Source organism: Oncorhynchus keta, chromosome 29 (genome assembly GCF_023373465.1).
Source record: "Oncorhynchus keta strain PuntledgeMale-10-30-2019 chromosome 29, Oket_V2, whole genome shotgun sequence".
In the NCBI taxonomy this organism is placed as follows: domain Eukaryota; kingdom Metazoa; phylum Chordata; class Actinopteri; order Salmoniformes; family Salmonidae; genus Oncorhynchus; species Oncorhynchus keta.
In genome coordinates this window covers 21,749,891-22,294,778 of record NC_068449.1, presented here as the reverse complement: position 1 = coordinate 22,294,778, position 544,888 = coordinate 21,749,891, and the positions used below count along the sequence as shown (strand labels likewise).

At 44.0% G+C, this 544,888-nt stretch overlaps 12 protein-coding genes, 2 long non-coding RNA genes and 1 other non-coding gene across 33 annotated transcripts; 8 read left to right on the top strand and 7 right to left on the bottom strand.

Moving 5' to 3' along the window:
* Positions 1-57,514: 57,514 nt before the first annotated feature.
* prox2 (prospero homeobox 2) lies at positions 57,515-69,728 on the bottom strand. The gene is made up of 6 exons (XM_035742844.1): positions 69,647-69,728; positions 69,017-69,138; positions 64,145-65,779; positions 62,597-62,704; positions 61,329-61,523; positions 57,515-58,367 (listed from the first exon to the last, which is right to left on the bottom strand). Exons 3-6 carry the CDS (start codon positions 65,696-65,698, stop codon positions 58,200-58,202), a joined length of 2,025 nt encoding a protein of 674 aa, XP_035598737.1. The 5' UTR covers positions 65,699-65,779; positions 69,017-69,138; positions 69,647-69,728; the 3' UTR covers positions 57,515-58,199.
* Positions 69,729-70,196: 468 nt separating this feature from the next.
* Positions 70,197-89,852, top strand: dlst (dihydrolipoamide S-succinyltransferase). 2 transcript variants are annotated; one of them, XM_052486207.1, is made up of 15 exons: positions 70,197-70,351; positions 71,590-71,623; positions 74,583-74,622; positions 74,742-74,803; positions 74,913-74,987; positions 75,100-75,155; positions 75,314-75,422; positions 75,669-75,830; positions 79,070-79,146; positions 79,366-79,463; positions 80,638-80,768; positions 85,322-85,393; positions 86,923-87,008; positions 87,091-87,258; positions 87,398-89,852. In XM_052486207.1, the coding sequence occupies exons 1-15, from the start codon at positions 70,289-70,291 to the stop codon at positions 87,530-87,532; spliced, it is 1,368 nt and encodes a 455-aa protein (XP_052342167.1). In that variant the 5' UTR covers positions 70,197-70,288; the 3' UTR covers positions 87,533-89,852. The 2 variants fall into 2 exon arrangements, with proteins under 2 accessions (XP_052342167.1, XP_052342166.1); XM_052486206.1 differs by having other exon boundaries at positions 74,529-74,622.
* Positions 89,653-258,566, bottom strand: rps6kl1 (ribosomal protein S6 kinase-like 1). 4 transcript variants are annotated; one of them, XM_052486205.1, is made up of 15 exons: positions 258,529-258,566; positions 99,944-100,156; positions 99,641-99,787; positions 97,765-99,524; positions 96,824-96,946; positions 96,282-96,455; positions 95,387-95,511; positions 94,777-94,869; positions 94,391-94,438; positions 93,550-93,682; positions 91,797-93,314; positions 91,590-91,679; positions 91,346-91,428; positions 89,945-90,040; positions 89,653-89,800 (listed from the first exon to the last, which is right to left on the bottom strand). In XM_052486205.1, exons 6-15 carry the CDS (start codon positions 96,415-96,417, stop codon positions 89,690-89,692), a joined length of 2,433 nt encoding a protein of 810 aa, XP_052342165.1. In that variant the 5' UTR covers positions 96,418-96,455; positions 96,824-96,946; positions 97,765-99,524; positions 99,641-99,787; positions 99,944-100,156; positions 258,529-258,566; the 3' UTR covers positions 89,653-89,689. The 4 variants fall into 4 exon arrangements, with proteins under 4 accessions (XP_052342165.1, XP_035598732.1, XP_035598733.1 ...); XM_035742839.2 differs by lacking the exon at positions 258,529-258,566 and adding an exon at positions 119,261-119,358; XM_035742840.2 differs by lacking the exons at positions 96,282-96,455; positions 96,824-96,946; positions 97,765-99,524; ... (1 more) ...; positions 99,944-100,156; positions 258,529-258,566 and adding an exon at positions 96,002-96,231.
* Positions 104,196-111,850, bottom strand: LOC118362167 (leucine-rich repeat-containing protein 74A). The gene is made up of 13 exons (XM_035742357.2): positions 111,742-111,850; positions 111,432-111,607; positions 109,671-109,778; positions 107,025-107,118; positions 106,870-106,919; positions 106,690-106,771; positions 106,464-106,549; positions 106,153-106,347; positions 105,972-106,067; positions 105,746-105,889; positions 105,408-105,512; positions 105,163-105,248; positions 104,196-104,834 (listed from the first exon to the last, which is right to left on the bottom strand). The coding sequence occupies exons 1-13, from the start codon at positions 111,848-111,850 to the stop codon at positions 104,222-104,224; spliced, it is 1,944 nt and encodes a 647-aa protein (XP_035598250.2). The 3' UTR covers positions 104,196-104,221.
* On the top strand, positions 112,296-121,171 carry LOC118362483 (uncharacterized). 2 transcript variants are annotated; one of them, XR_004821213.2, is made up of 5 exons: positions 112,296-112,892; positions 113,205-113,328; positions 113,517-113,627; positions 120,389-120,542; positions 120,659-121,171. It is a non-coding gene; the product is annotated as an uncharacterized LOC118362483 (long non-coding RNA). The 2 variants fall into 2 exon arrangements; XR_004821212.2 differs by having other exon boundaries at positions 120,371-120,542.
* LOC118362481 (tubulinyl-Tyr carboxypeptidase 1-like) lies at positions 124,455-133,348 on the bottom strand. The gene is made up of 7 exons (XM_035742838.2): positions 132,221-133,348; positions 131,474-131,562; positions 129,727-129,783; positions 129,001-129,075; positions 128,151-128,532; positions 127,077-127,186; positions 124,455-126,820 (listed from the first exon to the last, which is right to left on the bottom strand). The coding sequence occupies exons 1-7, from the start codon at positions 132,437-132,439 to the stop codon at positions 126,748-126,750; spliced, it is 1,005 nt and encodes a 334-aa protein (XP_035598731.1). The 5' UTR covers positions 132,440-133,348; the 3' UTR covers positions 124,455-126,747.
* Positions 133,665-137,246, bottom strand: LOC118362480 (rRNA-processing protein FCF1 homolog). Of its 2 annotated transcripts, none has more exons than XM_035742835.2 (8): positions 137,098-137,246; positions 136,272-136,336; positions 135,954-136,025; positions 134,715-134,863; positions 134,548-134,620; positions 134,330-134,417; positions 134,116-134,210; positions 133,665-133,975 (listed from the first exon to the last, which is right to left on the bottom strand). In XM_035742835.2, exons 1-8 carry the CDS (start codon positions 137,110-137,112, stop codon positions 133,927-133,929), a joined length of 606 nt encoding a protein of 201 aa, XP_035598728.1. In that variant the 5' UTR covers positions 137,113-137,246; the 3' UTR covers positions 133,665-133,926. The 2 variants fall into 2 exon arrangements, with proteins under 2 accessions (XP_035598728.1, XP_035598730.1); XM_035742837.2 differs by lacking the exon at positions 137,098-137,246 and adding an exon at positions 136,587-136,691.
* Positions 136,672-187,492, top strand: LOC118362166 (apoptosis-resistant E3 ubiquitin protein ligase 1-like). 9 transcript variants are annotated; one of them, XM_052486198.1, is made up of 23 exons: positions 136,675-136,743; positions 140,751-140,810; positions 143,051-143,264; positions 143,784-143,952; positions 150,315-150,535; positions 156,022-156,093; positions 165,396-165,622; positions 166,617-166,854; positions 167,504-167,673; positions 167,790-167,970; positions 168,216-168,469; positions 168,587-168,664; positions 168,780-168,921; positions 169,033-169,154; positions 169,279-169,354; positions 169,444-169,553; positions 169,677-169,856; positions 172,367-172,489; positions 172,686-172,815; positions 172,939-172,997; positions 173,147-173,236; positions 184,054-184,229; positions 184,415-187,492. In XM_052486198.1, exons 3-23 carry the CDS (start codon positions 143,117-143,119, stop codon positions 184,515-184,517), a joined length of 3,069 nt encoding a protein of 1,022 aa, XP_052342158.1. In that variant the 5' UTR covers positions 136,675-136,743; positions 140,751-140,810; positions 143,051-143,116; the 3' UTR covers positions 184,518-187,492. The 9 variants fall into 9 exon arrangements, with proteins under 9 accessions (XP_052342161.1, XP_052342158.1, XP_052342157.1 ...); XM_052486197.1 differs by having other exon boundaries at positions 136,676-136,743; positions 142,988-143,264; XM_052486196.1 differs by lacking the exon at positions 136,675-136,743 and adding an exon at positions 137,001-137,140.
* On the top strand, positions 232,271-385,930 carry LOC118362478 (latent-transforming growth factor beta-binding protein 2-like). The gene is made up of 40 exons (XM_035742833.2): positions 232,271-233,302; positions 239,286-239,359; positions 257,385-257,640; positions 310,156-310,376; positions 311,425-311,595; positions 317,343-317,546; positions 318,973-319,292; positions 322,034-322,136; positions 334,461-334,535; positions 350,976-351,098; positions 351,208-351,396; positions 352,869-353,255; positions 353,912-353,931; positions 354,124-354,160; positions 354,726-354,824; positions 355,758-355,883; positions 356,418-356,546; positions 356,684-356,803; positions 357,123-357,242; positions 361,169-361,291; positions 361,477-361,599; positions 361,710-361,835; positions 361,953-362,078; positions 362,203-362,328; positions 362,426-362,551; positions 363,072-363,197; positions 364,756-364,881; positions 365,227-365,346; positions 370,893-371,015; positions 371,714-371,842; positions 378,585-378,719; positions 378,922-379,056; positions 379,957-380,166; positions 380,323-380,409; positions 380,981-381,109; positions 381,218-381,358; positions 381,615-381,788; positions 381,963-382,262; positions 382,384-382,533; positions 383,818-385,930. Exons 1-40 carry the CDS (start codon positions 232,839-232,841, stop codon positions 384,003-384,005), a joined length of 6,261 nt encoding a protein of 2,086 aa, XP_035598726.2. The 5' UTR covers positions 232,271-232,838; the 3' UTR covers positions 384,006-385,930.
* On the top strand, positions 372,498-372,573 carry trnat-ugu (transfer RNA threonine (anticodon UGU)). Its single transcript has one exon. It is a non-coding gene; the product is annotated as a tRNA-Thr (tRNA).
* A 5,512-nt stretch (positions 385,931-391,442) lies between the features above and the next one.
* On the top strand, positions 391,443-422,516 carry LOC118362476 (protein lin-52 homolog). 2 transcript variants are annotated; one of them, XM_052486195.1, is made up of 7 exons: positions 391,443-391,521; positions 391,689-391,850; positions 393,978-394,052; positions 394,129-394,166; positions 394,265-394,331; positions 394,441-394,524; positions 396,204-397,200. In XM_052486195.1, the coding sequence occupies exons 2-7, from the start codon at positions 391,832-391,834 to the stop codon at positions 396,224-396,226; spliced, it is 306 nt and encodes a 101-aa protein (XP_052342155.1). In that variant the 5' UTR covers positions 391,443-391,521; positions 391,689-391,831; the 3' UTR covers positions 396,227-397,200. The 2 variants fall into 2 exon arrangements, with proteins under 2 accessions (XP_052342155.1, XP_035598725.1); XM_035742832.2 differs by lacking the exon at positions 396,204-397,200 and adding an exon at positions 421,613-422,516 and having other exon boundaries at positions 391,468-391,521.
* Positions 422,517-431,386: 8,870 nt separating this feature from the next.
* On the top strand, positions 431,387-439,106 carry LOC118362040 (visual system homeobox 2-like). 2 transcript variants are annotated; one of them, XM_035742248.1, is made up of 5 exons: positions 431,387-432,245; positions 432,653-432,737; positions 433,985-434,108; positions 437,415-437,595; positions 437,981-439,106. In XM_035742248.1, exons 1-5 carry the CDS (start codon positions 431,825-431,827, stop codon positions 438,292-438,294), a joined length of 1,125 nt encoding a protein of 374 aa, XP_035598141.1. In that variant the 5' UTR covers positions 431,387-431,824; the 3' UTR covers positions 438,295-439,106. The 2 variants fall into 2 exon arrangements, with proteins under 2 accessions (XP_035598141.1, XP_052341321.1); XM_052485361.1 differs by having other exon boundaries at positions 437,918-439,106.
* Positions 439,107-459,663: 20,557 nt separating this feature from the next.
* On the bottom strand, positions 459,664-475,084 carry LOC118362475 (synapse differentiation-inducing gene protein 1-like). The gene is made up of 4 exons (XM_035742830.2): positions 474,533-475,084; positions 472,045-472,547; positions 461,575-461,712; positions 459,664-460,703 (listed from the first exon to the last, which is right to left on the bottom strand). The coding sequence occupies exons 2-4, from the start codon at positions 472,474-472,476 to the stop codon at positions 460,542-460,544; spliced, it is 732 nt and encodes a 243-aa protein (XP_035598723.1). The 5' UTR covers positions 472,477-472,547; positions 474,533-475,084; the 3' UTR covers positions 459,664-460,541.
* Positions 475,085-503,276: 28,192 nt separating this feature from the next.
* Positions 503,277-524,761, bottom strand: LOC118362474 (RAS guanyl-releasing protein 1-like). The gene is made up of 17 exons (XM_035742829.2): positions 524,532-524,761; positions 523,237-523,427; positions 515,652-515,757; positions 513,545-513,607; positions 512,915-513,046; positions 512,450-512,603; positions 512,104-512,277; positions 509,888-510,004; positions 509,485-509,760; positions 509,235-509,315; positions 508,836-508,940; positions 508,496-508,605; positions 507,955-508,099; positions 507,673-507,709; positions 506,928-507,062; positions 504,410-504,789; positions 503,277-504,268 (listed from the first exon to the last, which is right to left on the bottom strand). The coding sequence occupies exons 1-17, from the start codon at positions 524,669-524,671 to the stop codon at positions 504,128-504,130; spliced, it is 2,487 nt and encodes an 828-aa protein (XP_035598722.1). The 5' UTR covers positions 524,672-524,761; the 3' UTR covers positions 503,277-504,127.
* Positions 524,762-525,092: 331 nt separating this feature from the next.
* On the top strand, positions 525,093-536,463 carry LOC118362473 (uncharacterized). 3 transcript variants are annotated; one of them, XR_004821208.2, is made up of 7 exons: positions 525,093-526,330; positions 529,756-529,887; positions 530,889-530,975; positions 531,120-531,220; positions 531,302-531,382; positions 531,534-531,657; positions 535,359-536,463. It is a non-coding gene; the product is annotated as an uncharacterized LOC118362473 (long non-coding RNA). The 3 variants fall into 3 exon arrangements; XR_004821209.2 differs by having other exon boundaries at positions 525,093-525,992; positions 529,756-530,975; XR_004821207.2 differs by having other exon boundaries at positions 529,756-530,975.
* The last annotated feature ends 8,425 nt before the right edge of the window (positions 536,464-544,888 follow it).

Genomic DNA, 544,888 nt, shown 5'->3' with positions numbered 1-544,888 from the left:
TCAGGGCTGGTGTATGTATAGCACGGCTCAGCAGAGAGCTGGCTATTAAACCATTGGAGTTATACTGTGAGTTCCTGTTCCAACATATTACTGCTCTGGTGAAGTTAATTGTAGCCAACACATTTCTCCACCTCATTTGTCAATGTTAGTCTTTGCTTTAACTTTGTCGATTTCCTCTTAACCCCTTGAATTAGAGGCAGCTAAGGCCCTCACGGAGAGATAGAGGGAAGAGGGGACAGCTGTCGTCGGCTACAAATGACTGAAGGAACTGGTGCCTGCCTCAGCCATAAGGAATTCATGACATTGCCTCTCCACTGTGACTGTACGCTCTTTGGGTTGGCCACTGTAGGCTCAGGACAGGCAGAGGAGAGAAGCTTTATGTATACATCAAAGGTGGCTGGTGGGAGGAGTTATAGGAGGAAGGGCTCATTGTATTGGCTAGAATGGGAAAAATGGAACAGTATCAAACCTGTCAAACAAATGGAAACCACATGTTTGACTCCATTCCATTTATTCCATTCCAGCCATTACAATGAGCCTGTCCTCGTATAGCTCCTCCCACCAGCCTCTTCTGGTGCACATAGACTATTGCAAAGCTGGAGCATTATGGTGAGAGCTGGAAAAAAAGGATGAGCTGACATTGTTTTTCAACCCTTTGTCTTGAGTTTTCCTTGTGGTTCTCCTGCACTGCACTACTCTGGACTGTAACACACAGGGGACTGGCTTCTCTGAGATCAACACTTGTACTCACTTCACCTCTGTTGCTCTCTCCATTCTTGTTTTTCTTTTTTCCCCTCTGAGGCCAGATGAGCCAGCAGCCAGAGACAAGGGGGGATGAGCAGGAGATTTACCAGCGTGGATCTGACACTTCGGGCAGGGGTTTATGAATTAGATTTTGTCCCCTGACTTTGACTCCCAGTGCACTGCTCTCTCAGAGATACACATAGAGAAGAGAACGTGGCTACTTTTAAAGATGGAGCAGTCAGACTCATTCATAACCATGTGTTGTTGTTTTTGTCTGCGGCCGTGTGGATCCTTTAGAGACAGGCCAGTGGAGGGAGGGGGCCCTATGGAGAGTAGAGGGCCTGCCTACAGGCTGCCAGAAGACAGAAGAAGAGAGGACTGACCAGTGGCCAGGGACCTGAGCTATTGTCCTGGTGCCATGGTGACTGTCTGGGAGTGATCAATATTACATTAGTAAAATCTTGCTATATGTATTCGACTCTCTCTTCCTCTCTGCCCTCCCCTCTCTCTCCCTGCCTCTCTCTCCCTACCTCTCTCTCCCTGCCTCTCTCTCGCTGCCCCTCTCTCCCTGCCCCTCTCTCCCTGCCTCTCTCTCCCTGCCTCTCTCTGCCCTCCCTCTCTCTCCCTGCCTCTCTCTCCCTGCCTCTTTCTCCCTGCCCCTCTCTCCCTGCCTCTCTCTCTCTCCCTGCCTCTCTCTCCCTGCCCCTCTCTCTCCCTCCCTCTCTCTCCCTGCCTCTCTCTCCCTCCCCCTCTTTCTCCCTGCCTCTCTCTCCCTCCCCCCTCTCTCTCCCTGCCTCTCTCTCCCTACCTCTCTCTCCCTGCCTCTCTCTGCCCTCCCCCTCTCTCCCTGCCTCTCTCCCCCCTCTCCCTGCCTCTCTCTCCCTGCCTCTCTGCCCTCCCCCTCTCTCCCTGCCTCTCTCTCCCTCCCCCCTCTCTCCCTGCCTCTCTCTCCATCTCTCTGTCTCCTGCATGGTTTTTAATGGTAGTTATTTGATTGGGGAAGGTGCTTTAAGGAGAGAGCAGCCTCTAAGTGTTCCTGAATGGTCCTAATGAAGGTGGCAAATGGAGACATAAAGAGGGAATGGGTACACTTTTCACTTTGCTCTGACATACCGTCACTGCCCCCCGAAGCCCTTGAGGGGGCATTTGGAGAGGGTGCGACCATGCTTAAAATTCCCCTCCTCCTCCTCAGACTAATCCTTGAGGATATTGACCTTGGAAAGGGGCGAGTATCGGAGAGGGGGTTGGGTGAGGGCCGGGGTAGAGGTGGCTCTCTAGGTAGAGAATATGCACGGGTTAGTTGACCTACAGAGAAGCCACGCCCTCATACAGTACAACCTGCCTGCATGCGCCCAGCCTGAGTCTACACACATGCATGTTGCTCATAAACAGGAAGTCAGAGGAGAAATCAAAAGGAAACACACAAATCAAAAGGAAATCAAATGAACATGGCATCATAACTGCTGGAATCAATCATTCCAATTTCAGTCCTCATCTCCAACCCTTGGCTATTGATTGGAGTGTGCCATAGTCACACACAGCACTATTGGATCCATGGCCCAGAATGTGGGTGTCTCTCAAACACCACTCCCCCTAGTCCCTGTCCCTCACCCTGACCCATCTCCATGTTAGACAAGTTCACCATCCTGTTCTCTCTCAAGCCCCAGTCAATGGGTGTCAATACTGTGGATTGTCTCAGCGACAGGGGGCTGGAAGGAGAGTCGATGAGGGGCTGATAAGCGAGAGGCTGCTTTGTTTTAGTAATGACGGATTAAAAGAATGCCCCTGCCCCTTCCTTTAACCTGCAGCAAAACCTCAAACACAAAGCCACATCAATACAGGGCTGCTGGACACAAACCTTGATCCCTGTGTTAGAGCAGACATTCTGCATGTCCACAGAGCACTCACACTGTATTGGTGAAAGACTGCATTTTAAAATTCTACATTGAAAGTGATGTATAAGAAACTGCATAGCTTGCAGGTTCTTTTCTTATTCTATAGTTGATGATAGTTACGGCACATGAGGCATCCTCTCAGAGGAATGTTTGTAGGATTCTGTTGAAAATGGTGCTGAGCTTAAATCCCAAGTGGGAGGAGTACTGAAGCATAGTCTACAGGGATTCATCCTGAAACACTCAATGGAAGGAAGAGGGCAGAAATCTATCGAATTTGGGGCTATAAAATCGTTCATTTTATTTTTCGAGCTGATTAATTGCTAGGTTAATGATATTTTATAATGTTACATTAACACTTTAACGATTTAATACTCTTGGTTCTGCACTGCAATATCCAAAGTTCATTAGAAATTAATCAAATCTCACTGCTGATGGTGCAGCAGTCATTAAATTTGTTGTAATTATGATCTACTTCTCAATAAGACACTAAGGTTGGAAAAAATAGTGGTGCTTTGACTTTATTTTGGACACACAGTCATGTGTGCGCACACACACACACACACACACACGTGCACACACAAACAAACAAACACACACACACACACACAATACAGTACACTAGAGACAGCACTGTGCAAACGTAAATCAGAATATATGTTTTGGTTTTCACAAGCATTGATTCAGTCTGCTGTTTGTTTTGTGTCTGGTCTGCTCAGTCCCTTGTCCCCACAACCAACAAATCACATCTCAATGTATTTCAATACGGCCACAAGAGACCCACAGTGGATGCTGAAACCATGCAGCTACTACTGCCCTCTCTACCAAACATTTCTGCTATCGTACCATACAGTTACCAGTGGTACATGCTTCCTCTAGTGTTAGGGGACAGAAACTGCATTGCCTCTGCTGTTACTAAATAGGGGTAGCTATGATTTTATTGCAATATTGATAATAATGGGTGCATGAATGATTGTGTCCAGTATTTGATAGAGGAGTATCATCCTAAATTCAGTACACAAAGAAAGAGACAGTAGAAAAACACAATTATCTTTTAAAAGGCTCATTGGTTCTCTTTCCATTTTGGCACCGGGCGGATTCTCCCTTTCTCTAACCAGATACTTCCAGCGATGTTAGCCTGCAAACAATACAGTCTAACGGTCGTCCTCCTCTCCACTGACAGGCCTTTTATGGCACGACAGTTACACTACACCTCCGCAATTACTTTTCAATTAGCACCGTGAATATTTCCAACACTGCGGCGCAATTATTTTATAGCCCAGTGTCTTTGCCCATTAATGGTGCTAGCAACAGCACGGGAGTGATAAACCATCTGGCCAGGCTCCCAAAGAGATAGAGCACACTTAATGGAGTGAAAAAGTAAAAGCAATTAATGTCACATTAATATAATGATAATAATGCCTTCCCTGGGCTTCCACTGGGGCTGCTTCCCTGCTAAACAGAGGAGAGGGGACCCATCCTGCCCAGGCTGTTGGTCCCAAAACAGCTCCCACTATGGGTTGGAGGCCAAACAAACCCCGCTTAAAGCTGTACTGTAAATGGGGCCCGTTTTTACTCTTTGAAAAGATATATCGGTGAAATATTGGTTTACCTGTGTTTTAGTGCACGTATGTTAGTGCTGAATTAATGGATAGATGGCCGAATGGCTGAAATATTGGTTTACCTGTGTTTTAGTGCACGTATGTTAGTGCTGAATTAATGGATAGATGGCCGAATGGCTGAAATATTGGTTTACCTGTGTTTTAGTGCACGTATGTTAGTGCTGAATTAATGAATAGATGGCCGAATGGCTGAAATATTGAATTGAAGAAATAAAACTCAAGAATGCATGAATTCCTGTATTTTAGAGTTTTAGGTGATCCCACTATGTGTGTTGGAAAATATACACTGTAGGTGAGGCTTTGGAGTTTTGAGTGCTTTTAAGGCATATGTTCTTTAGGGATTTAAGTTATATTAGTCCTGTGGGAGGGTGTATGTATTCATGCAAACGTGTGTGTGTGTGCGTGTGTGTGTGTGTGTGTGTGTGTGTGTGTGTGTGTGTGTGTGTGTGTGTGTGTGTGTGTGTGTGTGTGTGTGTGTGTGTGTGTGTGTGTGTGTGTGTGTGTGTGTGTGTGTGTGTGTGTGTGTGTGTGTGTGTGTGTGTGTGTGTGTGTGTGTGTGTGTGTGTGTGTGTGTGTGTGTGTGTGTGTGGTGTGTGGTGTGTGTGTGTGTGTGTGTGTGTGTGTGTGTGTGTGTGTGTGTGTGTGTGTGTGTGTGTGTGTGTGGTGTGTGTGTGTGTGTGTGTGTGTGTGTGTGTGTGTGTGTGTGTGTGTGTGTGTGTGTGTGGTGTGTGTGTGTGGTGTGTGTGTGTGTGTGTGTGTGTGTGTGTGTGTTGTGTGTGTGTGGTGTGTGTGTGTGTGTGTGTGTGTGTGTGTGTGTGTGTGTGTGTGTGTGTGTGTGTGTGTGTGTGTGTGTGTGTGTGTGTGTGCTGTCTCCTGAGTGGCTCCCCTGTCCCCTCCTATCTCCTGACCCCTCTGTGTTCCCACCGCCCTGCTCTGTTTGTGTTAATTCCTCTACATCTCCTGGGTGGCTTACATTAGAATATCTTAACCACTGGGCTGCATTAGCATAGCGTGATGGATGCCACTGAATCTCCGTGCCAGATAACGTCCACATTTTGCATTTTAAACTAAGCTACGCCATGGACGTGCTATCCATTTTCACATGGGGAAATTAGGCCCTGGTGGGAGAACGCCTGGCACTCTGTCATCCCAGGCAAAGCTCCCTGCCCAGGTTTTATGACACCTCTGGGGCACCATACTGAGACAGGTTGAGGGTCACTGACTGTCCAGAGCTGGAATTCTATGATGTCATTGAAAAAACATTGAATTAAACTTTCAAATTATTCGACTTCTTGTTGTGAAGGCTGAACAAAGTAATGGATGTTGGGTGTTTTCAGACAGAGATATCTACTTCCTTTAGTTAGGTCTATGTTTTCTGAACTCCTATAGCAGTCAATAGCAGTCCCATTCAACACTGAGCTACTTACAAGTGAAGCAACATACATCATACATCATGTTCTATTTCATCTGTATAATTCTCCAGATGCCACCTGTGCATTGGTCTCAATGCATTCAGGCTCCATCTCCTGTGTGACTGTGAGTGGCTGGGTGTTGATTTCCTTTACAAGGCTGTCACGGCCCCCAGCAGCTGATCAATAGGAATAAATCAGCCCGCTCCTTTATGTGACATGAGATAGTTGTACATTTATAAGCCTCTTTATGAGATAAGATCTTGAAACTTGAGCTTACGTCATACTTAGTGACACACTCACAACCCCAGCAGCAGCTCACAAGGTGATGCGATGCTTAGTGGGTAATAGAGAGGCAGAGTCTATATCAGACCTCTGCTAAAGAGGAGTAATGGAATAGCAACTTGTGAAAAAAAATGTAATCATACCAATGCAGTTTTCAAGATACAGTACATTTTAGAATTATGTTCATATTCATGTAAAAAAAGTCTGAAACGAAATAATTGTGATCTGTACAATTAATGTCTAGCAAATGTGTATGCATCTACTATTTTAAACATCGCGCCTTAAGCACTTTAGAATGAATGTGTCTGTAATACTGTACTGTATGTGAGACTGATGAATTGTGTCTCTCCTTGCTTTCTCCTTATAGAAGCATGAAATACATTCCAGAGCAGCTCAGTGATTCTGTAATGTTCCGCTAATTACGTTTGACTAATTATGATTCTTTTACGTGGCAATATTATATGCTGGGAGTTTCCCCCCTCATAATGCTGTGGCCCCTCTTTCTGCTTCATTGATCATGATTGGATACAAGGGCCTCTATTTTTTTGTTTATTTTCTAATTAAATATAAGCTTTGACCACTTTATGGGTGATAATTAAACTATTAATTCCCCACTCATTGACCGCCCAGAATGTGATCAAGTGAGACTTGGGAATTAATGTGATGGCTGGACATATTCTTTTTTTCCTTCTAGGTTAGGAAAACCCAGACAGGATGCTTTCAAAGTTGAGCACATTGACTGGGATCAAATTACATCCGCTTCTACAGTGAGTACAACATTGATCTGAAAGAAAAGCCTGTCTTTACAACCTAAGTGTTTCTGAATACAGCACCACACATTGCTCCCCTCTGTCCTCTCACAATGCCCCATGAAGAGAGATCCCCTAGAATGGAGTGTGGAGTATGTGAACAACAGGGTAGCTAATTTAACAGCACATGTGCTGTAGATGAGGAGGAGGACCTACAGTGGCAAACAAAAGATGTCTCAACAGAGTGGTGCTGAGAGAGAGAGAGAGAGAGAGAGAGAGAGAGAGAGAGAGAGAGAGAGAGAGAGAGAGAGAGAGAGAGAGAGAGAGAGAGGGAGAGAGAGAGGGAGAGAGAGAGAGAGAGAGAGAGAGAGAGAGAGAGAGAGAGAGAGAGAGAGAGAGAGAGAGAGGGAGAGAGAGAGGGAGAGAGAGAGAGAGAGAGAGAGAGAGAGAGAGAGAGAGAGATAGAGAGAGAGAGAGGGAGAGAGAGAGAGAGAGAGAGAGAGAGAGAGAGAGAGAGAGAGAGAGAGAGAGAGAGAGAGAGAGAGGGAGAGAGAGAGAGAGAGGGAGGAATGGGAGGGAGAGGGGAGGTCGAGGGAAGAGAGCACGGCTGTGCTTTCCTCTGATGATGGATAGCAACAGTGGGGAGAACAAAACCAAGCATTCCTCATGCTGTCACCACAACGAAACAGGGACATAACAGGATTTGGTCACGATGCGAGCAGAGCACTTCAGAGAGATACCAGGCCATCATACCATTTCTACTGGAAGTCAACGACTCCATCCATCACACTGCATGTCCCCTCAGCATCTGACTGCCAGGGCTCCCCTCTCCACTCCTCTCCATGTTGTCTGTCTGTCTTTCCTGGGACTTCCCAGAGTAGCTCCAGAGCCACTTTGATGCATTTATTTTTGTGGCCATTGTTGTTCTGTTGTTGGTATTCCATTGAAGTTGAAGGCAGGCGGGGGTTGGGGGGGGGTGAATGGTGTAATGTACTGTATGTGTACAGCTGGCTGTGGTCTGAAACACAACACAACTAGATAGGTTTAGTTGTGATGGTTTAAGCTGATCTCATCAATCTTACTGGACTCCTCCAGTACTGAGATCAGTTTCTCTAATTCAGATAAATTATGCTTTGCCTACCTCACATTGTTCAATCTATTCCTTATTCGCCCAGGAGTTCCCAAACAACAAAATAGGATTAAAATCTTCAGTTGTTTAAATTCAAGATTCTGACATCAATAATCAATTGTTTTATTACATTACATTTTTCTATGACAACATAATTGTATTGAATGTAATTTTCTTTTACCTTAGTAAGAACTGTACAAATAAAAGTCATGCAGTGCATCCCATGATTTGAATTGACTTGTGGACAGTCCATCTGGGGGAGCACTGTGATAGCTGACTGACCCCTCAGTGTCCAGAGGTAAGAGATCAGCACTCTCAGTATAGCGGGTGAGATCCCCTCTGTAGAGTGTAGCCTCCCAGTAGCCTCCCAGTAGCCTCCCAGTAGCCTCCCAGCCACACCATAGCAGAACATAACAGGATAGAAATCCCACTTTTTCACAGAGCTGTATGGATGCTGGCTGTTGATTAACATGATCGTGTATTCCTCCGATGTGATATGAAGGATTAGGAGGGTACAGTTAGGGAAGGGGGTATTCTCAAAATTAAAAGTTGTATCCTATTAGTCTGTATTTGGTAGCTGAGCATGCTCCCATGCCTAGCACAGCTGCTAATAGGAAAAGATGTGTGGAAGTGTATGATTTATGGTTGCACGCAGGCAGGGGTGGAATAATTTGGTGCAGAACGGGTACTTACTGAACGGCAACAACTCAGCTACTTATCCGTACTTTCTGGTGATAAATTAGCTCTTGTTTGAAGTAGCCGGAGACCCATTTTTCATTTCGATTACTACACTTGATATCTCTTTCTTTCTTACTCTTTCTTTGTCAGCAGTGGTCCTTGGCAATTGTTGTGTATTGAAGCAATGTGTTTCAGTAGCTCTGTGCTCAGCTCAGGGCTGGTTCTTAATACTTCTCTGCCTGGAAGCTGCTCTGTGTTTTATTCTCTTTCCCCACCTTGTTGTTTTTAAAAGCAGTCCTTTTGTTAATTGTGTTGTGGCCCAACATGAGAAGTAAGCAACATGGCTTCTCTCATTGACCGTGGGCTGTCCTGTCCTGCTGCCAGCTGGAGGCTGGGGTCCTGTCAGTCACTGGGCGACCCCTGCCAGGACCTTCCCCTGCTCAGACAAGGTTCCCATTGATCCCCCCGTCGGCCCTCTGACAGGAAGCAGCCTCGGCAGGAGAAATAAGCAGGTGAAATATTAAGTTATAAGGCAGCTTCCAATCAATAAACAGGGCTGGGACCGCGAGGGGCAAAGCCAGGTCCCACAGCAGCAGCTACAGTGGTCCGAGTTAATGCGATTGAGGACTGTGGATCACCCCCAAAGTCCTGCAGGCAGAGCCCCCCTTCACTGACTGGAGCTATCACACTCTGTCCATGGGCAATTATCTGTAGAAGTCTGGCACCTGCTCCTATTGTCCTCTCCCTGGCACTGCCAGCCGTGCCCAGGCCCAGCCTATTGCTGGCAGAGCTGGACACTCTACAGACAGCATAAATAAAACATATGAGAGCTGTAATGAGGACAGAGCTGCTGGGCCAACACAGCCAGAGAGCTGTGGGCACAGCCACAGACAGGTTCAGGGTCCACTGTAGGGCCAACAGAGCCAGAATGCTGCAGGTTCTCCAGATCCACTGGCTCCACCTTTAGTTGTCATTGAGAGCTACACTGAGATACTAACCACACAGTCAGTCCAGTGTGTGTCTAGATGTGTCTCAAGTCCATTGTCCAGACGTGGCTTTGTGATTCAGTGTGTTTCTTGGCCCCTGAGTGCAAAAGCTTGGCAGGTGTCATTACTTATCTTAGCCTTTACTCTTTGAACAGGACAGCTGAAGCCATGGCATGCACCCTCCTGGCAGGCTTGTCACCTGTCCCTGTTAGCTCCTGAGGGGACAGGGGAGGAGGGGAGGAGGGCCAGGCCAGAGGGGCAGAGCGGCTCACTGAGAAGGCCCTTGGTCTTGGAGGGCTGGGTCTCCAGGGCCTGCTCCTCCAGCCCCTCTCCCTCTCTCCCACCCCACCACTGCTGACTGACAGCTATCTTCCAGCTGCGGGACACGCACTTCAGCAACCCGGCGCTGATAAAATGTTAATGTAATTAACAGATAATGGCTGTTGTTTTTAGCTGTCAATACTCGGACCGTGAAGGGATAAAGGATTGGAGCTCACAAAGTCACATTCAGATATCTGCTAGCCAATGTAGAATTAAATTATTTCGCTAACACTACACCCATGTTTCTCCTGCAGCCCCTACACTCCTCCACCTGTCTCCAGTAGCCCCCTACACCCCTCCACCTGTCTCCTGCAGGCCCTCCACCCCTCCTCCTGTCTCCTGCAGCCCCTACACCTCTCTACCTGTCTCCTGCAGGTCCTACACTCCTCCACCTGACTCCTGCAGCCCCTCCATCCCTCCAACTGGCCTCCTGCAGCCCCTCCATCCCTCCACCTGTATCCTGCGGCCCCTCCACCCCTCAACCTGTATCATGCAGCCCCTCCACCTCTCCAACTGTCTCCTGCAGCCCCTACACTCCTCCACCTGTCTCCCGCACCCCCTGCACTCCTCCACCTGTCTCCAGCAGGCCCCTACACCTCTCCACCTGTCTCCAGCAGCCCCCTACACCTCTCCACCTGTCTCCAGCAGGCCCCTACACCTCTCCACCTGTCTCCTGCAGCCCCTACACCTCTCCACCTGTCTCCCGCACCCCCTGCACTCCTCCACCTGTCTCCAGCAGGCCCCTACACCTCTCCACCTGTCTCCTGCAGCCCCTATACTCCTCCACCTGTCTCATGCAACCCCTACACTCCACCACCTGTCTCCTGCAGCCCCTACACCTCTCTACCTGTCTCCTGCAGACGCCAACACCCCTCCACCTGTCTCCCGCACCCCCTGCACTCCTCCACCTGTCTCCAGCAGCCCCCTACACCTCTCCACCTGTCTCCTGCAGCCCCTATACTCCTCCACCTGTCTCATGCAGCCTCTACACTCCACCACCTGTCTCCTGCAGCCCCTACACCTCTCTACCTGTCTCCTGCAGCCCCCTACCCCCCTCCACCTGTCTCCTGCAGCCCCTACACTCCTCCACCTGTCTCCTGCAGCCCCTACACCCTCTACCTGTCTCCTGCAGCCCCTACACCACTCCACCTGTCTCCTGCAGCCCCCTAGACCTCTCCACCTGTCTCCTGCAGCCCCTACACCTCTCTACCTGTCTCCTGTAGCCCCTACACTCCTCCACCTGTCTCCTGCAGCCCCTATACTCCTCCACCTGTCTCCTGCAGCCCCCTACACCTCTCCACCTGTCTCCTGCAGCCCCTACACCTCTCTATCTGTTTCCTGTAGCCCCTACACTCCTCCACCTGTCTCCTGCAGCCACTATACTCCTCCACCTGTCTCCTGCAGCCCCCTACACCTCTCCACCTGTCTCCTGCAGCCCCTATACTCCTCCACCTGTCTCCAGCAGCCCCCTCCACCCCTCCACCTGTCTCCTGCAGCCCCTCCACTCCTCCACCTGTCTCCAGCAGCCCCTACACTCCTCCACCTGTCTCATGCAACCCCTACACTCCACCACCTGTCTCCTGCAGCCCCTACACCTCTCTACCTGTCTCCTGCAGCCCCTACACTCCTCCACCTGTCTCCTGCAGCCCCTATACTCCTCCACCTGTCTCATGCAACCCCTACACTCCACCACCTGTCTCCTGCAGCCCCTACACCTCTCTACCTGTCTCCTGCAGCCGCCAACACCCCTCCACCTGTCTCCTGCAGCCCCTACAATCCTCCACCTGTCTCCCCGCACCCCATGCAATCCTCCACATGTCTCCAGCAGCCCCCTACACCTCTCCACCTGTCTCCTGCAGCCCCTATACTCCTCCACCTGTCTCATGCAGCCTCTACACTCCACCACCTGTCTCCTGCAGCCCCTACACCTCTCTACCTGTCTCCTGCAGCCCCCTACCCCCTCCACCTGTCTCCTGCAGCCCCTACACTCCTCCACCTGTCTCCTGCAGCCCCTACACCCCTACCTGTCTCCTGCAGCCCCTACACCACTCCACCTGTCTCCTGCAGCCCCTACACATCTCCACCTGTCTCCTGCAGCCCCTACACCTCTCTACCTGTCTCCTGTAGCCCCTACACTCCTCCACCTGTCTCCTGCAGCCCCTATACTCCTCCACCTGTCTCCTGCAGCCCCCTACACCTCTCCACCTGTCTCCTGCAGCCCCTACACCTCTCTATCTGTTTCCTGTAGCCCCTACACTCCTCCACCTGTCTCCTGCAGCCACTATACTCCTCCACCTGTCTCCTGCAGCCCCCTACACCTCTCCACCTGTCTCCTGCAGCCCCTACACTCCTCCACCTGTCTCCCGCACCCCCTGCACTCCTCCACCTGTCTCCAGCAGCCCCCTACACCTCTCCACCTGTCTCCTGCAGCCCCTATACTCCTCCACCTGTCTCATGCAGCCTCTACACTCCACCACCTGTCTCCTGCAGCCCCTACACCTCTCTACCTGTCTCCTGCAGCCCCCTACCCCCCTCCACCTGTCTCCTGCAGCCCCTACACTCCTCCACCTGTCTCCTGCAGCCCCTACACCCCTCTACCTGTCTCCTGCAGCCCCTACACCACTCCACCTGTCTCCTGCAGCCCCTAGACCTCTCCACCTGTCTCCTGCAGCCCCTACACCTCTCTACCTGTCTCCTGTAGCCCCTACACTCCTCCACCTGTCTCCTGCAGCCCCTATACTCCTCCACCTGTCTCCTGCAGCCCCTACACCTCTCCACCTGTCTCCTGCAGCCCCTACACCTCTCTATCTGTTTCCTGTAGCCCCTACACTCCTCCACCTGTCTCCTGCAGCCACTATACTCCTCCACCTGTCTCCTGCAGCCCCCTACACCTCTCCACCTGTCTCCTGCAGCCCCTATACTCCTCCACCTGTCTCCTGCAGCCCCTCCACCCCTCCACCTGTCTCCTGCAGCCCCTACACTCCTCCACCTGTCTCCTGCAGCCCCTACACTCCTCCACCTGTCTCCTGCAGCCCCCTACACCTCTCCACCTGTCTCCTGCAGCCCCCTACACCCCTCCACCTGTCTCCTGCAGCCCCTACACCTCTCTACCTGTCTCCTGCAGCTCCTACACCTCTATACCTGTCTCCTGTAGCCCCTACACCCCTCCACCTGTCTCCTGCAGCCCCTACACTCCTCCACCTGTCTCCCGCACCCCCTGCACTCCTCCACCTGTCTCCAGCAGCCCCCTACACCTCTCCACCTGTCTCCTGCAGCCCCTATACTCCTCCACCTGTCTCATGCAGCCTCTACACCCACCACCTGTCTCCTGCAGCCCCTACACCTCTCTACCTGTCTCCTGCAGCCCCCTACCCCCCTCCACCTGTCTCCTGCAGCCCCTACACCACTCCACCTGTCTCCTGCAGCCCCCTACACCACTCCACCTGTCTCCTGCAGCCCCCTACACCTCTCTACCTGTCTCCTGCAGCCCCTACACCCCTCCACCTGTCTCCTGCAGCCCCTACACTCCTCCACCTGTCTCCTGCAGCCCCTATACTCCTCCACCTGTCTCATGCAACCCCTACACTCCACCACCTGTCTCCTGCAGCCCCTACACCTCTCTACCTGTCTCCTGCAGCCGCCAACACCCTCCACCTGTCTCCTGCAGCCCCTACAATCCTCCACCTGTCTCCCCGCACCCCATGCAATCCTCCACATGTCTCCAGCAGCCCCCTACACCTCTCCACCTGTCTCCTGCAGCCCCTATACTCCTCCACCTGTCTCATGCAGCCTCTACACTCCACCACCTGTCTCCTGCAGCCCCTACACCTCTCTACCTGTCTCCTGCAGCCCCCTACCCCCTCCACCTGTCTCCTGCAGCCCCTACACTCCTCCACCTGTCTCCTGCAGCCCCTACACCCCTCTACCTGTCTCCTGCAGCCCCTACACCACTCCACCTGTCTCCTGCAGCCCCCTACACATCTCCACCTGTCTCCTGCAGCCCCTACACCTCTCTACCTGTCTCCTGTAGCCCCTACACTCCTCCACCTGTCTCCTGCAGCCCCTATACTCCTCCACCTGTCTCCTGCAGCCCCCTACACCTCTCCACCTGTCTCCTGCAGCCCCTACACCTCTCTATCTGTTTCCTGTAGCCCCTACACTCCTCCACCTGTCTCCTGCAGCCACTATACTCCTCCACCTGTCTCCTGCAGCCCCCTACACCTCTCCACCTGTCTCCTGCAGCCCCTATACTCCTCCACCTGTCTCCAGCAGCCCCCTCCACCCATCCACCTGTCTCCTGCAGCCCCTCCACTCCTCCACCTGTATCCTGCAGCCCCTACACTCCTCCACCTGTCTCCTGCAGCCCCCTACACCTCTCCACCTGTCTCCTGCAGCCCCCTACACCCCTCCACCTGTCTCCTGCAGCCCCTACACCTCTCTACCTGTCTCCTGCAGCTCCTACACCTCTATACCTGTCTCCTGTAGCCCCTACACCTCTCCACCTGTCTCCTGCAGCCCCTACAAACCTCCACCTGTCTCCCCGCACCACCTGCACTCCTCCACCTGTCTCCAGCAGCCCCCTACACCTCTCCACCTGTATCCTGCAGCCCCTATACTCCTCCACCTGTCTCATGCAGCCTCTACACTCCACCACCTGTCTCCTGCAGCCCCTACACCTCTCTACCTGTCTCCTGCAGCCCCCTACCCCTCCACCTGTCTCCTGCAGCCCCTACACCCCTCTACCTGTCTCCTGCAGCCCCCTACACCACTACACCTGTCTCCTGCAGCCCCCTACACCTCTCCACCTGTCTCCTGCAGCCCCTACACCTCTCTACCTGTCTCCTGCAGCCCCTACACTCCTCCACCTGTCTCCTGCAGCCCCTATACTCCTCCACCTGTCTCCTGCAGCCCCCTACACCTCTCCACCTGTCTCCTGCAGCCCCTACACCTCTACCTGTCTCCTGTAGCCCCTACACTCCTCCACCTGTCTCCTGCAGCCCCTATACTCCTCCACCTGTCTCCTGCAGCCCCCTACACCTCTCCACCTGTCTCCTGCAGCCCCTACACCTCTCTATCTGTTTCCTGTAGCCCCTACACTCTCCACCTGTCTCCTGCAGCCACTATACTCCTCCACCTGTCTCCTGCAGCCCCTACACCTCTCCACCTGTCTCCTGCAGCCCCTATACTCCTCCACCTGTCTCCAGCAGCCCCCTCCACCCCCTCCACCTGTCTCCTGCAGCCCCTCCACTCCTCCACCTGTCTCCAGCAGCCCCTACACTCCTCCACCTGTCTCATGCAACCCCTACACTCCACCACCTGTCTCCTGCAGCCCCTACACCTCTCTACCTGTCTCCTGCAGCCCCTACACTCCTCCACCTGTCTCCTGCAGCCCCTATACTCCTCCACCTGTCTCATGCAACCCCTACACTCCACCACCTGTCTCCTGCAGCCCCTACACCTCTCTACCTGTCTCCTGCAGCCGCCAACACCCCTCCACCTGTCTCCCGCACCCCATGCAATCCTCCACATGTCTCCAGCAGCCCCCTACACCTCTCCACCTGTCTCCTGCAGCCCCTATACTCCTCCACCTGTCTCATGCAGCCTCTACACTCCACCACCTGTCTCCTGCAGCCCCTACAACTCTCTACCTGTCTCCTGCAGCCCCCTACCCCCCTCCACCTGTCTCCTGCAGCCCCTACACTCCTCCACCTGTCTCCTGCAGCCCCTACACCCCTCTACCTGTCTCCTGCAGCCCCCTACACCACTCCACCTGTCTCCTGCAGCCCCCTACACATCTCCACCTGTCTCCTGCAGCCCCTACACCTCTCTACCTGTCTCCTGTAGCCCCTACACTCCTCCACCTGTCTCCTGCAGCCCCTATACTCCTCCACCTGTCTCCTGCAGCCCCCTACACCTCTCCACCTGTCTCCTGCAGCCCCTACACCTCTCTAACTGTTTCCTGTAGCCCCTACACTCCTCCACCTGTCTCCTGCAGCCACTATACTCCTCCACCTGTCTCCTGCAGCCCCCTACACCTCTCCACCTGTCTCCTGCAGCCCCTACAATCCTCCACCTGTCTCCCGCACCCCCTGCACTCCTCCACCTGTCTCCAGCAGCCCCCTACACCTCTCCACCTGTCTCCTGCAGCCCCTATACTCCCCCACCTGTCTCATGCAGCCTCTACACTCCACCACCTGTCTCCTGCAGCCCCTACACCTCTCTACCTGTCTCCTGCAGCCCCCTACCCTCCACCTGTCTCCTGCAGCCCCTACACTCCTCCACCTGTCTCCTGCAGCCCCTACACCCCTCTACCTGTCTCCTGCAGCCCCCTACACCACTCCACCTGTCTCCTGCAGCCCCTAGACCTCTCCACCTGTCTCCTGCAGCCCCTACACCTCTCTACCTGTCTCCTGTAGCCCCTACACTCCTCCACCTGTCTCCTGCAGCCCCTATACTCCTCCACCTGTCTCCTGCAGCCCCTACACCTCTCCACCTGTCTCCTGCAGCCCCTACACCTCTCTATCTGTTTCCTGTAGCCCCTACACTCCTCCACCTGTCTCCTGCAGCCACTATACTCCTCCACCTGTCTCCTGCAGCCCCTACACCTCTCCACCTGTCTCCTGCAGCCCCTATACTCCTCCACCTGTCTCCAGCAGCCCCCTCCACCCCTCCACCTGTCTCCTGCAGCCCCTCCACTCCTCCACCTGTCTCCAGCAGCCCCTACACTCCTCCACCTGTCTCCTGCAGCCCCTACACCTCTCCACCTGTCTCCAGCAGCCCCCTACACCCCTCCACCTGTCTCCTGCAGCCCCTACACCTCTCTACCTGTCTCCTGCAGCTCCTACACCTCTACACCTGTCTCCTGTAGCCCCTACACCCCTCCACCTGTCTCCTGCAGCCCCTACACTCCTCCACCTGTCTCCCGCACCCCCTGCACTCCTCCACCTGTCTCCAGCAGCCCCCTACACCTCTCCACCTGTCTCCTGCAGCCCCTATACTCCTCCACCTGTCTCATGCAGCCTCTACACTCCACCACCTGTCTCCTGCAGCCCCTACACCTCTCTACCTGTCTCCTGCAGCCCCTACCCCCCTCCACCTGTCTCCTGCAGCCCCTACACCACTCTACCTGTCTCCTGCAGCCCCCTACACCACTCCACCTGTCTCCTGCAGCCCCCTACACCACTCCACCTGTCTCCTGCAGCCCCCTACACCTCTCTACCTGTCTCCTGCAGCCCCTACACTCCTCCACCTGTCTCCTGCAGCCCCTATACTCCTCCACCTGTCTCATGCAACCCCTACACTCCACCACCTGTCTCCTGCAGCCCCTACACCTCTCTACCTGTCTCCTGCAGCCGCCAACACCCCTCCACCTGTCTCCCGCACCCCATGCAATCCTCCACATGTCTCCAGCAGCCCCCTACACCTCTCCACCTGTCTCCTGCAGCCCCTATACTCCTCCACCTGTCTCATGCAGCCTCTACACTCCACCACCTGTCTCCTGCAGCCCCTACACCTCTCTACCTGTCTCCTGCAGCCCCCTACCCCCCTCCACCTGTCTCCTGCAGCCCCTACACTCCTCCACCTGTCTCCTGCAGCCCCTACACCCCTCTACCTGTCTCCTGCAGCCCCCTACACCACTCCACCTGTCTCCTGCAGCCCCCTACACATCTCCACCTGTCTCCTGCAGCCCCTACACCTCTACCTGTCTCCTGTAGCCCCTACACTCCTCCACCTGTCTCCTGCAGCCCCTATACTCCTCCACCTGTCTCCTGCAGCCCCTACACCTCTCCACCTGTCTCCTGCAGCCCCTACACCTCTCTATCTGTTTCCTGTAGCCCCTACACTCCTCCACCTGTCTCCTGCAGCCCCTATACTCCTCCACCTGTCTCCTGCAGCCCCCTACACCTCTCCACCTGTCTCCTGCAGCCCCTATACTCCTCCACCTGTCTCCAGCAGCCCCTCCACCCATCCACCTGTCTCCTGCAGCCCCTCCACTCCTCCACCTGTATCCTGCAGCCCCTACACTCCTCCACCTGTCTCCTGCAGCCCCTACACCTCTCCACCTGTCTCCTGCAGCCCCCTACACCCCTCCACCTGTCTCCTGCAGCCCCTACACCTCTCTACCTGTCTCCTGCAGCTCCTACACCTCTATACCTGTCTCCTGTAGCCCCTACACCTCTCCACCTGTCTCCTGCAGCCCCTACACCCCTCCACCTGTCTCCCGCACCCCCTGCACTCCTCCACCTGTCTCCAGCAGCCCCCTACACCTCTCCACCTGTCTCCTGCAGCCCCTATACTCCTCCACCTGTCTCATGCAGCCTCTACACTCCACCACCTGTCTCCTGCAGCCCCTACACCTCTCTACCTGTCTCCTGCAGCCCCCTACCCCCTCCACCTGTCTCCTGCAGCCCCTACACCCCTCTACCTGTCTCCTGCAGCCCCTACACCCCTACACCTGTCTCCTGCAGCCCCCTACACCTCTCCACCTGTCTCCTGCAGCCCCTACACCTCTCTACCTGTCTCCTGCAGCCCCTACACTCCTCCACCTGTCTCCTGCAGCCCCTATACTCCTCCACCTGTCTCCTGCAGCCCCCTACACCTCTCCACCTGTCTCCTGCAGCCCCTACACCTCTCTATCTGTTTCCTGTAGCCCCTACACTCCTCCACCTGTCTCCTGCAGCCACTATACTCCTCCACCTGTCTCCTGCAGCCCCCTACACCTCTCCACCTGTCTCCTGCAGCCCCCTACACCTCTCCACCTGTCTCCTGCAGCCCCTACACCTCTCTATCTGTTTCCTGTAGCCCCTACACTCCTCCACCTGTCTCCTGCAGCCCCCTACACCCCTCCACCTGTCTCCTGCAGCCCCTACACCTCTCTACCTGTCTCCTGCAGCCCCTACACCTCTATACCTGTCTCCTGTAGCCCCTACAACCCTCCACCTGTCTCCTGCAGCCCCCTACACCCCTCCACCTGTGTCCTGCAGCCCCTACACCTCTCTACCTGTCCCCTGCAGCCCCTATACTCCTCCACCTGTCTCATGCAGCCTCTACACTCCACCACCTGTCTCCTGCAGCCCCTCCACTCCTCCACCTGTCTCCCGCACCCCCTGCACTCCTCCACCTGTCTCCAGCAGCCCCCTACACCTCTCCACCTGTCTCCTGCAGCCCTTATACTCCTCCACCTGTCTCATGCAACCCCTACACCTCTCTACCTGTCTCCTGCAGCCCCTACACCTCTCTACCTGTCTCCTGCAGCCCCTACACCTCTCTACCTGTCTCCTGCAGCCGCCTACACCTCTCCACCTGTCTCCTGCAGCCCCTACACCTCTCTATCTGTTTCCTGTAGCCCCTACACTCCTCCACCTGTCTCCTGCAGCCCCCTACACCCCTCCACCTGTCTCCTGCAGCCCCTACACCTCTCTACCTGTCTCCTGCAGCCCCTACACCTCTATACCTGTCTCCTGTAGCCCCTACAACCCTCCACCTGTCTCCTGCAGCCCCCTACACCCCTCCACCTGTGTCCTGCAGCCCCTACACCTCTCTACCTGTCTCCTGCAGCTCCTACACCTCTCTACCTGTCCCCTGCAGCCCCTATACTCCTCCACCTGTCTCATGCAGCCTCTACACTCCACCACCTGTCTCCTGCAGCCCCTCCACTCCTCCACCTGTCTCCCGCACCCCCTGCACTCCTCCACCTGTCTCCTGCAGCCCCCTACACCTCTCCACCTGTCTCCTGCAGCCCTTATACTCCTCCACCTGTCTCATGCAACCCCTACACTCCATCACCTGTCTCCTGCAGCTCCTACACCTCTCTACCTGTCTCCTGCAGCCGCCTACACCTCTCCACCTGTCTCCTGCAGCCCCTACACTCCTCCACCTGTCTCCCGCACCCCCTGCACTCCTCCACCTGTCTCCAGCAGCCCCCTACACCTCTCCACCTGTCTTCTGCAGCCCCTATACTCCTCCACCTGTCTCATGCAGCCCCTACACTCCACCACCTGTCTCCTGCAGCCCCTACACTCCGCCACCTGTCTCCAGCAGCCCCCTCCACCCCTCCACCCCTCCACCTGTCTCCTGCAGCCCCTCCACTCCACCTGTCTCCTGCAGCCCCTACACTCCTCCACCTGTCTCCTGCAGCCCCCTACACCTCTCCACCTGTCTCCTGCAGCCCCCTACACCCCTCCACCTGTCTCCTGCAGCCCCTACACCCCTCCACCTGTCTCCTGCAGCCCCTACACTCCTCCACCTGTCTCCCGCACCCCCTGCACTCCTCCACCAGTCTCCAGCAGCCCCCTACACCTCTCCACCTGTCTTCTGCAGCCCCTATACTCCTCCACCTGTCTCCTGCAGCCCCTACACTCCACCACCTGTCTCCTGCAGCCCCTACACCTCTCTACCTGTCTCCTGCAGCCCCCTACCCTCCTCCACCTGTCTCCTGCAGCCCCTACACTCCTCCACCTGTCTCCCGCACCCCCTACACCCCTCCACCTGTCTCCTGCAGCCCCCTACAACTCTCCACCTGCCTTCTGCAGCCCCTATACTCCTCCACCTGTCTCATGCTGCCCCTACACTCCACCACCTGTCTCCTGCAGCCCCCTACCCTCCTCCACCTGTCTCCTGCAGCCCCTACACTCCTCCACCTGTCTCCTGCAGCCCCATACACCACTCCACCTGTCTCCTGCAGCCCCCTACAACTCTCCACCTGTCTCCAGCAGCCCCCTCCACCCCTCCACCTGTCTCCTGCAGCCTCTATACTCCTCCACCTGTCTCCTGCAGCCCCCTACACCTCTCCACCTGTCTCCTGCAGCCCCTACACCTCTCTATCTGTTTCCTGTAGCCCCTCCACCCCTACACCTGTCTCCTGCAGCCTCTATACTCCTCCACCTGTCTCCTGCAGTCCCCTACACCTCTCCACCTGTCTCCTGCAGCCCCTACACTCCTCCACCTGTCTCCTGCAGCCCCATACACCACTCCACCTGTCTCCTGCAGCCCCCTACAACTCTCCACCTGTCTCCAGCAGCCCCCTCCACCCCTCCACCTGTCTCCTGCAGCCTCTATACTCCTCCACCTGTTTCCTGTAGCCCCTACACCCCTCCACCTGTCTCCTGCAGCCCCTACACTCCTCCACCTGTCTCCAGCAGCCCCCTACACCTCTCCACCTGTCTTCTGCAGCCCCTATACTCCTCCACCTGTCTCATGCAGCCCCTACACTCCACCACCTGTCTCCTGCAGCCCCTACACCTCTCTACCTGTCTCCTGCAGCCCCCTACCCTCCTCCACCTGTCTCCTGCAGCCCCTACACTCCTCCACCTGTCTCCTGCAGCCCCTACACCCCTCCACCTGTCTCCTGCAGCCCCCTACAACTCTCCACCTGTCTCCTGCAGCCCCTACACCTCTCTACCTGTCTCCTGTAGCCCCTACACCTCTCTATCTGTTTCCTGTAGCCCCTACACCCCTCCACCTGTCTCCTGCAACCCCTCCACTCCTCCACCTGTCTCCTGCAGTCCCTACACCCCTCCACCTGTCTCCTGCAACCCCTCCACTCCTCCACCTGTCTCCTGCAGTCCCTACACCCTTCTACCCATCTTCATCCTCTGCTCCACACATGTGATCTCACCTACAGCCAGCCTGCTTTGGACGTGTGGATGGAGGTCTCCTCTCTGCTCTATGCCTAGCACTCTGCCCTGCCTCATTAACTCTTTTATAGTCAGCCACATCTCAGAGCCACACCTCAGAGCCACATCTCAGAGCCACATCTCAGACCCTCGTCTCAGAGCCACATCTCAGAGCCACATCTCAGACCCTCGTCTCAGAGCCACATCTCAGAGCAACATCTCAGACCCTCGTCTCAGAGCCACATCTCATACCAGATCACAGACCCTCTTCTCAGAGTCACATCTCAGACTCTTGTCTCAGAGCCACATCTCAGAGCCAGATCACAGACCCTCGTCTCAGAGCCACATCTCAGAGCCACATCTCAGAGTCACATCTCAGACCCTCGTCTCAGAGCCACATCTCAGAGCCACATCTCAGACCCTCGTCTCAGAGCCACATCTCAGAGCCAGATCACAGACACTCGTCTCAGAGCCACATCTCAGAGCCCCATCTCAGAGCCAGATTACAGACTCTCGTCTCAGAGCCACATCTCAGAGCCACATCTCAGACCCTCGTCTCAGAGCCACATCTCAGAGCCACATCTCAGAGCCACATCTCAGACCCTCGTCTCAGAGCTGAAGTCAGTACAGCTGGGATCATACATCATGTGACTGAGGCAGGCATGCAGCCACTGAGCCCCTCTCACCTCAGACACAGCGGCAGGCGGATGGTGACGAGGCAAGCCACAAGACAAATGTATTTATTTTAAACCAAAAACACAACGCCTAACAGGACATGGGCAGTGCTGCTTTGGGTGTCTGCTCCCTCACTATTCTCGTATTTTAATAAGTATCAAGCCCAAACAAGATTAGGCGCTTCCAGTTTACGAAATGTCAGGGAAGGCAGCGCTATCGCTCATAATAAATGGGTTTATGCAAACAGTGGGGTTTTTGCCATGCATAAGAGCTTGTTTGGTGCGCACTGCTGTGATGCTGTGTGCTGATATGCAATTATTCTAAAGAGTATCAAAGTTCAGGTGTGAGTCTGCCGCCTTGCTGGAGAAGCCAGGGATACTCTGAGCAGCTACAGATTTTACCACAGGAATATTTCATGAATAAAGAGATGGGAAAATATCTGAGACAACAAGCAGAAACCTGAAAGTTTGATAAAAATGCATTCAATAATGGATGATTCGCTGTGTATTCATAATAGTAAATAGATGTTGTTTTGGTTACAGTTAGGTAGCTGATAGAACTGATTACAGCAGTGTGATTGTGTTAGGTTGGGTTACCCTTCATGACGGTAGACCTGAACTTTGATCAGTCCATCTAAAAATGTTTGTGTGTCTGCACTCTAATTAACCCAGTTTGTGTGTGCTGCTAATGATGCCTAATTATCATTTGTGTAACAAGATTGCTCTCATTGGCTGCTTACAACTGGCTTTCTCCACTTATTAGTAGAGTGTTTATGCAATTATGGCTAATTGAAGTGTTAATTAAATCAGGAATACAATTTTTCTAAACCAAGACGCTAACAACACATGTGCAGGGAGTTCTGTATACATAACAACCATGCAAACCACCCGTTTCTCCTCCCCTCCTCTCCCTTTAACCCCATCACAGTGTACAGACCAGCTACCCTTCACCTACCTGCCCCCCTAACAACCACACCAGGGGGACTCAAACCAATCACAGCTGATTGGCACTTTGACTGGCTACTGAAATCAGCTCTCTCCCTCCCACTGCTTCAGCGTTAATTGCCATGCAGGAGAGGCGTGAGAGGCAGGAGGCCCAGCGGCTCTTGACCTTGTGTCTACTTCTCTGAAAATATAGTTTACCAAGCTACTAATTACTTCACACTGGAAGAAGTTAAGGTACACTAAAGCAACATTTAGAAAAATATAGTTTCATTAATAAAGACATGCTCCGGAACTTTGGCGACTACTACTGTAAGCTTTTTTAAACTTCCCACTTTGAGCTGGATGTGTCAATGTGTAGTTCATACATGCATCATCAATGAACAGAATGACTTAACTCAATTAGCCAGGAAATCCCTAGTTTGAAAGATACTGTTTTTCTGGAAGCTGTGCTGCGCCATTTGACCTAGATTTTTCCCCATATGGGCCAGCCCCCTAGAAATGAGAGTTCTAGCATATGAGCTTAAGTCCCACGCCATTTGAGAAACAGCTAGCAAGATGCACACACAGCAGAGCGTGAGAGAGCGAAATGACCAGGTGCACATTTCTGCACTTACAGTATGTGACGTAGTACACAGTTTTCGGGTACTACTTTTGGTTTGTGTGCACTACTTTCAGAGGTATTGGCTGAAAAACATACAAAAGTACTGAAGTATCTCTTTAAATAAAGCTATTTTCAAAAGGTAGTTCACTACATCCACTACTTCATGAAAAATGATGATGAAATGAAGTAGAATACTATTTGCAAGAACAGATCACTGTAGTCAGATGTTAACAGAATGTGCAATTTATCCTATTAAACACAAAAACAATGTTTCAAGTGAGAACTAGGAAGGTCTGATGCAGAAAAGAAAGGATATTCTTCAATGTTTAATTTTTGCATACAAAAGTAGTGTGTAGTTCAAGTAGATAGCTACACCTCTACATGGTAGAAAATGAATTAACTACTGTCAACTACCAATATTTAAATTTAGTTCAACTACTATTTTAATTTAGTTTTGTTGCTGCAAAATGTAGTTTAATTACTGGTTGAACTACATGTAGTTCACTACTAAAATATAAACCAGCCATCTATCAGGTTTCTACATTTATATTTGTCATGGGGCATTTAGTGGAAGAATTTGGGAAGGTTGAACACCAGGCGGGTTGCAGCGTTCTGGATGAGTTGCATGGGTTTGATGGCACAAGTGGGGAGCCCAGCAAGCAGCCAGTTGCAGTAGTCCAGACAGGAGATGACAGGATGCAGAATACACACAGGATAGACAGGATGCAGAATACACACAGGATAGACAGGATGCAGAATACAGGGAACCGGAAGAGGAAAATGGTGGATGATTGGATGGGTCAGTCCTCGCTCAGAGAGATTTTCACACAAATAGGACAGGGTAAATAACTGATGTTGTTTTCTCCCCATGTCAATAGGGCTGTGTCCTCGTCTGATATCATACTGTAGACATTCTGTTTCTCCCCATGTCAATAGGGCTGTGTCCTCGTCTGATATCATACTGTAGACATTCTGTTTCTCCCCATGTCAATAGGGCTGTGTCCTCGTCTGATATCATACTGTAGACATTCTGTTTCTCCCCATGTCAATAGGGCTGTGTCCTCGTCTGATATCATACTGTAGACATTCTGTTTCTCCTCATGTCAATAGGGCTTGTGTCCTCATCTGATATCATACTGTAGACATTCTGTTTCTCCCCATGTCAATAGGTTTGTGTCCTCGTCTGATATCATACTGTAGACATTCTGTTTCTCCCCATGTCAATAGGGCTGTGTCCTCGTCTGATATCATACTGTAGACATTCTGTTTCTCCCCATGTCAATAGGGCTGTGTCCTCATCTGATATCATACTGTAGACATTCTGTGTCTCCCCATGTCAATAGGGCTGTGTCCTCATCTGATATCATACTGTAGACATTCTGTTTCTCCCCATGTCAATAGGGCTGTGTCCTCGTCTGATATCATACTGTAGACATTCTGTGTCTCCCCATGTCAATAGGGCTGTGTCCTCGTCTGATATCATACTGTAGACATTCTGTGTCTCCCCATGTCAATAGGGCTGTGTCCTCATCTGATATCATACTGTAGACATTCTGTTTCTCCCCATGTCAATAGGGCTGTGTCCTCGTCTGATATCATACTGTAGACATTCTGTGTCTCCCCATGTCAATAGGGCTGTGTCCTCGTCTGATATCATACTAGGTCAATCAGTAATATTTTCATTATACACATACTGTGGACACACCTACAACAGACATCGTACACACACACAGCCTGGTCTCAAAGACTAGATAACATAGTAAATGTAAATCCAGGACACTCAGGTTAGTATTACAGTGAGGGAAAAAAGTATTTGATCCCACTGACAAAGAAATGATCAGTCTATAATTTGAATGGTAGGTTTATTTGAACAGTGAGAGACAGAATAACAACAAAAAAATCAAGAAAAACGCATGTCAAAAATGTTCTAAATTGATTAGCATTTTAATGAGGATTGTTTTGTTGTTATTCTGTCTCTCACTGTTCAAATAAACCTCCCATTCAAATTATAGACTGATCATTTCTTTGTCAGTAACCATACCAAACTTACAAAATCAGCAGGGGATCAAATAGTTTTTTCCCTCACTGTATATGTTACATTTGGTATGGTTACATAAGACAGAAGCTTACCTGGCACTTTCCTGCAGTCAAATGACCTAGTGGTCTCATGGGTGGAGTGTTATAAATATTTTTCAGAATGTGATAATTAATAAACATATAAAGTATAAATTAAACGGACAATAATCCGGTGTTTATGATGTCTGTTAAAACCTGTTGAATCTAGGGGGCACTATTTTCATTTTTGGAAAAATAACGTTCCCAAAGTAAATGGGCTATTTTGTCAGGACAAGATGCTAGAATATGCATATAATTGACAGCTTAGGATAGAAAACATTCTACATTTTCCAAAACTGTAAAAATATTGTCTGTGAGTATAACAGAACTGATATTGCAGGCGAAAGCCTGAGAACAATCCAATCAGGAAGGGACTCTTATTTAGAAAGCTCTGCGTTCCTATGCGTCCCTATTGAGCAGTGAATGAGATATCAACCAGATTCCTTTTTCTATGGCTTCCCTAATGTGTCTAGTGTCACAATACATAGTTTCAGGCTTTTATTTTGAAAAATGAGCCTGAACGTCAACATTGCGTCAGTGATCAGCTCAAGGCTCTCAGAGTGTTTTGTGCGTAAAAGACAAATGCGACCATTGTTTCTCTCTTTCCTACTAAGAAGCCACGTCTCACGGTTGATATATTATCGAATAGATATTTGAAAAACACCTTGATGATTGATTATAAACAACGTTTGCAATGTTTCTGTCGATATTATGGAGCTTATTTGGAATATTTTTCGGAGTTGTCATGACCGCAATTTCCGGCCGAATTCTCAGCCAAACATGAAGAACTAATGGAATTATTTTGGCTACAAAAAATAATATTTTGGGAAAAAAGGAACATTTGCTATCTAACTGGGAGTCTCGTGAGTGAAAACATCCGAAGCTCATCAAAGGTAAACGACTTCATTTGACTTTTCTGATTTTCGTGACTAGGTTGCCTGCTGCTAGCTAGGCATAATGCTATGCTAGGCTATTGATAAACTTACACAAATGCTTGTCTTGCTTTGGCTGTAAAGCATCATTTCAAAATCTGAGATGACAGGGTGATTAACTTCTTCGATATAGGGGGCGCTCTTTTAATTTTTGGATGAAAAACGTTCCCGTTTTAAACAATATATTTTGTCACGAAAAGATGCTTGACTATGCATATAATTGACAGCTTTGGAAAGAAAACACTCTGACGTTTCCAAACCTGCACAGATATTGTCTGTGACAATTGTCTGTCGATATTATGGAGTTCATTTGGAAAAAAGTTTGGCGTTGTAGTGAATGAATTTGAGTTTTTTTTTCTTAGCCAAAAGTGATGAACAAAACGGAGCAATTTCTCCTACACAAATAATATTTTTGGAAAAACTGAACATTTGCTATCTAACTGAGAGTCTCCTCATTGAAAACATCCGAAGTTCTTCAAAGGTAAATTATTTTATTTGAATGCTTTTCTTGTTTTTGTGAAAATGTTGCCTGCTGCCAGCACAGCCTAGCATAGCATTATGCTATGCTAAACCTAGCGTTGGCTGTAACGCATATTTTGAAAATCTGAGATGGCAGTGTTGTTAACAAAAGGTTAAGCTTGTGTTTGAATATATTTATCTCATTTAATTTGCGATTTTCATGAATAGGAAACGTTGCGTTATGGTACTGTGCTTGAGGCTATGATTACGCTCCCGGATACGGGATTGCTCGTCGCTAGAGGTTAACAAAAGGCTAAGCTGTGTTTCAATATATTTCCCTTGTGATTTCATGAATATTAATATTTTCTAGTAATAATTTACTAGCGTTATTTTCTAGCGTTATGCTAATTAGTGTCAGTTGATGACAATTCTCCTGGATCCGGGATGGGTAGATCCAAGACAACGGTTTGTTATATTTCAGTCTTCTGTGAAGTATATAACATGTAATATTGGAATGCAAATTCAAAATGTCATACATTTTAACTCTATATCTGACATGGTACAGATGTCTTGCTTTTTTAAAGCCCATAACCATGTGTGTGAGGTGTATACTTTTGTTTCAAAGTAGATTTGTTTAAGACTACCAAGAAACACCCTGTGAGACCCTGATTTAGCCCGCTGCAGTAAAAGGTTAAGGCAAAAACAAAAGTAGGGTATGTTGGTCGATTGGTGGATGGGTGGATTAGTGCATGTGACACGAGCATCTAGCAAGTTTCATGATTCCATGATTTACAAATTGTAGATAATTAGCAACTTTGTAACTACATACTACTTTTGTTAGCTAACCCTTCCCCTAACCCTAACATGAACCCTAACTTTAACCCCTAACCCATAGCCGAGCTAACGTTAGCGTGAGACACCTAGCTAACGTTAGCCACAACAAATTGGAATTCAAATCAAATGAAATGTTATCTGTCACATGCTTTGTAAACAACAGTGAAATGCTTACTTTTACAAGCCCTTCCCAACAATGCAAAGAAAAAAATTATACAACATAATTTAACCATTTAAAAATAATAACACCAGGAATACATACTCATTGAGTAACGATAACTTGGTAGTTATCTGAGTTGATGTGCAGGGGTACATAGTAACATATAGTAACATATCATACATTCTGCAAATTTGTAACATGTTGTATGAATTGTAATTCGCAACATTTAATATGAAATGGATGATGGACAACCACAAATATATGCAAAGCATACAAAACGTAATATGTCATACTAATTAGAGTGTGCCGGATTTACATTTACTATGTTACGTCTACCCCTGAGTCAGGTTGCACCAACACACCATACACACACCAGTACATATGAAAAGAAAAACATTCTGTTCAGAGTTTATTCATTGATTTATTCTGGCCTATAATGCCTATGTCTTCCTCCCTGAATGCCATAATGTGCCCACTTGACCTTTCTTTGTGGCTCCTTCCTGGTGAATTGACTCTTAAATGTTTGGCCCTGGCCTTTTCAGCACCATTGGTGTCCTCCATCTGCAGTGTGGCCTGCCTGGCAGACATCAGCAGCCTGTCAGCACATCTCACATATACACAGCACTGCCTAGCTAGAGATCCACACAGCACAGAACGGTGCAATTAGCTTACTGTAGAGAGGCTACTCACAGCACAGTACAGTCCATCTAGCTTACTGTAGAGAGGCTACTCACAGCACAGTACAGTCCATCTAGCTCACTGTAGAGAGGCTACTCACAGCACAGTACAGTCCATCTAGCTTACTGTAGAGAGGCTACTCACAGCACAGTACAGTCCATCTAGCTTACTGTAGAGAGGCTACTCACAGCACAGAACGGTGCATCTAGCTTACTGTAGAGAGGCTACTCACAGCACAGTACAGTCCATCTAGCTTACTGTAGAGAGGCTACTCACAGCACAGTACAGTCCATCTAGCTTACTGTAGAGAGGCTACTCACAGCACAGTACAGTCCATCTAGCGTACTGTAGAGAGGCTACTCACAGCACAGTACAGTCCATCTAGCTTACTGTAGAGGCTACTCACAGCACAGTACAGTCCATCTAGCTTACTGTAGAGAGGCTACTCACAGCACAGTACAGTCCATCTAGCTCACTGTAGAGAGGCTACTCACAGCACAGTACAGTCCATCTAGCTTACTGTAGAGAGGCTACTCACAGCACAGTACAGTCCATCTAGCTCACTGTAGAGAGGCTACTCACAGCACAGTACAGTCCATCTAGCTTACTGTAGAGAGGCTACTCACAGCACAGTACAGTCCATCTAGCTCACTGTAGAGAGGCTACTCACAGCACAGTACAGTCCATCTAGCTTACTGTAGAGAGGCTACTCACAGCACAGTACAGTCCATCTAGCTCACTGTAGAGAGGCTACTCACAGCACAGTACAGTCCATCTAGCTTACTGTAGAGAGGCTACTCACAGCACAGTACAGTCCATCTAGCTTACTGTAGAGAGGCTACTCACAGCACAGTACAGTCCATCTAGCTCACTGTAGAGAGGCTACTCACAGCACAGTACAGTCCATCTAGCTTACTGTAGAGAGGCTACTCACAGCACAGTACAGTCCATCTAGCTCACTGTAGAGAGGCTACTCACAGCACAGTACAGTCCATCTAGCTTACTGTAGAGAGGCTACTCACAGCACAGTACAGTCCATCTAGCTCACTGTAGAGAGGCTACTCACAGCACAGTACAGTCCATCTAGCTTACTGTAGAGAGGCTACTCACAGCACAGTACAGTCCATCTAGCTCACTGTAGAGAGGCTACTCACAGCACAGTACAGTCCATCTAGCTTACTGTAGAGAGGCTACTCACAGCACAGTACAGTCCATCTAGCTCACTGTAGAGAGGCTACTCACAGCACAGTACAGTCCATCTAGCTTACTGTAGAGAGGCTACTCACAGCACAGTACAGTCCATCTAGCTCACTGTAGAGAGGCTACTCACAGCACAGTACAGTCCATCTAGCTTACTGTAGAGAGGCTACTCACAGCACAGTACAGTCCATCTAGCTTACTGTAGAGAGGCTACTCACAGCACAGTACAGTCCATCTAGCTCACTGTAGAGAGGCTACTCACAGCACAGTACAGTCCATCTAGCTTACTGTAGAGAGGCTACTCACAGCACAGTACAGTCCATCTAGCTCACTGTAGAGAGGCTACTCACAGCACAGTACAGTCCATCTAGCTTACTGTAGAGAGGCTACTCACAGCACAGTACAGTCCATCTAGCTCACTGTAGAGAGGCTACTCACAGCACAGTACAGTCCATCTAGCTTACTGTAGAGAGGCTACTCACAGCACAGTACAGTCCATCTAGCTTACTGTAGAGAGGCTACTCACAGCACAGTACAGTCCATCTAGCTCACTGTAGAGAGGCTACTCACAGCCATGAAATACAGCAGCCATGCAGACTATTCACTGCATGAAACTGTTTTTTAACGTAACATTTTTAAGATCTTATACCATGCTTATTCACCTGAGTCTGTACAAATACTGTATATTCCTGTGATGATTTGTCACTGTGATATTTAACATGATTGACCCTGTGTAATTAGATGGTATTTCCTTTTTTCTTTATAAAATGTTCTAATTTCTGGAGCATAGCGAAAGAGAGGGCTGGTCAGTGCCACCCGGGTCCTGGGCATCTGAACTGGCATCTGCTGCAGCCGGGAGCAGCTCAGCGGTCGCCCTGTCCTCACCATTGGCCGACACCAACCCGCACTCTCAAATGTCTGTCACACCCAGCATCCCGCACAGTTAATTGTGAATTGGACTGCGCTGCCCAGGCCCCTCTCAGTAAGCAGCCCCTAATGACAGGCAGAGAGACAACTACACATGTTCTCCTCTCTCCCTCTGGAGGACGCTACAGATAACGGGCCATGCAGACACTGCCCTGTCACAAACCTGTCAGCAGACAGACTGTCAGACAGCAAAACAGCCCAGGCCCAGCACGTGGGCCCTATCACAGGTGCACCGGTGATAATCCCTCCCTCCCTCCACCCTGCTCTGCTCTGTCTCCTGCTCTGCCGAGCCTGATGCAAGGATTCACTAACACTTTATTCTAATGCCTCACTGTGGCCAGTTCATTATCAACACACCAAAGAGACATATTGGACATGTTTAGATTCAGAAAATCCAGCAAGTAATCCCAAAAAATGCAAATTATCCAGCCAGAGTAGTGATTTTACCAGTTCAGTTGTTAGTCTCTATAATAATCAAAGGGAAAATAGTCCACAGAGAAAACCCCAAAATGTATTATAGATCTTAGAAATAGCCTTTCACACTTTGGTTCTTGGAAGTCAATAGACCACACAAAGGAAACTTCTGCTGGTGATGAATACAATATCCCATTGAGAAAGCTATCCTTTGGAAAAGTTCTCATAATGAAAACCTAGGCTTTTAAAACAGTTTTCTACTGTAGTTACCAAACACTTCTGACCATGACATAAAGATGACTTCTGCACTTTGACACACCCACTACCTATTTCATTCAAACCAGGAAGTGACTATGGGTGTGGCTAGGGAGTGACTGGGGCAGAGCCCACAGCCGATCAGCGGAGGATTCTCAGAGGAGGAAGGGGAGGGCCATCCTCCTCAGTGAATTTCAATTTAATTTTTAAATCATTTAAAAAGTTATCCTTTTTAGATAAAACATATAGTAAATATATTCACGTCATCAAATAATTGATTAAAACACACTGTTTTGCAATGAAGGTCTGCAGTAGCCTCAACAGCACTCTGTAGGATAGCACCATGGTGTAGCCTGAGGACAGCTAGCTTCCGTCCTCCTCTGGGTACATTGTCTTCAATACAAAACCTAGGAGGCTCATGGTTCTAACCCCCTTCCATAGACTTACACAGTAACCCATCAGAGCTCTTGCAGCATGAATTGACATGTTGTCCACCCAATCAAAGGATCAGATAATTAATCTAGTCCTGAAAGCATAAGCTATCTACAGCTAGCTCATCAAAATGTGATGAGTAGCTGACTCAAAGAGAGAAAAGGACAATAGTTTAACAGTTTTGTACAAATTAATTTATCCAAAATGAAGGAGAAGCAAGAGAGAGAAATATTTCGCCATTCTTTTCACTTTCAGTATCACTTTCTTAGCTAGCAAATGCAGTTAGCTAGTTTAGCCTACTCAAACACCCTGCTCAAACAGAGGGATCCTATGTTAGCTTTTGGTTTGACTATTTAATTGCCACAGGGTCCCGCCCGTGTTACTGCTTACTGACTATACACTGTAACGTTACAGAATGATTGTAGTGCATTAAAGTGCACATGCAAAGGGAAAAGGTGTGAAGAGGAGAGCGCATAGATCCGAGATGGAATACAATGTGGCTGCTATAAAAGTGAACTGTGTTTACGCGTGATCAGGGGTGTATTCATTCTGCCGATTCAGTGGAAAAACATTTCTTAAAGGGAAGCAAACAGAACGAAACAGGGATAAACATACCGGAATTTGTCCAATAGAAACTTTTGTATGCAACTGTTGGACTAATGATTACACCCTAGATCAGCTAGATGCAAGGCGGTATTGAATGTGTCACTGTCTGTCCATGTGTCACTGTCTGTCACCTAAAAAAAAAGAATATCTCGATCTATGTGCACCTACGTTGTTAATTCACAGGCTAGGTTGTAGCAACCTCATGATGTGTATAGGACAACATTTGAGGATCATGTAAGAAGCCTAAAGTTATCACTTTTACATTGAACTGGGTGAATTAAATATGAATGACAGTCATCCAATATGCTGTAATAGAAATAAGGCCAGGCTCATGAAAAAAAAAGATTTTCCTCACTCATTATAAATGGCAGTGACTGCCACTGCAGCCTATGCACATCTCAAGGAACCATGGAACCTAGTGGGTTACAGATTAATAATAATCATACAATAAAAGCACATGCCTTGACACTTGTCGGTCTATAAAAAAGTGGTCAGATGAAGCAGATGCTAAACTACAGGACTGTTTTGCTATCACAGACTGGAACATGTTCCAGGATTCTTCTGATGGCATTTTGGAGTACACCACATCAGGCACTGGCTTTATCAATAAGTGCATCGAGGAGATCGTCCCCACAGTGACTGTACGTACATAATCCAACCAGAAGCCATGGATTACAGGCAGCATCCGCACTGAGCTAAAGCGTAGAGCTGCCGCTTTCAAGGAGCGGGACTCTAACCCGGAAGCGTATAAGAAATCCCACTATGCCCTCTGATGAACCATCAAACAGACAAAGCGTCAATACAGGACTAAGATCGAATTGTACTACACCGGCTCTGACGTTCATCTGACGTGGCAGGGCTTGTAAACCATTACAGAATGTGATCAAGACAAAGGAGATGATGGTGGACTACAGGAAAAGGAGGACCGAGCACACCCCCATTCTCATCGATGGGGCTGTAGTATAGCAGGTTGAGAGCTTCAAGTTCCTCGGCGTCCACATCACCAACAAACTAACATGGTTCAAGCACACCAAGACAGTCGTGAAATGGGCAGGACAAAACCTAATCCCCCTTCATGAGACTGAAAAGATTTAGCATGTGTCCTCAGATCCTCAAAAGGTTTTACAGCTGCACCACCGAGAGCATCCTGATGGGTTGCATCACTGCCTGGTATGGCAACTGCTCAGCCTCCGAACGCAAGGCACTACAGAGGGTAGTGCGTACTGCCCAGTACATCACCGGGGCCAAGCTTCCTGCCATCCAGGACCTCTATACCAGGTGGTGTCAGAAGAAGGCCCTAACAATGGTCAAAGACTCCAGCCACCCAGGTCATAGACTGTTCTCTCTGCTATTGTAGTCATAGACTGTTCTCTCTGCTATTGTAGTCATAGACTGTTCTCTCTGCTATTGTAGTCATAGACTGTTCTCTCTGCTATTGTAGTCATAGACTGTTCTCTCTGCTATTGTAGTCATAGACTGTTCTCTCTGCTATTGTAGTCATAGACTGTTCTCTCTGCTATTGTAGTCATAGACTGTTCTCTCTGCTATTGTACGGAAAGCGCTACCGGAGCGCCAAGTCTAGGTCCAAGAGGCTTCTAAACAGCTTCTACCACCAAGCCATAAAACTCCTGAACAGCTGATCAAATGGCTACCCAGACTATTTGCATTGCCCCCCCTCTATGCTGCTGCCACTCTCTGTTATTATCTATGCATAGTCACTTTAATAACTCTACCTACATATACATATTACCTCGACACCGGTGCCCCCACACATTGACTCTGTACTGGTACCCCCTGTATATAGCCCCGCTATTGTTATTTACTGCTGCTCTTTAATTATTTTTTTTTTTTTATCTCTTACTTTTTCATTTTAATTTTAATTTTCTTAAAACTGCATTGTTGGTTGAGGGCTTGTAAGTAAGCATTTCACTGTAAGTTCTTCACCTGTGGATATTCGGCGCACGTGACAAATACAATTTGATGGTGTCTATCTATCCAGTCGTTTTTTACCTCAGTCCATTTCACTGACTTCCTCCTCTGGTTAGGAAGACTCTGCAGGTGTGTGTGGAGTCAATGAAGGATACTCCTGGTAGTGTAATAGACCTGAGCACAGACGTATGGAACACATGTGATAATATCTCCTCATAGGAGCCCAAATGAGCCATTACAACAGCTAATCTGAGAGGCACACTCCATCCAGCTCTCCATCTGCCAGCCGTGTCTCTAGGTGCCGCTTGCTAGGTTTCTCCTGAACACAGCACAGCCATACAGGGGCCAGATGGAATACACACCATTAAGACTCATCCATCGGCAATAGGTAGTTGGAATGGAGAGGGAAGAGGGCTGTGTAGAGGCAGTGAGATTATGCAAGTAGAAAGACCAGGTGAAAGCATTGAACAGATTCTCTCAACTCAACACTAACTTCAACATACTGTTTGTGTAAGTAATCAAGTATTTATTTTATTCACTTGGCTGTTGATGACTTGGACCCCTATGCTTGGTCGTGTAAGCATGTGGTGCTAACACATCCACCACAGAGATACACCAGTAAACGTCCTGGCCCCTCTCATGCTCTCCTCTCCTACCACCACTACAATCTCCCAGCTCTATCCCACCCAAAGAGGTGGGAAGGGGAGCGAGCAAAAGGGGTGATAGGGAGGGAGAGAAGCAGTTTGTGCTGCCGTCTACCTCTGGGTGAAGAAGACATACAACATTAATGGTATCCTTTAACATCTCCTTAACCCCAATCCCCCTAGCCCCTAGCCCTACCCCCTCTCCAGCCCGCTGCCCCCAAACCCACTCCACCCCCCAGGCGTTGCTCCCCAGGGTCCTGTTTGTTTCCCTGCCAGGGGCACAGGCGGCGGAACACTGATGAGGTGCTCAGGCCACCGTGAAATGCACCATAACATGCCAGCGCGGGGGCCTGGTGAGATTGCCGTATTTACTTTTTAATCTGGCAGCCCTAATACATGCGATAAAAACTTTGTCACATTAGATGGTGACAGATGGGCCTGGAGATATTATTACTGGTCTGGGGGGGTGGGAGGAGTGTGACTGGGGGTGGAGGGGGCGAGAAGCAATGCCCCCAATCACGATAATTTTTCATCACCTCAATTACATTGTTGAGTGCGTTTCGGCAGCAGCAGGTGCACACTTGTCCTGCTGCTAGGAAGAGAAAAGGGAAACATATACATTTAAAGATAAAATGAGGTGCCCTTGGTCTCCCATCCTGCTGACTATTCTTCTGCCATCTCTCCAAACTGATGGAAGCCCGGTTTAAATGAAGTCTAAATCTTATTTAGATAAGGGAACTGAACTGCTGCCCACCCGGGACTCATGCATCATTGTTTGTTCCAGATGGAAGGGGGGTTTGGGGACAGTGACTGGCGTTTGTATGCTTTATATTCTGCAACTGATGGAATAACATGTACATGTGTGAGCTGGGAGATATTCAGATCACATGAAAAACATATCTATCGTTGTGCACATCAATTAGTGTAGATTTGAGGTGTATAAATATATATACCAAATGACAGGAGTCACCTGCTAATCAAATTGTATTTCAATAATTTTATTTGTGCCTGTGTGTGTGCATGTCTGTGAGTGAGTGGTGCACCTCACAGAAGAGGCTGGTGGGAGGAGCTATAGGAGGACGGACGGGCTTATTGTAATGGCTGTAATGGAATTAATGGAACGTACCAAACACATCAAACATATGAAAACCACATTTGACTCTGTTCCACTGATTCCATTCCAGCCATTACAATGAGCATGTCCTCCTATAGCTCCTCCCACCAGCCTCCACTGTTACCTCACCACTGTTTGTGCTATTGTTCACTCACAACACCAAGCCTGCCTCAAATAGCACAAGTTTACCAATTGTTTTTTCCACCTTAATTGTTGTCGAAATTAAAAAAGAGTGTTTGTGACATGAATATTGATGTAATGAGCAAGTCTGAGAAGAGAGCAGCTGCCTGCCGAGGCTGTGGGCCTGCGCTCCGCTCTGCTCGCATCATTAGGAGCTCAGAGCCTCCCTCCCGGCCTCCACGCTAGCGTAAGCCACTAATGAAAAGAATGTAGTCACAGATCTCATTTTTTCAGGCAATTCTTGTGTAAACTGGAGATTTTCCAGTGTACGCACTGTGGAACAGGGGCTCCTCCATAAATCAGCCAGCTCTGCCGCTCTGCCGTGTGCTGCCTTCTGAGAGGGGGTTCTGAGCACACGCTAACCACACAGACATATGCTGCAGCAAAGCAGAATCTGCACAGGCACAGGGCCATTCACAGCACCTACACCTGTCTCACACACGCAAACACACCAACCCTCTCTCCACATCACATCCTCCCCCTCTCTATCCATCTCAACCTTGTTGTCCATCTGCCCAACCCCCGCCCTCTCTCCATATAACCCACTCTCAAACGTTCCCTCCGACCCCCCCAGGCAAAGCAGCCAGCGACGCCTGCGTGCAAGCCACTGAAATGGGTCATTTTTTAATTAAATATAATATTAATTACTGCGAGCATCATTAACGGTATGTGAGATTTGACTAATTAGTGTAATAGTTTTGGAGTCACGCTCATTAAATATGAAAATTACAGCCGTAGAAAGGATTGGTTGCGTGATCAATCTTGTATGGACAGAGAGGAAATGATTTAGAGAATAGCTTTTATTGTTCAATTAACTCCATTACAACCTGGCAGACAGAAATAAAGAGAGCAGGGAATTTGGTCTGCCTTGAGAGTTTCACAGATGTGGTGCCTTTGGCTGGTGGCTCTCCCTCCCTTTCAAATGCAATCTTTTCCGTTTAACCAGATGAGACACTTGCCAAAGCACACAGTCCTATCCAGAGAAGGCCCAGCCCATCGTCCAGTCAATTAGGACAGCTGCTAAATGGACTTGTTGATCATTTCACATAACACGTTTAGAGTTCAGGTCAGTTGTTCTGACTCTCATTTCAAAACCCATTTCTGAGTGATTCATTCCAAAAAGAAAAATAGAACAAATATACATATCATCCAGCATAAAATGATGACTTCTATTAATATGATGTCAATAGGTATGAGTGAATTGAGGGAGCCAAGCCAAAGAGATAACAGAGAGGAATAGCCACAGGAGAGATTTCTGCCCATCTTCAACTCACCAGCCTCTGTTCAGGCTGGAGCTGGAGGAAAGGAGCTGTCCATTCAGCACCACTCTCCACTATATTGCAAGTACATGAGAATTTCACAAATCTCTAAAATAAGACTGTGAAACATTACTGGAGTATGGATGGCCTCCAAGGTGTGTCACTGGCCAGTGAGCTCCATGCCTTGTTTGTCCATATCAGGTTGTCTGTCATATGCTCTGGTAAACAGGCTGGCTGGGACCATGGCCAGACAGGCCAGTGTGTGTGTTAGTGACCCTGGGCTGTTTAGATTGCCTGAAGTGTGTTGGTTTAGCATTTGAAAGCTGTGAAAATAAACGTGTTTGCTGTGCATCCAGTCTGTCCAGGTGTTCTACCATATTTGGAGCCTGACACTCTGTTGTGTTGATCACTATGGCATCTGAGAGCAGGAAGCACCGCTGGTAACATGAATGTGTGGGCTACTGGCGGTCCAGAAAAATAAACAATTAAGAACTCTTCAAATTATAGTGCTTCAATTCAGACTCAAAAAAAAGAGTCATGGTGGAGCAATCTTATTCATATCTTTTTGGGCTTGCAAATCTTTTTTTTGGACAGTTGGGTTAATGTTCAATGTGTTGAAGTGAATTTTGGTGAAGTTCTAACGATTGAACATATTGAATCCTCCCTGATATTCCTCTTTCTGTAAAGTGAGACTCCATTGTTCACGGCCTTGTAGCTCTGGGGCACTTTTGACGGCCTCCTCTTGTTTACATACATACCATAAACATTTCCTCCTCTTGTTTACATGCATATCATAAACATTACCTCCTCTTGTTTACATACATACCATAAACATTTCCTCCTCTTGTTTACATACATACCATAAACATTTCCTCCTCTTGTTTACATACATACCATAAACATTTCCTCCTCTTGTTTACATGCATATCATAAACATTACCTCCTCTTGTTTACATACATACCATAAACATTTCCTCCTCTTGTTTACATGCATATCATAAACATTACCTCCTCTTGTTTACATACATACCATAAACATTTCCTCCTCTTGTTTATATACATTTCATTCTCTTTGAATATATGCAATAATACTATCTCAAGCCTCTTGAATAAGAGCCCTCCATATTGTAATGCTAACCTCCGACTTCATGCGGGATAGCCAATACTTCATCACATTTAAAAAAAATAAAAATGTTTGTGTCCGGTGTCTCTTTAAAATGATTGCTCGTTTTGATCTGATTCATTTTGTGTGAGCACAAACAATTACTTTTCATCTTTATCAGTTTAAGGAATCCTCCTTTTCATGGGTATCATTTATTACAAGTGGACAGCTCCTTGTTTATTAGAATTTCAAGCAGCATATCGCAGCGCTGATCTCCTGCAGTCTATATTTACATTTCAACTTCAGCTCAACAAGCTCAACAAACACACATAGCAGAGGCTGGCATCAGCAAGGATTTATTTTCATTCCACCTCAGCAGGCCAGACATAATGTAGAGATGCATACATTTCCAGGGCCAGTGGCAGAAGGAGCTGACCGGTGAGAGGCAGGGAGACGGAGGGAGTTTGACTAGACAGAGTGTCTGTGTTCGAGCTTTCAGGTGAGTGTCCATCATTCAGTGAGAAAGGATGGGTTCATGGCCTCTGAAATCCATCCATGGCACGGGGTCTTCTCAGTGAATATAAATGTATGTGCCTGTGCCATGGCCAGGGCCACTGTTGACAAGCCAACAGCTGTTAATTATGAATTGGCCTGTGGCGAGGGAGACAGGCTGGTGAATATGCAGAGCTGAAGGATTGGGCAGAACCCACAGAACACAAGTGTCAGACCCCCACTGCACCCAGAGTGGCAGGGGCTGCCCTGTGTGTCAATCACCAGACCTGACCCAGCCACCAGGGACAGCTTGAACTGGACACTGAAAACTACACTCTGGGTACCGTTTAAATCACCTGGCTTCAATTTCCTTTTTCTGTAAAAGCAGATCTAAACAGACAATGGTATTCTTACCTGGCAACATTTGAGGTGTGGAGTCCTCTGGACAGATCTAGATGGATATGGTGAAGCGGAACAGCAGTCCTCCTTGTGTCTGGAACAGCTGTTGCCTATGGATTAATTTAGAGAAAAGGATTCATTTGCTCATTGCTGATTGGTGTAGTGGTCAGCCAATCATCACAATTATTCAACCCTTTGAGATAGCACCATGAATCTAGGGATCCTCAACAGCCTTTATCTGTCACCACTTAAAACCCCATATTTCTCCCAACAGCAGAACATGCAGGGAGCTTGGTGGTACAGTACAGCCACTCCCAAGCCCAGGGTTAACCGTGCCTATGCCTTTAACATGAGAAATATCTTCAGGAATTTTAATTAATTTTCCACTCTTAGCAGCTGAATCTACGTTCTCCCCCCCCCCAAGGACTTTTAATGAATTTCATCATTAATAAAATTAGACATTCAATTAGTCCCCAAATCCAGATTGCCAACTGTTTCATAACAGTCTTGGTCGGAATCCTTTTTTTCTGTTGTTAAGGTGGGGGGGAAAGAAAGTTAAAACTAATTTCATTAATCTAATTGTCATCACTTCAAACCATCTCTTAATTAGTACAAATTAATATGATTAATCAAAATAATGACAAAAACTCATTCAATTACAGGTTTTCAATGGCAAGTGGATGTGTTGGGGGTGATAGGGGTATAAAGGATTAGGGCGGGAGGCAGAGATGGCTGTATGGGACGGGATTGGTCCTGATTATTTCCATGACTGACAGGTTATCAATCACGGCCACACTTTTAATAACTGCTGGTTGAAAATTCAAAGGAAAGGCTGATCTTTGTTGCCTCCCTTCTCACAATTTAGGAAAGTCTATACATTTTTTTTAACTGGTATTATAACAACCTTTTTACTATAAATAAAGCAATCTTTACCACTGCTCTAGGTGGCACTTTCCCCCCTCTTTTCTCCACTCCCCCTCTCCACCCCCTCTCCATCTCTCTCTCTCTTTCTCTCTCTCTCTCTTTCTCTCTCTCCACCCCCTCCATCTCTCTCTCTCTCTCTTTCTCTCCACCCCCTCTCCATCTCTCTCTCTTTCTCTCTCTCCACCCCCCCCATCTCTCTCTCTTTCTCTCTCTCTTTCCATCTCTCCACCCCCCCTCCCCCTCTCCCCCCCCCTCCATCTCTCTCTCTTTCTCTCTCTCTCTCTCTCTTTCTCTCTCTCCACCCCCTCTCCATCTCTCTTTCTTTCTCTCTCTCTTTCTCTCTCTCTTTCTCTCTCTCCACCCCCTCTCCACCCCCTCCATTTCTCTCTTTCTCTCTCTCCACCCCCCTCTCCACCCCCTCCATCTCTCTCTCTTTCTCTCTCTCCACCCCCCCTCTCCACCCCCTCCATCTCTCTCTATTTCTCTCTCTCCACCCCCCCCCCTCTCTCCCCCTCTTTCTTCTTTTCTATCTGAGAAACAAGGATCTGAAAGTCACCTGCTGTTTCAATATCCATCAGGACATCTGATCAAACCAAGCAGGAGAGCAGAAACATGTCACCATTTGTCACATGCCACTGGGGCACACAAGCCGAGCAGCAGGTACACCCTGGGGTGTGTGGGCCAGGGAGCTGGGGGAAAGATGCAGCCCTCAGTCCCAGGCAGGTCCCCTGTCCCCTGGGACCAGCGACCAAGACGTCCCCTGTGATGCTTCTGGGCCGGACTGACCTGTGTTCCACCCATCTGGAGAGATGGGAGCTGATCGGCAGGCCCATCTAGAGTTGGTGACCCCCTGAAGAGGAGTCCCAGTAGTCCCTGGATAAGGTTCCCCAGGAAGAATGTTCAACTGTGCTCCTCAAGCTTACACCTCCTCATGGCATCTCCACAAAGAAAGGTGTAACTCCAATGGTACCTGGGTTCATACTCTGGTCCTCCTGGGTGAGGTGGTGGTTTCATGGGCACTCTGCAGGGAATACACCTCCCACCCCTTGTAGAATCAGCATTGTACTTTAGCATGGATAAATATATAATATCTCTCTGTCACACATGCCACATACAGATGTAGGATCTTAATTTGAGCCAGTTCGCTACAGCAGGAAAAATGTCCTGCAGCAACAGCAAATGTGAATTATTATGTGGATTATAATGAATGGACATTTTTGTAGGGTTTGACACATTTTTCATTAGGAAAAATGAAGTCTGAAATGTCAAAGTGGACATTATTAACTTTTTAAAGCTCAAATACACTACAAGTTTGCATCAACAAAAGAGGGATCAAATTAAGACCCTACATCTGTAGTATGCGCTCTCATACCCTAGGATACCCGTTGGACATATCTCACGCAGGAGTGGATTCATATTCGTTACTTATCTTCTGTATTTTAGGCTCAAGTTGACAGGCCTGTTGAAAGTCTGAAACATTCTACACAACATGTCTAGATGTATAAGTATACATTTCATGTCCCATATGTGTTCAGGTATTTTCATTCATACGTTTTCAATAATGCCAATATGTAAAGTCTACTGTAAATAATGCAAAGCCAGTCAACAGTGTCATATTTAAGGTATGCTGTGGCCACATGAGGAGGCATATGGAGATATTTCCTACACTCTCCACTGCCCTGTTCAGATATGTCAGTTGGGTCCTAATCATGCATTTTTCAGCATGGTGAGAGAGCTGAAGTATCGGTTCCGAGCCAGCCACTGTGCCCCCAATGCAATGCAATGTCTTTCAATAATACCACACAGTGGCTTTCAACCCTATCCTTATGGTTGTCATACCGTTTAATTCGAGTAGAGTGGGAGCCATGAAATGGGAGAAACCAGGGCTCAAATGGGGCATGTTTCAAGAACTAAGCCCACTCTCTCTCCATACACACACACAGCCACCTCTCTCTCACCTCACACACCCCCGAGACAATGGCAAAAGGCTTCCATGTGCATAAAGTAGAAATAAACTGCAGTCCATATTTTCATTGGGGGAAAGTGAACCCAATTTACACAGTGCTCCATTTGAGAGGAGACCTCCAGTATACCCCTGCCAGTAATCTTGCCCAGATTCCCCCTTTGTGTCCTGCGTTACTGCTGAAATAAATAACCTTTCTCTACAATCAGTGTTGGGATCTTCACTTGAATTATCGGCCCGTAGATAGCTCACTCTTGATCTGCTTCTATATCCATTAACTATACTGGGAAGTGATTTATTGGTGAAAGGGAAGAAAGAAGAGATGGAGAAGAGGGAGAGAAAGAGTGGCTTCAGAAAGACAATATTGCCCTCTACTGGTTAGTAATGTTACCATCACTTCTTACGTTGAAATGCAGTACAAAGTACTTAGAATGAATAGGATCTTAATTTATGTCTGTGAAAGTTAACTGAAACCTCTAATCTCTGTATGAATATCAACTGTTTCTCACCCCACAATGTTCTATAATCCATCATGTTCTGTAACCAACCCAAAAGAGTAACTTCTCAGAGGGGCCTCGAATTGCCTCACACCGAACAACCATCATCTTGGAGACAGACAGATTTGAGAAAGAGATGGGAGTGGTTATACTAAAGCATAATCAAAAAGAGTCTCTCTGTGTTTCTCACAATACTATAGAGCTTCAGAGAGCATTGCTTGACTGAGGACTTCAACTCACAATCAACACAAGGGCCTGTGTGGTACTTATGGTGGGAAGAACAGAGCGTTCCATGATGGGCAGGGGCATGTGCTAGGGGCATATATCTGCATATATCCGCAACGCAAGCCAATACCCCCCTACCCTCCCCTCCCACCGGCCTTCCTCTCCTTCCCTCCCTCCCGGTCCCTCCCGGTCCCTCCTTCCCCACACTCCTGTGATGTGTCGTTACACGCTTGGCTGGCTCCTCTTCCATGACAGACTGTTACTTCCTGGAGCGGAAACACATTTGATTGTTAACATCTGGGCCATTACAATTGCAAACTAGGGCTCTGTACATCAATCAGGAAGTGATTTCAAAACAAAGAGACTGTCCTCCAATCAATCTATTGGGAAGCAGGGGCATTACATGCTCCTGCAATCCTGGCTAATTAGTGGGATAATGGGAATGAGATTTATGAATTTGCAGAGGAGAGTGGAGGTGCGAGGACACACTCACATTAGCAGGGATGCACACCAGTCGCAATAAGCTGGATGAGCTTTTTGAAGTGTTGTTTTATATCAACTTTACTCCGCCTGTCCATCTCTCTTTCTCTATGCTGTGAAAACCACAGGCTGGTGTGACCAAGTTTAATGTGTTAACTAACATCAAATAGCTTCAAGAGGACTTCAAATAGAAAGTATATTTGATTTATTGAAATAATTCCTTCTTGAGTTGGATTGTCAGAACCATTTTAAACCTCTGCCATTACCATATCACATTGTAGGGTTTTGTTATCTTACCTCTGGTGATCATCATTGCCATAGTGACAGACAGAGTAGATCCCAATACCTATTCCATCCATAATGAGTCCATTGAATTGGCTGTGAAGGCATTAGTTACAAACAGTGGCTCTGGGCTGTAGAGAACACTGACATATGGTGGTTTCTCAGATGGATAAACAGATGAGGAGAGAGAGGGCTACAGTATCTACCTCCCTCCCTGATCCTGAACCTGGGTTTGTTTACTCCAAAACAGGTGGGGTAGAGGGCATGACCTCCAACCCCTATTGTCTGCTTGGCTTTCTCATACGATGAGAGGTGGGGCCATTTAGAGGATCATTTTATACCATATAGCAGTTACTACAACAATTGTCAACATTGTAGAACCCAAAACCAGAGAGCAGTTTGTTATTCGTTGGCACAGTCACAGTGGAGTTGAGCTCTCTCAGGGCTAAATGAGTGTGTGACGGAGAGAGTGAGTGAGAGAGCGAGTTAGGCAGTGCATTGTCCCTTGTGCCACCCTGCAGGATGCCCTCCCTCCCCAGTGGCCACAGAGCCCTGACCTTGCCTGGCAGTGGGGTACATCACCCGTTAAAGCTTTGCATTCTGATAAGGCCATTTCTTTTCCTTCCGCATCTCTGAATGTCATCTCTGAAATATGAAGTCATTAGGCGATATTAAAACAGTGCTGACAAACTAATTAACAGAAGACATTATACGGGATGGGCTCGATTAATCTGCTTTAATTGCTCTTTTAAATGGGGGCTCCAATTATAATGAATAAAGATTTACCGGTGATCACACAAAACTATGCCAAGGAGTGGCTGTCTGAAGGGCAGCCGAAAGTCAGCCTTCTTTATTCTCAAGTTTCCCTCCCTATGCTCCCTACGCCCTCCCAACATGAGTTTTCCAAAGAGCCCATATCTTGGAGGAAGAAATTGGAGATGAAGCATAATAACGGTCCCAGTGCCGCCACTTTGCTCCTATTGTCTCCAGCTCCTTTGCGTTTGCTCCCGGCTTTGTCTACCAGACCCAGTATGAGGCATGATGTGTATACGCTGTTTCATTACAGTAATATCAAAGGGATGTTGCACAGCACATACTGTACATAAATCAAAGCAATTCTGTAGACATTTCATAAATATGTGCAAATATCTCTGTTTTTCCCCTGCCCAAAATTGCAGCCATTGAATAGTTTGAGGCAAGAATGGCTGCTACAATTGAACAGGAGATTATGATTTTCAAGGTGATGAAATACATGCAGCTTCACATGATTTATTGTTTACCTCACAGTTAATGTCTTATAATAGGGGAACATTGAAAAGTTTTGAGGACAGGCTCAGGTTCAGTATTGTGACTATAAGGACTATGGCACTTTCATTAACAACATGACTGTGTCACTATATTTAATATCAGATTGTTTAAATACGATAACATGTTAGGAGAATAATGCTGTATGCATGCTGTACTATCATATGTATAATCAACTGAAAATTCAAACGGCTTAAAGCTGGATCTTGCGCAATAGTCCCACCACCGCCTCTCTGCAGCGTGTTACTTCAAAGGTCCACTAGATGACACTGTTTCTCTACTGAGTCTTTATTATGTCATTTTGTGAGGCTTAGTGATGATAATTATGCTTTCATTTGATTGTCATGCTTGATCTTCAACATTGTATAACATTTTGAAACATTCCCCTTTCCATTCACTTTCTCTGTTTTTATATATATATATATATACTCTATCGAAGTCTCAATAAAGATGTAGGCTACTATACCAGGTCATCACAATAAAACAGTCCATGACAGTTCCAACATGTAAATGTAGGGGCATGTTTTCATTACATTGTTTCTCATAATCAACAAACAAGAATAGCTATCCCCCCATTGTCCCCCGTCTCAAAAATCAATGCGAACTCTTATTAGTATTTGGCCAAACAAAACAGTATTTAAATATCAAATCAAATCAAATTGTATTGGTCACATACACATATTTAGCAGATGTTATTACGGGAAATGCTTGTAAAGCCTGTTGACATTACACAAACAACACAACTATACCAAAATGTTATGGTTTTCTTCTCATACTTAGCATGTCTTTTGATTTTCCATATAGATGTGTTAAAGGAGTCATTGGAACGCAGACCCTGGGGGATAGGAGATAGACACCATATTGGGACACATTCATCAAATCTGATCTAACAAGGTGGATATTCGTCAAATCCATGATGTATTAATTAAATACATGTATTAAATACATAAAGGAAAAAATTCAAACCTTCACCATTACAATTTGTAGACATAGAAGAAAAGCCGAACCGATATCATTTGGGATGCCTTGAAGGCGTACATTGATAATCTCATACGGCAAAAGTTCAATCTGATTTAGAAAATAAATGAAGGATAGAGGATCTTAGAAAAAGTCCATACATTTCTGAACTTAAGCAGGAATACAAACTTTTACTTCCGAAGAGAGCCAATGACTACAGGTTAAACTCAAATAAAGTACAAATAAACCTGATAAATATTTCACAGCTCTCACAAAACAAATACATGCTAAACCAGTTATATATGTTTAAGATAAAGATACAAAAGCAGTAATTAGAAACAACAATGCAATTAATGATCATTTTAAAAGCTTCTATGAAAATGTATATACATTGGAATAAACAATGGTCGAATGGATCCTATAGCCTTCTTAGGCTCAACAACTCTGAAGCAACTATCAGCAGACAACAAATCATCACTAAAAACAGAGATCACCCATTTGTCACACCCTGACCATAGAGAGCCCTTGTTTCTCTATGGTGTAGTAGGTCAGGGCGTGACTGGGGGTATTCTAGTTTATTATTTCTATGTGGTGTTCTAGTTTATTTTTCTACGTTGGTGATTTGTATGATTCCCAATTAGAGGCAGCTGGTAATCGTTGTCTCTGATTGGGGATCATATTCAGGCAGCATTTTTCCCACCTGTGTTTGTGGGATATTATTTGAGTGTTTTGTGCACGTGCACCACGTTGTCACGTTTCATCGTTAGTTTATTGATTTATTTGTTTTGTTCTTGTTAAGTTTCACTTTATAATAAATATGTGGAGCTCAACATCCGCTGCGCCTTGGTCCGTCTCTCCTCACGTACGTGACACCAAGAATAAATATTAGATACTGTTAAAACATTAGCAGGAGAAAAGCACCAGGAATGGACGGCTTTCCCATAGAATTCTATGTAATATTTTGGGACAAAGTAGCCCCCCTATTTACACAAATGACAAGACATGTCACTCAATTCAGTACTCCTAGTTCCATGTATCAAACAGATGTTTCAGTTATATTAAAACCAGGAAAATCTGGAGAGTCCCCTGCTGATTAAAGACCCATAAGTTTAATAAATAGTGACAGTAAAATAATAACAAAGCTTATAATTATAGAATGGAAAAGGTCTTACCAGACTTGTCCAGCAGGGTTTATAAAAATAGACACAAACAAATACAAGAACAATGTTTGAGTTTAATACAATACCCCAAAAAAACAAGATATAGATTTATCAAAAAATCTCTTTTGATGCAGAAAAGGCTTTTGACATTCTTGAATGGCCCTTTCTATTCAAATCTTTGGAAGCTTTCAACTTTCCAGCTGCAATAATACATTTTCTAAAAAATAGTGTATAAATGTTGTGAAGCTAATATACAAAAATAATACATTATCTGATGAATTTGCTTTCAGAAAAGGGGCACAATACAGGGATATCCCCACTCCCCCCTCCTGTTTGTACTGGCAATTGAGCCGCTTGCAGAAAGAATTAGACAGGACACAAACGTAACAGGTAAACATGAATATAAACTAAACTTATTTGCAGGTGATCGCCTGACATACCTGACCAACATTGAAAACTCAATGTCACCTTTGCTAAAATATTTTCAGAATACTAAAATGATCTCAAGTTGTAAAATTAAAGTAAAACCTATTTATTTTGAAAAATCTGAAAATAATGGCAATAGGAAAAAGAAAACAATAACTCACGATGTACAGCAATCCTTTAAGTGGACCACAAAAAATATGAAATACTTAGGATGCTTAACAAGTGACAACAAAATACAAATATATAAATAACTTTATTCCATTACTCCACAATATGAAAGCAGATCTAATTAAATGGAATAATCTTCCCATAAATCTTACAGATTTAATAAACCTCTTTAGAATGTTGTATTTATTTCAGTAAATGCAATTACCCCACCGAAGACATTCTTTAAAAAAGTATAATAGGTGATAACAGACTTTATATGGGCAAATAAAATTCATAGAATAAAAAATAAAGTTATACATCTTCCCAAGTCTGGGGGTGGTTTTAACTTTCCAGGCTTGGAATTGTATCAACTCCCTACCCAAGGCTTTTACTTGAACATATAGTTAAAGATGTCCTATGCAGAAATTGCTCCGACATTTCCTGGTTGCTAAAATTCTAATAGTTTGCCTAATATCACTTTATGTGACAAAACAAGCAAGTATAGTGGAGAGAATTATTGTTCCATCTAAACCCCTGTGAAATATATTTTCCACATCCAAATATATTGTATTTTCAGCTGTCTGAAGCTGGTGTAACTTAACACCGGAAAAAAACACACAACAAATTGGAAGTCGGTCAATCCGCCAACATTGACACAATGGAAAAATCAAATGATTTAATATTGAAATAGCATGGGTGACCAAGAAAAAGCTAATGGAATAAATCATTAGTGTCACGACTTCCACCGAACTCGTTCCTTCTCCTTGTTTGGGCGGCATTCGGCGGTTGACGTCACCGGCTTTCTAGCTACTGCCGATCCACTTTTCATTTTCCATTTGTTTTGTCTTTGTTTCACACACCTATTTTCAATCCCACAATCACTTGTTCATTATTTAACCCTTGGTTCCCCCATGGTTTTTGTGAGTGATTGTTTATTTTGTATTTTCGGTCTGTCATGGTGTACGTGTATTTGTTACCTTGTATATTTGACATTTTTGAGTAAACTACGATTGATTACTCATATCTGCTGTCCTACGCCTGACTCTCTCCACCAGCTACACCTAGGACCCATTACAATTAGATTTTTCCATTGTGTCAATGAGGGTGGATTGATTGATTTCCAAGTTTTTAGTATGTGTTTCTTCAAGATTAGTGATGAGAAGAGAAACACCCAGCCCATTGTGTATCCTACTACACCCCATATGTCATGTCTTAGTAGTTACTGTTGTTTTGGGGCTGTATCGCTTTGCTGTATTTGAACACCTTTTATTTATTCGGTTCAAAGGAAAGTAATATTGAATTGCGTGTGGGCATTCCTTGTCAAGTTACTACAGTAGTCAAAGTCGTTTTTTAACAGTAATACAGTTGATTTGTGATGATGACATGAACATGTGTTGGGGTTGACATCCAACAAGCATTATACTCTGATTTTTATCTAATAATAATAATAATAATATATGCCATTTAGCAGACGCTTTTATCCAAAGCGACTTACAGTCATGTGTGCATACATTCTACGTATGGGTGGTCCCGGGAATTGAACCCACTACCCTGGCATTACAAGCACCATGCTCTACCAACTGAGCCAACAGGAGCCATAGTGTGAAATGCACATATAAAAAACAGCCTAAATGTACAGTGCCTTGCAAAAGTATCCAATCCAGTTGGCATTTTTCCCATAATTAATAACCTGTAATTCAAATTGATTTCATGTAACGGACATACACAAAATAGTCCAAATTGGTGAAATGAAATGCAAAAAATTACTTGTTTAGAAAAATTCAAAAAAAGTAAAAACAGAAAAGTGGTGCGTGCATATGTATTCATGTCACGACTTCTGCCCGAAGTCGAAGCCTCTCCTTGTTCGGGTAATGCTCGGCAGTCGACGTCACCGGTCTTCTAGCCATCATTGATCCATTTTTCATTTTCCATTGGTTTTGTCTTGTCTTCCTACACACCTGGTTTCAATCCCATTCATTAACTGTTGTGTATTTAACCAGTGGAGCCAGTGGGTCTGGCGACGAATATGTAGTGAGGGCCAGCCAACGAGATCATACAGGTCGCAGTGGTAGGTAGTTTATGGGGCATTGGTGACAAAACGGATGGCACTGTGATATACTACATCCAGTTTGTGGAGTAGAGTGTTGGAGGCTATTTTGTAAATGACATTGCCGAAGTCAAGGATCGGTAGGATAGTCAGTTTTACGAGGGTAAGTTTGGCAGCATGAGTGAAGGAGGCTTTGTTGCGAAATAGCAAGCCGATTCTAGATTTAATGTTGGATTGGAGATGGTTAATGTGAGTCTGGAAGGAGAGTTTACAGTCTAACCAGACACCTAGGTGTTTTCAGTTGTACACATATTCTAAGTCAGAACCATCCAGAGTAGTGATGTTAGTCAGACGGGAGGGGGCAGCAATCGGTTGAAGAGCATGCATTTAGTTTTATTAGCATTTAAAAGCAGTTGGATGCCAAGGAAGGAGTGCTGTATGGTATTGAAGATGATTTGGAGGTTTATCAGCACAGTGGCCAAAGAAGGGTGGATCAGAGAATCACCAGCAGCAAGATCAACCTCATTGATATATACAGAGAAAAGAGTCAACCCGAGAATTGAACCCTGTGGCACCCCCATAGAGACTGCCAGAGGTCCAGACAACAGGCCCTCCGATTTGACACACTGAACTCTATCTGAGAAGTAGTTGGTGAACCAGGCGAGGCAGTCATTTGAGAAGCCAAGGATGTTGAGTCTGCCGATAAGATTGTGATGATTGAGTCAAAAGCCTTGGCCAGGTCAATGAAGACGGCTGTACAAGTACCGTCTTTTATTAATAGCAGTTATGATATCGTTTAGGACCTTGAACGTGGCTGAGGTGCACCCATGACCAGCTCGGAAACCATATTGCATATTGGCGAAGGTACGGTGGGATTCGAAATGGTCGGTGATCTGTTTGTTAACTTGGCTTTCGAAGGGCTGGATGGATATAGTTGCTGCATGGGGTGCTGAGCTGTTGGCCGGGGTAGAGGTAGCTAGGTGGAAAGCATGGCTTGCCGTAGAAAAATGTTTATTGAAATTATCGATTATAGTAGATTTATCAGTGGTGACAGGGTTTCCTAGCCTCAGTTTAGTGGGCAGTTGGGAGGAGGAGCTGTTATTCTCCATGGACAGTGTCCCAAAACGTTTTGGAATTAGTGCTACAGGATGCAAATTTCTGTTTGAAAAAGCTAGCCTTAGCTTTCCTAACTGACTGAGTATATTGGTTCCTGACTTCCTTGAAAAGTTGCATATCATGGGGGCTATTCGATGCTAATGCGGAACGCCACAGGATGTTTTTGTGCTGGTCAAGGGCAGTCAAGTCTGGGGTGAACCAAGGGCTATATCTGTTCTTAGTTCTACATTTTTTGAATGGGGCATGCTTATTTAAAATGGTGAGGAAAACACTTTTAAAGAATAACCAGGCATCTTCTACTGACGGAATGAGGTCAATATCCTTCCAGGATACCCGGGCCAGGTTGATTAAAAAGGCCTGCTCGCTGAAGTGTTTTAGGGAGCGTTTGACAGTGAGGGTGATCGTTTGACCGCGGACCCATTACGCACGCAGGCAATGAGGCAGTGATCGCTGAGATCCTGGTTGAAGACAGCAGAGTTGTATTTAGAGGGCAAGTTGGTCAGGATGATATCTGATAAGAGGGTGCCCATGGTTACGGATTTGGGGTTGCACCTTGTAGGTTCCTTGATAACTTGTGTGAGATTGAGGGCATCTAGTTTAGATTGTAGGATGGCCGGGGTGTTAAGCATGTCCTAGTTTAGGTCACCTAACAGTTTGAACTCTGAAGATTCACATATGATGTCCGGCAACAGTGAGAGACTTGTTTTTGGAAAGGTGGATTTTTAAAAGTAGAAGCACAAATTGTTTGGACACAGACCTGGATACTACGACAAAACTCTGCAGGCTATCTCTGCAGTAGATTGCAGCAACCCCCCTAAGCCAGCCTTCCTAAGCCAGGATTCAGACACAGCTAGGATATCCAGGTTGGTAGAGTGTGCTAAAGCAGTGAATAAATCAAACTTAGAGAGGAGACTTCAAATGTTAACATGCATAACCAATGCTTTTACGGTTACAGAAATCAACAAATGAGAGTGCCTGGGGAATGGGAGTGGTGCAGGGGGCTGCAGAGCCTGGGTTAACCTCTACATCACCAGAGGAACAGAGGAGGACTAGGATAAGGGTAAGGCTAAAGGCTATAAGAACTGGTCGTCTAATGCGTTCGGAACAGAGAGTAAAAGGAACAGATTTCTGGGCGCGGAAGAAAAGATTCAAGGCATAATGTACAGATGCATGGTAGGATGTACAGTGGAGATAAAACCTAGGCATTGAGTGACGATGAGAGAGGTTTTGTCTCTAGAGGCACCAGTTAGGCCAGGTTAGGTCACCGCATGTGTGGGGGGTGGAACAGAAGAGCTAGTTAAGGCATATTGGGCAGGGCTGGAGGCTCTACAGTGAAATAAGACAATAATCACTAACCAAAACAGCAATAGACAAGGCATATTGACATTAGGGGCATGTGTAGCTGAGTGATCATAGGGTCCAGTGAGTAGCAATATATGAGTCAGGGAGCTAATTCAGTAGTGCTACTATGCTAGGTGAGCTGGAGACAGGTCGATTCAGACAGCTAGCGGGCCGGGGCTAGCAGATGGGCATCCGGGGACGTCGCAACGGAAGAGCCTGTTGAAACCATCTTGGACGGTTACATCGGCAGACCAGTCGTGATGGATCGGCGGTGTGCCGTGTCGACAGTAAATGGTCCAGGCCAATTGGCAAACGTGGTATTGTAGCCCAAGAATTGGCTGATGGACCTCTTCAGCTAGCTGGGAGATGGGCCTAGCTCGAGGCTAGCTCCAGGCTATCTGGTGCTTGCTTCAGGACAGAGACATTAGCCAGGAGTAGCCACTCTGATAGCAGCTAGCTAGCTGTGATGATCTGGTGTAAAGGTTCAGAGCTTCCAGTAGGAATCAGTAGACGTGGTAGAGAAAAAGCAGTACGATATGCTCTGGGTTGATATCGAGCTGTGCAGACTGGCAGGAATTGACCGGGCTGAGGCTGGCTGATGTCCAAGTTAACGGTGATGACCGCTAGCAGTGGCTAACTGACTACTAGCTAGTAGTTAGTTAGCTGGCTAGCTTCTGGTGGGGGTTCCAGTTCTAATGTATAAAAATATCAGATCCGTACCACATTGGGTGAGGCGGGTTGCAGGAGAATATGTTCAGTCCGTAGATGGAAATTGAGATTGAAAATATATGTGAAAGATATACAAATAAAACTATATATACACGGGACAGGAAGGGACAAGACAAAAACAGACGTCTGACTGCTACACCATCTTGGATTCTGGTGCAACCAATTACTTTCAGAAGTCACATAATTAGTTAAATAAAGTCTACCTGTGTGCAATCTAAGTGTCACATGATCTGTCACATGATCTCAGTATATATACACCTGTTCCGAAAGGCCCCAGAGTCTGCAACACCACTCAGCAAGGGGCACCACCAAGTAAGTGGCACCATGAAGAACAAGGAGCTCTCCAAACATGTCAGGGACAAAGTTGTGGAGAAGTACAGATCAGGGTTGGGTTATAAAAAATATACGAAACTTCGAACATCTAACGGAGCACCATTAAATCCATGATTTAAAAAATGGAAAGAACATGTCACCACAACAAACCTTCCAAGAGAGGGCCACCCACCAAAACGTATGGACCAAAGATAACCCTGAAGGAGCTGCAAAGCTCCACAGCAGAGATTGGAGTATCTGTCCATAGGACCACTTTAACCCGTACACTCCACAGAGCTGGGCTTTATGGAAGAGTGGCCAGAAAAAGCCATTGCTTAATGAAAAAAATAAGCAAGTGCGTTTGGTGTTAGCCAAAATGCATGTGGGAGACTCCCCAAACATATGGAGAAGTGTAGTGGGGTGCGTAATTGGCGGCAGAGAAGTCAGGCGCAGGAGAGCAGAACTGGGTAATAACCAGAGATTTATTAAGCAAAACCAGCGGCATCCAGAACAACAAGATAAATGGGCACAAAAATAACCCATCGTGCGCTCACAAGGAACGTGCACAAGCACTACAATAAACAATCCCACACAAAGACATGGGGGAACAGAGGGTTAAATACACAACAAGCAAATGAGGTAATTGAAACCACGTGTGTGGAAAAACAAGACAAAACAAATGGAAAATGAAAAGTGGATTGGCGATGGCTAGAAGACCGGTGACGCTGAGCGCAGCCCGAACAAGGAGAGGACCCGACTTCGGCGGAAGTCGTGACAAGTAGTTACTCTAGATAGATAAGACTAAAATTGAGCTTTTTGGCCATCAAGGAGAAACGCTATGTCTGGCGCAAGCCCAACACTTCTCATCACCCCGAGAACAACATCCCCACATTGAAGCATGGAGGTGGCAGCATCATGCTGTGGGTGTGTTTTTCATCGGCAGGGTACTGGGAAACTGGTCAGAATTGAAGGAATGATGGATGGCGCTAAATACAGGGAAATTCTTGAGGGAAACCTGCTTCAGTCTTCAAGAGATTTCAGACTGGGACTGAGGTTCACCTTCCAGCAGGACAATGACCCGAAGCATATTGCTAAAGCAACACTTGAGTGGTTTAAGGGGAAACATTTAAATGTATTGGAATGTCCTCGTCAAAGCCCAGACCTCAATCCAATTGAGAATCTGTGGTATGACTTAAAGATTGCTGTGCCCATCCAATTTGAAAGATCTGGAGAAGTTTTTGCCTTGAACAATGGGCAAAAATCCCAGTGGCTAGATATGCCAAGCTTTTGGAGACATACTCCAAGAGACTTGCAGCTGTAATTGCTGCAAAAGGTGGCTCTACAAAGTATTGACTTTTGGGGGGGATAACTATGCACACTCAAGATTTAGTTTTTTTGTTTCTTGTTTGTTTCACAATAATATTTAGCATCTTTAAAGTGGTAAGCATGTTGTGTAAATCAAATTATACAAATCCCCCAAAAATCTATTTTAATTCCAGGTTGTAAGTCAACAAAATAGGAAAAATGCAAAGGGGGTGAATACTTTCACAAGCCACTGTAGTCTAATTTTGCTGGGGGGTAATGAGATGATTCAGGATCTTTTCCCCACAGCCCCCACGCGTTTCCATGGCAATTCCATTGTTTTGGTCGAGTTCGATTGACCTATTTACCTTCCTATTTCTATGTTGTCACAATGGGAGCTTTAGCATTGTAAACCCTGGGGGCAGTTGGACATTTGAGACAATTCTCTTTGTTTTATTTGATCATATCAGACATTGCCAAGTCTTGTACTTAAAATTTGAAAACAAATTGACTTGAACAAAGCACTTTGGTTCAACCGGTGGATTTTTTTATTTAGTTGACATTTTAAGTAAATGTATGGAGGAAGATGATCTATTAAATGATTACCTCCGTTTTGTATTCCCCAATCCTCCTTATGAAGCTAAAAAAACAAATGTTTTAATTTCTTTAATGTTGTCATTTCAGATGCAATTGGTGCTTGGGTGTCTAGCAGGTTTTTCAAAGAAATGTTTGTTTTGTGAGTTGTCACATTAACATGAACATGAAACAGTTGACTTTAATAAAAAGCTTAATTTCTCAATCTATGCTAACTCCTTTTGGATTTTAAAAATTCCTATTCATTTATGTTTATAAGAAGTCAAAGCTGTAGCTACAGCTTGTTTATTCGTACATTTAAGGGTATTGTAATGATAATCTTTTGATAGATTTATAATCAATCATCATGGCTGAATGTCATGGCAGGTTTGAAGTTGAAAGGCTTGGATTGAGCTAACAGCAGGCGGCTCTCTATCAGATAACAGGGAGAGGAACCACACCATTCATAGTTGTGGTGTCACAGTGTGTGTGAGCGTGTGTGTTTGTAAAGTGACTAACACGCTTTGAGCGGGCCGGTGCCTGGAAGAAAAAGTCAACGGGTTTGTGGAATTTTGCTTTGGTGGCACAACTCTGATATGAGGTCACATTGGGCATTACTCATTAGGAGGGAATGCATTGTGTCTGTTTTTAAGACAAGGCAGTTGTTCGCATCCGCGCTGCCCGCAGAATGAATGCAGGCCTTAGAAAGTTGACTTGTATTGGCTTCAGTGAACAATGTGAGCAACATAGTTTGTAGGACTTCAAACAGCTGTCTTTAATGACATGGATTAGAGGTACCTTAGTGGCTCAGAATTGAGGCAGAATGCTTTATATGGGTTGTTACAAAAATTAGTACTTCAAATGTCAATTATATTTACTAAATGTTTGGCAATGCCTGAAACTAATTGTGAAATAATTCAATAAAATAAAATTGTGCTTGTTTACATTTATGTAATTTTTAGTAGACACTCTCACCCAGAGCAACTTACAATCAGTTATAACGAAACAAGACGTCACAAGATGAAGTTAAGTGCAGCTTTAATCTATCAACTGGACTATCAAATAACCACTCAAAATATGGTGTCTATGGAAGTAAGATAACAGTAGGCCATAGACTATAGCAATAGGCACACAAACATCTAAACAGCTTTTTTTTGTAAGTTTCTGGTCATTTGCAATATTTACATGTTATTAGGTTATTTATTTGGTCTTAAACACTTTAGGGTATCCAAATGTAATTGTAGCGTATTTACATTTACATAAGACACTTGATACGAATGAATCTTTCTCTCACCTATAGAGACGATTAAATCCCATGTCCATTGAGGAAACATAAGTCAAATATGTATAAAAAGTACACATTTCTTAACACTTGTAAGTCTACCAGACCTAGCAAGTACACTATAGTACTGAAACACTGCCTTTAAATATCAGTAAATCTACAAACATGCAACTACATATTGTATTAATTGAATCCACATGGAAACACAACGACACAGTAATAACATATGCACTCAGCTAAGTCTTTAAAAAAAACTCAGTAACACTTTACTTGACACCCACGGTCATAACCATGTCATAATATGTCATAACAGCTGACATAACTTGTCATAACCTGTTATAACATGGTCATAACACTGTCATGACATATAATTCAACCTGTTGGGACACATATTTCGTTATTTTATGGCTGGTTATGACACCTACATAATAGTGTCAAAACCCACAAAACCTACCACACAAGGCAAAAACCTACCACACAAGGCAAAAACCTACCACACAAGGCAGAAACCTACCACACAAGGCAAAACATTCCATAACACCATAGCCTACGTGTCAACAGTATGTTTATGTTATATATATATATATATATATATATATATATATATATATATATATATATATATATATATATTTTTTTATTTTATTTTTTATTTTTATATATTTTTTTAATTGAACATATTGAATTATCATTGTAATTGCGCAAACATTGATGTCAGACATGCACCTACCCCAATGCTCTGTTGATGATGACTGGGATGAATGCAGGAGCAAATTATCAGGGGCAAATGACTGATGACCGATATAAGGGCATGTACGTGATAGGCCTTTTTGGCTTATATGATTACGATGGTCATAAAGCTTCATGACAGTGTCATAAGAGTGTAATTTCTACAAGCTATTTAAAATATGATGAAAAAAACATGACTAAATAATTCATAACAACAACAGAATATTGAAGAAACAAACTTTCAAATGAAAGGAAACTTCTTGGCAGGGAAAAAAAAGATTTTGAATACATGTGGGTTGTGACCCTCTTATGTAGGTGTCATAATCAGCTGTTGTGAGATATTATGACATGGTTATGACCTTGGTGTCAAGTATGTGTTACCAAAAACTCCTAGGAGAGAGCTGAAGCCGTGTTATAATGTGTTTACTGAGACGGTAAAAAGTGTGTGCCATAAGTAGGTTCCTGCTGTGTATAATACGTCATTTACAACATCATGTTTTTTTCCAGAATTTCCTCACTAAAATCCAATTCATTGGCAACGGGTTAAAATCAGAAATTATTGTCATTGCATGACTTGCAAAATGTCCTTCCTTCCTTGAGCATGGCTTTTGCTTGCTCTGTCTATAGGCAGGTGGATGATTTGAACTCATCTGGGACATCACTGTCCAGCTTACAGATGACCTTGTAGATTGCCTTCTTCCAAGAGGGGTCAGAATCTTTAGCAGTTGAAATGGCGTTGAAGAACTCCTGAAGAGTCATTTCAGAAACCTCAAGGAATCTCTCAGGAACCTGTTGGTAGAGGGATCAAACACGATGTTGTGCTTAAAGTCAAGTATCATCATAATCACCTGCACTGGTAGAAACAAAAATCTAAGCCAACAGCTTAGATGTTGTGAGTGGAAAACCACTTCAGTCGATGGTAAGTGTGTTGTCTCATTGATTTACATTACTGGTGCTCTGTGTAACGTCTGCTTCCAACTCACACAAGTAGATCCCCCTGAACGCAGCTCACTCTCCAGATCCCAATCACCTTAATTCTGATCACCTGTTCACACCCCTGTATGTCATTTACACACACTATTTAGTTCAGTTCTTTGCACCCCATCATTGTGAGGTATTGTTTGTTTTGATACACATTCTATTCGGGGGCTCTGTTTATTTCCGTATTAGTCCTCCTGTCTATCGTAGTTTTTTGGCCATCCTCACTAACGACGCCTTTTTGCCTATTCCCTGCCTGTACTTTTTCCTATCAGATTTCCTGTCGTCAACCTCTTGCCTGATCTCCCTGACTATGTTATTAGCCTTTCCCTGCCTGTACTGTTACTATTTTGGCGTCCCTGTGTGTGACTTTCTGCCTGTCCCTGGACAAAGCTACCTGCCTCTTCCTGTGGTCCTTTGCTAATAAACACATGCTGCGCCCTGCGCTTAAAACCAGCACTCTGTCTCCCATTGTCTTTCATTACACTCTGAACCAACACTGTGGAACCCAGACCTATGAGCATGTTTTTCACAAACGGACAGCTCCTTGTTCTTTGTCCTCTCTGTCCGTTCCGAATCATTAGTCGTCTGTGGTGGGATTCTGCTTTGACTTTGTAGCCTTAAACTTAACTGTTCGGAAAGAGAGAAAGCACCAAGCCTTCCCAGGAATTTCACTCTGCTCTCAACAAAGATCATCAGATCAAGGCTTGGATGTTGGGACAAGGATCTATCCGGTGCAATTATTTCCCATAGACCAGCTAACAGTCAAGTTCTTGGCATAACTTATTTTTCTTTGCCCTCATCTCCCAACACAAAGCATCCCTGGGAAAGGAATGTCTTGGTCCCAAGGTAAAGAAAATGGTCTCTGCTCTTTCCCACCAAACAGCCTTCTCCCTCTGAATTTACAGCGTCTTTCTCAGCATTCCGCGTCAGTAGCAATCTGAGCCTCGCTCAGGCGTACTGGTCCTCTAATCCCGGGTTGTTTTAGTGGGATTCATGCGGCTTCCTCTTCCCACAGTTTGATAACGCATCGCTCTAGAGTCTAGATAATGGCTGTGAAGCCACAGGTGCAGAGTGACACATGGGTCAGGGCAAGGACACAGTCATACGTGGCCGCAGCCACAGAGGTAGGAGTTGGCTGACCAGACCAGAATCACAGAAGTAAGAGATAGCTGACCAGACCAGAACCACAGAGGTACTGTAGGAGATTGCTGACCAGACCAGAACCACAGAGGTACTGTAGGAGATAGCTGACCAGACCAGAATCACAGAGGTAGGAGATAGCTGACCAGACCAGAACCACAGAGGTACTGTAGGAGATTGCTGACCAGACCAGAACCACAGAGGTAGGAGATAGCTGACCAGACCAGAACCACAGAGGTAGGAGATGGCTGACCAGACCAGAATCACAGAGATACTGTAGGAGATAGCTGACCAGACCAGAATCACAGAGATACTGTAGGAGATAGCTGACCAGACCAGAATCACAGAGATACTGTAGAAGATAGCTGACCAGACCAGAACTACAGAGGTAGGAGATAGCTGACCAGACCAGAACCACAGATGTAGGAGATAGCTGACCAGACCAGAACCACAGATGTAGGAGATAGCTGACCAGACCAGAACCACAGATGTAGGAGATAGCTGACCAGACCAGAACCACAGATGTAGGAGATAGCTGACCAGACCAGAACCACAGAGGTACTGTAGGAGATAGCTGACCAGACCAGAACCACAGAGGTACTGTAGGAGATAGCTGACCAGACCAGAACCACAGAGGTAGGAGATAGCTGACCAGACCAGAACCACAGAGGTAGGAGATAGCTGACCAGATCAGAACCACAGAGATACTGTAGGAGATAGCTGACCAGACCAGAACCACAGAGATACTGTAGGAGATAGCTGACCAGACCAGAATCACAGAGATACTGTAGAAGATAGCTGACCAGAACCACAGAGGTAGGAGATAGCTGACCAGACCAGAATCACAGAGATAGGAGATAGCTGACCAGACCAGAATCACAGAGGTAGGAGATAGCTGACCAGACCAGAATCACAGAGGTAGGAGATAGCTGACCAGACCAGAACCACAGAGGTAGGAGATAGCTGACCAGACCAGAACCACAGAGGTAGGAGATAGCTGACCAGACCAGAACCACAGAGGTAGGAGATAGCTGACCAGACCAGAACCACAGAGGTACTGTAGGAGATAGCTGACCAGACCAGAACCACAGAGGTACTGTAGGAGATAGCTGACCAGACCAGAATCACAGAGGTAGGAGATAGCTGACCAGACCAGAACTACAGAGGTAGGAGATAGCTGACCAGACCAGAACCACAGAGGTAGGAGGTAGCTGACCCGACCAGGAACATTTAACACCCATATTTCTGTGAGGAGTTCTCTGATAAGCTAATGAAGGTGTATTACATTTATATTACATCACACACACAATATATCACATTCATGCCAAAACAACTGTATTTTTTAGCTCACTTTAATACAAATTGTAGTTTCCAATTGTTTCTCTCAGGACAAAAAACACAGAATTGGCTGTATAAACTGAGGAGTGTTGATGAAAGCAGAATGAACACACTGTTCCCATACATAAACATAATTCACTCAATTTACTTTGGAAAGGGAGGGTGTTAATGTAATATCTAATGATTTAAAGGTCATGGAAAAACATTGACGAGCTTATATACAGTATATAGTTACATTGGATACCAGGGGAGGAGCTGACCATATGGTAAGATACAAATATTTTGACTTACCTGGAAGTCATTGGCTTTGTTGTAGTGCATGTTGAGGGCTCTGAACAGCTCAGAGTCTCTGCTGATGGACATGTCTTTCACATCCCTGACCCCGTCCACTATGGCCTGGCGGGCAAACTTCTCCATCTGGATGTAGTAAAACTCCCGGAAGTTACTGAACCACTTGATGAGCTGAGAGGTGATGCAGCGATTGAACTGGGGACACAAGGTCAACAACAAGTTTGAGAAGATGGCCTGATTTTGTCATTATCAACCAAGTCACGATCAACTTGATATCAAGATGTTTGGGGGGAAAAACGGTCATATTTCTTTTTCATTATTGACTTGTAAAACCTTCCACAAGACAATAAATGTATGTATGGATTGTATGTTTAGCCTTGGTCTGTCATTTTATTCAATGTTAATTACTCTGATCTTTTCCAACCAATTTAATGAATGAAAAAAACATCTGTCAAAGCCATGTATTTCCAATCTCAGTCTTGACATTAGCCTTCTTATTCTATCTCTTCATCCAGAGAAAAAGAATGAAGAACACCCAAGGGCTGGGCAGGCATCAAAGACCTTTCTTTTCTCTGGTGTTTTCGGACGGTGAGAAAGCCGCAGAGCAGCGTAAGGACAGAAGGAAGCTTCCCTCTCAATGACTCTGCCTGATAGGATTGATACAGACACCCGGATTAGAACTGTCTTTTGTTCAGTGCCACTTCCCACCACAGGGTCGTGGGCAAGGAGGAGACGCAGTGGGCTGCTGGCTGCAGGTCTCCCCCATGACCTTAGGGGTCAGACAGAGTAGTGAGGAGGCCTGGGCCAGACACGGACAGGCTCCAGTAGGACATGTCCCGGCCATGGTGGAAGGAGAGGAAACATGAGAGGAGACACACAGGACACACAGACATACGGAATACCGCGGTTAGGCCCAGAGTTCGCCTCACAGCCTGCCTGCCTGCATTTTAAAAACCTGCCCTGTGTTGACGCCAAATGACAGTGGCTTTATTACAGAGGCTTTTGTCACTCCATTTGCTGACTGGAGTGGCTTTTAAAATAAATAATGCCTCTCTATCTCCCTGACCTATGCCCCAGGACATGCTACTGGCTTAACAGCTTTGTTTTTCTAAACCGTGTCTTCTTTTGTTTCCTTCCTCCAACCCACTTCTCATTCTGCCCCCAAAATACACCCACAAGTATTCTATAGGCAAATATGGTGAACGTAGAACAAACTATTCATCCTAGCAGGAAATACTATCATGTTAAATGATAATGTGATTGCTTACCTTGACATCTGGAAAGAAGGTTTTCAGCACATTGGAGCTGGGGTAACGGGTGTAGAAGAACATCAGCTTAGCCTTCTTCAGATGGTTGGGGGTTAGGCCTTGCTGGATGTGTCAATATGTTAAGTACTTTCAGTCAATCACAATACAGTTCAAATACAATGTTCAAAGTGTTAATGGACTAGAATACTAGGTTGCTTCTGTCTCCAGTTAAAATGGATGACACTAAATAACAGCTCTGCGGTAAACAGGAAGTCAACAATGACCCTACAACAATATTCATTCGATTAGGGATTTTAATTAGTGACTGGGGCTCCGTTGCAGCTATTTCATTGTATTAAACTAATCAAATGTTTAACATTTAAAAATACATTTTTGTCACTGCATTGGTATTTTCATAAATGATATTTTATATCATCCCTCTGAATAAATATAAAACATATCCTGAGAGAGAGCTGATAATATTCTTCTCCAGATACTTACAACCAAGGACAATGACCACTTCAGAGCATGTTAAGGATCTTCACATAACTTTGAGTTGTTCAGTAGCTTAAATACATATCACACAAGAGCTGGCTTATAACAGTTTACCTGTGATGTCTCTATAACATATTCGATTTTTGAAAAATGATCCCCCAAAATGTAAAAATGATCCAAATTTGTTTTATATAATAGTGATTATGGACATAATTATTATTACGCTGCTTATGATAATGTTATTATATTAATAATTAGCATTATAGTTATCATAATCATTAATTGAAATAAAATGCAGAGTGGTGTGGTTGAAAATATTCTCACTGGATTATATTTCTTGGATTGCTTGTCTCTTATTTTGCAAAAACATTATTTATAAAATGTACTCATTCATGTACTTTATAAATCTATATATTTGTTTAATGGCTGTGTATGTATGCTCAAGAAGACAAGTGTTCTGCTTGGGAGGCACTTCTGCTTTCCACAGGCACTCAGCACTGACCTTTCAGATACACCCCTATCACACTGATGATAGAGAAATATATTCTGTACCTTTTCAAGTCTGAAAAAACACTGTTTCCTGGACAGAAACTGATGCTTTCTCTGCCTTTGAAAATTGGCTTTTGTTCCTGACAATTCTTATCAAAGCCTTGTATTCCTTTTTATTTGTCTTTTTCTAGACTTAAAGTCATTACTCTGCTCAGATTAAAGAAGATGCTATAATTTTCTGTGTGGTTAGCAAGATCAAAGAAAAGAAACATTTCCTTGAAGTCTGTTTTACTGGAATTGCTCGTGCTGCAATGAACCTCCACAAGTCTTTGTTCAACTGGGAAGGCAAAACACAGGGAGTTTGAATACTGAGGTACTGGATACTAAGGTATATATCAGATAACAAAATATTACTAAACATTTAGGTTTCAGTGTGTATGTAATCCTCTATAGGTTATCTTAGTGGGGAAAAATATAATACCATTTTATTCATACAGCCATTAATTATATCAAATCCTACGCAATTCTAGACGTTAACTGGGACACTATGAGAGTAAGAGATTTTTCAGGCCAGTAAAAGGATATATTGAGAGACATATAGGAGTTTCTCTCTGCTATGCTCTGCAGGTCCCCACACTCCATCTTGACATGAGGGAGACACAGACTGTCCACGGTCACTGGACCCAGGCCTGATGGGTGATGGTGGTGGGCCAGGTGGCTGGATGTCACTTTGGACCTTATGGACCAGGGTAGGTCCACCGAGTTTGGTGAGGTTCTGTCCATGGATGGGGGCATGCATGGGAGACCTCCGAAGTTAGTGTGGGGCCCGTATTTGAGGAGGTGTTCCAGCATTCGACTGTCATGGAGAGGTGTGCTGTAGTTGAACTGGAATGGAGACTGGTGTAAGGGATAGGGCCTCTTCACCATCGGGGTAACTGAGCTAAGCTGGCTCATGGGCGGCTTACGGACCACTAGAGACAGAGCTTCGGTCTGATCCTTAGGACTGCAAGCCTCACTTCTCTCATAGTGCTCTAGAGCCTGGGGTTTGACTGACTCCTCAGTGTGTGATTGCTCCTGGTTACAGGGTACCTGGCTCTTCCTCTCAGCTCCCATAATGACGTGCTCTTGGGTGTGACACATGCGCTGATGAGATGACTGGTTGAGCCCCGTGGAGGAGAGTTTCTTGAACACCATATCTACACTCTCACTCACCGCTTTGGAGAGCTCATGCTTCAGAGTCTCCTGTAGGTTCTTGCCTCCCCTTTGATGTGTCAGATAACTTCTGTCTGTCTTCACTCTGTCCTTACAGCCCCCTTTACCACTGTCATGCTTCCTCTCTAACTCCTCATCCATGTTTATACGGAACATGAACCCAGACTCTTTGCTTGGTGTGGTGTCATCATTTTCAGGATGACTGCCGGTGCCTGTGTCATCTCTGTCTTCGTGCACAGCGTCGTCCTGGTTATAAACCTGTAAGAACTTATCCTGGAGCTGTCTCAGGATTCTCTGCATGCTCTGGAGCTGCACCTTCAGTTTGTGGCACTCTTCATCCTTACTGCTGCTGCTGCTACTGCTGCCTCTGTTAGCTGGAGCTGCCGCATTGAGACTGTGCTCCTGATGCTGGGGGAGCATCTGTTTACGTTTGTTCTCCCTGTAGGTCTCTCTAGCCTCCCTGGTGTCTGACTCAACCCTTTCACTGTCCCCATGGAGCCTGCTGTTGGGAGACCCCGCCATGCTGCGGATGATGTTCTCCACACGGGCACGCTTGGCCTGGAGGTGGTCACTCAGGGGCCTGTCCTCCTCAGGGCTGACCCTGGTCGAGAGGTGCCTGCCTGGGGACGCAGACTCTGCCGCGCTGTCCTTGGACGAGACACTGCTCTGGTCCTCCTGACTGTAGTCAGCCATTGTGGAGCTGGACACAGTCGATGTGGGTAGGTAGAAATGGCTTTCGTCCAGAGCCTTCTTGTTGTGGATGGTTTTGCGCAGGAGGTGAGAGATGATGGATCCATTGGAGTATGAAATTAGAGGCTCATCGTACATGTTTCTATGGAAGCAGGGGATCATGAGCCCAGCCTTGTTATCCTCCAGACCACCGTCACTGGGGTTGTGCATGTTCTGGTCAGGGAGGCTCAGGTTCATGCTCACTGTGCAACCTTTTTACTAGCTGTGTCAGGACACCTTGGAGTGAGTCAGTATGAGATGACTGGACCTCAGACTGCTCTAGAAAAAGTCAGGGGAAAAAGGAACATACCGTAAATCTCTCATTTTGTACACCCTCTATAGTACAGTATGTATGTGAACAGTATAGCACACTTAACAATACTTTTGATTCATATGGTTGTGTTTTGGGGAAAGTAGAAAGTTAAACATACAAAACATAGAGCAGAGGACTTGCACCAGAACACTTCGGCTACTAAATGTTAGTAGACAGCTCTCCCTCATTTCTCTACTACATACCACTTAGATTCAATCAACTCTGTTGAATATAAGGTATGTAATCATGGTGGGAAACAATAATCTCCTCCCACCATTATGCTTATGACACCTGAGTTAGGAGCTTAGTAGTGATGTCCACCACCACACATTTTTATTTATTTAAGTAATATAAAATATAATGCAATAGCCTCACATTTTGAGAACATGACATTTAATCTGGGATCTTATAATGACTACCTCAGCTAACAAAGTTGTTATTACATATTTATAGCATGGAATATCAAACGACCCGTCGCTCATTATATGAAGACCCTCAGATTTATAAGTGAAATCTCTAAGATCTCAAGGCACAGGGGAGTGCACACTAGTGTCTCCCTTTCATCTTGGGTTGGAGATAGTCAATATGAATGATAAAAAGAATAGCAGTTTTATACTCATGAAAGGTATTCTTTAATCAGTATATGAAAGGCAAGAAAAGATTCCGAAAAACCACAAAGGTTCAATGTACTGCCAAAATAATGGAAACACTTGAGTAAATGAGGGATACAAAGTACATTAAAAGCAGGTTCTTCCACACAGGTGTGGTTCCTGAGTTAATGAAGAAATTAACATCCCTTATGTTCATGTATAAAAATACTGGTCAGGCCCTTATTTTGGCTTCCATGGCTATGCCCCCATATGATGACAATGTTTCCATCCACAGTGGTCACTGAAAGGTTTAATGAGCATGAAGATGATGTAAACCATATGCTATGGCCTTGTCAGTCACCAGATCTCAACCCAATTGAACACTTATGGGAGATTCTGGAATGGCGCCTGAGACAGCGTTTTCCACCACCATCAACAAAACACCAAATGATGGAATTTCTCATGGAAGAATGGTGTTGCATCCCTCCAATATAGTTCCAGACACTTGTAGAATCTATGCCAAGGTGCATTGAAGCTGTTCTGGCTCATGGTGTCCCAACACCCTATTAAGTCACTTTATGTTGGTGTTTCCTTTATTTTGGCACTTATCTGTATATTATTAAGATAAAAATAAAGGGATTCATATTTTAATCTCTCTGCGTTAAATTGTAGTTTCTTAGTAAGTAGAGTTTATTCCGATGTGTGGACCGTGTATGCACTGTTTTAAAATCTCTGTAAAAACAATAGGTTAAATTGGCTCGTAAAAAATGTATCCTGGTGAAAACATGCATGGATCGAATACACCTTTAACTACAAATTACAAATGACAGAATTTCAGTCTATAAAAACAAAACAACTAATTTGTGAGAGATCCACATTTGATATATTTCTATTTCACCCATTCCTCACACCATAAACCTCTACTTTTATATAAGTCCAAAGTAACCATAAGCCTTGAGCCAATAACATGAACCATTTTTTACAATAACAATTTATGAGAGGACAAAACAACTAAAAAAGTTGTAAAAAGAGGCATCCTCAATAAATACAGTGAAGTCATTCATATTCCACATACAGCACCTATCCCAGGTGTCATAATTTACAGCACCTATCCCAGGTGTCATAATTTACAGCACCTATCCCAGGTGTCATAATTTACAGCACCTATCCCAGGTGTCATAATTTACAGCACCTATCCCAGGTGTCATAATTTACAGCACCTATCCCAGGTGTCATAATTTACAGCACCTATCCCAGGTGTCATAATTTACAGCACCTATCCCAGGTGTCATAATTTACAGCACCTATCCCAGGTGTCATAATTTACAGCACCTATCCCAGGTGTCATAATTTACAGCACCTATCCCAGGTGTCATAATTTACAGCACCTATCCCAGGTGTCATCATTTACAGCACCTATCCCAGGTGTCATAATTTACAGCACCTATCCCAGGTGTCATAATTTACAGCACCTATCCCAGGTGTCATAATTTACAGCACCTATCCCAGGTGTCATCATTTACAGCACCTATCCCAGGTGTCATAATTTACAGCACCTATCCCAGGTGTCATAATTTACAGCACCTATCCCAGGTGTCATAATTTACAGCACCTATCCCAGGTGTCATAATTTACAGCACCTATCCCAGGTGTCATCATTTACAGCACCTATCCCAGGTGTCATAATTTACAGCACCTATCCCAGGTGTCATAATTTACAGCACCTATCCCAGGTGTCATCATTTACAGTACTTATCCCAGGTGTCATCATTTACAGCACCTATCCCAGGTGTCATAATTTACAGCACCTATCCCAGGTGTCATAATTTACAGCACATTCCATATTGTATACCTGGTATATGACTGAAGAGCAGATAGTCTCTACACTTGATTTACAGTTTAAATAAGGATTATTTCATCATTATTTCATCTAATATATTTGATGGAAACCCTCCTTGCAACTTTTAGTAAAGCGAGCCTAATTAATATATAGTAAGGTAACGCTATCTAATATATCGTATTCTTTAGGCAACTCATGATGAAAGGTACATTATGAAGTACTTTTCTTTTGATCAATCCTTAACGAGGCAAGATATTCTACCATAATACCAAACAGCCTATACATCAATCTGCATAGAAATGACGAAACAATCCAAAAAACTGTAATCAATATAATCAATATGAATATATTTTCACAAGACAAGCATTACAAACTGTTACAGTGCAGCTTGTATCTGTCATGAAAAGTATATGTGCTTATTGATGATGAGATAAGTTGAGAGTTCTTGTCCATCAGATGTTTGATAAGTTTGTCCATCAAATGTTTGATAAGTTAGTCTAACATCACCTTAAAATACCAAATAAACGTGCCTTTATTCACTGAATTATTGATAGAAACAAAAAAAAAACGTACAGATTTCAACATTGAAATCATAAGCAGCCAAGTTATTTGGACGTGGACAATGCTGTCCATTATTGACATCAACTAAGGTCAACCAACAATCAATCATAGCCATTAGTTTTGAAAATGCGGATGCATCTGAGTTATTTAGACTTGGTTGTCAATCATGAGCATGTGCCAAAGTAAAATAACACAGAACATGTGAACCTTACCTGTTACGTTGAGTAGAGTCGGGTCGGGTTATACGCCGAGTGAAGAGATGAGATGAGTGCGGGAGAGACTGTCATTGTATCAAACAGAAACAGAGGCGTGGCCTCGGAGTTGACTCAAACAACTGGGAAAGTGAAGAGACAAACATATAAAGGATTGTCATTCAAAAGAACTCCTCAATACAAATGAGTTGAGCTCATATTAGTTGCTTTTAGATTTTAAAAAAACAACAACAACTAATTTACAACAAATCTATGGATTGGCATAATAGGCCAATATTTCAGAGCGGTGAGTTAGTACAATTTGCAAGAAAACTGATTATGGAATTTGAAAACAATATAGGCTACCATTTGTGGTGAACTCATAGTTTGTTTTAGGCACTAACTTTATTGAGTGTAGACTAGAATAAATCACATTGTCAACGATTCGATTGGCCTACCATACGTAAAATGTATATACGCATTACTGTAAATCGCTTTGGATAAAAGCGTCTGCTAAATGGCATATGTCATGTTACCATTTAAAAAAAGTTATATTACACATTAATAAACTGTCATAAAAATACAAATGTATAATAATAGTATTATGCAATTATATTTAGCCAATCCTAGATGAGTAAATATAAAACATACTTAAGCTATTTTATTGTAGCTCATTCATTCCCACTCATGCCACTAGCTTTTCCACAGTGAATCCTCTTTGGGATAGTCTTTGATCACTCCCCACTTTAGCTGGTTCCTCCCAATCCCACACTGCTTCCGCTGGATCTAGCAATTTTGGGTTTCCACTAGTTACCACAGCCGCAAAAAAAAATATTAGCGGTCTGGTTAAGGTTAGCGTTAGGTTTAATAAAATCATAAGATAATTACCCTGCGAAACATTACCTAAAGAAACTCAAAAAACACATGCACATTAACTGTGTGATTTATAGAGAGATTTATAGTTTTATAAATTCACAAATAAAAACTAACTTTTCCATGTTTTCTATAAGGAATTAGAGCAGTACTTTAAGATCATTATACACTATTTCAATAAGAAAGCTGATAAAACAATCAGTACGTGCGTATCTTTTACGGTATTTGTATAACCTGTAATTTGTTGTATGTTATCATTGTCTGTTTGTATGCTTATTGTATGTATCCTGGTGTTTCTGAAGAAATCACAAGAAACATTTTAAAAATAGGACTTTGTGACTGTGGTAACTAGTGACGACCCAACTTGGCCTGCTGAAGGAGATTCCCTTCCGCGGACAGGTTTCTGTCACTTTAGCCGCCATGTTATCCCACTCCCGGTGTGTCACTCGGAATGTTAGCCGTTTTGTCGCTGTCATTAGTCAGGTAAGTATTACACCATTGGCAAGCTTGAGTGTTTTCTGTGATCGCATGCGTAGATTCATCCATGCTGCTGCCAATGCTAACGTTAGCTCGCTAGCTAGTTAGTGGCGCCGCCGGTGCGATCAGTAGGCCGTGATAGGCCTTCTTCGCATTGTCAAACCAAGGACAGCCTGACACCCTGTATGGTTCAAACCTATTTTGAATTCTAAAGTAGTCTCCCCATGTAGCTAACGTTAATCTGATTTGTTACCTGACATTTTGGTTTTACGCGCTAACTTGTTCGTTAGTCAACCAGTGGTTTATTTAGCTAGCTTGTGTCTTGGAAACAATCTGAGGTCATTTGAGAGTTTTGGCTAGCACGCATACCTGTAACTATTTGTGTAACGTTAATGATAAAGACTATTGTACGTGGCCTAGCAGGTTAGTTATATATATCTTGAACTATGTCATCTTTTGTGATTAACGTTACACATGATGTTCGAATTCCCTCTTCAAAGTTCCATCACCCCTCAATTGACTGTCCAATCTTAGTATAAGATAAACAGACCGGTTTGAAGTTTAACTTTCACACACAGATAGCCCTCTATTCAGTCTATTTTCACTTGGTCATATATTAAATTATAGTAGTATGATAATGTAGTTGACCCTATGTCTACATTGTTTCCAAGTGTTGAATTCACTGATTGGTCCAACACACATGTTGACCTCCCCCTACCACGACTACACTGACCTTTGACTTGGGAGGTACAGAACAGTATGTACCAGTTTGACTGTCAGACTGTTCATGTGAACAGGGGTGCAACTTTAACGTTAGAAATTGGGGAGAGACATAAATTATATATTTTTTATCCAGTCGGATTAACACTCGCCTACCCGTCTGCTTGGAGGCGTCCGCATGGTCCTAAAGCAAACTGTTGACCCGTTTTGTGTCACATTCCAATGATAAAACTGGGGGGGCGGCATGTCCCCAATGAAAGTTGCAACCCTGCATGTGGACGTTGTAAAAACATGGTCCTTGGTAACAAATACCTGTTGATTTTATGAATATTCAGTCCCTTGTTTTGGAAGAGGGAAATACAGTAAGTGGCATATGATATGAGCAATCTGAGTACTTCCAACTTTTTAAAACTATGTGAATTGTACTGTAAACCACCTGAACAACATCACATCAGGATATTATTTAGAATTGTTTAATAAACACTTTATATTGATAGCTAACAGGTTGCTGTTTTCTATGACAGGGAAACAATGTATTGGCACGGCAGGCTGTGTCAGGTGAGTGTGTTTTGAAACCGCATGTACAGTGCATTTAGAAGTTTTCAGACCCCTTGACTTTTTCCAAATTTTGTTACATTACAGCCTTATTCAAAAATGTATGAAACTGTTTTCCTCTCTCAATCTACCCACAATAACCCATAATGACAATGTAAAAACTGATTTTTTTAAAAATGTTTGCAAATTTATATAAATTAAAAAGCTGATATGACATTTACATAACTATTCAGACCCTTTACTCAGTACTTTGTTGAAACACCTTTGGCAGCGATTACAGCCTCGAGTCTTATTGGGTATGTCGCTACAAGCTTGGCAGACCTGTATTTGGGGAGTTTCTTCCATTCTTCTCTGCAGATTCTCTCAAGCTGTCAGGCTGGATGGGGAGCATTGTTGCACAGCTATTTTCAGGTCTCTCCAGAGATGTTCAAGTCCTGGCTCTGGCTAGGCCACTCAAGGACATTGAGACTTGTCCCGAAGCCACTCCTGCGTTGTCTTGGCTGTGTGTTTAGGGTCGTTGTCCTGTTGGAAGGTGAACCTTCGCCCCAATCTGAGGTCCTGAGCGCTCTGGAGCAGGTTTTCATCAAGGATCTCGCTGTACTTTGCTCTGTTCATTTTCCCTCGATCCTGACTAGTCTCCAAGTCCTTGCTGCTGAAAAACATCCCCACAGCACGATGCTGCCGCCACCTGCTTCCCCGTAGGGATGGTACCAGGTTTCCTCCAGACGTGATGCTTGGCATTCAGGCCAAAGGGTTCAATCTTGGTTTCATCAGCCAAGAGAATCTTGTTTCTCGTGGTCTGAGAGTCCTTGGTCTGGGTGCCTTTTGGCAAACTCCAAGCGGGCTGTCATGTGCTCTTTACTGAGGAGTGGCTTCTGTCTGACCACTCTACAATAAAGGCCTGATTGGTGGAGTGCTGTAGAGATGGTTGTCCTTCTAGAGCTCTCTCAGAGTGACCATCGGGTTCTTGGTCACCTCCCTGACCGAGGCCCTTCTTCCCCGATTGCTCAGTTTGGCTGGGCAGCCAGCTCTAGGAAGAGTCTTGGTGGTTCCAAACTTCTTCCATTTGAAGAATGATGGAGGCCACTGTGTTCTTGGGGACCTTCAATGCTCTAGACATTTTTGGTAGCCTTCCCCAGATCTCTGCCTCGACACAATTCTGTCTACTGACAATTCCTTCGAGCTCATGGCTTGATTTTTGCTCTGGCATGCACTGTCAAATGTGGGACCTTTTTATATAGTCAGGTGTGTGCCTTTCCAAATCATGTCCAATCAATTTAATTTACCCCACCTGGACTCCAATCAAGTTGTAGAAACATCAAGGATGATCAATGGAAACAGGATGCACCTGAGCTCAATTTCGAGTCTCATTTTATTTTATTTTTATTTCACCTTTATTTAACCAGGTAGGCAAGTTGAGAACAAGTTCTCATTTACAATTGCGACCTGGCCAAGATAAAGCAAAGCAGTTCGACAGATACAACGACACAGAGTTACACATGTAGTAAAACAAACATACAGTCAATAATACAGTATAAACAAGTCTATATACAATGTGAGCAAATTAGGTGAGAAGGGAGGTAAAGGCAGAAAAGGCCATGGTGGCAAAGTAAATACAATATAGCAAGAAAGAATTGGAGAAAGAATTGGTTTTGGGGGTGACTAGAGAGATATACCTGCTGGAGCGTGTGCTACAGGTGGGAGATGCTATGGTGACCAGCGAGCTGAGATAAGGGGGACTTTACCTAGCAGGGTCTTGTAGATGACATGGAGCCAGTGGGTTTGGCGACGAGTATGAAGCGAGGGCCAGCCGACGAGAGCGTACACGTCGCAATGGTGGGTAGTATATGGGGCTTTGGTGACAAAAAGGATTGCACTGTGATAGACTGCATCCAATTTGTTGAGTAGGGTATTGGAGGCTATTTTGTAAATGACATCGCCAAAGTCGAGGATTGGTAGGATGGTCAGTTTTACAAGGGTATGTTTGGCAGCATGAGTGAAGGATGCTTTGTTGCGAAATAGGAAGCCAATTCTAGATTTAACTTTGGATTGGAGATGTTTGATATGGGTCTGGAAGGAGAGTTTACAGTCTAACCAGACACCTAAGTATTTGTAGTTGTCCACGTATTCTAAGTCAGAGCCGTCCAGAGTAGTGATGTTGGACAGGCGGGTAGGTGCAGGTAGCGATTGGTTGAAGAGCATGCATTTAGTTTTACTTGTATTTAAGAGCAATTGGAGGCCACGGAAGGAGAGTTGTATGGCATTGAAGCTTGCCTGGAGGGTTGTTAACACAGTGTCCAAAGAAGGGCCGGAAGTATACAGAATGGTGTCGTCTGCGTAGAGGTGGATCAGGGACTCACCAGCAGCAAGAGCGACCTCATTGATGTATACAGAGAAGAGAGTCGGTCCAAGAATTGAACCCTGTGGCACCCCCATAGAGACTGCCAGAGGTCCGGACAGCAGACCCTCCGATTTGACACACTGAATTCTATCAGAGAAGTAGTTGGTGAACCAGGCGAGGCAATCATTTGAGAAACCAAGGCTGTCGAGTCTGCCGATGAGGATGTGGTGGTTGACAGAGTCGAAAGCCTTGGCCAGATCAATGAATACGGCTGCACAGTAATGTTTCTTATCGATGGCGGTTAAGCAAAGGGTATAGCAAAGGGTCTGAATACTTATGTAAATAAGGTATATGTTTTTTATTTTTAATACGTTTGCAAAATAATCTACAAACCTTTTTTCGTGTTGTCATTATGGGGTAGATTGCTATAAAAAAAATATATTTTTTTTAACCCATTTTAGAACAAGGCTGTAACATAACAAAATTAGGAAAAAGTCAAAGGGTCTAAATGCTTTCCGAAGGCACTGTAAATCACAGTAGTTCAACCCAGCTCTTGCCTGTATGAAGTCGTTTTAGATTCTGCACGAGCAGGGAGTGATTTACTGTTGTCATCTGCTCCAGGACTGTCCGCTAGCCGTAGTGTCACAGTCAACAACCCAGCGTAAGTATTATCAATGCGCCATTGACCTCCGTCCTCTCATTAGAGCATGGCTTCACCTGTCTTTTAGCCTCGATATGTGCAGTTGCACTTTCTATATTGACACTTTTTTTTATCTGTAGGAAATGCGGAGCCAGGTCCAGCGTCTTCCAAACCAGATACTTCAAGACGTCTTCAGCTTGCAGTATGTATCGCCTTCGACTCTTCTCCCTTTTTTTGACCCTTGTGATCTAAGCAGTAATGTGTATAATACTACAGGATTTGTATGGAGTCAATATTGTGTGATCTTCTAGGGAATGAAGTTATCACAGTAAAGACACCTGCGTTTGCGGAGTCAGTCACAGAGGGGGATGTGAGGTGGGAGAAAGGTAAAGTAACTCAGGCTTATTTGTGTCTGTTCTTTGTGCTCATTTAGATGTCGGTTGCAGCCGGGTAGATATTTCTCTGTTAGCTACGCTAAATGTAACCTTCTCCTTGCAGCGGTTGGTGACTCTGTCAAAGAGGATGAGGTGGTTTGTGAGATTGAGACGGACAAGGTACCGCTCTGGGAGTCTATTGTTCTTTTGAAATGCAATTTTTACAACCTCCTTATATATTAATAGACTAATACGGTTGACTGTTTTTTGTTAATAACAGATACATGGATAGTTTGTTGTGTCATGCGTGGTCTGCAATGGTTTGTCTTGCTCCGCAGACATCAGTGCAGGTGCCGTCTCCTGCTGCTGGGGTGATTGAGGAGCTACTGGTCCCTGATGGGGAGAAGGTCGAGGGAGGACAGGCTCTCTTCAAACTCCGGAAAGGAGGTCAGTACCATTGAGTTTACCAGGTGGATCGTCGGCACATCCTCCACTGTTCTGACCTGATTGTGGCATGTTAATGTTGGAGGACCCAATAAATAAAAAAAATAGTCTAAATTCCATCAATTCAAGACACATGGTAGATGTTGTTTACAGAGGTATTAGATCTTATTTATCTACACTGCAAACACATTTACCATTGTCTAGTGTTAATCTTGCCTGATGCACATTCTTATAACTTTCTCTCTTCAGCTGTTGCTGCCCAAGCTGCAGAGGCCCCAGCAGCAGTAGCAGCTCCTCCACCCCCTGCTGCTGCCACACCTCCATCCTTTGCTGCCTCTGCAGTGGGCCCCATCCCCACCACAATGCCCCCCGTGCCACCCGTGCCAGGAGCTGCCATCTCTGCCACACCAGGTTAATCAATCACATTCATGTATAAAGCCATTTTTACATCAGCAGATGTTACAAAGTGCTTATACAGAAACCCAGCCTAAAACCACAAAGAGTATGCAATACAGATGTAGAAGCACGTTTGCTAGTAAAAACTCCCTAGAAAGGCAGAAATCTAGAGCGGAACCAGGCTCTGAGGGGTGGCCAGTCCTCTTCTGGCTGTGCCGTGTAGAGAGGAACCAGGCTATGAGGGGTGGCCAGTCCTCTTCTGGCTGTGCCGGGTAGAGAGGAACCAGGCTCTGAGGGGTGGCCAGTCCTCTTCTGGCTGTACTGGGTAGAGAGGAACCAGGCTCTGAGGGGTGGCCAGTCCTCTTCTGGCTGTACTGGGTAGAGAGGAACCAGGCTCTGAGGGGTGGCCAGTCCTCTTCTGGCTGTACTGGGTATAGAGGAACCAGGCTCTGAGGGGTGGCCAGTCCTCTTCTGGCTGTACTGGGTAGAGAGGAACCAGGCTCTGAGGGTGGCCAGTCCTCTTCTGGCTGTACTGGGTAGAGAGGAACCAGGCTCTGAGGGGTGGCCAGTCCTCTTCTGGCTGTACTGGGTAGAGAGGAACCAGGCTCTGAGGGGTGGCCAGTCCTCTTCTGGCTGTACTGGGTAGAGAGGAACCAGGCTCTGAGGGGTGGCCAGTCCTCTTCTGGCTGTACCGGGTAGAGAGGAACCAGGCTCTGAGGGTGGCCAGTCCTCTTCTGGCTGTGCCGGGTAGAGAGGAACCAGGCTCTGAGGGGTGGCCAGTCCTCTTCTGGCTGTACCGGGTAGAGAGGAACCAGGCTCTGAGGGGTGGCCAGTCCTCTTCTGGCTGTACTGGGTAGAGAGGAACCAGGCTCTGAGGGGTGGCCAGTCCTCTTCTGGCTGTACTGGGTAGAGAGGAACCAGGCTCTGAGGGTGGCCAGTCCTCTTCTGGCTGTACTGGGTAGAGAGGAACCAGGCTCTGAGGGGTGGCCAGTCCTCTTCTGGCTGTACTGGGTAGAGAGGAACCAGGCTCTGAGGGGTGGCCAGTCCTCTTCTGGCTGTGCCGGGTAGAGAGGAACCAGGCTCTGAGGGGTGGCCAGTCCTCTTCTGGCTGTACTGGGTAGAGAGGAACCAGGCTCTGAGGGGTGGCCAGTCCTCTTCTGGCTGTACTGGGTAGAGAGGAACCAGGCTCTGAGGGGTGGCCAGTCCTCTTCTGGCTGTACTGGGTAGAGAGGAACCAGGCTCTGAGGGGTGGCCAGTCCTCTTCTGGCTGTACTGGGTAGAGAGGAACCAGGCTCTGAGGGGTGGCCAGTCCTCTTCTGGCTGTACCGGGTAGAGAGGAACCAGGCTCTGAGGGGTGGCCAGTCCTCTTCTGGCTGTACTGGGTAGAGAGGAACCAGTCCTCTTCTGGCTGTACTGGGTAGAGAGGAACCAGGCTCTGAGGGGTGGCCAGTCCTCTTCTGGCTGTACTGGGTAGAGAAGAACCAGGCTCTGAGGGGTGGCCAGTCCTCTTCTGGCTGTACTGGGTAGAGAGGAACCAGGCTCTGAGGGGTGGCCAGTCCTCTTCTGGCTGTACTGGGTAAAGAGGAACCAGTCCTCTTCTGGCTGTACTGGGTAGAGAGGAACCAGTCCTCTTCTGGCTGTACTGGGTAGAGAGGAACCAGGCTCTGAGGGGTGGCCAGTCCTCTTCTGGCTGTACTGGGTAGAGTGGAACCAGTCCTCTTCTGGCTGTGCCGGGTAGAGAGGAACCAGTCTTCTTCTGGCTGTGCCGGGTAGAGAGGAACCAGTCCTCTTCTGGCTGTGCCGGGTAGAGAGGAACCAGTCCTCTTCTGGCTGTGCCGGGAGGATATTATAAGAGTACATGTCCGTTAAGGCCAGATCATTCTTCAAGATGTTCAAACATTGTTAAGAGGAGAGAAAAGAGAAGAATTAGAGGGAGCATACTTGCATTCACACAGGACACCAGATAACACAGGATAATTACACCAGATAGCACAGATCCTAGCCCCCCCGCACAGACTATTGCAGCGTAGATACAGGAGACTGAGACAGCGGGGGTCGGTAGACATTGTGGCCCCGTCTGACGATACCCCCGGACAGGGCCAACCAGGCAGGATATAACCTCACCCACTTTGCCAAAGCACAGCCCCCACATCACTATTGGGCTATCAGCACACCACCAAATTACTACCCTGAGACAAGGCTGAGTATAGGCCACAAAAATCTCCCCCACCGCACGAGCCCAAGGGGCCCAAAACATGATAGGAAAATCAGGTCATAGGACCTACTGAAGAGCTGATTCTTCAGTACAGACTTAAAGTTTGAGACTGAGTCTGTATCTCTCAGATAGGCAGATCATTTCATAAAAATGGAGCTCTATAGGAGAAAACCCTGCCTCCAGCTGCTTGCTTAGATATTCCAGGGACAATAAGGAGGCCTGTGTCTTGTGATCGCCATAGCGTACCTTGTAGTTATGTACGGCAGGACCAAATCAGAGAGATTGGTAGGAGCAAGTCCATGTAATGCTTTTTAGGTTTGCAGTGAAACCTTGAAATCAGACCTAGGCTTAACAGGAAGCCAGTGTAGAGAGGCTAGCACTGGAGTAATATGATCACATTTTTTTTGTTCTAGTCAAGATTCTAGCAGCCGTATTTAGCACTAACTGAAATATATTTAGTGCCTAATCTGGGTAGCCTGAGAGTAGAGCATTGCAGTAGTCTAACCTAGAAGTGACAAAAGCATAGAATAGCTTTTATTTGCACAAAAAGTTTCAGATTTTTTGCAATGTTGCGAAGATGGAAAAAAGGCAGCCCTTGAAGAATTATTGAAATGTTTGTCAAATGATAGATCAGGGTCCAGAGTAACTTTGTGGTCCTTCACTGTTTTATTTGAGATGACTGTACAACCATCAATATTCATCGTTTTGATCAAACAGCAGATCTCTTTGTTTCCTGGGACCTAGAACGAGCATCTCTGTATTGGCAAGGTTTTTAAAAGTAAAACAATTCCCACCATATCCATTTCCTTATGTCTGAAACACAGGCCTACAGAGTAGGCAATTTTGGGGCTTAGTCTGTCAACTGGCCACTCGGTGGACTCAATGTCATGAGAGGTATTTAGCCTGACCTGTGTGCACTGTTGATTATGGAAATTGAATAAATCACTTAGCCCTTGCCTGTTGACAGTGACAATTGCTAATGGCTAAATGGAGGTGGCGGGGTACTAACAGCTCCTGTTCCCCTGTCTGTCTGACACAGTTTCAGCCATCAAACCCACTGCTGCCCCAGCCGCTGTTGCAGATGGAAGGGGGATACCAGCCAGGACAGAGCACAGGGTGAGGGATCATAATCACGAAATACTGCCGTAAAACACCCATGTTATTCACAATAGCTCAGACCGGAGGTGGTGTTGGTAGAGTAAGCAAAAAATAATCATCAACTATCTGCTAGTCTGCATAGCTGTTGTGGCATTGTTTTACATTTTTTTCTTCAGAGAAAATATTTTGAGAAATTCTTAAAATAGTTTTTCTATTTTTGTTTTCTTTCTATCTCAGGTGAAGATGAACCGTATGCGTCTGAGAATCGCTCAGAGACTGAAGGAAGCCCAGAACACCTGCGCTATGTTGACAACATTTAATGAGGTCGACATGAGGTAGGAAATAACAGAATAGGTTGCCCTATAACCTTATTAACATTATTAGATAGGAAGTCCTTCTTAAGGGAGATGATTACTCAACCACCACATTTTTAACATTATCAATACACTTTCCGTGAAACAGATTCACTTATATTAATGTATACATTTTATATTAGGGATTATGCTATCTGGAAATTTAAATCCTGTATCTAAAATAAATGTCTGGATAAAGTAAGGTCAAAAGTAAAGAAATGCTATACTTCTCTATGTTATTCAAGCTGAGGCCATACAGACAATGGTTATAGATTGGATCTGCTCAACAGGAAAACCTTTTTGCAACCTGATCCCCTCTTAAATGATGGAATGTAAATATTTGGTCCTAATGTTGGTGAAAACAAAGATAAGATTTGTTAAAACGGGGGCTTTATTAATTTACAAGGAAATGTTAGTGCTCATGTTTGCCCCCCTGTGCTGAAGATGAAACTTTGAGGATTTCTTTTCTGTGTAAATGTGGGGTGTCAGCTTTCAGCTATTCAGGGGTTTCTGTGCATCTTAATTGAATTGGCATTGATGATCTGGAGGAAGACTTCCAGGCCTGGGCTCATCTGGAGCCGAAGGAGCAGCCAGAGCAGGAGGCCAGAGCATCTACTGGGGCCCACAGAGACCTGCGCTCTGAGTGGACGAGCTGCCTCAACCGATATGGGCTTTTATGACAGGCCAATAAGATTTAGAGGGTTTGGAAAGTGAAGATTTTTATCGCTTCTTCTCTCCTTTCTCGGAGAGTGCGTGTCTTGGGAGGGGCTAATGCCGTTAGCGGAGAAACCCTAGAGTTTAAACCGGGTTAGAGACAGGAAAACAAACAATTAAAAAGTGAGATATAAGAGTCCTTTTTCATCATACAGAAGAGAAATGAGCAATGGTGTAACATTAGCAGCCCAGTGTCAATGGCACTCAATCACCATGACCTGGAGAAGCAGAACTTTGACAGAAACATATGTATTGGTTTTTAAGATTGGTTGAAAAGATTGAGAGAGTAGTGCATGTTTGTGCTGTCAATCAATATCAGAGATGTCTATGAAAAATGTATTTTAGTATGGTCAATTCCGTAACATTTTCCTGAAAGTAAGTACATATACTGGGTGTTGGTTAGGACAGCAGCATTCTGACTTGGTCTAGTTTCTGTCCATAGCAACATCAGTGAGATGAGGAAAGCCTACAAAGATACTTTCCTGAAGAAACACAACATCAAGCTGGGCTTCATGTCTGCATTTGTCAAGGCTTCAGCATACGCTCTGATGGACCAACCTTCCGTCAACGGAGGTATGCTCTCCTTTACCCAAAGTCACATCTATCTTAATAAGGCACAAAAAACCATACGTTTTGCCTCTTTCATAGACAACCTTCAGAACCACAGTGTACCTATATACTCCACCAAGGCCTCTCTGGCCTATTTAAACTAACCATAGCCAAGTAGGTTTGATCTTCACTGCTAACCCATTAGTATCTAAAATGGTCTGTGGGTTTCCCCACCCACAGCCAGAAAGAACACTATGCTTCAAGGAAGTGATTCATAGAAGCTAAATCAATTTTTAAAGTTCATTGGTTAACCTCTTAAATGTTAGATTTTCGCCTAAATAGACATACCCAAAAGTAACTGCTATTCATGTGTAATTACATGATTCTGACATGCAAACATTTGGAATGAAGACATCTGGGAGATTGTGAGGAAATTATCAAAAGATAGGAGTTACATAGTTCAGAAATCACAAGATCAAGCACACACAATCTTTTTTTTTTAAACGTTGAAAGTCATATTTCATTGACCGACTATACGTGCGTTATTGATCCCCAGAGCTGGAAACACATCAGATGGCTTCCACAACATGTGCTCACTATCAGGGGGAAAATGGGATTGATAGACCTAACAACTGGAAATGGGATTGATAGACCTAACAACTAGAAATGGGATTGATACACCTAACAACTAGAAATGGGATTGATACACCTAACAACTAGAAATGGGATTGATACACCTAACAACTAGAAATGGGATTGATAGACCTAACAACTAGAAATGGGATTGATAGACCTAACAACTAGAAATGGGATTGATTGACCTAACAACTAGAAATGGGATTGATTGACCTAACAACTAGAAATGGGATTGATTGACCTAACAACTGGAAATGGGATTGATAGACCTAACAACTAGAAATGGGATTGATAGACCTAACAACTAGAAATGGCATTGATAGACCTAACAACTAGAAATGGGATTGATAGACCTAACAACTAGAAATGGGATTGATAGACCTAACAACTAGAAATGGGATTGATACACCTAACAACTGGAAATGGGATTGATAGACCTAACAACTAGAAATGGGATTGATACACCTAACAACTAGAAATGGGATTGATACACCTAACAACTAGAAATGGGATTGTTAGACCTAACAACTAGAAATGGGATTGATTGACCTAACAACTAGAAATGGGATTGATTGACCTAACAACTAGAAATGGGATTGATTGACCTAACAACTAGAAATGGGATTGATTGACCTAACAACTAGAAATGGGATTGATTGACCTAACAACTAGAAATGGGATTGATTGACCTAACAACTAGAAATGGGATTGATTGACCTAACAACTAGAAATGGGATTGATTGACCTAACAACTAGAAATGGGATTGATTGACCTAACAACTAGAAATGGGATTGATTGACCTAACAACTAGAAATGGGATTGATTGACCTAACAACTAGAAATGGGATTGATTGACCTAACAACTAGAAATGGGATTGATTGACCTAACAACTAGAAATGGGATTGATTGACCTAACAACTAGAAATGGGATTGATTGACCTAACAACTAGAAATGGGATTGATTGACCTAACAACGGGATTGATTGACCTAACAACTAGAAATGGGCAGATGTTTTAGTAAGTGGTGTCAGGTGTGGTCATGGGACGTTTCCGAGTGTCCTTTACCCCACAAGACATGCCACCAGGGGTCTTTTCACAGTCCCCAAATCCACAACAAATTCAAGAAAACATTTGATATTATATAGAGCCATTGTTGCGTGGCACTCTGTTCCATCTCATTGCTCAAATAAACAGCAAACCTGGTTTCAAAAAACTGAAAGCAACACCTCACGGCACACCTCTCCCCATACACACAAACTAAGTGTGCCTTTTTAAAACCTTTACGTAGTTCTGTTCTTGTCTATTAATGTTCTTTCTGTATTGTGTGGAAGAAAGAGTGGAGCTTTTGCGATAGGAGATCCCAATAAAATTCCAAATATCAAATCTCTCCAAAGTGGCATATGCCTGTAAATGAGATAAATCCAGTGCTATAACATATATTTGCAATCCCTAAAAGTTATGTGTTCAGTATAAAACACAATTTCTACCATATCAACCTCACTCAAACATTGTGGTGGTGTTAAGGGGTATCCAGGGTACATTCAAGTGTCCTTTCAACCTCTCCAAAGTGTCTGAATATGGTAATTGCACTGTTTTTGCACCCTGGATGTGCCTAGTGCCTGTTCAATATAGAAACGACATTTCTACAACATCAACCTCTCTCAAACATTGTGGTGGGGTTCGGGGGACATCATACAGGAGGTATCCAAGTGTTTTTTTTTTTTTTTTCAACCTCCAAAGTGCCTGAATGTTTAGCCTAGGCATATCCAATGTATTGGTCCCACATACAAATGAACTGTTTACAAAAACAATATCAAAGCAACAGATACACACACAAAAAATATAAAAATGTCTTATCAAACACAAACTTTCTTACACACGCATCCTTCACTGGAAAAGGTTTCAAATAAAAATAGAAATAAGCTGAACTATTTACAAATGGTGTTTGTTTTATATCCCAGGTGTAGATGATTAGATTTCACTTTCACACTTTCAGCACAGCTTGTGCATGTCGTGATTAGTCTTTGAAGCAGTCCCTCTCTGCCAGGAAACCAAAAATGAACTGGCATTTCGGATAGGAGATCTGGCATTTCGGATAGGAGATCTGGCATTTCGGATAGGAGATCTGGCATTTCGGATAGGAGATCTGGCATTTCGGATAGGAGATCTGGCATTTCGGATAGGAGATCTGGCATTTCGGATAGGAGATCTGGCATTTCGGATAGGAGATCTGGCATTTCGGATAGGAGATCTGGCATTTCGGATAGGAGATCTGGCATTTCACTCCCCCCTGGGTTTTGCTTGCAGTTCTTCCTTTTTTCTTTTGGCATGTGTGTTGGATAGTGGCGCTCACCTTGAGTGGGGGGGTCTTGTGGTGATTGCGAGGTTGCTTTGGGCCTCCAATTCAGCCATTTCCATCACCAGCTGCTCTCAGAAGGCCAACTGGGAGAAAGAGGAGCTTGACCTTTTGCTTTGGCCATCTGCTTGTGGAGAAAGAAAGCATTTACTGTAGCAATGTCCACAAAATGGTCAAAAAAATAGTATTATACCACTTTTTGGTCTTGTGGAGGGCGGGGTAGTAAGCTTGGTAGTAGCCTGGTAGTAGCCTGGTAGTAGCCTATCAGAGCATCAGATGGGTCGACACCCCCCATGCTGGCATTGTAGTCCTTCACAGAAACAGGAATAGGGACATTCTTCAGTTTTTTCACCCTCCTTGAGACATTGTTGTTATTGAATGCCTTGTGCTGTGTGGTGAGCATGGTTACTTCCCTAGTGTCCTTCCGTTTCACAAAAAGCAGCTTGTTTCATTTCAACGTATGGTCCCATTCTCCACTGTCTTTGTCATGTCGTTTACCTTGGTCTTGGGGAAACTGATTCTGTTAGGGGCTTGTGGCAACATTCGTCCTATTTTCTTTTACAAGCGGTCTATGAAAAGTGGATGTAGAACCATCAGGCGGGGTGATTGACATACCAGTGGGGGGTGAAGACGTTGACTGGCAGGGGCGCTTGCTGGGGAACGGTGGCTCCCAAATGTCATCATCCAAATAAAATAAATATATATTGTTGTAAGGCACAAATAATTGCAGTTGTAAATTTAAAACAACATTACTATAAAGTAAAAACAAAGCCTAAACGTTCTGTACAATGACTCACATAGGTGTGAAGCACACACACAATGCAAACAGTAACATTTTGGAGACAAAGGCAGAGGTGAGAACCACAAAGCAACAATGGCTATGAGAATTTAGTGGCCTCTCCAAAGTTACAAGGATGAAACTTAGAACAGCATACAGTGAACTAATATGAAACATAGACAATAATTACTTTGGAATTCTATAAGATGAAATGACTTGTTACATAGGCCTATGTCAACTAAATCAAATGCACAAAAAGCAGACTACTTATAAAACACATACATATAGTACATTAGCTATTATAAAGTCATGAAAATAAGTTCCTTACAGATCTAAAAGTGGATCCAATCCTTCTAGAAAGCAATCTTCATCGGCCGTGTCAAAATACTTGTTTTCCAAATGGCTCCCCTGATCTGAGTCCGACCAGTATTGTATTCAAACTTCAATGCCGGTATACTTATTCAGAGCTGCTGCCTTTTTAGCTTCCTGCTCAATATTCTTAGTTTTTACCCCCCCCCCTCCCCCTTGAGAACAAATTTTATGCTAAAACGATGGAATCTGTTTACATTGTAATGTAGCGTGCTCAGTGTGTCTCGTCTCTGAGATTGGTAGCAATAGTTCGCATTACGGATAAAAGGTTCTAGACCAGGGGTGGGCAAACCTTTTGGCTTGAGGGCCACATCGGGATTTTGAATTTCATCGGAGGGCTGCATTTTATAGGGGACTATAAAGGGACTTTACATTTAAGAGGTTAATACACTATTTAAACTTTGAAAACCTATTTTCATAACTTTTCTCTTTTTAGTAATTGATGACACCACCAAAGAGGTTGTGTACAGGGACTATGTGGACATCAGTGTGGCTGTAGCAACACCAAGGTAATGCCTATGGTTGGCTACTCACTGTTAACACATTTACAACAGGGCTAATGCAGCTGAAGTTGGAAGTTTACATACACTTAGGTTGGAGTCATTTAAAACTCATTTTTCAACCACTCCACAAATTTCTTGTTTGTAGTTTTGGCAAGTCTGTTAGGACATCTACTTTGTGCATGGCACAAGTAATTTTTCCAACAACTGTTTACAAACAGATTTCACTTATAACTCACTGTATCACAATTCCAGCGGGTCAGAAGTTTACATACACTAAGTTGACTATGCCTTTAAACAGCTTGGAAAATTCCAGAAAATTGTTGACTTTAGAAGCTTCTGATAGGCTACTTGACATCATTTCAGTCAATTGGAGGTGTACTTGTGGATGTATTTCAAGGCCTACATTCAAACTCAGTGCCTCTTTGCTTGACATCATGGGAAAATCTAAAGAAATCAGCCAAGACCTCAGAAAAAATTGTAGACCTCCACAAGTCTGGTTCATCCATGGGTGCAATTTCCAAACGCCTGAAGGTACCACGTTCATCTTTCTGAACAATAGTCCGCAAGTATAAACACCATGGGACCACACAGCCGTCTTACCGCTCAGGAAGGAGACGCGTTCTGTCTACTAGAGATGAACGTACTTTGGTGTAAAAAGTACAAATCAATCCCAGAACAACAGCAAAGGACCTTGTGAAGATGCTGGAGGAAACCAGTACAAACGCATCTATATCCACAGTAAAACGAGTCCTATATCGACATAACCTGAAAGGCCGCTCAGCAAGGAAGAAGCCACTGCTCCAAAACCGCCATAAAAAGCCAGACTACGGTTTGCAACTGCACATGGGGACAAAGATCGTACTTTTTGGAGAAATGTCCTCTGGTCTGATGAAACAAAACTAAAACTGTTTGGCCATAATGACCATCATTATGTTTGGAGGAAAACGGGGGATGCTTGCAAGCCGAGGAACACCATCCCAACAGTGAAGCACGGGGGTAGCAGCATCATGTTGTGGGGGTGCTTTGCTGCAGGAGGGACTGGTGCATTTCACAAAATAGATGGCATCATGAGGAAGGACAATTACGTGGATATATTGAAGCAACATCTCAAGACATCAGTCAGGAAGTTAATGCTTGGTCGCAAATGGACAATGACCCCAAGCATACTTCCAAAGTTGTGGCAAAATGGATTAAGGACAACAAAGTCAAGGTATTGGAGTGGCCATCACAAAGCCCTGACCTCAATCCTATACAAAATTTGGGTACCAAATACTAATTGAGTGTATGTAAACTTCTGACCCACTGGGAATATGATGAAATAAATAAATCATTCTCTCTACTATTATTCTGACATTTCACATTTCAAAATAGTGGTGATCCTAACTGACCTAAGACAGGGACTTTTTACTAGGATTAAATGTCAGGAATTGTGAAAAACTGAGTTTAAATGTTTTTGGCTAAGGTGTATGTAAACTTCAGACTTCAACTGTGTTCATGAACCGAAGCTCTGAATATCTCATTTGTCCCGTCTCCCAGGGCCTGGTGGTGCCTGTGATCCGTGGGGTGGAGGGAATGAACTTCGCTGACATCGAGAAGACCATCAACGAGCTGGGGGAGAAAGTAGGATGACAAGGATATGTGCTGTTTCGCTGTGCTATATTTTTTGACGGTTGTGCATTTTCTAAGTTGATGTTGTTTGCAGGCCCGTAAGAATGAGCTGGCCGTGGAAGACATGGATGGCGGCACCTTCACCATCAGCAACGGTGGTGTATTTGGATCAATGTTTGGCACGCCTATCATCAACCCTCCGCAGTCTGCCATCCTGGGCATGCATGGCATCTTCGACAGGCCAGTGGCCATCGGGGGCAAGGTGGGTGTTGGCTCTGTTCTGTAGACTTTGAATTACTCCATATAATATAGACTCACATCTCAGGAGACCCCCTTATCAGATGTGGTATAGGGACAGGAAGCAGTATTTGTTTGTCTCTGAAGCTCCTCCTCTGCTGCAGGTGGAGATCCGCCCCATGATGTACGTGGCTCTGACATATGACCATCGGCTCATCGATGGCAGAGAGGCAGTCACCTTCCTGCGTAAGATCAAGACTGTGGTAGAAGACCCCAGAGTGCTGCTTCTGGACATGTGAGCCAGCCTCTCGGCAGTCACAACAAGCCACCCTTCACACAACAGTGGCTATACCCTTCCTCCTGATGATGTTTATTGTTGAATAACTAGACAAAGTGATACTTGAAAAGAGCGAAAGGTGCATTGGACTTATTGCATGGCCTGAAATGATGAAATAATTTCTGCTAAATGTTCTATATGTCTGGGCCAGGGGTTTCACTAAAACGGGTCTCTGGAGATGGAGAGGGTGTTGTACAACGCAAAGCACCATTTGCCATTTTCTACCTACAATAAATATTTGTCAAATAATTGTTAATATAAATGACCAAAAAAAAATTTGTTATGTATTGTTCATTTATTTTTTCTGAGAAAAGCTGGACTGCAAACAGTAAACACTATAGACTAAGAGGTGGTACATGGGACAGGTTTTTATCCGTTGTTACACTGAAATCACAGTGGGTCCTTAAAGCATTTGTAAAAAATCTGATTCACACACACCCTAAGGAAAGTATCTTTATGTTGTGTAAAGAAAAATAGATTTAACAAAATCTTAACTATCCTTTTTGTTGTCTACTGTTTACAAAGACACTTGCCTTTTTTACAGAATGCTCTCAAAATGACTGACGAGGACAATAATTGAGAAACCAGGTGGCTGGTATGGTTTAAAATCGGCAGGGCTTGGAAGCTAAAAGAAATAGAGAAGTTTGAAAGACACATCACAAGTCCGTTTTAATTTCTCATGCACAAGTCAGTGGATAGACTGAGCTGTGGTAAATGTTTAGTTATGAAGGCTATGTACAGATGACCAAGCAAAAATACGAGGCTTTGCTTCTTTTTTATTAACCTCAAAGTATTTGACAATGGAAAAATGTTTCATGCTTGGTTTGTAAGGATGATATTCATGGATTCACTGAACAAAAATATAAACGCACCATGCAAGAATTTACAGAGTTACAGTTCACTCTTTACCCCTACCTACATGTACAAATGACCTCGACTAACCTGTATCCCCGCACGTTGACTCGGTACCCCCTGTATATAGCCTCGTTATTGTAACTTTTTATTACATTTCTTACTTTGATACATTTTTTCTTATTTCTTGAACTGCATTGTTGGTTAAGGGATTGTAAGTAAGCATTTCACTGTAAGGTCTACCTACACCTGTTGTATTCAGCGCATGTGACAAATAACATTTGATTTGATATAAGGAAATAAATTCAGCATCTGGTGTGTCCACCATTTGCCTCATGCAGCACAACACATCTCCTTCACACAGAGCTCTCGATTCTGCAAACCCACAGTTTCCTCGTGTGGCTACTCTGACGATCCTGCAGGTGAAGAAGAATGTGTAGGTCCTGAACTGGTGTGGTTACACGTGGTTGTGAGGCTGGCTGGTTGCACTGCAAAGTTCTCTAAAATGACGTTGGTGGCGGCTTACGGAAGATAAATTAACATTACATACTCTAGCAACAGCTCTCGTGGACTTCCTGCAGTCAGCATGGTAATTGCACGCTCCCTCAAAACTAGTGACATCTGTGGCATTGTGTTGTGTGACAACCCATTTTAGAGTAGCCTTTTATTGTCCCCAGCACAAGGTGCACCTGTGTAATGATCATGCTGTTTAATCAGCTTCTTGATATACCACACCTCTCAGGTGGATGGATTATCTTGGCAAAGGAGAAATGCTCACTAACAGGAATGTAAAAAAAAACATTAACAAAAGTTGAGAGAAATACATTTGTGTGTATGGAACATTTCTGGGGTCTTATTTCAGCTCATGGGACCAACACTTTGTTGCGTTTATATCTTTGTTCAGTATATTAACAGAAATATTGCTTGTCATTTTTATGACAGAAGTACCCCAAAAGTCAGCTGATAAAGAGTACACTTTAAACTCTTGCCCATCTTGCCCTACCATATGTCAAAAGGACAGGTGAGGTTTACACTAGCCTCTATCATTCAAACATGGAGGTTGGTTGTTGCAGGGTTGACATGTTAGCTGTGTGTCTGCTGCTCTGAATTATACTTCTAATCTATCATCTTTCTTTGGGAAGTAAGATGCTCAGGAAGTAGCACCAGAGCTGGGGCTTCAACTATTTTAGCCACAAGGGGGCAGTGGCTGCCCAAAACAGTTCAAGCTGCATTTAGGCCAGAGACACACAGGTAGTCTGTTGGCATGTTAACTTGACAGTGCCTTCCAGGAGACACCATTGAAGAAGGGGTGACACTTGATGTCACTCACACCACCGCCTCCAGAGCCCAAACGATAACCAGGATCAAACTGCAGCAGCTGTGGAACATGTAATTGTCACTCATTCAGAAATACATGACTTTGTACAATGTTTATGGCTCTGTGTTTCTGTGGTAGCAGGCTAGAGTTGATATGTTTACGGTAGCTGGCCACATGGGTGTGTAAGGGGGATGCAGTTCTAACCTCAGTGAGCAGGGAGGCGGCTGCAGTACTCAGGTGGTCTGGGATCAGGAGCTGGGTGTGAGAATGCACCCCGGCTGGGTGGAACTGCCACAGGGGCTTTAGGCACAGGCATACAGTTTCATTAAACAACCATGCCTTGATAATGGGAGCAACTTTGGTTTTAGAACTGGGGGGCACATATACACTGCTCAAAAAAATAAGGGGAACACTAAAATAACACATCCTAGATCTGAATTAATGAAATATTCTTATTAAATACTTTTTTCTTTACATAGTTGAATGTGCTGACAACAAAATGACACAAAAATTATCAATGGAAATCAAATTTATCAACACATGGAGGTCTGGATTTGGAGTCACACTCAAATTAAAGTGGAAAACCACACTACAGGCTGATCCAACTTTGATGAAATGTCCTTAAAACAAGTCAAAATGAGTCTCAGTAGTGTGTGTGGCCTCCACGTGCCTGTATGACCTCCCTACAACGCCTGGGCATGCTCCTGATGAGGTGGCGGATGGTCTCCTGAGTGATCTCCTCCCAGACCTGGACTAAAGCATGCGCCAACTCCTGGACAGTCTGTGGTGCAACGTGGCGTTGGTGGATGGAGCGAGACATGATGTCCCAGATGTGCTCAATTGGATTCAGGTCTGGGGAACGGGTGGGCCAGTCCATAGCATCAATGCCTTCCTCTTGCAGGAACTGCTGACACACTCCAGCCACATGAGGTCTAGTATTGTCTTGCAATGGGAGGAACCCAGGGCCAACCGCACCAGCATATGGTCTCACAAGGGGTCTGAGGAGCTCATCTCGGTACCTAATGGCAGTCAGGCTACCTCTGGCGAGATACCTCTATCACCTGCAGAACCACTCCTTTATTGGAGGTGTCTTGCTAAATGCCTATTTCCACCTGTTGTCTATTCAATTTGCACAACAGCATGTGAAATTTATTGTCAATCAGTGTTGCTTCCTAAGTGGACAGCTTGATTTCACAGAAGTGTGATTGACTTGGAGTTACATTGTGTTGTTTAAGTGTTGCCTTAATTGTTTTGAGCAATGTATATCATTTAAACCCCCCGTATTGTAAACACTACAAACAGCCTACCCGACCGCTCTGAGGCGTCCGCATGGTCCTAAAGCACACCGTTGCCTAGTTTTGTATAACTTTCCAATTATAAAACTGGGGGGGACAAACATGCAATTTCAGAATATTGGGGGAGACATGCAATTTCAGAATGTTGGGAGGGGAACATGTCCCCAGTGAAAGTTGCGCCCCTGATACCAACAACAGCTATACATTATCAACAGGCCCAGTGGGCAACAGTGGCAATATATCCAGGTTTGAATTTACTACAGCACAGGGAAAGAAAGATAGAGACCATGGAAAATAGAGTGTTGTTTACCATTCCAGTAAGAAGTTCAATCAGCAATGCCCCCAGACTCCACCAGTCACAAGCCTCTGTGATTTTGGACACACCTCCAATCTCTGTTGGCCAACAACAGAACTTGTTCTTTACATATTTATTGTTGGATCAAGCTAAATGTCTGATTCTTACCACTAGATCACATTTTATATCTAGGGTATGAACCCTATGTGTAACGGTTGTAACATGTGACTGAAGTTTATTGAATGAACAGTGTTTTCACCTGGGGCACAGTACATCTGGTCCATAGCTTTAGAGTTGATTTCTGACTGAACTTCACTCCACTGGCCAAAGAATGTCAGGCAGACCTTTCCTAGTGAGAAACATCAAATTATGTCACAATCAAAGTTAGTTGAGTTTTCAAGACTCATGCCAAAAACAGACCAACAATGACACCCCTTACCAAGTTAAAGTGATTTAGGTGACTAACCATTACTCGTGAGCAGGATATTCTTTGGGTTGAGGTCTCGGCACATCACACCTTGCTGGTGAAGACTCTCCAGGGCCAAGAGGATCTGAGCCCCCAACAGACGCACCTCTGCCTCAGGCAGCCCCCAGCTACTTTGCCTGGCCCTGTCTCTCCCTCTGGAGGCCTTGGCTGGGAACTTGGGTAGGTGGCACCAGCCATCCACCTCAATGATTTGATCCTCATCCTGTCCATCCGATTCCTCTGACTTTAGGAAAGCATCCATGTCCCCCTTCCGGCACTGTGGGGAGGCCCCTGTGGGGTCAGGGGTGTTGGGGTAACATAGTGATCCTTTCTCTCGGGGGAGGTCCTTACTCACGGGGCTCAGCAGCTCCCAGCCCTCCTCCACCTCCTCCCCTGGCTCTCTGCCAGGAGGCCCCACCTGATACTTCACCCCTGTGAGGGCCAGAGAAGTGCCTGGCTGGGTCCCCAGCTGTGTCCCAGTACTGTGACAGTGAGGGACTGAGGAGGGTTGAGAGCTCTCTGAGGATGTCCTCATGAGCTTCAGCTTGTCTACTGTAGAGGGACACACAGCTCTGCCAGGCTGGGGAGTCTCTGTGTCCCTGGTTACTGAATTCACCATGCTCTCCTCAATGTGATGGTTTACCTTCTCCTTCTCTCTACCCTGGTGTGTGTCTGTCACCATGCTCACAGTGTTCTCAAGTTCTCTACCTGAAACACTGTCTCGGTGAGAGCCATTGGAGGTCAAAGTTGCTCTCTCACTAACCTGACTTTGATTATGGAGGGGTAATTGCAATGTATTGGGAATGTAACTTTTCTGTGAATATAAACTGATAGTAGGATTCGTGAAGTTCACTGTTGACCCTGTACCACCAGAAGAGGTCTGAGTTGTTTGAGGTACAGATTTACCTGCAGCTATATCTGAGTCAGTACAAGTCCCTGCATAGGGGGCTGGACTTTCACAGTTACGAGTCAGATCAGCCTTCCACACAATGTTGAAATTCAAACTGGATTCCATTTTTTCTGTTCCAGTGGCCTTCCTAGTGGGCTCAGAGGTGATATCAGGGGCCTGATCGATACACGGATGACCACAGAGAGCAGGTTTGTCCTGAGTTTTAGAGTGCAAACACTGACTGAGGCCTGCTGGATGGATATGGGGCCTGGTGTCTGACCTAGATAAGGAGGGCTGTGTCGCCGGAGTGTGTGGCGCTGCAGACCTGGAGTTGTTCTGCAGGCAGCCTGTCTCCTCGCAGTAGGAGTGGGTCCTACAGCTTTCTAGACGATGCTGAGCCTCGAGCCAGAATGCCGGGGAGTCTGTGTCTGAACTCTCCTCGTTCTCCGTCTCCAGGAGAGAGGTTTTCTCTGTGCCCCCTCTGTCATTCTGCTGGTAGTCTGAGCTGATGGTAGGGGAGGTGTAGCTGTTCTTCAGTTTGATCCTGTGCTGGCTGGGACTGGAGCATTCTGGGTGCTCTTTGGCTCGGTCATTCCTGACCTTGTGAAGTTTCGAGAAAAGCTTCCCACCTACAGATCATAGAATAGTCAACACATCAGACAATAGTTGTTTTTCTTCATTTGAATTCAGCTATCTTTTCTACTCTCTATGGCATCCTTGACCCAAAATGGCTGAAAAGTGCAGACATCAGCAAAATAGGAAAACTGTTGGTCCACTGCCTTTGCATGGCTATAGGCTAGATAAGAGCATCAGCTAAATCTCCCATACTGCAGGGCTGGCAGGCAGAGCCTGTGTTCAGCTCACCTTGAACATGCTCCAGATGCAGGTACACAGCATCCTCACTGACATAGTACCTCAGCAGCTTCACCATGAAGGGGACGCCCTGGGGGATGATAGTGGGCTGGCCCCGGCTCTCCCAGCTCGACTTGGGCAGGCTCTGTGACGACACAGCTCAACAGATCAACACACATATTACTATGCTGTTATTACCTTTGTCAAAATACAACTTATCACTACTGTACTACACATTATTTTCAGGCTAGTCTTAATAAGTCTATTGTTAATTGATCGAAAAACTAATCTTTCTACAAAAGTTGGCCCTACCAGTGCCTAGAAAGCATTTTTTCTGAGACCTACACCGTAGCCAACCCTGCAACAGTATGTTCCAATAGCAACTCTCTGGTTACAGAGATGGGAGGTGCATTTGCACTAAGAGGGTCAAAGTACAGGGCTTTTAGCCAGATCAATGGAGAAGGATACTCATGGAGACAAGGCTGATAATATTCCTATAAACTGGGCTGCCCTGGCTGGCTGGCTGGCAGGGATCCAGACAGTACAACAGCCATCTGTGCACTGGATATGCATCTACACAGATAGACATTTTACATTTAGCAAACACTCTTATCCAGAGCAACTTGTAGGAGTAATTAGGGGTTAGTGCTTGCTCAAGGGCACAAAGACAGATTTTCCACCAAGTCGGCTTGGGGATTCAAACCAGCAACCTTTCAGTTACTGGCCCAACGCTCTCAACCACTAGGCTACCTGCACTGCTAGATAGCTGTACTACATGTGTACTCTGTCATTCTGGCCTGCCGCCCTCCCCCCTGACATACTGTATTGGCAGTGCTGAGGCATAAGTACTTACTTTAACAACAAAGTTTTCCTTGGTAATCAGGCTTTGGACAATCAAGACCTTGGGGAGAAGACATACATTTTATGTTAGTTTAAATAGAGCTGAGAATAAATTGAGTAGTAGCATTGTCGGAACTAGAAGCACAAGCATTTCGCTACACTCGCATTAACATCTGCTAACCATGTGTATGTGACAAATAAAATTTGATTTGATTTGATTTGATTTGATTGGTAGATGGTTATGACCGTTTTGGGACAAGTTCATATTTGGAAAGGTAAGCATCATGGTTCACTGGATCTTTAAGACATGGTTAATAAAGGGTTAACTACAGCCAGGAAGTCTGTTCAAGAGATTATCATCAGCTGGAACAAACAGTTCATGTATAAAAACCTCCCTACCTTATCGATGATCCCCACCACTTTACACATCTCCAGATCCTCCACTGGGGAGCTCAGGTGTCTGATTGGCCGGAATCTCAGACTACTGTAACCCTGGTGATAAAAAGAGATTACTGCACAGATGTCAGCAATGTGGACACGTGTTTGTGTTGAATTCACATCTGAAAGTGCTTCTACTCTGGGATTAGTTACAATCTTAGGACATATATTAGAATGTTACATAAGAGAGAGGGGAAGTGAGAGCGCCCAGCGGCCCAGGGCGAGCCACCCTGGCAGATCGTGTAACAGAGGGGATGTTGTGCTGCTCTGTAGCCAACCTCCAGAGACTGTTAGCAGCACAGACTGGTTGCTCTGAAGATGTGACTCAGACTTTCCCAGAAGGAAATGATTCAGAGAGGTGGACATATAAATAGCATGTCAACCAACTCTTCAATAAACAGACTAGACATATAAATCAATACAGGACTAAAAAGCTGGAAAATGAGTGCCCAGTATCATTGAGTAACACAGATGGTCAGAACAGGTTGATTACCATTCATAAGATGTGCACAGTAGTATGGCATGTTAATCGTGTCGAAGGAGGGTTTACTGTAAAAAGTAATCTTCTTACCCCTAAGTGAGAGTTCCCCTTCCCCAGGTTGTCCTGCAGGTGGGAGATAAAGATCTCCTCGGCCCTCTTCAGATACTGAGTAGTCTTCCTCTTCACTGCCTCCCGGCGCTCCTTGTTAGGGTCCACTGGAAGACAGACCAACCTCAGATTTCTCTCCCCCTCACACAGAGAGGGACTGAAACCTCACTTCACTAAACTGAAATCAACTCACAGGGATTGACATTAAGGGTTGCCCTATTGCCCGGGGCAAGTGAACTGAGCAGTTGCGCAACTTGAGCCTGCTCTGAGGTTGCCCTATTGGCCAGGTGATAAAAAAAGAAAAAGTAAAACAACCAAACTGTAAAGAATTCCAGTAGCCTAAAACTGATCTTTCTCATTCCTCCACATTGTTTATCATAAGTGAATTTATGGCATTTATGCCAGTCAGAGAAGCTGAGCCTGCTCTTAATTGTATTTTTTACTGAACTACCAAATTCAAAGAATTCAAGTCCTGCAAGTGATCATAATCTGCGGGCAACCCAAAAAATACTCCTGACTTGCTGTATGGGCAAGTGCCTTTCAGACTTTAATGTCAATCCCTGACTCATATAATTCAAAAGCTTCTGTTTTACCTACCTCACTAAAACAGCAGAGGAAAGAGAGCAGAGTCAAATTCAGCATGCTTTACCAGTATGGAAATCTCTCCTCTGACTTTGGCTTTCTGAATTCCCGTTTTTCCTAGCAATGATTTAATTCTGCTTTTCAATGGATGAATCATGGACCGACAAATCCACATGTTCCTGTTTCATACCATGTGACTTGTTCTCACTGTGTTGACTAGCTGATCTACTCAATATCACCTTAACCAGAACCCTGCATGTTGACAGAATACAGTACAGTAGATTTACCACTGTACCTTGAACTCCATTGAGCAGCAGGTCAACCCCGTTCTTGTAGTAGCTGAAGGCAGCCTCATAGTCTTCACTGACCTCCCTGTCCAGAGCCATGCGGATCTGCTTGGCTGCCTCCACCAGGTAGTCTCTCTTGGCCATGACTGTCCTGGCTCGACCCTGTGGAGGTCCAGATGGGCCTAGCAGCCGCACAACAGACCCGGTTAAAGGAGTGTATTGTATGTAAATCACACTGATCTGTATGTTCTAGGAGGGATCATAACACGACTAGCCACCACGAAGACTTTACTCCCTTTAAAGGAAGTTGCTAAGAATAATCCCTATGCTGGCGGTGAATGATTGATCAAATCTCCAGAGGTGGTAACTGCCGAAAACCAAGAGTCACTATTTCCCCAGGGCTACCGTAAATCCCTTATGTAGTCACTTGTCTGAGAAAAACATGACAGCAAAGCACGAGACAGAGAGTAATGTGATCAATAACAGACTGTTTCTCTCCCCTTCTCCATGCTAGCGTCAGATTATAAACTTGTGGAGTAAGTTGTCTCACATTTGCTCCCTGGTCCTATCAGCAGTGGGACTCATCACTGGCAGCAGTCAGTCGGCTCACTGGGGGGTTATCCTCCTCCACTTGAAGGTTAAAGTCTTTGTTGATGAGCATGACGATACGAACCTGGGTAATCAAGAGAGTTTGGTTCAACTTCACCAGAGCACAGGAAGTGATTGAGTGTGCTGCTCCTGTATTATTGATGAATGAACAGACACTGTCAGTGCTGCCGGGGTGGCCGAGGATCGAACGATGACTCAGAGTGCTTAACTGCCTGATGTCCACTCACTCATGTCAGACTAAATACATATAGGAAAGCTGTGGGCAGATCCCTGTTGTGGGAACTTATAAATGCTATTGTATTGCAATCAGAGAAGCTCTTAGAATACCACAAATGTGCACTACGAAAATGTGCTGATTCCTTACTACAGTACCATTGTGACATGGGGTTAGCGTTGTATACACACCCACACACATACACTCATTATCATGCCTCATACAGTCTGAGGAGGGGAAGTCAAGCCAAGTAGCACTGCAGCACCCTAGTGTGTCTGTCGTTGAGAATCCACACAGCAAAAACATTCAGTCAGCCTCCTGCAGTATTCCCATGATACATGCACCGACATCCTTGGTACCAATGACAAACATATCATGTGATAATAGAGACAGGATTCACAATGGAATAATCACATTTGTTTGTCTCGAATGGATAATTGCTTGCATCACACACACATCATGGTCGCCACACGACAGACAGGGATGCTATAGCATATAATAAGCCACTGTCATGAAACACAGCCATCTGGAGTCTCTCTTGATCCTCCCTCACACTGCTATTTAAGCATCTCTGATCTGGCCCTCCTTAGAGGGGGAGGCAGGCTAGATAGATCTAGAAATCAGTGCTGCTACACACACACAAACACCACTACATATATTCTACCTACCTGATGTGATCAGAGCATGCCCTGGACCCACCGCTCCAGTAGCAGCCTGCGTCCTCAGCAGCCTCCCTCCCTTCACGGACCTCAGGAAAAGGAGGAGAGAGCTCAGCGAGGCTGCCTATTGGCTTGCGATGATGTCACTAAGGGTACCATTAGCCACAAGGCCTTCACTTTCCCCTCTCATCCTGACAGATGCAAGATTTAAAAAGACAGTGCTATTTTTGTCGTGCTGTGTCTCCAAACCTCTTTTTCAATTTCAGATAGATTTTGCAATATGTTACAGTATGCTATAGTGTAATTTTGTATGAAAATGTGAATAAGTCAATGGATTTGTACAACAATTACTTGAAACCGTAAGAATAAAATAATGTGCCTGGTTCATTGTTGTATATGCAGTGGGTGGCTGCTATGTGGGCTCACCCTGCCTGGTTAGTCTAATCAGCTCTGACTTGGTCCTCAGTACCAGTGGGAGCCAGCTTCTCACTGGAGCACAAAGAACAAACCCAGGGGAGGGCTTGCTTACAGAGGAGCCGGGTGGAAGCTCCAGCCTGAGCCAAAGGAGGGGAGGAAAGGAGGCGCCCAGCCCATCAGCCCTAAGCTAGGGTGGGAGGGGTCTGATATCATACTGGGGATGAGTCATATTGAGGTGCTAGTTATACGGATTGACTCAAATTCGACTGAAAATTAAGGGGTGGGATACTGCACCCCAATACTCTTTCTCATTGGACTGCCTATGTAATGGGAGGGAATCTGACACTGGCTGGGTATTTTTAGTAATGATAATAATGCACATTTTATTTTTCAATCCAATTTCAAATGAACCAAAATAGAACACATACAGTTATTTCAATGCTTCAGTTTGATTTTATTTCAGGAATTCAAGAGACATGATTTTAGAATGCATGTCAATGCATCAGGCAAAGTAATGAATATCTATCTATTCAGCAAAGCCCCATGCTGCCAGAAAGTCATATCAGTCACATCAATCAAGATACGATTAGACCAGAGGGGGAATCTAGTCTTTGATAAACTTGACACTATAGGGCACATAGTAGCCCTTGTTGTACATGTAGATTTTCTGATCAATAGGGTTGTAGTGCAGGTTTAAATATTCATCCTGGAACTTCTCAAATGGAATGCAGAGGTAGTTCTCCTGCTCTGTTTTGGTGTCATAGGAGTAGAATATCTCCTCGGTGTGAACATCGACTGGTCTAGTAGCATAGAGAACACCACACACCATGAAGGTATTACCTACCAATGATTTGTACACACCAGTACTCCATACATCCTCTATACCAAATTCATCCTCGTTTACTTTGGCAATGACCATTTTACGGCTGAGAGATCCATGTTCTGATTGGCTGAGAAACTGTATGAGAACGTTGCACTGGCCTTTTCAATGACTCTGTAGTCATATCTGGATGTGGTCAAATTCAGTTTAGCCATGCTGAATGGGCTGTTTTTCTGCTAATACAGGGTGTTACCATGAACAATGTAATTGTTGCCAGTACCCTGCCATCCATTTGGTAAGGTATGTTGTTTAAATAAATTCCTTAAAACCAGATTTTGATAGTTGGAATAAAGATCAAATGTATTCACTGAGGCACTGCTATAGGCACCATACCAATACATTGATTCAAAGCCACGATTGAGTTTTGAGTCTTTCCCCCACCCCCCAAATCTGTAGCCTGCATTCAAGTTTGCATTCAGTTGGCTGACCACTGGCTTCCCTACACTGGCGATGCCTTTGTGGTTGCAGGAGCCTGGGGGGAAATATAAATAGCTATTAATAATATGTATGACAAACAAATTCACAAACTACTGCTTTGATGTAATGATACAATATGTCAACAATGTTACCATAACAGAGGCTCCTTACCAATATCTGGGTTTATGCCCCCTCCTCTTGGTCCTTCTGGCACTCCTCCAGCTTCTTCTGCAGTTTTCCAAACTCAATACGGATCTCCTCCAGGTTACTCTTGTCATAGCTCTCCAACTGATTCACAGTCAGGCTCATGTTGCGAATCTATGGATGCATGTGTACAAAGGACAAATAAGTATTTAGTTCGACACAGCAACATTCCTCATGCTCCTGCATCATATTGCCTGTCACTTATTTATTATGCCACTGCCAGTCATTAATAGATAGACAAATATATCAGAATGACTATCACACATTTACCTCTGTGTACAGGCTGTCGAACATAGGCGAGGAGGAGTTGAGGGAATCCTTCAGCTGTGTCACCAACAATTCAAAGTCTCTCAGCTCGATCCTGAGAAGCTCGAAGTCCAGTCGGATGTACTGGTCAGGGCGGCTCTCCACAATCTCAACTCTCATAGTCAGGTTCCTCAGCTCAGCCAAAAAGATCACCAGCTTTCCCTTGGAACTGTCCAGCTGCAAGAGAGACACAGGTTGTAGTCCTGGTGTAAGATATCTAGTAGGCTATACTGTGAATGAGGTCTCAGTTAAATATACACATGCATCTCCTCCGAGGTTTACAAGACTCCCCTACAGATGCAGTCACATTGCCAGAGTCCCAGTCCTCCATTGGCTGGAGGAAAATACAAGTTCAGAGTAAACTTCACAGTGGTACTTCACAATGGTAGTAAACTGGCAGTCTATTTGGAAGTATCTCTAGCTGTTAAGTTTTAGTGGAAGGAGAAAATGAAAGTCCCTTACCAGCCAAGGCCAAGGAAAGTCAGGAGCAGTAGAAATGGAGCCATCTTGTCTCAAGTGTTGTTCCGGTGAGTCTCCTTGTCTGTTCGCTCTGTATTTTTAAAGACCCTCCTATCAGCTCATCAGAAACATCTTGCTTCTTCCCAATATATGCAGACATCCTTGTTTGATAAAATAATAAAATAACATTTTCTGAAACCTGTCTCTTATCCTTTTATTGATCACAATGATGATGTGGACATAGAGTTCATGAGAAACAGGCCATATGGACATATGATGACATCATGTTATAGATGGTACCTGATATTATCAACCACGTAACCTTACTGTCAATCATCTGCAATGTGGCAGGATATCATATGTTGACATAAGCATATGATAGTATAATAAAGAATTTTCCTCCTTATTCCAATTATATAGCCTAGCAAGTTCCAGCACACAAATATTACTTTATTTCTCCTCATGGGACTTTAGATTGTATGTTGGTAAGATGTATAGTACTGGTTTAAGTGTTTGATTCTGCCCTAGTTTTTCCATGAACCACATTTTAGTAGTTAATTCACTCAGAGTTCCATAGTCCGATCAATACTGTTATGCATGTTTGAATAATAATACATTGCTGATATAATAAATGGCTTTTGTAAATTATTCTTTAATTTACAGGAAATGATGGCCAGAGCGGATTGGGTCTATCGTAGTATTTTTTAGACAAGGGAACAAAGAACATTTGTTTTTTCAAGACTTTGTGTTACGGTTTTCTTCCGGTGAAGGAGAAGCAGACCAAAATGCAGCATGGTTACTTGTATACATCTTTAATAAAGATGAAAAACACGAACAATACAAAACAACAAACGTAACGTGAAAACCTAAACAGCCTATCTGGTGCAAACAAACACAGAGACAGGAACAATCACCCACGAAACAATCGAAGAATATGGCTGCCTAAATATGGTTCCTAATCAGAGACAACGATAAACACCTGCCTCTGATTGAGAACCACTCCAGACAGCCATAGACTATACTAGATAACCCCACTAAACCACAATCCTAATACCTACAAAAACCCCAAGACAAAACACACCACATAATAAACCCATGTCACACCCTGGCCTAACCAAAATAATAAAGAAAACACAAAATACTAAGACCAGGGCGTGACACTTTGCTGTAGTCTACACATGTAAACTTTCAAATTAAATTGAACACGTTTTATTTTCTATGTGGTTAGATATCAATAATGAGCAGACGAAGTATACTCAGGAATGAAGGAGGTTATTGTTAATTAATTCTTAACAATGTGCTGCATATTGAGAGAGATTATCCCCTAATACAGTATCACAATATCCCGCTATAATGTTGGTGACACTGTTTGATACCTACAGTACATGAAGATGAATAAAGTCTACAGCCCAAAACTACGTTTCCTCTAACTTTAAGTTTGGAACTGAATTTGCTATCAGCATAAGGGACTGTTGTCAGCATGGAAAAAAACATTTAAAGTATTTTATATAAGATATAGTCATGCTTATTAGCAACAACTGACCTTCATTTGGCTGATACACATCATTATATAAGTACTAATACACCTCATTATATGAAGATCTGGTTGTGGTGCCTATCACACTCCTTCAGTTTGAGCTGTATCTTGATGTACTCACGACGGGTCACCAGCAGCAGGTTCTCATCGTACCACTCCAGCTGGGTCAGGACCACCAGCATGGAGGAGATCTGACAGAGAACACAGATGAGCAACCACAAGACCAAAAGTTTTAAATCGTACAAAAGAGAAATATCTCAAGTGAAAAGTCGACATGGTCATTGACCATAGCTGTATCATGACCATATGAGTTGTTAGGAACAGTCTTGGGTAGAGTCCTGGTACTAAATGGTATCTAAATGGTATCTTAAACAAAAAAGTTCATAGTATTGAGCTAAGGCACATCAATTCAACAACTAACCCAACAACTAAAGATAATCATACCATCGAATTTAGCTGGGTAAGAATAAGGTTTGCATGAAACGTGGCCATGTATACTGGAATAATATTTATTTTGGGTAATACATGGACTCTATGTAATTATTTTTATTAATACCTATTATGAATATTTCCAGTAAAAATAATATACAGTGGGGCAAAAAAGTATTTAGTCAGCCACCAATTGTGCAAGTTCTCCCACTTAAAAAGATGATAGAGGCCTGTAAATCTCATCATAGGTACACTTCAACTATGACAGACAAAATGAGAAAAACAAATCCAGAAAATCACGTGGTAGTATTTTTAATGAATTTATTTGCAAATTATGGTGGAAAATAAGTATTTGGTCAATAACAAAAGCTTATCTCAATACTTTGTTATATACCCTTTGTTGGCAATGACAGAGGTCAAATGTTTTCTGTAAGTCTTCACATGGTTTTCACAAACTGTTGCTGGTATTTTGGCCCATTCCTCCATGCAGATCTCCTCTAGAGCAGTGTTGTTTTGGGGCTGTTGCTGGGCAACACGGACTTTCAACTCCCTCCAAAGATTTTCTATGGGGTTGAGATCTGGAGACTGGCTAAGCCACTCCAGGACCTTGAAATGCTTCTTACGAAGCCACTCTTTCGTTGCCCGGGCGGTGGGTTTGGGATCATTGTCATGCTGAAAGCCCTAGCCAGCCACATTTCATCTTCAATGCCCTTGCTGATGGAAGGAGGTTTTCACTCAAAATCTCACGATACATGGCCCCATTCATTCTTTCCTTTACACGGATCAGTCGTCCTGGTCCCTTTGCAGAAAAACAGCCCCAAAGCATGATGTTTCCACCCCCATGCTTCACAGTAGGTATGGTGTTCTTTGGATGCAACTCTGCATTCTTTGTCCTCCAAACACGACGAGTTGAGTTTTAACCAAAAAGTTATATTTTGGTTTCATCTGACCATATGACATTCTCCCAATCTTCTTCTGGATCATCCAAATGCTCTCTAGCAAACTTCAGACGGGCCTGGACATGTACTGGCTTAAGCAGGGGGACACATCTGGCACTGCAGGATTTGAGTCCCTGGCGGCGTAGTGTGTTACTGATGGTAGGCTTTGTTACTTTGGTCCCAGCTCTCTGCAGGTCATTCACTAGATCCCCCAGTGTGGTTCTGGGATTTTTGCTCACCGTTCTTGTGATCATTTTGACTCCATGGGGTGAGATCTTGCATGGAGCCCCAGATCGAGGGAGATTATCAGTGGTCTTGTATGTCTTCCATTTCCTAATAATTGCTCCCACAGTTGATTTCTTCAAACCAAGCTGCTTACCTATTGCAGATTCAGTCTTCCCAGCCTGGTGCAGGTCTACAATTTTGTTTCTGGTGTCCTTTGACAGCTCTTTGGTCTTGGCCATAGTGGAGTTTGGAGTGTGACTGTTTGAGGTTGTGGACAGGTGTCTTTTATACTGATAACAAGTTCAAACAGGTGCCATTAATACAGGTAACGAGTGGAGGACAGAGGAGCCTCTTAAAGAAGAAGTTACATGTCTGTGAGAGCCAGAAATCTTGCTTGTTTGTAGGTGACCAAATACTTATTTTCCACCATAATTTGCAAATAAATTCATTAAAAATCCTACAATGTGATTTTCTGGATATTTTTTCTCATTTTGTCTGTCATAGTTGAAGTGTACCTATGATGTAAAGTACAGGCCTCATCTTTTTAAGTGGGAGAACTTGCACAATTGGTGGCTGACTAAATACCTTTTTGCCCCACTGTATGACGATGGGTCAGTGGAGCGGTTACTGCATAGTAAGACACAGCAGCAGCAGTCACTTTGATGATTGTGTTTGATTCTGTTCATGTGGACTTTTATCCACGCGTTTCTTTTTTTTCTTCACTTTGGTGGTTTTGGTTTTAGTGTCTGGCTGCTTGGAGTTCAGTGCTGGACTGGACCTGGTCAGGTGGTTGGCAGTGGTGCTCAGCTTGTGGTCAACATCAGGGTTGGAGTCAGAGAGCATCCCCTGGGCCGAGGAGGGTTTGGATTGGGGGTATCGTTGGGAGTCATCCATCAGGTTGGGCTGGGAGTAGGAGCGCATGGTGGGGGAACTGGTGGGCCGTTGGTGGGTGCTGCCCCCTAGCATGGGGAGGTGGATGTGCTCACTGCTCAGGTTTGTGACAGAGTAGCGGCTGCTGTTGGACATGACAATGTGATGCCAGGAGCTGAGTGGGGTGGCAGAGAAGTGCTGGGGGCCACTGGAGTCCTCCTTGGTGCCCCCTGGGGACATAACCATGGAGCTGCGGGGGGTGTTGGCCTCCACGGCGCTCTGGAAGGTCTTCAGGATGCGTTCGCTCTTCTGCTTCTCTTTCTTCTGACGGGACTCCACCTTACGCAGCTGCCGCCGGTGGTCCCTCATCATCTGCTTCCTGGTGTCAGCCAGGCCCCTGAGGAGAAACCAAAGAATGTATTTAATGTGATGATTCACTTAAACTCATTTCATTTCAAGTCAGATGTAAACTGGACTTTCTCAGCTTTTGAATGGGGAAAACATAGGCATGGCACTACAAGCAATTACACATAGATAAGACTGCCCTACTTCAAAACTCTGACCATACAGATCTGCTCATGTTTTGTTTGTAGGGTAAACAGGTCTAGACAGTTTATGACTAGTTTCTGTTCAGTTCTCAGGTTATTGCTGATGTTAGGTGTTTTCTTTACACACCCATAATAGTCTCCCCACTCTGGCAGTTTGTTCTTATGATAAAAGCCCACCTGTAGTCTACCATCCCTGTCCTTTCACGATCCAGTCTCTGAATCAACTCCTCAATCTGGTATCGATCCAAGGGGATGTTGGATTGCTGTAATGGTTACATAAGACATAAGAGTAAACAAATAAAGACTATGAGCTAGCTGGCCACTAACTTCAATATAAAGTACACCTTGGAGCATTGGAAATGCATTAGCTCAACAGACCTAGCAAATGTCAGGGACTATGGAATGAGCAATTAGTTTGAGACCTGCACAGCCTTCCTGAAGTCTGCCACAGGCACTCGCATTGTCCCATCTTTATCGATTTTCCGAAAGAAGTCCCAAAGACGCAGCTTCCGTTCATCCAGATAATCCTTCAAAGAAAAGAATAGAGCAGTTGCGACAGGGTTTTTTGTCTTAAAATTCCTCCCTATTTAAAATCTTGCACTGTCTTTAAAAACAGACAAAATAAGTCCTAGTTTGTAGAATTAGCCGTAAACAAAAAAATGAAAATACAATGCTCTGGTATGCAATGATATCACATGTGATTACCACTTTTCTACATGACTAAAATTGTTTTATGAGTAACAGTAGCCTACCACAGTACCTGGATTACTTTCATTGGGTCAAGGCGTTTGGGTGGTTTCTTAGCAATAAAGCCCCCGACCCCTGCATACTGCACCTCTAGAGAGGGATGTTCCTGGCATGTCAGATCCAGCAGCTGCACAAAGTTCTCATTCACCAACACATTCTACACACAAACACAAAATATTCAGTTCAAATGCAGGGACCAAAACACTTCTGTACATCAAGAAGAGAACAACAACGCTCACGGATATGTTGATCTCCTCCAGAGCAGTTTTGGGGGTGTTCTTGACCACAGTAACAAGAGCCAGCGCCCCCTCCACTGTCAGAGAGTTATAAGCCAGCTGCGGGGACACAAAACATAGAAAGTCACCCTAGTTTCATACCACACAGGTCAATGGGTGTGTGCCCTGTCCATCAAGCACCTACCATCAGTGCTCTGAGAGTGTCGTTGGCCTCCAGCCCCTTGCACAGCATGCCCACCCCCTCGTTGGTGATGCGGTTGTTGTTGAGGTCCAGGTACACCAGAGTGTTGTTGAATTTCAGTGCCTCTCCTAAAGCCAAGGCCCCCTCATTCCCAAAGCCATTCCAGGACAGGTCCAGGTGTTTCAGGGTCACATTCACCTATGTGAATTGTAGGTATTTTCATCACATACTGTTTTACTCTTCTTCTTTATTTTTTATTTTTTACAAACTTACACCTTAAATGTGCGAATTGGGTAGAGTATGTTTATCCAAACCTTGAGGCCGGCACAGAAAGCCACAGCTCCTTTCATTCTCAGATGGTTCCAGCTCAAGTCTAGTACCTCCAGAGCTTCATTGTTTGCTGTAGGATTACGTCAGTGACAGCAGATGCAAAACACTCACATTGTGCATGATTCTAACCCTAATGACTCCATTTGCCTGTATACTCCATGAGACTGCTCGGCCATAATGATGTGAGATACAAAGTGAAAAGGTCTCTACCTAACATCTGGCCCAGATGCTCCCCACCTCTCCCACAGAACTGATTGTGGCTCAAGTCCAGCTCCTTCACTCTATAGTTGCTCTAAAGGGAGAGATATTGCAAGTAGCTAGCTATAGACTCCAATGACAGTAATATCATCAATATGCCGGCATGTTTGAATGTCATTTCTTTTCACTTACTGCCAGGGCATCTGCAAAACTTTTAGCATCGTCCTCTATGAATCCATTCCCTGTGAAGAAATTGTTTATATAAAAAGATTCAGAAATAGAGTAGACAAATATAGTATCTAACAGACCATTCTTTTTGTTTTCATTTTCAAATCTGTGTGTACTACCTGAAAGTTTGATGGATTTGATGGAAATGTTATCGAGCAACATTTTTGTAATGCACTCAGCCCCTTCAGACTGTAGGTGATTGTTGGACAAATCCTACAAGACAAACAGTGGGCATGTTACAGTTTTTTTCGATTGCTCAACGACAGTGGGCACAACTGGAGTCACATGTGCAAAACTCTAACTACAGTCTGCACTACCAACAGTCACCTGAGCTAAACAGTTCACATCACCTGCAAAACTCATTCCAAGCAACACAACTCTTAACACATGGCTCAAAACACGCTCAGTGCAGCCAAACACTATGCACAACCCTCACTGAGATAACACACACTGTCACTCAGAACACACTGAGAGTAAAAACACTAGCATCAAACACCAATACAGAAAATACAAACTTTTCATCTTTACAGTTTGAACAATTTCAGTGACTTCATACAAAGTAATATTTTCTTCAAAGAAAAGAGTGACATTCTTTCACATGATTTATTAACATTTTTAGAACATAACAAGTCTTTAAGGTAAATGAAAATTAGCAGTTTGCTTCAATAGTCTGTAGTAATTTACAGAATTACAGTAATGAGAAAAAAAGGATAGAAACTAAAAGTACATACTGTAATTCAAACAAATAATTGAGGGGCTAATCCTGCCTCTCTCTAGCATCAGGCCACAGGTTTTCTTCAACATCACATCTAATGTTTTCTCTTGCCATGCACCTGGGGAAGAACCTTCTGGAGTGCCTTATCCATCCCTGGCTGTCCTCTGGACTCGTGTCCTCACATCCGGCACGTATGGCTTCCAAAAGAGACATTTGGTCATGTGGGTGGTGACCAAACACTTTCCACCTCCAGGCAGAGAAAAACTCCTCTATAGGGTTGATGAAGGGTGAATATGCAGGCAGGTACAAAACCATAAATCTGTGATGTGCTGCAAACCAATCTGTGACAGCTGCAGAGTGGTGAAAAGCAACGTTATCGCAAACTATGACAAAGACTTGGGGGTTTCTTACTGGTTCCCCCTGTTCTGCTGGCACTAGCTGAGCATAGAGCTGTTCTAGGAAAGCTATAAGCCTTTCTGTGTTGTATGGGCCAATGAGTGGTGTGTTGAGAAGCAAACCATCATTGGCCATTGCAGCACACATGGTGATATTTCCCCCCCTTTGGCCTGGAACCTCCACAGTGGCCCTTTGACCTATAACATTCCTTCCTCTGTGCCGTGTTTTGGCAAGGTTAAATCCAGCTTCATCGATAAATACAAATGAATGTGGTCTTTCCAGTGCTTCCACGTCCATTACTCTCTGAAAAACAGTAAGTGCACAGTTTTACTGTAGAAATGCTAGTGTTTTCTTTTACTGTAAATATTTTGTATAGCTGTGTACGTAACCTCAGACGTCTTACCTGGACATATTGGTATCTTTGCTCTTTTACCCGTTCACTGTTTCTCTCGAACGGTACAGTGTATAACTGTTTCATTGTAACTTGGTGTTTCTTTAGGACTCGAGCAATAGTTGTTGTGCTGACAGAATTAACATTTTCAAATATATCATTATCAGCCAGCACTCTATCTTGAATCTCCCGCAGTTTTATTGCATTGTTGACAACAACCATGTCAACAATAGCATTTTCCTGCGCATCTGAAAATATTTTTCCTCTTCCCCCTCTTGGGGGCAGCCTTTTGGTCCTGTTGTAAAAATATATTTTACAGTCAAATTTACTGTAATATATATCTGTGTAAATATTCTATAATTGCAATACAAAATAGATTCCTGTAATGTTTTCATTTACTGTAAGGATGTAACTCTCACCTGTTTGCATGATGGAAAATTCGCATTACAGATGCCACTGTGGATCTTTGCAGATTGGGTTGCACCCTCAACCCTGCCTCTCTCAATGAGAGACCATGGTTCACGACATGGTCTATAAGTGTAGCCCTTATTTCATCTGAAATAACAGCTCTTTGTCTTCTTTGTCTTCCTCCACGCATCCGCCCTCTCCCTGCCACCCTTCTCCCTCCACGAACCCATCTTCCTTGTTCCATTTCCAAAATTAGTCTTTCTGAGCTCTACCTATATATACTGTAATATGTGTGTGTGTGTGTTCACTAACAAGTCTAAAACAAGACACCTGCTTAGCCTTTCAGCTGAAATTGCAATCAGCAGTGTTTGAAAGGCACAAGGCTGAAATCTATTCCATTTTGAATGTGTGGTTCACAGTTTTGACAGTAGTGTGTTAGCATTTGAACAAAGTGCTGTAAATCCAGTGTTTTGCAGGTTGTGGTTAAAGTCATGGGATAAGTGTGTAGAGTTTTGAAAACTGTGTTCAAGCAATGAAAAACGAACTAGAGTTTGGTCCACATGAACTGCTGCTGTGCAGACTGTAGTTAGAGTTTTGCACATGTGACTCCAGTTGTGTCCACTGTCGTTTAGCAATCGAAAAAAAACTGTAACACAGAGCTATAATTCCATCATGAAAGCATGACCCGCAAGACTCTTATGCCCTCTTGTGGCAGATTCAAATCAAATCAAGGATTGTGGGACATATCATGTCATACATATTCCACTTCTGAATAAACATCTTATAGAGATACCAGATACAATTACTTTACCTTCTTACAAAGAGCTGCCTAAAGACCATCTCATACAAACTTACCAGATGCTGAATGGTGAAATTTGCCTTTAACATCTCTAGAAGGTATCTGGCTCCCTCAGCCAGCAGGTAGTTGTCTGCCAACTCCAGGTTGGTGATGTGCATGTCAGTCTGAGAAGAAACATTGGAACATAAAGAGTGTTCCTTGAACATAAAGAGCGTTCCTTGAACATAAAGAGCGTTCCTTGAACATAAAGAGCGTTCCTTGAACATAAAGAGCGTTCCTTGAACATATAGAGCGTTCCTTGAACATATAGAGCGTTCCTTGAACATATAGAGCGTTCCTTGAACATAAAGAGCGTTCCTTGAACATATAGAGCGTTCCTTGAACATATAGAGCGTTCCTTGAACACAAAGAGCGTTCATTGAACATAAAGAGCGTTCCTTGAACATAAAGAGCGTTCCTTGAACATAAAGAGCGTTCCTTGAACATATAGAGCGTTCCTTGAACACAAAGAGCGTTCCTTGAACATAAAGAGCGTTCCTTGAACATAAAGAGCGTTCCTTGAACAAAGAGCGGTCCTTGAACATATAGAGCGTTCCTTGAACATATAGAGCGTTCCTTGAACATAAAGAGCGTTCCTTGAACATAGAGTTCCTTGAACACAAAGAGCGTTCCTTGAACATAAAGAGCGTTCCTTGAACATAAAGAGCGTTCCTTGAACATATAGAGCGTTCCTTGAACATATAGAGCGTTCCTTGAACATAAAGAGCGTTCCTTGAACATAGAGTTCCTTGAACACAAAGAGCGATCCTTGAACATAAAGAGCGTTCCTTGAACATAAAGAGCGTTCCTTGAACATAAAGAGCGTTCCTTGAACATATAGAGCGTTCCTTGAACATAAAGAGCGTTCCTTGAACATAAAGAGCGTTCCTTGAACATATAGAGCGTTCCTTGAACATAAAGAGCGTTCCTTGAACATATAGAGCGTTCCTTGAACATATAGAGCGTTCCTTGAACATAAAGAGCGTTCCTTGAACATAGAGTTCCTTGAACACAAAGAGCGTTCCTTGAACATAAAGAGCGTTCCTTGAACATAAAGAGCGTTCCTTGAACATAAAGAGCGTTCCTTGAACATAAAGAGCGTTCCTTGAACATATAGAGCGTTCCTTGAACATAAAGAGCGTTCCTTGAACATAAAGAGCGTTCCTTGAACATAAAGAGCGTTCCTTGAACATAAAGAGCGTTCCTTGAACATAAAGAGCGTTCCTTGAACATATAGAGCGTTCCTTGAACATAAAGAGCGTTCCTTGAACATATAGAGCGTTCCTTGAACATAAAGAGCGTTCCTTGAACATAAAGAGCGTTCCTTGAACATATAGAGCGTTCCTTGAACATAAAGAGCGTTCCTTGAACATATAGAGCGTTCCTTGAACATAAAGAGCGTTCCTTGAACATAAAGAGCGTTCCTTGAACATATAGAGCGTTCCTTGAACATAAAGAGCGTTCCTTGAACATATAGAGCGTTCCTTGAACATAAAGAGCGTTCCTTGAACATAGAGTTCCTTGAACACAAAGAGCGTTCATGGAACATAAAGAGCGTTCCTTGAACATAAAGAGCGTTCCTTGAACATATAGAGCGTTCCTTGAACATAGAGTTCCTTGAACACAAAGAGCGATCCTTGAACATAAAGAGCGTTCCTTGAACATAAAGAGCGTTCCTTGAACATAAAGAGCGTTCCTTGAACATATAGAGCGTTCCTTGAACATATAGAGCGTTCCTTGAAGTGGATATTATGTTAATAGACGTCCACCAGACTTACCACCAGGGCGATGGCTAGTGCCTTGCCCCCTGGAGGTCCCAGGCCATGGTGGTTGAGGTTCATGGTGGAGGTGCCTAGGTTCCGGAGGAAGTAGGAGACAGGAACCACCCCGACCAGCTTGCAGGCCTGCAGGTATACCTCAGCAGTCGATGTGTCTTTACTGGTCTTTTTCACCTCTAACAATGACAACCATCAGTGTGAGACATGCATCAAACAAATCAACTTACAATACAAACAATGATACATTGTAATAACAACAGTGAGCTGATGTGTTATTATCCATAAAATGTCAATATAATAGCCTACTCACCATCAACCTCCAGGTCTGTATCCCACTTATCCTCCAGGTCTAGGTCTTCTGCGGAGGATGGACTGTCATTATCTGCTAGGCAGAGGGACTCGAGCGATAGGACAGACATCTTCTCTGTCCTAACAGTCAAATACTCACAGTCTAAAACATGTTTGGTTGAATTTGTGTTTTACTTCCCGTTATGACTTTGGCTCTTCCCACATTATGCACTGGTATCTGTGAGGGCTGAGCAACTGTTGTTGCAACAGTGAAATCAAATACCCACCTGAGTTGTCCCAAACTGTAATTCAATCCCAAGGAGACCATGGTGTGTCATAAAGAATTCACCACTCACAGGGAAAGGCTAAGAGAAGGCCTATTGAGTGTTTACCTACAACGCACAAACAAAATGCTGCATTCCTAGTTCCAGACCATGACAATCTTCTACAAATATTCCTGCATGAGCAGCTTTCTTGTTGTTGAACTCGTTTTATTTGTTGTCACGGTCATCTTTAAATCTACAGTAAAATGATAATCGGGCTCTGAGGTGGTTGCAGCAGTCACGGTTAGTTCTACCTGGAATCCTTGGGATGTTTTATCCTAAACCATAACCTTACCTAACCATTTCAAAAATGTCAATTTGGGACGTCGCAAGGATTCCATGTAGCAAGGACATTGCATTGAGGTATGATTATTGAACGAATTTAAAGACAATCATAGCTTGCAGACCAGATAATTTAGTGACGTTGTCGCTATATGTATCGACTTTTTATTGGTAAATGATTCTAGCGACAAAATCATCTACTTTTCAGACTGTCTTTGGCGTTTATATGATTTTGATATCATTTAGCGACTTTTTCCACTCTATTCTGCCGCAAACAGAAGTTACAGCAACAGCCCACACACAGGCACAAAAGGGGAGGAATGTACGGCGGGAGAGGGGGCAAAACGCTAGGAAAGGGGACTGCATGTGTGCCGCAACAAGGCAAAATGATGCTGTGACGTCGTCGCGGCAACGGCAAAAGCGTAATATACCGACAAATCAAGGAGCCAATAGCGGAACTCTGGAATATAGTTGACAACATTGGAGCAGTCATTAGAGGAGAACATGTTCAGGAGCCTGACATTTTACGAACTTTACTCGCTAACACGGCGTAGAAACGGTGTTTTAGGTAAACCACATGCACACATGCATTTCAGTGTCATTTTGCATTTGTAGAGATTTATACTTTTGTTTTGAATACTTCAGTATATTTTATTAATTACATTTACTTTTGATACTTAAGTATATTTAAAACCAAATACTTTTACTTTTTCCTCAAGCAATATTTTACTTGGGTGCCTTTCACATTTTCTATTAAGATATCTTTACTTTTGCTCTAGTATGACGATTGGGTACTTTTCCCACCACTGCTTCTATGGAAAATGGCTTGTTGTTGTCATTAAATGTAAGTTACTTGTGTTTTGTTTCCTCTGTGTGGCAGATATCAGGTCAAGATGATGTGTCCTACAATATCCATGATAGGTGGGTGTTTGCCCCCCTTTGGCCATGCACCGTGGGCATCGATGACAACTGCCAATACACAACAACCCAGAGTCCAGAACCAGGTATGTTTGTGTCAGTCTGTTTGGACCATGTCAGGGTGGATTGTCGGTTATGAATACTACAGATGGCATATAGGGATTTCAAGCTCCCATGATGACAATGGGTCGATTCCTCTTCTCACAGACAGTGTTTCTCCATTTAAGTGTTGTGTGTTCTGACTCTGGACTTTATATTTGTTATTCCTGTGTAGGGAACCTGCAGTACAACCATGACTTCCTCCGTCAGCTGCATTTCTGTAAGGCTGCCTGTATCGGGCCACACGACCTGGAGCTCATCCCAAGGGTCACTGACAACACACATGGTAACACACACATACACACACACACACACACAGTAAAACACACTACTACTAAAACACTTAATCTCAACAGTACTCACGGCAGGTGAGACTCCAGTTGTGTGGAGAACAGTTAAAATGGAACTGACCACATTTGAACTACTTTACCGATATGATTGTCTGTTTCATATCAGTCAAAAATCTAAAATTCCCTAAAGTGAACCCTTATAGCAAAGGGGGCATAAGCTTGATCTATACATTATTCAACTCGCACAATCTGGATTTCCTGAACTCTCTTAAGAACCAATGGGAAGAGGATTTAGGTGAACAACTTTCAGACTAAACTTGGCAGAGTATGCTTCAGAGAATACATTCTTCATCTATATATGTAAGACATGCTGTAATTCAATTTAAAATAGTTAATCGGCTGCATTGGTCAAACCAAAATTATCCAAGATTAGACCATAAATATATCCCACTTGTGATTGATGTAAGCAGGCTCCTGCTACTTTATTACACATGTTTTGGACATGCCTGCAATTGACAGATTTCTGGATATCAATTTGAGACCTTTTCTAAGATACTGGAGAGACCTATAGAATCTTCTTACTTTTTTTTCGTTATTCGGAGGGCACGACAGGAGGCCCCTCTAAACAGTTCTATGGAGTGGCATGACAGGGGGGCCCTCTAAACAGTTCTATGGAGTGGCACGACAGGGGGGCCCTCTAAACAGTTCTATGGAGTGGCACGACAGGAGGCCCCTCTAAACTGTTCTATGGAGTGGCATGACAGGGGGGCCCTCTAAACAGTTCTATGGAGTGGCATGACAGGGGGGCCCTCTAAACAGTTCTATGGAGTGGCATGACAGGGGGGCCCTCTAAACAGTTCTATGGAGTGGCATGACAGGGGGGCCCTCTAAACAGTTCTATGGAGTGGCATGACAGGGGGCCCTCTAAACAGTTCTATGGAGTGGCATGACAGGGGGGCCCTCTAAACAGTTCTATGGAGTGGCATGACAGGGGGGCCCTCTAAACAGTTCTATGGGCAAAATGCTGGCATTTAATACTCTTCTAGCTAGACGTCTTATCTAAGTAGAAGGATCGGATTCCTCCTACTTTAACCATTGGATAAAGGAAGTTAAGCAACATCTCAAGCTAGAGAAAATATGCCACTCCTTTAGGGGATCTGCAATTACATTTTATAATATATGGCAACCTTTCCTATCCTTTGTAGAAGACATGGACCCAGCTAATTTCACAACTCCATAAAGCAAACCAAATGAGAAATTATATCATTATTTTTACTCTTTCACTTTTTGATTTATAATAGCTTTGTATTTTTTTTTAAACTATTTGATTATATTACTCATTGTATATCATACCTGCTTTAAATCTGGTTTTGGGGTGGGTTTGATTTGGTAGGTGATCCATGTGTGTTCTTCCCCTCTACCTGTTCGGTCTGTTGTCTGTATAATCATAAAAAACTTTCGGAAAAATAATATATATATATATATATTATTTTCCGAAAGTTTTTAATGATTATACAGACAACAGACCGAACAGGTAGAGGGCAGATATATATATATATATATATATATATATATATATATATATATCACACACAAGGTTGAAGTCGGAAGTTTACATACACTTAGGTTGGAGTCATTATAATTAAAACTCATTTTTCGACCACTTTTCGACCACTCCACAAATTTCTTGTTAACAAACTATATTTTTGGCAAGTCGGTTAGGACACCTACTTTGTGCATGACACAAGTCATTTTTCCAACAATTGTTTACAGACAGATTATTTCACTGTATCACAATTCCAGTGGGTCAGAAGTTTACATACAATAAGTTGATGAAACACCAAAGTTGTGGCAAAATGGCTTAAGGACAACAAAGTCAAGATATTGGAGTGGCCATCACAAAGCCCTGACCTCAATCCTATAGAAATCTGTGGGCAGAACTGAAAAAGCGTGTGCGAGTAGTTACACCAGCTCTGTCAGGAGGAATGGGCCAAAATTCACCCAATTTATTGTGCGAAGCTTGTGGAAGGCTACCCAAAACATTTGACCCAAGTTTAAATTGTTTAAGGCAATGCTACCAAATACTAGTTGAGTGTATGTAAACTTCTGACCCACTGGGAATGTGATGAAAGAAAGAAAAGCTAAAATAAATAATTTTCTCAACTATTCTGACATTTCACATTCTTAAGCGGACAGGACAGGGAATTTTTACTAGGATTAAATGTCAGGAATTGTTTTTAAATGTATTTGGCTAAGGTGTATGTAAACTTCCGACTTAAACTTGTATTTATATATATACACACACCTCCCAGTTTATACTTGAAAACCAACATTATAAGAGGTAAATGGAAGCAGTTCAATGCATGATTAATATAATTCACCAATACATTTCTTGGTAGTCCAAAAAATTGCTATCAGGTTTTAAATCACAGCTGGCCTGGTACGTTGTTTGCTGCCTCCACCTAATTCAGGGTGCACAATTTCAGTTTCAATGTCTCAATATTTTGAACAAAAATTGACGACCAAGGTAACTGAGGCTGGGAATGTCAAACCACCGCGATGCGCTGCACTACAAGTCACAAGCGAGCATAAATGAGTCATCTACTTTATGAAATTACAGCCTGATGCGCGCACGTCGGTGAATTCAGTTTCAGTTGCTCTGCTTTCTTGTGTCCCGTTTACAGCGCACAGCGACCGAGGTAAAGTATGTTTCAGGGTTGGATATTCGACGGATATTCGCCTGTTGTTTTCCTCACGTCTGCCAACAGCAGTTAGGGACCGTCAACATAGTGACAAATTACATTTTTCAAATTTCAATAGCTCTTTAACCATTACTCCAAACATTTTCAAAACTGGTTGTAGCTAACCCGATGACACAGACACACATCGCACACCCTTTAGTTTGTGCATTTTTATCAAAATGTAGAATTTCAATAGCTCCTTGGGTCATGTGACCTAGTGACTTCAAACAAGGTTCAGAATGTCCACTCAATAGACCTACACATTGCACACCCTTTAGTTTGTCAATTTTCATCTCACATGGTTTTACATACATTTTTCAACATTTAGAATTTCAATAACTCCTTGGTCATGTGACCTAATGTCCGCTGACTATTCTATATTGCACACTCTTTGTTTGTGTACTGTAAAATCACGCGGTGTAACGTAAATTTTTCATAATTTCACATTTGCAATAGCTCCTTGGTCATGTCAATTACACATCTAAGAAGCATGCAGTGGATATACACCCATATTGCATAACCTCTAGACATGTACAGTGCCGTGCGAAAGTATTCGGCCCCCTTGAACTTTGCGACCTTTTGCCACATTTCAGGCTTCAAACATAAAGATATAAAACTGTATTTTTTTGTGAAGAATCAACAACAAGTGGGACACAATCATGAAGTGGAACAACATTTATTGGATATTTCAAACTTTTTTAACAAATCAAAAACTGAAAAATTGGGCGTGCAAAATTATTCAGCCCCTTTACTTTCAGTGCAGCAAACTCTCTCCAGAAGTTCAGTGAGGATCTCTGAATGATCCAATGTTGACCTAAATGGCTAATGATGATACATACAATCCATCTGTGTGTAATCAAGTCTCCGTATAAATGCACCTGCACTGTGATAGTCTCAGAGGTCCGTCAAAAGCGCAGAGAGCATCATGAAGAACAAGGAACACACCAGGCAGGTCAGAGATACTGTTGTGAAGAAGTTTAAAGCCGGATTTGGATAGAAAAAGATTTCTCAAGCTTTAAACATCCCAAGGAGCACTGTGCAAGCGATAATATTGAAAGGGAAGGAGTATCAGACCACTGCAAATCTACCAAGACCTGGCCGTCCCTTTAAACTTTCAGCTCATACAGGGAGAAGATTGATCAGAGATGAAGCCAAGAGGCCCATGATCAATCTGGATGAACTGCAGAGATCTACAGCTGAGGTGAGAGACTCTGTTCATAGGACAACAATCAGTCGTATATTGCACAAATCTGGCCTTTATGGAAGAGTGGCAAGAAGAAAGACATTTCTTAAAGATATCCATAAAAAGTGTTGTTTAAAGTTTGCCACAAGCCACCTGGGAGACACACCAAACATGTGGAAGAAGGTGCTCTGGTCAGATGAAACCAAAATTGAACTTTTTGGCAACAATGCAAAACGTTATGTTTGGTGTAAAAGCAACACAGCTCATCACCCTGAACACACCATCCCCACTGTCAAACATGGTGGTGGCAGCATCATGGTTTGGGCCTGCTTTTCTTCAGCAGGGACAGGGAAGATGGTTAAAATTGATGGGAAGATGGATGGAGCCAAATACAGGACCATTCTGGAAGAAAACCTGATGGAGTCTGCAAAAGACCTGAGACTGGGACGGAGATTTGTCTTCCAACAAGACAATGTTCCAAAACATAAAGCAAAATCTACAATGGAATGGTTCAAAAATAAACATATCCAGGTGTTAGAATGGCCAAGTCAAAGTCCAGACCTGAATCCAATCGAGAATCTGTGGAAAGAACTGAAAACTGCTGTTCACAAATGCTCTCCATCGAACCTCACTGAGCTCGAGCTGTTTTGCAAGGAGGAATTGGAAAACATTTCAGTCTCTCGATGTGCAAAACTAATAGAGACATATCCCAAGCGACTTACAGTTGTAATCGCAGCAAAAGGTGGCGCTACAAAGTATTAACTTAAGGGGGCTGAATAATTTTGCACGCCCAATTTTTCAGTTTTTGATTTGTTAAAAAAGTTTGAAATATCCAATAAATGTCATTCCACTTCATGATTGTGTCCCACTTGTTGTTGATTCTTCACAAAAAAATACAGTTTTATATCTTTATGTTTGAAGCCTGAAATGTGGCAAAAGGTCGCAAAGTTCAAGGGGGCCGAATACTTTCGCAAGGCACTGTATCTTCTATATTGTTGTACATTAAAATTAGTTTGACAATTAGGGGGTTCAGTCCAGTGTTGTGTTTACCCTTTTCTTTAATATTTATCTACAATAATTGGTAGTTCTAAGTACTTATTTTCCCTGTTTTCTTTTATTTTTCCACGGTATTTAACAGTGGTACACAATAGGAGAGAGACATATCTCTTTTCATCGTTAATATCAACCATAAAGGAAAAGTCAAAGTACGAGAGTCATGTTATTAATTGTCCAAAGCAGGGATGGAGAGTGAGCTAGTGAGGTGGGCTGCAGTGGGTTTGCTGGGCAATACATATACTGAACAGGGATGGAGAGTGAGCTAGTGAAGCTGCAGTGGGTTTGCTGGTCAATACATATACTGAACAGGGATGGAGAGTGAGCTAGTGAGGTGGGCTGCAGTGGGTTTGCTGGTCAATACATATACTGAACAGGGATGGAGAGTGAGCTAGTGAGGTGGGCTGCAGTGGGTTTGCTGGTCAATACATATACTGAACAGGGATGGAGAGTGAGCTAGTGAGGTAGGCTGCAGTGGGTTTGCTGGTCAATACATATACTGAACATGTAACCACAATAATGCTGGCCAGTAAATCAATTAATAAAAATGTAATATTGACTAATTAAATAGAAATTGTAGATTAATCTTTTCCAACAAGTCAACAGACACTTAACTTCAATTAAGTATCTTTTTATTTATTTTTTATTTCACCTTTATTTAACCAGGTAGGCTAGTTGAGAACAAGTTCTCATTTGCAACTGCGACCTGGCCGAGATAAAGCATAGCAGTGTGAACAGACAACACAGAGTTACACATGGAGTAAACAATTGACAAGTCAATAACACAGTAGGAAAAAAAAGGGGAGTCTATATACATTGTGTGCAAAAGGCATGAGGTAGGCGAATAATTACAATTTTGCAGATTAACACTGGAATGATAAATGATCAGATGGTCATGTACAGGTAGAGATATTGGTGTGCAAAAGAGCAGAAAAGTAAATAAATAAAAACAGTATGGGGATGAGGTAGGTAAAAATGGGTGGGCTATTTACCGATAGACTATGTACAGCTGCAGCGATCGGTTTGCTGCTCAGATAGCAGATGTTTGAAGTTGGTGAGGGAGATAAGTCTCCAACTTCAGCGATTTTTGCAATTCGTTCCAGTCACAGGCAGCAGAGAACTGGAACGAAAGGCAGCCAAATGAGGTGTTGGCTTTAGGGATGATCAGTGAGATACACCTGCTGGAGCGCGTGCTACGGATGGGTGTTGCCATCGTGACCAGTGAACTGAGATAAGGCGGAGCTTTACCTAGCATGGACTTGTAGATGACCTGGAGCCAGTGGGTCTGGCGACGAATATGTAGCGAGGGCCAGCCGACTAGAGCATACAAGTCGCAGTGGTGGGTGGTATAAGGTGCTTTAGTGACAAAACGGATGGCACTGTGATAAACTGCATCCAGTTTACTGAGTAGAGTGTTGGAAGCAATTTTGTAGATGACATCGCCGAAGTCGAGGATCGGTAAGATAGTCAGTTTTACTAGGGTAAGTTTGGCGGCGTGAGTGAAGGAGGCTTTGTTGCGGAATAGAAAGCCGACTCTTGATTTGATTTTCGATTGGAGATGTTTGATATGAGTCTGGAAGGAGAGTTTACAGTCTAGCCAGACACCTAGGTACTTATAGATGTCCACATGACAAACATCCTTCTGCATCAAGGTCAACTTTTGTTTATTTTCGAAGGTGCCACATTTTTGCCCCTTGCTATGTCTATATTTGTGCCTCTCTCACGGTGCTGAATACATGCTAAATGTAATAACATTGTCCAGGTCCTTTCTCATGTTCAGACAGACGAAATCCCACTACCTAAACCTGCGGTCAGCCTACGGCTAATTCATCCCTGCAACAGACTGAGCTGACCACCATGCACTCTGAGGATGGATCTACGGTCGACGACATCTTCTACTCCAAGGCTTGGCAATTCTGGTGCTGATCAGAAAGGTAAGGGGCATATATCCAAAATAATGACATAAATAGCCTTTGATATTGACCTTGAGTCTAGTTAGTATATAGAGAAAGAAGAATTGAGCTATGGCTTAACAAAAGAGTTGTTTCAGGTGGAGGTCAACGGAAGAGCGGAGGTTTGAAGCTGCTTGGTCGTCTCTCCCCCCAATTAGAGGAGGATCTCTGGTCAATGAAAGGTTTACCCAATTAATTGTTCCCTTCGGACCATCTCAGTTTCCTGGTTAGGTTCCAGCTGGACTGAAACCCTATGTAATTTGGGCTGTTTGTGATCAATTAATAAATCAGGAGGACCGAGGTCAAGCATTTAAAAATATTTGTTCAAACTGTACATGATTTTCCCATGGTGTGATTCCATGTTTTATAAGTTAATAATTGTACTTAATTGGTTCTTTGGGCTCACATGGTTGTTTCCTACCTGAAGAGAAACTACTCATCCCAAGGTCCAGAGGGGATGGGATGTCCTCTGAAGAATCGTTTTTGTTTACATGAAGAGAGAGCAAAACAAACCAAAAAGGTTGAATTTAGTTCAAAGTTGGAATTTATTTGACAAATTCTCTTACTGTTGAGATTTGAATGCATGAAGCTTTTAGATTTTAAAAGTTAATATTTTGTCAACAAACTGAGTAAACAATCTGCTACACTAGTAAATTAGAACATTTAAATCTTTACAAACTGTGTTTGATGTGTTTTGTCCCTCTGGCTTTGGGCCAGTCATAGTATTATTTTTCAAATGATAGAAATATTGAATTTATATTTTCCATATAACAATATCAGTTTGACAGTTTTCTCGGAAGATCTACATCCTGACTTGCTTGGCTGAGATGGTGTTAATCAGTGACAAGGACTGACGAGTTGTGCGTTCCGAGATGCTGCTCTGCACACCACTTATGTACTGCGCCATTATTTGCCTGTTTGTGGCCCACCTGTTAGCTTGCACAATTCTCCAATTTTTTTGTTGGTCGCACCATTCTCTGTAAACCCTAGACAATGTTGTGCATGAAAACCCCAGGAGGCTAGCCGTTAATGACATACTGGAATAGATGCGCCTGGCACCGACGAGCATACCACGCTCAAAGTTGCTTAGGTCACTTGTTTTGCCCATTCTAACGTTCAATAGAACAGTAACTGAATGCCTCAATGCCTGTTTGCTTTTTTATAGCAGGCCACGTGACTCACTGTCGCAAACGGGGTGATGTACCTAATAAACTGGCCACAGTGTATATTTCCACACTATGAGGTTGGAATAATACTGTGAAAATGATAATGCCCTTTTAGTGTAAGAGCTGAAATGTCAGCCTGTTTAGATGGGATGGAGTTTCGGCCTGCCTGGTGACATCACCAGGCTGTAAATTAGATAATACATAGACCATAAGAAAGAGTTCCAAACCTCACAGCGAATAACTGGCAGTCCTAGCAAAATTCTTGCTTGAGAAATTGCTCTTCGCTAAGAACCTATTTTTGTTTCTTTTTGACCATTGAAAACAATCACAGTAAGGTACTTCATTGTTACCTGCATTGGCCCTTTAAGATTGTGACCTGAATGTTGGCAGTGTCCCACTAATATGGGAGATCTCTCGCTCCAGCGAGGCACTGTCTGTCAGGGAGAAAATGTGTGTGTGTGTGTGTGTGTGTGGCTGGCTGAGGCATGAATGAATTATTCATTCAGATTGCAGGGAGGGAACGTTCATGCGTGATAGGGCACAGTCAGTGGTTCTGTGTGTGTACAATGCAGTCTAGAGCAGTGGTTCTCAAACTGCGGGCCCCCCCCCCAAAAAAAATAAATAAGTTAATAGTAGAATGCACAAGGTGCCATTTCAAAATTTGGTAGTGCATAATCAGTTCCTCGTCATGTTAGTCATTGCATACCTTGAGAGCTATTTAGAACTTGTTAGAAATAGCCCATGTCAGCAAAAAACATTCTTTTTTTTGCCCATAGATGTTCAAATATCACATGAGTACACATTAGACATGGTAACATTTATAGAATTGCAAGAAAGTTAGCTCAAACTGCAACATTTTCTTTGCAGCCCATGACAAAATGTGAAGAATTTCAGGAAATAAGCTTTAAACCTGCAAAATTCTCTCCACCAACAAGAGGGATGTGAACAGTTTGTGTCATGAATAGTGATTGTACCCATAGAAATGGACGTAGCGCGTGTGCAGGTAGGGCACAGGATGTTCCCCAATGCTCGAAGGTGGGCCCCAATTGAAAAAGTTTGGAAACCCCTGGTCTAGAAGACCAGCTAACGGACTCCTGTCACCACTAAAACATCTAGTTATATCTCACTGGAATGACACAGTCAATGTCTGACACTTTAGCCTAACTACAATAAATCAGATGTTTTCTCTAGCAGGTTCTTCCAGGGAAGTAATTTCTGTATCTCTTTACAATCCATCACTGAAAGAGTTATAAACATAAGTTAATATGAGTAGAAGAAATACCTTAGTGCTTCAGTTCCTGGATCTACCTTGAAACCTGTTCAGGAGTTGGACTGTGCCGCTCGAACAAAGACTCCCTCTGTGTCACCAAACACACCCGCTGAGGAGAAATGGGTCACTAGTTTTTTTTAAAAGTAGGCTACTATTCCTTTTGTATTTTAATTTCATAAAGAGTTCTGGGCAGATAAGGTGGGGGAGGTACTACTGGGATCTACTTTCAGATTAGACCAGAGTTATGTTTTGGCTTCCCCAGTGCCTTCATACTTTTTGAAATCGTTCTCCATCATTCTTTACACTGAACATTACCAACATCACCCCCACTTAACAAACTGTGACTTCAACTGCAGCTGTGATTCCTTAAAGCACTTGCACCATACTCCTTAAAACACATTTCACATGCCATACCTACATTATGTACGTGTACATTCGGCTAGCTATACATTCAGCTAGCTGTACCTTCGGCTAGCTATACATTCAGCTAGCTATGCAGTCAGTACATTTGGCAAGCTATGCATTCAGTACATTCGGCTAGCTATACATTCAGTACATTCGACAAGCTATACATTCCGAACATTCGGCTAGCTATACATTCAGTACATTCGGCTAGAAATGCATTCAGTACATTTGGCACGCTATACATTCAGTACATTCGGCTAGCTATGCATACAGTACATTTGGCAAGCTATACATTCAGTACATTTGGCAAGCTATACATTCAGTACATTTGGCAAGCTATACATTCAGTACATTTGGCAAGCTATGCATTCAGTACATTTGGCTAGCTATACATTCAGTACATTCGGCTAGAAATGCATTCAGTACATTCCGTACATTTGGCAAGCTATGCATTCCGTACATTTGGCAAGCTATGCATTCAGTACATTCGGCTAGCTATGCATTCAGTATATTCGGCTAGCTATGCATGCACTACATTCGGCTAGCTATACATTCAGTATATTCGACTAGCTATACATTCAGTACATTCTGTATATTCGGCTAGCTATACATTCAGCTATAATTTACACTAACAGGAGAAATTTCATAAGAGAACAGTCACCAGTATTCTCTTGTGCTGTATGAGAGCTATCAAAGTCTTGCCATCTCTCCCTGGTCCGAACACAAAACATTACCTCATGTATGGATTTCCCCTGTTAAAGAGAGGCTGGGTGTTCAGGAGAGCAGCAACCATGGCAGTCCTCTGTGCTCCCATGATATGATGAAATGTGTCAGGTTGGCAGCGATTCATTAGTTAAGCCTTGTTAGCCGATTGCAGTGCTGTCAGGTAGACTATCCATCCAGTGAGGCTTCCATTAGACTTAATTGATTATGTGCAGCAGGATCCCTGGGCGTCAGTACAGTGCACTGCAGACAGCCAGCACAGTACCCCAAAAAAATAAAGCATTTGCTGAATGGGAAAATAGGTACGATAATCACTCAATGTTACACCATTTATTTTCAACAAATCTAGTCAAATACCAGTTGCTTGTTTATTTCAGTTTCAAGTGTCACAAAGCCGTACAGGTGATTTCTGGTTACAATATTTCTTGTTATTCCACCTTAGATAACATCTCAGTGACATCATCACATCTTTGCACTAAGGAACAAAAACACAAAATTGCAGAGAAAAAAATGATATAAAAAAACTCCTGTGATTTATGTCTTGAAGCCCAAAATGGGCTAGGAGTTCTCACAGTGTACCAGCATGCAACAGAGAAGATACAGAAAATGTTATTCTAATTAGTGTGGCTGCAAGCAGATGTCTTTGTTCATGGTCTTATAAATGTGCACAGATCCTCAGTATGGGATTTGTATTAAGGTTTCTTTGTGGACAATCAAAGGAGGAAATGTTTATTGCTCGTCCCTTATTCTTTGAATTGTCCGTCTGTGTGTGGCAGAGGTATTTGAGATGGGTGCACACTGCCCAATTTGGACTCTTGGTTGGTATGTAGACTGGCAGTGTGCCCTCCATATCCTCAGCACACTGTTTGATAACTGTATTAATTGATTTTAGCTCTACATTTGATCCATTGTTGCATTTTGTAGATCTCTTAATGTAGCTGAAGCTCTAATAAACTCACAGGCATCTGACCCATGACATAAGTCAGCTAAATCAACACAATAACAGGTTAATTGGGAGAGAGGTGAGGAGAGTTTATTTCTAAATCAATAGGAAGTCCTACATAGTGATAAAAGGTCATATAATATTTTGGTACAAGACAACAACCTCTTTGTTAAAATGAAAGAGGCTCAAGGAATCCCAACCAATCAATGTGCTCCGAGGCACTATTTTTTTTTTTTTAAATGGTGCAGACTCCAATTTCTCAAGTGCTCTGGCCTAAATGTCATTTAAAAATGAAGATGAGAATATTGTAAACAAATCTCTTTGCACCTTTAATAAAAATGGTAAATATTAAATAGAGCTAGACAACCACAATAAGGCTATGTGTTAAGATAATAAGAATAATGTTATTTATACTGTACGAAGGCAAAAATATATCAGACCATGTCAATATAAAAAAGTAACTGCTGCCTTCAAAATATCTCTCTTTCCCCCAAAATAATGTCAAACCATATCAGCTGCAACTTCATCCTTCGCACTTAGTTGCACAGTCATTTTATGAGAGTGTGAGATTTTGTCTTGTGAGTGACCCCAGAATTTAAAAATTCTGTTGACCACACTGACTACTTTCTCTTACTATCCTAAAACATATCACACTTTTCATGCTTTGAGAGGTTTAAATAGACTACTGTACACTAAATTACCCAATATTCAATCACGCGCATCATCTCCATAGCAGAACACACAAACACAGGGTAAGGTGTTGATAGCTCAATTTACCATCTATTTGGGATAGTGTAGATGGATTGTAGTGTATTTTCCTAGTGAAATTGAAAAAAACTATTCACCCAGTAATACTTGTTTTCTTTATCACTGTCTATTAAAATGTTCCTAAAAGGCACAAGGTAAGTGGATTGCAAACTAGTCACTACAAAAGCAGTTACTGTCCAGCAGGGCTAACAGGTTAAAGGTTCAATGTATTTACACACTTACAGTACAACATGGAGACACAGATTGCACATAATCCTCACAAGAATTGTCATTCTTAATAACTGATTGACAACATGGATATCTGCTATGATATTTCCAATTGCACCACTTTACATGTTAAGAAATAAGCTAAATGTAATATTGCATATTAACAAAACCCTACAGAACATCTTTAAAAACATGATCAATGCCTGTTTGACCCTTAAATGCTGTCTGAACCAATCCTATTGTAGAATGGACTACACTACCAAGCTTCTGGCTTTACAAAAAGCCTGGTAACAACAAATAACCACAGGGCTGATGAATGGCCCATGCCACATTTTTGGAGAGAAGTTGTCTATTTTTCAAAGAGATCTTGTGAATAGGCCAACCAGTTAGGCAAGTTCATTTAAATGGATTTGGCTGTGTAAAACAACTGTTTGATATCCCCAAAGTTGAGCATTGTGAGAACTTAGAATTATAGGCTTTGAACTTACATTTAGTCAAAAATCAGTTATTGACATGGCCATGCTCTGTACAGTATACCTCACGTTTGTTGAATGCAAAATACCCTAAATAAATTGCTTACACAGTACAAACCTATTTCGAATCTGAACACAAAAGCCCATTCCCCGGAACTAACCTTTAGTTGTACAGAACCCTACCATTCTACGGTCTTGTTTTGCAGGATGATTTTATGAAGTGAAATCTTCCTCACACTCGAATCTGATATCCATTCATGTCTGGAGGGGACTTCGGATCAAGAACTTTCTTCTCTCCTGATGGACTGTACACCCCCCCAAAAAGAAAAAAAAGATATGACTTCATGACAGATCACAACAAAGATTACTGTTCAGAGAATCCTCTTGGACTACGTCATAGGACATCTAGCCTCTAGTGCTTGTTCAGATCAGTGCAGAGCCCTCTCCACTACAGCTAGCACCTTGTTTATTGACCTAATTAGTATTTACTGTGTTGTCAGAGAGACTATAGTGAGACTAAGCATCTCCTGATATCTGACTATAGTGCACAATCAGTATTACCGTCTCTCGATGCGGCTGTTCCTGCGCATGGGGCTACCCGGGTTACGGTGCGGCGAGCCCATGTTACACTTCCTGTCTTTGGTGGGTGAAGTGGGCGCAGCCTTCCCAATCTGAAAGACAATCACTCAGTTCTGTTTACCTCACATTAGCAACAAGGGGAAACACAAACTAGGTACACAAACAGTTCTGGTCATATCCTCTGTACAGACTAAGGAGAAGTGCAGTTCAAGTAAGACTCCAATTACTAAACGTTTGTCTTTCAAAATACAGCACATCAATAAATGCAGAGTAGCGAGGTGGAAGGAAAGTCAGTAGCAAACAAACACTCCGATCATCAGCTTTCAATTACTTAGAGTAGTACTAAGGTGAGCTGCTCGATGAGAGGCCCTAACATGCTGGAGGCACAGTGTTGACGGTGATGATGGTAAAATCCTCCGCATCTTTAATGTGATTGTGGGTCCAGTGAATGGGAGAGAGCCCGCTCCCTAAAAATATCAGCCATTGATTGATAGAGGCAGCCATACATGGCGCACAACCGAGCAGAGCAAAGCCATCCCATTAGTTTTATTATACACAGGGCCCTGCGTTAAGGATCCTTTCATTACTGTTTGGGATGATAGCGCATGAGGTCATCATTTGAGGATTATAGCTAATGAAATGGCAGGTCAACTCCATGACATCATGCATGATGAGACAGAGGGTCAAAAGGAGTCAGAATCTCAGTGATTAACAGGGGCTTTCCATCTACATTCAAATGACCCTGGTGCTTCCCCATCACATGAATCAAAAACATGGAGCTCAGATGTATCCCAATTTCATTTGACACAAATCTAAATTTCATACTGGTACTGTGGAAATCTACAAACTAGGAGTTCAGTGCCTGTTGGACCTAATGCAATCACTAGAATCCTAGGAAGCTGACAGGTCTGTTTCATGGATCCCTAACATGGTTTGGCTCATGGACATTTTTCCATCTCAGTCCACAGATGTGTGCACATGTCCTGCCTTAGTTCTGTACATCCCATCACATTCCTGCACTCTAACACATGGTCTCTGTGTCCCTGGGTCCTTTACCTTCATCCTCATGTCCCGAGTGTGCCTCTCCAGCTCTCTCCTCATTTCCTCCTTGGTCAGCTTATCCACATCTAGTATGGAGTGTTTCCAGTCTATCTGCTCCACGCTGTGGGGGTCATGGGACACATACTGGCCAATCTTCACCTTCCTCAGGGTGTGCCAGTAACCCATGTAGGCCCCCTCAAACTCCTGCACCAGGTCAGCCAGTGTTCGGAACTCCAGGGGTTTGAACATGAGGTCCATCCGCCGACTGATGCCCAGTGCCCCGAAGCGGCCCCCGCTGTGCACCCCCAGCACGATGTGGCAGAAGTGGTTCCCTGAGAACTGCGTTTTAAAGCTGAGGGGGAAGCGCTCCACACCCGACATGCTGTTGGTAAGGTAACTGGGACAGGCAAGGTCAAGGACATTGAAAAACCTTATCACTGACCCTGGTTGCATGCTCCAACTGGAGTGCCCCTTTACATGGAAACATAAACCACAATTGTTTTCAAGCTCCACTAATCTATTTTTAAGACAAGACTACATTAGTCTGCATACAGTATTCTCAGACTGAGCACACTAGTCAGTTCTAATCACATAATACTTGGATGCCCTGATTGTGCCCATAAAGCTTTGTCTCTAAATCCCTGTTACCACACTGAGGCATCAATCCATGTTATTTTTTTAGCTTCCCACAAGCACTCATCTGGAAAACAACATTTCCAGGTCATCATTTATCACCTGATTGAAAAATCTTGTGCTGCTGAGTGTGGTAGATGAGAAAAAAATGATGTGCAGGTAACAATAGTGGCATAAGAAAGTCATTACAGTTTTCACATGGAACACCAAAGCTATTTAAAGGAAAGGATACATCCCAAGGATCACAGCCTCCAGACACTTGATTGGCAGTGACTCCCGGGTCATCTCCTTGGCGATGTCCATCAACCTACACAGAATATGAGGGTTAGAATACACCTGAAAGCAAGGCAACAAAATAGTCTACTCTAAAAGGTAGAAATGATAAACATGGATTCTAAAAGGCCTGAAAGACACTTGTACATATTACAGGTTAGTTATCTTTATGTATAGAAAAGGAAAATGACTAAGTCCTTTAGGAAAAATAAATACATTTGATTATTAAAACTGGCATTTTGCATGAGACATTGAAATAAAACCATCTGGTGCTAAATGTCAAGAACTGAGTAAGCAAAATGCATTAGAAGCTTCTGCCGGGGAAACAGATCCTATTAGGCTATGAAAACAATTCCTGGTCGCAAAGCTCTTGGGTGCAACAGACATACAGCAGATTCAGATATCCAATTCCTTCAGCTTCTGTCATGATCAGCATAATATGAAAGCAATTGGTAAACATGCATAGCTACTTCCTCTGTCTGCTGCCACTGTGGCCTCTGCAGCCCCAGGAGAAGCTATTTCACCAAACCCTGAGATTCTCTCTGGCAGGTAGCTGCCATGTTGCTTACTGTCTGACATTTACAATATCCCTACAAGGCCGTGATCCACTCAGGATAATCTAAGAGCTAAGCTAAAATAAAAGATTAGGAAACAGGAATGGGATAGAAAAAACTGTGAAACTTACGCAGTAAGAGGCCTGCTCTTCTTGATTTCAAAAAACTGTGTTCCCGTGTGATTGTACCTGTAGGATATTGTTAAGTAAACTGTACCAAAATATAAATGCAACATGCAACAATTTCAAAGATTTTACTGAGTTACAGTTCTTATGAGGAAATCAGTCAATTGAAATAAATGCATTAGGCCATAATATACTAATTGTACATGACTAGGAATACAGATATGTGTCTGTTCGTCACAGATACCTTTAAAAAGAAATGGGCCTCACAATAGGCTTCAGATCTCATCACGGTATTTCTGTGCATTCAAATTGCCATCGATAAAATGCAATTGTGTCCGTAACTTATGCCTGCCCATACCATAACCCTACCCCCACCATGGGGCACTGTTCACAACATTGACATCAGCAAACCGCTCCCCCAAATTACACCATACAAGTGGTCTGTGGTTGTAAGGCCGGTTGGACATACTGCCAAATTCTCTAAAATGATGTTGGAGGCGGCTTATGGTAGAGAAAGTAACATTAAATTCTCAGGCAACAGCTCTGGTGCACATTCCTGCATTCAGCATGCCAACTGCACACTCCCTCAAAAATTGAGACATCTGTGGCATTGTATTGTGTGACAAATCTCCACATTTTACAGTGGCCTTTTATTATCCCCAGCACAAGGGGCACCTGTGTAATGATAATGCTGTTTATTACATAGCTTCTTTATATGCCACAGCTGTCAGATGGATGGATTATTTTGGCAAAGGAGAAATACTCACTAAGTGGGATGTTAAAAAATGTGTGAGAAATTAGCTTTTATGAGTATGGAATATTTCTGGAATCTTTTATTTCAGCTCATGGGACCAACACTTTACATGTTGCTTTTATATTTTTGTTCAGTGTACATACAAATGCAGAGGGAGTGAAACAATATGGGAAATGTCCAAACACAACAGACCCTCTGGGTTGTGCACTGAACGTATTCTCATGGGGAATGAACACCGTTAAGTGCTCTCTGATATTCATAGTTCCTCGTTTGTGAATTATGGATGAGCTCCTTGAGCTGAGAGATACTAATGTTTATGCTCAAAATAGATTATAGTCTAAACATGGTCTACATTCTGAGATGTGACATATTGTCATAAAATAATGAGTAAGAGTAAATAATAAGTTTACTATGTTTTATATATATATATATGCCATTCAGCAGACACTTTTATCCAAAGCGACTCAGTCATGCTTGCATACATTTTACATATGGGTGGTCCCGGGAATCATACCCACTATCCTGGTGTTACAAGCGCCATGCTCTACCAACTGAGCTACAAAGGACCTCAGTGAGTTACCAATCACCATAATCTTCTTCAGTACATCTACTGTGTGGCCCAGTTTCCATTTGCATGAAATCAGCCTGTGCCTATATCTATTAATTATTTATAAATACATAGAGTGCATGGCTAACACATATTTCAGGAGACATATATTGAATTCCAACCCAGAGCATAGTGTGTTAGCATCAGGCATGGAATTTAACATATCTACACATTTATTAATGTATAATCAACCTACTGTACATTTTGTTGACGTACCTAAACGGTTATCGAGACTGACAGGTTGGGATAAACAATCAAACATAGACTGACAATGACCAACAACAGCTCCAATGAACAGTCACAGCTTTATCTAGGCTACCTGGGCTATTCATCATTGGTCCAGAGCTTGGTAATAGTGACCAAGCAGTTCTACCATTCCAGGCAAAGGATACTGCAGGTCCCTGATGTATTTCTGTATGGCTTCCAGGCGCTGTGGGATACTGGTGGTTGGCTGGTATGTAGGCACACTCGGTGTAGGAATCTATGGGGGAAGAGGCAAAGCACAACAACAAGCATTAGGATCACACAATCCCTATATTCACAGAGCCTGATAATGTCCTCTTGTTTAACTTAACAACCATCCTTTATGGGCATGGTCATTATCTTAATTGTTCCATATAGCAAGTCTCACAATGCAACATTAATTGAATATATAATGGAATTCCTTATGAGCACAGACACAGCATTTAACCTCATCTGGACAGCACAGCACGTGTACATCTAGTGGCATGTTCGGACTGCATGTATATCTGTGTGGTTTGAAATGCTGCATATTTTGACAGCTTCATCCACTTGTTATCTGAGGAGTCGTAACTGTGTCAGTTAAAAACATTCTGCATAGTGGGTTATCGTCACCCCATCTCTAGTGCAAATTGAATTAAGCATGTAGCATCATATACTAGGCCTATGCTATTGGACAATATATCCTCCTGAATAGTTTACTGCATGTTTATCTTGAATGATAGTTTATGGTAAATAAATGTGACTAGGATACATATTGAACACTATATACTAGTGGGAGGAAAAGCTGATTCTTTTTTACTTTCACATTGTTGAAATAGACTGAGTGTAGTCCGTAGAGCTGTCAAACTGAAAACAACAGAGTAGGGTGTCTAGGTGAGGACTTCACCTGCTCTTACCTTGGGCAGATCACTGGCTCCCCGGATGCGTGTCCCTATGGCCTCCCCATCAGGGTGAATCCGAGCCACATGCCTCCACATCTGCTCCCAAGTCTCCTCATCCACCGGTAGGCCTCCCCTGTTTACGAAGAAGGGCACCCCTCCGTCCCGCAAATCCTCTTCACCTTCATCCTCATCTCTCTCCTCCACCCCCACACACCCCACTGTGGTCCTTAGCATCCCCCCACACAAGGGACCCCAGTCCTGGAACCTGGCACAGATGGTTTACAGCCTATGTGCCCTGCCCTTTAACTGTCAATCCGATTGCAGTTTCTCAGCAAGTAACACTCCCACAGCAGGTGAGAAACATGAGCAATTCATGACACGCTGGATATGTAGAACTTTGCAAAACTGCAGGCTGTATCAGTCTCCAAATTCAAATACCGTACCTCTTATGAACAAAATTGCACACAATTATATGTTCCACCCAAATGCAGAGTTAAAGCTACAGTAGTTGTTACAATTGTCCACTTATGTCAGATGAGTTAAATTATTATTTTTTTGCAAAATCAGGGATTAAAGGGAATTATAGTTAGCCTACATCAAGTCATGTCTGAACGATAATGTTATTGGCACTTTAGAAACATCACAATGCAGGTTAAAACAAGTAAATCATTGAAATACTGAAACTAGACAATATATTATTAAAACTAGAAAATGCGTGAATTTTTAGGCATCATGAAAATAAGACTTCAACAATGAAGTTGAACTAAGCACATTGGGAAATTATGAATACACATAATGCCTACAACATAAGGGGGGGAAATAGCATCTTCCAAAAGGGTATACAGACAACAAACAGTAGTTTGTATTAAAAACCACCAATACCCGGCACCGTTATCCCAGAGGTCATTCGGTCTATATCCAAAACGCCGGGATAGATTGGATACGATCACATTTCTTCGACACTCCGCTTAGTTAGTGCCCGCATTCCAGTCTAGTCCATTTTACGACACAATATTGTTCGTTTCAGTCCAAATCAATCCAGTTTGAACGCCCATGGCTACAGAGTAGCGAGAGCTAATCTCATGCCTGCTACAATATTGCGCCGCTCAGACACTCCCAGATCTATAGCAGCTGCGCATGCGCAGACGGTTTCAACGGGCTTCACATTTCCTCCGCTGTAACAGACAGCAAGTCAGTCAAGAACGAACACTTATTTTCAATTACGGTTTAGGAACAGTGGATTAACTGCCTCGTTCAGGGGCAGAACGACAGCTTTTTATCTTGTCAACGCGTGGATTCGATTTGCAACCTTTCGGTTACTAGTCCAACGCTCTAACCACCAGGTAGCCTATGAAATGCAGCACAATTTAAAGGTTTATAATAAATGCACTCTCCATGACTAATGACGTATAGCCTACCTCTTCACACTATGATAGAAAAAATACTGGATACATTAGACTTTTCTTCCATTAATTTATTTCAATTTTCACACCTTGACAGAATGCATTTGTACTTTTTTGGAACAAAGTGAAAAACAGTTTCGGAATAGTAAGAAATAAACCAGTCATTAAATTTGCAAAATTATTACTCTGTCATCCATTTCTGCTAAAAATGTAGAGCATAAACTCAAGTCCTTTAACAATATACAATAAGCAGGTAAACAAATCAAAACCTTCTCGATAAAAGCCACAGTCCAACTTTTAAATTCCATCAACTGAATATTAGAATCTTGGAGCACCATAGTCATCAGGCATTCTTTCAATGTTGAACCTGTGAAAAATATTAGTTAGACATGGTTTAAAGATCATGTTATAAGACGTTTTATATGAGTGAGAGATAAACTAGCTATAAAACACAGTGATAACCACAAATGACCAATTGAACACTGATAATCTGATATTAATTCTGACCTATGGTTGGAGATGTACATGATGGGTACTCCTGGGATCTTTCTGATCCTTCTCTTCAGGTCCCTGTCCACAGTTGCCAGGATGTAGCACTTGTGCTGTGAAAGATACATGATTGAATTGGTGTTCTTCTCTGGTATAAAACCACAGTGCTCTAATGACTAAAGAGTTTTTCTAATGTAATACATTGTCAATTTAGTAGATTAAACTACATTACCTGGGTTACCCTTTGAACTAAGCAGTCATCAGCGTATGTTCCTTTGTGGGTGCATGGCAGTCGTTCGAACCGAGGATCCTTGGCTATCCTACAGAGGCAGAAAATGTATCCGTCATATACATCGGAACGTTGATAATACCCTCAGAGCGTGTGTGTGTGTGTATGCGTCTGAATGTCTGTAGGGTATCTGGATGTGGGTCTTCACAACAGCTAGTTACCTCAGAGCTACTCTATACTTCATCCCCAGTTTCTCTATCTCAGCCATTACACAGTCTGTGATGCATGGGATACCTTGAACAAGCAAAAGTATAATTTAAAAATACACTGGTTATTCCTTAGTTACATTAACTGAGTTCACGCTGAATAAACTTTGCCAGATACTCACACTTGGCATACAGGCAGTCCATCATTGACTGAACTATGTCCAGTTTAGCCTTGATGGAGAAGTTAATGAAATTGGTGTCGACCAGGATGTGATAAGGGGGACCAAGCTGAGTGTTGTACTGGAAGAACAGGCACGATGGATATTTTGGACTGCAGGTAGGAAAATAAATGTGTGAACACACAGTAAGAAGGTATCGACCTATAATCAATCATTTGTCCATAATATACTGAATATTAGTTAAGAGTTATGGGTGCATTTGTTTGTTCTGATATTTGTGAAGTAGTCTGGGTACCAGTCTTTTTAGCTAACATTCCACTCCTTGCATTTGCCAAAGAGACTGGCCTTTCGGCATCCATTGCTCAAAGTAGCTAGAGAGAACTCCGCAATGAGAGAAATAATAAGGAAAATATTAGCCTACAAGATTCTATCGAGCTGTGTTTTCTTCAGCTACATCCCATTAATGAGAGAAAAGAAACGCAAAACTGGCACCTGTCGTCATTCATCGCACATATGCTGATCACCATGACTTGGGAGTACAGACAGGCTACTTTAGAAAATAATTCAAACTCACTGACAACGTAAAATGACCCACCAATCATAGCCACCAGAGCATCTGACACTCACAAATCATATTTCTTCCTAAAAACGTATTCATAACCTAGGCTCGCCTTCAAATCTTGGCTGTAGTCCATCAATAAGTAGGCATATGCTACATTATACATAATGCTAAACTATAGTAAGCTAGGACTAATCCATAGGATAGCATACAAATGGTGGATTAATAGCTCAGCCAGTGAATTAACTTTAATTTACACATCTTCACTGTTCGCTTCTTGCACAATTGATGCATCTCCACATCACACAATAACTTCTCGTGTGATGAAATCACATTGGCTGGTGGCAAAAATGAAATGAACGGGAATCCTCTATTCTCCATGTGCCTAATGTTTATGTTTACAAGGAAATGTATTACATCATAATGCCCAATGTTTACAATCAAATGTATAAATTAAGTTAGAATGTTTTCCCAAGTGTAATTTGTACAAACGTGATTGGATGATAGCTGTGAGAGTTCTCAAATCAGGATAAAAAATCCTCTGATCTCCTCGGGCTCATTAACGATAGAATGTTCCTATTTGATGATTGCTGAAAGGCCAGTCAGTCTCTTTGGCAAATGAAAGGAGTATATTCTAATAGCTGAACAGAGATGGCAACCAGCCTAATTGTGAAGCTACTTACACTTCTTTTTCCTTTATTTCTGATGGATCCTTTTTCTTTGTCACTTGTACTTTGGCACGATCTTTCTCGTTTCTAAAGAAACCCAAGAGTCAATACCGTGAGGACTCAACTGGAATTTATCATGATAAAGTATGTATTAGTCAAACTAAAGAATTTAGTGAGTCTAAGGAAGCTAGCTATCTGATATTTCTGACAATCCATGCCAACTTGTTAGCTTGACGTTTAGCTAATCCACAAAATTGGCATGGTTTATCAGTCAAACTAGACGGTGTGAATGATTCATATTCGTGCTAGCTAACATCATTGGCAGAGACTCACATTCTCTGATCTTTCAAGCTAATCATTCTCTTCATTGAAGCAAACTTCTTTGTCTTCCGTTTCCCCTAAAGTAAACATATGGAAATACAAGTCAGAAGTAAAGAATAGCGTTTGCTAAGTTTATGCAAAAATGCACACTTCAGTTAGCTCCAGTCAAGTGACTACTGTTAGCTAGCTAAGCTAGCAGAGCAAAAAAAGGTATACGAACTCCCATCAATTGAAATAGATTTCAAATTACTCCAACTGCCGAATCAAGAACCACGGTCTATATTTAAATGATGGCCTTGTATTTTGCTAAATTATCGTACGACTTACCATGTTTTGTTTTTAAAAATACAACAGCTGACTTGTATAACTGCCTACAGCCCTCGTGTGACTGTGTCTAAACGTCATCAACAATCGACGTTTGTTTCCCTGCGCATCTCGGCTTCCGGTTGCCGCTAGCTAGTTAAATATAATAAATACATTCAAGGTAGGACTGTTATTCTTAAAATTAAAATGGATTTATCTGATGTATTTGAACGTAGCTATGCGTGAGCGGTGAATTATTACATGTTTTGAAACACTGAATTTGGCTTTGGAATACCACATTTCGATTTTGAGTTGACATTGACGGCTTAACGTACGTCGTAGGTAGCTAACGTAGGCTACAGTATCAGCAACAAGCTAGCCAGTTAGTCTGTACTTGTCCTGAAGGAATTTATGTTGTAGCTAGCTGACTATAATCCCTGCCAGTGTGCATAGCCTAAAACACATGAATCACGTTGGTTGTCGATATTGATGTATTATCTAAACACATATGGAGTATTGAGCTAACGTCAGTTACCTGCTGCTGTCTCATTAATTGATCGACTTTTCCAACCAGCCAGGTAACGTATTACGTACACCCAAGGAGCCAGCATTTAGCAAGGCATATTGATCACTTAAACTTTCTTCATTTTACAGCGTTCCTGGAGTTATCAGGTCTGTGATCTGTTGCCCAACAACCTCCTTATTGATAGAGAGCTTCCGTGACCTAGTTGTCATTCATTAGGGGTCATATGCAAAGCAAGTATAATTTCACCCTTGAAGGTTTCCCCATCGGAAAAATAGCTCAAAGAAACTAAGGGGATGTGTGAGAGGCAACGCAATGGGCGTGTCTGCAAAAACAAAGAGAGGGTAGCCATTTATTAAATCAGGATGATAGTTGGCATAGGCTGCATCAGTACAACAGAATGAATAATAGCTAAACACGTCACACATATATATATATATATACATACACACACACACACATACACACAAAGGTAGCTCAACATTGACGAAAGCAAGCTAACAAAGGCAGTTGTCAAACACCATGCAAATAAATCACACTGACCAAGGACTTCAACAACAAATGGAAAGACAACAAACTTAGTAAATAAATCATCCACGTGAAAATAATAGGAAAAGTCTATATTAGCACATAACATCTCCCAAGCGGTATGAACATTGATTAAGTGCAGGTGTGCTTACTTAATGGTGTAGGGAAGGAAGTACCACCCCCCAGGGTCGACTGGAAGCGGGTGGGGAATTTGCTATAGCCGCCCCAAATGTGGAACAGACTTTAACGCAAAACAAATAAAGCCTAGTGGGTGAGGGGCTGTGTGGAAAGGGCTAAGCCCCCCCGAAAATCAGTGCTGCCATCCAGGACCTCTATACCAGGTGGTGTCAGAGGACGGCCCTAAAAAGACTCCAGCCACCCTAGTCATAGACTGTTCTCTCAACTACCGCACGGCAAGTGGTACCGGAGCGCCAAGTCTAGGTCCAAGAGGCATCTAAACAGCTTCTACCCCCAAGTCATAAGACTCCAGAACATCTAATCAAATGGCTATCCAGACCATTTGCATCCCCCCCCTCTTTTACGCTGCTGCTACTCTGTTATCTGTGCATAGTCACTTTAATAACTCTACCTACATGTAACCTCAATTTCCTTGACTAACCAGTGCCCCTGCACATTGAATCTGTAACGGTACCCCATGTATATAACCTAGCTATTTATATTTTACTGCTGCTCTTTAATTATTTGTTGCTTTTATTTCTTATTTTTTTTAAGGGAAAACGGCATTGTTGGTTATGGGCTTGTAAGTAAGCATTTCACTGTAAAGTCTACACCTGTTCTATTCGGCACATAGAAATCAAATTTCATTAGATTTAGCAGACGCTCTTATCCAGAGCGATTTAATGTATTCACGGTAAGGTAGATAGGTGGGACAACCACATGTCACAGTACATTTTCCTCAAAAAACAGCAAAGTCAGAGCTAGAAGGGGGGATCACGGAACAAAAGTATAAAGCGCAACAAAGTATTGGTCCCAAGTTTCATGAGCTGAAATTAAAGATCACGGAAATTTTCCATATGCACAAAAGGCTTATCTCAAATATTCTACAAAAATTTGTTTACGTCCCTGTTAGTGAGCATTTCTTCTTTGCCAAGATAATCCATCCACCTGACTGGTGTGGCATATCAAAAAGCTGATTAAACAGCATGATAATTACACAGGTGCACCTTGTGCTGTGGACAGTAAAAGGCCACTAAAATATGCAGTTTTGTCACACAACACAATGCCACAGATGTAAAGTTGAGGGAGTGTGCAATTGGCATGTGAACTGCAGGAATTTCCACCTGATCCGTTGCCATAGAATTTCATTTTTATTTCTCTACCATAAGCTGCCTCCAACATAATTTTAGAGCATTTGGCAGTACGCCCAACCGGCCTCAACTGCAGACCACATGTATGGCATTGTTTGGGTGAGCGGTTTGCCGATGTCAACATTGTGAACAGAGTGCTCAATGGTGGCTTTGGGGTTATGGTGTGGGCAGGCATTTTTTAAAATACATTTGATTTGAACCTATGGCAATTTGAATACACAGATACCGGGACGAGATCCTGAGGCCCATTGTCATGCCATTCATCCGCCACCCTCACCTCATGTTTCAGCATAATACACAGCCCCATGCCTCAAGGGCTTGTACACAATTCCTGGAAGCTGAACATTTCCCAGTTCTTCCATGGCCTGCATCATCACCAGACATGTCACCCATTCAGCATGTTTGGAATGCTCTGGTTTGGCAGCCTGTTCCAGTTCAGTAGATTACAGCCTAATTAATTTATTTAAATTCACTGATTTCCTTAAGAACTAACTCAGTAAAATCGTAGACATTTTTGCTTTTATACTTTTGTTCAGTATAGTTCACAAAAGGCAAAAAGGAGGGGGTGCTGTGTCATTATTTAAGATGCTCTGAAGAGAGAGGGTTTCAAAAGATGGGCAGGGACTCTGCTGTCCTAGCTTCAGGGGGAAGCTAGTTCCATCATTAGGGTGCCAGGACGGAGAAGAGCTTGGACTGGTCCGAGTTGAGCTGCCCTCCTGTTTGGGTGGGAGGGCCAAGAGACCAGAGGTGGCAGAACAGAATAATCATGTTGAGGTGTAGGGTTTGAGCATAACCTGAATTTCGAGAAGGGCAATTCCTCTTGCTGCTCCATAAGCAAGTGCCATGCGAGCGTCGACTGGAAGCCAGTGTAGTATGCGGAGGAGCGGGGTGACATGGAAGAACTTGAGACAGTTGAACACCTGGCAGGCTACAGCGTTCTAGATAAATGGCAGGGGTTTGATGGCACACGCGGGTCGCCCAGCCAACAGTGAGTTGCACAAGTCCAGATGGAAGACAAGTGTCTGGATTAGGACCTGCGCCGCTTCCTCAAGCCACTTCCTGTGTGAGGTAGGGTTGTACCCTACGGATGTCATAGAGCATGAAGCTGCAGGAGCGAGTTCCTGCTGTGATGTGTGCAGAGAACGACGGTGTTGTCCAGGGTTCTTTGCACTCTGCTATGGGGACACAGTGGAGTTGTCAATTGTGATGGAGAAGTTGAGCGGGCAGGCCTTCCCCGGGAGGAAGAGGAGCTCCGTCGTGTCGAGGTTGAGCTTGAGGTAGTGGCAAGTCAGTTAAGAACAAATTCTGGGCCAATTTTGGGCTGCTCTATGGGACTCCCAATCATGCCCTGTTGTGATACAGCCTGGAATCGAACCAGGGTCTGTGGTGACACCTCTAGCACTGAGATGCAGTGCCTTAGACCGCTGCGCCACTCGGGAGTCAATGACTTTTGGTGTCCATTACAGGAAAGCCCCATACAAACCGCCACCGTAGATTTTTAAATTAACCTTTTCATGGAGATACTTACTTAGTTTTTGAGTCACTTTTAAAAGTATCTTAGTTTCCAGTGGCAAGTGGTTCTACAAAAGCCAGCAAACCACATCTAGCATTTCCCAGCATCTTTGCAGGAACTAGACATTTCTATGCAACGCAGCCACGTGTAGAAGTAGATGACGGCGCATCACAGTGCGACCAAAACAAAGATCTACACGCATGCAAGAGGAAGATCTTACTCTGTACAAAACAAGATCTTACTCTGTACAAAAAAACTTGATTTAATATTTTTCTGAATTTATGTTTTTTTTGTAGAACCACCTGCAACTGGTATCCCTCCCATCTTGGCTGGGGGTAGCTGGCCGGCGGCGCAAGGTATGTGTAGGGGGCCTGGTAAGGCTGGACTGGTAGCTGGCCTGGGTAAAGCTTAGCTGGTTGGTAGTCCCCTCCCCCATTACGTTACCAACCCAGGTTTCGGCACCATGAAAAATAGGTAAAAGAAACTAAGGGATGTGTGGGAGGCAATGCAAATGGGTGTGTCTGCAAAAACACAGAGAGGGTTACCTTTTGAGCTTTTATTAAACTATGATGACAGTTGGATGGTTTCTGGGAATCAAATAAGGAATATGCTACATCAGCACAACACATAAGTATTACTCCTAACACCACAGATGTGTACAAAGAACTGTGATAATATAACGTTAGTATAATGGCTAAGGCAAGCTAACAAAGGCTGTGGTCAGACAAAAGACAAACAAATCACACTGACCAAGGAAGTCAACACCAAAAGGAAAGAGGACAAACTTAGTAACTCATCCACATAACATATCTTCCAAACACATCACACTACCAGTCCATGAGGTATCAACATTGATTACTTCTTCAATGAGGGTAAGGGTGGTTGGCATCTAATAAATGTTGCATTACTGCCACCTACTAGACTGGAGTACAACTCCCATATACTTTGCTTGGGAAAAAAATAAAAGATCACTACACACAAACTTTTTTTTTAAATACCACACTACTCCACTATTTAAATCTATTTAGTCCTACTTCAGACCAACAACCTGAAAGGATGGGACACCATCACTTAACACACCATGTAATTCTTCTGATGTCAAGTCTCGCACACCCAAATACCTCTGCAGCTGCCACCACAACCTCAATTGTTTGCAAATGACCTTCCATCCCTGCAGTACAGTTGATAACCATTGCTATAAATGCTACAAATCCAGTCTTACTGAAACATCTATCACTTGTTATCCTATCCCTCTGTACTGGTACAGATCTACTACTGACACCACTCCACTCCAGGATCCCTCCCCCTACTTTCTTCACTGACGTAGCATATGACAACTTCTGCACTACTCTTTCCCTGGAAACCTCAACCTGCCTCTCGCACAGGACATTTCTGATCCCCAGGCCCATGGGCACCCCTACAATTGCCACATACCACTACTTTCCCCATTTCTACACAGTCTTTTGTCTAATGCCCTTCTGCACACCTAGGAACCTCCCTCCTACACACAGCTGCCACATGCCCATAAGCTTGACACCTGCAACAACGTAATGTAGTCGGCACAAAACCTCGTACAGTTTAACTTACATATCCTAACATCACTTTGTCTGGCAAAGACTCAAACAAAACTCAAAAGAACAGACAACGACTTCTGTTTCACCATTCTACCACCCTGTCTGCGTCGCACCAAACAACGAGCATCACAAACACCGGAATCTTCCCCTTCGGTTAGGTAACTTTTACATTTACTGCTATTCCAGTAATCACTTTTTTCTTGAGCAATACAAATCTCTTACCCACATTAATTTAATGCGGAGCGCCTGCTCCCTCTGCCCAGCAGAAACACAAACAATTATCACAAGACCACTTCTGGTTACCCTCACTGACTCCACAGCACCCACCTTGAAACCACAAATGGATCAGCCAAAAGGCAAGGGTGCACTTTTTCCAAATACTTAACTCCTACTGTCACAGACTCATCTTTATCCTGACCTCAACACTGATTAGTTACCGGTGTGCCTACTTAAAAAGTGTGGGGGAAGGAAATAACGGCCCTGCAGGAAGTGTGGGTGACTGGTGGTTGGTGGGGAGTCTGGAAATGGGTGGGGAATTTTGTACACCAATCATTAGGGGTGCTGTAGCAAATATGTATCTTGTGGGGATGTTGTTCTTGTAGACAATCTATATCTATGGGTGTTGCCAATGCATTTATTCTATGTTTTTGTCGCTGTGGACTTTGGTGGTCTTTAGTTTAGATTATGAGATAAAATTAATGAGACATTTTAATAACCTTGCCAGTTCATGCATATGTCATCTGGATTACATGTCCTATCCCATCATTCAACACTCCTCCAGTGTGAGATATTATCATTCATGCATGCCTTCTCGGCTATGCTGCTACTGCATAATGAAAGCACCTGAGTTGCTAGATGAGCATGGTCACAACTTTTTAGTTGTCTCAGTCATTGTTTAGGCGTACCTTTCATGAGCTGCCTGACTTAAACCTGTGATGTTTTTGTTGTTTGTGCTATAGCTCTTTACCAGTGAAGAATCTGGAGAATGAACATGATTTGCAACGTTTTATTTTATCGTGCAGTATTTTGGATCTGGCCCAGCCTTTGTGGGGAGCAGAAGAGTCTGAGTCAGAGCTGAAGATGGTCTGATGGACCTCCGCTTTTTGCTGACTTTCCTCTTCTGCTCAGTCTCGTGGATCTTCTTCTGGGAAGTGCGCTGGAAGAAAGGCAAAGAAAGTCAGATTGAAGAATGGATTCAAGGCCACAGTCTCTCCGAATACAAACACTTATTTGAAGGTCAGTTGACAAAATATCAGCAACTTGATTTGATCCAGCGTTTATGAATGACATGGAACAGTGTCAGTTTGGTATCTCTGAACTATTGCTGATGTAAAGAAGCCAGAGGCTAATGTGATTGCAACCAAACACAGTAACATCTTCATTGATTTATTCTGTAGTTGATTCACAGCATCCCAGTTCTTTTACAACAAGGGGAATTGATCATCTTTGAATTTACTCATCCATTGGAGTTTGTACAAAAGCCTACACAGTTCAAAGGATATTTTCTTGAATGTTCAGCCAATGATTTATCTCATTCTCTGCCGTTGAAGAGGTAGAGGTCTTGGTTTTAGGTTAGTGGAACTTCCCAAAGCTCATGATGTTGTGGTTTTAGTGATTTAGGGCCTGCCTGTTTGCAGGTAGGAGTATATTCTTATCTTGGCCTCAATCTGGTGTTGTTGAGGTGAATTAGTTTATGATAAGGCAGGCTATAGACTAGATCCTTCTCTGCTCTGACTGATTTGTCTGTGTGTGGAGATGTGGAGACTTTGGAGGAGCTGAGCCTGAGTATTCTGACTCGTCTGGAGTACGTGGTGAGAGAGAAGCGGCGCTGGAGGGACATCGCAGAGGCTCATATCCAGCTGCTGCGAGACTTTGCCTTCCAGGAGTGGCTCTGCTCTCAGAGCCTTGAGCACTACTATCATACGTAAGCATACCACCACCATTTTGTCAGTGCCACTACACAAGCATGCAACTAATTATTACCAGCATAGCACTACCTACCTCTCACCTGTCATGGGCAGATTCAAACCCATCACATAAACACAATTAACATTACTAAAGATTCTGCATTACTTTTTTTTCCATTTGAGTCATTTAGCAGATGCTCTTATCCAGAGAGACTTACAGTTAGTGCACTAACATCTTACTGAATTCACTCATTTTGTGAAACACTGAGGTCCTTCTTTCACTTTCTGTCTTTCTCTGAGAGATAGAATAACAGCCTTAGAAGATATGTGTTTTTATGTCCACTTGGGGGCAGCATCCCCATTCATGGCTGGCTGCACTTGGTGACATTAAGCTCAGTGGCTGCAGTGTTTCCGAGCAGCATTTCCCAAACTCGGCCCCGTGGCCCCCTGGGTGCACGTTTTAGTTTTTGCCCTATCACTACACAGCTGATTTAAACAATCAAAGCTTGATGATGGGTTGGTTATTTGAATCAGCTGTGTAGTGCGAGGGCAAAAACCAAAACGTGCACCTAGGGGTTAGGCCCTATGGAAACCATATTTCCATGAGATCAAATTGTGATCTCATGGATGGTCAGTCATTGCGTCCATAGCTCTGTCTATGAATTTGAGACTGGTTACATTTCTCCTGCCCCATCCTTCAGCTTTTTACCGAAACGGGGCGGGGAGTCGGCTTTGTTATTGTTTCAACTGCTGAATGCCGCTTTAAGGTGTTGTTACACATACAATATGGTAGATGTTATGCAATGCTGCGGATATGGGGGTAGCTCTCAGTGGACGGAGTAGCAGACCCTGTTTTCTGTTTAATGTTTGAATACATATCGGTTTTCAGTTGCATCACATTCAGACATTTCATTGTGATCCATGGGCTAGTCATACAAATGGGATTGTTAACCGACCTCCTCTGCATATTACTGTAGTACAGTATGAGTTCACCTCTGTCTGAGCAGTGACACTCACTCCCTACCTGAAGTAATTGTGAACATGAGCAGCTGGGGGTTATAGTGGTTACTATACTTTGTTTCTTGTAGCTACAGCAGCTGTCAACTATGGGAAGCTTTTGTTCCTTGAGTAGATTACCCATTTACCATTTTATACATCTGTCAGTGGAGGAAGCCATTTCATCATGACTCAATACATACCACACTATTTTACTTTAATGGTTATATGAACCTTAAAGGGGCAATCTGCAAGAGCTACGTGCATTTTTTGACATTTCAATTCATGATATATACTATATTTGATTATTGAAGAATATACAGTGGCAAGACAAAGTATGTGAACACTTTGGAAATAACTGGATTTCTGCATAAATTGGTCATAAAATGATATCTGATCTTCATCTAGGTTATAACAATAGACAAACACAGTCTGCTTAAACTAATAACACACAAACAATTATCATTTGTCATGTTGATTGAACACACCGTGTAAACATTCACAGTGCAGGGTGGGAAAAGTATGTGATTTAATAACTGGTTGACCCTGCTTTGGCAGCAACAACCTCAACCAAATGTTTTCTGGAGTTGCGGATCAGACTTGCGCAACGGTCAAGAGGAATTTTGGTCCATTCCTCCTTACAAAACTGTTTCAGTTCAGCAATATTCTTAAGATGTCTGGTGTGAACCGCTCGAGGTCCTGCCACTGGATTTTAAGTCAGGTTGAGGTCAGGACTGACTGGGCCACTCCAGAAGGCATATTTTCTTCTGTTGAAGTCCTTCGGTTGTTGATTTACTTCTGCGTTTTGGGTCGTTGTCTTGTTGCATCACCCAACTCCTGTTGAGCTTCAATTGGCGGACAGATAGCCTTATATCCTTCTGCAAAATGTCTTGATAAACTTGGGAATTCATTTTTCCGTCGATGATAGCAAGCTGTCCAGGCCCTGAGGCAGCAAAGCAGCCCCAAACCATGATGCTTCCTCCACCATACTTTACAGTTGGGATGAGGTTTTGATGTTGGTGTGCTGTGCCATTTTTTGTAGTTTCATCTGTTTTGCCAGTAGCGCTGTGGAACATCCAGGTGCACTTTTGCAAACTTCCGACGTGCAGCAATGGGGCAGCAGGTAGCCTAGTAGTTAGAGCGTTGGACTAGTAACCAAAAGGTTGCAAGATCGAATCCCTGAGTTGACAAGGTAAAAATATGTCATTCTGAACAGGGCAGTTAACCCACTGTTCCTAGGCCATCATTGAAAATAATAATTTGTCCTCCCATGAACACCATTCTTGTTTAGTGTTTTACATGTCGTATACTCGTCAACAGAGATGTTTGCATGTTCCAGAGATTTCTGTAAGTCTTTAGCTGACACTCTAGGATTCTTCTTAACCTCATTGAGCTGTGCTCTTTTGCAGTCATCTTTGCAGGACAGACACTAGTAGCAACAGTGCTGGACTTTCTCCATTTATAGACAGTTTGTCTTACCGTGGACTGATGAACATCAAGGCTTTTAGAGATACTTTTGTAACGCTTTCCAGCTTCATGCAAGACAACAAGTCTTAATCTTAGGTCTTCTGAGATCTATTTTGTTCGAGGCATGGTTCACATTAGGTAATGCTGCTTGTGAATAGTAAACTCACATTTTGTGAGTGTTTTTTATGGGTCAAGGCAGCTCTAACCAACACCTCCAATCTCATCTCATTGATTGGACTCCAGGTTAGCTGACTCCTGACTCCAATTAGCTTTTAGAGAAGTTATTAGTCTAGGGGTTCACATACTTTTTCCAACCTACCCTGTGAATGTTTAAGTGATGTATTAAGTAAGGATTTCACTGTTGTATTTGGCGCACGTGACAAATAAACTTCGATTTGAATATAGACAAGAAAAATACAATAATTTGTGTGTTATTAGTTTAAGCTCATTATGTTTGTCTATTGTTGTGACTTAGATGAAGATCAGATCAAATTTGATGACCAATTTATACAGAAATCCAGGTAATTCCAAAGGGTTCACATACTTTTTCTTGTCACTGTAATTTATAATTTTACAATTTTCTTACCCCATCAGAACCCAAAATATAAACTTGTTTTACTCCTTTGTTTTCAAACAAAGTAATTGTAAACAAACACTGTATAGCTTCAAAACATGGTTAAAACTGTAATCTCATGGATGGTCAGTCCTTGCATCCATAGCTCTGTCTATGAATTTGAGAGTCGCTACATTTCTCCAGCCCCATCCTTCAGCAATTAACACTATTTAGACTTCATCACTGGAGGCGTCCCTGCCTCAGACCTGGATGTGCATGAGATGTGTATCTGGCCATAGGGCCATTACAGTGTCTGTGAGTACTCCTGCACTTCAGCTCTGCTATAAGCGCACTATGTCCCTTGACACGTCCGTCTTCCAGGAGTCTGTTTGCCCTGCCCTACAAGCTGACTTTCATGAGTCTGATATCCCTGATGAGATAGATGGTTGACCTGTATAACAGCACTCTAAGGAACACCTTAAACAGCCTTGCCCTTGAAAAACTATCCTTCCAAATATCCTTCCAACAGTTCTCCCCATGGTTCACAGAGGAACTGCTTAGCATGAAGACCCATGGCCACAAGCGAGAGTGTCTGTGGAGAAGTGCTGGCCTATTTGTCCATCTACTGGTCTATAAAGACTACCAGGCTTGTTATTTAAAAGCATTTAAAGCAGCCCACTCCACCTTCTAGTCTGACAACGACCGAGGAAATCATAGGACTTTGTTTTCCACCATCAGTCGTCATCTCCATCCTACAGACTCTGGCCCTCCGACAGCAACTACTGAAAAATGCAACAGATTTTCTGAGTTCTTCAAGGCTAAAATCAACACCATCCGAGAGAACATTGTATCCTCCAACTCTAACCCCACTCTGACTCCTCCTTCTTTTGGACCGTAGTACTGCTTTCGACACAGTTGATCACACATTCTACTGCAGCGCCTCAGAGAGCACACTGCCATCTGTGGGACTGCCCTAAACTCTAATCAATTCGCCGAATACAACAGGGAAAAGCTTATTTACAAGCCCTTAATTAAGGATTGCACCCTTTATGTTAATTTTTGCCTAAAATTATATACCCAAATCTAACTGCCTGTAACTCAGGACCTGAAGCAAGGTGGCAGACATAGCAGAAGTTCAAACTGTACATTTACATTTTACATTTAAGTCATTTAGCAGACGCTCTTATCCAGAGCGACTTACAAATTACTTATCCTATCCTAGGTATTCCTTAAAGAGGACCCAGTTCCTACATTTTAATATAAAAATAGATTTTATTTGACAAAACTATGCTACATTTTAACTCTGGGACCCTCAGAATGACAAATCAGAGCAAGATTGCTGAATTTAAGTATGCTATTTATCTTCAGAGGTGAATGTATCAACCAGTTGCCATGATTAAAGTTTTTGTTGTTGTTGTGCACTCTCCTCAAACAATAGCATGGTATTTTTCTCACTGTAATAGCTACTGTAAATTGGACAGTGCAGTTTGATTAACAATAATTTAAGCTTTCTCCCCATATAAGACATGTCTATGTCCTGGGAAATGTTCTTGTTAATTAGAACATCATGTTAATCACATTAGTGCATGTTAGCTCAACCGTCCCATGGGGACACACCGATCCCCAACAGTGCAGAGTTAAAAAAAAGTTTGCTGAACTAAAGGAAAAATTGTAACACAATAAAATAGCAATAATGAGGGTATATAGAAGGGGTACCGGTACTGTCACTGTGTGGACAACGTTGTCGATACATTAATGAAGCCAGTGACTGATGTGGTATACTCTTCAATGCATTTGGATGCATCCCGGAACGTATTCCAGAAACAGTCCTGTAGCTTAGCATCTGCTTCATCAGACCACTTCCGTATTGACCACGCCAATGCTACTTCCTGTTTGAGTGTTTGCTTGTAAGCAGGAATCAGGAGGATATAGTTATTGTCAGATTTGCCTAATGGAGGGCGAGTTGCACATGTGACATGGGTTTTAGGTTTCCTGCATTAAAGTTCCCGGCACAGCCTCTGGATAAGCATTTTCTTGTTTGCTTATGGCCTTATACAGCTCGCTGAGTGCTGTCTTAGTGCCAGCATCGGTTTGTGGTGGTAAATAGACAGCTATGAAGAATATAGATGAAAACTCTCTTGGTAAATAGTGGGGTCTACAGCTTATTATGAGACACTCTAATTCAGGCGAGCAAAACCATGAGACGTCCTTAATATTTCGAGATTGAGCACCAGCTGTTGTTATCAAAGAGACACACTACCCCTCCTTATCTTACAGAGCTCATCCAATTTATTCTCCAGTGATTACACGTTTAGCAGTAAAACGGAGGGTAAAGGCGGATTATCTACTCGCCAGCGCAGTCTCGCCAGCCATCTGGCTCTTCGACCTTTGTATCGGCGTCTCCTCTTCATATAAATGACAGGGATTTGGGCCTGGTCCAGGAGGAGCAGTATATCCTTTGTGTCTGACTCATTAATGAAAAAATCCTAGTCCAGTTCGAGGTGAGTAATCGCAGTACTGATGTTCAGAAGCTCTTTTCGGTCATAATAAACGATGGTGGAATAATTATGTACAAAAAAAGAAGAAAACTACAAAAAAACACACAAAATAGCACAATTGGTCAGGAGCCCATAAAACTGCAGCCACCCCATTTGGTACCATTCTCTATGGTTTACCTCCTACATCTCTAACCACAAGTAGTGCGCCACCCTTGGTGAGGCAAGATCAGTGGAGTCCACCATAACCTGTGGTGTCCCACAGGGGTCAGTGCTAGGACCCATTCTCTTCCTGCTATGGCGGCCCAGGCCCACGCATGGCTGCGCCCCTGCCCAGTCATGTGAAATCATTAGATTAGGGGCTAATAAATGTATTTCAATTGACTGATTTCCTTATATGAACTGTAACTCAGTGTAATCATTGAAATTGTTGCATGTTGAGTTTATATTTTTGTTCAATATATATATATATATTTTTTTAAACGTGTTTTTCTATTAAAAATGTTATTTTATGAACTTTGAGATTATTCCCGTATAATGAAAAGTGTTTTACAAATGTAATAAATTATTATTATTATTTACTTGCCCCTTAAAGGCTTAATGTAAATGTAACCTAGTAGATCATGTTAAGGTTACTGTGGTACAGTGCAGAACAGGGTGATAGATCAATATTTGCTTTGCATGCATGATAAAGTACACAATATTTAAAGCAATAACAGACTACAACCCAGCTTTAAAGTCAGGTTCTTCTTGTTCAGTCATTCTGTGTATTATCCTGTTTGAGACTGTGGCCATGCTAGAGGTGAGTGAATACAATTGACTGTTTTTTCTCTGTGTTTGATCATATTGCACTGTGGTCCAACTGAAGACTGAAGACCTTGGGTTGTATGACTCTGGATGATCTAGCCCAGTTTGACAGCCAGTTGCAGCTCTCTCTTGCTGCGTGGGGATACTACTACGAAGACTACATCAAGCTGTCCACGGGCGTCAAGGTTCTCCAGGCCTCTAGGGGGAGCCGCGACCAGGACTACGAGATCCAACTCGTGCACAGCCTTGCTGAAAGGCGCCTGAATGAGAAGTGGTCTATCGGTGAGTGCAATGCGTCTGCCATGGATTAAGAGTTATTTTAGACACTGGCTGTTGAAGATACTGATGCGTTGCAAGTAGGGCTGTGACTGGCGGCCTTTGCAAGTGTATCCATAAGAACAAAGCAGGAAGTAAAAGCAGGAATTGTACCCTTCAATATGTGCTACACATCAGTTAACATCATTTGAATGAACAGTCTACATTACCATGGAAATTATTGCATGCTACCTATGATAGGTATCTTCTCTGATGCCAAGAATAGCTTAAGTCCTATTTCTGGAAAAACTTCTCCAGTGAAATTGCCAAAGTTAGTTCCAAGCCTGTTATATTCATTATATTTCTATTTGTGTTGCTGCTGCGTTGAAGACTTGTTTGTTGCTACTTTCTTCAAGGAGTAACAACGTTTCATGAATGTTGTTAATAGTGATGGGGATATTATTTTTGACGTTATCGTATCGTCGTCAAGATACAATATCGCAATATAATGTTAGTGCCAGTTGGATGTACCTGCACCAACACTCCAGTATTTTTCCTTCATAACTTGTTCTCTTATCTTTTTAAATATGCAGCAAATTTGTTTTCAGCACTTTTATTTCCATGACTGATCAAAACTAGTTTTCTCATGGCTCTCTCTTGTCCCTCTGCAACAGACATGTGGTGAGCAATATGTCTGGAACATCGATTCACAATTAAATTCACTGTATCGAATCGCAACACATATAGAATCGTGAGAATCACAATAAATATCGTATCGGCACCTAAGTATGGTGATAGTACTTCAGTCAGCTGTTCGTTATGACAGTTATTTTATTTTCATGGTGGTCATCATCCTGACCATCGGTTACACGGTTATATGGTAATTATGCCAGCCCTAATTGCAAGGACCTAGCATTGAACTTTTTATTAAGCAATAGCCACACAGATGAACAAAACTAGGTGTTGTAAAGGAAAAGTTGACTGTTACTACAGGGCCATATTAAGGCAGTTAAGACATAATGTGAAAGAAAGTAGCCTAGGCCTATGTTGTTACATTACAATTCTCATGTACAATTTCTTAGCCTATCCTAATTTACATACTGTAGTACACACCGATTCTCATTGGCTTGTACACTCCCAATAAGCAAATAGCTATGCTACCTATGATAGGTATCTTCTCTGATGCCAAGAATAGCCTAAGTCCTATTTCTGGAAAAGCTTGATTTGGCTTTGTGGTGTGACGCATCGGTGAATACACAGATTGTCCACACACTACTGTGCTTGGCTAGTGCAGGACAACATGGACCAATTAGACTTTCGGATTAATGTCCTGGATGCAGAGTCCAACATGGGTATGTGTTCTAGTTTCAAAGGTTTATTATCTACAGGTATATCAGAAAGCAAAAGTGAAATCAAAAGGTAAATCCTCCAAGCCTGTGAGAATGAAGGGCGTAGGCAGTGCTCTAAATAAATAAAAAATCACTTAAAATGTCAAATCTAGGAGCACCAGAAGATATATATATTTTTCAATTGATTGAGATCTAGCATATTGGGTGCATATGAATTCTTGCTACTTGTTACATGTTGTGCTCTAGAAACATATTTAACCAGGTAAAGACATTTGTTTATTATAAAAAGCTAAAATGTTGATAATTACAGTCATTTGTGTAATATTAGGTTTCTACATTGTGCAAAAGCACTATCTATTGAAGCGCATTACATCGAAAATTCTAAACTGTCTCTTTAAGGTCGTCAAGTTTGAGTGATGACATGCAAGTGATCAGTCATTCATTCATTGCTATGATCATTGATCTTATAAAGAAGCTATCCCTTTTCGCTTCTTTCTTTGCCTCCAAATGTTTAGATATACTGATAAAGTAACCAGGTTGTTAGCTAGCTAGCTAATGAGGTAACATGACTGAACAAGGTGTAAACAAATGCTGGTTTTGGAATGACCTGTGACATGGTTTATGAACAGGGCCTAAAAACTAACTTTTTGGTCCAACAGCCACTGTGGCAGGTAGATTAAAAACAATACGACTTTCCCGAAGCGGATCCTGTGTTTTGCCCAGGACAATGGATCGGATCCCAGCCGGCGAACCAAAACAACAACGCTGTAAAAGGGGCAGACGAAGCGGTCTTCTGGTCAGGCTCCGGGGACGGGCACATCGCGCACTGCTCCCGAACATACTACTCGCCAATGTCCAGTCTCCTGACAACAAGATAGATGAAATCCGAGCAAGGGTAGCATTCCAGAGAGACATAAGAGACTGTAACGTTCTTTGCTTCACGGAAACATGGCTCACTCGAGACACACTATCGGAGTCGGTACAGCCAGCTGGTTTCTTCACGCATCGCGCCAACAGAAACAAGCATCTTTCTGGTAAGAAGAAGGGCGGGGGGGGGGGTATGCCTTATGATTAACGTGAGGTGGTGTGATCATAACAACATAAAGGAACTCAAGTCCTTCTGTTCAACTGACTTAGAATTCCTCACAATCAAATGTCGACCGCATTATCTACCAAGAGAATTATCTTCGATTATAATCACAGCCACATATATTCCCCCCCAAGCAGACACATCGATGGCCCTGAACGAACTTTATTTTACTCTATGTAAACTGGAAACCACATATCCTGAGGCTGCATTCATTGTAGCTGGGGATTTTAACAAGGCTAATCTGAAAACAAAACTCCCTAAATTCTATCAGCATATCGATTGTTCTACCAGGGTTGGTAAAACTCAGGATCATTGTTATTATATCTTCCGCGACGCATATAAGGCCCACCCCCGTCCTCCTTTTCGGAAAAGCTGAAACAGCTAAAACAGAAAGCTCAGGTCTGTTTTCAACGCTGGTCCAACCAATCTGATTCCACGCTTCAAGATTGCTTCGATCACGTGGATTGGGATATGTTCCACATTGCATTAAACAACAACATTGATGAATACGCTGATTCGGTGAGCGGGCTTATAAGCAAGTGCATCATCGATGTCGTACCCACAGCAACTATTAAAACATTCCCAAACCAGAAACCGTGGATTGATGGCAGCATTCGCGCAAAACTGAAAGCGCGAACCACTGCTTTTAACCAGGGCAAAGTGACCAGAAGCATGACCGAGTACAAACACTGTAGCTATTCCCTCCGCGACGCAATCAAACAAGCTAAGCGTCAGTATAGAGAAAAAGTAGAGTCGCAATTCAACGGCTCAGACACAAGAGGTATGTGGCCCGTTGCGGACCAGGATGTCTTGCTCCCAGACAGACTAAACAACTTCTTTGCTCGCTTTGAGGACAATACAGTGCCACTAACACGGCCCGCTACCAAAACCTGTGGACTCTCCTTCACTGCAGCCGACGTGCGTAAAACATTTAAACGTGTTAACCCTCGCAAAGCTGCAGGCCCAGACGACATCCCCAGCCGCGTCCTCAAAGCATGCGCAGACCAGCTGGCTGGTGTGTTTACGGGCATATTAAATCAATCCTTATCCCAGTCTGCTGTTCCCACATGCTTTAAGAGGGCCACCATTGTTCCTGTTCCCAAGAAAGCTAAGGTAACTTAGCTAAATGACTATCGCCCCGTAGCACTCACTTCCATCATCATGAAGTGCTTTGAGAGACTAGTCAAGGACCCTACCTGACACCCTAGACCCACTCCAATTTGCTTACCGCCCCAACAGGTCCACAGACGACGCAATCGCAACCACACTGCACACTGCCCTAACCCATCTGGACAAGAGGAATACCTATGTGAGAATGCTGTTCGTCGTCTACTGCTCAGCATTTAACACCATAGTACCCTCCAAACTCATCATTAAGCTCGAGACCTTGGGTCTCGACCCCGCCCTGTGCAACTGGGTACTGTACTGGACACCCCCAGGTGGTGAGGGTAGGTAACAACATCTCCACCCCGCTGATCCTCAACACTGGGGCCCCACAGGGGTGCGTTCTGAGCCCTCTCCTGTACTCCCTGTTCACCCACGACTGTGTGGCCATGCACGCCTCCAACTCAATCATCAAGTTTGCAGATGACACTACAGTGGTAGGCTTGATTACCAACAACGACGAGACGGCCTACAGGGAGGAGGTGAGGGCCCTCGGAGTGTGGTGTCAGGAAAATAACCTTACACTCAATGTCAACAAAACAAAGGAGATGATCGTGGACTTCAGGAAACAGCAGAGGGAGCACCCCCTATCCACATCGACGGGACAGTAGTGGAGAGGGTGGTAAGTTTTAAGTTCCTTGGCGTACACATCACGGACAAACTGAATTGGTCCACCCACACAGACAGCGTGGTGAAGAAGGCGCAGCGGCACCTCTTCAACTTCAGGAGGCTGAAGAAATTCAGCTTGTCACCAAAAGCACTCACAAACTTTTACAGATGCACAATCGAGAGCATCCTGTCGGGCTGTATCACCGCCTGGTACGGCAACTGCTCCGCCCACAACCGTAAGGCTCTCCAGAGGATAGTGAGGTCTGCACAACGCATCACCGGGGGCAAACTACCTGCCCTCCAGGACACCTACACCACCCGATGTCACAGGAAGGCCATAAAGACCATCAAGGACAACAACCACCCGAGCCACTGCCTGTTCACCCCTCTATCATCCAGAAGGTGAGGTCAGTACAGGTGCATCAAAGCAGGGACCGAGAGACTGAAAAACAGCTTCTATCTCAAGGCCATCAGACTGTTAAACAGCCACCACTAACATTGAGCGGCTGCTGCCAACATACTGACTCAACTCCAGCCACTTTAATATTGGAAAAGATGATGTACAAAATGTATCACAAGCCACTTTAAACAATGCCACTTAATATGTTTACATACCCTAAATTACTCATCTCATATGTTTTTAATGTACTCGATACCATCTACTGCATCTTGCCTATGCCGTTCTGTACCATCACTCAATCATATATCTTTATTTACATATTCTTAATCCCTTTACACTTGTGTGTATAAGGTAGTTGTTGTGAAATTCTTAGGTTAGATTACTCGTTGTTTATTACTGCATTGTCGGAACTAGAAGCACAAGCATTTCGCTACACTCGCATTAACATCTGCTAACCATGTGTATGTGACAAATCAGATTTGATTTGATTACTGGCTACACAAAGTGGTAGACACAGGCATTCCCCTGCCGTTACATCTTCAGAAAGTTGCAAGAAATACAAGTCACTGATACATTCTTTAATATTTTTTAATATTCTTTACATGTAGGCTTTGGATTGAACAAATCTGTGCTCACTTTTGTCTCTTAAGGTACTCAGAAACAACTGCACAGTGAAACCTATCATTACAACAGTCATTATCAGGGTCATTTTTGTCCTGGTCGCACTGGTGCTCCCAAAATAAAATGTCAGATCACATAGCAAAATATGTAGGAGCTTATGCGACCACTTTAGTGCCCTGGGCGTAGGGCACATCAGATTATTATGAAATGTCTGTCAAAAGCTTTTTCGGTGCTGTGAAAGTCAAGTAAAGTATGATGCCTGTCTTTGTTTCTCTTTCAGCGGGAGCTTTTATATTTGGCTGTACTGTGGCACTGTGCTTTCTGATAAGGGACCTCATGTTTTACGTGATTGGTGAGTGAGTTCTACTGACAGTAGCCGTTTGAAGTAGGGGATGGGCGCCTGTCAGCAAGGCCTGGGGCCTAAACTAACCTGTCATTAGAATTATCAGGAAGTACTTGTTGAAAATATTAGTACAGTTGAAACTTGCCTAGTAAAATAAAGGTTACATTTAAAAACATTTTTTTATTTTTTATAATAATAAAAAAAATCAGATATACTGTGTATATATATATATAATATATTTGAACTACAGATACTGTTTGTATGTCCCAAGATTTTCAGGCTTTACCCATACAATTAATGCTTCTCCACAGCATATTCAAGGAAATAGACCTTAAAGGGAATGTTCACTCAAAAATACAAAATGGGTTTCCTTACCCTGTAAGTAGTCTATGGAGAACGTATGATGTCAATCCATGCTCTGGGTTCATTTCCCTGGCACTGTTTCCACATGGTTAACTTTTGGCATTGGTGGCACAAATCCCAATCAAGTCATGAGTTCGATATTCGCTTTGTTCAAAGCTTCTATAAGTGACTGTTTGAGCTTCAGAATCAATGTAGATACTTTTGGATGAAAGTGAACAATCCCTTTAAAGCAGGGGTGTCAAAGTCAAATGGACGGAGGGCCAAATAAAAAATTTAGCTACAAGCCGAGGGCCGGACTGTTCGAATGTTCATTGAAAAATTTTTAAATGACGCATATAGTCTAGTGAACCTAATTGAACCTACTGAAAACCTAACAAATATATTCCAATATGATCAGATAAATAAAGCAATATTTTCTTATGGCTCTGTCAGTAATCTTTAATTTTCAACAGACACAAAAGACAAATTTCCTTTATATAAAAATCCCCATAACATGAACATTAAATGAAAGAAACCGGTATTCAAGGCACCATCAGTAGCCTATATTTTCTATTTTAGCAAAAGTGGGCTAAATTTACTTCAAAGAAAAAAACAATAATAGCAATTTTCTATCATCCACTCAACTGAAATATTTTTAAAATATAATTGGATTGAAATACAATAAAATAAAGTGCAAAAATCTATTAATCAAAAACAACACTTTGTTTAAGGAGAAGTAACATGCAGTGAAAACAAATATTAAACTTTAACTTTTAAACTTGAACTGAGTAAAAACTCTAAATATGTGATTGCACAGTAATGTTCACTTGTTTGAGGTTGAGGGTGATACTTGGTGGTGTCCCATCTTTTCCACAAGTTCATCAATGTTCGGGGTAAGGCTCTGAGCTGAGGAAATCCTCAGAATTGAGTGGAGGTGTTCAGCAGTAAGTCGACTTCTGTGTGATGTTTTGTTCAAGTTCATCAAAGAAAACAGTTGTTCACACAGGTATGTGCTGCCAAACATAGACAACGTTTGAGCAGCCTGGATGCGCAGCTGGGGCATTGTGTCGGGGAGGAAACGGGCGAACTCCGCAGCACCCACTGCCGCATATTTTGCCCTCAGTGCATCATTGCATTGGAGGTCAATCAACTCCATTTGGAGGTTTGGTGGTGAGCTTTCCACGTCAACAGCAAATGGGTTACCGAGCAGTTCCAACCTGCTTTTTTGTGCTTCAAAGTCAGCAAATCGGCGTCGAAAGTCAGCGGCAAGCATACCTATTTTATCAGCCAACTGTGCGCTCGGGAACGCACTGGTAGAGAGCTTCTCTTTCATGGTCTGGCAGCTGGGAAAGTGGCTCAAATTTTCTTTCCGCATCTGCGTCTCCCACAGAGTCAGTTTGGTTTTAAATGCCTTCACTGTACTGTACATATCAGAGATGACACGATCCCGACCCTGCAGCTGCAAGTTCATTGCATTCAGATGACTCGTAATGTCACACAGAAAAGCCATTTCACACAGAAACATTTCGTCTCGGAGTTGTGTTGTGTCTTTCCCTTTGCTGTCCAAGAACAGACAAATCTCCTCACGAAGCTCGAAACATCTTTGAAGCACCTTTCCCTGGCTTAGCCATCGCACCTCTGTGTGATAAGGCAAATCACCATGCTCCGTTTCTAACTCCGTCAGAAATGCCTTGAACTGGCGGTGATTCAAACCTTTGGCTCTGATAAAGTTAACTGTGCGCGTGATGATGCTCATTACATGCTCCATTTTCAAGGCTTTACCGCACAACGCTTCCTGGTGTATGATACAATGATAAGCTGTCAGCTCACCTGTCGCGTTTTCCTCTTGCATCTTTTCCCGTATCTTCGCCACCAGTCCGCTCCTGTGTCCACACATCGCAGGTGCTCCGTCGGTTGTCAAACCCACAAGTTTTTCCCAAGGCAGCTCCATCTCATTTACACATCTTGACACCTCTTCATACAAATCATGCCCCGTAGTTGTGCCATGCATAGGACGTAAAGCCAAAAACTCCTCTGTCACGCTTAGGCTGGAGTCCACTCCGCGGATGAAAATTGACAACTGGGCAATGTCAGAAATGTCGGTGCTCTCATCCACAGCCAAGGAATATGCAATGAAATCTTTTCCCTTTTTCACAAGCTGCTCTTTTAGATTGATGGACAACTGGTCTACTCTCTCGGCAATGGTGTTTCTGCTCAGACTCACATTTAAAAAGAGTTGCCTTTTTTCTGGGCAAACTTCGTCACAAACTTTAATCATGCAGTTTTTGATGAAATCCCCTCCGTAAATGGCCGGGCTGATTTAGCGATCTCTTCTGCCAAAATAAAACTGGCCTTGACAGCAGCCTGGCCTTGTGATTTGGCTTTTTTGAACAGAGCCTGTCGAGATTTGAGGCCTCGTTTTAATTCCTCTGCCTTTTGTAGCCTTTGTTCCATGTCCATATTCTTGTTTTTGTCTGCGTGTTTCGTTTCATAATGTCGTCTCAGATTATACTCTTTCAGTACCGCCACACTTTCTCCACACAGAAGACACACAGGTTTTCCAGCTACCTCCGTGAACAAATACTCCGACTCCCACCTTGTTTGAAACCCCCGGTTCTCAGTGTCCACCTTCCGTTTTGCCATTTTTGATGGGTATCTGAAAGTTAATTTTACTGTGATGCTGACAACTGCTGTGCCAATAAATATTGAAATGAAGCAGCCTACTGCTCGGTGCGTCACCGTTGCATTGTGGGAAATGTAGTATTGGTGCGTGTAAAAGATCTGCGGGCTGCCGGCTTGCTGCGGTCTGCGGGCCGGTTCTAATAATAAATCAAGATCATCCCAGGGGCCGTAAAAACCTTCTCGCGGGCCGGATGTGGCCCGCGGGCCTTGACTCTGACATATGTGCTTTAAAGCATTCTTTGAAGTAATTTTTCCACAATTGCATTGCAAATGGTCTCTCCACTAATAAGATCAGCATGAGCCATTAGATCTTCACGGGTCCAAAACGTTGGATGGATCCGTGGCTTTCCCACCCAACCCGATATGCATACTTTTCCAAAAACGGAGACCCGTTCTGAAGGGACCCGAGGACAGTCAGACCCTTTCCGAAAAGACCATGGAAAACAGACCCATACTGGTTCGGAGCCGAGAGACCCGTTCAGATCCGATAGTAGAAGGAAACCTCCAACTTGGCGCTGCCAGTGCCATTAGTATACAAGTGATATTGGCCAAATGATCCACCGTTTGTCGAAATGCCAAAACAAATTACAAAAAAAACTAAATTTGTTGTTTCAAAGTTCAAAACTTTATAGTGTCCAATAATTACCACGAGCCAGTCCTACTCAATGATGGTGCCACCAACCTCCTGTAAAGGAGAAAGTTTGGTAGGCCTAAAACATTCTGCCACACCTCAAGTTCAACTGTCGGAGTCACTTGGAGTGCCTGTGCACACCGCAGTCAAAGGCCTGCAGTAGCTAAGCCTAATAATAGTCATACCACATCAAACCGTCACAAAAGTTGGTTAACTTTATTAGGGTAATATCACAAGTAAGTCAAGTCATTGTTTCTAGTGAAAATACGAACAGGTTATTATATTGCTGCATTAAATAAAGTTTTGCATTTTGCCCTCTTTGGTTCTTCCTTTTCATGGTTTGTGTGCGAGTAGCATAGTAGGCCTACCGGGAATACCGGTAATTTTGTTATATTGCGGCAAACACAACATTACAGCTGGAACTTAATTTGGCCACCGAAAATGGCTCAACAGAATAAAACATTCCAAAAAGTTTTGAACAGGCTTACACTGCCTTCGGAAAGTATCCAGACTCCACATTTTGTTACTTTACAGACGTATTCTAAAATGTATTCAACACAAAACAATCCTCAGCAATCTACACACAATACCCCACAGTGACAAAGCGAAAACAGGATTTTAGACATTTTTGCAAATGTATTAAAAATAAAAACAGAAATATCTTATTTACTTAAGTATTCAGACCATTTGCTATGAGACTCGAAATTGAGCTTAGGTGCATCCTGTTTCCATTGATCATCCTTGAGATGTTTCTACAACTTGATTGGAGTCCACCTGTGGTAAATTCAATTGATTGGACATGATTTTGTAAGTCACGCACCTGTCTATATAAGGTCCTACAGTTGACAGTTCATGTCAGAGCAAAAACCAAGCCATGAGGTTGAATGAATTGTCCAAAGAGCTCCAAGACAGGATTTTGTTGAGGCACAGATCTGGGGAAGGGTACCAAAACATTTCTACATCATTGAAGGTCCCCAAGAACACAGCGGCCTCTAACATTCTTAAATGGAATAAGTTTGGAACCACCAAGACACTTCCTAGTTCTGGCCGCCCGGCCAAACTGAACAATTGGGGGAGAAGGGCCTTGGTCAGATGGGTGTCCAAGAACCCAATGTTCACTCTGACAGAGCTCTAGAGTTCCTCTGAGGAGATGGGAGAACATTCCAGAAGGACAACCATCTCTGCAGCACTCCACCAATCAGGCCTTCATGGTAGAGTGGCCAGACGGAAGGCAATCCTCAGTAAAAAAAAGCACATAACAGCCCTCTTGGAGTTTGCCAAAAGGCACCAAAAGACTCTCAACAAGATTCTCTGGTCTGATGAAACCAAGATTGAACTCTTTAGCCTGAATGCCAAGCGTCACATATGGAGGAAATCTAGCAACATTCCGCACAGTGAAGCATGGTGGTGGCAGCATCATGCTGTGGGGATTTCTTTCTGCGGCATGGACTGGGAGACTAGTTAGGAGTGATGAAAACCTGCTCCAGAGTGCTCAGGACCTCAGACTGTTCGAAGGTTCCAACAGGAAAATTACCCTAAGGACACAGCCAAGACAACACAGGAGTGGCTTTGGGACAAGTCTCTGAATGTCCTTGCGTGGCCCAGCCAGAGCCCGGACTTGAACACGATCGAACATCTCTGGAGAGATCTGAAATTCGCTTTGCAGCAACGCTCCCCATCCAACCTGACAGAGCTTGAGATGATCTGCAGAGAGGAATGGGAGAAACTCCCCAAATACAGGTGTGCCAAGCTTGTAGCGTCATACCCAAGAAGACTCAAGGCTTTAATCGCTGCCAAAGGTGCTTCAACAAAGTACTGAGTAAAGGATCTGAATACTTATGTAAATGTGATATTTCTATTTTTAACAAATTTGCAAAAATGTGCTTTTTTTTGCGCAGTTTTTGCTTTGTCATTATGGGGTATTGTGTGTATGGTGTATTGCATGTAGATTGATGAGGGGAAAAAAATATTTAATTAATTTTAGAACAAGGCTGTAACGCACATATGTCAGAGTCAAGGCCCGCGGGCCACATCCGGCCCGCGAGAAGGTTTTTTACGGCCCCTGGGATGATCTTGATTTATTATTAGAACCGGCCCGCAGACCGCAGCAAGCCGGCAGCCCGCAGATCTTTTACACGCACCAATACTACATTTCCCACAATGCAACGGTGACGCACCGAGCAGTAGGCTGCTTCATTTCAATATTTATTGGCACAGCAGTTGTCAGCATCACAGTAAAATTAACTTTCAGATACCCATCAAAAATGGCAAAACGGAAGGTGGACACTGAGAACCGGGGTTTCAAACAAGGTGGGAGTCGGAGTATTTGTTCACGGAGGTAGCTGGAAAACCTGTGTGTCTTCTGTGTGGAGAAAGTGTGGCGGTACTGAAAGAGTATAATCTGAGACGACATTATGAAACGAAACACGCGGACAAAAACAAGAATATGGACATGGAACACAGGCTACAAAAGGCAGAGGAATTAAAACGAGGCCTCAAATCTCGACAGGCTCTGTTCAAAAAAGCCAAATCACAAGGCCAGGCTGCTGTCAAGGCCAGTTTTATTTTGGCAGAAGAGATCGCTAAATCAGCCCGGCCATTTACGGAGGGGGATTTCATCAAAAACTGCATGATTAAAGTTTGTGACGAAGTTTGCCCAGAAAAAAGGCAACTCTTTTTAAATGTGAGTCTGAGCAGAAACACCATTGCCGAGAGAGTAGACCAGTTGTCCATCAATCTAAAAGAGCAGCTTGTGAAAAAGGGAAAAGATTTCATTGCATATTCCTTGGCTGTGGATGAGAGCACCGACATTTCTGACATTGCCCAGTTGTCAATTTTCATCCGCGGAGTGGACTCCAGCCTAAGCGTGACAGAGGAGTTTTTGGCTTTACGTCCTATGCATGGCACAACTACGGGGCATGATTTGTATGAAGAGGTGTCAAGATGTGTAAATGAGATGGAGCTGCCTTGGGAAAAACTCGTGGGTTTGACAACCGACGGAGCACCTGCGATGTGTGGACACAGGAGCGGACTGGTGGCGAAGATACGGGAAAAGATGCAAGAGGAAAACGCGACAGGTGAGCTGACAGCTTATCATTGTATCATACACCAGGAAGCGTTGTGCGGTAAAGCCTTGAAAATGGAGCATGTAATGAGCATCATCACGCGCACAGTTAACTTTATCAGAGCCAAAGGTTTGAATCACCGCCAGTTCAAGGCATTTCTGACGGAGTTAGAAACGGAGCATGGTGATTTGCCTTATCACACAGAGGTGCGATGGCTAAGCCAGGGAAAGGTGCTTCAAAGATGTTTCGAGCTTCGTGAGGAGATTTGTCTGTTCTTGGACAGCAAAGGGAAAGACACAACACAACTCCGAGACGAAATGTTTCTGTGTGAAATGGCTTTTCTGTGTGACATTACGAGTCATCTGAATGCAATGAACTTGCAGCTGCAGGGTCGGGATCGTGTCATCTCTGATATGTACAGTACAGTGAAGGCATTTAAAACCAAACTGACTCTGTGGGAGACGCAGATGCGGAAAGAAAATTTGAGCCACTTTCCCAGCTGCCAGACCATGAAAGAGAAGCTCTCTACCAGTGCGTTCCCGAGCGCACAGTTGGCTGATAAAATAGGTATGCTTGCCGCTGACTTTCGACGCCGATTTGCTGACTTTGAAGCACAAAAAAGCAGGTTGGAACTGCTCGGTAACCCATTTGCTGTTGACGTGGAAAGCTCACCACCAAACCTCCAAATGGAGTTGATTGACCTCCAATGCAATGATGCACTGAGGGCAAAATATGCGGCAGTGGGTGCTGCGGAGTTCGCCCGTTTCCTCCCCGACACAATGCCCCAGCTGCGCATCCAGGCTGCTCAAACGTTGTCTATGTTTGGCAGCACATACCTGTGTGAACAACTGTTTTCTTTGATGAATTTGAACAAAACATCACACAGAAGTCGACTTACTGCTGAACACCTCCACTCAATTCTGAGGATTTCCTCAGCTCAGAGCCTTACCCCGAACATTGATGAACTTGTGGAAAAGATGGGACACCACCAAGTATCACCCTCAACCTCAAACAAGTGAACATTACTGTGCAATCACATATTTAGAGTTTTTACTCAGTTCAAGTTTAAAAGTTAAAGTTTAATATTTGTTTTCACTGCATGTTACTTCTCCTTAAACAAAGTGTTGTTTTTGATTAATAGATTTTTGCACTTTATTTTATTGTATTTCAATCCAATTATATTTTAAAAATATTTCAGTTGAGTGGATGATAGAAAATTGCTATTATTGTTTTTTTCTTTGAAGTAAATTTAGCCCACTTTTGCTAAAATAGAAAATATAGGCTACTGATGGTGCCTTGAATACCGGTTTCTTTCATTTAATGTTCATGTTATGGGGATTTTTATATAAAGGAAATTTGTCTTTTGTGTCTGTTGAAAATTAAAGATTACTGACAGAGCCATAAGAAAATATTGCTTTATTTATCTGATCATATTGGAATATATTTGTTAGGTTTTCAGTAGGTTCAATTAGGTTCACTAGACTATATGCGTCATTTAAAAATTTTTCAATGAACATTCGAACAGTCCGGCCCTCGGCTTGTAGCTAAATTTTTTATTTGGCCCTCCGTCCATTTGACTTTGACACCCCTGCTGTAACGTAACAAAATGTGGAAAAAGTCAAGGTGTCTGAATACTTTCCAAATGCACTGTATATTGCAGCTAATACCAACAAAGGTCATTGCCTACCATAGGCCTACTCAACAAATTACAGTAATAGGTTAATGCTATTTATTTGACAACGGGCCTACTTTTAACCTTAAACTAAATACGGATCACAAAATTGAAAAGACAAACTTAATTTAGCCAATGAAAATGTCTCAACAAAATGAAAAAAAAACGTGCATAGGCTATGCAGAGAACCCGTTTAGATGATAAAATAGGCCTACAATAACAATACAAAGTATTTACAGTAATAATAATGACTAAACATTCAATAATACATTTGGAAATAAATTAATGGTAGGTAGACAATTGCATCAAACCTGAATAGTGAGTTGCACACAGTCCATTTGGCCACACCAACATTCGTCTCATCTTTCTCCACTATAATATTAAAACTTGTCCCCGAGGACATGACCCTTGTCGGCTTCTTTTTGCTGTACTCTTTCTCCTCTAACTTTCGTTTTACTTCAATGAAAAATAACTTCATCTTCACAATCAACAGTAGCCTAGGCCAAGGCTCATTTTACTGTCTCTCTCCAGCAGGTGAGGTGAGCAGCTGGAACCATTTTCAGTCGAACATAACTACAATTTATTGAGTTGCAATTGGCTAACAGAGATAACAAGCTCGTGCATTTCTCATCACACAAACAGTAAATTAACAGAGGACAGGTCCAATCAGGTCCAGTCGGTAAATCAATTTGAATTGCACATACCCGAGACCCCTGCCAATTATATCAGACTCGTCACAGATCCGAGACAAAAGTCTGAATTTAGGACCTGGACCCGCTTGGGTCCCGTGTCAGATCTCCAAATTTTGTGGTCTGTTGGACCCGTGAAGAACTCTATGAGCCATCCTCAGTATGCTGTGCATTTAATCACATTCAGTGTGTTCAAGCAAGGTCTCTGACTGAATGTCTCCCCCTGGCAGGTGGAATTACTGTTTCCATCATAGCGTTTGTCTTTACCATCAAGTTCCTATGTGAGCTTGCTGCGCGGGTGGTTAGCTTCCTGCAGAATGAGGATCCCGGGAGAAGGGGTGACCGCAGCATCTACGACTATGTACGAGGGAACTACCTGGACCCGCGCTCCTGCAAGGTGTCCTGGGATTGGAAGGACCCACAGGAAGTGGGCCAGACTATGAGCTTCCGTGTTCACGTAAGATCCTTTCCTACCTATCTGCTTGAAATCACATATCTAGGATACTTCAGTCATTTCTGGATTTTAAGAGTTCAATTTCTGAAACTACAATTCTGAAACTACGATTAGAGCACAACCACCCACCTCAAATGTTAAAGGTTCAATGTAGATGTTTTTATCTCAATATCAAATCATTTCTGGGTAACAATTAAGTACCTTACTGTGGTTGTTTTCAATTCAAATGGTCAAAAGTAAACAAAATAATGCTACTTAGCAAAGAGCAATTTTTCAAGCAATAATGTTGCTAGGACTGTCTGTGAGTGGTTTGAGTGGGGAGGGGGAAACTGAAAACTAGCTGTTATTGGCAGAAAGGTTTGGAGAAGGGTTAAAGTTCACCCTCACATTTTGGGACTATGTCAACAATGGACTAATGAAACAAATACCAAAATATTGTTTTGGGGTGGAGTTTTCCTTTAAGTTTCAGTCATGCGATATGTTTTCTTCTTTGTGAAACCCCAAGGGGGTTTTGGAACTCTCTATTAACTAATTGGCAAAAACTCCATCCCACTAAATCTTCAGGTATTCTTTTTAAGCAGGTCTCACACTAAAAAGGCTTTATCATAATTTTCACAATTTCACAGTATTATTCCAACCTCATAGTGTAGAGAGAAAAAAACAGGAAAATCAGGTTTTACCGCAATGGGCCTAGAGAATGTAGATGAGGGATACACTTTTTTGTTTCTGCGGGTTTTAGTCAGTGATTCTGTTATTTGTCTTGTCAGTTGGGTTTCTATTCGGGACATAAAGCACACAATGAAGTTTCGGGTTTATTTGTCACGTGCACGGAACACAGCGGGCGTAAAACAGTACAGTGAAATGCTTACTTACTAGCTTTTTCCCAACAATACAATATACAATTCAATATCAAGGTGAGAATAGACTGTTGGAACAAGTTGTGGTACTAGACATCCTGCCATGGTTTCTCATGGTTTGCTCTGACTCTCTACCAAAGCTCTTCTACAAGAACGGCCAGCCCTTCCCTGCCCACCGACCCGTGGGGTTAAGGGTCAACATCACTCACATAGAGCTGGCCCTAGACATCCCCATCACCCAGGAGGTTCTGCAGGAGCCAGAGTCCAATGTGGTCAAACTGGCCTTCACTGTCCGCAAGGCCGGACGCTATGAGGTAGCTGTCAAACTGGGAGGACTCAACGTGGCCTACAGCCCTTACTACAAGATATTCAAATCAGGTAAAGAAAGTCATGACCTTTTGGACTGTGTGACTAACCCATCTCAGGACTGGACTGTGCTATATTTGTAATATAAATGCAAAGCATGGATGACATGAGGACGTTTAAGGACATTTAAGTAATTGATATTGATAATTGTGTTTTTGCTTATGATAAAGAACAGAACTATGACGTTGCGCAGTAAGAATGATTAATGACCACCAGACCAGAATTGATACCACTGAACGTTTCTTCCAATGTTCTTTCCATTGCTTGTCCTCATAACATGATAATAAGTATGTTAATAGTATTCATCATCACAATATGTTTTGTAGTTCGGCTTTGTTCACGAAATATAGCACGAGGTGATGATGATCATAACGTTTATTTAAGGCAATATCGATATTTTCCTGAACATTTTATTTCAATCTGATTGTTTATTACAATTTTTGGAAATATTTGTATTATGCTCTACAGCTTTGCTCAATTAGGTTTGATAAGTGTTGAAACCCTTCCCTTCACATGGAAGGAACTTTGTGTAAATGAAAGCTGTTTTTCCTCTGTTGTCTCAGGCCCTATGTATATATTGTACTGGTAAACACTACATACTTTAATTTGAGATATCCCCTGAATGCTCATCTCTTCCCCACATGTTCTGTGTCCATTTCAGGGACAGTGGACCCGTCCAAAACGAAGATAGCCTACCACTTCTCCACCCTGGTCTTAGTATATGGCCAGCAGCATACCCTGCAGATTGAGCCTCGGGACGAGTATGGCAACCCCACCAGTAACTCCACCTCACTGATAGACGAAGTCAACTACAGTGTCCACGTCCACTCGGTAAGAACCCAATATCACGACACAACACTCATACAACAGAATAAATGAATTTGTTTCCTGATTTTAGACTGTGGAATTGGACAATGGGAATCCATTTTGTGTCTTCCTCCTCTCAGCTGGGCACGGTGGATGACGACAGCCTGGAGGAGTACTACTGTAAGTCAGTGACGTCCAACAAGCAGCTGTGCCAGGTACTGCTGAAAATCACCCTGAGGAAGAAGGGCTGTTTCCGGGCACGCATCTCCTATACCGACCTGCCCCTCAGCAACGGGGAGTTCGACATCATTGTTCTCAGTGGTGAGTAAGGGTCCTATTTTAGGGTACGATTGAACAGGCCCATGTGAAGGAAGGTGATAGGATAGTGGATCAAATGGTATTTCACCAAGTTGCTACATGTATTTTCAGCCTATCATACTCAAAATGAGCTACTCCACAGTGAAATACATGTAGAGTCTAGACTTTCGTCTTGGTGGAGGAAAAGCTGTGGTTGTAGGGTTCTCATATCACTCTTTTGTTTCAAATGCTACCCTTCCACCAAACAGAGAACGAGAAGAAGTGTGTGGAGAAGAACGTGTCCACCACAGGGATCAGCATCTACTTTGAGGCGTACCTCTACGGCACAGGGAACTACAGTAACTACAGTAACTCCTCGTGGCAGCTCCCAGCCTCGGCTCTGATGGCCCCTCAGAGACGGCCCTCCATGGGGGACGAGGAGGACGAGCATGACTCCCCTGTAGAGGGCCAGGCGGAGAAGGTCAAGAAACCAAAAAAGGTCTACTGCTACATATCGCCAAAGGTGGGTGAAGAGAGGATAGAAAGGATTTTGATTTGACCAGACATACCACATGCTCTACAGCCAGGTTTGTTGCAGACTTCTGTCATTGACTGGACCATTTACTTTTCTGCTACACAGCAACTGTCAGTGAAGGAGTTTTACCTGAAAATCATTCCATGGCGCCTTTTCACCTTTCGAGTTTGCCCAGGGACAAAGGTAGGAGAAGCAGCCATGCTGTGAAACACCGTGTGATTTCCACATTATATTGTCTGACCTTTAGCAGTAGGTTTAATGAGCTGGTGTGTTCACCCTCGTCTTTCTGCCCCTTCAGTTCACATACTACGGCCCTGACCCCGTTCACAAGTACCTGACTCTAGTGGTGGATGATGGGATCCAGCCGCCAGTGGAGCTGAGCTGTAAAGACAGAAACATCATGGCTGCCACCTTCATCCGTTTCCTGCACAAGAATATCGGTTGGTATCCCTCCTTTTCCAGTTCAGTAACACTGGGGGGTGTACCTGGTAAAGATCGTTTTTGGCCTCTGTAGGAGCATTGAGACTGGATGGTTTTTGTGCCGTTGACAGGTGGCTCGGAGACGTTCCAGGACAAGGTGAGCTTCTTCCAGAGGGAGCTCAGACACATCCACTCCAAGAGACCTCGCACCAAGACCTGCCTGAAGATCACACGCCACTGCATCTTGGACTCTGTGAGTGAACCCACCGTGTAACTATTTTCCGAGCCGCAGTGAGATTAAGAACTGCTCCGGCAGACTTGTAAGGTGATATTGAGTGTGAAAATGACAGTGTTTTAACATGTCTATCTCTCCCCAGTCTCTGAAATCCACCCGGAACTTCTCCGTGTCGGACTGGAGTAAGAACTTTGAGGTGGTGTTCCAGGATGAGGAAGGTACGATCAGCAGATGACAGGCCAGTCAGCTGGTGTTGTGTGGGGAGGGCTGTTGAATGACTCAGTATATGTGTTGTGTGGGCCCCTAGCTCTGGACTGGGGAGGGCCGCGAAGGGAGTGGTTTGAGCTCGTCTGTAAGACCCTGTTTGACACCACCAATCAGCTGTTTACTCGCTTCAGTGACGACAACCAGGGCCTGGTAAGACCTCCCTTCTCACCAGCACAACTAGAACAATACGGCTACGGCCAGGATTCAGTGACCTAGTGCTGGGGTTAGCCAATAGGATAGTGAGGTACTGTGTCTGTCCGTCTATCTTCTCAGGTCCACCCCAACGCTGAGCGGCCGGTCCACCTGCGTCTGAAGATGTATGAGTTTGCGGGGCGCGTGGTGGGGAAGTGCCTGTACGAGTCAGCCCTGGGCGGGGCCTACAAGCAGCTGGTCCGCGCTCGCTTCACCCGCTCCTTCCTGGCCCAGCTCATCGGACTCAGGATGAACTACAAAGTATGTCCTCCGTCTCAGTCCCACATCCTCTGAGGACCTCTCTCCCAATGTTTACCTCTCTCCCAATGTTTACCTCTCTCCCAATGCTTACCTGTCTCCCAATGCTTCCCTGTCTCCCAATGTTTACCTCTCTCCCAATGTTTACCTCTCTCCCAATGTTTACCTCTCTCCCAATGCTTACCTCTCTCCCAATGCTTACCTCTCTCCCAATGTTTACCTCTCTCCCAATGTTTACCTCTCTCCCAATGTTTACCTCTCTCCCAATGTTTACCTCTCTCCCAATGCTCACCTGTCTCCCAATGCCCACCTCTCTCCCAATGTTTACCTCTCTCCCTATGCTTACCTCTCTCCCAATGCTTACCTCTCTCCCAATGCTTACCTCTCTCCCAATGCTTACCTCTCTCCCAATGTTTACCTCTCTCCCAATGCTTACCTCTCTCCCAATGCTTACCTCTCTCCCAATGTTTACCTCTCTCCCAATGCTTACCTCTCTCCCAATGTTTACCTCTCTCCCAATGCCTACCTCTCTCACAATGCCTACCTCTCTCCCAATGCTTACCTCTCTCCCAATGCTTACCTCTCTCCCAATGCTTACCTCTCTCCCAATGCCTACCTCTCTCCCAATGTTTACCTGCCTCCCAATGTTTACCTGTCTCCCAGTGCCTACCTCTCTCCCCATGTTTACCTCTCTCCCAATGCCTACCTGTCTCCCAATGTTTACCTTTCTCCCAATGCTTACCTCTCTCCCAATGCCTACCTGTCTCCCAATGCTTACCTCTCTCCCAATGTTTACCTGTCTCCCAATGCTTACCTCTCTCCCAATGCCTCCCTCTCTCCCAATGTTTACCTGCCTCCCAATGTTTACCTGTCTCCCAGTGCCTACCTCTCTCCCCATGTTTACCTCTCTCCCAATGCCTACCTGTCTCCCAATGTTTACCTTTCTCCCAATGCTTACCTCTCTCCCAATGCCTACCTGTCTCCCAATGCCTACCTGTCTCCCAATGCTTACCTGTCTCCCAATGCTTACCTGTCTCCCAATGTTTACCTCTCTCCCAATGTTTACCTGTCTCCCAATGCTTACCTCTCTCCCAATGCCTACCTCTCTCCCAATGTTTACCTCTCTCCCAATGCCTACCTCTCTCCCAATGCCTACCTCTCTCCCAATGCCTACCTCTCTCCCAATGCTTACCTCTCTCCCAATGCTTACCTCTCTCCCAATGCTTACCTCTCTCCCAATGCCTACCTCTCTCCCAATGTTTACCTCTCTCCCAATGTTTACCTCTCTCCCAATGCCTACCTCTCTCCCAATGCTTACCTCTCTCCCAATGCCTACCTCTCTCCCAATGCTTACCTCTCTCCCAATGCTTACCTCTCTCCCAATGCTCACCTCTCTCCCAATGCCTACCTCTCTCCCAATGCCTACCTCTCTCCCAATGCTTACCTCTCTCCGCATGTTTACCTCTCTCCCCATGGTTACCTCTCTCCCAATGCTTACCTGTCTCCCAATGTTTACCTGTCTCCCAATGTTTACCTTTCTCCCAATGCTTACCTCTCTCCCAATGCCTACCTGTCTCCCAATGCCGACCTGTCTCCCAATGCTTACCTCTCTCCCAATGCTTACCTCTCTCCCAATGCCTACCTCTCTCCCAATGCCTACCTCTCTCCCAATGTTTACCTCTCTCCCAATGTTTACCTCTCTCCCAATGCTTACCTCTCTCCCAATGCCTACCTCTCTCCCAATGCTTACCTCTCTCCCAATGCTTACCTCTCTCCCAATGCCTACCTCTCTCCCAATGTTTACCTGTCTCCCAATGCTTACCTCTCTCCGCATGTTTACCTCTCTCCCCATGTTTACCTCTCTCCCAATGCCTACCTCTCTCCCAATGCCTACCTCTCTCCCAATGCCTACCTCTCTCCCAATGTTTACCTGTCTCCCAATGCTTACCTCTCTCCCCATGTTTACCTCTCTCCCCATGTTTACCTCTCTCCCAATGCCTACCTCTCTCCCAATGCCTACCTCTCTCCCAATGCCTACATCTCTCCCAATGCCTACCTCTCTCCCAATGCCTACCTCTCTCCCAATGCTTACCTCTCTCCCAATGCTTACCTCTCTCCCAATGCTTACCTCTCTCCCAATGCTTACCTCTCTCCCAATGCTTACCTCTCTCCCAATGCTTACCTGTCTCCCAATGCCTACATCTCTCCCAATGCTTCCCTGTCTCCCAATGCTTCCCTGTCTCCCAATGCTTACCTCTCTCCCAATGCCTACCTCTCTCCCAATGCTTACCTCTCTCCCAATGCTTACCTCTCTTTCAATGCTTTGGCTAGTTAGAAAGGCGATCTCTTTATTTCATAGCGTATGAGGTGTATATTGTGGTGTTTCTAGAACATATTAAGATCTCATCCTGCCGCTCTAAGTGGATAAGTCATCCTTGTTGTTTCACCGAGTTAGAATGACACCTTTATTTTAAATCTATTTTCCTGTATTTGTACTTAATTTTCCACGGCAGTACTTTGAGACGGATGATCAGGAGTTCTACAAAACGAAAGTCTGCTTCATCCTAAACAATGATGTCAGTGAAATGGACCTGGTGTTTGCTGAGGAGAAGTACAAGTCAGGACAGCTGGAGAAGGTGATGAGGGAACCTTTCTGTTTGACATGACTTCCCTTATCCACCATGTCATCTCACAGAAAAAAGAAAGCACTAACAAAACAGAATAATTATTTCCTTGGCAGACTGCTTAGTACTCCTAGAAAGGCAGTGCGGGGTCTGTGTGTGGGTGTGTTGTCAGTCATGTCCTGAGCTCTGTTACTCTGTCATTCTTCAGGTGGTGGAGCTGATATCTGGAGGAGCTCAGATTGCTGTCAACAATGAGAACAAGATGCATTATCTGAACCTGCTGGCCCAGTACAGGCTCGCCAGTCAGGTGCGAGACGAGGTGGAGCACTTTCTCAAAGGTAGGGATACAAACACCCATATATTATGGAGTCATTTCACATTCACCCCTGTATCTAATCTGGAATGTCTATAAGGGGATAGGCAACCAAGCTTTTGGCAATGAACTGTTTTGTGAATTGCAGGTTTGAATGAACTTGTTCCGGAGAACCTCCTGGCCATATTTGATGAGAATGAGCTGGAGGTATGTTGAATGAAACTCAAACTGAAAAACAAACTGATTTTGTCTCTAATTACATCCCCTATCAAAATTTCCAAGCTTGCATGCCTTGTCCTACTTTCTAAATCTCAGGCCTATGGCACTGTAATGTCTAAATGTCTGTTTGTCCCCAGCTGTTGATGTGCGGTACAGGGGACATCAATGTCCAGGACTTCAAGGCCCATGCTGTGGTCGTAGGAGGGTCGTGGCACTTCAGAGAGAAGGTGTGTGACACCACCTGGTCGGAGCCACTGCTTTGCTACAGCGTTATGTTGATTGAGATGTGTCAAATGTGTTAGTGTTGTGCACCATGCTGACTGTGTTATGTTGTGCACCATGCTGACTGTGTTGTGTTGTGCACCATGCTGACTGTGTTGTGTTGTGCACCATGCTGACTGTGTTGTGTTGTGCACCATGCTGACTGTGTTGTGTTGTGCACCATGCTGACTGTGTTGTGCACCATGCTGACTGTGTTGTGTTGTGCACCATGCTGACTGTGTTGTGTTGTGCACCATGCTGACTGTGTTGTGTTGTGCACCATGCTGACTGTGTTGTGTTGTGCACCATGCTGACTGTGTTGTGCACCATGCTGACTGTGTTGTGCACCATGCTGACTGTGTTGTGTTGTGCACCATGCTGACTGTGTTGTGTTGTGCACCATGCTGACTGTGTTGTGTTGTGCACCATGCTGACTGTGTTGTGTTGTGCACCATGCTGACTGTGTTGTGTTGTGCACCATGCTGACTGTGTTGTGTTGTGCACCATGCTGACTGTGTTGTGTTGTGCACCATGCTGACTGTGTTGTGTTGTGCACCATGCTGACTGTGTTGTGTTGTGCACCATGCTGACTGTGTAGTGTTCTGCACCATGCAGACTGTGTTGTGTTGTGCACCATGCTGACTGTGTTGTGTTGTGCACCATGCTGACTGTGTTGTGTTGTGCACCATGCTGACTGTGTTGTGTTGTGCACCATGCTGACTGTGTTGTGTTGTGCACCATGCTGACTGTGTTGTGTTGTGCACCATGCTGACTGTGTTGTGTTGTGCACCATGCTGACTGTGTTGTGCACCATGCTGACTGTGTTGTGTTGTGCACCATGCTGACTGTGTTGTGTTGTGCACTATGCTGACTGTGTTGTGTTGTGCACCATGCTGACTGTGTTGTGTTGTGCACCATGCTGACTGTGTTGTGTTGTGCACCATGCTGACTGTGTTGTGTTGTGCACCATGCTGACTGTGTTGTGTTGTGCACCATGCTGACTGTGTTGTGTTGTGCACTATGCTGACTGTGTTGTGTTGTGCACCATGCTGACTGTGTTGTGTTGTGCACCATGCTGACTGTGTTGTGTTGTGCACCATGCTGACTGTGTTGTGTTGTGCACCATGCTGACTGTGTTGTGTTGTGCACCATGCTGACTGTGTTGTGTTGTGCACCATGCTGACTGTGTTGTGCACCATGCTGACTGTGTTGTGTTGTGCACCATGCTGACTGTGTTGTGTTGTGCACCATGCTGACTGTGTTGTGTTGTGCACCATGCTGACTGTGTTGTGTTGTGCACCATGCTGACTGTGTTGTGTTGTGCACCATGCTGACTGTGTTGTGTTGTGCACCATGCTGACTGTGTTGTGTTGTGCACCATGCTGACTGTGTTGTGTTGTGCACCATGCTGACTGTGTTGTGTTGTGCACCATGCTGACTGTGTTGTGTTGTGCACCATGCTGACTGTGTTGTGTTGTGCACCATGCTGACTGTGTTGTGTTGTGCACCATGCTGACTGTGTTGTGTTGTGCACCATGCTGACTGTGTTGTGTTGTGCACCATGCTGACTGTGTTGTGTTGTGCACCATGCTGACTGTGTTGTGTTGTGCACCATGCTGACTGTGTTGTGTTGTGCACCATGCTGACTGTGTTGTGTTGTGCACCATGCTGACTGTGTTGTGTTGTGCACCATGCTGACTGTGTTGTGTTGTGCACCATGCTGACTGTGTTGTGTTGTGCACCATGCTGACTGTGTTGTGTTGTGCACTATGCTGACTGTGTTGTGTTGTGCACCATGCTGACTGTGTAGTGTTCTGCACCATGCAGACTGTGTTGTGTTGTGCACCATGCTGACTGTGTTGTGTTGTGCACCATGCTGACTGTGTTGTGTTGTGCACCATGCTGACTGTGTTGTGTTGTGCACCATGCTGACTGTGTTGTGTTGTGCACCATGCTGACTGTGTTGTGTTGTGCACCATGCTGACTGTGTTGTGTTGTGCACCATGCTGACTGTGTTGTGTTGTGCACCATGCTGACTGTGTTGTGCACCATGCTGACTGTGTTGTGTTGTGCACCATGCTGACTGTGTTGTGTTGTGCACCATGCTGACTGTGTTGTGTTGTGCACTATGCTGACTGTGTTGTGTTGTGCACTATGCTGACTGTGTTGTGTTGTGCACTATGCTGACTGTGTTGTGTTGTGCACCATGCTGACTGTGTTGTGTTGTGCACTATGCTGACTGTGTTGTGTTGTGCACTATGCTGACTGTGTTGTGTTGTACACTATGCTGACTGTGTTGTGTTGTGCACTATGCTGACTGTGTTGTGTTGTGCACTATGCTGACTGTGTTGTGTTGTGCACCATGCTGACTGTGTTGTGTTGTGCACCATGCTGACTGTGTTGTGTTGTGCACTATGCTGACTGTGTTGTGTTGTGCACTATGCTGACTGTGTTGTGTTGTGCACTATGCTGACTGTGTTGTGTTGTGCACCATGCTGACTGTGTTGTGTTGTGCACTATGCTGACTGTGTTGTGTTGTGCACTATGCTGACTGTGTTGTGTTGTGCACTATGCTGACTGTGTTGTGTTGTGCACCATGCTGACTGTGTTGTGTTGTGCACTATGCTGACTGTGTTGTGTTGTGCACTATGCTGACTGTGTTGTGTTGTGCACTATGCTGACTGTGTTGTGTTGTGCACCATGCTGACTGTGTAGTGTTCTGCACCATGCTGACTGTGTAGTGTTCTGCACCATGCTGACTGTGTTGTGTTGTGCACCATGCTGACTGTGTTGTGTTGTGCACCATGCTGACTGTGTTGTGTTGTGCACCATGCTGACTGTGTTGTGTTGTGCACCATGCTGACTGTGTTGTGTTGTGCACCATGCTGACTGTGTTGTGTTGTGCACCATGCTGACTGTGTTGTGTTGTGCACCATGCTGACTGTGTTGTGTTGTGCACCATGCTGACTGTGTTGTGTTGTGCACCATGCTGACTGTGTTGTGTTGTGCACCATGCTGACTGTGTTGTGTTGTGCACCATGCTGACTGTGTTGTGTTGTGCACCATGCTGACTGTGTTGTGTTGTGCACCATGCTGACTGTGTTGTGTTGTGCACTATGCTGACTGTGTTGTGTTGTGCACCATGCTGACTGTGTAGTGTTCTGCACCATGCAGACTGTGTTGTGTTGTGCACCATGCTGACTGTGTTGTGTTGTGCACCATGCTGACTGTGTTGTGTTGTGCACCATGCTGACTGTGTTGTGTTGTGCACCATGCTGACTGTGTTGTGTTGTGCACCATGCTGACTGTGTTGTGTTGTGCACCATGCTGACTGTGTAGTGTTCTGCACCATGCTGACTGTGTAGTGTTCTGCACCATGCTGACTGTGTTGTGTTGTGCACCATGCTGACTGTGTTGTGTTGTGCACCATGCTGACTGTGTTGTGTTGTGCACCATGCTGACTGTGTTGTGCACCATGCTGACTGTGTTGTGCACCATGCTGACTGTGTTGTGTTGTGCACCATGCTGACTGTGTTGTGTTGTGCACCATGCTGACTGTGTTGTGTTGTGCACCATGCTGACTGTGTTGTGTTGTGCACCATGCTGACTGTGTTGTGTTGTGCACCATGCTGACTGTGTTGTGTTGTGCACCATGCTGACTGTGTTGTGTTGTGCACCATGCTGACTGTGTTGTGTTGTGCACCATGCTGACTGTGTTGTGTTGTGCACCATGCTGACTGTGTTGTGTTGTGCACCATGCTGACTGTGTTGTGTTGTGCACCATGCTGACTGTGTTGTGTTGTGCACCATGCTGACTGTGTTGTGTTGTGCACTATGCTGACTGTGTTGTGTTGTGCACTATGCTGACTGTGTTGTGTTGTGCACTATGCTGACTGTGTTGTGTTGTGCACCATGCTGACTGTGTTGTGTTGTGCACCATGCTGACTGTGTTGTGTTGTGCACCATGCTGACTGTGTTGTGTTGTGCACCATGCTGACTGTGTTGTGTTGTGCACTATGCTGACTGTGTTGTGTTGTGCACCATGCTGACTGTGTTGTGTTGTGCACCATGCTGACTGTGTTGTGTTGTGCACCATGCTGACTGTGTTGTGTTGTGCACCATGCTGACTGTGTTGTGCACCATGCTGACTGTGTTGTGTTGTGCACCATGCTGACTGTGTTGTGTTGTGCACTATGCAGACTGTGTTGTGTTGTGCACTATGCAGACTGTGTTGTGTTGTGCACCATGCTGACTGTGTTGTGTTGTGCACCATGCTGACTGTGTAGTGTTCTGCACCATGCTGACTGTGTAGTGTTCTGCACCATGCTGACTGTGTTGTGTTGTGCACCATGCTGACTGTGTTGTGTTGTGCACCATGCTGACTGTGTTGTGTTGTGCACCATGCTGACTGTGTTGTGCACCATGCTGACTGTGTTGTGCACCATGCTGACTGTGTTGTGTTGTGCACCATGCTGACTGTGTTGTGTTGTGCACCATGCTGACTGTGTTGTGTTGTGCACCATGCTGACTGTGTTGTGTTGTGCACCATGCTGACTGTGTTGTGTTGTGCACCATGCTGACTGTGTTGTGTTGTGCACCATGCTGACTGTGTTGTGTTGTGCACCATGCTGACTGTGTTGTGTTGTGCACCATGCTGACTGTGTTGTGTTGTGCACCATGCTGACTGTGTTGTGTTGTGCACCATGCTGACTGTGTTGTGTTGTGCACCATGCTGACTGTGTTGTGTTGTGCACCATGCTGACTGTGTTGTGTTGTGCACCATGCTGACTGTGTTGTGTTGTGCACCATGCTGACTGTGTTGTGTTGTGCACCATGCTGACTGTGTTGTGCACCATGCTGACTGTGTTGTGCACCATGCTGACTGTGTTGTGCACTATGCTGACTGTGTTGTGTTGTGCACCATGCTGACTGTGTTGTGTTGTGCACCATGCTGACTGTGTTGTGTTGTGCACCATGCTGACTGTGTTGTGTTGTGCACCATGCTGACTGTGTTGTGTTGTGCACCATGCTGACTGTGTTGTGCACCATGCTGACTGTGTTGTGCACCATGCTGACTGTGTTGTGCACCATGCTGACTGTGTTGTGCACCATGCTGACTGTGTTGTGTTGTGCACCATGCTGACTGTGTTGTGTTGTGCACCATGCTGACTGTGTTGTGTTGTGCACCATGCTGACTGTGTTGTGTGGTGCACCATGCTGACGGTGTTGTGTTGTGCACCATGCTGACTGTGTTGTGTTGTGCACCATGCTGACTGTGTTGTGCACTATGCTGACTGTGTTGTGCACTATGCTGACTGTGTTGTGTTGTGCACCATGCTGACTGTGTTGTGTTGTGCACCATGCTGACTGTGTTGTGTTGTGCACCATGCTGACTGTGTTTTGTGCACCATGCTGACTGTGTTGTGTTGTGCACCATGCTGACTGTGTTGTGCACCATGCTGACTGTGTTGTGTTGTACACCATGCTGACTGTGTTTTGTGCACCATGCTGACTGTGTTGTGTTGTACACCTGCTGACTGTGTTTTGTGCACCATGCTGACTGTGTTTTGTGCACCATGCTGACTGTGTTTTGTACACCATGCTGACTGTGTTTTGTGCACCATGCTGACTGTGTTTTGTACACCATGCTGACTGTGTTTTGTACACCATGCTGACTGTGTTTTGTGCACCATGCTGACTGTGTTTTGTACACCATGCTGACTGTGTTTTGTGCACCATGCTGACTGTGTTGTGTTGTACACCATGCTGACTGTGTTTTGTGCACCATGCTGACTGTGTTGTGTTGTGCACCATGCTGACTGTGTTGTGTTGTGCACCATGCTGACTGTGTTGTGCACCATGCTGACTGTGTTGTGCACCATGCTGACTGTGTTGTGCACCATGCTGACTGTGTTGTGTTGTGCACCATGCTGACTGTGTTGTGCACCATGCTGACTGTGTTGTGCACCATGCTGACTGTGTTGTGCACCATGCTGACTGTGTTGTGCACCATGCTGACTGTGTTGTGTCGTGCACCATGCTGACTGTTGTGTTGTGCACCATGCTGACTGTGTTGTGCACCATGCTGACTGTGTTGTGCACCATGCTGACTGTGTTGTGTTGTGCACCATGCTGACTGTGTTGTGTCGTGCACCATGCTGACTGTTGTGTTGTGCACCATGCTGACTGTGTTGTGCACCATGCTGACTGTTGTGTTGTGCACCATGCTGACTGTGTTGTGCACCATGCTGACTGTGTTGTGTCGTGCACCATGCTGACTGTGTTGTGTCGTGCACCATGCTGACTGTGTTGTGTCGTGCACCATGCTGACTGTTGTGTTGTGCACCATGCTGACTGTGTTGTGTCGTGCACCATGCTGACTGTTGTGTTGTGCACCATGCTGACTGTGTTGTGCACCATGCTGACTGTTGTGTTGTGCACCATGCTGACTGTGTTGTGCACCATGCTGACTGTGTTGTGTGGTGCACCATGCTGACTGTTGTGTTGTGCACCATGCTGACTGTTTTGTGCACCATGCTGACTGTGTTGTGCACCAGGCTGACTGTGTTGTGTGGTGCACCATGCTGACTGTTGTGTTGTGCACCATGCTGACTGTGTTGTGTTGTGCACCATGCTGACTGTTTTGTGCACCATGCTGACTGTGTTGTGCACCAGGCTGACTGTGTTGTGTTGTGCACCATGCTGACTGTGTTATGCACCATGCTGACTGTGTTGTGCACCATGCTGACAATATATATGCCATTTAGCAGACGCTTTTATCCAAAGCGACTTACAGTCATGTGTGCATACATTCTACGTATGGGTGGTCCCGGGGATGTTGTGTTGTGCACCATGCTGACTGTGTTGTGTTGTGCACCATGCTGACAATGTTGTGTTGTGCACCATGCTGACTGTGTTGTGCACCATGCTGACAATGTTGTGTTGTGCACCTTGCTGACTGTGTTGTGCACCATGCTGACTGTGTTGTGTTGTGCACCATGCTGACTGTGTTGTGCACCATGCTGACTGTGTTGTGTTGTGCACCATGCTGACTGTGTTGTGTTGTGCACCATGCTGACAATGTTGTGTTGTGCACCATGCTGACAATGTTGTGTTGTGCACCATGCTGACTGTGTTGTGCACCATTCTGACTGTGTTGTGCACCATGCTGACTGTGTTGTGTTGTGCACCATGCTGACTGTGTTGTGCACCATGCTGACTGTGTTGTGCACCATGCTGACTGTGTTGTGCACCATGCTGACTGTGTTGTGCACCATGCTGACTGTGTTGTGCACCATGCTGACTGTGTTGTGTTGTGCACCATGCTGACTGTGTTAGTGTTGTGCACCATGCTGACTGTGTTGTGCACCATGCTGACTGTGTTGTGTTGTACACCATGCTGATCGTGTTGTGTTGTACACCATGCTGACTGTGTTGTGCACCATGCTGACTGTGTTGTGCACCATGCTGACTGTGTTGTGCACCATGCTGACTGTGTTGTGTTGTGCACCATGCTGACTGTGTTGTGTTGTGCACCATGCTGACTGTGTTGTGCACTATGCTGACTGTGTTGTGTTGTGCACCATGCTGACTGTGTTGTGTTGTGCACCATGCTGACTGTGTTGTGTTGTGCACCATGCTGACTGTGTTGTGTTGTGCACCATGCTGACTGTGTTGTGTTGTGCACCATGCTGACTGTGTTGTGTTGTGCACCATGCTGACTGTGTTGTGTTGTGCACCATGCTGACTGTGTTGTGTTGTGCACCATGCTGACTGTGTTGTGTTGTGCACCATGCTGACTGTGTTGTGCACCATGCTGACTGTGTTGTGCACCATGCTGACTGTGTTGTGCACCATGCTGACTGTGTTGTGCACCATGCTGACTGTGTTGTGTTGTGCACCATGCTGACTGTGTTGTGTTGTGCACCATGCGGACTGTGTTGTGTTGTGCACCATGCTGACTGTGTTGTGTTGTGCACCATGCTGACTGTGTTGTGTTGTGCACCATGCTGACTGTGTTGTGTTGTGCACCATGCTGACTGTGTTGTGTTGTGCACCATGCTGACTGTGTTGTGTTGTGCACCATGCTGACTGTGTTGTGTTGTGCACCATGCTGACTGTGTTGTGCACCATGCTGACTGTGTTGTGCACCATGCTGACTGTGTTGTGTTGTGCACCATGCTGACTGTGTTGTGTTGTGCACCATGCTGACTGTGTTGTGCACCATGCTGACTGTGTTGTGCACCATGCTGACTGTGTTGTGTTGTGCACCATGCTGACTGTGTTGTGTTGTGCACCATGCTGACTGTGTTGTGCACCATGCTGACTGTGTTGTGTTGTGCACCATGCTGACTGTGTTGTGTTGTGCACCATGCTGACTGTGTTGTGTTGTGCACCATGCTGACTGTGTTGTTGTGCACCATGCTGACTGTGTTGTTGTGCACCATGCTGACTGTGTTGTGTTGTGCACCATGCTGACTGTGTTGTGTTGTGCACCATGCTGACTGTGTTGTGCACCATGCTGACTGTGTTGTTGTGCACCATGCTGACTGTGTTGTTGTGCACTATGCTGACTGTGTTGTGTTGTGCACTATGCTGACTGTGTTGTGCACCATGCTGACTGTGTTGTGCACTATGCTGACTGTGTTGTGTTGTGCACTATGCTGACTGTGTTGTGTTGTGCACTATGCTGACTGTGTTGTGTTGTGCACTATGCTGACTGTGTTGTGTTGTGCACCATGCTGACTGTGTTGTGTTGTGCACCATGCTGACTGTGTTGTGCACCATGCTGACTGTGTTGTGCACCATGCTGACTGTGTTGTGTTGTACACTATGCTGACTGTGTTGTGTTGTGCACTATGCTGACTGTGTTGTGTTGTGCACCATGCTGACTGTGTTGTGCACCATGCTGACTGTGTTGTGTTGTACACCATGCTGACTGTGTTGTGTTGTGCACCATGCTGACTGTGTTGTGTTGTGCACCATGCTGACTGTGTTGTGTTGTGCACCATGCTGACTGTGTTGTGTTGTGCACCATGCTGACTGTGTTGTTGTGCACCATGCTGACTGTGTTGTTGTGCACCATGCTGACTGTGTTGTGTTGTGCACCATGCTGACTGTGTTGTGTTGTGCACCATGCTGACTGTGTTGTGTTGTGCACCATGCTGACTGTGTTGTGTTGTGCACTATGCTGACTGTGTTGTGCACTATGCTGACTGTGTTGTGTTGTGCACCATGCTGACTGTGTTGTGCACTATGCTGACTGTGTTGTGCACTATGCTGACTGTGTTGTGTTGTGCACCATGCTGACTGTGTTGTGTTGTGCACTATGCTGACTGTGTTGTGCACTATGCTGACTGTGTTGTGTTGTGCACCATGCTGACTGTGTTGTGTTGTGCACCATGCTGACTGTGTTGTGCACCATGCTGACTGTGTTGTGTTGTACACCATGCTGACTGTGTTGTGTTGTACACCATGCTGACTGTGTTGTGCACCATGCTGACTGTGTTGTGTTGTGCACCATGCTGACTGTGTTGTGCACCATGCTGACTGTGTTGTGTTGTACACCATGCTGACTGTGTTGTGTTGTACACCATGCTGACTGTGTTGTGCACCATGCTGACTGTGTTGTGCACCATGCTGACTGTGTTGTGTTGTACACCATGCTGACTGTGTTGTGTTGTACACCATGCTGACTGTGTTGTGCACCATGCTGACTGTGTTGTGCACCATGCTGACTGTGTTGTGTTGTGCACCATGCTGACTGTGTTGTGCACCATGCTGACTGTGTTGTGTTGTACACCATGCTGACTGTGTTGTGTTGTACACCATGCTGACTGTGTTGTGCACCATGCTGACTGTGTTGTGCACCATGCTGACTGTGTTGTGTTGTGCACCATGCTGACTGTGTTGTGTTGTACACCATGCTGACTGTGTTGTGTTGTGCACCATGTTGACTGTGTTGTGTTGTGCACCATGCTGACTGTGTTGTGCATGTCACCATGCTGACTGTGTTGTGCACCATGCTGACTGTGTTGTGTTGTGCACCATGCTGACTGTGTTGTGCACCATGCTGACTGTGTTGTGTTGTGCACCATGCTGGCTGTGTTGTGTTGTTCACCATGCTGACTGTGTTGTGTTGTGCACCATGCTGACTGTGTTGTGTTGTGCACCATGCTGACTGTGTTGTGCACCATGCTGACTGTGTTGTGCACCATGCTGACTGTGTTGTGTTGTACACCATGCTGACTGTGTTGTGCACCATGCTGACTGTGTTGTGTTGTACACCATGCTGACTGTGTTGTGCACCATGCTGACTGTGTTGTGTTGTGCACCATGCTGACTGTGTTGTGCACCATGCTGACTGTGTTGTGCACCATGCTGACTGTGTTGTGCACCATGCTGACTGTGTTGTATTGTGCACCATGCTGACTGTGTTGTGCACCATGCTGACTGTGTTGTGCACCGCACCATGCTGACTTTGTTGTGCACCGCACCATGCTGACTGTGTTGTGCACCGCACCATGCTGACTGTGTTGTGCACCGCACCATGCTGACTGTGTTGTGTTGTGCACTATGCAGACTGTGTTGTGTTGTGCACCATGCTGACTGTGTTGTGTTGTGCACCATGCTGACTGTGTTGTGTTGTGCACCATGCTGACTGTGTTGTGTTGTGCACTATGCTGATTGTGTTGTGTTGTGCACCATGCTGACTGTGTTGTGTTGTGCACCATGCTGACTGTGTTGTGTTGTGCACCATGCTGACTGTGTTGTGTTGTGCTAGGTGATGAAGTGGTTCTGGGCCGTGGTGTCCAGCTTCACCCAGGAGGAGTTGGCTCGCCTGCTGCAGTTCACCACCGGCTCCTCCCAGCTTCCCCCTGGGGGCTTCAACACCCTCTGCCCCTCATTCCAGATCATTGCTGCTCCCACACACAGCACCCTGCCCACCGCACACACCTGGTGAGTGGACGGACATGCACGCACCCTCACAGACACTCAGACACCGTATACACATGCACTCTTACACATTCATATACATGTGCTGTACAGTTGGTTTCAGTTCTTTACTTGAGTAAACAGACACACTACTTGTCTCGTAAAAAACTGTAAAGTGACTGACTCTTTGTGAATCCTTCTCTCTCTAGTTTTAACCAGCTTTGCCTCCCCACCTATGATTCCTATGAGGAGCTGCACAAGATGCTGAAGCTGGCCATCAGTGAGGGCAGTGAGGGCTTCGGCATGCTCTGAGTGGCCCTATCCCTGGAGCTCACCCCCAGACTCTGAGTGGCCCTATCCCTGGAGCTCACCCCCAGACTCTGAGTGGCCCTATCCCTGGAGCTCACCCCCAGACTCTGAGTGGCCCTATCCCTGGAGCTCACCCCCAGACTCTGAGTGGCCCTATCCCTGGAGCTCACCCCCAGACTCTGAGTGGCCCTATCCCTGGAGCTCACCCCCAGACTCTGAGTGGCCCTATCCCTGGAGCTCACCCCCAGACTCTGAGTGGCCCTATCCCTGGAGCTCACCCCCAGACTCTGAGTGGCCCTATCCCTGGAGCTCACCCCCAGACTCTGGTCACACTGTGGTCCTGCTCATACAGCAGTGGGGTACCAATGACACCAGCGCCAACCAGGCCCCTGGTACGCCTGTTACCCGCTCCATCTGCTTTGGACAATGGACATCCCTCCCCGACTCACACGGGCTACCCATGATCCTCTTTCAGCGGGAGAGGGCATTAAAGGAATTCCACAGGAAGTCCAGTAGCCTCTGGGACGTCGTCAGGTGTCTGCACTATGTGTATATACTGTACAATGTTTGCTTTTCTAATGAAGAACATGACGTAGTGTTAGAAAAGGCTGGGTAGTTTTATTCTAGATGTTAGAGTTGTTTAATTTGACGTTTTTGAGACAAAATATAAAGAGCCTAGTGATCTTGGTGTTGTTTTGGTTTTTTACATTTTATTTAGAAAAAAAGCTGAGGAAGATTTAAATGCAAAAGCAGCCTACACAAAGTGTGGAGAAGCTGCACACCCCATAGCACTTTGGCCTTACCTGATCAGGGAAGGATGTGTGTGTGTATATACTGCGAAAAGTATGAAAATGTATGTACTCATACTTTAAGTCGCTCTGCTAAATGATTCAAGTGTAAAATGTATATACAGTATATATTATATCACTATTTCATTTCAATATGTGTACATGCATGTTAAAAGGTTGTCATAGCAACAGTTCAGACATATTTTCAGACAGAAGGGACGAAAGGTACTTGATAGATCTTTGAGGTCATACTTTTTTATTGGTGGGAGTTTAACACATTACAGATGATTTCATGTATTTTTTAGTTATCACCGTTTCACATCCACAATTGACTTCAGTTTACAAATACATGGGTTTTCAAAAGAACAAACCGTTTGCTACCCCATGTCAGTGTGTCTGTTTTAACTTATGGACTGATTCATGTTGTTTTCACCCATACCGTTGATGACAATGCTATTTTGTCTTGAGCCGTAACAGTTTTTTGTTTTAAAAACTGCCTTATTCAAGCCCTTTGCCTCAGACATAATCTGGAGAAGTGTGTAGTTAAACGAAGCCTAGACTAGCAAAAGTATGACAACAGGGATATTACTGTTGGTAGTTTTTGCAGTGGAAGTTTGACATGCGTATATCAATCGGATGTTGACGTGTGAAGAGATCGGAACTCAAGGTTATCTTGATAGCTGTCATGTCTTGTGCTCTTGACTGTTGGTTTTCATTCACCGCCTTGTCTGGGTTTACCTCTGAATCTCATCTATGCATCCCCTGTGTGTGTGTCCCTGCCCATGGTTGTGTGATCTCACCTGCCTCCTCTCTAACTACTACCCATAGTCTGCTGTCTCTGACTCCTACAACTCGGTAGATAAGCCACCTGAGTAAGGGATACTGAGACAGGAAACACAAGATGAATATTTCTTCAGGATTGGAAAAAATATTTGGTTTAAAATATACTAACTATCAAAAGTAAATGTAATTGCTAAAATATACTTAAGTGTCAAAAGTAAAAGTGTGAATCATTTCAAATTAAGGTAACAAGATGGCACCATTTTCTAGTTGTTTTATTTATTAAGGCATGGCCAGGGTCACACTCCAACATTCAGACATCATTTACAAACTAAGCCTGTGTGTTTAGTGAGTCCACCAGATCAGAGGCAGTGGGGATGACCAGGGATGTTCAATGGATAAGTGTGTGAATTGGACCATTTTCATACCCTGCTAAGCATTCAAAACGTAACAAGTACTTTTGTGTGTCAAGGTAAATGTATGGAGTAAAAAGTACAATATTTTCGTAAAATTTGTAGTGAAGTAAAAGTAGTCAAACATATAAATAGTAAAGTACAGATACCCCATATTGCAGTGTGCAGCTACCCACATGTACAGGCTATTTAGGAAAGCCAACATCTAGAACATAGCACAGTAGCCTAAAGCAGACACATTATTATGCAATATTATTGTATTTTTTGTATTCACCTGAATCTTTAGCCTCACAACTTAACACAAATGCAAACCCATGACGGGTTACGTTATTGTTATTCAACTCTTCCTCGTAATTAAACATCACCTCACTCTTGTTGAACAGGATACACATATCACTTCCCAAGCTCCTCGTACTAACGGAATAACTTGACCTTATTGGGAACCTCTTAAGGGTGCTGGGTTTTTGTTATTGCTGCTGGGGTTGACTGCACACTGAAAGTCTATGGGTATTGAAATGGTAGACTAATCAGATGACCTAGTCAACTAAAATGGTAGCTGCTGTCAGACACAAGACTTGGCAGAAGTAGCATTGCATTGTACTATAGGAATCGAGATATTAAATATTCTTATACAAACCATGTGCATTTACAAAAGTGTAAATAGTTGAAATGCAGTTCAGATTTTTTTTTAATGAAGATGTAAAAAGAAACGACAGCTGTGATTTTAAAGTTACCGTTCAGATAGTGTTTCACTCATAAGCAGGTCCTGCTCTCAGTGTTTAAGATCCCAGCTCAAGTGATGGGGAAAGCTCAGTGGTCGGTGTGGTTTGGTTTTGGATCGATGTACATATTGTGACATCGTTGCTTACAGCTTGGAGGTGGGAATTTTTTATGTGTCAAATAAATGACAACACTGTGTGGGCTGATGGATGTCAGGGTTCCTGCTCTGCAGTCCCTTTATTGTTCATGGAATTAAAACGTGATGGAGATTATTACATTTTGTGTCAATTTGTCTTTGCTTAAGGAGGCTGAGATTTGCTGGTGACTGTTTCAAGGATTCCTAGTTGGACACAAGCAGAGGACCACATTCAAACTCCGCAAAAAAAGAAACGTCCCTTTTTCAGGACCCTGTATTTGAAAGATAATTGGTAAAAATCCAAATAACTTCCCAGATCTTCATTGTAAAGGATTTAAACACTGTTTCCCATGCTTGTTCAATGAACCATGAACAATTAATGAACATGCACCTGTAGAACGGTCGTTAACACACTAACAGTAGGCAATTAAGGTCACGGTCATGAAAACTTAAGACACTAAAGAGGCCTTTCTATTGACTCTGAAAAACACCAAAAGAAAGATGCCCGGGGACCCTGCTCATCTGCACGAACGTGCCTTAGGCATGTTGCAAGGTGGCATGAGGACTGCAGATGTGGCCAGGGCAATACATTTCAATGTCCGTACTGTGAGACGCCTAAGACAGCGCTACAGGGAGACAGGACTGACAGCTGATCGTCCTCGCAGTGGCAAACCACTTGTAACAACGCCTGCACAGGAACGATACATCCGAACATCACACCTGCGGGACAGATACAGGATGGCAACAACAACTGCCCGAGTTACACCAGGAATGCACAATCTCTCCATCAGTGCTCAGACTGTCTGCAATAGGCTGAGAGAGGCTGGACTGAGGGCTTGTAGGCCTATTGTAAGGCTGGTCCTCACCAGACATCACCGCAACAACGTCGCCTATGTGAACAAACCCACCATCGCTGGACCAGACAGGACTGACAAAAAGAGCTTTTCACTGACAAGTCGCGGTTTTGTCTCACCAGGGTGATAGTCGGATTTGTGTTTATCGTCGAAGGAATGAGCGTTACACTGAGGCCTGTACTCTGGAGCGGGATCGATTTGGAGGTGGAGGGTCCGTCATGGTCTAGGGCGGAGTGTCACAGCATCATCGGACTGAGCTTATTGTCATTGCAGGCAATCTCAACGCTGTGTGTTACAGGGAAGACATCCTCCTCCCTCATGTGGTACCCTTCCTGCAGGCTCATCCTGACAGAACCCTCCAGCATGACAACAAGCCATACTGCTTGTTCTGTGCGTGATTTCCTGCAAGACAGGAATGTCAGTGTTCTGCCATGGCCAGCAAAGAGCTTGGATCTCAATCCCATTGAGCACGCCTGGGACCTGTTGGATCAGAGGGTGAGGGCTTGGGCCATTGCCCCCCATAAATGTTCGGGAACTTGCAGGTGCCTTGGTGGAAGAGTGAGGTAACATCTCATAGCAACAACTGGCAAATCTGGTGGAGTCCATGAGGAGGAGATGCACTGCAGTACTTAATGCAGCTGGTGGCCACACCAGATACTGACTGTCACTTTTAATTTTGACCCCCCCCCTTTGTTCAGGGGCACATTATTCCATTTATTTTAGTCACATGTCTGTGGAACTTGTTCAGTTCATATCTCAGTTGTTGAATACTATGTTCATACAAATATTTACACATGTTAAGTTTGCTGAAAATAAAAGCAGTTAACAGTGAGAGGACGTTTCTTTTTTAGCTGAGTTTACATGGACAACATCTTCAGAGACACTGGTCTCAGAACAGAGGGCCTACTAGCTGTCATGAACAACAGAGAGCTGTGGCATTCCATCATCCGACACATTGCACCACCATAAGCAAGCAATTAATTTACTCCATTATGGTATGGCAAAAAATCAATCAAGTATGCTTAGTTACATTGGTCAAATAATGTTCACCTTCATTGCAAATACCATTATGCAAAACCAGACATTGATTTGAACAATGTTTGGGTGTACTTTAGTGATCAAAGCATTGAATTGATTCTTTATTACCGTTCAAAAAGAGTTCAGGGACCAATCCATGGCCCCCTGAGTAGTGACCCCAAACTTTGAGGAGAGCCCTGTGTCTGACCCTCTCTGATGTAGAGTGAGATTAATGCTGTGAGTATGAGAATCCGGAAAAGGCCCCAGCTCTCTGACTGCTGACTGAGCAGAGTGTGGTGGAACTACATGACAGTAATGAACGCAGCAGCCTGGCTGGCTAGTGGATACAGCATGTGCCCTTTCACTGCAGCCTGGACGCACCAACCATCCTCTCCACAGTCCAAAATGAAAGATTATTCCCAAAGACAGACAAGGTCTTGCTCCTTCCAGGATGATTTCTATTTTATGTGACATCCCAGCGGACTGTCCTTGGACACAATCAAAGGAACAGAGAGGAGAGGAGATTCCATCCGGCAGCCTCACCATAGCCTGGCCTCAATTATTCCATCTAGTGACAGGCCAGTCTCCCGGTGCAGAAATGGGAAGGCCTAATGTTGCATTAGAACTTCATTAAGATTACATGTAGAGCATAACCAGATGCTGCCTGACTGCCACATGCTGAGAATATCTGGAGCCCTGCTCTTCACCTGGACTGGAGCTTCTAGTTTGCTACTAGACTGCTTTCACTTCCATCCTACTATTGATATATTTATTATGCCTGTCATTTGTGTGATTGGCATGTTATGTTTAGCTAGTGCATAAAGAATGACCTTCACAACAATGGACACACTTTCTTTCATCTTTGCCTTGGCCTGTAGGCCTGTAAAGTAGTATGCCATCTCATCACTTTAGTCATTACAGGTTTTTTGCTTTGTATTGGTGGAACATACTTCAAAATGTTCTTCAATTTGATGTTTTGATGCTTCTAAAGAAAGCTGATTGAGGACCTTATTATTGATGATGAATGTGTTTGTTTTTAAGGGCGGCAGGTAGCCTAGCAGTTAAGAGCATTGGGCCAGTAACTGAAAGGTCGCTGGTTTGAATCCCAGACCTGACTAGGTGAGAAATCGGTTGATGTGCCCTTAAGCAATGCACTTCATCCTAATTACTCTGGATAAGAGCTTCTGCTAATTTATAAACATTCCCGACTGTGATTTCTTACATTATGTATTTGTTTATCGATGTGTGTATTTCTGTTTTTTTTTCTGTAATTCAGTGCTCATCTGTAAAAGAAACATTGATCTCAGTACAACTCCCTGATAAAGGTAAAAAATAAATAAATAATGAATCACATGATTCCAACAGAATATGATGTTCTCTCAAACACAAGGGGGCAGTATTTCTACATGAGAAGTAAAGCAGCAACAGCATGGCAAGACTCCCTCCAGTCAGCACAGTTTACCGCTAACTCTAGAGACAGATCCCACTAAGAGTTTACGGATGAGGGGCCTTCCTCTCTTCAACTGGCCAACACGCCTGTCCTGAAATCTCCAGTCCTGCACAGTCAGGAAGAGTTAGAGTCCAATGATTAATGGTCCAGATTACCGATGTCTGATTTATTTATCTAGTGAGTTGATTCACTTCAGCGAACCAGCCCACTCACACCTCATTGCTGTTTAAAAATAAATACACCTCATTCAATAAGACTGGTTTCCCATCAGTTAAATACTTCATTAAGTCAACCAATTGAGTGTTCTACTGTGCACTGGAATGTGATACTTGAGTATACAGAAGTGATTACCGGTGCCAAAAGCAGGTTTGAATGTAAACTTGTGGCTGTAAAATGGCAGGTTAAGACAACCATCACTGTGCATGGACTACATATATCCAGTGTAGAGCCAAGCCTAGCATTCAATGGTTTTGTTGTTGGAATGGGGAGTACTCCAAACATGCAAAACCCCTGGCCCTCCACACTAGATTCACATGCTCACAAACTGCCTGCCTCCCACCATGGTTGTGTAAATCCTATCAGGGCTAGGTGAAGGCATCTTGAAGCACTCGGAAACAGGGGTTCAGTCCCTCAGTCTTGGCATGCACCTGGGTATTTGCATAATGGCCCCTTTCAAATTCCCTGTAGGAATGCTCGATACATAAGGACCACAAATCAAAATGGCTGCCTCTGACCCTCCATTGTGATATTGTGCCATATTTGTTTGTTTGTTGATTTGTTAATCCCCTACCATGAGCAATATCGTGTGAAGATAATATATGATGTATACAATGAATTCACAGAATCATCTTCATCAATAGGAATCCTTTGGGACATCATCAATTTCTGACAATGTTTCAATTCTTAGGCAATGGTCTAAACAAGTGCAGTTGTGTGTGGGTGGTTAGCTGAAACCATTGGATTGCCTTGAAAGGGTTGAGCTCCATTTCCTCTCCCGACTTAACCATTCTATTCCTGAGGGGAAGTCTATCTGTTTGTCTGCTAGCCCATTACGGGATAATTGTACACAGACAGTACTGTACCGTGTGGAACAGAGAGTAGAAGTGTGGCCCAGCAGTCTTAATGTTTGAAGAACGTGACTGATGTTTTCTCCTGCTGGACAGCCTCAGGGCCGTCTGTTCCCAAATCCAACATGGGCTCCTGATTACCTGACTGGACAGCGCTGATTAACTGGCAACTTGATTGGCTGTAGGTATTTATCATCCGTGCTGATTGAGGGGCCAGTCTCAATCAGTATTAAAGGATAGGACAGGCAGGCAGGCGCTCTCCAGGAGCAGACTTCTCCATGGGCCTCCATCCTCCTCTCCTCGCAGGCACTATGGAGGACTGACTTCATGTTACGTGACCGGATCCTTAGGCCTATAGGTCCAAACTGTGGAGAACGTCAGCAACATGGAGCATCCAGGTGGACTGGGGACAGCAAGGAGTCATCATGTTAGGTAGTCCTGAGGCATGGTCCTAGGGCTCAGGTCCTCTGAGAGAGAGAAAGAAAGAGAGAATTAGAGAGAGCATACTTAAATTCACACAGGACACTGGATAGGACAGGAGAAGTACTCCAGATATAACAAACTGACCCTAGCCCCCCGACACATAAACTACTGCAGCATAAATACTGGAGGCTGAGACAAGAGGGGTCAGGAGACACTGGGGCCTCATCCGATGACACCCCCGGACAGGGCCAAACAGGAAGGATATAACCCCACCCACTTTGCTAAAGCACAGCCCCCACACCACTAGAGGGATATCTTCAACCACCAACTTACCATCCTGAGACAAGGCCGAGTATAGCCCACAAAGATCTCCGCCACGGCACAACCCAAGGGGGGGCGCCAACCCAGACAGGAAGATCACATCAGTGACTCAACCCACTCAAGTGACGCACCCCTCCTAGGGACGGTATGAAAGAGCCCTAGTAAGCCAGTGACTCAGCCCCTGTAATAGAGCACAGCGGCTGGGCAGTCACAACAGCTCTGACAAGGTGATGGATTGACTAAATTACTTTGGTGGATATTTACCACCACCGGTTCCGTCCCCTCCAGAAATTCCTGCTGGACCGCTGCCAGGGCCAGCAGTGTGTGGCTTTATGATATGATCCTGGGGAAGATGGGCTGCCAGCTAATGATGGCGCTCTGGCAGATCACTGGGGGAGGAATGTGTGGATAGGATGCGGCTGATAAAGACTTTGTCTCCCTCTCTTTCTCTTTTTCTCCTTCTCTCTCTTTCTTTCGCTCTCCCTCACGCTCTCTCTATCTCTCTCTTACTCATTACTTCCTTTCTCTTGTTTGCACTGAGACCTGGAACTCATCACCCTTATTGGGACGCTCGGAATGACTCCAATCTAAACAAGGCCTGGAGCAGAGACCATTCCTGCTGCTCTCGCTGACCTCATAGCAGGAGCTATGTACCAGGGTGAGAGATTTCCATACCCTCAGCTACACCACCACTACTTGCCTCCATACAGTACAATAGACTATAGGTGATACAAGTGGCTGTGAACGCTTTAAATACAGAAATTTCTCATGCTAATCCACGGGAGGTCAAGTCACTACAGTGTCTACAGCAGGGGTGTCAAAGTCAAATGGACGGAGGGCCAAATAAAAAATTTAGCTACAAGCCGAGGGCCGGACTGTTCGAATGTTCATTGAAAAATTTTTAAATGACGCATATAGTCTAGTGAACCTAATTGAACCTACTGAAAACCTAACAAATATATTCCAATATGATCAGATAAATAAAGCAATATTTTCTTATGGCTCTGTCAGTAATCTTTAATTTTCAACAGACACAAAAGACAAATTTCCTTTATATAAAAATCCCCATAACATGAACATTAAATGAAAGAAACCGGTATTCAAGGCACCATCAGTAGCCTATATTTTCTATTTTAGCAAAAGTGGGCTAAATTTACTTCAAAGAAAAAAACAATAATAGCAATTTTCTATCATCCACTCAACTGAAATAATTTTAAAATATAATTGGATTGAAATACAATAAAATAAAGTGCAAAAATCTATTAATCAAAAACAACACTTTGTTTAAGGAGAAGTAACATGCAGTGAAAACAAATATTAAACTTTAACTTTTAAACTTGAACTGAGTAAAAACTCTAAATATGTGATTGCACAGTAATGTTCACTTGTTTGAGGTTGAGGGTGATACTTGGTGGTGTCCCATCTTTTCCACAAGTTCATCAATGTTCGGGGTAAGGCTCTGAGCTGAGGAAATCCTCAGAATTGAGTGGAGGTGTTCAGCAGTAAGTCGACTTCTGTGTGATGTTTTGTTCAAGTTCATCAAAGAAAACAGTTGTTCACACAGGTATGTGCTGCCAAACATAGACAACGTTTGAGCAGCCTGGATGCGCAGCTGGGGCATTGTGTCGGGAGGAAACGGGCGAACTCCGCAGCACCCACTGCCGCATATTTTGCCCTCAGTGCATCATTGCATTGGAGGTCAATCAACTCCATTTGGAGGTTTGGTGGTGAGCTTTCCACGTCAACAGCAAATGGGTTACCGAGCAGTTCCAACCTGCTTTTTGTGCTTCAAAGTCAGCAAATCGGCGTCGAAAGTCAGCGGCAAGCATACCTATTTTATCAGCCAACTGTGCGCTCGGGAACGCACTGGTAGAGAGCTTCTCTTTCATGGTCTGGCAGCTGGGAAAGTGGCTCAAATTTTCTTTCCGCATCTGCGTCTCCCACAGAGTCAGTTTGGTTTTAAATGCCTTCACTGTACTGTACATATCAGAGATGACACGATCCCGACCCTGCAGCTGCAAGTTCATTGCATTCAGATGACTCGTAATGTCACACAGAAAAGCCATTTCACACAGAAACATTTCGTCTCGGAGTTGTGTTGTGTCTTTCCCTTTGCTGTCCAAGAACAGACAAATCTCCTCACGAAGCTCGAAACATCTTTGAAGCACCTTTCCCTGGCTTAGCCATCGCACCTCTGTGTGATAAGGCAAATCACCATGCTCCGTTTCTAACTCCGTCAGAAATGCCTTGAACTGGCGGTGATTCAAACCTTTGGCTCTGATAAAGTTAACTGTGCGCGTGATGATGCTCATTACATGCTCCATTTTCAAGGCTTTACCGCACAACGCTTCCTGGTGTATGATACAATGATAAGCTGTCAGCTCACCTGTCGCGTTTTCCTCTTGCATCTTTTCCCGTATCTTCGCCACCAGTCCGCTCCTGTGTCCACACATCGCAGGTGCTCCGTCGGTTGTCAAACCCACGAGTTTTTCCCAAGGCAGCTCCATCTCATTTACACATCTTGACACCTCTTCATACAAATCATGCCCCGTAGTTGTGCCATGCATAGGACGTAAAGCCAAAAACTCCTCTGTCACGCTTAGGCTGGAGTCCACTCCGCGGATGAAAATTGACAACTGGGCAATGTCAGAAATGTCGGTGCTCTCATCCACAGCCAAGGAATATGCAATGAAATCTTTTCCCTTTTTCACAAGCTGCTCTTTTAGATTGATGGACAACTGGTCTACTCTCTCGGCAATGGTGTTTCTGCTCAGACTCACATTTAAAAAGAGTTGCCTTTTTTCTGGGCAAACTTCGTCACAAACTTTAATCATGCAGTTTTTGATGAAATCCCCCTCCGTAAATGGCCGGGCTGATTTAGCGATCTCTTCTGCCAAAATAAAACTGGCCTTGACAGCAGCCTGGCCTTGTGATTTGGCTTTTTTGAACAGAGCCTGTCGAGATTTGAGGCCTCGTTTTAATTCCTCTGCCTTTTGTAGCCTTTGTTCCATGTCCATATTCTTGTTTTTGTCCGCGTGTTTCGTTTCATAATGTCGCCTACTGCTCGGTGCGTCACCGTTGCATTGTGGGAAATGTAGTATTGGTGCGTGTAAAGATCTGCGGGCTGCCGGCTTGCTGCGGTCTGCGGGCCGGTTCTAATAATAAATCAAGATCATCCCAGGGGCCGTAAAAAACCTTCTCGCGGGCCGGATGTGGCCCGCGGGCCTTGACTCTGACATATGTGGTCTACAGAATGTGAGATATTTATGGTGTTTAAATGTTAATGTCAAAGAGGGTAAAGAGAGGGGCCGTGAAGCGGCCACACACAGCTGTTCTCTCTAAAATGTAGCCTACGTCCTCGTTAGAAAACAACCAACACGGGTTATCCAAAACCTTGCATAGTGCAGGCTGAGGTCAGACATGTACAGATTCTTTCATCCTCTTTCATCCAAAATATTTTTAAAAACTAGCAATGGACTTGGAAAGATGTTTGGAGTTAGAGTAAATGGAATGCTCCCCAGTCTGTCACTGTCTGTGTTATATATTGTGTTGGAGGAGGCCACCTTGATTCATGGGGTTGGTGGTCCTGCTGGGATGTGCAGCCGTATTATATTCTGTGTCGGGAAACATTTAATGTGCTCATATTTCCTCTACACTGCCTGGCTCTCTGAAGCTCAGTCCACCATTGTTAGACATCCTCAATTGTCTCTCTCTCCCCAGCATACAGGGTCCCCCACCACCACCATATCAGGTATGAACGGGTTATAAAGTGGAAACAGGAACTGTGTAAAGGTAAGTAAAACAAACACCATGGAACAGCACAGTGTTTTCTCCTGGTCACATAAAAATGTCCATGTCAAATTGTCCCTTATGCAGCAAACGCATATTAAAACACTTCATATTCACCCATGCAAAAGGACATGGTACAGTTTAAGACATGTTCTCCTGGTGTGTGTGCTAATGGCGGGGGCCTTGGCCATGGGACGGCTATGCTTAAGTTCAAGGTCACAGTCAAAGTCAATGTCATGAATTCAATCTGCACAATGAGAGCCTTTCTGCCTGCTGGTATCACAAGTCTTTGGGGCTTGAGTGGATGTTTACATCTCTGAGGGCCTCAACATGCACCAAGGTCTGGCTGGCAGTGCACAGGAATGGGTTTGGCACAAGCCCCTATTCCAACCGCAGTGACTGACTGCAGGCTTACAGAGTGATCCCGGCCACTCAGGAGGACCTGAACCCAGCCAGGTCAGAGCACTGCTGCTCTTCAAAGAGTTTTGTTCAGACTTAACACACATACTGTATGAGAGAGTGGATGTATCTGGTCTTGGATCTGAAGGGAGAGTACAGTACAAAGTGGTGCTATATAGCTATATAGTATAGCTGTTGTATATTCCCTGCTTCTGTTGCAGTTCCCCTGGTGACACACAGGGCTTCATTTACAGTAAATCCTTGTAATGAGGTTCTGCTGTAACAGTTGATGACAATGAACATTGTCCTGACCAGGAACCTTATTTTATGGAAATTCAAAGTAGTGTTGGTTTAAGTTAGATTTAGTGGAATCTGCACTCGTAAATTAGCGAGATATACATTCTCTGTCTCTTGTAACCGAGCCTGCTCTGCCTGGATTATTTTTAACGCCTGTTCCTCATTGAGAGGCTGAGCCTGGTTCTCTACTGCAGAAACAGACACACCACAGTGGTTGTGTTGTGGTCTGTGGATGAGTCTCTCCAAGTCAAGGAGCTGTGGTATGTGCCAGAGAGAGGAGTGAGTATGTGCAGCACAAAGTGTCTCTGTGAGAATTGTAATCACACAGTTGATCTAGTCTGTGGAGAATGTATTCATAAAGTCTGTGGAGAATGTATTCATAAAGTCTGTGGAGAATGTATTCCTAATGTCTGTGGAGAATGTATTCATAAAGTCTGTGGAGAATGTATTCATAAAGTCTGTGGAGAATGTATTCATAAAGTCTGTGGAGAATGTATTCATAAAGTCTGTGGAGAATGTATTCATAAAGTCTGTGGAGAATGTATTCATAAAGTCTGTGGAGAATGTATTCATAAAGTCTGTGGAGAATGTATTCATAATGTCTGTGGAGAATGTATTCATAAAGTCTGTGGAGAATGTATTCATAATGTCTGTGGAGAATGTATTCATAAAGTCTGTGGAGAATGTATTCATAAAATCTGCGGAGAATGTATTCATAAAGTCTGTGGAGAATGTATTCATAAAGTCTGTGGAGAATGTATTCATAAAGTCTGTGGAGAATGTATTCATAAAGTCTGTGGAGAATGTATTCATAATGTCTGTGGAGAATGTATTCATAAAGTCTGTGGAGAATGTATTCATAAAGTCTGTGGAGAATGTATACATAAAGTCTGTGGAGAATGTATACATAAAGTCTGTGGAGAATGTATTCATAAAGTCTGTGGAGAATGTATACATAAAGTCTGTGGAGAATGTATTCATAAAGTCTGTGGAGAATGTATACATAAAGTCTGCGGAGAATATCCTCTGTGGGTATCACTCTGTGGGTGATATCCTCTGCCAAGCCTTCTCAACAGCCTACAGATCCATGGGACCACCCTGGTGGTGCGGTAACAGAGAACACTGAAAGATTGACTGAGTACTATTAGGTAACTATACTGCCTCCATGCCCACCACCACTCAATCTATATAAAGCTATGATGTGTGGTAAGGCTGATTTGAGTCCAGCCATTTGTGTCTACACGCATAGGTTAGTTCTGTTTGACAGAAGTGTTTCATAGTGTTTCTGCTTGACAGATTATGTAATGTATTTTGAGGGTGAAGACCCAAAATGACCCAGATGCAGACACAGGAGGCGGATAGTACGATTCTCAGAATATTTATTATAACAAGGAGGGCATGCAAAAGGCAGGTCGAGGGCAGACAGAGGTTCGTAAACCAGGTCTGTCGCGAATCCCGCCGAAGATGGTTCCTCTTCCTGTTCGGGCGGCGCTCGGCGCTCGTCGTCGCTGGCCTGCTAGCTGCCACCGATCCCCTTTTCTGCTTCAGTTAGTTTTGTCTGATTAGTTTCACCTGTTTCTTGTTTGGGTTTTGTTTTGGGCTATTTAAACCCGGTAGGACCGCCTGCTTTTGTGCGGGCTTGTTTTTCGATTCCTTTTTCCGGACGGTTTTGTCCTTTTTTTTGGACTTGGTTATTTATGCGCCCTTGTGTTTGGCGTGACCGTTACTCTGTTCCTGGAATAAAGACCCACGTTTGAACTAACTCTGCTCTCTGCGCCTGACTCCTCCACCCACTACTCCTAGAAGCCGTGACAAGGTCAGAGTCAGGCAGGTACGGGACGGCAGGCATGCTCAGGGTCAGGACAGGCAGGTACGGGACGGCAGGCAGGCATGCTCAGGGTCAGGACAGGCAGGTACGGGACGGCAGGCAGGCATGCTCAGGGTCAGGATAGGCAGGTACGGTACGGCAGGCAGGCATGCTCAGGGTCAGGACAGGCAGGTACGGGACGGCAGGCAGGCATGCTCAGGGTCAGGACAGGCAGGTACGGGACGGCAGGCAGGCATGCTCAGGGTCAGGACAGGCAGGTACGGGACGGCAGGCAGGCATGCTCAGGGTCAGGACAGGCAGGTACGGGACGGTAGGCAGGCATGCTCAGGGTCAGGACAGGCAGGTACGGGACGGTAGGCAGGCATGCTCAGGGTCAGGACAGGCAGGTACGGGACGGTAGGCATGCTCAGGGTCAGGACAGGCAGGTACGGGACGGCAGGCAGGCATGCTCAGGGTCAGGACAGGCAGGTACGGGACGGTAGGCATGCTCAGGGTCAGGACAGGCAGGTACGGGACGGCAGGCATGCTCAGGGTCAGGACAGGCAGGTACGGGACGGTAGGCATGCTCAGGGTCAGGACAGGCAGGTACGGGACGGCAGGCAGGCATGCTCAGGGTCAGGACAGGCAGGTACGGGACGGCAGGCAGGCTCAGGGTCAGGACAGGCAGGTACGGGACGGGACGGCAGGCATGCATACTCAGGGTCAGGACAGGCAGGTACGGGACAGCAGGCAGGCATGCTCAGGGTCAGGACAGACAGGTACGGGACGGCAGGCAGGCATGCTCAGGGTCAGGACAGGCAGGTACGGGACGGCAGGCAGGCATACTCAGGGTCAGGACAGGCAGGTACGGGACGGCAGGCAGGCATGCTCAGGGTCAGGACAGGCAGGTACGGGACGGCAGGCAGGCATGCTCAGGGTCAGGATAGGCAGGTACGGTACGGCAGGCAGGCATGCTCAGGGTCAGGACAGGCAGGTGCGGGACGGCAGGCAGGCATGCTCAGGGTCAGGACAGGCAGGTACGGGACGGCAGGCAGGCATGCTCAGGGTCAGGACAGGCAGGTACGGGACGGCAGGCAGGCATGCTCAGGGTCAGGACAGGCAGGTACGGGACGGTAGGCAGGCATGCTCAGGGTCAGGACAGGCAGGTACGGGACGGCAGGCAGGCATGCTCAGGGTCAGGACAGGCAGGTACGGGACGGCAGGCATGCTCAGGGTCAGGACAGGCAGGTACGGGACGGCAGGCATGCTCAGGGTCAGGACAGGCAGGTACGGGACGGTAGGCATGCTCAGGGTCAGGACAGGCAGGTACGGGACGGTAGGCATGCTCAGGGTCAGGACAGGCAGGTACGGGACGGCAGGCAGGCATGCTCAGGGTCAGGACAGGCAGGTACGGGACGGCAGGCAGGCTCAGGGTCAGGACAGGCAGGTACGGGACGGGACGGCAGGCATGCATACTCAGGGTCAGGACAGGCAGGTACGGGACAGCAGGCAGGCATGCTCAGGGTCAGGACAGGCAGGTACGGGACGGCAGGCAGGCATGCTCAGGGTCAGGACAGGCAGGTACGGGACGGCAGGCAGGCATACTCAGGGTCAGGACAGGCAGGTACGGGACGGCAGGCAGGCATGCTCAGGGTCAGGACAGGCAGGTACGGGACGGCAGGCAGGCATGCTCAGGGTCAGGACAGGCAGGTACGGGACGGCAGGCAGGCATGCTCAGGGTCAGGACAGGCAGGTACGGGACGGCAGGCAGGCATGCTCAGGGTCAGGACAGGCAGGTACGGGACGGTAGGCATGCTCAGGGTCAGGACAGGCAGGTACGGGACGGCAGGCAGGCATGCTCAGGGTCAGGACAGGCAGGTACGGGACGGCAGGCATGCTCAGGGTCAGGACAGGCAGGTACGGGACGGCAGGCATGCTCAGGGTCAGGACAGGCAGGTACGGGACGGCAGGCATGCTCAGGGTCAGGACAGGCAGGTACGGGACGGCAGGCAGGCATGCTCAGGGTCAGGACAGGCAGGTACGGGACGGCAGGCAGGCTCAGGGTCAGGACAGGCAGGTACGGGACGGGACGGCAGGCATGCATACTCAGGGTCAGGACAGGCAGGTACGGGACAGCAGGCAGGCATGCTCAGGGTCAGGACAGACAGGTACGGGACGGCAGGCAGGCATGCTCAGGGTCAGGACAGGCAGGTACGGGACGGCAGGCAGGCATACTCAGGGTCAGGACAGGCAGGTACGGGACGGCAGGCAGGCATGCTCAGGGTCAGGACAGGCAGGTACGGGACGGCAGGCAGGCATGCTCAGGGTCAGGATAGGCAGGTACGGTACGGCAGGCAGGCATGCTCAGGGTCAGGACAGGCAGGTACGGGACGGCAGGCAGGCATGCTCAGGGTCAGGACAGGCAGGTACGGGACGGCAGGCAGGCATGCTCAGGGTCAGGACAGGCAGGTACGGGACGGCAGGCAGGCATGCTCAGGGTCAGGACAGGCAGGTACGGGACGGCAGGCAGGCATGCTCAGGGTCAGGACAGGCAGGTACGGGACGGCAGGCAGGCATGCTCAGGGTCAGGACAGGCAGGTACGGGACGGTAGGCATGCTCAGGGTCAGGACAGGCAGGTACGGGACGGCAGGCATGCTCAGGGTCAGGACAGGCAGGTACGGGACGGTAGGCATGCTCAGGGTCAGGACAGGCAGGTACGGGACGGTAGGCATGCTCAGGGTCAGGACAGGCAGGTACGGGACGGCAGGCAGGCATGCTCAGGGTCAGGACAGGCAGGTACGGGACGGCAGGCAGGCTCAGGGTCAGGACAGGCAGGTACGGGACGGCAGGCATGCATACTCAGGGTCAGGACAGGCAGGTACGGGACAGCAGGCAGGCATGCTCAGGGTCAGGACAGGCAGGTACGGGACGGCAGGCAGGCATGCTCAGGGTCAGGACAGGCAGGTACGGGACGGCAGGCAGGCATACTCAGGGTCAGGACAGGCAGGTACGGGACGGCAGGCAGGCATGCTCAGGGTCAGGACAGGCAGGTACGGGACGGCAGGCAGGCATGCTCAGGGTCAGGACAGGCAGGTACGGGACGGCAGGCAGGCATGCTCAGGGTCAGGACAGGCAGGTACGGGACGGCAGGCAGGCATGCTCAGGGTCAGGACAGGCAGGTACGGGACGGCAGGCATGCTCAGGGTCAGGACAGGCAGGTACGGGACGGCAGGCAGGCATGCTCAGGGTCAGGACAGGCAGGTACGGGACGGCAGGCATGCTCAGGGTCAGGACAGGCAGGTACGGGACGGCAGGCAGGCATGCTCAGGGTCAGGACAGGCAGAAAGGTTAGAACCAGGAAGACTAAAAAACAAAAACTTGAGAACAGGAAAAACGGGAAACACTCTGGTAAACCCTGACAAGACAAGACGAACTGACAATGGACAAACAGAAAACGCAGGTATAAATACACAGGAGACAATGTGAAAAAATGGGAGACACCTGGTGGGGGGTGGAGACAAGCACAAGACAGGTGAAACAGAAACAGGCTGTGACATGCAAGGTAAATTAGCATGTGTTAAATCTCACTGCTTGGAAGTATTTATTTCACAAGAAAATTAACGGGTTAATGAATGTCCTTGATTTCCACTGTCCTCCCAGTGCTGAGCTAATTCCTGATTATTGTATGAGGGCAAAGGTGGACAATTTCCATGCTTCTCTCCATCTCTCAACACATTATGACACTGTTGGTCCCTTAGTTATTACCAGGTGCCAGCAGGATGTGATATAACACTCACACCATCCTCTCTGCTAACTGTGTTAGTGCTGCGGGTCAGTGCAAGAGCCTCTTCCTGTTTAAAAGTGTCAGCCACCCAATGTGGTGATGAGGATAACATCCAATGCCCTCTGGGGAGGACATTAAAGGCCAAATCCATGTGAGATACATGAGAAGGCCCACAGCCATGGCAGACTGTGTTGACTTTGTTTGGAGTGGGAGCCGTGAAAGGAGCTGGTTGTATATTTTTCTTTTATGGTGATTGGAAGAGAAGCCTCAGCAGCGGAGGTCCTCTGAGAGTCGTCACACTGTTCGAACAAGAATATCAGGGAAAAACGTGTAAAAAAAGATCTGTCTTTGAAATAACTACCTTTACTCTTTCAGTAAGATGATCCGTGCCTATTTCAAAGCTTTTTTCTTCTTTACCAAGAAAGGTTTCTTGGACCCATTTCAGACTTTTTAGTAAGCTAAATTAAAATGTGTAAGAAGGTTGAGTAAAGTTGACAGACGGCATTGTTATTAGCTTATATATTAAAGAAGTTGTGATTTCTCAGGCATTTTGACTGATTTGAGTGGCAGAATGGTCCTTGAATCAGACATCAAAGATGAGAAACATCTGGAGATGACTTCACTTTAAAATGTATTAGTACTCGAATAATTACCAGTGACAACATCAAAGTCAGATGAATTATCTTGACGTCTAAAAGAGGAAGACATGTTACCCGGGAATGTCAGCACGTAAATTAATGAATTGAAAATACATACAGTATATTGGCCTTCTGTGTTGATTGACAGAGGAGAGTCTGACAGGCTCCTGATGTATTTGTTTCCTTTGGACAGGGCTGTAGTTCAGAGAGGCCCGTTGGTGTTTCTTCTCTAGGCTGCAGAGATGCAGAACCTGGTCAGAGGGACGTTAGGTCCTTGTGGGGTGGAGGCAGGTGGAAAAGGAACTAGTAACAGCTGCTGGAGGCCCTGACTGAGAGGACTTGTGGCAGGAATGGATGGAGTAAAATGCAAGTTCTTAGTCCCTCTCCCTATCTTTCTGTCTGTCTCTTTCTCTCTCTCACACACGTGCACACACTCATGCAGGATGGAGCAATTCTGACATCAAAGATTTGACCCTTCTCTCTCTTTTTTTCCCCCCAAGTGTCATTCTCCACAAAGCTAGTTAGCAGCGATAATTCCTAAAAGTCATTCAAATTGCCTTTTGAAGCAGCCCATTCCACACAGAGGGGGCTCAACCTCCTAGCCGGGCTCTCAGCATGGGTCAGCCCAGCCTGAACGAAGATTCAAATTTGGTCAGATATGCAACACTGTGCAAACACACTATGGTTTGAACATGTCCTTTTCCGTCCGACGAATCAATCTTTGATCCGTGTGTTGCTTCTTTAGAGAACTCTGGCTACACTAAGATTTCTGTGGCAGAAAAAAACATGTCAGCGCAGACTTCGACCATAAAGGCTTCTTCATTGAGGTCTGGCATGGACATTAAACAGAACAAATTAGTTTATTTGTAACGTGTCCGCTGGGAGTCGGGAAGCAAGTCCAGGGAGTGCATAATTGAATAAAAACATGAACAAAACAACAAACACGAACAGCGCACAGACAGGAAACAGAAACAATGACGCCTGGGGAAGGAACCAAATGGAGTGACATATATAGGGAAGGAAATCAGGGAAGAGACAGAGTCCAGGTGAGCGTAACGATGGTGACAGGTGTGCGCCACCACGAGCAACCTGGTGGCCTAGAGGCAGGAGAGGGAGCACACGTGACACTATTACATAATGGCATTCATTTAGAAGTAACTTTAGTCCAAGGTTCTGGTCCTGTGTGTGGTTGTATTGTATAAGCTATTGTTAAGATACAAGCATTACCAGTTAGCTACACTATACAGTTGAAGTCGGAAGTTTACGTACACTTAGGTTGGAGTTATTAAAACTCGTTTTTCAACCACTCCACTAATTTCTTGTTAACAAACTATAGTTTTGGCAAGTTGGTTTTGTGCATGACACAAGTCATTTTTCCAACAATTGTTTACAGACAGATTATTTCACTGTATCACAATTCCAGTGGGTGAGAAGTTTACATACGCTAAGTTGATTGTGCCTTTAAACAGCATCGAAAATGGCTTTAGAAGCTTCTAATAGGCTAATTGACATCATTTGAGTCAATTGGAGGTGTACCTGTGGATGTATTTCAAGGCCTACCTTCAAACACAGTGCCTCTTTGCTTGACATCATGGGAAAATCAAAAGAAATCAGCCAAGACAGAAAAAAATTGTAGACCTCCACAAGTCTGGTTCATCCTTGGGAGCAATTTCCAAATGTCTGAAGGTACCACTTTCATCTGTACAAACAATAGTACGCAAGTATAAACACCATGAGACCACACAGCCGTCATACCGCTCAGGAAGGAGATGCGTTCTGTCTCCTAGTGATGAACGGACTTTGGTGCAAAAAGTGAAAATCAATCCCAGAACTACAGCAAAGGACCTTGTGAAGATGCTGGAGGAAACAGGTACAAATGTATCTATATACACAGTAAAACGAGTCTTATATCAACATAACCTGAAAGGCTGCTCAGCAAGGAAGAAGCCACTGCTCCAAAACCACCATAAAAAAAGCCAAACTACGGTTTGCAACTGCACATGGTGACAAAGACCGTACTTTTTGGAGAAATGTCCTCTGCTCTGATGAAACAAAAATAGAACTGTTTGGCCATAATGACCATCGTTATGTTTGGAGGAAAAAGGGGGAGGCGGGCAAGCCGAAAGAACACCATCCCAACCGTGAAGCACGGGGGTGGCAGCATCATGTTGTGGGTCTGCTTTGCTTGCAGGAGGGACTGGTGCACTTCACAAAATAGATGGCATCGTGAGATAGGAAAATTAAGTGGATAAATTGAAGCAACATCTCAAGACATCAGTCAGGAAGTTAAAGCTTGGTCGCAAATGGGTCTTCCAAATGGACAATGACCCCAAGCATATTTCCAAAGTTGTGGCAAAATGGCTTAAGGACAACAATGTCAAGGTATTGGAGTGGCCATCACAAAGCCCTGACCTCAATCCTATAGAAAATGCGTGGGCAGAACTGAAAAAGTGTGTGCGACCAAGGAGGCCTACAAAACCTGACTCAGTTACACCAGCTCTGTCAAAAGGAATGGGCCAAAATTCACCCAACTTATTGTGGGAAGCTTGTGGAAGGCTACTCAAAACATTTGACCCAAGTTAAACAATTTAAAGGCAATGCTACCAAATCCCAATTGAGTGTATGTAAACTTCTGATCCACTGGGAATGTGATGAAAGAAATAAAGCTGAAATAAATCATTCATTCTACTATTATTCTGACATTTCACATTCTTAAAAAGAAGTGGTGATCCTAACTGACCTAAAACAGGGAATTTTTGCTAGGATTAAATGTCAGGAATTATGAAAAACGGAGTTTAAATGTATTTGGCTGAAGTTTCTGTAAACTTCCGACTTCGACTGTATATGTGCCATTTAGAAGGTGAATGGGCAAGACAGGGTATGGTAGTAGGTGCCAGTCGCACGCTGTGTATCAAGAATGCGCCCCCACCCAAAGGACATCCAGCCAACTTGACACAACCATGGGAAGCATTGGAATCATCATGGGCCAACATGCTTTCGACATATTGTAGAGTCTATGCCCTGACGAATTGAGGCTGTTCTGAGGGCAAAAGATGGTGCAACTCAACATTAGGAAGGTGTTCCTAATGTTTGTTGTACTCAGTGTATATTTGGTCTACATATTTGGATAGGGCAGAATGCTATATGTATGTTATGATATATGTACAACATACTATACATTCCCAAATTACTTGGTTAACCTGTACAGCATTTATTGCAGTTCTAATTTTCATAATTAATGTTCATACTTTTTTTCATTCCCCCTTCACTCAAGAACAAAGTTGTCATAACAATAGAGATACTTTAAAAATGGACCTAATGTCGTACTTTTGCGCCTTTGCCAAAGCTATTGAATGTTCTCTGTTTCGTTAGGCCTTGCTCAGTCCACACCACAGGTTGAATCCAGATTTGGTCCCGCAGGCCTTTCTGAAAATAATGAATAATACTTTGAAATGTTTTCCAATTTAAAAGATACGTTTTAGCTGACACCATCCATCAGCATTAAACATGATGCAGTGATCTGAGAAGCAGACCAGTCTCCATCCAGCAAACATGTCACTCCTCAGCAGACTGCTGGACAGATGATCTGACCCCTCACCAAGTGATCACAGCCAACATTTATTCAGCTTCTCATCACAGTCACAGTCACTATCCATAAGGGGGATGAAAACACAAATGTGGTTGAAGGAAACAGTAGGACAAACACAAACATGGCCACTACTACAGCCCTTATGGAAATCACTGTTTCTTTCTGCCAACTCTGCTGTCCATTTCATGAGTGAGGTAATTCTGTCTTGTTAGAATGTGCATAGTCATGGTGCCAAACGCAAACGAGTCTGTGTTTATTTTCAAAGGGATCCTGAAAATGCTCCGAATACATCCATGGTTAACAGGGCTGTATATTAGTGCCACAGGCCAGTCCTAATTTGTGAACACTGACTGGCTTTCATCAGCTCACTCAAAACACACTATATTTTGTAAAACATTGACAGCCTTATGGTCCTACTTCCACAGACACACACTTCATTTAAACACACTCTATTCTGAATGAAAGGTATGATTCCCAACAGCCATGGGGCAGCTGAAGAGCATTAACCCAACACCTCCCAGACAGTACATTAGAAGTTGTAACCTACAGTATATTTGTAAAGTGTGTCACTGTGTATCTGTAACTCTTCTCATTCGCAGCAAGAAGTATAGCTACACTATCTGAGGATCAATAAAAAATATTCATATTTGAGAGAAAATGATGGAAATCAATGTAACAAGGTAAAATGCTTGTTTCATTTCTCAGAGTTTACCTGTGTGGCTGCTTTCTGCCACATTCCAGGAGTCAGCCCAGTTAAGTACAACATGCTGAAAGGTAATTGTGAAATATTATTTTGTTCGTTCACAGGTTCTGATATTTGTTTTGTCTGTCGTCAGGTGCCTGTCTCCAGCTGTCATTCTGTACCTTTTTAACCAACCTTTTTCCTACAGTCTCAATAGGACAGTTCCCAGCATGGGCCAAATTTGAAAACGACCGTGAAAGGACTGACACTGGGTGACTCACTTTGACTGGAGGTTGTTTTGAGACCATCCTGGATGGTCTAGTGGTAATGCCACAGCCTCCTTGCCTACTCCCTTTTGATCCAACCTACCGCCTGTTGACACAATCTCTCTTTCCCCACTGTCATCCTCTCCTACTGTCCATCCACCATCAGTGCATACAGTGTAACAGATGACTGTTATAGTACTACTTCTCTAGTACAGTTATATTACACTCCTGGTTCTGGCATTTGCCCCTGGACCACAGGTTTTAGTGTGTGTATTTTAAGTTTGATCTGAATTGAGAGCTATTCAAAGTATTCCTGCGGGGTGAAGTTTATGGTGTACAGTACATCTAGTGTAAATTTGTGAGGGAGTGGGGATGGATCCGAGAGGCCTTTGAGCAAGGAGGCAGCCTGACACCCTACTGATATGTCCATTTTCCCACCACCTCCCAACCTTGCCTTCCTCCTTTTATCAGGAAGGCAATAACAATCTTATGACTACTGGGTCAACCCTTCCATGTAAGACAACGGCTACTGACAAAGTATCTGAAAAGCTACTGATCATCCTGTGTTACGGGTGAATGTTGGAGACTGAGCGGTGTTTGGTTGCAGGTCATTCACAATATCTGGTGTCATGAGGGAGAAAGAAGTGAGAGTGCACAAATGGAAATCACCTTTCCTGGCACTTGGGCTGTGTAGGAGCATGTCTGTCTGCAGGCTTATTAAAACTTTGCTCCTTAATGACCGATCACCCTTGAAGCCTGCTGGGTGCTCAGCAGCACTCAACGACCGAGACCATGGAGCACAGGGCCTCTCTTCCTGCTCTCTCCTGACAGCTCAACTCTGTTGTCACGTCTTTTCAAAATCGAACCCAGAAGCTGACCAGGAAAAGGAGAGTAGGAAGAAGGTGAGTATTTATTTACAAGTGAATGTGAATGGGTAGATATATCCAGGTGGCGTAGCGGGCAGCGGTGGTGAGTTGATGGGAGTAAATAGGTGGATCCAATGGGGTAGCGGAATCCTCCGACGACCAGGCGGGAATGGGGTAAATGATCCGGGTGAGTAACTGAAGACAGAACAAACGGAGGTAAGTTTAAGGCAAGCAATACGTAAAAACAACAAAACAAATTCTATCCAACTTGAGGCTGATTCTATGGCACAACATACTGTTCATGGCTAACGATCCGGCAGGGAATGGATGTCAGGTCTGGGCTTATGAAGAGGAGAGATGATGATCAGGACCAGGTGTGCAGATAGCTGATGGGATACAGGTGCGGGTAATCAGAACTCCCAACTGGCTACATTGCCCGGCAACCAGACAGGGTGCGTTCCAGGATGCCGGAAAAAACACTCCAGGACAGAACACAGGCAAAAACAGACTCAGGAAACGGAATTCGTGACATCTGTGCCGAGACCATGGAGCACAGGGCCTCTCTTCCTGCTCTCTCCTGACTGCTCAACTCTGTAGCCAAGACCATGGAGCACAGGGCCTCTCTTCCTGCTCTCTCCTGCTGCTCAACTCTGTAGCCGAGACCATGGAGCACAGGGCCTCTCTTCCTGCTCTCTCCTGACTGCTCAACTCTGTAGCCGAGACCATGGAGCACAGGGCCTCTCTTCCTGCTCTTTCCTGACTGCTCAACTCTGTAGCCCATGGAGCACAGGGCCTCTCTTCCTGCTCTCTCCTGACTGCTCAACTCTGTAGCCGAGACCATGGAGCACAGGGCCTCTCTTCCTGCTCTCTCCTGACTGCTCAACTCTGTAGCCGAGACCATGGAGCACAGGGCCTCTCTTCCTGCTCTCTCCTGACTGCTCAACTCTGTAGCCGAGACCATGGAGCACAGGGCCTCTCTTCCTGCTCTCCCTGACTGCTCAACTCTGTAGCCGAGACCATGGAGCACAGGGCCTCTCTTCCTGCTCTCTCTTGACTGCTCAACTCTGTAGCCGAGACCATGGAGCACAGGGCCTCTCTTCCTGCTCTTTCCTGACTGCTCAACTCTGTAGCCGAGACCATGGAGCACAGGGCCTCTCTTCCTGCTCTCTCCTGACTGCTCAACTCTGTAGCCGAGACCATGGAGCACAGGGCCTCTCTTCCTGCTCTTTCCTGACTGCTCAACTCTCCTGGAGCACCTGCTCTTTCCTGACTGCTCAACTCTGTAGCCGAGACCATGGAGCACAGGGCCTCTCTTCCTGCTCTCCTGACTGCTCAACTCTGTAGCCGAGACCATGGAGCACAGGGCCTCTCTTCCTGCTCTTTCCTGACTGCTCAACTCTGTAGCCGAGACCATGGAGCACAGGGCCTCTTTCCTGCTCTCTCCTGACTGCTCAACTCTGTAGCCGAGACCATGGAGCACAGGGCCTCTCTTCCTGCTCTCTCCTGACTGCTCAACTCTGTAGCCTCCATAGGCTGCATGGTTGAATTATGATACAGTGATCTTGATATGAAGTTCTTCTAACATAAATACATAAACGGTACAGTATAGTAAACACATGGTGGTTGTTTCGTCAACATGTTATGCAGATACAGTACCAGTCAAAAGTTTGGACACATTGACTCATTCAAGGGTTTTTCTCTATTTTTTAAACTATTTTCTACATTGTAGAATAATAGTGAAGACATCACAACTATGAAATAACACATATGGACTATTGTAGTAACCAAAAGAGTGTTAAACAAATCAAAATATATTTTAGATTTTAAATTATTCAAAGTAGCCACCCTTTGCCTTGATAACAGCTAAGCACACTCTTGGCATTCTCTCAACCAGCTTCACCTAGAATGCTTTTCCAACAGTTTTGAAGGAGTTCCCACATATGCTGAGCAATTGTTGGCTGCTTTTCCTTCACTCTGCGGTCCAACTCATTTGTATTTTATTTCACCTTTATTTTACCAGGTAGGCTAGTTGAGAACAAGTTCTCTTTTACAACTGCGACCTGGCCAAGATAAAGCAAAACAGTGCGACACAAACAACAACACAGAGTTACACATGGAATAAACAAGCGTACAGTCAATAACACAATAACATGAGGAGATGACATGAGGAGGTAAGGCAATAAATAGGCCATAGTAGCGAAGTAATTACAATTTAGCAAATTAACAATGGAGTGATAGATGTGTAGCGGATGATGTGGAAGTAGAAATACTAGTGTATCCAGTCATGGCGTCAGCAGGAGTCGACTCTATGTGGACCAATCCTTCCCATGTCACCCTTGCCTCCCATCTAACACAAACTCACACCAGCTCTTGGCATTGTCTCAACCAGCTTCATGAGGTAGTCACCTGGAATGCATTTTAATTAACAAGTGTGCCTTCTTAAAAGTTAGTTTGGAATTTCTTTCCTAATTTATGAGTTTGAGCCAATCAGTTGTGTTGTGACAAGGTAGGGGTGGTATACAGAAGATAGCCCTATTTGGTAAAAGACTGAGTCCATATTATGTCAAGAACAGCTCAAATAAGCAAATAGAAGTGACAGTCCATCATTACTTTTAGACATGAAGGTCAGCCAATCCAGAACATTTCATGAACTTTGAAAGTTTCTTCAAGTGCAGTCGCAAAAACCATTGAGCGCTATAATGAAACTGGCTCTCATGAGGACCGCCACAGGGAAGGAAGACCCAGAGTTACCTGCTGCAGAGGATACGTTAATTAAAGTTTCCAGACTCAGAAATTGCAGCCTAAATAAATGCTTCACGGAGTAACAGACACATCTCAACATCAACTGTTCAGAGGAGACTGCGTAAATCAGGCCGTCGAATTGCTGCATAGAAACTACTAAAGGACACCAAAAAGAAGAGACTTGGTTGCACCAAGAAACACGAGCAATGGACATTAGACATGTGGAAATCTGTCCTTTGGTCTGATGAGTCCAAATGTGAGATTTTGAACCGCCGTGTCTTTGTGAGACACAGAGTAGGTGAACGGATGATCTCAGCATGTGGGTTCCCACCGTAAAGCATGGAGGAGGAGGTGTGATGCTGTGGGGATGCTTTGCTGGTGACACTATCAGTGATTTATTTAGACTTCAAGGCACACTTAACCAGCATGGCTACCACAGCATTCTGCCACGATATGTCATCCCATCTGGTTTGCACTTAGTGGGACAATCATTTGTTTTTCAAGGGACAATGACATATTCTTGATACCATTTGAAAGGAAGCACTTTGAAGTTTGTGGAAATGTGAAATTAATGTAGGAGAATACAACACATTACATCTGTTACATTTTTATTTTATATACATTTTTTATCATCTTTGAAATGCAAAAGAAAGGCCATAATATACTATTGCAGTCTTGGCAGTTTTGGGCCACTAGATGGCAGCAGTGTAAGTGCAACGTGAACCATTGCAATACGTCAGAAAATGTTGTATCAAGTCTGCCCAAATGTGCCGAATTGGTTAATTGATACATTTTCAAGTACATAACTATAGAGAACATACAAAAATGATTTTGTAATAAAAATGTATGTTTACACACTCCCAGGAAGGTCATACATGATACAAGCCAGTTGCCATCTAGATTGATAAAAGCATGGAATATTGTTTCACTGTAATAGCTACTGTAAATTGGATAAAAGTGCAGTTAGATAAACAATCATTTAATCTTTCTGCCCATATGAGACATGTCTATGTCCTGGGAAATGTTCTTGTTACTTACAACGTCATGCTAATCACATTTGCCCACGTTAGCTCAACTGTCCAGGTGGAGGGACACCGATCCTGTAGAGGTTAATGTCGTGTGTGGAAATCCCAGATTGGGTAATGAAGTTGTAAAAAAGGCTGTGAGTTGTATTTCCCGCTTTACGGAACACTTTGGTTTTGATGGTGGGACATTGCCTATAGCATCTAGCAGATAAAGGTCATAGCCTGTAGCATCTAGCAGATAAAGGTCATAGCCTATAGCATCTAGCAGATAAAGGTCATAGCCTATAGCATCTAGCAGATAAAGGTCATAGCCTATAGCATCTAGCAGATAAAGGTCATAGCCTATAGCATCTAGCAGATAAAGGTCATAGCCTGTAGCATCTAGCAGATAAAGGTCATAGCCTATAGCATCTAGCAGATAAAGGTCATAGCCTATAGCATCTAGCAGATAAAGGTCATAGCCTATAGCATCTAGCAGATAAAGGTCATAGCCTATAGCATCTAGCAGATAAAGGTCATAGCCTATAGCATCTAGCAGATAAAGGTCATAGCCTATAGCATCTAGCAGATAAAGGTCATAGCCTGTAGCATCTAGCAGATAAAGGTCATAGCCTGTAGCATCTAGCAGATAAAGGTCATAGCCTGTAGCATCTAGCAGATAAAGGTCATAGCCTGTAGCATCTAGCAGATAAAGGTCAGATCCACAGCTCCACAGCCTGAGTTGATAAAGCTGCCTCTGCACTGACTGACACAGGTTGACACAGAATAAAAGGAAGTTCAAAGAGCTGCCATTAAAGTGGCATGATGAATGGAGCCCTTTTTCCTAACATCTGTCTGAAACACTGGGAAGGGAAGGGCGAGTGACTTCCTGCCTGGAGGCCACTGCAGCAGACTAGAGAGAGGCCTGTTCCCCAGCCTCAGAAACACTGCCTTCCCCATCACACTTCTCCACTCCCATTCCTCTCAGACTGTCCTCTCACCCAGGATCACATGACCCTAACAAGGTTTAATTGATTTTCATACACAGAGACAGAGAGCTTCACTCTTAGTGTTGCTGCGGAGACAGCGCTTCACTCTCAGTGGTGTCGCTAGCTATCAGTGTTAGCCTTCTGAGCTCTGACCTGAAGGGAACCTTGCCTCCTGCTCTTCTGAAGTCTAATGATTAGTTAGACTGTTGATCTCTTATTTGTGGTGTCATCCCTTGTTACCGTAAGCAAGCTCTCAGACGGCAAATCCTAACTTTCACTTAAGTCAATTCACTTTGTCATGCGTTGATGTCAATGGAAGACTAAGTGATTCGTCCTGTGAACAAAGCTCAAGTATACCTCGGCAGCACATTGTGCTGTAAAGCCTAAGTGGGATGTGTTAAGGTTTAATGGTTTGAAAAATAATGCATTGATGATGCTTAATGGGAACCTATTAAGGTCAAATTTGCCTCATGTTGTGGGTTAAATCTCATCAAAATGTTCTGACACTTAATCCTCATTGTTAATTGGGTTCAATTGAGGCTTATACTTTGTTGAGATCTCCTCCAATGGGCACTGAAGAGAGCACATGATGAACCTTGGCTTACAGTTAATCAAGTATGAGTTCTTTCTAAAACAAAATAACATTGTGGGAATGATTGATAAATCCATATGGAACCAAAATTCTATTTGTTTGTTGTCGAATGTTACATAATATAAACATCTACCATAGTATGTTAAATGGATTATGTCAAATAAAATAGTAATTGTCACATGCGCCAAATACAACGGGTGTAGACTAAAATAATAACACAAGAGGAACAATATACAGGGAGTACGAGATCAATGTGGAGCTATATACAGGGAGTACCAGATCAATGTGGAGCTATATACAGGGAGTACGAGATCAATGTGGAGCTATATACAGGGAGTACGAGATCAATGTGGAGCTATATACAGGGAGTACCAGATCAATGTGGAGCTATATACAGGGAGTACGAGATCAATGTGGAGCTATATACAGGGAGTACCAGATCAATGTGGAGCTATATACAGGGAGTACGAGATCAATGTGGAGCTATATACAGATCAGATCAATGTGGAGCTATATACAGGGAGTAGTACTATATACAGGGAGATCAATGTGGAGCTATATACAGGGAGTACCAGATCAATGTGGAGCTATATACAGGGAGTACCAGATCAATGTGGAGCTATATACAGGAGTACGAGATCAATGTGGAGCTATATACAGGGAGTACCAGATCAATGTGGAGCTATATACAGGGAGTACAGATCAATGTGGAGCTATATACAGGAGTACCAGATCAATGTGGAGCTATATACAGGGAGTACGAGATCAATGTGGAGCTATATACAGGGAGTACCAGATCAATGTGGAGCTATATACAGGGAGTACCAATGTGGAGCTATATACAGATCAGATCAATGTGGAGCTATATACAGGGAGTACCAGATCAATGTGGAGCTATATACAGGAGTCAATGTGGAGCCAGATACAGATCAATGTGGAGCTATATACAGGGAGTACCAGATCAATGTGGAGCTATATACAGGGAGTACCAGATCAATGTGGAGCTATATACAGGGAGTACCAGATCAATGTGGAGCTATATACAGGGAGTACCAGATCAATGTGGAGCTATATACAGGGAGTACCAGATCAATGTGGAGCTATATACAGGGAGTACCAGTACCAGATCAATGTGGAGCTATATACAGGGAGTACCAGATCAATGTGGAGCTATATACAGGGAGTACCAGATCAATGTGGAGCTATATACAGGGAGTACCAGATCAATGTGGAGCTATATACAGGGAGTACCAGATCAATGTGGAGCTATATACAGGGAGTACCAGATCAATGTGGAGCTATATACAGGAGTACCAGATCAATGTGGAGCTATATACAGGAGTACCAGATCAATGTGGAGCTATATACAGGGAGTACGAGATCAATGTGGAGCTATATACAGGAGTACCAGATCAATGTGGAGCTATATACAGGGAGTACCAGATCAATGTGGAGCTATATACAGGGGAGTACCAGATCAATGTGGAGCTATATACAGGGAGTACCAGATCAATGTGGAGCTATATACAGGGAGTACCAGATCAATGTGGAGCTATATACAGGGAGTACCAGATCAATGTGGAGCTATATACAGGAGTACGAGATCAATGTGGAGCTATATACAGGGGAGTACCAGATCAATGTGGAGCTATATACAGGAGTACCAGATCAATGTGGAGCTATATACAGGGAGTACCAGATCAATGTGGAGCTATATACAGGAGTACGAGATCAATGTGGAGCTATATACAGGGAGTACCAGATCAATGTGGAGCTATATACAGGGAGTACCAGATCAATGTGGAGCTATATACAGAGAGTACCAGATCAATGTGGAGCTATATACAGGATACAGATCAATGTGGAGCTATATACAGGGAGTACCAGATCAATGTGGAGCTATATACAGGGAGTACCAGTACCAGATCAGGGAGTACCAGATCAATGTGGAGCTATATACAGGAGTACCAGATCAATGTGGAGCTATATACAGGGAGTACCAGATCAATGTGGAGCCAGTACCAGATCAATGTGGAGCTATATACAGGGAGAGTACCAGATCAATGTGGAGCTATATACAGGGAGTACCAGATCAATGTGGAGCTATATACAGGAGTACCAGATCAATAGCTATATACAGGGAGTACCAGATCAATGTGGAGCTATATACAGGGAGTACCAGATCAGTGGAGCTATATACAGGGAGTACCAGATCAATGTGGAGCTATATACAGGGAGTACCAGATCAATGTGGAGCTATATACAGGGAGAGTACCAGATCAATGTGGAGCTATATACAGGGAGTACCAGATCAATGTGGGGCTATATACAGGAGTACCAGATCAATGTGGAGCTATATACAGGGAGAGTACCAGATCAATGTGGAGCTATATACAGGAGTACCAGATCAATGTGGAGCTATATACAGGGAGTACCAGATCAATGTGGAGCTATATACAGGAGTACCAGATCAATGTGGAGCTATATACAGGAGTACCAGATCAATGTGGAGCTATATACAGGGAGTACCAGATCAATGTGGAGCTAGCTATGTGGAGCTATATACAGGTACCAGATCAATGTGGAGCTATATACAGGGAGTACCAGATCAATGTGGAGCTATATACAGGGAGTACCAGATCAATGTGGAGCTATATACAGGGAGTACCAGATCAATGTGGAGCTAAGTGGAGCTATATACAGGGAGTACCAGATCAATGTGGAGCTATATACAGGAGTACCAGATCAATGTGGAGCTATATACAGGGAGTACCAGATCAATGTGGAGCTATATACAGGGAGTACCAGATCAATGTGGAGCTATATACAGGGAGTACCAGATCAATGTGGGAGCTATATACAGGAGTACCAGGGAGTCAGATCAATGTGGAGCTATATACAGGGAGTACCAGTACCAGATCAATGTGGAGCTATATACAGGGAGTACCAGATCAATGTGGAGCTATATACAGGGAGTACCAGATCAATGTGGAGCTATATACAGGGAGTACCAGATCAATGTGGAGCTATATACAGGGAATATCAGTACCAGATCAATGTGGAGCTATATACAGGGAGTACCAGATCAATGTGGAGCTATATACAGGGAGTACCAGTACCAGATCAATGTGGAGCTATATACAGGGAGTACCAGTACCAGATCAATGTGGAGCTATATACAGGGAGTACCAGTACCAGATCAATGTGGAGCTATATACAGGGAGTACCAGTACCAGATCAATGTGGAGCTATATATAGGGAGTACCAGTACCAGATCAATGTGGAGCTATATACCGGGAGTACCAGTACCAGATCAATGTGCAGGGGTATGAGGTAGATATGTACATGGGAGGGTGTGACTGGGCTTCAGGAAAGATATTATTATTATTATTATTATTAAGAGTAAAATAAAGAACTGAGTAGCAACAGCATATGAGTGTATAAGTGTTGCTTCCAGTAACCATATCCTAAAATACTCAGTTGATTTCCTGCCTCTTGTAACGGTCGTCGTATGAAGAAGGTGTGGACCAAAGCGCAGCGTGGTACATGTTCATGATTTTTTAAAACTGAACACTGAAATAGAAAACAACGTGAATAAACTAAAAACCGAAACAGCCCTGTAAGGTGCAGAAAACACTAAACAGAAAATAACTACCCACAAGACACAGGTTGGAAAAGGCTACCTAAGTATGGTTCTCAATCAGAGACAATGATAGACAGATGCCTCTGATGGAGTACCACACCCGGCCAAACACACAGAAATAGAAAACATAGAACACAAAAACATAGAATGCCCACCCCAACTCACACCCTGACCAAACCAACATAGAGACATAAAAAGGATCTCTAAGGTCAGGGCGTGACAGAACCCCAAAGGTGCGGACTCTGGCCGCAAAACCTAACCCTATAGGGGAGGGTCTGGGTGGGCATCTATCCGCGGTGGCGGCTCTGGTGCGGGACGTGGACCCCGCTCCACCTTTGGCGTGGACCCTCGCCGCTGACCCCGGACTGGGGACCCTCACCGCGGGCCCCGGACAGGAGGGCGACTCTGGCAGCTCCGGACAGGAGGGCGACTCTGGCAGCTCCGGACAGGAGGGCGACTCTGGCAGCTCCGGACAGGAGGGCGACTCTGGCAGCTCCGGACAGGAGGGCGACTCTGGCAGCTCCGGACAGGAGGGCGACTCTGGCAGCTCCGGACAGGAGGGCGACTCTGGCAGCTCCGGACAGGAGGGCGACTCTGGCAGCTCCGGACAGGAGGGCGACTCTGGCAGCTCCGGACAGGAGGGCGACTCTGGCAGCTCCGGACAGGAGGGCGACTCTGGAGGGAGGAGACGCAGCTGGGGAGACCTACAGGAGGCCTGGTGCGTGGAGGAGGCACCGGATGAACCGGGCTGTGGGGGAGCACTGGAGCTCTGGTGCGCAGCCTTGGCACCACTCCTTCAGGCTGAATATCCACTTTAGCCCGGCCCCTCCAGAGTGCAGGCACAGGCACAGGTCGAACCGGGCTGTGGGGGAGCACTGGAGATCTGGTGCTTACCACTCGCATCTCTCCCTTAGGCTCAATGCCCACTTTAGCCTGGCACGGGCAGAGCGCAGGTATAGGGCGAACTGAACCCTCCCAGCACCCCGGAGACACAGTACGCAGAGCCAGCACAGGATACCCTGGGCCGAAACGGCACACCGGAGACCAAACACGCTGAGCTGGCACAATCTGCCCTGGCTGGATGGCATTTGCGGGGGGCTGGCATGTAGCGCTCCGAGTTATGAGCGCGCACTGGAGACACCGTACACTTCACCGCATAACACGGTGCCTGACCAGTACCACGCTGCTTCCGGTAAGCACGGGGAGTTCGCTCAGGTCTATTCCCTGACTCCACCAATCTCCCCGTGTGCCCCCCCAAAATATTTTGGGGGGGCTGCCTCTCGTGCCTGCTGTGCTGCCTTGCCTCATATCGACGATATTCCCCAGCCTGTCTCCAGGGTCCCTGTCCGTCCAATATCTCCTCCCAAGTCCAGGAGTCCTGAATCTTCTGCTCCCTGTTACCACGCTGCTTGATCCGTTTGTGGTGGGTAGCTCTGTAACGGTCGTTGTATGAAGAAGGTGTGGACCAAAGCGCAGCGTGGTACGTGTTCATGATTTTTATTAATTGAACACTGAAATACAAACCAACAACGAACGTGAATAAACGAAAAACTGAAACAGTCCTTCCTGTAAGGTGCAGAAAACACTAAACAGAAAATAATCACCCACAAGACACAGGTTGGAAAAGGCTACCTAAGTATGGTTCTCAATCAGAGACAACGATAGACAGCTGCCTCTGATTGAGAACCACACCCGGCCAAACACACAGAAATAGAAAACATAGAACACAAAAACATAGAATGCCCACCCCAACTCAAGCCCTGACCAAAACAAAATAGAGACATAAAAAGCATCTCTAAGGTCAGGGCGTGACACCTCTACTTGTAAAATAGGTACTTGTCATCAATGAGTCAACCACCAAACATTGTGTATGCCTAATCTTTTTCCCAGAAGTAAAGGTAAACACACATTTATGTTCATTAGTCAACGGACTGCAATGCCTAGTAGTATCAAAATTGATATTTTGACTTGTTTCACAAATCCTTTCCTGCATTTGCTGCATTCCCCCTGTCCTACCCAGCTCTGTCTCTCTCTGACTTAATGTATCAGGCTTTTGGCTGTTGAGTGGTGGGATTGGGAGAGAAAAGAACAGTGAAGAACCAGCAGACTATGATTGATTACTAAACACTTTTCAGCTTCAGTAGATTACAATTACTGTCAGGACAGGTGCAGGGATCTAAATGAACATTTTTGATTGGTAGCACTGGTGCTCCCAACTTAAAACTGTTTAGGAGCACAACATAAAAATTAGGAGCACCAGAAATAAAGATATTTTTATTGATTGAGATATAGCCTATTTTATATACAGGGCCTGATTCATTCAGGGGCTTACTTGATTGGGTAAATGATTAATGCAACAACAAACCTGGGTAATAAATACATGTGACTGGTCAATTGTGTGATTCAGGGTCTGGGACCAAGTCCGAAGGGGGCCCAACAGGCAAAAAATATATATATTATGCTATTTTATGTATTATTATAATTTTGTATCCAACCACAGGAGCCTGCTCTCAATGCTCAAAATAAACTAGAGCGCATCATTTAGCCACAGAGGATCAATACTTTAGCAGAAATACATACAGATATCTTAGAAAATGAAGGAAACACCAACATAAATTGCCTTGGCATAGATTCTACAAGTGGACCTAAACCATGCCAGGAAAATGCAACTCACACCGTAACCGATACTTTATCTTGTGAGAAAATGTGTATATATGTTTTATATTTGCATGAAAATCTGTCGCCAATTGGATGGAAACCTAGTTGCACTGTTGTAAATATGTGGAGATTTTAGGGGAATGTTTACACGTTTGACATCTACATTCACTCCTTTAACAACAGGAGTCATTTCTCTAAGTAACCAGGTAAAGTACATGTTGGATAAGAAATACCACGACAGACCTAATGGAAACAGCACATTTGTCTGTAAACTGTCCAAATGTTGACTAAAAAAAAGACGATAGGTGGGATCTTTTTTTTGTCGGTAGAATTAATTACGCGAGAAATTGAGGTGCAAAAACACCTTTATTCACAAATATTGATAGTAGACTTGGAGTCACGCCATAATATTGTGTGGTCCTCCCACTAGGATTTGGGAAAACGTCATTTATTAGGCTACAGATGAAATGAGTTATGATGAACTTCACAGGATGGTGAAAGTGCATGTTGATGAGGTTGAAGCTCCTGTCTAATAAATATAGAGGGTATTCTTCTGTTGACATGATGATCGATGATTGGCTGCCGTTTGACAAATAAACATGATATTGATCTTTATGTCCATAATATTGTCATCATGTAGGCTATACCTGCACTGTATCTGCCAGCTGTTGCCTGGAGCACATGTCAAGACCAGAACGGGCACATTTGCTATATAACACAACATTGTTTGTGACAAAACCATCAGTAGAGTTGAAAATGCCCTGGAAACCCATTTAACTTGTATTTTTTATTCAGTACATGGGAATTTAACCGCAAAAGTTATTTTAATTTGATGGAATCATTTCTCTGGTGGGAAAATACGCATATTGTTTTTATGTAGGTTTTAGAATATTCACATGAAAATCTGTCAGCAATTGGATGAAAACCTAGCTACTGGGTTAAAAACTGTACTGAAATGCGAGTAACCTTCTGGAGTGTCACGACTCCCTCCGAAGTTGGCTCCCCTGCCTGTTTGGCGGTGCTCCGTGGTCGTCGTCACCGGCCTACTAGCCGCCACCGATACCTTTTTCCTTTTCTGTTAGTTTACTCTTATTAGTTGCACATGTTCCTATTGGTGTTTTCTTGATTTTCTAGCCTATTTAAGCTTCTTAGGCTCTAGTTTGTGCGGGATTATTTTGTGTTCACATTTAGTGTTGGCTGTGGTTTTGTGCTCCGGACCGTTTTACCCTGTGTTTTGGGTTGGTCAGGGTTTTCCGCACTGTTTTTGGGCATGACCGTTTGTGCCGGAATAAATTGCCTATTTTTTTGGAACCCTCTGCTCTCTGCACCTGACTCCTACCTTCCACTCTCTGCACCTGACTCCTACCTTCCACTCTCTGCACCTGACTCCTACCTTCCACTCTCTGCACCTGACTCCTACCTTCCACTCCAATTCACCCGTGACATGGAGATGATCAAGCAAATTATGTGAATCCAATATTTTTCTCCTTGCAGAAATTGTATTAAAATGCATTTTACTGCTCCTGGTTCAAGTATAACATCTATTTAATAAGGTCTCTATGACAATCATCATTGTGAGCTAAAGGAAAGGGGAAGCAGTCTTAATGTTTCTCCAACCTCAGTGGAAGCTTTATGGCCATGATGTAGTTTTACAACAAACTGCAAGGCAGCGAATTACAATTTGATCTAATCCTTGTGCCTTTTTAAAACATTAGGTGATTGTTTACACATTCTATGGAATAAACCTGGATGGTAGAGAAAAGGAAATCCATTATAATTATGTGCCAGACAGTTGGCGTCTGTACTGCAACTTCTGTCTCACCTCTCCCCCATTTCTTTTACAGTAAGAACCCTCCTTCTAATGGACTTCCAGATGTGAGTCATTCATGCCATTGGTTATGAAGTTACAAGGAGTGTTTATGAAATTGTGCCGAATAGAGACATCAGTTGCCATTAGCCGTGGCCAGATTGTTGGGAGAAATAAGTGTGTGTTGTGTTTAGTGCTGAGCACATTTTTTTTTGAGGGAATTATTACAACGCAGCAGATATCAATTTCTAACCTCCTGGGTAGTAAAGCTGCTAATGTGGAAAATGCTTGACCCAGATTTTCCATGCTCTGCTGGTGGAGCAGCGTGAATGGGGAGCATGGCTGTGATTCAAAAAAAGGAGCTAAAGGCAGCTTCAGAGCGCAAAATGACAATCTTATGTGGAAGCCCAGCAGTGGACCCATTCCAAATAGCACAGTTGACCAGGCCACAGCAGGGGCAGTGGAGAGGACTCGCATGGGCTTGTACCACTGGGTATGTAAGTGTGTTGTGCTGAGGGTGAAGGGAGGAGGGAATGGGAGGGAGAGGGAATAGGAGTTCAAAGGCCCATCCATCACATCCCGTAAACCCCCACACACCTCCCTCCTCCCTAGAACATGGGCTCTGGCAAAAGCCAATCAAAACATGATGACTCTCATTAAGTATTTGGAGTTCACCATGGACAATGCGACAGGGAACAATACCCCCATCCCACAGCACAGTGAACTCCCCCATCTCACAGCACAGGGCACTCCCCCCATCCCACAGCACAGGGCACTCCCCCATCCCACAGCACAGGGCACTCCCCGAATCCCACAGCACAGGGCACACACCCCATCCCACAGCACAGGGCACTCCCCCATCTCACAGCACAGGGCACTCCCCCATCCCACAGCACAGGGCACTCCCCGCATCACACAGCACAGGGCACTCCCCATCCCACAGCACAGGGCACTCCCCCATCCCACAGCACAGGGCACTCCCCCAATCCCACAGCACAGAGCACTCTCCCATCCCACAGCACAGGGCACTCCCCCAATCCCACAGCACAGAGCACTCTCCCATCCCACAGCACAGGGCATTCCCCCCATCCCACAACACAGGGCACTCCCCCAATCCCACAGCACAGAGCACTCTCCCATCCCACAGCACAGGGCATTCCCCCATCCCACAACACAGGGCACTCCCCCAATCCCACAGCACAGAGCACTCTCCCATCCCACAGCACAGGGCATTCGCCCCATCCCACAACACAGGGCACTCCCCCATCCCACAGCACAGGGCACTCCCCCAATCCCACAGCACAGAGCACTCTCCCATCCCACAGCACAGGGCATTCCCCCATCCCACAACACAGGGCACTCCCCCAATCCCACAGCACAGGGTACTCCCCCATCCCACAGCACAGGGCACTCCCCGAATCCCACAGCACAGGGCACACGCCCCATCCCAAAGCACAGGGCACTCCCCAATCCCACAGCACTCCCCCATCTCACAACACAGGGCACTCCCCCATCCCACAGCACAGGGCACTCCCCACATCACACAGCACAGGGCACTCCCCCATCCCACAGCACAGGCCACTCCCCCCATACCACAGCACTTGGCACTCCCCCCATACCACAGCACTTGGCACTCCCCCCATACCACAGCACAGGGCTCTCCCCATCCCACAGCACAGGCCACTCCCCCCATACCACAGCACAGGCCACTCCCCCCATCCCACAGCACAGGCCACTCCCCCCATACCACAGCACTTGGCACTCCCCCCATACCACAGCACTTGGCACTCCCCCCATACCACAGCACAGGGCTCTCCCCATCCCACAGCACAGGGCACTCCCCCCATCCCACAACACCGGGTACTCCCCCCATCCCACAGCAGAGGGCACACACCCCATCCAACAGCACAAGGCACTCCCCCATCTCACAGCACAGGGCACTCCCCCCATTCCACAGCACAGGCCACTCCCCCCATACCACAGCACTTGGCACTCCCCCCATACCACAGCATTTGGCACTCCCCCCATACCACATCACAGGGCTCTCCCCATCCCACAGCACCGGGCACTCCCCCATCCCACAGCACAGGGCACTCCCCCCATCCCACAGCACAGGGTACTCCCCCATCTCACAACACAGGACACTCCCCCCATCCCACAGCACAGGGCACTCCGCCCATCCCACAGCACAGGGCACATGCCCCATCCCACAGCACAGGGCACACACCCCATCCCACAGCACAGGGCACTCCCACATCCCACAGCACAGGGCACTCCCCGAATCCCACAGCACAGGGCACATGCCCCATCCCACAGCACAGGGCACTCCCCGAATCCCACAGCACAGGGCACATGCCCCATCCCACAGCACAGGGCACTCCCCAATCCCACAGCACTCCCCCATCCCACAGCACAGGGCACTCCCCCCATCACACAGCACAGGGCACTCCCCGCATCACACAGCACAGGGCACTCCCCCCATATCACAGCACAGGGCACACGCCCCATCCCACAGCACAGGGCACTCCCCAATCCCACAGCACTCCCCCATCTCACAACACAGGGCACTCCCCCATCCCACAGCACAGGGCACTCCCCACATCACACAGCACTCCCCCATCTCACAACACAGGGCACTCCCCAATCCCACAGCACTCCCCCATCTCACAACACAGGGCACTCCCCCATCCCACAGCACAGGGCACTCCCCGCATCACACAGCACTCCCCCCATACCACAGCACTTGGCACTCCACCCTTATTTACTAGTTTAGTAAAGTCATTTCTCTATTGATTTATGCTTGACTGATTCTATGTGAGTATGAGAGAGTCTCAGACCAAGTTTGACTAATGAATGGAAGGTCTCTCATATATGGAAAATGTATACTTGCTGGAAAGTTATGGCAGCAGGGTCTTTCTTGGCCTAATTGGCTGCCAGCGTGATCTGCCCTTTGAATTGGTTCCAGTGGCATTCATCAACAAGGGCAAAGACATCATGCAGAGCTTTGTTTATAAAGGGGACACTTCTAAATCTAATTTCCAGAGACATGAGGACTGTCTGCCTTCCCCACCATGTGCAGCAGAGACAAGGTGGTGACTTAAGAACCGATTCACAATTAATGTGTTTGTTGATTTCCTGCCTGGCTGGAATGTAAATGTTGATCTGAACAGAGATGTTTTTTAAGGGCCCACCTGGGTTGCCATGGACAAAATAACTCTGATGTGATAAATCTGAGACAACTATGAAACAGTCCTCTTCATGTTGGTCTGGTCTATGTCCGAGGTTCTGCTGCCCTTGATCCATGTCCCCTGGCCCAAATCACACTTCACTTCAGCAGCTGAACCAAAACCAGATGAATGAGGAGGGCATGGAGCTGGGCAATTAAATCTCAAGCACCTTAACATTGTGATTTATGCTAATGAGAGGCAGCTGGCCTGATCACATTTCAAATTTCAGTCGTTATGTTTGGTAAACGAGCTTCTCGGAGAGTTGGGCCGACAGAGCTGGATGGGACCGGCGGGAGACCCTGTTAACCTTCAGCCCGTTGCATTCCAGCTTGCAGATGAGTTCAATCTCAGCAGGGAAGGGCCGGCAGGCGGCCCTCATGGGGCTCTCCATGCAGACCGCTCAGGAGGGAGAGTGAGAGAAGAGTCTATGAGGGAAGCCTGGCTTGTTGAAACACGGGCTCCATGTGTTGAAACATTGGCTCCCTCTGATTTCAGAGTAAGGGCCCCATCCACTATAGACACAGTTTATTACACGGGCCAGAAGACACACAAACAGGGTCGCTGATTCCCTGCCGTGTAACCCAGAACATCAGAAACAAGACAAAGACTGTGAGCGCTACCCACACAACACATAGCCCCCCTCAAGTCAGGCAGAAACCTTACTGATCAGCCTCAACCAACACTGGACCCTGGATGGTCAGTAGGGTCATTGAGCCATACGTATGTATACCTAACAAACACATGGAAAAATAAAGTTTGGCGGGATGAATTGTGAGTCCTTTTGTGCTGCAGAAAGGCCCTGACTTCAGGCCTTACCTCATTTGCTTCAGCTGGCCCCTGGATCCCTATAACTGCCAGGAGTCATCCATATCACACACTTTGCTGTGGGAGTAGCATGTAGATTATGTACTGGCAGTGCTTTTGCCAAGAAGATGTTAAGATCAAGCACGTGTCCAGTGATGAAGGTTTGGGAGGGTGAAAGGGGTGATTTTCATTAAGAGGTTGTGGATTTGAGGGAGCTCCACTCGGAAGTTCTTCATCTGATCACGTCATCTCTGTGTGGCTAGTGCATGAAGTCTTTGTTAACCTTAAACAACTCATACCCGCAAATGAATGAAACAATCATTCAGCTGTGAAATAATGCAGTGTGGATGTAATGCCAGTACTGGATGACAGAACTCATTGCCAAGGGTGCTGAGTTCTGTGTAACTTTGAAGTGTTACTAGACTCCCACTCTCATTTTAACATTGAGAAATGTTTCCACTTCTTCTCCAGCAATCCATGAACTGAACAATGACACACGCACACACACACACACAAAGTCTATATTGGTGTAGTGTACTTTTCTCTCAAGCCAGTACTCGCAATTCCACACAAAACATTTAAAAAGCCAAGTATGAGTATCATGAAAGGAGAAGTGGCTGTCTTAAAGGCAGGTTACCGTTTTTCGTCTTATATCTTGTTCTGGAGGCAGCTCTGCAGAGTGGTCACAAGTTGGCACAGCCACAAAGTCATACAATTTTGACTTTGCTGCTGGCCCATCTTGTGGAAATTGCGCTGTTCTGCCTCCAGGACAAGACTCATCCCAATAAATGTCAACCTTCGCCCATGTGACCTAGTTCCATTGCCCCCAATCTGACAGCACCTCATTCGTGCAGTACAAGCTGGGGGGGACACCTCAGTCTAAGCACATTACAGTTATCTTCCACCGCTTCCCTTTGGTCAGGGAATGCCTCTTTTATGTAAAGTTTTTACGATGGAGGTCTAAAATGATATCTGCTCCAAGGAGAAGCTGTAAAAATAAAAAAGATCATTAATAGAATGGATATTCTATTTAAGCTGTTCCAAAATGTTATTCCATCAAAACGAGTCCCATTTCTCTTCAACTTATAAGATTTGTATTCCCTCCCCTTTTCCCCGGGTCTTGACTGCTGCACAGCCTGAACAAAATCTGTATTATGTCTGCAGTTGGGCAGCTAAAAGGGAGCAGAGGATCTTGGTACAAATGGTAGCTAAGAGATTGACATTCCACATGGTCTCCTCCATCAAGGGTAGTCACTGAGGCTGGTTCAAATTGAACACTTAAAATTCCGGAGCCGTGACTTAGAATGTACTGTTGATACTTGATTACAATGAGGACCCTACATTCTGAGTGTAATAATGCTGTTTGGGTTTCTAATGGGAACACTTGAACTCTGACCCCAAGGCAGCACTCTAATGGTGAAGGCTCATTCAGTCATTGTGCCTCTGACCAAACTAACACAAATGTGTCACTACTGGGACAGTTCCACTGACAGGCAAATCCTCCGGTGTTTGCTCCCGGATAGAATTGATTCGAAGGTGTCAAATCCATAGAATATGTTGACTCAATGCTGACCGCCTCAATGGCCTCTCATTTCATAGCACAGAGTGATCATTCAAGGTAGGGATCAGTGAGGCCCAAAGCAAAGGCACAAAGACCAGCCTGGCCTCAGAGCCATACAAAGCACACTTTACATATTTCTGAGCACCTCCAAGACGTATGACACCCACTAATGGTCTAGTTACTTTAGACAGAAACAAAAGTAGGGAGTTGGTCGGGGAGGATGGATGGGTGTAATCGGCGACAAGCTAGCAATCTGAAGGTTGCGTGTTCGAGTCACGTTAGGACAGCTGTAGCAGTTTAGCTAACCCTTCCCCTAAACCCTTATTCTAAATTTTACCAAATCCACCTAACCACCATTTATTTCCCCCCCATACTTCTTCTTTGTTGTTACAACACAACAAGGTGCTTAATGGTTTTCTGAGGTCCTTAATGATCTTCTTGACCTTGATTTGACACCGGGTGCTGTAGATGTTCTGGAGGGCAGGCAGAGTGCTGCCGGTGATGCGTTTGGCTGCATGCACGACCCTCTGGAGAGCCATGCGGTTGAGGGTGGAGCAGTTGCCTTACCAGGCGGTGCAGCAGCCCGACAGAATGCTCTCAATGGTTCACCTGTAGAGGCTCATGAGGGTCTTAGGGGCCATGCCAAAATGTATGAAACGTAACTTACGCCATCCAATTCGTAAGCTATTGTACAACCAGGTAAGATATTTTACGACCGCTATTCCATTCATAGTGTAACCTAACGTAACATATCATACTGAATGGAGTGTTACATATTTACATACATTATAATACGACATGCCCTGAGACCATGTTGCAGAGACCGACATACTCTCACACACATGCACACACGCATGCACACAAAGTAAACATGCATAGGTTATGTAATACATGTATATCAATTTGTATAAAGTTATTTATGTGTATTTGGATTTATAACATGACTCTTGGTTGCAGCCATATACTACTAAATAGTGCACTGTTTGTATTGTAATTTATGTTCTGAGTAACTGTCTACTGCCAGCTATAATTTTGTTCTCTGTTTGAAAATTGATAGGAGTGGCTTGGTTGTCATGATGGAGTTTTTTGAGGACTGTGGAAAAGCTTCAGAGAGATCGAGAGACTCCCTCCTAGAACAACACACTCCTACAGAGCAGCAAAGACAGTAGCAGAGAACCCCCTCACGAACTGACCCTCTGAACTCATATCAAAGCTCAACAGACAGAACACTCAATCCACCAAACTCATTGAGCGCATGTACAGTAGGCTATGTTATAGACCTAGGTGATAGTAGTGGTCGATGATAGTGTTCGATTAGCCGGGGAGTATTTACTGCATAGACAATATAACATGTTCTATATCTATGATGTTAGGAGCAACCTTAGGAGCCTCCCAGACAATAGAGGCCAGAGCCAGGCCAACCACCCTGATGCCCAGGGCAACACACCAGAGGACGGGAATGAGCACCGTCGAATCAACCCCAGAGTCAGAAGACAACTGCAGCTTCCACTCTAATTAGATTTCCCATGGGCAAGAGGAGAAGCGCTAATCAGCTCCAGTATATATCCACTACACAGCCCATGTCAGCCCTGCTCACGCTGGACAGTACACAACCCTGGTCAGCCCTGCTCTCCTCTCCTAACACACTGGACAGTACACAGCTCTGGTCAGCCCTGCTCTCCTCTCCTAACACACTGGACAGTACACAACCCTGGTCAGCCCTGCTCTCCTCTCCTAACACGCTGTACAGTACACAGCTCTGGTCAGCCCTGCTCTCCTCTCATAACACACTGGACAGTACACAGCCCTGGTCAGCCCTGCTCTCCTCTCCTAACACACTGGACAGTACACAGCGCTGGTCAGCCCTGCTCTCCTCTCCTAACACACTGGACAGTACACAGCGCTGCTCTCCTCTCCTAACACACTGGACAGTACACAGCTCTGGTCAGCCCTGCTCTCCTCTCCTAACACACTGGACAGTACACAGCTCTGGTCAGCCCTGCTCTCCTCTCCTAACACACTGGACAGTACACAGCTCTGGTCAGCCCTGCTCTCCTCTCCTAACACACTGGACAGTACACAGCGCTGGTCAGCCCTGCTCTCCTCTCCTAACACACTGGACAGTACACAGCTCTGGTCAGCCCTGCTCTCCTAACACACTGGACAGTACACAGCTCTGGTCAGCCCTGCTCTCCTCTCCTAAGACACTGGACAGTACACAGCTCTAGTCAGCCCTGCTCTCCTCTCCTAACACACTGGACAGTACACATCGCTGGTCAGCCCTGCTCTCCTCTCCTAACACACTGGACAGTACACAGCTCTGGTCAGCCCTGGTCTCCTCTCCTAACACACTGGACAGTACACAGCTCTGGTCAGCCCTGCTCTCCTCTCCTAACACACTGGACAGTACACAGCGCTGGTCAGCCCTGCTCTCCTCTCCTAACACACTGGACAGCACACAGCTCTGGTCAGCCCTGCTCTCCTCTCCTAACACACTGGACAGTACACAGCTCTGGTCAGCCCTGCTCTCCTCTCCTAACACACTGGACAGTACACAGCTCTGGTCAGCCTTGCTCTCCTCTCCTAATACACTGGACAGTACACAGCTCTGGTCAGTCCTGCTCTCCTCTCCTAACACACTGGACAGTACACAGCTCTGGTCAGTCCTGCTCTCCTCTCCTAACACACTGGACAGTACACAGCTCTGGTCAGCCCTGCTCTCCTCTCCTAACACACTGGACAGTACACAGCTCTGGTCAGCCCTGCTCTCCTCTCCTAACACACTGGACAGTACACAGCTCTAGTCAGCCCTGCTCTCCTCTGCTAACACACTGGACAGTACACAGCTCTGGTCAGCCTTGCTCTCCTCTCCTAACACACTGGACAGTACACAGCTCTGGTCAGCCCTGCTCTCCTCTCCTAACACACTGGACAGTACACAGCTCTGGTCAGCCCTGCTCTCCTCTCCTAACACACTGGACAGTACACAGCTCTGGTCAGTCCTGCTCTCCTCTCCTAACACACTGGACAGTACACAGCTCTGGTCCTGCCTCTTCAGTCCTGCTCTCCTCTCCTAACACACTGGACAGTACACAGCTCTGGTCAGCCCTGCTCTCCTCTCCTAACACACTGGACAGTACACAGCTCTGGTCAGCCCTGCTCTCCTCTCCTAACACACTGGACAGTACACAGCTCTGGTCAGCCCTGCTCTCCTCTCCTAACACACTGGACAGTACACAGCTCTGGTCAGCCCTGCTCTCCTCTCCTAACACACTGGACAGTACACAGCTCTGGTCAGCCCTGCTCTCCTCTCCTAACACACTGGACAGTACACAGCTCTGGTCAGCCCTGCTCTCCTCTCCTAACACACTGGACAGTACACAGCTTTGGTCAGCTTTGCTCTCCTCTCCTAACACACTGGACAGTACACAGCTCTGGTCAGCCCTGCTCTCCTCTCCTAACACACTGGACAGTACACAGCTCTGGTCAGCCCTGCTCTCCTCTCCTAACACACTGGACAGTACACAGCTTTGGTCAGCTTTGCTCTCCTCTCCTAACACACTGGACAGTACACAGCTCTGGTCAGCCCTGCTCTCCTCACCTAACACACTGGACAGTACACAGCTCTGGTCAGCCCTGCTCTCCTCTCCTAACACACTGGACAGTACACAGCTCTGGTCAGCCCTGCTCTCCTCTCCTAACACACTAGACATGTTTGGGTTTGAAATGATCATGACTCTGAAGGGGAGAAGCTGAGCAGAGCAGGAGGGAGCCTGGTGGGTCCAATGCTCCTCTGTCAGCTGTTACTCAGAGGAAAGACAGCTAGCGTTGCTTCTCCCAAACACACAGCGAAGTTATGATGATTGTCTTGCATGTAGCAACTTCTGTTCATTAATTCCCAAGAAACTAGGTCAAAGAAATACAAACATAGCCTACTTCACTTACGTGGGATAGAAAAGAAATGGAAAGACCATGAATGCTGACCCAACTTGCCATTTACTTTTGTGATTTTTGGAAGATGTGTGCAACAGTAATGGTGTTGGCATGGTGGAGACAGGAGATGAAAGACATACTGTATAAGTGTATCATTGTGGTTTGAATGGGATGTTGCGGCCAACTCTCTGTTGGTTGTTTAAGATCTTATGGGAGAAAATAAATGTTGTTTCCAGACAGTCAAGGACAGGGAAACTGATGATGCAGCATGGATGAAAGGGGAAGATGAATGGGATTTGTTATATAACTTCTCTAGTTTTCCAAGAACTCAAATTGAGCTTGAACTATGTGTGCATTACCCATATCCCCCACATTGTGTGACACAAAGATCATATTGTTAGGTCAATGTTCAATAATGAGGGCTTGCTGTTCTACTACTACTAAATAGTTAGCCGTTTATTATTCAATTATATATTATACATGCATGACAAATTGACTTAATCTAGCATAGCCTACTCAATCTAAAATTGCCTTCATTAGAATGACCATTACAAAAGACTCGCAGAATAAACAATTGTCTAATTCGCCGAAAATCTGAACGCTGTAGCCTTCTGTGGTATCCAAATTGCGTGCTACACGTGCTTTTTATTCAATGGCAGAATAGAAGAGCATATTTTATTAACACACAAGGAAATATTATATCATACTGTAACTTGGTAGCAATTGTGTGGCCGCTGAGCGCTTGGACCGAGGGGGGCTGAGCGTAGGCATCAATAAGACCACGAAGGGGGAGTTTCTTCTTGTAAAATGCATGCAAAGCCTCCAAAAATTCCCGGTGATTTCAGATCCAAGAAGGTGGACATATCCATTGGAGCACCATTCAAAGTCGAGAACTTTCACTTCGAGTAGTACTGTGGCTCCAACCCTGGAATCTCATTGCTGCCCGCGCGCGAAAAAACCCCATGAACTATTACAGATGGATTAAAATGTATCTGACATAATTTTCATAATCGATTGTTTTTGTAAGTACATGGAAGCTTTACATTTTCGATTTTATGAGCATATGTTAAACCTGCGAATTGATATACGTATATTTAAGATATTGATATCCATTCTGCGCAATGCTTACCTGGACATTATGAAGAGCATTTTGCATGCTTGGGAAAGAATAGGACTACAGTGCTGAACCACTTGATATTGCGCGTGGCTATCGAAAAAACGGAATCTTGATAAGTCACCAAGGTACACGCAGCAGCAATTTATTTTTTGACAAAAATATGAACCGGTTGTGGATTGCAGTTTTAGTGGTTTTAACCACTGCAGTTGTACGAATGTGTGACTGTCGGAAGGACTCAACAGGTGGTGGACAGGAGATGTGGGATCAGCTCCGGGCGCGAGCTAGGGGGCAAGGTCACTCCGCAGGGGGAGCGAACGACGCTGACCCCGCCAGACCATCCAGAGAAAGCTTGCACAGGTCCTCTCACAATGTATCGCACTCCGGTCGCGGGGCTCCTGTGAGCTCATTATATCAACGAGATAACAGGCACGCGACGCTAATTAAACCAGTTCCAGCTCCCATTACAGAAGCTTCCCACCGGGCGGACGATTCCACCGTTGCACAAGATGCTGCGCGTAGAGCCGCAAGACAGCTCGGCACCCACCACTCATCAAAGTACAGACCCCGAATAATTTACAGACAGAGCAACAAACCCAGCTCCACGCACACCAGGCGCCTTGCAGGGTAAGATTTTGCTTGTTATCGGTTGTAAAAAAAAAATGCCTGCAGGAGTGCGTTTGAGTTTGTCTACAGATGTAGGATCTTAATTTGAGCCAGTATGCTACAGCAGGAAAATAATCCTTTAGGGGTTAACACATTTTTCGTAAGGGAAAATCAAGACTGATATTTCAAAGTGGAAATTACAAACTTCTCAAGCCTTTGTAAACCTCAAATGCACAACAAGTCAAATACACTACAAGTCTCCTGCAATGGTGTGATGACATTTAGATCCTGCACATGTACCAATCATTGAAATCCTGTTTTTTATACATAATACCTGCTGTCTCTTCCCGGGGTTGTAAAGTGAGTATAGGGTTCAGTGAGTGTAGGCCTAGGGTAGTTATGAACACCTGTATCAAGGCTACATCACTGTCATTGGTGTTCAGAGACAGTGATTGATGTTGGTGGCTTGTGGGGAATGTCATGAATAAGCACAAGTCCATTAGAGTGAAACTTTTGCTTAGTTGGTAGGCATACACTTGCTGTTACTCTGCTATACAACAATGATTGTATTATACCATCGAGCAGGGTTCCCCAACTGGGAGCTGAATCTAGTTGGTGATCTGTAGTGATCTGTAGCCTATGCAGTTGTGTGCTTGCTAACTGCAAACTGGGTGCTTATATCACACATATAGGCTAGGAAACATTGGCTATATTGCCAGTGGCGTGTATTCATGGATGCCAAGGGAAGCCAGGCTTCCCCTTTGTCTCTGTATGTGTAGGCCATCTATCTGATGCTGTCTGGTCTAAAAGAGTATGACATTGTTGCGCCTCTAGCATTGAGTGCAAGGGAAGCCAGCGAGCATTTGGCCTCCCTTGATCATTTTTTTTGTATAAAATAATAGCCAATCAATGTTGAGCTAAACTGAGTGAGCTCAACTCTGAATGGCCCTGGAGCACCAAAACAAAAGTGTCAAGGGAAGCCAGTTTGTATTTGGCTTCACTCCAATCACATCACACCGAGAGCATACGTTTTAACAGCAACTCTTTGTGCATCTCGTTGTGTTTGTTGGCTTCCGGTGGCTAGCTAGCTAGCTAAAATGGGCCTTTTCCTAAATTAGCCATGGATGGAGATAGGGATTTGGACCCAGCCTTAGGCCTATATATCACGGTCGCAAGGCATATGAACTAACAGGTTATAGAGCAAGTAATGCAATTATCACGACACATAGGTTGTAATATGGCGTTTTTTTCTGGCTTGGCTTCCCCAGTGATTTTACCCACCTCTACTGTATATTGCTCTAGTCTAATCTAATTAATGAAATAACTCTATATACTGAAGAAAAATATAAATGCAACATGCAACGATTCAAAGAATTTACTGAGTTACAGTTCATATAAGGAAATTAGTCAATTGAAATAAATGAATTAGGTCCTAATCTATGGATTTCACATGACTGGGAATACAGATATGCATCTGTTGCTCACAGACACCTTTACAAAAAACGTAGGGGCTTGGATCAGAAAACCATTCAGTGTCTGGTGTGACCACCATTTGCCTCATGCAGCGCAATCACATCTCCTTCACATAGAGTTGATCAGGCTGTTGATTGTGTTCTGTGGAATGTTGTCCCACTCCTCTTCAATGGCTGTGATAAGTTGCTTAATATTGGCGGAAAGTGGAACACACTGTCGTACACGTCAATCCAGAGCATCCCAAACATGCTCAATGTGTGACTTGTCTGGTGAGCACAGTATGCAGGCCATGGAAGAATTGGTACATTTTCAGTTTCCAGGAATTGTGCACAGATCCTTGCGACATGGGGTCGTGCATGATCATTCTGGAACATGAGGTGATGGCGGCGGATGAATGGCACGACAATAGGCCTCAGGATCCCGTCATGGTATCTGTGCATTCAAACTGCCATCGACAAAATGCAATTGTGTTCATTGTAGCTAATGCCTGCCCATACCATAACCTCACCGCCACTCTGTTCACAACATTGGCATCAGCAAACTGCTCACCCACACAATGCCATACACATGGTCTGCGGTTGTGAGGCCGGTTGGACGTACTGCCAAATTCTCTAAAACAATGTTGGAGGTGGCTTATGGTCGAGAAATTAACATTAAATTCTCTGGCAACAGCTCTGGTGGACATTCCTGCAGTCAGCATGCCAATTGCACACTCCCTCAAAACTTGAGACATCTGTGGTATTGTGTTGTGTGACAAAACTGCAGTGTATTTTTATCACCCCCAGCCCAAGGTGCACCTGTGTAATGATCATGCTGTTTAATCAGCTTCTTGATATGCCACATCTGTCAGGTGGATGAATTATCTTGGCAAAGGAAAAATGCCCACTAACAGGGATGTAATCAAATATGTGCACAACATTTGAGAGAAATAAGCTTTTTGTGCATATTGAACATTTCTGGGATCTTTTATTTCAGCTCATGAAACATGGAACCAACACTTTACATGTTGTGTTCATATTTTTGGTCAGTGTAATTTCCCTTTTGTCTCTCTCTGTGTTTTCATAATTTTCAGTCGATTCGCAAGTCTCTGAATCTCACCTGAGAAATCATCCGAGCTAGGGAAACAGCTCCCCTTTGTCTCAGTATGTGTAGCCCATGTAACTGATGCTGTCTGGACCAAAAGAGTATAACATATTGTCGCCGTAGCATTTGATTGATTGATACCAGCAAGCATTTAGCCTCCCTTGGTTTTTTCTAAAAGTATTAGCCAATAAGCATTAAGCTGAGCTCAACTGTGGGTTGCCCTGGTGCATCAAAACTTCCCCCAAGGGAGGCCAGTTTGGATTTGGCTTCACACCAATCAAATCACTTCCTAAGCAAAATGTCATTTTCAGAAAAACGTGTCTGTTTCTGTGCTGCTTATGTTTATGTCCTGCAGTAGCTAGCTTGTGTTGATGTCCTGCAGTAGCTAGCTTGTGTTGATGTCCTGCAGTAGCTAGCTTGTGTTTATGTCCTGCAGTAGCTAGCTTGCTAAATCGGCCCTTTCTTAAGCCATGGATGGAGATGGGGATTTGGACTTTTGACTTAATTCTCTGTACAGGTCAATGATTATGAAGGCGATTCTGTTCTAACCATAAATTCATATGTTGTGCCATTGGCCAAACAGAACCACCATCGGTTGTGTCCATTAAAACCTATTTATTTTTGCTAAATGAACACTCGTGCAGCCAACCCTGTTTGTTCCACAAGACAAAGCATGGCACACATAGGAAAGAGGTGTTTACATTATAATCAGAATGGACGTTAAAAGTTCACCTTGGGTTACAGACATTACCTGAATGTTAAATGGAATATTCTTGTTTGAGTATGTCTTTACAGGGCCGCTCACCGAGCCCTATAGGAATCAGGTTAAATACAGTATATGGCCAATTTCTGAGGGACACTTTATTAGCAATATGAGGATCCATTCTAATTGGGGGATGAAAGCACATACACTGCTGTATAGGCATGGTGAGGAATGCCTAGCAGACTCAATGTCTGACATTGAGTGCCCTGATTTCAACCCCCGTTCTGCTTTTGATATCTTGCTCAGGTAGGCTTTGTTGCTTGGTTCCAGAAAAGCAAACGCAACACATACATTGGTCTATGGTTCCCATAGCCTTTCACAGGGAGATTTAGAGACACTCAAGCACCAGTGTGTTCAGCACCAATGTCTTTATTACTGTAACTGAAAGCAGAGCATGAAGCACTTACGTCCACACAACACTATGGGCTTGATTCCATCATACTCGGTACTGTAACCAAAAACTTCTTATTTATTGTGCTTTAAGAATGCACGTTTGAATTCATGTACTCAACAAGCCAATGTTACAAAATGTGAACAAAAAATACATTCCAATCCACATGGCTGTCAACATGCTCTTTCACTGCACAAACAGCAGGGGCGCAACTTTCACTGGGGACGGGGGCATGTCCCTCCCACATTCTGAAATTGCAATTTTGTCCCCCCTGGTTTTATCATTTGAATGTGATACAAAACGATGCACCGGTGTGCTTTAGGACCATGCGAATGCCTCCGAGTGATTGGGTAGGCTGTTTGGAGTGTTTATCACACTGGATAAAAAAATACAAATAATATTACCCCCACTTCTAAAACCAAAGTTGCTCCCCTGACAGAAAGAGTGTTATTATTTGTTTATCCAGAAACCTAGTTACTAGTTTGATTGAATAGGGCACTGTGAGTTTAAGGGGGTGTAACAGTTAAGGTGCCATAAATCTTCAGAGGCATTACCCCGTGGTAATTCACATTTTTTTCACCTCTTTCTGATTCATTAGCTTGAAATGAATCCTCTGCTGGTCGTTAGAGAGCGTGTGTCTGCATGACACATTTCCTCTTGGAATTCCCACTCTCTCCTTACTCACCATCTGGTTTCTGGTGAGCCCTCGGGGAGAGGCAGTTTCATACGGTGTACCTGTCATGTCCTCTCCAGCAAAGTCTGTCAGGAAGACCGCTGACTGCTCCAGCTCAGAAAACTGCTCAACCTGGCTGCATGAAATGGGTCATGACGAGTGCAAATGTGACATCATTGATATTTATATAGCTTTTATGAATGGTTTCGCTATGAAGAGCTTGGAATTCTTTTACCATGCTAGTGTACTCTCCATGAGGCTTTCAGGAATTATCCATCCATATCAGGGCTCTACAGTGCGACCATTTTATTCACTTATGTGCCTAAATATTTCGCTGTGCACCCTGGAATTTGAATGTAGGCGCACTGGTGCACCTATAAAAATGAAGGATTCTAGCTTTAATACCTCAAATATTTTTTATTGTGCTCCTAAATTTCTTTGATTTTGCCTACATTTTTCAACTAAGGCACACATGTGCTCCTTCTAAAAAAGGTTAGTGTAGAGCCCTGCATATAAGCATCAACATCCCCACAGACCTGGTCTGTTTTGTGTGGTTCATATTCATAATTTATCTTTATAAAAATGTAGGACTATTTTATGGGAGGTATTGTTTTCTAAGTATTGTGTAGTTCTTGAAAAGGTAAATGTAATTAATTACCTTCCTAGCAACTACTTTGCTAAAATCTGATTGGTCAGATGTGTATTAATTGTCAAAAGAGAACAGTTGACTTGATGCATGTTTGTGAATGTGGTCAGTTCATCATTAAATGTGCATCAGAGTAATTGGTCTCCTTCCAGTGTTTGTCTACACAGAGTCATCCATCCATCCATCCACAATCTAAAGAACTCTCAAACTAGAAAAACAACAGCTGTCTGACCAGGTGATGTAAACAGAAGGCAGACAGTCCTACTGTATCCCTGTGTTTACACTAACAGTTTACTAGTCATCTCCTGACTCAGCCTAGATATCGTACCGCATCTGCATAAGTCATACAATCGCTCAACAAACTGCCATTAATATCTTGTGGCAAGATGATGGGAGGTCGATTTATGCAAGCACTATTGTTTTAGGTTTGAATTTGCCCTGGAGTTGTTCTTGTGGTGTGCTGGCTTTTCATGTATTTCCCTGTAAAAATTGTCCAGTGCTGTTCTTACTGATTAAAGTATGTAAAGAATCCAGTTATTACAGTTTGCCTGGAGATTTATGTAATGTGCAGCCTGGGTGCTTTTCCTGTTTCTCCTCTTCCCTCCTAGGCTCAGATAGCCATGTATTTGTTTTCACTCTAGACTCCATGCAACACAGAGAGAGTGGTGTGTGGCTCTACACTCACAGATAGAGTTTCATGCTTTGCCTGAAAATGTTATTGCTTCAAATGTAATTATGTTCGAATCTCTAAGGTGCTCCTTCAATAGGCCAACCATATTAAGGGATGTGGAACTATAGTGGGGTCAGAATTAAATCTCAGATAGGAATGTTAAGGTTTGAGACCATGAACACTCAAACCATTATTCCCCTTATGAATTATGAATTGTGGGGTAATGTATTTCCTGCATGCCAGTCCATTTTAAACATTACGTACAGTATATATTACATATCCCATTTCTGTCTCTCTCTCTGCAGGCCTAATGTATGTGGAGGTCACCAGTGCTGCTCTGGATGGGCTGTGGCTTCTGGGACCAACCGCTGTATAAAACGTAAGTATTCATATCTGCCCTTAGGTAAACAATTATTCATGACTGTCTCTTGACCGTCTCTCAATCATGTCTCAAATTGTTAACTGCTCATTCTCAGGCTTGGCCCTGAGTATGAAACACACCAAATCCAATGCCTACGAACTGTGTAAGAATATAGTGTCAGATGGTATTACGAGTGTGTCAATATTCCCTCCATGGTCATGTTATTGATGTGGATTTGCATGTAGTTTTAACATGTAAATGACCAGTGTTTAGCATTTGGCTCGCTCTGTTGGACGCAAGGGCTTCATTTAGGGTGTAACTGCACTATTTTTACCACATAACTATTGGATCTTAACTGCCGCATAAAAGTCAATGGCAGATGCTGGGGGAGAGTGAATAATTGTCCACTTTTTAAAACACAATTTCGGCAGAATTTTAACAGCTTACAAGTGTTACCAAGCTTTTCATTGTAACATTCTTGACATCTGCCTTTTTACTGTTCTGTGGTTGTTAAGTGCTCTGTATGCTTCCTAGTAGGGGCAGCAGCCTTAAAGAAGCTCTTTTGTTGAGAGAGGATTGTGACCTGCAAACCAGCTCCTGGTTGCAAATATTATTCTACAGCCTACCAAAACATTTTGAGAATGTTTTTCCTTTTATTTGTGTCTGTCATCATGTTGCAGACTGAAATATCAGGATTTATAGGAGAAGCTGTTTAATATAAGAGTTATCTTTAAGCTTTACAAGCACAGAAAGTGAAACCCTCACAACCTGCATTTCTAGGCTGAAACAGTTCCCACAAAGACTAGACAGCAGTCAGTACACACACACACACACATACACTGTCCCATGCTACAGGTGCTGATGTTGTTTGCCTATCAACTTTGCCTATCAACTCAGTCAATAAAGTCACCTCATCCAATTGCAAAGCAAGCTCATTAGCCAGCCTCCTCATTATCCCTCTCTCCCTCCCACCTCTGCTTCTGCCTATTTTTTCTCAAGCCAGCTGAAGGCACACTTACAGAGGTGTCAATTACTTAGGTTGAAGCAGATTCACCTGCTAGAAAGTAACATGTCCCTTCTAAACCATTCATGCTAAACACAGTACTGTAGACCATCTAAGAAGGTCTCCATCCCACTACCATCTGGTATCTGTTAGTAGTTTGGCCCTCACCCAGGTGTTGTTGGAGGGTAGGGTACTATCAGCTGTGTAGTGAACCCCACACCACGACCCCGGGTCGGGCCCTGGCTTGGTGCTACCACGTCGAGAAAATTCTATGTGAAGAATTTGAAGTGGTAAGTTTCACCTGGGAAAGCGGATTTGGGACTGTGACTTTGGTGTCTTGTTGTGGTTTCTCAACAATACATGCTTGTTGAATCAGGTTGAAGTCACAGCAAACACTGTACATGGCAGGAGTTAGCTTGTTAGTTGTCCAGTTAGAATGGCGACAAGGATTTTTATTTTTTATTTTTATTTATTTATTTTTAATTTAACCCCTTTTTCTCCCCAATTTCGTGGTATCCAATTATTTAGTAGCTACTATCTTGTCTCATCGCTACAACTCCCGTACGGGCTCGGGAGAGACGAAGGTTGAAAGTCATGCGTCCTGCAGTACAGCACCCTTAACCACTGCGCCACCCGGGAGGCCCTAGGATTTTTAAATGTTATGTTTATAAAAGGTCTGGGTTTCTGTGTCCCCCCCCACACTTACACAAATCTCTCTCATGCAAAATTTGGTCATGTACAGTTGAAGTCGGAAGTTTACATACACTTGTGTGAAGAGTGTGAAGGATTGTGAATGAATGTGTGTGGTGTCAATATGCGTGTGTGTGTCAGTGTGTGTGTGGTTAGAGTCCAGTGAGTGTACATGGAGCCTGTGCAAGAGAGTCCTTGCAACAAAGAATAATACAGTTGAAGTCGGAAGTTTACATACACTTATACCCTGACTACACTGCTCGCGTTGGGTGCGCGAGCGTTGCAAAATAAATGTAGGAATCTGTATTATTCAATTATTGCACCCACACTGCTCACGTGCGTCAACGAGCATCTGCGTTGCCAAGGGCTAAAATAGAAGTCAGTCCTATTTCTGATGCAGATCACGCTGCAAGTCCTGCCTCTCCCATCTCCTCATTGGTTTATACAAGCAGGTACCCACGTGCCATCTCCTCATTGGTTATACCCACGTGGGTGATTGAAAGACTAACTGTTTTGCCGGTTGTCGTGGTAATACTATGAAAGTGTAGATGCCAATCACCATATAAGTTCAAAGATGAAAAAGCCTGGAAGGAGGAGAGATGACGAGAAACTATTCGGTTGACCGTTTTATGTGTGGATTAATTGTCGGAGTAGAGGACCTTGTGCATTTCAGGTTAAGTAACAACTCAATGTTTATATCTCAGGACAAATTTGCTAGCAACAGCAAGCTAGCTAAATAAGACGAATTAGCTAGAAAGTGCAAGCTAACTAGCTAAATTGCCATACATGTTTAATGCTTTTCGACCTGTCCCCAAATTAATGTATTTGGTTCATAGTTTGTTTTGATATTTTAGCCTATGTGTCGTGATCGCGTTTGGTGTAGAGGGACAAAATCAATTTATGCACAATAGCGCACGAGCACAGCCGGTTTGGGTTCCGTGTTAGGTTGGAGTCATTAAAACTTGTTTTTCAACCACTCCACACAAGCAAAAAGAAATCAGCCAAGACCGCAGATTTCTTTTTGTAGACCTCCACAAGTCTGGTTCATCCTTGGGAGCAATTTCCAAAAGCCTGAAGGTACCACATTTATCTGTACAAACAATAGCATGCAAGTATAAACATCATGGAACCGCACAGCTGTCATATCGCTCAGGACGGAGACGCGTTCTGTCTCCTAGAGATGAACGTACTTTGGTGCGAAAAGTGCAAATCAATCCCAGAACAACAGTAAAGGACCGGGGGAAGATGCTGGAGGAAATAGGTACAAAGTCCTATATCGACTTAAACTGAAAGGCTGCTCAGCAAGGAAGAAGCCACTGCTCCAAAACCGCCATAAAAAAGTCAGACTACGGTTTGCAACTGCACATGGGGACAAAGATCGTACTATTTGGGGAAATGACTGATGAAACAATAAAGGAACTGACCATCGTTATGTTTGGAGGAAAAAGGGTGAGGCTTGCAAGCCAAAGAACACAATCCCAATCGTGAAGCACGTGGTTGGCAGCATAATGTTGTGGAGGTGCTTTGCTGCAAGAGGGACTGGTGCACTTCACGAAATAGATGGCATCAGGAGGAAGGAGAAATATGTGGATATATTGAAGTAACATCTCAAGCCATCAGTCAGGAAGTTAAAGCTTGGTCGCAAATGGGTCTTTCAAATGGACAATGACCTCAAGCATACTTCCAAAGTTGTGGACAACAAAGTCAAGGTAATAGAGTGGCCATCACAAAGCACTGACCTCAATCCTATAGAAAATTTGTGGGCAGAACCGAAAAAGTGTATGCGAGCAAGGAGGCCTACAAACCTGACTCAGTTACACCAGCTCTGTCAGGAGGAATGGGCCCAAATTCACCCAACTTATTGTGGGAAGCTTGTGAAAAGCTACCCGAAACGTTTGACCCAAGTTAAAGGCAATGCTACCAAATACTAATTGAGTGTATGTAAACTTCTGACCCACTCGGAATGTGATGAAAGAAATAAACCTGAAATAAATAATTCTCTCTACTATTATTCTGACATTTCACATTCTTAAAATTAAATGGTGATCCTAACTGACCTAAGACAGGGCATTTTTACTAGGATTAAATGTCAGGAATTGTGAAAAACTGAGTTTAAATGTATTTGGCTAAAGTGTATGTACATTTCCGACTTCAACTGTATATACAGTGCCAGTCAAAAGTTTGGACACACCTGCTCATTCCAGGTTTTTCTTTATGGAATCATGTAGTAAGCAAACATGTCTGTTTAACACATTTTTGGTTACTGCATGATTCCATATGTGTTATTTCATAGATTTGATTTCTTAGTAAAAATTGTAAAAATAAAGATAAACCCTATATAACCCTACATAACCTTATATATATTGTCATAAGCGCAACGTGACTGCAAAAGAGACACGTTAGAATGTCAATTCTCATCAAATAAATTAGAAATCTGACAGAAATACGGAACAAATCATTTTTTGTTGTTGTAAATTAGTGGTGTTTTAATTTCTCTATAAAATGTGGGACATGATTATTTGAATGTTTTTATAACTTGATTGGAGTCCACCTGTGGTAAATTCAATTGATTGGACATGATTTGGAAAGGCACACACCTGTCTTTATAAGGTCCCGCAGTTGACAGTGCATGTCAGAGCAAAAACCAAGCCATGAGGTCGAAAGAATTGCCCTTAGAGCTCCGAGACAGGATTGTGTCGAGTCACAGATCTGGGGAAGGGTACCAAAAAACATCTGCAGCTTTGAAGGTCCGCACGAACACAGTGGCCTCCATCATTCTGAAATGTAAGAAGTTTGGAACCACCAAGACTCTTCCTAGAGCTGGGCGTCCGGCCAAACTGAGCAATCAGGGGGAGAAGGGCCTTGGTCAGGGAAGTGACCAAGAATCCAATGGTCACTCTGAAAAAGAGTTCCTCTGTGGAGATGGGAGAACCTTCCAGAAGGACAACCATCTCTGCAGCGCTCCACCAATCAGGCCTTTATGGTAGGGTGACCAGACGGAAGCCACTCCTCAGTAAAAGGCACATGGCAGTCCACTTGGAGCTAGCCAAAAGGCACCTAAAAGACTTTCAGTCCATGAGAAACAAGATTATCTTGTCTGATGAAACCAAGATTGAACTCTTTAGCCGGAATGCCAAATGTCACATCTGGAGGAAACCTGGCACCATCCCTACAGTGAAGCATGGTGGGGGCAGTATCATGCTGTGGGGATGTTTTTCAGTGGCAGGGACTGGGAGACCAGTCAGGATCAAGGGAAAGATGAACGGCGCAAAGTACAGAGAGACCCTTGATGAAAACCTGCTCCAGAGCACTCAGGGGCTCAGACTGGGGCAAAGGTTAAACTTCCAAAAGGACAACGATCCTAAGCAAACAGCCAAGACAACTCAGGTGTGGCTTCGGTACAAGTCTCTGAATGTCCTTAAGTGGCCAATCAGAGCCAGGACTTGAACCCGATCATCTCTGGAGAGACATTTAAATAGCTCTGCAGCGACGCTCCCCATCAAACCTAACAGAGCTTGAGAGGATCTGCAGAGAAGACTGGGATATGTGCCAAATACAGGTGTGCCAGCTTGTAGCGTCATACCCAAGAAGACTCGATGCTGTAATCGCTGCCAAAGGTGCTTCAACAAGGTACTGAATAAAGGGTCTGAATACTTATATAAATGTGATATTTCCCGTTAATTGTTTTTTATACATTTGCAAAAATGTCAAAAAACGTGTTTTTGCTTTATCATCATGATGTATTGTGTGTAGATTGAGGAGGGGGGAGAAAACGATTTAATCAATTTTAGAATAAGGCTGTAACGTTGGTCCTTCTGTAGCTCAGTTGGTAGAGCATGGCGCTTGTAACGCCAGGGTAGTGGGTTCGATTCCCGGGACCACCCATACGTAGAATGTATGCACACATGACTGTAAGTCGCTTTGGATAAAAGCGTCTGCTAAATGGCATATATATATAAAATGGGGAATGTCCACCAGAGTTGTTGCCAGAGAGTTGAATGTTTATTTCTCTACCATAAGCTGCCTCCAATGTCGTTTTAGAGAATTAGGCAGTACGTCCAACAGGCCTCACAACCGTAGACCACGTGTCCTGAGCTGTGGTCCTTCGGCTTCTTCACATGTGGAATCGTCTGGGGGGGGATTGGCTAGGCCTGGCTGCCAATTATCATGGCTACATCCCTGCCCAGTCATGTGAAATCCATATATTAGGGCCTAATTAATTTATTTCAATTGACTGATTTCCTTATATGAACTGTAACTCAGTAAAATCTTTGAAGATGTTCCATGTGGTATTTATATTTTAGTTCAGTATAAATTCTAATCAGGCTTTGAAGTTCATGTTTGACGCTGTTGTCTACATGGTCAGATGTGACCGTGGTCTGATCCAGTTGATAGCTTTCATAAGACATATAGCTCTTTGGGTTTTTCTGCTTGGATTGACAAAGGCCATAAAGTGAAGCGAGATGTAACTGTGGCCAATGGCCATAGAAAAATGTCAAATTTATATTCATATTTATTTACAATCATCATTTAGCCTAGCTACACCCCACAGGACCGAAATGGTGCATCTGGTTTGGGGGTCATCCTCTGTTCTCTTTACAAAAAGAAGCCTCAGTCCCAGAGAGCAAGTTTTACTGTAAAGCCCTAATACTGCTCCACACATTTTCTACATGATAAAAAATAAGTGCAGGTTCCTCCTTTTGCCAGAACCGGGTTTAGAAATGAACTTAGTCAGTGGCCAATATTAATTTACAATCACAATTCACAGTTTTAAATCAAATCATGAATGAATACTTCACCAGCAAACCAGTAATTCATGAAATGAACCAGGAATGGTAAGCAGAGGGAATGCAGTCCATCTTGATAAACAATTATTGCCAGAAAAAGAGAGGCTGAACATCGGATTAGTGGAATTCCTTTGCTTTGTATCGTAAACAGCCACAGTAACCTGTTTCCAAAATAGCAAACCCTCCAAATGAAATCAAATGAGGTGGAAAGAAAAGGTCACCTTGTTAGATGGAAGGACATTTATCTTTCTGATTTATTGTCACAACCGTACCAGAATTGGAATCCAGTATTTATAATTCAGTAGATAGAAATAGACTCTCTTCTGTTCTACTCATGCTTCACTTAAATATCTCACTCTAATCTATGGACCTGTGGTATTGAAAGTAAGATTCACAGCAGTTATCTCACAGTGAACATGATCTGGGCTACAGTATTACACAAAGTTGATCTGAGCATTCAGCTCTCATCTATTAGTAGTGTTTATTTTTGGTTGGTTAGGAGGTTTATTCCTATTCCTCTATTCCTATCAAAGTTGCCATTTAAATCCTGACCAACAGGTGTTTACATACTGAGTGTGGCACGTGTCCACCGGCCAAAGAGACAGGGCTAGCCCTTGGCATTCACACCACCCGGGTCACTATGCATCAGTGTCATTGGGTTTGCAATGGCTTCTCCTCCCCACAATTTAGGACAGTATGCAGAATGCCTCTCACAGGTGAGAGAGTCCCCACTGTGCACACTGTGTCCTCCTGACCGTCTCACCCCAGCACACTGAGTTTACCCAGTGTCATGGCACAAAGACTTATCGATCCGGTAAGCTATTTCTGCAGTCATACTTACTGTACCTGCTACAGTAAAGACAAAATAGTGCATGGTATGTATTTAATTATTTCATCATTCAACAAGTATCATCAGCCATGAAAGAATGGCCCCACCATGAAAGGCATAGCATTGCCTCTTGATTTAAATCCTTAGCTGTCTTTGAGAGGGCAGGTGAAAGGTGCATCATTCAAGAAAATAAATAACGTTGTTCTCAGCCTCTTAAGTAGCCGGTGATTGACAGAGTGAAATGCAGTAGAAAGGAGGTTCTTTTTGATTTTCCTTCCAGCTTTCTTTGGCCTGCTGTGCTGCTCAGGGCCCCATCCAACCCTAAAATAACTCTTCATGCAGAAAGTCTGCCTCGTTCTCATTCATTCACCCATTCCTTGCTATTTCTCTCCCTCTTTCCAAACATACAATTCTCACGTGGAATGTTTCTTTAATTCCATCATATCCTCACTGCTGTTGGGGCTAGATTAAAGCCTTCCAGTGCACTTAGATTTGGAGACACCGTTGGGAATGATGTATATTTTGCATCAGGCTGTGCTGTGCTGCCCATGCTCAGAATTACATACTTTGTAGTTACCTCATAACATAACATATGCCTATGTACATATTCTGTATGTATGAGTCGTGGGGTTGAAAACTGTTTCATTGGGGAAAATAGTCACATTTCACAGATTAATATAATATATGTGAAATTGTGTTCATTTACCTGTCAGTTCTTCTAAGAGTAATTTGTTTTACTGATTGAGTTCTTTCGGTCCGTGTTGTCAAATAGACGGCTGGATGTAGTGTACATGTTGTCCGTGCTCTCCCACAGTGTCTTCTCTTACAAAACTGAGCCCCAGTGGTTTACAACCATCCTACTGAAACCACATACCTGTCTGGATCTCTCATTGGGGACCTGTCATGAAGCTGTCATTGGGGACCTGTCATGAAGCTGCCATTGGGGACCTGTCATGAAGCTGCCATTGGGGACCTGTCATAAAGCCTCGGTGTGAAACAGAGTCCACTTTTAATATATGTTCCTCTCACATCAACATGTGTCCACCAGCTGGTAAAGTAGCAAGGACATACATGTGTGAGCGTTTTGTAAAGACTACCTTCACATAAAGAGCTTCACAATCATGTTGGGTATTATAGATTCAAAAATGTTTTGGCTTGTATTAATGGTGCTTTCTTCCTACTAAATAGATGATTGTGCTCCAGAGGCTAGGCATGCATTGCTACAGCTCAAAATATGTTTTAGCGTGAAGTCTGTCTTCGCATCCAACCAGTGCATGTTTTAGCGTGAAGTCTGTCTTTGCATCCAACCAGTGCATATTCAAGCCTATCATTGAATCTGACAGTGTTCATTTGCCTCCATGGCTGTGGGCCAGTTGCTCATCCTTATCAAAACCATATCTGCTTCTCAGCCAAGTCACCTGTATGAGGTTTTGTTGGGGGGAAAGATTTTTATGTTCCATTCAATTGTTTGAAGAGCATACACTGCTAAATGCATTAGCTGTATGAAAGAGATATCAGGCCAATATACTGTGGAAAATGTGGTTTATATGTATTGTCATCTAGCATCACACACACATAGAGTTCAGCCTGAAATATCTTCGAAAGGAAAGAGCATACTCAGTTTATGTATATAGGGGATGTTGACCAAATCTGCCTAATAATGTGGCTTGTCTTTAAGGCACTGGCCTCTCTGGTGACGTTGTTCAGTCAGGGGTGAAATAATTGCTACACAGCTGTGTAGGCCAACTCTGCTTTACAGGCACACTGCGGATTGGCAGAGGGTTGCACAGTTCACAGTTCAGGGCATAACTCTCCCTGGCAGTCTGGATGGCTTTATGGGCCATTAGACAGATCCTGTAATCAATACACACACCATGCTCACACAGCCCTATCATTACCCACACACTGGACACTTTACATTACTCTTCCCAAACCAGGAGTCCTGCCTTCTCCTCACCAGTTGTTGTCTGTGTGGAGGTGGCAATCAGGTTCTTTTTGGGCCTCCTCTGGCCATATGTTTTTCTAATTGCTACCATGGACCACAAAATAGCTAGAATGAGTTACCATGGACCACAAAATAGCTAGAATGAGTTATTATGGACCACAACATAGCAAGAATGAGTTATTATGGACCACAACATAGCTAGAATGAGGAACCATGGACCACAACATAGCTAGAATGAGTTATTATGGACCTCAACATAGCTAGAATGAGTTATTATGGACCACAACATGGCTAGAATGATTTATTATGGACCACAACATAGCTATAATGAGTTACCATGGACCACAACATAGGTAGAATGAGTTACCATAGACCACAACATAGCTAGAATGAGTTATTATGGACCACAACATAGCTATAATGAGTTACCATGGACCACAACATAGGTAGAATGAGTTACCATAGACCACAACATAGCTAGAATGAGTTATTATGGACCACAACATAGCTATAATGAGTTACCATGGACCGCAACATAGGTAGAATGAGTTACCATAGACCACAACATAGCTAGAATGAGTTACCATGGACCACAACATAGCTAGAATGAGTTACCATGGACCACAACATAGCTAGAATGAGTTACCATGGACCACAACATAGCTAGAATGAGTTATTATGGACCACAACATAGCTAGAATGAGTTACCATGGACCACAACATAGGTAGAATGAGTTACCGCACTGTCTCTCCATATACAGTAGTTGTTTTTCTGTGGTTGAGGTGAAAGGGTTGTTTTTCTGTTTACACATTGGTTTTGGTAGGCGAGCCTCTGTTGATGTAGGGCCACTAGAGAGGGGAGCAGAGCACTGCTACACTGCTCCAGCCATAGGACGTCTGTCCAGTGTAATCCATTCTTCAATTACATTTAGCTGTTTCTGTTTCTTTGTGTGTGATGTAACTGGTGTCATGATGCAGAGAGGGGATATGTCAGAAATCTCTTAAATGGAGAGACTAGAGAACTGCAAGACTTAGCTTTTTTGTTGATTTACTTAACCCTTATTTTACCAAGTAAGTTGATTGAGAACACATATTCATTTACATACATAACACCAAACAAAAAGCTATCCCCACCTCTAAACACAAATGACTTATTTGAAGTTCGTGGCACCACGTGGTTTTCTGTTTCAAAACGCATTTGTGTCCAGTACACAATTTCTTCAACACAAATTCCAATTTGTTGTGGCTAAAGTTAGCTCGGTGACTAATGTTAGCTAGGCTATGGGTTAAGGTTAGGGGTAGGGGTTACGGCAAGGGTTAGATTTAGGTAACATGCTAGCTAAGTAGTTAAAGGGTTTTAAGGTTAGGGTTAGCTGACATGCTAAGTAGTTCAAAAGTAGCAAGGACTTTCAAAGTTGTCTATCATGTTATTTGAACACACAACATTTGGGTTATACACGTCGCATTATACACCTACCTACCCAACCTCCCCGACAAACCCTCTTCCTATTGTTTCTGTCTTAAGTAACCTAAGGTCTTTATCTGTGATTGAAATGCACTGTATACAACATTTTTGTGGTGACTTTTTTCTTGTGTCTGTCACGAATTTCACGTAAGTAACTTTTATCTATTTCACAATCATTTGTGATAGCCTTACACTCTCCTGCACGCCACAGTTTAGTCGGAACAACACACAGCCAATCATATATCATGCTCCCTCCGGCTCTATGGCCGTATGGAAAACGTTGTGATGTTATCCCCAGGAGAATGGAGTTTGTGGGTTTTGGTGACCACGACCTCTCACATTCTTAAGTTACACATACTGTAGTGGGCACACACCCCTAGATATCCCCCAGTACATTGCTCGTTATAGGCTGAAGTAGGGAGCCTGTGGGGTACGGGGAAGAGACATAGTGTGGCTAAAGGTAATGCACACAATGTCATGGGTCAACCTCAGGTTAACTAAACCCCCCAGACAACTTGATGTGGTTGGAGAGAGAGTGAATGCCCTAACTATTGTATTCGGTTGAAAAACTGTACTGTGACAGAAAAAGTGAAAAGATATGAAAAGGGCACCTCCATTTTCTGAAAGATTACCCCTTAAGGATTTACCATAAAGGGAAAAGAGCACAAAGTACACAGAACTACCACAAAGGACCAGTCATCAGTCAGTCCTGAGCTGAGCTCCCTCACTTCTGCTGGTAATGATTAGGCTGCTAGATAGTGGTGGGTGAGAGGGATGATTCATAACTTCTGTTTTTGGATGATATATTGGGCAATGGACAGTGACAAACTCTGAAATTAATTTTAGGGATGTTAAATGATGGTACTGAAATGTGCAAATGCTCAATTTTGAAAACAATATAACCTGTGCTATTTAATAACATACATAATCTGATCAATATCAGGTGTGCTAAAATACCAGTGTACCACAATTCTGCTGAGACAATTCTGCAGTGTTACTTATTTGTTAGGAAACATTTTAGACATGCTTCTTTCCACTTGTAGTACCGTATACTACACGTGGCAATATATCTAGCCGATCCCAGAATCCATAACACTTAACATATAAATGGATTCTGTCCGATCTCTGGTTCTTACACTTCAATAGAAATGATTTCACCTCCCAGAGCCTGGCCTACCGTTTAATTATTTTAAAAGACATCCGTTCAGAAGCAAAATACAAGAGTCCTTTCCTTAGTCAGTCCAAAGTTAAATAATTATGAAAATGTGCTTTAATAAAACCTCCTGGGAGCAGGTTTTTGTTGTAATGTAGAAGGTGAGGGAGCGTGGTAAAGTGAGGGCCAAGTGTTAGTGTTATGACTTCTCTCTGATATCACACAAACACGGCTCAGTGTTCCAGAGTTTATCATGTATCCATTCTTCACTTTGAACAGATATTCTTCCATATATTTTGAAAGGGCCCTTGGTGGTGAGCTCTTTAGTTATTTGTATTCTCTACAAAGTGAGCCTCAATCCTAATTTGTTGAATGGCTCCCTGGCCCTAATGTACTAAATGGCACATCATTTCCTCCAACCGTAAATTGAGGGGTTCCCCAAGATTATCACTATTCCACTGTCGTTATTTATATAATTTTCAAAAAGCACCAATATCAGGTTATAGCGGAGGTAGTATTGTTGACCTGTGAGATACATTTGAGACATTTTTATATGTGTTTGAGTTTCACATTTCCTGGGCTGAGAGAGCGGATTGTAAAAGTGTGTGAGGTGGAGAGATGGGACAAATCTTCAGCAAATAGTAATGGCCTGAAGACATGCACTCTGTTGGAAACGAGAGCCCGGTCCCATGCAATGAATAGGAGGGCTGGGAATTGCTAGGGACCTCACGATACGATATTACAACGATACTTAGGTGTTGATACAATATGTACTGCGATTCTCACAATTCTATATGGATTGCAATTCGATACTGCGCTTTTTAATTTTACATTTTAAATTTCACCTTTATTTAACCAGGTAGGCCAGTTGAGAACAAGTTCTCATTTACAACTGAAACCTGGCCAAGATAAAGCAAAGCAGTGCGACAAAAACAACAACACAGAGTTACACATGGGATAAACAAAAGTACAGTCAATAACACAATAGAAACATCTGTATACAGTGTGTGGAAATGAAGTAAGGAGGTAAGGCAATAAATAGGTCAATAGTGGCGAAGTAATTACAATTTAGCAATTTACACTGGAGTGATATATGTGCAGATGAGGATGTGCAAGTAGAAATACTGGAGCACAAAAATGAAAACAAATATGGGGATGAGGTAGGTAGTTGGTTGGATGGGCTATTTACAGATGGGCTGTGTACAGCTGCAGCGATCGGTAAGCTGCTCTGACAGCTGATGCCTGAAGTTAGTGAAGGAGATATAAGTCTCCAACTTCAGTGATTTTTGCAAATCGTTCCAGTCATTGGCAGCAGAGAACTGGAAGGAAAGGCATCTAAACAAGGTGTTGGCTTTGGGGATGACCAGTGAGATATACCTGCTGGAGCGCGTGCTACGCGTGCTGACCAGTGAGCTGAGATAAGGCGGGGCTTTACCTAGCGAGGACTTATAGATGACCTGGAGCCAGTGGGTTTGGTGATGAATATGTAGTGAGGACCAGCCAACGAGAGCATACAGGTCGCAGTGGTGGGTAGTATATGTGATAGACAAAACAGATGGCACTGTGATAAACTGCATCCAGTTTGCTGAGTAGAGTATTGGAGGCTATTTTGTAAATGACATCGCCGAAGTCGAGGATTGGTAGGATAGTCAGTTTTACGAGGGTACGTTTGGCAGCATGAGTGAAGGAGGCTTTTTTTTTGCGAAATAGGAAGCCAATTCTAGATTTAACGTTGGATTGGAGATGCTTAATGTGAGTCTGGAAGGAGCGTTTACAGTCTAGCCAGACACCTAGGTATTTATAGTTGTCCACATATTCTAAGTCAGAACCATCCAGAGTAGTGGTGCTAGTCGGGCGGGCGGGTGTAGGCAGCGATCGGTTGAAGAGCATGCATTTCGTTTTGGCGGCCAGTGTTGTATGGCATTGAAGCTTGTTTTGAGGTTTTTAACACAGTGTCCAACGGAAGAAGGGCCAGATGTATACAGAATGGTGTTGTCTACATAGAGGTGGATCAAAGAATCACCCGCAGCAAGAGTGACATAATTGAAATATACAGAGAAAAGAGTCTGCCTGAGAATTGAACTCTGTGGCACCACCATAGAGACTGCCAGAGTTCCGGACACCACGCCCTCCGATTTGACACACTGAACTCTATCTGAGAAGTAGTTGGTGAACCAGGCGAGGCAGTCATTAGAGAAACCAAGGCTGTTGAGTCTGCCGATAAGAATACGCTGATTTTACTGCGATTCGATCTTCCAAACATATTGTTGCAGAGGGACAAGAGAGAGCCATAATAAAACAAGATTTTATCAGTCATGGGAATAATAGTGCTAAACCATGTTGTCTCACAATTTAAAAATAAGATGGAGAACAACCTATAAAAGGAAGAATACTGGAGTTTTGGCGAAGGTACAGCTGTCTAGCGCAAAAATTATATTACGATACTGACAAAAATGATATTGTGATATATTGTCAAATTATATCCCGATCTGTAACTGTATTGATTGTTTCTCCCATCACTAGTGGATAGGGGCTGCTGCCTACCTCAAAGCTTCTCTCCATCCCACACAGGGCCTTAATAGGTAACTCAGACCTGCTGTGCTGTGGGAACTATGAATGCTATTTGAATGCTATAAAGGTCCTATCTTATTTTAATATACACAATTTACCACTAAATCAATCAAGAACTCATACAATACAATAAAATGCTTTTTAAGAATGTTTTTTATAGTCTGTTGTACAGGATTACTTTGGCCACAGAGTGAATGTTGTTTGGAAATGAGGGATTCTGCAGTAGACCTCAGCTGTCATGGATTTGTTCAGGACTGTTATCCCCCTGACATCCCTCCCTCTCCCTTCCTTAAAACTGCCCTTAAATAACTTGGACTGGAGATTGATTTTAAGGACAAAACTTGGGCTGGAGATTGGTTTTAAGGACAGAACTTGGACTGGAGATTGGTTTTAAGGACAGAACTTGGACTGGAGATTGGTTTTAAGGACAGAACTTGGACTGGAGATTGGTTTAAGGAACTTGAACTGGATTTCACATTCATACAGTTACATGTTTGAACTGAGCTCACAAAGTAGAGCTGTGATTAATGGACAGTATCTGCTTGCATGGAGACTTGGAGTACATGCTTCCATTGAATGACCAGGTCCAGTAATGCCCACGTTTATGCACTTTTCAGATGACTGGCTCTGGAATCTGTTGCTTTAAATTGCTCATTCAGTCTCAGTCATAATTAACCACAACAATGACCCTGCCAGGTATATGTTTCCCAACTTCTGTTTAGTGTTTCAAAGAAAATGAGTATTTATTATTATTCCCCAATGCAATAATTAAACCACATATTTGTGAAATAGATGGAATGTGAGGCAATTAGTTTTAATGATGTGCAAGAAAAATCTGCACGACAGCAATTACCGCGACAAAGTGTTCACCAGCCAGGCAGGGAGGCAGGCCAGCCCCATGCAGCAGGACAGACCAAGGGAAGAGAGACAGACAGCGACACTGCAGCAGCCAGGCTTGTGTGGGACTCTAGTAAGAGTCAGAAGGGCCAGGGTCAGTGCCCACTACCCAGCCAAGCCCATTGTCAATTAATGGAATGCATGTTTGGTACCACATTGTGTCACTTTAATGACTGCTGTTGGGCGACAGAGCTGAAGAGGGTCATGTATTCAGGGTCACATACACAGACTGTGATGTATACCAACCGTACAATTAGGCAATTTTCTAGGCCAGTTACACAAATTGATAAATTAGTATACATATTTGTTCCAATTCAGATGGCATGGTGTCAGAGTGGGTGTGGTGGTTGGGAGGGGTGGAATGGGAAGGGGGGGGGGGGGTTGCTCATTTACTGAACTCTCCCTCATATGTCAATCGACTCCTTGGACTGTTTGATCCTCAAAGTTTTCCTCAAGCCCTTGTAATCTCTGAGGTTGAACACGATGGTGGCAACAGGCCAGCCTCAAGTCTGGTTAGTGGATGATATATTTAACTCTTTGCCAAATAGAGACAAAGTATGTCTTATTTTATCCCATAGTGTACTAGAAAACTCAGATCACATACCAAGTTACATTTCCCTGACTGAATGTGTAGTATACTTCATCATCATTTCCCTGACTGAATGTGTAGTATACTTCATCATCATTTCCTTGACTGGATGTGTAGTATACTTCATCATCATTTCCCTGACTGAATGTGTAGTATACTTCATCATCATTTCCCTGACTGAATGTGTAGTATACTTCATCATCATTTCCCTGACTGAATGTGTAGGATACTTCATCATCATTTCCCTGACTGAATGTGTAGTATATGTCATCATCATTTCCCTGACTGAATGTGTAGTATACTTCATCATCATTTCCCTGACTGAATGTGTAGTTTACTTCATCATCATTTCCCTGACTGAATGTGTAGTATACTTCATCATCATTTCCCTGACTGAATGTGTAGTATACTTCATCATCATTTCCCTGACTGAATGTGTAGTATACTTCATCTTCATTTCCCTGTCTGAATGTGTAGTATACTTCATCAGAAAGGGCTGGATTTTCCCCAAAGCAGTTCAAACTAATGCTCTAGCAAATGTGTGGGTTTAAATAGAATAGACTTCCCCATAAACCACAGGAATATGGTCAAGGACTATTATTTAATTCCCAGTTTGTTCCCTTTTGTCATCATGTTGCGATGATTGACTGTTTGTATTGCATACTCTCAATTAGCATACATCATGTTGTGAGAAAACCATGTGGTGCTAGTTTAATTCAAATTGCCGTTTCATGGCAATTTTAGGTATATTGCTCGGATACAATTAGAGAGAGCGAGAGAACAAAAGACTGAAGCCAAGCTGTGAGCAATAATGCCTGAAGGGGTGTGGTATATGGCCAATATACCACGGCTTAGTGCTGTTCTTAGTCACAACACAACGCTGAATGCCTGAATACAGCCCTTAGCTGTGGTATATTGGCCATATACCACAAACCTGCAAGGTGCCTTATTGCTATTATAAACTGGTAACCAACATAATTAGAACAGTAAAAATAAATGTTTTGTCATACCTGTGGTATATGGTCTGATATACCGCGGCTGTCAGCCAATCAGCATTCAGAGCTCGAACCACCCAGTTCATAAATTAGAATAATCATGTTCCTTGGTGTGGCAGCCAAGGACTCGGTCATCCTCATGCATTAGATGACACCTAGGAGGTCCATTCGTCTCTTACACCAGACAAACTGGACCCCATGTCTGAATGGCATCATATTGCTAAAACAGGAAGCCTATAGCAGGTAGACCATGCAGCCCGTGGGGCCCTTAGCTACCAGCTCTCCTCACAGTGCCAAAAGCAGTGGAAGTTTTCCTGCCTGCGATCTGTCAGTGGCATGGCATCTGTGTCAATAGCATTCCACCACTGTGGACAGAGCACTGCAGTTTGCTTTAGCCACCAGAGAGTAGCAACCTGATTTAGTGTTTGAGAACAATGTCATCAATTCTGCAGTGCTATCCAGTGCATACATTTGTGTCACAAGATGGAAAGGTTGTTTGCTATGAATCTCATGCCACAGGTCTAAGAATAGTGTTCAAGTAGCCAGACTGAGGTGCAGGGAGGGCCCAAATTTGGACGTGTACAGATTGTTTTGCCATAACCATGAAATTACCTCAACGATTGCTGTATTTGCAGAAAATTGAGAACTATTGTTTATACATCAATTGTTGACCAGACAAGAAAAACACATCCCCACATCCCCTGTAACAGCACGCATTAGATTTGGAATCAGTGACCAAAGGAATTTCTAGAAAAACAGCTGATCATTGGAGCACCAGCAGCATTAAGCACAGCCAAGGAGCTGAAGTGACTCTTACCTTAGTGAGAAATGGGTTAAATGTAAGAGATCACATACATTTAGACTTAACAGGGCTGTCTTGGGCTCAGGTGAAATTGAACATGACATTCCCTCCAGGCTTTGTACTATCAGGAAACCAGAGTAAAAGCAACAGCATGGACACACAACTAATTGGTCTTTGATTGAATCACTTAAAGTAAAGCCGGCTCGTGCTGAGATAATGTAGGCCATGTCTGGAGATGCTCTTTTATGTGAATGGCCACATGTTCTAACATGACACCGTTAAAGATCTGCCTCCATCTCTCTCTCTGCCCCCTGCAGCCGACTGCCAGCCCCCCTGCCAAAACCGTGGCTCCTGCAGCAGGCCCCACACCTGTGTGTGCCGCTCTGGGTTCCAGGGGACCCGCTGCGAGGAGGCTGCCCCAGAGCAGGTGTACATCCACACCGGAGGGTCCCTGAGGCGCATCCAGCCAGGCACCAACCCCTTCCAGAGGGAGCAGCCCAGGAGGAAACCCACGGAGAGGCAGGCCGTAGACAACCCCAGCCCTGAGACCACCAGACAGTCTCTCCAGCCTGTGTAAGTCCATCATTGCACTGTACCTCCTTCCTGATGGAGTATTTAGACATTTATAGATGGTTACTCACTGACCTTATTTATATCTGTTTATCTGGAGGAACAATGTGTTTTCCCAATATAAGCTACACTCTTAGAATAAGGATTCCAAAAGGGTTCTTTGGTTGTCTCCATAGGAGAACCCTGTTGGGTTCCATGTAGAACTCTTTCTGGAAAGGGTTCTACATGGACCCAAAAGGGTTCTACTTGGAACCTAAAAAGGTTGTTCAAAGGATTCTGTTATGGGGAGCAGCCAAATAACCCTTTTAAATCAAATAAAATACAATTTGCGCCAAATGCAACAGGTTGTAATGATGGGGCGGTGAGTCGGAAGCAGGTGAAACATTTGAATAAAACCAAGAACACGACACTAACTTAAGGCAGACCGCTGATACACAAGAACAATACCAACTGGTGAGTGAACATGGGAGAGTGACATATTAAGGGGGGGAAATGATGAAGGTAGTGGAGTCCAGGTATGAATCATAATGATTAACAGGTGTGTGTAATGATGAATCCCAGGACTGGTGGTTAGTACTCTGGCGACGCCGGAGGGGAGGGGAGGAGCAGGTGCAGACATGACACAGGTGTAATCCTTACCATGAAATGGTTACTTTACGAGCTCTAAATCAACAATGCATAGTTTATTTTTTTATTTGATTTATTTCACCTTTATTTAACCAGGTAGGCCAGTTGGGGAACAAGTTCTCATTTACAACTGTGACCTGGCCAAGATAAAACAAAGCAGTGTGACAAAAACAACACAGAGTTACACATGAGATAGACAAACATACAGTCAATAACACAATAGAACAATCTATACACAGTTTTTTGTGTTTGTTTTTTTTCCACCTTTATTTAACCAGGTAGGCTAGTTGAGAACAAGTTCTCATTTGCAACTGCGACCTGGCCAAGATAAAGCATAGCAGTGTGAACATGGAGTAAACAATTAACAAGTCAACACAGTAGAAAAAAGAAAAAAGAAGAGTCTATATACATTGTGTGCAAAAGGCATGAGGAGGTAGGCGAATAATTACAATTTTGCAGATTAATACTGGAGTGATAAATGATCAGATGGTCATGTACAGGTAGAGATATAGGTGTGCAAAAGAGCAGAAAAGTAAATAAACAAAAACAGTATGGGGATGAGGTAGGTAAAAATGGGTGGGCTATTTACCGATAGACTATGTACAGCTGCAGCGATCGGTTAGCTGGTCAGATAGCAGATGTTTGAAGTTGGTGAGGGAGATAAAAGTCTCCAACTTCAGCGATTTTTGCAATTCGTTCCAGTCACAGGCAGCAGAGAACTGGAACGAAAGGCGGCCAAATGAGGTGTTGGCTTTAGGGATGATCAGTGAAATATACATGTTAGAGCCCATGCTACGGGCGGGTGTTGCTATGGTGACCAGTGAGTTGAGATAAGGCGGGGCTTTACCTAACAGAGACTTGTAGGTGACCTGGAGTCAGTTATAAAAATTAAGTAATAAAAATGGGCTAAATAAAGTAGGAAAAATAGTAAGACAATAAAAATAACAGCAACAATAACGAGGATATATACTGTAGAAGGGTTACCAGCATTGAGTCAATGTGCATGTAGGTAGGGGTAAAGGGACTATGCATAGATAAACAGAGAGTAGCAGCAGCGTGGGTGAAAAGTGTGAAGGAATGTGAATGAATGTGTGTGGCGTCAATATGTGTGTCAGTGTGTGTGTTGGAGTGTCAGTGTAGTATGTGTGAGTGTGTGGTTCACATTCTTAAAATAAAGTGGTGATCCTAACTGACCTAAGACAGGGAATTTTCACTCTGATAAAATGTCAGGAATTGTGAAAACTGAGTTTAAATGTAGTTAGCTAAGGTGTATGTAAACTTCCGACCAAAGTAAAGGGGTCAATGTAAATAGTCTGGGTAGCCATTTGATTAACTGGTCAGTAGTCTTATGGCTTGGGGGTAGAAGCTGTTAAGGAGCCTTTTGGTCCCTGACTTGGCACTCTGGCACCGCTTGCTGTGCAGTAGCAGAGAGAACAGTCTATGACTTGGGTGGCTGGAGTCTATGACAATTTTTAGGGCATTCCTCTGACACCGTCTGGTATGTAGGTCCTGGATGGTAGAGAGCTCAGCCCCACTGATGTACTGGGCCGTATGCACTACCCTCTGTAGTGCCTTGCGGTCGGATGCCGAGCAGTTGCCATACCAAGCTGAAAGACAGGATGCTTTTGATGGTGCAGCTGTAGAACCTTTTGTGGATCTAAGGACCCATGCCCAGTCTTTTCAGCCTCCTGAGGGGGAATAGGCGTTGTCGTGCCCCCCTTAAGACTTTGTTAGTGTGTTTGGACCGTGATAGGTCCATAGTGATGTGGACACCAAGGAACTTGACACGCTCAACCTTCACCACTACAGCCCAGTCGATGAGAATGGGGCATGCTTGGCCCTCCTTTTCCTGTAGTCCACGATCAGCTCCTTTGTCTTGCTCACATTGATGGATAGGTTTTTGTTCTGGCACCACACTGGCAGGTCTCTGACCTCCTCCCTATAGGCTGTCTCATCGTCGTCAGTGATCAGGCCTATCACCGCTGTGTTGTCGGCAAACTTAATGATGGTGTTGGAGTCCTGCGTGGCCATGAAGTCGTGGGTGAACAGGGTGTACATAAGGGGATTAAGCACGCACCCCTCTGAGGGGCCCCCGTGTTGAGAGTCAGTGTGGAAGAGGGGGGCCCGTCAGTAAGTCCATTATCCAGTTGCAGAGGGAGGTGGTCATTCCCAGGGTCCTTAGCTTAGTGATGAGCTTGGAGGTCACTATGGCGTAGTCAATGAACAACATTCTCACGTAGGCTTTCCTACAGGGCAGTAGTCATTTAGGCAGGTTACCTTGGCTTTCTTGGGCAGAGGGACTATGGTGGTCTGAATTGATTTAGCATTGATTTGATTTAGCCCGTCTGGTATTTGTAATCCGTAATGGTATGCAAGCCCTGCCACATCCGACAAGCATCAGAGCTGCTGTAGTGGAATTTGAATTTAGTCCTGTATTGACGCTTTGCCTGTTTGATGGTTTGTCGTAGGGCATATCAGGATTTATTTTAAGAGTCCGTATTACTGTCCCGCTTCTTGAAAGCGGCAGCTATAGCCTTTTTTCTCAATGCGGACGTTGCCTATAATCCATGGCTTCTGGTTGGGATATGTACGTACTGCCACTGTGGGGACGACGTTGCCAATGCACTTATCAATGAAGCCGGTGACTGATGTGGTATGCTCCTCAATGCAATCGGATGAATCCCGGAACATATTCCAGTCTGTGCTAGCAAAACAGTCCTCTAGCTTAGCATCCACTTCATCGGACCACTGAGTTTTTGCTTGTAAGCGGGAATCAGGAGGATACAGTTATGGTCAGATTTGCTAAATGGAGGGCGAGGGAGAGCTTTGTACGCGTCTCTGTGTGTGGAATAAAGGTGATCTAGAGGTTTACCCGTATTTACACATGTGATATGCTGGTAGAAATGAAGTGAAACATATTTCAGTTTCATGCATTAAAGTCCCCGGCCACTAGGAGCGCCGCCTCTGGATGAGCATTTTCTTGTTTGCTTATGGCCTTTTACAGCTCGTTGAGTGTGGTCTTAGTGCCAGCATCGCTATGAAGAATATACAGTCGTGGCCAAAAGTTTTGAGAATGACACAATTATAAATTTTCACAAAGTCTACTGCCTCAGTTTCGATGATGGCAATTTGCATATACTCCAGAATGTTATGAAGAGTGATCAGATGAATTGTAATTAATTGCAAAGTCCCTTTTTGCCATGCAAATGAACTGAATCCCCCAAAAACATTTCCACTGCATTTCAGCCCTGCCACAAAAGGACCAGCTGACATCATGTCAGTGATTCTCTCGTTAACACAGGTGTGTGTTGACGAGGACAAGGCTGGAGATCACTCTGTCATGCTGATTGAGTTCGAAAACAGACTGGAAGCTTCAAAAGGAGGGTGGTGCACGTGCCGTCATCATTACTTTGCACAAAAAGGGCTTCACAGGCAAGGATATTGCTGCCAGTAAGATTGCACCTAAATCAACCATTTATCAGATCATCAAGTACTTCAAGGAGAGTGGTTCAATTGTTGTGAAGAAGGCTTCAGGACGCCCAAGAAAGTCCAGCAGGCGCCAGGTCCGTCTACTAAGTTGATTCAGCTGCGGGATCGGGGCACCACCAGTACAGAGCTTGCTCAGGAATGGCAGCAGGCAGGTCAAATCAAAATGTATTTGTTACATACACATGGTTAGCAGATGTTAATGCGAGTGTAGCGAAATGCTTGTGCTTCTAGTTCCGACAATGCAGTAATAACCAACGAGTAATCTAACATAACAATTTCACAACAACTACTTTAAACACAAGTGTAAAGGGATGAAGAATATGTACATAAATATATATGAATGAGTGATGGTACAGAACGGCATAGGCAAGATGCAGTAGATGGTATCGAGTACAGTATATACATATGAGATCAGTAACGTAGGGTATGTAAACATATAAAAGTGGCATTGTTTAAAGTGTCTAGTGATACATGTATTACATAAAGATGGCAAGATGCAGTAGATGGTATAGAGTACAGTATATACATATGAGATGATTAATGTAGGGTATGTAAACATTATATTAAGTGGCATTGTTTAAAGTAGCCAGTGATACATTTTTTTACATCAATTTTTCCATTATTAAAGTGTCTGGAGTTGAGTCAGTATGTTGGCAGCAGCCGCTCAATGTTAGTGGTGGCTGTTTAACAGTCTGATGGCCTTGAGATAGAAGCTGTTTTTCAGTCTCTCGATCCCTGCTTTGATGCACCTATACTGACCTCGCCTTCTGGGGTGAACAGGCAGTGGCTCGGGTGGTTGTTGTCATTGATGATCTTTATGGCCTTTCTGTGACACTGGGTGGTGTAGGTGTCCTGGAGGGCAGGTAGTTTGCCCCCGGTGATGCGTTGTGCAGACCTCACTAGCCTCTGGAGAGCCTTACGGTTGTGGGCGGAGCAGTTGCTCTACCAGGCGGTGATACAGCCCGACAGGATGCTCTCGATTGTGCATCTGTAAAAGTTTGTGAGTGTTTTTGGTGACAAGCCGAATTTCTTCAGCCTTATGAGGTTGGAGAGGCGCTGCTACGCCTTCTTCACCACGCTGTCTGTGTGGGTGGACCAATTCAGTTTGTCCGTGATGTGTACGCAGAGGAACTTAAAACTTACTACCCTCTCCACTACTGTCCCGTTGATGTGGATGTAGGGGGCTGCTCTCTCTGCTGTTTCCTGAAGTCCACGACCATCTTCTTTGTTTTGTTGACATTGAGTGTGAGGTTATTTTCTTGACACCACACTCCGAGGGCCCTCACCTCCTCCCCGTAGGCCGTCTCGTCGTTGTTGGTAATCAAGCCTACCACTGTAGTGTCGTCTGCAAACTTGATGATTGAGTTGGAGGCGTGCATGGCCACCCAGTCATGGGTGAACAGGGAGTACAGGAGAGGGCTCAGAACGCACCCTTGTGGGTCCCCAGTGTTGAGGATCAGCGGGGTGGAGATTTTGTTACCTACCCTCACCACCTGGGGTCGGCCAGTCAGGCCTGTGCAACAGGAAGTCCAGTACCCAGTTGCACAGGGCGGAGTCGAGTTTTGAGGGTACTATGGTGTTAACCTGTTGCGACGAGCAATCCCGTATCCGGGATCGTAATTACGATTACGATGAAATTAAATAAATATATTCGCTCTCAAGCTTAGCCTTTTGTTAACAACACTGTCATCTCAGATTTTCAAAATATGCTTTTCAACCATAGCAAAACAAGCATTTGTGTAAGAGTATTGATAGCTAGCATAGCATTAAGCCTTGCATTCAGCAGGCAACATTTTCACAAAAACAAGAAAAGCATTCAAATAAAATCATTTACCTTTGAAGAACTTCGGATGTTTTCAATGAGGAGACTCTCAGTTAGATAGCAAATGTTCAGTTTTTCCAAAAATATTATTTGTGTAGGAGAAACGGTCCTTGACTAGTCTCTCAAAGCACTTCATGATGACGGAAGTGAGTGCTACGGGCGATAGTCGTTTAGCTCAGCTACCTTAGTTTTCTTGGGAACAGGAACAATGGTGGCCATCTTGAAGCATGTGGGAACAGCACACTGGGATAAGGTGTGAGTGCATCTGCACGCACAGTGAGGCAAAGGCTTTTGGAGGATGACCTGGTGTCAAGAAGGGCAGGAAAGAAGCCAATCGGGGACAGACTGATATTATGCAAAAGGTACAGGGATTGGACTGCTGAGGACTGGGGTAAAGTCATTTTCTCTGTTGAATCCCCTTTCCGATTGTTTGGGTCATCTGGAAAAAAAGCTTGTCCGGAGAAGACAAGGTGAGCGCTACCATCAATCCTGTGTCATGCCAACAGTAAAGCATCCTGAGATCATTCATGTGTGGGGTTTTCAGGCAGGGGAGTGGGCTCACTCACAATTTTGCCTAAGAACACAGCTATGTATAAATAATGGTACCAACACATTCTCCGAGAGCAATTTCTCCCAACTATCCAGGAACAGTTTGGTGACGAACAATGCGTTTTCCAGCATGATTGAGCACCTTGCCATAAGGCAAAAGTGATATCTAAGTGGCTCGGGGAACAAAACATTGATATTTTGGGTCCATGGCCAGGAAACTCCCCAGATCATCAAGGACATCAACCACCCGAGCCACTGCCTGTTCACCCCGCTATCATCCAGAAGGCGAGGTCATTACAGGTGCATCAAAGCTGGGACCGAGAGACTGAAAAACAGCTTCTATCTCAAGGCCATCAGACTGTTAAACAGCCACCACTAACATTGAGTGGCCGCTGCCAACACACTGACACTGACTCAACTCCAGCCACTTTAATAATGGGAATTGATGGGAATGATGTAAATATATCACTAGCCACTTTAAACAATGCTACCTTATATCATGTTACTTACCCTACATTATTAATCTCATATGCATACGTATATACTGTACTCTATATCATCGACTGCATCCTTATGTAATACATGTATCACTAGCCACTTTAACTATGCCACTTTGTTTACATACTCATCTTATATGTATATACTGTACTTGATACCATCTACTGTATCTTGCCTATGCTGCTCTGTACCATCACTCATTCATATATCCTTATGTACATATTCTTTATCCCCTTACACTGTGTATAAGACAGTAGTTTAGGAATTGTTAGTTAGATTACTTGTTGGTTATTACTGCATTGTCGGAACTAGAAGCACAAGCATTTCGCTACACTCGCATTAACATCTGCTAACCATGTGTATGTGACAAATACATTTGATTTGATTTGATTTGACCTTAATCCCATTGAGAACTTGTGGTCAATCCACAAGAGGCGGGTGGACAAACAAAAACCCACAAATTCTGATAAAACTCCAAGCATTGATTATGCAAGAATGGGCTGCCATCAGTCAGGATGTGGCCCAGAAGTTAATTGACAGCATGCCAGGGTGGATTGCAGAGGTCTTGAAAAAGAATGGTTAACACTGCAAATATTGACTCTTTGCATCAACTTCATGTAATTGTCAATAAAAGCCTTTGACACTTATGAAATGTTTGCAAATATACTTCAGTATTCCAGAGTAACATCTGACAAAAATATCTTAAGACACTGAAGCAGCAAACTTTGTGGAAATTAATATTTGTGTCATTCTCAAAACTTTTGGCCACGACTGTAGATGAAAACTCTCTTGGTAAATACTATGGTCTACAGCTTATCATGAGGTACATTACTCAAAATCAGGCGAGCAGAACCTTGAGACTTCCTTAATATTAGCGATTGCGCACCAGCTGTTGTTAATAAAGAGACAAAGACCCCCGATCTTACCAGAGGCTGCTGTTCTGTCTAGTAGATGCACGGAAAACCCAGCTAACTGTGTATTATCTATGTCCTTGTTTAGCCACGACTCAGTGAAACATAGGCTATTACAGTTTTTAATTCCTGTTGATAGGATAGTCTCAAATGGAGCTCATCCAATTTATTCTCCAGTGATTAAACATTTGCCAATAGAACGGAGGGTAGAAGTGGATTATCCACTCACCTACTCAGTCTCACTAGGCATCCGGCTCGCCAACCCCTGTAACCCCCGTCTCCTCTTCTTCATACGAATGACAGGGATTTGGGCCTGGTCTAGGAGGAGCAGTATATCCTTTGTGTTTGACTCATTAAAGAAAAATAGCTTGTCCAGTTCGAGGTGAGTAAATGCTGTTCTGATGTCCAGAAGGTATTTTCAGTCATAGGAAACTTTTTAAAAAACATTATGTACAAGAAAAGTTAAAAACAGTGCAAACACACAAAATAACACAATTGCTCAGGATCCCATAAAACGGAGGCTTAAAGAGAATAGGGACTTTAAGAGGATAGGGGCTTTAAGAGGATAGGGGCTTTAAGAGGATAGGGGCTTTAAGAGGATAGGGGCTTTAAGAGGATAGGGGCTTTAAGAGGATAGGGGCTTTAAGAGGATAGGGGCTTTAAGAGGATAGGGGCTTTAAGAGGATAGGGGCTTTAAGAGGATAGGGGCTTTAAGCGGATAGGGGCTTTAAGAGGATAGGGGCTTTAAGAGGATAGGGGCTTTAAGAGGATAGGGGCTTTAAGAGGATAGGGGCTTTAAGAGGATAGGGGCTTTAAGAGGATAGGGGCTTTAAGAGGTTTGGGGCTTTAAGAGGATAGGAGCTTTAAGAGAATAGGGGCTTTAAGAGGATAGGGGCTTTAAGAGGTTTGGGGCTTTAAGAGGATAGGGGCTTTAAGAGGTTTGGGGCTTTAAGAGGATAGGGGCTTTAAGAGGATAGGGGCTTTAAGAGGTTTGGGGCTTTAAGAGGTTTGGGGCTTTAAGAGGATAGGGGCTTTAAGAGGTTTGGTGCTTTAAGAGGATAGGGGCTTTAAGAGGTTTGGGGCTTTAAGAGGTTTGGGGCTTTAAGAGGATAGGGGCTTTAAGAGGATAGGGGCTTTAAGAGGTTTGGGGCTTTAAGAGGATAGGGACTTTAAGAGGATAGGGGCTTTAAGAGGATAGGGGCTTTAAAAGGATAGGGGCTTTAAGAGGTTTGGGGCTTTAAGAGGATAGGAGCTTTAAGAGAATAGGAGCTCAGTAAACATTGAATATGTAATACTGGGGTGGCAGGTAGCCTAGTGGTTAGAGCTTTAGGCCAGTAACCGGAAGGTTGCCGGAGCGAATCCCCGAGCTAACAAGGTAAAATTCTGTCGCTCTGCCCCTTAGCAGTTAACCCACTGTTCGTAGGCTGTCATTGTAAGTAATCATTTTTTCTCAACTGACTTGCCTAGTTAAATAAAGGTTAAATATAAAAAGAGGATAGGGGCTTTAGGAGCTCAGTAAACACTGAATATGTCATTCTGGACTTTTGCCCAAGATGCATACATTCTGGATTTTTAACACACTAAATAATGGCGTGACAGTCAAAAATTATTGTTTCTATTCCAAGCAGACAGTGGGCCTTTAAAGTGTAATCAATACTGATGTTCTAGATCACTGACATCTGAGATTTGTTTAAATGATTGTTGTTCAGAAGAGGATTTAAACCTCCGATGCCATTTATTTTGATCTATGATGGAAGTCAGACATGTGGGCATGCCAACCCCGAGGCGTATTGAAATGTTTTTGGCCGGTGTCATGGCACACTGATATCCTTCTTCATTTGAACATGGAATTTGTCTCACCGTCAAACTTGGACTCAAGTGTTGATTCTGCGGTTTATTCTGATAAAACGTTTCTCATATAAAAATGAGTATTGCCTCTAAGCTCCTCATTTATAAAGTACGAACACAATACATTTTTCTCATCTAATGAAAATCAGCCTTATTCTGACAGGAGTAAGTAAAGGGAGTAGAAAGGCAAAATACTCTCCCCACCACCATTAGTTACACTACAACAACAGTTACATAGACAATGTAATACATGCTGTCATGTAAGTGCAATGATATTCTCTGTGATGTGTATGTACAACATACGACATAAAGACGTTTTTTTATTCTGGTTTGCATTATGATTTGTGTTTGTTATTTGGTTGAATCAAACCAGATGAGCGGGTCCATAGATTAAATGTTTAATACTTAAGGCTTAATGCTGTGTAGAACCAGAGCTAAACAACCAAGCATGTCTTTCTTTCTTCACCATTGAAAAGAGCTGCTCTGTGGCTCAAAACCCATGAAGATCAACCAGATAGGAAAGTCACAGTAACGCTTGCCATTTGCTATGAATATATAAACCTGATTATAATGAATAATTTATTTTCTTTTGGTTTGTGTAACACTACAAAAAAATGACATTTTTTCTATGACTCATTGGACTGGACTAATAATGACTGCCGATGCACATAGCGTGACAACTGGTCAGACTAGGCCCTCTCACAGCACATTCAGCTACTCTCAGAAGACCAGTAATCAAACCAGAGAATGGCATCAGACTTTTGGCTTCGACATCAGTCTATTTTTGTCGCAATTACTCTGGAAATGATACTCAACAGCATTATTCTGTTCACAACATTGAGTTTTTTCCTCCCTCGGCTGTTTGCTTTAGGACGTTGTTAAGCCTGGAGGTCACTGCCAAATCTTCTGATTAAGGTTGTGTTATGGTTTGAACCGTACTTCTGACTGAGGGTGTTGAAAGGTGATGCTTGTTTGTGTCTATGACTGTTCAGGCATATTGTTTGCTATGAATGGGATAGGTTTATCTTGTCAAATGCTTCTCTGCCTTGGATGAGAGCCCAATGGTTTTCTAATCCTCAGGCAGTTGTATAAAGTGCCATAATTAGTTTGAGCACTGAGGTCACCCTTCATATTCAGCCAAAGTGTCATCTGGGTAATATCGTTTTCCGAAAACTCCGTATTCTATTCGATTACAGTTGACGTTTAGGGTCCAGTATGTTCTAATAGCGAGTGCCTTTTACGTGGTTATGTCACATCGTATTTCTGTGTTATGGAATTACTCTGGCAAAACCCCTCTGATGCCTGTAGTAGCTTGAAGTAACCCAAGTAAATGTTTTGGCAGATGTTTTCCTAAAGCAGTGTTACTCCTTTTCACTTGCATTGTTTCTTAGTCACGATACATCTTTAGTATGTAATCAATGCAAGGCGTGTGTCAAAAGTGCACAGTTGCTATACATATGTTTGCTTTGATATTCATTGAGTGGACATATTTGTAGCCCGAGTCACAGATTTGGGACAAATAAGAGAGCAAAACTGCACATTTTACATTAGAAGAGGAAGACACCATTACTGAGTCACACACAACCTGGCGATGTGCGGCTTGATCGCTCTTGTCTCTAATGGAGCTGACTAACACATCTCAGCAGGTGCTGTTAATCTGAAGATGAGCCATTTCCTATTCCACAACACAAGCCCGCTCAAATGAAATCTTGTGGACGCGCTGGCAAACCCATCCATTTAGAAAAAAAGGGGATTTGAAGACAGAAACAGGGCGAAACTATGAGAAGTATAGAAAACAGTGTGTGTGTGGACATTTGGAAAATATTATTCATATAGCCCACTCGGAGAGTGGCAGCCCACATGAAAAAATACTACTGTTTACTATAGAATACTACAGTACTTACTATAGAATTCTATAGTAAACTGTAGTATACTGTAGAATACTATACTAAATACACACTGTATTATCCCTCAAACATGTGTAGTACTTACTATAGAATGTTGTAGTACACTGTGGAATAATATAGTAAATACTAGAGTATTATCCACTAAAAAACTATGTAGTAAATAACACAGGAATGTCCGCAAAAACACTATAGTAAATACTACAGTATACTACAGTCCACAAAAACACTAAGGTAAATACTATAGTATACTACAATCCACAAAAACACTACATTTAATTACTATAGTGTATACTCTAGTTTTCTTTTACTAGAGTATTTATAGTATAGTTAACTGTATTCTACAGTAAATACTATTGTATTCGCTGTAGTGTTTTTGCTGACTTTAGTCTGGGGAAAAAACTACAGTGAAAACTACATTAAAGTCTCCAAAAACAATACAGTGAATACTATAGTATTTATACCATAGTATACTTTAGTATTTTTTTCATGTGGGAGGTTCACATGTGTCTGCATTTAGTTAGTAGAGAGCTGGTTCTCAGAATAAGTTTATGTGATGTATTCTGTTGGTCAGGTTCTAGTGAGCAACATTCTCCGCTCAGGCTCTGTTGAAAGCCAGAAGTGGAGCAATTTACCCCTGGATCATCAGGGGACCTGGGTCTGTCTTAGATATCAGGTTTTGGTTGTGCTGTGGCCAGAGGTGTAGGAGCAATATGAGGTCACTGAGAGAGTGTAAAGCGGTGCCAAGCCCAAATTAACGAGTCAGGGTAGCCACCTCTGCAAAGATTACAACGTCCTGCAGGTTTTACCCTCTTTCCTCTCTTGGCTTGGAGAAGGGCACAACATCCCCAGACCACTGCCTCTGCCTCTGCTGCCTCTCCTCTCCTGCCTCCAGCCTGTCCAGGCCTTTCCTGTTCTCCATAAGAGGGAAGGTGTGAGGTATGTCTGGGAAACAGATTTGGGTGGTTATGCCAGTAGCACCTAGTTGCTGACTTTGCCTGTATTGCCGGTTGGGTTGTGCACTGACAATGGGGGCATTTTTATTAGCGCCTTCAAGCGGAGCTGGGCTTAAGGTGGGCCAAATTGGCCAGCAGTGATAAGGGCATGAGAAGTCGCCTGGCTGGCTGACGTGGAGTGGTTTGGGAGTCCAGACGGCCTGCTCTCCAGACCTGCCAGTTGGCCTCCCTTGATAATGAAATCACCCTGTGTGCACTGCGTCAGCAGCAGATGGGGAAAGCATACTGTCTACTGTATTTCGTGAAGTGGTTTGTCAACACATGGGAATATCGGGACGGTCTGTAAGACATTCCAGTAAAACAGGTGTAGATTTTTGCTGCACTTAACTCAATTTACAGAAGGCCTGTGTAGAGTAGTAAGAGGCCACTCGGGAAAGAAAATATTGTTCATGATGTTTGCAGATGACATGTTTTACTGTAACCATGCCAATAACATTCTGCATCAGGGTTTGTCACGGTTTCCACCTTTGTTGACTGGCTATCATCAGCAGGTGGAACGCTGAACTGCAGCGGATGGACAGTTCCTTAGGAATGGCCTTGCCGGCAGGTGTCACTGATCGGTAGTTCTGTCACTTGGCGCCATGCTTGGGTTTGTGGCTACAGCTGTCTAAACAACATGGTGATGCCATATTAGTTATAATGACCTCTTTTAGTCAAAATTTGATCTGCACTTCATTCACTTTACCACTATATGGGAAGGCTGTTATATCCATTCCATTACGAATTGTCTGTCAGACTCTACTTGGAATTTGAAGTCGACTTGACTCACACAGGCAGAAATTCCCAGAGAGTGAGACACTTCAAATGTAATTTTACGAAACCCAAACGTGGAAAATTAAAAAGGCAATCCTGTAGCATCAGATGTTCTTAAAAATATGTTCTTTCATGGTCACGCTAGCAAGATCCCACTGTAAAGGGCCTCCAGCTCTCCAGCAGAGGAGGATAAACTATTATTGTGGATAAACTGCAAAGTGAATAATCAAATCAAAGTTTATTTGTCACTTGCGCCAAATACAACAGGTGTAGTAGACCTTACAGTGAAATGCTTACTTAAAGACTCTAACCAATAGTGCAAAAAAGGTATTAGGTGAACAATAGGTAAGTAAAGAAATAAAACAACAGTAAAAATACAGGCTATATACAGTAGCGAGGCTATAAAGGTAGCGAGGCTACATACAGACACCGGTTAGTCAGGCTGATTGAGAAAGTATGTACATATATGATGAACAGAGAGTAGCAGTAGCGTAAAAGAGGAGTTGGTGGGTGGCGGGACACAACACAGATAGCCCGGTTAGCCACTGTGCGGGAGCACTGGTTGGTTGGCCCAATTGAGCTACTATGTGCATGAATGTATAGTTAAAGTGACTATGCATATATGATAAACAGAGAGTAGCAGCAGCGTAAAAATAGGGGTTGGGGGGGGGGCACACAATGCAAATAGTCCGGGTAGCCATTTGATTACCTGTTCAGGAGTCTTATGGCTTGGGGGTAAAAACTGTTGAGAAGCCTTTTTGTCCTAGACTTGGCACTCCAGTACCGCTTGCCATGCGGTAGTAGAGAGAACAGTCTATGACTGGGGTGGCTGGGGTCTTTGACAATTGTTAGGGCCTTCCTCTGACACCGCCTGGTGTAGAGGTCCTGGATGGCAGGAAGCTTAGCCCCAGTGATGTACTGGGCCGTACGCACCACCCTCTGTAGTGCCTTGTGGTCAGAGGCCGAGCAAATGCCATACCAGGCAGTGATGTTGCAGCTGTAGAACCTTTTGAGGTTCTCAGGACCCATGTCAAATCTTTTTAGCTTCCTGAGGGGGAATAGGCTTTGTCGTGCCCTCTTCACGACTGTCTTGGTGTGTTTGGTCCATTCTAGTTTGTTGTTGATGTGGACGCCAAGGAACTTGAAGCTCTCAACCTGCTCCACTACAGCCCCGTCGATGAGAATGGGGGCATGCTCGGTCCTCATTTTCCTGTAGTCCAATCATCTCTTTAGTCTAGGTTACGTTGAGGGATTGGTTGTTATTCTGGCACCATCCGGCCAGGTCTCTGACTTCCTCCCTATAGGCTGTCTCGTCGTTGTCGGTGATCAGGCCTACCACTGTTGTGTTGTCTGCAAACTTATTGATGGTGTTGGAGTCGTGCCTGGCCATGACCAACATTTCAAAGCAATTCATGGGTACAGACGTGAGTGCTATGGGTCTGTAGTAATTTAGGCATGTTGCATTTGTGTTCTTGGGCACAGGGACTATGGTGGTCTGCTTGAAACATGTTGGTATTACAGACACAATCAGGGACATGTTGAAAATGTCAGTGAAGACCCCTGCCAGTTGGTCAGCACATTTTATTTTATTTTTATTTAACCTTTATTTAACCAGGTAGGCTAGTTGATTACAAGTTATCATTTGCAACTGCGACATGGCCAAGATAAAGCAAAGCAGTTCGACACATACAACAACACAGAGTTACACATGGAATAAACAAACATACAATCAATAATACAGTAAAAAAATCTATATACAGCATGTGTAAATGAGGAAGGATAAGAGAGGTAAGGAAATACATAGGCTGTGGTGGTGAAGTAATTACAATATAGCAATTAAACACTGGAATGGTAGAATGTGCAGAAGATGAATGTGCAAGTAGAGATACTGGGGTGCAAAGGTGTAAGACATGCCCGGAGCACACGTCCTGGTAATCCGTCTAGCCCCGCAGCCTTGTGTATGTTGACCTGTTTAAAAGGTCTTACTCACATCGGCTATGGAGAGCATGATCACACAGTTGTCCAGAACAGCTGATGCTCTCATGCATGCCTCAGTGTTGCTTGCCTTGAAGCGAGCATAGAAGTGATTTAGCTCGTCTGGTAGGCTCGCGGCTGTGCGTCCCTTTGTAGTCTGTAATAGTTTGCAAGCCCTGCCACATAAGACGAGTGTCGGAGCTGGTGTAGTATGATTCAATCTTAGCCCTGTATTGACACTTTGCCTGTTTGATGGTTCGTCGCAGGGCATAGCAGGATTTCTTGTAAGCTTCCGGGTTAGAGTCCCGCACCTTGAAAGCGGCAGCTCTACCCTTTAGCTCAGGCAAATGTTGCCTGTAATCCATGGATTCTGGTTGGGGTATGTACGTACAGTCACTGTGGGGACGACGTCCTCGATGCACTTATTGATAAAACCAGTGTGGTGTACTCCTCAATGCCATCGGAAGAATCCCGGATCCCGGAACATGTTCCAGTCTGTGCTAGCAAAACAGTCCTGTAGTTTAGCATCTAACCACTTTTTTTTATTTTGTATTTTATTTTACCCCCTTTTGTGGTAGTTACTATCTTGTCTCATCGCTACAACTCCCGTACGGGCTCGGGAGAGAGCCATGCGTCCTCCGAAACACAACCCAACCAAGCCGCGCCGCTTCTTAACACAGCGCGCATCCAACCCAGAAGCCAGCTGCATCGGAGGAAACACAGTGCACCTGGTGACCTGGTTGGCGTGCACTGCGCCCGGCCCGCCACAGGAGTCGCTAGTGCACGATGAGACAAGGATATCCCTACCGGCCAGGCCCTCCCTAACCCGGACGACACTAGGCCAGTTGTGCATCGCCCCACGGACCTCCCGGTCGCGGCCAGCTGCGACAGAGCCTGGGCGCGAACCCAGAATCTCTGGTGGCACTGCGATCCACTGCATCATCCGGGAGGCCTCCATCTGACCACATTTTTCACTGGTGCTTCCTGCTTTGATTTTTGCTTGTAAGAAGGAATCAGGAGGATAGAGTTGTGGTCGGATTTATCAAATGGAGGGCGAGGGAGTGTTTTGTATGCGTCTCTGTGTGTGGAGTAAAGGTGATCTAGAATTTGTTTTCCCTCTGGTTGCACATTTAACATGCTTCAAGATTGCTTCGATCACGTGGACTGTGATATGTTCCGCATAGCGTCGGACAATAACATTGAAGAATATGCTGAGTTTATTAGCAAGTGCATTGGTGATGTTGTACCTACAGCAACTATTAAAACCTTCCCCAACCATGGATTGATGGCAGCATTCGCGCAAAACTGAAAGCGTGAACCACTGACCGGAAACATGACCGAATACTAAGAGTGTAGCTATTCCCTCAGCAAGGCAATCAAACAAGCTAAGTCTCAGTATAGAGACAAAGTAATGTCGCAATTCAACGGCTCAGACACAAGGTATGTGGCAGGGTCTACAGTCAATCACGGACTACAAAAAGAACCAGCCCCATCGCGGACCACGATGTCTTTCTCCCAGACAAACTAAACAACTTCTTTGCTAGCTTTGAGAACAATACAGTGCCATTGTCACAGCTCGCTATCAAAACCTGCGGGCTCTCCTTCACTGCAGCCAACATGAGTAAAATATTTAAACGTGTTAACCTTCGCAAGGCTGCCATCCCAGACGGCATCCCTAGCCGTGTCGTCAGAACATGCGCAGACCAGCTGGCTGGTGTGATTACAGACATATTCAATCAATCCTTATCCCAGTCTGCTGTTCCCACATGCTTCAAGATGGCCACCATTGTTCCTGTTCCCAAGAAAGCTAAGGTAACTGAGCTAAACAACTATCGCCCCATAGCACTCACTTCTGTCATCATGAAGTGCTTTGAGAGATTAGTCAAGGACCAGATCACCTCCACACCCATCCTGACACCCTAGACCCACTCCAATTTGCTTACTGCCCCAATAGGTCCACAGACGACGCAATCGCATGCACACTGCACACTGCCCTAATCCATCTGGACAAGAGGAATACCTGTGTAAGAATGCTGTTCATCGACGACAGCTCACCATTTGACACCAGAGTACCCTCCAAACTCGTCATTAAGATCGAGACCCTGGGTCTCGACCCCGCCCTGTGCAACTGGGCCCTGGACTTCCTGACGGACCGCCCCCAGGTGGTGAGGGTAGGAAACAACATCTCCACCCCACTGATCCTCAACACTGGGGCCCCACAAGGGTGCGTTCTCAGCCCTCTCCCTGTTCACCCATTACTGCGTGACTATGCACACCTCCAACTCAATAATCAAGTTTGCAGATGACACTACAGTGGTAGGCTTGATTAACAACAAAGACGGGGCGACCTACAAGGAGGAGGTGAGGGGGTTGAAGAAATTCAGCTTGTTACCAAAAACACTCACAAACTTTACAGATGCACAATCGAGAGCATCCTGTCGGGCTGTATCACCGCCTGGTACGGCAAATGCTCCGCCCAGAACCGTAAGACTCTCCAGAGGGTAGTGAGGTCTGCACAACGCATCACTGGGGGCAAACTACCAAACTATCTACCTACCTACACCACCCGATGTCACAGGAAGGCCAAAATGATCATCAAGGACAACAACCACCCGAGCCACTGCCTGTTCACCCCGCTATCATCCAGAAGGCGAGGTCAGTACAGGTGCATCAAAGCGGGGACCGAGAGACTGAAAAACAGCTTCTATTTCAAGGCCATCAGACTGTTAAACAGCCATCACTAACATTGAGTGGCTGCTGCCAACAAACTGACTCATTTATAGCCACTTTAATAATAAAAATTGTATGTAATAAATGTATCACCAGCCACTTTAAACAATGCCACTTTATATAATGTTTACATACCCTGCATTACTCATCTCATATGTGTATACTGTACTATCTACTGCATCTTGCCTATGCCGTTCGGCCATCGCTCATCCATATATTTATATGTACATATTCTTAATAATTCCTTTACACTTGTGTGTATAACGTAGGTGTTGTGAAATTATTAAATTACTTGTTAGATATTACTGCATGGTCGGAACTAGAAGCACAAGCATTTCGCTACACTCGCATTAACATCTGCTTACCATGTGTATGTGACAAATAACATTTTATTTGATCCGGTAGAACTGATTTAAGTTTCCCTGCAATTATTGTCTCCGGCCACTAGGAGCGGCGCCTCTGGGTAAGTGGTTTCCTGTTTGCTCATTTCCTTATACAGCTGACTGAGTGGGTTCAGCATCTGTGTGTGGTGGTAAATAAACAGCCACGAAAAGTATAGCTGAAAACTCTCTAGGCAAGAAGTGTGGCCGGCAATTTATCACAATATACTCTACTTCAGGAGTGCAAAATTTAGAGACTTCCTTAGATTTCGTGCACCAGCTGTTGTTTACAAATATGCACAGACCCCCCCCCGTCTTACTGGAGTGTGCTTTTCTATTTTGCCGGTGCAGAGTATATCCCGCTAGATGAACATCCATGTCGTCATTCAGCCACCATTCCGTAAAAATATAGGATATTACAGTTTGATGTCCCGTTAGTAGGATATCGTAACTCATCTAATTTATTGTCCAATGACTGCACGTTGGTGAGTAGTATTGACGGTAATGGCAGCTTTCCCACTCGCCTTCTCCGGGTCCTGACGAGGCATCTGGCTCTTTGTCCTCTGTACCTGCATCGCTTCCTCTTGCAAATAACGGGGATGTCGGCCCTATGGGGTGTTTGGAGAATGTCCTGTGCGTCCTCCTTGTTGTAGAAACAGTGTTTGTCTAATCCGAGGTGTGTGCGATCGCTGTCCTGATATCCAGAAGCATTTTTTTGCCGTAAGATACGGTGGCAGAAACATTATGTACAAAATAAGTTACAAATAATGCAAAAAACCCCACATAATAGCACAATTGGTTGGGCGCCCGTAAAACTGCTGCAATATCTTCCGCCGCCATTTTATGAGTGACACTCAGGGGGTATCAGTGCTGAGTCAATGTGCAGCGGTACAGGTTAGTCGAGGTAATTTGTAGTGACTATGTATAGATAAAAAACAGCAAGTAGCAGCAGTGTAAAAACAAAGGGGGATGGTGTCAATATAAATAGTCCGGGTGGCCATTTGATTAGTTGTTCAGCAGTCTTGTGGCTTGGGGGTAGAAGCTGCTAAGGAGCCTTTTGGTCCAAGACTTGGCCCTCCGGTACCACTTGCCGTGCGGTAGCAGAGAGAACAGTCTATGACTTGGGTGACTGGAGTCTTTGACCATTTTTTGGGCCTTCCTCTGACACTGCCTAGTGTATAGGTCCTGGATGTCAGGAGGCTTGGCCCCAGTGACGTACTGGGCCGTACACACAACCCTCTGTAGCGCCTTACGGTCAAATGCCGAGCAGACGTGACAGAGGTTCAGCGGAACGCAAGATTTCCTGTGGGGGCCTTTGCTCAGCTTAAGTAGTGAAACTTCCTTCCCTGCCAGCAAGAGATCCTGGTGGTCACAGCCAGTCTGTCAGCCCGTTTTATGAGGGTCAGGGCCAGCCATGAACCGCTCCATTCCAGGCTCAGCTGAATCGGTGATAAAGAACGGCATGGAGGACACATTCACTGCCTCCCCTGGGTCCTTCCTCTCTCCCGTCCCTCTCTGACATCAGGCCTCCACAGGAAACAGGCCAGGCCAGGGGCAGAGCAGGATGTGTGTGCAGCATGCACTGACATCTCTCCAAAGGTGATTTCTCTATGTGCTCCATGATTACATAATCACACATGGAGGAGGAGGAGGGACCTGGATCCTTCTGCATGACATCCTAAATAGCAATCTTTTCACTTGTGCTAGCTTATCTGGAAATGGCAGATTTTTTATGGAATATCTACATAGGTGTACAGAGGCCCATTTATCAGCAACCATCACTCCTGTTTTCCAATGGCACGTTGTGTTAGCAAATCCAAGTTTATAATTTTAAAAGGCTAATTTATCATTAGATAACCCTTTTGCAATTACGTTAGCACAGCTGAAAACTGTTATGCTGATTTAAATAAGCAATAAAACTGGCCTTCTGTAGACTCGTTGAGTATCTGGAGCATCAGCTTTTGTGGGTTCAATTACATGCTCAAAATGGACAGAAACAAGGAATTTTCTTCTGAAACTCGTCATTCTATTCTTGTTCTGAGAAATTAAGGCTATTCCATGCGAGAAATTGCCAAGAAACTGAAGATCTCATACAACACTGTGAACTATCTTCACAGAACAGCGCAAACTGGCTCTAACCAGAATATAAAGAGGAGTGGGAGGCCCCGGTGCACAACTGAGCAAGATGACAAGTACATTAGAGTGTGTAGTTTGAGAAACCGACGCCTCACAAGTCCTCAACTGGCAGCTTCAGTAAATAGTACCCGCAAAACAGCGGTCTCAACGTCAACAGTGAAGAGGCGGGATGCTGGCCTTGTAGGCAGAGTTGCAAAGAAAAAGCCATATCTCAGACTTGCCAATAAAAATAAAAGATTAAGATAGGCAAAAGAACAGACACTGGACAGAGGAACTTTTGCCTATCTTAATCTTTTATTTTTATTGCCAGTCTGACATATGGCTTTCTCTTTGCAACGCTGCCTAGAAGGTCAGCATTCCGGAGTTGCCTCTTTACTGTTGACGTTGAGACTGGTGTTTTGCGCATACTGGGTTGAGCCTACGCAACTAGTCTAAAGATGGCCAGTTTTATTGCTTATTTAACCATAACAACAGTTTTAAGCTGTGCTAACGTAATTGCAAAAGGGGTTCTAATGATCAATTGGCCTTTTAAAATGATACACTTGGTTTAGCTAACACATTGTGCCATTGGAATACAGGAGTGATGGTTGCTGATAATGGGCCTCTGTACGCCTATGTAGATATTCCATAAAAAATCAGCCGTTTCCAGCTACAATAGTCATTTACAACATTAACAATGTCTACACTGTATTTCTGATCAATTTGATGTTATTTTAATGGACAAAAAATTTGCTTTTCTTTCAAAAACAAGGACATTTCTAAGTGACACCAAACTTTTGAACGGTAGTGTATCTTACTGCAGGCTGTAACTGTTTTCCTCATATCGGCCCACCTTTGTTGCTGGTTGACTAATAGGCCCAGTGGTTACAGCGCTTGTTGACTCGAGGCTTTACACTGACCCACACAGTCACTTTTCAGAGGAAACTGTGGTCAGTGAGGGAGTTCTCCATGTTAATCATGGAACAGTCATTCCTTTTAGGCTAACCCCAGACAGACCACACCACTCTCACTACTGCAAGCTACTGTCAACATGCCACCGTAGGTGTTTACTGAACTGCCAGAAAGTATTACTGTTTCCACATAAAAAAAATACTATAGTGTATACTATGGTAGGAATATTATAGTATTCACTTTAGTGTTTTTGTGGAGTTTACTATAGTAATCACTGTAGTCCGCAAAAACCCTACAGCGAATACTGTAGTGTTTACTGTAGTATTCTGTAGGCAGGTAGCCTAGCGGTTTAGAGTCTTGGGCCAGTAACCGAAAGGTCGCTGGTTTGAATCCTCAAGCTGATTGGTGAAAACTGTGCCCTGGAGCAAGGCACTTAACCGTAATTGGTCCTGTAAGTCAAATCATATTTTCAAATCAAATTGGATTTGTCAAATGCGCCGATACAACAGCCTTACAGTGAAATGCTTCCTTACAAGCCCTTAACCAACTATGCAGTTTTAAGAAAAATAAATGTTCAGTAAGTCACTCTGGATAAATGACTAAAATATAAATGTATACTGTAGTATTTACAGTTTACTAAAGTATAAATACTATAGTAAAACAAGAGTAATATACTATAGTAATTACTGTAGTGTTTTTCCAGACTGTAGTACATTATAGTGTAGTATTTACTGTAGTGTTTTTGAGGACGGTTGTATACTGTAGTATTTACTGTAGTGTTTTTGTGGGCATTACTTTAGTATTCACTGAAGTTTGTTTTAGTTTTATTATCTTTGACATGCGTGGGTGCCACGCCCTGACCTTAGAGATCCTTTTTATTCTCTATGTTTGGTTAGGTCAGGGTGTGACTCGGGTGGGAAAGTCTATGTTTTCTATTTCTTTGTTTATGGCCGTGTGTGTGTGTGTGTGTGTGTGTGTGTGTGTGTGTGTGTGTGTGTGTGTGTGTGTGTGGTTCCCAATCAGAGGCAGCTGCCTATCGTTGTCTCTGATTGGGGATCACATATAAGTTGTCATTTTCCTTTTGGTGTTTGTGGGATCTTGTTTTCTGTTTATTTTTTTTTCCCCTGACAGAACTGTGTGCTTTCGGTTTCTCCTTTTGTCATTTGGTTTGAGTGTTTTAAAAAAACAACATTAAATCATGAACACTTTCCATGCTGCGCTTTGGTCTCATTCCTGACGACAGCCATCAGAGTGGGGGGCTTTCTCCTACTGGAGAAATACTAAATGAGCAAATGTTCCATAACGTGTAGGTAGGACAGGGTTGTGATCAGAGAGTTCAAAGCTTCTGCTCTTTTCTATACCCATAGGGAACTAAATATATGGTGTGTATATACTTTGAATGTACGTTTCTCATGTATGTGTGGCACAAACTGGGAAATGGGAGAGGGGAATTGACATGGTATATCCAAATTAAACAGTAAAATGTTTTATGTTTTTGGGGACTGTAGTGTTTTTGAAGACATTTCTGCAGTATTTATTACTTTGTTTTTGGGAGATAATACTGTAGTATTTACTATAGTACTCTACAGTATACTGCAACATGATTTACTAAGTACTATACTACACAGGGAGATTCTACAGTGTATAGTATACTACAGTTTACTATGTAATTCTATATTAGGTACTATAGTATTCTCTAGTAAACTGTAGTATTTTTATGTGGGTTGTTAGGTGATATATCTGTAGCTGTTATTGTTGTAGAATTAGGAGCAGTGTGAGACATGGTATTAGCAGTAGGTTTGCTGGGAGGCCTAGTGAGGGTGATATAGATGGTTTTTCAGTATACAACACACTGACGTCAGGCACGGATGTGCACACATCAAGGATGCAGAAAGAGCGCCATCCCATCTGCCCCCATTTATCATAGCTTACATTTACGTAATTATTACTTTTAAATAAAAATGAAAACGTTTTGGGGTTCTGATATGCTTACAATGTTGTTTTGATTATTGCTTGAAAAGTCGCTAAAATTATGTATTTGGCTGTCATCTTTGCAAAATACCCATTTTGAATGCAGTAATTGTTAGCTAGAATGCCAACGGTCATTGACATAGGCTGTAGCAAATGCAAGCCAAAGAGCCATTTTACTGGTTGAAGTTGTTTTTAAGTGTAATGAAGTTGATTTGTGATGATGACACAAACATTATGTTAAGCAGGACATTCATACAAGCCTTAAATTCCAATTATAATCCAAACGTAGTGTGAAAAGCACTCATAAGCAACATGTACGTGGCACTCTATGAGAACTTCTTTGTTCTGCCATTAACATGGCACGCATCGCTCTCATTTACAAACACAGAAAGGGGTCTATTAGCAATAGTGGTGGAATGGCAGCTGTAATGTTGAAAGCAAGGAAATACATTTTTCCTCATAACTACAGAGTAGGGAAAAATGTCAAAGAGCAAATCCCATGGTAGCTTTAGTTGAGATCTCTGATACTCTTGGCACTTTGAATCCTGTATGCTCTTTATGCTAAGCCGTTCTGCCTGGGAAAGTTATCCTGCCATCTGGTAGTCAGCTATCCTAATCAGGGAGGAAGACCAAGAGTCATCCCCTTGTCTCCAGATTCTGCAGCCAAAAGAGTATGCCTTGAGCTGGGGGAATAGAGGGCTATGTAGGGGGAGTTCGGAATCAGTGTTAATTCCCATATGTCATAACTGTTTAACCTTTACCCATTTCAGTTCAATCTGTTCTTTCTAACCTCTGCAGGGATAGACTGTAGGGTGTGGATCCCTGATCTGTTTCACTCGTCTGGGTGTGAATGAACTTGAATGAGGCCTGGGCAGGGTTAGTGTGCAGTGTTAGGGAGGGAGGGACGGGCTGTTTTTCTTTGTGCTGATGCTCCCAGCTTGACCTCTGGCTCGACCCTGGTCACCGATGAGCACTTTCACTTGTGACGTGAATGGATAAGGGCATTGTGTTTCTCTGCCAACTCTGGATTACAGAACGTCACATGGCAACGAGTGCTGACTCTGCTCTGGAGGCTACTTTGTCCTCACATGAACCCTTGTAGGGCTTAGGATGGGAAGGTGTGGGGATGTTTGGAATTTGTACAAACCAGCTGTCACATTTAAAGTTACTTGTTTCTGCATACTTGTTTGTGTGTTTATGTTGGTATTCTATGGAAGAGCTGGTTTGTTGTATATCAGTGAAAGTTTACATTTTACATGAAATTGAGGGAAACAAAAGAATGTGAAACAGGAAATTATAATGTTTCTGGTGATATTTAAATTGTAATTATATAAACATGTACTAACTGCAGTGTGGGTATACAATGCTACATACTTTTGCTACATACAATGCTACATATACAATGCTACATAAAACTATTACAGGGTTAGATGACTGATTTGGGAGAGGGAAGCCAACTCAACACAAAGAAAGTAGCCTTTAGCACAGACACAGGGATATTGGCAGAGTAAGACTGAAGATTAGAGTTTGTTCCCCTGTTGCAAAGATAAGCCCAACAAAGACCCATGAGTGGTTGACTTCCTTGTTAGGCCACAGGGAACAAAGGTTCTTAGAAAGCTCTGCAGCACGGAACAGATATGGCTCTATGTTCGCCAAGCTCTCTAGGGCCTCGTCAGACACCCACTTACTGCCACACTGCCGGCCCAGCCTGGTCTGGCCCGGCGGGCTGTAGGTTCCAAGCCAAATCCTAATCCAACATATCAATCAGCAGGCCTCTCTGATGCAGCTGTCGTTAGCAGAGACAACAACAACAATTTATGGGAAAGAAAGTGTCCCTCCCACACTGCACTTCATCATCCAGCACAACATCGGTCTGAGTTCCCATGATGGGGCTTGGTGTTGAAAACAGGAATTATCAGTATGGCTGTGCATGCATGGGACCAGTTAATCCGCAGAGGTTAGAGTGCTGGATCCCTGGGGACTAAGGTCGTGTCTACACTTGACACTTACATGCGACTTCTGCTATCAGAATCCGAAGATCACATTGAAAAGACGGGTCTCGACTCAAAGGTCGCTTTGTAGTCTGATTGTGTTCAGATTTGGCTGACCACTTCAGGAGGTGGTCATGGATGCATTGTGTGCGGATTTCTCCTCAGTCTGGACCCAATCAGGCTACCGAAAGCGCATACAGTGGGTGACGTCATCAGCATTCCACCCACAAGACTCCAGAAAACGTGTTTTGGAACAGAGAGGCACCTTTTCATTATAACGTTGGAAATATGTTCCCAGCGTGTGAGGAATGTGTTTGCTGGCCTCATAAATGCTAGCCAACTAGCTAATATTTATGTCTGGCTGGAGTTATGCTAACCCTTCTGAAATCCCTTTAGCGTTGCTTGATAGCTTGCTGACGAGCTACAGAAGTTAGCTGGTGTCACGCCCTGGTCGAAGTATTTTGTGTTTATCTTCATTTATTTGGTCAGGCCAGGGTGTGACATGGGTTTTTGTTTTTTCCTTAGTGTCTTGATGTCCTTGTTCTGTGTGTATATGTACCAGTATTAGGCTGTTTCGGTTTTCGTTACGTTTATTGTTTTGTAGTGTTTGTACTTAGATTCGTGTTACGTTAGTTGAATAAACATGGATCGCAATCTACACGTTTAATTTTGGTCCGACTCTCCTTCACCACAAAAGAACCGTTACAGCTGGCTAGTTAGCTACAGTAGTTAGCTACTGCCATCAGTTGTTGGTGAGTTAATATCATATTTTGCCTATTCTACCGTTTGTAGAATGCACACTGGCATTTTAATATAGCACGGGAAAAGGGAATTCAGACACACGGTGGACACGGTAGACACATTTAAATGTAGGTGTGGACACAACGCGCTTGGAATTTCATGATCAGAACTCAAAACAAATCGAAATCAAATGTTATTTGTCACACACTCCAAATACAACAGGTGTAGGTAGACCTTACCATGAAATGCTTACTTATTTAACCAACAATGCAGTTCAAGAAATAGAGTTAAGAAAATATTTACTAAATAAAATGCAAAAAAGTAACATAGCAATAACGAGGCTATATACAGCGGGGTACAGGTTCGTCGAGGTCATTTGTAATATGATCAGAATGTTAAAGCTTCATGAACTATCAAGTCTTGATACAGCCTGAGGCAGTGGAGCACAACTTCCAGCTCAAAATATCTAAAAATGTCCGCCTCTGGTCCTTGGTGAGCACTAGCTAGTTTATGGTGTGCTGCTCAATAGGTGATTACATACATATCTGACATGTGTTGGTCCCCCACTGAAAAATTGAATTTATCGCCGGTTCTTGTTTCCAGATGTCGGAAAATGATTTTTGTTGGACATTTTTGCTGTTTTTAGGTTGTTCATGGCTGTTCATGCATGGGACCAGTTAATCCAGGCAGAGGTCAGAGAGCTGGATCCCCGGGGACTGAGGCAGTGGAACACAACTTCCAGCGCAAAAATATCTAACAATGTCCGCCTCTGGTCCTTGGTGAGCACTAGCTAACTGATGGTGTGCTGCTCAATAGGTGATTACATACATATCTGACATGTGTTGGTCCCCCACTGAAAAATATCATTTATCGCTGGTTCTTGTTTCCAGATGTCGGGGGGAAAAAATAATTCTCTGGCCTTTTTTTGCTGTTTTTAGGTCGTTCTCAGTATAAAGAAATGTTTTGTATTGCTTTTAAATGAACTTCCTCGGGCTGTATTCATCAGTCTTCTTGTTTGTGCACCTGCTCAGCTTAAAGGGCCAATCAGCTGCTGAAACAATAACAAAGCGTTTCCCCCGCCACTGCTTCAGTAAACGCTGAGGGATGGGGGTGGAGAAATGGCATCACTCTCAAATTCATAGACAGACCTACGGATGCAAGGACTGACCATCCATGATATCAACATAGTTTTAACTCTGTTTTGAGGCTATACCGTGTTTGTTTACATTTACTTTGTTTACAAAAAATGGAGTAAAACAAGCTTATATTTTGGGTTAGGATGGGAACGACAGTTTAACTAAGCTCATGAGACATGTATACGTTCAATTCTTCAAGAATGAATGAGTACATACCATTAAAGGTAGACTCAGCAATATGATGTACACTACATGACCAAAAGTATGTGGACAACTCATTTCAAAATCATGGGCATTAATATGGAGTTGATTCCCCCCCCCCTTTGCTGCTAGAGACTCCACTCTTCTGGGAAGGCATTCCACTAGATGTTGGAGTACTGCTTAGGGGACTTGCATCCATTCAGCCACAAGAGCATTAGTGAGGTCGGCACTGATGTTGGGCGATTAGGCCTGGCTCGCAGTTGGCGTTCCAATTCATCCCAAAGTTATTTGATGGGGTTGAGGTCAGAGCTCTGGGCAGGCCAGTCAAGTTCATCCACACCGATCTCGACAAACCATTTCTGTATGGACCTCGGTTTGTGCACGGGGGCATTGTCATGCTGAAAGAGGAAAGGGCCTTTCCAAAAATGTTACAACAAAGTTGGAAGCACAGACTTATCTAGAAGGTAAGATTTCCCTTCCCTGGAATTAAGGGTGAGAAACACCCCCAGACAATTATTCCTCCTCCACCAAACATTACAGTTGGCAATATGCATTGGGCCAGGTAGCGTTTTCCTAGCATCCAACAAACCCAGATTCGTCCTTCGGACGATTCATCACTCCAGAGAACGTGTTTCCCCTGCTCCAGAGTCCAATGGCAGCGAGCTTTACACCACTCCAGCCAACGCTTGGCATTGTGCATGGTGATCTTAGGCTTGTGTGAGTCTGCTCGGCCATGGAAACCCATTTTATGAAGCTAATGACAAACAGTTTTTGTGCTTACGTTGCTTCCAGAGGTAATTTGGAACTCAATAGTGAATGTTGCAACCGAGGACAGACAATTTTTATGCGCTACGCGCTTCAGCACTCGGCGGTCCCGTTCTGTGATCTTGTGTGGCCTACCACTTTGCAGCCGAGTTGTTGTTACTCCAAGAGGTTTCCATTTCACTTACAGTTGATTTGATTTGAGTTGACCGGGGCAACTCTAGCAGGGCAGAAATGAGACAAACTGACTTGTTGGCACCCAAAAACTGTGTCACATTGAAAGTCACTAAGCTCTTCAGTAAGGACATTTTACTGCCAATGTTTGTCTATAGAGATTGCATGGCTGTGTGCTCGATTTTATACACCTGTCAGCAACGGTATGGCTAAAATAGCCGAATCCACTAATCCGAAGTGGTGCCCTCATACATTTGTATAAATAGTTTAGATGCAGAAAGTGAACAGCAAAGTGGGTCAATTTCCGCAACAACTACGAGTGTCGAAGCGTGAAGCTCAACATCTCTGCTGTTTTGGCCAAGCGGCTACCACGATGTCAACAGCGTGAATCGAACCCATGCACATGTGCAGATACTGTGTGTGACTGGGTGAGAGTGAAGTCTTGCATATAGCTCATCTCAGTATCTGCAATGCTGCTCGTGACAACCTCATTTTGCTGAGTCTACCTTTAATTAACATCCAAAAATGGATGTAGCAACTACTGATTGAAAATCTAGGAAGATCTGACATTTCAGAACAAAACCATGCTTTTATTTTATTAGGACTTGGCATCACAGAACACCTCTTCCTGCTGAGCTGTCTCGCTATAATTTGGTAAATTAATTATCAGAGCGACTGTAATATATTGGAGAGGTTTGAATGGCCTCTCAGTTTTCCATGTCTTTTGGGCCTATTCCCTGAACCAGACAAACCACAGGCCTCTCTTCCCCTCCCATCCTGTCCAGGCACAGCTCTCTGGCCTGCCTCTCACAGCCTTATACTCCTCACGCTCTCCAAGAACCCAGGTGGAAATTGATGGACTGGCGAGGGAGTCACATAATATGGCCCCCTAGGGAGGACGTAACAACAGATTATTTCACAGATTTTTGGCCAGAAGTAAACCGGACGTAAGTATAGTGGACAGAAATATAGTGGACAGAAATATAGTGGGCAGAAAAATAGTGGGCATGAATGTAGTGGACAGAAATATAGTGGACAGAAATATAGTGGACAGAAATATAGTGGACAGAAAAATAGTGGGCATGAATGTAGTGGACAGAAATATAGTGGACAGAAATATGGTGGACAAAAATATGGTGGACAAACATATAGTGGACAGAAATATAGTCATTCACTTGCACATAGAGCATCTGTGGACCTCGTTGGAATCAAGTTTAGAAAAAGTATATTCTGATGTAAATCATTAGGGGGAAAATGAAGGATAAGGGTTTCAGTTCTATGTTGTTAGCATCTAAATCAAACCCATTAAAGTACCTTGTAGGGAGGAGAGGGGACTGTGCTGTGCTCGCTCTCCTACCTCCGGAAGGCACAGTTTGTCCTCTGATTTAAGCCTTGTCCCCTGGGGGCACATAGAGGCTGAGGTAGGAGTTGGCATGGAGCTACTTCAATACAGCTCACTGATTTAATCTAACTCTATTCTAATTCATTGCACCCAGGCAATGGCTGCTACCAACAGGATTCCTGGGAGGCTAGACAGGAGAACATGAATTAATCCAGCATCTACAGCTAGTGTGATCCGCTCTGTGACGCACCCAGAATTTCATGAGGGGAAAATGATCTGCCAGGAGCCACAATTAGCCAAGCCATAATGACTAGAGGTGCTATCAAAGCACAATAGGCCAATCCTGGCTTGATGTTTGGCCCTGTGCAACTATGTAATGACAAGACCCAGAACTCTCCCCTGTTCTGTGGTTAGAACATTATGTCCACTAACCAGGTGTTTTTCTCTTATGAGATGGGACCAACAATAGCACTAACGTGCAGTGTGGTTGGTTGCATGCATATACGCCGGAGAAAATACCTCAAAGTAACATCTAGTTTCAGTAGACAGGGTTGTTTAGGGATTCATCAAACACATAGGAAAAACACATGGGCCTGTTGTAAGGTTTGTTACTTGAAGTGTAGTCGCTCTGGGTTTGAGAATGTGTGTGGATTACAGGGGATGGAGGGAGGTATTTGCTCCGAAGTGCAGCCATGGTGGATGTTCAGCAGCACTGTTCAGGCTGCTTCCAACATGGAGGTCAGTGGTACAGCTTCTATCTGCATAGCGATGTGTTATTTACTTCAACAGTTGGTTGGTGCTTTTTAATGTGGTGCCGATCTGCAGCCAGGAGAGGGTGAAACTTCAATCAAATCCTCAGTTTGCTTCGTCAGCTGCTCGTTTTGCTGCTCCCATAAAAAAAAGTATTTTGGATAATGTCGTAATGGGAGCTCGCTAGAGAACGCTCCTCGTATCCCCCTGTGTCCTCGCTCCTGATTGAATCCACATATATCTGGTAAAATGTTACTACATGGCAAATTGATAATGAGGACATTGTTTCCTTACATCCCGTTAAGTAAGATCGAGGCAGATGTCAATAAACATGAATTGCTAAAGCCTGTGTCCAAAGGAACAACGGATAAGGTTTTATGACATTTTTGGATGAAGATGTATTGTTTGGTTGAGATACAAAGAAGCTACAGTGTAGGAGCAACAGCTCAGCGCCAGTTCTGAAAACAGGCCAATGGCTTTTTTCTCCCCAAGCTTTCACTTTACACCACAACCCAGCAGATATGTAGGGCCCGGTTTACACGACTGACCACAGATTAAACCTTCACAGAGGCTATAATTATAGGTCAGGCTTTGATGTGACAGAGACTACTGGGTTATTTTAGGTTTTCCAATGAACACCAATGTTTCCGTGGCTCACAGAATTGTCCAAGTTGCCATGAGGAATAAGCTACAACAATACATGAAATAAGCCCAGTGCTGTCAGGGTATCATATTTATTATAGCCTGTTCAGTGTCAAGCTTTGAGGTCTTTATTGAAAGGAGCACAGAGAGAGAGCTCAATCCACCCATTGCGTATGGGCTCTAGAAATAAAGCCAGGGAAATTAGATATGCCACTGGAGCGGTGGTTGACCACTGTGGGGGCACCTGTGCTGCTATTCTGTTTAAGTAATAGAACATTAATGCTCTCACAGCCTCTTCTCACTGTTTCCCAAACAACCCAGTTGAATCTACAATGAATTTCCAGACAAATAAGAGATACAGTTGATGTTGGAAATTTACATACACCTTAGCCAAATGCATTTAAACTCAGTTTCACGATTCCTGACATTTAATCCAAGTAAACATTCCCTGTCTTAGGTCAGTTAGGATCACCGCTTTATTTTAAGAATGTGAAATATCAGAATAATAGTAGAGAGAACTTGTATTTCTTTCATCAAAATCAAATCAAATCAAATTTATTTATATAGCCCTTCGTACATCAGCTGATATCTCAAAGTGCTGTACAGAAACCCAGCCTAAAACCCCAAACAGCAAGCAATGCAGGTGTAGAAGCACGGTGGCTAGGAAAAACTCCCTAGAAAGGCCAAAACCTAGGAAGAAACCTAGAGAGGAACCAGGCTATGTGGGGTGGCCAGTCCTCTTCTGGCTGTGCCGGGTGGAAATTATAACAGAACATGGCCAAGATGTTCAAATGTTCATAAATGACCAGCATGGTCGAATAATAATAAGGCAGAACAGTTGAAACTGGAGCAGCAGCACGGTCAGGTGGAAGTTGAAACTGGAGCAGCAGCACGGCCAGGTGGACTGGGGACAGCAAGGAGTCATCATGTCAGGTAGTCCTGGGGCATGGTCCTAGGGCTCAGGTCCTCCAAGAGAGAGAAAGAAAGAGAGAATGAGAGAATTAGAGAACGCACACTTAGATTCACACAGGACACCGAATAGGACAGGAGAAGTACTCCAGATATAACAAACTGACCCTAGCCCCCCGACACATAAACTACTGCAGCATAAATACTGGAGGCTGAGACAGGAGGGGTCAGGAGACACTGTGGCCCCATCCGAGGACACCCCCGGACAGGGCCAAACAGGAAGGATATAATCCCACCAACTTTGCAAAAGCACAGCCCCCACACCACTAGAGGGATATCTTCAACCAACAACTTACCATCCTGAGACAAGGCTGAGTATAGCCCACAAAGATCTCCGCCATGGCACAACCCAAGGGGGGGGGGCGCCAACCCAGACAGGATGACCACATCAGTGAATCAACCCACTCATGTGACGCACCCCTTCCAGGGACGGCATGAGAGAGCCCCAGTAAGCCAGTGACTCAGCCCCTGTAATAGGGTTAGAGGCAGAGAATCCCAGTGGAAAGAGGGGAACCGGCCAGGCAGAGACAGCAAGGGCGGTTCTTTGCTCCAGAGTCTTTCCGTTCACCTTCCCACTCCTGGGCCAGACTACACTCAATCATATGACCCACTGAAGAGATGAGTCTTCAGTAAGGACTTAAACGTTGAGACCAAGTTTGCGTCTCTGACATGGGTAGGCAGACCGTTCCATAAAAATGGAGCTCTATAGGAGAAAGCCCTGCCTCCAGCTGTTTGCTTAGAAATTCTAGGGACAATTAGGAGGCCTGCGTCTTGTGACCGTAGCGTACGTGTAGGTATGTACGGCAGGACCAAATCAGAGAGATAGGTAGGAGCAAGCCCATGTAATGCTTTGTAGGTTAGCAGTAAAACCTTGAAATCAGCCCTTGCTTTGACAGGAAGCCAGAGTAGAGAGGCTAGCACTGGAGGAATATGATCAAATTGTTGGTTCTAGTCAGGATTCTAGCAGCCGTATTTAGCACCAACTGAAGTTTAGAGCATTGCAGTAGTCTAACCTAGAAGTGACACAAGCATGGATTAATTTTTCTGCATCATTTTTGGACAGAAAGTTTCTGATTTTTGCAATGTTACGTAGATGGAAAAAAACTGTCCTTGAAATGGTCTTGATATGTTCTTCAAAAGAGAGATCAGGGTCCAGAGTAACGCCGAGGTCCTTCACAGTTTTATTTGAGACGACTGTACAACCATTAAGATTAATTGTCAGATTCAACAGAAGATCTCTTTGTTTCTTGGGACCTAGAACAAGCATCTCTGTTTTGTCCAAGTTTAAAAGTAGAAAGTTTGCAGCCATCCACTTCCTTATGTCTGAAACACATGCTTCTAGCAAGGGCAATTTTGGGGCTTCACCATGTTTCATTGAAATGTACAGCTGTGTGTCATCCGCATAGCAGTGAACGTTAACATTATGTTTTCGAATAACATCCCCAAGAGGTAAAATATATAGTGAAAACAATAGTGGTCCTAAAATGGAACCTTGAGGAACACCGAAATGTACAGTTAATTTGTCAGAGGCAAACCATTCACAGAGACAAACTGATATCTTTCCGACAGATAAGATCTAAACCAGGCCAGAACTTGTCCGTGTAGACCAGGGGTGTCAAAGTCAAATGGACGGAGGGCCAAATAAAAAATTTAGCTACAAGCCGAGGGCCGGACTGTTCGAATGTTCATTGAAAAATGTTTAAATGACGCATATAGTCTAGTGAACCTAATTGAACCTACTGAAAACCTAACAAATATATTCCAATATGATCAGATAAATAAAGCAATATTTTCTTATGGCTCTGTCAGTAATCTTTAATTTTCAACAGACACAAAAGACAAATTTCCTTTATATAAAAATCCCCATAACATGAACATTAAATGAAAGAAACCGGTATTCAAGGCACCATCAGTAGCCTATATTTTCTATTTTAGCAAAAGTGGGCTAAATTTACTTCAAAGAAAAAAACAATAATAGCAATTTTCTATCATCCACTCAACTGAAATATTTTTAAAATATAATTGGATTGAAATACAATAAAATAAAGTGCAAAAATCTATTAATCAAAAACAACACTTTGTTTAAGGAGAAGTAACATGCAGTGAAAACAAATATTAAACTTTAACTTTTAAACTTGAACTGAGTAAAAACTCTAAATATGTGATTGCACAGTAATGTTCACTTGTTTGAGGTTGAGGGTGATACTTGGTGGTGTCCCATCTTTTCCACAAGTTCATCAATGTTCGGGGTAAGGCTCTGAGCTGAGGAAATCCTCAGAATTGAGTGGAGGTGTTCAGCAGTAAGTCGACTTCTGTGTGATGTTTTGTTCAAGTTCATCAAAGAAAACAGTTGTTCACACAGGTATGTGCTGCCAAACATAGACAACGTTTGAGCAGCCTGGATGCGCAGCTGGGGCATTGTGTCGGGAGGAAACGGGCGAACTCCGCAGCACCCACTGCCGCATATTTTGCCCTCAGTGCATCATTGCATTGGAGGTCAATCAACTCCATTTGGAGGTTTGGTGGTGAGCTTTCCACGTCAACAGCAAATGGGTTACCGAGCAGTTCCAACCTGCTTTTTTGTGCTTCAAAGTCAGCAAATCGGCGTCGAAAGTCAGCGGCAAGCATACCTATTTTATCAGCCAACTGTGCGCTCGGGAACGCACTGGTAGAGAGCTTCTCTTTCATGGTCTGGCAGCTGGGAAAGTGGCTCAAATTTTCTTTCCGCATCTGCGTCTCCCACAGAGTCAGTTTGGTTTTAAATGCCTTCACTGTACTGTACATATCAGAGATGACACGATCCCGACCCTGCAGCTGCAAGTTCATTGCATTCAGATGACTCGTAATGTCACACAGAAAAGCCATTTCACACAGAAACATTTCGTCTCGGAGTTGTGTTGTGTCTTTCCCTTTGCTGTCCAAGAACAGACAAATCTCCTCACGAAGCTCGAAACATCTTTGAAGCACCTTTCCCTGGCTTAGCCATCGCACCTCTGTGTGATAAGGCAAATCACCATGCTCCGTTTCTAACTCCGTCAGAAATGCCTTGAACTGGCGGTGATTCAAACCTTTGGCTCTGATAAAGTTAACTGTGCGCGTGATGATGCTCATTACATGCTCCATTTTCAAGGCTTTACCGCACAACGCTTCCTGGTGTATGATACAATGATAAGCTGTCAGCTCACCTGTCGCGTTTTCCTCTTGCATCTTTTCCCGTATCTTCGCCACCAGTCCGCTCCTGTGTCCACACATCGCAGGTGCTCCGTCGGTTGTCAAACCCACGAGTTTTTCCCAAGGCAGCTCCATCTCATTTACACATCTTGACACCTCTTCATACAAATCATGCCCCGTAGTTGTGCCATGCATAGGACGTAAAGCCAAAAACTCCTCTGTCACGCTTAGGCTGGAGTCCACTCCGCGGATGAAAATTGACAACTGGGCAATGTCAGAAATGTCGGTGCTCTCATCCACAGCCAAGGAATATGCAATGAAATCTTTTCCCTTTTTCACAAGCTGCTCTTTTAGATTGATGGACAACTGGTCTACTCTCTCGGCAATGGTGTTTCTGCTCAGACTCACATTTAAAAAGAGTTGCCTTTTTCTGGGCAAACTTCGTCACAAACTTTAATCATGCAGTTTTTGATGAAATCCCCTCCGTAAATGGCCGGGCTGATTTAGCGATCTCTTCTGCCAAAATAAAACTGGCCTTGACAGCAGCCTGGCCTTGTGATTTGGCTTTTTTGAACAGAGCCTGTCGAGATTTGAGGCCTCGTTTTAATTCCTCTGCCTTTTGTAGCCTTTGTTCCATGTCCATATTCTTGTTTTTGTCCGCGTGTTTCGTTTCATAATGTCGTCTCAGATTATACTCTTTCAGTACCGCCACACTTTCTCCACACAGAAGACACACAGGTTTTCCAGCTACCTCCGTGAACAAATACTCCGACTCCCACCTTGTTTGAAACCCCGGTTCTCAGTGTCCACCTTCCGTTTTGCCATTTTTGATGGGTATCTGAAAGTTAATTTTACTGTGATGCTGACAACTGCTGTGCCAATAAATATTGAAATGAAGCAGCCTACTGCTCGGTGCGTCACCGTTGCATTGTGGGAAATGTAGTATTGGTGCGTGTAAAAGATCTGCGGGCTGCCGGCTTGCTGCGGTCTGCGGGCCGGTTCTAATAATAAATCAAGATCATCCCAGGGGCCGTAAAAAACCTTCTTGCGGGCCGGATGTGGCCCGCGGGCCTTGACTCTGACATATGTGGTGTAGACCAATTTGGGTTTCCAATTTACTCCAGAAGAATGTGGTGATTGATGGTATCAAAAGCAGCACTAAGGTCTAGGAGCACGAGGACAGATGCAGAGCCTCGGTCCGATGCCATTAAAATGTCATTTACCACCTTCACAAGTGCCGTCTCAGTGCTATGATGGGGTCTAAAACCAGACTGAAGCATTTCGTATACATTGTTTGTCTTCAGGAAGGCAGTAAGTTGCTGCGCAACAGCCTTTTCAAAAAAATTTGAGAGGAATGGAAGATTCGATATAGGCCGATAGTTTTTTATATTTTCTGGGTCAAGGTTTGGCTTTTTCAAGAGAGGCTTGATTACTGCCACTTTTAGTGAGTTTGGTACACATCCGGTGGATAGAGAGCCGTTTATTATGTTCAACATAGGAGGGCCAAGCACAGGAAGCAGCTCTTTCAGTAGTTTAGTTGGAATAGGGTCCAGTATGCAGCTTGAAGGTTTAGATGCCATGATTATTTTCATCATTGTGTCAAGAGATATAGTACTAAAACACTTGAGCGTCTCTCTTGATCCTAGGTCCTGGGAGAGTTGTACAGACTCAGGACAACTGAGCTTTGAAGGAATACGCATATTTAAAGAGGATTCCGTAATTTGCTTTCTAATAATCATAATCTTTTCCTCAAAGAAGTTCATGAATTTATCACTGCTAAAGTGAAAGTCATTCTCTCTTGGGGAATGCTGCTTTTTAGTTAGCTTTGCGACAGTATCAAAAAGGAATTTCAGATTGTTCTTATTTTCCTCAATTAAGTTAGAAAAATAGGATGATCGAGCAGCAGTAAGGGCTCTTCGATACTGCACGGTACGGTCTTTCCAAGCTAGTCGGAAGACTTCCAGTTTGGTGTGGTGCCATTTCCGTTCCAATTTTCTGGAAGCTTGCTTCAGAGCTCGGGTATTTTCTGTGTACCAGGGAGCTAGTTTCTTATGAGAAATGTTTTTAGTTTTTAGGGGTGCAACTGCATCTAGGGTATTGCGCAAGGTTAAATTGATTTCCTCAGTTAGGTGGTTAACTGATTTTTGTCCTCTGGCGTCCTTGGGTAGACAGAGGGGATCTGGAAGGACATCAAGGAATCTTTGTGTTGTCTGTGAATTTATAGCACGACTTTTGATGTAACTTGGTTGGGGTCTGAGCAGATTATTTGTTGCAATTGCAAACGTAATAAAATAGTGGTCCGATAGTCCAGGATTATGAGGAAAAACATTAAGATCCACAACATTTATTCCATGGGACAAAACTAGGTCCAGCGTATGACTGTGACAGTGAGTGGCTCCAGAGACATGTTGGACAAAACCCACTGAGTCGATGATGGCTCCGAAAGCCTTTTGGAGTGGGTCTGTGGACTTTTCCATGTGAATATTAAAGTCACCAAAGATTAGAATATTATCTGCTATGACTACAAGGTCCGATAGGAATTCAGGGAACTCAGTGAGGAACGCTGTATATGGCCCAGGAGGCCTGTAAACAGTAGCTATAAAAAGTGATTGAGTAGGCTGCATAGATTTCATGACTTGAAGCTCAAAAGACGAAAATTTCATTTTTTTTTTTTGTAAATTGAAATTTGCTATCGTAAATGTTAGCAACACCTCCGCCTTTGCGGGATGCACGGGGGGGTATGGTCACTTGTGTAGCCAGGAGTTAAGGCCTCATTTAACACAGTAAATTCATCAGGCTTACGCCATGTTTCAGTCAGGCCAATCACATCAAGATTATGATCAGTGATTAGTTCATTGACTATAATTGCCTTTGAAGTAAGGGATCTAACATTCAGTAGCCCTATTTTGAGATCTGAGGTATCATGATCTCTTTCAATAATGACAGGAATGGAGGTGGTCTTTATCCTAGTGAGTTTGCTCAGGCGAACACCGCCATGTTTAGTTTTGCCCAACCTCGGTCGAGGCACAGACACGGTCTCAATGGTGATAGCTGAGCTGACTACACTGACTGTGCTAGTGGCAGACTCCACTATGCTGGCAGGCTGGCTAACAGCCTGCTGCCTGGCCTGCACCCTATTTCATTGTGGAGCTAGAGGAGTTAGACAGGGCTCTATGTTGGTAGATAAGATGAGAGCACCCCTCCAGCTAGGATGGAGTCCGTTACTCCTCAGCAGGTCAGGCTTGGTCCTGTTTGTGGGTGAGTCCCAGAAAGAGGGCCAATTATCTACAAATTCTATCTTTTGGAAGGGGCAGAAAACAGTTTTCAACCAGCAATTGAGTTTTGAGACTCTGCTGTAGCTCATCACTCCCCCTAACTGGGAGGGGGCCAGAGACAATTACTCGATGCCGACACATCTTTCTAGCTGATTTACACGCAGAAGTTATGTTGCGCTTGGTGATCTCTGACTGTTTCATCCTAACATCGTTGGTGCCGACGTGGATAACAATATCTCTATACTCTCTACACTCGCCAGTTTTAGCTTTAGCTAGCACCATCTTCAGATTAGCCTTAACGTCGGTAGCCCTGCCCCCTGGTAAACAGTGTATGATCGCTGGATGATTCGTTTTAAGAATAATACTGCGGGTAATGGAGTTGCCAATGACTAGAGTTTTCAATTTGTCAGAGCTAATGGTGGGAAGCTTCACAAGGTCCTTTGCTGCTGTTCTGGGATTGATTTGCACTTGTCTCACCAAATTGCGTTCATCTCTTGGAGACAGAACGCATCTCCTTCCTGACCGGTGTGACAGCTGCGTGGTCCCATGGTGTTTATACTTACGTACAATTGTTTGTACAGATGAATGTGGTACCTTCAGGCGTTTGGAAATTGCTCCCAAGGATGAACCAGACTTGTGGAGGTCTACAAATGTTTTTCGGATGTATTGGGTGATTTCTTTTGGTTTTTCCCATGATGTGAATCAAAGAGGCACTGAATTTGAAGGTTGTCCTTGAAATACATCCACAGGTACACCTTCAATTGACTCAAATGATGTCAATTAGCCTATCAGAAGCTTCTAAAGCCATAACATCATTTTCTGCAATTTTCCAAGCTGTTTAAAGGCACAGTCAACTTAGTGTATTTAAACTTCTGACCCACTGGAATTGTGATGCAGTGAAATAATCTGTCTGTAAACAGTTGTTGGAAAAATTACTTGTGTCATGCACCAAATAGATGTCCTAACCGACTTGCCAAAACTATAGTTTGTCAACAATAAATTTGTGGAGTGGTTGAAAAACAGGTTTTAGTAGCTTCAACCTAAGTGTATGTAAACTTAACTGTATGTATGTTCAACTGTATATGTTTTCTCACAACATGTGGGTTGATGGAGATGGGATAGAATTCTTTCAAACCTGATCTAATGTAAACATGGATCATTTAAAAATGTTCCTGAAAATGCAATGTTTAAGTTCCTGTGTGCTGATCAAACCTTGTAATTTGAAAGCTTATCTGATATGTAATCCAATGTTGACGGAGAGGTTCAGAGGATTGCATTCTGCAGAAAGATGATAGCCTCTTGACAGACAGTCTGGAAAGGTTCCTCTGTATTCTAGTTTCACGGTTGTTCCTTTTTAGAACATTATGGATATTCAAAAACAAATATGTCAAACGTTTGGACCTACGCATTCAAGGGTTTTCTTTATTTTACTATTTTCTACATTGTATAATAGTGAAGACATCAAAACTATGAAATAACACATATGGAATCATGTAGTAACCCAAAATGTATTAAACAAATCAAAATATATTTTAGATTTTCCATTCTTCAAAGTAGCCACCCTTTGCCTTGATAACATCTTTGCACACTCTTGGCATTCTCTTGACCAGCTTCACTCACCTGGAATGCTTTTCCAACCATCTTGATGAGGGGTAGAGCAGGGTAGTGGTGGGGTGGGTCTAAGTGGTGGGGGGTAGAGCAGGGTAGTGGTGGGGTGGGTCTAAGTGGTGGGGGGTAGAGCAGGGTAGTGGTGGGGTGGGTCTAAGTGGTGGGGGCAGAGAAGGGTAGTGGTGGGGTGGGTCTAAGTGGTGGGGGTAGAGCAGGGTAGTGGTGGGGTGGGTCTAAGTGGTGGGGGGTTGAGCAGGGTAGTGGTGGGGTGGGTCTAGGGGTGGGCGTTGGAGCAGGGTAGTGGTGGGGTGGGTCTAGGGGGTGGGGGTGGTGCAGGGTAGTTGTGGGGTGGGTCTAAGTGGTGGGGGTAGAGCAGCGTAGTGGTGGGGTGGGTCTAGGGGTGGGGGTGGAGCAGGGTAGTGGTGGGGTGGGTCTAAGTGGTCGGGGGTAGAGCAGGGTAGTGGTGGGGTGGGTCTAAGTGGTGGGGGTTAGAGCAGGGTAGTGGTGGGGTGGGTCTAAGTGGTGGGGGTAGAGCAGCGTAGTGGTGGGGTGGGTCTAGGGGTGGGGGGTGGAGCAGGGTAGTGGTGGGGTGGGTCTAGGGGATGGGGGTGGAGCAGGGTAGTTGTGGGGTGGGTCTAGGGGGTGGGGGTAGAGCAGGGTAGTGGTGGGGTGGGTCTACGTGGTGAGGGGTAGAGCAGGGTAGTGGTGGGGTGGGTCTAAGTGGTGGGGGGTAGAGCAGGGTAGTGGTGGGGTGGGTCTAAGTGGTGGGGGTAGAGCAGGGTAGTGGTGGGTCTAAGTGGTGGGGGGCAGAGCAGGGTAGTGGTGGGGTAGGTCTAAGTGGTGGGGGGTAGAGCAGGGTAGTGGTGGGGTGGGTCTAAGTGGTGGGGGTAGAGCAGGGTAGTGGTGGGGTGGGTCTAAGTGGTGGGGGCAGAGCAGGGTAGTGGTGGGGTGGGTCTAAGTGGTGAGGGTTAGAGCAGGGTAGTGGTGGGGTGGGTCTAAGTGGTGGGGGGTAGAGCAGGGTAGTGGTGGGGTGGGTCTAGGGGGTGGGGGTGGAGCAGGATAGTGGTGGGGTGGGTCTACGGGGTGGGGGTGGAGCAGGGTAGTTGTGGGGTGGGTCTAGGGGTGGGGGTAGAGCAGGGTAGTGGTGGGGTGGGTCTAAGTGGTGGGGGGTAGAGCAGGGTAGTGGTGGGGTGGGTCTAAGTGGTGGGGGTCGAGCAGGGTAGTGGTGGGGTGGGTCTAGGGGGTGGGGGTGGAGCAGGGTAGTGGTGGGGGGTCTAGGGGGTGGGGGTGGAGCAGGGTAGTGGTGGGGTGGGTCTACGGGGTGGGGGTGGAGCAGGGTAGTTGTGGGGTGGGTCTAGGGGGTGGGGGTAGAGCAGGGTAGTGGTGGGGTGGGTCTAAGTGGTGGGGGGTAGAGCAGGGTAGTGGTGGGGTGGGTCTAAGTGGTGGGGGGTAGAGCAGGGTAGTGGTGGGGTGGGTCTGGGGGTGGGGGTGGAGCAGGGTAGTGGTGGGGTGGGTCTAGGGGGTGGGGGGGTGGAGCAGGGTAGTTGTGTGGTGGGTCTAGGGGGTGGGGGGGTGGAGCAGGGTAGTTGTGGGGTGGGTCTAGGGGGTGGGGGGTGGAGCATGGTGGTAGTGTATCAGTGACCATCAGATGAATGTAGGCGCTGCCTGGGGCCTAGCTTAGAGTGCTGCTGTTTCTGACGTGCACCACTAGCAGAAGTGATCTGTTTTGAGAGCCCCCCTAGTATCTGGCTGTTCCTGGTAGCACAACAAAGCCTCCTCGCAGAATATCACAACGAAAACATCGGTTTCTATACCCCCCACTTCAAAGAATGCCTGCCATTTTACTTGGCAGGGTTATTGTAATTTAAAGCTATTAACAACTCGATTTACGGGAATCTTCTTCAGTTCCTGGTTCTGTCCTCTGTTTTGATTGGGCTGTACTATCAGCACAGGGCGATATCGCCCCCTAATTGGCCCCTGATCCCTCTCTTATTATTGTCAAATGCCACGGTAGGAGCAGCCAATCACATTGCCTGCCACTTTTTGCAAGACGTGTTATGCCTATGTCATAATGTTGAAATGGGTTTGAAGATCATAACAACCCCTTGCCATAATAGTTATAGGCCTACAGTCTAATGCTTAGGAGGGGCTACGATATGTGTATTTCTACCAAGCAGGACTAGACTGTTACAGTGATTAGTGATTTCCTTCTCGCTCAGAATGATTCTAAAAACTCAGTTGTAATCATCCCAGGGCTTTCTTCAGGTGTTTGAACACAGATTGTCTTGTGTGTTTAAGGTCCTCTGAGATCCGCCAGAGTTTTGATTTCTTTACAATGATAATGCTGTATAGTAGAAGCAGGCCTTGCTGGTACTGGGTTAAGACAGTAAAGACCCAGGCCTTGTCTCCATCCGGATCTCACCTCTACCTGTAGTGTACTCTGACTCTGAGGGGTGAAAGCATAGGATAAAATAGGGGTAAAGCCAGAGTTAGAAGATATTTTAATTTGTGAAACACCTTCCATGCAAACTCAAAACCCAACAATGCAATAATCAATAACAATGTAATACTAGAAAAAAACACAAGAAATAAGAATAAATATGAAGAACACAATAAAGTAAGTAAGTAAGCAGGGTCAGTTCATATACCATATTTACAATGTGCAGGGATACTGGAGTGATGGAGGTAGATATGTGTAGGGGTAAGGTGACAGGGATACTAGAGTGATGGAGGTAGATATGTATAGGGGTAAGGTGACAGGGATACTAGAGTGATGGAGGTAGATATGTACAGGGGTAAGGTGACTAGGCAACAGGATATAAGATAAACAGAGTAGTAGCAGCTTGTATGTGAGTGGGTGTGCGTGTGTGTAGAGTCTGCATAAATGTACGTGCATATTACTTGTGAATGAGCAGATGATGGAATGAGTGTGTGTGTGTGTGAGTGTGCAGGGCCCAGTGAGTGTGCATAGAGACAGTGCAACACTAAAAGGTCAATAAGGATATAAGGTTCATTTGTTTTGACAGCAACATATGTTTCTAACAACTTTATATCATCCATCACACGCATGCACACACACGGCCCCTCAGTATGGCTCTCAGACGTTTCATTTCATTTGCTGAGTGGTAAACGTAATTATTATTTGGTCTCACATGAATTCCATCATGAAATACTCAAAAGCCTAAGGTCTATTGAGGTGGAGAACAGTTCAGTTGGTAATTTGTTGTTAGTTGTTCAGTTGTGTTTTAGCTATGTAGTCCTATTCACAGCTCTCACAGCATTTACACAGAAAGCCCAATTCTGATCTTTTCTTCACTAATTGCTCTTTTGAACAATCAGATCAGCTCTGAAAAAGATCTGATGTGATTGGTCAAAAGAATAATTAGTGGGGGAAAAAAGATCAGAATTGGGCTGCCTGTCTATACGCAGCCTAAAGACGTTTTTGTTTGATTTTGGACACAACATTTCGGAGCCGAAGTCTATGCTCCTTCGTCGGTGATTAGTCAACAGTAGAGATTCTTCAATAAAGTCTACGCTCCTTCGTCTGTGATTGGTCAACAGTAGGGATTCTTCAATAAAGTCTACGCTCCTTCGTCGGTGATTGGTCAACAGTAGGGATTCTTCAATAAAGTCTACGCTCCTTCGTCTGTGATTGGTCAACAGTAGAGATTCTTCAATAAAGTCTACGCTCCTTCGTCTGTGATTGGTCAACAGTAGGGATTCTTCAATAAAGTCTATGCTCCTTCGTCTGTGATTGGTCAACAGTAGGGATTCTTCAATAAAGTCTACGCTCCTTCGTCGGTGATTGGTCAACAGTAGGGATTCTTCAATAAAGTCTACGCTCCTTCGTCGGTGATTGGTCAACAGTAGGGATTCTTCAATAAAGTCTACGCTCCTTCGTCGGTGATTGGTCAACAGTAGGGATTCTTCAATAAAGTCTATGCTCCTTCGTCGATGATTAGTCAACAGTAGAGATTCTTCAATAAAGTCTACGCTCCTTCGTCGATGATTAGTCAACAGTAGGGATTCTTCAATAAAGTCTACGCTCCTTCGTCGGTGATTAGTCAACAGTAGAGATTCTTCAATAAAGTCTACGCTCCTTCGTCGGTGATTAGTCAACAGTAGGGATTCTTCAATAAAGTCTACGCTCCTTCGTCGGTGATTAGTCAACAGTAGGGATTCTTCAATAAAGTCTACGCTCCTTCGTCGGTGATTGGTCAACAGTAGGGATTCTTCAATAAAGTCTACGCTCCTTCGTCGGTGATTAGTCAACAGTAGGGATTCTTCAATAAAGTCTACGCTCCTTCGTCGGTGATTAGTCAACAGTAGGGATTCTTCAATAAAGTCTACGCTCCTTCGTCGGTGATTAGTCAACAGTAGGGATTCTTCAATAAAGTCTACGCTCCTTCGTCGGTGATTGGTCAACAGTAGGGATTCTTCAATAAAGTCTACGCTCCTTCGTCGGTGATTAGTCAACAGTAGGGATTCTTCAATAAAGTCTACGCTCCTTCGTCGGTGATTAGTCAACAGTAGGGATTCTTCAATAAAGTCTACGCTCCTTCGTCGGTGATTAGTCAACAGTAGGGATTCTTCAATAAAGTCTACGCTCCTTCGTCGGTGATTAGTCAACAGTAGGGATTCTTCAATAAAGTCTACGCTCCTTCGTCGGTGATTAGTCAACAGTAGGGATTCTTCAATAAAGTCTACGCTCCTTCGTCGGTGATTAGTCAACAGTAGGGATTCTTCAATAAAGTCTACGCTCCTTCGTCGATGATTGGTCAACAGTAGGGATTCTTCAATAAAGTCTGCTCCTTCGTCGATGATTGGTCAACAGTAGGGATTCTTCAATAAAGTCTACGCTCCTTCGTCGGTGATTAGTCAACAGTAGGGATTCTTCAATAAAGTCTACGCTCCTTCGTCGGTGATTAGTCAACAGTAGGGATTCTTCAATAAAGTCTACGCTCCTTCGTCGGTGATTAGTCAACAGTAGGGATTCTTCAATAAAGTCTACGCTCCTTCGTCGATGATTGGTCAACAGTAGGGATTCTTCAATAAAGTCTGCTCCTTCGTCGATGATTGGTCAACAGTAGGGATTCTTCAATAAAGTCTACGCTCCTTCGTCGGTGATTGGTCAACAGTAGGGATTCTTCAATAAAGTCTACGCTCCTTCGTCGGTGATTAGTCAACAGTAGGGATTCTTCAATAAAGTCTACGCTCCTTCGTCGATGATTGGTCAACAGTAGGGATTCTTCAATAAAGTCTATGCTCCTTCGTCGATGATTGGTCAACAGTAGGGATTCTTCAATAAAGTATTTGTTGTCATTCAACGAGAGATGACTCGCTTTCATGCACATTTTTACATTGGGAAATACTGCACCAAACATCTTAGATGGAAAATTGTACGACTAAGAACTCCTCGGCAAACACGTACAAATTTATGACGCATTTCTTGAGTTGTCTTAGAGTAATTTAGACTATTTTGAGGAAGTGTATACTGGCTACGGCGTCTCAAAATGGACAAACTTTTTTGGCTGCTTTTTTTCTTGTTTTTCAAGCGAATGTCTTTTAAGACCACTCGTTCGGTTCGGCTAGTCGACTTCAGCTAGGTGCCAGCCGAACTGAAGTATGCTGGCGCCTTAAGAGATCCCAGCCTGGTTTATTACTAGTTAGCCTGGTCCGTGGAGTTCAGGAACACATATCTGTGTGTGAGTGGCGACATGAGACTCAAGCCTGTATTTCTATTTTGGACTATGGAAGGCAAGACCAAATTCAATACATTTGTTTCTACTAATTCAATCATTACTCATTGCTGTCTTTTGTTCTTCATCATCATGATGATAATGTGGCCCTCCCTGTCATGGCAGATACTGATTTAATTCAAATGGCATGGTATATCATTTTATACTGAGTGTGGACCCATTGCACTTTTCTGTTTGTGTGAATTCACTGGTTTTACACACCAGCCAAGCTTCTTGGAGAGCGCAATGTTTCCCTTTTGATATCATTTTGTACTGAATATTGTTTGTAGGGCTCACCTTATGCTGTGAGGAAATAGTTTGCCATTGGGAGCAAAAACGTCTGGCTTGGCCCAGGAAGTGAAGTGAGGCAGGATGCGTGCAGGCCAGGTGTCACACTCAGGAACAGAAAAAACCCATCATGACCTGGGCTTGACTGGCACCCGTACCGCCATGCACCTCTCCCCCGCTCCAATACCCGGCTGATTGATGACTGATACAAGCACATCAGGTTTCCCCAATGTCATTTCCTACGGAGAGGGTCTCTAGTAGGGGAGTCAGGAAGGACTGGGTCAACAGCTGTCAGCTAGGTGCATGTTGTCTTTCTGAAGGATGGTTTATATGAGGACCGTTTGTCTCCATTTGTCCTTTTCACTGAGGGTCATGTTACGCTGGCAACAGGAATGTGGTTTGGACTCTCTGAATAGCAACATGCTGAGTCTTGAGCTGCTCAGTACAGCTGAGGCGGTGGGTTTGTAGTTTAAGACAGAGGACCCATTAGTTAGATGGTGTGGAGCAGCAACATCCTAAAAGGACCGACCCAACACCTGACATAAACCATTCACATTTGAAACAGGTTATTATACACTTTTACAGCAATAGTAGGGCTATTGCACACTTTACATTACAATGGCCGTTAACTTGGCATGATAAGTATAAACATTTGCGTTTCTGATAAGCAATGAAAACACCCCCGAAACGGGAGAAACCAATTTCCAGGAGGCGTGTAAATACAATGCTAAACATTTCTAAATAGATTATAAAGGTAACCAGACTGCCATTTGTTCAGTCAATAAAAAGTACAATGTTCAATGGGACTAGTGATGGCATAGGCCTAGCTAATTTAACAAGCAATGTTTGTACCAAACATGTGATGCATATTCAGTGTGTGTGTGTTTTAGGTTTGTGTTCGTGTGTGCCTGACTGAAACCACATATATAATGAATGTGAATTATTGTTTAAAAATGTTATTTTTTTACCCCCCTTTTCATGGTATCCAATTGTTAGTAGCTACTATCTTGTCTCATCGCTACAACTCCCGTACGGGCTCAGGAGAGACGAAGGCTGAAAGTCATGCGTCCTCCGAAACACAAGCCAACCAAGCCACACTGCTTCTTAACACAACGCGCATCCAACCCGGAAGCCAGCCGCACCAATGTGTTCAAGGAAACACCGTGCACCTAGCGACCTGGTCAGCACGCACTGCACCCGGCCCGCCACAGGAGTCACTAGTGTGCGATGAGACAAGGATTTCCCTACTGGCCAAACCCTCCCTAACCCAGATGATGCTAGGCCAATTGTGCATCGCCCCATGGACCTCCCGGTCACAGCCGGCTGCGACAGAGCCTGGGCTTGAACCCAGAGTCTATGGTGTTACAGCTAGCACTGCGATGCAGTGCCTTAGACCACTGCGCCCCCCGGGAGGCGAATGTTATTGTTATTCTAAATCAGTGGTTTCATTTCATCCTTAAATAACTTGAAGCGTTGCTGGTGTATAACTGTGAGGAGCTGATTCTCTGACTAAGGGCTTGGGTCTGTCTCCTCTCTGTCTTGTGTTGTAGTCTGCAATGTGGTCGGTGGGAGACCAGACCAGTGGGATGCAGATGTTTTAAGGGGTGAAGTAATTCCCGTCCGTGGTGTAATGCTGCTCACAGAGCCCAGGTAGAGGAGGTCTGACAGGGAAAGCACATGCCTGGTCCACTGCTCTCACATGAGCTCAGCTTCTCCCCCGCACACTGCTGCTGTTTGTAATTACACCAAATCAAATGCTCACAGCACAGGCAGCCAGAAGTGTGACCGCTTTGTTCTTCCATCAGATTTGTAATACTTCCTCCAACACTGTTTAACACTCCGGCTGATGCCCACCAGGCACACACACACACACACACACACACACACACACACACACACACACACACACACACACACACACACACACACACACACACACACACACACACACACACACACGCACGTGTGCAGATGGATCCAAAGGGAAATCATGAGTGTTATTCACCCAATTCCCGGATGCTTTATTTTCTCTTAATCAGTGGTGACTGGTCGTATATTACAAAATGCCTTTTATACTAAACATAATCTTCTATTAATTAGCCATGCACATGCTGCTCTGACCAACAACAGATGTACTGTAGGACCTAAGTACGGTATAATACTCTTGATTCAATTAAAGCAAAATATGTCAAAACATATGGAATCAATTAAGTAATGCTATGACCTAAGACAGATATAATGCTATGACCTAAGACAAATATAATGCTATGACCTAAGACAAATATAATGCTATGACCTAAGACAAATATAATGCTATGACCTAAGACAAATATAATGCTATGACCTAAGACAAATATAATGCTATGACCTAAGACAGATATAATGCTATGACCTAAGACAGATATAATGCTATGACCTAAGACAGACATAATGCTATGACCTAAGACAGACATAATGCTATGACCTAAGACAGACATAATGCTATGACCTAAGACAGACATAATGCTATGACCTAAGACAGACATAATGCTATGACCTAAGACAGATATAATGCTATGACCTAAGACAGGTATAATGCTATGACAAATAATGATGGCGCCGGAGTGGCTGGCTGCTGTCTTACCGGCTCAAAACCAACCATGCCATTTTTTTTTTTTGCGTTGTTCGTAACTTGTTTTGTACATAATGTTGCTGCTTCCATCTCTTATTGCTGAAAAGAGGTTCTGGACATCAGAACTCCGATTACTCACCTCAGATTAGACTAAGAGTTTTTCTTCAATGAGTCGGACGGGAGGGATATACTGCAGACACCCGACCAGATCCCCATCAGACTGAGATTTCAGGGTGTCTTGTCAAGACCAGGCGACGAGTGGCTAATCTGCCTCTGCCTTCCATCCTGCTAGCTAATGTTCAATCGCTGGAAAATAAATGGGACGAACGGAACATTAAAAACTTTAATATCTTATGTTTCACCGAGTCGTGGATGAACGACGACATTAAGAACATACAGCTGGCGGGTTATACACTCTATCAGCAGGATAGAACAGCAGCCTCTGGTAAGACACGTGGTGGGGGCCTATGCATATATGTAAATACATATAGCTGGTGCACGATATCTAAGAAAGTCTCAAGGTTTTGCTCACCTATCTACCAAGAGAGTTTTCATCTTTATTTTTTGTAGCTGTCTACATACCACCACAGACCGATGCTGGCACTAAAACCGCACTCAATGAGCTGTATACCGCCATAAGCAAACAGGAAAGAGCTCATCCAGAGGCGGCGCTCCTAGTGGCTGGAAACTTTAATGCAGGGACACTTAAATCAGTTTTACCTCATTTCTATCAGCATGTTAAATGTGCAACCAGAGGGAAAACATTTTGAGACTACCGTTACTCCACACACAGAGACACATACAAAGCTCTCCCTTGCCCTCCATTTGGCAAATCTGACCATAATTCTATCCTCCTGATACCTGCTTACAAGAAAAAATGTAAGCAGGAAGCACCAGTGACTCCGTCTATAAAAAGTGGTCAGATGAAGCAGATGCTAAACTACAGGACTGTTTTGCTAGCACAGACTGGAATATGTTTTGGGATTCTTCTGATGGCAATGAAGAGTACACCACATCAGTCACTGGCTTTATCAGTAAGTGCATCGATGACATCGTCCCCACAGTGACTGCACGTACATACCCCAACCAGAAGCCATGGATTACATGCAGCATTCGCACTGAGATAAAGGGTAGAGCTACCGCTTTCAAGGAGCGGGACTCTAACCCGAAAGCTTAAAAAAAATCCTGCTATGCCCTCTGACAAACCATCAAACAGGAAAATCTTCGATACAGGACTAAGATCCAATCGTAGTACACCGGCTCCGACGCTCGTCGGATGTGGCAGGGCTTGCAAACTATTACAGACTACAAGCACAGCCAAGAGCTGCCCAGTGACATGAGCTTACCAAACAAGCTAAACTCCTTCTATGCTCGCTTCGCGGCAAGTAACACTGAAACATGCATGAGAACATCAGCTGTTCCAGACAACTATGTGAGTACACTCTCCGCAGCCGATGTGAGTAAGACCTTTAAACAGGTCAACATTCACAAGGCCGCAGGGCCATACGGATTACCAGGATGTGTACTGCGAGCATGCGCTGACCAACTGGCAAGTGTCTTCACTGACATTTTCAACCTCTCCCTGTCTGAGTCTGTAATACCAACAAGTTTTAAGCAGACCACCATAGTCCCTGTACCCAAGAACACTAAGGTAACCTGCTTAAATGACTACCAACCTGTAGCACTCACGTCTGTAGCACTCATGCCATGAAATGCTTTGAAAGGCTGGTCATGGCTCACATCAACACCATTATTCCAGAAACCCTAGACCCACTCCAATTTGCATACCGCAGATCCACAGATTATGCAATCTCTATTGCACACCACACTGTGCCTTTCACACCAGGACAAAGGAACACATATGTGAGAATGCTATTCATTGACTACAGCTCAGCGTTCAACACCGTAGTGCCCTCAATGCTCATCACTAAGCTAAGGACCATGGGACTGAACACCTCCCTCTGCACTTGTATTCTGGACTTCCTGTTGGGCCGCCCCCAAGTGGTAAGGGTAGGTAACAACACATCTGATCCTCAACACGTGGGCCTCTCAGGGGTGCGTGCTCAGTCCCCTCCTGTACTCCCTGTTCACCCATGACTGCATGGCCAGGCACGACTCCAAGACCATCATTAAGTTTGCTGATGACACAACAGTGGTAGGCCTGATCACCGACAACGATGAGACAGCCTATAGGGAGGAGGTCAGAGACCTGACCGTGTGGTGCAAGGACAACAACCTCTCCCTCAACGTGATCAAGACTAAGGAGATGATTGTGGACTACAGGACCAGGAGGACTGAGCGCGCCCCCATTCTCATCGACGAGGCTGTAGTGGAGCAGGTTGAGAACTTCAAGTTCCTTGGCGTCCACATCACCAGCAAACTAACATGGTCCAAGCACACCAAGACAATCGTGAAGAGGGCATGACAAAACCTACTCCCCCTCAGGAGACTGAAAAGATTTAGCATGAATCCTCAGATCCTCAAAAGGTTTTACAGCTGCACCATCGAGAGCATCCTGACGGGTTGCATCACTGCCTGGTATGGCAACTGCTCGGGCCTCCGACTTCAAGGCACTACAGAGGGTAGTGCGAACGGCCCAGTATATCACTGGGGCCAAGCTTCCTGCCATCCAGGACCTCTATACCATGCGGTGTCAGAGGATGGCCCTAAGAATTGTCCGACTCCAAGCCATAAGACTCCTGAACATCTAATCCAAATGGCTACTCTGACTTTTTTCATTACCCTCCCCCCCCCTCTTTTACACCGCTGCTACTCTCTGTCATTATCACTTTAATAACTCTACCTACATGTACATATTACCTCAACTAACCGGTGCCCCCACACATTGACTCTGTACCGGTACCCCCCTGTATATAGTCTCGCTATTGTTGCTCTTAATTTTTTTGTTATTCTTGTCTCTTACTTTTTGGGGGGTATTTTCTTAAAACTGCATTGTTGGTTACAGACTTGTACGTAAGCATTCCACTGTAAGGTCTAATACCTGTTGTATTCGGCGCATGTGACAAATGACATTTGATTTGACCTAAGACAGACATAACGCTATGACCTAAGACAGACATAAATCAAATCAAACTTTATTTGCCACATACACCGAATACAGTGTAGACTTTACCAGTGCAGTTCAAGAAGAAAAAAATATTTACCAAGTAGGCTAAAATATACAGTAATAATAAAAAGTAACACAATAACAATAACAATAACGAGGCTATATACAACGAGGCTATATACAGGAGGCACCGGTACTGAGTCAGTCTGCAGGGGTACAGGCTAGTTGAGGTAATCTGTACATGTAGGTGGGGGGCGATAACAGACATAATGCTATGACCGAAGACAGACATAATGCTATGACCGAAGACAGACATAACGCTATGACCGAAGACAGACATAACGCTATGACCGAAGACAGACATAACGCTATGACCTAAGACAGACATAATGCTACGTTTTGTGTGTCAAACTCTCACAAATACAGTAGAACGTTATGTTTAACATGTTGACCATGTGTAAGTGGCGGTGTTCTGTATGTTGTTTGTGTTTGTTTAGTGACTGCTGTAGAGAGAGAGTTTTAAAGGATCTGGTGTCATCTGTCTTGTTACCAGGACCCAGGTGAGACGAGGACCAGCCGACACTTCGTCTCCCCTACAGACTGGGACGTCTCGCACAGTCAAACGATACCCATCATCCACTGGCCCCATCACCTCCAACGCCCTGCCCAATGGCAACAGACATGACAATGGGAAGGGGAATGGTCGTAACGGCCACAGACCCACCACCGATGTCCACACCGACAGACAAGTCAACGATGCAGTGGCGCCGGCAGGTAATGACCAGAAAAGAAAAAAGAGTTTCATCCAAGTCGATACCACTGTTCTTTATTACCCTGCTTTCTAACAAAATTAAAACAAATATACCCTACGGAATGCAGGACACACACACACACACATTTGTGTCCCGCACCATTGGTTAGAGCCTGTAAGTAAGCATTTCACTGTAAGGTCTGTACATGTAGGTGGGGGCGATGACAGACATAGTGCTATGACCAAAGGGTCCACTGTAAGGTAACCTGTTGTATTCGGCGCACGTGACAAATAAACTTTGATTTGATTTGACACATACTCACAGTGAATTTCTGTCTTCACTGAATGGAACATTAGATTTGGGGGGGGAGTGGTGTTGGCGCCGTCCCAGGCTCCCCTCCCTCCCTGTGGTTTTCATCACATGAGCGACAGATGTTTGATATCTGCTCTCTGCTCTGGAGTGTCTGCAGTGTTCAATCACTGGAAAGCTGTGCTCCCTCCCTTAGGACCCAGAGAGGGAGGTGGGAAGAAGGGGGAGGCACCACGGTCCTCATTGTCACCTCAGCCCCATGACAGGCTGCACCCTGACATAACCCTCCCCCACCACCAGAAACTTCCAGAAACCCCTCCAACCCTCTCAGAACAGAACAGAGCCCTCTGTAAAGCTGTCTGCTGTCTGAGTTTCTCTTGTTTTTCCCTCCTACTAGGGCAACGGTGTTGAACAGCTTCCCACCATTACAGGTTTACTCACACATCTAGAACACCTTTTCCCAATAATACAGGCTTGGAGGACAGGCATCCTCTCAGCTGTACCATTCCAAGGCACTGACACAAACACACTCACGCATAAACAAACACACACACGCCCAAACACACACACACTCATATTAACCTCCCCTTCTGTTGGGCTAGCCAGGCAGGAGGGCCAGAGATTGTCTGTCTGTCTGTCTGTCTGTCTGTCTGTCTGTCTGTCTGTCTGTCTGTCTGTCTGTGGCTCGTTAAGAATGCAGCTCTTCTCCAGCGCAGCGCTGCTCCTGCTCACCCAGGTCTCTGTGTGTCGCTGTGCTCCAGGGGCCAACCTTACCTCCAACCTGGACCGCATCAAAATCGTCTTCACCCCCATGGTGTGTCGGAGGGTGTGCAGTGGCGGCCGCTGCTACAACAACTGTGAGAAGGGTGACACCACCACCGTCTACAGTGAGAACCAGCACCAGCCACCCAAGACCCAGGGCTTCAGACTCTGTGAGTTCCCCCCCCCCCCCCCCACTGTCTGAATGTAGTCCAGGGGAAAGAGGGGATCCTGATAGGTAAACCCATTCCCACTGCGGCACTGTCAACACTGAATAGCAGGCAGTCAGGGAAAGAGAGGGGACAAAGTGGGGGAGATTATGCATGGTCGGGAACAGTGTGAAAGAGAGAGAGATGGGCAGAGGGGAGAGAGCGAGGGAGAAGGGAGAGCAGATTAAGAGCAGGTCTCCCTGCCCATTGTGTTGCAGGGCTCAGTGGAGGGGGTTAAGCTGACCACACACGTGGAAGCGGCGCTCTCACGCTCCCAACACTTAGCACAGTCTTTTTGTGGTTTAAGTCTCGCTCTCAGCGCCACTGTTAACCATTTAACGTGCTCACTGGGAGCGATGGAGGGAAGGAAACAGAGAGAAAGAGCGAGGGAGAGAGAAAGAGAGGGAGTAACCGCGTGAACAGGATTTTATAGGGATTACATTAAAGCTGCCATTTATCCACAGGCTTTGCTACAAACTCACACAGGAGAGTAGTCTCCCTCCCTGTCTCTCCATGGTGGGGGAGAACAATAACCAATGCTGGGGTTCCGGCCCTGTTTCCATAGTGTTCCCCTCAGCCCATACCACACAACTAAGGCTCACAGTAATCACTCAAACTGATTAGAAGTGAAGAGCGCCCATATCAAATACACACACGCCGCCGCCGCCCCACACTTAACACACTAAGCTCCTCATGGGAGGAACTGGCTGAGTTCTGAATAGATAAACAGATTGTTTTGCAGATTTATGCTCCCATTAATAGGTTTTGGGAGAATTTTAACTTACTCCAAACACTTCAATGGCTTGGCAGAGAAATTTCACAATGCATTCCTTGGAACTTCTGGGTGATCCTGAGAAGTAGTTTGTTTTTATGTTTGATTTTATTTTAAAGAAATTTCTGACCATTAAAACATCTGTAAAAAGACTCTGTTAAAGGAAATTTCTCGACATCCAAGCTGGCATTTTGTTGTTGCTGAAGTGCGTGTTCCTCAAGGAATGTCAAGTGGGCAGCGAACAGTTATGTCATGTTGTTATGTTCCCAATGTGGGGCAGTAAAAACTAGGTGGATAACATCATTACACTGTTGGGCTCCCTGGATTCACAACATTTAAACCTGACATTACTGGGACAAGAGACTTAGAGAAGCCATTTAACAATGCATTTCAAAGACATCCGTGGTGGTGTGTGGCACGGGCCTGAATTGTATCTTCCTATCTGTCTGGTAGGTAGAGGTTGGGTAAGAGAAAAAGTCAGGTTGTTGTCTAGGAATAATTCCTGCCCCATGCTGAGGTTAACTAGGGCTAGGCTGAAGTTGAAGCTGGGGACGGGACAGCATCTGCGGCAAGACTGAGACTGTGTCTGCGGCGAGACTGTGTCTGCGACGAGACTGAGACTGTGTCTGCGGCGAGACTGAGACTGTGTCTGCGGCGAGGCTGAGACTGGGTCTGCGGCGAGACTGAGACTGTGTCTGCGGCGAGACTGAGACTGTCTGCGGCGAGACTGAGACTGTGTCTGCGGCGAGGCTGAGACTGTGTCTGAGGCGAGACTGAGACTGTGTCTGCGGCGAGACTGAGACTGTGTCTGCGGCGAGACTGAGACTGTGTCTGCGGCGAGACTGAGACTGTGTCTGCGGCGAGACTGAGACTGTGTCTGCGGCGAGGCTGAGACTGTGTCTGCGGCGAGGCTGAGACTGGGTCTGCGGCGAGACTGAGACTGTGTCTGCGACGAGACTGAGACTGTGTCTGCGGCAAGACTGAGACTGTGTCTGCGGCGAGGCTGAGACTGGGTCTGCGGCGAGACTGAGACTGTGTCTGCGGCGAGACTGAGACTGTGTCTGCGGCGAGGCTGAGACTGTCTGCGGCGAGGCTGAGACTGTGTCTGCGGCGAGGCTGAGACTGTGTCTGCGGCGAGGCTGAGACTGTGTCTGCGGCGAGGCTGAGACATACCTATATGCATACCTAAATAATGTAGATACATGACGTGAAGCCACGTAGAATTTTGCATAATAATATAATAATAATATATGCATTTACCTAAATAATGTGTGCATACATTCTACATGGGTGGTCCCGAATCGAACCCACTACCCTGGCGTTACAAGCGCCATGCTCTACCAACTGAGCCACAGAAGGACCACAAAACTTTGTGTGCAACAAAGCATTCCTTAACTAGCCCACAATATCTGCTGTGTGGATGGAGCAGTCAACAAGTCGAGAAGTCATTTGAAAGAGTAACACAATTTCAGTGAGACAACTCAAGGGGCGAAATGGCAAGATAATGGAATTCATTGCCCTTGATAATCAACCGTTCTTAGTCGTGGGTGATGTTGTCTTTCGCCGACTGGTCAAGCACCGGTACACACTACCAAGTGTGCTATTTTTCAGATGTTGCCCTACCCGAGTTACACAGTAATAGTGTCACTGCTATTAGCTTCACGACATACATACTATGGAATGTCGTTTGGGTATTTGCAAGTCAAAAAAGATACAGTAGCTCTGTCAAAGCTGTACAAAAAAGCATGCAAACACCGGCCACAAACGATGAGTTTACAATACCGTGTTGGTAATAAAGCATAATTTGTTCGACCGCAACTTCTGGGGTCGTGAGCTTTAGCTTGGTACCAAGCTAGCACCAATACAACCAGCCTGAAAACAATAACCAGTAGCAACTGCAGTCATTTTCATTATTCTTACCAATGATTTAGGAATCCTTGTGAGTAAGTATTAGCAAGGTTTCCACTTGTTGTTCGCCTATTGAAATTGAACATTAGTTAATGAAAATAAATAGCTAGCCAGCTACTTAACCCTGTTGCCAAAAGTGAACATTATAAGCAGCCAACTTGCTTCATCTGGCTAGTGAGGCTCGACCGGACCAGGTTGTGTTGTGAAGCTAGCCACAATAAGGATTAGGCACAATAGTGGAATTTGCGGTTTGCCTTCAAAATAAAAGTGTCATTGACAGTGATGCAAATGAATACAAATAGTAGAATTATTCCATAGATTTATTTTGAAGGCTAACCGCAAATTCCACTATTGTGGCTAATTCTTATTGTGGCTAGCTTCACAGATGCGTCCGACCACAATTAATCAAATAAGAACTGTCTTCAAAATTAGGGTTATTTTAGATGACACCTAGCTATATAGCTATATAGTTAGCTAGCTATATAGTTAGCTATATAGTTAGCTAGCTAATAGCTACTGAAACAGATGTATGTTGTTTTGGGAAGAACATTGTTTGCATCCATGAGCTAGCTACCTTTCTTTTATGACCATCACTGTAGGTGCACGCGACAACTTTACCAGCATCATAGCATACGTATCGATGAATCGTGGTGACATGTGAAATACGAGTGATAATGTAATCAATGTGTAATAAATACGTAACAAATTCATGAACGTGTTAAATTATGTGAGCTGCAGTCATATTCAGGTCATGACTGGTCAACAGGCTTATTTGACACGTCAAATAGTGTTATTTGTTAAATAGTATATTTCTTGACACGCAAAGACCCAAACGGTGTTCCATTGAAATCCTGGTTGAGAATGAAATAACTGAACAAAAGAACAACGAAACTGTAACGGCGTTCATCTGTTGAAAGAGGAGTGGACCAAAATGCGGCGTGGTGGTTACTCATGTTCTTTAATGAAAAATGAACGATACATGAAATAACTTAATATACAAAACAACAAACGAAACGTGAAAACCTATACAGCCTATACATCTTGTGACAACAAACACAGAGACAGGAACAATCACCCACAAAACACACAGTGAAACCTAGGCTACCTAAATATGGTTCCCAATCAGAGACAACGAGAATCACCTGACTCTGATTGAGAACCGCCTCAGGCAGCCAAGCCTATGCTAGACACCCCTACTCAGCCGCAATCCCAATGCCTACTAAAACCCCAATACGAAACACAACAAAATAAACCCATGTCACACCCTGGCCTGACCAAATAAATAACGAAAACACAAAATACTAAGACCAGGGCGTGACAGAAACAGCACAGCAAGTAAGTGACAGACATAGGTTTTGATTGTTTTACTGGTAATGGGGACACACGTAAATGCCAACAAAATAACCTTTTGGTCAGTGTGGTGTGTGTGTAACCTTTGATTTAACTAGGCAAGTCAATTAAGAACAAATTCTTATTTACAATGACGGCCTACCCCGGCCAAACCCGGATGATGCTGGGCCAATTGTGCGCCGCCCTATGGGACTCCCAATCACGGCTGGATGTGATACAGCTGGATTCAAACCAGGGACTGTAGTGACTCCTCTTGCACTGAGATGCAGTGCCTTAGACCTCTGCGTCCATGTGTGTGTGTTAACTATTTAACTGTACTAGAATACTTAAAAGGCCGCAAAAATGTTAAATATCTGTATCGTTATTTTTGGCAAGGAATATATTGGATATCGGTATTGGCCAAAAATGTCATATCAGTGCATCACTCGTCAGGATAAGTCTAGATATGTAGCATAAAAAAATCAAGGTAATTTTTGGTACTTTTGGACCAAAAAGGGCATCAACCTTTTTTATTTTGTTCACTTAGAATATCGCCTTTTATTTGGGCAAGGCTGTTATCCAATTTTCATTTTCCAGGCTCAAGTATGAGTGAGTTAAGGTTAAGGTTTGTGCTCCTTTGTATATCCTGGTATGGAGCAGGTATGTAGGACACTGGGACCTTTGCCAAGAGATGAAAAGGCTCAACCTGTCAAGCACCAGCTGCTTCTCCTTGTAGAGGAAGATTGCAGGGTTGCAGGGTGTAAAGCAAAGTAAATCAAATCAAATTATTCAAAGAAAGACAGTGTTATGTAGGGATTCAATAGTCTTATTATGAGGCCACAAGGCAAGACCCAAATGCAGACACAGGAGTCAGATGGTTGAGCTCCGATATTTATTACAACAAAAGGGGTAGGCAAAAGGCAGGTCGGGGGACAGAGTTCATAAACCAGGTCAGAGTGCAGGCGATAGGCAGGCTCGAGGTCAGGACAGGCAGGGTGGTCAGGCAGGCGGATTCGGCGTCAGGACAGGCAACGGTCAAAACCAGGAGGGCTAGGAAAAAAACAGAGACAGGGAAAAACAGGAGTTGGGAGAAACACTGGTTGACTTGGCAAAACAAGACAAACTGGCACATAGAGACAGGAAACACAGGGATAAATACACCAGGGACTAATGGGGAAAACAGGTGACACCTGGAGGTGGGTGGAGACAATCACAAAGACAGGTGAAACAGAACAGGGCGTGACACTTATCTGCTCAAGAACCAATTGCCTTACTCCTTTGAAATAGGTGAGAGTTTCATTGTCAACAGAGAAAGTATCAAATATAGCAGTGTGTACATTCCTTATTTTCTTGAAACCTGGGTGTTTAAATGAGGCACATACACACATCATGGGACAGCTGAGAAAGGTTTGGCTTAATAGGGAGGGGTGATATTATTAGTGTGCGTTGCCCTCAGGTTGAAGTTGGAACTTCATAAACCCATGTCAAATGAGGTGTCTGCTCGTGAATGTGGTTATGTGAAAATTACATTCCAGAGAACAAGAAGTCTCCGTACACACTTTCTTTCAGAACTATCCCTCCTGCTTCTCATTATGTGTATGGGTATAAGCATAAATCAACTAATTAAAGCTGGCGGTTTCTTACACTAACTAACCTTTCTCTTTGGTAATGACCTTGGTCTCTCTTGTTCTCTCTCCTGCAGTCTTCTGTCAGATCCCCTGTCTGAGTGGTGGGCGCTGCATTGGCAGGGACCAGTGCTGGTGCCCATCAAACTCGACAGGGAAGTTCTGCCACCTCCCGGCCCCCCCTTCTGCCAGACCAACCCTCAGCCGGAAGGACGGCAGCCTGGCCGGACTTAACTCCTCATCCCACTCCATGTACACCCTGCCGCTGTCCAATCAACAAGGTAATCACCTAGCCATCTGTCTGGCTGGCTCGACGGAACACAAGGACACAGTCTCTGGCCAGGTCTCCAGGTCCTTCCCAGCCAGGTCTCCTGTAGACACACTGTTTCCTCCAGTTCTGCTCATTTTACTTCTGTCCTTTATAAATTGAATTAATCATGCCCTCTCAACTGTTCTGGTTCTGTTTGAACTAACTCAGGTTTAGTTGTTGATGTGCAACGGCCCATTAGTAACTGTGCCGTAATCTACCTTTGCGAAGCAGCAGTGAATGGATTCTCAGTAGAATATGTAATGGGGTGTTTTGAGGATAGTGCTCCATCTATCAACAGTAGACCCTATAGTGAATGAGAAACAGATCATGCCCTAACCAGTGCCATGAAGAGCAGCAAAATGAGCAGCCAGAGCAGCAGACTGATGTTTTGCCTCTCAACGTCTCTCCACTCTCCCTGTCCTCTACTGACTCTGACCAAAAAGGGAGACCTTCTTCCAGCTGATGGCGTAACTTGTGTCGCACCACATTATTTCTGCCTCATGCACAAATTCATATTGTTACTCCTATGAACAGAGAAATGTAATTATCCCCCCCCTCAAAAAACAAGCCACTAATAACAACAACACCTATAGATGCACTTTCCAACTCATTCATTACTACTGCAGTGCTTGTTGTAGCGCGAATGGAATTATGAAGAACACACGTTTTATGGCTTATAAAAGTGTTGAGTAAAAAGTGTTGACAGTGCTGAGTAAGAACTTAAACATGAACTCACTCATATAAACAGCAGCTCTTTAATGTATTCGTTGACGGTCTCTCTCTAGTCATGGTTTTAAAAGTTTTGAAATCTCACAGTATCAATTGTGCTGTAGATTTCTTTTATGCCTGCTATGTTACTGCAGACATGGTCATCTGAACTATCCAAATAGCCAAATAGTAGGCCTACGTGCACATGATTTGCTCACCGGGCCCGCCGGGAAGACAGAGTTTGTACCTTCAGACACATGAAATGGTTCAAACACCTGGTTGATGTGCTAACAATCATCTGCAAGTTATGAGCAGTCAGAAGTTCACACATCAAGTAGGCTACTGGGCAGCACTTAAAGTAGATGGCCCTAGTAAAAAAAACAGTACTAGACAACACCAGATTAAGACCTTTAGCTATGGAATGAAGCACTTTAGAATGTTTTAAGTGGCCTTTCATTTGTATTGTATCTCTATATGCTAAGACCGGGCTTGGGCTGAAGAGGTTATTTAAAGCCTTTTGGGAACATCCTTTGAGAATCATTGAATTTCAGATTTTACTGCAAGGTCAGGTCCAGGATATCATGTTTTTTTACCATGTCCATCCAGCCTGGGTTCAAGGTGTTTCTGCTGGTGTGATGGTAGAGAGTTTTGCCTGCCTGACTGTGCTGTGCGTTTTGTGTCCTGTCCAGTCTCTCTACATCCGTCCCTGGTGAATGTCCACATCCAGCACCCCCATGAGGCTGAGGTCCAGATCCACCAGGTAGCCCGGGTCAAGCTTGGCCAGAGACCCCCCACAGCCGAGGGGGGTCACTCTATACAGCAGCGCTCCCAACCTGGCCATGGCAACGGCAATGGGCATGAGCATGGGCACTCCATTGGAAACGGACACGGGAATGGGAATGGCCACGGAAACGGACACACCTTAGCCAACGGGAACGGCAGCAGCAACTCCAGACCCCGGCAGAACGGATATGTGGGAAGGTGCTTCCAGGAGACTGTCGATGGACAGGTACAGTGATGTACACTGAACACAGTAAATTATAGTTGATGATGATCCTAGCTAGGGCTGTGGAGGCCATGACATTTTGTCAGCCGTCAACTGTCATACAAATAACTGCCGGTCTTACGGTAATTGACCCTTAATTAATAAAACGCATTTAGTATCTGCGGGCTTCCACTCATAGCCTACAAGCCACGGATGCGGACCTTTGGAACATCTACATTTTAAAAAGTCTAATAAATGTATTTAATATAGCCTACACCTGCACAATAAATACATTATTTATTTTAGGCAGGTCTAAAGAAGAAAATGTCATTTATTTCAGAAGAACAGAATAGCGTATTCTGAGTTGTCTTTATGTTAGGGCCTGATATGACTGCGGGCAGACAAGATTTGCTAAGATTTCCCCTACCATTATTTTATAATAAGAATTATACAATTGAACATAGCTGAATAAAATAGAAAGGATATTTTGTCCAAACGTTTTTTGAGAGATTATGCACATGCACCTATTCTGTGTCGAGCGATTAACAAAGTCACAATTTGAAACAGGTCCTCCTATATGCTTGAGTTATAATTATTTATGCAACTTTAATTGAGATTCAAACCTTAGGCTATATGTTTTGATTTCTAATACATTGTAAGGCTGCATGATGCGACTCTAATGATGATTTGAAAATAGGCTACGCTAACAGTTAGTTGTGATACACACCTATGGGCAAGGCTACATGATGCGTGTGTCACTATGATTCTCACTCATCAGACTATTCTCAATGTAATCTTGTCTTTAAATACAATACAGTATACTAAATAAAATATGTGTGAAATTAGTTTTGGTTTAGAATGGGCCGTTATCATGCACCTGTCGGAACAAGAGCAGGGGAAAAAAGACATGTCATCAGTATGCACTTGAATAGCGAATGGAGGATGCTAGGATGCTAATAGCGAATGGAGGATGCTAGGATGCTAATAGCGAATGGAGGATGCTAGGATGCTAATAGCGAATGGAGGATGCTAGGATGCGAATAGCAAATGGTAGGCTACTCTGGTGTAAAGCAAACCAATGTGCTAATATTAGGAAAGTTGAGAAATAAATATAGTAGGCCTTAATAGAGGCCATCAAAACTTAGTTTTCTCATGCAATCGGATAGTATAGCCAATAGAAATGTTGCATAACATGGGTTTATAAGAACACTTATTTCATTCCGTTCATCAACCAGCTATGAGGAGCTGGCTCTCGCTCCACAACAGGTGATCCTTTTCTACTCAAGCTCTGAATGCAAGAACTCTTAAGTGTTTGATTTTCAATTTCATTTGCATTGACATCAGAGTGATTAGAGGGACAGTAGAGCCCTGAGTACCAGGCCATTAGTGACTGGCCGTTAGCAAGTTTGGTAGACTACTAATGACCATCAGTGGCATCAGAATGCAGTTTTGGAGAAGCCTAGTTACCATGACTGGTAATACGGTCAGGATGTTTGCCTAGTCTTTGAGGTGAAGACCAAGTTTGGCTACTGTGTGTTTTACTGTTTGTGCCGCAGGGCAGCATACCTACCTTCCCTCCTCTGTCTGTCTGGTAGAAGCTGCCTATGTTCGAATTTATCCTGCATCCAGGATTGATGAGTTGTCAACACATTGGTCATCTCATGTTCCCCTCCCAACACACACAGACGTGTCAGAAGTTAGTTATGAGTTAGGCCTGAAATGAAGGGAAAAGGAAGGAGACTGAAATCCACTACTTGTCTCAAAGACAAGGCGAACTGCTACACCCACAATGCATCTCCTTCACACTCTCTCACACACACAGAGTAAATAAAGACAGAGCAGTGGTGGCCAGTGGAGGAAGAAATTGGAGGACAGGCTCTTTGGAATGGCTGGAATGGAATGATTGGAAAGGTATCAAACTCATGGAAACCATATGTTTGCGATACCGTTCCATTCCGGCCATTACCATGAGCCGTTACTCAGATTTCTAACTCCACTGGCTGCCACTGGTAATTAGAGTTCCTCACGGAGGTCCTGTACAGGCAGCATCTGTTGGCTAGGCTGTAAGAGATGCTCCTTCCTTCTGTATTTCCAACCCTAATGGTAGTTTCCTCTGTAGAGCTGCTGCCAGGCCAGTGTTGGGCTATGTGATATCTGCTGCTGGACACAGAGCAGAGGAGCAGAGGGAGAGTATGTTTGTGTTGGAGGGGATCTCTCATTGTCTATGCCATGTCTTCATCCTGCGGTTGCTTACTGGTTTTCCTCAAATAAGATCTCTGTTTGGTCTTGACTGACTTTGCCAGTGCGTGCCCTAGTTAGGTGTTCCATAGCAATGTGTGGATCCCAAAGATCCGTAAGGCACCATTTGCCAGGCAGTGAGGTTTGATAATAATCTCTCCACAATTAGCCAAGTTCCTTAAACAAACCATGCCAGCAGCAGCAGCATTAGAGCTATTTGTGGATCAGCCTGATTGTGTCCTCGGCTGCTCTCTAACCAGTCTCAGGTGTGTTCTGTTCAGCTCACTCTGTCCACTTTCTGATGGGAAGACTCACACACTACTACACACCCATGCATACACACACAGCACACACACACAGCACACACAGCACACACGCACACGCACACGCACACAGGTATTACACACACACACACAAATACAGTGACGTTAAGCAACATACTATCAAATGAGGTGGAAAAGGAAGGTGTCAGTGATGTGTCCTGTGTTGTGTGAGTGTGTTGAGATGTGTGTGTGTTGTCATTGCAGTGTGGGAAGCCTCTTCCTGGCCTGACCAAACAGGATGACTGCTGTGGAAGTGTGGGAGCCTCATGGGGCCTGAACAAGTGCACAGAGTGTCCAACAAAACCAGGTGAGTCCCCTCACATACTGAACACACTGAACCACTGAACCTTCTCCAGTGCTTTACCTTGTGTTATATATTTGTTATGATGTGTGAATGTAGCTAAACATCTCCTTTTACTTCATTCATAAACACAATGTATCTCGGAGAATAACAGTCAATTACTTTAACATGGGGTGATAATTCAGGATGATTGCTGATTTGTGTATTCTAGATTAGAAGGATTGTGCCTCCACTCCATTGGCATCGGGACTTGTCGTCTTATTAGAAAATTAAGCAGTTTGGCAGGAGTGCCACCCAGCCTGCGGGCAGGCAGAGAAAGAGGCTGACTCTCCCTCTCCTACTTTAAGTAACAGAAGAGAATGAACCGCAGTGGTCCCTGACCATAGCTGCCTGGACTGTCGCTGCTGTGTGTTCCCTCATTGTGTTTGTAGTAGAAGAGCACTCCTGACCCCTGATGACCCCCCCCAAGGACCCCCAAGTGCTGCTACTGGAGCTCTCCAAGGAGGTGTGTGATGGTTGGGAGAGACTGTCCCTGCCCTTCACTGTTAATTCCTATCAGGAAGAGGTCTGGCTGCGGTAGATGTCAATTGCCTGCACAGGGTGCTGTCATAGCCTGTCCCTGTTTAGTGTGTCTGTCTGCCGGAGCTCTAATCGCGAGCAGACATCATCTCACTCAGGTCCAATTCATCACAAACACAAATCTATTCTTCTCTTCTCTCTGTGCCAGAATCTCTCTCTCTCAATACCCACATCAGCATCTCTTTTGGATTCCAGATGGTTTCCTCTCCTCTGTCCTTTGAAGTGGGGAGAAACAGAACTATCCCTCCGTTCTCTCATTATGTAGTTGTTTAGGGGCAGCTTGGGCCTCGGTCCCAGGTCACATGCAGAGTCAGATGAGAGAATGAAAGACAAAAAGAGAAGGATGAAGCCACATAGGTCCCATGCTAGTTGGTATACTTTGAAGGACTTAATAGGGAATACTTGGCATTTCTTTCCAGTCTTCTTGTTCCCAGTATAGAAATATGTCCAGAACTCGCTTTAACTGGCTTGATTATACTTTGTATAACTAAAACAAGTGGACAAGCATAAATTAAGAGTAATCATTTTGTCATCCCGTACATCTCTCTGGGACTGGTCAGGTCAGTCAGTTGAAGGCTTGATGACAAGAATCTGTAAGGAAGTAATTTTGTCATGTAAGTCATTGTGGACATCGACGTCTTGCTCCCAGACAAATTAAACAACTTCTTTGCTCGCTTTGAGGACAATACAGTGCCACTGACACGGCCCGCTACGAAAGCCTGTGGGCTCTCCTTCACCGTGGCCAACGTGATTTAAACGTGTTAACCCTCTCAAGACTACCGGCGGCCCAGACGGCATCCCTAGCCACGTCCGCAGAGCATGCGCAGACCAGCTGCCTGGTGTGTTTACGGACGTATTCAATCAATCCCTATCCCAGTTTGCTGTGCCCACATGCCTCAAGATGGCCACCATTGTTCCTATTCTCAAAAAGCTACGGTACAGTAACTGAGCTAAACGACTACCGCCCGTAGCACTCACTTCTGTCATCATGAAGTGCTTTGAGAGACTAGTCAAGGATCATATCACCTCCACCCTAAATGATACCCTAGACCCACTTCAATTTGCTTACCGCCCCAATAGGTCCACAGACGACGAAATCGCCATCACACTGCCCTATCCCATCTGGAGAAGAGGAATACCTATGTGAGAATGCTGTTCACTGACTACAGCTCATCATTTAACACCATAGTACCCTCCAAACTCGTCATCAAGCTGGAGACTCTGGTCTCGACCCCGTCATGTGCAACTGGGTCCTGGACTTTCTGACAGGCCGCCCCTAGGTGGTGAAGGTAGAAAACAACATCTCCACCCCGCTGATCTTCAACACTGGGGCCCCACAAGGGTGCTTTCTCAGCCCTCTCCTGTTCTCACTGTTCACCCATGACTTCGTGGACATGCACACCTCCAACTCAATCATCAAGTTTGCAGACGACACAACAGTGATTGGCCTGATTACCAACAACGACGAGACGGCCTACAGGGAGAAGGTGAGGGCCCTCGGAGCATGGTGTCAGGAAAATAACCTCTCACTCAACGTCAACAAAACAAAGGAGATGATCGTGGACTTCAGGAAACAGCAGAGGGAGCATCCCCCCATTTACATCGATGGGACAGTCGTGGAGAAGGTGGAAAGTTTTAAGTTCATCAGCGTATACATCACAGACAAACTGAAATGTTCCACCCACACAGACAGTGTGGTGAAGAAGGCACAACAGCACCTATTCAACCTCAGGAGGCTGAAGAAATTTGGCTTGTCACCAAAAACACTCACAAACTTTTACAGATGCACAATCGAGAGCATCCTGTTGGGCTGTATCACCGCCTGGTACAGCAACTGCTCTGCCCACAACTGAAATGCTCTCCAGAGGTTAGTGAGGTCTGCACAATGGATCACAGGGTGCAACCTACCTGCCCTCCAGGACACCTACACCACCCAATGTCACACAAAGGCTAAAAAGATAACCAAGGACAACAACCACCCGAGCCACTGGCTGGTCACCCCACTATCATCCAAAAGGCGAGGTCAGTACAGGTGCATCAAAGCTGGGACCCAGAGACTGAAAAATAGCTTCTATCTCAAGGCCATCAAACTGTTAAACAGCCATCACTAACATTGAGTGGCTGCTGCCAACATACAGTACAGACTCAAATCTCTGGCCACTTTAATACATTTAATAAATGGATTTAATAAAGGTATCACTAGTCACTTTAAATAATGCCACTTTAATAATGTCTACATATCCTACATTACTCGTCTCATATGTATATACTGTACTCTATACCATCTACTGCATCTTGTCTATGCCGCTCAGCCATCGCTCATCCATATGTTTATATGTACATATTCTCATTCACCCCTTTAGATTTATGTGTATTAGGTAGATGTTGGGAAATTGTTAGATTACTTGTTAGATATTAGTGCTGTCGGAACTAGAAGTACAAGCATTTCTCTACACTCACATTAACATCTGCTAACCATGTGTATGTGACCAATACATTTGTATTTTTTTTATTTAACTATGCAAGTCAGTTCAGAACAAATCCTTGTTTACAATGATGGCCTAGGAACAGTGGGTTAACTGCCTTGTTCAGGGGCAGAACAACAGATTTTTACCTTGTCAGCTCGGGGATTTAATCTAGCAACCTTTCGGTTACTAGTCCAACACTCTAACCACTAGGCTACCTGCCACCCCAGGTAGCCAATACAATTTGATTTGATACCTTAGAGAACTATTTATGACTCTTTATAACTTGTAAGAAACTGCTAAATGTTTTTTGCACCCCATGGCAAAAAGTGTAGAATTGCAGTAAATAAGCTTTAAACGTGCAACGTTTAAACGTGCTTTAAATGTGCACACCAACAAGAGGGGTGTGGACAGTTTGTGTCATGAACGGTGCTTGTGCCCATAGAAATAGACGTGGCGCGTGCTCACATGCACAGGGGAGTGCGGGATGTTCCCCAATGCTGGAAGGGGGGCCCCAAGTGAAAAAGTTTGGGAACCCATGTCTCCTCTGGTCAGCTCTAAGTCAAATCAAATCACATTTTATTTGACACATGCGCCGAATACAACAGGTGTGGACCTTACGGTGAAATGCTGACTTACAAGCCTGTACCCAACAATGCAGTTTTAAGAAAATACAACACAAAAAAACTGATTTAAGTTTCCCTGCATTTAAAGTCCCCGGCCACGAGGAGCGCCGCCTCTGGATGAACTCTTTCCTGTTTGCTTATGGCGGTATACAGCTCATTGAGTGCGGTTTTAGTGGCAGCATCGGTCTGTGGAGATACATCCAGGGATGTATCTCTCTGCTCCCTGTCTTTGTCTTCAGTCTTAACTCTGATTCCCACACCATTCCCACATCTTTCTCCTGTTGTTCTTCCTCTATCCGATGGGAAGGATTCACTGAACTCTGACTGATTTTGATTTGGTAAGAGATTTCCCATCCAAGACACTGCCAGACTACATAGTTATTTTTGGTAGTTAAAGTATTATTATTGTTATATGGGGTGGAGAAAGCCATGGTGCAGTGGGGAAACTAATGGGTTTGTGTTTTTGGGAAGGACGGAGGTTGACGTAATGGAGGTTATGACAGTGAGATAGATGTGCCTTGTAGGATCGAATGCACTGTAAACCCACATGCTGCAAATTCCAATGCGTAATGAACTCCAGTTAAATAAGACCGTGGTCATCTCTCCTCTCCCTTTTGAGAGAGAGAGAGAGAGAGAGAGAGAGAGAGAGAGAGAGAGATTAGTCATGTCAAACTGCAGCTGGGAATAACTACAAAGTAACTTAATTTTCATTTGTTTAAGATGTTTTCTAGTGACATTTATTTGGATACATCCATGACAATGAGTCAATGATGTGCGATTTTGCCTGGCATAGAAAATGTGCTCTCACTGTTATTCAGAGGAGCTAGACAACAACCCCGCACACACAATCACTGCAAACTAGCTGCATTTAATTTTGTTTTACCTGTTTTCTATTGACATTTATTTGTATATATCCATAAAAATGATGCCAGCTGATTCATGATTTCGACTGGCTGAGAAAAGCTGTCTGCCTGTCTTGTCTCGTCCCAACTAACGACACGTTCATTTCTATAGCACAGCTGTAGATCAAATTTCAGTTTTAAAACAATGTTTCAAATGTTGAATAGACAGATACCAATTGAAGTTCAGAACCAAATGCTAGTCTAAAAGAAGATAACATCTAGATGCTTATTATAGTGCAAATCAAGTTTAGAAATTGCCTGGCTGGGCTGATGAGACAGTATATTGCTCAGTGAGATGGAACAGAGTAAATAGGCATTTCAACGTCATACCTTTAGCCGGTGGTAACTTGTGGAATAGACACCGGCTGGAATGTGGTTTTAACCAATCAGCATCCAGGATTAGGCTCTCCCATTTTTTTTTTTTTTTTACCTTTATTTTACTAGGCAAGTCAGTTAAGAACAAATAGTTATTTTCAATGACAGCCTAGGAACAGTGGGTTAACTGCCTGTTCAGGGGCAGAACAACAGATTTCCCCAGTCAGCTCGGGATTTGAACTTGCAACCTTTCGGTTACTAGTCCAACGCTCTAACCACTAGGCTACCCTGCCGCTCATTGTATAATGACTGATATATCAGTGCCTCAGACTTTTTGGAACAGGGACCAACATGCTCTGGTTTTCTACATTGATCACTTTAAGTGAAAGGTTCATCATGTAAAATAATCTGAGACACTTGAGAAGAGGCCACTGGCTCTGCCCTGAGTGTGACTCTTTGACCTGGTGAGTGAGAGTGACTCTATATGGAGTATATGGCCACCCATAGTAATTATATTTCTATGGTGCCACTAGGGTTGGGCAGTATACAGTCAGAGACTGGATAAAATGTTCTCAATGGGCTCATTAGCATTTAGCTGGATACCACCTAATCGCCACCACTCCCTGTGTGTTCCATGGTTTATGTAATTCCATAAAGCATGGCTCCGGTTGTCTCCCTATCTGTCATTCCGGGAAGTCTTCCCTCCCATTGACTCTTCTACTCCGGGACGCTGGGATGCTTCCCAGGGAGCAGGATCAGAGGTACCTCGGGCCCCCATAAATCACAGCCCCAACCACAGGAGCCCTTGCCCTGGAGGCACCTCCTCCCTAGGCCACTGAGGTCACACCGTGATGCCACAGTATGATGATGTCAGCCTCCTGGCCCTCTGCCCCTCCTTCCTTGACCCCTTCCTATACTGAGAAAGCACCCTCTCTTTGACTCTCTCTTTCTCTCTCTCTCTCTCTCTCTCTCTCTCTCTCTCTCTCTCTCTCTCTCTCTCTCTCTCTCTCTCTCTCTCTCTCTCTCTCTCTCTCATTATTCCTGACCATTAGATCACTAATATAACATGAGGAGGAGGAGAGGGCAAGTTGCACATTGACCCACATGAGATCATCCCTCCCAGTCCCATGGAGAAATATTGAATCTGCCATTCATTTAGGACCAAAGCATGTGTGCGTGTTACTTTTTATTAACAGTGATCAAACATTGAACACTTGTTAATGACCAAGATCAAAACCAAGCAATGGGTGTGACTTTGCTAAACATCTGCTGTGGTCCGTGCCAAGGTTCCAGGCTGCTCTCTCTCTTTACTGCTGCATCCGCTCTCTCATGGTGATTAGACAGAGACGTTTCCATCCTTTGATACGTTCGGATTCGTTCTGTGTTGATTTAGTTTAACGCCGGGTGCAAACAGTGTGAATCTTTTAGATAGACAGCGGTGTGGCTAAGGAGCCTGGCTGCTCACAGGTATAAATCCTAATGCAGACATAATCTATCTGTCCCAGAGAGCACCGCTGTCCAAGGCACTGTGCCAGTGAGTTGGAGGCACATGGAAATTAAATGTGTGTAATAAGATACATGTTAGGCTTGTTCATCATAGGGTATGGACTGTACCATGTCATCTCTTGGCCTTGCCCCAGTGGTAAATATTTAATGTCGAGTGGCGGCAGTGGGGGATTATGAGAGTGTGTCTGTTTTTAAATGGGAGGTCACAACCACACTGCCATGGGCATCGTAAAGAAGGGAGGAGAGAAAATGATAAACTGTCAAACTACGAACAAATATGTAAAATGCATCAAATGATGACAGCTGGGAATTTAATTTACTCAATATCAAACTTTTAGCTGGTATACTGAGTTTTTTTGTAAGACAAATGTTTGCTTTGCATTAGTGTATTTATGTCTGGGACTGATCTCATCACGGGGATGTTGATGTTGGGCTAATTATTTACATTTGAGTTATTTAACAGACAGTCTTATCGAGAGCGACTGGTCCCCTGTGGGAGTCGTTGCAAGCTCCATGCTCTACCAACTGAATCACAGGGGACCTAGGCTCATGTGTCTCATCTGATGTCCCAGCACTTGACTGGCTGGCTGCTACTGAAGGTCTTATTTACAGGGCTGGTGATATGGGCCATGCCAGATTGGCAAACTTGGCGTGTGCCAAACAGACATTCGGCTTTGAAGGCAATTTACTTCCCCTTAGCTGTTTTCTCTAATCAGCCGTTGGCCTGGAGGCCAGAGGGAGATGACTTCTTTCTCATCTTTGTCTCAAAGGGAATGAAACAACTCCTTGTGATTAAAGAGTTGAGTTTGGTTTGCCCCTTGGGTCTCTCCATGGCGCCAGTTTGTCCCATGGCGGTTTGTTCTCAGAAAGCATGTCACTTAAAGGGTATTGAAGGGTCTTGGCACTCATGTCTGTTGTGTTCCTATAGAATATCTAACGTTGGAATGGAAAGGGAAGATTGTCTCCCCTTCTCCTGTAGATTTCATCCATTCCCCCTCTCTGGTCTACCTCTTCTTCTCAGGTTCTCCAGCTGAGGTTCTGGATTAGCCTGGAGGTAGGGAGTGACTGGGGGCAGGCCTCATGGGGGAGCTGGATATTGTGGGTTCAGTACAGTGCTATGCCTGTGAAGGATGTGCCAATCGGACCACAAAATAGGCCTCCACATAATGATTGCACTAAATTTCCAATTAGATTTCTGTCAAGCAGAACCCATTTGACTAGCTAGACCTGCCCCTCTTCCTCCCCACTCCCCCTCTCTCTCCTTACCATCACTCCTCTTTTGCGTAACCTCTACTCCTCTCTAAATACCCCCAGTAAACCCCCACATTGAAGCCTGTCCTAAGGTAGCTTTGACACCTGTTTTAGAGTAGAGCTTTCACTGAAATTGATTTGGCTCTCAAAAGAAAGCAATGCCACCTACTAAGAAATTGTATATGACGCTAAAGCTTCTATATGTATCTTTTTGTGTGACCAGACCAAATTCACATAGTAATGTGAGTTATAGATCTGCCATTCATTGAAAGCAAGTCTAAGAAGCGGTAGATATGTTCTATATGCGCTATTTCTATGCTTCCTGTTCTTAAGTTTCGTTTTGCGTCTTTTACTTTCGGTTTTGTACACAAGCTTCAAACATCTGAAAATACAATATTTGGGGTTTGAAAATATATTTCACAACGGTTTAGATTAAAATTAGGCAAACTATTAGAATTTTAGCAACCAGGAAATGGTGAAGCGATTTCAGCATATTGCACGGTTAACTGTTTACAAGCAAATAGAGCTGAATGGTTGCAAATAAAATTCCTGATGCAATTTCAAGATGACTGTTGAAGTACAACAAATCAGTCAGGGGTGACAGTCTTTTGCAGTGAATGAATGAAGGGGGATACAAGTAAGGCCAACAGTCTGTGTCCCTGTGCTTCCTCTTTGTAAAGCACAATGAATATGCACCAGTCTGGTTTCTCTGTCCCAGCATCCATGTAACCAGGGGGAACACTAATGATGCAGCAAGGTCACTCTTGCGTTCGACTGCTTTGGGATCTAGGACAATGAACATTGTCTGGGTCAGCATGACGGCATGTCAAAACCATTCCACAGTGGCATTCTACCCACAAAACATCCTGAACTAGGATATATGATAGATACATAGCCTACAATAGATTTCGCTCTTTGGGTATGTTTGTTGTCGATTGCACTAGCCTATAACTAGAGCGCAGAGTTTTTCCTGGTAGGGTAGTTAGGAAAAACTTCTGGTCCTATTTATGCAGTATATTTTTGGTTTGCCATTGTCTTTAGCAGTGGGTTGACCATAGAGATGATGACTTGTCATCTCAGGTAACCTGCTGGTGAAGCTACTTCAGACAGACCTGCTCTCCTCTGTGTTCTTTCTAGTCTCTCAGTACTAATAAGCTTGACTGGGAGGCCCGCCCCCTGCTGGGCATCTCTTGGCATGTGCTCCTGCAGTCACTCAGGGCAGAATCTGATCCTGTCCTCATGGGGGGTCGCACCTGCACCACCCGCTGCCCCGTCACAACAGCTCATTACCCAGATGCATCCCTGGGGATTACATGGGTGCAGGACGGGGCGGGCAGACAGGAACAGGCGCTTCACTTTGACACAATTATCTCCGACCCAACAGAGGAGCTCCCGTCTGGTCTGACCCACTTCTGATCTGCTGTGTGAACCTTAAGGTACTTCCACTAGCCCTGCCTGCTCCACAGCCCTGAACGCACACTGTGTTGTGTCTGTCTCACAACCACTCAGATGGGATAACATGGAAAATGATTCAACACCATAAATAAGATTGTAGGTATATTCCAGGTACCCAACAAGACTTCACCCTCCCCATCCCTGCGATATTGATAGCCTGTTGATGAACTGAGGATCACCAATCCCACAAACGGAGAGAATTTTTTTCAAATTAACAGCTTATTACCTGTGTATGAAGGTAAAGGAAAATAAATGGCAGGGGTTCCCAAACAGAGGAAGAGGAGGGCTGACTGCAGGGTCTCTGTGTGGTGTGTGTCCTACAGTGCTTCATGGTGAGGTAAGGGCAGATGTGCTGATGTGGCTGTGGGGATCCCGGGCCTGTTTGCATGAAAGGGGCTCTTGTCAGGTCCTGTTGACCCACCGTCTACTTGCCTGTCAGACGGCCTGCGACACCACTGTCTGTCAGACTACCTGTCTGCGACATCACTGTCTGACAGACTGCCTACCTGCGATGACACTGTCTGTCAGACTGCCTGCGACACCACTGTCTGTCAGACTGCCTGTCTGCGTCACCACTGTCTGTCAGACTGCCTGCCTGCGTCACCACTGTCTGTCAGACTGCCTGCCTGCGACACCACTGTCTGTCAGACTGCCTGCCACTGTCTGTCAGACGCCTCACCACTGTCTGTCAGACTGCCTGCCTGTCTGTCAGACTGCAGCACTGTCTGTCAGACTGCCTGCCTGCGACTGCCTGCAGCACTGTCTGTCAGACTGCCTGTCTGCGATGACACTGTCTGTCAGACTGCCTGCCTGCGTCACCACTGTCTGTCAGACTGCCTGTCTGCATCACCACTGTCTGTCAGACTGCCTGCCTGCGTCACCACTGTCTGTCAGACTTCCTGTCGGCGACACCACTGTCTGTCAGACTGCCTGCCTGCGACACCATTATCTTTCAGACTGCCTGCCTGCGACACCATTATCTTTCAGACTGCCTGCCTGCGACACCACTGTCTGACAGACTACCTGTCTGCGACATCACTGTCTGTCAGACTGCCTGCGACACCACTGTCTGTCAGACTGCCTGCCTGCGTCAGCACTGTGCTGTCAGACTGCCTGCCTGCGTCAGCACTGTCTGTCAGACTGCCTGCCTGCGTCAGCACTGTCTGTCAGACTGCCTGCCTGCGTCACCACTGTCTGTCAGACTGCCTGCCTGCGTGTTTGTCACCACTGTCTGTCAGACTTCCTGTCGGCGACACCACTGTCTGTCAGACTGCCTGCCTTAGGAAAATATTGAAATTTAATGAACTATCCTTTTACAAAACATTTCATGAAACACACCATTATCTTTCAGACTGCCTGCCTGCGACACCATTATCTTTCAGACTGCCTGCCCTGTCCTGTAAATCACCACTGTCTGACAGACTACCTGTTTTGAAGCTGCTGACTAACATTAAAGTGCACATCACTAAGTCAGACTGCCTGCCTAGTCTGGACACCACTGTCTGTCAGACTGCCTGCCTGCGTCAGCACTGTCTGTCATCTTTTGTACAAGTGCTGGTGTCATGTCCTGACTAGCTGTCACTTTCAGAATGTCATTTAAGTGCCTGATATTCATCAGCACTGTCTGTCAGACTGCCTGCCTTTTTTTGCGGCGCAACATTTTGTTCAGCACAACCAAGAATGTCTGTCAGACTGCCAACACCGCCTTTTTTTCTCCATGAACTGTCCGATTTCCTCAGCACTGTCCATCTCACTTCAGTCAGACTGCCTGCCTGCGACCTCTGGAGCACTGTCTGTCAGACTGCCTGCCTCTGGTGCGTCAGCGTCAGCACTGTCTGTCAGACTGCCTGCCTGCATCACCACTGTCTGTCAGACTGCCTGCCTGTGGTGTCCATCATTGGCACACCACTGTCTCATCAACTCCTCGTCAGACTGCCTGCCTGCAATAAATGACGTCACCACTGTCTGTCAGACTGCCTGCCAAAAGCTTGTCGTCACCACTCATGTCTGTCAGACTGCCTGCCTGCGTCACCACTGTCTGACATACTGCCTGACCCGCGCAATTCGTAATCTTACCACTGTCTGTCAGACTGCCTGCCTGCTTGTCACCACTGTCTGACAGACTGCCTGCCTGTTTGGATAACGTTTTGGCACCACTGTCTGTCAGACTGCCTGCCTGCGACACCACTGTTTGTCAGCGACACCACTGTCTGTCAGACTGCCTGCTCGCCTGCGACACCCTAGATATTGATGGTACTTATGGAGCTCACATATACAGTTTGTCATACTGTGTACGTGTTTCAAGCTATGAATGAGAATGTGTGTGTGTGTGTAGACAGTATATGCTGGAAGATTTCTATCAGATGAGATCTCAATATCCTTTTCAAAGCTTGTGTTTGGCGCAATCTGATCAACTGGAAAAGACAATGGTCTGGAAGTCACATGAAGTCAACATTTTTCTACTCTTCCACTGGATGTAAAGGGAGTGAATACATTGTACTGTCCCATCATGTTGAAATGAAAAAGACACCCTAGCCAGACTACAAAATTATGAGGAGGGCCATTCTCCTTTTAACATGTGTCTGATGATATTCTAGGAGGCTCTTCGTCTGCGTCTCCTCTTTCAGTTTTCCATAACTGTGAAATCTGTGACTAATCACATTGCTCCTGTCCAACATTCAGCTCCGATTTGCACCTACCTCAATCCCACCTCAACCCCTTCCCCCTATCCCTACAAGTGACGGCTCAGTGATTGCCATCTGATATTGAGAATAGCCTCCTTCCTCAGTACCAACAACTAAAGGAGCATGCCGAATTAATAATGACATGTTTTCAGGCCTCAGCAAGTGTATGGCTGCGCTGGGGGCATGAATGGACACGGAGTACAATGATGTTCTGGCTCTGTTTTTCTGTGTATGTGTCCCCAGGGTCTATGTAATATGATTATTAATGATGTTGTGTGTTGTTGATGATTTTATGTGATGGCAGTACTGTCTTATAACTGTGGTTGATGGGGATCCATTTACATGGCAGCGTTTTGGTGTCCCGCAGGGCCCAGCTGTGGGTCCCCATCTAATTTCTCCCCCGCTAAGCTCAGCACATTTGTAACATATGGTCCCCTGCTAGACATGAACCATCCCTCTCCCTCCATATGTGTGTTATGGATGCAATGCAGAATGTGATGTCTCTTTCTCTGATCAGTGCTTTTTCTTTTTCTCTTTTATCCCACAGCGTATGCAGTGATTGCGAATGGCCAAGTGGAATGCCCCAAGGGTTACAAGAGGGTGAACCTGACTCATTGTCAAGGTAAGGGGACGAAGATGACAGAGATGAAGATGATGTCCTGTTGCTTTGCTTGTGTTTAGTTATACCAATAGCGCAGTGGTCACCTAGTTAGTCAAGCTCACTTTCACAGTCAAAAAGCAAGTTGAGCATATTGGCTACATGCCTGCCCTAACAATATTGTTCTTCTCAGACCATATTATATCTCAAACTTGAGTTTTGATAACAAAATAGATCAGTTGGTGTAGCACTTGCGAGGCAACGCTGAGCATAAAATGAAATAATTTGCTAATAATTTGCTTTTTATTTGACTGGACTGATGGTACCTGCTTCTGATGGTCATGGTGCTTTCAAGACAACTGGGATCTCGGGGAAAAAAACTATCAAATCATGATGCCAGTAATCTTCAGGTCAAAAAGTCGGAGCTGTAGAAAGATGCCAACGATTCGAATTGGATGACCACCCTGCCAAAAAGTCCCAGTCGCATCTTGTTTTTTTGGGGGGGGGGAGTTCCAAGTTGTCTTGAACGCACTGAAGTTGTAAGTCGGAGATATCCGAATTCCCAGTTGTTTTGAACACGACATTAGTCTCAGCAGAGGGAGGGAGAGAGCAGCATAGGGTCTGCCTCTCACGGTCCATACTCTCTCCTTCCATTCCTCTGGTGAGACTGACCAGAGAGAGGAGACACCGTCTTCCACCGGATGGCAAAACTATAGTCGCACCTGCACAAATTCATGTAGTTCCTATGACCAGAGAAAGTTAAATATTCCTCTATATTAAAATAGACACTACCAGCTGCTAATAATGATAAAAAAACGCAGGGCTATCGATACACTTGGCTACTCATATATTGCAGCTGTATTGCGAGTGGAAGTAGGGAGAAGCGCGTTTTATGTTTTTAATCATGTTGAAAAGTGTTGACAGTGCTGAATAAAAACTTAGATATGATCTCACTCATAAAAACAGCAGTTCTTTGCTGTGTTCTTTGACATTCTCTCTCTGGTCAGTGTTTTAAACCGGGATGCTGGCCTTCTAGGCAGAGTTCTTCTGTCCAGTGTCTGTGTTCTTTTGCCCATCTGAATCTCTTATTTTTATATGCCAGTCTGAGATATGGCTTTTTCTTTGCAACTCTGCCTAGAAAGCCAGCATCCTAGAGTCACCTCTTCACTTTTGACATTGAGACTGCTGTTTTGTGGGTACTATTTAATGAAGCTGCCAGTTGAGGACTTGTGAGGTATCTGTTTCTCAAACTAGATACTCTAATGTACTTGTCCTCTTGCTCAGTTGTGCACCGGGGCCTCCCACTCCTCTTTTTATTCTGGTTAGTACCAGTTTGTGCTGTTCTGTGAAGGGAGTAGTACACAGAGTTGTACGAGATCTTCATTTTCTTGGCAACTTCTCGCATGGAATAGCCTTCATTACTCAGAACATGAATAGACTGATGAGTTTCAGAAGAAAGTTCTTTGTTTCTGGCCATTTTGTGCCTGTAATCGAAACCACAAATGCTGATGCTCCAGATATTCAACTAGTCTAAAGAAGGCCAGTTTTATTGCTTCTTTAATCAGAACAACAGTTTTCAGCTATGCTAACATAATTGCAAAAGGGTTTTCTAATGATCAGTTAGCCTTTTAAAATTATAAACTTGGATTAGCTAACACAACGTGCCATTGGAACACAGGAGTGATGGTTGATGATAATGGCCCTCTATGTAATGTAGATATTCAATTAAAAATCTGCCGTTTCCAGCTACAATAGTCATTTACAACATTAACAATGTACAGTGCATTTCTGAGTTATTTTAATGGACAAAAAATGTACCTTTCTTTCAAAAACAAGGACGAATCTAAGTGACCCCAAACTTTTGAACCGTAGTGTATGAACATAAAATAAAAGCTGTCAAGGACACTTTATGCTGTCCAAAATAGTGTCAAGAGTTGCCAGCAAACGCAGTAATTAATCTAACTTTGATTCAACTTGCTTTTTCTGATCACTTCAAGATGTTAACTAACAGTCCCTCATTTTTGAGACTGAAAAACCAAACTGACAGATATTCACAATATTTACTGGCCAGCTTCAAAGTCTTATTCCCATTCTGCTGGAGCTCCATTCCCAAAAATCATTTTGAATTTCAGCTTTTAGAACAACTGCCAAGGATGCAAAACGGAGATTCTCTCTCTTTTTGCTCCTGGTGCTGGGCTCGGGGGCTTACAGTGGGCCTCGCGTCACAGATAGAATGGCCCCTCAGAAATACAAGCTGTTTTGTGACCTCAGGAGAGGCCTGTGTCTTCCAAACACCCCAGAAAAACACTGTAGAGGAACTGGTTCGGCTGGAGTCACCTATAGGGCTTCTTATGTAATGGAACATCTATGGCCTCACTGTCAGACGTTTAGTATGGGCTGAATCATTTATTTATTTTTTACTCCCGGTCTGAGATATGGCTTTTTCTAGAGAGAATATAGGCAGGACGACAGGCAAGCATTTCCATATTGGGCTTTTGAGGAATAACACATTGCTGTTCAGCTAAGGACAGTTCAAGTTCTTAACTGAGAAACATGCATCTCCAATTAGTAGCAGTTTTGGAAAGGTTTGGAAAAGGATCACTTACTATTCCCAAGTCCTCGAATGGATGGTGTTTTTGCCTCATGACTTATGTTTAGTGTCTGATTCAAAACATTTAAACAGCTCTGTCTTATTTGACAGAGAACCTCCCAGTCCCCACTCTAGCAGTACTCAACAATAATCCTGGATATTACTGTTAAATAAAGTATGGCTAGGTATTTCCTTTACAATGGCAGTAAATAATTATCATGGTTGTTTATGTGAATCCTCTACAAGTTTATTTTGGTCCTGCAGTCATAAAGTAAGAGATTACAGGTTGAGTGAGTTCAGGACAGGCAGGTTGTCAGTTTAAGCGCAGTCAGGGGACTCTTTGGCTGGAGTCATCATTCTGCGTCATTACTACAATAACAATGGTGTCATGAGAAACCTGTCGAGGAGAACTCTGATGGACGTCTGTGTGTTCCATCTGTACCGTGTACCATAAAAGAGAATGTCTGCGGCAGAATGAGCGCGCGACGAACCATGAAGTCAGATAGGTGTTGAGATTAGTAGAGGTCATGACAAGCTTTCATTCTCGTCAGTTCCAATCCCTTACCCTCGACCAGACTGTAGCACTAACACTATCCTGAATCAACCTAACCCTGGATTACAGACCCCATGTGATGAAGGAAGGCTGAGCCGAACGTTGAACTTCAGCCTTCAGTTCATCATCCAGATAACATGCAGCTTAAACCGGTCTCAAGTAGTCCCTATAGTCCCACAGCGCCTCCACAGCAGTGTTGTTGTCTCTCTAAGTGCGAGGTAGCAGAGTTACGTTTCCCCAAGAGAAATGGTTTGGTTAGAGCTCACAGTGTATAACCCCATGACAGCAGTTGTCCATTGCATCTTCTTTATGTGCCGCGTGGCTCACCCAAACAGGAAATATTGTCCGCCCATTTGCTTACAATTGAGTCAGCCTGTTTACATCATTAATAACAGAGGGGCTGGGGAAAGGTCAGCTAACGTTATGACCTTGAACTGGTTCCCCTTTTAATCCCCCATACCACCAACACACACGCACACACACACACACGCACACACACACGCACACACACACACACACACACACACACACACACACACACACACACACACACACACACACACACACACACACACACACACACACACACACACACACACACACACACACACAGGCACGTACATAGACACACAAAGACAAGCACACAGGCACAGACACACAGATCCACACACATGCACACACATGCACACACACACACACACACACACACACACACACACACACACACACACACACACACACACACACACACACACACACACACACACACAGGAACACATAGACACACAAAGGCAAGCACACAGGCACGGACACACAGATCCACACAGACACACGCATACTCACACACACACACACACACACACACACACACACACACACACACACACACACACACACACACACACACACACACACACACACACACACACACACACACACACACACACACACACACACACACAGGCACGTACATAGACACACAAAGACAAGCACACAGGCACAGACACACAGATCCACACACATGCACACACATGCACACACACACACACACACACACACACACACACACACACACACACACACACACACACACACACACACACACACACACACACACACACACACACACACAGGAACGTACATAGACACACAAAGGCAAGCACACAGGCACGGACACACAGATCCACACAGACACACGCATACTCACACACACACACACACACACACACACACACACACACACACACACACACACACACACACACACACACACACACACACACACACACACACACACACACACACACACACACACACACACACACAGTGAGAGAAGGAGAGGCCTGTACTCTCATGGTAGTTTTGCTTTTCCTCCCATCACTCCCCAGACTTTCCCTGTTCTCTTATAAGCTATCTTTTTCCACCGGCCAGCACAACAGCGAAACAAGAGCAGATTCATTATTATTGGGAAAATCTGCCATGGCAACTTGTCAGGTTCCAGTCGTCACGGCGATGGGAAAAGGCCTAATGATTTACTGTTGTTCAACACTGAAACCGCCATAGGCCAATGGACACTGACGTTTGATTTTGTAAATAAAAAATATCAGGCTAAAAAAAAGCTATGTCCAGCTTCTTCTCTGACTTTTCCTAAATGTTTGTATTTTACACTGCTCATTTGTCAGCATTTTGGAATCACAAACAGAAAAGTATTTATGGTCTTTTTACCTTTTCACACCTATCCCCAACTTAACCCCCCAAGACAATGTGCTGTAGGATGTTGGTACCCATCCAGGCGCTAATGCTTATTTCTCTCCTCACTGAATTAATGACAAATGAACGCATGTACGATATTTGTGCGCCTTACTTCACAATTGAATTTAAATTAGGCCTAACTGAATGATAAGGAGGGTGATGAGGTTGATTAATGATGAGTTTGTGTTATGCCTATTTACAGTAGTTTTTACAGAAGTTTACATACACTTAGGTTGGAGTCATTCAAACTTGTTTTTCAACCACTCCACAAATGTCTTGTTAACAAACTATAGTTTTGGCAAGTCGGTTAGGACATCTACTTTGTGCATGACACAAGTCATTGGTTCAACAATTATTTACAGACAGATTATTTCACTTATAATTGTATCACAATTCCAGTGAGTCAGAAGTTTACATACACTAAGTTGACTGTGCCATTAAACAGCATGGAATATACCATAAAATTATGTCATGGCTTTAGAAGCTTCTGATAGGCTAATTGACATCATTTGAGTCAATTGGAGGTGTACTTGTGGATCTATTTCAAGGCCTACCTTCAAACTCAGTGCCTCTTTGCTTGACATCACGGGAAAATCAAAAGAAATTAGCCATGACCTCAGATAAAAAAATGTAGACCTCCACAATTCTGGTTCATCCTTAGGTGTAATTTCTAAATGCCTGAAGGTACCGCGTTCATCTGTACAAACAATAATATGCAAGCATAAACTCCATGGGACCACGCAGCCATCATACCGTTAAGGAAGGAGACGTGTTCTGTCTCCTAGAGATGAACATACTTTGGTGCGAAAAGTGCAAATCAATCCCAGAACAACAGCAAAGGACCTTGTGAAGATGCTGGAGGAAACAGATACAAAAGTATCTATATCCATAGTAAAACGAGTCCTATATCGATATAACCTGAAAGCCTGCTCAGCAAGGAAGGAGCCACTGCTCCAAAACAGCCATAGAAAAGCCAGACTATGGTTTGCAACTGCACATGGGGACAAAGATTGCACTTTTTGGAGAAATGTCCTCTGTTCTGATGAAACAAAAATAGAACTGTTTGGCCATAATAACCATCGTTATGTTTGGAGGAAAAAGGGGGAGGTTTGCAAGCCGAAGAACAATTTGTAAGTCGCTCTGGATAAGAGCGTCTGCTAAATGACTTAAATGTAATGTAAATGTAACACCATCCCAACCGTGAAGCACGGGGGTGGCAGCGTCATGTTGTGGGGGTGCTTTACTGCAGGAGGGACTGGTGCACTTCACAAAATAGATGGCATCATGAGGGAGCAAAATTATGTGGATATATTGAAGCAACATCTCAAGACATCAGTCAGGAAGTTAAAGCTTTGTCGCAAATGGGTCTTCCAAATGGACAATGACCCCAAGCATACTTCCAAAGTTGTGGCAAAATGGCTTAAGGACAACAAAGTCAAGGTATTGGAGTGGCCATCACAAATCCCTGACCTCAGTCCTATAGAAAATTTGTGGGCAGAACTGAAAAAGCGTGTGCAAGCAAGGAGGCCTACAGTCCTGACTCAGTTACACCAGCTCTGTCACGAGGAATGGACCAAAATGTACCTATCTTCTTGTGGAAGGCTACCCAAAACGTTTGAACCAAGTTAAACAATTTAAAGGCAATGCTACCAAATACTAATTGAGTGTATGTAATCTTCTAATCCACTGGGAATGTGATGAAAGAAATAAAAGATTAAATAAATCATTCTCTACTATTATTCTGACATGTCACATTCTTAAAATGAAGTGGTGATCCTAACTGACCTAAGACAGGGAAGTTTTACGAGGATTAAATGTCAGGAATTGTGAAAAACTGAGTTTAAATGTGTATGTTAACTTCCGACTTCAACTGTATCAGCAGCAAATAATTTGACCACACACCTTTGTCAAAAGAAGCTGTTATGTGACTGTTTTATTTGCTATCTCTATCACTAATCTAATGTATTGTAAGGGAAATGAAAGCATGCTATGTGTTGCAATAGGCCTTTAGAGTAATGCAAAACATATCCTTGACTATCTAACTTAGTGATCGGGAAACAAACGATACCAGTCAGCCTGCGCAGCTGGTCCATCGAAACTATACCGATACTAATTTCACACATAATAAGAGTTAGCCTATAGGCAAAATGAAATGGACAATCTGATGAGCATATTCTGCAGGTTCTATTACACTTACCTTTGTCAAATAGCTCTCATAATTCAAGAGTTTAGTTTATTCATTCGACCATCTAATAAATAACAAGCACACATAAAACTTGAAAAAGCAATACATGCACATGAGTAAAATCATGGAGGATAACACACAATAAAGTCTGGGACTTATTACCATTGTTCAATCATAGAGGATAACACAAAGTCTGGGACTTATTACCATTGTTCAATCATAGAGGATAACACAAAGTCTGGGACTTATTACCATTGTTCAATCATAGAGGATAACACAAAGTCTGGGACTTATTACCATTGTTCAATCATGGAGGATAACACAATAAAGTCTGGGACTTATTACCATTGTTCAATCATAGAGGATAACACAAAGTCTGGGACTTATTACCATTGTTCAATCATAGAGGATAACACAATAAAGTCTGGGACTTATTACCATTGTTCAATCATGGAGGATAACACAATAAAGTCTGGGACTTATTACCATTGTTCAATCATGGAGGATAACACAAAGTCTGGGACTTATTACCATTGTTCAATCATGGAGGTTAACACAATAAAGTCTGGGACTTATTACCATTGTTCAATCATAGAGGATAACACAAAGTCTGGGACTTATTACCATTGTTCAATCATGGAGGATAAAACAATAAAGTCTGGGACTTATTACCATTGTTCAATCATGGAGGATAACACAATAAAGTCTGGGACTTATTACCATTGTTCAATCATGGAGGATAACACAATAAAGTCTGGGACTTATTACCATTGTTCAATCATGGAGGATAACACAATAAAGTCTGGGACTTATTACCATTGTTCAATCATGGAGGATAACACAATAAAGTCTGGGACTTATTACCATTGTTCAATCATAGAGGATAACACAAAGTCTGGGACTTATTACCATTGTTCAATCATGGAGGATAACACAATAAAGTCTGGGACTTATTACCATTGTTCAATCATGGAGGATAACACAATAAAGTCTGGGACTTATTACCATTGTTCAATCATGGAGGATAACACAATAAAGTCTGGGACTTATTACCATTGTTCAATCATGGAGGATAACACAATAAAGTCTGGGACTTATTACCATTGTTCAATCATGGAGGATAACACAATAAAGTCTGGGACTTATTACCATTGTTCAATCATGGAGGATAACACAATAAAGTCTGGGACTTATTACCATTGTTCAATCATGGAGGATAACACAATAAAGTCTGGGACTTATTACCATTGTTCAATCATGGAGGATAACACAATAAAGTCTGGGACTTATTACCATTGTTCAATCATGGAGGATAACACAATAAAGTCTGGGACTTATTACCATTGTTCAATCATAGAGGATAACACAAAGTCTGGGACTTATTACCATTGTTCAATCATAGAGGATAACACAAAGTCTGGGACTTATTACCATTGTTCAATCATGGAGGATAACACAATAAAGTCTGGGACTTATTACCATTGTTCAATCATAGAGGATAACACAAAGTCTGGGACTTATTACCATTGTTCAATCATAGAGGATAACACAATAAAGTCTGGGACTTATTACCATTGTTCAATCATGGAGGATAACACAATAAAGTCTGGGACTTATTACCATTGTTCAATCATGGAGGATAACACAATAAAGTCTGGGACTTATTACCATTGTTCAATCATGGAGGATAACACAATAAAGTCTGGGACTTATTACCATTGTTCAATCATGGAGGATAACACAATAAAGTCTGGGACTTATTACCATTGTTCAATCATGGAGGATAACACAATAAAGTCTGGGACTTATTACAATTGTTCAATCATGGAGGATAACACAATAAAGTCTGGGACTTATTACCATTGTTCAATCATGGAGGATAACACAATAAAGTCTGGGACTTATTACCATTGTTCAATCATGGAAGATAACACAATAAAGTCTCATGGGACTTATTACCATTGTTCAATCATGGAGGATAACACAATAAAGTCTGGGACTTATTACCATTGTTCAATCATGGAGGATAACACAATAAAGTCTGGGACTTATTACCATTGTTCAATCATGGAGGATAACACAATAAAGTCTGGGACTTATTACCATTGTTCAATCATGGAGGATAACACAATAAAGTCTGGGACTTATTACCATTGTTCAATCATAGAGGATAACACAAAGTCTGGGACTTATTACCATTGTTCAATCATAGAGGATAACACAATAAAGTGTGGGACTTATTACCATTGTTCAATCATGGAGGATAACACAATAAAGTCTGGGACTTATTACCATTGTTCAATCATGGAGGATAACACAATAAAGTCTGGGACTTATTACCATTGTTCAATCATGGAGGATAACACAATAAAGTCTGGGACTTATTACCATTGTTCAATCATAGAGGATAACACAAAGTCTGGGACTTATTACCATTGCGGTCCTCTTGAGACGAGATGGCTAGGCAAGATCGAATACAGTTAAACACAGTTTGGCATTGAGATAATAAAACGTAAAAACAAAGAAGAACAACATCTATCTCATCATTGCAGTTACATCGTAGGGGTTATTCATATGGGCACAGAAGACATCAAACATATTTTTGCTTTATATTTAAAGCTGCCCAGAGAGGACGTCATTTTTATGGGCAGAGGCAACTCATTCCACTCTGAGGCTCCAGTATACAAGACAGTACCTTTCCCAGCATTACTCCTGAACCTGTATAAGCACACATCAGCAACACCTGATCTGGTGCTGTGATTGTGTGCATCCCTAACATGGGGAAAGTAATCACTTCGATATCTGGGCGCAGAACCATAAATACTCCTGTAAACCAAACCTGGTCTAATCTGGGACACCCTAGCCTCAACAGGCAGCCAGTTGAGTTCCTGAAAGCAGCTCCTGCCTATGTGAGTACGTGGACTCGCCTTCAATACTACCCTGATCAGCTTATTATGGGCTATCTGGAGCTTCCCCTTCATAAGCTTAGATCAGCCCCCAAAACAGGAAGTACTAGTGTAGTCAAAATGGCATTGAATGAGGGCAGGGGCTAGCACTTTCATGGAGTCCTTATCAAGCAGCTTGGACTTTCTAGCCAAAAAGTTAGTCCTAGCATTAACCTTCCCTAGCACCTTATTGGCCATGCTCACACCTCCCAAGCTTCCATCAAGGATACATCCCAAGTAGCTAACAGAGGTCTTAGTAGTCAGCACCTCACCCCTTAACTCCACTCTGATTTCAGACGACCTACTCAATTTAGGTCTGGACCCAAAGTTAATTGCCTCAGTTTTCCCTAACTAAGTGCAGCGATAGCTTATTATCTGCAAGCCATTTGCTAATGTTAGTAAGCTCTGTGCTAAATATGCTCTCCAACATAGTTTTACTTTAGTGAGACACCAGAAGTAGAGTCATCGGCATAAAGGAAAAGTTGGCAAGAACAAGCGTATTTCATATCGTTAATATACAGTAAAAACAGTAGAGGCTCAAGCGGTGCAGCTCTATTTCCAAATGTCACTTTTCCCAAGAATATCGGTGCTGCCCCATGCTTTCAACACATGACCACCCGCGCGGCAGCATTGGTCTGGCAACTAAGCAAAAACTAGTAGCATAATAAACGTACCAATTTAAATATGCTATTTTGTCGCCAATGGATCAATCAATCAATCAAATGTATTTATAAAGTCCTTTTTACATCAGCCGATGTCACAAAGTGCTATACAGAAACCCAGCCTAAAACACCAAACAGCAAGCAATGCAGGTGTAGAAGCACAGTGGCTAGAAAGGCAGTTTTTCCTAGCCACCGTGAACGGGCAATAGACACCAGATAGAAACTGATAATTGTGTATGTGACTTCAGTGAACTGAATGATGAGGAGGGTGATTTAATTTAATTGATCTGAATGATAAGGGTGAAGATGATGATTTAATTTAGATCAATAGTGTCATTTTGATGAAGAACTGTGGGTGGTCTAATTATTTTACTATGAAAGGCTGGACATGGAGTATAATTTCCCCTGGGAGAGTGAACTGAGTACAACATACAATGTGTGTAGTTCACAATGGCAAGCCGAACCAAACAAATGAAATCTAGATGAGTTGGAGTCGGATGGAGGATCAGATATTGAGCTTGAAATCGACGTTGCTGATGAAGAGCCTTCATCTGATTCTGATGTTGATATCGAGCCTCTGCCTTCGATGCTGAGCGCCTCAGGAAAAACAGAACAAAGCCAACTGAGACGGTGATCTCAACTGCCATGGTGAGACAGGAGTCTGGGAGGGATGGCACGGTGAGAGAGGAGTCTGGGAGGGATGGCACGGTGAGAGAGGAGTCTGGGAGCGATGGCACGGTGAGAGAGGAGTCTGGGAGGGATGGCACGGTGAGAGAGGAGTCTGGGAGCGATGGCACAGTGAGACAGGAGTCTGGGAGGGATGGCACGGTGAGAGAGGAGTCTGGGAGCGATGGCACGGTGAGAGAGGAGTCTGGGAGGGATGGCACAGTGAGAGAGGAGTCTGGGAGCGATGGCACAGTGAGACAGGAGTCTGGGAGGGATGGCACGGTGAGAGAGGAGTCTGGGAGCGATGGCACAGTGAGACAGGAGTCTGGGAGGGATGGCACGGTGAGAGAGGAGTCTGGGAGCGATGGCACGGTGAGAGAGGAGTCTGGGAGGGATGGCACGGTGAGAGAGGAGTCTGGGAGGGATGGCACAGTGAGACAGGAGTCTGGGAGGGATGGCACGGTGAGACAGGAGTCTGGGAGGGATGGCACGGTGAGAGAGGAGTCTGGGAGGGATGGCACGGTGAGACAGGAGTCTGGGAGGGATGGCACGGTGAGAGAGGAGTCTGGGAGGGATGGCACGGTGAGACAGGAGTCTGGGAGCGATGGCACGGTGAGAGAGGAGTCTGGGAGGGATGGCACGGTGAGAGAGGAGTCTGGGAGCGATGGCACAGTGAGACAGGAGTCTGGGAGGGATGGCACGGTGAGAGAGGAGTCTGGGAGCGATGGCACAGTGAGACAGGAGTCTGGGAGCGATGGCACGGTGAGAGAGGAGTCTGGGAGGGATGGCACGGTGAAACAGGAGTCTGGGAGGGATGGCACAGTGAGAGAGGAGTCTGGGAGGGATGGCACGGTGAAACAGGAGTCTGGGAGGGATGGCACGGTGAGAGAGGAGTCTGGGAGGGATGGCACGGTGAAACAGGAGTCTGGGAGGGATGGCACAGTGAGAGAGGAGTCTGGGAGGGATGGCACGGTGAAACAGGAGTCTGGGGGATGGCACGGTGAGAGAGGAGTCTGGGAGCGATGGCACAGTGAGACAGGAGTCTGGGAGGGATGGCACGGTGAGAGAGGAGTCTGGGAGCGATGGCACAGTGAGACAGGAGTCTGGGAGGGATGGCACGGTGAGACAGGAGTCTGGGAGGGATGGCACGGTGAGACAGGAGTCTGGGAGGGATGGCACGGTGAGAGAGGAGTCTGGGAGGGATGGCACAGTGAGACAGGAGTCTGGGAGCGATGGCACAGTGAGACAGGAGTCTGGGAGGGATGGCACGGTGAGAGAGGAGTCTGGGAGCGATGGCACAGTGAGACAGGAGTCTGGGAGGGATGGCACGGTGAGACAGGAGTCTGGGAGGGATGGCACGGTGAGAGAGGAGTCTGGGAGGGATGGCACGGTGAGAGAGGAGTCTGGGAGCGATGGCACAGTGAGACAGGAGTCTGGGAGGGATGGCACGGTGAAACAGGAGTCTGGGAGGGATGGCACGGTGAGACAGGAGTCTGGGAACGATGGCACAGTGAGACAGGAGTCTGGGAGGGATGGCACGGTGAAACAGGAGTCTGGGAGGGATGGCACGGTGAGACAGGAGTCTGGGAACGATGGCACGGTGAGCCAGGAGTCTGGGAGGGATGGCACGGTGAGAGAGGAGTCTGGGAGCGATGGCACAGTGAGACAGGAGTCTGGGAGGGATGGCACGGTGAGACAGGAGTCTGGGAGCGATGGCACGGTGAGACAGGAGTCTGGGAGCGATGGCACGGTGAGACAGGAGTCTGGGAACGATGGCACGGTGAGACAGGAGTCTGGGAGGGATGGCACGGTGAGAGAGGAGTCTGGGAGCGATGGCACAGTGAGACAGGAGTCTGGGAGGGATGGCACGGTGAAACAGGAGTCTGGGAGGGATGGCACGGTGAGACAGGAGTCTGGGAACGATGGCACAGTGAGACAGGAGTCTGGGAGCGATGGCACGGTGAGACAGGAGTCTGGGAGCGATGGCACGGTGAGACAGGAGTCTGGGAGCGATGGCACGGTGAGACAGGAGTCTGGGAGCGATGGCACGGTGAGACAGGAGTCTGGGAGCGATGGCACGGTGAGACAGGAGTCTGGGAGCGATGGCACGGTGAGACAGGAGTCTGGGAGCGATGGCACGGTGAGACAGGAGTTTGGGAGCGATGGCACGGTGAGACAGGAGTCTGGGAGCGATGGCACGGTGAGACAGGAGTCTGGGAACGATGGCACAGTGAGACAGGAGTCTGGGAGCGATGGCACGGTGAGACAGGAGTCTGGGAGCGATGGCACGGTGAGACAGGAGTCTGGGAGCGATGGCACGGTGAGACAGGAGTCTGGGAGCGATGGCACAGTGAGACAGGAGTCTGGGAGCGATGGCACGGTGAGACAGGAGTCTGGGAGGGATGGCACGGTGAGACAGGAGTCTGGGAGGGATGGCACGGTGAGACAGGAGTCTGGGAGGGATGGCACGGTTTGGGTAGAACAGAGATGCACATGTTGCTGCACATCAGAGATCGTACTGTTGCTCATGCACAAAGAAAAGGAATCAGTAGGTGGGCTATGTCTATGGATGAACTGTAAGCATTTATTGCACTCTTGTATGTCCACGGGGCGTACGGCAGAAAGAGCACAGATGTGGATTCATTTTGGTCTGATTGGTATGGGTTGGACACAACCGCTTTCAGAGAGATTGTGCGACACCTGCGGCAGGTGCACACGATACCATGCCCTTGAAAACAGTGCAGTACAACCGATTTGTTTGTGGGACTTACTCACACAAAGACTCGAAGCTGTGTGCTAATTGTGGACCCAAAGCATGAAGAGAAAATGAGATTAGTTCATGTGTAAGGGCACAATACAGGGTCCAATACAGGCTCCAATACAGGGTCCAATACAGGGTCCAATACAGGGTACAATACAGGGTCCAATACAGGGTCCAATACAGGGTCCAATACAGGGTCCAATACAGGGCACAATACAGGGTCCAATACAGGGTCCAATACAGGGTCCAATACAGGGTCCAATACAGGCTCCAATACAGGGTCCAATACAGGGTCCAATACAGGGTCCAATACAGGGTCCAATACAGGGTCCAATACAGGCTCCAATACAGGGTCCAATACAGGCTCCAATACAGGCTCCGATGCAATCAACAAATGACTGTTTTTATATCTTGTCATGAATATATTTCCACTGATATTCATTTATGCAATTCATCCTTTACAATTGTTCATGCAGTGGTGCTTTTGTTTAGGAATACAGCAATTTTTTCATTTCTACTTTGTCAAAATAAGCTGTAACTGGACTTAATTAATTACTATATCTTTATTACTAATCAAATCTACAAATAAAGTTGATCAAATGGATTACACTGTAATGTTTGTATTGTGAAGGAAACGAAAATATGCTATAGGCCTACATTTTTTCCAGGACTTTGTATAATTATACTAAATATATTCTTGACTAACTATTGTTGTTATTTTTTATTTTATATATTTCCACGGCAACGTTCTCTAGCGGGTACTTATCACATGTCATCTAGGGCATCCGGGTACTTATCACATGTCATCTAGGGCATCCGGGTACTTATCACATGTCATCTAGGGCATCTGTCATCTAAGGCATCTGATCTGTCATCTAGGGCATCTATCACATGTCCTTCTGTGGCTCAGTTGGTAGAGCATGGCGCTTGTAACGCCAGGGTAGTGGGTTCGATTCCCGGGACCACCCATACGTAGAATGTATGCACACATGACTGTAAGTCGCTTTGGATAAAAGCGTCAGCTAAATGGCATATATTATTTATTATTATATTATTATATTATCTAGGTATCTATCATGTCATCTAGGTATCTATCATGTCATCTAGGGTATCTATCATGTCATCAAGGGCATCTATCATGTCATCTAGGGCATCTATCACATGTCATCTAGGGCAGCTATCACATGTCATCTAGGGTATCTATCATATGTCATCTAGGTATCTATCATGTCATCTAGGTATCTATCATGTCATCAAGGGCATCTATCATATGTCATCTAGGGTATATATCATATGTCATCTAGGTATCTATCATGTCATCAAGGGCATCTATCATGTCATCTAGGTATCTATCATATGTCATCTAGGGCATCTATCATGTCATCTAGGGCATCTATCACATGTCATCTAGGCATCTATCACATGTCATCTAGGGCATCTATCACATGTAATCTAGGGCATCTATCACATGTCATCTAGGGCATCTATCACATGTCATCTAGGGTATCTATCACATGTCATCTAGGGTATCTATCATGTCATCTAGGGTATCTATCACATGTCATCTAGGGTATATATCATGTCATCTAGGGTATCTATCATGTCATCTAGGGTATATATCATGTCATCTAGGGTATCTATCATGTCATCAAGGGCATCTATCATGTCATCTAGGGCATCTATCACATGTCATCTAGGGCATCTATCACATGTCATCTAGGGTATCTATCATATGTCATCTAGGGTATCTATCATGTCATCAAGGGCATCTATCATATGTCATCTAGGGTATCTATCATGTCATCAAGGGCATCTATCATGTCATCAAGGGCATCTATCATGTCATCAAGGGCATCTATCATGTCATCAAGGGCATCTATCATGTCATCTAGGGTATCTATCATGTCATCAAGGGCATCTATCATATGTCATCACTTGCCAGTAGCTCATGGTTTTGATTACTTACACCCCATATTACTACTTGGGCATATCTCAATGTGTGATGATGACAAATGACTAACTTCCTCCATCTTCTCTAGCTGTCAGAAACGTTGTAGAATACAACACATTTTTGTGTATCGGAGTCTGTAATAAATGTAGACTTAGGGATGAGAGTAAGAAACGTATTCCTACACATGAAGATGTGTAATTGGATATGAGATCATTATTACATAAAGAAAGAGGTTTTTGTTAGTCACGTTGTTTTTTTGTTGTTGCCATCCTGACACCAAAAACATTGCCTCGATGCCTTGTTATAACCCAACAATCAGATACTGTACTATTTATTTGATGTATTTGTTGAACCTTTTTTAACTAGGCAAGTCTGCCATGGTGTGTTTTCTTCTCCCAGACATCAACGAGTGCCTGATGAATGGGATCTGTAAGAACGCTGAGTGTCTGAATACCAGAGGAAGCTACAGATGCACCTGTAAACCAGGCTACATGCTGGACCCTGCCAGGAGCCACTGTGTCTGTGAGTACTCCTACTGTCTGTTGCTATGACTGATGGCCTGTCTGTCATATGGTGTTTCCTTGGTGTGTGAAGTCTGTCTGATGAAGGTGTATATGTTTTTTTCGGACAGCGGACAAGGCTGTGTCAGACCAGAGGGGGATGTGTTACCGCTCAGCATCAGCAGGGACCTGCTCTCTGCCTCTCACCCAGCACATCACCAAACAGATCTGCTGCTGCAGCCGTGTGGGCAAGGCCTGGGGCACGGCCTGGGGCACGGTCTGGGGCACGGCCTGCGAGAGGTGCCCTCTGCCAGACACAGGTACCCACACACACAGATCCTACTTCTACCACTCTGTCTATTGCGCTCTTTTTCTCTAGTACATGTGGTGGAGATGGCCACTCCAACCTCGATGAACTGGTCAAATACTTTGATTACACTAGATGAACATTTGTTGGCTGGGTTGGATTTTAAAGGTGGTATGAAATGTGTGATCTTAATGAAAACATACGCGCTACTCAACACAACAGTTGGCTTCACTCACCGTATTATGCTGGCTGTCTCGGCCCGCCAGTCATGTAATGTAGTTCAAAGAAAACCCTGTTTCATGTGGAATAAGCTCAAAACAACAGAGCCTTCATATGTCAAAGCTGCATAATGTTAAAATAGTGGAAGTCAATCTTGTATCACACAGGTTCTTGGAGGTAAATGACAGTAATAGTCCAGCTAGCAACCCCCACCCCTCCTCCTTCGAAAAGAGAGTCAGGCCAAATGAAACATGGAAAATGGTTTTTATCCTATTTTATACTTGCAGATTTTATCTTCAAAGTCAGAAAAAATAACATTATTTAGAGTGGTGCCTGTTTCGGTGAGTGATTCATGGAGGTTGTCACAGATCAGATATTTGAGAGCCAGACCAGACCTCCATGGTGCTCTGCCAGACTAGTACTCTACTCTGTGGCTCTGTGTGCAGATATAGTCCACATACAGCCTGAGTACCCTGAGTCAGACACTGGCTGTTGTATGACCTGACAATCTGTCAGAGCCATGTTGAACACAGAGAATCCCGACTCATTATTAGTAGTCTGGTAATCGGAGCACGTTGACTTCACATCATGTCAGACTTAAGGCTCTGATATGTATACAGCCACAAACCCCCAGCTCCATCCGCATTATAGACATCAGTCAGGAGACTATCATCATAGCCACGCTTCCTGCACTTAACCACAATGCTATCAATATTAGAGATTCTCCGTCCTTTATAACATTCGCCTCTGTTCCAGGGGCCTCTGTTCCAGGGGCCTCTGTTCCAGGTCAGACAGGGGACAATACTGTTTAACTGTAATATATTTACCCCTGCTGAAGTCTGTTGGGCTCCAACACAAAGAGATGCAATCACCCTCCTTTTACCTCTTCAGTCAGTCTTCTACTGCCCAGAGTTCAAAGGTCAGATATGTTATATGATCCTCTACTTCCCCCTTGGCACTGCCCTGAGTGTCTGACACATCCAAATCCACCCTGTGATATCCTCTCTGACGGCTGTCACTGCCCTGGCAGCTCCCTCCCTGGCCATGGCTGAAAACCAATCCCCTTCACAAAGGAGAGACTACAGTATGGCATGCTGTACATAATGGTATTACACGGATGGCTTATGGTATTGCTGCGAACACCAGACAGAAATGCGATCCATAATTACTGTCTGGCAGCGTTTCATGTTAGCTCAGGAGCACAAGGGGGGAATATGGCCTTATGATGTTTTCTATGGTTCTTTGTTTGCCCCTGTACGCCTGCAGACCATTTCAAGGAGATCTGTCCCGCTGGCCACGGCTACACATACTCGCGCTCCGATGTGCAGATCTCCCTGAGACAGCTGGAGGAAGAGGAGCTGAGTAGGACAGGTGTTTCCTGGGAGGCCCAGAACCCTAGCCACCCCCAACTGCCCCAGCAGCCAGCTCAGCCCCCGCAGCAGCTGCCCCACATCCAACAGACCCCACAGATCCCACAATACCCCCACCATCCACAGCACCCCCAAGAGCTCCCACAGCACTCCCACCATCCAGAGCACCCCCAGACACCCCAGAACCCTCAGTACCCTCACACTGTACAACAACCCCAGTACCCTCTCCATCCAGACCCAGACACACAGCATCCTGCTGAGGAGACTCACAGCCAGCCACAAGGTGAGAACAATCATAATATTATACATACTTTGTGGCGTTTGTGTCGACCACTGATAATATTATTTCTACAACACACTGTAGTAAAATGGATTTAAAGTTGCAAGGTTACACAATGGAAACCCTTTTAGTAGACAAGGATAAAGTAGCTATTTACACAGATGAAAACATCAACAGGATGTATTTTATCCACAAATAACGCCTTTATCCTCATCTACTAAATATCAAACAGTATTTGCTTCCTCTATCTGTCAGAATACACCTCCCTTAAGCGTTTGAACAGAGGACTTAATCCACACAGGTCAAACATCTGCGACCTCTGGATCTTCTGTGAAACATTCTTCTGATTTGCAGTTATGAGATCATTTATCGCCATGGCCTGAGAAAAATGATTCATAGATTGTGTCTTAATTATCTAAGATACCTATTCTCCCTTCTTTATTCCATGGACTGTAGTGTACATTATTATCAGAGTCCAGGTCTTCTCCCCGGCTAAAGGGATAAAAGTTTTATTAGAAACAAAGACCTTAAGATGGCTTCTAAACAGTAAAATGTCCGATGAGAACATAGATTGATATCTCAATGGTTATATGTGATAATGCAAACAGAATGTCAGCTTTCTCTACTGATGAAATGGCCTCTTCTCTGTCTCCTAACAGATGTGGAAATACTGAACCCGGTGAGTTCCTCTTCCCGGAAAAAAGCACATGCTTTTGAAATGTTTATTGTAGAAAAAGCTTCCACCATCCCTCAGCTGCAAGACACATATGGTATTAGGTCTTTCCATACAACATATGAATAACATATTTGAGTTTGATGGTTATAACGTGTCTTAAAACCCAATTATAACCTATTCTTGCTTATTCCACAGTCTCCTATTGCGACAGACTCACCATTGAAGTACTCAGGTAATTTATCTCATTTCAAATTCATCAAAGAACCTTGTCACAATGGTGTCATATTCATAACTCATAATGCCGGTTTCAGCCTGTCATTTACTGTGGTGTTTTTACACAGTGGTCCTGTAGGTCATGGTGCATTGATAAAGCAAATGAGCACGCCAGAGAAAACAGAGGTTTTACCATGCAGTAAGGCACGTGGGGTCCTGATCCATTTTCTATAAATCGCTCACACCCAGCACACAGCAGAGGCTGCCTGCCCCGGTACTCCCCTGCCAATGAAATTGATAAAGTATATAGGTTGAGTTGATCTATGAGTCCCGCTGATGTCTTTTATTGTGCTGTTTTTAGCCAGCAGAAAAGGGCATCTTTCATCTTTATAATAATAATAATAATAATATATTACATCCCTGCCATGCTACTGTAGGATGACCTTGTGAGTGATTGTCATGACATTGCCGGTTGGAGAAGCAGATAGTATATCAGTGTCTCTCTCTCTCTCTCTCTCTCTCTCTCTCTCTCTCTCCCTCTCCCTCTCTCCGTCTCTCTCCCTCCCCCCAACTCTCTCCAGTAGATGTGGTAGAGAAAGTCACTCCTGACTCTCCCGTCAACCTGGGGCCTGAGTCTGAGGGCCAGCGTACAGCCTCCATCATCGTGGCCACTCAGGTCACAGGTGAGAGTCATGGTCACAGTACACTGCATGGCCACGCCACTTCAATGAAATTACATTGAACCAACGTGGAATAGATGTTGATTTGACATCACTGTGCCTTCGACATCCACTGATGTTACGTTAGTAACAGTACATTAAGAGATGCAGTTTTATTTTGATTTGATGGGGTGAACAGTCTACTCATAATTCTCCCCAATAACTATTTAAATGATGACTTGCAAGTCAACTTTATTCTTTCTGGATACAGATGGGATCTCAATGAATTTGTGAGTTGTGTCCAACAGGCCTGTTTGATAGACATTTCTGAGGGCTGACCTGTAGTTTAGCAAGGGTCTCTTAGTGGACTCACTCCTCCAAGCCAACTTGGCTTCAGGCTTCCGAGTAGCACAGAGGGTGAGAAACCAGAGAGCGGGCGAGAAACCAGAGAGAGGGCGAGAAACCAGAGAGAGTGTGCCTTTTGGCAGAGATAAATGGACTGGACAGCTGCCAGGCGCTGGGCCTGCATGAAAAGAAGAGAGAGAAGACTGTGTGTTAGTGACTCGCGGTCATCCTATGGAGAGAGTCAGAGCTCTGAGCCAAACCCAGTAGCCCACCCTCAGCTTGTGCTTACAAGAACCACTTTGGACTGAAACAAACAACCGACAAGTCCAATGACAGGCTTAACAGTGCGTTGCCCTTCTTCTCGTTCGGACCCTTAATGAGCGCCCCCTGCCCCCTCTTACAACACTACACCAACCTGTCCTGCCATCCAAGGCTCCACCATAAAACAACCTGAAAGTTTCCATGGAGAATAACATGTGGTGGAAGAGTGAATTAGGAAGAGTTGTGTACAAAGGGTTACCCAATAGGATCGGACAAACACGGCATGTCTATGTACTGAGGTATTGTATTGAATGTTCACACAGGTTACTCAGTGTCAGTATCTCCTCACAGATATTGACAAGTGCGCCATCACTCCAACCATATGTGGCCATGGGCTGTGCGTGCCAGTGCAGACAGGCTACACCTGCTACTGTGACCCCGGCTACAAGTTGAGCGCGCTCCAGACCAACTGCATCGGTAAGACGGGAAGAGGTGGGCGGGTAAAGGGGGCTTCTCCGAGGGTTCTGTCAGCTCTCCATATCATTGTCTCCACACGAGCTTCGCTGTTCACACCACATACTATACAAGCACAGAGGCCTTGAGAAATCAAGAGCCAAGTGAAAGCGATCCCTGTGTTTATGTTGACCCGTTATGCGATGCCTGACAACACGGTCGGAGTGATCCAGAGAGCTGCCACGGAGCTTTAATCCGTTACCTCACTCTGCAGTCACCGTCCAAGCCCTGCTCTGGGCCATCACGAAGGAATGCCTGCACTGTGGAGGGGCTCCAGAGTGAAGGGTTGGAAAGTGCAAGGTCTTCAGTGGTGAAATGTAACTGAAATGTAACACTCTGGCCTCTCCTCCCACTCCACTCTCTCTCCCACTCCACTCGCTCTCTCGCTCTCTCTCTCTCCCTCTCTCCCTCTCCCTCCCTCTCTCCCTTTCTTTCTCTCTCTCTCCCTCTCTCCCTTTCTCTCTCTCTCTCTCCCTCTCTCTCTTTCTTTTTCTCCAGATGTGAATGAGTGTGAGGAAGACCCTTGTGGAGGGAAGGGCCATTGTGTGAACACCTTTGGCTCCTACACTTGCCACTGCTACAGCGGCTACAGCAAGGTCATCACCCAGAACAGGAAGTTCTGCCATGGTAAGAGGAGGAGGCAAAGCATGCTGGGTCCTGTAGTTTTAGCTGTAGTGTTCCTGCTCCAAGCAATGTTCCTCTAAGCCAGATTCGTTGAACAAGTCTTCTTTGTTACTCTGACTTGTTCGGGTGATTTTGTGCAGATATAAATGAGTGTGACATGGCCAACAAGTGCCAGGATGGGGACTGTTTCAACACAGAGGGATCTTACTCCTGTGAATGCAAGAGTGGCTACGCCAAGTCCTGGAGGGGACAGTGTGAAGGTGAGTCCAGCACAGAGACAGATAGGCTTAACACTCTGAACTAACAGAACATCACACTGCAGCTTGGCCAGCGGTGTTTATTGACTGCCCTGGGTTCATGTCCAATCCAGCCACAGAACAGCCATTGTTGTATTTTCCTTAGTTCTGTGCCAGGGGAAAAACAATGTAGAGACTTTAAATTGGAGGCCGTACCAGAGGGGGGCTGTGTGCATGGGTATTGGTCTGTGTTTGTGTAAATGCAGACTGGATCCAGCTAATCGAAGGCTTGTTTTAATGGTATTTCCTCACCTCCCCTCTCCCTTCCCTGTTCCCTGGCCAGATGTGGATGAGTGCCGGGACCCCCACTCATGCCCCAGTGGAAGGTGTGTCAATGCCCCAGGCTCCTTCCAGTGCCAGGCTTGTGGCCCCGGGTTCAAGGCTGCCAGAGGGAGATGTCTGGGTAAGAGTGGCCTCCAAAGGCCACGCCTGGAAATGAACTGGGTTTCCCTCTTAAACTTCTTTATGATTGGATAATATTCCCCCAGCCTGCCTGGCACACTTTATGTGAGCAAAGCTTGCTGTTGGTAACACCAGAAATGACCAATAAGACGTCCTCAGTGCAACAGTGAAGGGTCTTAAGGACGTTTTGACAGGCCTGATACTCTACAGTTTGCCATCAAATTGGACACAGCTGAGTTAGATTTTTCACTAGTGTTTTAGCTCAAAAGTCTGGAATCATTGAGGATTCGAGAAGAACTATCTCAGGGCTTGAGTGAGTGACTCCTAGACCAGGTCCTCTACTCTCTCACGTTTTAATTGTTTCTTTTTTTACACTTCAAATACAAACTTATACATATAACAACAACTTACAGACACACACAAACAATGACCACATCTTCTCTGCCCAGACCCGCATGCTCACTCCCCCATCCCTCATTATCGTTTGCCACATGGCCTTAAATTGTGGCAGTTTGTTTTTTCTCGGTTGCCAATGGTATTTCAATAATAAATCATTTGATTTTTCCATCGTGTCAATGATGGCGGATTGATTGACTTCCAAGATTTTAGTATACGTTTTTTTTCAAGATGAGTGATAAGAAGAAAATCCTCCTGCCCATTGGGTCTCACTACACCCCCATATGCCATGTCTTGAAATATGCAGACAGATGGATTCAAAGTAAGTTTACATTGTAATACAGTACTTCTGACAGACAACTTTCTAGCTCGGCCCACAACTTCCAAGACTTTATAGCATTCCAAGAAAGCATGGATTATTGAGTCTTTATTCGTTTTACACTTGAGACATGACTCTGCCTGAAGAATTTGTGAATTTTGTCTCTTGTATAAAAAATTATATACATGAGTTTAAACTGGATTAAGCATAAATGAACTGTAATTTCATTAGTTATGCTCCAACTTTCCCTCCATCTTGTGCCAACATCAGTTCTTTTTAAGTCTTGGTTCCAATAGTTTATATTTTTTTCTGGGAGATTGTCAGTTGGATATGTTCTCTGCAAGGTTTTGTATATCTTACCTATCATATGAACATCCATTTCTGACTCAAATAAGATTCTCTCAAGGTTTGTCCGATGTCCAAAAGTGATATGCCTCTTTCAAGTTGCATGTTTTTAAAACGATCTACATTGGTCAGTCCAAAATGTCTTTTTAATTCTGCCATGGAAATACATGTACTGTCACCAAGTAATTTATGGTTTCTATGCCTTTATGTTTCTATGGTTTCTAAGGCTTAATATGGGATGTTGTATTTTCAGGGGACTACCACATCACCCCAACCACAGTGCAGAGTAGCAGTAGAGGCCTGGTGGGCCTTGAGTGATGGCAGTGAGTTAGTGACACCTAGGCTAGGTCCTCCACTCTCTCACTCTTTCCCTTCCAGTGGCTTCATTATTTGTGTAATATCTGCCCCTCCTGCTCTCCCCACCTATCCCTAGCCCCCGGGGCCAGACCCATATTGTTTAAACACATCGCCTTGTTATTGCTGATCTTTTCATATCATCTGCTGCTGTAAAAGATTGTTTATAATACTTCATTTTGGTAGAGTCAAAATATTTTCCCTTGGCCTCAGCCTTAAACAAACAGACTATTCTTTTTGGAATGGCTCTGGTCACTGCAGTGGAGTCCTGAGTGAGGACTGAGTGAGGACTGAGTGAGGACTGAGTGAGGACTGAGTGAGGACTGAGTGAGGACTGAGTGAGGACTGAGTGAGGACTGAGTGAGGACTGAGTGAGGACTGAGTGAGGACTGAGTGAGGACTGAGTGAGGACTGAGTGAGGACTGAATGAGGACTGAGTGAGGACTGAGTGAGGACTGAGTGAGGACTGAGTGAGGACTGAGTGAGGACTGAGTGAGGACTGAGTGAGGACTGAGTGAGGACTGAGTGAGGACTGAGTGAGGACTGAGTGAGGACTGAGATATACGGAGGGGTAAATATTACCCCACTGTTAAATTGCCCTGTCAGACAAACAGGGCTGTGGTTATTCACCTATAGCCCTGCCTCTGTTACACTATAAATCCTCTGAGGGTTTATACAGCTCCAATACACAGTCCATGACACACTATACAAGGTCTGTAGCATGCTGAAGGAGCCAACAACACAGCGTAGCAACCCCCCAAACCTTGAGGTGCTCATGTTACATAAGAGACACTCCTGGCTGGTATTGCGTCATCTTCTCCCTCTCGCCACTACCATCCCCACTCATCAAGAAAAGGGTTGAATATTTGAGCTTCTGAGGTGATTCATTTGTCAAATTCAAGTTCTCCCAGTCAGTGGTGTAAAGTACTTAAGTAAAAATACTTTAAAGTACTACTTAAGTAGTTTTATTGGGTATCTGTACTTTACTTTACTAAAATTGTGCTATCTGGTTTGCTTAATATAAGGAATTTTAAATTATTTGTACATTTACTTTTGATACTTAAGTAAATGTAATACCAAATACTTGTAGGCTTTTACTCAAGTAGGATTTAACTGGGTGACTTTCACTTTTACTTGAGTCATTTTCCATTAAGGTATCTTTTAATCAAGTATGAAAATGGAGTACTTTTCCTATCACTGCATCCAGTCTGAACTCACATGTGAAAGGTGAACGTAATGTTCAGTCAGTTTTTGACATTTCTAGAATGTCTTCCCAATGATTCCTATGACTAAACAAGGCTGGAGCTTACCTCATGGGTTCTTTGATTACTTCAATCTGATTACTTTCCCTTCAAGGAAAGTACTACATTAGCTCAACTGTTGTCTGCTAAGAGGTCTTTAAACACATACAATCAATCCTCTCATAGCGTTCAATGTTATGATGTGGAGTATAACTAGCTGCTGAGAGGCGCTTCCTCTGGAAATGAGGTGGAACACAGGAGTTAAATAAACCCCCACTAAAAGGACCAGCAACAGGCTAATATCCACATGGTGAAGGAACTCAACTCAACCAGGGACCATGTATACAAGCAGCAAGTGTGTTCCTCATGTTTGTTTCCAGCATCTGCCTTAGTCAATTGCCTGTACACTCTTTACACTCTTAGAAAACCTAAAAGGGTTCTTCGGCTGTCCCCATAGAGAACCCTTTTTGGTGCTAAGTAGAACCCTTTTGAGTTCTATGTAGAAGCCTTTCCACAGAGAGTTCTACATAGAACCCAAAAAGTTGAACCTGGAACCAAAAATGGTTCTCTGATGGGGACAGAACCAAAGAAACCTTATGGAATCCTTTTTTTCTAAGAGCGTAGGACAGTAGTTGGAATCCAATTGGCTGCGTAAATGGATAAGCCTAGTTGGTTGTGCGATAGAGAGAACAGCTCCAGCCCCATGTCAGACATATCGTAGAGGACTGAGAGATGCCAGGAGATTGCAGAAACAAAGTTTTGGGCCGTACTGACAGACGTATGGCTAGAGCCACCGCAGGCAAGGCAAGGCACACACAAAGCCCTGCCTGTGTTCCACTGGATGTTTTCAGCGCTGTAGCCGTCTGTTTCTACTGCCTCATTCACCTCACATTAAAGCTGCCTGCACAGCTGTGTGGAGAGAGTTCAACTCTGCCCACTCACACACACACACACATCTCCATGCTCGATCCACACACGAGATAGAGCCGTCTGGCACATGCTTAGATCCATGAAATACAGTTTTTGATTTATGCCTTTTGGAGTCTACTTTAAAACAATGTTTTTGCATGAATGTTTCTACACAAATAAAGTGTTTCTACCGTTATCCTGTGTATTGACTTAGAGCATGAAGTGGGAAATATTAAGGCAGGGCAATGGATAACGACAAACATTCACGGTAACAGTGTATTCCTACTGACCATGTTATGGGTTGTGGGTGTTTTTGATACCTGTGATGGTGACCTTAATGTTAGTGACCTGTCTCGCCCTCAGACGTAAACGAGTGTTTGGACCAATCGGTGTGCTTCCATGGTAGGTGTGTCAACTCCGAGGGCTCTTACAGCTGTAACTGTTACCAAGGATACCAGGCCTCTTTGGACAACAACAGCTGTCAAGGTACTTGTTTGTGAGAACAGTCACACATACATTTCCCAGGTTTGGTCTTAAAGTGACAGTTCTCTGAATGGGCAATAGTGCTACTGAAGAAGCCTTAGAGGTCCAGGGGCTTTCATTAAATGTTGTTAACCGTGAGGAGCAGTGGTGGTTTAACGAGGTCCTCCTCCATACTGTCTTTTCTCCAGATATGGATGAGTGTTTGCTCCCCGGTGCCTGCCTCCATGGCAGGTGTGTCAATCTGGATGGCTCCCACAGGTGCAGCTGTAACCCTGGTTACCAAACCACTCCTGACAGCAGGGCCTGTGAAGGTCTGTAAAGGATTAGATGTGTGGAATATGACTCTTCACGGTATAACGCTGCTCTCTTTGAGCCCTGGGCTCTCTGTGGCTTTTTCAATGCCTCATCATTGTTTTATTAGATGTCGATGAGTGTGCTACTCCTAATGTGTGCCCCGGGGGAATTTGCACTAATACCGAAGGTTCCTACTCATGCAAGAACTGCAGCCCGGGATTCCAGCGATCAGCTGATGGACGGAGATGTGAAGGTACTGTATGTAACCTGTACAACCTTTAGTGTTTCAGTCAATGGTATAACTACCATGTCAGATAGTGTGTAGCAACCTACTGTACATTCTTCATGGTAATCCGTGTCCTTGTTCCAGATGTGGATGAGTGCTCCCAAGCAGACATGTGTCTAGGAGGGGTATGTGCCAACACAGAGGGCTCCTTCACCTGCACCAGCTGTAAGGACGGATACCGGGTCTCCCAGGACAGGCAGAGGTGTGAGGGTGAGTTCAGTGAAAGCCTTCCCCAGCTGGCACATTCACCCACCCCTTCTTAGACTTGCCCTTTGCGTGTATCAACTGTATCAATAGTAGATCTTGTCTGTGCTTGTCTGCGTGTCTCCTCCAGATATTGATGAGTGCCAGTCTGGGTCTGTGTGTGCTAACGGAATCTGTCTGAACTCTGAGGGCTCCTACTCCTGCATCACCTGTCCCTCAGGCTACAGCGTCTCCCTTGATGGAGAGCTTTGTGAAGGTTTGTCCATCCTCCCTGAAACCACATCTAATGGTCTGTCCTGAAGGAGTTGTATGTTACCGACCAGTCTGAGTTTGTTTGTTATTTATTGGAACAGATATTGATGAGTGTACGCTGCCCACTACGTGCCCCAAGGGAACATGCACCAACACAGAGGGTTCTTTCATCTGCACCACCTGCAGGCCAGGCTACAGAGTGACTGAGGATGGGCTGGAGTGTGAAGGTGTGTTACGGTATGCTGTGTAAGGATGTTGGGTTCTGCCCTCGGCCCTGCGTGTGTCAGACGTAAGAGAGGGTGCCAGGAACACCCCACTGGGCCCTGTGTGAGTCCAGCCAGGCCTCTCTCTCACACATTGCCTGTTTTAACAGCAGGCTCAGGTTGTCTGTAAATGGCATCAGGTGTGACGACTTGGACAGAAAGCCCCTCTCCTGAGCTAAAGATCCCAAAATAGTCCTCCCAGACATCACATCATAACTGGGTTCTGGATCCCTCTCCCTCTGGCACCATGTGTTCAAAAGAATGAGCCATAGGCCTCAAATATAACACAGTGAAGTCAGCCTGTCCCACTGATAGATCAGCTGGAGAGATAGATGTGTTGACAGTGGAACTTTATGCCATATAATTTATAAACTGATCAAAATGATTACATGCCGCACACTGTCATGTCTTCCACCAGGCCTGCTGACCTCTGCGACAGCTCAGGGATTTAGTTAACAGGGCTTCTCTCTGTCCTGTTGTTCAGATGTGGATGAGTGCTTGGTGGCTAACGTGTGCCCAGGCCAGCTGTGTAGGAACAGTCCCGGATCCTTCTCCTGCAGGAGCTGTGGGACTGGCTTTACCCTGTCTGAGGACGGCTCCCACTGCATGGGTAAGACTGCCGAACTAACCTCTGGAAAACACTTACCCCCACCCTCCCCTTCTTCTCCCCAAGAGGAAGACTACAGATCCAGTCCGTTATTATTCAATGTTATTTAATGGAAGGGTGGATCGAGACTAGGACGAAGATATCATTTTTGAAATGTTTTGCTCTGGGAAAATCCTGAAAACAAGTTCAATTCAGATTTTGATTGGGTTTTAATGGATGTCTCCATGCCAGGAAAGGATTTAACGGCCTAATTTGAAATTAAACCGACCTCTGCCCTGCTCGTATGTAGTCAGCACACACTGTGGAACTCCTCTTTTGACCCACAGGCAAACGGAGCCATTTCAATCACTTAACAATGGAATGCACTATTTTCCCAATATCAAATATAATCTGTACCAGAGCAAGGAATTTCCAATGATCACATAACAGAGAGCCAGGGAGTGTTTATTGATACAGTAATTATACCCAACCTGTAACAGCTTGCTGTTTTGGAATCGATGCCTGTCCTGCATACTTAGCCTGTCTCTCCATCCTTTTTAATAAAGCACTGTCAGCGCAAGCTAATAAAGGAGGCTTTGCTTACTGTATGTGCAGACTGACTCCTTGCATTCAGCCATTAGTCATGTTATCAGGCCAGAGACTCTGAGCGGCTGTCTCCTTGCATTCAGCCATTAGTCATGTTATCAGGGCAGAGACTCTGAGAAGCTGTCTCCTTGCATTCAGCCATTAGTCATGTTATCAGGCCAGAGACTCTGAGAGGCTGTCTCCTTGCATTCAGCCATTAGTCATGTTATCAGGCCAGAGACTCCGAGCGGCTGTCTCCTTGCATTCAGCCATTAGTCATGTTATCAGGCCAGAGACTCTGAGCGGCTGTCTCCTTGCATTCAGCCATTAGTCATGTTATCAGGCCAGAGACTCTGAGAGCATTCAGCTTAGTCATGTTATCAGGCCAGAGACTCTGAGAGGCTGTCTCCTGCAGCCATTAGTCATGTTAGCATTCAGCCATTAGTCATCCAGAGACTCTGAGCGGCTGTCTCCTTGCATTCAGCCATTAGTCATGTTATCAGGCCAGAGACTCTGAGCGGCTGTCTCCTTGCATTCAGCCATTAGTCATGTTATCAGGCCAGAGACTCTGAGCGGCTGTCTCCTTGCATTCAGCCATTAGTCATGTTATCAGGCCAGAGACTCTGAGAGGCTGTCTCCTTGCATTCAGCCATTAGTCATGTTATCAGGCCAGAGACTCTGAGAGGCTGATTCAGCCATTAGTCATGTTATCAGGCCAGAGACTCTGTCTCCTTGCATTCAGCCATTAGTCATGTTATCAGGCCAGAGACCAGAGACATCTGAGAGGCTGTCTCCTTGCATTCAGCCATTAGTCATGTTATCAGGCCAGAGACTCTGAGAGGCTGTCTCCTTGCATTCAGCCATTAGTCATGTTATCAGGCCAGAGACTCTGAGAGGCTGTCTCCTAGAACTGATAGGCTAGATCTGACCTCACTCATTTATGATGCTCTCTCTCTCTCAATCTCTCTCCTTCTCTCTTTCTCTCTCTCTCCTTCAGACATAAACGAGTGCCTGTCCATGGGGGTCTGTCCCATGGGCGTTTGCAACAACACAGAGGGCTCTTACTCCTGTATGACCTGTGACCTTGGCTACACGCTGGCGCCCAATAAGCACTCCTGTGAAGGTACACACTTTTTTTTACTAGGGACTAAACTCTAATGTCCCTTCACTCATGCTGGAAGTTCTCCTATTATGCTGAGGATTTATTTCCAGTCAGTCACAGCTCTGCATGGTAGACCAACACTGATATGAGTCGTCATAATTCCCTGAAGTCAATTCTGAAAATGATGTATATTCTTGTGGGAGGTTGTGACACTTTCCTCAAAGTTTTGGCCACATTATTTGGGAGGATAAACTGAGAACCCACTTGGATTAATAGCCAATGATCTGCCATCTGTGGTGTGAATGTGTCACGCTACATTAGACTGTATGGTATGTGTGTTTCCCCTCCGTGTCCCCTCCCCGGCAGACATCAATGAGTGTGAGGACAGCGGTCTGTGTCTGGGAGGACAGTGCACCAACAGCCCCGGCTCCTACAGCTGCTCCTGTCCCCCGGGTCTGGAGCTGGTGGATGGGACGTCCTGTAGAGGTACACACACAAACACATCAAAAGTGGAATTCTAGGATCCCAACACAACCACAGAGACAAGTACAGTGCCTTCAGAAAGTATTCATGCCCCTTGACTTATTCCATTGTTTTGTGTTACAGCCTGAATTCACAGTGGATTACATACATTTTTTTCACCCATCTGCACACAATATCCCATAATGACAAAGTGAAAACATGTTTTTAGAAATGTTGGCAAATGTATTGATAATGAAGTAAAAAAATCTGATTTACATAAGTATTCACAGCCCTTTGTTATAACACTCCAAATTAAGCTCAGGTGCATCCAATTTCCTTTGATCATCCTTGGGATTTCACTTCAACTTGATTGGAGTCCACCTGTGGCCAATTCAATTGTTTGGACATTATTTAGAAAGAAACATACCTGTCTATAAGGTCCCACAGTTGATACTGAATGTCAGAGCAGAAACTATACCATGTATAAGGAACTGTCCGTAGATCTCCGAGGTAGAATCGTGATGAAGCATATATCTGGGGAAGGGTATACATCAATTTCTAGAGTGTTTAAAGTTTCCAAGCGCACCGTGGTCTCCATCATTGGCAAATTAAAAAAATATGGAACTACCAAGACTCTGCCTAGAGCTGGCCGTCCAAACTGAACAAGAAGTACCCTGGTCAGGCAGGTGACCAAGAACCCAATGACAACTCTGACAGAACTACAGAGTTCCTTGAGATGGGAGAACCTGCCAGAAGGACAAGTCTCTACAGCACTTTACCAATCTGGGCTTTATGAGAGAGTGACCAGACAGCGTCAGGGACTGGGAGACTGGTAAGGGTAGAGGGAACAATGAATGGAGCCAAATACAGACAAATCTTTGATGAAAACCTGCTTCAGAGTGCAAACGACTTTAGACTGGGGGTGAAGATTTAAGTTCCAAACAGGACAATGACCCCAAACATACAACCAAAGCAATGCTGGAATGGCTTCTGAACAAGAATGTGAAAGTCCTTGAGTGCCCCAACCAACGCCCCGACTTGAATCCGTTTTGAAAAATCGGTGGAAAGACTTGAAGATTGCTCTTCACCGCCGATCCCCATCTAACTTAACAGAACTTGAGAAACTCTGCAAGGAAGAATGGGAGAAAATCCCCAAATCCAGAAGTGCAACGCTGATAGACATACCCAAGGTGACTCAGAGCTGTAATCACCCCCAAAGGTGCTTCTACAAAGTATTGACTCAGATGTATGAATACTTATGTAAATGTGACATTTCTATATTTCAATTAATACATTTGCAAAAATGTCTAAACATGTTCTCACTTTGTCATTATGGGGTATTGTGTGTAGATGGGTGAAGTCAGGCTGTAGCACAACAAAATGTGGAATAGCCAAGGGGTGTGAATACTTTCTGAAGGCACTGTAAGTACAATGAAAAGGCTCTTTATTGCTGATCTTAAATGGCATTAGTTGATTGATTCTGTTTTAAACTAAGCGCCCAGTTAAACGTTTAAGTAGGCTAGGAGTTAGGACTGCGGTATAGCCTGAATTTAACATTGAGCCCAGAGGAAAAACTAACAGCTGCAGAGTTACTTCACTCACACAGAGCATTGGTTTACATTCGTGCAGGGTTGCCCACCGTACGTGGCTTCGTTGAGGGATGTGGCGTTGGCGTTGAAACTGTGTTCCCCAACAACTCTGGTGGGGAACCTCCCAGTGGCTGTGTAAAGTACTTAGGCTGCACTCACATACTCTGAAACAAACACTTTCCTTTAGATGGTGCTTTTGTGAGCGTTGTACAGGTCCACTCTCTGTAGTCGAAAGCTGGATGGCAGACTCTCCCTGCTGCGCCAGGCGTGTCCCCCGTGTCTCTAACATACAATTAGAGCATGTACTGACCTACAGCTTGGAATCACACACACTAGGCAAAAGCACTTTTCTTTAGTGTTCTAGAGAGCGTTGTAATGTGGTCAGTGGAGAGAGACAGAGGTGCAGCGAGGTAAGCGTCCATTTACTTTTGCCTCTAGTTCTTGGGGCGTGTTTAGCAATTAGTTCGGGGAGGGTGGACGTGATAGGCATTGACAACAGCTGTCTCATGGTCAATATAGTCTATGCCAATCTGTAGAATCACCGCACAACCTGTGAAGCAAGTAAATAGTTCATGCTATTCAATTTCACACGTGAGAATGGCAATCGTAAATAACACAGCACACATGAGTGAAAGGCACTCATAAAATAGGGGATGCTAGCAAAATAGTAAGTAATATTATAAGTAATATTATGTAAGTAATATTATAAATATGCTGATAATATAAAGTATACTGAACAAAAATATAAATGCAACAATTTCAAAGATTTGACTGAGTAACAGTTCATAGAAGGAAATCAGTCAATTGAAATGTATTAGGCCCTAATCTATGGATTTCACATGATTGGGAATACAGATATGCTTCTGCTGGTCACAGGTAGGGGCATGGATCTGAAAACCAGTTAGTATCTGGTGTGACCACCTTTTGCCTCGTGCAGCATGACAGACACATATCCTTCGCATAGTTGACCATGCTGTTGATTGTGGCCTGTGGAATGTTGACCCACTCCTCTTCAATGGCTGTGCGAAGTTGCTGGATGTTGGCGAGAACTGGAACGCGCTGTCGTACACGTCGATCCAAAGCATCCTAAACATGCTCAATGGGTAAATATCTGGTGAGTATGTAGGCCATGGAAGAACTGGGACATTTTCAGTTTCAAGGAATTGTGTACAGATCCTTGCGACATGGGACCGTGCATTATCATGCTGAAACATGATGTGATGGCGGCGGATGAATGGCACTACATTGGACCTTAGGATCTCGTCATTTCCATTGATAAAATGGAATTATGTTCGTTGTCCGTAGCTTATGCCTGCCCATATCATAACCCCACCTCCATCATGGGGCACTCTGTTTACAACGTTGACATCAGTAAACCATTTGCCCACATGACACCGTACACGTGGTCTGCGGTTGTGAGTCCTGTTGGATGTACTGCCAAATTCTCTAAAATGGCATTGGTGGCTGCTTATGGTAGAGAAATTAACATTAAATTATCTGGCAACATCTCTGGTGAACATTCCTGCAATCAGCATGCCAATTGTGCACTCCTTCAAAACTTGAGACATCTGTGGCATTGTGTTTGCTGTCAAAACTGCATATTTTAGAGTGGTATTTTATTGTCCCCAGTACAAGGTCCACCTGTGTAATGATCATGCTGTTTAATCAGCTTCTTGATATTCCACACCTGTCAGGTGGATGGATTATCTTGGCAAAGGAGAAATGCTCACTAACAGGGATGTAAACACATTTGTGCACAGAATTTTAGATAAATAAGCTTTTTGTGCATATGGAAAATGTAGGGGATATTTTATTTCAGCTCATGAAACATGGGACCAACACTTTACATGTTGCGTTCAGCAAGAGTCAGTATCATTTGTGACACACCTATCCTCTCTCTGGGGATGTCCTTAGTGTGTATCAGTCATGTGGATTTGGAGGAAATGGGACAGTTAAATCTCCTGTTCAGCTGTGGATGAGTGTCAGTCTAGGGTGATCAGTGGAGAAGGGGACTGTCTGAACACAGATAGTTCCTACCTCTGCATCTGTCCCTATGGATGCACCACAGAGGGAAACGGCTGCCAAGATGAGCGAGAACAAGCTACAATGCTAGGATTATAACTAACTACCAACTGGTTTGAATGCATTACCACAATTAGCACGAGCCACAAGTTCCTCCTGTCTGGGTAAGGACAGACCGTGCATGCAGAGGGCAGCTTGTACTCCCTGACCCTGTCTCTCTCTGGGCTGACCCCTTTCCCCCTTGCTCTCCCCACAGCTCCAGCTCCAGTTAGGCAGCAGGGATCAAACCCAGCCATTTTTTCTAATAGGCTATTGCCAGACATCAACAGTCTCACTGCTCCTCCTCTTTCACCTCCAATTGACCAGGTTTTATGTCATTCCAGCCGCACCCATTGCCCTGGTCACACCAGAGAGAGAAATGCTGCTCCTGACTGTTGGCCAGAGCACTAGCTAGCCTTTCACTGGAACTTTCTGGGGCATTAGCTGTCAAAATACAGAGGAATGTAGCACTCTGGAAGAATCAATATGAAAGGAATGTAACTCTGGCTAAAGCTGCATATTATTGATTCTGGCCTGTTTTACTGCTGAGAGGTATCGAGCATTAGCGTAACCTGAATGACAAATCATTGGGCAGTACACTGAGCATGTTATCGCTGTGAAGCAGGCAAGCATGGAGCAGGGCCACTCTCTGGGGGTGGAAGATCCTGGAGAGGGCTATAGTGGGTGAGGGGCCCATGGTGCGAGGGGACTGGACCTCTTCCAGGCCATACGTACCCGGCAGGCTAGGCAGCCCCTCCCCAGTGCCCTGTGATGATGGCTGGGCTTTCCCTTCAGTCTGCTGGGCTGTGGCCATGTACTGTAGCACCAGACATCATCCACAATAGTGAGCAAGGCAGGTCCAACCTGCACTCCCCTGGCCCTCTGCCACAGCAAATATTATCCTATAAATCAGAGGCTGGGCATATATATTCAGGTTGTCTGCCATTGTGTGTGCAGTGCTGACACAGTGAAAGCCAGGCCTCTCTGCCATGGGCCCTGCAGGGAGAGGAGAGGGGGTGCATGGGAAGGAGGGGTCAGGTGAGCCCGAGTGGTTGGCCTTCTGGTTGGCTCACAGGTGAACTGGCTGGATGGCTTGCTGCTTACAGGGCTATGGGTGCTGGTACTGTCTGGGACATAACCATGGACAGTGGACTAACCTCAATAAATCATAAAGATGAACTACTAGTCAATCTAGTATAACCTGCCATACAGCTCTGTTTTAGATAAATCATTGCTGTAAATGTTTGTATCGAATCACATGGCTATTAAACCGGAACATAAATTGAGGTGATGACCCATGCTGTTTTCAGAATGTTTTGTTCTCTTTACCTCTACATGTGTTTACTGTCTACATTGTAAAATTTGTCTCATTATCAGCCCTTGGCAAAATATGTTTTATTTTTGTTGCTTTTCTGCCTTGACCCCACTTATTAGGCTATTCAGTCCAAATACCTTGTAAGTTGTGTTGTAATGTGGCAATTACACCAATCTACATTTAATCAAGCATATAGCCATCATTATATGCTTTTTACTAGTCGGAGGGAATGTTCCAGACCAATAGCTAGGTTACATACTGTTTTCATATTTTGCCAGTACCATAAAGTGTTCCAAATGGACAATGTATCTTATGCTCAGACAAGCCCTTGATTGCAGACATGTATTATTTTCTTCATGTTAAGAGAGAATGAGATTCTCGGTGGCTGACTGATTCATAGTACACCAAAGAAGAAAATACGCCATGACTTTCATAAACAAAGAACACTTTCTTTCACACTTTCCTCTCTTCTTATCTCCATTTCTCTCTCTCTGTGTCTCTCTGTCTCTGTGTCTTTCTCTCTGTGTCTGTGTCTCTGTCTTGCTGTGTCTGTCTCTCTCTGACTCTTTCTCTCCCCCTCTCCTGCTCCTCCTCTTTCCCTCCAGATGTTAATGAGTGCAGTAAGGACGGCGTGTGCTCCCATGGCCAGTGTCTCAACACAGATGGCTCCTACCTCTGCCTGTGTGAGGCTGGCTTCAAGTACTCTGCAGACACAGCTGACTGTGAGGGTAAGAACACTCTACCAACTTCATAACTCCCTCACTCTACCCACAATCCACTGCTTCTGCCCCAGCTGAAACACAGTGTTTTCACAAAATGTCAGAAGAGTTAATAGAACATTCCGGTCCCTTTAGACCAGAGTCCGCCCTGTGTGTGAAACGTTTTTGTAACGATTGATTATGTAGCTGTAGTCAATGCAGTGTCAATGGTGACATTCCCTCAGTGAGAGTCCAACTATGGCCCAGAGGCTTTCCTCGGGCTGTAGTCTTGCGCCACAGGGAGCTCCCTGTGGCTGGAGCTCTGCTCCCCATCTTCCCTTGGGGAGTATGAATCACCCCATTGTGGGATGGAGGTGTTTCTCCCTCTGGAACGTGTCCCTTTGCTTCTTCACAAGTTCTTCGGTTCCTGTGCAAATATTGTTCTTGGCCATGCCCAGTGTCTGCTGCTGAGCACTGAGGACAGCAGCACCACAGGCCTCCTGGCCGGGCCTACTCATGCTGGGGAAACATTGTACTGTGAGGAGTGGAGGGGGAATTGGATTGGTGATTGAGTGAGTGTGTGTGCATGTGTGTGCATGTATGACATAAGCACATGGATATCTCAGGTCTCCTGGCCGGGCCTACTCATGCTGGATATCCATGCTGCTGTGAAGGGTGAAGAATAGGAATGATGTGTATATGACATTAGTACATAATTCTCTCCACAGATCAGAACGAGTGTAAGGAGTATGGTAGCTCGGTGTGTGGCATCTGGCTCTGTGAGAACACCATTGGCTCGTATCGCTGCTTCATGGGCTGCCAGCCTGGCCTGTATGGACAGGACAACCCAGACTGTGGTAAGTAAGTGGACCACAGGCCCTGTGCTTAGTCAACAGGCAATGTACTTACTTAGTGGACAACTGAAGGCACTTGAATATCAGCCTTACTGCTCATTCACCTTGGGCAGTTGTCTGAAAGAAACACTCTGCGTTGTCTCGATGGCCCCCCTAGCCCACCCCCATCCTACAGAGATACCGATATCAGCCTGGCACTCGCACACAAAAAGGCTCATGTGAATCAAACGCTATCAGGTGCACTCAGCCTTCCTGGTCAGGGGAGCAGAGTGAGGGGAAATGGGCCCTGAAATTGGGACACTTGATAATAGGGCCAAGTCTCATCCCCCAGACATTGGGGCTAATGGAGATTTTTTGGCAAGGGCGATGGGTATAACCTGATCGCCACTGTTCTCCTCTCTAAGTGGGGCAGGGCTGTCATCTGATGGGACATACGGTGCACCCCCCCCCTCCCAACCAGCCTTTGCCCTCCTCATGCCATTGCGACAGACACCCAGTCGGGTGGTCACCTGGTAGGGCCTGGGAGGGGTGGAGACGACCGACAAGTGTAAGGGTCTAACATCTGTCCAACAACAACAAAACATCCCTGTCTCCATGACAACAAAAAACAAGCCCGCCTGTGTGTTAACTGGCAAAGACAGACCATCAGTCTGTGTATGTGTGTGTAGCTCAGTTGGTAGAGCATGGCGCTTGTAACGCCAGGGTTGTGGGTTCGATTCCCGGGACCACCCATACGTAGAATGTATGCACACATGACTGTAAGTCGCTTTGGATAAAAGCGTCTGCTAAATGGCATATATATATATATATATGAGAGATTGACATAATTTTACTTTATTCAGAAGAGTGTTTGATTAGTGCTGGACCACGCATGTTTTCGAAGCAGTTTGTATCGGCGGTGGCTGGCGCTGTTGTTCCCCTCTGCTGGTAAACTTCTCAGTTACCGACAAACATGAATCAAGTCGGTTTTAGAAGAAGCATAGCTGACATTGAACAAAAACATACAGGCCAAGAATTTGCTCTTATCAAAATGGCTTCCAAACAGGCAAGGCCAGGACTGAAGGGCAGAGTGTGATGGCATGATCTACTGGAATGATCTAGTGAGCCCCGGATGGGTCGGACTGAGAGAGAGGGTGCTGAGATGCATTGAGCACCATGTTATATTCTCATCGCCATGACTCTTTATTTGGCTCACACTGGAGAGCGGAGCGGCAGCACACCGGGGCCGATGACAGAGCCTGGCTTGGTGTGGCCCTCTCCCCTCGGAGGACTATGATGTTGTGTGGCTGGATCCCATCATGGAGGGGCCTGTTGTGAGAGGTGGCCAGATCCAAAACAGCTGCTCACAGCCTCCTCACCTCTGTTTTACCATTTAGCGTCAACATGGCCCATCCTCTGCTCGCAGAGGCTCAATTCAATATAGTCTGAATAAGTTCTGTGATGTAAATACGTGCAGATGGTAATTGCATTAGGGCCCCACCGGGGCCATGTTGTTGTGTAACTGTCTCCTTTTACTTATCTAACCACCAATAAGGTTTTTCCACAGCAGCTTGACTGTTACGATCACACATTGTGGATCATGATCCACCACACTGTTTAGGTTGAGCCTGTTAAAACTCAACAGTCCAAATTATAACACCCCAGAGCATTGTAACAGCTCCATCCTCTCTGGTCCAGTCCAGTGATGCAGCCAGTCGTGGCCATCTCTGACCCACTCTCTCTTCACCTCTGTTCTGATGCCAGCCTCCCTCCTCTCTTCCAGGCTACCCAGCATCTCCCTGGGACATACATACAGTACATCGCCACAAAGCATCACAGACATTGACCACAGAGCTTCTCCTCCCCTCCAGTCCCTGGCCTCAACTCCTTCAGCCTGGGCTGTGGAATCTGAGGAGCAAGCCCTCTCGCCTCTCTCTCGCCCCTCCACAGCCCAGCATCTTGCACAAAGGCCACTTGTTCCAAGGCATTATGGGAGGTTATGGGAGATGCTGCCGTCACCCCAATAAAACGTCCGGGGAGGGAGCTCAATTACTCTTAGACATTTTTGTCTGCTTGTAAAAATCATCCAATATTTAAGAAGGCCATACGCTGTAATTTGCCATTTCTCAGAGGGGCGTTGATTTATTTTTACTCCCGGGCCTCCGATGGGGCGGCGGTTGTCTTTGGCTCTGCTCACCACACTCAATTTGTGACCATAATACAAAATGGGAAAACAGACGTTCTCCTCAGCAGAGCTTCAGCTGCCACTGCGCTCTACCTTCATCCATTGGAGTTGTTCACTCAGCCCTGCTATGACAGCCTACTGTATAGAGTGACGAAGGTAACGTGTTATGTAATCAGATTACTTTCATATGTAGTAAAGTTACGCGGTACTTTTTCAAATTTGGTAATACTATTACAGTTACTTTGTCAAACAATGTTTGCATTACTTTCTGAATTATATCTCTGCCGGGCGCGTGTTTCCATGATCCGATCTTGACTTGTTTCCTCATTTACTTCTCGAGTAAGCAGAGAAAGGTCATGACTACAGCTGTTATTGTGACCGTATTACCGCCACACCAGCGGTCAAGAGTCATGACCACAGTCAAATTCCATGTGAGCATTTAGTCATGGTAACTAGGCTTCTCCAAGCTCTGATGCTGCTGATGGTCATTAGTAGCCTATCAAACTTGCTAACTGCCTGGTCCTCAGCACTCTACTGTCCATCTAATCACTCTGATATAAATGCAAATGAAAAATCTGAACACTTAATGGGAGCTCTTCAGCTCATGTTGCACAAAATGTTTATAGGCTGTGCAATGGCGTGAGTTTTGATGGCCTCTATTAAAAAGAGGAGGATCCCATCAGCTTTCTATAGGCTAGGCCTACTATATTTATTAACTTTCCTGAAATGAAGCACATTAATACGCTTTACAACCGCTGTAGAGCCGAACTGGCATACATAGGCAGCCCTTGTCATGACAGCTGCTGTCCATAGAAATGTATAGAGGGCGCACCTCTGATCGTTGCCATTGATCGCTTCGGTGATAGCAAAGTCCATAGAGGGCTTTCCGTTCTAGTTGCAAGTGTGCCCTCTATACATCTCTATGGGTCCGTGTACTTGCGATCTATAACCAGAACTGGCGGCTCAAGAGAAAGATTTTGAATGAAAAGATAGGAAATCTGTACAGATGCTTGGCTTAAAGTATATATGGCTAATTAAGCCGCCAATATATATATAGTGTAGCACTTGTAGACTTCCACAGGAAAGCTGTGCAACAGATGAAAGGGGAAACTAGTGATCAAACTAGTGATCAAGTAAGTAACCTATTTTTGGTAGGGCTTACCTTGCTCCCTCCGACAGTCAAACAGTGAGATGTTTTAATGAAAGTAACCCAAAGTTACATAACTGGTAATACAACATGTTACTTTCCACACAGAATAATATTGTAAAGTAACGTGTTAGTTTTGTTAAATGTAACGAGTAATATCCAACTTATCCCAACACTGGTGAGTACTGTATGAGAAAAGCAGTGTGTGATATTCAATGTGTTGGAAAAGAAACCTGCATCTCATTTAGATCCTGTCTTTCCAGCTGTAGTTCGGCGTTGTGGCTATCAATTTTGTGTGGCTACGGCTTGTCTTTAATAAGGTATAGAGGGCTGGAAATCGTTTGTGGTCACAATGTCTCCTACCTCCCACACTGACTAATGTATGGAAATGTGACTCGTTTCAAAATACATTTAGCCCGCTGTGGTCACTGTGGTCTAGATGTTGGGCAATGGGCGTGCATACACAGTTTATAAAACAGGGTTTAACCCAGGAGGTGACCCCGGTCTGGCGGGGTCGGGAATGAAACAACGGATGAAACAGGGAAAATAAATATCCCTCCTCATCCTCGACCAATCCTACGCATCAAATAACCCTGGCCTGCATATGGGTCCGATCAGGCCAGGGTTTAACCAGGGAACCAGGAGTAGGGGAGACGTGTGAAGGGTGAGCCAGCAGTCAGCTAGCCTCACAGGCCCACCATGTGCTCCACATTACAACACGGCACAGAGACCCCCACTTAACCTGCTCACCTGATCTAGCCTGCACCATTACCAAGCCGGGTTGATCCACACTCAGGAAGGGGCTCCTGGGTCAGACCATTAGGGGGGTGTAATGAAGAAGATGGCCCTAGATAGCCTGTATTGTTAGAGTATGCATTTCCCATAGGCCATCTGGCCTCAGGTATTTTATTAACATGCTCACTCTCTGGCTGGACAGTCAGTCTTAATTAAAGAGTTTAGTAGGTCTGTTAGTCCAAGCGTTTCGAAGGATCCAAGTCAAAGACATGGCCATGGAAAGACTTTTAAAGAAATTTGGCCCAGACATTTCCCTTGGTCCCCGAGATGATGATTTGATAGCATCATGCACCACACTACATGTAAAAATGGGAACATTGTTTCCATGTTTCAGATGGATGAAAACCTTGAGGCAGACACTGATTATTTCATGTAGCAGCTGAGTGCTTAGATGACCTTCCTGAGAAACCTCCCAGCTGGCTGCATTACTTACGCTGACCATCCAAAACCCCACTTAAGTTTTTCACATATGCCAAAATGTTCTTCAGTGTTACAGTATACACCTCATCTTACTACAAGTCTGTGGCAAGGCCCCAAAGTCCAAAAGTAAACATTTTAATGGGGAAACGGCTACACGTTTTTGATAATTGCCACATCCAATAGGTTTGTAAGCACAAAGTTTGGATTTTGGTGGCTCTTATTTATGTCCCAATGTCAACTTTTGTCTTCATCATGTCAGAGTCATTTGGCTGACATCACTATTAGCACCATCTTCTGGATGGCTTTGCCTCTCCCTGCCCCCTGGACAGTGGGTCAGGCCTCCCAGAATGCACTCCTCTGTAATGTAATAGTAGAGCAGGGCCCAAGCCAAGCCCTCTCCGTCCCTGCTGAATAGATTGCTTAATGCAGTCGCTCTGGCTGACTCTCCTCATTCCTCGAATGATGCAGCATTTATGAGAGCTAGGAGACAGAATAAAAATCTGATAGACAATATGTGAATGTCATTTATTTTTTTCCTCTACAAACCTGCTGACTTATGTAGCCACTGTATTTTCATTTGTTCCCAATTGATGCGTTAGCATGTTTAATAAGACACACTGGGCTACTAGATGCCCTGAAGGTGACGTATACTTTACTACCTACTGTACCTGGCATTATGTCATGCCCATAACGTTGTGACATATAGCGAAAACAATACAGTACCAGATACTTCTCTATTTCCCCACTACTGTAAAATTCCCTGTAAAACCATTAGCTTTTGCTGAGTCAGGCGTTTTGATTCTAATTAGAAAATAACACACACAGCATGTGGCCTCTATCAATCGAGATGTTGGCAGACTTCCCTCAAATTCCTCAACAAAGGTGCCCTTCCCCCCATTTTTTTTTTTAAATGAATGTGGCTTTTGTGTGCATTTTACCCCTGTGTGATCTCTAGGGCAGGGTTTGGTTGTTGCCCTATCACTACACAGCTGACTCAAATAATCAATGCTTGATGATGAGATGGTTATTTGAATCAGCTGTGTAGTGCTGGGGGGGTACATGTGATAACATAGAGAAGTGTTGTAGGAACATAATAATGGTTGTGTGTCACATAACCTGGTGACTTGGCCAGTGCACAAGCAGGTTAACATTGACCAGTGATCAAACCATATGTTTGTTTTTTTAAACAATTATAATCAGTCTGGCCTCTCTAAGAGTATCTGTCTTTGGCCTCTGCGCTGTGCAATGTAAGCCAAGAAATACGAAATGATGTATGTGAGAAATTGCTAACAAATGTTCCCTTAAAACAGAGGGTGGTTGGGAATCAGAGCTGTTAGCACTAGTGTTATATGATCCAGTGTTAAGGTCCATACATTCCTCTGCTCACACATTCAATGTACACATAACAAGGTCTTTCCTCTGGCTTCGTTAAACATGCTTTATGATATATGGCGGTGCATGCGAGCAGCTGCACACAGTTGCCAGGTCTGGTCCGCTCCATCCTTTTGCACGCAGAAAATATTCTGAATGAGTCCAGATCAGCTCCCCTGTTTAGATTTCTTGCATGGGACACATTTTTGGAATTACAAAAGTAAGATGTCAAATTAAAAAAAATAGGGAAATTTAGGAAACAATTCGGGCCTGTCAGAGTTGTTGCACTAAATGTGCATTCATTCAAATGTTAGTTACCCGTAGCCGGTTTGACAAAATGTCTCTGAAGTAACTTATGTGGATGTGCAGGCCCCTCCATGTCTGTAAACCAGTCCCATGTTGTTACATAATCCAAGACCTCACTGGGCCAGAAAGTAACCAACAGGTCACTTCTCACTCCATAGACCCCAGCAGAGGAACCCTTAGATCCTAAAGGCTTCCAGATGCTGGCTCTACTTTAACACAATGTAGCCATGCTGAGAGGCAGCCCTTACAGACGTTTCACTGGGCTCATTGATGGCCATCGGAGTCAGCAGAATGGATTCAATCAATTGATCTGTGTCCCCCACAAAGCTGTAAACGATCCCATTCTCCCCCTGTATTCATTTGACATGTTATGATGATGGTGATTGCTATTGCAAGTTTTAGCGGCGGTAGTGTTTATTTTAGTATTGCAACACACTCTCATTAGCAGGCCAGTCATGTGAAATGGTACAGTTACACACATGTAGCAGAGAAACATTGGAATGTGTTATTTTATGCTCACCTTTGGGTGCCCTCTTGTTTAGATATCGATGAGTGTGTGAATGAGAACATCTGTGGGGACCATGGCTTCTGTGAGAACACAGACGGCTCCTACCGTTGTCAGTGTGACCGGGGTTACACCAACCCCCCTGGAGATGCCGGGGCCCATGGCTGTGTAGGTAAGTAACTGTTAAATGACACACTCCACTGGTTAGCATGGTCGGTTACTGTATACAGTACCAATGTGCAGTACGTACTGTATTCATTGTACATGGTGGTATGTGTGTTTGCGAACGTGTGTGTGTTTGTCTGTGTGTACATGCTTTGCATTCGTGTGTGAACCTCAGTGTGACTTTAACCCCTCTCTCCCATTCCGTGGAGACGTGAACGAGTGTGAGATGAGCACAGCGCTGTGTGGAGAGGCCCTGTGTGAGAACGTGGACGGCAGCTTCCTGTGCATCTGCCCCAGCGACAATGAGGAATTTGATCCCATCACCAGCCAGTGCCGCCTGCAGGGTAACAGCACACACAGGGACTTATGGGACTTAAGGGTTCGTCCTATCGCTGGGGGATTGAATTTTCACTGTCTTCACATCTGGGGAATAAATTGCAGGAAAGAACAAATTGCAGAAAAACTATTCCAGCTATCTTTTACAGAATTGATTTGCTGTGCTCAGAGAACAACTCACTCCAAATTCTCCCTCATGGTCAAATCTCCCCCAGTCAAATTCCCCCGAAGACATACAAGGATAAGGTATAGCTATTGGCAAAACTGCCATGGAAAGATCTCTCTCAGAAACACTAACAGTGTCCACTGTAAACAGATGACTGAAATAAAGGTCAAGCTTACCTTGTCTGTGACATTGGCTTGTCTTTAGCCATGACATGGGCATGAATACACAGACGGGACATATTTACATGAATAAGCAGCATGCTCTCGACGGGGATGTTTTTGTTCTCGTTCAGTATTAAACCCCAAGTATGCCTTGTGTACTTTGACCACATTTGACTTTTGACGTGTGCTAATCAATCATGTCAGAATGAATGGTGTGTTGATTCCCATGCCAGTGTTTCCACTTGGCCATGCCCACTGCTTAACTGTGAATGCCTGAGAGCATGTCTGTGGATAAATGAGCAGCTGAAGGTACTCCAGCCTACTGCCCGCCTGCCCTACTGTAAGACATGGTTCTCTTGACCAGGGGAAATAAGTGGCACTCATTAATACTGTTAGACGTGGGGCCAACTAGACTGACTGATTCTCACTGATATCATGATGACAATAAATATGATATCTAGTGGTAATAGATGTAGTCTTTACTCTAGTAATTCAACAAGTCACAATTTATTCTGCAAATCCCCTCCAATTATTCCCCTCTGCATCTATTTCTCTTAATGAGTGGTCTGATTGTCCCACAGCTGCTACAGATGAAGATGCTCCTCCTCATCCTCCTAAGCCAGCCTCACCCACGGAGGAGCAGAGGAAGGAGTGTTACTACAACCTGAACGATGCTAACTTCTGTGACAACGTGCTGTCTCGCAACACCACCAAGCAGGAGTGCTGCTGCACGGTGGGGTCCGGTTGGGGGGACGACTGTGAGATCCACCCCTGCCCTGTCCCAGGGAGAGGTAGGCTTACGACAGTAGGATTTGGGACTGAGTGACACTGCCAAGACAGATTCAGATACAACTTTTCACATACTGTATGCTTACTCCTTCTCAGTACATTATGTATGATGCAGTGTTACAGTATGTTTGTCCATTCATTCTTGTTTGTTTCTTCAGAGGAGTATAACCAGTTGTGTCCACATGGTAGTGGTCTTCTGCCCCAAGCTGTTTCCTCCCACAGCCTGGAACAGCAGAGTTTCAAAGGTACTTTACTCCCATGTTGCCTCCTCAAGCCACTGGCTTCTGTATGCAGTCGGTATACCTGAGGTTTCACCGTTTTTCCTTCTCCCATAACTTTGTACCAACACAAAGAAAATGGCAGTTTCAGCTCCCCTTTTATTTCCACCCATGGCAGCTGTGAAAAACATCCGGCATAATTTCCCACCTCATTTATGGTTCTCTTTCAAGCTAGCCCTTTACACCGTGACGGGATACCTGCATACCCAGCTAATTAAGCACAAGTGTTGCACCCACAGCATGTTCTTATAGAGAAGGCTGTCACGAGCAAGGTGCCATGCTCATTTTACAGTAGTGGTTAGGATTTCAGTGGTGTGGCTTGTTACAACACATGCATAAAGTAAACATTCTATAGACACTATAGACATTCACCTTGGCCTACACAAAGGCAGATTCTAGAGGTGAAATAGGAAAGAAAAGGTGATTTTGTGTATAGTAGTATGTGACTTTATTTGAACAGGTATTGATTCTTCACCCCTCTTTTCCTCCCTCTTGTTCTCCCTCTGTGTTTGTCCGTCTCTCCTCTCTCTCTCACCAGATGTGGATGAGTGTAAGATGTTTGAGCCAGATATCTGTAAGAATGGCCGTTGTTCTAACATCTTCTCCTCGTACACCTGCTTCTGCCGTACAGGCTTCTACTACGACAACATCCGGCTGGAGTGTTTGGGTAAGGGCCCCTCGCTGTCACTCTGCTTTTCCCTGTTCCACCAAACCTGCTCCTTATCTCAACTTTTAGACCCAGTTGTTGACGTGTGTTTATGTGTGTGTGTTCCAGATTATGACGAGTGCCTGACAGAGAAGGCGTGTGTCTGTGGGGTGTGTGTGAATACCCCTGGCTCTTTCAACTGCTTCTGCAGTTCTCCTCTGGTCCTGGACACCACCTGCCGCCACTGCATCAGCGTCAACACCACCGAGGGTGCGATTCAGACACACACACACACTCACACAGCAGCAGCAGCAGCACACTTTTACAGATAAACTACATCCTCCATCTCAGTTTATCCAGATGAAATGGTTACCAGCCAGATTATTGATTCATCTGTTCAACATTGACAACATAAAGTTTGTAAAACCTCCTCCAACTCCATCCTTTCCTCTTTTGTAAATCACTCTCTTCCCTTCTTCCTTCCTTCCTTCCCTCTCTCATCTCTCCTCCATTGCCTGCCCCACAGAGATTGATGAGCCTGATGAGGACATCCATCTGGACATCTGCTGGCGGGACATGATAGAATTGTATGTGTGTATCCAGCCTCTCATCGGATGGAGGACCACCTACACAGAGTGCTGCTGTCTCTATGGAGTGGCCTGGAGTGAACAATGTGCCTTCTGCCCCAGTAGGGACTCTGGTAAATAACAAATGGCAGATGTCGTTGTCATTCATAGTTATTATGTAGCTGAAATAATTTGTGCGACCTGTGATGGTTTGTAACGGTCTAAATGCAACACTGACGTGTGTGTGTGTGTGTGTGTGTGTGTGTGTGTGTGTGTGTGTGTGTGTGTGTGTGTGTGTGTTGGATCAGATGACTACGCATTACTTTGTAACCTGCCTAGGAGAAGGGGCTCTGACAGTCTACGAGAGCGGCCAGGCAATGAGTACGGCCCTGGTGTCGAGGGTCCTGAAGGGCCCTATGTCCCCCCCTACTGGGACAGCTATGAAGGAGTGCCCATCTCTGGGCCTGGGGGTACCTACTACAACCCAGAGGACACCCAGGGCAATACCAACGACTATGGATCACGAGTGAGAGACAGAGAACCGTCGCTACGCGTCCCCATCCACCGGCCAAGAGAGTTCCAGCCTCACCCTGTAGACTCTAACAATGGTAACCTCATTAGAAATATATATATTCTTTAAAGACACATTTATTCATATTATTGCTAATGCATGGTGAAATGCTACCTCTGTAGGGACTCCTAATGATTTCATATTCTGTTTGCAATCAGACCACTATGATGGCTTTGAAGGCCTGCGAGCAGAAGAGTGTGGTATCCTGAACGGCTGTGAGAATGGCCGGTGTGTGCGCGTGAGGGAAGGTTACACCTGTGACTGCTTTGATGGATACGAGCTTGACCTCACCAAAATGGCCTGCATCGGTAGGTTCTTCTCCCAGTGTCTCATAATGAACCAACCACATTCAGTCTCAGATTCTCCTCTGTGTTTCAAGTAAATATATCATTGCTTTTTGGAATTCCTAGAAACAAATGATTCAATGATCTGTTCCATTTTCCCACTTTTGAAAATGATGTATGTTGTGGGGCTAAGATCAAACCCTGCTTTAGAATGAAGAAGCCTCCCCGAGGTTTATGCCTTTTGGAGACTGGTCTCTCTTGGTGAGGTAACTCACCATGCAATATCACGCAGCCCAATGAAAGACTCACATTTACAATCTTGCTTTGGTTATTTTTAATGGGAAACTGATCAAAGTACTCAGAGTGGATTGTTCTTTACTCTCCTGACTGAATATATAGACACACCCTGCCAACAGGCCGAGAGGCCTTGAATCGCAGCCACATCGTGTAATACATGGATATTACACATTTTTAAATGTGTCGTGTTTGTTTAATTTGAAAGTGAAACCCCTCGCATAATGATGTGCTGAGATTACTGAATGGACCAGGACTCTATCCCCATAGAGAATCATCAGCCCCGAGGCCAACACAGGGCGAATGGAGTGGATTCCCACTCTGTGGTTCTAATTTGTGAAAACACTTGTGGGAGCGAAGCTCTCCTTTCCAAGTGTCATATTATAAATACCACCAACATTTCCCACACAGAAATTAGGTCAACAAAGAGAGGAGGTTTGAGTTTGACTGCAGAGAAATGACACCAAACCTCCCATGCCAGATTAGGAAATAGAAACCACTTGAAGGCCAACAATGTAATAGCATTTTAGTGTAAGCAAAAACATCTGACTTGTCAGATGTACTGTATGTATGGCCAGAGAAGAGTTCACGTCTTCATCAAACCCAAACACGCAATACGACGCCATGCTTGATCTGTGTAAATGATTACTGTAAAGATGTGCTGCTGCCTTTCTGATAACATTGCATAACATATATACAGAGAAGGGGGGCAGAAAGAGATGGGTGTGTGACAGAGAGGTGAAATGAGTGAACAGGGATATTGTTCATGTGGGAAGAGAGAACAAAAGTGCTTAAGTGATATTTATGAATGTATTTTTCATAAGTACTGAGAGTTGGGCACCCCTCTATAGGCCACTCTGTCGCCAGAGAACTGCTGTTCGTGACTATGGTCCCATCCTACCACCCACACTGACCAGGCCACTCCGCTGGACTGTTGACACAGGACATGTGGAGGGAACAGATGCAGTGAAATTGGTCTACTCTCTTAACACTGCCTGTCTCCTTTTCCTGCAGACATAAACGAGTGTGAGGACATCAGTGATAAAGTGGCGCTGTGTAAGAACGGGGCCTGTACCAACACTGAGGGGTCGTACAAGTGCACCTGCCTGCCCGGCTTCCAGGCCTCCGCCAAGCCCCATGAATGTATCCCAGAGGTCCCATTGTCTGGCCTCAGAGAGAGTGGCTGGAAACTGAGAGTGTAGCTGTTGGGAGGTTCTACTCTCCTCCCTCCACCCCCCCTCATCCCCGCCCTCTCACAGGGCCTGGCACTAAACCTCCAAGAACTCTGAAACGTCCACGCTTATCCCCTAAACACACACACCGACACACATACAATTCTCTCATCATATTTTCTTTCTACCACACAAACATACTCATTCACATTTCCACAGGGGACCAGAAGCTATGCAGTGAGTGTATTCCATGGGATATCCTATTTCTTAACATTTGCATTTAGCCTTAAAGGGATTTTATTCAGTGACCCCAGACAGTTTGCTATGCATACATACATATTTTATGCATTGTTTTTCTCCTCCATTTATATTTTGGGTTAATTATTTATTTCATGTACATGACAAGACTCTGCAAATTTACAATGAAAACCATTTCAGAGGGCACATATGATTTATATTGTCTTATTTGTCAGACCAATAGACTTTACTAATGATGAGAGGAAACAGTGTGAATCGTTTTTGAAGTTGGATAACTAAACCTGGAGGAAGCTGATTGCATGCCACATGTTATTCATATTGTAACATAATAATCACATTGCTATACAGGGAATCACTTTGAAACCACTTTTTACTTGTATTTGGGATGCTTTTGTGGTCAGCGAGGCCTAGAAAAAGAACCAACCACTCCTTCCACTGGTCTTCTGTGTTTCTCTGGGTCTTGAAAAACCACTTGGACTTTGCATAACAGTCCTTAGTCCTCATCCTCCAAGCTAAAAGGTTCCAATGGTGACAAGGTAGTCAGTCTCAAGAGCAAGAACTGGGATCAAACAAGGTCCAGCTCATCTTCATAGGCTGTTACAATGTTGCTTCAATCTGTCACCAGCACAAAAGTATACTGAAGAAAAAAAGGGCATTGAGTATGAGCTTGGAAAGGCTGTAAATGTATATGATGGTCTATGATAGATATGTAATATGTTTGTATAGGGTCCACTAGCACTTTCCCACTAGTCAGAGTAAGAGACATGTACACTATCCCGAGGCAAATTTTCCTTACATTCAACCACACATTCACAATTGACTTCAGATCCCATGTAAGAACGTTCCCATTGATGCATCTCTGAATGTGAGTAAAGGCTTTGTTGAAAAGGTTTGGGATATTTTGTACAGATCTAGTACTATGTATTAATTTTTTTGTTACATTCTAATAATGCATATAGTGCAACCAATATTTTTGTTTGACAAAAAAAATCCAGCATTACAGCTTAGCAATATGTAGATTTATATATATTTCTGTTAAAATGTTTTTAAACATATCTTTATGTATGAGAAAAGTGGTTTACACTGTACCAGATAAAGTGTATGTATCCTGCCCTGTGGAGCAGACATTGAAATGTAATTTTAGGGGAATGGCAGCACTGTTTTCAACACAATGTGGTGCCATTGATCCTACAAGTACAAAACAAAGACATGCCTTTTAAAATGCAACCATTATCTGTTGTGCCATTAAAACTAAGCCTTTTTTGCCTTTCAAATAATCTTACTGGGATCAGCATGTCATTCTAGTGACGTTTTTCAATCAATTTAGTGATCACATTCAGCATTTCCAATCAAAAATAAACATTGTCCTTCGCATTCAAGTCACTAGAAACACATGATTGCTGATTGGTCATGTTCTCAAACTTTCCATTCAGAGAGATCTTTCCAGAACCTATCTTATACATATTTGGAGGATGCCTTCTTTCAATGGCTGATGCCCTTGGCTTGTATTCAAAGAGATGTTTACGGTCTGTACTCTTATCTATACTGTATGATTCATGCCTCCACAAGTCTTACATTGATGTTATACAAATTGTGAACATGTGTTCGATATTACTAAAGAAAATATGTTCATTCCTTTTGTTTACCTCTAAACTATAGTTACTATCAGTCATCAAAATAAAATTTGAAAATATCTACATTTCTCTCCCTTATCTGTGGAATATGCTACACACATTACACAATAATATACTTCATTACAATAATATTTCTAAACCGTATGTTTATAATGCAAATATACTGTACTTTCAGGGCAAATTAAGAATGTTATGTGTTGTGAGCATCCCGCATCCGTTGTGATTTATTGTGCTCTGGCGCCACCCAGTGACAGCTCAAACACGGGACAGTGCAAAACAAATCCTTGTGACGTCCCTACCCTAAACTCTAACCTTAACTGCTACCCTTACCTTAACTAGAACCATAACCTACCCCTAACCAATTTAAATGTCAACTTCAATGGGATATAAGGTCCCAGGGACTCCGGATAGAACGGACCACTTAACCACAGCGTTTGGAAGGATTTTCCCACGGTTATGAGGCTAGTACTGAATTTCAGTTGGACACAGGGAAATTGTGTCGATATCTATTGATCCTATTTCTTTCGTGAAGGATGGAAAAGCATACATATCCCAGAAACCACGCGCTGTGCCGCTAAATTTGGAGCGTTGAGAAGCGACTACATTGCGCGCGTGCGTGGTGCGCACTTTTTGCAGATATTTTCTGAAACACATCGGGTAATTTTGACATCTGTGCACCGTGTAGCGCAAACGCAGAGAGGAGTGCATGCAAGGATAGGAGTTTTATTGTGAGAAATGCTTGTTTCCAAAGCCGATTTTTTTTTGTGCCAACAATCACAGGCTGTGAAGTCCTGCTTTTAATGCATTGCATACACGGAATATCACGTGAAAAACAAGAATGAGAAGAACTGATTAGATTTACATCCCCTTTGGGCTCCCGAGTGGCGCGGTCTAAGGTTCTGCATCTCAGTGCTTGAGGCGTCACTACAGACACCCTAGTTTGATTCCCGGTTGTATCACAACCGGCTGTGATTGGGAGTCCCATAGGGTGGCGCACAGGTTGTTCTTAAATGGCTTGCCTAGTTAAATAAATAGCTCGCTGTTTCTGCGAGCTAGCTTGTTACAATGCTAACTAGTGTGTAAGGATAACATTACAAGTGATACATTCATTGTCATTTATGCCAAGTTCTTACTAGTTAGCTATTCCCTGTACAATGTAATAGGGGACTTGTCGGGCTGCGTTTGTTGGCTATGTTGCAGCAGGCTGTCACAAGCATTCCACTGATAACTTAGGAAATAATCATTCTTATCTTTGAACAGTTAGGAGGGTTCAAAGAAAACCAATTGACGGACCTTGTTCCAGTTGTAATGAACCATTCTGAAGGAGACCCCAAACTCTCAATGGAATATTGAGGATCACATCAAAACCAAATGTAGCCTGCTTTCCTTTCAGCTTTTTAATGGTGTTCCCACTGATTGATATGTGATGTTGTGTGTTTGTGCTTAATGCCTAATATTAATTGAAATTGGTGTTTTTTTTGTTTTTGTGTGTATTGATAGTGCCCAACATTAGCCTTTCATTGCTAAAGCCCCACTTCCTGGAGTTCAACATCATCATGATCAGGGTGAGAGAACAAAAGAACACACATCTCACTGTACTTCACATTTCCCCACATACTTATTGGATTAAAATACAAGGAAATGTCTATTGTTACAGGGTAACAGTGGGTTGAAGCCCAGAGACAATGAAATTAGCCCTAAACCCTGGCCAATCAACTACCAGGTTAGCATGTTGAATACTTCAGTGTGGTTTGACAGTCCCATAAAAATATTAACTTATCACTGTGCCTTTGTTCTGTTTCTGTAAAGGGATAGAGGTTCTCAGGAGTGAATGAGACGGAATACTGTGTCTACCTGTTAGGGAATCCTGTAAGTACCTCTGCTATAATATAGCTAAATCTGGAACTCCTCTGCAGGTGATCTGGTGGCTGAACCTGGTCTGTCTGGGCCTGTATGTGGTTATGGTGGCAGCAGCCTCTCTGGCCCGCCGCAGAGGAGACCAGCTGGACAAGAGAACAGTAGGTAGGAGGATTTAGAACTTCCCTGTCACTGTCATGAGTAACTTATTTTGAGTACCTCATTCTAACGCTGATGTGTATGTGCAGAGCATTGTTGCGTGCTGATGGAAGGTGGAGGACTGCTGCTCCTGAGCTGGCTGGCTGCACTACGTACCCTTCTACACCACGTACCCTTCTACACCACGTACCCTTCTACACCACAGGCCGCATCCTTTACTACCACCACTACTTCCCTGCCATGCTCTTCAGCAGCATGCTAACAGATACAGTGGGCCTACCACAAAAACACATGCTCCCCATAATTCCCCCGGTCATGTAGACCAACTCAGTGGCCTTGTGGTTAGTATCGGTCCTTGGAGTGGAAGGTTGGGAGTTCAATTCATACCAAAAGACAAAAAAAAGTGATCCGATGCGTCTCTGCCTGGAGCCACCACAGCATCAAGGAGATCGATTGGGGGTAAGGCCATCAAGCTGCCTCATGCTGCAGAAACAGGAGGTAGGCTCCTGCTCCAATGAGCTGTTCCGGCTCGCACAAGGCTACTTACAGTTGAAGTCGGAAGTTTACATACACTTACGTTGGAGTCATTAAAACTTGTTTTTCAACCACTCCACAAATTTCTTGTTAACAAACTATAGTTTTGGCATATCGGTTAGGACATCTACTTTGTGCATGAGACAATCATTTTTCCAACAATTGTTTACAGGCAGATTATTTCACTTATAATTCACTATCACAATTCCAGTAGGTCAGAAGTTTACATTCACTAAGTTGAGTGTGCCTTTAAACAGCTTGGAAAATTCCAGAAAATGATGCCATGGCTTTAGAAGCATCTGATAGGCTAATTGACATCATTTGAGTCAATTGGAGGTGTACATGTGGATGTATTTCAAGGCCCACTGTCAAACTCAGTGCCTCTTTGTTTGACATCATGGGAAAATCAAAAGAAATCAGCCAACACCTCAAAAAAAATGTGTAGACCTCCACAAGTCTGGTTCATCCTTGGGAGCAATTTCCAAACACCTGAAGGTACCACGTTCATCTGTACAAACAATAGTACGCAAGTATAAACATCATGGGACCACGCAGCCGTCATACCACTCAGGAAGGAGACGCGTTCTGTCTCCTAGAGATGAACGGACTTTGGTGCGAAAAGTGCAAATCAATCCCAGAACGACAGTAAAGGACCTTGTGAAGATGCTGAAGGAAACGGGTACAAAAGTATCTATATCCACAGTAAAACTAGTCATATATCGTCATGACCTGAAAGGCCGCTCAGCAAGGAAGAAGCCACTGCTCCAAAACCGCCATAAAAAAGCCAGACTACGGTTCGTAACTGCACATGGGGACAAAGATTGTACTTTTTGGAGAAATGTCCTCTGGTCTGATGAAACAAAAATAGAACTGTTTGGCCATAAAGACCATGTTTGGAGGAAAAAGGGAGAAGATTGCAAGCTGAATAACACCATCCCAACCGTGAAGCACGGGGGTGGCAGCATCATGTTGTGGGGGTGCTTTGCTGCAGGAGGGACTGGTGCACTTCACAAAATGGATGGCATCACGAGGAGAAATTGTGGATATATTGAAGCAACATCTCAAGACCATCAGTCAGGAAGCTAAAGCTTGGTCGCAAATGGGTCTTCCAAATAGGCAATGACCTCAAGCATACTTCCAAAATATGGCAATAGCAGGACACTCTGCTAGAGTGCTGACCTGTGGCTCTGCCTACACTATTCCCACTGGCTGCTCAGAGGAGGACAGGCAATGCTATTCTTCACCATCCTCTACAGGTGAGTTAATAATACGTCCTCCTTGTTATTCATACTGTTGATATGCCTTGGAGCTTAATAAAATGTTAACTGTGTAAGTTCTGTTAGTGTTATTGCCTACAGTATGACATTGGGGCAACAGTAAATCTACACAAAAAAACATGAACCAATTTCTAAATGCATGTTCTCTTCAGCTTTCATTTCAGTTTCCCTCTCAGCTTTTCTAACCCATGCAGATATGACCTGTTTTAAACCTCTTGTCTTATGGTATGAGGGCCGCTAGCCCATGATCATGGCTGGCCTGAAGTGAATGGACTCCTGGAAGTTTTAGTCAGGTAAACAGTCAGGGAGAGTTCTGACTGACATAGTGATATATCGTTATTTGTTTTGTTTTTATCAGTGGTATTTTATTGACCGCTAATGATGTCTACTAAACTGCCTTAACATGTTTTGTTTTTTCTTGACTGAGTTTCAATAATGAGCTAAGTGCCTAAATACATTTGAGAATGCAAATATTCTATTTAAATGTTTTATGATATTAATGAATGAACCTGTTTCTCTTTTTATAATGTCAAATATTGACTGTTGTATTTCTTTTTTCTTTGAGCAAAAATTGCAAGATAAACAATCTTAGTGTTCACAGTATTGTATGAATCTTTGGCAAGATAGTGCTTTCAATGATTTTCAGTTCTGCATTGTGCTTTCTCAATGAAAGGAATCTGATACTTTTCAATACAACCATTCTTTACCTGTTGGTTTGTATATCTTTTTGTTCATTTTAATAGTAAATATTAATGGCCTTTTTCATTGCTCTTGGTGTGTCCCATTTTATTTTTGTTGCAGTGTATGGGGCTCCAGAGTGGTGCAGCGGTCTAAGGCACTGTATCTCAGTGCTAGAGGCGTCACTACAGACCCTGGTTTGATTCAAGGCTGTATCACAACTGGCCGTGATTGGGAGTCACATCGGGTGGCGCACAATTGGCCCAGCGTCGTCCGGGTTAGACCGTAATTGTAAAAAATAATTTGTTCTTAACTGACTTGCCTAGTTAAATAAAAGTAAAATAAAATGATCTTATGTTGTGTGGTTATGAATAAATACTCTTATACATTTGATCATGTGTTTGTGACAAGTTAACAGACATCATTGTCTTACTTCTCGAATGCAGAAAAGGAGCACTGAATGTCATCATTTTTCTCTATAGTTACAAGCAATGGATATTTTTGGAATCCATATTATACCTAGGATATATTGTAGGCTGCTGCCATGTAATCACCTAGAAGTTAATCTAGATTTTTTTTATATTTTGAGCATAGTCACAGATATGAATTTTTTTCTTCTTAGATATTAAATGATTTATATTGAACAATATAAATGCAACAATTTTACTGAGTTACAGTTCATATAAGGAAATCAGTCAATTGAAATCAATTCATTAGGCCCTAATCTATGGATTTCACATGGATTATGGCCCACCCACTTGGAAGCTAGGACCCCACAAAAGGGCTTTATTACAGACAGAAATACTCCTCAGTTTCTTCAACTGTCCGGTTGACTGGACTCGGATGATCCCACAGGTGATGAAGCCGCATGTGGAGCTCCTGGGCTGGTGTGGTTACATGTTGTTAGGCCGGTTGGACATACTGCCAAATTATTTAAAATTATGTTGGAGAGGGTTTATGGTATCTGGCAACAGCTGTGGTGGATATTCCTGCAATCAGCATGCCAATTGCACACTCCCCCAAAACTTAGACATGTGGTAATGTGTGACAAAACTGCACATTTTAGTAGCCTTTTATTGTCCCCAGCACAAGGGGAACCCGTAACGATCATGCTGTTTAATCATCATCTTGATATGCCACACCTGTCAGGTATTATCTTTTCAAATGAGAAATATTCACTAACAGGGATGTAAATACATTTGTGCAAAAATATTGAGGTAAATAATTATTGTGTATATTGGGAAATTATGCGATCTTTTATTTCAGCTCATGAAACATGGTACCAACACTTTACATGTTGCTTTTATGTTCAGTAGAATAATCTTTGATGCAGTTGTGTGGCACTGTGATACATATGCCACCTGCTGACAGACGTTTGTAGTGCAGCCTGGTGCAGACACGTCAATCTGAAGCAACATCAACCCATTGGCTGCATTCTATCACGTGTGTGGATCTGAAAATGGCGTCTCCAAATGGAGGTAAATTCCAATTTCGTTGTTGAGTGTATAAATTGACATCTTGATACCGAGATGCTAATGAAACCAGTATGCTTCGTACTTCTATTTGCTGAAACATTCTGAGTTCATATGTTGTACAAATAATGTCTCACGTTTTTTCACCAGGCTATGCTCACACAACAGGTTATGTCAGACAAACCAAAACAAGCCTGCTAGCAATGCCCTTCTTCCTACTTGATAACTGCAGTTTGTCTTATTAGCCATCTCGGCCTATCCAATTTAACAGTAATGGCAATTTTAATGGACACTGCCATAGCTAGGTGGTCAGCAAAGGAACAGTAGCTGTAATTACTAATTCATGTGCATGCTAGTAGCTAGCTACAGACCGTACGCCAGATAATGTGATATAACCAAAGATTGGGTGTCCAATACTGGGCGTTACAAGAAAGCCCCATACAAACCACCACCAATAGATTTGTCAACTAACCTGTTATTGGCAATGCTTTCTAAGTTATTGATTCTGTGAAAAAAGTACCTATCTTAGCAATGTCCGTTTCCAGTTGCTCAAAGATCCTCCATGTTTTGTACCTTGCGAGGGAGTTCCTCTCCGTTTTAGCTGCTGCACATCTAGCATTTCCCAACATCTTTGCAGGAAATCTATGTGATGACAGTGCATCACAAAGTGTGACCAAAACACAAGGTCTTCACACATGCAAGTGGCATATCTCACTCGATGCTAAACATGGATTTAATATCTGAGTTTTTGCCGGATTTTGTAGAACCACCTGTATGGAGGTACATTTGTGTCTTTTCCATGCAACTGGAAATGGACATTTCTAAGATACTAGTAGGTTCTTGATTCAGTGAAAATAAATTCCGTCAAGAACTGGTTAGTTGAACAAAAAGGTCTGTCTAGCTATAGAATGTAGACACCAGTAGTTGGAACTGGTTCAGGGAACAGAACCGAAAATTGGAAAATAAAACAAATTTGAGGAACAGAACTGAGAATGAAAGTAATCTATACTGTTTCGGAACGAACCAGTTATTACCGTTATTTTACATTTTCCAGTCCCACAAAAAAACGCAACAAGGCGCCAATACATAGTCCTCACTGTTACTCAGAAATGTATTCCAGTGTCTGCCTGCCAGCTGAACATCTTTGCCAGTTTTTGTGTAGGCTACCTTCCCCTCCCTCCGAAGCATGCATAGTCTAATGTAGCTACTGACATTATGGGCATGATTCAGAAATTAGGGAGAGATTTTTTAATTAGAGAACAATGGATTAACATTTTCAATGTTAGTTAAGGATACTGTAGTTATCACGTTTCACATTGGATTTATTAACTACAAAAACGTAAGACGTCTTATTTTAATTCTGGTGCCACTCTGCTCACACAAGTTTGTCTGGTCTAGCGGTCAAACTCTAGGCAGCATTATGTGTAATGTAATGGAACTGAGAGTCATGATCAAGAGCTATCTCTGGTCCAAAGTTAGTTAAGCCAACTCTCTGAAGTTCAAAGACATTCAAAGTTCCTTCATAGAAGCTGCTCCTCCGTAGGTATAATTCTGTGGGCCCAATTCAGACAATGCATGTCATAAAAACAAGACGCCCAGTGCTTACCTGCACAATTTCAGTCGCATGTCGCACCCTACACTACACTTGTCTGTCCAATGCATGTACATAGCTTTCCCGCTCCATAGCAAGCAGCTCTATCCATTGGTGAACTAATTTAATGTCGTTTTCAGAGGACTAAAAAGGAACGATGTAAACCGTTACTTCTTTGGGGTTCGAAACGGGTCAGAACTTTATTTTGCTGGTCGGACCAGTGGAACGGAATGAAAACAATAATGGTTCTGTTCAGAAGTAAACTATTGGAAAATAATTCCAGTTCCATCCCCTGGTAGAGCCTTAACAAAGCCTGCACTCAAACTCACTGTACATGGAGAAGAAAGGATTATGGCTCCATTCATAACAGTATGTTAAATTCAAACCCAATCCCTAATTACTTATACTAAATGAGCCCTGTTAATGTAGCAAGCAAGCGCAATGACTCAGCGTGAACAGCACTTAGCTAAAGGCTGCTCTTTCACATTTATTAGTGTTGAATCGGTTGATGACGACTAAAATACATTTTCCCCCTTTGTAAGGTGATGATTTTGAGTCCTCTCTGCTGAGTTTTGAGAAGCTGGATAGAGCATCTCCTGACCTATGGCCAGAGCAACGTAAGTTTGTCTTCTCCTCTGTGTTCGCTTCATAAAGCCTATCATTTCAATTTACTCATTCCTGATTCTCACACAGTGCCAGGAGTTGCAGAATTTGCTGCATCTTGCAAAAATGTGAGTGTTTTTCCAAGATCTATAGCTAGCGTTGATAAATGAATAGACCTACATGGCTGAGAGAATGCACATTCTTCTTATTATTTTTTGTCTTGCAGCCAATTACCAATTCTCCACCCAAATGGATGGCTGAACTGGAGAGTGAGGACATTGAAATGTTAAAAGGTAAAGTACAGTAGTGTCATATGGTACACTTACTGTTGAGCATTGCCTACTTGTGAAAATAGACTAATAAGTATTCACTGACTGTACTCCAACTCTATTCCTCCCACAGAGCTGGGGAGTCTGACCACAGCAAACCTGATGGAGAAGGTCAAAGGGCTACAGAATCTGGCCTACCAGCTGGGCCTTGAGGAGTGTAAGTATACACACATGATACACATACACACTCACAACCAGTTGGGGACCAGAGCCCTGCACGAGCATATATTTTAAGGCCTACCCATTCCCGTGATACTCAGGCCCTACCCTACCCGGGCCCGATTGCTTCTGCCAAATTTAAGGCCCTGCCCGAAAGTAGAAATAGTTTCCTCCGTTAGTAAATCCATAACTTTCTCACTGCGCACTGCTCAATCTGCATGCGCTCTGCTAATGGCGGCTCTGGATCTGTGAGTATCCATAGCAATGGCTCCGCTTGAGCTGCTCTGCTCATTGACGAGACATGTATAGAGAGCGGTTAGCTACATTTCATCACTCTAAACTCTTACAAAACTCAATGAACTTGATTATTTTCTGTGAAATCATCTCTCTCGTCTTATATTTGACGAGGTTGAAGTGCTTCTGACACCATGTTGTGATCTTAGTCAGATACTGTTGACTGTACTGCGCAGCAGAGCACAAGGAAATAACTCTGCTTCAAAATGTTGATGATCAATTTAGTGATGCCCTGCCCGTACCCCAGTTATTGATGATAAAACAGCCCTATAACCAAGGCCCATCAGGCTCGGGTCGTGTAGCAGAGCTCTAGTTGTCATTCTATAGGCTACCTCTAGATGGTGCTGCTAGCCTTATGGCTAATTTATGTCTGAACAGTCAAGGAACATCTCAAGTATTTGCTACAGTCATTCAACTCATTTTACATTTCACGAAGTAGACACCGCTTATTAAGATTCAATGTATTTCTACTCTTTCTGAATATTGTTATGATTTAGACAGAAATAGATTGTAAATGGAGAGTATTGGAGTGATTCCTCATGAAATCCAGACCAAAAAATAACGTGATTTTTGTCATTTTCACAAAATGTGATCCATAGAATAGTCCATTGGAGGATGGATTGTTGAGATATATTTGACATTTGTATCTAAAATCATAATTGAGAAATAATTAAAGTTGGCATATTTATGACATTTTAGCCTTAACCAAAGACTCCATAATTTTTCATCTTTCATCAGATGCGACAAAGCAAAAAAAGTGTCATTATAAGCTTTAGTGCTTGGTCTGTAATATTTTGATTTAAAAATATATATATATTTATATTATGAATATTGAAACTTCTAAACATGAAAATATATTTTTTTAAATATTTGGAAAATATTTAAATATAATGCCTTCAGAAAGTATTCATACCCCTTGAGTCATTTAACATTTTGTTGTTACAGCCTGAGTTTTTATTATTTTTATTTTTAAAGTTAGCCATCTACAGTACTCACAATACCTCATAATGACAAAGTGAAAACATGTTTTTAGTTGTTGTTTTTTTTGCATGTTTTGGAAATTAAATACAGAAATATCTCATTTAAATAAGTATTCACCACTGAGTCAATACATGTTAGAATCACCTTTGGCAGCGAATACAGCTGTGAGTCTTTCTGGGTAAGTCTCTAAGAACTTTGTACAACTGTATTGTACAATATTTGCACATCATTTATTTTTTTATTCTTCATGCTCTGTGAAGTTGGTTTTTGACCATTGCTAGACAACCAGTCTTGCCATAGATGTTCAAGCCTATTTAACTAAAAACGGTAACTAGGACACTCTGGAACATTCAAAGTCGTCTTGGTAAGAAACTCCAGTGAATATTTGACCTTGTGTTTTAGGTTATTGTCCTGCTGAAAGGTGAATTTGTCTCCCAGTGTCTGTTGGAAAGCAGACTGAACCAGGTCTTCTAGGATTTTGCCTGTGCTTAGCTCTATTCCGTTTATTTTTTTTATTTTTTAAAAACTCCCTTGCCGATGACAAGCATACCCTTAACATGATGCAGCCTTCACCATGCTTGAAAATATGAAGAGTATTTCAACACAACACTTTGTAATCAGGGTATAAAAGTTTATTTCTTTGCCACATTTTGCCACAAGGACAAATGTCCTTTGTTTCTCTTTGTCATTTAGGTTAATATTGTTTAGTAACTACAATGTTGCCCTCATGGTGAAATCCCTGAGTGGTTTTCTTCCTCTCCTGCACTTGAGTTAGGCAGGACGCCTGTATCTTTGCTGTGACTAGTTGTGTTGATACACCACCATGTCATTAATAACAACATGCTCAAAGGAATATTCAATGTCTGATTTTTAAATTTTGACTCAAGACATTTCAGCTTTTCATTATTAATTAATTTGTAAAAATGTCTAAAAACATAATTCCTCTTTAACATTATGGGATATTGTGTGTAGGCCAGTGACATAAAATCTCAATTTAATCCATTTTAAATTCAGGCTGTAACACAACAAAATTTTGAAAAACTCAAGGGGTGTAAATACTTTCTGAAGGTACTGTAATATCTGCTAGTTTAAAGTTATGGCTATTTTATAGAGAGCAATTGGCAGTAGTAGGCAATCACAGCCCTCCTTTTACTTGTGTTATTGCACGTCAGCAGAGGGCAACCATTTTGAATGCATTTTCACATTAAAGGGTAGTTAGCATAAACTTAGCCACATGTAACAAATGGATTTACATTAGTATACGCATCAAAATTTCCAATGCAAAGTTACACCTCACTTTTCAAAACTTGTTTTGTTATTAAATAAAATGGATGAGAATGCCGAAATCATGACGGAAACATTTTTGCGGGATGTGAAGGTATATGGAGGACCCGGCAAGCCAGCCTATTCCCTATAATGTAAACTCCAGCAGAAATTATTTCAAATGTATAACTTAAAATTAAACCAAATCGTTTGCACTCATGACTACGGGTTTCAATTTAATTTTCAGCCAATTTACAAGTAAATACTTGGATTTATTGTTACAAATCAGCTTCCTAGGTTGCCAGCCAACTAGCCTGCTAACATTAGCCCTACTTGCATGCTAAAGTTAACCCTACCAGCCTGCTAAGCACTTCATGAGTGAGCCACTTGCTATCAACACCAACTTACAGCTACATTAAAGTACTGGAGTGACTGCGGTTCCGACATGCCGTAGCTATTGATACAAATATTTCTGCGCAGGTGCAGGAATTTGTTTTACTTAGCTGCTGCACACTGCTACCAATGTAACTTCTGCTCTGTGCTCCCACTGTTCCGCTGCCACTTCCATGGAGGGGGAAACTTCATGTTGTGCACTATAGATATGGTCGAAATGTTCCAACTATGCATTCCATGCCTCAAGTGCTGTTTCATGGTTTTCTTTTCAGTAGGGGTGTTAAGCTACATGCAACTATCATGTTGTACACCAAAGACATGTGTGCAAAGCTCAAGGCAAAGGGTGGCTACTTTGAAGAATATAAAATATGTTTTGATTTGCTGAACACTTTTTTTGCTTACTACATGATTCCATATGTGTTCTTTCATAGTTTTGATGTCTTCACTATTATTCTATGATGTAGAAAATTAGTAGGTGTGTCCAAACGGTTGACTGGTACTGTAACTCAGTGTAAACCTGCAGCAATTCAACATTGCATTTAGAAGTCTGGTAATGTAGTGGCAGGTCTCACATAACACAACAAGTATTGAAGCATGTGATGGATGCAAAATGTGGATTGACAGATTTTCTGCATCCATTGTCCTAATCCATAAAGTGTGGATTAGAGAGATGTAGCCTAGCTAAGTGCTCCTTTTTTTCCTAAAAGGAATATGGGTACTTAGCTCGCTATGGACAAGCACACCATGCACAAACCCAGAAACAAAACGCCATGACAGAGATTTGATACAGACTTAAATCATTTCCTCTCAAAGTATTTTTTTTGCTGCCAAAATTAAAGTATCGTTGAATTCTAACTATGCATTTAACATTGGCTGCACTCGTTTTGCACACACTCTTGTTGTAGAATAGAGCACTCCCTTAAATCTATGCTCTCTGGGTGGAGTTCTACCTTAAATCTGGACTGGATTTAGCCTCCATTCAATGCTTAAACAGAAACTGTAATCTTGTACAGTGAGGATGAGGAACCCTCTGCCCCCCTTTGTGATTCGGAGAGATGTAGAGCATGTTGGTTATGCAGAGGGGGTGCAGGGCTGATAGGTCCCGCTCCACAGCGAGCTCACTGCTGATTTGTCAAATTCCATAAAGACAGAATGATTCAAGTAGACTCATTCTGGAAAGGATTATTGCAAACATGATTTGTCTGGGCTTTGCCCTGCTCGCTCATAGAAATGAGAGATATATATTTTTGTTTAACTGCAACGTTTATGTTGATCAAGCAAGCAAGCTACCTCGAGATATAGCGCATGACTTGACCGACAATGAATTGCCTCAAAGTGCATGTAGACTTGGTGGGGATGACAAAAGCAATGACACTGCTCGAATGTCTCATTATTATGCAGCAGGCATTATGAAAGCTCAGATTAGTGTCATTGATTTCAGCATAGCTGTAGATAAAATGTGTTATCTGCTTATTCCAGGCTCATATTTACAGGTCAGGATCCGCTCTGTCTACCACACATATTATACCTAAATATTATAACTAAATACAAATGAAACAAGCTGATCATACAGTCTGATCCAGGGTCTGTGGGACCAGTCTCACCCAAATGTGATAAGCTTCATTTACAGGCATTTATGGGAAAATGACGCCATCTGATGTTCCTCACATTTTTCAGATCAGCTTGTCTCTTGCCCTGAGCATGCAGTGATCTGTTAATGTTCTTTCATTTGATTAAATGCTTCATGTTGTCTACCATACGACATATTTGTTAGTTATAAAGATGTTAGCAGCCATAAAGGAAGAAGGAAGGGATGTTGTCTTTGCAACCATGTCATGTACCTCGGGATGAAGTAACACAATGATGGTTATTATCGGTCTCAGAGCAGCTTGTATTGATGCCTTTTTAATGTGCTCTGGTTTAATTTTCTTGTTTTCCCGGCTGTCAGAGGAGGCCTTGTAAATCTCAGCTACTTTTTCATCATTTTTGTTTCCTCAGAGAACACAAACCAGGGCAGGGGACACAATTTACTACCCCCCTTTTAAACATGTGGCCCATTAAACTGAGCTGGTTAATGGGCAGAGCACAATCAGCCAGTGAAATTACCCGCCTTGATGCCTGTGGAGGAAGGGGAAGGGCCAGACGTAGACACCTCTGACCTAGAGGACACTGAATTCACCTGAACCTTCAGAAGGACTTGGAACACCAGCCTAATGTCATGTAAAATGGCTAAATGTAGCCTAATCTTTGGAGATCCAAAGGCAGAATACCTGTAGAACAGAGGCCCCAAGTGTGGAAGGCAAGTGGGGCAGCACTGCATGTACAATGGGGCAAAAAAGTATTTAGTCAGCCACCAATTGTGTAAGTTCTCCCACTTAAAAAGATGAGAAAGGCCTGTAATTTTCATCATGTGTACACTTCAACTATGACAGACAAAATAAGAAGAAAAAAAATCCAGAAAATCACATTGTAGGATTTTTTATGAATTTATTTGCAAATTATGGCAGGAAATAAGTATTTGGTCACCTACAAACAAGCAAGATTTCTGGCTCTCACAGACCTGTAACTTCTTATTTAAGAGGCTCCTCTGTCCTCCACTCGTTACCTGTATTAATGCCACCTGTTTGAACTTGTTATCAGTATAAAAGACACCTGTCCACAACCTCAAACAGTCACACTCCAAACTCCACTATGGCCAAGACCAAAGAGCTGTCAAAGGACACCAGAAACAAAATGGTAGACCTGCACCAGGCTGGGAAGACTGAATCTGCAATATGTAAGCAGCTTGGTTTGAAGAAATCAACTGTGGGAGCAATTATTAGGAAATGGAAGACATACAAGACCACTGATAATCTCCCTCGATCTGGGGCTCAACTCGTCGTGTTTGGAGGACAAAGAATGCTGAGTTGCATCCAAAGAACACCATACCTACTGTGAAGCATGGGGGTGGAAACATCATGCTTTGGGGCTGTTTTTCTGCAAAGGGACCAGGACAACTGATCCGTGTTAAGGAAAGAATAAATGGGGCCATGTATCGTGAGATTTTGAGTGAAAACCTCCTTCCATCAGCAAGGGCATTGAAGATGAAACGTGGCTGGTTCTTTCAGCATGACTATGATCCCAAACACACCGCTCGGGCAACGAAGGAGTGGCTTCGTAAGAAGCATTTCAAGGTCCTGGAGTGGCCTAGCCAGTCTCTAGATCTCAACCCCATAGAAAATCTTTGGAGGGAGTTGAAAGTCCGTGTTGCCCAGCAACAGCCCCAAAACATCACTGCTCTAGAGGAGATCTGCATGGAGGAATGGGCCAAAATACCAGCAACAGTGTGTGAAAACCTTGTGAAGACTTACAGAAAACGTTTGACCTCTGTCATTGCCAACAAAGGGTATATAACAAAGTATTGAGATAAACTTTTGTTATTGACCAAATACTTATTTTCCACCATAATTTGCAAATAAATTCATTAAAAATCCTACAATGTGATTTTCTGGATTTTTTTTCTCATTTTATCTGTCATAGTTGAAGTGTACCTATGATGAAAATTACAGGCCTCTCTCATCTTTTTAAGTGGGAGAACTTGCACACCTTTTTGCCCCACTGTATATTATGCATGCACATAAGTGTTTGTATGGGTGTGTGTGGCAGGCCTCACCCCCCCGATGGCTGTGTGATGCTGCCACAGTGTTCCCCAGGGGGGACCTGGCGCATGCCTCCTCCCCAGACCCCAGCTGCTGCCTCGACCTGTGATGAATGCCCCTGTTGTGGGCCGCTGAGCTCGGCATCAGGCCCTGGGTCCCAGGAGAGTGCTGACTACTGTGATAAGTGCTGTTATTGGAGGTAATTGAAAGGGGATTGGTCCTGAGGGACAGGCCTCAGGCTGCTGCTCTAACACACTTGTAGGTTTCACTGATCCCCACCACCACCGGCTGACTGGACTGACTGAGACTTGGCTCCTTGCTAATGCAGTGATATCTTTATCTATGATGTGGCCAAATATGGAGCCAAGCAGCTTCCCTATGCAGAGACCGTTTAGTGTAGACTGATATCATTTTTTCTGTATAATTCTTTAGAGTCAGATGATGAGGACAAGTACTGTACAGAACCAGCCTCCTGATTTTTCACTGCAATGGATTTATTGTTGGAAATAGATTCAGATTTAAGTAAAATTTGCCACATTTTTTTTTTGTGCGTGTTAAAATTTCTAAATGGTTTGAAACAGAATTAAAAAAGATTTTCATGCAGGAATAAAAGTGAATATTTGCAAATTGGCTATTGACTTCACCTATACAATATCATATGCCTAGGACTATACATCCCTTTCAGAAGGGTACATAAAACATTGGCAAGTCAAATTCAAGGACTTTCAGGAACTTTTTTTTAAGCAGTTCATTGAAGGACCTCTGTTATAGAATTGTAAAGATAGAATTTAATAATATAGACCCCCCCCCAAAAAAGCATTTAAGAAAAAATATTTTGGGGGGGGGGTCTTGCCAATGCATTGATTTTCAAATTATTATTCCATTGTAAAATATGTGAGAATAATGTGGACATTACCTGACTAAATAGATTGGATGGCCATTTTTCTGTAGCCTATGTGGCCGACGCAGGCACACATAATAAAGCCATGAATAGCGATAGCATTCATCTCACCGTTTGAATCTCACCATCTCTGTTTTTATAATGAGAAAGTGAGCAAAAAACAGGTTCCTTTTTTATTGGAAGAATTTGTCAATCAATTGAATTGGCAGGAAACAAACGAAAGTGGCCACATCTCACAAAAACGGATCAAATTGACCTCATGGAAAATTATAAGGGAGCAGGAGAACTTATAAATTGGCTACAATATGTACAAGGACTTTTCAAGCACCAAATTGATTAAATGTCTGATTTTCAAGGTAGGCCTATTCAAATACTTTAATTTCTGACCTCCAAATTAAAGTTCAAGTAGGCTACTTCAAGCCCCTTGTACTGTTTAAAATTGCAGGTGTAACATGGAAAACAAAATGTATTTCTCATGTTATTTCATTACCAAGTTATATTGTGAGTAAGCCCACTGGGGTATGTAATTTGTCATTATATCCAGAATAATTAATAGGAATAGCGTTGGGTGTTGCGCAAAGACCAATCTTACACAATTGAGCGCAGTAGACTCGGTGTCCAATCCGAGACACAAAAATATATGAAAACATGAACTCATTACCTTAATACTTTCTCTGTTAAATCTAACGACACCCTGCTCTATATCAAGCAGACAACAACAGATTACCAACATCATTTCGCTCAGGATTTTAGATCCAGCGTGAATCCAAGCACAACTGTCTTCACCAGCAACAAGTGACACACAAATATTCCTTGCAAAGTCCTTTTTTTCCAGCACTTGAGCTGTTGTTGCATGGCATGCGCTATCACAACAGCTGTTTGTCACTTGACTGTCCTTCCCTCATGGATCAGATGATGATGTGTGAAAATATCATGGTGTAACTAATCAGCTGGACACCAAATGCCCATCGAATAAGTGTTATACATAATTATTGAAGAACCACGTTAATGACAGTATTGATTTAGGTTTTAAGTATCAAGGTACGGTGACACTTTCGGTTAGAAGCATGCGATTTTGCAATCTCATACATCATTTTTGATTTGTGTGCCCATGAAAACTGTTTTCACCCCGTAACATTAGAGGACACGAAATGTTACCTAGTTACACTGCATTTCTGCGATCTCTATACAAAAAACTGTCTGACAGCTAGATTCAGGATTCTTACAGGGTTCAAGTTCAATATCTAATTTAACTGATTCATACTTATTGTATAATGACAACTTGCACTGCCATAAAAGCAAGGACAGAAAAGTAACGTTTTGTCACACAATTTTTTGACAAATCCGTCAAGACACCAACCATGATAAAGGGTTAAACAGGTTTTAAATCAACTCGTGAATCTGATTGAATATAGCTGTCTTCTCCCCGTATATCTTCATGTAATGAGATAAAAAAAATGGCAGATTATTATCAATGACTTATCAACAGCTGTAACAAGTTGTCTCGTGTAGGAAATCCTCACTGGTGCACTAGTTTATATAAAGACCCATTTGCATGTCAAAGTCCTTAAAGTGCATATTAGTCTAAGATCTTGTTAATTTCGAAGTATTGCACTTGAATAAAATACTTTCTGTCTCTGGTTTTTCCTTTTGGCTGCCTGTAGCTGTGGACAGAGGGGAGGGGTTGCAATTTGGTGTGGAGTGGGTGGAAAGAGTCTGATGTGATTTTAGTCGCCTTCTGCAGAGCTCTGCACAGGTGGACAGATGACAGGTCTTGCTGCTGCAACATTATTTTACAGCAAGACCTGCCAATCTTCTCAATGAGGTAGTCATAATCATCCAGGTAATCCTCCAGGTTTGGTTTGATACAAGGGAACGCCAGTCAAGACCAGTCCTGCTTAGTATTGGCTGGCGGTGGCAAAGAGCTGTCCTGGTCTAAACACCACTGTGCCGCCACCACAGTACAGCCAGGATGACCTCTACATCCCTGCCTATGTGGAGTTGAGGCTGAAGGTCAGTGCTGACAGCTCCTAATGGCCCAGCATCAATCTCCTTCCTATTAAGAGGCCAGGGCTGCTGAATATGATTGCATTCACACTGGCCCATGGTGCTAATGTGCCTTCATCAATCCATCAGGGCGGCCTGAGCGACCGCGGGGCGGGCCGTTATGAAGTTCTGCTCCCTGACAACCTCTGAATGAGGAACAGGGGACCCACCCCCTCCTCTCCTCCTCTGTCCTCCTCTCCGCACCGGCCTACTTTATGAGCTCATAGTGGAGATGAATAGCAAGGCCCACCCGCTGAAGAATTCTCTGGTGAAGACGCCATTAGATATGGCGTGATGGGAAACTGAAACGAGTCAAACGATGATGTGTGTTGATAAGTTTTCTGTATATTTTTTTGCTATTTGAGATACATACTTTGGGGGAAAGGTTGTTTGGCTTGAGGAAATGAAATTGCTGGTATGAGAAAATTGTTCCTAAAAAAAACATTTCTGTTTAGCAAAATATGTACCAAGTTAATCCAGAAGCCTCAAACCAGTGTTGCATGGTTAACGCAGTTTAGTTTCCTGACTTTGTTTAGTGCAGCTGTTGAAGCATGTAGCCACAGTCGGTGCTGAATCGTAATCGTACAATCAGAATTGTGGTTCATCAAACTCTTAATTCTTCAGTTCACTTTTATCAATTTTGAATGTTCAACTATTACACTAAGATTGTCTAAACAGCCTAGAATCTATGGTGAGGTGCCCTCTGTATCAGTGTTGGAGGTGTGTATCATGGTAGAGGGAAAGAGAGCTGCACATACCGCCTGTTCTTCAGCCCTGCCTGCCTGCCGCCTCCCTGAGCAGATCGGAAATGACACCTCATTTCCATAAACGCATTAGGAATTCATTGGATTTTCTTTCCCAGCTAATCATAGTGGCGGTGTAAAACCTTTTAGGCATTTTAATGAATGAATTTTGACTGATTGCCTATTAATAAGGACACCTCTTGAACAGGGATAGGCTATGGCATGGGATGGGAGGTGTAGATGTGTTTGTTTGTGCGAGCGTGTGTGTCTCAGTGCACACAGGCAGGAATATATTGGAGGGAGAGAAGAGGGGGGAGAGGAGCGCTCTTGGTTGGGACATAAAGAGGAACCAGTGGCTCCCCTGGGAAATCACTGGCTGTGTCTGCATCTTAAATATCCCTGTGAAGTATCAATAAGTAGGTAATTGAATTGTGAACACAAACATGAGCGTCAGGTGTAGGCTATGTTTTGCGAGGCGGGTGTGTATATGGGAAGGGGGGTTTGAGTGAATGTGTTAATGGGGGAAGGAGGGGTTTGTGGGGGGTGTCATCCCCAGGTCCCAGGGGAAGTGGACATTGAGAATGGATGTTAAATCCATTAAGTAAAGCTTACAACCAGTAATAGCTGAGTGGCACTTAAAGATGGGCAGCAGGGGTCAGATTAGTCTGCTTGAGTCTTAATGATAGTGAATTGTGTAAGTCGGGACTGGAGGCTGGGACGCCAGTTAACCCAGGTGGTCATCTGTCTCTAGGACTAACAGGGGTCTGGCTGGCACCTCTGGCGTGTGCCTGGAGAGGTGAAGCGGCTTCACCATGATTACTACCATTCTACACATGGGGGGGAGTTGATGTGACAATGACACCCAGATCACCCACTCCAAATGGTAGGAAGGTGATGTCACACATTTAGGCTATACATTTACATTGGGAGAATGCTATTTTGAGAAGTGCTTGTGGACGAATATTGTATTCAGTATTGGATATTCATTTGGTTGAGGGGGACATTTTGTCATTTTATTTCCCATCAGTCCCACATTGTGATGGCATCCCCAGGCCAGCCCAGCCAGTGCTAAATGATAATTAGAGCTCAACTAATCAACAGGGTGAAGACATGGCCCTCACAATCCATAAGGTGTTATTTAGTATGGCTGGCAGCTGTAACAAGTCACTGATAAATAAGTATAGAATTAGTGATTGACCTTTGTAATCAACTAAACACATCTCTAACTCCCTCTAATCAGTATTGATTGCCCCTGCTGTGTAACAGTGTCTATGTGTGGGCATGTGCACATGCATCTGTGTGTGTGTGTGGGGGGTCTGCGATCTATGTTGGTGTCTTCCACTCCGTGTGTGAAAGTCCAGTTGCCTGAGGGTGGCTGACCGGCTGATCATTTCTCTTCCCGCTTTTAATATTTATCTTACAATGCAAATCATTCGAGTTTCTATGTGACAGAGGCAGATGCTAAACTGAACTCGTAATTAATGAGTGGCTCAGAGGGGTTAGTCTTCATCGGGGGGGTCTACAGCCACAGACCAGGCTGCCCTCATTTATTGTTGGGGGGATCGAGAGAGATATGGAGGGAGAGGGCCACCAGTCTCTCCCATTAGTAGGCCTCTCCAGAAACTAGTGGTCCATTTAACACGCTCTTAGCAGAGAGATCACAAAGATAAACTGGGATTAGGAGACCAATGACTCAATAGTATTCTCTAAAGCAGGGGTATTTAACTGTTAGGGTGTTTTCACATCTCGTCCTCAGTCCTCTTTAATGTGAACTCGGTAAAAAAAAAAAAAGAAGCAAAATAACTCTGTTCTCTTTGTATTCACACTGCCCTTGCATTTGCATGAGGACTCAACTCTTTTGCCAGTTCACTTCACCTTTTTTGAGGTCTGAGTCCTCTTTGCATTCAAATTGGTATGTCCTGCAAGGAACCAAGATATTTTTCCAACATTCACTCAATGCACTCTGGGTAAAAGTACAGGACAAGCCATTCCATGAGAATGTGTTATCGGACAGCTAGATATACCAACATTTTGTAAACTAATTGATTTAGTTAAAAAACATTATTGTATTCAGAAGATAATATTAACATGTAAATATCATTGATAACAGATTAAATAGCAGAGTCATTTACTGGAGATTAAATAATGCTGTAGGCCTACCTGAAAATTGTGCACCCATATGTAAGCTACTGCCCCTTTAAGAGATGGAATGAATTTTGTACCTTATGTTTTGATGATCAGCAACTATGTTGTTGTCTTCTCACACCATTCAAACCCCACAATTGAATAATCCATTTATGAATCTCTCTTCAAATCAAATCCAATTTTATTTGTCACATACACATGGTTAGCAGATGTTAATGCGAGTGCAGCGAAATGCTTGTGCTTCTAGTTCCGACAATGCAGTAATAACCAACAAGTAATCTAGCTAACAATTCCAAAACTACTACCTTATAGACACAAGTGTAAGGGGATAAAGAATATGTACATAAAGATATATGAATGAGTGATGGTACAGAGCGGCATGGGCAAGATACAGTAGATGGTATTGAGTGCAGTATATACATATGAGATGAGTATGTAAACAAAGTGGCATAGTTAAAGTGGCTAGTGATACATGTATTACATAAAGATGCAGTAGATGATATAGAGTACAATATATACATCTACATATGAGATTAATAATGTAGGGTATGTAAACATTATATTAGGTAGCATTGTTTAAAGTGGCTAGTGATATATTTTACATAATTTCCCATAAATTCCCATTATTAAAGTGGCTGGTGTTGAGTCAGTGTGTTGGCAGCAGCCACTCAATGTTAGTGGTGGCTGTTTAACAGTCTGATGGCCTTGAGATAGAAGCTGTTTTTCAGTCTCTCGGTCCCAGCTTTGATGCACCTGTACTGACCTCGCCTTCTGGATGTTAGCGGGGTGAACAGGCAGTGGCTCGGGTGGTTGTTGTCCTTGATGATCTTTATGGCCTTCCTGTGACATCGGGTGGTGTAGGTGTCCTGGAGGGCAGGTAGTTTGCCCCCGGTGATGCGTTGTGCAGACCTCACTACCCTCTGGTGAGCCTTACGGTTGTGGGCGGAGCAGTCGAGGATGCTCTCGATTGTGCGTCTGTAGAAGTTTGTGAGTGCTTTTGGTGACAAGCCGAATTTCTTCAGCCTCCTGAGGTTGAAGAGGCGCTGCTGCGCCTTCTTCACAATGCTGTCTGTGTGGGTGGACCAATTCAGTTTGTCTGTGTGTACGCCAAGGAACTTAAAACTTACTACCCTCTCCACTACTGTTCCATCGATGTGGATAGGGGGGTGTTCCCTCTGCTGTTTCCTGAAGTCCACAATCATCTCCTTAGTTTTGTTGACGTTGAGTGTGAGGTTATTTTCCTGACACCACACTCCGAGGGCCCTCACCTCCTCCCTGTAGGCCGTCTCATCGTTGTTGGTAATCAAGCCTACCACTGTTGTGTCGTCCGCAAACTTGATGATTGAGTTGGAGGCGTGCGTGGCCACGCAGTCGTGGGTGAACAGGGGGTACAGGAGAGGGCTCAGAACGCACCCTTGTGGGGCCCCAGTGTTGAGGATCAGCGGGGGGGAGATGTTGTTGCCTACCCTCACCACCTGGGGGCAGCCCGTCAGGAATTCCAGTACCCAGTTGCACAGGGCGGGGTCGAGACCCAGGGTCTCGAGCTTGATGACGAGCTTGGGGGGCACTATGGTGTTAAATGCCGAGCTGTAGTCGATGAACAGCATTCTCACATAGGTATTCCTCTTGTCCAGATGGGTTAGGGCAGTGTGCAGTGTGGTTGAGATGGCATCGTCTGTGGACCTATTTGGGTGGTAAGCAAATTGGAGTGGGTCTAGGGTGTCAGATAGGGTGGAGGTGATATGGTCCTTGACTAGTCTCTCAAAGCACTACATGATGACGGAAGTGAGTAGTCGTTTAGCTCAGTTACCTTAGCTTTCTTGGGAACAGGAACAATGGTGGTCCTCTTGAAGCATGTGGGAACAACAGACTGGGATAGGGATTGATTGAATATGTCCGTAAACACACCAGCCAGCTGGTCTGCGCATGCTCTGAGGGCGCGGCTGGGGATGCCGTCTGGGCCTGCAGCCTTGCGAGGGTTGACACGTTTAAATGTTTTCCTCACGTCGGCTGCAGTGAAGGAGAGTCCGCATGTTTTAGTTGCGGGCCGTGTCAGTGGCACTGTGTTGTCCTCAAAGCGGGCTAAAAAGTTATTTAGTCTGCCTGGGAGCAAGACATCCTGGTCCGTGACGGGGCTGGTTTTCTTTTTGTAATCCGTGATTGACTGTAGACCCTGCCACATACCTCTTGTGTCTGAGCCGTTGAATTGAGATTCTACTTTGTCTCTATACTGATGCTTAGCTTGTGTGATTGCCTTGCGGAGGGAATAGTTACACTGTTTGTATTTGGTCATGTTTCCGGTCACCTTGCCCTGATTAAAAGCAGAGGTTTGCGCTTTCAGTTTCACGCGAATGCTGCCATCAATCCACGGTTTCTGGTTTGGGAATGTTTTAATCGTTGCTATGGGAACGACATCTTCAACGCAAGTTCTAATGAACTCGCTCACCGACTCATCGTATTCGTCAATGTTGTTGTCTGACGCAATACGAAACATATCCCAGTCCACGTGATGTCTTGGAGTGTGGAATCAGATTGGTCGGACCAGCGTTGAACAGACCTCAGCGCGGGAGCTTCTTGTTTTAGTTTCTGTCTGTAGGCAGGGATCAACTAAATGGAGTCGTGGTCAGCTTTTCCGAAAGGAGAGCGGGGCAGGGCCTTATATGCGTCGCGGAAGTCAGAATAGCAATGATCCAAGGTTTTTCCAGCCCTGGTTGCGCAATCGATATGCTGATAAAATTTAGGGAGTCTTGTTTTCAGATTAGCCTTGTTAAAATCCCCAGCTACAATGAATGCAGCCTCCGGATATATGGATTCCAGTTTGCAAAGAGTCAAATAAAGTTCATTCAGAGCCATCGATGTGTCTGCTTGGGGGGGAATATATACGGCTGTGATTATAATCGAAGAGAATTCCCTTGGTAGATAATGCGGTCGACATTTGATTGTGAGGAATTCTAAATCAGGTGAACAGAAGGACTTGAGTTCCTGTATGTTGTTGTGGCCACACCACGTCACGTTAACCATGAAGCATACGCCCCCGCCCCTCTTCTTACCAGAAAGATGTTTGTTTCTGTCGGCGCGATGTGTGGAGAAACCAGCTGGCTGCACCGACTCCGATAGCGTCTCTCCAGTGAGCCATGTTTCCGTGAAGCAAAGAACGTTACAGTCTCTGATGTCCCTCTGGAATGCTACCCTTGCTCGGATTTCATCAACCTTGTTGTCAAGAGACTGGACATTGGCGAGAAGAATGCTAGGGAGTGGTGCACGATGTGCCCGTCTCCGGAGTCTGAACAGAAGGCCGCTCCGTTTCCCCCTTTTACGAAGTTGTTTTTTGGGGTCGCCGGCTGGGATCCATTCCGTTGTCCTGGGTGAAAGGCAGAACACAGGATCCGCTTCGCGAAAGTCATATTCTTGGTCGTACTGATGGTGAGTTGACGCTGCTCTTATGTTCAGTAGTTCTTCTCGACTGTATGTAATGAAACCTAAGATGACCTGGGGTACCAATGTAAGAAATAACACGTAAAAAAACAAAAAGCTGCATAGTTTCCTAGGAACGCGAAGCCTATAGATCAATATATTGCAAACAAATAATCTCAACATTCGTGTCAGTACAAAACTCCACGTATATTTTGGAAGTAGTCAATATCCAAAAGCAGTTTTTTCTACGAACCTGCACATCATCTTCTCTCTCCAATGTGAGGGGTTATAGCAGGGGAAACAGTGTTGCAGTAGTCTAGTGTGAGGGGTTAATGCAGGGGAAACAGTGTTGCAGTAGTCTAGTGTGATGGGTTATGGCAGGGGAAGCAGTGCTGCAGTAGTCTAGTGTGAGGGGTTAATAAAGGGGAAACAGTGTTGCAGTAGACTAGTGTGAGGGGTTATGGCAGGGGAAACAGTGTTGCAGTAGTCTAGTGTGAGGGGTTATGGCAGGGGAAGCAGTGTTGCAGTAGTCTAGTGTGAGGGGTTATGGCAGGGGAAGCAGTGTTGCAGTAGTCTAGTGTGAGGGGTTATGGCAGGGGAAGCAGTGCTGCAGTAGTCTAGTGTGAGGGGTTAATGCAGGGGAAACAGTGTTGCAGTAGTCTAGTGTGAGGGGTTATGGCAGGGGAAACAGTGTTGCAGTAGTCTAGTGTGATGGGTTATGGCAGGGGAAGCAGTGCTGCAGTAGTCTAGTGTGAGGGGTTAATAAAGGGGAAACAGTGTTGCAGTAGACTAGTGTGAGGGGTTATGGCAGGGGAAGCAGTGTTGCAGTAGTCTAGTGTGAGGGGTTATGGCAGGGAAGCAGTGTTGCAGTAGTCTAGTGTGAGGGGTTAATGCAGGGGAAACAGTGTTGCAGTAGTCTAGTGTGAGGGGTTATGGCAGGGGAAGCAGTGTTGCAGTAGTCTAGTGTGAGGGGTTATGGCAGGGGAAGCAGTGTTGCAGTAGTCTAGTGTGAGGGGTTAATGCAGGGGAAACAGTGTTGCAGTAGTCTAGTGTGAGGGGTTATGGCAGGGGAAACAGTGTTGCAGTAGTCTAGTGTGATGGGTTATGGCAGGGGAAGCAGTGCTGCAGTAGTCTAGTGTGAGGGGTTAATAAAGGGGAAACAGTGTTGCAGTAGACTAGTGTGAGGGGTTATGGCAGGGGAAACAGTGTTGCAGTAGTCTAGTGTGAGGGGTTATGGCAGGGGAAGCAGTGTTGCAGTAGTCTAGTGTGAGGGGTTATGGCAGGGGAAGCAGTGTTGCAGTAGTCTAGTGTGAGGGGTTATGGCAGGGGAAGCAGTGCTGCAGTAGTCTAGTGTGAGGGGTTAATAAAGGGGAAACAGTGTTGCAGTAGTCTAGTGTGAGGGGTTAATAAAGGGGAAACAGTGTTGCAGTAGTCTAGTGTGAGGGGTTAATAAAGGGGAAACAGTGTTGCAGTAGTCTAGTGTGAGGGGTTAATAAAGGGGAAACAGTGTTGCAGTAGACTAGTGTGAGGGGTTAATGCAGGGGAAACTGTTGCAGTAGTCTAGTGTGAGGGGTTAATGCAGGGGAAACAGTGTTGCAGTAGTCTAGTGTGAGGGGTTATGGCAGGGGAAACAGTGTTGCAGTAGTCTAGTGTGAGGGGTTATGGCAGGGGAAACAGTGTTGCAGTAGTCTAGTGTGAGGGGTTATGGCAGGGGAAACAGTGTTGCAGTAGTCTAGTGTGAGGGGTTAATGCAGGGGAAACAGTGTTGCAGTAGTCTAGTGTGAGGGGTTATGGCAGGGGAAACAGTGTTGCAGTAGTCTAGTGTGAGGGGTTAATGCAGGGGAAACAGTGTTGCAGTAGTCTAGTGTGAGGGGTTATGGCAGGGGAAGCAGTGTTGCAGTAGTCTAGTGTGAGGGGTTAATGCAGGGGAAACAGTGTTGTAGTAGACTAGTGTGAGGGTTTATGGCAGGGGAAACTGTTGCAGTAGTCTAGTGTGAGGGGTTATGGCAGGGAAAACAGTGTTGCAGTAGTCTAGTGTGAGGGGCTATGGCAGGAGAAACAGTGTTGCAGTAGTCTAGTGTGAGGGGTTATGGCAGGGAAAACAGTGTTGCAGTAGTCTAGTGTGAGGGGTTATGGCAGGGAAAACAGTGTTGCAGTAGTCTAGTGTGTGGCGCTGGAACCTGGGAGGCTTTGTGTTCACATTGCGCTAAAAAAGGGAACTGGGCCTGCCGAGTGGTGCAGCGTTCTAAGGCACTGCAGCGCAGTGCTGGACGTGGCGTCACTACAGACCCGGGTTCGATCCCAGGCTGTGTCGCAGACAGTCACGACCGGGAGACCCATGAGGCAGCACACAATTGGCCCAGCATCATCCAGGTTATGGGGAGGGTTTGGCCGGCCGGGATGTCCTTGTCCAATCGCACTCTAGCGACTCCTTGTGGCGTGCCGGGCGCATGCGTGCTGAATTCGGTCGCCATGGTGTTTCCTCCGACACATTGGTGCGGCTGGCTTCTGGGTTAAGCGAGCAGTGTGTCAAGAAGCAGTGCTGCCATAGCATCGAATAGTCCCCACGATATGAAACTGTTCAGGGAAGTCAGGAACCAATACATGCAGAAATTCGCATCCTGTAGCTCTAACTCCAAAAAGTGTTGGGACACTGTAAAGTCCATGGAGAACAAGAGCACCTCCTCCCAGCTTCCCACTGCACTGAGTCTAGGTAACACGGTCACCACTGATAAATCCATGATAATCAAAAATGTCAATAAGCATTTCTCAACGGCTGGCCATGCCTTCCTCCTGGCTACTCCAAACCCGGCCAACAGCTCCGCCATCACCCCGCAGGTACTTGCCCAAGCCTCCCCAGCTTCTCCTTCACCCATATCCAGACAGCAGATGTTCTGAAAGAGCTGCAAAACCTGGAACAGTACAAATCAGCTGGGCTAGACAATCTGGACCCTCTCTTTCTAAAACTATCCGCCACCATTGCTGCAACCCCTATTAGCAGCCTGTTCAACCTCTCTTTTGTATCGTCTGAGACCCCTCGGACCGCTGCTGCGGTCATCCCCCTCTTCAAAGGGGGTGACACCCTAGACCCAAACTGTTACAGACATATATCCATCCTGCCCTGCCTATCTAAAGTCTTTGAAAGCCAAGTTAATAAACAGATCACTGACCATTTCGAATCCCACCGTACCTTCACCTCTGTGCAATCCTGCTTTCCCGAGCCGGTCACAGGTGCACATCAGCCACGCTCAAGATACTAAACGATATCATCGACCTGGCCAAGGCTTTCGACTCTGTCAATCACCGTATTCTTATCGGTAGACTCAATAGCCTTGGGTTTTCTGACGACTGCCTCGCCTGGTTCACCAACTACTTTGCAGACAGAGTTCAGTGTGTCAAATCTGAGGGCATGTTGTCCGGACCTCTGGCAGTCTCTATGGGGGTACCACAGAGTTCAATTCTCGGGCCGACTCTTTTCTCTGTATATATTAATGATGTCGCTCTTGCTGCGGGCGATTCCACCTCTACGCAGACGACACCATTCTGTATACTTCTGGCCCTTCCTTGGACACTGTACTAACTAACCTCCAAACGAGCTTCAATGCCATACAACACTCCTTCCGTGCCCTCCAACTGCTCTTAAACGCTAGTAAAACCAAATGCATGCTTTTCAACCGTTCGCTGCCCGCACCCGCCCGCCCGACTAGCATCACCACCCTGGATGGTTCCGACCTAGAATATGTGGACAACTATAAATACCTCATTGTCTGGCTAGACTGTAAACTCTCCTTCCAGACTCATATTAAACATCTCCAATCCAAAATCAAATCTAGAATCGGCTTTCTATTTCGCAACAAAGCCTCCTTCACTCACGCCGCCAAACGTACCCTAGTAAAACTGACTATCCTACCGATCCTCCACTTCGGCGATGTCATCTACAAAATAACTTCCAACACTCTACTCAGCAAACTGGATGCAGTCTATCACAGTGCCATCAGTTTTGTTACCAAATCACCTTATACCACCCACCACTGCGACCTGTGTGCTCTAGTCGGCTGGCCCTCGCTACATATTCATCGCCAGACCCACTGGCTCCAGGTCATGCTCGGTAAATGCTTGGTAAAGCTCCGCCTTATCTCAGTTCACTGGTCACGATAACAACACCCACCTGTAGCACACGTTCCAGCAGGTATATCTCACTGATCATCCCCAAAGCCAACACCTCATTTGGCCGCCTTTCCTTCCAGTTCTCTGCTGCCAGTGACTGGAACGATTTGCAAAAATCGCTGAACTTGGAGACTTTTATTTCCCTCACCAACTTTAAACATCAACTATCTGAGCAGCTAACCGATCACTGCAGCTGTACATAGTCCATCTGTAAATAGCCCACCCAATCTACCTACCTCATCCCCATACTGTTTTTATTTTATTTACTTTTCTGCTCTTTTGCACACCAGTATCTCTACTTGCATATCATCATCTGCTCATTTATCACTCCAGTGTTAATCTGCTAAATTGTAACTATTCGCTCCTATGGCCTATTTATTGCCTACCTCCTCATTCCTTTTGCACACACTGTATATAGACTTTCTTTTCTCTACTGTGTAATTGACTTGTTTGTGTTATTGGCTTGTTTATTGTTTACTCCATGTGTAACTCTGTGTTGTTGTCTGTGTCACACTGTTTTGCTTTATCTTGGCCAGGTCGCAGTTGCAAATGAGAACTTGTTCTCAACAAGCCTACCTGGTTAAATAAAGGTGAAAAAAAAAGAAAGAAGTACGGCTTGGTGGGGTGGTGTTTTGGAGGACATGTGGCTCTCGACCTTCGTCTCTCACGAGTCCGTATAGGAGTTGCAGTGATGGGACAAGACTGTAACTACAAATTGGATATCACGAAACTGGGGAGAAAAAGGAGTAAAAGTAAAATACATTTTTAAAATAAGGGAACCAGACCGCAAAATTCAAACAAACCGAACTCAGACCACATATCGAGATGGTCGCAGTTTTGGTTCGCTTTGGGGGCTCTTTTGATGTGTCTGACATCCTTTTGGAGTCTTCACACTTCACAAAAAATATCTGAAAGGGACCAAGTGTGAAAACACCCTACGATGTCCGGAGCGTGCTGGTTTTCTGTTCTGCTTGATAATTAATTGCACACAGGTGTTCCAGGTCTAGAGGGCAACAATGAGAAAATGCAGTGGAACTGGCTTTGAGGTCCAGAATTGAGTTTGAAGGCTCTAGAGGTCCTGTCTCCATTCACATGAAGTATGTCATTTGTATATGAACACAACACAGCGATAAATCTATAATTTTAGGTTGTAGTTTTATCTACACTCTTGTCTTTTTATTTAGTGTCATCAAATACATGGTCATAGCAGACTACTAATCATGCTGTTGGATCTATCTTCTCTATTTAACGTGTATATCTCTGTGCGGTGTGTTGGCCTAATTAGTGATATTTAACACTGTTGTGGTAGCCTTTGGCTCACCAAGCCCAACTCTTCCAAATAGGGAAATTTTATCTGTGCACCAGTCGTTTTGGGTCATCCTAATTCATTACATCCCACCTGATACTGATTGTTTCATTCGATCTAAGACCCTGTCTGCCTGTCTGTCCGGGGGCTCTGATTATTTTGTTTAGTGTTATTCGAAGAGACAGCAGCGCCACACAAAATGTATCAATCCCAATCCAATTAGCGTCATGTTAACCTGATGATGGACACCTCAAGGTGAAGCGGCCCTTGCTCAGCCGGGGCATTATCATTCCAGGCTGGGCGGCTCATCTAAATTACAATCCACCCTGGTTTTTCATTAGCCGCTAACCCCTTCACCGCTCTGCACAGCCCAACAAACACCCAGACACCCAGGCTGCTCATCAGCTCTGGTGTCAGGTTCAACGAGCAGAGACAGACACTTCTACAACTGTGGATCTTCTGTGTTGGTGGGGAAGCTTGGGACTGTGGTATTTGTATGCATGTTTTTCCAAAAAGATACCAGATGGAAGGGCCGCTGCCCACTTGAAATGTGTTGCCTGTATTGCTCTTCATGTCCTGGTGGGTATGCTTAGCAACTGTATGAAGGAGGTGGTTTTTGTGCAGGTTCGAAGAGGTGATCCCTGCTCCCCTCTTGGCCCTGCCTGAGCTTTGATTCTCTGCTGGTGCTAAGAGCTTCTTCTCTTATTACCAAGAACAAAGAGTAATTACTGGGCCTGGATGAGGCCTCTCCAGGGTCACACTGATGCTGGAGGAACATCCCTGTAGCTTCCATTGTGACATAATCTGGCTATTGTTGACTGAAAACCTCCTGAAATACTCTCCTTACCAGATAGAAGCAAAGTGACAAAAGGCCTTCAGTTGGGGCCAATCTGTTGTCGCGCTACAGTATGGGGTTGGCACGGATCCAGAACTATTGCGCAGAGCTTGTTTTGTAGACCCCCACCAAGTGCTTTTCATTATGTCTCTACAAAGTACTTCTCCCTGTTCATAGGCTTTTCTAGCTAACCTTTATGGTCTGTGTATCTGATCAGTGTCTTCAGTTCTTACTATGGTATTTCAGTGGTAAGTGTATAGTAATGGCAGTCAGTGAGGAAAAATGTGCCAGAAATGGCCAGAAACACTTATTCTGGTTAAAGACCGTTTGTGCTGTTCTGTGAAGGGAGTAGCACACAGCGTTGTACGAGATCTTCAGTTTCTTGGCAATTTCTCGCATGGAATAGCCTTAATTTCTCAGAACAAGAATAGACTGACAAGTTTCAGAAGAAAGTTCTTTGTTTCTGGCCATTTTGAGCCTGTAATCGAACCCACAAATGCTGATGCTCCAGATACTCAACTAGTCTAAATAAGGACAGTTTTATTGCTTCTTTAATCAGAACAACAGTTTTCAGCTGTGGTAACATAATTGCAAAAGGGTTTTCTAATGACCAATTAGCCTTTTAAAATGATAAGCTAACACAACATGCCATTGGAACACAGGAGTGATGGTTGCTGATAATGGGCCTATTCCATAAAGAATCAGCCATTTCCAGCTACAATAGTCATTTACAACATTAACAATGGACAGAAAAATAGCTCTTCTTTCAAAAACAAGGAAATTTCGAAGTGACCCCAAACTTTTGAATGGTAGTGTACATACTGAGATGCTTGAATACCTGTATCTGGCTGCCTTGAGACGGCAATCACAATTGTAGCTTATTGTCTTTGGTAGCTAGTCTGCATCTTAGATTGTTTTCCATGCCCCGAATGGAACAGATGTTGGTGTAAATTACCTCCCTGTTAGACATCTCACAAATGAAATGCATGCTTTGCATTGATAAGTGATTCTGCTCTGAAGTGGGGGGCTGAGAGATGGAGTGCTGTAGCTTGTTTTAGTCTAAAACCCTGGTCAAAGCATGTTTTGACTGCATACGGTTTGTAGTGTTCCCAGTAGTGACGCGCGGTAGTGTTCCCAGTAGTGACGCGCGGGTTGACTCATAACCCGTTGTCCCCGCGGTTATATCCGCAGGGTGGACGGGTTTAGGATCATTAAATATTGTGTGGCTGCAAGGCATGTGGGTGGTGGGCGGGTTGAATAAAGAGAAAACAATACCTTAAATCTATAAATGTATAATTCTTGTGCAATTTATATGTATAGGCTACATTAAGGTTTTTCTTTCATTAATTTAGGCTGTGTGGTATTAGTGCATAAGCCTAAGCTTAACTGTACGTGCGCCAAATAGCCTACACGCCAATCACCTAATGCTTTTGGGAAGTTCATGTCAATCCATGGAGGCAAAACGGACATTGTCAAAGTTTAATTCATTAAGACAAAAGCTGTGAAAGGAGAGTTGAAAATTAACAGAAGGGAGGGCCAGAAAAAGACATGTTTGGGAAAGATTTGGTGAAGTGGTGAAAGAGGATGACAGCGGTGTGTGATGATTGTGTGGTGCTATATAAATTCGACAGTCACAAAATGGGACTTCACATAGGCCTAAATGGAAACTGAAATCTGGATACACTCTGTAGGTCTATAACCTCTCACATAGTCTTAATATTAATTCCTGAAGAATAAAAAAAATCACTGCAGTAAAAAAAGACATCAAATGTAGGCAAAATGTGGACTTGGGAACAGGAGTGGAGAAAAATAATGTATTTATTTCAGCATCTTCAAATCAAATTTTATTGGTCACATACACATGGTTAGCAGATGTTAATGCGAGTGTAGCGAAATGCTTGTGCTTCTAGTTCCGACCGTGCAGTAATATCTAACAAGTAATCTAACAATTTCACAACTATTAAGAATATGTACATATAAATATATGGATGAGTGATGGCCGAACGGCATAGGCAAGATGCAGTAGATGGTAAAGAGTACAGTATATACATTACATTTAAGTCATTTAGCAGACACTCTTATCCAGAGCGACTTGGTGCATTCACCTTATGACATCCAGTGGAACAGCCACTTTACAATAGTGCATCTAAATATTTTAAGGGGGGTGAGAAGGATTACTTTATCCTATCCTAGGTATTCCTTAAAGAGGTGGGGTTTCAGGTGTCTCCGGAAGGTGGTGATTGACTCCGCTGTCCTGGCGTCGTGAGGGAGTTTGTTCCACCATTGGGGAGCCAGAGCAGCGAACAGTTTTGACTGGGCTGAGCGGGAACTGTACTTCCTCAGTGGTAGGGAGGCGAGCAGGCCAGAGGTGGATGAACGCAGTGCCCTTGTTTGGGTGTAGGGCCTGATCAGAGCCTGGAGGTACTGAGGTGCCGTTCCCCTCACAGCTCCGTAGGCAAGCACCATGGTCTTGTAGCGGATGCGAGCTTCAACTGGAAGCCAGTGGAGAGAGCGGAGGAGCGGGGTGACATATAAGATGTGTAATGTAGGATATGTAAACATTATATAAAGTGCCATTGTTTAAGTGACTAGTGATACATTTATAACATCCCATTATTAATTATTAAAGTGCTTGAGTTTAAGTCTGTATGTTGGCAGCAGCCACTGAATGTTAGTGGTGGCTGTTTAACAGTCTGATGGCCTTGAGATAGAAGTTGTTTTTCAGTTTCTCAGTCCCAGCTTTGATGCACCTGTACTGACCTCGCCTTCTGGATGATAGCGGGGTGAACAGGCAGTGGCCCGGGTGGTTGTTGTCTTTGACGATCTTTTTGGCCTTCCTGTGACATCGGGTGGTGTAGGTGTCCTGAAGGGCAGGTAGTTTTTCCCCGGTGATGCGTTGTGCAGACCTCACTACCCTCTGGAGAGCCTTACGGTTGTGGTCAGAGCAGTTGCCGTACCAGGCGGTGATACAGCACGACAGGATGCTCTCGATTGTGCATCTGTAAAAGTCTGTGAGTGTTTTTGGTGACAAGCCAAATTTCTTCAGCCTCCTGAGGTTGAAGAGACGCTGTTGTGCCTTCTTCACCACGCTGTCTGTGTGGGTGGACCATTTCAGTTTGTCAGTGATGTGTACGCTGAAGAACTACTGTCCCGTTGATGTGGATAGGGGGGTGCTCCCTCTGCTGTTTCCTGAAGTCCACAATCATCTCCTTTGCTTTGTTGACGTTGAGTGTGAGGTTATTTTCCTGACACCAGGAAACCCTTGAGACACTTGAGAGAATGTGAATGCTCAGATACCATCTGTAGAGGTGCTGTCTTTATCAGCATCATAAAATCTGATAGTATTTCAACCACATGAAATATGCATCGAAGCTGAACTCAAATCTTATCAGAAACACATTGGTTTGTTTTCACAGCTTTCTATTTCCGTTACAGCCAGTCAGACAGCTGTCATTTGGACGTTTTGTAAAGAAAAACCTTTTTGTGTGTGTGTTATTGCATTGCTCCGTGAAATAAGATGACAGAGAGAACTTTACCAATGTCAACTAAATTGAAGCATTCGTTCTATCAATCTATTACATTATTCTGTTGAGCAAGGGTTTATTTAGTGTTCTAGGGCGATGACAATAGAGAAGGTGCATGTATTTAATTATAGACTAACAAATAGCCTACCCAAATGACGGAAATTATACGCAGAATCATACACTATATATACAAAGGTGTGTGGACACCCCTTCAAATTAGTAGATTTGGCTATTTCAGCCACACCCGTAGCAGACAGGTGTATAAAATCGAGCTCACAGCCATGCAATCTCCATAGACAGACATTGGCAATAGAATGGCCTTACTGAAGTGCTCAGTGACTTTCAAAGTGGCACCGTAATAGGATGTCACCTTTCCAACAAGCCAGTTCATCAAATTTCTGCCCTGCTAGAGCTGCCCCGGGCAACTGTAAGTGCTGTTATTGTGAAATGGTAATGTCTAGGAGCAACAACAGCTCAGCCACAAAGTGGTAGGCCACACAAGCTCACAGAACCCGACTGCTGAAGTGCATAGTGCGTATAAATCGTCTGTCCTTGGTTGCAACACTCACTAATGAGTTCCAAACTGCCTCTGAAAGCAAAGTCAGCACAAGAACTGTTCGTCAGGCAGCTTCATGAAATGGGTTTCCATGGCCGAGCAGCCACACACAAGCCTAAGATCACCATGAGCGATGCACTTTGGCTGGAGTGGTGTAAAGCTCGTCGCTATTGGACTCTGGAGCATTGGAAACACTTTCTCTGGCGTGATGAATCCCGCTTTACCATCTGGCAGTTCAACAAATTAATCTGGGTTTGGCTGATGCCAGGAGAATGCTACCAGTCCCAATGCATAGCGCCAACTGTAACGTTTGGTGGAGTAGGAATAATGTTCTGGGACTGTTTTTCATGGTTCAGGCTAGGCCCCTTACATCCAGTGAAGGGAAATCTTAACACTACTGTACGACTAGGGTTGCAAAATTCTGGGAACTTTTAGTTCCCTGGTTTTCCAGAAAGTCTGGTTGGAGAATTCTGGATTTCCTGCTTATTCTGGGAAATCTGCAACTGGGAATTTATTGAAAGTTCATGGAATTTTGCAACCCTAGCTACGACATACAATGAAATTCTAGACGTTTCTCTGCTTCCAACTTTGTGGCAACAATTTTCTATATTTGCTGGTTAGGGTTGGGTGTGGATTTTATCTATCACACATAGTCGGGCGGTTGCGGATGGGTTATTAGCAATTGTGGGCAGGTGAACAAACAGCAGACCCTTGCATCACTAGTTCCCAGAAGCATATAGAGAATGAGTGGAAATACTTTTAATTAACAAATTGTTTTTAGGTAGGTTACCTCAAGTTGAATAAGAGGTGCTCCAAAACGTTTGATTTCTGAAATGTTCAGTTGTTGATATTTACATTGTATCATTTGTTAATTCTCCAGCCAGGGAGATGACCAGGGGGAAGTTCCTGAACATCCTGGAGAGACCCAAGAAGTGAAGACCCCAGGACTGCTCTTTACACAGTATGTCTGCAAAGAGAGTAATACAACACCCAGACGACTGATTTAAGAATCAGACTTATGCCTTCATGTATACACTCATACTACAACCATCATCAAGTTCCTGGACTTTTCATTCAAATAGAGACAGTTGGGCTAAATTCACTCACTGCAGAGTTCTCCTCTAACAGACCCTACACACTCTATGCAAATGGGGAGTGTCATATATGATCCGTTCCAGAATTTGATCTGCACAAAGTACGTAGAGCATTATGTATTTGGAGCATTATTTTCACCCCCTGTTGCATAATTAGGTGAGACAATGGCTCAGACTTTTCCTAGCTGGAGATGTCGCAGGGGCTCTGGCCGCGCTGGGGAGCAGTCACTCTCACAAGTTACAAATCTCCACAGGCCACTAATAAGCCCCTAATTGTCTTTCCAATTGACATGGACAGAGCCATCCACTGTCCAAGGGGCTGCACCCCCTGCCTCGTTTGCGTAGTTTGCGTAAAGTGTGTAACGTCCTTAAGAGTCCAATGACTGCAACACTTTTCACCTCCTGTGGTCCTTAAAGAAGGTTCCATTTACTTTTATAATGATTTGAAATGGTGAGTCACTTTCAATTTCCTTTTTAGCTAGCTCGTAGGACTGTTTTGTAAATGAGTGTATATTCTGTATTTATTCATATTTTTTATTTGTATTTGGAGCATTATTTAAATTTTGGTAATTTGTAGAAGAAAATTATGTAATAAAGTCTTAAAATGTTAAATATTTTTCCTCCATCATTTTAGAGCTGGGCGATATGGCCAAAATATCATATCGAAGTATAAAATAAAATTTGACGGTATGATTGTAGTTTATGTTTTTTAATAAGAAAAGTTTTACATTTGCTTCATGAGTAGTGCTTGACCCTAGGGTTGCAACACACACATTCTAAGTTATTTTAATGGGTCTTTATCCATTCTGATTGTTTTATAATGTTAAATTGGTCTTCAACCAAACATAATTTATCAATTTCTGCATTTCCTGCACTGATTTTGAGATCATTTCCACGCTGCCAAGTAGAGCTACACATATGTGTAGTCAATCTAGGCTTTATTTTTAACCAAATGTTGCAATTGTGATTTGACTTGTGATTTAGAGCAAAACACTTGGGTGAACTGTTGGAATCATGGAAATAGAATGATTAGGAACCAACGTTTTGATAAGTGTTTCCTAGGGAACCCTATAAGCTTTGGTTACATTGAACGTTTTCTCTAATCTACTTCACGTAGCTTACATTCCTGCTTCATGTATTCCTCTATGATTTAGAAGACACTGTTGCACAAACAACTTGCTGATTTAGGTCTACGCAATCATTGCAATTATCAGGCTGTATAGCTAATTACGTTTGCTCAGACAGTACATTTATTAGCAAGCTAGCCAACTAACTAGTGATTAGCTTTAGCGCCTAACAAGATTTAGGCCAAACTTCCTAAGAAAAGACAAACCAGCTGTTTGCAGATGTAAGAAACACAAATGAGTAGTGTAATTATAGAAAGCTAGTGGATTTATATTAAGAAGCAAAGTGAAAACAGCATCGTCATCAACATTGACCGTGCAGACTGAACGCGCGTTTCTGGTGTTCGCGGGAACAACAAGTACGCTCCTTGAGTGACGGGACGGGGTTAGGTCTGTGTGGAAAGCGGCATGGAGAGAGATGACTCATGTAGCAAAGTAAACGATACTGAACAAAAAATATAAATGCAACTTGCAACAATTTCAAAGATTCTACCGAGTTACTGTTCATATAAGGAAATCAGTCAATTGAAATACATTCATTAGGCCATAATCTCTGGATTTCACATGATTGGGCAGGGCCCAGCCATGGGAGGCATAGACACACCCACTGGGGAGCCAGGTCCAGCCAATCAGCATTTGTTTTTCCATACAAAAAGGCTTTATTAGAGACATAAATACTCCTCAATTTAATCAGCTGTCCGGTCAGCAGGTGAAGAATCCAGATTGGGAGGTCCTGGGGCTGGCATGGTTAAGAGAAATAAGCCTTTTGTGTGTATGGAAAATGTATGTGATCTATTATTTCAGCTCATATTACATGGGACCAACAATTGCCATGTTGTGTTTATATTTTTGTTCAGTACATAAAAATGGACTTTACACACAGCTTATCATATTTAGCAAACCAAACATTCAAATACCGTTATAGGAGGTAAAGTAAAAACCCAAACCGGTCCGTGCTTCAGTACCGGTATATCATAAAATACAGTATATCGCCCAGCCCTACATCTTTTAGTGTAGTAACATATTTATTAATCAACCGAATTGGAAATCAACCTCCGTGTGCGTCTGTGGATACAATTGCATCTTTCAATGGGTTAGGATACAATGGAATTCACTTCAGAAAGTGGTTTCATGATGCGACAGTTTTTGGGGGGACTCAAACTTTTAATTAGGGCAATAACTTCATGCATGTGCCACTCCATAGACACTCTGTTAGAGCACCTCTCTGGCGTTGGACATGTAAGGAGCTCTGACATGAGAGTGCTTCCCCGCTACAAGGGCATTTTTCCATTTAATGAGGATTGGAAGTAGAGGCCCTACACAAAACAATGTGTAAAAATAATATTGCTCATTCTCATCCCTTTTAATGAGAGTTGACATAATTACTAGGACCATTTATTTTCTAATTAGCACACTTCCAGTGACGTCGGAGCTAGCGGCCAGGCAGAAAGGGAATCAGACAGGCATGCTGAATGGTAAACAAAAAGAAGTCCGTCCAGCATAATTAGGTGAGACAATGTCTCGGACTGTTCCCGGCTGGAGATGTCGCAGGGGCTCTGGCCGCACTGGGGAGCTCTCACTCTCCACAAGTTATACATCTCCACAGGTTGCTAATAAGCCCCTAATTGTCTTTCCGATTCACACAGACAGAGGCTACCCAAGTGGCTGCACCACCTGCCTCTCGCACGGACCCAGCTTCAACTCTTACAAAATAACGATTATATACAGTACTAGTCAAAAGTTTGGACACACCTACTCATTCAGGTGTTTTTCTTTATTTTTACTATTTTCTACATAGTAGAATAATAGTGAAGACGTCACAACTATGATATAACACATGGAATAATGTGTTTTTGGAGTAACCAAAAAAGTGTTCGACAAATATATTTTATATTTGAGATTCTTCAAAGTAGCCACCCTTTTCCTTGTTGACAGCTTAACATTCTCTCAAACAGTCTTAAAGGAGTTCCCACATATGCTGAGCACTTGTTGGCTGCTTTTCCTTCACTCTGCAGTCCAACTGAGGTCGGGTGATTGTGGATGCCAGGTCATCTGATGCAGCACCATCACTATTGGTCAAATAGCTCTTACACAGCCTGGAGGTGTGTTGGGTTGTTGTCCTGTTGAAAAGCAAATGATAGTCACTCTAAGTGCAAACCAAATGGGATGGCATATCGTTTCAGAATGCTGTGGTAGCCATGCTGTGTAAGTGTGCCTTGAAATCTAAATAAATCACAGACAGTGTCACCAGCAAAGCACCCCCACACCATCACACCTGTCCTCCGTGCTTAATGGTGGGAACCACACATGCAGAGATCATCCGTTCACCTACTCTGCGTTTCACAAAGACAAAAATCTCAAATTTAGACTCATCAGACCAAAGGACAGATTTATACCGGTCTAATGTCCATTGCAAGTTCTTGAAATGTTCCGCATTGACTGACCTTCATGTCTTAAAGTAATGATGGACTGTCGTTTTTCTTTGCTTATTTGAGCTGTTCTTGCCATAATATGGACTTGGTCTTTTATCAAATAGGGCTATCTTCAGTATACCAACCCTACCTACCTCATAACACAACTGATTGGCTCAAACGCATTAAGAAGGAAAGAAATACCACAAATTAACTTTAAAACAAGGCACACCTTTTAATTGAAATGCCTCATGGAGCTGTGACTACCTCATGAAGCTGGTTGAGAGAATGCCAAGAGTGTGCAAAGCTGTCATCAAGGCAAAGGGTGGCTACTTTGAAGAATCTCAAATATAACATATATTTTGATTTGTTTAACACTTTTTTGGTTACTACATTATTCCATATGTGTTATGTCATAGTTTTGATGTCTTCGCTATTATTTTACAATGTAGAAAATAAAGAAAAAACTTGAGTGAGTAGGTGCGTCCAAACGTTTGACTGGTACTGTATTGTGTGTATATATATATATCTATATATATATATATATATATATATCATTTCCCCATTCCCAGACAGCATGTGTGATTTCCTGTGTGTGTTGGAGGCTCCTGTGAAGGGCAGGATGGGGTTAGGGGAGTGGATGTGCAGCATCGACTGATGGGCAGGAATTTAAGCTGTGGGAGGAGGGCAATCTACTTATTTTACCCCCAATGCATCCAAGGTTTATTATGGTCCCTTGTAGTCTGTTTAATTGGTCTGCTGTAGTCTAGTGTACAGTGTGTTTGTTTTTTGTCAAATAACCACTATGGAAGCTTTTAACAGAAATTTTACATCATTAGAAGGGTGAAAAGGGACTGTTTAGCTCAGGTAGTGTAGAGCTGACTGGTTGACACTGGTTTACATGGCCTATTGCTGAGTTGGCTGGTTAACACTTGTTGTTACTGGCTGATGTACATTGATCAGTCTACTGAGCGTTGACACAGTAAGTGACCTGACGTTCACAATATGCTGCAATCGCTGGTGGCTGCCTGTCATGCGAAGCCTCCAGTCCAGCCAGACATGCTCCTCAAGAAACAGGTCATTCCCCATGGAGGGGTCGTCTATACAGAGAGAAAAAAACTCCTCCATCCATCAACAATACATAGACCTGACCTCACCGAGCCTCGCTGCCCCGACAAACGTCAATCCGATGTGCCCTCAGGCCTTTAATTAGCTGTCAATTAGTGCAAATTAATCAACTCCTCGCCTAGTTAAGCAATGCCGGCAGGCAGCTCCCAAACACGCCATTGTAGAGGAGCCATGAGAACTGGAGCTTGCAAACTCACTTTGCATCAGGGGGTCATCACGCCCTTGGCAGCGCTTTGGGGAAAGAAAAAAAACAGAACCTCTTGCAGTGTTTTAGTTTTCCCTTGACTCGGCACAAGATGTGTTCTGTCGTCAGGACAGGCTCCCTGTTTCAACACAGAGCTATAGAGTTAGGAGCCGGGCTTGATTCAGAACTATAACAGCTGAATCACAAAATATGTTGGATTTACCTGCTGGCACAGTCTGATTAGAGTGGAAAAATGCTGCGTCTCGTTCGTTATATCTGCACAGTATAGGGTGAATGCAGATGTATGGTTGTGTGAGCATCAGTGATCCTTCATTTAGATTGCATAGTATGAGATATGAAGTTCAAGCAATCTGCAGGGGCTGTGCAAATGCATAGTTATGTTACTTATACAGCTCATCATCTAGTGACCTTCCTGTATACTGAAAGTTCTTTACCTATTCATTATAAATAGACATCAAGCTTTTCCCATTAAAATGACAGCAGACTGAAGACTCCATTCATATTCAAAGGGGGAGGTTTTTGTTTGAGACATTAAGATATCTGGTGAAATGGAAAGTGACAGTTAAACATCCTCTGGTTTGATCTCTCGTCTATGAAGGTCAAGAAGTTTACTTCAGATGACCTCAGTTTGTCTGACACACTAGATAGTCATATTTGGAATGGCTACGTAATAATGTGCTTTAAAGTTGAAGCACACATTTGTTTATTTCTTCTCCATTTCAGCCTCCTTTCGTCGAGTTGAAATTTTAACCTATATTTGTTTCTGGTTTACACAACATGACAACTCTCCCACAGTAAGATGGAAACAGAGGGAAAGGGGGAACAGAACAGATAAACACATTTTTGCAACAGCTGTTTGCCTTTTAATCTGCAGCCTTCAGATCTTGTGGTCTTTGATGAGCAACCAAATACACGAATGACTGAACTAAATCTTCCCTTAATCTAGAGCCCTATTAGACTCTCCTCTCCTCTGCATGTAAATCAGGGTGGAGTCATTTTCATATGGAGATGGGTTATTAAAAGCCATACTGAGAAAGAGGGTCTCTTGCAACAATAAACAACAAAGCCGCGATAGATTGCAACAGAAGTGGAGTGAGGGCAGGAACACGCGGTGTAATTGACAGGTCATCCTGACTCACGGTTCCATGTGAATAGATGGGTTTATCTCGACTGGCTGATGCGTCATTAGCATATCCTGATAACATTGATTTCTTCATTACCCGTAATGAAATTTCCACTTAATAGCCTCCTAATTAGTTTCAACTGGTGATCGAGTAATTGTTGCGGTAATGTTTTTCTCCCTCTTAATCAGTGGCTCAATTTTAACTGTTTGATGTAGTTTACAATATTTATTTTGTTTTAGCATCCATGTCTCATTCACCCCATTGACTAGATCAGATATGGACATAATCACACATTTCAAGAACAAAATGCAATTTAGCCTGCCAGAATAACCATTTTACCAAACGTTTCCTTTTCGACACAAATTGCCATGCCCTAATGGCTATTTACAGTGCCTTCAAAAAGTATTCACACCCCTTGACTTTTTCCACATTTTGTTGTGTTACGGCCTGAATTTAAAATGGATTAAATAGAGATTTTTTTTATCATTAGCCAACATACAATACCCCATAATGTCAAAGTGGAATTATGTTTTTAGAAATGTGTAAAAATGTATTAAGAATGAAAGCTGAAATGTCTTGAGTGAATAAGTATTCAACCCCTTTGTTAATGGCAAGCCTAAATAAATTGAGGAGTCAAAATGTGCTTAACAAGTCACATAAAAGTTGCCTGGACTCACTCTGTGTGCAGTAATAGTGTTTAACATGATGTTTGAACGACTACGTCATCTCCACCACACCCACAATTATCTGTAAGGTCCCTCAGTCAAGCAGTGAATTTAAGCATAGGGAAGTTAGTAATGACACTTTGGATGGTGTATCAATACACCCAGTCACCACAAAGATACAGGCGTCCTTCCTAACTCAGTTGCTGGAGGGGAAGGAAACCGCTCAGGGATTTCTCCATGAGGGCAATGGTGAATTTAAAACAGTTACAGAGTTTAATGGCTGTGATAGGACAAAACTGAGGATGGATCAAAAACATTGTAGTTACTCCACAATACTAACCTAACTGACAAAGGGAAAATAAGGAAGCCTGTACAGAATAAAACTTTTCCAATACATGCATCCTGTTTGCAACAAGGTACTAAAGTAATACAGCAAATCCAATGCAACACATTACTGAGTACCATTCTCCATATTTTCAAGCATAGCGGTGGCTGCGTCATGTTATGGGTATGCGTGTATTCGGGATACAAAAGAAGCAGAATGGAGCTAACCACAGGCAAAATCCTAGAGGAAAACCTGGTTCAGTCTGCTTTCCACCAGACACTGAGAGATGAATTCACCTTTCAGGTGAAATCTACAATGGCATTGCTTACCAAGAACAGTTTTAATTTAAATCTACTTGAAAATCAATGGCAAAACCTGAAAATGGTTGCCGAGCAATTTAAAAAAAAATATTATTTAACTAGGCAAGTCAGTTAATAACACATTATTATTTACAATGACGGCCTCGGAACAGTGTGTTAACTACCTTATTCAGGGGCAGAACGACAGATTTTTACCTTGTCAGCTCGGGGATTCGATCTAGCAACCTGTCGGGTACTGACTGGCCCAACGAGATATTTCTATATTTCGTTTTCTATACATTTACAAAACTGTCTAAAAATATGTTTTCACTTTGTCATTATGGGGTATTGTGTGTAGACGGGTGAAATAATATATATTTAATAAATGTTTAATTCCGTCTGTAACACAACAAAATGTGGCATAAATCAAGGGGTATGAATACTTTCCTAAGGCACTGTATCTACATCGAAATGGGGTTGGGGTTATCTTCAAACGTGTAAATTATATATTGAATGAACCGCTCTGTCGCCATGGATAGGTCGGTTTTAGCCTGACGTAATTCAGAGAGCCTGTGGGCTAATGGTATGAGATGTCTTGTTTACACATGATAACCCACACCTGACTCCAACGGGATTATGTCTCTATCAGTAGCCATGGCTGGACATCATCCGTAAATGTTCACATTCACAATATCATCAAGTTCCCATCGAATCAGTATGTGTCATTTCTTGTGGAATAACTAAGTAGGCATAATACCTAACGCGCTTCTTGTCTACTTTAAACCAGGACATGTATTAATCTATTACCACGTGGCACTTAGATAAAATCGGAGTTAGCTTTGTCCCCCTCAGATCGTTTCAACTCATTTCCATAAATTATCTGGGTGTAATTATCTGTCCAGATGTCCAAATTGTCCCACACACATCTCCAAACGCATCCAAACCCTATGCGGAAAACAATGATTGTATGACTTATTTGACCCATTAGTAGGCCTAATCGTAAACCTGCTCACAACAGCTTGACAAAATAATGCTGCCATATACAAGCATTTAGCTACACAAAGAGCATTTCGCTACACCCGCAATAACATCTGGTAAATATGTGTATGTGACCAATAAAATGTCATTACATTCGAAACTAACTAAGTAGGTCACTCTGTGAATTGAACCAAATGAAGTATACTATTCCTCTCAAATGAAACGACTTATTCTGTGGAAAAGAACTCTGAGATATAGGATAACGAATGCTATTGCAGGGAGAAAAGGTGGCTATCTAATCTAATTTATTGTTGGAACAATTATACGAATAATGCCAATTTAATTTATATAAAATCTATGTTTTTCAAATAGCCTAATTCGATAAAATGTAGAACAAAATAGTCGAAATAGATTTTGACGTTAAAATAGGCCTGCCTACATGTTCTCTCCAAATATTTAACCTAAACTGCCTTTATTCAAACAAAGTGAATTGTGCATATACATTGCGTTGGATTGCACCCGGGATTGAAATGTGAATTGAAAAGAAAAGCAATTAGCAAGACAAATAAAGAAATGTATGTAACACATTAAACATCCGATAAAATGGTGACATTTTTGATAATGGTAATCATCTTTATTCATTTGATTTCACTTTATGAACATCGTGCACGCATGCTTAGCATGCTCCCCATGCATCAGTAACTTTTGGAGTTTAAGAGGTTTAATACAACTCGGACTATCCTTTTCTAAACGATTGAAAGTGAAACAGTAGGCTAATGTTGCTTTTGTTTGTATAATTAATTAGACACCACGTTGTTTAATAAATAGATTCTAATAGGCCTAAGCGTTGGTAGCCCAGATTGTTTCCTAATTTTCCATTTCTCATGTGAAATAAATATCTCCATAATCTGTAATGTACTGCCGCTGCTGTGAAATAGCAGTCTGTGGCGAGGCAGAGATGTGTGTTCGCGTCCAGCTGTCGTTTTGGAGAGGCTTTGATTTCTGTGTGTTTTCCTCTGTAGCATCTGGAGATCAATTATCCGTTCATGTGAGGCAACGGATGGACATGGAGATCATAGAAGATAGAAGTAGCACTAGAAGCTGGTCTGAAATATATTCAATGAAGAGGCTAATAGCCTAAACACTGACTAACATGCATCTTAATTTTATGAAATCAAATCGGTAACTTAATCCAGATCCCAGGTCGATTCAATCCCTCTCAAATAATTGTAATCCTGCATGAAACGTATAATATCGAGATCACGTTTAAATACCAGAATAATTGTCATATTCTATATACAGTATAAACGGTCACACATATCAATGAAAAACATAGCAAACGGCGTGTGGCTATATATTTTTCTCAGTACATTGGATGGATAGCATAGCTTCGTGTTAGCCTACATTCTTTAAGTCAGTCCACCTTTTTCATCTTCTTTATCCGCAGGCGTTTTGGGTTAACCTGACACTCTGGTTTGTGTAGCCTACCTACAGCCTTATAATATATCAGTTATTTCGGAATAAACCGTTTCCAAATGCGCGTAATAATGCCTGATGCGCAGGAATCCGGAAAAATCCCTCGTAGCTGATTGGCTGCTGGACTCTGACTCTTGTTGGGATGGACCTGTTGGATAAAAGGACCATTTTAGAGAGTCTCGAGTGATACATCGTGGCTATTGCACTGGGGACCGACCTGTGAACCGATACAAATAGGGAATAGGCCAACTATCGAAGACACCATGACAGGTAAACAAGGAGCTGCGGTGCTATCGGAAACGTTGAATATATCCAAAACGTCCTCTATCGGTGCTAACGGAGGGAATAACAGCCTGCACCAACAATCAAAGAACAGCGCCACGCACCCTCCCAGATGCACGGGATTCGGGATACAGGAGATTTTAGGGCTGAATAAAGAGCCTTCGGCGGCCCCGAGGAGCGCCTTGCAGTCGCTGCCAGCTGGGGCGCACCTGCTTGCCGCCAGGTCAATGCTTGGCCCCGCTGGTGTAGGAGTTGGGATGGGATTAATCGGGCCTGGAGGGATTCCGTCATTCTACAGGCAACCAGCGTTTTTGGAGGTCCTGCAGGATGCGCAGAACGTTCACTTGCAAACCCACAATAGAACTGTGGGACATCTGGACCACAGCCAGTCCCCCAGTTCAGGTAGGAATTGCAGTCGTCATTACATTAAATACTTAAAATATACAGTTGTATTATTAGTATTAGTAATAGTAGTACTATTATTAGTAGTTAGCCTATTATTCTTATTAGTGGTAGTAGTAGTAGTAGTAGTAAACTAGTATTAGTATTCATATTATTATTAGGCTGAACTTTAATGGATAACACAATGGATAACCATAGGCAACTTATAATATAAAATTATACTAACAATAATACAAATAGGCTACTTATGTCAGTATTATGACAAGAACAGAATATAATAACATCTTTGTTATACGTTGTTTCTTAGCCTACTCAATTTTAACACAACAATTGTGATAACATATTGAATATGTCTAATTCCTCAAACGAGTCATTCATGTTATTCCAACGTTTTCTAATATTCACAGACTCAGAAGATGTGTCATCAAGCGAACGAAAACTCTCAAAGAACTCGTTAAGCCAGAGCAAGAAACGGAAGAAAAGACGTCACCGGTAGGTGTTGCATTCCAATACATGATAGGCCTATTGTTGTTTATCAGAACGCTATAGCCTAATAGCTTGAAATTCTGAAGCGCACGTTTCAACATTTTTTTGTTTGGCCTAACGATACTTGTTTTTTGTTTAGGTCTTTTGAACTGTCTTAATTCAAGAACAACTATTTTGGATGTTGTGAAGGCTATTGTGACAAGATTGAAAAATTTGAAAATGTATTGAAGAATTGAAAAAGTAGCCCATGCTAATTACTGAGCTGACAAACAGCTTGTCCTTTATTATCCATTATTAATAACCTTTTAACAAATATGGAATTACATTTAATATAGGGTCTAGGCCTAGATGTTATAAAGTTAATACAAATTATTTTTATGCAGTTAGGCTTACAACTCATTTCCTTATTTAATGGTCTTTGGATTCCATTTTTCCATATAGCAAATTAATGATTTAGGCCTGCAAGTGTGAATTTACAGGCTAGTCTACTCTAATAATTCCGTATTATTTCATGCATTTTTGTTAATTCATTTTGATGTACATTTGTTTTGGGGTGTGAAAGCATCAGCGTTTTGTTGCGAATCAGCCCCGGTCAATTCATGATGCATGGCCTATTTTGAATATAGACTTTTTACAATCGAGTGTATAGACCTAATAGTACACCATATGGATATAGCCTACCTTTTACTTATTAAAACGTTTCATAAAGATATAGGCTGAGTCTGTGTAGACTTTATAATTCCTTTATGAGGGGGATGAGACATTGAAATGGAAATAGATCATTTCCCTTTTCTCCAGCATAAAGAAAGAAAAAGCCTGCTCAATGTTTTGCTAATCTTTTTTTAATTTATCCATTTATTTATACTCACTTACCGAGTGCATGAAAATGATGCAATATCCATACACGTTGCTTTCTGGCTTACATGCATTGGCTACTGAATACTTGTTATTGTAATGAAATACTATGATCGGGCAGCTGCTTTTGGGTGGCATGTGGAGGAGATGGTCGCTGCATTGAGTTAGGCCTACTCTATTTTTAAAATGCACCATTGTTTTGCATGTACCTAAGATTAAATGCATACCACCAAAACCTTTGTATATATAAGATGTACGGCATGCATTGGGCCACCGTGCAAATTAAGGTGTGCAGTTGATCTGTTTAAATGAAATAATAGTCAACCGAGCTTGCCTATTTATTTGCATTGCGACCATTTTTTCAATGTGGACAATTTACATATTTCATATTTCTTCAGAACCATATTCACATCTTACCAGCTCGAGGAGTTGGAGAAGGCCTTTAATGAAGCTCACTACCCAGATGTGTATGCAAGAGAGATGCTGGCTATGAAAACAGAGCTTCCTGAGGACAGAATACAGGTATGACAGCAGGCTGTTGGTGTTGGCAGTTTCTTATTGTATATCATGTCAGAGGAAATTTATTTTTTTCACTTGAGTTCTTCCTCCCCAACATAAATGCATTCAATTTATTAGCATAAACTAAAATAGCATTTAAATGTCTCAGAACAGCATTATTCATGTTTATAGCCTATTATATGTATTTATCTACTGGATTAAATGACTGGAATATTATGTCAGATATAGTTTATTTTTTATTTTTTACATCTTACTCAGTGTCCTTGCAAAGAAAATCAAACTGGAATATAGTTACTCTGCAAAATATTTAATACAGGAGAACTTGTGCTAATTGTAAAAAATCTTTCTCCAATTAAATGCGATTAACAGTGAATAATTCCTCTTCTTTTTAATATATGTTCTTCATTTATCTTAGAGCAAGCACTATTAAGCACTATTGATATCTGTCACTGGATACATTGCGACTTTGATCTGCTTTTGATATTGGCATTGTTAGCATTATTCTCTTGGAAATAATCATAATTCAATGTACATGATAATGGTTGTAGTTTTGCTAACAAATTAATGATCAGTTGGGCCTTAAGGGCCCAATGCAGCCTCTTTTATATCAATATGAAATCATTTCTGGCTAACAGTGAAGTACCTTACTTAAATAGATTACCATTAAAATGGGCAAAAGTAGCTATTTATCAAAAAACTATTTCTCAAGCAAACATTTGGCTAGGACTGTCTGGGAGTGGTCTGAGGGAGGAGGGGAAAACTAGCTTTCATTAGCAGAGAGGTTTGGAACTCTCTTTGTTATTGGTCTATTAACCAATTTACCACATGGTGATGTCACTATGGAAAGCCAAAACTCCTGTGGAATATCATATCATTCCTTTATGGGCAGAAGGTGGTTTTGGGGTCCATGGACAGAGTACAGGACACTAATGGCCGGAATGGAGGAAATTGAATGGCATCAAACACCTGGAAACCATGGAAACCATGTGTTTGATGTATTTGATACCATTCCATTGATTCCACCCCAGTCATTACCACGACCCCGTTCTCACCAATCAAGGTACCACCAACCTCCTGTGCTGCTGGTGATGTCATCACACCAAACAGGCTGAAATTTCAGGAAGTCTTTTCCAACAGCTCTTACACTAAAAGGGCATTACCATCAATTTCACAGCATTAGTCCAACCTCATAATATACAGGTAACTGCCAAAATAAAAGACAGTCTTGAGTAAATTATGGATTCAAAGTATAGCAGGGGCTTCCACACGGGTGTGGTTCCTGAGTTAATTAAGCAATTAAAACATCCCATCATTCTTAGGGTCATGAATAAAAATGCCCAGTTGCACATTATTTTGGCTACCATGGCTAGAAGAAGAGATCTCATTGACTTTCAAAGAGGGGTTTCAAAGGAGCACAAGGGGTTTAAAGTGTGTGTGTGTGTGTGTGTGTGTGTGTCTCAGTCACCACATCTCAAACCAATTGAACACTTATAGGAGATTCTGGAGCGGGGCATGAGACTGCGTTTTCCAACACTATCAACAAAACACCATCCTTCCATCCTTGCATCCTTCCAATAGAGTGCCAGACACTTGTAGAATATATGCCAAGATGCATCAAAGCTGTCCTGACGCCTCTGGCGGCTTGTGTCAGCCCAACGCCCTATTAAGATACGTTATATTGGTATTTCCTTTATTTTTTCAATTACCTGTATATAAAACATAGGAATATGAAGATTTTGACTGCACTGGACCTTTACGTTGAAATAGACTCGTCTCAACATTTTTGGCTTTATGCGTGGGATTCAAATAACCTTGATCCAGACTATAAAGCAGGTATTAAAAAAACAATGAATTGCCTAAAAAATGAAAAGTGGAGTGATCTAGGGCTAGCCTACTCTGCACTTGACGAACTGGTTAACCACATAATGTTTTACGGAGGATGCAAGTGAGCCCACGTAAATCGATCAGAGATGTCAAAGACACCTCTAGCAGCATCCTCGCCAGAGCAGATCATCTCTCATCAGGCGCAGTTGGATGTGAAACAATTTGTTCTCGGAGAGGAGCACTAACGACCTAATCATGCTATCAAGGCGGAAGAAGATTGCGGTGTGACCTGGACCATCCATCTGCCCGAGCGCCTTTTAATTTCGTTCTCATTAAGGCTCTTCGCCGCGAATAAATAATAAGGAAATAAATAAATAAACGTAGGCTATTCCTATCCTAAATAAAATTAACACCCAATTTTCTCATAGATTGTAATTAGTTAAATCAGACGAGCTTGCCCTGTTCCAGGGGGAGGCTGGCTCGAGACACTGGGAGTTCAGACGAAATAACTACATTGAATTTATTAGCACGGGTCAATAGCGCCGTTCCCCCGAGTCCCGCTCGTTTAATTTCCCGTGATATTTGCCCGCCTGTCCACCATCGATTGGGCTTGAAATTAACTTATTTTTCAATCAGCCTCGGCGTGCCCTAGGGGTCGCTTCTGCTCGCAGCTTCCCCCTCGGCTTCCTTTGAGGGCCAGAGAAACAATTTCTCATAAAAAAAGTATCTTGTATGAAATAAGGGCTATCACCAGAATTACCAGAAAAAGGTTCTAAATGGTTTTGATCATTTTCAATTTAATGTCTGGGCCCCCTCCACAGTCGAGACATCTCTGTGCTTGCCCCTCTTATTATTTTTTGCACTGCACATACAGCCATCAGAAGTGGCCAAGGCTGTTTAACAGCTCTGTGTTGTGCTATGAAATCAATTTGGCCTCTCACTGAGCTGACAGATAGTCAGATAGCCACTAGTCATGGTTGGGCAAGTGAAGTATCTTAATGTTTTAGTCACTATCCATCTACACTACCTCAGGCTGGGGGGAGATAGGGACTGACAGAAGGCAGAGATCATTCAGAGACCACCAGCAGCCTGTATGGGAAATCAATGTGCTGAATCAAATCACATCAGTTTTATCTTATCACCACACATTACATAAGAGATCTTTACATATATCTCAAACAACACAACACTGAAATGAATGTAAACTGGAATAATAGTGAGAGAAACAAGACCAGATTAAGTTATGTAGTTTTCACAAATAAAATAAGATAATTGTCATAAAGGGCCATTAGGTTTGCCAAAGATTGGGCTGGATTTTTCACAGGGTGGACAACTGTGTCACAATGTGATGCCAGTGCTAGAGCCAGTTAAGGTGGTGGTGTCTGTCAATTAGTAGACTCATTGATGCTGCTTGTGTCAGTGTGTCTGAATATTGCTAGTTTCAGTGTTGGTCAGGGGTACTGAATAATTCTTCCTGGGTTACAGGTCTGGTTCCAGAACCGCAGGGCCAAATGGAGGAAAAGGGAGAAGTGCTGGGGACGCAGCAGTGTGATGGCAGAGTATGGCCTGTATGGAGCCATGGTCCGCCACTCCATCCCCCTACCGGATTCCATCCTCAAGTCTGCCAAGGATGGCATCATGGACTCCTGTGCCCCATGGCTGCTTGGTATGAGACTAATGTTTTATCTGCAGCAGGTTTCACCCTCCATGCTTACTCTCAGATATTTTCCACATTTTACTTTCCTACTTGTGATTGTGGGTTGTGTCCCTCGTCATTCAGGGAAGAGGCCAAACACACCATTTCATACTTGATTTCATCTTTTCATCAAATGAAATGATCAAGATATCATAATTTACATATCGCTTAGTGGGAGAGAAAAACTATTCAGCAAATATTTACTATCGTTTTACACTTATTAGGAATCCTCAATTTGAAGATCATATTCCTATAGCTAAATCAGAACTATTTCTTTGCTTACTATTTTCAGTTCAAGATGGCTTTCCAATCAGCAGACGCTTTTCTAAATCCGAATACCCACAATTCTTTACAGGGATGCACAAAAAGTCCATGGAGACCACGGTCGTCCAGCCAAAAGGGAAGTCCGATGTTCCCCAGCAGCCAGCCATTCAGAGGGCTGAAGAGTGCAACGTGGAGGAGAAGAGGGCAGAGGGCAAGTCACCCATCTCCAAAGAGGAACTGAGGGAGAACAGCATCGCAGCACTCAGGGCAAAAGCACAGGAGCACAGTGCCAAGGTGCTCGGGACTGTTACATGCGAGAGACCAGAGAGCAAAGTGGAGAGACAGGCGACAGAGGAAAAATCTAGTGGCCCTTTGAGTCCAGTGGAAGAGCCCAAGAGTCCATAGACCCTCACTTTGTACAGACTTTGCAGTGCCCTTGACTGTGCTCTAAACATCTGTATGGACTCAACTAGATTGATCAGTATTACAGTGTTCTCTGAGAGGTTTTTACATGTTGAACATCCTAGATCTCTATTATACTGTTTTAAAATGACCTGCTTTATACTGGTCTTCCTATTGGAAAGATTACATATCTACATTTGTATTTTATTGACTAAGAAAAACCCCAATGCACTTTCTGTCTTTCTTACTCACTGACATTCATGCAAATATTGATGCTTACATATTGTTGAAAATGGTTTCATATGGGGTTAGCAGTCCATACAGATGTATATTGCTGACAACCCCTATAACTAGAAGACACCCACTTTACACATTTCTATCATTGAATATTCTTAAACTACTAATTCAGCGTGCAAAGTGCATACTTGTGTTTGTTATAATGAACCAATTAGGACATTTGTTGATATATAAGTTTGTTGATATATAAGTAGCCAATCTCTGAAAATGTTCTGTACTCTATATTGAATTTGCAGCATCCATAGTGTTGATGCTGACTGTGTTTCTTGTCTAGTCGCTCCACTGAAGCGACTAGACATCTGTGGGATGAGGATGTACGAAAGGGAAACCATTATTCCACTAATTTGGAACACAAAATAATTAAAACGTTGTCTTACATTGTTCTTATGCTGTATATAATGGAGATAAAGACAGCTCACAAAGGCACTGTTAAAATATACTTTCGTGTAGTCTTTAAATGTTTGTGTTTTTGTTTCACAGTCTGTATAGTATGCAATACAAAGTATGAAACCATTGTTTATGAGGTCTGCTGTTACATTATTTTGTGTATTACCTCATCACAAAGCCAAGTGGCCAGGTGAACCTGCACGAGAGAAGCTGTAGGTCTATAATTATTGATATTCTTCACTATCTGGGCTTACTTATGATATTTACATCTTCCGTAAGCAGCAAGAAGTAAGTCCTGGACTGCTGTACCAGACAAAGGATGCTCTAAAATCCACCAGAGTTGTCCTTGTTGTCATTCCCTGTGCATGATGCTCCGTTGGTCATGGTCATTAGAAGGTGGCTAGCTGGTCCTATAACTGAACGCGCTGCCTGTTCCCAGGGCAGCCATGTGTAGCACTGTGTTCTGTCTGCAATCTGTTGCAGTTGAGAGACTTCAATCTCTCAAATTAAACTATGGGGCTGATGCATGAGGACCATATGGAAGAGCCAGTGAAACAGCCCAGATGAGAAGCTCTCAGCCTGTATTAAAGGCACCTGCTCTGATACTTACCAAGAACCTTATCAGGCTCTAGTAATGCTTTTTTATCCCTTCGTTTCAGATGTTTAGATCACTTATCCTTCACAGCTTTTTTTATGTATGCACATACTGCTAGCTGCAATGTTGAGCTAACGTATATGCATTGGTTCACAAGTCAACGTGACGCAAGGGATTTAGATTCGATTTATTAAGAGTGGATGCAAGATGGGATCCATCAGATTGCATGTTGAATCAGATTCACTCCTCAGTGGCAGATGAGTGTCAGTAGGCATCAACACGTTTGCACGGCAGAATATTATAATAATTTTTGGCTACGTTTACACAGGCAGCCCAATTCTGATCTTTTGTCCAATTATTGGCAAAATACCAATTAGTGGAAACAGATCGGAATTGGGCTGCCTGTGTCACATGTTAGGGGAAATACTGGCAATTTCTAACTGACAGAAACAAGCATACATAAATAATAATGATAAGGAAATAGCATTACTAGAGGCAGTATAATAGGTATATTAAAACATTCCAAATAAGTGTTGTATTTCATTTGTAATGTTAAGGATCTTGACCACTTTATAAATGGTATTAGGCCAACTGTAGTACTAATAGCCAGATGTGGAGATGCAGCCTGCTCAACACTAATCTCCTATAGTGTATCTGCAGCACTCTGTCCATCCTGAATCATCACTACTGGATCTTTGATTCCAGCTGCTCCTCATCATCATTGACCCTGTATGGCTAGTGCCACTGTCATTAGATTTACACTGTTCATTTGACCCTAATTTAATTAAGTGTAATCAATTCAATGACATCTGGTGTGATAATGAATGATTTGTGTAAAAAAAAAACACATGTTTTAGGAACATCGATTTCATTCATTGAGGGATATTTGCCACTATTGATTCAATGGTCCAGTTTATTAAAAATGCCGGAAATTTCAGATCACATAAAAATAAGCCATTTACAGTGTACTCGGAAAGTAGTCAGACCCCTTGACTTTTTCAACATTTTGTTATGCTACAGCCTTATTCTAAAATCAAATCAAATCAAATGTATTTTTATAGTCCTTCGTACATCAGCTGATATCTCAAAGTGCTGTACAGAAACCCAGTCTAAAACCCCAAACAGCAAGCATTGCAGGTGTAGAAGCACGGTGGCTAGGAAAAACTCCCTAGAAAGGCCAAAACCTAGGAAGAAACCTAGAGAGGAACCAGGCTATGTGGGGTGGCCAGTCCTCTTCTGGCTGTACCGGGTGGAGATTATAACAGAACATGGCCAAGATGTTCAAATGTTCATAAATGACCAGCATGGTCGTATAATAATAAGGCAGAACAGTTGAAACTGGAGCAGCAGCACGGTCAGGTGGACTGGGGACAGCAATGAGTCATCATGTCAGGTAGTCCTGGGGCATGGTCCTAGGGCTCAGGTCCTCCGAGAGAGAGAAAGAAAGAGAGAAGGAGAGAATTAGAGAACGCACACTTAGATTCAAACAGGACACCGAATAGGACAGGAGAAGTACTCCAGATATAACAAACTGACCCTAGCCCCCGACACATAAACTACTGCAGCATAAATACTGGAGGCTGAGACAGGAGGGGTCAGGAGACACTGTGGCCTCATCCGAGGACACCCCGGACAGGGCCAAACAGGAAGGATATAACCCCACCCACTTTGCCAAAGCACAGCCCCCACACCACTAGAGGGATATCTTCAACCACCAACTTACCATCCTGAGATAAGGCTGAGTATAGCCCACAAAGATCTCCGCCATGGCACAACCCAAGGGGGGCGCCAACCCAGACAGGATGACCACATCAGTGAATCAACCCACTCAGGTGACGCACCCCTTCCAGGGACAGCATGAGAGAGCCCCAGTAAGCCAGTGACTCAGCCCCTGTAATAGGGTTAGAGGCAGAGAATCCCAGTGGAAAGAGGGGAACCGCCAGGCAGAGACAGCAAGGGCGGTTCTTTGCTCCAGAGCCTTTCCGTTCACCTTCCCACTTGTGGGCCAGTCTACACTCAATCATATGACCCACTGAAGAGATGAGTCTTCAGTAAAGACTTAAAGGTTGAGACCGAGTTTGCGTCTCTGACATGGGTAGGCTCTATAGGAGAAAGCCCTGCCTCCAGCTGTTTGCTTAGAAATTCTAGGGACAATTAGGAGGCCTGTGTCTTGTGAGTAGCGTATAGGTATCAAGGACCAAATCAGAGAGATAGATAGGAGCAAGCCCATGTAATGCTTTGTAGGTTAGCAGTAAAACCAAATCAGCCCTTTGATGGCCAGTGTAGAGAGGCTAGCACTGGAGTAATATGATCAAATGTATTGGTTCTAGTCAGGATTCTAGCAGCTGTATTTAGCACCAACTGAAGTTTATTTAGTGCTTTATCCGGGTAGCCGGAAAGTAGAGCATTGCAGTAGTCTAACCTAGAAGTGACAAAAGCATGGATTAATTTTTCTGCATCATTTTTGGACAGAAAGTTTCAGATTTTTGCAATGTTACGTAGATGGAAAAAAGCTGTCCTTGAAATGGTCTTGATATGTTCTTCAAAAGAGAGATCAGGGTCCAGAGTAACACAGAGGTCCTTCACAGTTTTATTTGAGACGACTGTACAACCATTAAGATGAATTGTCAGATTCAACAGAAGATCTCTTTGTTTCTTGGGACCAAGAACAAGCATCTTTGTTTTGTCCGGGTTTAAAAGTAGAAAGTTTGCAGCCATCCACTTCCTTAGGTCTGAAACGCATGCTTCTAGCAAGAGCAATTTTGGGGCTTCACCATTTTTCATTGAAATGTACAGCTGGTGTCATCCGCATAGCAGTGAAAGTTAACATTATGTTTTCGAATAACATCCCCAAGAGGTAAAATATATAGTGAAAACAATAGTGGTCCTAAACGGAACCTCGAAACACCGAAATTTACAGTTGATTTGTCAGAGGACAAACCATTCACAGAGACAAAGTGAAAACCAGGCCAGAACTTGTCCGTGTAACCAATTTGCTTTCCAATCTCTCCAAAAGAATGTGGTGATCGATGATATCAAAAGCAGCACTAAGGTCTAGGAGCACGAGGACAGATGCAGAGCCTGGTCAGATGACATTAAAATGTAATTTACCACCTTCACAAGTGCCGTCTCAGTGCTATGATGGGGTCTAAAACCAGACTGAAGCATTTCGTATACATTGTTTGTCTTCTGGAAGGCAGTAAGTTGCTGCTTTTCTAAAAATTTTGAGAGGAATGGAAGATTCGATTTAGGCCGATAGTTTTTATATTTTCTGGGTCAAGGTTTGGCTTTTTCAAGAGAGGCTTTATTACTGCCACTTTTAGGAGTTTGGTACATCCGGTGGATAGAGAGCCGTTTATTATGTTCAACATAGGAGGGCCAAGCACAGGAAGCAGCTCTTTCAGTAGTTTAGTTGGAATAGGGTCCAGTATGCAGCTTGAAGGTTTAGAGGCCAATCATTGTGTCAAGAGATATAGTACTAAAACACTTGAGCGTCTCTCTTGATCCTAGGTCCTGGGAGAGTTGTGCAGACTCAGGACAACTGAGCTTTGAAGGAATACGCAGATTTAAAGAGGAGTAACTTTCTAATAATCATAATCTTTTCCTCAAAGAACATGAATTTATCACTGCTAAAGTGAAAGTCATCCTCTCTTGGGGAATGCTGCTCTTTTAGTTAGCTTTGCAACAGTATCAAAAAAGGAATTTCATTGTTCTTAAATTAAGTTAGAAAATAGGATGATCGAGCAGCATAAGGGCTCTTCGGTACTGCACGGTAAAGCTAGTCGGAAGACTTCCAGTTTGGTGTGGCGCCATTTCCGTTCCAATTTTCTGGAAGCTTGCTTCAGAGCTCGGGTATTTTCTGTGTACCAGGGAGCTAGTTTCTTATGAGAAATGTTTTTAGTTTTTAGGGGTGCAACTGGCTAGGGTATTGCAACAAGGTTAAATTGAGTTCCTCAGTTAGGTGGTTAACTGATTTTTGTCCTCTGGACAGAGGGAATCTGGAAGGACATCAATGAATCTTTGTGTTGTCTGTGAATTTATAGCATGACTTTTGATGTTCAGCAGATTATTTGTTGCAATTGTAAACGTAATAAAATAGTGGTCCGTTAGTCCAGGATTATGAGGAAAAACATTAAGATCCACAACATTTATTCCATGGGACAAAACTAGGTCCAGCGTATGACTGTGACAGTGAGTGGCTCCAGAGACATGTTGGACAAAACCCACTGAGTCAATGATGGCTCCGAAAGCCTTTTGGAGTGGGTCTGTGGACTTTTCCATGTGAATATTAAAGTCACCAACAATTAGAATCTTATCTGCTATGACTACAAGGTCCGATAGGAATTCAGGAACTCAGTGAGGAACGCTGTATATGGCCCAGGAGGCCTGTAAACAGTAGCTATAAAAAGTGATTGAGTAGGCTGCATAGATTTCATGACTAGAAGCTCAAAAGATGAAAACGTAATTAAAATGGATTTAAAAATGTTTTATCCTCAATCTACACAAAAGACCTCAAAATGAGAAAGCAAAAACGGGTTTTGGGCAATTTTTGCAAAAATGTATAAAAAGATCAAAACAGAAATAACACATTTACATAAGTATTCAGACCATTTACTTAGGTTCAAGGACCTTTTGCAGATTACACCCTCAAGTCTTCTTGGGCATTAAGCTACAAGCTTGGCACACCTGGGTTTGGGGAGTTCCTCACATTCTTTTCTGCAGATCCTCTCAAGCTCTGTCAGGTTTAATGGGGAGCGTCGCTGCTCAGCTAGTTTCAGGTCTCTCCAGAGATGTGAGATCAGGTTCAAGTCCGGGCTCTGGCTGGGTCACTCAAGGACATTCAGAGACTTGACCCGGAGCGACTCCTGCATTGTCTTGGTTGTGTGCTTTGGATCATTGTCCTGTTGGAAGGTGAACCTTTCATCTGACCAGATAACCTTGTTTCTCATGGTCTGATAGTCTTTAAGTGCCTTTTGGCAAACTCCAAGTGTGCTGTCATGTGAATTTTACTGAGGAGTGGCACTCTACCATAAAGGCCTGATAGGTGGAGTGCTGCAGAGATGGTTGTCCTTCTGGAAGGATCTTCCATCTTCACATAGAAACTCTGGAGCTCTGTCTGAGTGACCATCAGGTTCTTGGTCACCTCCCTGACCAAGGTCCCTCTCCCCTGATTGCTCAGTTTGGCCGAGCCAGTTCTAGGAAGAGTCTTAGTGGTTCCAAGCTTCTTCCATTTAAGAATGATGGAGGCAACTGTGTTCTTGGGGACCTTTGATGCTGCAAAAATGTTTTGGTACCCTTCCCCAGATCTGTGTCTCGACACAATCCTGTCTCAAGCTCTTACAGACAATTCCTTCGACCTCATGGCTTGGTTTTTGCTCTGACATTCACTGTCAACTGTGGGACCTTCTATAGACTGGTGTGTGCCTTTTCAAATTATGTTCAATCAATTTGAATTTACCACAGGTGGACTCCAATCAAGCATCTTAAGGGTGATCAATGGAAAAATGATGCACTTGAGCTCAATTTCGAGTCTCATAGCAAAGGGTCTAAATACTTATAAATAAGTTATTTCTGTTTTTCATTTTTGTACATTTGCAGGTATATACGTCATCAGATACATCATCAGAGAGTGCAACAGAACATTGCACTGTCTACACTCGGTTTGTTGTTTATATTGAAACATTTTCATTAAATCGACTGAAAGTCGAACTAAAGTTTTGTTCCTAAAGATTCCATGACGCGGTTAGCCTTTACGGCTGGGCATGCAAGTTTGTGTTCTTTTTTTTTGCGAGGATTCCGCAGTTCTAGCTGGCTGTGCTACAGACACCTGTCATCGTCGTGGGAAAGACTCATTGTTATCTTATCGTAAAACAACTGGTTCCAGTAAGGATCAATTTGGGAGATCCTGAGGGACATCGATGAGTACCAACAGCTTTGTGCTATGGAGGAACAACATACTCCATCATGGAAAGATCCGACCACCTCACAAAATAACTTTAAACCTGACAAAAAAAATAAAAACACATTAATCTGCATACACGGACAATTTACTTACCATTGAGGTAGAGGCTGGTGCTCTGGCTGGAATACATGCAACACTGGAAACATTTGTGAGGAGTGTGAGCAGGGCTGAGGATGAGTTAGGAGTTCAGCCAGAGTGAAATTCTCACGCTCCAAAGAGAAAACAAGACACTCACAGCCAAGGTAAAAATACACGATCTCAACATGGATTGTCTACTCAGGGAAAACAGGGTGATGAAGGAGTCGCTACTAGACATACAAAGTTGTAGCATGCGTGAAAATATTATTTTCCTGGGATTCCTGAGGACGCATCCAATAATCCAGAGGGCGCAATTAGAGAATTCATGCAATCCGCCTTGAAACTTCCTCTAGAGACTGTAAACAAGGTGGCTTTCCACCGATGACACAGACTTGGAGCTCGGAGTGACAAGACCAAGGGTCCCCGACCGATCATCGCAAAATTCGAACACTACCAACAAAAGGAGCTGTTCAAAAGCAGGGGAAGGGAGCATAAACCTGTTTGGGATAGGGGGCAGCAGTTCCACTTTTGGATGAATAGCGTGCCCAGAGTGAACTGCCTCCTACTCAGTCCCAGATGCTAATATATGCATATGATTAGTAGTATTGGATAGAAAACACTCTGAAGTTTCTAAAACTGTTTGAATGATGTCTGTGAGAATAACAGAACTCATATGGCAGGCGAAAACCTGAGAAAGATCCAACCAGGAAGTGGGAAATCAGAGTTAGCTCTCGTTCCAGTGCTTTTCTACAGACAATGGAATTCTCCGGTTGGAACCTTGTTGATGATTTATGTTAAAAACATCCTAAAGATTGATTCCATATATCGTTTGACTTGTTTCTACGACCTGTAACGGAACTTTTCGAGTTTTTGTATGGACGTAGTGCTCGCGCCTCATGAAGATGGATTACTGGGCTGAACACGCTAACAACAAGTGGCTATTTGGACATAAATGATGGACTTTAGGGAATTTTATGGAACAAATCAGTTATTTATTGTCGAACTGGGATTCCTGGGAGTGCATTCTGGTGAAGATCATCAAATGTAAGTGAATATTTACAATGTTATTTCTAACTACTGGTGACTCCAACATGGCAGATATTTCTTTGGCTGGATTGGGCTCTGAGCGTCGTATGCTTTTTCCGTAAAGTTTTTTAAAAATCTGACACAGTGGTTGCATTAACTTCTTGCGTCGAGCCAACCCGGATCCGGGATCATGACTACAGCCTCAAGCCCATTACCATAACGCAACGTTAACTATTCATGAAAATCGCAAATGAAAATAAATCAATATGCTAGCTCTCAAGCTTAGCCTTTTGTTAACAAGACTGTCATCTCAGATTTTCAAAAATATGCTTCTCAACCATAGCAAACTAGCATTTAGCATTAGCATTTAGCATTAGCATTTAGCGTTAGCATTAGCAGGCAACATTTTCACAAAAACCAGCAAAAACATTCAATAAATCATTTACCTTTGAAGAACTTTGGATGTTTTCAATGAGAAGACTCTCAGTTAGATAGCAAATGTTCAGTTTTCCTGAAAGATTATTTGTGCAGGGGAAATCGGTCCGTTTTCTGCGTCATGTTTGGCTACCAAAAAAAAACGAAAATTCATTCATCCAAACGCCAAACTTTCTTCCACATTAACTCCATAATATCGACTGAAACATGGTAAACGTTGTTTAGAATCAATCCTCAAGGTGTTTTTCACATATCTCTTCATGATATATCATTCCTGGAAGTCTCCTCTCTGTCTCAATCACATGGATGAATGCGAGCAGCTTGGATATTACGCAACAATTTCAACAAAGGACACCGAGCGGACCCCTGGTAAATGTAGTCTCTTATGGCCAATCTTCCAATGATATGCCTACAAATACGTCACAATGCTGCAGACAATTTGGAGAAACGATAGAAAGGGCAGGCTAATTCGTGGCACTTTCACAGCCATATAAGGAGACAATGAAAAACAGAGCGTCAAAAATCCTGCTCATTTCCTGTTTGAAGTTTCATCTTGGTTTCGCCTGTTGCATCAGTTCTGGGGCACTCACAGATAATATCTTTGCAGTTTTGGAAATGTCAGAGTGTTTTCTTTCCAAAGCTGCCAATTATATGCATAGTCGAGCATCCTTTCGTGACAAAATATTGCGCTTAAAACGGGCACGTTTTAATGACATAGCGCCCCCATAGGTTGAAGAGGTTAAGGAGAAGTCTATCTTTAATTATGTGAATAACACTTGTATGTTTTTATGAGTATTTCTGCAAAATCACAGGATGTTTTGGAATCAAAGCATTACTGCACATAATGCGCCAATGTAAACTGAGATTTTGGGATATAAATATGCACATTATCGAACAAAACATACATGTATTGTGTAACATGATGTCCTATGAGTGTCATCTGATGAAGATCATCAAAGGTTAGTGATTAATTTGATCTATATTTCTGCTTTTAGTGACTCCTATCTTTGGCTGGAAAAATGGCTGTGTGTTTTTTTGACTTGGCTCTGACCTAACATAATCATATGTTGTGCTTTCGCTGTAAAGCCTTTTTGAAATCGGACACGATGGGTAGATTAACAAGAAGTTTATCTTTCATTTGCTGTATTGAGCAGGGCATTGACCCTGGATGCTTCTGTGTGTCGCTCTGAATGGGAATCTGTTGACTGGTATGATGTAGTTGTTGAGCGGCTTCACTGCAAGTATATTGTATGTTAAGAATATTCAATAAAAATATATATATATTTGAGTTTTTTCATTTTTTATACATTTGCAAAAAATTCTAAAACCTGTTTTTACTTTTTCATTTTGGGGTATTGTGAAGATTGATGGGGATTTTTTTTGAATGTAACACATTTTAGAATAAGGCTTTAATGTAACAAAATGTGGACAAAGTCAAGGGGTCTGAATAATTTTGTAAGCACTGTATACACATCTAAACCGTTGTAATACTTTGAATCTTAATATCCACTCTGGTTTATGTTTGCTGGATCAAAAATAATAATCTCACAGGGATAAACAAAATGAAGTTGGCGTCCTGAATTATAAAACTAGGCAAAGAAGTTAATGGGTAAAAGTTTCATAATTTCATTTGAACATCTGCTGTAGAAATGAGACTTAGCTGTTTGAGAAGATATTTGTCTGTCAGAAACATTATACAGCTTTGTTGTTGAGTTATCCTTACAGTTTAGAGGGACAAAATGTGTAATGCCACGTTGTGGATCCTCGGAATCCTGACAGTATAGCAAATAGTGAACTGGACCCATAGCCACAATACATAAACTCACAAATTAAATTACTTGGGCCAAATCATATGCAGAGTGAAGATTATTCATCTAAGTGCAAAACTATTTAATCCTCTGAACATGGAATGGATGCCTCCGATGGATCAGATTTGTTGATGAGCAAGCTGTTTATATTAGTTATGAGGAGGTAATTCAACATATTTCTTCTGATGGACAGATCAAACTCTTTAAACTGTAAGATAAGAGGTTTATGTAAAATAGTCTTCTTAATACAACATTTAGAGTGATTGTCTTGGTCAAATAATGCATAAAGTATAAGATTTTCTTTTAGTAAATCTATGAGATGAGGCAGCTGAAGCTCATAAGCCATGTTACTAACAGCAGATTAGGGTCAATTGAAGATGTAACACCAACATAATTTCCTATGGCAACAGCTCAGAGCAGTGGCAAATGAAAGTGACCATCGCAAGATCATTATACATGTCAATAACCCATTTCCAGTCCACCTTCTCATTCCATCAGTCTGTTCATTTCAGAGGCAAACTGCACTGCAAGTAGAGGACTAAAAACTATGGATCCTGGTTCATCACAAGAGCAATTCAGACCTTACTATCTGTATATCACTGCCTTTCTAGTCAGCAGCTGATGCCAAATCAGCAATTGATCTGTTAATAGTGGTTACATTACTGCGACCTCCATTTAGGGGTACTTTAGAAAGTCCTTTTATGGTAGTCATAGTGAATTTAATTAAGAAACTAATGTAAACTTTATAGAAACATTGCTATATATGTGCATTATATTTTTCAATAGATGCAGTTGCTTGTAAATTGACATAACTTGACAGCAGCCGTGCAAATGTAGTGTTGTTCTGCCATCTGTTGGCCACTCCAGGGAATGCATCTAAAGCAGTGTTTCACTGATGGTGAGATGATGGGTTTTGAGGACTAGAGTTTTTATACTCTTGTAGTTACTACAGTTAACTCCCCAAATCAAGGAAACACTTGAGTAAATGAGGGATACAAAGTATATTGAAAGCAGGTCCTTCCATATAGGTGGGGTTCATTAGTTAATTTAGCAATTAACCTCCCATCATGCTTTTGGGCTCCCGAGTAGCACAGCGGTCTAAGGCACTGCATCTCAGTGCAGTCCCATAGGGCTGCACACCATTGTCCCATAGGGCTGCACACAATTGTCCCAGCATCGTCCAGGTTTGGCCGGTGTAGGCTGCCATTGTACATAAGAATTTGTTATTAACTGACTTGCCTAGTTAAATAAAGGTTAAATATATATATTTTTAATGTAGGGTCATTTATAAAAATGCCCAGTTGACCATTATTTTGTCTACAATGGCTAGAAGAAATCTCAGTGACTTTGATAGAGGGGTCTCAAAGGAGCATAGGGGGTTTAAAGGGTGTGTGTGTGAGTGTGTGTGTGCTTGTGTGTGTCTCAGTCACCAGATCTCATCCCAATTGAACACTGGGATGAGATCTGGTGACAGCGTTTTCCACCACCATCAACAAAACACCAAAATATGGAATTTCTCGTAAAAGAATGGTGTTGTATCCCTCTAATTGAGTTCCAGACACTTGTAGAATCTATGCCAAGGTGCATTGAAGCTGTTCTGGCTGTTCGTGGTGCCCAACGCCCTATTAAGACACTTTATGTTGGTGTTTCCTTTATTTTGGCAGTTGCCTGTATATGTATGTCTGTCTATGGTCAATATGCTCCAGAGGGAGCAGAAGAATAAAGTCAAGCTAGACATTCAATCTCATGCATACTTTGAGTTAGTTATGAATTTTAACCTACTAGCTTGCCGTTCTTTGTTTGCTTGTTGTTTTCAACACTGTTGAGATTAACCACAAAAATAATATGGAGAAATGTGGTGCTGACTTCTTCTATTATTGTTCTCCTCATACCTTGTCATGCTGTCCATTAGGGGGGATATACTGTAGCAGGAGAAAATGGACCATAGAAAGGAAAGAAGGGCTTGAATATATGGCATTTACCACTAGAACGGTTATCTTGAATATGTGGCATTTACCACTAGAACGGTTATCTTGAATATATGGCATTCACCACTAGAACGGTTATCTTGAATATGTGGCATTTACCACAAGAACGGTTATCTTGAATATATGGCATTCACCACTAGAACGGTTATCTTGAATATGTGGCATTTACCACAAGAACGGTTATCTTGAATATATGGCATTCACCACTAGAACGGTTATCTTGAATATGTGGCATTTACCACAAGAACGGTTATCTTGAGTAAGTGGCATTTACCACAGGATGTTCATCTTGAATATGTGGCATTCACCACAGGATGTTCATCTTGAATATATGGCATTCACCACAGGATGGTCATCTTGAGTAAGTGGCATTTACCACAGGATGGTCATCTTGAGTTAGTGGCATTTACCACAGGATGGTCATCTTGAATATGTGGCATTCACCACAAGATGGTCATCTTGAGTAAGTGGCATTTACCACAGGATGGTCATCTTGAGTAAGTGGCATTTACCACAGGATGGTCATCTTGAGTTAGTGGCATTTACCACAGGATGTTCATCTTGAATATGTGGCATTCACCACAAGATGGTAATCTTGAGCTTTACATGAAATTCAAAAGGAAAATAGAATTTATTACATAATACAGTAAACACAACATTTGAGAACCTGTCTTTGGAAACTGTTTATGCCTGTAAATGGTATTATTGTAATTACTATATTGCATTTACTCATTGTTACACTGTAGGGTAAGGCCGGGATGTAGAAATGAAACTAATATACTAATGAATGAATGAACGTGATACTCCATGAAGCTAGGGTTATGGTTATGGTTGGGGTTGAACCGGGGTGAGGAAATGAATCTAGGGTTTGGGTTATGGCTAAGGTTAGGGTTGAGCTGGGGTGTGGACATGAAGCTACGGTTAGGCCTAGGGTTAGGGTTGAGCTGTGGTGTGGACATGAAGCTACGGTTAGGCCTAGGGTTAGGGTTGAGCTGTGGTGTGGACATGAAGCTACGGTTAGGCCTAGGGTTAGGGTTGAGCTGTGGTGTGGACATGAAGCCACGGTTAGGCCTAGGGTTAGGGTTGAGCTGGGGTGTGGACATGAAGCTACGGTTAGGCCTAGGGTTAGGGTTGAGCTGGGGTGTGGACGTGAAGCTACGGTTAGGCCTAGGGTTAGGGTTGAGCTGGGGTGTGGACATGAAGCTACGGTTAGGCCTAGGGTTAGGGATGAGCTGGGTTGTGGACATGAAGCTACGGTTAGGCCTAGGGTTAGGGATGAGCTGGGTTGTGGACATGAAGCTACGGTTAGGCCTAGGGTTAGGGTTGAGCTGGGGTGTGGACATGAAGCTACGGTTAGGCCTAGGGTTAGGGATGAGCTGGGTTGTGGACATGAAGCTACGGTTAGGCCTAGGGTTAGGGATGAGCTGGGTTGTGGACATGAAGCTACGGTTAGGCCTAGGGTTAGGGTTGAGCTGGGGTGTGGACATGAAGCCACGGTTAGGCCTAGGGTTAGGGTTGAGCTGGGGTGTGGACATGAAGCTACGGTTAGGCCTAGGGTTAGGGTTGAGCTGGGGTTTGGACATGAAGCTACGGTTAGGCCTAGGGTTAGGGTTGAGCTGGGGTGTGGACATGAAGCTACGGTTAGGCCTAGGGTTAGGGTTGAGCTGGGGTTTGGACATGAAGCTACGGTTAGGCCTAGGGTTAGGGTTGAGCTGGGGTGTGGACATGAAGCTACGGTTAGGCCTAGGGTTAGGGTTGAGCTGGGGTGTGGACATGAAGCCACGGTTAGGCCTAGGGTTAGGGGTTGAGCTGGGGTTTGGACATGAAGCTACGGTTAGGCCTAGGCTTAGGGTTGAGCTGTGGTGTGGACATGAAGCCACGGTTAGGCCTAGGATTAGGGTTGAGCTGGGGTGTGGACATGAAGCTACGGTTAGGCCTAGGGTTAGGGTTGAGCTGGGTTGTGGACATGAAGCTAGGGTTAGGGTTGAGCTGGGGTTTGGACATGAAGCTACGGTTAGGCCTAGGGTTAGGGTTGAGCTGGGGTGTGGACATGAAGCTACGGTTAGGCCTAGGGTTAGGGTTGAGCTGGGGTGTGGACATGAAGCTACGGTTAGGCCTAGGGTTAGGGTTGAGCTGGGGTGTGGACATGAAGCTAGGGTTAGGGGTTGAGCTGGGTTGTAGATGTGAAGCTAGTCTTAGGGCAGGGTTGATGTAGACGTGAAGCTAGTGTTAGGGCTAGGGTTGATCTAGGGTGTAGATGTGAAGCTAGTGTTAGGGTTAGGGTTGATCTAGGGTGTGAACATGAAGCTAGTAGGGTTAGGGTTGATCTAGGGTGTGTACATGAAGCTAGTTGGGTTAGGGTTAGGGTAGGGTTAGGGCTAGGGCTAGGGTTAGGGTAGGGCTAGGGTTAGGGTAGGGCTAGGGTTAGGGCTAGGGTTAGGGTAGGGCTAGGGCTAGGGTTAGGGTTAGGGCTAGAGCTAGGATAAGGGTTAGGGTTAGGGTTAGGGCTAGGGTTCTTCATGTCATAGTATTCAATAGAGGAAGTGAGATGGAGATCAGGTGGATAACTGTTTGGGTTAGGGTTAGGGTTAGGGTTAGGGCTAGGGTTCTTCATGTCATAGTATTCAATAGAGGAAGTGAGATGGAGATCAGGTGGATAACTGTTTTAATTTCCATCAATACGTTAAAACATGATCAAACAAGGCTATGTCACACCTGAATAAAGATTATTTCATACAGATTTGTATTAAAACCCTAATTTTCATGTTTTTCATTTACTGAATGTAATACCCTGCGTTTGTGGTCAGCAGTAACACACATCATTACATTAAAAAACAATCATATTTAGCCTATCAGTACTTTCGATTAGAATCTTTATGATAGAAATTACTATAGATTATAAAAGGAGAAGGAACATAATAAGAAGGAAGAGAAACAACAACATTTTGCCACTATATGCAACTCAAACATGTGAGTAACCCTAAGCAGTGTCAACAGAAAGAGGGGAGGTATGCTTTAGTCTACTTATGTAGCCATGAACTTCTCAGCCAGTGGTTCTTGATGTTGCGTTATTGCCTTGCTATGGAAGTTGAATGGATAAAATCACTCTAATCTAGTCATAGCGTAATCTTTGAGTTGAGAGTAGGGCTTCTGTCCCTGGTAACCTTCACTTCCACTACACAGCTCTGCAGGACAGAAGAGACTTAATAATTGTTGCCTGGCCTGGCCAACACTTTAATACTGAAAATATCTTGTACAGTTAGCATTGACAGCATGGTCTAGAAAGATTTATGATGTGTGGCAAGACACCAGCAGCCCACCCCCTGAGCTGTGTATTTTCAGCAAGCCATCTGTGGACAGTTTTGGGTGCCAGTTCTCATCTGCCAGACTAAAATAACGTTATTTCCAGTTCACTTCAATAATACCTTTTAAAATATCACCCATCACACGATCCACCAGACCAGCTTAATTTTGACCTGATGTGTGCTGCTAACTCAAATGTAGTGTTAGGGTTAATAGTAGTAGCTAATTAGAAATGTTCCCATTTGTCTGTCCCTCTTATCGCTCAGCTGCATTAGACTCAAATCACTCCACAGCTGGCACAAGACAGCAGTTTTGAGGGACGTTCAGAGCACAAAAGTGTCCAGTCACTGTTTATCATGGAAAGGAAAATAAGCGAAAAGAGATAGAGTTTCCTTGTTGCCTGGGAGAGATAAGTCAAGCCCAAAATGTGCTGCCTGTTATCATCCCAGAGACTGTTCTGGCAAATGCTGTTGCCGTGGAGAGGAAGATGTTGCTGTGCAGCTAAGGTGTGAGGGCAGATAAGCATGCTTGTGAACAGGTTCAAAGACGCACTGGACTCTGAAGTGAAGCTGTGGCTCTTGAAAGAAGCTGGGCTTTATTAGAGATTGATGCTGATGGCTAGGCTGCTGAATCTGTATGTCTTCGTTTCTTTTTTTCTAAAGAAGATAGTGTGTTTTGGGAGCACAGATTGGCTTCAAAACCAAAGAGAATCCCTGAGTTGTAAAACAAATACTGGGGCCACAGTGAAGCTCTATATGAGTTACCCTTTTATTTAGATTTCTGTCATTAAGAGGCCAGCAATATGAGTTGCCAAGGACTTACCACGACCGAAGACATTTTATTACGTTTATATCAAAACATAAGAGGTTTGATTTGAGTCTAGCTGGTATAAAATAGTTCATTGACAACTGAAAGCATTGGGGTGCTAAAGGGGTCATATTCCAAAAAAACATTTTGGTGAATTTAAGTCATATTATATATTTATTGTATCCTCAACGATAACGTAAGTATATTAGTATAAAAGACGGCTATCCAAATCATGAAAATGTATGTTAATTATTACAATAACTTTAACATTGTCTTTGGTCTGCTCATCCCAGATGATCTGTGGAAGGAATATTATAAAACATTACAATAGTGATATTGAATGTGTAAAGAAACATCATATAATTGCAGATGACACCTACGACATATTCAAACGACCTCAGTGCAAGATCTGTCCTTACACTTGACCTTTAATGTCCTACTGTGTAACATTAATGTCATAATTCAACTAATATAAAATAATCATCTCTGGATGAACATCAAACTGCATTAGAGCATCTGTCATCTACACAATTGACTTTGAAGCTCCAATTTGGGACAATTCAAAGCTGTGGTGCAGCTTAATAAGGGTTGTGCAGTTTTGTCACCAATAAGACACAGTATTTCACAATTCACCCTTTTTTCTTACATAGTCTATTCTGTAGGAGGATGTTTTCACAAGGGATATGTCATTATGCTGTTGCCACGAAGAGTTAGCTGCTACAATTTGTTAACGGGGAAACTTAGTCAGGTTTTCCCAATGTTGCAGAAACTCGTCCTCTACACTAAAAAGGCCTTGGGCAGGTAACATGCCTCTGGTAATAATATAACATAGTGCCTGAAGAATTCATTTCACAGAATGAGCTATACTCCTATAATAGCTAATAAAACAGACCGGAGAACATTGACCCTCTCACCCAACACTGCAAATATTCACTCAAGACAGCAGAATTTAGAGTTATACATGGCAATTAGATCATTTAGATGAGCATTTTTTTCAGACTGTTGTTCTTTAACTAAAAAACAAATATCTTCACTGCAGGTAATCTTGAAATGGTTTTAATGCACTGAAGAATAAGACATTGGCAATCATGTAAATACATAGGGAAATGCATGAACACAGCTAACTAACGTCAGACAGAGTAAGATACATTGTCTCATCTTGATATCAGGAACATGCTAGTGACAGAGGATATCATTTGCAGGCAATTGTGACAGGTACTGTAGGGATAGTATAGTGAAAATGGGTCATGGGTGTATGAACGTTCAAATCTTAATATACATAGTGGCTCTCTAATATTTATTTTGTCATTCCACTCCTTTACAGTTCCTTATCCATGTTGTTCTCTTGCATTTCCTCCCTCAGTTCAATGTGAATATGCCCCATTCCATTTCCTCCCTCAGTTCAGTGTGAATATGCCCCATTCCATTTCCTCCCTCAGTTCAGTGTGAATATGCCCCATTCCATTTCCTCCCTCAGTTCAGTGTGAATATGCCCCATTCCATTTCCTCCCTCAGTTCAGTGTGAATATGCCCCATTCCATTTCCTCCCTCAGTTCAGTGTGAATATGCCCCATTCCATTTCCTCCCTCAGTTCAGTGTGAATATGCCCCATTCCATTTCCTCCCTCAGTTCAGTGTGAATATGCCCCATTCCATTTCCTCCCTCAGTTCAGTGTGAATATGCCCCATTCCATTTCCTCCCTCAGTTCAGTGTGAATATGCCCCATTCCATTTCCTCCCTCAGTTCAGTGTGAATATGCCCCATTCCATTTCCTCCCTCAGTTCAGTGTGAATATGCCCCATTCCATTTCCTCCCTCAGTTCAGTGTGAATATGCCCCATTCCATTTCCTCCCTCAGTTCAGTGTGAATATGCCCCATTCCATTTCCTCCCTCAGTTCAGTGTGAATATGCCCCATTCCATTTCCTCCCTGTCATTTTTTTAGAGGGAAATGAAAGGTCTATGGATTTGACACTCATTTTCATGTAGACACAGTCAAGCAGCAGTGATAGGATTCTGTCTGAATCAGAAAACATTACAATGTCTAGACTGGAAAGGTGTTTTAGACCAAATAAGAAATACAAAGTGCATAAAAATACAGACAAATGTATGATTCTCAAATAATATATCTGCCCTGTTCTGCATAGTTATTCTGCTCAAAAGAAGGGAATTAACCAAATACAATAATGAGTTACCACAGTTCAAACACATCCTGCAGTTATTTACAAAGTTGTATTCCAAGTGGGGTGGATGACTTACAGTAAACAGTATGAATCAGTTTGCTTCTGGTGGTCTGAGCTTTCCTCTCTATTGAACAGAGAACACATGCTGCACTCACTCACTCACTCACTCACTCACTCACTCACTCACTCACTCACTCACTCACTCACTCACTCACTCACTCACTCACTCACTCACTCACTCACTCACTCACTCACCACTCACTCTCACCGACCTTCAACACCCCATACAGAATTCATTGATGAGAGGAGCTCTTTTGACCCCATCCTCTACGCTGGGGCATTCCCTCAATTAGAGTCCTGAGCTACTGAAAAGGGAGTGGGGCTGAAAAGGGAACAGATGAGATCACATTTAAACCTGCACACTTCCTTCCCCCGAGCCATTTACCAGGTCTATATCTATTTCCCACCTTGAATGAAAGAGCACCAATGCCACTTTCCCATAATGGTGGTCAATGGTCTCCTTCATCTCAAAGTAGGACGGTTAACATTAGCTGTTTGCTGTGACTGCTTCAACAAGAATTCAGCTGGAGGTGCCCTTGACAGGTAGGTAGGTAGTTATCTGCATACGTCATTTCTATTCATCACTGTGCATCACTGAGTTCAAAGATTATATCATATCCTGTGGTTCATGTTCTTATTCAAACTCACAAAGAGGGAACTCAAGGACATGTTAAGAGTTAAGAACGTCTCCCGTGTATTTGGGTCATTATGCTGGCGTTGAAAGAGAGTGTGAGAGAGAGCAGGAGAGAGATACATAGATACCGTAGAGAAGGGGGGGAGGAGAGAGAGAGAGAGAGAGAGAGAGAGAGAGAGAGAGAGAGAGAGAGAGAGAGAGAGAGAGAGAGAGAGAGAGAGAGAGAGAGAGAGAGAGAGAGAAATATGGGCTTGATGGCTCTCCAGTCTCCAGGTGAATAAAATACTGCACTCGTTTTGTTCTGACATCCTGACTCCAGAATGTATTCTTTGTGCCTGAGCTTTCAGCTTCTTGGCAGAGTCACCTCATGAGAGATGCCAAACGCAGATAACAGAATAAGCCATGCCAGTGTGGGGAGAAGCTGGGAGGTGAGCAAATTGACTAAATACAGTACCAGTCAAACGTTTGGAAACACCCACTCAAGGATTTTTCTATGAAATAGCACGTGGAATCATGTAGTAAATTACCAGTATTTAATATTTGAGATTCTTCAAAGTACTGTAGCCACCCTTTGCCTTGATGACAGCTTTGCACACTCTTGGCATTCTCTTAGCCAGCTTCATGAGGTAGTCACCTGGAATGCATTTCAGTAAACAGGTGTGCATTGTTAAAAGTTAATTTGTGCAATTTCATTCCTTCTTAATGCGTTTGACCCAATCAGTTGTGTTGTGACAAGGTAGGGGTGGTATATAGAAGATGGCCCTATTTGGTAAAAGACCAAGTCCATATTATGGCAAGAACAGCCCAAATAAGCAAAGAGAAACAACAGTCCATCATTACTTTAAGACATGACGATCAGTCAATCCGGACAATTTCAAGAACTTTAAAAACAATTCAAGAGCAGTTGAAAAAAGCATCAAGGGCTATGATGAAACTGGCTCTCATGAGGACCGCCACAGGAAAGGAAGACCCAGAGTTACCTCTGCTGCAGAGAATAAGTTCATTAGAGTTAACTGCACCTAAGATTGCAGGCCAAATAAATGCTTCACAGAGTTCAAGTAACAGACACATCTCAACATCAACTGTCCAGAGGAGACTGCGTGAATCAGGCCTTCATGGTTGAATTGCTGCAACGAAACCACTACTAAAGGACATCAAAAAGAAGAATAGACTTGCTTGAGCCAAGAAACATGAGCAATGGACATTAGACCGGTGGAAATCTGTCCTTTGGTCTGATGAGTCCAGATTTGAGATTTTTGGTTCCAACCGCCCTGTCTTTGTGAGACGCAGAATAGGTGAACGAATGATCTCCCCATGTGTGGTTCCCACTGTGAAGCATGGAGGAGGAGGTGTGATGGTGTGGGGGTGCTTTGCTGGTGACACTATCAGTGATTTATTTATAATTCAAGGCACACTTAACCAGCATGTCTACCATAGCATTCTGCAGCAATACGCCATCCCATCTGGTTTGTGCTTAGTGGGATTATCATTTTTTTCCCAATAGGACAATGACCCAAAACCCACCTCCAGGCTGTGTAAGGGCTATTTGACCAGGAAGGAGAGTGATGTTGCTGCATCAGATGACCTGGCCTCCACAACAACCCAATTAAGATGGTTTGGGATGAGTTGGACCGCAGAGTGAAGGAAAAGCAGCCAACAAGGCTCAGCATATGTGGGAACTCCTTCAAGATGGTTGGAAAAGCATTCCTCATGAAGCTTGTTGAGAGAATGCCAAGAGTGTGCTAAGTTGTTATCAAGGCAAAGGGTGGCTACTTTGAAGAATCTAAAATCAAAAATATATTTAGATTTTTTTTAAACATTTTTGGTTACTAAATGATTTCATATGTGTTATTTCATAGTTTCGATGTCATCACTATTATTCTACAATGTAGAAAATTGTACAATAAAGAAAAACTGTTGAATGAGTAGGTGTGTCCAAACTTTTGACTGTTACTGTAACTCACATTGTTCAACAGTGCATTCTGATGTCCCTCTATTACACGGTCAGTGATGCCTCTCTCCACAGAGAAAGACAGGAAACAGAAAACTCATTATTCAATGTATTTATTCTGACAGGATATACAGTGCACAATAAACACAGTTTTCTTTGTCTAGAGTCTATTAAGGGATGGCAGTTGATTCTCCTGGACTGGATTGGCGAACAGTTTGATGAATAATCATGAAAGTACGCCTTCTTGGTTTTGCATTTCAGACACAATGGCAGGTTCATTATAACTCACTGTGGCATGAAAATCAATACGACCAAAAACACCATCTGCACAATAAGTATTTACAGAGAACAGCTACAAATATGGATGAGGCCTCCATGATCATAATGAAGATCAGTGAAGGTGGTTAGCTCTGGAATTTAGGTAGTACTGTATCATCACATCTACTTCACTATCTTTCATCTCATTCATGTAGAGGAGCAGAACAGTCATTGTGGGACAATAGTTCTTCTTTCCTTTAGGGGTTTTCCCCCATTATTTTGTGATCCTCAAAAATCCTTACCAGGTAGATAGACCTAGAGAAAAGTGGCTGTCTCTCCCCCTGGTCCTTCTTCTCCTCCTCCTCTCAGCAGTTCCAAAACCAAAACATCCCTGCAGAGCCAAATGTAGACTGGTGCTTCAGGGTTGCCATAGCAGGGAAGATTTCCCAAGCTCTCTCCGCTGTGGCCCTGGTCCTGCTCCTATATGTGTCCCCTAGACTTGGACAGGTAGGCTACAAGGGCCACCACCACCCCCACGTACATCCCTGCCCCAATGGTGATGGAGAGAGCAGCGAGGAACAGGGCTCTTCTGGAGCTACGGCCTGCCCTAGAGAAGTCTCCCTTAGCCATGGCCTTGCTAGTCTGAGACAAAGGAGAGAGAAATTAGTCATGATTTCATATGACTGGGAAAAATTTGAGTAGGTGTAAATTCACTGTAGGGAGAGAAAACAATACATTTCCCGGGGAGCCATTAGTTGCTATGGCAATTATGTCACTACCATTTTGACAGTAACTAATGTGTTGTTTAGATGTTTTTGGATCCCTCTGAAAAAGACTGGCCCATAACCCATTTGAATCCTTTATTAGGGTCATTTTGCATTTTAATTGTCTTTGCAATTAGTTTGAGAGATGTTGCGATCCACTGAGATATATTGTAGTTGGATGAAGGGGCAGGAAGGGGACCTGCTGCATTCAGGACCTGCTCACTAAAGTGCTGCTATTTATAGATAGACCCGGGGTTCAATATAATCACAATGTCACAATGGCGAGAGAGTCCCAGGGGAAGCAGATCATGTCTATTCATTATCTACTGAAAAATACATGTAGCTAGATAGTATCTGCTAGACGGTCATGTGGGCAATGTATTGCTAACATAAAATAACATGTATTATGAAGCTTTTGATTGACTAAATGACAATAAAATAAAACATACTGCATATGTGGCACAGTCAACCTTTAGTTTTAACTGTACACAGTTTACATTTCTCTCTCAGTGGTATTGCTGCTTGTGTTCACAAGAGTAAAAGGGGACAGAACCTATGCGGTTTACGCAGTCAATGGTCTGCAATAATTGGTAGAGGGCGGCGGATGTAGAAAATGGGCTGTGTTAGCACTTGAGAGAGAGAGAGCACTTGTGCCTACTGACCTTCCAGAGAGTCCTGGGGGATAATTAGCATTAATAACAGGGTAGTAGCTATAAAGGGGTGAAGTGGGGCCTGGGTCCTGGACTCACCCTCTGGGAGAAGTAGAAGGCAGCGATCCCTAGGGGCCAGAAGCAGCAGAGCATGGAGAAGATGGCCAGGCCCAGGTGGTCCCGAGGGGGCAGCATGATGAAGTTGTCCTCACTCTCAGTGTCACTGGAGCTGTCGCTCTGGGAAGGAGAAAAGGAGAGAGGGGGGACCGGACAGGCCTGGTATGTGAGCTACTCGTGTCATATTCTACTGCCACAATTGGATGCGTTCTCAGTATAGTTTGTGCTGTGAGTAAGCGTGTCCCACCAATAGGGATATTGTTTATAAAACAATAATCAGCAAGGTTGTAGGATCAGATTAGAGAACATTGTTCCATGGACCTGAATCCGACTCTGCACTATAGAGATACTGTCAATAATGTGTGATCCCACACCTTGCTGTTACCGTTGCTGTAACACCTAACAGTTTGACATCAGATGACAAGAACCACCAGGCAGATCTGCCCTTGTTCTGCTTACATGTAGGACATGATGGGCTCAGTCAGGCAGAGAAGATTTGTATTTCTATCAACACCCATGAGCGGCATGACAGATAACACTGGATTAACAGATTGTTTCATCCCCACCAGATGACAGGAGAAACAGGAAGAACACATTGCCATTTATGTGCTAAATTGCCTCCCTTTCTCCACACGCACCCCACCACCCCTCGTCATTTTGCCCGTCTTGCTTGAAAGGCTGTGAATGTTCTGAGGGCCAGTGTGGTCTCTTCCCATACTGTACCTTGATTTTCCTCAGAGGCCCATGGGTAGCTGAGGGGCTAATGAATAGGACAGTCAGACGCTGCTGTGGGCACTCTGGCACAGGGACAAAAGTGAATAGCAAAACACGAGGAGCAATATCACTGGGATGACCTTTAACAAGAGATGGCCTCACCTTTGCAGTTCTCCCAGAGCGGGAGCTGCTGTTTGTTTAAATGATGTCCCTCCATCAGGATAGGATTCATTTGTTAGTCTTGTTACTAACAGGGATCAAACAAACCTGTGGGACTGAGGGAGGATAGAAAATGGAAATGGATGTTCAGGGCTGAAAATAAATGAGCCAATTTAAAAAGGACGAGAGGAGAGAGGAAGAGGCATGGAGAGTGCGTAGACAAAGTGGACATAGCAGCAAAACCCTCATCTCACCCTCTCACCCATTGGCAAACATGATAGAGAGAGGGATAAGCATTTTGAAGTGTCCTTGCATTGTGCATGAAATGCTACAAGTACTGTGCTTGTAGAGAAAAAGTGACAGAGGGCCTAAAATGTATTACATAATACTTATCATATATAGCCACGGAAGCTATGGCAATTATGTTTGAAGTTACACACAGAGACCCACATGCATAACCAATGTTCACGAGACTTTTTCCCACAATTGGCATTTGAAATGATCTATATCATTCCTGGTGTACACCTGAAGCACCAGGTGAGATTCTCCACATCCAAGCACATTTATAATGGATTCCCATGCTCCAGTGGATACATTTGTAGACTGGGGCCTAGATTCAACTGTGTACTGGGAAAAGGCTGGTCTGGGGGCCGTATGTGGCCCGCGACCTGATTCAACACAGCCCGTGGAATCATGCTCAGATCACATAAAGAATTTGTGATGAGAAAGTTTTGAAAAACATATTTGTAATTCAAATGAAAAGCCCAATGAATACTCGCCTTTGTGTAATGATTTAATTCCCACCACTTGTGGGTCAATTATTTTGAAGGGACGTATAAATAATAACTGCACGAGGACAGACAGTGACTGGCAGGCTGACACACACGTCAAATAGCAGCTAGTTAGAAATTGCGCAAAAATGTGTTTTTCAAAGATTTCAAAGAAAAGGAAAGTAGACAATGTGTAGACATCAACATGTTTCTTTATTGAGGTATCAGGGAAAGCTGCGTGCTTAGTGTGCAAAGAGAGCATCGCTGTCTTGAAAGACTACAACTTGTCCCGACACTTCCAGACGAAGCACGCAGAGAAATATATCAGTGTCTTCTGAGCAGAAGGCAAGTGCATCGAAAGAGTTGCTTTCTCAGTTGCAAAAGCAGCAAGGACTTTTCACAAAATTGCATTCACCAAAGACGGAATGGCGAGAGCTAGCTATGCACTGTCCCACAAAATTGCTAAACATAACAAGTCATTCGCTAAGGGCAAATTCATGAAAAAAAATTATTGACTGCAGCAATACTTTGTCCCGACAAGAAAGAGCTGTTTGAAAATGTTTCCCGGGCAAGACGAACAGTGACATGGCGTGTTGAGGTCATCGCAGAGAATATGGAACAACAGTTGAAAGACAAGGTAAAGGATTTCACCTATTTCTCCTTGGCCCAGGATGAGAGCAGTGATGCACGTGACACGGCGCAGTTGTTGATATTCTTATGAGGCATAACCCCAGACTTTGAAATTACAGAGGAGCTTGCTTCAGTGCAGTCAATGAAGAGCACAACCACAGGGAAATATTTATTGGAGGTTAATAAGTGTGTGGCAAAGCTGGGAGTTTTGAAAGTTATCCAGTGTGACTAGTGATGGGTGCCCAAACTTTTACAGGAAAAAATGCTGGCCTTTTGAAAATGATACAAGATCAAGTAGCTGAGCTGAACCCAGATCAGAAAATAATTTTCCTGCATTGCATTATTCATCAGGAGGTGCTCTGTAAATGTGTTCTGAAATTGAGCCATGTTGTGGATACAGACACTCAAGATGTAAACTTCATAAGAGCAAAATCTTTAAACCACAGGCAGTTTGTCTCACTTTTGGAAGAGACAGTCGGGTCATGCAGATCTACCCTACCACACAAACGTGAGAGCTGATTTTGGGGCTGATTTTGGGGAAGGTGCTTAAAAGGGTGTGGGACCTGAAGTCGGATATTGCTGAGTTTCTGCAAATGAAAGGAAAATATGTGGATTTCCCTCAAATTCAAGATAAAGAATGGTTGGCTGATTTTGCCTTCACCATGAACATCATGGCCTTCGTGAATTAAGTGAATTCCAAACTACAAGGGAAGGGCCTTTTTGCACATCTGATGTACAACCTTGTCAAAGCCTTCAAGGGAAAATTACTCCTCCTCACCAATCAAGTAGAAGCCAACAATCTCACCCACCTTCTGACACTACTAGTCTGTTCCCTATCAGATGACACTACTAGTCTGTTCCCTATCAGATGACACTACTAGTCTGTTCCCTATCAGATGACACTACTAGTCTGTTCCCTATCAGATGACACTACTAGTCTGTTCCCTATCAGATGACACTACTAGTCTGTTCCCTATCAGATGACACTACTAGTCTGTTCCCTATCAGATGACACTACTAGTCTGTTCCCTATCAGATGACACTACTAGTCTGTTCCCTATCAGATGACCTTCTGACACTACTAGTCTGTTCCCTATCAGATGACCTTCTGACACTACTAGTCTGTTCCCTATCAGATGACACTACTAGTCTGTTCCCTATCAGATGACACTACTAGTCTGTTCCCTATCAGATGACACTACTAGTCTGTTCCCTATCAGATGACACTACTAGTCTGTTCCCTATCAGATGACACTACTAGTCTGTTCCCTATCAGATGACACTACTAGTCTGTTCCCTATCAGATGACACTACTAGTCTGTTCCCTATCAGATGACACTACTAGTCTGTTCCCTATCAGATGACACTACTAGTCTGTTCCCTATCAGATGACACTACTAGTCTGTTCCCTATCAGATGACACTACTAGTCTGTTCCCTATCAGATGACACTACTAGTCTGTTCCCTATCAGATGACACTACTAGTCTGTTCCCTATCAGATGACACTACTAGTCTGTTCCCTATCAGATGACCTTCTGACACTACTAGTCTGTTCCCTATCAGATGACACTACTAGTCTGTTCCCTATCAGATGACACTACTAGTCTGTTCCCTATCAGATGACACTACTAGTCTGTTCCCTATCAGATGACACTACTAGTCTGTTCCCTATCAGATGACACTACTAGTCTGTTCCCTATCAGATGACACTACTAGTCTGTTCCCTATCAGATGACACTACTAGTCTGTTCCCTATCAGATGACACTACTAGTCTGTTCCCTATCAGATGACACTACTAGTCTGTTCCCTATCAGATGACACTACTAGTCTGTTCCCTATCAGATGACACTACTAGTCTGTTCCCTATCAGAGGACACTACTAGTCTGTTCCCTATCAGATGACCAGCGGGAGAAGTATACGTCTCTGCTGTGTGCTTTGAACGGTGAGTTTTCTTCTTGTTTTGAGGATTTCAAAGTGTTGGAAATTGACATGCTGTTGGTTTCCTCTCCTTTCACCTTCAATGTGGATAACACTCCCACTGACCTGCAACTTGAGCTTATCGATCTTCAGTCTGATGCAGTGATTGGAGAACTAGTGAGGTTCTATGCATCTCTCGATGAATTAAACTTTCCAAAGATTAGGAGCCAGGCTCAGAGATGTTTGTACTGTTTGGGTCAACCTCCTGTATGTATGTGAACAGACATGTAATGTTGAGCTCCCTCTCTTTCTTGTGTTTTTGTGCATACCCGTTAACAAGAGTTCTCTCCGTGGTGCTGAAAGCACAATGTATCTTTCTCTCCGTGTAGTTTATTGCATGTTTAATAATGAAAAAACCTACCAAAAAGAGAACATTATTTGTGGTTTATTTCTGTGCATGTTAAAAAGTAAAACAAGTAGCATATCTGGACATGATTTACAGTAGATATCTGTCAACACAGTCAAACACATGATGTATAATCCTGTAATATGATTCTGGCCCACGATGGCAGAAATATATTCTAATGTGACCCTCCATGGAAAATAATTGCCCAGGCCTGGTCTAAACTCTAGAACCTAACCCGCTTACCCCTTCAATGTATCAGGATACATATGAAAATAAAAGATGACTGGTCATTGGTCAGAATAATCAGATCCGATCTGGATGTCATGGTCTGGGCCAAAAAATCCATCAGGCTGAAATGTGGACCGCCACCCAGGACAGTGGATCTAATCCCAGAAGCTGACCCAAAACAATGGCACCGCAGTAGCGACAACTGGAGTGGCAGACGGAGTGGCCTCCTTGTCAGGCTCCGTAGACGTGCACATCGCCCACCGCTCCAGAGTATACTACTCGTCAATGTCCAGTCTCTTGACAACAAGGTAGATGAAATTCGAGCAAGGGTTGCCTTCCAGAGAGACATCAGAGATTGTAACATTCTCTGTTTCACAGAAACATGTCTCTCTCTCTCTCTCTCTCTCTCTCTCTCTCTCTCTCTCTCTCTCTCTCTCTCTCTCTCTCTCTCGATATGTTGTCGGAATCGGTACAGCCACCGGGCTTCTCCATAACATCGCATCAACAGAGATAAACACCTCTCTGGGAAGAGGAAGGGCGGGGGTGTATGCTTCACGTTTAACGACTCATGGTGTAATCATAACAACATACAGGAACTCAAGTCCTATTGCTCACCAGACCTAGAATTCTTTACATTCAAATGCCTGCCATATTACCTCCCAAGAGAATTCTCATCAGTTATCGTCACAGCTGTGTAAATTCCCCCTCAAGCAGACACCAAAGACGGCCCTCAAGCAACTTCACTGGACTCAATGTAAACTGGAAACCATGTATCCTGAGGCTGCATTTATTGTAGTTGGGGATTTTAACAAATCAAATTTGAGAACAAGGCAACCTGAAATTCTATCAGCATATTGATTGCACTGCTCACGGGGCTAATACACTCGATCACAGCTACTCTAACTTCCACGATGCATACAAAGCCCTCCCCCACCCTCCCTTCATCAAATCCAACCATGTCGTCATCTTGCTCCTACCGTCTTATAGGCAGAAACTCAAACAGGATATACCAGTGACTAGAACCATTCAACGTGGGTCTGACCAATCGGAATCCACACTACAAGATTGTTCTGATCACACGGACTGGGATATGTTCCAGTCAGCCTCAGATAACAACATATATCTATATGCTGACTCGGTGAGTGAGTTTATAAAGAAGTACATTGGAGGTGTCCCCACTTTTACTATTAAAACCTACCCTAACCAGAAACCGTGGATGGATGGCGACATTCACGCAAAACTGAAAGCGCAAACCACTGCATTTAACCATGGAAAGAGGTCTGGGATTAAGGCTGAATATAAACAGTGTAGTTGTTCCCGCCGCAAGGCAATCAAACAAGTGAAATGCCTGTACAGGGACAAAGTGGAGTCGCAATTCAACGGCTCAGACACGAGATGTATGTGGCAGGATCTACAGGAAATCACAGACTACAAAAAGAAAACCAGCCACATCACAGACACCGACGTCACATTTCCAGACAAACTAAACACTTTCTTTGCCCGCTTTGAGGATAATACAATGCCACCGTCGCAGTCCGCTGCACCCCCCCCCCTCTCCTTCTCCATTGCCGACCTGAGTAAAACATTTAAACGTGTTAACCCTCGCAAGGCTGCTGGCCCAGACAGCATCCCAAGCTGCGTCCTCAGAGCGTGCACAGATCAGCTGGCTCGTGTGTTTACGGACATATTCAATCGCTCCCTATTCCAGTCTGCTGTCCCCACGTACTTCAAGATGGCCACCATTTGTCCTGTACCCAAGAAGGCAAAAATAACTAAACTAAATTACTACCGCCCCGTAGCACTCACTTCTGTCATCATGAAGTGCTTTGAGAGACTAGTCAAGGGTCATATCACCTCCACCTTACCTGCCACCATAGACCCACTTCAGTTTGCATACCGCCCCAACAGGTCCACAGACGATGCAATCGCCATCACACTGCACACTGCCCTATCCCATCTGGACAAGAGGAATACCTATGTAATAATACTGTTCATTGACTACAGCTCAGCATTCAACACCATAGTACCCTCCAAGCTCATCACCAAGCTGGAGGCCCTGGGTCTCAACTCCGCCCTGTGCAATTGGGTCCTGGACCTTCTGACGGGCCGCCCAGGTGGTGAAGGTAGGAAACAACATCTCCACTTCGCTGACCCACAGTACTGGGGCCCACAAGGGTGCATGGACAGCCCCTCCTGTACTCCCTGTTCACCCTTGACTGCGTGGCCATGCACGCCTCCAATTCAATCATCAAGTTTGCAGACGACACAACAGTAGTGGGCTTGATTACTAACAACAATGAGACAGCCTACAGGGACGAGGTGAGGGGGGTGAGGGGCAAACCACCTGTCCTCCATGACACCTACAGCACCCGATGTCACAGGAAGGCCAAAAAGATAATCAAGGACGACAACCACCCGAGCCACTGCCTGTTCACACCTCTACCATCCAGAAGGCAAGGTCAATACAGGTGCATCAAAGCTGGGACCGAGAGACTGAAAAACAGCTTCTATCTCAAGGCCATCAGACTGTTAAACAGCAGTCACTAACTCAGAGAGGCTGCTGCCTACCTTGAGACCCAATCAATGGCCACTTTAATAAATGGATCACTTGTCACTTTAAACAATGCCACTTTAAATAATTCCACTTCAATAATGTTTACATATCTTACATTACTCATATCATATGTATATACTGTATTTTATACCATCTATTGCACCTTTCCTATGCGGCTCGGCCATCACTCATCCATATATTTATATGTACATATTCTCATTCACCCCTTTAGATTTATGTGTATTAAGTAGTTGTTGGGAAATTGCTAGATTACTTGTTAGATATTACTGCTGTCGGAACTAGAAGTACAAGCATTTCACTACACTCGCATTAACATCTGCTAACCATGTGTATGTGACCAAAAAATAGTATTTTATTTTATTTGGGAGCCGCTTGTGGATTTGACAGCTCTAACTCAGTTCCACCTCCAACACCGCCAAAACAACTGCTTTGCAGGTGTCGGCTTACGCGGATCTGATACAATCTAGCCCCTAGGTGTGGGCAAACTGACAGACACTGGTGCATTACACTAACACCCAATCTGAGAGCCAGTGAGTCAGCCAGTGAGCCAGTCAGCCAGTAGTGGCAAACTGAGCTACCAGTGCGTTTTGAGGCCAGTGTAATTGATGAGACTCCTCCACTGCCCTGGTCTGTTAATTATCCTCAGTCTGCTCTACCAGAAGGCTTGTTAATGACGGCAGGGGACACTGGGCACACCTTCAGGGCACACAGAGACGGCCATGGTCCATGTCACTAGGCACTGGCATCATCCACCCACACCTAGGCCTAAATCTCATTTTGATACAACAGTAGCTAAGATGGGGAGAAGTCTGTCCATAATAAAGGGCTGATCTACCTTCTTAACAGCACTATCAACAAGGCAGGTCCTACATGCCCTAGTTTTGTCGCACCTGGACCAGTTGACCAGTTGGCTCAGAACAGGGCAGCACGGCTGGCCCTTGGATGTACACAGAGAGCTAACATTAATAATATGCATGCCACACACACGCACACACACACGATAACATACACACTATACACACACATACACATGGATTTTGTATTGCAGATATGTGGTAGTGTTGGAGTAGGGACCTGAGGACACACCGTGTATAGTGAAATCTGTGAATGTATTGTAATGTTTTTAAATTTGTATAACTGCCTTCATTTTGCTGGAACCCAGGAAGAGTAGCTGCTGCGATTGGCAGCAGCTAATGGGGATCCATAATAAAGACAAATACAAATATTCGGAATCATTTATGATGAACACAAACACGTGTAGAATAACTAATCGCAGATATTGGTTTTGACATGTAAGATCTATCATCTGGCTCTTTCCCTCTTGTCCTAGTGTGCTGAGAGCATGTTCACTTTAAAAGACTTCTGCAGAGCTCTGATCTCCACCTGGCTGCCACACTCACTCCATCTCCAATTCCTGGAACTACATCTACCAACACACAGTGTACCACACACATGCATACACATGAACGCACACGCACACATACACGCATGCACGCACGCACGCATGCACACACACACACACACACACACACACACACACGCACACACGCACACACACACACACACACACACACACACACACACACACACACACACACACACACACACGCACACACACACACACACACACACACACACACACACACACACACACACACACATACATGTATACACACACACACACACAACTGCTTCGAACAGAGGGGTAAACCAAGAGAAGCAGCTGCCAAAGAAAAGTCTTAAAGTTTGTAATGGGAAATGTTTATTTTATGTGTCCACATAACTGAGTATGTGACTAACCTTGTGAAACTATGTGAATCTGTCTGACTATAATATCCTGTTCTTGGGAGTATCATCCTGCATCCTTGTATAGATAAAGTAACAGGAAACTATATAGATATACGCTTATCATCCAATGCTTTGGAATTCAGACTGTCTACAGTGAGCTATGTAAATCTGTTACTCTCTGAGCTCAGAAATAAAGAATCTTGGTTTGATTTGGACTCCAGCAGATCCTTATTTTCTATATCAACCACAAGTTAAAATGACTAAATGGTGAGCCTATCATTAGCTGATGTATTGGTGACTAAACTAAATGTGCTCCTGTTATTTCACGGAAAACATTGATTTTGCATAAAGGACTCAGGGGTGAAAGATGTGAAACCCCAATGAATGCGCAATCATACCACTTACATCTGAAAAATTTGCCAAAATGCTTGATTTAAAAAAAAAAATCAGATGAATTTGTTCTGTGAATCGACCTGGAATAACTGATCTGCTGAGTTACCTGTGTCTGGGCCATGTTTCAGCCCAGTCTCTACTTAATAATACTTTTAAAGCACTGCGTTCTGGCATTAATCAATGTATCTTCTGTGCGTCTATCCATCTGCTAGTGACAGGAGCTGGACCGATGGTAAGACCAGTTAGGGATCCCTCCCCTGCTGCCAACTCACAGCACTGGGTATTTCACAACCCTACTGCATGAAATTAGATGTAGCCACTTTTCTAAAGAAGTTGCTCTCCCACTGTCACCATTTTTATTTGCAGTGGTTAGTCACAGTTTTGTCCTAACATAACAAAAGGCCTGGAATGATATGATGAAAGATGAACAGGGAGAATTGCCAACAATTATGGAACAGAAAAACTACCACTCTATTGGATTTGTAAGTGCTATAAAATACATCAAATTTTCCATTTAGTGAACAGACGGTTAGATGGAACAAATAGGCATGAATCATGCTGGCAGCTTTAACAGCCTATTAGCAAGAGGTAGGGAGCTTTGTTAATTAACATGAACAGTATTGAGTGCCCTGACCGACTATTCTGTTAATATACATCCCCTACAACTAATAAAATACACACAATTTGAGGTAACCTTGTTATTTTATTTGTCCTATTCGTTTTCTATGTCCAACTGCTCTCCACTAATGAAAAAAAACCTTTTGATTTGAACAACTCTCAATGTTTTGCCTGTATGAGCATCATCACATCCCAAATCCAAAGTTCTAGCTGGTCACTTATAGTTGGTTGCCCTCTGTGTGAACTCTCACCTCATACTCATGTCCCTCCTCCTCCACCTCATAGGAGACTGTTTGGATCTTCACATCCTTCTCTCCCAGTAGTTTGTCCTGGGGGTCCTCTATGGGGGCTCCCTCCACTCCCACTACACTGTCCTTGTTCTCTGTGAAGGTGGTCTCAGAGCTCTCGCTCTTAGAGTCCTTGCTCTGGAGGCTGACATCGTCCTTGTACAGGATTAAGTTGGGCCTATAGAAGGCCTCCACTGCCAGGTGCAGAGAGGTGGCATCCAGGAACTGCTGGGCCTTAGTCTTGCCGTTGCTCCCAGTGACGAAGTAGCCAATGATGTTCTCCTGGCACTGACGGTTCGGGTAGTCGCCCTGGTAAGCCTGGTAGTCGTTGTGGACCATGTGTCTGCTGCTGGTCTTATCTAGGAGCGGGTTCTGCAGCTCACTCAGACTCTCCATGGTGGGGGACAGAGAGGGACTTCAGGGAGATCAGAGTAGATAGACTGCAAACGTTGATAACAGGCTGAGAGCTAGAAAGGACAAGACAGGTATAGTTATGGAAAGTGGGATGAGGTATGATACGTGATGACATTCAATTGTACGAAACTCTCACTGATGCATTTACAATAGAATCAGCTAAATGCATCTATATAGTGTGTTGATCAGAAGAAGCTGATGCAGCACACGTAGATTGGAGACATGGTTTATGGGCTGGGAATATTCTTCACACAGTATTACACCTCACATGGTATGAATCACCATATTACCATCTGTCACTGTTGCACATTTCATGCCCCTGAATTCATATACAAATGGTGGTAAAAAGACCTTGTGGTCCTTCTGTAGCTCAGTTGGTAGAGCATGGTGCTTGTAACGCCAGGGTAGTGGGTTCGATTCCCAGGACCATCCATATGTAGAATGTATGCACACGTGACTGTAAGTCGCTTTGGATAAAAGCGTCTGCTAAATGGCATATATTATTATTATTATCATTTTCCAAGCTCCCTCCATACCAACAAGTGAGATGAAGACAGATGTTGGAGGATTTTTTTATGCATACTGATCATAGTGCTAAGATACCCTCTATGAACTAGTTATCTCTTTATCGTTGGAGTACCCAGTTCTAGAAGTGGAGGGAAGCCTCTCATAGGTCATGAGTAAGCTGCAGTTATGTTGACTGTTGAGACACTTGACTTTTAAAAAGCTAAACAAAGCACGAAAGGAAATAGCAATGGTATTTTCGCGGTAAGTGTCTTCTCAAGATGTTATTTCAATAATGTCAGTAACAGCGCCAGGGGAGCGTGTCGCCAGGGTAACATGTCCTCCTGTGAGGTAGTTTGTTGTTTTAAGCAGTATGATTCATGCGCTCTGAAATGCTGGGAAAACTCACCACTATTCCCTCTCTCACTAGCAGACAGGGAAATTAGCATAAATAGAACTAGTAGCCAACGAAAGCGTATCAGCTCAGTCCCAGAGGAGGTCAATGAGATGACCTTCTTGTACAGCTAATTAATCTTTCCACCCAAGCTTACTCACCGAGGCTCTGATGAGAGGAGAGCATATATGCTTAATTTTCTCTCACGCATCTCAGGCAATGAAAAAACCCAGTGAGCATATATCCCGTATCCTATAGCATAATCACTGCATCTTATATTTCTTATATGGAAGGATGGCATTAAGATGACTATGTCAGATTAGTCATCGTGTAGCTGTTTCTGTGTGGAAGAAGAAGGCTTGGCGGGACGGAATTCTAAGTATGAATTTATCCTTCATTCTAGGAAATGTTTTGGGGGATTCATGAGCAATATCACAGAACATGTACATTAAGGAGCGTATCTAAGGGCTGGAGAAATAATGTCATTTCAGCCTGGACCTTTGACTCTATACAAAATCATGTCCATTTGGGAAGATTCCCACAGCACGCAAGTGCCTTCTCTGCATGTCAAGGCAAAGCATCAATTATGGTTTGTGTTTTTTCAGTGTGCTGCCTTCGCTTTAGAATTACAAAGTGATTCTCATATGCCTTTGAGGATGCATCTCTGTTGCTTTTCAGAAAAAAGGAATGTTCCCTTCACAGTACATTACACAACAGAGAGCATATTTTATGTCCACTAATAATTCATCAGACAGACAGTGACATGCACTTATGTTTATATGAGTCTCTGGTTGGAGAGCTCAGTTTAGTAAGCGTGAAGGGGGCTCATGAGCTGCTCTCTCTCTCGTTGATTAATGTGAGTAGAATACATTTTTGAGAGGTGACAACAATGATCTGAAATGACAAATCATTTCTAGCAGTCTTTTACAGTGCTTAGTCCAATTTGGAATACAACTATGGCTAATTGAATGCCCAATTCTGAAATGTCACACATTCATTCCTATTCCACACGTTCATCAATCGCAGTCTGTCTCTATAAATACGTTATTACATTAATTATTCATATCTAATGGAATTGAAAATGCATGACAGTATGTAATGCAATTAATTCAAGGTAATCAATTAGTCCATCGATCTTACCTATTCTACAAGATCCTGCCACGGACTGCCTCAATAGCATTCCCCTTTTACTGTTGTCCAGGAGCTGATGGAAGGGGAATGGGGTTCCAAATCATACCCCGGCAACTATGTTGTTCACATAACATTGGAGACATTGATAAAAGACAACGAGGACCAATGTGCAGGTAACTTTCAGTCTCTGCTGGAGCATGCAATGACGAACCGCGCTCTCTGTGCTGACAAGACAGACCGCTGCGTATTGGAGAGGTGTTGATTACGCACACTCACCACATAGTTTCACTTCCGCAATAACTCTCTAAATAACTATCAATAATAGCTATAGCTCATATAAAGTACGCTGAATATATGTTTTCCATCCACTGCGATAGGCTACAAAGTCGGTTGTAGCCTAGTCTACTGAGTTTGCTTTGTCGTAAAATCACCGCTGCTCATGTGTTTCAGTGCGGGGTGCCGGTGATGATGCCTCCAGCCGCAAGCATCATCGTATGGACAGACACTCTTGATGTTCTACATAGTATCGACTGACACAGACTTCTATGTTCCTTTTCTCTCGGCGGGTGACTGAGTATGACTGTAGTATCAGTAGCCTACTCATTTTACTTCTAACTTCTCTGTACTCTTTTTCTTGTTTAGGCATAACCTCCCCCATACTTTTTCTTGTTTAGGCATAACCTCCCCCATACTTTTTCTTGTTTAGGCATAACCTCCCCCATACTTTTTCTTGTTTAGGCATAACCTCCCCCATACTTTTTCTTGTTTAGGCATAACCTCCCCCATACTTTTTCTTGTTTAGGCATAACCTCTGCCATACTTTTTGATGACATCCTGCATTTCTACACAATCCAACATGCCGTCTCTATTTAGAACAAAAAGTAAGCAAAAATGCCCACAGCAATCAAGCTAGGTAAGAGATCATTATTACATATGCTTAAGTGATTAATAAGACTGAACTAGATCAAAGGTAATTCAATAATCCATTTTGTGTTGTACCTTTAACCAAGAGCCTAACAAATGAACAACTCTTTAAACAATACAAAGACCTTAGATTGTCTTTATTAAAACCTCAAATTTCAAATTTCAGCCAGACTGACCAGCATCCCGAGCAGCCTCCCCACCAGTCTAGTCAATATCTCAACTCTCTAACAACACAATTTCCTTCCCAGTTCACAGCTTAAACAAAATGTATTCTAACATGTTGTTAGTGTCTTAACAACCGTTCAGCAGGTGCATGTTCATAATTGTTTATGTATCATTGAACAAGCATGGGAAACAGTGTTTAAACCCTTTACAATGAAGATCTGTGAAGTTATTTAGATTTTTACTAATTATCTTTGAAAGACAGGGTCCTGAAGAAGGAACGTTTCTTTGTGTCATTGGGAAAAGGCTCTCTCAACCCTTGATACAGTTTTGAAATCAACTTTGGAGGTTTGTTAGACTGCCTTAAAATAGCACCTGGCTTGTCCAGTGTTTGCTGCACAGAGAGAATAAAGTGTTGTATCCGAGCGGTAGTTTTTCAGTTCCACAGACTGGTCTTCCCTGACTGCCTGACCCTGCTGAGACCCCTGTCACCATCTGATCCTCCTAAAACGAGGCATGACAAAGAATGACATTTATATTATTCAAGAATAGAATCAATGGTTCAATCATTTACATGACCATTATTCCCAGATCCCAGACTGTAGCTTTAAATTGCTGTCCTGTAACTACAGTAGGTTAACCCATCAATTCAAGATGGAACATTTTATCATTCACTGATATTGTTAATATACTGCAAAATTCACCTGAGCTCTATAGATAGACTGGTCTTCCCTGACCGTCTGACCCTGCTGGGACCCCTGCCACCATCTGATTCTGCTAAGACATGATGGGCAGTGTTGTGTACTGACTGTGCACAAGAGGGCTGACTGTGCACAAGAGGGCTGACTGTGCACTAGAGGACTGACTGTGCACTAGAGGGCTGACTGTGCACTAGAGGGCTGACTGTGCACTAGAGGGCTGACTGTGCACTAGAGGGCTGACTGTGCACTAGAGGGCTGACTGTGCACTAGAGGGCTGACTGTGCACTAGAGGACTGACTGTGCACTAGAGGGCTGACTGTGCACTAGAGGGCTGACTGTGCACTAGAGGGCTGACTGTGCACTAGAGGGCTGACTGTGCACTAGAGGGCTGACTGTGCACTAGAGGGCTGACTGTGCACTAGAGGGCTGACTGTGCACTAGAGGGCTGACTGTGCACTAGAGGACTGACTGTGCACTAGAGGACTGACTGTGCACTAGAGGACTGACTGTGCACTAGAGGGCTGACTGTGCACTAGAGGGCTGACTGTGCACTAGAGGGCTGACTGTGCACTAGAGGGCTGACTGTGCACTAGAGGGCTGACTGTGCACTAGAGGGCTGACTGTGCACTAGAGGGCTGACTGTGCACTAGAGGGCTGACTGTGCACTAGAGGGCTGACTGTGCACTAGAGGGCTGACTGTGCACTAGAGGGCTGACTGTGCACTAGAGGGCTGACTGTGCACTAGAGGGCTGAATGTGCACTAGAGGGCTGACTGTGCTGAATGTGCACTAGAGGGCTGAATGTGCACTGAGGACTGAATGTGCACTAGAGGGCTGAATGTGCACTAGAGGGCTGACTGTGCACTAGAGGGCTGACTGTGCACTAGAGGGCTGACTGTGCACTAGAGGGCTGACTGTGCACTAGAGGGCTGACTGTGCACTAGAGGGCTGAATGTGCACTAGAGGGCTGACTGTGCACTAGAGGGCTGACTGTGCACTAGAGGGCTGACTGTGCACTAGAGGGCTGACTGTGCACTAGAGGGCTGACTGTGCACTAGAGGGCTGACTGTGCACTAGAGGGCTGACTGTGCACTAGAGGACTGACTGTGCACTAGAGGACTGACTGTGCACTAGAGGGCTGACTGTGCACTAGAGGGCTGACTGTGCACTAGAGGGCTGACTGTGCACTAGAGGGCTGACTGTGCACTAGAGGGCTGACTGTGCACTAGAGGGCTGACTGTGCACCCTACAGAGATCATTACGGCGTGGTTGTCATTTTGTATGCTGCCGGCAGTCAGACAGACGACTTCGGGATGAAAATATTTTTGTTGTCCCACAGATGATTTGGAAATGGTCCTCTCTCTGCTTTGTATGCGTTAGGATACCTATTTGATTGAAAACACATATTTTTTTCGCATTATTCACTACTTCAACAGTAGCCTACCTCTCCTAGTTGGGAGTTAGAGTTCAAGTACACCTAGTAGGACTATGTGTGGTCTCATTGAAATAGAGGAGGCTGCAAACCTGGGTGGAGAATCACGTGGCAGTTAACTTAAATAGGAAATTAACTTAAATATGATTTGACTGTAGTTTACTCCAGTGTCTGTAAATAAATAGACTATTGATAATGGAAAAAAGTGGAGGGCGCTCAATCAACATGATTCATAGTGTAATCAAAATGTTTCATCAGCAATGAAAAGGAAAAGGCACAACGCGCACATCGGTTGTGTCCTTTCATTTTCAAAAAGTATTGATTACTATTTTTTTTGTCTATACCTAAAACAAGGTATGCTATATTCTATAGGCCTATGCAAAATATACCAAGTGTCGCTGTCATCATTTTTACTGCTTCAAGTTCAGTAGCCATACCTGCTAACATATTGTTACAACAGTGGCTAGGATGGGGAGAAGTCTATAATAAAGTGTTGCTCTGTATTCTTAACAGCACTATCAACAAGGCAGGTCCTACAGGCCCTAGTTTTGTTGCACATGGACTACTGTTCAGTCGTGTGGTCAGGTCCCACAAATAGAGACTTAGAAAAATTGCAATTGGCTCGGAACAGGGCAGCACGACTGGCCCTTGGATGTACAAAGAGAGCTAACATTGATCATATGCATGTACATTTCTCCTGGCTCAAGTGGAGGAGAGATTGACTTGCTCACTACTTGTATGTGTGAGTTATTGACATGTTGAATGCTCCGAGCTGTCTGTTTGAACTATTGGCACACAGCTTGGACACCCATGCATACCCCACAAGATATGCCACCAGAGGTCTCTTCACAGTCCCCAAAGTCCAGAACAGACTATGGGAGGTGCACAGTGCAACATAGAGCCATGATGACATGGAACTATATTCTACATCAGGTGACTCATGCCAGCAATAAAATTAGATTTAAAAAACAGATTAAAAAATACTTTATGGAACAGTGGGGACTGTGAAGCAACACAAACATAGACACATGCGTACAAACACAAGATAGCATACACACATGTACACATTGATTTTATGTTATAGACATGTGGTAGTAGTGTAGAGACCTGAGGGCACACACTTAATATGTTGTGAAATCTGTTATGAATGTATTGTAATGTTTTAAACATGTATATCTGCCATAAATTTGCTGGACGCCAGGAAGAGTAGCTGCTGCTTTGGAAGCATCCATAATAATAGAGTAGGCAATGGCCTATGCATGGGCAGAGATGTGCGGGGCAGTTCTCCTTTCAAGGAAATCTACTTCCTAAATAGGTTACTACATTGCCTAGAAATAGGCCTAAATATTGACACCCATATTTCTCAGTCTGAAAATCTTCCCACTCCTAAGAGGTAGGCTATAAAAATAGCTCACGAGAAAGTGCAAGTCTCTCCTACTGTGCTCTCTTCAAACTACATCTAGCATATTGGCTGACACAGCCCAGTAATACAGGTAGCCTACTGTAACTTAAAGGCCATATGATAATCTCTTGTAATTTAAACTATTTCTTAAGTTATTTTTGCGCATTTGATATTGCCTATAGGGGCAAAATTGCTGGAACCATAGCGGTCAAGTAAGCTGCGCTTCACGTACGCCTAAAATAACATTGCGGGACGGCTCAGTTCTTGCAGTAGCGGGTGAGAGTCTGAGAGTCTGACAGAAAGCCAGCAGGTGTGCGGATGGGGCAAGGGAGTGGGATTCTTCATCCCGCGCAGACCTTTACTGTGCACCATGACAGTGAAGCCTGTAATGTTAGAGCTGTTTATTACTGTGTTGGTTTGAAACGTAGGGAATTAGCTGGGGAAACAGACAGATCAATAAAGTTTGGAGAATCTATTAGGCATTGATTTAAACATTTACAGGATTCAAATAGCTAAATCCAACCACATCCGCAACAGAAGTTGCTTAGTGCCAGTAAATACACTACATGACCAAGAGTGGCTGCTGCCAACACACTGACTCAACTCCAGCCACTTTAATAATGGGAATTGATGGGAATTGATGTAAAATATATCACTAGCCACTTTAAACAATGCTACTTAATATAATGTTTACATACCTTACATTATTAATCTCATATGTATACGTATATACTGTACTCTATATCATCTACTGCATCTTTATGTAATACATGTATCACTAGCCACTTTAAACTATGCCACTTTGTTTACATACCCTATATTACTCATCTCATATGTATATACTGTACTCGATACTATCTACTGCATCTTGCCTATGCCGCTCTGTACCATCACTCATTGATATATCTTTATGTACATATTCTTTATCCCTTTACACTTGTGTGTATAAGGTAGTAGTTTTGGAATTGTTAGTTAGATTACTCGTTGGTTATTACTGCATTGTCGGAACTAGAAGCACAGGCATTTCGCTACACTCGCATTAACATCTGCTAACCATGTGTATGTGACAAATACATTTGATTTGATTTGATTTAGTTGCATTGCCATACGGACTAATAAAAACTCACATTGCACTGAAAAAACGTCAGAATATTGATCTTCAATCATTTGGCTGATGGTTTCATCATTTGATTCAGGTCTAGTGTGATTGAGGCAAAAGGAATAGCTAACAACAGACCATTTTTGGCCAGCTCTCTCTCTCTAATGGTACATCATTTACCAAAATAAAATAAAAAAGATATTATAAAAAAAGAAAAAAAAGTGAAAGCTAGCCAAATTCATTTACTTTTGTTGAAACTTGACAAAACAAAGGCTACAAAACATGTCCATACAAACAACTTCTCTTAGACAGTAATAATAGCCACCTCATATCCATATGAACAGATAGCTAGAGGCTAGAGCTGACCTGGCTGTGATAGCTACTAGCTAGCGTAGCTAATTAATTCAGTCTAGAGGGGATGAAACATTAGCTAACATTAAATGTCAGTTACAATACTAGTTCAGCCCTGCAAATAAACACTACTTTAGTTTTTTTCTGTTAAGTTAAACAGTAGTTACCTTGTCAGGTACATCAGTCAGTTAAAGAGTAGCCAGTTTCTGCTCTGCTTGCCTTTACAACTTGGTGAAAGAGCGCGACACATACACACTGAACTACTGTATGCTCATGTCTCCCATCCAGCCAGCCTTCCAGAAGCTTTGCCTTCACATAGCCTGTCAGCCCGGTCCTAAATCCAGCTAGCAGAACACTCCAAACAGCCTACACGACTGCTCGGAGGCGTCTGCATGGTCCTACACACACTGTTTCTGCTGTATCAAATTAAAATAATAAAACTGGGGGGGGGGGAGAAAAATTACATTTAAGAATGTGTCTGGGGTGTTTCACTACCCAGTGATAGTATATTTTTAATTTCCTCTGTTTCTGTAACAGTGCCTTACATAATCTACCATGCAAATGGTCTATGTCTGAGTCTGAGCTCAAGGACATGGTCAAACTTAAAATAAATCAAACCCTAACATTCAGGTGCTGTGCATGAGAAACACAATAATACTTTTAAAATCACTGCATTTACATTTGATACATTTTTTAGATAAAACTCATGCATTTATCATAAGCCTGCCAATTTGGTTGTCCTTTATGCCCTCATAAGCGTCTTAAGATGTCATGCCTTTAATTTATCATTGTAAATAGTGTTTACATAACATTAATATAGATGGGATTTGAATGCAAGCATAGCAAAACAGTGACGTGATACATTCTGCACACTGGAATTAAGCTTTAATACTTTTGACATGTCACCAGGAGAATCTATTAGGCAATGACTTAACAGGATGCAAATAGCTAAATCCAACCACATCCGCATCAGAAGTTGTTTAGTGCCAGTAAATACACTACATGACCAAAAGTATGTGGACACGTGGAAGGATGTCCAATAGATGTTGGAACATTTCTGCAGGGACGGTGAGCTTTACACCACTCCAGCTAACACTTGGCATTGCACATGGTGATATTAAGCTTGTGTGTGGCTGTTTGGCCATGGAAACCCATTTCATGAAGCTCCAGATGAACAGTTCTGCTGACGTTGCTTCCAGAGGCTGTTTGGAACTCTGTAGTGAGGGTTGCAACTGAGGACAGACCATTTTTACGTGCTTCAGCGCTCAACTGTCCTGTTCTGTGAGCTTGTGTGGCCTACCACTTCGCGGCTGAGCTTTTGTTGCTCCTAGACGTTTCCACTTCACAATAACAGCACTTACAGTTGACCGGGGCAGCTCTAGCAGAGCAAATATAATGAACTGATTTGTTGGAAATGTGGCATCCTATGACGGTGCCACATTGAAAGTCATTGAGCTCTTCTGTAAGGCCATTCTATTGCCAGTGTTTGTCTATGGAGATTGCATGCATGGGTGCGTGCTCAATTTTATACACCATTCAGCAATGTCTGAAATAGCTGAATCCACTCATTTGAAGGGGTGTACACATACTTTTGTATATATAGTGCATATTTCTGATCGTCAACAAACCAACTAAATACACAAGTTACTAGACACAAAAATGGAATCATTTTCCTAATTCAGAAGCCAAGCTATCAACATATTGCTTGTTTTCTTTCAGACCTTCATGCAGTGCCTTGCATGATAGAAGCTAGGGGTTGTTTCCAGCTCATGACTATAGTCTCTCTTTAGTAGCTTATTTTCAATAGAAAAACAACCACATTCTTTACAATGTGTGTCTCTATGTCTGCCTCTCCTCTGTCAGATGCGCTGGGTGAAGCAATAACATTCTGATGGGGACTTTATGAGGGAAACATGAGGCTGCATTTACAAGCCTGTGGTCTCTGATGAGCTGTGTCTGTCACAGAGTCACCTTGTGTTTAGATGGACGAGGCGATGGGGCAAAACCAAACAAGTCCCCCCTCCCCCCTCAAATTACAACACCTTTGCACTGTAGAAAAATGCATACTCTGCCCCATAATAGAGTTAACTGAAAATAATGTTTAGGACCACAAATAACAATAACCGTAATCGTTCATAAATGTGGACATCGACTTTGTCACTTCAGCATGCTTTTTATGGCACTGTCGATGTCACGTAGCGCTACTGGCCAGAAGGTTGGGTTCGCAGACTACCATGGACAGTTCACTCTCCCTGCCTGTTTTACTAAATTATGATCAGAGCCGGCTGCACACAATGATCAGCTATGTGTAAATCAGATGTAAATCAGATTTTAAATATGTGTTTATATTTATAATTATATTAAATATATCCAACGTATTATCCACCAACAGGTTTCTGTGCCAATGCACCACACAACCAATATGCAAGGCATACCGAGTTCGGGCGCTTTAATATCATGGTTCGCGTTTTCAACACTTCAATCAAATAGACTATGTCAATCTCGACAAACAGAAAATACATCCCTCCCTGTAGGTTTACACAGTTTCAAAGGCTTGTCTTGACAATCTCTGAATGTCATTAAACTGTTTGCAACAGATGTCTCTTTCCTTTCATTACATGTTCAGATGTTCAGACAGTTCAGATGCTGGAATTATATTTTGGACGAACGTGCGCAGGCAGTCTACAGGATACTTTTGAAGTAGTCTAATCAGATGAAAACACTTTGACTGGTTGTGTTTATGACACATATAAAAGGTAGTGCGTTTAAAAAGCTAAATGACAAATATTTGGGCGATATTGAAGCGTTCTAGGTGTGCGAGCCGCGAGGAATAGCCGCTACGATTGTAGAGGAGGCAGCGCGGTAAGCTTTCCTGAATAATTGGACCTGCCGGGAGCATTTGTGGCTTGTATGACGACCTGGGAGAATGATGATCTGCAACAGACAGCGCATCTCCGTATCAGAAGTAGAAATACAGCCAGACTCGCCTGCTATTGAGCCTTTATAGACCTTAGAAACTGTCGAGAGTAGACCCACATCTGATCCAAATGGAATGAAACATTCAAATCACAGGGCTCTTCAAATGACATTTTCACTGCAGCCTATGAATGGTGGATAGAGGGCAGGATAGGCAGTTAGACTGGTAGACTATATTGACTTGTTGTATAGTAATACTTAGCCAGCAGAATGTATAGTGCATAAGGGAAGTACCAAACACCTTGATCTAGGGAAGGCACATGCAAGCAGAGGAGGGAATGTGGCTAGGATGGAAGAAATTATATAGTAAAACCTGCAAAAGGGTGAATATAAACCAGGGAAAAACACTGGTTTGGCAAAAATAATATGTTTTTTGACAATCCTCAGCTAAATTGTAGATTTAAAAAGTTGACAATAAAAGATCCATTGCAGTAACACTTTGAAAACTACATGGCAATATTTGTCAATTTATCCATAATGTATAGTAGTAGTTCAATATTTGCCATCTGGGTATAGCTGGAAACTTGTTTGTGAAAATGTATGGTGTTCAACCTTGGCCCCCTTCTCTGTTCCATTTTCTGGTCTACATTTATGTCCTGTGTCACCGAATGCAATTTGTCAAACCAATGTTTATGGTCTTACCTTATTTCATAGTCTTCAAAGTAGGAAAATGGAGTTTGATTGGAACATGCTTTATAAACAGTTTTCCTAGAAATAAACAAGAAAATTCAAGAATATTTCATTGAAGCTGTGAGGCTTAGGACCTACCATATACCGTGTTTGTTTGATAGTGAGGCATTTGCCCACCTCTCTTTGATTTCCCAGCCAACACTGAGACCCTGGGCTGGAAGTCCTCCCTAACACCCATTAACGGGCTTTAATCATTTAAACACTTTTGGGAATTAATCGGCTTAATCCTCTTTGCAGAGGAAGTATTAAACCACTTAATTTGATCTGTTCTCGCCAGCTTTTGTCAAGAAAGGAGGGATTTAAGCCGCTTTCCTCAAGGATCATTCTGGGTATTATTTCCTCTGATTGAGCACTTTGACAAAGCACACCAATACCACCTCTGACCACTGAACCCACCTCAGGAATGGATAAAACAACCTACAGGATTGAAAAGCTTCTGTCAGGACCTGTTTAAATGGCCAGAATCAAGGTTGGGTATAATATTAGCAGAAGTCTAATAGCGTATTAGTGGTATAATACATCTGTTACTGCATCTTCTATTCTAGAAACACCCTCAACTCATCTTCACTATATCAACTTCCTACCTTGGTACAGGTTTCTCTGATCTATTTATCTCCTGGTGATCACTGTGAACATTAGACACTGTCTGACAATATGATCCATTAAAGTAAAGAGGTGTCAGCCCTAAGAGAAGGTTGTGATCAGACTCAGGCCTCAGCCAGCCACTGCTGCAAGATTACGGACATTTGGCAAATGAGAAGACGTTTTGGCAGGAACAAAGTTCATCTCTCCTTCCAGAACCGGTGTCACAAAACACAGCCACGCCCCCTAAAAAACACTTTCTGGTGAAGACTATGTCATGGTCAAGCGTATCCTCAGATGTGCATCTGTCTATTGATTGAGGTACAATGAGAGGACCAGGAAGTGAATTCGTTTTCTGTCTAGGCATAAGCAGTGGAGGTAGAGTGAGCAGATGGTGATTGGAGGAGGTGATAAGTCAATAAGGATCATGGGTTGTCCAATAAATAACATATCCAGCTGTTTTATGGCCAAAGTGGCACTTTTCTCTTAACTAAGCAAGAAATCTTGTTTGGGCATTGGAGCTGACAAACAAACAAAAACCCCAAACCATTTGGAAGGATTTCTGAATGAAGGATAAACATTTAGTAACTTATGGTTGTGATAGTAAAGCCAACCTGCATGTAATGAATGAAGCTGCTATATGGAGCATTTAGATGGATGGATTTATGGGCCTTATAAACATGGCAGGGAAATGAGTGTGTCTCTCCAGCTGTCATAATGAGAATGTATGAGTCAGAGAATGCCCAAGTTTATGAGAAGCAATTTCATTTAGCATCTGAAAGTTGTACTGACTCTTCAAGGTCTTCTCCGAAAATTAAATCAAAGCATTTATGGTTCCGCTGGATGGGGGCCCATGCAGGCACTTGAGAAGTATGTGAGTTAGAAAATGTGTGGGGAGCAGAGAAGGAGCGGCAGAGGCCTTCGGCAATATAATTATCTCTCGCACAAATGTATTAAGTGGTCCTGCAAGGAGAAAGCACTCAGAATCGAGGGGAAAGGTTGAGGTTTGTTATCCTGGATTTCTGAGAGGAGGACTGCTCACTAGCTCCTCTCATACAGTACCTGAGGCACATCCATATGGAGAGATGAGTCCAGACTAAGAGATAACCCCCTGCCTGAAACGAATCAGTCCATCAAGGACAATCTTGGGTTGAGTCACTGACATGATCTTCCTGTATGTATTTGAGTCCCCTGGATCTCGTGCAGTGGGGAGATCTTTGTGGGGTATACTCGGCCTTGTCTCTGGGTGGTAAGTTAGTGGTTGGTCTTAAATGCTCTTAAATGCAAGTAAAACTAAATGCGTGCTCTTCAACCGATCGCTGCCCACACCTGCCCGCCCGTCCAGCATCACTACTCTGGACAGTTCTGACTTAGAATATGTGGACAACTACAAATACATAGGTGTCTGGTTAGACTGTAAACTCTCCTTCCAGACTCACATTAAGCATCTCCTATCCAAAATTAAATCTAGAATCGGCTTCCTATTTCGCAATAAAGCATCCTTCACTCATGCTGCCAAAAATACCCTCGTAAAACTGACTATCCTACCGATCCTTGACTTCGGCGATGTCATTTACAAATAGCCTCCAACACTCTACTCAGCAAATTGGATGCAGTCTACCACAGTGCCATCCGTTTTGTCACCAAAGCCCCATACAGTATACTACCCACCACTGCGACCTGTATGTTTAATTTTCGTCGCCAAACCCTCTTGCTCCAGGTCATCTATAAGTCTTTGCTAGGTAAAGCCCCGCCTTATCTCAGCTCACTGGTCACCATAGCAGCACCCACCCGTAGCACGCGCTCCAGAAGGTGTATCTCACTGGTCACCCCCAAAGCCAATTCCTCCTTTGGCCGTCAATGACTGGAACGAATTGCAAAAATCCCTGAAGCTGGCGACCCATAACTCCCTCACTAACTTTAAGCACCAGCTGTCAGAGCAGCTCACAGATCACTGTACCTGTACATAGCCCACCTGTAAATAGCACATCCAACTACCTCATCCCCATACTGTTATTTTTTATTTTTTGCTCCTTTGCACCCCAGTATCTCTATTTGCACATTCATCTTCTGCACATCTATCACTCCGGTGATTAATTGCTAAATTGTAATTATTTCGCCACTATGGCCTATTTATTACCTACCTCCCTTATCTTACCACATTTGCACACACTGGTATATAGACTTTTTATCTATTGTGTTATTGACTGTATGTTTGTTTATTCCATGTGTAACTCAGTGTTGTTGTTTGTGTCGCACTGCTTTGCTTTATCTTGGCCAGGTCGCAGTTGTAAATGAGAACTTGTTCTCAACTAGCCTACCTGGTTAAATAAAGGTGAAATAATATATATATATATATTTTTTTATATATCTTTAGTGGTGTGGGGGCTATGCTTTAGCAAAGTGGGTGGGGTTATAGCCTTAGTCCCCAGAATCTATTCTGCAAGAGTCTATGTGCTGGGGGTCTATGGTCAGTCTGTCCTATCTGGGGTAATTATCCTGTCTTATCTGGTGTCCTGTGTGATTTTAGGTATGCTTCCTATAATTCTCCCATCTCTCTCCTCTCGCTCTCTATCTCCCCTCCCAGAGGACCTGAGCCCAAGGAACATGCCACAGGACTACCTGGCCTGACAACTCCTGGCTGTCCCGATCCCCAGTCCACCTGGTCGTGCTGCTGATCCAGTTTCTGGTGTTCTGCCTGCCACTATGGAACCCTGACCTGTTCCCCCGGATGTGCTACCTTGTCCCGGACCTGCTGTTTCAACTCTCTCTCTCGACCTCTGAATGCTCGGCTATGAAAAGCCAACTGACAACCACTGTGATTATTATTTGACCCTGCTGGTCATCTATGAACATTTGCTCTTTGGGGTTTTAGGCTGGGTATCTGTATAAGGACTTTGATATAACTGCTGATGTAAAAAGGGCTTTATAAAATACATTTCAATGATTGCTTGATCTTAATATAGGTTCATATGCAGTTTGTAGAGTTATTAGTCCAGTGAATGTAATCAAATATCTGGCTGTGGTGCAGTAGGAGTCCTGCCTTGGAGAATGGGATGACCACAGATTCATTATATTCTCTGTAGTGAGAGTTGATCGTTTCATTAAAGGTGCGCCAGTGAGAATTTATTTGGACAGCAGAGCTTTTCGGCATGAATAATATGGTGCCCCCTGGATCATCAGTATGATAAATTCCTCTAAATGCAGTAGCTAATGTCGTGTCAGCGACGCACTCGAAACACTATAACATTTGATCACATCTGATAAAATACCTAGGCCTACAGCCAAAAGTAGAATGTTATGGGTGATGTGTGAATATTTGAATGAAAGCAATTGAAGCCAGGTGTTTGACAGGGCTGTGCCCTCTTTCAGTCCAGATGTAACATGTGGGTGACCCAGGCCAAATCCTGATGCAGTGTCTCCACAGTGTGTATTCTCCTGACTAGGTCTAGTGCATCAGACCGACAGACGGGGCCACCCCTTCCACCTGGGCCTTGGTTTTATTCACAGCCCGAACTAATCAGCCTCAATAAAAACGGAAATGAAAGGTGCTCAGCCTTGTCATAGCTGCTCTTCCTGATGTGTCATGGGGGCAGGCTGCATATGTAAAAGATTGTAGACAATAATATAACGTATTGTCATGTGTAATACTGTGTAAGATAGCTCTCAGAATACTCTGAACAAAATTATAAACGCTAAATGTAACAATTTCAAAGATTTCAGTGAGTTACGTTCCACATAAGGAAATCAGTCAATTGTAATTCATTGATTAGGCTCTAATCTATGACTGGGAATAAAGATATGCATCTGTTGGTCACAGACACCTTAAAGAAATGGTAGGGGCGTGGATCAGAAAACCAGTCAGTATCTGGTGTGACTACCATTTGCCTCATGCAGTGGGACACGTCTCCTTCCAATAGAATTGATCAGGATGTTGATTGTGGCCTGTGGACTATTCCCTCACTCCTCTTCAATGGCTGTGCGAAGTTGCTTGATATTGGCGGGAACTGGAACACGCTGTCGTACAGTCGATCCAGAGCATCCCAAACATGCTCAATGGATGACAGGTCTGGTGAGTATGCAGGCCATGAAAAAACTGGGACATTTTCAGCTTCCAGGAATTGTGTACAGATCGTTGATGAAACATGAGGTGATGGTGGTAGATGAATGGCACGATAAAAGGCCATCACATAATCTCTGTGCATTCAAATTGCCATCGATAAAATGCAATTGTGTTTGTTTTCCGTAGCTTATTCCTGCCAATACCATAACCCCACCGCCACCATGGGGCACTCTGTTCACAACGTTGACATCAGCAAATCGCTCACCCACATTATGCCATACACGTGGTCTGGGGTTGTGAGGCCGGTTGGACGTACTGCCAAGTTCTCTAAAGCGATGTTCAATTCTCTGGCAATTCTCTGGTGGACATTCCTGCAGTCAGCATGCCAGTTGCATGCTCCATCAAAACTTGATACAACTGTGGCATTGTGTTGTGTGACAAAACTGCACATTTTAAAATGCCTTTTATTGTCCCCAGAACAAGGTGCACCTGTGCAATGATCATGCTGTTTTATCCTCTTCTTGACATGCCACACCTGTCAGATGGATGGATTATCTTGGCAAAGGAGAAATACTCACTAACAGGGATGTAAACAAATTAGTGCTCAAAATTTGGGAAAAATAATTGCTTTGTGCAGATGGAACATTTCTGGGATCTTTTATTTGAACTCATGAAACATGGGACCAACACCTTACATGTTGCGATTATATTTTTGTTCAGTATATATTTTCCACACACTGGACAATGGACTAAACATATTACAGTGGACATTATTTTTGCATGAAAAGATTACGTTTGAAAGAGGGTCACAGTCAGCTTGTATAAGATTTGTTAAAGATTAGGGAAATCTGAATTTAGTGTAGAGTTATTTATAGAGGTCCTATGTGTTTTGGCTATCCTTAAAGGAGATTGCAGCACAAGAGTCCAGGTACATTGAGAAGGATGGCATGTCATGGGAAACTATTACTAGAGGCGGTGGAATAGCTGGCATGGGTCATAAATAAGTGAGCGTTTGGGGGGCTGCTCTGGGTCAGGCACACTGAGACACTCCCTGCAGGGGTGACTCATCACCCTGTCTATTTGAATCATGTCAGCTGCCTGGGTCTTTGTGTTCCCATGGATGCTCACCACCTCTCTCTCTCTAACTGTGGGGGTCTGCATCTTCCCCTGTCCACCTTAGTGTTGGGTCTAGTGAATATTTTTCAGACACCCTCTCACCCACCCACTCAGTCCTCTCCTGGGAACTGAGTTCAAGACACATAATGCCTGTCAACTTTACGCGTGACGAAACGATCTATACGGTCAAGCAACCTGTCGGTTCCAAGTGGAAGAACACCTTTCTCCATGCACTGTAATTTACCAATTGATATGAGTTAGGTCAATGAGTTAGCCATTTGGATAAGTGGATTGCTTTATGTCTATTTTAAGTTTTAATCGCTGGAGACAAACGTGAAACCAGTCATATTGCAGCAAACTGGAAGCATGTCAAAATATCACATTTTCCACAGTGAAGTTTATGAAATGGTGGCCTTATAATTTGTGAGGAAATTTGGAGTCATACGGAAATGACAATATAGCGCCAAACCTACCAAGTTGATTTATGATTTCTATAATCATACATATTCTGTATTTTTTTTAAACAATTTGTATCGTGTTAAGTATTAGACACTATCGGTAGCCACCGTCAGTTATAATCACATACATTAATAACTGTCACTGACTTGTGTTAGTTTCCTTACATTTTGCATCATTCAGATGCATCGTTAGTTTACCACACGCTTGTTTGGTTGTTCCTGAGGATCGCTAGCATTATCGGATCATATTAGGCTGACGTATTACAAGTTATGCAATAATTAGGGACATGTAGCCTATTTGAATCATGATGGAAAGCAGACCACACGTAGCAGTTTAAACCTGGAGCCGGGCACACCGCTATCATCAGAGTTCCATGATTAGTGAGAATTAGGGTAGATTTATAGGACTGTTGTTCAACCCCGATTGTACACTTTTTTTCTACCTTCCAATATTTCATGGATTAAACAGTTGAATATGGCAACTGTAAGGATGAATCAAACCACTGCATTTTTGAATCACCAATATATTTAATGCAGGCTCTGGGCACTATGCCTATCCCCGAGTCCCTTTACTCTTATCAGCAGCTTTGATTTGAAAGCAGTTTCAGAGACCTGAAGGATTTTCCATTTATGAAGCTTACGCAAAGTCAATGGAGGAGATGTAGAGAGTGCCATTTACTTGACCAGCTGTTTTCGATCCAGACTGCCACTGTAGGTTGTGCTGTGACTAACAAACAGGGGAAGTGTCTCCCTCCATTAAAGGTTCACCATGGTGTTAGTACAGAGCAGCTACTTGTTACTCTATTTATAAATATTGCGCATTCTCCATGCCCCATGCTACAATCCATTATTCCCAGAAACATATAATGGGCAACAGAAGATTTGCCCAGTTTCCACGGTGATGCTCCATTCTTTCTATAATGTTCACATCTAAAAATCCATGCTCTCTGTCACATGACCTTCAACTGTGTCAATACTAGCTCAGTCTCCCACGCAGCCACTCAACATGATCTCCGTTTATTTGCTCAGGCTTTTAAAAAAAATCTATAAACTCACATGCCCACAAATTGACCCCCCAGAAAGAGATGTAAGCACTGGGGTCCCTGGTCAAAGAAGCTGGAGGCAGAGGAACAAAATTCTTAACTGCTCATCCATTTCAACAGGCTGGTCAAAACTCTGTAAATTATAACTCGGCCCTTTCATGTTCACATGTTCATCTGTCTCCAGACAGCAAACACTGCAGTTTACTGACACAGTGAGAAGTACAATACCATTGTATACTTTATATCTCAGAATAGGATGACAGCCACACTACGGGTGGTAAAATATAAGGCTACTGTAGTCTTATGGCAAAATACTTATAGCCACAGTATTGGATGGATAATTTATAATGGAGCTGAGGGCTTCACAGACTCTTTAAGACCAACATAATAGGGAAAAATATTCATGTAATTTGGCAAAACAAAAGGTATCGGTGCACGTATTAGGTCTCAAGAGACTGATTACTGGAAGTGTCTACATGGTCTGAGTAGAGATGATGCTTGACAACATGTTATTGCTGTGCTTTGACACATCTTCCTCTTGTTCAACTGAATAATACATGTATTCTATGCATAATTCATTAACAAAGGAAGGTTTGCAAATAAATGAATGTCTATATATACTGTATAAATAGCTCAGTCATTTGTCATTCTGTTTTCTGGAGTTTAGCGGTTGAGTTGGCAAAGCATCACTATTGATTGTTTATCTTCAACATGAGCAGAGCTACGGTCTATTGTCTGCCTCTGTGAGTGTTTAATAAGCTCACCACTTCATTTCACTGAGTGCATCCCAAATGACACCCTATTCCCTATGGAGTGTACTACTTTTGACAAGAGCCTGGTCAGAAGTAGTGCACTACAAAAGAGGCAATAACAAGGACAGGTGAAACTGATCAGGGTGTCACACCCTGATCAGTTTCACCTGTCCTTGTTATTGCCTCTACCCTCTCCAGGTGTCGCTTGCTTTCTCCAGTGTATTCAACCCTGTGTTTCCTGTCTCTCTGTGTCAGTTCGTCTTGTATGTTTCCAAGTCAACCAGCGGTTATCCTGTTTGCCTGCTTTTTGCATTCTCCTTTTTCTAGTCCTCCCGGTTTTGACCCCTTCCTGTTCTGGACTATGTGCCTGCTTGCCTGACCATTCTGCCTGCCTTGACCACAAGCCTGTCTGCCACTCTGTACCTCCTGGACTCTGATCTGGTTTTTACTTTTTTGCCTGTCCACGACCATTCTCTTGCCTACCCCCTTGGATTAATAAATATTGTAAGATTCCAAGCATCTGCCTCCTGTGTCTGCATTTTGGTCTCGCCTTGTGCCTTGATATAGGAACCAACTTGGTACAGATTTGTGTTGTTGTGAAAATAATGTGACCCTATTACGCTTATCCTCTGCAGCCAATGGTATGGTAGACACAATACATCACTGTCCAATCACAAATGGACTGGCTTTTCATTTCAGTAGTGAGAAGTGAGATGAATACCTGTAACCAGAGTCTACGGAGGCTGATCAAGGTTTAAAAATTGTAATAACTTCCCAGCTAATCCATAAAGATACAAGACATTGCAGTCAAGTCCAGTAGCACAAGGCCTGGTGAAAGTATACATATTTTATTGAAGTGTTCATTTTAGTGGTCAGCAAATTGAGTGATGGCTCGGCTAGAGATTTAATCAGCTCTTTTAAAAAAAAATCTCTCACTCACGGCATAATGCCAAATTTCCTTCTTGACATTGACTTCTGAAATCCTAGCATGCCGTTATAGAAAAGTAAGGAAAATGTACATAATGTCCCTATTGACCCCGCAGTTTTCACCCTATCACTGGCAATAAAGGGAGAACAGGTGTTTTATACAAGTTCGGAATCCACTCCTGTAACACCCAAGGACATTTCTGCATTATTTATGGCAAGATCTCTCACCAGTTTTTAACCTCATACACACTCTGTTCGTCTAACTATAGTAGAGGAAACATACTCTTGTAACTCAGGTTTCTATGTTAAAATAGTTTATTCACAATGTTAAAGAAATGTCAATCCGAATTTTGATTATAGACCCACCGTACAAATTGGTCAGAACAATTATTTGCAACACCATTTCCCGGTGTTAATATCAGTTACATAACGGCTGTAACAGAGCAGCACCCACACACATCCTCCTGCAGCTGAAGTTGTGTGGTGCACTGTGCACTAATCTATGGGATGAAATAGTTTTCTTAAAATAGTATGACAAAGTGGGAGCTGTGGTTTCCATGGTTACCCAGTCTGTGGGAGAGGCAACCAAAACATTCAGTAGACCAACCTCACCAGTAGAAGTTGGCCATCTGAATTACTACGGTATATCCACAATTATAGGAGACAGAATTATACTGGCTGTGTTGGCCATGTCTGTGTCCGATGTGACTAATACATGCTGTAAAATCACACAAGCTTCATCAGCAAACCAAGTAAACTAACTAAGCCAAATATGTCCTCCGATTTTCTATTTCCGAAATATCCGATGAGCAACATTCTGTGTGTATTGTCATTCTCACCTTATGCTGGGTATTTGGAGCGTTGGAGAGTTTAAGAGTTTGTGACATGCTAGGTGAGAGGTTTCCAGGCACTGTTATCTATAAATAAAGAGCTGGGACTGCTGTAGCCAGAGCTGTCAACTCACATTACCTGTAGATTTCTTTCTCCTCAAATGCTCTTAGCACTTCTGATGGCAGGGGGTAAAGGTCATGATTGGCTCAGGCATTCATTTTACAGACAACCTTGATCAACAACATTTAGGACTGTGACTCAGACTCATCCAATAATGATGATAGAATGTTCTAGGTATCCACTGCAACTGTTTTAAAAGCGTGACAATTGTCTATCAAGGCTATGATGGGAACAGTTTATTATCATGAAAATGCAGTATTTTTTCCCATGTCTCTATGATGTTACTGCTGGTATAATTTTCCTTGAGATCTATGCAGAGGGAGCCATCATGCCAAATTAAGGAGAACAGTTGGCATCTCCCTGTGGCTTGGAGGCTCACAGATGGCAGGGAGTTGTGTGGTGGTGTTTTAACTCCTTACTACTTGCCTCAAATTAACTTCGGTCCATCACGATGGTGACTCCAGGGATGTTTTTGACGTTCCTCAAAGATGAAGGAAAATAACAGAGAGGTGGGAAGCATATTTTTATGTCAACATGTCTGGTCGTGTTTTCTTTCCCTTTTTCTCTGGCATGTCCATCACAAACAGATATGCCATGATGAGTCCACCCACTCATGCAATTTAGATCCCATAGTCCTCAATGGCCGAGGTATCACTTTCCCGTTCAGGTGTGAATGTGTGGTAATGTCCTCTCCTGAGCAGTGATGGCACAGTCCTAGTGACAGTAACCCAAGGTAACGGCTTGGTTATGTTCCCCTGTGGGCTGCTGTATTACTGCTGTCAATGTGCATCACCTTCCCTATGAATCCAGCCCTTTGAAAAACCCATGAGTTATTGTGTTGGAATGAAGTCGAAAATGAGGTCTTTATTTGGCTGGGGTTTGTCTGGGACTAGAATGCCACATTAAAATACTCAAATACAGCTTGTTAGGGGAGACACTGTGGGCATGATGAGCCTCCACAGAGCACTGGATTACACATGCTGAGGGGATGGAAGTGAATGTACAAAGTACAGTACAACACACAAGCTCATTTAACCCTTGTCTGTAATCATCACCTTTCTGTCACTCTCCCCATCATTCACTCTTCAGTAGTTTAATGTGATATGATCACGTTCAGTTGCTTGCTGTTTCCTTTTGAACCCCTTTCAGTGAAGGACATCTGACCTTCTAGGACTAGAGATCCTATTCTGGATTCTACAACCCTACACACCCTACAGTCAAAATACCACATAGACTACTACATACCCTACATCTCATACAAACAGGCCGTGTCCTAGTTTGTGTCAGTAAAGAAGAGTAATTGCTTGCTGTATTTCATTAAAGGCCTGTGGCTATTGTAATCAGCCTCTGTGGAGAGGTGCTGTGCTGGGAAGTGAATGGCCTTCTCTCACCGTCCCCTGGAGAACTACCATGCCACTGAGACACCATGGAGCTGGAGCCTTATCTACTGGCCCAAGGTGGCACTGGGGCCAGCACTGCCCGTGGGTATAAAGAGGGCATGGGGACGTCATCAGCTGCTGCCCAGCTCAGTCGTGTTCTGACCTGCATTGTCCAGTAGGTATTTTAGTAGCAGTTTACATGTATATCATAGATTGGAGTGGCTTGGTCAGCATTGCAGTTGTTGTTGTTTTGTAACTAATGATAATGATAACTAATGATAATGATAACTAATGATAATGATAACTAATGATAATGATAACTAATGATAAGGGGTTGATTAATAGATTATTATCAATCACACTTTGTTTAATTTGTTTTACTTATTTGACTTTGGAAATCCATTATTGCTGTCAATAAGTTGGCCTGGAAAATTTTAAATCCATGAATTGTATTAAGCTACATGAATCTAAACATCTAAAGGGTTATTATGTAGGAACTAAAGTTCCAAGGGAGATATAATTCAAGATAATATGCAACTTGCTGCTGTGCAACATTTCACCTACTGTACTAAATTCAGACTCAAGTATTAAATTAACTCCAGAATCCATTTTGGTGCACATGCTACAGTTATTACAGATGATTCATTTTGTGTGGGAGCACATTATGCATAATGTATCCATATAAACACATAGTCAGGTAGTTAAGGAGTCTTGAGTTCTCCTTTTTCTATAGTTCTAAGGGACCCAGAGGCAATTACAGTGTGAGGCGGCTCTCTTGCTGTTGGAAACATGCAGATTTGGTCAAATTAAATATTAATATTTGAAATGTATGCTAGGTATGTACCGCTACTCAAACACAATTTGTCTTGATCAGCTGAACATACCATGTAAATGTGCTGGCGTTAAATATCCATGGAGAATAACCATTTGAAGCCCTCAGTCTCGGTTTTTATAAGAGAAAGCGCAGGTCGTATACTTGTAGTGCACAGTACACAACAGCAAGCCCAGTAAGTATGGAATGTTACAAAATTATTTGAGGACATATGTTTTACCAAAGGGGACTATGGCATACCTCTGTTCTGATAAACTGATCCACATAAATGTCAAATGATAAGATATGACACAGAAGCCGCAGGGCCAAGCCTAACAAGGACCAATAACAATGGTCCTGGGAGGTGATTGCTGGCTGAACCAGTCCATCGATTGCTGGGAAGATAGTATATTCAGCCACTTACTTCTGACAGCTCCACTGATTGTGTGGCTTTACGACCTCTGACACTCTGGGCCCAGAGCTCACAGTGCATCAATCCAGTGATTTCACATCAGTTTATTGATACTCAATCCCCTTCAATCAATTTTAGTCTCTTATATTTTTATTTTTTATGCCTCAGCCAGGGACACACTTTAATCACACCTGGAATCAAGCCATTTGTAAAAGGGATGGCTTCAAGATCAGATTAACACCTATTCCCATTAGCCACATCTCTTATGTGAGCTGAGCTTATTTGTAGAGTTGCTCTGCTGTCAGAACGCCAGCTACGACTAAAGCCTGTGTATGAAGTCACTCTGAGGGACTGTCATATCAGAGGAAATGTGTGAAAGACAGGGAGAGATATCCAGCTCTGACACCCTACTAGGACGTCTGATCTTTGGTTCAGAAATAAATTCAAACACAACGCATATTTCCACTATTTCCAATATAATGTTTCTGGTTGTTAACGTAGTGACACAGAAATGTTGATATTCTATCTCATAGCAGCACGAACATAAACACGATTTACCTCCCATTCCAATTGGGAGCATTCTAGTGTATAGTGGAGGGATGAGAGTGTGAAATAGAACAATGACACAACGAATGGGTGTAACTGTGAGGAGAATGTCAAACGGCTGTTTATAGCATGGTCTGAGGGGATATATCCAATCTCCATAGCTTCATGCAGGTGTCGTGTCTTTACTATCATTAAAATGGAAGACTTTTAGTTTTTATCAAAGATTCTCTGTAATTAGTATTACGCGATTAAACTGATTAATCATGTAAGTGTAATTAACTAGGAAGTCGGGGCACCAAGGAAAATATTCAGATTACAACATTATCATTTCCTAATATAACTTTTCAGATATTTTATATCTGATCATTTAGTCTTCGAATTCATGAATTATTTACTTTACCTCACATTAGTCTCATTCCAAACGTTGTAAATTGTTGGTTATCTGCACGAACCCAGTCTTCACTATGAGTCATCCATACATCAATTGTCTTAAATCATTTATTTACTAACTAAGTATTTCACAGAAATGCATAAACAAACAAACAAAGTAAAAATGTTTACAAGAAATGACAGGGGAATATGCCCTAGTGGGCTAAACCGGAATGGTGGCTTGTTGTACAAAAGGGAAGTGGGGGTCGACTGAGAAGACAACAGACAGTTGATAACTATAACAATTGAAATGCTAATCCTTTGCACATGAACGCTCACTCATTCGGGAACAATTGCAATCAATATATATATTTACTCTCAGTGTTTCGTCTTGATCGCTGTTGAAAAGTTTGTTTCTGTTGGAGAGTTCTCTCTCTCTCGCGCTCTCTCTCTCTCTGTCGTGGTTAGGATGGATTGTTCAGAGTGACATTCATTCAATTTATTGTAGAATTAATGGCGTTTGTCGTTCTTCGCGTTCAATGATACCGAATTCCTAGCTGCAGACTAGTAATTAATATCAAAGACTTGTTCTTATTCTGTCGGTATTGATAGTGTAAGGGTTTAACCACGTGATATGGTTAAAAGATTCAGCAATGGTCTGCAACCTTTGTCCTCTGGTAATGGAGAAAAACATGGTCTGTTGAGAACTTCTCAAAGTTGGGGTTTTATTCAGAATTGCAGAAAAGGGCCTGTCCCAGGATGCCCGACCCTAACTGGGCTCAGGGGCGGTCCTCTGATTTAGTTCAACTCAAAAGGGAATTGGAGTTTCCTTCAGTAAACTGTCCAAAATCACATTATACAATTTTACGAACAGTATCATCCTCACTCATTCATCTTATACAACAATTAGATGTAAACCTCATATCTGAGGCTATTTTATATAAACAGCGTTATGGTAATGTGGCCGCACCGTCTCCCATGAGCCTCACCAAAATGTAACAAACGGACCGGTTCGTAACTGGATTCTTCACCGATCTTTTATACCTTCTCCAGAACATAAATGTTGTTCGGACCTCAAGTTCTGTGAGGTGGAAGAAATAGTAGCGAGGCTATATACAGTAGCGAGGCTATATACAGTAGTGAGGCTATAAAAGTAGCGAGTCTACATACAGACACCGGTTCGTCAGGCTGATTGAGGTAGTATGTACATGTAGATATGGTTAAAGTGACTATGCATATATGATGAACAGAGTATCAGTAGCGTAAAAGAGAGGGTGGCGAGACACAATGCAGATAGCCCGGTTAGCGAATATGCAGGAGCACTGGTTGGTCGGGCAAATTGAGGTAGTATGTACATGAATGTATAGTTAAAGTGACTATGCATATATGATAAACAGAGTACTGGCAGCGTAAAAGAGGGGTGTTCAGGAGTCTTATGGCTTGGGGGTAAAAACTGCTGAGAAGCACAGAGCCACATCTAGTTAATCAGTTGGTCTTTAGGTTCTTCTTTTATGTTCTCAACATACTTACAGCTGGAATTTTGATCTGGACATCATGGATATTATGGACATTTGACAACCCTGTTCTGGCCTGTTTAACTGCAAGAACTGAGGAAAATTAGAGTCCTCTAAGACTGTATAAGAGGGCTTTCGCGCAGACATTAGGAAATGAGAGGGAAAGGCCAGAAAGATCATGGGAGTGATGAGGTTTCTGCTCACTAACATCCACAAATCCCAATCTTCAATTAGAAAGACCTATGGGGCTTCACATTTCTTCTCAGATGCCTCCATATAGATGAATTTCCACATGCATTCAACGCTCTGCTCCTACACAGGGCTCCTTTGACCATCATTAGAACGTAATACGGTACTCTATATCCTAAGAATATTGTGGCATCCATCGTTTAAAATGTACCTTGATTGGGTGTGTTAATTCTTATGCTTTGATTTGGTTCTCAGTTTCCCACTCTTCTATAGGGACTATAATGGGATATTCCCACATCTTGTCCTAATTAGTTTCAGCTCCTGTTCGTTAGATCCATCTCGCATGGATCAATTCCCTGTAGTCCAATGATACCAGTGCCGTAAATCATCAGTGTCTCCTCGCCTGCCTGCCCGCCTGCCATGCCTCAACATATAATAAATCCTACCTCCTACCTCCTACCTCCTACCTCCTACCTCCTACCTCCACAGTCTCCTCCGTACTCTCATGCTTCTTTGCTTTTTGACTATACCATCTCATGGATGGAAGGATCTTACAGTGTATGAATATGTGTTATAGTTCATATTCAGTCTGAATTAGGTGGATGACACCAGAATAATGAATGACCCACTCTCCCTTTTTTTTGTAGATTCTGTTGTTATGGCTGTCTTTGGGCTTCAACATTTCAATGTAATTAAAGATGCCTTTAACACTTAGAAAAAAAGGTATTATCTAGAACCAAAAAGTGTTCTTCGGCTTTCCCCATAGGAGAACCCTTTAAAGAACCCCTTTGGTTCCAGGTCGAACCCTTTTGGGTTCCATGTAGAACCCTTTCCACATGGAACCTAAAAGAGTTCTACCTGGAACCAAAAATAGTTCTACCTGAAACCAAAAATGGTTCTCCTATGGGGACAGCCACAGAACCCTTTTGAAACCCTTTTTTCTAAGAGTGTAGGCTAAATGTTTTATTTTATTTGTCATCAGTGACTTCAATACATTAAAAACATCCCATTTCCAGACACGCTGTCCTCTGAGTTTAATGAACTGTCTGTTAACTGTCCCTCTTTTTCCTTAGCCAGCCATGTTATTGGAAATGATCGTGTGAGGAACCTGGGTGGGAGAATGACTGTGACTTTCCGTGAGCTGGGTGTCAAATATAAGAAAATTAACTGTCAGCAATGCTAAGCCTGCAGGCTGCACAGTCTCAGACTGCTTTCTCCACACAAAGCAGCTGTAGTCAGGATTGGAACTCCTCTGCATGTGTTTGTGCAAAGGAGTTAAGAACAAACCCGGAAGCTGACGACCACAGCTAGCTTAGGCTTCCACTGGGGCACAGTGACACTGAGACTGGGGATACATACCTTTTTCTATGGACTCCAAAGACATTTGAGAGAAATGAATGCATCCTATTTGCTATGAACAGATGGAAGATATTTTCTTATTTTTAAGAGACATAATCGTCTGTGTTGTACTGTCTTGTCCTCAGTAAAGGTGAAGCCAGATGATTTGGTCTGAGATATACAGTCGAAGTCAGAAGTTTACATACACTTAGGTTGGAGTCATTAAAACTAGTTTTTTAACCACTCCACACATTTCTTGTTAACAAACTAAAGTTTTGGCAAGTCGTTTAGGACATCTACATTATGCATGCCAAAAGTAATTTTTACAACAATTGTTTACAGACAGCTTATTTCACTTATAATTCCCTGTATCACAATTCCAGTGGGTCAGACGTTAACATACACTAAGGTGACTGTGCCTTTAAACAGCTTGGAAAATTCCAGAGAATTATGTCATGGCTTTAGAAGCTTCTGATAGGCTAATTGACATAATTTGAGTCATTAGAGGTGTACCTGTGAATGTATTTCAAGGCCTACCTTCAAACTCAGTGCCTCTTTGCTTGACATCATGGGAAGAAAAAAAGATTGTAGACCTCCACAAGTCTGGTTCATCCTTGGGAGTAATTTACATATGCCTGAAGGTACCACGTTCATCTGTACAAACAATAGTACACAAGTATAAATACCATGGGACCACGCAGCCGTCATACCGCTCAGGAAGGAGACGCGTTCTGTCTCCTAGAGATGAAAGTACTTTTGTGCGAAAAGTGCAAATCAATCCCAAAACAACAGCTGGAGATGCTGGAGGAAACAGGTACAAAAGTATCTGTATCCACAGTAAAACGAGTCCTATATCGACATAACCTGAAAGGCCGCTCAGCAAGGAAGAAGCCACTGCTCCAAAACAGCCATAAAAGAGCACATGGGGACAAAGACCGTACTTTTTTGAGAAATGTCCTCTGGTCTGATGAAACAAAAATAGAACTGTTTGGCCATAATGACCATCGTTATGTTTGGAGGAAAAAGAGAGGGACTGGTGCACTTCACAGAATAGATGGCATCATAAGGCAGGGAAATGATGTGGATATATTGAGGCAACATCTCAAGACATCACTAAGGGAGTTAAAGCTTGGTCGCAAATGACCCCAAGCGTACTTACAAAGTTATAGAAAAGTGTCTTAAGGACAACAAAGTCAAGGTATTGAAGTGGCCATCACAAAGCCCTGACCACAATCATAGAGAGAATTTGTGGGCAGAACTGAAAAAGCGTGTGCGAGCAAGGAGGCCAAGAATACTTGATTCAGTTACACCAGCTCTGTCATTAGGAATGGAACAAAATTCTCCCAACTTATTGTGGGAAGCTTGTGGAAGGCTACCCAAAACGTTTGACCCAAGTTAAACAATTTAAAGGCAATGCTGCCAAATACTAATTGAGTGTATGTAAACTTCTGACCCACTGGGAATGTGATGAAAGAAATAAAAGCTGAAATAAATAATTTTTTCTACAATTATTCTGACATTTCAAATTCTTAAAATAAAGTGGTGATCCTAACTGACCTAAAACAGGGAATTTTACCAGGATTAAATGTCAGGAATTGTGAAAAACTGAGTTTAAATGGATTTGGCTAAGGTGTATGTAAACTTCCGACTTGTGTGTGTCTGCTCTTCACCACAGAAGTCTGCACCTCTAATTACCCACAGAGATCTCAGGTCAATATTAATGGGAATACAGCACGTATTATGAGAAGCAGGCTATTGACCTACAAGGGACACAAAAGATAGGAACCACATTCACACTGCTCTATTGTTCCCTTGCAAATGCAATTTCTTTCACTGATTGAGCCACCACCATCAGTGTTTGCTTTGTGGTGTGTTTCCTGTTTTAGCTTGATGTTGGAGGTTTTAGAAAAGCAACATAGCTAGAGATTGACAATAGCTCTAAATAGAATATCAATTTCCATCAATACCTTGTTTCTAACTGGCTTTTCAGTCTGTTAAGTCTGGTTAAAATAAGAGATTCATGCCATATAGGTAGTCACAACCTCAGCTGTTTACTGTAGAGGCGGAGCCTTGTTGTTTTTAACCTCTGATGGCGAGGGTGTCTATCCCTTTAAGAGCAGAACCAACCGGTCCAGGCTGACTTCTACAATCAACTACCCTGCTCACGTTCCGACATTATGGAATTATTTTCTTATTTTCCTATTAGACTCCCCATTCATCTCCAACTGAGAGGTAATGGCACTGTTTCCACTGGTTCACAGCTATTGTGATGCGGTTGAATAGAGAAAGTGGAATACATTTATCCAGCGAATAGTAGTCACTGTGAGCTGTATTTTCAATTATTTGAGCAAAGTTGGACAAAACAAAATGAAAACCGTCAAGCAATTATGAAAGCAGGCAGAGTGGTAGGCATAGATATAAAACAGTAATGTATTGGTGGTTGGCTAGGCCAACATTCTAGAGGGATTCAGTGACACCTAGTGGAACTTATCGCACAGCTACTGTCAGTTCCATAGCAACAAAGACAAATTAGAACCCATTGAATTAGAAAACTCACCCAACATGACTAATAGAGAATATGTCTTTATTATAACATTCATTATGACAGCAATACTGAGAGAGGACATCTTGAGAGAAATACTGGTACGATGGCACCACAATATATCATGCGCTTAGGGTATTTACATGGTATGTCATTGGTGAAACATCTAATATTATGTTAATTGCTACTATGGACAACCCTGAGCTGATGAAATATACATGAGAAAATTGTGGTTGAATATATTATTTCGATAAAATGTCTTACACATACATAAAAACTATTATTTGTCTATATCTACCTGTATATAAAAAATGGAACAGGTTATCTTTTTCTAGAGTTTGTAGTGTTTTAACAATAAATATGGACAGTAACATTGAAACCATGTGGATTTACATGTTGTATACAATATGCATTCTTGTTATTACCTAAGGCAGGACAATAACTACACAGTCCACCTGAATGAACTTCTCCAGTTTCCTGGCCTTTCTGCCATACTGTGTGGTTTTCTGATTGTCAGAATCCCAAAGCCGATGGCACACTGATTGGATATGTTTTGGCTATGTTCCATGATGGCTGGTACTGTAATTTGATTGTCTGTGTCCTATTCAGGACGGTACTTTCATTGGTTTTGCCTCATAACCCCGTTTTGGCTGTGATTGGCTGCAACTGGTGTTAAGACTGGCTGTATATACCATACTGTGAGTAACGGCGTCTCCTCACAGGGAGTTTTTGGTCCCTTTGTGTATCTTCTCGACTGTGTGGCACTAGGGTCCTCCAAGACATACAGTACTGTCAGTGGCTCTGGAGACAGATGGCTGAGCATCACCTGTGATGTCATAGAGTGGGTGTGTCTGACCAGCTGAGGGGCGTTCCTGGCTAGGAGGAGGAGGAGGAGTCCTCCACCACAGAGTGAAGGGCGTGCCTCTTTAGGAGTGTCTGCAGGATCTCTACCTCGCGCTGCGTCTCCCTCAGCTTCTTACGCAGCGTCTCGTTGTTCTTCTGAAGCTTCTGGTTCTCCTGAGAACAACATAATTCACTATCATTGTTTATTTGTTTGAATTGTCAACCTTATGTTCAAAACTCTAGAAATGAGAATGTAGTACATTCAATGTACACAATTGAACACGTATCAGTAACCCAGTGGTGTCTGAATCTCACCGTTTCTAGAGTATCATAGGTGGGTTTGTTGTCTTCGTCCGGCTCCTTGGGCTGTAGCACTGTAGAGGCTCTGTTCTCCCACTTGGCGTAGGCCCGTCGTTTGCGTTGGGGCACCGGGCTGGGGCATGGGGTGAGGGAGGGGGGTACGGGGGCCAAGAGAGAGGAGGATACAGGGGCCAGGAGAGAGGACTGTACTGGCTGCAGCCGACTAGGCTCTGGATGGGGGGCAGGGGCGTGGGGTTCCTCTGTCTGGGTGCTGCGGTGGACCCCCACAGGAATGGCCAGCTCAGGGGGGAGCCTCAGATGGGAGGGGGCCGGTGAGTCAAGGCTCCAGTCCCTACATTCCTCTGAGGGGTAGGGGAAAGGCCCCTCTTCTGAGCCTAACACAAACAACATCATGAAGCTGGTCAGTCAAATCTGATCTGTTTAACCCATTTCAATCAGTTTTTGGGTTTTGAAGTGATGTGTTTGCATACAGTCTGCATCCCATAAGGTTAAGAAAAAGTCAACTGAGTGATTATCTGACCACAGAATGTTATTTTTAGTAGTTCCTGAAAGCAAATCCAGTGTTACGGTAAGTGAGGCAGGTCCTTGACTTTAGCGAGCAGTATGACAGTTTGAATCCACCTACACAGGGAAACTACCCAGGATGCTGTGCTACTTTTCCATAAAGTATCTTAAACCTGCACTATCATCTGCAAAAACAAACTGTATCTTTCAAGTAATGATTTGGCATTTTAAAGTTCCTGTGTATTTCCACTCTATATGACCAGTGTCAACAATGGTTGCAACATTGAATGGTACAGTTTAGGCCTATCTGAAACAAAATAGGTTTTCGTTTATATAAAAGTAGTAAGCACAATGAGGATGTTATATTACTTATAGGCCAACAGATGGCGACCTTCTGTGGCCTTAGATTTCTAACACAAAGCTGCTCTGGCTGGTTACTACACTACATGTGGTTACCACTATTTTAGATAAAGAACCTATTTAGTATGCGTGTACAGTGCAGTCATAAAGCATTCAGACCCCTTCACTTTTCCACATTTTGTTACGTTACAGCCTTATTCTAAAACTGAATAAATAAATAAAAATCCTAATCAATCTACACCCAATAACCTATAACGGCAAAGAGAAAACAGGTTTTTAGAACTTTTTGTAAATGTATTTTAAAAAAAAAGATATATATCACATTTGCATAAATATTCAGACCGTTTGCTATGAGACTCAAAATTGAGCTCAGGTGCATCCTGTTTCCATTGATCGACCTTGAGATGTTTCAACAACTTGACTGGAGTCCACTTGTGGTAAATTTGGAAAGGCACACACTTGGCTATATAAGGTCTCACAGTTGACAGCAAATGTCAGAGCAAAAATCAAACCATGAGGTTGAAGGAATTGTCCATAGAGCTTTGTGACAGGAATGTGTCGAAGCACTGATCTGGGGAAGGGTATCAAAAAATGTCTGCAGCATTTTAAAATTTACCTTCATTTGACTAGGCAAGTCGGTTAAGAACAAATTCTTATTTTCAATGACGGCCTAGGAACAGTGGGTTAACTGCCTTGTTCAGGGGCAGAACAACAGATTTTTACCTTGTCAGCTCGGGGATTCAATCTTGCAACCTTTCGGTTACTAGTCCAACATTGAAGGTCCCTAACAACACAGCGGCCTCTATCATTCTAAAATGGAAGAAGTTTGGAACCACCAAGGCTCTTCAAGATTCTCTGGTTTGATGAAACAAAGATTGAACTCTTTGGTCTGAATAGCAAGCATCACGTCTGGAAGAAACCTGGGACCATCCCTACGGTGAAGGTTGGTGGTGGCAGCATCATGCTGTAGGGATGTTTTTCAGCGGCAGGGACTGAGAGACTAGTCAGGATCGAGGGAAAGATGAACAGAGCAAGGTACAGAGAGATCCTTTATGAAAACCTGCTCCAGAGCAGTCAGGACCTCAGACTGGGGCGAAGGTTCACCTTCCAACAGGACAATGTACACAACCAAGACAACGCAGGAGTGGCTTTGGGAAGGCTCGGAATGTCCTTGAGTGGCCCAGCCAGAGCCCGGACTTGAACCCGATCGAACATCTCTAGAGAGACCTGAAAATAGCTGTGCAGCGACGCTCCCCATCCAACCTGACAGAGCTTGAGAGGATCTGCAGAGAAGAATGGGAGAAACTCCCCAAATACAGGTGTGCCAAGCTTGTAGCGTCATACTCAAGAAGACTCGAGGCTGTAATCGCTGCTAAAAGTGCTTCAACAAAGTACAGAGTAAACAGTCTGAATACTTATGTAAATATGATATTTCTGTATAAAAAATTTAAAAAAACATTAGCTACATTTCTAAAAAACTGTTTTTGCTTTGTCATTATGAGGTGTTGTGCGTAGATTGATGAGGGAAAAAAACGATTTAATCAATTTTAGAATAAGGCTGTAACGTAACAAAATGTGGAAAAAGTCAAGTGGTCTGAATACTTTCCGAATGCTCTGTATGTGTGTTTGTGTGTGTGTCCCTCCTCACCTTCCGGGCCACATGTGGTGCCTGGTGTGGAGTCTGGCGTTAGTGGACCTTCAGAGGTGCTACTGCCTTTGGCATTCTTCTTACACTCAAACGCCACCTGATCCTTACACAGCCTATGGCAGTTCATACCACAGTCTGTGACCAGGCCAAGAGAATACAGACAATGTGTTAGAGCAAGCAGAGGTGGCAAGGAGGTAGTTAAACATGTATTCTTGTATGGTCTTGCTGGGTTGCACAGAGAATGCATGTTTATGTTTTGTTGTGATTTACTAACGGAACACTTCAGCACCCGACGAGCTAATGTAGCATCCATTCCCCCTCAGTAGCCTAATGCTGCTGCTCAGCCTGTGGAACAGAACAGTTCTCAGACCTTTACGTGCATGTTGCCATGAAAACAGTGTGTTTCTCACTGTTTCAAGGGGAAGAGGGTAAAAAGCAATGCTGTGGTTGTGACTGCAGACTCAAGTCTTTTATCTGTTGCAAGGTTCAGCAAGCAGTCTGCATGACAGAAACCACACATCGCAGCTTCTTCTTAAGATAGTTACACTTCACTTGCTCCTCACAGCCTCCCCATTATCAAGAACATTGGCCTCCCCATTATCAACAACATCTGCTAACAACAATCAACAATACAAAGTACTGAGTACAACGTACTGAACTCTAAGCTACATACAGTATGACATGTATAGAAACACTATGGAATATTCCAGTCTAAACTCAGTGACAGTAAAAAAAAAAGAATCACCTCTGCATCTGTAGCCTTGTTTTATGACGCCCCACAACTGTAATGGAGAAGAGGAAGTTGCTAAGATTATTAATAGATAATACAGCTGATGCATATTTAAAAATTAGCATGTTTAAATATTGTCATTTATAGTCGTAACTGCATTGCTATTGTTGATGAGTAGTCTATAACTAAGGCCCAAAGTTTTTCCTGTTCCAGTTACATGGTCTGGAAAACCTCCTGGCCCTATTAATGAGAACTACAGTCTAGCTGAAGACAGGTCAATATAGAGTAGTGAATTACAAATCCGGAGCAGTTGTCACAGAATGTGGGCTTCATGTAGGTGGTCTCCTGAAAGTTGTGGACAAAGCCAAGACCCAGTTTGGAACAGATGACACTAGCACGCATGAAATAGGCTGTGATCTCCTCTCTGCTGATGAGGCCTTCCCTGGAGCAGGACAACACAAAGCATATCTCATGTAAACAAACTGTCTGATAAGAAATGTTTGGAATGTGCTGTGTAGGCATTGGGAACCATTTCATAGGTCTTCATTGAAATAGGATCAACCAAAACTAGCTGTTTTTTTTCACTTCAACAGTTTCACTCCAGTAGCTAATTGGTTAAAAAGTTTGTGGTTTCACCTGTCAGTTGACCACAGTGAGAATGGCTAGCTCATAGTTCTGATGCTATTTCTGTTTCCTGTTGCTACAGACCCTGCTAACAGATTCCACGTTAGTTTCCTTTCTCTGCAGTCACAAATGAACCCATGCAGTTACAATGAACTGTCAAATGTGCCAAAGGAGAACCCATTCACCCACAAAGAAACCATACACTCCACTTTACTTCTCTTTGTCCATGACACAGAAGGAGAATGGAAAGCTTGCAGCAATTTTCTCAAAGTCCCCTTGAGAGATGAAGCCATTCTCATCATGGTCATAGTTTTTAAACACGGACTGTTGAGGGCGAGAGACAAGAAATTGTAGTGGGATACATGAAGCACAATAGATCAACTAGGAGAGGTGGCGTAAAACCACAACTTCTAGAGAAATAATGTACATAGTAAACAATAATAGTCATTACATAACAGTCATGACATAACAATAATCATAACACAATTACTTTTTTTATGAAACAGAATACAATGTGTGTGAGAATACAGTGTGGTAGGTCATGGATAACTCACATCCACCATTCTTTGCACATGTTTGCTGATGGTTTTTGGGTCAGGTTTTGGGGGCACTCCTGAAGCCCAGTTCACAACCACTGGAGGTCTAGAGGGGGTGGCGGGCTGATGTAAAACAAAACAGATGATCAGAACACTGTCAGAAGATGTAGAATAGACCATACTGATGTTAAATGGGCCAATTAAAAAAAAAGTGTCAGTGATTATTCTCTTTCAATAGGTTTGTTCATGAGATATACAACATCCAATTTCCAGACATTCAGAAATGATTCAGTAAAGCTAACTGGGTCTTAATGAATATTATTATACGTTTTAAATTGAAAATACCCGTAGCCATAACACAGTGAACGTGATATGGCTCGGGGTATTTTCAGTTTTTCATGTCCCTTTTTTACTCACGGGTGCTTTGCTGTTCTTGGGCTCCCTGGTGTAAGACAGCTCATAAATCTCATCCTCTGTGTAGTAGAGGTCCAGGGACAGCTGAGCAGTAGAGGACACCAGGGTCAAACAGCTGATATATTCCAACGAACACAGTAGTGTGTACTAGCCTATGAATTTGATATTTTGCACTGATATTACGATTACATGCTTGTGTCATTTTTGCATTGTAGGTATAAACGTGTCAGTGGCATTTTAAGTGTGTACTAACCGTGAGAAGGTGGACCAGGTCTTTGTTGGCATCGAGCTGTGGGGTGATCTGCTGTAGCTGGATCAGCTCGTTGATGTGGTTGTACAAAGCCTGGAGCTTCTGAACATTCACCTTGTTGTCCTCTACGTAGTCTGACATGGCCTCGTTGACTGAGATCAGGTCCTTGAGGTGGACCCCCAGGATGGGGATCTTAAAGCCTGCACACCTGCTGTACGCCTGACGGTAGTTGTCATAGTTCCTACAGGAGGACAGGAGGTCTGTCATCTCATTCAGCACCTGCGGAGAGAAGAGACAGCAGAGAAGATATTGTAGATGATCACCTTGTACAGTGTGCATATATTGGAGACATTTGTCAGCATACTGATCAATAGATCAAGTTTTGATAATGTTATAGAGAATGTACCTTGGTGACCTCGTGGGATACATGTGAACTGGTCTCTTTAAGTCTGGAGATGGAGCTGTGGCACAGGCCCCCCACCACAGCCATTAGTGTGTTGAAGTTGTGCATAAGATGAAGGCTCTGGTTAACACATACACAAACAATTAAATGAACCCCAGAGTTAACCAATATTACACCCCACAAGTAGCACTCCAATATTGATTGCATAATGCACTCATAATACTGCCACACTTTTCTCAGTTCCTAATTGATGCTATATCCCTGCTGTGGGACACTGGAACCCATTGATGTGGAATACATTAAGAGAAGGTAGAGGAGCAGCATCTGACTAGTGCATTAAAGGGATACTTCAGGATTTTGGCAATGAGGACCTCTATCTACTTCCCCAGAGTCAGTTTAACCATTTTTATGTCTCTGCGTGCAGTTTGAAGGAAGTTGCTAACTAGCGCTAGCACAAATGCTACCTTGTGTTAGCACAAATGCTACTTTGCGTTAGCACAAATGCTACCTACTTAGCACAATGACTGGAAGTCTATGGTATCTTCTAGCATACTAGCAGATACCATAGACTTCATGTCATTGCGCATGTCATTGCGCTAACGCTATGTAGCATTGGCTTACGAAACTACCTGTAACTTCTTTCATACTGGACACAGAGATCTAAAACTGATATCCACGAGTTCATCTGACTCTCATTGCCAAAATCCTGAAGTATCCCTTTAAAGTAACCTAGAGAGATTCTCCATCCAACTCGGTCTCTCCATCCAACTCTCTCAGCTCGTCATCACTTTTCAGGACACAGTTTTGCATGTGAATAAAGTGGTGAAGAGCCATAATAAATCTCAGAGACCAATTGGTAAACTCTGATTTACCACCCCAAGATATTCCTGAACAACGTCTATTTGTGCACCTACTGGATGGAAATTACAAATGTAATGGCTGTGCTCAATGCAATGGCACTTATAAATGTAGATCCTTCAAACACCCACAAACAGGGAAATCGATCCCAATAAAAGGTGTTATTATGTGCTCCACTAAGGCAGTTATTTATCTTATAACTTGTCCTTGTGGTAAAAATTCTGTCGGTAAAACAAAGTGCGAATTAAAAGTATGTATCTCAGAGCATCGTAGCACCATTAGGTGTAAAAACTTTACTTATCCAGTTGTGGCCCACTTCTTGGAGGCAGGCCACTTGATTTAATCTCTGCGTTATATTGGCATCGAACATGTCACCCTCCCTAGGAGAGGGGGTGACCTTGATAATTTATTGTTAAAACGAGAAGCTGCCTGGATCTTTAATTTAAAGACCCTTGCGCCCTTCGGTCTCAGCGTAGACTTTGATCTGAAGCCATTCTTGTGATTATTGTAACTTTGCCATTGTAATTGTTTGTAAGCTTGTGTAGTCAAATTCATCTATGATCGTATGCTATCCATTTGTTGTTTGTATGCTGTTCTTTGTATGACATTTTATATTTGATTATTAACCAATGATATTAGGCCACTTTTGGCCATGATTACAGACACCTGTGTCTTTTGACACTATATAAACGAGTCATCCCGCAGTGTTTGTGATTATACCCTGATGAAGACAGCTTGGCTGTTGAAATGTTGGTAATTACATTTTTGCATCTGAGCTCCTAGAGTGTGCGGCTCTCTTTTATTTTCAAGTTTTCTACTCCGCTAGCCAGCACCTCATCTTAATAGGTGTGCGTTTCTTTTTCTTCTAGAAGAGCCATAATAAACCAGATTTCATCAACTAGAGCCACTAGTTATGTTTTCCATGGTACACTTGCTAGCACTTGAGTGTCAGTGTTTCACCTGATAAATCTATTAGTGCGGATGGCCTGTGCTTTGTTAATATTCAGAGCACACATTCTCTGTTAGCAAGCATCTTTGACGCACTAAAAGCCCATCATGGAACTCTTGAGAGTCATTAGCAGCCCTCTTTTAATATACATTATGTAACTACAAATGATGGTGCTTCTGCAGCTCAGCAGTAGGTAGGTCTCACTGTGCTGTATGAGATGGTAGACATGTATTCGCTTAATCCGAGGAAAAGGCACTGGATATACACTATGAACAAACACTCTTTGAGAGGGTACAAAACATGGAACCTAAATACCTTGTATGTGGACATTTCATTATTTTTTACACATAAACTGTAGAGAGATTGTTAGTCTATGATAGATCTGGAGGAGCAGGAATAGTTAGGGCCATACCTGAGCCACATGGATGAACTTGGTGAAAACCTCTGCTCTCAGCTGAGCTGTAGGCCGACTCAGAACCATGAGCTGCACCCACTGTGAGATACCATTACACAATGTAATGGAACGTTCCATCATGGGGTTGTCCTTCATGCAGCAACTGCGGATGTAGTTCTGGTAGTCTGCAAACTGTCAGAAATAATAAAGCATATGCTGACTCATTTTGCTAAAAGGACAGAGGTTGGGGAACACATTTGGAATGCATTGCGATACCTAAAGTAGAGCGCATGTGCTATGAAATTCTTCCCAATGTCATAGTGTTAATAGCGATCACATTCAGGCGAATTGGGACTCTACTCACTGATATTCTACAGAAGGACTTGAACTCCAGGTAGGTGAGGTGCTCAGCCAGCTCAATGGGCTCCAGGTGATCAAACAGCAGAGACACTTTCCTCTTCTTACTGCTGTTAGCCTTGATTTTCTGACTGGGCTTCTGAGACCAGTGCCTGTCATTTCTGTAACACAACATGGTGAACAACATAGACAGGAAATATACAACTACACTACATTACCAAAAGTATGTGGACACCTGCTCGTCAAGCATTTCATTCCAAAATCATTGGCATTAATATGTAGTTGGTCCCACCTTTGTTGCTATAACAGCCTCCACTCTTCTGGGTTTGGCTGAAATAGCCAAACCCACTAACTTGAATCCTTATACTTTTGTATATATAGTGTAATACACAGGCATGAAACCATTACATCAGCATGAATGTTAAGCCAAAGAGATATTAATTCTGTTCAGTAATATACTGGGGATACTTACATCCATTGAGTCTGCAACAGAGGGCACAGCCTCTCCTGGCCCTGATCTCTGATCAGATCCTGGAACTGTTCCATGGAGTCAGACAGGCTGCTGTGCAACCGGAACATTGTCCAGAACTCCTGGATCCAATACCTGAAATAGATAGAAAATAGATTGTTCACTGCAATTAAATACTAACTCTAAACATCAGTTGTTTAGTTATCTAATAAGAAATCAACACTGTAGTTTAATGCAAATGTAATAATAGCATGACCTAACCCAGTGTTGCCCAACCCTGGTCCTCGAGTAACTCTAACAGAACACATTTTCATTGTAGCCCTGGACAAACACACCTCATTCAGCTCTTTGAGGCTTGATAAGTAGATTACAAGTTGAATCAGGTGTACTTGTCCAGGGTTACAATAAAAATGTGTACTGTTGGGATACTCGAGGACCAGGTTTGGGAAACACTCACCTAAACCATTAACCTAATTTCAGAATATTGTATAATTAGGTGACAAGTGGATTTCATAAGCTCTTTCATAAGAATGATTGGACAGTGAGGTATTGTGTGAAAGCTTTAGTGGACCCCAGCAGGCCCTGTGGTAGTGACAGGATCAGGACACCTGCATGGGGAACACAGTTAGTTACCTGATGAAGTAGCAGATCCTCTCACATTCTGTGGACTGCTCATTCTCCACGGCGCTTTTAAATGTAACAACTCCAGTTAAGGATACATTATGATTCACTGGTATAGTAAAATGTGTGCACATTGTTTAGAGTCAGGGAAGAGACCAGGAACTGTATGTGGGATTTATTAGTGAATAAATGACCTGGATCACTATGCAGGACAAAGTGTCTATTCATTTCTGTTCATCTAAGTCACATGTGTCAAACTCATTCCACGGAGGGCCGAGTGTCCACCTTTGTATTTGATCGATGAATTAAGGTCACTGATTAGTAAGGAACTCACCTCACCTGGTTGTCTAGGCCTTAATTGAAAGGATAAACCAAAAACCAGCAGACACTAGGCCCTCCATGGAATGAGTCTGACACCCCTGATTTAAGTAAACAATTCCAAATAGGTGTTTATTATAGTGCAGGAAACAGATGTGATTATTTGGTGGTTTGGGAGGAGGCGATCACAAATGGTTAAAACTGGTTAGGAGCATCAGCAAATGAATCATTCTGGTGGTGTGTGGTTCCGATAGCTCATTTGGTTGAAACAGGGTTTTTATAGTGCTATGGGTTGGATTGCTTGGTTGCTTTGGATAAAAGTGTCTTAAACGTGCCCAACACACATTCACTATTCCTTCCAAAATAGACTGTATATTACATTTGCTGGCAGAGGACCCTTTTAGTTAGTAAAAACATGTTCTCTCAACCAGCTAAATACATAGCTTACATAATGTTACTTTTACCCCTCAATGGCTTTGAGTGTGAGAACAGTTTATTACCTAGGCTGCTGTGCCATATGCTCGGTAGGTACAGTGACCAGAATCCCTGGGGGATTGTATTAATCAAAATAAAAAAAAAACATTTCCATTCTTCTTAGTATATAAAACAGGGCTATAAATAGCCAGCACTGTAAGCCTCGCCACAGCACTCTATTGGCAGAAATCAGCTTGAAGTGATGCACATAAAAAGGCTAATTCCATCATGGGAGCTCGAGAGCCGCCTACACCATTCCAAAGCCAGATTGTGTTTACAATAAATGGCATTAATGGCTACAGGGCTTTCCCTTGTTCCTAACCTGCTCTTAACAATAGTTGATGCATGCTTCGGAGACCTTGGCTCAGAACGAGCCCAGGGGTTCAAAATAGAGGGCAGGACACATTGTGCATCTTGAGGTGTGACGTAGGTTTTGGTGAGCAAGCCTCCTTGGTCAGTTGAGAGGCAGTGCTTACATCTGAAGAGGAGTTCAGTCTGGGAAGATGTCATTTAATACCTGAAGCCCCTAGCCGTATTGCCCTCCTCACTGGGCCAGGACTGCTGCTCCTCTAGACTTTGTGATGTCAGAGCTCTTTGTTGAATGGAGGCTTAGATTACATACCGCTCATTTGGTCATTTTGTAAATATATATTATGTTCTGGAACCATTACATGCACCCATCTCATTAGTATTGAATTATTAGAGATATACAAATGTTTTTGCACCCACCATGAGTCATGTCCGCAATGGTCATGTGAGGTGAACTGTGTATGTTTTGTTTGTGACCTGAGGAAGATCCGTTTCGGATGGAAACGTTGTCAATAAATCGGTGAATTGGGAGCTTTAACAGTGTGCGGGCCTTCTTGTTGTATACAGCTCATTTTAAACAGAAAATAGGCTTCTAGAGTGACCTTTAGAATCATGTTTTTGGAATGGTCCTGTGTAGCTAAGATGGTCATAGAACAAAACGTGTAAGGTACCCAGGAAGACACTGAATTTGAAACAGAACATGGTGATGTGTGCTGGAGCTAACAAAGACATGTAAAGAATCTACAGTAATAGGAAATTGGAGTGCACACATATTGGCACTGATAGTCACATTGATTGGAGGAGTGAGGCGTCAATGACATGGCACCTTGTCAGCCAAGTTGGATCTTAATTGGCCGTTGCTACTGACAACCAAATCACAAAGCAGTGCTGCACAGCCGGTAAAGATCCGGTGTTATGTTTGGCACCACAGATTGGTCAGGTCCTTGTGCCAACTCAATAATAGTTCTGGCTGTAGTGGAGCAGCCGCAGAGCATTGGGTCTGCTTGGTAAAGGATATAGGGAGGTGAGTTTCTCCAGGAGGTCACTGGAGGACATGAGGAGTCGGTGCATGGTCAGGGTGATGTTCATCAGGTGGCTGCTCCCACATACAGAGCCCTCCACGTCTGAAAGAGAGCACACAACACATGGAGCACGTCAGCAGACATTCTGTTGCACATCACAATGCCAATACTGTACTGCAGATGGTTGAGAGTTCATGCTACATTAATGCTAATGTAGCTCTTGGATAACAAAATCGAGCAGTCATGTCATGCAAAGAATCAATGTCAACAAAACAAGGGGATGTAGCTATTAAAACTACCTAGATTCTTTCAGCCACAAGTCTGCAAAGGCAAGCAATGACAGAAAAAGAATGATAGTAATCAACCATAAACACAATAATGTGCCAGTTATGTGTCAAATACAAATCTCAAAGTGTATCTAGTCACTGGGTAACGGACATGTATAAAAAGAAATGGCATGTATGATAGCATTGTCATCTAAGTACAACTATCATGACCAATTCCCCTACTATCTGAGGTCATGCTTGATATGCTGGTATACACCATACCTGGACGTCTCTGCCTTCCCTGTGGTCTACTTTTCTCTGTCGTGTTTCACATCCTGTCTTTGTGACCACCTCCCCTACCTCTGCTCACGCTACAGACATTGAATTCTAGTTAGTTAGACAACTCAACCAAAACCAGATGACGTTGAAATGACATCTGTGCCCAGTGGGAAAGATCTCAAGGAATACATTGTTACCTGTATCCACAAAGTAGCAATGGTGGGAAAAGTACACAATTGTCATACTTGAGTAAAAGTAAAGATACCTTAATAGAAAATGAGTAAAGTAAAAGTGAAAGTCACCCAGTGAAATACTACTTGGGCATCAAAAGTGAACGTAATTGTTAAAATATACTTAAGTATCAAAAGTAAATGTAATTGCTAAAATATACGTAAGTATCAAATTCTTTATATTAAGCAAACCAGACAGCACAACTTTCTTGTTTTTACTTATTTACGGATAGCCAGGGGCAAACTCCAACACCGAGACATAATTTACAAACAAAGCATGTGTGTTTAGTGAGTCTCACAGATCATAGGCATCAGGGATGACCAGGGATGTTCTCTTGATAAGTGCGTGAATTGGACAATTTTTGGTCCTGCTAAGCATTAAAATGTCATGAGTTTTGGTTGTCAGGGAAAATGTATTGAGTCAAGAGTACATTATATAAAGAACAGATACCCAAAAACGACTTAAGTAGTACTTTTAAGTATTTTTAATGAAGTACTTTACACCACTGCAAAGTAAAAATTGCAGACTCCATTCCTAACGACATTAGCCTTTCTTTTACAAACGATCTGACCTGAGAAAAGCTTTTGTTGGTCCGCTGTAACACGTTGTGCATCAAAGTTGAGACAGAGAGACTGAAAAACAGCTTCTATCTCAAGGCCATCAGACTGTTAAACAGCCATCACTAACATAGAGAGGCTGCTGCCGACATACAGACTTGAAATCATTGGCCACTTTAATAAATGGAAAACTAGTCACTTTAATAATGTTTACGTATCTTGCATTACTCATCTCATATGTATATACTGTATTTTATATTACCTACTGCATCTTGCCTATGCCGCTCGGTCATTGCTCATCCATATATTTACATGTACAGTTGAAGTCGGACGTTTACATACACTTAGGTTGGAGTCATTAAAGCTCGTTTTCATACACTCCACACATTTCTTGTTTAACAAGCTATAGTTTTGGCAAGTCGGTTAGGACATCTACTTTGTGCATGACAGAAGTAATTTTTCCAACAATTGTTTACAGACAGATTATTTCACTTATAATTCACTGTATCACAATTCCAGTGGGTCAGAGGTTTGCATATACTGTACTAAGTTGGCTGTGCCTTCAAACAGCTTGGAAAATTTCCCAAAATGATGTCATGGCTTTAGAAGCTGCTGATAGGCTAATTGTCATAATTTGAGTCAATTGGAGGTGTACCTGTGGATGTATTTCAAGGTCTACCGTCAAACTCAGTGCCTCTATGCTTGACATCATGGGAAAATCAAAAGAAATCAGCCAAGACCTCAGAAAAAAAATTGTAGACCTTCACAAGTGTGGTTCATCCTTGGGAGCCGTTTCCAAACGCCTGAATGTACCACGTTCATCTGTACAAACAATAGTAAGCAAGTATAAACACCATGGGACCACGCAGCCGTTATACCGCTCAGGAAGGAGACGTGTTCTGTTTCCTAGAGATGAATGTACTTTGGTGCGAAAAGTGCAAATCAATCCCAGAACAACAGCAAAGGACCTTGTGAAGATGCTGGAGGAAACAGGTCCAAAAGTATCTATATCCACAGTAAAAATGAGTCCTATATCGACATAACCTGAAAGGCCACTCAGCAAGGAAGAAGCCACCGCTCCAAAACCGCCATAAACCTTTATTTAAGCAGGTAGGCAAGTTGAGAACAAGTTCTCATTTACAGTTGCGACCTGGCCAAGATAAAGTAAAGCAGTTCGACACATACAACAACACAGAGTTACACAATGACCATAATGACCATCGTTATGTTTGGAGGAAAAAGGGAGAGGCTTGCAAGCCGAAGAACACCTTCCCAACCTTGAAGCACGGGGGTGGCAACATAATGTTGTGGGGGTGCTTTACTGCAGGAGGGACTGGTGCACTTCACAAAATAGATGGCATCATGAGGAAGGAAAATTATGTGGATATATTGAAGCAACATCTCAAGACATCAGTCAGGAAGTTAAAGTGTGGTTGCAAATGGGTCTTCCAAATGGACAATGACCGCAAGCATACTTCAGATGGGGCCACATTGTCTCCTGACCCCTCCTGTCTCAGCCTCCAGTATTTATGCTGCAGTAGTTTATGTGTCAGGGGGCTAGGGTCAGTTTGTTATATCTGGAGTAATTCTCCTGTCCTATTCGGTGTCCTGTGTGAATCTAAGTGTGCGTTCTCTAATTCTCTCCTTCTCTCTTTCTTTCTCTCTCTCGGAGGACCTGAGCCCTTGGACCATGCCCCAGGACTACCTGACATGATGACTCCTTGCTGTCCCCAGTCCACCTGGCCGTGCTGCTGCTCCAGTTTCAACTATTCTGCCTTATTATTATTCAACCATGCTGGTCATTTATGAACATTTGAACATCTTGGCCATGTTCTGTTATAATCTCCACCCGGCACAGCCAGAAGAGGACTGGCCACCCCTGGTTCCTCTCTAGGTTTCTTCCACGTGCTTCTTCACCTGCATTGCTTGCTGTTTGGGGTTTTAGGCTGGGTTTCTGTACAGCACTTTGAGATATCAGCTGATGTACGAAGGGCTATATAAATACATTTGATTTGATTTGACTCACGAAGTTGTGGCAAAATGGCTTAAGGACAACAAAGTCAAGGTATTGGAGTGGCCATTACAAAGCCCTGACCTCAGTCCTATAGAAAATTTGTGGGCAGAACTGAAAAAACGTGTGCGAGCAAGGAGGCCTACATACCTGACTCAGTTACACCAGCTCTTTCAGGAGGAATGGGCCAAAATTCAACCAACTTATTGTTGGAAGCTTGTGGAAGGCTACCCAAAACGTTTGACCCAAGTTAAACAATTTAAAGGCAATACTAACAAGTACTAATTGAGTGTTTGTAAACTTCTGACCCACTGGGAATGTGATGAAAGAAATAAAAGCTGAAATAAATAATTCTCTCTACTAATTATTTTGACATTTCACATTTTTAAAATAAAGTGGTGATCCTAACTGACCTAAGACAGGGACATTTCTACTAGGATTAAATGTCAGGAATTGTGAAAAACTGAGTTTAAATGTATTTGGCTAAGATGTATGTAAACTTCCGACTTCAACTGTATATATCCTTATTCCATTCCTTTACTTAGATTTGTGTGTATTAGGTAGTTGTTGTGCAATTGTTAGATTACATGTTAGATATTGCTGCACTGTCAGAACTAGAAGCACAAGCATTTCGCTACAATCCCAATAACATCTGCTAACCACGTGTATATAACCAATAACATTTGATTTGATTATAAGTAGGTGGTTCACTATCATGGTTGTCTATTGGATAGAAATAGGAAACATCTTTGCTTCACTCTTAGGAAAAAAAGGTGCTATCTAGAACCTAAAAGTGTTCTTCGGCTGCCCCCATAGGAGAACCCTTTGAAGAACCCTTTCCACAGAGGGTTCTACCTGGAACCAACAAGGGTTATCCTATGTGGTCAGCCAAAGAATCTTGTTTGAACCCTTTTTCTAAGAGTGTATACTTCCCATCTTTTCCATTCCAGGTACTATTAAACAATTTGCCAGTAACTTTCTGGAAATCGAATCGTGGCTAAGAGAGAACCTTGACGAAACCTTTAAAATGGTGTTTCACTTTGAACCTAAACTGCTGGCATTGTCTTGATGCCACACAAGGAGTCCAGTTTCCATGGGTCCCCACTTATCCCATATCTCATTGAAATACCACAGACACCATGGCAACATGTTCATTTCTAATCTTTGTTATCTATCTCACTGGGCCACTTCAGCAGGCAGCTAATCCTGTCCTCATATATCCTGCACCGCTGGTACGGGAGTGTTCTGTTTACTCGTTCAAACAATGGCTACAACACCCCAATGGTCGATGAAAAGTTACCTTCCCAGCTACAATATGACACACAGACAATATTACTGGATAAAAAACTGGCAAGAGTAAAAAAGAAACATCTAGAAGATCAATAGGTTTGAACCGTTATACTGTCACTGTACAGTATGCAAAAGGACTGTGATGCAAAACAAGCAAACTATCCTTCCTCTAATATAATAAACTGAACAGTGCTGTTTTTATGGCTGTAACAATTGCAAGCAAGTCATGCTCTTAAACAGGTGTGTCGAACTCATTCCAAGGAGGGCAGAGTGTCTTTTATTTTCTCCCTTTCAATTAAGACCTAGACAACCAGGTGAGGGGAGTTAATTCATTAGTGACCTTAATTCATCAATCAAGTACAAGGGTGGAGTTTGACACGTGCTCTAAAATGACCTAAAATAACGAGGAAGCGGTTTTGATTCACTACCAGGTAAACAATTGCTTCATCATTTGACAACACCTCCCTGCCAACCCAGACTTGGCTAATTGCTAAGGAAATCCCCTCCGTCTTACTCACTGTGGAAAGTTAGGAAAGCAGCAGCAGGCGGCCCTGGGATAGGAGGAGGGATATGATGACAAACACAGCAAAGAGCTGGGAGTGTTGCCCTACTTTGAGTGTTTTTATTATCATAGGCATCATCAGCAAAGCCCCGGTGCAAGGAGTCTTTCCTTGTTTTGACAGAGAGGTACAGAAACTGGGCTGGATGATCCTTTTGTTTTGCCTCCGTCAGCCTTATGCTTATCTCTACTGTACACATGAAAGAACCGGTAAGGAACGGTCTAGGAGACCCCAGAGATTTCAATTTCATTATTAGTTGCACACTTTCAATAGTTCTCTTTCTACTGAATGTACCAGCAAGTTGTAGGTCTACATGTCGAACAATACATTCCTCAGTACAGGAACTTACTTCAATAACCCCAGACAGCCATGATGCTCCGTAAGTGTACATACATGGATTGCAATAGGCACATAAAGGTTTTTCACATTAGTGTCTACAGTACATCCGAGTCTGCAGTGGATCCTCTGACTCGTGGTTTATCTCTTTGTGACATTCACAGGTTCTGTGACTGCATCATACATGATTTACATGGAATATGCATTTCATTAAAAATGTCTTCTACGAATGAGGCATTTAAATATGTACAGTGCCTATTGCTGTCCATCAACATTATGATTGCGTAGAGACTTCGGGCAATGTGGGTGAGTGGAACTGTGGAGCATGAACTTGAGGTTGAATAATGATGTCAAACATTATTGATCCACGCCCCTTCGTCCTCTGCATTTCAAAGGGTGGTCAGCATCTGAGGAGGGCCGTTTGGAGAGCTGACCTTTGGGCTAGCAGCCGCCAGCTAATCCTTCAAATAGCTCGTGCGTATGCTCTCACATTTGAAAAAGGTGCCTGAGCCACGGGACCTGGGGGGTCAGCCTCTGATGTGAGACAGCAGCTGCTGGGAAACGTTCAGCCCTCTTAAACCCCTCTGTACTATGTTCCTCCATTCTGTCCCTTATAATAACCTGGATTTAAAAACCCTGCCTGTTTATTGCCAGACCAGATTCCGATGAGAGGATTTGAATTTCTTGCTCTCAATTGATTAACTTGGCAGATCTTTTTTTAAATCGGAATCCTAAATGAACAGCCAGCCATTATTCTGCTATTGTTCCCCCTGACAGATAGTGTAACTGTAAGTAGGGGATGTCACTTTCTGTATTCAGTCCATTGTACCACCTCATCACTCTCACGTCACTCCATTTGTGTCTCCTAGCAACGGTAATCTGACTGCTTGCCTCTTCATAGACATAATCACCATAACTTTGAGAGCACTCCAGACAACTTCGTAGAACACATGATTCTAATTTGACAGGGTTTTTGACAGCATTGATAGTGCAGCCAACAGGGATGTCCTTAGCCTTTTGGGGCCCCCAGGCGAGATTTTCATGTTAAGTTAATGTATTACTAATGTGATATGCCTAAATCAAATTCCACATCTACTGAATCAGTACTTCAGTTGTTGCATGATTGTGTTATCTCATATTCAGAGCAGGTATAGTTGGATACACATACAATTATACAGCCTTACAGCGATTGGTATAAAGGTTTGCACTATTGCCCGGGGCAAGTGACCTGAGCAGTCGCAAACGTTGAAACTGCTCTGAGTTTTTTTTAATGATAACAACCAAAATTGCAGTAGTCTGGTATTTCTGATTCCTCCCGTCTGTAGGTGAAAATAGCTACTTTAAATGTTTGGGCAAGTGATCATAATCTTCGGGCAACCAAAAATATTCCTGATGTGCGAGTGCCTTTCAGACCTTAATGTCAATCCCTGACTTATCTCAAAAGCAAAGATTGACGACCATGTTGTTAGACAACAAATAGAGGCTAGTTCTTTTAAGTCTTCAAATATGGTCTGTTTGTGCCAACCGAGCACTATATGCGAATTAGAGATATCTTGTAAATGGTGACAGTTTAACGGAGACAGGGTCTCTTAACATCAAACAGCTACACGCAGAGAAAAACAGGTGCTTCCAGGAAACACTCACCGTACTGATTTAAAATAAATTGAGGTTCAGCGACATTTAAAAATGATCAAATGAAGCGGATGCTTTAACCTAACAAGCAGAACTAATGACAATGATCCTGACCTGCACAACCATTTTGTACAGCTCAACAAACTAAAATATTAAACGTGTTTCTAATTTCACATGCAACAAAAAACAAAAAACATATTTTATTGTGATTTAACAGATGCTTTTATCTAAAGTGACTTACAGTCATGCATGCATCAATTTTATGTAACGTGGTCCCAACAGAAATGTAATCCTAGTACCGTACTCTACCGACTGAGCCAGAAATCATTTTCAAATAACAGAGAAAAATATGCAGCACATTAGCTACCAATAGCATTGCTGGCAGAAACTCAAAAGCAACCCAGAGCACATAGACTCACCAAAGGACTGAATACAGGCCTGGATCACCTCCTCCCAGCTGGCCCCTTTTGTGAAGTGTCCTGGCAGAGACATTGTGACCTTGCCCTGGGTCATCTGGGCCTGGTTGGGCCTGTTGAACCGTTGAGGCCGGGCAGGCACTGGTGGACAGACCTTAGATCTGGAGCCACTACCCGGTCCCGGAGAGAGACGTCTGGAGGGTCAGTGGGGGAGAGAGGGAGTGAGATAGAGGGAGGTGTAGAAAGCACAGCTTTGTGTGTGTATCTGTATGTGTGTGTGTATGTGTGTATGTGTGTGTGTGTGTGTGTGTGTGTGTGTGTGTGTGTGCGTGCGTGCGTGCGTGCGTGCGTGCGTGCGTGCGTGTGTGTTTCTAGGGGGCTTTCACAGCATGCAGTGAACATTAAAATATTGAAGTATACAAAACAATGAAGTCACACACTCAAATAGAATGTAGGTTAAAGTGTTGCAACTAACACAACACAATATTGTAACTAACACAACACTTGTCATGTTCATTACACAATAATAAACGTGTTTAATACCAGGTATCCTACAGTTACAGTAGCTGTGCTATTTTTTATTGTTCTCATTTAATTCCCTTTGGGGAAATCATTGATTACCGACTTCCATTATGGGAACCACTATATCAGTGTTTGTCCAACCCTGGTCCTCCAATCCCCCAACTGTACACATTGTTGTTGTAGCCCTGGACAAACACACTTCATTCAGCTCATTGGGGGCTTGATGATTAGTTGACAAGTTGAGTCAGGTGTGTTTGCCAGGTGGTTACAATAAAAATGTGTACTGTTGGGGGTACACGAGGACCAGGGTTGGGAAACTGCACTAGATGAACAGTTAGATGGCTGATAAACAGAGAGGATGCCATGCACTTGTTCTATACACTTGCCACACTATAGGCTACATTTGTAATTAAAAACACTCAACTATGCCATACAATTCGAAGGAGAGAACACATAGGCGAAAGGGAAGCTGTTTTGAGAGTGCACATTTTGTGCGCTCTGGCCGACGCTTTTATAAATCGCACTGAATTGTTGCACTCAAGTTATTTTACGACCAAGAACCACCAAAAGTTTCTGATTTAAATTAGGACTACATTGGAAAAGTGTACAAGATTCAAATATATATTCGGTGTCCATAAAGGTTTCATAACTGCGTATGTTGCAAATTGACAAAACCATATTCGCTGTATTTAAACTGTGCACGTAACGCACTCCATACATCTTTTTAGTTCATTTTACAAACACAGGAAGGAGTTCGTTATAAAATAAAAACTTACGAATGTTCTTTTTCCTTTCCATTCGAGCCCACATTTTCATTCTGTCCATTTTCTTTGGATTGGCAGCCCATAGCGAGATACTGGGCAACAAGTGGTTGAACGAGACTATCCATCTGTGTCCGTTTCGATGAGAGCAACATTGCATGCTTGGTTCAGTGTGCGGCCGTGCGCCGGCGGGGAGCTCACCATCGTCCTGACTTGTCAAAGAGAACGGCACAAATTATGCATCGTGCTGTGGCTGTGTGGGCGTTAACGCACTTGAACAAAAGTTATTTTGGTGATGCGCCCAATGTCACTGCTCAGTAATTTATACATAGGGGCACATACGGGCTCAAATGAGTAGAATGAGTAGGCCGCCTGACCTATTTCTTTATTAGTCTATTGCCATTGTATAGTGATTGGACATTAAAGCATGAGTCACGATTAAATTGCAATTTTTTATATTATCAATTAACGATCAGAAAAATGTGTTGTTTCATAGATTATTAGGACTACAAATGGATAGAGTTTTAAATCAATTTGATCACATTTAAGTGTGCAATAACTAAATGGATTGCAGCAATAGGTTTGTGTCAGTCTGAGTTGGCAGGTTAATTCACAGTTACAGGTTAATACTACGCTGTATGCCAATCAAACCATGACGAGTGTCTTCAGGTTCCCTGGAATTACACTGCCACCATGACCACAGCTCCATGTGTTGCTGTATTGCTGTGCCTGCAGAAAAGGAAAGGTGGGGCCTTCCTCTCCGTCAGAGCTCTCTACTATACAGTAGACTTTAGACCCCGATAAAGATGTTTCTGTGAGCCTGTTGAATTCCCCTAAGAGCTACACTATATATACAAAAGTCTATGGACACACCTTCAAATTAGTGGATTCAACCGCGAAGTGGTAGGCCACACGAGCTCACAGAACAGGACCGCTGAGTGCTGAAGCGCGTAGTGCATAAAAAACGTCTGTCCTCGGTTGCAGCACTCACTACGGGGGCAATGGAAGCAATGTCAGCACAATAACTGTTCGTCGGGAGCTCAATGAAATGGATTTCCATAGCCGAGCAGCCACACACAAGACTAAGATCGCAATGCGCAATGTCAAGCGTCGGCTGGTGTAGTGTAAATCTCGCCACCATTGGACTCTGGAGCAGTGGAAATGCGTTCTCTAGAGTGATGGATCACGCTTCACCATCTGGCAGTCCAATGGACAAATCTGGGTTTGTTGAATGCCAGGAGAACACTACCTGCACAAATTCATAGTGCCAACTGTAACGTTTGGTTGGGGAGGAATAATGGTCTGGGGGTGTTTTCATAGGTTGGGCTAGGCCCCTTAGTTCCAGTGAAGAGAACATCTGAACGCTACAGCATACACTGACATTCTAGACGATTCTGTGCTTCCAACTTTGTGGCAACAATTTGGGGAAGGCCCTTTCCGGTTTCAGCATGACAATTTCCCCGTGCACAAAGCCAGGTACATACAGAAATTGTCAAAGATCGGTGTGGAAGAATTTGACTGGCCTACACAGAGCCATGACCTTATGCTAGATGTTTTTCTAAGGCGTCTTTTCCATCTGTTTGACCAGAAATCAAAGCCTTTGCTTATTCTTTTTTTTAGGGTGGAAAATGGTAGAAACTTTACTTTACTGTACTGTGCTCTACTGTGCTGTCCAAACTTGTGAAACATGATTGGTCCAGATTTGGTCCGTTCCAGACTGGACTGGACGTTGAAATCAAGGCCAGGGTGGACTGACCAAATTTCAACTACTTTTCGACTTCCATGGACATCCTGTGTCGGTCAGTGCTCAGTGGGTAAGGAGAGAGCGAGGGAGGGGTTGTCTAGACTGTTTTCACACTTGCTTTGACCACCAGAGGACAGTAACATGAAGAAAACAGGATCTTCATTTGAGACAGTTTGCCACAGCAGTTAAATAATCCTGCAGCAACAGGAAATGTGAATTATTATGTGGATTATAATTAATGAAATATGCAATATCTTCCTTTGCATATTTCCATTACTGATTTTAATTTACAGATGTGGTAGGAGCATTTGATTTTTAATCACTTCATATTTCATAAACCAATTAGTAAAATCAGTAAAAACACGATAACTAATTGGTCTAACTAAAGGTCTACCTTTATTTGTTACTTTTGTGAACTTGTATTGCATTTACATTTAAGTCATTTAGCAGACGCTCTTATCCAGAGCGACTTACAAATTGGTGCATTCACCTTATGACATCCAGTGGAACAGCCACTTTACAATAGTGCATCTAAATCTTTTAAGGGGGGTGAGAAGGATTACTTTATCCTATCCTAGGTATTCCTTAAAGAGGTGGGGTTTCAGGTGTCTCCGGAAGGTGGTGATTGACTCCGCTGTCCTGGCGTCGTGAGGGAGTTTGTTCCACCATTGGGGGCCAGAGCAGCGAACAGTTTTGACTGGGCTGAGCGGGAACTGTACTTCCTCAGTGGTAGGGAGGCGAGCAGGCCAGAGGTGGATGAACGCAGTGCCCTTGTTTGAGTGTAGGGCCTGATCAGAGCCTGGAGGTACTGAGGTGCCGTTCCCCTCACAGCTCCGTAGGCAAGCACCATGGTCTTGTAGCGGATGCAAGCTTCAACTGGAAGCCAGTGGAGAGAGCGGAGGAGCGGGGTGACGTGAGAGAACTTGGGAAGGTTGAACACCAGACGGGCTGCGGCGTTCTGGATGAGTTGTAGGGGTTTAATGGCACAGGCAGGGAGCCCAGCCAACAGCGAGTTGCAGTAATCCAGACGGGAGATGACAAGTGCCTGGATTAGGACCTGCGCCGCTTCCTGTGTGAGGCAGGGTTGTATTATCCCCTCACCTCATGAGGGAGAGAAATAAACACATATTTGGTTTCAGTAATTGCTTTCAAAGACATTGGCAAGTAACCTAAGTATTTTGATTTTTTTATATTTTTAAACACAAGTAGTTTAATGTTGCAATGTATTTGGAAATACACTTGGAAAGTATTGGCATGCACTGTATATGACAACACTCCCATGCATTTGAACCCATGTCTGTTTGGTATTTAAAATATTGTATTTGGAATATTTTTTAAACAGTAGTCTTTTTATAGGAAATTATTTGAAAATACTTTCAAATACTTACAACAGAAGTAGTTGATTCTGTACATATTATTTGAAAAAAACGGAAATACACAGAACGTATGTATTTAAATAACAAATAATACAATACACATGTATTTGGACCCTGGTCTGCATCTAATATAGAACTAACTATGCATGTGTAATTTGTTATCCAATACTTTTTATTTGTATCTTCATGGAGACATTGGTTGAGTAGGTTCTGCGGAAGCAGTCAAACATGACACAACCCAGTCCTCATGTTGACACAAGCACTAGTCATAGCATCGTGTGGTCATAGACTGTGATACAAAAACGAAACTCCTGAAACTCATGTTATCTGTGTGCACTCCCCTGGCCTACTCCCATTACTCAGAGACTTCTTTCCCACATCCAACCTTAACTGTGTGATATAGATTCTACCAGGCTGATATGGATGGAAATACTATACTCCCTTGTCTTTCTGCATTAGGCAAGATGGACTAAGGGTTGTTATCTAGTATAATTGCTAACACTGTAGGGCTTGCACTTCCTTGAAATCAGTTATTTTTTATGACTGAGAACATCATTCAACCATTTCCTCTCTGACTTTTGACAATGGGTTAGATTCACTGTTTACTTTTCTCACAGGGTGTAAGGGTTTTCTTCTGGTGAAAGAGAGGCAGACCAAAATGCAGCGTGGTGGTTATTCATGTTTTTAATAAAGACGACTATACATGAACAGACTATACAAAACAAGAAAAGTGAAAAACCTAAACAGTCCTATCTGGTGCAAACACAGAGACAGGAACAATCACCCACAAAACCCAACACAAAACAGGCTACCTAAATATGGTTCCCAATCAGAGACAATGACTAACACCTGCCTCTGATTGAGAACCATATCAGGCCAAACATAGAAATAGACAAACCAGACACACAACATAGAATTCCCACCAAGCTCACGTCCTGACCAACACTAAAACAAGGAAAACACATACGAACGATGGACAGAACGTGACACAGGGCTACATTCTGTAATATAATGAAAGGCCCAAAATGTCTCAAATCTGCCGCCATGTGGTTGTAGTCAGCACACAAAGTATTTACCAGAATCTTTGTCATACATTCTAAACACTACTGAGCATGTTCCATCTATAAAATAAATATTTGACATGTTAGCAGATAGCTCAAACCCAAAGGAATGTTCTCCACATTCTACCGATAATCAATATTCAAAAAGCACATAAAACAGCCATACAAATGTGATACCTTCCTACCTTCTAAGCCAACTGTTCTGTTTTATGAACTATCCAAACGTTAAAATCTTCACACAGACTGGTTAGGCTATGAAAGTGAATAACTTGCAGCTATAATAATTCCCTCTGTGCATTCTGTAACCCCACACCCCACAATGCCTTTGTGATGTTTGAAGTAGATTCGATTGGACTGTGGTTTAACGTGTGATATATTGTAAGGAAATATGTACTACTGTTTCAAGACAGTAACTTCCTGCTGTGGACAAGGCCTTAGGAAACATAAAACCATTATACAAATAACCCAAAGCAACTCTGTGCAAGCCACAATGGCCCAGTGCACTTTGTTTCAGCTGTCTACTTTATAAACTTCACAAAACCATTACTCAGAAAAAAAGCATTATATGACCCAACAATAATAGAATCATTCTATTTGGAAAATTTGGAAAGAGTATGGCACTCATTATATTATATTTTAAGGCTGCTTACCAGATAACTCTCCAGTTGAGGAACTTTCTGTCTGCCTGCAGCAATTTTGCATACAGTGCAATCTTTATTCTAAATGTACAGTCTTCTTTATGCGCACACCATGCAGTGACAATAAAGATTATTCTCAAATATCATGCAAGGTTATGATGATGATGTCTGCCCCCTCCAACCTCCCACGCTCCACCCCTTTCCATCAATCATTATGAAGTCCTTAATTTCACCCACCTTCTTTTAGTGCTTTGGTCACGGCAGAAAATGCTGGTAAATATCAACCTAAATGTATTAGCTCTCATTACTAGCTACGTTGTTAGCTTCAACTTGGCTTTGATATATTGCAACAACAAGCATTGCAACTCTTGTTTAGCAAGATTTTCTAAAGTATTTTTTATTTTTGTATTTATTGTTTAGCAAGATGGCCATGGACGACTTCTAATATATGGACAGCTTCAAGAGAAAGCGCATCAAATTGACCCTCAAGACTGCGACTTTCCTGTATTGTTCAGCGGATCAATGCCAATAAAACTGTGATTTTAGAGGAAGGTAAGAAAAAATGAATGCACATTATCTTGCAAAGAGTTGTTGCTCAGTGTTTCACATGCTCATGTATTTGCTCTAAATCTGCACAGTAGCTGATCACGATCAGCTCAGCTAATTTGACAGCTAGCTGGCTACTAGTAGCTAGCTAATTGTAGTAGCTACTGGTAGCCGGCAGAAGCTACATCCTGGTCGTCAATAGTTACCACAGCCACAAAGTCATAAACTCCGCCTATTTCAAACAGGTATCTTCTTATAATGTGATTTTAAACCGAACCGTAACCCCAATTTTAACCACACTGCTAGCTTTATGCCTAACCCTGACCTTAAAATTAAGACCAAAAAGCACATTTTTAGGATATAGCCAATTTGGACGTTGTGGTTGTGGTAACTATTGATTACCCTGCGTCCTGGTAATCTATTCATGTGTGCCAGTTACTGCCCTGTGCTGCCAGTGTGTATTGCATAAATTAGTAATCTGCAATGTATGCATCTAATCTGTTTCAGTTGTGGATAAGAATGGAAGGAATTAAAGTTTTGTTTGGACATGAGATTCTGAATGGTATCTGCACTGGCCGTGCTGCTACTCCAATTTAATCTGTTCTGCCTGTGGCTATGGAATCCTGACCTGTTCTCCGGACATGCTACCTGTCCCAGACCTATTATTTGACTGTGGCAGAGTTTCAGCCATACAGGAAGAATCTCCTACTGAGTTAATAACCTCATGTTTTATACTCTATTGTACACATTTAGCTAACTGAAGCCAAAGGTTTGCATCATTAGCTTTTTTCATTAGGTAGCTAGCAATATGATCGATGTAGCTCAACAAATAGATGTCTCCCTTCCTCAGATGATAATGAAATTGATGAGAGCCATGTCAACATTGTGGTCATTGATGAGCTCCATGAGAAGCTTCTGTAATGAGTCTAAGGAGGTGTGTGCCCTTTGTCCTGTGGGTGTACGGAGTGATCTCTAGTACCTTGCTTGGTCATGCTCTCTCCACCTAGATGATGCACATCCGGAAGCAGCAGGTGATCGAGATAGGAGCAGACGGGGTTGGGACGTTCCAGCACGAGAGAGTCTGTTGGCTGCAGGTGAGGAAAGAGAGACAGAGCTCTTAAGTAATCCTACCTAGGCTTTTGGATATGAATATGTTCATCATTTTCTATTTCACGCTATCTATTACTTGTCTTGAATGGAAATTTGAACTGCTGAACTATATCCAATCTCCTTTGTAGATTGCCACTAAGAACAAGGTGTACCTCTTTGACATCCTGATGCTTGAAGCCCGGGCCTTCAAGAACAGCCTGTCCATGATCCTGGAAACCACATTTTAAAGGTGAGTAATATATGATGATATTATTATATTAATCCATTTGACTTCTACCTTATGTAATTTCACCTCTGTCTGTGTATTCAGGTCACCTATAGCTGCCAGAGAATTGCCGAATGTCTGAGGGCTCAGTTTGGAGTGAATCTCACCAATGTCTTTGACACGCAGGTACTGTATTGTAGAAAATGTATGATCCTAGAGTGTGCAGCCGAAGCTTTGCTGTTGTTCTATGAATGTATTCTTACTGCCCTGTAGGCATAGACCGAGTGTTACCCTCCCAGCCTTATCACTGTGATGTGTTTGGGTTATTTCTCCATAGGTGGCAGATATCCTGTGCTTCTATACAGAGACAGGTGGCTTCCTGCTAGGAGGTGGTGAACCTACATCTGAAGATGCCCTCATCACGACTCTCCTCTCTCAAGATCAAGTCTCTGCTCACCAAGGTACATAAAGCAGGGAACATAGCACACAAGTATGGATGTTGTCTGTGTGTGTGTGTGTATCTGCATTGTAAGACTTGATTTTGTGTGTCTGTACTAGAGGTCAACCGATTAATCGCAATGGCCAATTAAATAGGGCCAATTTCAAGTTTTCATAACAATCTGTAATCGGCATTTTTGGACACTGATTATGGCCGATTACATTGCACTCCACGAGGAGACTGCGTGGCAGGCTGACTACCTGTTATGCGAGTGCAGACAAGGTAAGGTGCTAGCTAGCATTAAACTTATCTTATAAAAAACAATAAATCTTAACATAATCACTAGTTAACTACACATGGTTGATGATATTACTAGTTTATCTAGCTTGTCCTGCGTTGCATATATTCGATGCGGTGCCTGTTAATTTATCATTGAATCACAGTCTACTTCGCCGAACGGGTGATTTAACAAGCTCATTCGCGAAAAAAGCACGGTCGTTGCACCAATGTTTACCTAACCATAAACATCAATGCCTTTCTTAAAATCAATACACAAGTATATATTTTTAAACCTGCATATTTAGTTAATATTGCCTACTAACATGATTTTCTTTTAACTAGGGAAATTGTGTCACTTCTCTTGTGTTCTTGCAGCAGTTTGGGCCGCCTGACTCGTTGTGAACTGTGTGAAGACCATTTCTTCCTAACAAAGACCGTAATTAATTTGCCAGAATTGTACATAATTATGACAAAACTTTGAAGGTTGTGCAATGTAACAGCAATATTTAGACTTATGGATGCCACCTGTTAGATAAAATACGGAACGGTTCCGTATTTCACTGAAATAATAAACATTTAGTTTTCGAAATGATAGTTTCCGGGTTGGACCATATTAATTACCTTTTTGTTTGCTGTGTTATTATATTATAATTAAGTCTATGATTTGATAGAGCAGTCTGACTGAGTGGTGGTAGGCAGCAGCAGGCTCGTAAGCATTCATTCAAACAGCACTTTCCTGCATTTGCCAGCAGCTCTTCCCTGTGCTTCAAACATTATGCTGTTTGTGACTTCAAGCCTATCAACTCCAGAGATTGAGTGGGCAATACTAAAGTACCTATTAGAACATCCAATAGTCAAAGGTATATGAAATACAAATGGTATACAGAGAAATAGTCCTATAATAACTACAACCTAAAACTTCTTACCTGGGAATATTGAAGACTCATGTTAAAAAAGGAACCACCAGCTTTCATACAGTGGGGCAAAAAAGTATTTAGTCAGCCACCAATTGTGCAAGTTCTCCCACTTAAAAAGATGAGAGGCCTGTCATTTTCATCATAGGTACACTTCAACTATGACAGAAAATGAAAAGAAAAATCCAGAAAATCACATTGTAGGATTTTTTATGAATTTATTTGCAAATTATGGTGGAAAATAAGTATTTGGTCACCTACAAACAAGCAAGATTTATGGCTCTCACAGACCTGTAACTTCTTCTTTTTGAGGCTCCTCTGTCCTCCACTCGTTACCTGTATTAATGGCACCTGTTTGAACTTTTTATCAGTATAAAAGACACCTGTCCACAACCTCAAACAGTCACACTCCAAACTCCACTATGGCCAAGACCAAAGAGCTGTCAAAGGACACCAGAAACAAAATTGTAGACCTGCACCAGGCTGGGAAGACTGAATCTGCAATAGGTAAGCAGCTTGGTTTGAAGAAATCAACTGTGGGAGCAATTATTAGGAAATGGAAGACATACAAGACCACTAATAATCTCCCTCGATCTGGGGCTCCACGCAAGATCTCACACTGTGGGGTCAAAATGATTACAAGAACGGTGAACAAAAATCCCAGAACCACACGGGGGGACCTAGTGAATGACCTGCAGAGAGCTGGGACCAAAGTAACAAAGCCTACCATCAGTAACACACGACGCCGCCAGGGACTCAAATCCTGCAGTGCCAGACGTGTCCGCCTGCTTAAGCCAGTACATGTCCAGGCCCGTCTGAAGTTTGCTAGAGAGCATTTGGATGATCTAGAAGAAGATTGGGAGAATGTCATATGGTCAGATGAAACCAAAATATAACTTTTTGGTAAAAACTCAACTCGTCGTGTTTGGAGGACAAAGAATGCTGAGTTGCATCCAAAGAACACCATACCTACTGTGAAGCATGGGGGTGGAAACATCATGCTTTGGGGCTGTTTTCCTGCAAAGGGACCAGGACGACTGATCCGTGTAAAGGAAAGAATGAATAGGGTGAGTGAAAACCTCCTTCCATCAGCAAGGGCATTGAAGATTAAACGTAGCTGGGTCTTTTAGCATGACAATGATCCCAAACACACCGCCCGGGCAACGAAGGAGTCGCTTCGTAAGAAGCATTTCAAGGTCCTGGAGTGGCTTAGCCAGTCTCCAGATCTCAACCCCATAGAAAATCTTTGGAGGGAGTTGAAAGTCCGTGTTGCCCAGCAACAGCCCCAAAACATCACTGCTCTAGAGGAGCTCTGCATGGAGGAATGGGCCAAAATACCAGCAACAGTGTGTGAAAACCTTGTGAAGACTTACAGAAAACATTTGACCTCTGTCATTGCCAACAAAGGGTATATAACAAAGTATTGAGATAAACTTTTGTTATTGACCAAATACTTATTTTCCACCATAATTTGCAAATAAATTCATAAAAAATCCTACAATGTGATTTTCTGGATTTTTTTTCTCATTTTGTCTGTCATAGTTGAAGTGTACCTATGATGAAAATTACAGGCCTCTCATCTTTTTAAGTGGGAGAACTTGCACAATTGGTGGCTGCCTAAATACTTTTTTTGCCCCACTGTATATTCTCATGTTCTGAGCAAGGAACTTAAACGTTAGCTTTTTTACATGGCACATATTATACTTTTTCTTCTCCAACACTTTGTTTTTGCAGTATTTAAACCAAATTGAACATTTTTCATTATTTATTTGAGACTAAATTGATTTTATGGATGTATTATATTAAGTTAAAACAAGTGTTCATTCAGTATTGTTGTAATTGTCATTATTACAAATATATATTTTTTTAAATCTGTAGCTCAGTTGGTAGAGCATGGCGCTTGTAACGCCATGGGTAGTGGGTTCGATTCCCGGGACCACCCATACGTAGAATGTATGCACACATGACTGTAAGTCGCTTTGGATAAAAGCGTCTGCTAAATGGCATATATATTAAATTGGCCGATTAATCGGTATCAGGTTTTTTTCCGGGTCCTCCAATAATCGGTATCGGCGTTGAAAAATCATAGTCGGTCGACCTCTAGTCTGTACTATACCTGTAGGAGGACAAAGAGGTATGGTACATGCGTCCCTGCCCTGCGTCCCTGCTGAAGGTCATGGCCCTGTCGGTGATCCATCTGCAGCCTCTGAGGCTGGCTGACTACACAGGCCTGGTGGACTCCTACCTTAGCAGCAGTCATGAGGAACCTGTCCACACCAAGTCAATGAGCTACACAAACATGACCCAACACACAACCGCCCAGATAAATAAAGGACTTACCTCAAACATCCAGACTCACTTACTCATTACTGTACACATGTCAAATGGCAATGTTGACACAAAACATTGTATTAGAGTTAGTGACATAAAAATAATTGATCTCAATGACAGTTATTATCTGAGATATACATGTCCCAGTGTGTTGAGATGATATAGATGCTTATGTGTTGCTTTGTGTATCTGTCTACAGAGCAGTGTTCTGGAGCTGCCTAGGGAGCTGCGGGAGTTGAAGCACATGCGGCAGGAGTGGACCATCGACCGTTACCCTGTCTCTGAGCAGGGCCTGCTGGAGCGCTCCAACCCCAGACCCCTACCCCCATCACAGGATGGGCAGGGCCAGAACATAGCCACCCAAAGACAACCTGACCCCCCTGTCCCCACAGCAGAGGAGGCTGTAGTCCCAGGACCAGTACCAGGGCTTCAGGCCCCAGCAGAGCAGAGACCCCCTGTCCCAGCAATACCCCGTGGGCATCTGACCTCCATGCTATGCCCAGTGACCTGACCCCAGAGGTCAAGCAGAGCTCCAGGAAACAGCCATCTGGAGATGTCAGCCCTGCGGCTCCATCAGGATCAGGAGAACCAGGACTCATGGAGATAGTGATGGTCACAATGGCAGGCAGAGGGAGGTCTCTGATGAAAGATGCAGCACCACCAACCCTCCCTGCCTTCCCTCCCTGCCTTCCTCTTCCTGGGAAGAGGCCTGGTTTTCCCGATACCAGCGGCCCAGGTCCCTAAGGAGAGCCCCAGGGTTCTAAAGACCCAGGCCCCAGTGGGGAGGGTAGAGGTGCCTGTCCACCCAGGCCCAAGACTCAGCCCAGTACAGTGAGCTGTACCCCAGCAGGCTGCCCTTTGTCCTGCCATGCCTGAAAACATCCCTTGGCCAGAGAGAGGCCTCTTCATCCAGAAACCTCAAGGTCTCACCTCTCCTCTCAGTCTCTCCCTCATTTCCTTTAGAAAGACTTAAGAGTACCACCTATGGTTGTGAAGGGTTGGTTGAAAATTACTTGTGTAATTGTTTATTCTACAAAGACCACTAGATGGCAGTAAATTGTCCATTTTGTTTGCAAATGTAAATTGCATCAATGTTTGGGGGGAAACGGTCATGTTTCAGTTAAATGGTTTTCTATTTCAAATGGAAAAACAACAGTAGATTCACATCAAATTAAAATCAGATGAGAGATCATTTGATAATTCTGTATCATGGCGACTAGTTTACCATGTGTACATGGCTTAATTTGAGTACATTTTTTTGTTTATTCAAATTGCTGTTCACACTTGTTACAAATGTAAATTAAACACCAGTTCAGTACTCTGCTTATTGTGATGCTGTCTTTCTCTCTTTCTGGCCTGATTTGCGTGAGTAATGGTACATTCTGAATATGTTAATTGCAGTCATTTCACTTGGTAATAGGGTCCTCGGCGTACAGTGATATTCTGCTGGGTTACAGCCCAATAATGTCCAACTAATTCCTTTGATATGACTACATGCAGTGGTACTTCACCCATCAATGCATTCCAGCCGTCGAGGAAGACCATGTATGCAGCACTGGCAGAATTATTCTAAATGTTTCTTCAAAGGAAACCTCATAATCAGTTAATTGTGGAAATAAAACTCATTTTTATGGTGTTAATCACAACAACAAAAAATTATCCCGAAAAGTCCAATGGGAAGTTGTGTTGGGACATGTTAGAACAAAACACCCAAAAGCTAAATGCATTTAGCTTGTGATGATTAATTACCTAGAAACTTGGCTTCTTGGCTGCTATTAATTGAGGCTGAAAGCTAAGGAAAGCATTGATGGATTTGCTGTTAATTGAAGGAAAACATTGTTTATGGAAGGTTCCTTTGATTACAGATGACTGGAAAACCATTAGAGTTGGCACGGAATGAATGCAGGACGTTGACATTATTAAATTGATATTGCCAGTCTGCAGCACTAATCACTCAAGAAGTTCAGATGGTGATGATCACAAGTACCCAACACCTGCCATGTTTTACACAGCAAACAAAGCCTTGTCTTATCAATCTACTATCGGTTTCCTGAATAAGGATCCTGCAATGCGGATATTACACAGATGTTCCACAAACAGCCTCTTTGAATTAATTTTCGGAGGTACGGTTTGGGAACAAAACAGGATATTAAGACAAAACAATGTGTTCAAACAGCAGCAGGGTGCGCGGTACAAACGGGGCCCTCATTAATCACATCTTATTGCCATGGCTATCTAGATATAGCAGCTTGGGCCTGTGCCAGGACCCCTTATTGAAAGCATGAAACAGATAAAGTAGGCTTTTAATTAACTAGGAGGGAGCAGAGCACAAAGACCCATCTCTCTTAGCAACCTCAGCTCCTGCTAGCGACTGGATGGATAGATCCTGGATCCTTCTCATATGCTTCACCTCCTAGGCCTTTAGATCTTATTTTAGATATCAGAATCATCTTTATTCACCAACTACAATTTTCCTTAGTGAGAAAGAGCTGCCAGCAAGCAATAAACAATATACAGAATACTTAGTCTTCTTAGACATCATACAGAATATACACTATCACAACAGTCTTGTTTCAAGTGATGCAAATGAAAATACAAATCCAATCAATTTAGCATTGAAACACTGACAGGGGCTGTAAATGCAGGAGCGTGCTCTAAGGGTTTCTCAAGGCTCTCTTCCCTGTTGGGTTGTGTCAGTCAGTCAGTATATGTACTGTATTTGGTTGGCAGAAATCACATGGCCCAGTCCATTGTGTGCCATACTCGTCCTGTTCCTGAAATTGCCAGTCTGTCATTGCCTTTGGTCATAAAACACTCAACATTCCCATTGTTTATCCATCATTTTCTATAATACATGATGATGGGAATGTAGATTTGCAGGTTATGACTAAACACTCTGGTTCTAGTTGTTCTGTAGGCTATATTGTTACAGTAATGGACATGCTCACCCCAGTCTCTGCTTCTTGCTGACGTGAAGAAAGAAAGAGGTGCGATAGGAGAGAGGTCTGCCACAGGGATATAGAGGGCAGGGGACCTGTCATTGACAGGTAGAGAGAGACCTTATTTTAGAGGACACTGCATTTCCTGTCCGTCACAATAATGCATTATGAGCTCCGCTTCCTGTTTCTCAGGCCTGGGAGGAAGGAACAGGGCGCTTGTCACACGGTAGTCATGGCTTCCTACCTCCTCCCCCCTGGCCCCTAACTTCAGACAGTCTCTTTGCTTTTGAGGGGAGATGACTACACCTTGAACATCGCAGCAGGATGTGTATGGTTACTTTTAGTGTTAGGTCGAGAAGGTAGGACACAGACATAAACATAAACTTTAGAAATACCCGCTGTGTTTATTGGTTACAAGAAATTGTTGTTTCAATGTTGTGCCTCTTCTCCGGAGGAACGTGGAGTGGTCTACTGTTTGCTCATCGTGTCTAAATGTGGGTCAGAACAAACAATTCCTTCCACAGTTAAATAAACAACTACCACACAATGAACTCCTTCATACAGTTACTGTATGCTTTACCTAAACTATAAACTCCATACACAACCTTCAAAACAACTAATCATAATATAATGTGAATTGATTACATACAGTTGAAGTCGGAAGATTACATACACCTTAGCCAGATACATTTAAACTCAGTTTTTCACAATTCCTGACATATAATTCTAGTTAAAATTCACTGTCTTAGGTCAGTTAGGATCACCAATTAGGAGAGAATGATTTATTTCAGAATTTGTTTTTTTCATCACATTCCCAGTGGGTCAGAAGTTTACATACACTCAATATAGTATTTGGTAGCATTTCCTTTAAATTGTTTAACTTGGGTCAAATGTTTTGGGTAGCCTTCAACAAGTTTCCCACAATAAGTTGGGTGAATTTTGGTCCATTCCTCCTGACAGAGCTGGTGTAACTGAGTCAGGTTTGTAGGCCTCCTTGCTCACACATGCTTTTTCAGTTCTGCCCACAAATTTTCTATAGGATTGAGGTCAAGGCTTTGTGATGGCCACTCCAATGCCATCTACAGTGCCTTGCGAAAGTATTCGGCCCCCTTGAACTTTGCAACCTTTTGCCACATTTCAGCCTTCAAACATAAAGATATAAAACTGTATTTTTTTGTGAAGAATCAACAACAAGTGGGACACAATTATGAAGTGCAACAACATTTATTGGATATTTCAAACTTTTTTAACAAATCAAAAACTGAAAAATTGTACCTGCAAAATTATTCAGCCCCTTTACTTTCAGTGCAGCAAACTCTCTCCAGAAGTTCAGTGAGGATCTCTGAATGATCCAATGTTGACCTAAATGACGAATGATGATAAATACAATCCACCTGTGTGTAATCAAGTCTCCGTATAAATGCACCTGCACTGTGATAGTCTCAGAGGTCCGTTAAAAGCGCAGAGAGCATCATGAAGAACAAGGAACACACCAGGCAGGTCCGAGATACTGTTGTGAAGAAGTTTAAAGCCGGATTTGGATACAAAAATATTTCCCAAGCTTTAAATATCCCAAGGAGCACTGTGCAAGCGATAATATTGAAAGGGAAGGAGTATCAGACCACTGCAAATCTACCAAGACCTAGCCGTCCCTCTAAACTTTCAGCTCATACAAGGAGAAGACTGATCAGAGATGCAGCAAAGAGGCCCATGATCACTCTGGATGAACTGCAGAGATCTACAGCTGAGGTGGGACACTCTGTCCATAGGACAACAATCAGTCGTATATTGCACAAATCTGGCCTTTATGGAAGAGTGGCAAGAAGAAAGCCATTTCTTAAAGATATCCATAAAAAGTGTCGTTTAAAGTTTGCCACAAGCCACCTGGGAGACACACCAAACATGTGGAAGAAGGTGCAACCAAAATTCAGTCAGATGAAACCAAAATTGAACATTTTGGCAACAATGCAAAATGTTATGTTTGGCGTAAAAGCAACACAGCTCATCACCCTGAACACACCATCCCCACTGTCAAACATGGTGGTGGCAGCATCATGGTTTGGGCCTGCTTTTCTTCAGCAGGGACAGCGAAGATGGTTAAAATTGATGGGAAGATGGATGGAGCCAAATACAGGACCATTCTGGAAGAAAACCTGATGGAGTCTGCAAAAGACCTGAGACTGGGACGGAGATTTGTCTTCCAACAAGACAATGATCCAAAACATAAAGCAAAATCTACAATGGAATGGTTCAAAAATAAACATATCCAGGTGTTAGAATGGCCAAGTCAAAGTCCAGACCTGAATCCAATCGAGAATCTGTGGAAAGAACTGAAAACTGCTGTTCACAAATGCTCTCCATCCAACCTCACTGAGCTCGAGCTGTTTTGCAAGGAGGAATGGGAAAAAAATGCCAGTCTCTCGATGTGCAAAACTGATAGAGACATACCCCAAGCGACTTACAGCTGTAATCACAGCAAAAGGTGGCGCTACAAAGTATTAACTTAAGGGGGCTGAATAATTTTGCACGCCCAATTTTTCAGTTTTTGATTTGTTAAAAAAGTTTGAAATATCCAATAAATGTCGTTTTACTTCATGATTGTGTCCCACTTGTTGTTGATTCTTCACAAAAAAATACAGTTTTATATCTTTATGTTTGAAGCCTGAAATGTGGCAAAAGGTCGCAAAGTTCAAGGGGGCCGAATACTTTCGCAAGGCACTGTATTTTGTGAAGTTCACCAGTCCCTCTTGCAGCAAAGCACCCCCATAACTATATGCTGCCACCCCCGTGCTTCACGGTTGGGATGGTGTTCTTCGGCTAGCAAGCCTCCCCTTTTTCCTCCAAACACAACGATGGTCATTATGGCCAAACTGTTCCATTTTTGTTTCATCAGACCAGAGGACGTTTCTCCAAAAAAGTACGATCTATGTCCCCATGTGCAGTTGCAAACCGTAGTCTGGCTTTGTTATGGTGGTTTTGGAGCAGTGGCTTCTTCCTTGCTGAGCGGCTTTTCAGGTTATGTCGATATAGGACTTGTTTTACTGTGGATATAGATACTTTTGTACCCGTTTCCTCTAGCATCTTCACAAGGTCCTTTGCTGTTGTTCTGGGATTGATTTGCTCTTTTCGCACCAAAGTACGTTCATCTCTAGGAGACAGAACACGTCTCCTTCCTGAGCGGTATGGCGGCTGGGTGGTCCCGTTGTGTTTATACTTGTGTACTATTGTTTGTACAGATGGACGTGGTACCTTCAAAATGGTCATGTTCAAGTTCCATCCATGAAATATTGGAAGGTGGAAAAAAGTGTACAATAGGGGTGGAACAACAGTCCTATAAATCTACCCTAATTCTCACTAATCATGGAACTGTATGATAATGGTCCAGTCATCTTGAACCATATGCCAGGATCCAGTTTTAACCTGTGTGTGTGGTCTGACTTCCATAATGACTCAAATAGACTACATGTCCCAAATTATTGCACAACCATAGCCTAATATGATCCAGTAAAGCAAGCGACCCTCTGGAAGAACTACAAGGACCTGACAGAGGAAAGAAACGTAAATGGAATGGAATGATGCAAAACGGAGGCTACAAATGGAAGAAAACGAACAGTAAAGAGACAATTATAAATGTATGTGGGTATTACTGATGGTGGCTCCAGATAGTGGCTAATATTTAACATGATACAAATTGTAAAATAAAACTGAGAAAAGTCCGGGCATAGGCTATAATTAAAAACATTCTAAAGCGCATAGATTAACTCTGCAGCTCCAGCACCCTTTTCTCATCTGGACTGACCATCGTAATCTCGAGTATATCCGGGCAGCGAGGAGAATGAATCCGCGTCAGGCTAGATGGGCCATGTACTTTGCCCGGTTCCGCTTCACCATCTCGTACCAGCCAGGCTCCCAGAACACTAAAGCCGACGCGCTATCCCGCCTATATGATACCGAGGAGCGGTCTATCGAGCCGACCCCCATCATTCCACCTTCATGTTTCATGGCACCGGTGGTATGGGAGGTGGACGCGGAGATAAAGAGGGCATCACGGTTGGAGTCCTCCCCCCCTCAGTGTCCAGCGGGGGCTCAGTACGTGCCGCGGGGTGTCCGTGACAGGCTGATTCGTTGGGCTCATACTCTACCCTCCTCGGGTCATCCTGGCATCGGGAGGACAGTGCGGAGTCTTAGGGGGAGATACTGGTGGCCCACGTTGCGAAGGACGTGAGGTTTTATGTCTCCTCCTGCTCGGTGTACGCTCAGAGCAAGGCTCCTTGACACCTGCCTAGAGGGAAGTTACAGCCCCTCCCCGTTCCGTGGTCACACTTGTCAGTGGACTTCCTCACCGACCTTCCCCTGTCCCAGGGAAGTACCGCGATCCTGGTCGTTGTGGTTCGGTTTTCTAAGTCCTGCAGTCTCATCCTGTTGCTCAGTCTCCCTACGGCCCTGCAGACCGCGGAGTCTCTGTTTACCCATGTCTTCCGGCACAATGGGGTGCCTGAGGACATCGTCTCTGATCGAGGTCCCCAGTTCACATCCAGAGTTTGGAGGGCGTTTATGGAGAGGCTGGGGGTCTCGGTCAGCTTGAACTTGGGTTGTCACCCCGAGAGTAATGGGCAGGTGGAGCGAGTAAACCAGGATGTGGGCAGGTTTCTGCGGTCGTATTGCCAGGACTGGCCAGGGGAGTGGGCGAGGTATGCTCCTTGGACAGAGCTCGCTCAGAACTTCCTTCGCCACTCCTCGACTAACATGTCTCCATTCCAGTGTGTGTTGGGCTACCAGCCGGTCCTTGTCCCATGGCATCAGAGCCAGACCCAAGCTCCTGCGGTGGAGGAATGGGTGTAGCGCTCAAAGGACACCTGGAAAGCCGTCCAGGAATCGTTGAGACTGGCTCTGGAACGGCAGAAGAAGAGCGCTGACCAGCACTGCAGTGAGGCCCCCGTGTTCACACCGGAGGACCGGGTCTGGCTCTCGACCCGAAACCTGTCCCTCCGCCTGCCCTGTCGGAAGCTGGGGCCGCAGTGTGTGGGGCCATTTAAAGTCCTGAGGAGGATAAACGAGGTGTGTTATAAGTTACAACTTCCTACTTATTATCGTATTAACCCTTCGTTTCATGTGTCTCTCCTCAGCCCGGTGGTGGCTAGTCCCCTACAAGAAGGTGAGGTGCCTGAGGTCCCTCCGCCCCCTCTGGACATCGCGGGTCCCCGGCGTACACAGTACGCACCATTCTGGACTCGAGACGCCGGGTGAGGGGCCTACAGTACCTCGTGGACTGGGAGGGGTACGGAGGAGAGGTGCTGGGTACCGGTGGGGGACATTTTGGACCCTTCACTCCTGAAAGACTTCCACCGCCTCCACACGGATCGCCCAGCGCCTCGCCTTCCGGGCCGCCCTCGACGCCTGTGGCGGCGCGCTGCGGGTGCCACGCGTCAGGAGGAGGGGGGTACTGTCAGGGCTCCCGCCGAAGTTGGCTCCCCCGCCTGTTCGGGTGGTGCTCAGCGGTCGTCATCACCGGCCTACTAGACGACCACAATCCCTTTTTCTTTTCAGTTAATTTTGTCTAATTTGTTGGACCTGTTCCCATTTTGTGTGTGCTTGATTTGCTTCCCTATTTGGCGTGTGGAACCCGCCCCTTTGTTGTGCGGGATTATTTTGATGTTCACGTTGTGTCGTTGGTGTTGTTTCTGCTCTGGACCGTGTTACCCGTTGTTTTGGGTTGGTCAGTGTTTTGAGCCCTGCGTGTTAGAACAAGTAGAGGAATGCCTCAGATCCCAGAGGCATCCTGACACAACAGACACAACTGCATTATTGATCACCGAGGCTTGTATCCAGTTTGTGACAGGAGCCAATTACAACTGTTATTGTCGTGGCCTGCTTTATTTACTTTCTACTGTATTACCACTATACTGGGGAGGGCCTCATTAACAGCATCAATAAGGTGTTGTATTTAAAATGGGTCAATATTCCTAGGCAACTAGCATCCCTCATGACTAGTGTTTGGTTACAGATTGGTTTATATTTAATAGGTTTTCATGAATTATTAACCATAGAGGGGGGATAAATTATCCCACCCTCTCCTTTTCTTTTCCTCTCCTTAGAACTGTCATTCCATTTGTTGATTGGCTACAATCTGCACACCTTGGCCAAAACCATCATTAATATTCACACTTGACTTAAGCTCTCCTGGCCAAGCTCTTATCTTGTCCACAGCTCGCCTGTCATTATGTAGATTCAGCAGAAAGGAGAGAGGAGCTGAGAGCGGTGTTCGGGTCATTCCCTGGATCATCACTCTCTCTGTGTGCGTCAGGTCTTGATCATCAGGCCTGAGTGATTGTGGCTCCCCAAGAAAGCACTTCTCTGCTGTCAGGTGTGATGACTGGCATAAGGTGTCAGCGAGAGCTTTGCTTTTGGCAGCCATCATCTCTCCCCTGGGTGTCTGTGCTTTTGCCTGAGTGGCAGAGTCAGTCAAAGGTGGGTGATTTAATTGCCGTAGTGTTGGGGAGTTTTGATTTGTCAATCTTACCTGAGCACTGAGGCAAATAGGAGGAGATGAGCATTAGCTGGCATTTCTGGTCTGTGCTTCTCAAATGTGAAAACACAAGTCAACTAATAGTCTGAACTGCATTATCCCTGTCCATAGGGACATACACATCATCAATCATCAGCTTCTACATTCTACAGTATTTGCCTTCCATCTGTTTGTACAAAACAAATACACTAATCTGTTATCATAAGACCCATGTCATTCATCCTACATATATTCCCTCTCTTTCTCTCCCTCATTCTCTCTCTC

Bases quoted from the DNA above. Each gene is read 5' to 3' on its own strand.
- prox2 (XM_035742844.1), bottom strand. From the start codon at position 65,698: ATGAACCTGAGCCTCCCTGACCAGAACATGCACAACCCCAGTGACGGT. The intron at 62,705-64,144 runs ATATCCTTTTAC...ACATATTGACAC, and splicing joins ACTCCTATATGTCTCTCAAT to ATCCAGCAAGGCCTAACCCC. The intron at 61,524-62,596 runs GTAAGCAATCAC...TTGTGTCCCCAG, and splicing joins CCTTCTTTCCAGATGTCAAG to TTCAATCGCTGCATCACCTC.
- dlst (XM_052486206.1), top strand. From the start codon at position 70,289: ATGTTATCCCACTCCCGGTGTGTCACTCGGAATGTTAGCCGTTTTGTC. The intron at 74,804-74,912 runs GTATGTATCGCC...GTGATCTTCTAG, and splicing joins CAAGACGTCTTCAGCTTGCA to GGAATGAAGTTATCACAGTA. The intron at 79,147-79,365 runs GTGAGGGATCAT...TTTCTATCTCAG, and splicing joins CAGCCAGGACAGAGCACAGG to GTGAAGATGAACCGTATGCG.
- rps6kl1 (XM_052486205.1), bottom strand. From the start codon at position 96,417: ATGGCCAAGAGAGACTACCTGGTGGAGGCAGCCAAGCAGATCCGCATG. The intron at 93,315-93,549 runs GTGAGCTGAACA...TATGATCTGTAG, and splicing joins GCATCTGGAGCATGTTCAAG to GTGGGAAGCTTTTCTCGAAA. The intron at 91,680-91,796 runs GTTAGTCACCTA...GTTTCTCACTAG, and splicing joins TATCCTGCTCACGAGTAATG to GAAAGGTCTGCCTGACATTC.
- LOC118362167 (XM_035742357.2), bottom strand. From the start codon at position 111,850: ATGTCTGTCCTATCGCTCGAGTCCCTCTGCCTAGCAGATAATGACAGT. The intron at 106,348-106,463 runs GTTTGGATAAAC...CAATTCACATAG, and splicing joins CTTTCTGTGCCGGCCTCAAG to GTGAATGTGACCCTGAAACA. The intron at 106,068-106,152 runs GTAGGTGCTTGA...GTGTCCCCGCAG, and splicing joins ACACTCTCAGAGCACTGATG to CTGGCTTATAACTCTCTGAC.
- LOC118362481 (XM_035742838.2), bottom strand. From the start codon at position 132,439: ATGCTAAGGACCACAGTGGGGTGTGTGGGGGTGGAGGAGAGAGATGAG. The intron at 129,784-131,473 runs GTATCCTTTGCC...AATATCCTACAG, and splicing joins AAATACATCAGGGACCTGCA to GTACAATCACACGGGAACAC. The intron at 129,076-129,726 runs GTAAGTTTCACA...TATTCTGTGTAG, and splicing joins AAGAGCAGGCCTCTTACTGC to GTTGATGGACATCGCCAAGG.
- LOC118362480 (XM_035742835.2), bottom strand. The intron at 134,621-134,714 runs GTGAGTATCTGG...TGCTTGTTCAAG, and splicing joins GGACTGCCTGTATGCCAAGT to GTATCCCATGCATCACAGAC. The intron at 134,211-134,329 runs GTAATGTAGTTT...TATCTTTCACAG, and splicing joins TAGTTCAAAGGGTAACCCAG to CACAAGTGCTACATCCTGGC.
- LOC118362166 (XM_052486201.1), top strand. From the start codon at position 143,117: ATGGACCTCCGCTTTTTGCTGACTTTCCTCTTCTGCTCAGTCTCGTGG. The intron at 150,536-156,021 runs GTGAGTGCAATG...TTTCTCTTTCAG, and splicing joins GAATGAGAAGTGGTCTATCG to CGGGAGCTTTTATATTTGGC. The intron at 169,155-169,278 runs GTGAGTGAACCC...ATCTCTCCCCAG, and splicing joins GCCACTGCATCTTGGACTCT to TCTCTGAAATCCACCCGGAA.
- LOC118362478 (XM_035742833.2), top strand. From the start codon at position 232,839: ATGAACCGGTTGTGGATTGCAGTTTTAGTGGTTTTAACCACTGCAGTT. The intron at 355,884-356,417 runs GTAAGACGGGAA...CTTTTTCTCCAG, and splicing joins GCTCCAGACCAACTGCATCG to ATGTGAATGAGTGTGAGGAA. The intron at 382,534-383,817 runs GTAGGTTCTTCT...CTTTTCCTGCAG, and splicing joins CACCAAAATGGCCTGCATCG to ACATAAACGAGTGTGAGGAC.
- LOC118362476 (XM_035742832.2), top strand. The intron at 394,053-394,128 runs GTAAGTTTGTCT...ATTCTCACACAG, and splicing joins TGACCTATGGCCAGAGCAAC to TGCCAGGAGTTGCAGAATTT. The intron at 394,525-421,612 runs GTAAGTATACAC...TTAATTCTCCAG, and splicing joins CCAGCTGGGCCTTGAGGAGT to CCAGGGAGATGACCAGGGGG.
- LOC118362040 (XM_052485361.1), top strand. From the start codon at position 431,825: ATGACAGGTAAACAAGGAGCTGCGGTGCTATCGGAAACGTTGAATATA. The intron at 432,246-432,652 runs GTAGGAATTGCA...TAATATTCACAG, and splicing joins CAGCCAGTCCCCCAGTTCAG to ACTCAGAAGATGTGTCATCA. The intron at 434,109-437,414 runs GTATGACAGCAG...CCTGGGTTACAG, and splicing joins TTCCTGAGGACAGAATACAG to GTCTGGTTCCAGAACCGCAG.
- LOC118362475 (XM_035742830.2), bottom strand. From the start codon at position 472,476: ATGGAGAGTCTGAGTGAGCTGCAGAACCCGCTCCTAGATAAGACCAGC. The intron at 461,713-472,044 runs GTGAGAGTTCAC...TCTCCTTCCCAG, and splicing joins AGGAGGGACATGAGTATGAG to AGCGACAGCTCCAGTGACAC. The intron at 460,704-461,574 runs GTGAGTCCAGGA...CCTTTGTCTCAG, and splicing joins CCTTCTACTTCTCCCAGAGG to ACTAGCAAGGCCATGGCTAA.
- LOC118362474 (XM_035742829.2), bottom strand. From the start codon at position 524,671: ATGTTGCTCTCATCGAAACGGACACAGATGGATAGTCTCGTTCAACCA. The intron at 509,316-509,484 runs GTTAGTACACAC...TCTACTGCTCAG, and splicing joins ACCTGGTCCACCTTCTCACG to CTGTCCCTGGACCTCTACTA. The intron at 504,269-504,409 runs GTGAGATTCAGA...TGTTGTTCTCAG, and splicing joins CCTATGATACTCTAGAAACG to GAGAACCAGAAGCTTCAGAA.